Source organism: Sciurus vulgaris, assembly GCF_902686455.1.
Source record: "Sciurus vulgaris genome assembly, chromosome: 9".
NCBI lineage: Eukaryota > Metazoa > Chordata > Mammalia > Rodentia > Sciuridae > Sciurus > Sciurus vulgaris.
Window position 1 is genome coordinate 32057115 of NC_136469.1, and position 576716 is coordinate 32633830.

The 576716-nt window shown below is 37.8% G+C and overlaps 7 protein-coding genes across 13 annotated transcripts; 3 read left to right on the top strand and 4 right to left on the bottom strand.

Moving 5' to 3' along the window:
- Positions 1 to 61578: 61578 nt before the first annotated feature.
- On the bottom strand, positions 61579 to 321996 carry DCHS2 (dachsous cadherin-related 2). 2 transcript variants are annotated; one of them, XM_079152921.1, is made up of 20 exons: positions 319647 to 321996; positions 206204 to 206395; positions 190341 to 190572; positions 160321 to 160557; positions 158304 to 159311; positions 155095 to 155282; positions 153503 to 153602; positions 148346 to 148503; positions 146457 to 147300; positions 134349 to 134588; positions 127351 to 127485; positions 126904 to 127113; positions 119783 to 120640; positions 99207 to 99320; positions 91528 to 91739; positions 87530 to 87681; positions 74826 to 74956; positions 72577 to 72863; positions 71465 to 71597; positions 61579 to 68251 (listed from the first exon to the last, which is right to left on the bottom strand). In XM_079152921.1, exons 1-20 carry the CDS (start codon positions 321669 to 321671, stop codon positions 65637 to 65639), a joined length of 10071 nt encoding a protein of 3356 aa, XP_079009047.1. In that variant the 5' UTR covers positions 321672 to 321996; the 3' UTR covers positions 61579 to 65636. The 2 variants fall into 2 exon arrangements, with proteins under 2 accessions (XP_079009047.1, XP_079009048.1); XM_079152922.1 differs by lacking the exon at positions 99207 to 99320.
- A 57818-nt stretch (positions 321997 to 379814) lies between these two features.
- PLRG1 (pleiotropic regulator 1) lies at positions 379815 to 392572 on the bottom strand. 2 transcript variants are annotated; one of them, XM_079153533.1, is made up of 16 exons: positions 392424 to 392544; positions 390947 to 391053; positions 390585 to 390656; positions 389789 to 389931; positions 389066 to 389119; positions 388323 to 388416; positions 388057 to 388144; positions 386502 to 386603; positions 385448 to 385540; positions 384056 to 384205; positions 383865 to 383966; positions 383238 to 383340; positions 382425 to 382533; positions 381211 to 381350; positions 380606 to 380799; positions 379815 to 380069 (listed from the first exon to the last, which is right to left on the bottom strand). In XM_079153533.1, exons 4-16 carry the CDS (start codon positions 389916 to 389918, stop codon positions 380010 to 380012), a joined length of 1419 nt encoding a protein of 472 aa, XP_079009659.1. In that variant the 5' UTR covers positions 389919 to 389931; positions 390585 to 390656; positions 390947 to 391053; positions 392424 to 392544; the 3' UTR covers positions 379815 to 380009. The 2 variants fall into 2 exon arrangements, with proteins under 2 accessions (XP_079009659.1, XP_079009658.1); XM_079153532.1 differs by lacking the exon at positions 390585 to 390656 and having other exon boundaries at positions 392424 to 392572.
- A 9667-nt stretch (positions 392573 to 402239) lies between these two features.
- On the top strand, positions 402240 to 411060 carry FGB (fibrinogen beta chain). Its single transcript, XM_079154854.1, has 9 exons — positions 402240 to 402275; positions 403118 to 403267; positions 405998 to 406189; positions 406643 to 406826; positions 407919 to 408146; positions 408710 to 408823; positions 409182 to 409307; positions 409525 to 409810; positions 410412 to 411060. The coding sequence occupies exons 1-9, from the start codon at positions 402246 to 402248 to the stop codon at positions 410641 to 410643; spliced, it is 1542 nt and encodes a 513-aa protein (XP_079010980.1). The 5' UTR covers positions 402240 to 402245; the 3' UTR covers positions 410644 to 411060.
- Positions 411061 to 422153: 11093 nt separating this feature from the next.
- FGA (fibrinogen alpha chain) lies at positions 422154 to 429835 on the bottom strand. Its single transcript, XM_079154853.1, has 6 exons — positions 429691 to 429835; positions 427421 to 427546; positions 426883 to 427066; positions 425591 to 425736; positions 423745 to 425038; positions 422154 to 423074 (listed from the first exon to the last, which is right to left on the bottom strand). The coding sequence occupies exons 1-6, from the start codon at positions 429826 to 429828 to the stop codon at positions 422365 to 422367; spliced, it is 2598 nt and encodes an 865-aa protein (XP_079010979.1). The 5' UTR covers positions 429829 to 429835; the 3' UTR covers positions 422154 to 422364.
- A 15531-nt stretch (positions 429836 to 445366) lies between these two features.
- On the bottom strand, positions 445367 to 453604 carry FGG (fibrinogen gamma chain). 2 transcript variants are annotated; one of them, XM_079153704.1, is made up of 10 exons: positions 453455 to 453604; positions 453311 to 453355; positions 452928 to 453111; positions 452723 to 452816; positions 450956 to 451086; positions 450349 to 450482; positions 449342 to 449526; positions 447666 to 447943; positions 446127 to 446296; positions 445367 to 445589 (listed from the first exon to the last, which is right to left on the bottom strand). In XM_079153704.1, the coding sequence occupies exons 1-10, from the start codon at positions 453530 to 453532 to the stop codon at positions 445575 to 445577; spliced, it is 1314 nt and encodes a 437-aa protein (XP_079009830.1). In that variant the 5' UTR covers positions 453533 to 453604; the 3' UTR covers positions 445367 to 445574. The 2 variants fall into 2 exon arrangements, with proteins under 2 accessions (XP_079009830.1, XP_079009829.1); XM_079153703.1 differs by lacking the exon at positions 445367 to 445589 and having other exon boundaries at positions 445803 to 446296.
- Positions 453605 to 461394: 7790 nt separating this feature from the next.
- LOC306670091 (uncharacterized protein) lies at positions 461395 to 486619 on the top strand. Of its 4 annotated transcripts, none has more exons than XM_079154540.1 (5): positions 461395 to 461555; positions 467887 to 468603; positions 475615 to 475713; positions 476905 to 476973; positions 482404 to 486619. In XM_079154540.1, the coding sequence occupies exon 2, from the start codon at positions 468001 to 468003 to the stop codon at positions 468520 to 468522; it is 522 nt and encodes a 173-aa protein (XP_079010666.1). In that variant the 5' UTR covers positions 461395 to 461555; positions 467887 to 468000; the 3' UTR covers positions 468523 to 468603; positions 475615 to 475713; positions 476905 to 476973; positions 482404 to 486619. The 4 variants fall into 4 exon arrangements, with proteins under 4 accessions (XP_079010666.1, XP_079010667.1, XP_079010669.1 ...); XM_079154541.1 differs by lacking the exon at positions 482404 to 486619 and adding an exon at positions 479940 to 480320 and having other exon boundaries at positions 476905 to 477077; XM_079154543.1 differs by lacking the exon at positions 475615 to 475713.
- Positions 486620 to 529563: 42944 nt separating this feature from the next.
- On the top strand, positions 529564 to 530104 carry LOC306669185 (ATP synthase F(0) complex subunit C2, mitochondrial-like). Its single transcript, XM_079153065.1, has one exon. The coding sequence runs from the start codon at positions 529666 to 529668 to the stop codon at positions 529981 to 529983; it is 318 nt and encodes a 105-aa protein (XP_079009191.1). The 5' UTR covers positions 529564 to 529665; the 3' UTR covers positions 529984 to 530104.
- The last annotated feature ends 46612 nt before the right edge of the window (positions 530105 to 576716 follow it).

A 576716-nucleotide genomic window follows, 5' to 3' on the forward strand; every position in this document is an offset into this window, starting at 1 on the left:
ATTTGGGACCACATGGGACTCTGTCCCTATCCTGGCCCTAGGGAACAGGCAAAGGAATGCACTCATGTGTTGCTTAACATTGGGGACATGTTCTGAGAAGCGCATCATTAGGTGGTTTCTTCATTGTGGGAACACCATAGGGTACACTTACACAAACCTAGATGGTCTAGGTCAATCCCTTGATGTGGGCTCTTGGAGCAATCAAGTGATGTAGTGAAATGAGTTGTATGAGGCTGCTGCTGAAGTAAGGTGGGCTTAGTGTTTAACCATAAATGTGTTTTTTATATAAGTAGAGGAGTGTAGTCTAAAATGGTGATAAAAAGTATGGTGTAATGTGTTAACCAGCTTTCCGTCACCATGACAAAATACCTGACATAAACAAATTAAAAGGAGGAAAGATTAATTTTGGCTCATGGTTACAGAGGTTCCAGTTTATGGTTGCTTGGCTCCATTGTTTTTGGTGCTGTGGTGAGGCAGAATATCATGGCGGGGAGCATGTGGTTGAGCAATGATACTCACCTCATGGTGGCCAGGAAGCAAAGATAAAGAGTAGAGATAAAGTAAGTAATGAGGGCCAAGGGAAAAGACACAGCCCTCGAGGCAACCCCCAAGATTCCACCTCCTCCAATGCAATAGCCCATTAAGTTATGAACTCAACGATGGATTAACCATTGATGATTTAAGAATCCCCCAAAAGCTGTACCTCTGAACACTGCTTCCCTAGGGATGAAGGCTTTAACACATGAGTCTTTGAGGAACACTACAAATCTAAACCACAACATAGAGTAAATACAGAAACCAGTCACATACTTGTTTATCATCATTGTCAAGTATTATGTACTACACATAATTCTATATGTTATACTTTTATACCATTGGCAGTGCAGATGGGTCACCACAAGCACATGAGTAGCACATAGTTGTGCTATGATGTTACTGTGGCTATGATGGCTAACATGTCTCTATAGATAGGGATTTTTCAGTTCCATCAAAATCCTACAGGACCACCATTATACAGGAGGTCCATTGTTGACCAAAACATCATCATGTGATGATGACTGTGTAGGATGACTTCTGTTAGCAATGGATCTAGGAGCAGAAGGATGCCAACCTGGCCTCTAGGAGCAGAAGGATGCCAACCTGGATTTGTGGATGAACCTCTTGTCTTCCTACTTCCATCAGGTACCCTGAATCCTACGCCCTCCTTTTATTCCCCAACAAAAAGAAAAGGAAATGATAAAAATATGATATATATTAAGTCAGATATTTTTCACCATGCATTGTGAGCAAACATACCCATTTTTTTTTTTAATCAGGTAGTGGATTGGACCTTATTGGACTGTAATGCGTTTATCATTTACTACTGGGTCTCTGAACCCAAGTGATCAGTCAGCAAAGAAACTATATGTAAGTCCTCTATTTATTTTATAGAGGTCATAATTTGTGGGTAGGGGTTGTAGGTCAATGGTAGAGTGCTTGCCTAGCACACATGAGGCATTAGGTTCAATCCTCAGCACCGCATACAAATTAAATTAAATAAAGGTATTGGGTTCATCTATAACTATAAAATTAAAAAAAAATCATAATTGGCTCAGTTAATCCTTTCACTTTGTTAACTTCCTATGAACAATTCACATGTTTTCCTTTCTGGAAGCTGTGTCCTGTAGTCAATGTCAGATCTGTTTCTGTGCTTTGTCTCTTCCCTACTCCTCCCCTATGGCCTCCAAAGGCAGAGGAGCTATGGGTGTGGGCTGAATGTGCAGGAGGGTGGTGCATTGATGTCAGTGGCAGGCCTGAGGAGGCGTGACCTTTTCTGCCTGGGAGAGCCTTGCTGGGTCTTTTCCCTGCAGGTGGGTATTTTGTCCAGTCTGGGTATGGATGTGCTTGACTGAGTTTCTCTGCACAGGAAGATATGAGCTCCAAATCTCTGGACTCCCGGGTTCCTGAGAGTTCTAGGCATCTCTGGAAGCTCTTTCAGATCTCACCACTCTTCTCAGAAGGTTGAGAGGATCTAATTAATGGTCAAGATGCCTTGGGGCTGGGCATAGAAGTGGTCTGAATGTGAAGGACAAATGAACAAGAACCTTGACATCCGGATATACAGATCATGGACTGAGGAAACAAAGGACCAGTCAAACTACCAAGCCTGTGGGTGAACAGAGGAAGAATGGGCAGGGTCTCGGAGCATCTCTGGAAGTCTTTTCTGTGTTAGTAAGCATTTCATCCCTGTGATCAAAATACCCTACAGTTACAATTTAGAGGAGGAAAAAGTTTATTTTGGCTTAAGTTTACAGAGGTTCAAGTCTTTTGTCAGACAAATCCATTGCTTTGGGTCCAAGGGAGACAGAACATCATCATGAAAGGGCATCGGGAAGAAAAACTGCTCAGATTATGACAGCCAGGAAGCAGAGACAGAAGAGCCAGGGACAGGATATAGTCCCTAAGGGTACACTACCAGTGACCTACTTCCTGAAGCCATGCCCCAACTGCCAATGGTGACCATCTCATAGTCCATTCACGTTATCACATCTATCTTTAAGATCTAGTCATTTCACTTCTGAACATTGCTGCATTGCCTAACACATGAGATTTTCAGGGGACATTCCTAGATCCAAACCATAACCACCCCCAATATAGGTGCCCCACCCGCAACAGATTTCCAAACTCTGGACTCAACATTGACAATCATGACCCTTCTGGGAGACTCTGTTGACCTCACTTATTCTAAGTCTCTTCATGTGTGAAGTGAGACATTTATAACTCATTTGTCCATTTCTTCTTGGGGTAATATAAAAACAAATGAGATACAGAAATGCTTTGCAAGCAGATGAACTAAATAAATAAATCCAGAGAATTGGCAAACTCTATTGCTCCTTCCAACCCACTTGTTTGCTGAGTTTGGGAGGAGAATTTGTGGGCAAGCCTCCTCTTCTACATCTCCCATCTGGGGACAATATATCAAATGACTTACAACATTTTAATCATGTAACACAAGTCTACTGTTATGTGTATTTTCTTTAAAGAGTGACAGATTAAAAAGAGATGAAGATGACAGTGTCCTCACTTAACAGTGAAACATTCCCCAAAGAAGTCAGAGAAAGCTCCAATCTCAGTTAGTATCATCGAATCATATTTATGAAGCAGGCAGCGTGTGCTGTGTTCTCAAGAAAGAGACTAAACAGACCCAGAAGCAAATATTCACAAAGCCTCCAATGCCAGAACAGACTGTATGGTAGAAAATGCACAGAACACAGGCACTTTTTAGAAGCCCCTGATGACTCTAAGGCCACAGACAAGAAACCCTGGTTCTTATTTATTATCTTTTCTTTACTATTTTTTCTGGGACTGAACCCAGACCTTGAGCATGCAAATCACATATTCCAACAGTTATCTCTATCCCCCTAACCCCTTGTTTGTTATTGTATCCCAAGTCCTAACTCAGAGCCAGACATCAAACAGATGCCACTGAGAATCTGTGGGATTAGACTGGTTGTTATAAACTCTTTTCACAGAGGCACAAGTTTCAATGATCAGAAATCGCTGGACCAGGGCCTCAGAGGAAGGGTTGCCATAGTTAAAGGATTTGCAAGGCAAGGTGAGTTTGCAAGTTATCCAAACTACTGTAGAGTGTCAAGCTACAAATGCATGGTGGACAGGGACAGTTCTAACAGCCAGCTGAGGGTTCAGGAGAACACCTCCATGTCGTCATGGGACCCAGGGTGCAAGATGAGGTATGACCAAGGGAAACCTAGACTGGAGCCATAAACAATGGCCACAAGTCACAAGAGAGGGTAGCTCACAGCCTCCTGGGCTAGAGTGATCCTGGGGCTGGGAGACAGGGTCATCACTTCATGAGGCTCCTTGACTACGCCTGGAACTGAAGCATGTCACTCAACGTCTCTGAGTGGTCTCAGGAAGCTTGCAAGCTTCCAAAGCATCCTTAGGCCCATTTTGAGAGGCTTATAATGACAAAGCAGATTTTTAGTTTCAATTGCTTCTACCTTATACCAGGCATATTGGATTGAAAAAAATTAAAATAAAAATCAGAAATTGCATAGGTAATTTTTATAAAAATGAATTGCAAAAATAGTCAGTTGTTGGTATTAAAACGTTGTCTATTTTTCTTCTACATAAAATAGTCTGAGAGAAAGTCATTGAATACCCACACTTACATATCTGCCATAAGATGTTTACTGCTGCTTTCATGGGGTTTATGCTTCACTATTTTGAGAAGCTAAAGAATAATTGGAAGAGAAGACCCAGAAGGAGGGACTCATAATTGGGTAGACAGAACTCCTTGATATTCAGAATGTTACAAAAACAAAAACACATTTCAAGGACAAATTTAAGTGATTCCCATATTAGTGGGAAAAGGACAGTTAGTTAAGAGATCTTTTTCCAAAATAAGTTCATATGATATTAGTGTTGGAAGGGAGTTTAAAGATTATTGCATTACCCATCTTTGTGAACTCAGGGATGCTTAACCACTGAGCTACATCCCCAGGAATTTTTGGTTTTTCTTTTTTTTTTGAGACAGGTTCTCAGTAGGTTGCTTATGGTATCACTAAATTGCTGAGGCTGGTTTTCAAACCTGTGACCCTCCTGCTCAACCAATCCCTAAATTTAAGTTGAGAATCTAGTTTAGAGCTTGAGTGACTTTGCCTCAGTTCATGAACTTAGAGGAAGGGAACAGGATCCAATTTCCTGGCTCTCACCCCCAAGCTCTCACCCCATCCTGGGAGAACCCTATTGGAAAGAAGGAAGTAGGGGAAAAAGCGGGGAGGGGCGGAAGGGGAGGGACCAAGGGAGAGATGAGTGGATTGCTCACTTCATTTGGAGGTGCACACATGAGAAGTAATTTTGCCCCATGGGGAAAGAGTAACAAAAAATACATTTTAAAATTTCTTACAAAATATAGCATCGCAAACCAAATTTCTTCTCTAGAATTTCTTGCTGTTTCTCTGACAACTTTACTTACTCCCATGGCATTCTTTGCTTCTTTTTTAAGGAAAAGAAAGGTTTGTGACAATGATTTGAGGTGGAAAAAGTTATAAAATGAAAAATAAAAAGAAAACACGAACAAAATCATTTAAAAATCGTGTTTCTTTCTAAGTTTTATTTCTATAGGACAATGAGTTGGGAATATTTGAAATGCTTTTAAGTGCTAATAAGATTTGAATTGTGGGGAGAAGTTGTTGATCATAATAATATTTCTTCCTTGAGGAATTTGTAACCCCCGTAAAAATCTTTCCTTTCATCTCTAATTGAATGTGTTTCTGGTAGAAACTGACTAAATCTAAGGCATTGTCCTGCCTCCGTGGAGGAAGGAGCTCAATGTGACAAGCTTCCTCTGTAAAGGCTGTTGCTGATGGTGTGCTCTTGTTTAGCCAGATGTGGGAAAATTCTATTGACAGGCCCTTGAATAAATAATTGACAATTACCACTTAGGGTCTTTGGATAGTTAGCCACTTGACTTTGATTAAATGTCAAACTTCCTCAGATCCCACAGAAATCCCTGCTTCTAAAGTGATTTGAGTCCTTTGAAAGGAAGAAATCAGGCATGTAAGGTGCCACTGTTCGTGATGATTTTGAGCTGTGTTTACCCTGAGCGTAATGTCAGTGCCTTTCTAAAGAGGATAAGAGCTAATGCTGATGGAGCCCGTATGATGTGCAAGTCACTATTTCAACTATCTTAACTGGATGAACAACCCCATGAGGTTGTCAGTTTTAACGTCACATTCTTTTTAGTGAGGGAATTAAGATATGACAGGTTAGGAAGCTGGCCCAGGTTACACAGCTTATAAGAAGTCAAGTGTCCATAGATGTACTTTTTGTTATACTGCTGTTTATCAGCAAAAATTCCCAAGCATTGTTATCATCATCCTAATGCATTATTATTAACTAGTATTCATAGTGGAAAATGATTATGAAGAATATGAAGAAAATGTGAATCCTTATTAACTTATTAACTCATTATCTATAGTTTGTCCCCTCAAAATGAATAGTGATAGCAGTGACACACTATCATCATCATCATCATCATTACTATTATTTGGACTTTTAAAATAAGTTTTCATTTCTAGAGAAAACAACTTGTCAACATGTTTGATCGAGTATAATTTACAAAGCAGTTTCTTCCATCATACTAACTATGTGACTTGTTCCTAAGAGTCACAGCTGGCTAGTGGTTACCACAAATAACTTCTACAGAGTTTGGTTGGACAGCAATATTCTAGAATGCTCAGCTTGTCTCTTGTAACCAAACAAACTAACCATTAGTCCTAGAATGCATTCATGAGGCAGAGCCTTTATATATTTGAGGGAAAATCAAACTCATAGATTTGTCTCCAAACTTGTGAAGTTGGAACTAATTAACATTTGCATTTTTGTCCTTGAACCAAGCCAACATAAAGTGAGAGAGCTGTAAATGGGAGAAGAAGGATTGGCTGATGATCTGAAGAATCTGGGAATTGTTTATGTGGGGAAGGGAGACCTTTTCCATGGAGTTAGAGGGAGTGTATATTTTAGGAAGAGGACGCCTGGCTTCCTGAAAAAGTTAAATAACTCAATTTTGATGTGTAGCAAAATGGAATGAGGTATCACTAGTCACTGGAATTTAAGAATGAGCAGAATACTTTGTAGGGAAACTTTTTTTTTGGTACTGGGAATTGAACCCAGGGGTGTTTAACTTCTGAGTCACATCCCCAGCCCTTTTTACTAATTATGTTATTTAATTTTTCATTTACTTATTTTTTTTTTTTGTTCTTTTTAGTTATACATGATTCCTCTGTTGTACCTCCATTCTAGGTAACCTAACGTTGAACCAGTTTTTTTCAGTTTTCCTCTCTCCGTCTTCTGGGTGACATCTGGGCTGCTTATCATTCGTTTTCCATTCCTTTCATCTCCAAACAACCAGTTTAATTCTTAGACAAGAGGTTTCAGGAGGTAGGAAGTTGGGGCTGCTGCAGGAGTGATGGAGAGGTGAGCCTGGGAGGAAAATAACTAGCGATGCTGAACGTTGGACAGCGAGTGTCCAATTTCTGTTCAAGCTTTTGCACATCTTTTGTTGCAACCTGGGTTTATGGAAGTAATTTTGAAAAGCAAAAGACATGGAGAGCTCAGCCATATTTTATCTAAGGGGCACTCACACAATTCATTCTGAGAGCAGAAATGCGAGTCATTCCTGTTGGCCTTCTCCCGAAGCCACACCTGTACTGTTAATCCTAATTAATACAGTTTAGTAGGTAATTGTGAGTCCACAATAACATCAGTGTTGTTCAGATTTTTAGGCAAAAAGTGTTCCTAAAGACATTTAGTGAAGGAAAGGAAACCATGGATTCTAGGAGCCCCAGGGTGCTATGTGGTATTAGTGGGCAGGTGGAACCACACTGTCTAAGACTGGCATTGCACAACTGGGAAGCAATTGCTGAGTCTGGGCTCTTCCTCTGCCCACCCCACACAGTCATCAGGGCATGATTACAACATTTGGATCATCATGGGTACATTGGGAACTCGCTGCTCGCCAGGCACTGATTGTGGGCGTGTGGACAGTCTCATCCTCAGGGGAAAGTAGGGCTTGCTTGACCACAGGAAATAGCATCTCCTTTCCTCCTACCCCGCTTTTAAGCCTGGGCTTACAAGAGGCAGTAGCCTTAAGCATCCCTTACAAAGGAAAGGGACATCAGTTCTAAAACAGGGCTTGCCTTTGCCGACTTCCACGATTATCATGTAATACTTGAAAAATAGTTTCCAATATATAAAGCACCGTTGTGTATGATGTGCTCCTACCTGTCACTTCCTTGTATTATTCTAGAGGGACAATGTCAGCCCTGGTTGTGCTAAGAGCAACATCTGTATATACACAGGATATAACAAGGAGCTGGACTATTTATGAATTGAGGCAGGGTAGTGTAGGGAGGAGGATCCGATTAGCAACCCTTAGCCCAAAGGAAAAACCCTCAGTTTTGTTAAATACCCAGGTAATACAAATGCTCTGCTCCCCCTCCCCCCCCCCCCGGAGGAACATGGCAGTTAAATAAAGGGATAAACATCCTATTGTTATTCACACCAAACAAAACTCCCAAATCTGTGTTGCTTTGGAGTCGTACTCCCTTTTCTTATTTTTACATAGGCAAGTAAAAATGTAGACATGACTGGGAAATCAACGACTTAGCGTCCAACGATGTAATTAAGGCCACAAACAAAATGAACTTAATTATGAAGTTGGAGTGTGACATGACAGTTCCCTGTGTACTTTCCTTGGGTCACTTGCCAATCAGAAAATGCCACATCACATTCATCACAGAAAACAAGGGGGTCTTTTGCTCAAAATGAAAATGTGTGTTTAAACAAAAGCCGACAGTTCTCAGGTTCTGTGGTTCACCCCTAGTAATGTAGAGTTCCATGTTTGCATTTGCTCTGCTGGCGTTCTTTGTAATCTAAAAGAAAAGAAAATCCTTGGCAGAAGAAGCTGATTGAAGCACGCTGCCGAAAACATTTTCACAGCACTCGGATGCTCAGAGTTCGCTGCCACAGTTTGCATTGGGAAAGCACTTTCTTTCGGAGGCTATGTCCTTTATGCCTAAGTTAGAAGTGTAAGTGTGAGGCAAGATTGGAGGAAGGAGGGACTTTATATAAGGAAAAGAGGGGCGGGAGGGGTGGCAGGAAGGAAAAAAAATAGCAGAATGAATCAAACACCATTACCCTAGGTAAATGTATGATTACACAAATGGTATGCCTCTACTTCATGTACAAACGGAGAAACAAGATGTAGCCCATTTGTTTACAATACAAATAAATTTAAAGAAAAGAAGAGTGTGACTTTAGATGCAGCCAGGTTATTTAAAATGAAATATTTTCTATATAATCAGTACGATATATTTTTAATTTTAAAATATTACCAACAATCCAGCTCTAAGAAAGCTTAATATTTTGCCAGGCTTGTTCCAGATTGTCAAAATAAAAGCAATTCCAATCACATTGGAAGACTTCATTTCCCTCTCTTTCTAAGGGTATGGATCACTGTGAATTGATCCATTGATCCCAGGTATGATTTATACTAATGCTACATATATCACACGTGTATCTATTCATAAAGAATTCTATATGTCATTGTTTTGCATGTTTTAAGCTTTATGTAAATCTAGTAGTATAGAATATGTCATTTTACAGTATATTATGTTAAAATCTTATTTATATTGGCACTAATATCTTTTACTCAGTTTATTATTTCATGAGTTTACCATAAATATTTATCAATACTCCTTTTGGTGGATTAGATTATTTCCGATTTTTGCTTTGAAAACAGTATTTCAAAAAGTATTCGCATACATGCCTTTATATGCATGGGAGAGATTTTTCTCTATAGTAAATGCCTGGAAATGGAATTAACTAGGTTGTCAGAGATCATCAACTTTGCCAAGATGTTGTCCAATTGCTCTCCACAATGGTAATAACAACTGAGTAGCAGTGCATAAATATTAAGAAATTATCACAGCATTGAAATGAAAGTTTCTGATCCTCCACAATTTTGTCAACTCTTGATAGTCTCAGATTTTTACATTTTTGCCAATCTGATGGGTTACGTAATAATATGTCATTGAGCGTGAGTATGTTTATTAATCATGTAATTTCCTTTTCTGTAACTTAATTTTGTCCATTTTCTATAAAGCTATCACTTTCTTTTAATTTGTTATGTTATAAATATTGTCTTTTTTCATGGTATGTATTGGAAATATCTTTTTCTAGGTTGTGAATCCTTTTATAAGTTTGTTTATGTAATAGCTTTGTTTCAACCACTGGTCTTAAGTAATTATAATTTATCAATCTTGTATTTCTATGTTTTGCATCTTGTTTAATAGTCTTTCATATCCTGTGCCATAAAACATTCTATATTTCCTTCTTAATGTTTAAAATTTTAATTTTCACTTTAATTTGAATATGTTAGGAAGAGATGCAATTTTATTTTAATATATATATATAACTTCTTAATGCAGCACTATCTATTAAATTCTCCACCCTCTTTCTTACTTACTAAGCCATCTCCATGCCGAATTTCCATACAGGTACTTGTTTCCGGTCGTCTCTATTTCTTCTTTTCATATCTATTAGGGTCCATCCGTCCTTTTTTCTTCAATGTTGTCTTCATTATTGCTGGGCCTTTGCTCTTTTGTATTTTTAAATAGTACAGCTCAATCCTACAAATACCCAATTGGCCTTTAGATGAACTGCAGGTTTATAGAGGAATGTATAGAGAATTATTATTTTTAAATTATTGACTATTCCTTTCTACTATATATCTTCATTTAATTGAGTCTACTTTTACCTTCTGGAATACTATTCTGAATATTCTCCAAGATGTCTTTGAATGTGAGATTTATTCTTTAAGGTACTGTATAGTCCTCTTATTATCGTGACTGAGCTATGAACTTACAAATTTTTCTTCTACTGTGCTATGTTTTGCATTTGATGCTATATGAGAATGTTAATGATATTTGACACTGATCTTGTATTCATTCTCTATTAGTTCTAATAATTCATATGTAGAATTGCTGTCCAGACAATGATACTGTCTGCAAACATATTTTTTATCTCTTCTTTTCCATGTTTTGTACTTCTTTTTTTTTTTTTTTCTGGTCCTATTGTATTATACAATTACTGGTACTCTTTTAAATAGTAATGAAAGAGATCCTTCTATTACTCCTGACATTAATGGGAATGCTGGTTCTAGAATCAGATCTTATGATTTTCCAAAACCCCATGTCTTTAAGTAATATTGGGATGTTATTATGGGTAATCACTAAATATGGGTCTGTTGACTTAGTTCTCGTTCATAAGAGCAAGTATTTATCCTTTGAGTTCTTATGGTCCCAAGTGGTAAGGAGCCTAGCTTTTCTACTCTTTTTCTCTCTGGTGGGGAAGAAACCCAACAGCTCTACCTCGCTCCTTGTTTTAAGCATTTAACCTAATTATGGCCTCCATTTATTTAGCGCTTTTCTCCAAAAATGCAGAATGCCATGTCTAGTAATGTCTACTTCCTGGAGTAAAACAAGTCTAAACTTCAGCCATGAAGTCTGCATTAAGTTTTTCTGTTCTTATCTTGGGAGATTTTTTTACTAAGTATGTACCTAAAAGTGGAATTAACCATATTTATAGGGAAGATGTCTTCAACATGGGCTGAAGTTATAATTCAGTGGTAGAGCACTGGATACGTGAGACCCTAGGTTTCGATCTTTAGCACCAAAACAAACAAACAAACAAAACCACCTTACTAAATACTGCCATGGAGATACTTGTCTTTTTTTCTTTTAACTCAACGATGTCATTTTTAGTTTTCTTTTTGTTTAAAGCATTTTGTCTCTTGTTGATATTTGCAGTGGATGCTGCAGTGATATATAAACCTTTAGAGGCATTTGGGTGATGAGTATCATCAGGTTCTTTTTTTTAAATAAAATTTTTAAGTAAGAAAAGGTGGGAATCAGAAAAATCTACTTATTACTTGTCTATATAACAATCCCTTGATTATGAGTTCATTAAGACGACAAATTCTGAAAGAAGGGAAAATATCAGTCCAAGTGCCCTAGTGCTTATCTGCCATTTGTTGAACATGAGCTACTGAGGAATTTTCAAAATGGAGCCATTTTCAATTATCATTAAAAAAAGTTTTAAATCTTCTTAAGGGACTTTCAAGTGTGAGGCAGTGTAATGAAGGGGTTAAAGAAGAGCTTCTAGTCACTCAAGGAGTTGGATTCCAGATTCCAACAATTACTAGTTCTTTAAACCATGGTTTCCTTATTGGTAAAATGGGAGCATATTAGTATCTACCCCGAAGGGTTATTTTGAAGGTTAAACAAAATATACTACATATAAACTTGTAGTACAATATTTGGCACATAATGAACACTCAGTAAAATTATATATTTAAGTTCACAAAGGTTAATATATTTCCCTTTTATGTGACATATAATCTGACAATAATCTGAACCCTTTTGTTTTCAGTATTTTCAATTTGTCCATTTCATAAAATTAACCACATATGCTTTCCATAATTAACATATAGTTTAAGGATTTCCTACAATTTCTAGAGAAGATGTAGAAAACATACTTTTAAATAAATTGAACTGGAAAAAGTAAAACTTCATAAAGTAATCAAAGTTCACTTGACTTTGTCTCATTTTTGAGACAACATTTAACAACATTCTAGCAGTAGGCAAATTACTTCCATTATATTAGCTGAAGAGACAAATGACAGATTTGAAATGACAGAAAAAGAAATAACGTCATTGAAATAAAAAATCAAAACCAAGTTTAAAGACCACATGAAGTTTCAATTACTTCCATTATAAGGCTTTAAGCTTCTGCTTAGTATACAAGCAAACTCTGCTCTGTAAAAAAGCACTTAAAACAGGTGAATTCATTAGTCAATAAGGTATATTTACAAGGTATGTTTAGTTTTATAAGTGAACATGCAAAGTGAAAAATAGTATCTAATTCATGGCTGCAAAGGTGATAGGCCTCTGTTATTTACAGGAACTGGCCTTTCTTCACATGGTTATTACCAATCATGTGACCCAACCACAGAATCCATCTCCTACACATTATAGTTGATTCAGAGGTATTCTGCCATGCAAAATGTTTTCTAGTAGGATTTCTCACCCTTTTCTATTATTGCTTCTGGATTTTGAGTTGTCTTACAGAATGTTTTCCCATTTCCAGTATAAAATTATACATTATATATCTTTTGGTATTTGCTTGTTTTTCATTTATATGATTTATCCTGGTGACTGGTATACAGAATGGATCAGTTTAATATTTTTTCCTATGGCTGTCCAGTTATTCCAACTCCATTCACTAAAAAATTCTTCCCTTCATTAATTTCATGTGCTGCCTTTATCATGTGTTATATTTCCATAGGCACTCAGTAGTTTGAAGATAATGTATATCATTTCTTTTCAAATGCCTTTAAGATTTTTCTCATTTGTTTTATAGCACTTCTACTATGATGTGCTTGTTATCTTTTTAAATTTATTATGACTGAGGTTTGTAGCATTTTTAGAATTGTGATTTGATGTCAGACTGGGAGATTCTTAGTCACTGTGTTTTCAAATATTGCTTCTGGTCCATTATCTCCATTCTTCTTTTTGAATTCTAATTATACATATGGTTGATCTTTTTACCTTGTTCCACTAATCTTTCATTCTCTTTTCAGTAGTTCCAAACATTTCTCCATGTTTTAGTCTATGCATTTTCTTTTGATATATTTTCTAATTTACTAATCCTCTCTTTATCTGTGTCTAGTCTGGTAGCCCCTACTGTGGGTGACACTTCAGGAGAAACACTGACAGGGATGCTGGAGAGAAGGAAAAAGCTTCTGTTGGCATAGAGGATAAAGGAGGCAGAGGAGTGTGAGAAGCCTGGGACAGCTAGGTGGGAATGAAAACAAACAGAAGCACTGAATTTGTTTAGGTTCTCCGTAACAAGCACAAGTTATAAACTGGAGAAACACTTTCAAATTTTATGTGAAAAAAGCATTTATATTGAGAATATGTAAAGCTATCAAATTCAACAAAAAGACAATAAAAATCCAGTTAAAAATGAACAGTGTCTGAGCAGACTTTTCATCAAAGAGAATACATGGATGTCAAATAAGCCTGTAAAGAAAGATGCTGTTAGTCATTTGTAAAATGCAAATTAAAACCACAGAATTCCACTACATATCTATTGGAATGGATTACAATAGAAACAAAAACAAAAAGCAATCTGACAAAGCCAAGTGCTGGCAAGATAGCAAAGTAACTGGACTTCTTGTATAGTGCTGATGTGAATGCAAAATTGTGTTTCTGTTTTGGGAAACAGTTTTATATTTTCTATAAAGTTAAAACTGCATTTACCACATGACCAAACAATCCCAATGGGTATCCATACAATGCAGTACTCCTTTAAAACCAACAAACTATAGTGTTGATTCATGGAACAACAGAAATGCATCTTATTAAGTACAAGAAGTCAATATTTTATAGAAAGAAAACTATAGGGGTGGAAAATGTACCAGTGATGGCCCACATTGGCATAGGGGTAAGACTTGACTATTTAAGGACAGAATTAGGGAAATGAAGGAATAAGGAAACTTACTCTGTATCCTATTATGATGGTGGATTTATGATTCTATGCATTGGTCAAAACCCACAGAACTGTATATCACTGTGAGTGGATTTTATTATATATAAATAAAGAAAATCAACCCAAACATTGAGGAATACAAGTTGGAATATAGATTGTGATCACTTATCTAATTATACTATGAATATATGACATAATGAAAGGAACAAGGAATGAAGAAACTAACCTAAGTGACTTTAGATACTATATCTCTTGGATACTGTGAAGCTAAAAGATATAAAGAATTTTATGCAAATACTGTACTTTAATTGAAGCATTGGTTTCTCTTCAGCATACAACTTAGCAATCCTGAAATTTCTTTACATATATACAGTATATTAGGGTTGATCACGAGAGACAGATTTCTTACTGTGGGAAAAAGATGTTACAAAAAGCAAAGGGGAGATTCTAGAATAATCTCTATGGTGCTGTATTGGATTTGGAGTTATTTGTGTTTGTATGCACTCATGTTTTACAACAAATAGATGATAGTCATGAGTGTGTGTGTGTGTGTGTGTGTATATCCCCTATATTTTAGGATCTGGAAACAGTTATTGCCCCCAAAGCAATGAGCACACCCAGAACTCAAAGATCTTGATTTTTAAATAACTTCCCCAGTAAAATGAACAAAAGTTCCATGGAGAACTGGTTGACCCAAGGTTGGGGCAATAAAATACAAAATAAGGCTGGAACATTTTGTGGTGTCAGAAAGTAACAAAATCTCAAAAGGCACATGAGCCAATAAGAAAAACTCCCAATGGCCAAAGATTTTAGCAAACACACAAAGATAATACATGCAATCCAAAGAATAAAATGAATGTCCATGCACTTATACTAATATAACTAAATGATAGAATATATTAATAAATGATAAATAGATGACAATATTTGCAGAATTATTTAGAAATGCACATGGGTTAAATGAAATAGAAAATCACATTTAGAACACCATAGAAATACTTACTTCTGGCAACCCACCAATGAGTGATGGAATTAGTTGGCAAAAGTTTAAGGAGAAAGAAAATATTTGCATAGATGAAACATTTGTTGATCATAGAAAGAAAAGTAGTGATTGTACTTGGAGAAATCTAGTGATCACTCTTGTAATTAAGTATCAAGCTTCACATCAGCAGCAATAATACATCAATATTACATATTCCCAAAGAAGGGCACATCGTCACCTCTGTGTCATTCTTCATCCACACTCATAACTCTAATTCAAACATGAAAAAACTTCAAACTCAAGTTGAAAGCCATTCTCTAAAATACCCCCTATACTTTAAAAATGCCAAGATCACACAAGACAAGGAAAGCATGAACGATCACAAATCAGACATGACCCAAGAGCTATGACAACCAAATGCAATGTTGGATTGGATTTGGGATCGGAATAAATATATTTTATTAAAAGATAAACAAACAAACAAACTTGTGAAGTCTGAATGGATTCAGTAGTTGAGTTAGAAGAATTTTATACCTATTGTTAATTTCTCATTTTGGTAATGGCACCCCAGTTATATGAAGCGTTGACAGAGGAAACTGAGGGAGATTTATACCATCGTGTCCCATCTTTGTAACTCTTACATGACTCTTAAACTGTTTCCAAAAAAAAACTTTTTTAAAAGCCAGAGAAACAATTTCATAAGAAAAGTGACATTGTTTTAAATTTTTAAGAATCTATTTAGCGAATGGCTTATGGGCGTCAGGCGGGTTGGATTTTGCGTTCAGTCTGCTGCGATGGCTCCTGTCCTCAGTCTCCACTGCACACTGTAAGCACATGAGTGCATGATACTGTTACAAAAGTATGGTTGACTTTGCAGCTTCCTGGAGAGGGTTTGTGGATCCCCAGGCCCTGGAGCACATTTTAGAACCTCTGAATTAGCATTATCCCCCTGCTTCCTCCCTAGCACTTCTGGGTGATCTGTGAGTTTCGAGAATTCCTGGGTGTCTATTTCCTTTGGGGGAGCTGTCTTCCTGCAGAAAGCTGATATTCTGGTGGGTATTTAATTCAGAGGAATGTTATCAAGCCCATTTCTGGCTATATCTAAATGTGAATCACTGTGTTACTACTAAATCGTGCTTTTGGATTTGCAAGAGTCTTGCCTGTCTCTCAGTTCAGAACTTGACTTGGGATCATTGGTGTTATTTTCCTTCTAAATCTGTGATATGTGCTTCTCTGATTCATAGTAGAAAGACAAAGGAGGTTAAAGTGACAATAAGTAGTGGGTAATGGGAAAAAACAGTCCAGAGTTCTTGGGGTCCCCAGAGAAATCCTTGGCTCCTTTCTCTGAGTTCATCACAGCCCAAAGAATAGCCTTTTCTTTGAGCAATAGCTATAACAATAAATGCATTTAGGTTCAAAAGCTTTAATAATAAAGTAATGGCTATCAGATGTGTCCAGTTATCAATTTGTTCTTTCCCAGATAATATGTGTGCAGATGGTCGTTCACATTCATCTTCTCAAACTAAATTCTGGGGAAAGACTGCTAAGCCATTTCAATATGGCCTGCTATGGGGAATAGAGCCCTGGTAACTCGGACCTTTAGCCCCTTCCAAACTCAGAAGACAGCTGCTGCCCACTAGTCACTTAGTGGTCACGACATGTCCCCAAATCCTGCTTTGTGACTGAATTTTTGAACTACCTCTAGAACTAAGCCTGTGCAATCTGTTTTTATTTTACTATAATTCCTTTTTAATTTGGACTCTACTAATCCAGAACTTTACATAATTTAAACACCACTCCTATGATTCCTATTTAATAGAAAATTGAAAATCATTTTCTTATTGAAAATGTCTTGGGTTGTTTAGAAAAAAAATATTTTATTTTCAGAGCCATTTGAAATTTTTTGTTTTTCAAAATGAAGGCTGAAATAAGGATTTTTTTAGTTTGCTTTTCATTTCCAGGATCAGCAATTTCTCTTAATATATACGTCTTTGGGATTTCTACTGTAAGCCTATTGAAAACTGTCATTCCTTCACTGTGTCTCATTTGTAAATACTCAACACTACTTTGTATGATCTTTTAAAAGAGAAAAAAAGAGATTTAAAAATATTATGCAAATTAAATTCTCTGTAATCAAGTCTAATTTGTGTGTGTGTGTGTGTAGTGCTGGGGATTGAACTGAGGGCCTTGTACACATGAGGTAAAGCACTTTATCATCTGAGCTATATCCCTAACCCCAAGTCTAATGGTTTTAAGATAACCTTTTCTACAGAAGAAAAACATGCATAAATGCTGCTTAAAAACTGTTACAAACAGCTAAATATAAAAAAGTGACATTGTGGGGCATAGTGATGCATGCCTGTAATCTCAGTCACTCAGGAGGCTGAGGCAAGAGGATCTCAAATTAGAGGCTAGCCTCATCAACTTAACCAGAATCTACTTCAAAATTAGAAAAAAAGCTGGGGATGAAGCGTAGTGGTAGAATGCCTCTGGGTTCAATCACCAGTTCTGCCAAAACAAACAAAAAACATACCCTAAATAAATAATTTTGCTAATATATATAACCCCAGGGACACTTAGGAAATATATATGTACAACCCTGGTTTGGGTGACACAAATTTCTGCATTTTCTTTGTTGAGGCACAGGATTTTTCATGTAGTCATCTATTTTGAGGGACTTATTGTTCGTTGCTTGTTTGTTCTTGTGCTGAGGATTGAACCTGGGCCTTGTGCATGCTGAGCATGTGCCCTACACAGAGCTACATTCCAAGCCTCTTGAGGTATTTAGAACACTTTTTAATTTTGTGATATTTGCAGAAGTTAACATTTTAATGTGGGCTATCGGCTTAACTTGAAGAGTTTGGTGTAAAAATTAAGATTTTTATCTCCAAAATTAAGTTACTTCCATATACTTCTTCACACATCTAACTTTGTGGGGTTAAAAAAGATTTTTCAAAACAATCAGTATCAGGTTACAAAATCACTTGGAACATGTACAGTCATCCTTTTGCTCTGTTAAGCTAATTCTGAAAATCACGGAATAGACATACACACCATAGTTTAAGTGACTACATATGCTGACTTGTATTTTATGAGGATTCTTTCAATTTGAGTTTTTTTGGCACTACTTCTTTTCCGATCCCGAAACACAACATTGTTCAATTATCAAAGAAAAATCACATCTTTTGGGGGCTCTAAAAGACTCTGTGGAGGCAAATAGCTTTTCTAAAGGAGACTTCTGACCTCAGACTGAAGATTGAATGACTTTCGCAAACTCTAGGCAATTGAAGTTGACCATTTTAAACTAGAGACAATGAGCATGCAAATTCAAGATGAATGCTTTGCTTCAATTTCATGGACCATGTGAATTAAAAGCAGGCCACTGCCATTCTGCTTTAATTTAAATGAATAAAATGTTTTCATTGTCTCAAAAACCAGTTTACTTTCAATAACATTCACGATATATTTTTCTTAGTTTGTGGGACTGTTTGGAAAAACATCACTAGGACAGAGTTATTGGCTATGGAAAAGAGAATTCACTTAGCTGTTTCCTGGGGTATTTAGGGTGGTAGAAAACAGATTTCTCAGGATAAATTGTTACTGGTCATTAAAAATAGATAGTGCTTCCCCTAGGCAGATAATATTTATCTGGCATAAAGATAAATATCATACTGGATACAAAGTATTCCAGGATGAAATCTGAAAAGTGGTTAATGGCAGGGAAACAGGATAAGATCTGTTTTCACACCAGACTTGTTATTCAAAGTAGCTTTAGAACTAAATATTTCCAAGGGGAGTTTTCATCAACTTAGATTGGACCGAGTCGTGACCATAGACCAAAGAACTTCTGAGAGCCAGCAGGCCTCTCCTGTCAATCAATACAATGGGACTATCGATTTTTTTAAAAATGAGAATTAGGCGGCCAGAGAGGGTATACACTCTCTCATGCTCCCTCTCATCCCATCAAAGGCTGATGAAACAGATATATCCAATTGTATTGCAAATTAGTGGTGAGGAAGTCTGAAGGAAGGAAGGAGACTTCTAAGTAGACAGGCAACATCACGCCTGCACCTGGACGTGCCTTCCTCACTTGGTAAGGCCGGACAGTCTTCACACCTTATCAGACCACTGTGGGCCAAGTTGAAACTACAAGTGTGAAAGGAGTGATCTTGACCACAAGTCCAGAGATGACAATCAGGGAACAGGACTGTAAATATGAAACCACAGGGTCTCCACCCCCACCCCCCAGGGTTTTGAACAAGCAAACTAGGAGACTGAAAAAAGACAGAAGATCTCAAAAGTACATTGAAAGAAGTTTTGGATGCTTGGAATAAGGAAAGAAGTCCTTCTGGGAATGGTTTTCTTTCCTCGGAAGCCATGAAGGCAGAGTGTGGACTCCTGAATGTTCCAGAGGGTCAGAGCTGTGACTGATGCTATAAGAAGTTCACAGGAAAAAGTGAAATAAACAAACAAATGAATAAACAGAAGAAGTCCACAGGGGTAAGAGCAACCAAAGCAGCAACAATAAAATCTAAAATAAACATTTAGACTTCTGTTTCTTGACTTTTCCTCCCTGTGGGGGGCTCCTTACTAAACCATGGGCCAAAGCAGCCTCCACTATCATTTTTAACCATGATTCATCAGTATTTTCTCTTTGTCAAAGGTTAAGTGAACCCCTTAGGGATCATAAGTCACCTTCAACTTGAATAAGTTATTTGGTGAGGTTTAAAAATAGAGAGTATGGTAAACTTGGTCTGAGAACATTGAAGGACTGCTTTCGACTCCTTCAGTTAGTTCATGTCCTCCTAGTTCCTGTAATGATAAGTGTGAAAAGTTCCAAGAGTTATAGGAGAGAAAACAGAAATACAGAATCGGAGGTGCAGAGGAAGCAGGGGAGATTGGCAAAGAAGTAAAAACCAAGAGAGCACAGAACTCAGCAGACACAGATTGAAAACCTCTACTTGTGCTAAGTGACCTGGTAGGTTGGTGCTATAGTTTGAGTCTGAAATGTTGTTCCCGCCTCCAAATCCACATGTTGAAGGCTTGGTCACCAGCCCATGGTAACTTTGGGAGGTGGTGGAACCTTTAAGAGTTGGAACCTAATAGGAGGAACTTAGATTACTGGAGGTATGCCTTTGAAGTGGGTGTTTGACCTCAGCCCTTTCTTCTCCCTCTCTTTGCTTCCTGGCTGCATGGGGTGAGTAGCTTCCTTTGCCATATCCTTCTGCCACAGGTCTATACCAATGAGATCCACCAGCCATGGACTGGAATCTCTGAAGTTGTGAACCATAATAAAACTTTCATCTTCATGAGTTGATTTTCTTAGGTATTTTGTCACAGTAATAGAAAGCTGACTAACAGTTTGACATACCTAAAATCCCATACCTAAGCAAACTTACCCATAAACTGGGCGTATTTGAACTGAGTCCTTTTTTCTTAGAGTTATGAAGAGTAATTACACAGTAGATGATGTCAAAGTCTTTGGAAAATAAGAACACAAATACTGTAATTGTTCCTGAAAAGTTGGTCTCTAAGGAAGTTAGTAAGACCTGGAAAATAGTTTTTTAACTGTATCTTTCAATGAACTTACCACTGGAAACAAAAGGAACTTGCTTATCTCTCACAGCATGATTGAGAGGACCATTTTTTGGCCCTTCCAAACACACAGATACCTTCCTTTCATCAGCAAAAGCTCTCTCACACCAATCCTGACCTTCTGATTGCTTTGTTCCAGATGTTCCTGTCTATGTGATTATGCGGGCAATTTCTGACTATCCCTGTCACATTTTATGTAAGCTAAAGGGAGAATTTAGCTTAAAAGTAAAGTTGATATTTCATGAACTTTTAAAAGCACGAAATGACTGAGGTAATGGAATCCTTTGGTTTCAACTCAGCACATTACCCTTGAGAGCTGTAGGAAGAGTCCAAGGAAGGAAGAAAGGATACACTACAAGAGAAATCATAAAGACCTGGGCAGATGAATCAGCCGCCATTAATCACAGAAAGAAAGAATAAATGTAGGAAAAGATCAAGAAAAACCGTAAAGAGAAGCAGAGAAAAAACACCAGGGGAGCTAGCAATTAAAATCAGAAAGAACAAAAGCAAATCAGAACCGAGCAAGCAGTTGAAAGGAGGACAATGGAAAGAGTAAAATGGTCTTGTCAAAAAGACAAGGATGGAGGAAGAGATTCGTCCAACCAAAAAGAAGGGTTAAAAATAAAGATATTTTAAGAACAAAAGGGACCCAAGGGGATACTGAAAACTGAATGCTAGATCAAGAAATATGTAACCCCACATAGAAAAAGAAAGACAAAAAATGGGAAAGAGTGAACCAAGCCAGAAACCCATGAAAAAGCCATTATAAAATGCTGCTTTATTGAACCATTAATAAAACAACCCAAGGTTCTGATAGTAATCAATATTATTTATCATCCCATGATATGCTAGTCTTTCTCTGCTGGGACCTTCAGCATGTCTATCTTTACCTTTTCCCCACTTTTTAAAGAGTCCTACTTAGGTAAGAACTTACTTTATTTTATCTTAAATAATGGGACAAGAAAGCTTGTTTTGAATCTTTACTGAGAATCAAAATGTTTAGTTCCAAAACTTCCTCTAAGTTGAAAATATCATTAGAGGCATTAGATCAATTGGTGGTCAATACCCAGTATGTTCCCAAACAGATTTGTAACTGTAAATTGGAATAAAGGCCATTTATAGGGTTGTTGGAGGATAAAATGAGATCATACATTTAGAACTACATGCCTGACATGTAGTAAATGCACAAAAAGATTATCTGTTATTATTAGCCAAATAAATTCAGTTTAACTCACCAAAATCAAATGGTACACTTAAAGTAACTGAAGTGGTGAAACCCAGGATATGTGGTCAAAACTGTAAAAATTCCTCGACTCTGCCATCAGCTCTATGCCAGAAGAGTAGAGGAGAGTGAAATATGAAAAATGTAGTCCTCAGTAGAAAAAATAAAAATGCAGTGGGAGGAGTTCTGAGGACTTAAATTATTACAACCTCATTCCTATTCCGAGAGAGAAGCAGATACAAGGTTATAATTATCAAATGCATTGGACTGCTCTGAAACTCTTAAAGATAAATAACCCATGAGGAAAATCATAGTTCGTTCTGAAAGGAAGCCTGTTTTTTTCAGTCTTTAAGGCAGTACTTAAATGTATGAGAATGAATAAAGTTGATACAGCCTTAAATTTCCAAAAGGTTCTTGACAAATTTACCACACAAGTTTTCACCCAAATTTGGCCCATGTGGTAGTAAAAGCCTATTTTATCTTATAAAATGCTCTAGAGAGAGCAAAACAGGAGGGGATGGATAACTTGAACTCTTTTCTAAAGGGGAGAACTGGTAAAAATAAGAGTTCTGTGGAAGGGACCCCATGGGTTAATAAATAATTCGAAGGAGATATACCATAGCAGAATATTCATACTTGGCCATGGTACTAGGTCATTTGGGGTTGTTAAGATGGTAACCGACTTCTGAGAGATCTTATCTAACTGTGAGAAAGTGTAAGGTTGGATGCAGGTAGCCAAAAAGGAGTCAGACTCAAAGTGACTGAATGAAGCATTATTGGGGGTGGCTCTTGGCAAGATTCACCAGTCCTCCAGGGTGAAGGCCAGGGTAGAGGGCTGGGAAATCCACACATAGCTCCAGCTGGCCAGCGTCTTTATAGTCTGGAATTGGCTGGGGGTCCCGCTGAGTGACAAGTGGGTGCAAGGTGACATCAGTGTACATCTGCTGGTGTCTGATTGGTTGTTCTTTGGTACATGGGCTGCCTGATGCCCCGCCCCCATCTAGCTGCTCAGATCTCCCTAACATTCTGGTCTTTTTGATGACATAGGGCACCAGAGTCCATCTGGCTACTTCCTGCTTATTAGGGGGCATCGTTGGGAGAAGGCTTGAATGTGGGTTTTGTAGGGAGGCAGCTGTAAGTGTGCAAGAGCATTTGGTGGTATGTTACTCTGGCGACCTCACTCATGTGGTTCCAGATGAAACTGAGAAGACAGGGAGCAATTATTAGTAGGAATCCTATCACTAATATGGGAGTAAGGATAGGGGTAAGCCAGGTGACAAGAGGGAGTTTAGCAATCCTGGCCAAAGGTCATTTGATTGTTGTTGCTTCAGTCTTTCACTCAAGATGTCTGAGAGTTTTGACATTGTTTTCAACCAGCCCAGTCTCATTTATGTAGTAGCAGCATTTTTCTTTAGGAACAGATGTGTTTTCCCCTTGGGTCCACAGTCAGGAAGTCCAGTGCTCAGTGGTTCTGCAAAGAAACGTGGGCAATAGATGTTATTCATCTTCAGGAGGGATGCAAGGAGGCAGAGGATGCCTTCTGGAGTTGCTGTCCTAGCTTTTCGGTGCAGTGACTGCATAACCAAGTCCTCCTGCCTCCCAACCCAGAGGCTGTGAGTGAGGAGGCTAGGGAGAGTCCAACCGACCACTGGTAGGACAATAGCCCCTTGCATAGTCATCTGGGGGTGGATGCTTCTATGAGAGAGAAACAAAAAGACATGAGTACTGAAATGATATTAATATAGAATAAATGTTGCAGGCATCTGGAATATGTCAGGTTGAATATCGTGAAGATGACAGAGTCAATCTCTCACCAAGAGGTGGAAGAACTGAGAAGTTGTTCCTATAACAAGGCCTACCAAAGGCTGGAGAGGACAAGGCCTTTATTGGGAACTTTAACATTGTCAGTTATCAGAAATGTAAACACAAACATTTAATTTTTAATGTCATTGATGTCCCCAGAAAATAGAGTTAAGTCATTTAATGTCATCTGAGTTCTATAAAATATCCTTTTGTTGGTATAACCTGTGTTTAATAGAGAGCTCTATATTTGTGTTACTTAGGGCTAGATAACCATCCTAGCAAATGTAGATTAAGCCTACCTGTGTAGCTTAGGAAGATCTGTAGGCCTTAAACTAACTAAAAATTTCTGACTCTGGCAGTTTTTCTTGACAGTTATCAGACACATATGCCTAAGAATCTCTCTTTTGTAGCTTCCAATCTTATTCTAGGGGGCTAACATAAGTGTACATCTTGTTACATTTAACTATGTTTCTTATAAATGCCCAAAAGTGGCTATGTTTTTAGGTTTTACTGTTTTGCTAGGTGTCTAAGACCAAGCTGGTTAAATTGACCTGTTTCTGTCTGTTAAGAGTCAGGTGAAGTTCCTACAGAGGTCATTTGTGGGGATCTTGAGAACAGCTTCTTAGCTCCTTTAGTGCCATTTGCTAGGTAGGGTCTCTTTGATGAGGTGGCTTCCCTTGGAAGCATCAGGGATTTCTCCCTTTCTCAATGACCCTCCTCTGCAGCAGGTGCACTGATTAGCTTTTCATCCTCTAGTGGTCTCATCAATCTCTCTGATAAGGAGGTCTGTGGCCAAGAGCTGCCAAAGCTCCTTAGAGAAGTTCTCTTGTTCCCTGGATTCAGGCTGACTCTAAGGGCAAGAGCCAAATATGTGTTTTTCTTTGCCCCTTTGTTTTATCTCAGACTAAGTTGATCTTAAACATCCAGCAAGCCAGTCTCACCAGTCTTAAAGTAAGAGTACTGGGCTTTAAACTTTAATATTTACGTCTTTACTGCTATTTTACCCCCTTTTATTTAATTGCCTGTCCTATAGATGATGGCTTACTATGTCAAATTAATTTAGGTTGTTCGTTTTTGAAGTAGTACCTCTGCAAAAACATTAACAGGCAACAGTTATAGAATTTACAAGGAAAATTCAAAATGGAATCAACAACAGTAAAACATTCAGTTTGTGTAAGAGTTATCTTGAATTTTGGCTGAGCTTCATTATATCCCATGTTTGTAGATCACAGTAATTTTATAACAAAAAAAAATTATTTTTTACAGTGCTGGGAATCGAACCCAGGGTTTTGTGCTTGCAAGGCAAGCACTCTACCAACTGAACTATATTTTCAACCAAACCAATCTTTTGACTATAACTTTAAATGAGCTGAAGTCTGGCTTATTTTGGAGCCATTCTAACACGTAGCAGGATGGGAGGCAGAGCCTTATCTCAAGTAAAGTGGGGCTCTTCACAAATCTTAGGTAAAGCGTTCTAATTCTGAAGTTGATTTTTGCCTCTTTTGTCATGACCAGCCACTACCAAACTCTCAGGTTCAGGGAAGGTTAAAGGAGGATTGGGGAAATAAGATTTATAGACACAGATTTTGAAGATTAAGCTGGGATCAGATGGAGCTCTGTTCTCTGATGGAGATGCAGATCTGAAGAGTTGTGCCAGAAATCTTTATTTATATATGTCTTATTATCAGGAACATGCCCAGGCACCAGGCATGTCACAACCATGAGATCATCAGAGACCCCAATCTCAGTTACTGCTGCCCCATCCTCCACTATTGCACTTCACATTCTTTCTTATATGTCATTTTACAAAGATTGCATATTTTGCTTTCAGAGTCTACATAAACATTAGTTAACATAATATAACATTATATCTAAAATATAAGTTAAAGAAAGACTGATAGAGCTTTTAACTTTCCGTTTGTGTGGAAAAGCAGCAAAATGCTTCCATGTTTTATACAATTAACCTTTAAATAGATCAGGCTCTCATCTTTCTTTAAAAATACACTAAATTTTACCTCAGTGTAAAAAGACACCATATACCTATTGATATTAGGTCCTGTTATAGAACATTAAATGATACAACTAAGTCCCAAATAAAAATTTTTATTCTTATAAGTTTAGAATTACCATTACAGACAAGTTTAGTTTGGAGAACAGCAGCTTGATAAATTTTCTGCTTTAAAAGACTTGTGTATCTGGAAGATATGAACATATTTAATATATAATCCTGTAAATCAATCAGAAGTCTCCAAGAAACACTCTACAGTAATCCCATACAATGTCAAATCCAATTATTTATTTTACTGTAAAAAACCAAGATATCAGATAAGTATATTGAACGTATCTCTCATCTCTTTCTATTGAAGAAAAGTGCAGAAACAATTGATTAATATCAATTAACATTTTATTTATTTGACCACCTGGAGACTGTGAGGTAAGTCATGATATCATGTACATGATTTTTGGACACACAATAGACAGACAACATGATAACACAAAAGCAAAGGACCTTGTAGCTTTTATAGGAGAATCTAAATTGCAATGTAACAGATGTTCCAAAACTTGCATAAAAATATGACTGATCAAAAAACAATTAATGCTATGAGCTCAAAAATTATAGAATTAAGGGAAAAAAAAAAAAAAAACAAGAGGCCTGGAAAAATGACATGGCCATTAATTATTTTAGTGAAGTACCATACAATTTATGTTTGCTGGAGTTCAGGTAAAAAGACTCTTTGCACCTGTGGCAAGTGTTACGTCCATTAGGCAGACCTGTTGGCATGATCTTGTGCTGCCTGCTGGATGTTGGGCCTCATTCATCTGTGGTGAGAGTGGAAGAAAGAAAGACATAAATGTCATGCCAGGTAAGATCATCAAGCCTGAGAAAGATATCTAAATTCCTCAATAATAGTGAGGAGTCAGCAGAGAAAGACCTAGGTGCTTTTCAATCTGGAAGGACCCTGAAGTGAGAAGAGGATGTGGACTCACATAATGCTCTCTACACCAGCCACTTCCTGAAGAGGACAAGGAGTTCTGGGTTGGGCAGTGGGAGGACCTGATGAGATTGGGTGTGAGTGCTAACAGAGAGAAGAGAGGTGGGAGGAGGAGGGACCTTCTGGGGAAGGGAGAAGGAGGAGAAGAGGAGGACGTTTGACCTGAGTAAGGAGGGGGAGGTGTAGCTGAAAATGTGGAAAGGAAGCGGGTGAACAATGGCAGAGGGGTTTGGGATCTTCTCTGGGGAGAAAACTTAGGCAGTAAAAAGGTAGAAACAAAGGAGGGGACAAGAGCCATCCAAAGATTCCTGAATAAAAGGTAAATCAGAACCATTTCTCTGTCCGGTGCAATAACTGCCAAATCAGTGAGGATTCTGGTGTTTCCATGGCCTTCCAGTATTACCCAGGGGCAAACAGGAGCAGAAAGAGGCATCCCAGATTCTGATTGTGTTCACCCAAGGAACAGAAAGTGGGCAAGCCGGAGGCCGAGAGGTCTCTGCAGCCTTCAGGGGCCCAGAATGGAAGGAGGGGCCTGCCAGAGACTGGAAGGCTTCACAGTTTACCCGGGCCAAGAGGAATCAGCAGGGTTCTGTGGCCACACAACTTAGGGATAGAGCCCCGTAGTGGAGGGGGCAACCCGGAGGCCAAGGAAAACATAAGGAGGAAACTTACTCCATCTCTGTCCGCCCGGATGAGAAGAAACCAAGAGGTGCAGGAATTTCCTGGTTCGTTTGAGGGAGAGGGTGAACCTCAACCCCATTGGGGAGGCCTGAAGACACTCTCGGTTTCAGCACCAAATGTAAGGTCGGATGCGCACAGCCACAAAGGAGTCAGACCCAAAGCGGCTGAACAAGGCTTTTTGGATTGGCTCTCCAGCAAGATTCACCAGTCCTCCAGGGTGAAGGCCAGGATAGAGGGCCAGGAATCCACACACGGCTCCAGCTAGCTGGGTCTTTATAGACTGGAATTGGCTGGGGTTCCGCTGAGTGTCAAGTGGGTGCAAGGTGCATTAGGGTTCATCCGCAGGCCTCCGATTGGTTGTTCTGTGGCATGCAGGCTGCCTGATGCCCCACCCTCTTACTGCTGCTGAGATCTTCCTAACAGGAAGAGCAGAAAAATGGTTGCTGATGGACAGGTCCAAGGCATTTTATATTAATGGTAAAAGAACCCAAGTCAGAGCAGTTGGGCATCTACCTTCTGGTAATGGAGAAGTTTCTCCTCTTTGGTCAATAGCCTTCAAGTAACAACTATAAAACTGGGGAAAACAAAACAAATACTTGAAGGCACATGAGAACAAAGAAAACCAACAGAAACTGTAAGGAAGACAAGTGATGGGGGTAAGCTTCTCATTGTTTCTCAACTTTTTACCTGAAAATAGACCCCTGTTCATTTCAGATGGGTGGTTAAAACTTAGCTATAAAATTCACAGTCTTGCTGGCTTGGAGAATCAGTCAGATTTTTAAGAGGACGGTAGCAGCCAGAAAGTGAACAGGAGATCTAAGAGAAGCCATACAACAGAAGCTTTGCATTCTGCAGGAAATTCTGTGCAAATTGGTGTCTAATCAATGGACTGCACATGCCACTGGGCAGGCTCCAAACAGCACAGCCAACAATAAAAGAATAAACAGGTTTGGTCCCCCAGGCAGTGTCCCAAACACCCCATTTAAAAAGTACAGTTTATCAGTTTTAATAAAAAAAAAAAAAAAAAAAGAGGTAACTACGTGCTGGGTAAGAAACCCACTTAAAATATAAAGGCACAAATAATTTGGAAATAAAAAGATGGGGAAATGTGATAACATGCTAACCTAATTATAAAAATAATGGACTGGCTCTATTAAATGTCAAAAAAGTGACTTCAGAACAAGAAGTGTTATCAAGGGTAAAGATCTTAATGTTTATTGAGGTCCATTCATCAAAATGGAAAGTTAAGTGTATGCACATAGTAGCAAAATTCTTAAATGCACAAAGTAAAAACTAATAGAACTAAACGGAGAAAATAAATAAGTCTCCAAATTATACAGAAACTTTAACAAGTCTCCCTTATTATTTGGTAGAACAAATAAGAAACAAGCAAATAACAAACAAATTTGTAACATGCAAAAGGACACTTTAAGAATACAACCAACTTTACCTTACTGACATTTGTGGAATACTCCATCCAACACTAATGGAATACACATTTTTTCATCTCTGCATGAAGCATTCACCAAATTAGACCATTTCTTGGGATTAAAAACACAGGAAAATGGTTGATAACTTGAAAAATGGAAATCATCAGATCCAAGATGGCGGACTAGAGGGTGACTGCATCTCCCATTGCTCCAAAACTCAGGATTCAAGAAGGGGACGCATTGAGAGACTCGGACCAACATAGAGCCGTGGGGGTGAGTCTCTCCCGCTGGGTGAAGCTTGAACCGGGTGGCAGGCCTGGACAGTGGGCAGCTTCTTGGAGCAGGGCAGGGCAGCGAGAGTCTCCTCCCGAGGAGCCCGGCTCCTTCAGGTGGCAGGTGGGGTCCACAGCCAGCTTCTTGGAACAGGCCCACCCAGTGAGAGCTTTTCCACACAGAGCCAACCCCAAGCCCCGGACCCAGCGGTGGGCAGCTTTCTTCGGAAGCACTGCATTATCAAGTTCCTCCAAGACTTCAGGCTACTGAAGGCTGGGAGGTGATACACTGGAAATCTACAGGGACACTATAAGCCAATAGAGGAAATCTGCAATATCTTAGAGTCCCACTGACATCTAACCAATATGAGGAAACAAGGGAAGAAAATGTTCCAAACAAACCTAGATACTATATCAATAAAACCCAATGACAGCACAGCAGAAGAAATGTCAGAAAGGGAGTTCAGAATGTACATAATTAAAATAATCAGGGAAGCAAACAAGGAGATGAAAGAACGAATGCAGTCATTGAAGGAGGAGATGAAAGAGCACATGCAAGCATTAAATGATCGCACCAATCAACAGTTAAAAGAACAAATACAGGAAGCAAAAGATCATTTCAATAAAGAGTTAGAGATACTGAAAAACAAACAAACAAACAGAAATCCTTGAAATGAAGGAAACAATAAACCAGTTAAAAACTCCATAGAAAGCATAACATAGGATAGAACACCTGGAAGACAGAACCTCAGACATTGAAGACAAAATATTTAATCTTGAAAACAAAGTTGACCAAACAGAGAAGAAGGTAGAAATCATGAACAGAATCTACAAGAATTATGGGATATCATGAAAAGGCCAAATTTAAGAATTATTGGGATTGAGGAAGGCTTAGAGAAACAAACCAAAGGATATGAACAATCTATTCAATGAAATAATATCAGAAAATTTCCCAAATCTGAAGAATGAAATGGAAAACCAAGTACAAGAGGCTTATAGGACTCCAAATATACAAAATTACAATAGACCCACAGCAAGGCACATTATTATGAAAATACCTAACATACAACATAAAGATAGAATTTTAAAGGCTGTGAGAAAAAAGAATCAAATTACATTCAGGGGAAAACCAATAAGAATATCAGCAGATTTTCAATCCAGACCCTAAGAGCTAGAAGGGCCTGGAACAACATTTACCAAGCCCTGAAAGAAAATGGATGCCAACCAAGAATCTTATACCCAGCAAAACTTACTTTCAGATTTGACAATGAAATAAAATCCTTCCATGATAAACAAAAGCTAAAGGAATTTACAAAAAGAAAGCTGGCATTACAGAACATTCTCAGCAAAATATTCCCTGAGGAAGAGATGAAAAACAATGATGCAAATCAGCAACGGGAGGAACTAGCCTAAAGGAATAGCCAATAAAGGTGAAACCAAATCATGAGCCAAATGACTGGGAATACAAATCATATCACAATAATAACCCTGAATGTTAATGGCCTGAACTCATCAATCAAAAGACATAGACTGGAGGATTGGATTAAAAAGAAAAATCCAACAATATGGTGCCTGCAAGAGACTCATTTCATAGAAAAAGATGCCCACAGACTAAAGGTGAAAGGATGGGAAAAAACATACCATGCACACGGACACAGCAAAAAAGCTGGAGTGTCCATCCTCATTTCAGATAATGTGGACTTCAAGCCAAAACTAGTCAGAAGGGATAAAGAAGGACATTACATACTGCTGAAGGGAAGCATAAATCAGCAAGACATAACAATCATAAATATCTATGCCCTGAACATGGGCTCATCCATGTATGTCAAACAAATCCTTCTCAATTCCAGAAATCAAATAGACCACAACACAATAATACTAGGTGATTTTAACATGCCTCTCTCACCACTGGACAGATCTTACAAACAAAAATTGAATAAAGAAACCATGGATCTCAATAACACAATCAACAATTTAGACATAACAGATATATACAGAATATACCATCCAACAAAGAACAAATACACTTTCTTCTCAACAGTACATGGATCCTTCTCTAAAATAGAACATGTCTTATGCCACAAAGCTACTGCTAGCAAATACAAGAAGATAGAGACACTACCTTGTATTCTATCAGATCATAATGGATTGAAATTAGAAATAAATGCCAGAATAAAAAACAGAAACTTCTCCAATCCCTGGAGATTAAATAATATGCTATTATATGATGAAGGGATAACAGAAGAAATCAGGAGGGAATTAAAAAATTCTTAGAAGTACACAAGAACAAAGACACATCATATCAAAATCTCTGGGACACTATGAAGCAGTACTTAGAGGAAGATTATTTCATGGGGTGCATTCAACAAAAGAAGTGGAAATCAACGAATAAATGACTTAACACTACAGCTCAAAGCCCTAGAAAAAGAAGAGCAGACCAATACCAAAAGTAGTAGAAGACAGGAAATAGTTAAAATCAGAGCTGAAATCAACGAAATTGAAACAAAAGAAACAATTGAAAAAAATTAACAAAATAGTTGGTTCTTTGAAAAAATAAACAAAATTGATAACCCTTAGCCACACTAACAAAGAGAAGAGAGAGGAAACTCAAAATTACTAAAATTCGGAAAGAATAAGGAAATATCACGACAGACACAAGTGAAATACAAAACATAATTAGAAGCTATTTTGAAAATCTATACTCCAACAAAACAGAAAATCTCAAAGACATCAACAAGTTTCTAGAGACATGAATTACCTAAACTGAACGAGGAGGACATATACAACTTAAATAAATCAATATCAAGCAATGAAATAGAAGAGGTCATCAAAAGCCTACCACAAAAAAAAGTCCAGGACCAGATGGGTTCTCAGCCAAGTTCTACAAAACCTTTAAAGAAGAGCTCATTCCAATACTCCTCAAAGTATTCCATGAACTAGAAGAGGAGGGAACCCTCCCAAACTCATTCTATACAGCCAATATCACCCTGATACCTAAACCAGACAGAGACACATCGAGGAGAGAAAATTTCAGACCATATCCTTAATGAACATCGAAGCAAAAATTCTCAACAAAATTTTAGCAAATCACATACAAAAGTATATTAAAAAGATAGTGCAGCCCGCAATCAAGTGGGTTTTACCCCAGGGATACAAGTTTCGTTCAACATCTGGAAATCAATAAATGTCATTCACCATATCAATAGACTAAAGTTAAGAATCACATGATTATTTCGATAGATGCAGAAAAAGCATTCTATAAAAATACAGCATCCCTTCATGCTCAAAACACTAGAAAAAATAGGGATAGTGGGAACATTTCTTACCATTGTAAAGGCCATCAATGGTAAGCCCATGGCCAATACCATTCTAAATGGTGAAAAACTGGAAGCATTCCTCCTAAAAACTGGAACAAGGCAGGGATGCCCTCTTTCACCACTTCTATTCAACATGGTCCTTGAAACTCTAGCCAGAGCAATTAGACAAACCAAAGAAATTAAAGGGATACGAATTGGAAAAGAAGAACTCAAACTATCCCTGTTCATTGATGACATGATTGTATAGTTAGAGGAACCCGGAAATTCCACCAGAAAACTTTTAGAACTCATTAGTAAAGTAGCAGGTTACAAGATCAATGCTCATAAATCCAATGCATTTTTATACATAAGTGATGAATCTTCAGAAAGAGAAGTTAGGAAAACTACCCCATTCACAATAGCATTGAAAAAAAATAAAATACTTGGGAATCAATCTCACAAAAGAGGTGAAAGACCTCTACAATGAGAACTACAGAACAATAAAGAAAGAAATTAAAGAAAACCTTAGAAGATGGAAAAATCTCCCATGTTCTTGGATAGGCAGAATTAATATTGTCAAAATGGCCATACTACCTAAAGTGCTATACAGATTAAATGCAATTCCAATTAAACTCCCAATGATATACCTTACAGAAATAGAGCAAGCAATTATGAAATTCATCTGGAAGAATAAGAAACCCAGAATAGCTAAAGCAATCCTTAGCAGAAAGAGTGAAGCAGGGGGTATCGCAATACCAGATCTTCAACTCTACTACAAAGCAATAGTAACAAAAACAGCATGGTATTGGTACCAAAATAGACAGGTAGATCAATGGTACAGAATAGAGGACATGGACACAAACCCAAATAAATACAATTTTCTCCGATTAGACAAAGGTGCCAAAAATATGCAATGGAGAAAAGATATCCTCTTCAACAAATGGTCCTGGGAAAACTGGAATCCATATGTAACAGAATGAAATTAAACCCTATCTCTCACCCTGCACAAAACTAAACTCAAAATGGATTAAGGACCTTGGAGTCAGAGGCCCTTCATCTTATAGAAGAAAAAGTAGGCCCAAATCTTCAACATGTCAGCTTAGGATCAGAATTCCTTAACAGGATTCCCATAGCACAAGAAATAAAAGCAAGAATCAACAACTGGGATAGATTCAAACTAAAAAGCTTTCTCTCAGCAAAGGAAACTATCAGTAATGTGAAGCGAGAGCCTACAGAGTGGGAGAAAATCTTTGCCACTCATACTTCAGATAGAGCGCTAATATCCCGAATCTATAAAGAACTCAAAAAACTCTACACCAAGAATACAAATAATCCAATCAACAAATGGGCTAAGGAAATGGACACTTCACAGAAGATCTACAAGCAATCAACAGATATATGAAAAAAATGTTCACCATCTTTAGTAATAAGAGAAATGCAAATCAAAACCACCCTAAGATTCCATCTCACCCCAATTAGAATGGCGATTATCAAGAACACAAGCAACAATAGGTGTTGGCAAGGATGTGGGGAAAAAGGTACACTCATACATTGCTGGTGGGGTTGCAAGTTAGTGCAGCCACTCTGGAAAGCAGTATGGAGATTCCTCAGAAAGCTTGGAATGGAATCACCATTTGACCCAGCTATCCCACTCCTTGGCCTATACCCAAAGGACTTAAAATCAGCATACTACAGAGATACAGCCACATCAATGTTCATAACTGCTCAATTCACAATAGCCAGATTGTGGAAACAACCTAGATGTCCTTCAACTGATGAGTGGATAAAGAATCTGGTATATATCTATACACAATGGAATATTACTCAACTATAAAGAATAATAAAATTATGGCATTTACAGGTAAATGGATGAAATTGGAGAATATCATGCTAAGTGAGATAAGCCAATATCAAAAAACCAAAGGACGAATAATCTCACTGATAAGCGGATGATGACACATAATGGGGGGGTGGGAGGGTTTAGTGTTAGGGTTAGGGTTAGGTTTAGGGTTAGGGTTAGGGAGGGGGGCAAGAATGAAGGAAAGAAGGACTGTATAGAGGGAAAAGAGGGGTGGGAGGGGTGGGGAGAAGGGAAAAATAACAGAATGAATCAAATAACATTACCCTATATAAATTTATGTTTACACAAATGGTATGCCTTTGCTCCATGTATAAACAGGGAAACAACGTGTATCCCATTTTTTCACAATAAAAAAAAGAAAAATGGAAATCATCAAACTATAGCTGCCACAATGAATTTAAACCAGAAGTCAGTAACAGAAAGATATCTGACAATGCCCCCAAATGTTTGTAAATTAAAAAACACATTTGATATAACCTTGGGTCAAAGAAACAATCAAAAAGGAAGCCATAAAATAATTTGAACAGAATGAAAATGAAAACACACCATATAACATTTATGAGCTAAACCGTGGCCAAGAGAGAAGTATATAACACTGAATGCGTCTATTAGCAATAAATAAATAAATAATAAATAAATGGTTAAAGTGAACTTGAACCATGAAACTATAAAAACTAACCTAGACTAAATAAACAACGGTAAAGATAAGAGCAAAAGCAAGGAAATACTAAAACCAGAAGATAAATTTAAAAAGTCGTAAAACAAAAATCTATTAAATCTAGCCCAGTGGATTTTAATCAAGGCTAAATCTGTACACTTCAGAAGTCATTTGGCAATGTCTGGAGACATTTTTGATGAACATAAATGGAGGGAAAGTAGTTGCTACTGGCCTCTAGTATTTAAGACAACGGATACTGTTAATATCCTAAAATGCACAGAATAGTTCTCCAAATTATTTGACCAAAATGTCAACAGTGCTGACTCTGAGAAATTCTGCTCTATTCATACTTTTTAAGGATTAAAAAGAAGGAGGAAAAAGAAAATTACCAATAGTATAAATAAGAGAGAAGACCTCTCTAGAGATACCACAGCTATAAATCTTATTAGCTTATTTTAAGCCAAATAAGTTTGACAACTTTGATGAAATTGCTTGAAAGAGACAAACTAATAAAGCTCACTTAAGAAGAAACAAACATGCATCATAGCCCTATATTATTAAGGAATTAAATTCATAGTTTAAAAACTTTATATAAAGAAAGTTTTATAAAAACATTTTATAAAGAAAATTTGAAACCCACATTTGATAAATTTGTGAACACTATCAAACATTTAAGGAACAAATAGAGATAGCTCTATATAGTCTTTGAAAAATAAAAGGTGGAGGAAACATTTTTCAAGTTCATTACTGTGATGCTAAAACATCACAGTGATTCAAAGAAAATTATATTCTTTATAAATATAGACTCAAAATTTCTTAAGAAAATTAAACACATGTAATCTATATACAAAAAATGATAATCATATCATGATCTGGGGCTTATCCTAGGAATGTAGTGGTGGTTTAACATTTGTAAACAATCAGTTTAATTCATCTCACAAAATAATAAAATAGAAAAAACATGATTATCTCAATTGACAGAAAAAAAATTCAATACCTTCTCAATAATTAAAAAATCCTTTCATCAAACCAGGTGGAGAAGATAACTTTCTCAACCCAATAAATGAGCACCCATAACAAATTTTAAATCATCATACTTAATAGTGAAAGATTGGATACTTTCATTTTAATCTCAATAACAAGACCAGAATGTTCACTATTATCACGTTGGGGCAAATTTGTATTGGAGGTCCAAGTTACTGCGATAAGGCAAGAAAAAGAAATAAAATTCATGTAAATTTGAAAAAATAAAATATTTTAATAACTGATGACATTGTTGATGATGTTAAACATCTTAAGGAATTACCCCCAAAGTGAGTTCAGCAATAGTATATGAAAAAATTTTATACAATTACAAAGGACTCATTCACCAAACCTAAAAATTGAGAGAGAATGAAATCTTTGAACCCCAAGCGATATAAATTTAAGGGAATTAAAAGCAGTAAGTACAAGTAGATTTTATTGTGGGGAGGGGGTACTGGAGATTGAACCCAGGAACACTTTACCACTAAGATACATTCTCAGTCATTTCTATTTTTTTTTTTTTTTCAGACATGGTCTAACTACATTGCTGAGGGTCTCCCTGAGGTGCTAATGCTGTCCTTGAACTTGTGATCCTCCTGCTTTAGTCTCCTGAGTCACTGGGATTCCAGACATGTGTCACTGTACACAGTGAGAAATTTTAAAAATTATCAATGTCATTGACATGATTTGGCAGCTATTTTTAAACCATACCTAAAAATAATAATAGAAAAAAATGCAAGGGAAATGAGATATATTGGTTTTGGAATCCAGTTTCATGATGATGTTTCTATTGCTGTGAGTTCCATTTCGTAATGTTCATGATTTTGCTCTTTGGACACATTATTCATATCTGGTGTGTGTATCCAGGCTCAGTGGATCAACAGGTGGATCCTCAGTGGATCTTCCTGGATGTATCCTGGAAACACTCCTGGTATTTCTGCTGCTAGAACCAAGGTTCCTGGACCCTCACACAACCTAGTCTACCAAATAGCAGGCAATCATGAGGGAACAGGCACAATAGAAAATAAGGTATAAAGGCCATCCAAACAGCTTCTGTTGTGCTAAGGGACTGTAATGGTTAATTTGAATTGTCAACTTGATTGGATTAAGAGATGCAGATGATTAAGAGGCTTCTGGGTGTGTCAGTGAGGGTGTGTCTAGGAATGATTGGAATGTGGGATAGTGAACTGAAGTGGAGACCCTCCCTAAGTGTGGGCAGCACTGCCCAATAGGATGGTGACTTGGATAGAATAAAAGTTGGAAGAACAAGGAAGCAGATGCAGATGCAAGCTACTCAACTATTCTCGAATAGGTTCTTGATTGCTGCTTAGATTGTCTGATGATATAGGACTCTTGCTTCTTCACTCTTCCAAAGCAGACTCTGCCAGTGATTCTCCAGGGAGTTTCCAGAAGCCTTGGTCTTGGACTAGGGTAGCACTGTTGATCCTTCTTGCTCTGGAGCTTCTGTGTCCTGGACTGTGAAGCTGCTGGTTCTTCCAGCTCTCCAATCGCAGATGGCTATTGTGGACTATGTAGCTTCTAGTCGTGTAAGCCCCTTTTATAAATCCCCTTTTATAATCCTACTTCCTGTTGATTCTGTTCCTCTAGAGAACCCTGACTAATACAGGGACTAATCTCAGATTCATCTTTGTTTTGAAATTTAGTAAAGAGCCTGTGTACACTTTTTCCAAACATCTTGGAAGCAGAGTGATGGCCCTGAATCTTATGCCTTATTTCTGTATTCCATCCTCATGATAAAAAAAAGAAAAATCAAAGTTGTTTCTTGCCTAACTTCCATAGTCAAACTGAACAAATCCTACTGGGTCTCTAAAGCATTCATTAAGCTTTGCTTGAAATGACTTCATTCCTACATAATTGTGTAGGGTTTTTTTTTTTTTCCCCATCCTCATTGTAAAAAAAAAAAAAAAAAAAAAAAAACAGCCCCCCAAAAGAGGAAATACACAATTTATATTTTTGCAAAATATATTCACCTCCATTGTCAGCAGCACAAGTTCTGTGCCTCCAGGGTGAGGTCTCTGTTGCTTCTTGCCCAGCTTTCTTGGGCAAACTGAACAAAGCCTGCTGGGTCTCCCTCTTTGGTCTCTAAAGCATTCTTTATGCTTTGCTTGAAATGACTTTATTTCTATACTCTTGTATAGTTTTTGTTCAACTGTGGTAAGATATACATAACATAGTTTATCATTTTAGCCATTTTAAGTGTGCAACTCAATAGATTTATACATTCACATTGTTCAATCATCTCAACAATGTTTTGCTTCATTTTGTTTTTTAAAGAATAACTTAGGGCAGAGAGCATTCTGAAATCCAGTCACTGCAGAATCATTTGCCATTCATTTCCCCTCCAGTTTTATCAAGCTTCTATGAGAGGCAAATAACCCACCAAGCAGCAATCAGTTAAGAAACATAACCTTTTTTTATTAAAAAAAAAAAAAGACTAAATAGAAATCTGTTTTGTACATATAACCATATTTTCTTTAAATATCCATCCATTGTTGGACACTTAGGTTGATTCCATAGCATGGTTGTGGAACTGAGTAATGTTGCAGTGAACATGGGAGGGAAGATGTCTCTTTGACATACTGGTTTCATATCCTTTGGATATATGCCAGTATTGGACTTGCTAGATCATATGATAGTTCTATTCTTAATATTTTGAGAACTGTCCATATTATTTTTCATAATGACTGTACTAATTTACATTCCCATCAAAGGGGTGCAAGTGTTTTCTACCTTTTATCCATATCTTCTCCAATATTTTAGTCCTCTTTCCATACTATGACAAAATACCCGACAATATCAACTTAGGGAGGAAAGATTCATTTTGTCTCACAGTTTCAGAGGTTTCAGTCCATGGTCACCTGGCTCCATTGCTTCTCTGGCTATTGTGAAGAGAGCTTTGTGGTATGGAATGTGTGTTGGAGTAAAGCGGTGTATGGAGGTGGGGGATTTGGGGGCAAAACAAATCCTTCAAGAGCATTCCTCCTTCCCGCTCACCCCAAACCTCTTAAAGTTTCCACCACCTCCCAATAACACCACCAGTTGTGTATAACACATGAGCATTTGGGAGGCATTCCAGACCAAAATTGTGATGTGCAACTTTTATTATATTTCATCTTTTTCATAATAGTCATTCTAAGAAGTGTGAGATGCTATCTTAGCATGATATTAATTTTCATTTTTCTGATATTATGAATCTGGAAGGTAGTATAAGCCAGGTAAAGAAAAACAATGTACCATGTGACCTCACATGTGGAATCTAAAAAAAAAAAAAAAAATTAAGTTCTGGAAGCAGAAAGTAGAATGGTGGTTACCAGAGACTGGGTGGAAGGGTAGTTGTAGTTGGATGGATTGGGGAGATGTTGGTCAAAGGATGCAAATTTTCTTCAGGAGTAATATGTCCAAGAGATTAATTGCACAATCTGGTGACTTTATTTAATAGAAACACATGTTCTTGAAAACTTCTAATAGATTTTAACTACTGTCACCACAAGAAAATAAGTCTGTGAGGTAATGTGTATGTTAATCAGCTTGATCTAGCTATTCCATGGTGTGTACATATTTCAAAACATATACTTGAGATATATATATATACATAAATTTTTTCAATCTAAATAAATTAATAAACAAATACAAATATCTTCCCCCTGTAAAACTAAAGTATACTGTGGTATTTTAAAAATTTCCTTGGTTACCATTACTTGGAAATGTTGGTGTGAGGGACAGGATGGTCATAGAAAATGATTCCTCAAAGGACCACCCAGACACCAGCAGGGCTGTGTGCCCAAGAAGGACAGCAAGAGTACAAGATTGGAGAGAAGAAGTATAAATAGGGTTCACACACAGTCAACCAGATTTTGCACACTTGGGTTTTATGGAAGCTACTAACCCTTGCTCCTCCTGAGATTTTCCCAATGTTTAAGAAACTCCTTAATTTGAAATTTTGGAAGTTTGATTGCACAGTAACAGATGGGTTAAAGGATGTCCTACTTGTCAATGCTGATATTACCCTTGTTATATGTTTAAGGAATTTACAGACTTTCCAAAGGGCCATGGGCATATGCACAGTTGATAAAGAAGGTTCGGTAATCCTTCAGAATATGCCAACTCATGTGTTTTTGCTCCCTCTCTTTCAGAGATCAGCACAAATGAAATCATCTGGTTTGACGCACTTGGTTCCATAATGGGACTGGGAACTATTCTAAGAATCTCCTTCCTTGAATGCAAATCTCCTGCTGTTGATTTGTGGTTTATTTTCCTACACAGGGTGGCAGGGACCCCCAGCTGGCTTCCACATGGGATTTGGGACCACATGGGACTCTGTCCCTATCCTGGCCCTAGGGAACAGGCAAAGGAATGCACTCATGTGTTGCTTAACATTGGGGACATGTTCTGAGAAGCGCATCATTAGGTGGTTTCTTCATTGTGGGAACACCATAGGGTACACTTACACAAACCTAGATGGTCTAGGTCAATCCCTTGATGTGGGCTCTTGGAGCAATCAAGTGATGTAGTGAAATGAGTTGTATGAGGCTGCTGCTGAAGTAAGGTGGGCTTAGTGTTTAACCATAAATGTGTTTTTTTATATAAGTAGAGGAGTGTAGTCTAAAATGGTGATAAAAAGTATGGTGTAATGTGTTAACCAGCTTTCCGTCACCATGACAAAATACCTGACATAAACAAATTAAAAGGAGGAAAGATTAATTTTGGCTCATGGTTACAGAGGTTCCAGTTTATGGTTGCTTGGCTCCATTGTTTTTGGTGCTGTGGTGAGGCAGAATATCATGGCGGGGAGCATGTGGTTGAGCAATGATACTCACCTCATGGTGGCCAGGAAGCAAAGATAAAGAGTAGAGATAAAGTAAGTAATGAGGGCCAAGGGAAAAGACACAGCCCTCGAGGCAACCCCCAAGATTCCACCTCCTCCAATGCAATAGCCCATTAAGTTATGAACTCAACGATGGATTAACCATTGATGATTTAAGAATCCCCCAAAAGCTGTACCTCTGAACACTGCTTCCCTAGGGATGAAGGCTTTAACACATGAGTCTTTGAGGAACACTACAAATCTAAACCACAACATAGAGTAAATACAGAAACCAGTCACATACTTGTTTATCATCATTGTCAAGTATTATGTACTACACATAATTCTATATGTTATACTTTTATACCATTGGCAGTGCAGATGGGTCACCACAAGCACATGAGTAGCACATAGTTGTGCTATGATGTTACTGTGGCTATGATGGCTAACATGTCTCTAGAGATAGGGATTTTTCAGTTCCATCAAAATCCTACAGGACCACCATTATACAGGAGGTCCATTGTTGACCAAAACATCATCATGTGATGATGACTGTGTAGGATGACTTCTGTTAGCAATGGATCTAGGAGCAGAAGGATGCCAACCTGGCCTCTAGGAGCAGAAGGATGCCAACCTGGATTTGTGGATGAACCTCTTGTCTTCCTACTTCCATCAGGTACCCTGAATCCTACGCCCTCCTTTTATTCCCCAACAAAAAGAAAAGGAAATGATAAAAATATGATATATATTAAGTCAGATATTTTTCACCATGCATTGTGAGCAAACATACCCATTTTTTTTTTTTAATCAGGTAGTGGATTGGACCTTATTGGACTGTAATGCGTTTATCATTTACTACTGGGTCTCTGAACCCAAGTGATCAGTCAGCAAAGAAACTATATGTAAGTCCTCTATTTATTTTATAGAGGTCATAATTTGTGGGTAGGGGTTGTAGGTCAATGGTAGAGTGCTTGCCTAGCACACATGAGGCATTAGGTTCAATCCTCAGCACCGCATACAAATTAAATTAAATAAAGGTATTGGGTTCATCTATAACTATAAAATTAAAAAAAAATCATAATTGGCTCAGTTAATCCTTTCACTTTGTTAACTTCCTATGAACAATTCACATGTTTTCCTTTCTGGAAGCTGTGTCCTGTAGTCAATGTCAGATCTGTTTCTGTGCTTTGTCTCTTCCCTACTCCTCCCCTATGGCCTCCAAAGGCAGAGGAGCTATGGGTGTGGGCTGAATGTGCAGGAGGGTGGTGCATTGATGTCAGTGGCAGGCCTGAGGAGGCGTGACCTTTTCTGCCTGGGAGAGCCTTGCTGGGTCTTTTCCCTGCAGGTGGGTATTTTGTCCAGTCTGGGTATGGATGTGCTTGACTGAGTTTCTCTGCACAGGAAGATATGAGCTCCAAATCTCTGGACTCCCGGGTTCCTGAGAGTTCTAGGCATCTCTGGAAGCTCTTTCAGATCTCACCACTCTTCTCAGAAGGTTGAGAGGATCTAATTAATGGTCAAGATGCCTTGGGGCTGGGCATAGAAGTGGTCTGAATGTGAAGGACAAATGAACAAGAACCTTGACATCCGGATATACAGATCATGGACTGAGGAAACAAAGGACCAGTCAAACTACCAAGCCTGTGGGTGAACAGAGGAAGAATGGGCAGGGTCTCGGAGCATCTCTGGAAGTCTTTTCTGTGTTAGTAAGCATTTCATCCCTGTGATCAAAATACCCTACAGTTACAATTTAGAGGAGGAAAAAGTTTATTTTGGCTTAAGTTTACAGAGGTTCAAGTCTTTTGTCAGACAAATCCATTGCTTTGGGTCCAAGGGAGACAGAACATCATCATGAAAGGGCATCGGGAAGAAAAACTGCTCAGATTATGACAGCCAGGAAGCAGAGACAGAAGAGCCAGGGACAGGATATAGTCCCTAAGGGTACACTACCAGTGACCTACTTCCTGAAGCCATGCCCCAACTGCCAATGGTGACCATCTCATAGTCCATTCACGTTATCACATCTATCTTTAAGATCTAGTCATTTCACTTCTGAACATTGCTGCATTGCCTAACACATGAGATTTTCAGGGGACATTCCTAGATCCAAACCATAACCACCCCCAATATAGGTGCCCCACCCGCAACAGATTTCCAAACTCTGGACTCAACATTGACAATCATGACCCTTCTGGGAGACTCTGTTGACCTCACTTATTCTAAGTCTCTTCATGTGTGAAGTGAGACATTTATAACTCATTTGTCCATTTCTTCTTGGGGTAATATAAAAACAAATGAGATACAGAAATGCTTTGCAAGCAGATGAACTAAATAAATAAATCCAGAGAATTGGCAAACTCTATTGCTCCTTCCAACCCACTTGTTTGCTGAGTTTGGGAGGAGAATTTGTGGGCAAGCCTCCTCTTCTACATCTCCCATCTGGGGACAATATATCAAATGACTTACAACATTTTAATCATGTAACACAAGTCTACTGTTATGTGTATTTTCTTTAAAGAGTGACAGATTAAAAAGAGATGAAGATGACAGTGTCCTCACTTAACAGTGAAACATTCCCCAAAGAAGTCAGAGAAAGCTCCAATCTCAGTTAGTATCATCGAATCATATTTATGAAGCAGGCAGCGTGTGCTGTGTTCTCAAGAAAGAGACTAAACAGACCCAGAAGCAAATATTCACAAAGCCTCCAATGCCAGAACAGACTGTATGGTAGAAAATGCACAGAACACAGGCACTTTTTAGAAGCCCCTGATGACTCTAAGGCCACAGACAAGAAACCCTGGTTCTTATTTATTATCTTTTCTTTACTATTTTTTCTGGGACTGAACCCAGACCTTGAGCATGCAAATCACATATTCCAACAGTTATCTCTATCCCCCTAACCCCTTGTTTGTTATTGTATCCCAAGTCCTAACTCAGAGCCAGACATCAAACAGATGCCACTGAGAATCTGTGGGATTAGACTGGTTGTTATAAACTCTTTTCACAGAGGCACAAGTTTCAATGATCAGAAATCGCTGGACCAGGGCCTCAGAGGAAGGGTTGCCATAGTTAAAGGATTTGCAAGGCAAGGTGAGTTTGCAAGTTATCCAAACTACTGTAGAGTGTCAAGCTACAAATGCATGGTGGACAGGGACAGTTCTAACAGCCAGCTGAGGGTTCAGGAGAACACCTCCATGTCGTCATGGGACCCAGGGTGCAAGATGAGGTATGACCAAGGGAAACCTAGACTGGAGCCATAAACAATGGCCACAAGTCACAAGAGAGGGTAGCTCACAGCCTCCTGGGCTAGAGTGATCCTGGGGCTGGGAGACAGGGTCATCACTTCATGAGGCTCCTTGACTACGCCTGGAACTGAAGCATGTCACTCAACGTCTCTGAGTGGTCTCAGGAAGCTTGCAAGCTTCCAAAGCATCCTTAGGCCCATTTTGAGAGGCTTATAATGACAAAGCAGATTTTTAGTTTCAATTGCTTCTACCTTATACCAGGCATATTGGATTGAAAAAAAATTAAAATAAAAATCAGAAATTGCATAGGTAATTTTTATAAAAATGAATTGCAAAAATAGTCAGTTGTTGGTATTAAAACGTTGTCTATTTTTCTTCTACATAAAATAGTCTGAGAGAAAGTCATTGAATACCCACACTTACATATCTGCCATAAGATGTTTACTGCTGCTTTCATGGGGTTTATGCTTCACTATTTTGAGAAGCTAAAGAATAATTGGAAGAGAAGACCCAGAAGGAGGGACTCATAATTGGGTAGACAGAACTCCTTGATATTCAGAATGTTACAAAAACAAAAACACATTTCAAGGACAAATTTAAGTGATTCCCATATTAGTGGGAAAAGGACAGTTAGTTAAGAGATCTTTTTCCAAAATAAGTTCATATGATATTAGTGTTGGAAGGGAGTTTAAAGATTATTGCATTACCCATCTTTGTGAACTCAGGGATGCTTAACCACTGAGCTACATCCCCAGGAATTTTTGGTTTTTTTTTTTTTTTTGAGACAGGTTCTCAGTAGGTTGCTTATGGTATCACTAAATTGCTGAGGCTGGTTTCAAACCTGTGACCCTCCTGCTCAACCAATCCCTAAATTTAAGTTGAGAATCTAGTTTAGAGCTTGAGTGACTTTGCCTCAGTTCATGAACTTAGAGGAAGGGAACAGGATCCAATTTCCTGGCTCTCACCCCAAGCTCTCACCCCATCCTGGGAGAACCCTATTGGAAAGAAGGAAGTAGGGGAAAAAGCGGGGAGGGGCGGAAGGGGAGGGACCAAGGGAGAGATGAGTGGATTGCTCACTTCATTTGGAGGTGCACACATGAGAAGTAATTTTGCCCCATGGGGAAAGAGTAACAAAAAATACATTTTAAAATTTCTTACAAAATATAGCATCGCAAACCAAATTTCTTCTCTAGAATTTCTTGCTGTTTCTCTGACAACTTTACTTACTCCCATGGCATTCTTTGCTTCTTTTTTAAGGAAAAGAAAGGTTTGTGACAATGATTTTGAGGTGGAAAAAGTTATAAAATGAAAAATAAAAAGAAAACACGAACAAAATCATTTAAAAATCGTGTTTCTTTCTAAGTTTTATTTTCTATAGGACAATGAGTTGGGAATATTTGAAATGCTTTTAAGTGCTAATAAGATTTGAATTGTGGGGAGAAGTTGTTGATCATAATAATATTTCTTCCTTGAGGAATTTGTAACCCCCGTAAAAATCTTTCCTTTCATCTCTAATTGAATGTTTGTGTTTCTGGTAGAAACTGACTAAATCTAAGGCATTGTCCTGCCTCCGTGGAGGAAGGAGCTCAATGTGACAAGCTTCCTCTGTAAAGGCTGTTGCTGATGGTGTGCTCTTGTTTAGCCAGATGTGGGAAAATTCTATTGACAGGCCCTTGAATAAATAATTGACAATTACCACTTAGGGTCTTTGGATAGTTAGCCACTTGACTTTGATTAAATGTCAAACTTCCTCAGATCCCACAGAAATCCCTGCTTCTAAAGTGATTTGAGTCCTTTGAAAGGAAGAAATCAGGCATGTAAGGTGCCACTGTTCGTGATGATTTTGAGCTGTGTTTACCCTGAGCTTAATGTCAGTGCCTTTCTAAAGAGGATAAGAGCTAATGCTGATGGAGCCCGTATGATGTGCAAGTCACTATTTCAACTATCTTAACTGGATGAACAACCCCATGAGGTTGTCAGTTTTAACGTCACATTCTTTTTAGTGAGGGAATTAAGATATGACAGGTTAGGAAGCTGGCCCAGGTTACACAGCTTATAAGAAGTCAAGTGTCCATAGATGTACTTTTTGTTATACTGCTGTTTATCAGCAAAAATTCCCAAGCATTGTTATCATCATCCTAATGCATTATTATTAACTAGTATTCATAGTGGAAAATGATTATGAAGAATATGAAGAAAATGTGAATCCTTATTAACTTATTAACTCATTATCTATAGTTGTCCCCTCAAAATGAATAGTGATAGCAGTGACAACTATCATCATCATCATCATCATTACTATTATTTGGACTTTTAAAATAAGTTTTCATTTCTAGAGAAAACAACTTGTCAACATGTTTGATCGAGTATAATTTACAAAGCAGTTCTTCCATCATACTAACTATGTGACTTGTTCCTAAGAGTCACAGCTGGCTAGTGGTTACCACAAATAACTTCTACAGAGTTTGGTTGGACAGCAATATTCTAGAATGCTCAGCTTGTCTCTTGTAACCAAACAAACTAACCATTAGTCCTAGAATGCATTCATGAGGCAGAGCTTTATATATTTGAGGGAAAATCAAACTCATAGATTTGTCTCCAAACTTGTGAAGTTGGAACTAATTAACATTTGCATTTTTGTCCTTGAACCAAGCCAACATAAAGTGAGAGAGCTGTAAATGGGAGAAGAAGGATTGGCTGATGATCTGAAGAATCTGGGAATTGTTTATGTGGGGAAGGGAGACCTTTTCCATGGAGTTAGAGGGAGTGTATATTTTAGGAAGAGGACGCCTGGCTTCCTGAAAAAGTTAAATAACTCAATTTTGATGTGTAGCAAAATGGAATGAGGTATCACTAGTCACTGGAATTTAAGAATGAGCAGAATACTTTGTAGGGAAACTTTTTTTTTGGTACTGGGAATTGAACCCAGGGGTGTTTAACTTCTGAGTCACATCCCCAGCCCTTTTTACTAATTATGTTATTTAATTTTTCATTTACTTATTTTTTTTTTTTTGTTCTTTTTAGTTATACATGATTCCTCTGTTGTACCTCCATTCTAGGTAACCTAACGTTGAACCAGTTTTTTTCAGTTTTCCTCTCTCCGTCTTCTGGGTGACATCTGGGCTGCTTATCATTCGTTTTCCATTCCTTTCATCTCCAAACAACCAGTTTAATTCTTAGACAAGAGGTTTTCAGGAGGTAGGAAGTTGGGGCTGCTGCAGGAGTGATGGAGAGGTGAGCCTGGGAGGAAAATGAACTAGCGATGCTGAACGTTGACAGCGAGTGTCCACATTTCTGGTTCAAGCTTTTGCACATCTTTTGTTGCAACCTGGGTTTATGGAAGTAATTTTGAAAAGCAAAAGACATGGAGAGCTCAGCCATATTTTATCTAAGGGGCACTCACACAATTCATTCTGAGAGCAGAAATGCGAGTCATTTCCTGTTGGCCTTCTCCCGAAGCCACACCTGTACTGTTAATCCTAATTAAATACAGTTTAGTAGGTAATTGTGAGTCCACCAATAACATCAGTGTTGTTCAGATTTTTAGGCAAAAAAGTGTTCCTAAAGACATTTTAGTGAAGGAAAGGAAACCATGGATTCTAGGAGCCCCAGGGTGCTATGTGGTATTAGTGGGCAGGTGGAACCACACTGTCTAAGACTGGCATGCACAACTGGGAAGCAATGCTGAGTCTGGGCTCTTCCTTTGCCCACCCCACACAGTCATCAGGGCATGATTACACATTTGGAATCATCATGGGTACATTGGGAACTCGCTGCTCGCCAGGCACTGATTGTGGGCGTGTGACAGTCTCATCCTCAGGGGAAAGTAGGGCTTGCTTGACCACAGGAAATAGCATCTCCTTTCCTCCTACCCGCTTTTAAGCCTGAGGCTTACAAGAGGCAGTAGCCTTAAGCATCCCTTTACAAAGGAAAGGGACATCAGTTCTAAAACAGGGCTTGCCTTTGCCGACTTCCACGATTATCATGTAATACTTGAAAAATAGTTTCCAATATATAAAGCACCGTTGTGTATGATGTGCTCCTACCTGTCAACTTCCTTGTATTATTCTAGAGGGACAATGTCAGCCCTGGTTGTGCTAAGATGCAACATCTGTATATACACAGATATAACAAGGAGCTGGACTATTTATGAATTGAGGCAGGGTAGTGTAGGGAGGAGGATCCGATTAGCAACCCTTAGCCCAAAGGAAAAACCCTCAGTTTTTGTTAAATACCCAGGTAATACAAATGCTCTGCTCCCCCCCCCCCCCCCCCCGGAGGAACATGGCAGTTAAATAAAGGGATAAACATCCTATTGTTATTCACACCAAACAAAACTCCCAAATCTGTGTTGCTTTGGAGTCGTACTCCTTTTCTTTATTTTTACATAGGCAAGTAAAAATGTAGACATGACTGGGAAATCAACGACTTAGAGTCCAACGATGTAATTAAGGCCACAAACAAAATGACACTTAATTATGAAGTTGGAGTGTGACATGACAGTTCCCTGTGTACTTTCCTTGGGTCACTTGCCAATCAGAAAATGCCACATCACATTCATCACAGAAACAAGGGGCTCTTTTGCTCAAAATGAAAATGTGTGTTTAAACAAAAGCCGACAGTTCTCAGGTTCTGTGGTTCACCCCTAGTAATGTAGAGTTCCATGTTTGCATTTGCTCTGCTGGCGTTCTTTGTAATCTAAAAGAAAAGAAAATCCTTGGCAGAAGAAGCTGATTGAAGCACGCTGCCGAAAACATTTTCCACAGCACTCGGATGCTCAGAGTTCGCTGCCACAGTTTGCATTGGGAAAGCACTTTCTTTCGGAGGCTATGTCCTTTATGCCTAAGTTAGAAGTGTAAGTGTGAGGCAAGATTGGAGGAAGGAGGGACTTTATATAAGGAAAAGAGGGGCGGGAGGGGTGGCAGGAAGGAAAAAAATAGCAGAATGAATCAAACACCATTACCCTAGGTAAATGTATGATTACACAAATGGTATGCCTCTACTTCATGTACAAAAGGAGAAACAAGATGTAGCCCATTTGTTTACAATACAAATAAATTTAAAGAAAAGAAGAGTGTGACTTTAGATGCAGCCAGGTTATTTAAAATGAAATATTTTCTATATAATCAGTACGATATATTTTTAATTTTAAAATATTACCAACAATCCAGCTCTAAGAAAGCTTAATATTTTGCCAGGCTTGTTCCAGATTGTCAAAATAAAAGCAATTCCAATCACATTGGAAGACTTCATTTCCCTCTCTTTCTAAGGGTATGGATCACTGTGAATTGATCCATTGATCCCAGGTATGATTTATACTAATGCTACATATATCACACGTGTATCTATTCATAAAGAATTCTATATGTCATTGTTTTGTATGTTTTAAGCTTTATGTAAATCTAGTAGTATAGAATATGTCATTTTACAGTATATTATGTTAAAATCTTATTTATATTGGCACTAATATCTTTTACTCAGTTTATTATTTCATGAGTTTACCATAAATATTTATCAATACTCCTTTTGGTGGATTAGATTATTTCCGATTTTTGCTTTGAAAACAGTATTTCAAAAAGTATTCGCATACATGCCCTTTATATGCATGGGAGAGATTTTTCTCTATAGTAAATGCCTGGAAATGGAATTAACTAGGTTGTCAGAGATCATCAACTTTGCCAAGATGTTGTCCAATTGCTCTCCACAATGGTAATAACAACTGAGTAGCAGTGCATAAATATTAAGAAATTATCACAGCATTGAATGAAAGTTTCTGATCCTCCACAATTTTGTCAACTCTTGATAGTCTCAGATTTTTACATTTTTGCCAATCTGATGGGTTACGTAATAATATGTCATTGAGCGTGAGTATGTTTATTAATCATGTAATTTCCTTTTCTGTAACTTAATTTTGTCCATTTTCTATAAAGCTATCACTTTCTTTTAATTTGTTATGTTATAAATATTGTCTTTTTTCATGGTATGTATTGGAAATATCTTTTTCTAGGTTGTGAATCCTTTTATAAGTTTGTTTATGTAATAGCTTTGTTTCAACACTGGTTCTTAAGTAATTATATTTATCAATCTTGTATTTCTATGTTTTGCATCTTGTTTAATAGTCTTTCATATCCTGTGCCATAAAAACATTCTATATTTCCTTCTTAATGTTTAAAATTTTAATTTTCACTTTAATTTGAATATGTTAGGAAGAGATGCAATTTTATTTTAATATATATATATAACTTCTTAATGCAGCACTATCTATTAAATTCTCCACCCTCTTCTTACTTACTAAGCCATCTCCATGCCGAATTTCCATACAGGTACTTGTTTCCGGTCGTCTCTATTTCTTCTTTTCATATCTATTAGGGTCCATCCGTCCTTTTTTCTTCAATGTTGTCTTCATTATTGCTGGGCCTTTGCTCTTTTGTATTTTTAAATAGTACAGCTCAATCCTACAAATACCCAATTGGCCTTTAGATGAACTGCAGGTTTATAGAGGAATGTATAGAGAATTATTATTTTTAAATTATTGACTATTCCTTTCTACTATATATCTTCATTTAATTGAGTCTACTTTTACCTTCTGGAATACTATTCTGAATATTCTCCAAGATGTCTTTGAATGTGAGATTTATTCTTTAAGGTACTGTATAGTCCTCTTATTATCGTGACTGAGCTATGAACTTACAAATTTTTCTTCTACTGTGCTATGTTTTGCATTTGATGCTATATGAGAATGTTAATGATATTTGACACTGATCTTGTATTCATTCTCTATTAGTTCTAATAATTCATATGTAGAATTGCTGTCCAGACAATGATACTGTCTGCAAACATATTTTTTATCTCTTCTTTTCCATGTTTTGTACTTCTTTTTTTTTTTTTTTCTGGTCCTATTGTATTATATACAATTACTGGTACTCTTTTAAATAGTAATGAAAGAGATCCTTCTATTACTCCTGACATTAATGGGAATGCTGGTTCTAGAATCAGATCTTATGATTTTCCAAAACCCCATGTCTTTAAGTAATATTGGGATGTTATTATGGGTAATCACTAAATTATGGGTCTGTTGACTTAGTTCTCGTTCATAAGAGCAAGTATTTATCCTTTGAGTTCTTATGGTCCCAAGTGGTAAGGAGCCTAGCTTTTCTACTCTTTTTCTCTCTGGTGGGGAAGAAACCCAACAGCTCTACCTCGCTCCTTGTTTTAAGCATTTAACCTAATTATGGCCTCCATTTATTTAGCGCTTTTCTCCAAAAATGCAGAATGCCATGTCTAGTAATGTCTACTTCCTGGAGTAAAACAAGTCTAAACTTCAGCCATGAAGTCTGCATTAAGTTTTTCTGTTCTTATCTTGGGAGATTTTTTTACTAGAGTATGTACCTAAAAGTGGAATTAACCATATTTATAGGGAAGATGTCTTCAACATGGGCTGAAGTTATAATTCAGTGGTAGAGCACTGGATACGTGAGACCCTAGGTTTCGATCTTTAGCACCAAAACAAACAAACAAACAAAACCACCTTACTAAATACTGCCATGGAGATACTTGTCTTTTTTTTCTTTTAACTCAACGATGTCATTTTTAGTTTTCTTTTTGTTTAAAGCATTTTGTCTCTTGTTGATATTTGCAGTGGATGCTGCAGTGATATATAAACCTTTAGAGGCATTTGGGTGATGAGTATCATCAGGTTCTTTTTTTTAAATAAAATTTTTAAGTAAGAAAAGGTGGGAATCAGAAAAATCTACTTATTACTTGTCTATATAACAATCCCTTGATTATGAGTTCATTAAGACGACAAATTCTGAAAGAAGGGAAAATATCAGTCCAAGTGCCCTAGTGCTTATCTGCCATTTGTTGAACATGAGCTACTGAGGAATTTTCAAAATGGAGCCATTTTCAATTATCATTAAAAAAAGTTTTAAATCTTCTTAAGGGACTTTCAAGTGTGAGGCAGTGTAATGAAGGGGTTAAAAGAAGAGCTTCTAGTCACTCAAAGGAGTTGGATTCCAGATTCCAACAATTACTAGTTCTTTAAACCATGGTTTCCTTATTGGTAAAATGGGAGCATATTAGTATCTACCCCGAAGGGTTATTTTGAAGGTTAAACAAAATATACTACATATAAAACTTGTAGTACAATATTTGGCACATAATGAACACTCAGTAAAATTATATATTTAAGTTCACAAAGGTTAATATATTTCCCTTTTATGTGACATATAATCTGACAATAATCTGAACCCTTTTGTTTTCAGTATTTTCAATTTGTCCATTTCATAAAATTAACCACATATGCTTTCCATAATTAACATATAGTTTAAGGATTTCCTACAATTTCTAGAGAAGATGTAGAAAACATACTTTTAAATAAATTGAACTGGAAAAAGTAAAACTTCATAAAGTAATCAAAGTTCACTTGACTTTGTCTCATTTTTGAGACAACATTTAACAACATTCTAGCAGTAGGCAAATTACTTCCATTATATTAGCTGAAGAGACAAATGACAGATTTGAAATGACAGAAAAAGAAATAACGTCATTGAAATAAAAAAATCAAAAGCCAAGTTTAAAGACCACATGAAGTTTCAATTACTTCCATTATAAGGCTTTAAGCTTCTGCTTAGTATACAAGCAAACTCTGCTCTGTAAAAAAGCACTTAAAACAGGTGAATTCATTAGTCAATAAGGTATATTTACAAGGTATGTTTAGTTTTATAAGTGAACATGCAAAGTGAAAAATAGTATCTAATTCATGGCTGCAAAGGTGATAGGCCTCTGTTATTTACAGGAACTGGCCTTTCTTCACATGGTTATTACCAATCATGTGACCCAACCACAGAATCCATCTCCCTACACATTATAGTTGATTCAGAGGTATTATGCCATGCAAAATGTTTTCTAGTAAGATTTCTCACCCTTTTCTATTATTGCTTCTGGATTTTGAGTTGTCTTGCAGAATGTTTTCCCATTTCCAGTATAAAATTATACATTATATATCTTTTGGTATTTGCTTGTTTTTCATTTATATGATTTATCCTGGTGACTGGTATACAGAATGGATCAGTTTAATATTTTTTCCTATGGCTGTCCAGTTATTCCAACTCCATTCACTAAAAAATTCTTCCCTTCATTAATTTCATGTGCTGCCTTTATCATGTGTTATATTTCCATAGGCACTCAGTAGTTTGAAGATAATGTATATCATTTCTTTTCAAATGCCTTTAAGATTTTTCTCATTTGTTTTATAGCACTTCTACTATGATGTGCTTGTTATCTTTTTTAATTTATTATGACTGAGGTTTGTAGCATTTTTAGAATTGTGATTTGATGTCAGACTGGGAGATTCTTAGTCACTGTGTTTTCAAATATTGCTTCTGGTCCATTATCTCCATTCTTCTTTTTGAATTCTAATTATACATATGGTTGATCTTTTTACCTTGTTCCACTAATCTTTCATTCTCTTTTCAGTAGTTCCAAACATTTCTCCATGTTTTAGTCTATGCATTTTCTTTTGATATATTTTCTAATTTACTAATCCTCTCTTTATCTGTGTCTAGTCTGATATATCCTATCTGATATAAACATAATTATTGAGTTCTTAATTTCAGATATTGTATTTTAAATAGGTTTATTGAGATGCAATTCACACACCATACAATTGGTCTATTTAAAGTGTGTAATTTGATGGTTTTTAGTGTTTCACAGAGTTATACAATCATCACCACAATCAATTTTAGGATTCTGAGTAATTTTTCCTCTATAGAGAACTAAATATTACTTTTGGTAGACAGTAAGCATAGGGACAGATTATCATATTTAAACATGTACTTAATTTTATTCAAAAATTGGCTACACATATTGTGAGACCTTATCTTCTCTGATTTATATGTATTCCCTTGTGGGAGTACCAATTTATAACCTGGTGTATTTATAACCTGGTCCTTCTAAGTGGGCTCTAGATCCTAACTTGTCCTCCACCCCAATTGCAGGTAGTTTTATTTAGCTTTTCTGAAGCTTGCAATTTACATTTTCTGCTTAGCCTCATGGGATTTAGGGCACAGTATATTTACCTTCTGTGTTTCTGTTCTCTCCATGATCTTGGTTTCTTAAGTATTCACTGCCTGATAGTTCTTTTGTGCCTCAAAACACACATATACAGAACTGGGATTTTGTTTGTTTTTTCTTGTTCTCCATTTTTTCTACTCATTGCTGTTATTATTCATCTTTTGTACTTATTCTTAGCAGGAGGACTGACACACAGCAGGCAGTAATCCTTACAGGAAGGCATGGATGCACTTGAATCTACTCTGGGTTTTCTATTGTGTTCTATTAGTCTCATGTAGTGATATTTCAACACCCCTCCCATTTTAACTATTGCAGCTTTATGATATTGTTTTATCTTATGTGGTTAGTGCATACAACATTGATCATATTGTTCATTGTTTCCTAGCTAGTCTTGCTTACTTTTTCTCAAATAAATGGTATAATCAAGTTATTTAACGCTAGAAAAAATGTAAATATGGTATTTATATTTCCATCATTTTAAATTTGTAAATTTACATAGGGACTACTGCCATTTTCTAGCATTGAGTCTTTCTTTTTTAAAAATATTTAGTTGCTGTAGATGCACACAATATCTTTTTTTACTTATTTATTTTTGTGTGGTGCTGAGGATTGAACCCAGTGCCTCACACTTGCAAGGTAAGTGCTCTATCACTGAGCTACAATCCCAGCCCCAGCACTGAGTCTTTTTATTTAAAAAAAAAAAAAAATCTATTTTTATTAGTTGGTGTCTTTTAGATGTTATAATTTTCTTCATAAAGTGCTTAAGCAATTTTTCTTGTTAAGTTTTTGCTTATTTTTTTCCTGTTATACATGGAACCTTCTCTTTCATTTATCCTGACACTTGTTCATAAATTGAAGAGTATTGATGTGATTTTTAGGTAATAATTTTACATCTTGCAACTTTATTTACCAAATTATTGTTAATGATTTCTCATCTATTTTTTTGATTTTTTCAGAAATATAGTTTTCAAATAATTTGTTCTTTCAAATTCTTATGTTTCTAATTGCTGTCTTATTTAATTGTGTGAGCTAATCTGTACAATAGAAAATTTTGGTGTAAATATTAGCTTGTTGTCTGGTTCCTGGCTTTTGCAGGAAAGGCTCTAGAGTCCTTCCATTGGAGAAGACCAGGTTTTGGAATTATTGTCATTTTAAAAGACTGTCCACTTAAGACTACTGATTTTGTAGCTGATTTTTTGCTATTTAAGAAAATGGTCCTATAGCTTTTTTTCCATAGCTCTAGTACTATAAGCTATATAGATCAATTTCTTAATAGTGAAACATCTTTTCATTTCTAAATAAATCCTCTATGTTGTGATGTATTATATTTTAATGTGCTATTGTTTTTGCTAATAACTTAAGAATTTTGCATACCTTTTTGTAAGTGGCAAGAGGCTGTATTTTTTTGTTTTATGCAATAATTTTCAGGTTTTGATATGAATTCTATATTCAGCATATTAAAAGAATTTGAATAATTCCTTATTTTTCCATGCTTTGGAGTAGTTTAAATTGTATTTGGATTATTTAATATTTAAAAGTTTGCTAAAATTTCAGTGTAGAGCAGTCTGTGGAGGGACTTCTTAACATCTTGAATTCTGCTTGTAAATTTAGACTCAGGTCAATTTTGGAAAATCAAATCATTCTGATTTTAATTTAAATCTTTTTAGAAGGAATGAATTTTAAGTAAGTTTTATTTATTCATAAACTCTGTCAGGCTTTTGTTTTTGTAACTCATTAACTTTTGTTTTTACCTTCAATGTATCCTTTTTTCTTTCTTCTAATTCAAAGTAATACCTTCTACTTCCAAATAATACCTATAAGATAATTGACAAATAAGAATTGTTTCCATATACTCTTTCTTCTTTGATTTTTGTAGTTGTAATTTATTTACTTGATCAAAGTATTTATTAAGTGTACACTTTTATCACTTTATATACATAGTATATATATATATAGTATATATAGTTCCACAACTGAATATCTTCAAGGTCCTTACAGTGAATATTTCCCAGTATTTTTCAACTGTCCTAAAATTATTCTTTAGTTGATTCTTTAGGAATATTCCTTGCATATTCATAGATTCATCTATTTTATGCATACACAGATTAATTTAACTAGATAAAATATTCTGGCTTATATTACCTTTGAGTATCTTGACTATACTATACCACAGTCTTTTATCTTAAAATACTGTTGTTGAAATGTAACCCAATCTGATATTCTTTTTTCCCTTGCTAGTAACTTGGTATTTTTATCTGGAAGCCCAAAAGATTTTTTTTTCCCCTTTAAAATGTAGTGTATCTTAAAAATACTTCTTGCTAGTCACTGTTTTGGGTTTATTTTTTACATGGAATATCCTTCTAATATGTGGATTCTAATTTTGTTTAGGCCTGGAAAATTTTAATGAATCATAGTTTTTGTATTTGTTCTGTTTCATTTCTTCTGTTCTTCAAGAATTCCATTTTGTACGTGTGTCGAATCATGTTTCCTAACCTGCTAAATCTGTGGTCTCTAGATTCCTTTGAACATGTTTTCAATTGTTTGATTTTTGTTTTCATTTTTTTCGACCTATTTCCTATTTATCTTACTCTGTTTTCATTAGTGTCTGTTAATTTTTTATTTCTCCTAGTTTAGCCTTCTACATATTTTCTTCTATTTTTAAATTTTTTTTGAGTTCTGTCTTCTTTTAGTATCCTTCTCTTGGGTATTTTTTCACTTCTGATGGATTATGCAACCTGTATAGTTTTTATGATTTTCCTAATTTCCTTTAGTTACTTTTAAAATATTAAGCTAAAACTTTTTTTTTTTTATCACAATTTTTTTTTTTTTTTATTGTAAACAAATGGGATACATGTTGTTTCTCTGTACATGGCGTAAAGGCATACCATTTGTGTAATCATAAATTTACATAGAGTAATGTTGTTTGATTCATTCTGTTATTTTTTCCCTTCCCCCCACCCCTCCCACCGCTCTTTATCCTCTATACAGTAGTTCCTTCCTCCATACTTGCCCCCTTCCCTAACCCTAACTCTAACCCTAACACTAACCCTTCCCTCCCCTCCATTATGTGTCATCCTCCACTTATTAGTGATATCATTCGTCCTTTGGCTTTTTGAGATTGGCTTATCTCACTTAGCATGATATTCTCCAATTTCATCCATTTGCCTGCAAATGCCATAATTTTATCATTCTTTATGGCTGAGTAATATTCCATTGTATATATATACCATAGTTTCTTTATCCACTCATCAATTGAAGGGCATCTAGGTTGGTTCCACAGTCTGGCTATTGTGAATTGAGCCGCTATGAACATTGATGTGGCTGTATCTCTGTAGTATGCAGATTTTAAGTCCTTTGGGTATAGGCCAAGGAGTGGGATAGCTGGGTCAAATGGAGGGTCCATTCCAAGTTTTCTAAGGAATCTCCACACTGCTTTCCAGAGTGGCTGCACTAATTTGCAGCCCCACCAGCAGTGTATGAGTGTACCTTTCTCCCCACATCCTCGCCAACACCTGTTGTTGCTCGTATTCTTGATAATCGCCATTCTAATTGGGGTGAGATGGAATCTTAGGGTGGTTTTGATTTGCATTTCTCTTATTACTAGAGATGTTGAACATTTTTCCATATGTTTGTTGATTGCTTGTAGATCTTCTTCTGTGAGGTGTCTATTCATTTCCTTAGCCCATTTGTTGACTGGATTATTTGAATTCTTGGAGTAGAGTTTTTTGAGTTCTTTATAGATTCTGGAGATTAGTGCTCTATCTGAAGTATGATTGGCAAAGATATTCTCCCACTCTGTAGGCTCTTTCTTCGCATTGCTGATAGTTTCCTTTGCTGAGAGAAAGCTTTTTAGTTTGAATCTATCCCAGTTATTGATTGTTGCTTTTATTTCTTGTGCTATGGAAGTCATGTTAGGAAGGAAGTAAGGAAGTCTCGTCCTAAGCCGACATGTTGAAGATCTGGACCTACTTTTTCTTCTATAAGATGCAGGGTCTCTGGTCTGATTCCGAGGTCCTTAATCCATGTTCTTGGATAGGAAGAATTAATATTGTCAAAATGGCCATACTACCTAAAGTGCTATACAAATTCAATGCAATTCCAATTAAAATCCCAATGACGTACCTTACAGAAATAGAGCAAGCAATTATGAAATTCATCTGGAACAATAAGAAACCCAGAATAGCTAAAGCAATCCTTAGCAGGAAGAGTGAAACAGGGGGTATTGCAATACCAGATCTTCAACTCTACTACAAAGCAATAGTAACAAAAACGGCATGGTATTGGTACCAAAATAGAAAGGTAGATCAATGGTACAGAATAGAGGACACGGACACAAACCCAAATAAATACAATTTTCTCATACTAGACAAAGGTGCCAAAAATATGCAATGGAGAAAAGATAGCCTCTTCAACAAATGGTGCTGGGAGAATTGGAAATCCATATGCAACAGAATGAAACTAAACCCCTATCTCTCACCATGCACGAAGCTAAAACTTTTATTGACCTTTGCATTCAATGTCCATCATTAAATTACTCAGGGCTTAGTCTTTTTGGTGATACCATATTTCACATTGCAGTTATTTTGTGTTGCCTGTGCTTAAATGAGATGGGTTTTCCTGTACTTCAGGAAGTTATAATATAAAGTGGGTGGCTGATCAGAAGAGCATTCCTAGATTCATGACTAGGGTCCCTTTTCTCTTTTTTCTGCAAAGTATTTATAAGTAGGACCTCTTTGTGTCTTCTGCCTTCTTTGGTGTCTTCTCCCCTTTGCATCTAGGACTTCTCTCTCTTTGCTATGTATATGAACTTGAAATCTTCTTTTAGTACATGTCACTTATTAGGAGTTCTCTCTTTCCACAGGATACTTAGGTTGGCTGTATCTTGGACACCCAGCATCATCTAATTTACTTCAGTCTTTCTACTCATCTGCAAAGTGGATGCTTTCCTGGTCTTGGCCCAGTCGTCAGTTATTCTCAGACCTTTCTGTTGGGTTTCTACTCCAAGGGTAGGTAGTAGACCTTCCCTTTGGTAGGTGAAGGAATACTTATTCCTGGTTTTCTGACTCAAAAAATTGGAATATTCCCCTCTACTCCCCACCTGGCACAGTTGGTGGGTTTGCCTGCCCACATCCTAGAGTTTGTAAGGATGACTTCTGCTTTAGGAAAAGATGTTGTCCATGAAGTTTTGTTTTCACTATTCCCAATGATCTCACCATTTTGTTAGAAGATTGGGGAAGATTTAAAAATCTATGTTGATGCTATTGTCTTGCTGGGACTATAGAGTCTATACCATTTTAATTGTGGGGGCACTATTTTATCATTTTTTACAACCTTGCCTCACTCCCTGTTTTTCTGATAATTACTTGTTCAGTCTTCCTACTCTTTTGACCTTTTGGTATAAGAAAGTTTCTAGATGTGAGTCCTGGGATCTTTCTTGTCTTCTATAACACTTACTCCCAGGTGGTCTCATTCAGTCATCCAGTTCCTGACTTTAAGTACTATCTATATTTTGATGACTCCAAAGTTTATCTACATCCCTAAGATATCCTAAAGCCAAGGCTCAGGTTTGATTTTCCCACTCAGTATCCAATCCACTCTCAAGAACGTGCAACTCTACCTGCAGTACATTTCCTGACTCCGACAGCATTCCCCTGTAACACCTGAGGCCATGCTATAACATTACGAGCCGAGATTCCTCCAAGAGTCATAACCAGGTTCCTATTACTGCGTTAATCTCCTCCCCAGCCCTGCCTTGATTTATTTTTTATGAAATAGCCAATTGTCCTTTAAAAATATGAATCAGATAATTTCATACTTCTCTGCATAAGCACCAGTGATTTTCCATTGTTATTTGGGGAAAAATATGAAGTCTTCACATTGATCTTCAATGCCCTCCACAATCTGCAGCCTCGTTGCCAATACGAGTTTATTTCCCACTCCTCTTCCTTTCACACTTAGTTGCAGACTCCCCGGCTTTGGAGTTTCCCTAATTCTCCAGGTGGCTCCTACCTCAAGGTCCCTGTGCCAGCTGACAAATGTACCTGCAGTGCTTTTCCCCAGATTATTGCACAATTCACACACTTCATTCAGTTCAAAGAGCATCATAACCAGACACCTCTTCTAAGTAATCCATCTAAACAGCCCATGTGTACTGCCCCACAACCTCGTCCATCTTATTTTTCCTTATAACTTACTATTAATTGAGAGTATTTTAAAATTATTTTCCTCAATAAAATGGAAGTTTTGTGAATTCCCTAGGTTTGACTGTTCTATTCATTTCCGTTTCTCCAGAGCCCAGATACATGGCTTGTTCACAATAGGAACTGAGTATATATTTACTTTGATCTGTGAAGTATTTTCCCATTATCATTTCTACAACTTGTTATAGGACTATTTATTGTCACAAATTCAAATCCAAGTCTACTTTTGTTTTTATGTTTAATAAAAGATTTTTCTCACCTTTATTCTGTTTTCCCTCCAGCTTAAATGGCTTAACTATTATTCATTAATCTAACTAGAATTTATTTTTATTTATGGTATAAGGATAAATAACTTCATGTGTACTAACCTTCCCAATTCCTCAGCATACATTTATTAAATAATCTGTTCTTGTTTAAAATATTACCTGTAACACACTAATACATGCACATTATAGACTATATCTCAGATATTTTTTATATGGTTTTTAACTTAAATTTTAATAAATTTTGATGTGAACATTCTAGAGATATCTACCAAATAGAATTTTTCACTCATAGGGATATAACTTAATTCTGATAACTATGAGGAGGCCATGATGTATTTATTTTTTAAAGATTTTTAAAAATGTGTTACAGTTGTAGGTGAACATAATACCTTTATTTTATTTTTTTAATGTGGTGCTGAGGATCGAACCCAGGGCCTGATGTGTGATAGGCGAGCTTGCTACCACTGAGCCACGACCCCAGTTCCGAAGTCATGATTTATTACAGGATCGAAAATTAAATTAAACCAGTGTGCTTGGTCACGTCATGTTGCTGTCCCCAAAAATATGCCTTGGAATGCCATTCATAGCTTGTTTCTATTAGTCTAAAACTCACAAGATAATGTGTATTGTGAGGAAGGGACAGAGGAGAAAAAAATATGTCTTAGAAGCAATTCTGGTCCTTGTCTTATTCTGAGGTATTATATAATATTCTAATAGGATATTTGCATTTACTTTCTCTCTGCCCTGCGATTGGCTAGCATCACAGAATTACATCAGAGTTCTCACCTAATAGGTTTAAAGCCTGCATAGCTTAGCACCCTCCACGCCCATTCACACATGCACTCATTCATTATAAAAGCCATCTGTACTTTATAATACAAGTGGAGACCAGGCCTTTGCCCTGAGGGTTGACTATCTAACAACGAAATCCATTTATTTAGTTTTCTAACCAAAATAATGCTTTCTCATTCAAGAGATGTACTTGTGCATCTGCTATTTATTTGGCATGCCTTCCCCCTCTCTATTACTCACTTCACAGTTTTGGTTTAGCAAATGCATTGGGTGAAATGAATAAAGTTATGTAGACTAAAACAGTAGGAAGTGCTAATTGTCATCAAATAGCCAAGTGCTGAGTTTATAAGAGAAAGGTATAGTTTGATACACCAGTCAGCGGGGCTGGAACTTTTTCAGATTGTCATAATTCTAATAGACACATATCTTTCATCTACATGCAATCAAACTAATAGAGTCACCAGAATTCAAATAAAATGAACTGTTTGAGAAAGAACTATGGATTATACCTTTTGTGTTAAAATATAATATTTGATAATAAAATCACAACCATCAAGCACCCATTTTTAAAAAGGAGTAGCCACTAGGAAAGAAGAATGGGTCCTCAAATTTCATATTCTGTTCCAACTGCCTCTGAACTTCCATTTTATTTGGTTATATGTCCAGGGACAACTACTTAAAACTGTGGCACTCACAACGACAAAGCTAGGTGGAGGGGGAATTAAGGTAAGATAATCATTGTTACTTTTTCATTTTGAAATTTACAACACCCCTCCCTGCCACTGACAGAAAGAACAAAAAAAAAAAAAAAAAAAAAAAAAGAAAGAAGAAAAGAAAACCCCAAAGACAAAATAATGCAAGTTTATTCGTGGTCAAACTATTTTAGGTCATTGTCACCTAGCTTTAGTTTCACAACTTGATAAATTTAAATTGTCGGAGAATGGAGGGAACAATTTGGGAGGATCAGGAGAGAAGTAAAGAGATTCCTTAAAAGGCTAAAACTTTAGTGGGTAAATGACTTAGTAAAGTCATTAAGTCATACATTAAGAATTACATTTTTGTAAGTTGTTATGCTTCTGTCTTCTTGCATTTCTCTATGTCTTAAACTCTTGCTTTTCAGATTTAATCCTCTATTTCCTTTTATATCCCTCATTCTTTGTCTTCCTCCTTCTCTTCCTTGCCTCCCTCCTTCTCTGCAATGGACAGAAAGTCACACTGGGACACCTGGTTTGGGTCCTAAGCAAAGCATCTGCAGCTCTACTTATCCTGAAATCCCTCTTGCACAGAGTGATCTCGTATTCCAACTCTTTCAGCTGTGACTGAACAGATGGCTCTGCACTTTTGAGCTCAAGAAAAACATGCTATGAAAAAAAAAAATCTCAACAAGCTTATCTATAAAATCATGCGGGATCCACTGGCCATATTCACTCCATGTATTTCATTGAAGTGGATCATCATTATCTTAGATCCTTAGTTATATCTTGCATGTGTAAAATGGCAAAAGAAAACAAAAATAACAAAGTGCACTCTTGGATGAAAATATTTTTTAAAGTTAAAAATTAATTTTCATCTCTATCACTTCTAGAAAGCATAGCAGACCTCTCTAAGGATAAAGGTTCTACAAACAAATCCTGTCTCAATTGGACATCTATTATAGATTAAATGTGTACACGTGGAAGCTGCCAGTAGTGTCTAACACATTTCAATATTTTTTAAAACAGTGAAATGACCAAATCCCTAAAGATACAGCTTTTTTCCCTTTATTTGCCCAGGAATCTGTTTTGGAAGCCAATTCAATGATTACTACTAGGACATGGAATTTTGATATCCATTTGGTACTGATTTACACCAGTATTTTTAAGGCTGCCAACAAGAAAGTCCAGAATTTCAGGCAGCCAAAATTCCACAAGAGACAACTGTCTTTTATTTTATAGCTTATGAATTTGGGGCTTAATATGATTTTCCACCAACAAGTTCTGTACCCCCTCCAGAGTGCTAAAGCCGGTGTAGAGATCAGCAAAGTAACGCAGAACATATGAGGCAAGTTAATATTAAACTTGAAGGAAAACTGTACAAATTACATTGTTTACTTAGGAAAAAGCACTCTAGTTGAAAGGGCTGACATATGATTTATTACAAACACTTAGCCAGCATGTTAACATTTTTACCCTCAACCCTACTTGTGGTGGTTTTTTGGTGGTGGTGTGGTGCTGGATACAGTATTAATACAGTTGTCAATTAAAAATCCACTAAATATTGGGAAGGAGCTCTAAATACTTCATGTCTTCTGTTTTTATGAAATGGCTAGAAAAAAAATTACAGAATCATATTCAGTAATAAATCACAGGCAAATAACTTAGGGAAGATTTAGATGGATAATTATCTTTAAACATAAGTAAATGAAGAACCTGTTTAATCAAAAACAACAAAATGTTCTTGGTTTCCAGAAATAATTCTCTTGCAAAATAAAACTTTTACACAGAATTAGAAAAAAAAATATAGAATTATAGAATTTCTTGCTTTGCTCAAAGCAATCTTTTGAAGAGTCAGAGATAATAAATATTGAAACACTGAAATAATTAGATATGTTTCTTCTTGTAAAAGTCATGAAATCCTCTTCCCCAGATGCCATGAAGAAAAGACATGAATCAGTCCTGTAATATTTAAATGTTCCACACCTAAATGATGTTCTTCAGCATTCCAGGCTTGTCCAGAACTTTCATGTTTCATATACTTTCTAATGTGGTTTTATACGCTTGTTCTCAATTTGAGTCAACAAAGAGATATAGTAGTGTAAATATCAGCATAGGAAGACATAGAATTATGTATTTACAAAACTAGGTTTTAAACATCATACCTACAATGTTTTCTTAGTCAAGAAAAATTAATTATCTCACATAATTTCACAGATGAGGCACATGAACAAAAACTCAAGGAACTGTTTCTGTAGCAAAAGCCCACCCTAACTACTAAGAAGACCATACCAGATGACATTGGGATTTCACTAGAAGTCCTAAACTGATATCCTAAACTTGGCCACAGTGCCTACCCTAGGAGGATGATTTCTGGACCATTATTATCAGGATGCACCCTGGATTCTCAGGTTCATCCGAGAGAAACATATAGCATTGCCTATGAGCATCATACAACACAACTCGTATTTCTGAAACAAGGACTGTATAAAACAGAATTACTTTTATCACGTTGCCAAATTTCTATATCTAATGGCAGTTAAAGCTAAACATGAGTATGAGCAAACAGAAGTAAGTCTTCTGACATCCATTCTTAACATATAGAGTAGAAACATTTATATAAAAAAATCTTCATTTAAAAATATATTGCTAAATTACTCTATGAAATTTATAATTAGCTAATAACATAATTTTATCTACACAGACTTTAAAAACAGACATTGAATGGATAAATTATTTCATACCCAAAGTTACTGTGTCTAGAAGAAAATAAAATTGAAGTTGTTATAAATTAATCTTTGAAGTTTCATGTCCCTACCCGTACCCTATTACAAGACAGAGCATTGAACAAAAACCATCATTCTACTTGTAGAGAAGGCCAAGATCATGTCAGTATTGCTAATATCCATCATGACCCTCTAACTAGATCATACATTTCTGGTTCATTTAATCAGGGATAATTATCTGTTTCATGCCTCTGGCACTATTGACACATACATATGAAAATTTCATTCTTAATTTCCTATTAGATTTCCAAAAACACCATTTTGAAATTCAAATTATGGCTAAACCGGGTAAGTGGAGAAATCTATCTATAAAAGTATCAGATCCACAGACTGCCACTATGTTTTAAAACTTAAGCTTATTTTTCCAGATTCCCCGTTTTTATTACTTTCTGTCCTAACCTCATTCCCCATTCAGCTGTTACTTATTTTAGATTAGCAGTATAATCAGCAGTAATCTGACCAGCGTGTGCTCTACTTTATTTCTATTTGTTTCCATAGGAACATCCTGGCAGTCAGCAAAGTTCATTATGTTCTTTGGAAATCTAATCACACAGAAAACCAGGTATGACAGAATACACACTAATTGATATATTCAAATGTGAGTCCTGAGAGCAAAATACAAAGTTTAAAAGAGGAAATAACTCCTCATTAAGGCTGGAAGAAATTTGAGAAACTCGAATGGGGGAGGTTTTAAAAACCCTGGCTAAATTAGATCACTCGCTTTTAGATAAGAATGAACCCAATCTCGAGGAGTTTGCTTGCGAATGCTTTGCCCAGCCATTTGTGACTGATGGTCAGCAGGTATTTGGCACTGCGATCGTTCTATATTTGAACTTCATCTTCTGCTTTCAGTTCAGGTGTTCCACCACTTCGGTGTGCTCCTAATAATTCCCCACCTGACAGCCGGGGTGCCCTGGCAGGAGTCTGCATGGCCAGTAGGGAGAGAGATGGAGAAAAGTTGGGAGCCATGGCTTCCGAGAGAGAATGGGGGTGGCAGAGAATGGGGGAGCGGGGGTATTTCTGAATTACAGGGCCTGGGGCTATAGCTGGCATTCTTGGTGGAACTGCTTTAATCCCAGGCTGGGCTACTGCTGTTATCAAAGGCGGTGGGAAAACAAAAGACTTCTCTTTTGGAATGCCAGGCAGACGTAAATGTTCATCCTTTAATTTTGCGATATCATTAAACACTGAGGCAAGAGGTTGGAACTTGGGTTCCCAACTGAGCAGATAATCCCAGGTAGAGCTGCCTCTTAGATCATGATTAAAGGTTATCTGAGTCGAAAAGGTTGCGCATCTTGCTTCCTGATCACTTGAAATAAAGGTAGACTCTTTCCTGACATCAGCTGGGACACCCTCTTTCACCCCTCTCTTCTGAAGCAGCTGGGGTGATACCTTATTTTGAACATAGAGTGGGCTGCAGCCTTCCCCACCATGTCCTTCCTTAAATGTCTGGCTGGCTTCTGCGGCTTCGACAGTGGCCATCACGTCGGTTTCCCCAGACAGGCAGGAGAGCTGGTCAGAGTCCCGGGGGATTCCCGAGTCAGGCACCCTGGACCCCCGATCACTCAGAGCTGAGTCCAAGTCCTTTCTATAAGGATGCTCATTTATCCTCTGGATTTCCTTATCTTCTGCAGTTTCTCCTTCCACAGAACAGTGGCCGCTCGAGTTCGAGTGCCTGTACAGGTTGATTGTGTCCTTCTCCATGATGCTTAGTAAGCTCAACCACTCAGGCACCACCCGCATGGGCACCTCATCGCCACACTCGCCGGTTTTCTGGAAGCCCTGGAGCATGCCAGTATCCCTGGTCAGTCTCAAGTTGCTATCTGCGGATGATGATGCTTTCTTCTCCTCACAGTTGCGTAGTGCCTCTTTCTGTTTATGTCTTAATATCAGTGCAATGAGAATGCCGATGAGTGACAGAAACACTAAAAAGGACACAGTGAGGCTGACTGAAAAGCTGTCTGCAGATATCGCTGCGAGTTTTCCTTCAGAGGACAAAGACACATTCACAAACACAGTGCAAGATGTGAACTTGGAGCCGGGTTTGGGGCTGTGGGCGATGATTTTCATTTCAAAGGTGTGTTCTCCCATGACTTGACTTAGGGGAGCACCTCGAATCCAATAAACATTTCCGTTGGTTTCATTTATGGAAAAGAAAGGAGATGGAGTTCCAAGAGAGTAAAGAATGACTCCGTCGGTTCCGGCATCTGCGTCTGAGGCTTCCACTCTGCCAATCAACTGCCTTCCTTGATTCTTTTCTACGTGGTTGAAAAAATATTCATCTTGAGTGAAAATCGGTTCAAATTCATCTATCCCTTCAACGTCCACCCAGACCATTAAGGAGGCTGTTGATCCACCTTTGTCTTTGGCCTGAACCGTGAGGCAGTACTTACTGACATTTTCATAGTCCAGGATTTGCTTAGCATGAATATCTCCTGTTAAAGGGTCAATGATGAAGAGGTCCTGAGCAGGAGGCATGCCAAGAGTGACAAAACAAGGTGATAAAATAGAATAGGTCAATTCTCCATAAGGACCTGCATCAAAATCCAAAGCATTTATAGAGCATATGGTAGAGAAAATAGGTAGATTCTCAGGAACAACACAATTCATGGTTGGGGACATAAACTGAGGCACATGATCATTGTCATCTAAGACACTGATACACACAATTGCAAAAGAAAAATGCTGCTTTTCTTCATCTGAAGCTTGGACAGTTAAAGTGAATATTATTGTTTCTTCATAATCCAGAGGTTTAATCAAATAAAGGACTCCAGATTTTTCTTCTAAGTGAAAATGCTCCTTCTCATTTCCAGAGATTATGTGGTATATGATTTCTGCGTGTGAACCCACGTCACAGTCACTTGCTGAGACAACAGTGATGTGGCTCCCTAGAGGGGTGCTTTCCTTGACATGGGCATGATATTTCAGATTGCTGAATTCAGGTGGGTTGTCATTGACATCAAGTACTCGTATGTCTACGACAGTTGTGGAACTCAATGGAGGGCGGCCACGGTCAGATGCTAGAATGACAAGCTCGTGGCTGGTTCCTGCTTCTCTGTCTAGACTGTGAAGCAACACAAGATAACCAACTTGTTTTGAAGGATATTCTGCATGAATGAAACCAGTTTCCACATGGAAGTGGTTCTGTGAGTTACCTCTGATGATGGAAAAGTCAACATGTGTGTTTTCATGGGTCCAATCATGGTCAATGGTCGACAAAGTGATGAGTGTGCTTCCGATCAGAGCATCTTCAGGCAAACTAAGATTATGGTACCCGACTGTAAACTCAGGGGCATGGTTGTTCATATCTTGTATTTTTATCTCCACTAATGTAAGAGCCCTTAGGTCAGGAATTCCACCATCGCTGGCTTCGACAAGAAATTGAATTGTTGGTATTTTATCCAGAAGTAATATAGGACTGGTAGTAAATATTGTGCCTGAAAAACAAGACAGACCATGTTAGAGTTTGAAATAAAATGTTCATGGCCAGTTTAGTCAGCAAATGCTTATTGAATCTCTAAATGTGTTTAGTTCTTTGTCAGATGTGTAAATAACAACCAAGTCCAGATAGAAATTTAAAATCATTATATTTATATTTTTATAATACTTAGGATTCAGAAATAATTTTTATAGCATTCGCTCTGTATGTGTGCTTCTTGAGATTGCTTTCACTACAATTTTTTTTTCCTGAATCTTATTTTTGAGCAGAAAGTTGTTCCATAACTATTCTTTAAAGAAAAATATGCTTTTATGAGGGCATTATAGTTATATATAATAGTTGGGTTCGTTTTGGCATATCATCTATCCATGAAATTTAATTTTCTCCATGTCAGTCCCCAGTGTCTCCCCCTTCCTCCTCCCTCTACTCTACTGGTTTTCCTTTTATTTATTTATTCATTTAATTTTATTTGTTCTAATTAGTTGTACATGATGCCAGAATGCATTTGTACATTTTGATAGATCCATGGAGTGTAATCTCTCATTTTTCTGATTATACATATTGCAGGATCACATCAGTCATGCAGTCATACATGTACCTGAGATAATAATGTCTGTTTCACTCTACTATCCTTCCTTCCCCCGTACCCCTTCCCCTCCTTTCACTCATTTATTTTTAATTGATGCTTTATAGATATACATAAAAGTAGAATTCACTGTGATATGTTTATACATGCACATAGTATAATTTTGTCAAATTAATTCTGCATTTCCTCCCCTTTTAGTCCCTCCTCCTTTCCCTTCGATCTCCTTTTCCACTGATCTTCCCTCTATCCTTATGATTGCTCACTGTCCCTCTTTTTCCCCTTACTTGGATTTAGCTTCTGAATGTGAGAGAAAACATTTGACTCTCGATTTTCTGAGTCTGACTTATGTCACTTACCGTGATGTTCTCCATTTCCATCCATTATCAGCAAATGCCATAATTTCATTCTTCTTTATGGCTGAGTAAAACTCCATTGTGTATATATGCCACATTTTAAAAAATATATTCTTGTTTTTAAAATTTATTCCCTATTCTATGAGTCATATACAAGTACACAGAGATATTCTAGCATGAGTATATTTATTCTGGAAATATTGGTTAACACTCTAGTCAAATGAAAGTGCAAAAATGATAATATGGAGTTATAACTATTCCTTAATTATAGATAAACTTTTCCTAAAGCTCATGGTTCATTCAGCAAGTGAATTTATCCCTTACTGATAGAACATACTTAATATTTTCTATTTTAGATACCTACATATAATTTTATGAATATGTAGGAACATGTTCTAAGATAAATGTGTTTTGAGTATGATCACTGAAGAAGAATACTGAATGCTGACATTTAAATGCCACATGTATCCAAAGGATTTTAAACCAGCATATTACAGGGATGCATATCAATGTTTATACCAGCTCAATTCGCAATAGCTAAGCTATGGAACCAACCTAGGTGCCCTTCAACAGATGAATGAAGAAAATGTGATATATATACACAATGGAATATTATTCAGCCTTAAAGAAGAATGAAATTATGGCATTTGCAGGAAAATGGATGGAACTGGAGATATTATGCTAAATGAAATAAGTCAATCCCCAAATACCAAAGGCCAAATGTTCTCTCTCATATTCAGATGCTGACATACAACTAAGAAGGTAGGGGAAGGGAAGAAAAGAAGTTCAATGGATTAGACAAAGGGGAATGAAGGGAAGGGAGGGGGGAAAGGAATAGGAAAGACAGTAGAATGAATTGGACAGAACTTTCCTGTGTTCATGTATGAATATGCAACCAGTGAACTCCACATCATGCACAAGCACAAGAATGGGATATTATACTCCATGTATGTAAAATATGTCAAAATACACTCCACTGTCATGTATATCTAAAAAGAACAAATAAAATTGTTTTAAAAATAAGATGTACTGGGGGGGATGTTCTGGGAGTGATATTGGCCAAATTATACTGTTATATTGCGTGCTTGTACAAATATGTAACAACAAACTCATCAATATATTCAATATAATGCACCAATAAAAATGCAGTGGGGGGGGGTGGAATAAAAGCACATTTCAATTAGAGTAACACCATGGACTAAATTGACTTGATTAGATTTAAAGTTTTAAAAACTTCTGATCAATAGCAAAGGTGAAATGAATGTTCAGAGGCATCACCTGGCACACTTCAATTTGCCAATGTCTAGGGCAGTAGTTGCCAGGTTCTGACATCACCTGAGCTCAGAGACACATACACAGAAAGAGAGAGAGAGAGAGAGAGAGAGAGAGAGAGAGAGAGAGAGAGAGAGAGAGAGAGAGAACATTCTGACATCTGGGGACCAAATTTTCCTTTCAGGTATCCTGAGGTTAATTTCTAAATCAGCTGTCCCTTGTAGGAATGATGCAATGGTGGGCAGCAATGGGAACACACAGTGTGAAGTGTCCCACTCTGTTTTTTTCTAAAGTGTGCCAGGACATTATTTTGCTGATAATATTTCATCTTTATCAAACTTAGCTCTTAATGTCCACTCACTATTAAACTTTCTCTGTACTCCACTTAACTGTCGAAATCTGGAATAACTGGCATGAAGGCATTAAAAATGCAAATGTCTTGTTCTTAGACAAAAGTACAAAGAGACTTAAAAAGACATCGATTAAAGCAGAACATCACAGTGGTTTTTGTTTAGCAGAAATGGATACTTGAATCATTTTTCTTCTTCAACATTCTTGTCCTTATTGAACAAATGATGCTGTTACTGAATATTTTTGTACTTGGTCTGAATAAAATATTCCAGACTCTAGAGACGTGAAGTCCTCAACACTGACTTAGTCCTTTCAACATCATTTTGATTCTTATTGAATCCTGGGATAAATGGCCTGAATTGTGCTTGGATAGACACATGAACTGGGGATTTACTCCATGGGAGGGTCTTCATTTCTGAGTGTTCACCAGTGTTTAACGAATGCCTTTTGCTTTTCAGTCATTTGAGAAGAGAAATAACACTAGCATTTTCTACTGCAGTGTTTGACCTGAAATTAAATAAGAAGGTGGTGCCTATAATTGCAGGGAGTAGAGATAGGGGACTATTTTAGGAGCATTTGGAAAGTATTACTTCATGTTTCCACCCTATAACTCAAACCATGAGCACTAAAGTCACTAGAAATAACTCACCATTCATGGGATCAATGGCGAATTCCTTAGAAGAGGAAAGGATTCTGTAAGAAATGGTCTCATTGCCTTCTGAGTCCGAGGCTGACACAGTCAACACTGAGTACCCCAGAGGTACCAATTCAGGAACTGTGACCTAAGCACAAGAGAGGACATCGTGTTTAAAGTCTAAAGGCATTTTCACGACCAGGGCTAGAACATGAGGTCACTTTATCCATTTTGCTTATGGAAACCATACAATTCAACCTGAGTCTCTTAGATGCATCAACTTATGGAGTTGACACATTAAAAAGATTAGGTCAGGGAAAAGTTCAGAGGTAGATCATGGGCCTAACATGTGTGAGACCCTGGGCTGAATCATCAGCACTACAAAAAAGTAAAAAAGAAAAGACAAACATTATGTTTTCAGTTCCTGGATACAGAAAAAAGTTTAAAATTTCAGTTTTTCCTATGACATTTTTCTTCTAAATTATTTCTGTGTGCTGAATATAGTTAATACCATCACTGATACATTATCACACCATATACATTGTATAATTTAAACAAACTCTACAGAGAAACATCACCTAGGTTAGTTTTCCTCCTGTCTTGACCCTTAAATCTTGCATTTGCTATATTCAAGAGTCCTTGAGTCCATTTCCAAATCCTTAGTTGAATACTATTATTGCTCTAATTTCTATAAACATATATTATGCCCTAAGTACTAAAATTTCCACCTCACAGATTTGTTTATGGTTTGTTTCTCTAAGATGCTAACTAGTATTCCAAAAATATGCCTAGGGAAGAAAAACATTTTCCAAATTAAGTGTAGATAATCCAAACTCCCTTGTCTTATCTGTGGCTTTGCAAATAATAGGCAAGTTCCATTTGTTCTTAACAACTGGGCTCCACCCCACCCCAACACACACACACACACACACACACACACACCCCTTAAAAAAATGATGACCTACATATTTTATAAATTGAAATGAATGAGACATTCAATTCCATAATTACTTATAGTTTCTACAATACTAATATAAAATCTGTAGCATTAAATAAGGTATCCAAAACAATGAATACTGTCTCAGTAGGCCAGCAATGGAAGGTTTACATCTCTTCAAGCTCTTTACCTGATAGAAATCTTGGGAAAACACAGGAGGGTTGTCATTCACATCTAGCACATGGACAGTGAGAGACCCCTCTGTGTGGTGTGCTGAATCAGAAATTTGAAAGAACAACTCGTATTCAGAAGCTTCCTCAAAATCCAGTGTTTTCACCAATACCACTATTCCAGTATTCTGATCAATGGCAAACTTGGCTCCAGGGTTACTCTCTTTTGTGAAACTGAAGATGAAAGCTGGATTCAAATCCGCATCATGAACTGATATCCGAGACACAATTACGCCAGGCAAAGAATCTGAAATAATCATGACCAATGTCAACCTCCATTAAAATTCATCCTTTGAAAACAATTTCTTTAAAAGTACAATCCAAGTGCCTTATTGTAAATCCAACATGATTTGCTCTTTCTTGGCATGATTTCTCATACAAAGCTCCTTATGAACTAAACAAAAACTCACAAGGATTTATGAGCCCAATAAAAATGAAAATTTACCATGGAGTAGGAAATGGAGGAAGTAGAGTCTATTCCATTTTTTACATTAGAGTTCTTTTCATTATATACTTACACCACCATTTCAGGGTCAAGAAACATTCTAAGCACGTATCTGTACTGTTTAGTTTCTGTATCAAAATCATATTCATAGTGGATGTGAGTGGGAAGGATATTACTCAAAATATTAATGCCAAGCATAAACTTTTGAAAAGAAAGCCAGATTTCAGTAAAAAAAACATTTGGGTACAGATGGAAGAATTAGCTACTTATTCCTTTGTATTTATTTTGATAAAATTATTTCTTTTGGAGTTTCACTGTTTCGTTCTCTTAAATCTATTATCAAGACAATAGAAAGACAAAGTATATATGGTGCTAGTGATGAAAACAAATCTCTAATATTAGTACTAAAAACAATTTAACGAAATAGATGACATGCTCAATTCTCACATACCACATATGTTCTCCAGCCTAAATCACCCATGAAAGGGACTTTGTTCTTAAGCTATAGGCACGGTGCAGGTGGAAAGAGTATGCCAAGATGCTCAGAATGATTCCACTGTAGATGAGACTCATAATTTTCAGTTTGAGGCTTGACCATTCTTGATGTGCACCAACCACACCTTACCCCATTTAGTACATTTTGATTTATGCAGTTTGTTCTTATATTTATACTAAGCACGTTGCTGTATTTGAACACTAATGCAAGTGCTTACCAACAGTACTTTCCATAAAATCAAAGGAAAATAAATATATGAGAGGTAAAACTGGAGAATGTTTTTATTATTTGTAGAACTTAATATTTTGGGGCATCCCTAGACAGAGATATCTGGAATATATCCCTCTGTGAGAGATGGTAGTTATAATTTGTTTGGAAAGTGAACATAGTAAAATGGTAAGGACATTTTAGAAATGAGTTTGGTATTGAGTGAAAACAAGCTACCTATGTAGCTCAGGGGTAGAACAATTGCTTAGCACATGTGAGGCCCTGGGTTCAATCCCCAGTAGAGAGAGAGAGAGAGAGAGAGAGAGAGAGAGAGAGAGAGAGAGAGCGCGCAGAGAGGTAACTGATAAGCCACCAGTGTTTTCAACTTCAACTATAAAAAGTTGGGTTGGGCTTCGCCAGTGAAGCAAATAATGTGTAACTTTGGGCTCATTAACTTCCCAGTCATTGTATAATCCACAGACCCAAACAATTAAGAATAATCCATCTATCACAAAAAACTTTATGTTTGTCAACCTCCACCATTAGTATAATGCAACTCTTGAAGTCTAGAGGACTTGAGAGGAAAATGATGACTTTGTTCAACCAAAATCCATTTTATTTCACTTATTGTCATTAGTATCCTGCAAAGATTGACAAAGCTAGGAGTCTAAGAACATTGCTTCTTCTCAGAGAAGGTTCACTGTTTCCACAGCTGACCAAACCTGCTTCTTCACAGAGCAGTTTAATTTTCAGGGAATGTCTGCACATACACAGAGATGGAATGGCATCCATCCATATATGGAATGGCAGTTGGCAGATGGGGACTCAGCCTCTTGCTGATCTGAATGCAAATCCCAGTTTTAACACTTAACTCCTTTGACATTTGATATTTAACTTATGACCATCCACTTTTTAATTCTATAAAAGTAAGATAAAAATTTCCAAGCTTGCATGGTTGTTGAGGGCTAGCATTCATAGTTAACATACTGTCTGTCTGAAAGAATGATAAGTGATATTATTGTAAGTTAATCAAAACCATCATTCCAAATTGCCACACTTACTTTCTGCAATCTCAACTGCTTCAGAGGGGACAAAAGCGGGAGCATTGTCATTTATATCAGTCACCTGAATCTTGATCAGAGTTGTATCAGAAAGCCTGGGCATCCCTTTATCTGTGGCTTGCACAATCAAGCTGGTTTGGAAAAGAATCAAGGAATGTTACTCACCATCCAGGAATTAGAAAAACAACATAAATATCAAATATCTAGTTGCAAATCTTAAAATGAGCTGGCTAGCTATTCTTATTTCTCCCCTGGCTTTCTCTCTAAATGGCATCATTTAAAATTTATTTCATAAGAATGGTAGCCTGAAATTTCTTTATTTTTGACATGTTTAGAGAACCAAATCCAGCAAGCTTCCAGGAATCATGAGACATTAATGTCAAAATGAATGGACCGCTTCTGGGAGACAGACTATAAAATTTAATCCTATCCTATTAAGAACAACCTAAAATTACAAACACCAATATCTGTACTTTGGATAAGCAAATTTCCTCTACTCTGCCACGTACAACCTAAATATTGCTACATTTCTATTTTACTGTACCAACAAAGAGCCACTAAAAGATAGCTTCACACTGCTATTTTTTCAGATTAAAATTTCGAATCAATTAAAATTACAGAATAAAGGACAATGCCATGATATCTTTAAATTTTTTTTTTCTTTTTTTTTTTTTAGTTGTGGGTGGACACAATACCTTTAGGACACAATACCTGTATTTTATTTTTATGTGGTGCTGGTGCTGAGGATTGAACCCGGGGCCTCACATGTGCTAGGCGAGCACTCTACCACTGAGCCACAACCCCAGTCAAGTGTCTTGATATTGTTCTCTCTCTCCCTCTCTCTCTCTCTCTCTCTCTCTCTCTCTCTCTCTCTCTCTCTCACACACACACACACACACATGTTATATATATATCATATATATACACATATATATACGAGTGGGGGCAATGACTGGGAATGTAGCTCAGTGGTTCAGTGGTAGGGCTTGCCTACCACATATGAGGCACTGCTTCTAATTGATTTACTTTTTCGAATGCCACTCGGATTAGTGCTTCTACCTATTTCATGCCTATCTTCAGAGCCTGATCTACATACAAGTAGTATGATCAGTCACCAATTATATTTTGCCAGGAATCAAAGGGTTTTCTGGGACATGGACTTGCAGTGTCTTCAAACCCAGTACAATGCAGGCAAACTGGGAAATAGAATTTTCAGTGCTAAATCCAAGAAATGTCCTGGGCACACCTGAGCTAATCAGTCCCTGCAGAGTCACCCCTCATCTTTCCACCTGCAATCTTTCTCACCTGGAGTGCTTATTGAATGTGCCAACCTCCCTACACAAGTCTCATTTGTTCCTATCCATCACCCACAGTGCAGCTCAATGCTCTATCTGGAATCCTACTTGTGAGTTGGGGACATAGCTCAATGGTGGAACACTCATTTAGCATGCATGAGGCTCTGAGCTCCATCCCCAGCACCGCCAAAACTAAATAAAATTAAAAAAATGAAATTCAATTTGTATGATTCCCCTCCTCCATATTTAAAACCTTTCCTGGCTCTTACTGTCAAGGTGTCCAAACACCAAGCAAGGACACATAACCTTCTATGACCTGACTTCTGTCTAGAATCCTTGTCCCTGTGCCTTTGGCCTTCCAAAGCTCACATCTCTTTTAAGACTTCGCTGATCTCTCATCTTCCCCTTTATCAATTCCCAAGCACCCTGTTCATTCTTCTACCATAGCAATCACTACTATTAGCTCCTAATGGTTCATTTTTGTATAAGTTCCTTGAGATCAGGTGACTGCTTTATTTTAAATAAATAAATAAATAAATGAATAAATATTGAGCACTGGATTCTCACGACCTGTCCAAGGTTACACATGCATTATATGACAGAGATAGAATTCAAGTTGCGGTCTTGGTCATGTGGAAAGCTTTGCTCTACTGTTTGATACTCCTTCAACATGCCTCTCTTGCTATGTATATACATAGCACCCTAATATAAGATCATCAGCTTGTTTTTCACTCCTTTCTAAACACGGTGAAGTCCAGAGGGAAGCAGCTGAGTCACAAAGTGAGTTGTCAATTAGAAGATGGTCTTTATTTCAGAGGTGGTATCCATCTTGGCCAGTTGTGGAGACTAAGTTTTAAGAAACTGAGTTTTGGAAGTAGACACATTTCTACTTTATTTTCCATTGTTAGACCCTTACAAGTGTCCTTTATCCAATAATAAGTGTGAAAATGAGGTGAAACAAGCATCAACTCATTCTTGATATGGACTCTGCTTAATAGCAAATGACTACTGTCAATCAATCTACCATTCACAAAGCACACAGGTTAGTGCCTTCTGCACTTTCACAGTTGGGGATATCAGTAGCATAACCACTTGAATTTCACAGTTCTAGGAACAATTCCAGGTGAAAAGTTTATTTTCTTTGTATGACCATCAGTCAAGTACATATGGAAATACGCTAAAAGTAATCAACTCAGTGTCGTCTTCCCTTGCTGCTTCCCTTCTCCAATGTCACCTAGTCTAATCCAAGATATCAAAATTAAGGTTCCATCAACTCTTCTACTATTGTCATAACTACCCTTATTTTCACAATATTATAACTTCAGCATTTCTATGCTCTTTCAGGTCTGGTTTTTTTTTTTTAAAGCAAGTTTCTGTAATATGGAGGAAAATACATAGTTCAGTTTCGAAATAAAAGGAAAGAAAAGGGTTTCTCAATGTCTTAAAGAACAAACGAAAAATTATGAAAGTAGATCTGCAGAGACTCTACATGCAGTGCCTGCGAGACCTCACGCTGTCCATGAAGGCTCCTTGGCAGTCACTGTGAAACTATTGGTTGTAGCCAGGCCAACTGGCTCCATGTTACAAAACTATTGCCCTGATTAGTATGATCAGCAGAGACTATAAATGAAACTGACCAGATTTTGAACAGACCCATTCTAAGTTCAGAACATATTTTTCCTATTCTCTCAACCATGGGAAACTTCTTTTACCATGTTAAACTTTAAATGAGGCCTTTGACCAGACTGGCTATTTGTGATTGCCTTAAAATACTAAAATTGTTGGTAGAAGATTTTTCAAAAACTCGTTCTCATCTATATTTTAAATGGCTACCAAGAATTTTACATTCCTTTTGAAATTCTAAGGAAAATAAAAGATATCAGCCAGCATCATAACCACCTAAAAAACCATGATTTCTGGTTAAAGATAATAGTCTAACTTCTCAAGTTTATATTCTCTTCTTCCCAAGATTCCACAAAAGTGATAGCAAAGAAATCTAAAATAATATGTTAAATCCATAAGGCTAAAAAGTGATGGGAGAAAATGTTAGTGGGTGGAATAGGTGAGAAGCATCAACAGTTCTAGAAGATATGAGCAGATTAAAGAGTGGTTACAAATGAGTGAGTTGGAGAAAGTCAAAGATTAAAATGCGTTCAGAATATACAACACCAAAAGTGACCCCTAAGGTAAATTACAGATTTGGGTGGTAGTGATAGAACAATGTAGTTCAGCAATCATAACTAATGTAATGCTATAGTGGGGGTGCTGATACAGGGATGCTGCATATGTGTGGGATAGGGTTACATGAAATATCTCTATATTTTCCTCTCAATTTTGCTATGAATGTGTAATTGTTCTAAGGATAAATTCTCTTTAAAAATAAATCTTATGATTACACAAATGGTATGCCTTTACGCCATGTACAAACAGAGAAACAACATGTATCCCATTTGTTTACAATAAAAAAAAAAGAAAAGAAAAAAATAAATAAATAAATAAATCCAGAGAAAGATAAGAATGAATGAAAAGCAGTTTTATGTCCAGATAAACAAGAAGAGACTCAAGACATGGCAAAGGGTAGGTTGAGGTATTGAGTTATAACTAGGAAGCTATGTTAAACCAAAATTCAGAAGAATCATATCCCTCTGCCTACTGCTTTTCATTTCCAGGAAAAAGAATGCCTGATGTTCCTCTTAGGGTAATTAATATTGAGGGACCTTTCCAGGAGAAATGGAAGACCCCACCAAAGATAAGTGAACTCATTCTACTGCAGTTGAAATGCCATCTCGTGAAGAGTCAATGTCCTTTCTAGTTCATCTGAAAGTGAATTGTGCTTATCAGGCTCATTTGGCTCATTTAGAGATTCTAGTGACTTTGTCATTGCATCACTCAGACTCAGCAATCATCAGTTAATTATAGTATGCTTTCAGCATGAAAAAGAGAGCTCAAAATAGAAAGAAAAAGGAATCCAGTGGAAAAAGATATTGAAAGGAATGAAAGAAAATATAAAAGCAATTCTAATGCGTGCTCTTGGAGAGATATCAGAAGATAATGCATAAATAAAACAAGAACAAGTTGAGTTGCAAAATGGTGCAGCCACTCTGGAAAGAAGTATAGAGAATCCTCAGAAAACTTGGAATGGACCCACCTTTGACCCAATTATCCCACTCCTCAGTTTATACCCAAATAACTTAAAGTCAGCAAACTAAGTAACACAGCCACATCAATGTTTATAGCAGCTCAGTTCACAATAGCTAGATTGTGGAACAAAACTAACTAGATGCCCTTCAACAGATGAATGGATCAAGAAACTGTGATATATATATTGTGTGATATATATATATATATATATATATATATATACACACACACACACATACAATGGAATACTATTCAGTCATAAAGAAGAATAATATTATGGCATTTGCAAATAAATGGATGGAATTGGAGAATATCATGCTAAGTGAAATAAGTCAAGCTCAAAAAACCAAAGGCCGAATGTTTTCCCTGATAAGAGGAGAATGATATATAATGGGCGTAGGGGTATAGGGAGGGAGAGAAGAATGGAGGAACTTTAGATCATATAGAAGGAAATGAGAAGGAGAGGGTATGAAAACTGGTGGAATGAGACAGACATTATTACCCTATGTATGTATATGATTACATGAATGGTGTGAATCTACATCGTGTACAACCATAGAAACAAAAAGATGTACCCCATTTGTGTACAATAAATCAAAATGCAGTCTGTAAAAAAATTAAAAGATAAATTAAAAAAAAAAAATCCTCATCCCCAGGTATGATGGTGACACATGCCTGTAATCCCAGCAGCTCGGGAGGCTGAGGCAGGGGTACTGCAAGTTCAAGGCCAGCCTCAGCAAGTTAGCAAGACCCTGTCTCAAAATAAAAATTTAAAACAGGAAAAAACACACACACACACAAAACAAGAACAGGTTACAAAAAAAAAAAAAAAAAAAATCAAGGATTGTGGAAGAGCTTTTGTAAGTAAAAAAATCTCATCTATATGAATAAACAGATATAGACATATAGATATAAATAAAAACTAGAATTAGAAAGATATACATCCCAATTAAAACTAGAAAACAAAAATTAAGAAGATTAAAATTAAGGAAATATTCCAGAAAAATAAAATTACACACACAAAAAAAAACAATAAAGAAAGAAACAAAAAGTAGGAAAAATGTATATCTAAAAAAGTATCCATTGAGGTGGTCTAACACCTGATTGAATAGGATAACAGAACAAAACAAACAAAACACAAACAAAAAAATGAAGGTAGGAAGTTATTAATGAAAGAATACATGAAAATAGAAAGAAACATGTCTCCTTATTTAAAGAACTGAACAAAATAGGAGAAATGCACCAAATCATATAATCATAACATTTCTAAATGTAATAGATAAAATAAAATCTAAAAACTTCCATAGAGAAGGAGAAAAATCATACCTAGTAAAAGAATTAGAAATGCATAAAGACTTCTCAACAGGAAGGTTGGGTTTTATAGATAAGAGCAATGCCTTCAAAACTCTAAAATATATTTTTCAGCCTCTGTGTTGTCTATTGCGTGTGTCACATGTGGGGTTACAGTAAAGGCATTTTCAGTCATGCAAAGACACAGAAAATTTACCTGACAACTTTTCCTACACAGCTCCTGGAAGAGAAAAGAACTAGAAGGGTATGCACAGGATCTGAAAACTAGGGCTCCAATGTAGGGAGGAATAAGCCAAGGTCACGGGATATCAGCCTTTCAGTGCTCAGCAAGTCAAACCATCCATGCTAGCCCAGGAGAGCATAAAGTGGCAGAAATGAGGCCTCAAAGAAAAAAAAAAGCAACTTGACAGAGTGTGTGGTATGAGAGGCATGTGGAAGAAAAAAGGTGGGTGGAATAACAGAACTGATGGAACATTTATAAGAAATTAATACATGGCCATAGCCAATTGAGCAAGCTAAACAGATGGAGGATCATTCACTCAAAGAAGCTTGGTGTTGGTGGGGGAGTGTGTGAAAGGAAATAAAATCATATACCTGGCTATAAAGAAAACATTTACATAGTCATAAAAAATTAAATATGTATTATGAAAGGAAGTTGCTACAGTTTGGATATTAAATGTCTCCCAAAGACCCATATGTTAGAAACCTGGTCCTTAGCCTGTGGCACTATTGGGAGGTGAGATGAGGCCTCGTGAGAGGAAGTCTGATAATAGGGGGTATGCCTTTACTAGGGATACTGGGACCCTGGCCCATCCCTCTCTATCACTTTCCAGCTGCCATAACATAAATGGCTTTATCCCAACATGTGCTCCTGCCAGGATGTGCTGCCTCACCACAGGCCTAAAGCAATGGGCTAACCAACCAGGGACTGAAACCTCTGAAACTGTGAGTCAAAATAAACCTTTCTTCCTTATAAGTTGATTGTCTCAGATATTTTACTGCATTGATTGAAAGCTGACTAATAGAAAAGTTGAGAGAGAATGTTTGGAATTATAAATTAGTGTTGGGTGGGGTATGGCAATATGGTTACTCACTTTCACCTAAGTCTACTGATACTCCTTTCTATTATTTTTCAAAAGTATGACTTTGATAACAATAAAAATATATTTGATTGATCAAAATGTTTAATCTTCACTTATCTATTGAATACTTCCTTTTTGCCTGCATATGCCCAAGTCAAGCCCATTCTGAAAGCATACACCACTGGCAAGCCTGAATCCCACTGGTTACCACATATGACATTCCTTCCTTTTAATATGACATTGCTGAAAAAGAAAAGTAGTCCATTCTAATTGTCTCTGCTTCCTATTTTAGTCACTCTTCTCTCCCCTATAATCTGCTTTCTATTCATCATTTTTGTGGGTCTCCATGCAAAGGTCTCTTCCAAATTGTGGGCATAAACATATAAACCTTCAAATTCTTATTTGGCCTTGATTGAAATGAAAAGAAATGCCAGATCACAATGGTGTTCATCAAAAAGTCTTCAGAGGAAATAATCCTGCCATATGTACTCAGAAAACTAAAAGTACGCTGCTAATCCTTTGGTCTTGGTCCATAAAAGATTCAAGGTTAGAGAACATTCTCTAGGGTTAGAGAACACAGTGTGAAAGTGTGCAGAAAGCAGTTCTGGGACACCAGTTAGATGAGGCCAAAATTTTATTTAACTTTAAATAAAATCCTTTCTTTGAAGTTCACAGACACTCTCAAGGATAATAGCTAATTGCAAAGAAATATTTGTTGATCATCCAAGACTATGGAGTCTGTAATCCATGTTTGTAATGGGAAGTTGTGTGTATTTACTTAGTCCATAGAATAGCTTTGTTCATGAAATCAGTCTCTTCACTTAAATGTTAATTTAACATCTAAATATTAATTATCTATAGCTATAATACTGGGCAAATTATCTCGCTAGAAACCAATTTGTTACAAACTTATCCTTTCAAAGTCACTACAGGGAGAGATACTTCTAGAAACTCTAACCCAACATAGTTTGAAGCCTTGTTCTTTTACCCAATCCAAATTTTCTCTTTGGTTAAACACCATCTTTGGCTGGCTCTTTCTAGTGCCTGAATCTTTCGTTTTGTTCCTATTTCTCTGTCTGTTTTTCAGAGGTGATAACTCACACCTCCCAGTCTCAGTTGACGTGTTCTCCCTAGGTAGTTCCATTGTATACCTTTCCTCTGGATAAACCTCAACTTAAAATCTTGGCTCAGGATTCCTTTTCAGAGTTCCAGATCTCGATTTTCAACTGTCTAAAGGGAATCTTCACTTTTGCTTTTGCACTGACTCTTAATCCTCATCTATTCCCCTATCTTTCCTAGGTAGAAATTTCAGGGCCGTTTTCTATTTCCTTCTTCATTCAATAAATTAAAATGATCACCAAGTTCCTATGGTTCCATAGCCAAATCAAAATTTATGTCTCTGCTATTGTTTGGATCTGGAATATCCCCCGAGACCCATATGTTATGGGCTTGTTCTACAGCCCAGGGCTGTCCTGGGAGGCAGTGGAACCTCTTGGAGCTGAGGCCTAGTGGGAGGTCTTTAGATAATGGGCGATGTGCCCTCAAGGGGAATTGTGGGATACAAGCTCCTCCCTCTTCTCCCATTTCATTTTCCATCCAAGAGATAGGCAGTTTTGCTCTACCCATGCTCATCCTACCTCCGTGAGGTGCTGCATCACCATAGGCCCAAAAGCAATGGGTCCACTAATCATAGACTGAAGTTCAAAACTCAGCCAAAATAACCTTTTTCTCTTTCTAAGTAGATTTATCTCTGGTATTTGTGATAGTGAAGGAAAGCCAACGAGTACAGTCCCTTCTATTCCCTCTGCATCGTTTAGGTAATAGATCTTTATTAGATGCTATCTAACTTGCCTGTCTGCCTGATGCTAGTTTTCTGTCCTGCAATGCAGCCATTACTAGATACCTTTACAACATAAAGACAGAACATTAATTCATGCTCATGTTTTTCATAGCCACAGAATGAAGTACAACTTCCATTATGTGTTATATAAAATCCTTCAAAATTTACCTGCAGCCTGCCAACCTCTACAGTTACCCTGCACTCGGTTACTTCTCAGGTATATTCTTTGGCTTGTTGTTTCCAAACATACAAAATACTTTAACACCTCCATGCCTTCCTCTTGACCTTTTTGACAAGAATGACTTCTGTTCATTTTTCTATAAGCAGTCTATAGGCAGGGGTCCTAATCCCAACGCTGACACTTATTAAGTTGAATATTTTGGAAAAGATCATTAGTATTTCAGGCCATTTCTCACCTTGTATATTTAATTGCTTTTGCTTGTGATTTCTCACAGTCACAATGAATATTAAATAGAGAGTCGACTATAAGTTGAGCATTGCTTCTGAAAAAGAATTGGTTTTTCATCTTGAATATTTATGCCATAGAAGTTGAATTTTTAAACAACTAAATTAACAGTTGATTAGATTTTTTGCTCATTTGTATTTAAAGTTCCTCAAAAGATTAAAAATTTTAGCCCTATAATGTTATAAGGCTTATGTAAACACCAATTGCCAAATTAAATAGTGATTGGTCTCTCCGTATCGGTGATAAGTAAAAGAAACCACTGACTGAAACTTCATTTTGACTTTTACACTTAAGCACGTGTTATTTCACAGTTGAGAGCAGGGGCTTATTTATGAACATTATTTCAATTTTTTATTTTTTATTTTTCTAGGAAGCTCCAGCATGACCATTTTCATAGACTGGAATCTCATTTTATCACTTACTAACTTTGTATTTGGCCAAGCAAATATCTTCATTCTGTAAATCACTTCAAGAATTCAATTAGATAATAAAGGTAAAGCAGGATCTCCATAAGTGGTTATTGTGATTATTAATATGCACTCTGTCATGGGGTTTTACTGGGACTCCAATGTGAAGCTCCCTGAGAACAGTACTGTTTTTCTTTGTATCCCTGGCATCTTGCTGGTAGACAGTTTTTATAAATTTATAGATATCAGTCAGAAAAAGCTTAATGCCTATTTTATAATTTGTCACTTTTCCACTGAGTTATTTCAAATGTTTCCTCATATGAAAAATATGTTTATTTATATTTAGTAAAAGCATATCTATCTCCTTTTATTCCCTTGTTGAATATTTTAAAACAAATTTTTGGGATTAGGAACATTTCCTCAATGAGCAAATACTTCAAAAGTAAAGGCAAGTTGAAAACTAAATGAAACATTTTCAAACTAGTCACTGAGGGTGCAGCAGGCCAGGGGAAAATTATCCTATGGTTTTCATTGCTTTAAATATCAAGGACAGGACTGAGAATTTAGTCTGTGATACAGTGCTTGCTAGTATGCACGAGACCCTGGGTTCAATCCCTGGCACCACATCTGCTCAAAAAGAGAAAACTGGAAGCCAGAGGGCAGGCAGGGTTTGGGAGTGGGTAAGGGGAGACCCTGGAGAGGCAAGAAACTTAAAATACTTCCTTGTTTTAGTAATGCTGGAGACAATGTGTGTGTGTCTGTGGAGTATGTGTGTGTGTGTTGGGTGGGGGTTCAACTTGTCTTAGTTTTTACTTCTCCCAACCTTGAGTTAACTTCTCTGTGGGGATTTGGAGAAATGCATTTTAAAATATTGGGACCAATTTAAATGTTGGGAACATAGAAACTATGACGCAAATAGGAAAAAGTTGAAAGAAGCTAGATTTAATTGTTAATTAGGCTCCATTGAATAAGAAGAACACTATAACAGAAAAGTCATTACAACTTGGAAATACTTAGCTCCTGCAACACAGTACTGTCAATCATCTCTGATTTGCAATCACTCAAGTAGCACCTAGAGTTACCTGCAGTCATCCCTGGAGAGGGAAAAAATACTTCATGCCCCAACTTGCTAAAGAAACAATGTGGTGGGAATAGGTTTTTACATATTTACGCATTAAGTGTCGTAAAAATTGATTACACTAAAATGTCACTGAAAAAATTCCTAATAATTAATACATGGCAAGGTCTTAAACTTTGAAAAATACTTTGGAAATAATATTTTGAAAATATATTAAACAAAAAAGAACTAAACGCTTGATCAAACTCTTAGAGTTGGAAGGTTTTTAGTTGTTAATTATTCCAATCCACCCAGGAACATATTCTATTTTAATCAATTCTCATTGCTTAACCACATGAATATATTCCACTTTCCTCATAAAACATGAAAGCAGTCTGGTATAGGAGAATATTGACCCAGCCATTTTTATACCTATTTTTCCCTATGTAGGAGGTCTGCTCTGTAGCTTATATGGTAATAGTGTGATTCAGAATCAAAAGTCCAAGTTTGATCCCTAAATAGTCTGTGACCCTGAGTAAGTGTATCTCTGTTGCCTGATCGGTAAATATGAAAATGCCCACTTGAACTTCCTTGAACTTCCTTGTGAGGTGGTAGAGAGGATTAAATGAAATAAAATGGTCTCTGCCCTCCTTTATCTGTGGTTTTGTTTTCCACAGTTTCAATTTTCCAAGGTCAACTATTGTCCTAAAATATTAAATGGAAATTCAAGTAGTAAATAATTCATTAGTTTTAAATGGTATGCTGTTCTGGCTAGTGTGATAAAAATTACATTGTCCTGCTATGCCCTGCTTGGGCATGAATCATTCCTTTGTCCAGTGTATCCACACTGTATGTACTACCCACCTGTTAGTCACTTAGTAGCCCTCTTGGTTATCAGATTGACTGCTGTGGTATTGCAATGAATGTCTTCAATAACCCTTATTTTACTTAATAATACCTCCAAAGTGTAAGAGCAGTGATGTCCAGGAGGCACCAGAGCATAAAACATGACAGGACAGACTAACTCTGGTACCATATGATAAGGCTGCAGGGAATGAATATAGGGAAAAATATAATGTACATAGGGGTTCAGTACTTCATGGAGATTCAGGCTTCCGCTGGCAGTCTTGTATCTCCCTTGGATAAAGGGGCACTATTGTAGTGTATATGCAAGTGCTTTTGGAAAAAAACATAAAGTGGTAAAACAAATACAAAGCCATACTAGAATGTACAATAAGAAAGGCCCCCAACACACCCACCCAATTTGCCAAAGACAAACAAGGTTAACAGTGTCTACCTGAAGTTTCCCAAGTACATGAGCATGCTTTTCCTCAGCCACACTATGTAAGTACTATGTACGTGTTCTAGAACTCTCCCTTCAGTAGCCAATACAGACACCCTCCTTTCTTTTTAAAAGTGAGTTTCATGGGGTTACATGGAAGGATCATGTCATTGTCCTTCATGTGATACCTACTTGTGTTGGTCTAGAGTCTTTTGCTTTTGCAGATTGAGATGCCATAAATATCTCTGCATCTAAGTCTAGACTTTTGTAGGAACGACTTTTTAAAATACACAGAAGATCGGTGACTCCGTTACTCTCTCCTCTGCAGAGAGGCTGGCATGCCAGACAAAAACAGTTTAACTTTGAACATACGCTTTTAATAAGATCATTTCTATTATTCCTATTAGAACATAGCACGGCCACAAGAACCCTGATGACAACATTGTACTTTTGTACACAAAATGAGAATAAAGAATGAAAAAGAGAAATGTCATTCCATCTTCACTGTTTTTAAACATAAGAACAGTAAACATTTGCAGAGGGCACCATGGTTCAGAAAGCACGTCACAAACATTGTTTTTTTAATGTCTCTTAACAGCGTCACAAATTCATAAGATCTTAGATCTGGTCTCATCTCTTTTTCCAAATAGCAAATGATTTCTAAGACTATTTTCTCATGTCTAACAGGGTGACCATAAACTGAATCAAAAGAAAACACATTTTATAACTAAGCTTACACAAACAGGAAGTTGAGCCCAAAGTAACAGTGCTGTCAGAAACCAAGCCGAAGAGTGGATCAAATGAACGCGAATCCTGGACAAACCTGTAGGAGCTGGTGACCTCGTAATCCAGAATCGCATTTGCTGTTAACACACCGCTCAGCGCATCAATCTGGAAGGTTTCCTCTTGGTTGCCCGAGAGAATGGAATACTCAATAAGGCCATTTGACCCGCTGTCCAGGTCAGTAGCAAAAACCTATGAGGAAGCAATTCTTCCATTAGATAGGATTTAATCTGCAATATGGGGTAAACTTGCATTTCAGAAAAATGCATTATGAAAGTTGTTAATGCATTTTAAAAACTATCATTACAAAGATACAAAAGAAAAAAAAATGCCTGAAGCTTACATTTAACTTTATAATAAAGTGCGTGATGAGGGAAATGAAATTTTCTGCATACTCATCCAAAGGATTTCCAAATAACTTTCACATGTTCTTGAGCTATAATTTTGTGCAATAGGCAAAATTGCTGGAAAAATATCTAACTTGCTTGAATACAAGATTTCCAGTACTCTATATGGATTCAGGCTGGCCCCAGAAAAGGAAGTAAGTGTTATAGGAAACTTTCATATGGCGAAAAATAATTTTCATTTGCTGTTTTATCCTCCTGTTTAAACTAGCACCTATAAAATAAGATGTGCAGATTTTTAATATTTTATTCAGGTTTTTTTTTTTCTCTCCTATTTGTTCATTTACCTATTTGTTCATTTACCTAAATGAACAAATCACATGGCCAGACAGCACGAGGGTGCTAGCTCAGGTCTCTCTGACTCTTTTCATTCAAGTTCTAACTTAAAAAAGAAAGAGCCTAGATTTAGTGCTAACAAATTTAGATTCGGATCACTTTATTTGATGAGTGAGAAAGGTTCCAGCTGAGGCTGGAACCAGAGTTTGGCCTCATCCTCCACAGAGATGGATTGCATAGTCCACATTAAATGTTAGTCACTAAGTCAATTATATTAATGGATTGAAGATCTTGTTTAAGAATAAGTTTCTGATTTATCAATTAAAATATATATATATATATATATCTTCTCTGTCCCTCAGCCTTAGCTCATGTCCCTTGTCATCCTTCCTGGGCTGTTGTTTTGATGTCCCAGTGAGATTTTGCTGCTAATCCTTACTCTTGATTCATCCTTTACACTGCCACCAGATCTCAGTGGCCCTAGGGGAGCACTCAGGACTCATCAGGAGGGCACACAAGCCAGTTATTTGGTACAGAAAGGCAGCAACACATAGTGTCTTTTGGAATCATGAGGAAGAGAAACTAGTCTCCCACTGGGGACAAACCCAGCCCATCTCAGACCAATACAAAGCCCTGGGGCTTTATACTTAGAAGTGGTGCAGAGTAGGCCTCCTGTCAGTGTTTTAGGATGCTGCTAACACGTGCCCATTATGGTTAACTTCACAAAGATAGGCATAAGCAAGATAATGCCCTGGTGAACAAGAAGCTGAGCAATTTGGGGGATCCATGGCACAGCTTCCTTGGGTCATTGCCATCAAGATGAATCAGCTCTGCTTTGTCTGTCTTGATGTCCCTTCACCAAGATTGAAATTCCAAGAGAAAGTCTGTCTGACCGAGACTGAGGCAGTGCACAGCATCTTTGGTGGGGGAGGGTGGAAGGTTAGTGGTTCTTTGACACAACTGCCAAGTCTGTACCCCAGTGAGGAAGAGCAGTTCCTCCAGGGAAGCTTATGGAACTGCAGACAAAAGGTCCTGGGCACAGTGTGGTGGCAAAAACCAGGAAGCAGCCTGGTGTAGCTTCCAGAGCTTTCTATCTTTCTATCTTTCTAGCAGGACAGAGAATGGCAGTGCTAGCTTCCTGGGAACTAAGTGATCCCAAAATGGGAAGAACAATGTGTGCCGTGTCTGCCCCTGACTCAGCTTTTTAGAAGTCTGCAATAACTTGAGGCACTGGTGACTCAGATTGTCTCCCACTGGGGGTACCTGGGCTTTGAAGGTGTCTTCACCAGCACTTATTCTACACAGAGCAGTCTGGCCCTACCTGGGTTAGCACAGGGGACAGAGAAGTGCAATGCCACAGGGTCCCCATGCAGAAATCCTCCTGTGAAAAAGGGTTTGCCATTGCCACCGAACAGCATCACTAGGCAGTGATGATAAAGTGAATGTCCTCACATTCTTAAACATCCCAGTGTTGGCTGAAACCAGAGTAAAGGCAGCACTTGGGGAAGAGGTTGGTGACTGGAGAAAATAGGCTTCTCTAATACAAAATAAATCTGCAATAGCCAAGAGGATCCTGGAGTGTGTGTGTGTGTGTGTGTGTGTGTGTGTGTGTGTGTGTGTGTGTGTATGTGTGGCATTGAGGGGCAGAAAGCTAAACCTCTGGCAGAACTGAGACTCAACAGGTCCCTACCAACAGAGGTGCTTGTGTGCATCAGGAACTGCATTTGAAGTAAAAAGAAGGCATCTTTCTATATATTCAGGCAACTGTACATAAAGAACTATTGCAGGTCTTGTCCAGAAAGTGCTAGCGTTCCATATAAATATCTAACCTAGAGAAGAAGCCCAGGATGTAATCAGCATGAGGTGCTGGTCACACCAGCAGTACTCCAGGGGCCAAAGGGAATGGCCATTTTATGGCTAACTTTGCCAGGAAGGTGGTTTTATGCTGATTTTCTTTGCAGATTCGCAGGAAGTTATAGATCTTCTGATGCCCAGTTTCATGACTGCAAAATGTAATTTAATGGTGAGGGAGAGAAAAAAATGGGTACTAGTCCTGAAGCAAGTAGAAAGACCATCAAGGATGGGTGGGGCTTAGAGGTAGAACCAGCCTGCCCAATGAACAGATTCTCCTGTCTAGGACTTGGGGCTCGTCACTGAGATGAGGCGAGTCTTGAAATCAATGGATCTGTCCACCTGTCCCATGTAAGACCTGATGCAAAGATCAGTCCTCTGTGAGGTATTGTTTTTTTTTTTTTTTTTTTTTTTTTTTTTTTAACCTCCAAGAAGAGCTTGTGAGTCACTCCTCTTTTCTCTCAGGATACTCATTGCGAGATCCTATTATAGTATCAATTGTATGACATTTGGTTTTATACTTACATTATCAGCTTCCCCCCTAAATTGTACACATCTGTAAGTCTAGTCATTTTTTTTTGTGCTCCTATAGTGTCCTTCTAGTCCCTGTGAGTGCTCAGAGTCCCTAGAGAAACCAGGTGGGCAGTAAAGGAGCATTGAATGAATAAAGAGGATGAAGAGTGAATGTAGAAATTTCAGATTTCAGTCAATCTAAGATTTCATTCAACCCTCAAAGGCTGTACCTGGAGACATTTAATTTTTTTTTCTTTCTTTCTTTTTTTTTTTTTTTTTTGGTACTGAGGATTGAATGTAGGGGTGCTTAACCATTGAACCACATCCCCAGCCCTTTTTGTATTTTGTTTAGAGACAGGGTCTCACTAAGTCGCTGAGACTGGCTCTGAACTTGCCATCCTCCTGTATGGGGAACCATCCTTATTTAGCAGAATCAGATTAGGTTGAGCCATGGGATGCAGATGTCTGGCTTCTAGGAACTGGCTACCATGGAGGAATGTCCTACATTGCCGGGGAGCATGTGGTGCTGTGTGCGAGTGGTTCTTTGCTTCTGCAATAGTCCCCCTAAGAAAATGGCTCCCCTAACTCCACCCTATTCTTGCTCATCACAAAAGAAGCTCCTTCTGGTCTTGCCTCCTTTACCTGTGTGATTATAAAATAAAGGACAGTTGGGTCACTCCATGTTGTGAGAGGTCAGAGCTGGTATGGCCAGACCCATCACGCCTCCTCTCATTTTAAAAGGAGTATTGTCTTGTATGTGTTTATTGATTAGATAAGTTTATGGGTAATTGATTTATAGCCAACATCATTCTCCGCAGTTAACCTTTTTATCATCCATGCTAGACAGGGCTGAGAGACCCCCACACTCCTGCCTCAGCCTCCCAAGCTGCTAGGATTGCAGGCATGCGTGGTGAGACATTTAAATTTTAACTAATGTGTTGGACAGAGAGGACCTTGATGTGCACTGGCTGATAGTGGTACACACTGCTGTTACCTGTGTGATGTGAGTGTTGTAGGGCTGGCCTTCAGACACCGATGCTTGGTAAACCCTTCGCTCAAAGCATGGAGAGTTGTCATTAACATCCTGTATGGAGACTGTGACTTTGCTGTAGGCTCTATGCCTGCCACTTTCAGCTAGAATGATGAGTTCTATTTCATTTCTGGCTTCAAAATCAAGGAATTTGGGTTCTTTCACAGTGAGATGTCCTGTTTTTATTCCCAAGGAGAAAGAAAAGAGAGAAAGCGATGTTATTTTTAAGAAGTCCCAAATCCCCGTTGACTCACAGGTTCATATTCCCACCTGTCCCTCTCAAGTCTCCCATTGGCAGGCCTCTCTTTCCCTCTGAGTGGTCTTTGTGGAAACAGCTGTGAACTTACAGGTATTTGCAGGGTTTAAAAGAAACCATAAAATATGTAAAATCTGGGAGCTTTCTCTTATTTATTCATGTATTTATGGGTACTGGGGATTAAATCCAGGGGTGTTTACCATCCGCCCACATCCCCACTTTTTTTTATACTGTATTGTGAGACAGCTCTCACTGAGTTGCTTAGGGTCTTGCTGAGTTGCTGAGGCTGGCTTTGAACTTGCAATCCTCCTGCCTCAGCCTCCCAAGTCACTGCGATTACAGGGTGCTCCACAGCACCCGACTTGGGAGTTCTCTCTTAAATCATCCTTCCATATTTAGCCCTTTGCCATGACTGCAAAGTCTACCTTCTAAAGTCTCTTACTCCACCTCTGCTGCTGCCCTCCTCCAAGCCATCAGCATTGCCCTGTTGTCCCCTTCATTAGCCGCTTCACTTGTCTCCCCACCAATCCAGTTTCCAGTCTGAATTTAGTAAAAATGGATGCTGTCATTGTCCCGCACAAACCCTTCATCGGCTTCTGACGGCTAACATGATGAAGTTCTGCATCTTTAACCTACCAGGGTTCACTGGCTCCGGCCTCACCCACCTGCAAAGTCTTACTCCTGTCTCTTTCTCCTTTGCCCTCTCTGCTCCAGTCACACCCTGCATCCGTCCTGCGTTCCTGGATGCTCATTTCAGAGTCTCTATGCATGTGTCTCCATCTATCTGGAACGGTCCCCACCTCCAGTCTTCCGCAGTGACTTTCCTGACCTTTGCCATCACAATGCCAGCTGCCCACAGATTTTCACAAAGCGTCTGCATTTCTAGGTGATCTCCTCAGTCCTCCTCTTGGTTTATCAGCTCCTCAAGGTGAGGACGGTTTCCTGTCTTTTACACTCCATCACATCCCCAATGCCTAGCTCTAGAAGGCATTCAACAGTACTTCAGCAAACTCATCAAAGAAACAGAACTACATAGAAACGGATGCTGTTTGGGGGAAGCAGACTTTGGGAGATGATGCCATGCTCAAGTTTCTCCCCCAAATTAAGAAATTCCTTTAATATAACTGCCTTCTCTAATTTTTATTGTTTTTTTCTTTCTGCTAGAGAACAAAATTCCAGAGCCCACTTATTATCATTTACTTGATGTTGACTGTCTAAAATTTCATCAAATAGAGACTTATTGAATAAGCACATGAAACCAAGAATAAATCCTAGCACTGGCTGCTTCATTGAGTTAAATTGCTGGTTCCAACACTTCCTTTTTGTGACTTGCAGGAGGTTTTGCAGGGCCTATGTGGCTAAAGCTCCTCTTCCATAAAATGGGAATATGCATAATGACCTTATAGCGTGGCTGTGAGGACCAAGTGATACAACACCTCTACATGGAATTTTAGAAGTTTGATTTTCTGGCAAAAGAACCTGTGCTTTTTCCGGACATGTGGCCTAGAAAACAGAGTTATTTCTCTCTCTGAACCAGTTTCCCCAGATAACTAACCTAGTCCAGAAAACACTTCAGGCCACATCAGGCAATTACTTGAATTCTGGTAGGAATCATACCCTGTTCTAATACTATGAGTGTGTGGGGGCTGGGGACATGGTGTGTGTGAATATTATAGTTAATACTTGGTTATTCCAATCAATTAAATATTTATGTTCTATATTAAGAACTCAATATACTATCAAACTTTAAATATCATAAACTATAACTTTTCAATATCAGATTTCAGTAGTCCTGGGACCAAATTATTGTCACCTACCACTGTCTGTTGTGACCAACACACCCCTAAGAGATAATTAAGGGTAGCTCCAAATTTTGCCAACTGCAGAATCGCTAAGATGTATCTTGTGAACTGGTGATGGAAGTAGCTGGTCTTGAGAAACATCTGTGGCACAAAGTCTGCTCCCTACACCCCAAATGGTAGGGAAGCCAAGTCTGAGGTGGGTCTGTGGCTCTCACCCGGATCGCTGTCTCTAGCAAACACAGCCTCATGCTATCATGCTATTGTGTTACTGTTTGTAAAGGAAAAATAAAATAGAAAGGCTACACTAAATTGCCAGTGTCATTTAGTAGAACGTGTGCCAATTATGGTGCAGATCAAAGTGGAGTTTTTAATACAAGGCTTGTGTTTAGGCTTTGATAATTGGAATTTTGCACTTGGAATGGATCTAGGGTCCTAATGCTTTCCTTGCTTGGTTTTTTATTTTTGGCATAATAACTGGCACATGCTGTGAAAGCTGTGCAAGTGGAAAAGACAATAGCCAGTCTACAAGATGACTCAAGGCTGGCACACCTACTAAATCCACATTTTGCCTTCAATGATACACATGAATTTTTCTCAGAGACATCAAAGATCTAGTCATCAGTGAGATCAAAGTACTACTGGGCTCTGTCTAATGACGTGGGCGGAAATCCACATTTTCTTTAGAGCATGAAGCCTTGCAAATATCACCTTTACATTCCTGCTAGTGCATTATGTGCCAGTTGTATATGAACTTGAGACAAAATTGCAGTAATATTTCCCTTCTAATACGTAGCTTTTGTCCAAGTTATAAAATGCACCTCAAAATGAGATTAAGATTCTTCAAATGCTACATGCTTGATAAAATAATCAGGTTACTTCAGTCATTTGTACACTGTGTATATGCAACTGTAGGAACCCAAAGTAGAATGTGACAAATATTTATGTTATCCAATAGCTTTTAAACTCTCTCCTGGCACGATTGTGTCTTTGAAACATTGAAAGTTTGATCATTTTTTTCATGTCAATCTACCAAATAATGGACTGAATACTACCATCTGTTATTTACGTACACGGTCTTAGTCAAACTCTAACATTCCTGCTGGTTTAGGCAGTCATAGATGTTTTTAATCCAAAGCAGCATGAAGTTTAAATACAAAAGTCAACCTTCGACTTCTAACTAAGGAACAGAGGTTCTTTGCGTTTTTATTCTTAAGAAAAGTGACCACAATGTCAGAGATCAATTGTATTAATTTGTCAAAAAGTTTTCTGTTTTAACTCATCCATGGTTTAAAATACATACATCCAGAAAAACCTGTGTTAGGTATCTTTAGGCACAAGTTTAATGATAATGTGTCAAAAATAGTATGAGACATGCATTTAATATCATAATTAAAATTTTAAAAGACTTTATGATAGCTGTTAGTAATCTATATATTTGAATGATGCTCATGATAAAAACAACTGAAATGCTTGATAAGATTTGGCTGCTAGACAGGTGTGTCGATGAACGCCGGTAATCCCAGCTGCTTGGGAGGCAGAAGCAGGAGGATCTCGAGTTCAAAACCAGCCTCAGCAAAAGCGAGGAACTAGGCAACTCAGTGAGACCTTCTCTCTAAATGAAATACAAAGTAGGGCTGGGTTGTGGCTCAGTGGTCTAGTGTCTCTGAGTTCAATCATCCCTGGTAGCAAAAAAAAAAAAATGAAATACAAAGTAGGGCTGGGGATGTGGCTCAGTGGTCTAGTGTCTCCGAGTTCAATCATCCCTGGTAGCAAAAAAAAAAAAAAAAAAAAAATCAAGATTTGGATGCATATATGCACATTACCTATGTGTATACATGTTTATGTGTGTATTAAAATGCATAATAGAGTTGATACAGATATAAGGACTCCCTAGAAGACAACATAGGAATGAAAACAGGAATCCTTGGAGGAAAGCAGAGTCTAAAAGTCTATGTTCATTCCAAGTCCTTCTTTCATGACTTTCTCCTTGAGATGCTTCTCTGACACTTGCAGAGTGTGGAAAACAGGTACAAAGGTTAAGGGGCTAATAGGAAAAAAACAACATATAGTGGAAAGCCAAAAGTTATATTCTAAATGAACAATCAATGTGAAAAAAAGTAAAAACTGATGCATAGAAACAATTTTCTTAACTTTGCATTTGCTGACAAGGCGAGAAAAATCTCTCTTCTGGAAATTCATTAGCTTAAGCCTGAATTTATGTAGTTATACTATCACAGCTAAATGTCTTTTAAAAAGTTCTTAAAAATTAAATTTGCTGGGCGCAGTGGTGCACACCTGTAATCCCAGAGGCTCGGGAGGCTGAGACAGGAGGATGGCGTGTTCAAAGCCAACTTCAGCAGAAGTGAGGTGCTAAGCAACTCAGTGAAACCCTGTCTCTAAATAATAAGTAAAAATATAAAATAGGGCTGGGGATGTGGCTCAGTGGTTGGGTGTCCCTGAGTTCAAACCCCAGTACTCCCCCCAAAAAAATGAAAAAAAAAGAATTAAATTTAAACTTGTTTCTGTGTGATGATGTCTCCAGGTAAATTTTAGAGGAAAGTAAAATTGTCTCTGAGGGGGACAAATTCAACACAGGCTTCAAAGAATCCTCAAAGGTAATGTTTCAAGGACAATGAGCTGGTCAGAGTTCATAAGCACAAACATCATACAGAAACCCAGCACCATGAATGACGACAAGTAAATCCAGTAGACAGCAGAATAAACCTTCGAAGACTTACAATGCTGGAATTATTGCATACAGATTTATATACATAAATTTGGTGGTGCTAGGGATGGAACCCAGAAACACTCACCTGCTAGGCAAATGTTCCAACACTGAGCTACATCCCCAGCCCCATGTGATGTGCTTCCATATATATAAAAGAACCTTGGAAACATGCACAAGAACAAGAGATTAAATTTTTTAAAGGCCAAAAATATCTGAAAAATAGTGGAAGAGCTGGGTACAGTGGTACACACCTGTAATCCCAGAGACTCAGGAGACTGAGGCAGGAGGATCACAGGTTCAAAGACAGCCTCGGCAATTTAATGAGACCTTCAGTAATTTAGCAAGACCCTGTCTCAAAATGAAAAATAAAAAGGGCTGGGGATGTTGCTCAGTGGTCAAGCACCCTTGGGTTCAATCCCAAATAAAATAAAATAAAATAAACTGAAGAGAACTCCTGGAAATGAAAATAAAAAACAAAAATACAATTCCCCAGACTGAAGAAAAAAAAGATACAAATAAATGGCATTTACATCAGTAACTGACTTCTTAGTGCAACAGAGGAAAACCAGAAGACAGGAGAGAAATTAACTGTGAGTCTAGAATTATAAGACCAGCAAAAATATATATTAAAAATAAGGATTAAATAAAGACTTTTTTTATACAACTAAATTCTGAAGTCACTAAAGGAAATGTTTTGGATTGAAAGAAAATGATAATAAAAGGAAGTCTGAAATGTAAGAAAGAAAAGTTTGCAAAGACATTAGCTAAGAAGAAGCTAACTCTATTATAAAATTCTAATTGTTCTTAATTTAAAAGATCTAAAACTGTGATCAACCAAAGTATGCAAATAGAAAAAGGAATATTTGGAGATAAAGAATTGTAAACCTCTTGTATTACATAGGATTTTATCTCACCTTGTATTTTCATTATATATATATATATTAAAGTTGCTAGATTAACCACTAAAAGAAGACAAATAGCTATATAACTTCCAATAAACACAGGGGAAAACAGTCATTTGCAGGTAATGATTGTGTCTGTCAAATGTACAGAAAATTGTCAGAATCAGTGAGTTTACAAACTTGCTTGATATAAAATCAAAAGACAAAAATTAATTTCAAGTATCATAACAACATGGTCAAAAATTAAAAAAAAATATTTTAGCAAGAAAAAGTATAAAATACTTAGGCTAAACCTGACAAAAGATATGCAAACAGGTCCATATCCTTCTTTGCTATTTCTCTTAAACAGGGAGTGGTTTAAGCACCATTAAGTCAGTAAAAATGTTGAGCAAGAGGGCATTTCTGAGCATTTCTGAGATGATGTTTACCTCAAGGTCAAAGAAAATAACACCGTTTAGAAATTCGAACACAGTAGAAAATTGTAACAACGACAATGAAAACAAACTCAGTGATCAATATCAAATTCAGGTTATTGATACCTCTGGAGTAGAGGAAGGGAGCCTGAGGCTCTTTAGCATATACATTAATATGCTAATTAACTTGATTTAGCCATTCTAATATGCATTCATACTTCTAAGCAGCAGAAAATGGGAAGAGGGAGGGAGGGAGGGAGGAGAGACACACAGTGGCTCCCTAAAGTTCTAGTAACGTCTTATTTCTGGGGACAGGTGGCAAACACATGGGTTTTTATATTTCTATCGTCCATTACACAGTTTTAGACATTTTAACGTATTATTTTGTAGATATTTCAAAAATGCTTAAATAAAATTCAGCATAAAAAATGAAAAAACAGATTTCTGTGGGTGACCTTCTTGTTCTGACCCTAGAGAGATTTTTATCTGCATTTTAATAAGATAATCTAGCAGTGGGGGGAAGGAGGTACCTGGGCCACATCAGGAGGGACATGACAGAAAGATTTGGATAGTGTGGGATAATATGCAATCTCTACTATTCTCCTCTTTTCCTAAACAGCTTAATCTCAGCTCTTTTCCCAGAGACCTACGACACCCAGCTGGTGAGAAACTTAAGGAGCAGTGATATTTGGAAGTGCCTTTGGCTAACAGGTCTCCTGAGTCCTTCATTCCTTCACTCTGCCACGGTCCGTCCGGGGAGGAAGGCTTCTAGCAGACTGCCTCTGAAAGGTTGCTGACCCAAGGTTGCAGAGACCAAAAAGCCACAGCACCAACCCTGGCCACCATAAAGGCTTTTCCCTAAGAAATTACGCCCGCTCATTTTTTCCCATGTGCATGTACTACAGATTAAATAAGGCAGTTGTATGGTAATACGGAAATTATTAAAACCATTCTTCTTGAGGTTTGACAATGAAGCAATAGATACACATCTACTACATAGCTGTTAGTCAAAAAAGTATGTTTCAAATAATCAATTGGTATTCATTTAAAACACAATAACGGTCTTATTAAAGCTAAATTTAATACATGCTGTATTTGGAAGTAATTTCTTTACCACCACATAGAAACTTTTCCAGCTGTCCTTTTTTGTTGCATTGTTGACATTCAGTGGCGAATTAGAAGACTGGCTGATGAAAATTCCCTAGGGCCAGGCATGTGCGCTTATTTTCAATTCAAATTCAGTATCATTGATCTCCACACTCTATCTCCAATTTCCCCAAACAGGTTGCTAAATTATAAGTAGAAACCAATTCATTTTCATCAATTCAAAGGACAGGATAGACACTAATTTGGAAATGTTGAGAATAGAATTCTTAGTGAGTAAACACAAATACATAATAGTTCTGGATTTCCCAAAGTTTCTCATTGGCTACTATAAAAATTTCCTGCTAACCTTTTAAATTACTTACCTTGAAAATTTTGTAGACTAATAACATTAAGTGGAACAGAAAATAAAGCTCTAATATGGTAGAGAAGGATTACCTGAGTTGGAGCCCAGGGAAAAAATTTCATCTTCATTTCCACTAAAAGTTGAGTATTTAATACCATCCTGAATTGAGTCAGAAGCAAAAGCTTTTACAGTCAGGATAGAAGTACCTGTAAAAATAAGGTTAAAAAGAGAGAGAGAGAGCATCTTTAGGAAAAGAATATTTCATGGAAAAAGAAAAGCAAACATTTGAGTATTATTTAACTATTATGTTTTCACTTGTTCATTACTTCAGCAATTACTCATGAAGTGTTTTCATTTGTCAGAATCCACACTAAGTACTGGGGATGCAGAGGCAAGCAGTATAGAAAAGATCTCTGTTCAGGTGGTGGTTAATAACTGGAGGAAACCTTAATCACTAAACAAAGACATAATCAAGGTAGATTTTACACTTACATTCCCTGGAAAGGGAACTAAAGTCATGTGGCAGGGGTACTTCTTTCCTGGAGTCAGATGCAGGGAGGATGAAGGGCCATGGAAAGAACTGGCAGAGAGGACAGGAGGAAGAGGAATCACCACCACAGAGGTGGTGGGCTGGGAAAGGATTGGTACAGCGCAGGGAGTCGGGGAAGAGGTAAAGAGAGAATGTGGCAGGGTAAGGAAGGAGGGGATTTTACCCTCAGGGCATTGGGATGTCAAAGAAGCAGTCTAAAGAATGGGGTGAAATGATAAAATTTATTAAAAAAAAAAAAAGACATTTTGCCTGCTGTTTGAAGAACAGAGGAAAGAAGAGAAAGTAGGGAGCAGAGACAGGATTAAGATGATACTGCAATAGTCCTAACGAAAGACAAAGACTGAGGACTGTGGGAGAGCAGATGTAAGGGGCCAACACATTAAAGACACATTTTGACACAGTGTCTTGAACATTGGATAGGAATGGGAAAGAAGGTTAAAAGAGTATAAATCTAAGAAATAATCCCTTAATTCATATCTAAATTAGTCACAGGTAGAAGCAATTCAACTGAAAAGTAACCAAGGACTTCACTGCATGACACTAACCATTAAAATTTTGTTAAAATAGGGAAGAAGCAGACAAGAGAAAACTTCAAGCAAGAAACAAAAATTGAATAAGGTGTAGGAATTGGGAAGACAGTAGAAAAGGAAGCCATGTCAAGTTATGGGGAACAAACTAGTGACCAGCACGAAAGAATTCCCAAGGACTGATAGTGGCAATGAGGTGATCGGTATGGTTAGAACTGGGAGCCGCGAATGGGCGCGGTGGTGCACACCTGTAATCCCAGCAGCTCTAGAGGCCGAGGCAGGAGGATCACACGTTCACAGCCAGCCTCAGCAACTTAGTGAGGCCCTAAGCAACTTAGAGACACCCTGCCTCTAAATAAAGTATAAAAATGGCTGGGGATGCAGCTCAGGAGTTAAGCCCCCCTGGGTTCAATCCCAGGTACCAAATAATAATAACAACAACAACAATAATAATAAAACAATTGGGATCCCAAAAGGCAGGAGTGGAGATTAAGTCTAGATAGAAAAGATAGAAAGAGAAGAAAACAGGAGAGACTATGGGAGACCTTGACAGTCAAGGAGATGCATGTGGATTGATGTCAAGGATTGTCAATTACTCTCTGTAAAGGGCCAGATAATAAATCTTTTAGGCTTTGTGGGTTGTGTAATCTCTGTTGCAAATACTCAATTCTTCCATTGTGGCACAAAAGCAGTTGCAGACAATGTGTAAAACAAATGAGTGTGACTGTTCCAATAAAACTTTATTTAAAAAATAAAGTAGACAGGCTTTATGTGACAGGAAGCAGTGAAGAGAAGATGGAAGATTGATATACTGAGAAAAGATGTTAAGTGCCTTTAAGACAAGCTGCATACAGCAGTTGCCTGGGCAAGGAAAGTTATCTACCACAGCTACACAGGTTCCTAAGCATCCATTTGGGTTCCAGGTTAGTAATTCAGTGTCTTTGTTTGTAATATCTTATGCCCTTACAGCTCATCTCTGCTTTGCTTTCTGTTCTGTTTATTTCTCTTCCTCCTCCTCAGACTGCTTGTCTTTTTTTTTTTTTTAAGTATTTTTTTTATTTAGTCAATTTCTCTAAGGTAAAATTTACATGCAATAATATACATGCATTTAAAATATGCAGTTCTGCGAGTTTTGACAACTATATACCCCTATTGTGATGGGCTGACATATCTGGCTCCATGAGAATGTTATAGGTCAGACTCTAAGGGAAATGACTAAACAGACTCCATTTTGCTCTGAGACTCCATATTAAGCTTCTCCCATGGGAACACCCTGCCTTTGTACCCATCCTCAGTTACTTAGTGTGACATGTTTAACAATACAAAATGACAATTCCTATGTAAAGAAAAATTGCTCTCTTTTGACTCCTATTGCTCCTAAACAATGTACCATATGAACAGTGATTGTGTGGATGTTTGTAACCATTCTTTAGTTTGTACCTAGGTAAGGGTCATTTTGACCCACTTCTCCCTCTGTTGATGATCTCATGATGTTAATGTGTAATTTCGAATCATAGCAACAGACACTTATGATTAATGTGATTTTTGGTATAAGAACCCCTACAACCCTGTGATTGGGGCTGTTCTCTCAATAGCCATTTTTTGGGGCATTGTGTGAAAGAGTCAGCTGGCCAGCTTAATAAAGACTCTCAAATTTGGACTTCTCAGTGGTGATTGGTCTGTTCTTAAGTTGCGCCCCATAACACTATTTAATCAGTATCAGTATAAAGACCCTGAATATTTTCAATACCCCCAAATTTTCCTTCTGCTTCCTGCAGTCACTTTTCCTTCACTTTTGGTTGCAGGGCATCCTGGATTTGTTTTCTCTAACTCTAGATTTGTTTTGCCTCTAAAATTTCATCTATTTGTGAGTCACACACTATCTGGCTTCTTTTGCTCAGTATAATTTTTTGACAATCATGTATCTTGGTTGGTGTTTCAGAAGTGCGTTCCATTTTTATTGCAGAGTGATGCTTTATTGCATGAGCATACAGAATTTGTTTTCTGTTCACCTATAGATGGACATTTGGGTCATTTCCTATTTGGGGCTACTATGACTAAAGCTTCTGAGGACATTCATGCCCAAGTGTTTGCAGAGATTGATGTCTTCATTCCTTGTGTAAATGTGTGTTTATTAGAATCTACCAAACTACTTTCCAAAGTGTTCATCCTTTTTTACATTTCTGCTGGAAGCACATGAGGATTCCAGTTGCTCCCATTTCAGTGGGATTGTCAGTCTTTGTAATTTTGATCATCCCAGTGGATATGCAGTATATCTTATTGTGGTTTTTAATTTTAATTTTCCTGATGTTTGGTGACACTGAGCATCTTTTCATGTGCTTTTTGGCTACCTGCACCCTTCTTTTTAGTTCATCTTTGTTCCCTGGCTTCCTGGTTTTTACCCATCACTTCTGAAAAACATTCTTATAGTTCTTGACAGGCCCTTTTCCTCTGGTTTTAAGCATGTAACTTGTGGCAACTACTTTGAACTCCTGATCTTGTGATGACCCTGCTTCTCCTCTTATTGCCCTTTGCCCCATACTGGCAAAGTTTGCATACTGTACTGACTGGGGAGAGATGGACAGGAGGGAACCCTAGGGATCTCTCTGGCTGCTGAGTGTACAACCATAGGCGTCTTCTCCAAGATGGCAGTGACAAGGCACAGAGGGAAAAGTGAAAGAAAACATTTGAAAAGGAAACGGGAACAGCCATGAAGTCCGAGATGAGTACATGGCAGGAATCATGAACTCAAGTGCCACTGAGGAAAAACAAGAAGCGTGTTCAAGTGAAGAGGTCAGGTAAGTGGAGGAGGCTGAGCACCCAGCATGCCCAAGGACTTCAGCTCACTGCTGTCAGCAGGGGAAGCGGGCCTCAGGGTGCTTAAGATTCTGGTCTTTTCAAGAGAAGCTTGAACTTCATATTTATTTTCATGTGAAATCTTTCAATACGTAAATGTTGGAAAACAACTAATTAAGAAAACAAACACTACCAGATGGGCTGAATAATATTATGGCATTTGCAAGTAAATGGATGGAACTGGAGAATATCATGCTAAGTGAAATAAGCCAATCCCAAGAAACCAAAGGCCGCATGTTTTCCCTGATAAGAGGAGAATGATATAAAATGGGGGTGGGGGTATGGGAGGGAGAGAAGAATGGGGGAACTTTAGATTATGTAGAAGGAAATGAGAGGGAGGAGTATGAAGAATGGTGGAATGTGACAGACATCATTACCTTATGTACATGTATGATTACATGAATGGTATGAATCTACATCGTGTACAACCACAGAAACGAAATGATGCACCCCATTTGTGTACAATGAGTCAAAATGCAGTCTGTAAAAATTTAAAAGATAAATAAAAACAACAACAACAACAACAACAAAAAACACTACTGTGGCCTGACTCCAGTTCTGAGTCTTCCCATCGTTGATAGGAGGACAAACCTCTCTCTGATACCAGCCCTTTTAGCTCTTAGATTGTGCTACTTATTTGTAAGCCATAGATTCGTATGGAATACGTTTGAAGACTGATATCATCTCCTTGCTTAAATTGGACAAAATTACAAGACAGCAGAGATTTTCTTTTTTTCTTTCTTTCTTTTCTTTCTTTCTTTCTTTTTTTTTTTTTTTTTTTTGGGTGCTGGGATCAAGCCCAGGTCCTTGCATGTGCTAGGCAAGCCCTCTACCACTGAGCTGCATCCCCAGCCCCAGAGGAGATTGTCTATATATGTGATTGATATATTCTTATAATTGTATATTAGTTTTTGGGTTTGTTTTGGGGGGTACTGGGGATTGAACTCAGGAGCACTTAATCACTGAACCACAACCCCAGACCTATTTTATATTTTGTTTAGAGACAGGGTCTCACTGAGTTGCTTAGCTGACTCTGAACTCGAGATCCTCCTGCCTCAGCCTCCTGAGCTGCTGATATCACAGGGGTACACCACCGTACCTAGTGCTATATTAGTTTTACATTTTTACACTTGTTAATGATAAGAAGAATATGGTAATTACCCTGATTTGATCTGTAAATATTGTATACATGCACTGAAATATCACACTGTACCCCACAAATATGTGCAATTATTAAGTTAATCAAAAATGTTTAAGAATTTAAAGAGATAGAAATAGTAACTACTCTGACTTTGATCATTCTATTCTGTATACACCTACCAGATGATCACACCATACCCTATAAATTTGTACAATTAAAACAATAATTTAAAGAAAAATTTCCTACACTTATAGTATCTGGTATCTTTTGTTCAATGTAAGTTTTAAAATAATAAAGTGTGTTCTTCTATGTGTCAAAAATTTACTTCTTGACTGGGCACAGTGGCGCATGCCTGTAATCCTAGTGGCTCGGGAGGCTGAGGCAGGAGGATCAAGAGTTCAAAGCCAGCCTCAGCAACAGCAAGGTGCTGAGCAACTCAGCGAGACCCTGTCTCTAAATAAAAAAATACAAAATAGTGCTGGGGATGTGGCTCAGTAAGTGGATTGACCCTGAATTCATTCCCTGGTACTCGCCTACCCCCCAAATTTATTTCTTCATAAGTAGCAGGTAAAAATTATGGGAAGAAGGAAGATAGAAAAGGAAACAGAGAAAAAGGACACTGTAGTCTTCTAGGCCGAGAAATTAGCATAATGCTGGTCTCCGTCTATGGGTCACTCTAAACTAAGGGAAATTATTTTTAAAAAACAACTCAATGCTATAACATCACATCTGATAGTGGGATCAGCAGAAGTTAAAAAAAAAAAAATAGCACCTATACTACTGAGCTCCTCATTCCTTACTGCACAGAAACCAGGAACCCAGCTTAAAACCCATTCTGCTGGAGGTTATAACAAAAAATTATATTGAAACCAAGTTAAATTGGTATTTTTTCCAGATATTTAAGAGAATTTCACTGAAAAGAACAGAAAAAAAGAAATGGCCCTAGATCAAACAGGGTTTTTTCCTAGGATCCTTTCAATGCAAACCCCTCAAAGGAAAAATGTTATGAAAACTATAAATGGTAAAGGAGACAAGAACATGACATTGCCCACAGAATTGAAACTTCAGGGAGAACTCAGTGAATGAAGGCAGAAAACAAAATTTGTTATGGAGAAAGACAGGAAAACCCAAACTCTATGTAGTACTCTCTTTAGAAACATTACACTTAGCATAAACTGTAACAATATTTAAAAATCATTTATCAGGATTTCTCAATGGTTATTCTATTCAAAGCCAATTATGAAGTCATTTAGGAACAAACTAATGAATTTTAATCAATCACGGTGGAATCAGTTACTACACATGTTGAGAGTTCTTTCAAATCGCATTATAGTCTGATGGTTGTTTTACTGCATTTCAAGAGACATGTTGTTAACAGAGAAATGTCTCGCATTTTTGGTAGGAATCAACCTTCACAGTAGTGCAGCATGCTTTATCTCCTGTACTCAATCATAGTTGCGTGCTTCCTGACACTATTTTTAAACACAGGAAAATTTTATGTCATCTGACCTGTCATATACTCTTAAGAATGGCAGTGAGAAGAGAAACAGCAATGCAGGCAAGATACACTGTCTTGCCTGCGGCCCTTTTGCATGGGTTAGGATGCTTATTACATGCCCAATTACAGAAGAAAACATGGAGATGGCTCACATTTAAAAGAACAAAGATTGGGACAGAATTGCAAAAAAATTACTCATGGCCTTTCTCTTTAAAGCAAACAATCCTATTTAATTGCAAATAAAATGTTCATCATATCAAATGAAATTCCAGTGCAAAAGAATTTTATTCAATGAAAATACTACAAACTAGACACTCAAGTCAGCAGAGCCCTGAAAATATGTTCTTTCTCTGACAAAGTTTAAATTTGAGACTATACTGAGAATAAATTTGAGAATATATATACATATATGTATATTATATGTATGTGTGTATACATATAATATATACATATTATATATACCAATAACCAGGGTTCTTTACCACTGAGCTATATCCCCAGTCCTTTTTAGTTTTTATTTTAAAATAGGGTCTTGCTAAGTTGCTGAAGCTGGCCTCAAACTTATGATCCTCCTGCCTCAGACTCCTGATTTGGGGGGATTACAGGTGTGTACCACCACACCCAACTGCAAAGCTGTTCTTCATAAATGAGGGAGAAAAAGACCTTCCCAAATAAGCAAAGGCTGAGAGAGGTCATCATCACTAAACTGCCTTACAAGATATGATAAAGGGAGTCCTGTAAGTTGAAACAAAAGGACCCTGGATGGCAAAAGGAAGCATAAAAAATACAAAGCTCTCTGGTAAAGTAAATACACGGACAAATATAGAATCCTATTAGAGTGTAGTGGTGGTACAAAAATCGCTGTAAATTCTGATTTAGAATTCTGTTTTTTCTATAAAAACAAAAAATTAACCAACAAACTATGTAAATAAATATAAAATGTGAGGAGGTGTAACATAAAGCATAATATACCAGGGGAGATGCAGAGAAGCAACGTTTTCATATGTAAATGAAGTTTGGCTTTGTTATAATTTTAAAAGAGTTTGTTATATTTTATGCAAAGTGGTATCCACAATAAAAATTCCTATAGAAGAAAAACCAGAGGAAATAAGAAGGGAATCAAAGCATGTCAAGTGTGTCAACAGACCAAAAAAAAAAAAAGCAATGAAACAGAAGAATGGAACAAAAGAAGAAAGAAAGGCTAAAATAACCAGAAGACATATATAAAAACAATTAACAAAATAGTAATAATATTTTCTACCAGGAATTACTTTAAATATAAATGGACTAAACTCCCAAACTGGAATACATAGAGTAGCTGAACAGATTTAAAAAAAGAAAATCCAGCTTTTCCCTTTCTGTCACACTCAATTCACAAAGGACACACCCACAGGCTGGAAGTGAAAGGATGGGAATAGCAAACTGTCTTGAAAATAAAGTAGGGATAGCCATAGTTATGTGAGGAAAAATAAAGTTTAAGCTGAAAACTGTCAAAAGAGACCAAGAAGAACATGTATAATATTAAAAGGTTCGATTCATCAGAGAGATAAAATAATTACAATCAGCAGACATTGAAGCAAACATTGGCAGAATAGAAGACAGAAATAGTGACAGAAAAATAGCAAATTTCATTACACAACCTTCAATGACTGACAGATCAACTAGATAAGATAAACCAGAGAAACTAGGGTTGAATAAAACTGCATACCAATTGGACCAAAGGAACACATAAAGGACACTTCACTCAACAAGAGCAGAATGAATACCCATTCTCTTCAAGTGCACACAGAACATTCTCCAGAACAACTCACACGTTAACTCAGAAAGCAAGTCCTAATAACTTTAGCAAGATTGAAATCATACCAAATATCTTTTCTGACCACAACAGAATGAAACTTGAAATCATTAGCAAAAGGAAAACTGGAAAATCCCCAAATATGTGAACAACCAATGCATCAACAAAGAAATAAAAACGGAAATTAGAAACAAAATATCTTGAGATGAAACAAAAGCACAACATCCCCAAAATTATGGGATGCAGCAAAAGCAATTCCAAGAGGAAAGTTACTGATGGCAAATGCCTACATTAAAAAAAGAAATCTCAAATCAACAACATGATGTTACACCACAAGGAACTACAAAAAGAAGAACAAACTCAACTTAAAGTTAGTACAAGGAATTAATAAAGATTCATGCAGAAACAAACTAGGTAGAGAAAATAAAAACAATAGAAAAAAATGAGACTAACAATTGTTATTTTGTTTTAAAGATTAACAAACTCTATCTAATTAAAAGAGAGAGAAAAAAGACTCAACAAAAACAGAAGTGGAAAAGGAGATATCACTGATGCCACAGAAATGAAAAGAGAGATCAAGAAACCTACATGATGCCGGGCACAGTGTTGCATGCCTGTAATCCCAGCGGCTCAGGAGGCTGAGGCAGAAGAATAGGGAGTACAAAGCCAGCCTCCACAAAAGCAAGGTGCTAAGCAACTCAGTGAGACCCTGTCTCTAAATAAAATACAAAATAGGGCTGGGGATGTGGCTCAGTGGCTGAGTGCCCCTGAGTTCAATCCCTGGTAGCCTCCCCCTGCCAATAAAGGTCATCTAAATTGGGAAGGAAAATAGAAAATTATCCCTATTTACAGATGGAATAATCTTTTATATAGAAAACCCTGAAGATTACACACACACACCATCACACACACACCATCTCACACACTCACACACACACACACACAAATACACACACACACACACACAGAATTAATTAGAATGAATGAACAAATTCAGCAAAACTGTAGGCTGCAAAATCAACCCACAAAATTAGTTATATTCTGTCTGGTAACAATGAAAAATCCGTATGGGAAATTAGACAATTCCAAACACTATAGCATCAAAGATAATAAAATACATGAGAATAAATTTAACCGAAGAGAGAGAGAAAAAAAAAAAAAAAGATTTCCACAGTGAAAACTATAAAACAGTGCTGAAAGAAATTAGATACAAATAAATGGAAAGACATCCCCCTTATTCATAGAGTAGGAGAGATTATTGTTAAAATGTTCATACTACCCAAAGCAATCAATAAATTTAATTCAATCCCTACAAAATTCCAATGGGATTGCATTTCGAAAATAGGAGAAACAATCCTAAAATCAATATGGAATCTCAAAGGACTTGGAATAGCCTAATAGAATAGCAACCACGACAATAACTTGGAGAAAAACAAGGCTAGAGGTCTCACACATCCTTGCTGTTAAATATAAAACTAGAATAATCAAAACAGTAGCAGACTGACATAGCAATAGACACAAAGACTAACGGCATAGAATAGAAAGCTTAGAAATAAACTCTTCTCATATATGATCAAATGATCTTTAGGGAAGGTGCCCAGGCTGCACAATGGGTACTGGGAAAATTGGATATTTAGATGTAAAATAATGAAACTGGACCCTTACATTTATACCACATAGGAAAATGAACTCAAAACTCAAAATAGGCTGGGCATGGTAGCCCACCCTTGTAATGTTGGGAGGCTGAGGCAGGAGGATCACAAGTTTAAAGACAGCCTCAGTGACTTAGGCCCTCAACAACTTAGTGAGATTGTGTCTCAAAATAAAACATAAAAAGGGCTGGGGATGTGGGTCAGTGGTTAAGCACCCCTGGGTTCGATCCTTGGTACAAAAACAAAATAACAAAAAACAAAAACGACTCAAAACATTAAACTCTTAGATGTAAGATGTGAAATTGTAAAATTCCTAGGAGAAAACATAGAGGAAAAGCTGCCTCATATGATATTTAGCAATGATTTATTGGCCGTGTCATGAAAACCATAGCTAACAAAAGCAAAAATAAACACATGAGCTATGTCATTTCTTTTTTTTTTTTTTTTTCTCAGCAAAGGAAACCATCAATAAAATGAAAAGGCAATCTACAGAATGGGAGAAAATATTTGCAAATCATGTATCTGAGGAAGATTTATCCAGAATATATAAACGACTCCTGCAAATGAACAAGGGGGAAAAAAAACTGATTAACAAATGAAAAAGGACTCAGATAAACATTTCTCCAAAGGAGATATAAGAATGGCCAAGCAATATGATAAAATGTTTGGTATCATTAATCATCAATATCACATGTGATATCAGCCCACATCTGTTAGAACTGCCACTACAAAAACAAAGAAAAACAACAACAAAAGAATAGGCAAGGGCTGGGGAGATAGCTCAGTTGGTAAAGTGCTTGCCTTACAAGCACAGGGCGCTGGGTTCGATCCCCAGCACCGCAAAAAAAAAAAAAAAAAAAAAGAAGAATAGGCAATAATAAGTATTGATAAAGATGTAGAATGTGGTGCAACCCTTACAGACCATGGTATGGAGGTTCCTCAAAAATTAAAAACAACTACCATATGATCCCGCTGTTCTACTTCTGGAGGTATATCCAAAAGAACCAGAGACAGGACCTCTGGGTATCTGTACATTCGTATTCATTGCAGTGGGACTCTCTATGGTCCACGGGCTGAAGCACCCTAAATGTCTGTCCACTGATCAAAGCAGTCAAAAAGGGGTCCAGACATACAGTGGAACATTATTCAGCCTTTTAAATAGAAGGAACTCCTGCTAGATGCTGCAAAAGGGAAGAACTTGAGGTCATTTTGTGAAATAAGTTTGTCACAGAAAAGCAAATACTGCGTGAATCCACTTACAGGAAGTATCTAAAATAGACTTCTAGAAACAGAAGGTAGAATGACATTTGCTATGGGCTGGTGGGGACGAAACCAAGGAGCATTTTTCATTCAGCATAGAGTGTCAGTTTTGCAAAACGTGAAACATTGAGAAATCTGTCGCACAAGTGATGTGAATATAATTGACATAGCTGTATATTTAGCCATGGTTAAGGTGGTAAATGATATTTTGTCAGAATAAAAGAAGAAATGGGGTTGGTTTTTCCTTCCCACCATCTCATCATCAAAAAAAAAAAAAAAGAAAAAAGAAAAAAGAAAGAAAGAAAAGAAAAGAAAAGAAAGAGAGAAGGAAATCATTCCTAGGATGAAACAAAGCCCAGAAGCACAGAAACTGCATAGTCGAAAGGAAAAATTTTCCAAAACTTACGCACATATGAAAACTATGCTTTAAAATGATAATTTTATGCATTTTTGAACACATCTTCTTTTGCGAATACCTAAAGAAATAAATTTATAATTATTAACAATAAATTAGTAATAATTAAGTTGCTTACTGACTTTTTGTAAGTTTTAGCAAAGAGAGGTGGGAAAGAAAACCAACACAGAGTTAAGGCATCCATAAGAAGCACATTTTATTTTAGTGGGCAAGATTTTAGGAATGCTATCTAGAAATGACTGCATTCAACTATTTTAAAATATACTCAACAGCTTGGTGAAGGCAGGTGCTAAAGTGATCCCTAAATGTTCCTATCACATCTTTAATTTTATAATAAACAGAAGACTATCTTTAAAACATGAGCTAGAGAATTTTTAGGGTTGAGGCAATGTTGGATCCGATCCCATGTCCTGCTTCCAGGCCTGGTGTGTCTGGCCCTCCCTCACTGCCCAGCCATTTCCTGTCTGGGTTTCCATTCCCATGCTGTCGGTCAAACTTGAGATTCTCTGCATTTTCAAGATCTATCTATTCTCCTTTCCAGATCCTGAAACTCAAGTCCCAGCCAGAATCTGAAGCCCACACAGATTCAAAAAGACAGCTCAAGATCATACAGTTTGGTTTTAAGATGCACATTTCCAACTATCTAATTATATTTCACTCAAGGAAACACCTTTTAAGATGTTTTCAGTTGCCAAGTAACTAAGCTACAATCTACTATTTTAATGATTCCATTTGATTGTCACAGCAGCCGTTTAGGAAGAGAGCATTGCTAGCCTCAACATAATCTGGAACCAGGCCTCAAACACCCACAACTGATAGGTGCTCGTAAAGAACAAGAATAAAAGAAAGGACATCTTAATATTTATGCTAAATATTTTATTCCTTTTTCTGATTTAAGTATTAGCAAAAGTTCCTGGTAAGCTTTAAAGTGCCATAAATCACAAATGTCTAAATCTCTTCCAGCTTTCAAAAACAGAACAAAATATCCCTCTGATGCTCAGGGCCCTTCAAATAGTGGTCTTGTCACATTCCTTTTCTCCCCTGCGTCGCCAAACCCTGTCAAACATGCACTGAACCGCTGTCTCCACTTCTTCACTCTGCACCTCACCACACTCTGGCTACTAAAATAAAACTCGAGCAAATTAGTTCTTGCCACAGCTCCCAATTCCCTCCTAAGTTGCTAAATTCTGTTGAGCTGTGAACAATTTCTGTGAGAAGCCACAGCTGAGTCCAGAATTCATGCTAGACAGTCTGGGCTTTTGTATTGTTCTTGGCCAGCATCCTGAACAACTTCAACAGAGCCACCCTCCTCCGGGCTCCCTCAGCCCTATTTTGTTAAGGGTGCCTTTCCCTATTGTCTTGTCCTCCAAACTAGTTGAGTGGACTTCTCTCAGACATGCCTTCCTTTCTTCCGTGTTCCTGTCTCCCACTGGCAAGCTGGCATCCTCAGACTATCTCAGGTAAGACTTCCCACACTCAACAGAGGTGATGGACTGTGAGCATCGCAGTTCCCTCCCCATGGGTACAAACCCACCACCCCACTCTCTGGCTCTGGGGACAGGCACCCAATTGTGCTAGTGGTCACTTTCCAGTCTCTACTTTACCTAACCTCTGCTCCAGATTAGATATGCTGATTGCTTCCTGCTTCGTGGAAGTGCCATTTCCTTTTCTTCTAACACTGTCTTCCCAGGAATTGTCACGGCCACCCCCGTCCCCATCTCCATCTCATTTGTAGATGCTTTATTTCTCCAAACTCCTGTCAAACACTAATGCTATTTTGAATTTCTTGCTTATCTTTCTAGACTCATGGAATCATATGGGAATGTCTAGCAATTAACTAACAGTCTACCTTTGAAGATTCTCACTGAATTGGGTGAGGTAGGGTAGGGTGGATGTCCAAGTATTTTTTTAAAGCACCCCACCCTGGTGCCTAAATAATAACCAGTCCCACTGAAAGCCCCGGGGGCATGTGTCCTAATCTTCCCTCACTGCTGAGGCTCTAAGGAGACCCTGGTTATTGATCATGAAGATCCCTGCAGTATCCTCCTAACTCATCTCCCTCCTCTAAGCCACCCTTCACACAGCCTCCAATGGAGCTTTCTAGAATGTCAAAGATGCTTTTGATAACTTGCAGGTCTTTGCTGTCTCTCTCTTCCAAGTTATCTCTGGGAAGCACATGGACCTCCTACAGAACACTATTCAGCTATTCCAGATAAGATGCTTCTAGAGAGAACCGCTTCTAGAATGGGAGAAAATCTTTGCCACCTGCACCTCAGACAGAGCATTAATCTCCAGGATTTATAAAGAACTCAAAAAACTTAACCCCAAATAATAATAATAATAATAATAATAATAATAATAACCCAATCAATAAATGGGCAAAGGAACTGAACAGGTACTTCACAGAGAAGAAATACACAGATATAAGAAAAACATGTTTAAAATCTCTAGCAAAAAAAAATTGAAATTAAAAATACACTGAGATTCCATTTCACTCTAGTCAGAATGGCAATTATCAAGAATACAAGTAACAATAAATGTTGGTGAGGACGTCGGGGGAAAGGTGCACTCATACATTGCTGGTGGGAATGCAAAGTGGTACAGCCACTCTGGAAAGCAGTATGGAGATTCCTCAGAAAACTTCTACTGCAAGCACCATTTGACCCAGTTAGCCCACTCCTTGGCCTATACCCAAACGACTTAAAATCGACATACTATAGTGATGCAGTCACATCAATGTTTATAGCAGCTCAACTCCCAATAGCTAAAATATGAAACCAACCTAGGTGCCCATCAACAGATGAATAGATTAAAAAAAAATATTGTACATATACACAATGGAATATTACTCCGTCATAAAAGGAATGAAATTATGACTTTTGCCAGTAAATGGATGAATCTGGAGACTATCAAGCTAAGTAAAATAAGCCAGTCCCTCAAAACCAAAGGCTGAATGTTCTCTCTGATATGTGGATGCTGACTCACAATAGGTTGGGGAGAGGGAGGGGTGGAAATTCATGGAATTGGACAGGGGTAAAGGAGAGAAGGAAGGGGGGATGAGAATGGGAAAGATAGTAGAATGAATTAGACATCACTTTCCTATGTTCCTGTATGAATACACAACCATGTAACTCCACGTCATTTACAACCACAAAAATGAGAAGTTATACTCCATATACTTCTGATATGTCAAAATACATTCTACTGTCCTAACTAGAAAGAACAACAACAAAAAAATTAAAATTAAAAAAAATGCTTCACCTGACAGTGAACTCACCACACTCTTGAGTCTCCAAGTTTTTATGCATGCCATTTCCCCTGCCTGGCACAAATTGTCTCCCCTCTCCCCACATTCTCATTTGGGCAGATGCCTTTTGTCTTAGAAGTAAATGATAATGGTAAAACGACATCATTGAATATTTGGTGAAGACCTTCCAGTTACAAACTTCCTTCTGGCTTCGTTACCCACCCTCAGAAGCTCCTCCTGGCCAATTCTAACTACACATTCATCCACATCTTAGACTTAATACTACTGAAGATAAGGATGGTAAAATGCTTTAGAGAATATGAAGTGCTCTTATAATAGATGAAAAAGATGTTCAAGATCCCTTAGCAAATTGAATATGAAGCATACAAAATCAAGTACCTAGCCAACATTTAATAGGATGGATGTCAAGGAGGACAGAGCAGCGAGGGCATCCCCAAGAATACAGATGAGTGTCCCTTAAGGGCTAAAAATGTATAAAGTGGAAAAATTATAATTACACATAGAACAACTTAAATATATAAAGAAAAAGGGTTTTTATAAAAAAATTATTGATCTAATATTTCTTATGAGCACCACTCTGATGGACAATAGTAAGAAATGACCATTTTAAAAATGCTATTTAATGTTGTCTCTTTCTTTTCCCTTTAAACACCATTTTTAGGTAACTTAGTTTCTCTGTAGCATGTGCTCAGTTTTTGAGCTTCCCTCCCTTCCTGTTGCTCCTCAGGAAGGTGACACTGGTGGGTGGGTGGGTGTCAGAGGTGTTCTTGCAGGTGGGATCTTTGTGTACTTCTACCAGCTCCTAGAGCTCATGATGACGCCGGTCTGTCATGTCAATGCCACCAGCTCAGAACTCCACCCTGCTGATGTGACCTCATGTCAGCGTCTTCTGATCCTACAGACCCTTTGGAATGCCATGGAAGCCTGTGTTCAGGCTGTCTATGCACAGATCTTGGGACAAGGTTGTCCTATCCCTTGTAGCAATGCTCTCCACGGCAGGCCCACTGGCCTGTACTCTGTGGATCTGTGTCCACATTCCAGGATGTCTTCCAGGCCTTTCCAATAGCCAAACAAGGATGGAGCACTTCCCTGTACCTGCTCCTTACCTCAATATATTGCCAACTTCACTTGGCTACCCCCTGACATGTGTTAGCAAAGAGCCATCCTGGGAGATGGTGTCCTCCCACAATCCCAGCATGCCCTTTGTTTTTCACTTTCCCTTCAGTCTATCTCACTGGTCCCTCCCGGGTCATAACTCCTAGAAGGGGATATCCAGGATGCATGGGCCCAGCCACTCGATTCCTATACTGTCTCTCTCTTGTCCTTCCTCCAGTCCCCAGCAACCAGAATGGATGGGTTGTTCCTTCTTCCCATGGAGCAGACTTCATTAAGAAGTTTATAGTAAGGACCACACATTTTGTTTGTGAAAGACAGACTCTTTGTATTCTTACTGTGATAATTCTAATGCTACCCATAATAAGTGGACATTTCTCGTAGAAGAGGCAAAAACTCTTACTTATCCACAGATAGGCAACAGAGAATATTAATATAGTTCAAAAATATTCACCTGGGCTGGGAATGTAGCTCCATGGTAGAGGACTTACCTAGCATGTATGGGGTCCTTGGGTATGATCCCCGGGACCACACACACAACATTAACCCTGTTACATATTTAGTGGTTCAGCACTCAGGGAAGGCATCACAAAGTCCTACTTGGCAGTGCTGGAGAAGCTCTGCTTGAGGAAAGGGTAACACAGGCTGATGACATTCAACACTTGAGTCACATCCTGCTCCTAATTGTTGAGGATTAGCAAACAAAATTTTGATTATAATTTGGCTTCCTGTATCTTTTTTTTTCCCCTAGAAAGAACAGGTCATTTCAACATGACTATTGTAATCCATATGGCAATCATCGTTCAGCAAACCAAATTTTTAAAGTGGCATTTATTATAATAATGAAAAGAGATTTTGAGCTTCTATGGCTGAGGCCTAACTATGGGACTGGGATGAATTTACAGAGATAAAAACTGCCTTGGGAGGTAGATCCCTTCTGTGAAAACTTGACCTGGTCTGTGGCTTTTCTACTTCTGTCTCCTTCAAAGCTACCTTGGAATCATAGAAGGAATGAAATTCCGCACTGTTGATGAAAGGCTTCGTAGGTAGTGTTGGTTCCAATGAATTTCATCCCAAGTATAAGATTGGTCCTCAGAATGAGAGATGATATTTGTTTCCACCTTTTCATTATTATAAAAAATTATATGTTGGGCCCTGTTTCAAAGTTGTCAATGACAGAGTCATTTAATTCCACCCCTATGGAGAAATCCATTACCTTGGAAAATGTAGGTCTCACCTGGTTTGAAGAGAAGAAACAGATGATAGGGCCTTTAAGACTGCAAGTATTTCATTTCATCCTATCATTGTTATGTAAACTGCCTGCCCTGGTGAGAACTTATGCCTAGTTAACGTAACAGAATCCAAGTAAGGATTTGGGACAGAAGGAAAATTATCAATCAACAACAAAAACGATGACTAGTCTCCTCCTACAACTTAATTTAATCCTTACAGTATCCCTGTAAGGAAATCATTATCATCTCCACTTTGTGGGACGAGAGAGAATTTTCCCATCACAAGTGGTAAAAGCATGACTCAATCAGCTACATTAACTCATGTCACGATGTCCACATGTCAACACTCATGTGCCCAGCCTTACTGAGAAGAAGAGCCAGAATTCACTAAATCAATTGCTCAAGTGCCAAAAGAGGGATTTCTCCCTTCTTTTGCATCAATAGGCAATATTGATATCCCTTTATATCAATATGCAATATATTTATTTTATACTATCAAGTTTATTTTACTTCTTAGAGTGTTCCCATGTATTATCATATTTTAATTTAATCTCAAATTTTCCAAAGTTCAAGTCTTTACTTTCAGTCAGGGTATTAATATAATTTATAATTTCAATTTTTCCCCTCTGGGTAATTCAAAGAAATGCATGAAGTTGTAAATAGCCCACACTGAGGATGAGGGTTGCTGAGTCATCCTCATAGGAAAAACCAAAGCAATGGAAGTAAAACACAAGAAACAAGCTGGCTTCTAGAAGTTTCCTTTAAATTGTTTAGTGGATTAAAACATTGTAGGTAATAAACTTTAACTTTTAAAAGATTCAGGATGATTATATTCTCTCAAATCTAACTTGAAAATGGGGAGAAAGGGCAGCAGTAAGAGTGGAGTGAGAATCACTTGGACAACTTCTTCTGACACACTGCTGAAGAGCCAGAACATGCCTTGTGGGAAACTGGCACTTTTTGATGACTCTTTTTATGAATAAGTGAATATTTCATGACTGACTCTGTGTTAGTTAGTTCTCTGTTGCTATGATAATACACCTGAGATAAACAACATAAAAAGAGGAATGGTTTACTTTGGTTTCAGAGGTTTTAGTTCATAGTCCTTTGTCCCCTTTGCTCAGGCCTGTGGCAAGCCAGAACATTATGGTGGGGAACATATGGCAGAGCACAGCTGCTCACCTCATATCTACAAGGAAGTAGAGAGGGAGGAGCTGGAGTACTAATTTCCCCTTCAGGGGCACTCCTCCATGACCTAACTTCCTGCCACTAGTTCCTACCTTCCAAAATAGTGTCACAGGCTAGCATCCAAGCCTTTAACATATGGCCTTTGGGGAACATTCAAGATTCAAATCCTAGCAGACTCTTACAAACATTTTTATCTACTAAAGAATTGCTTTAAAAATGGAAGCTATATCTTATTTTATTTTTTATCAATTTATTTATTTTTGATTGGTTTTTTTACTTATACATAAAGGTGAAATTCTCTGTGCTATTTTTATATATGCACATAATAGCGCATAATATGCTTTTTTTAAAATTTGTTTAAGCAACTGAAGTGTTTAGTTTAATGTTGTTAATAGATGAATCTTCAGTCAGTTAAAACCTGAAATCTATGTACTTTCTAACAAAAAGTTAAACAAATATAAATACATTGGAGTTGTTTGTTTGAACTTTAAACTATTTATTTTCTTAAGAGAACATGTAAATGTTAAAAGCAGTTTAGAGTGTTGAGAATTTATGAGAATTTATTATTTAGCAAGAATAATTCACTCAGGATGGCAAGCGGCACCAACTGATAGGAATTTTGAGTGACCCACAGAAAAGTTAAGTTCCGATAAGCAAATATTTTTCATTTAAAAATAAAAGTTAAAATGGAAGGTGCATTTGCAGAGAGGAAATCATTCTATCAGCTATTTCATAACTCATATAAAGACCATTATAACACTGATCAATGGATTTGCAATCTTTCAAAACCACTGGAAGTTGGGCACAGTGGCACATGCCTGTAATCCCAGAGGCTTGGGAGGCTGAGGCAGGAGGATCACAAGTTCAAAGACAGCCTCAGTGAGACCCTGTCTCTAAATAAAATATTTTAAAAAAGGGTTTAGGGATGTGGCTCAGTGGTTAAGCACTCCTGGGTTCAACCCCCAGTATCCAAAAAAACCACTGGAATTCAAAAAATTAAAAAAGTTTTTTAAATTAAAAAAGAAAAATCACTTTCTGTTGTCTATGATATGATCTGGCAATCTGTATCGAATTAATGTTCCAGGCAGTTGTGGCCTGCTTGAATCATATCAATTTTATGCACATTGTCATTTCTTTTTCAAGGGACTAAGAAGTCCTGCCAATCCTGGCTTAGGTTACTTGCATCTAATCAGATTCAACAGGCTCCAAAGCTATCATTTTTTTCTTCTCCCTGCCTCTTTCCTGTTGTATCTGCAGTTTTTAGTCTACCTCTCAGCTTAGATTTTAAGTCCTTTACTGGTTGTCTTTACTCTTCATAGATGGGTCTCAGCCCATTCCTTCAGATGTCTTCAAATAGACGTTAACAGAATATGCTTGTGTTATTTCTAGAAGTATTTCTAGCCTTTCTTATGCATAAGATTTAATAAATAAATTTATAGAGTCTTAAGTTCTATTAAAAAGATAGATGTCCAATTTAATTAAGTAAGCCCAAATGTCAGGAAACTAGGAAGGACAACTCTGATCAGATATTTAAAAAATGATAATAATAAAAAGAGTAGTAGGAAGCTTCCCATTCATTTCATCATTCTTTTTAAACTGAGTTTTAAATGGAAGGGCTCACCTTAGAAGTAACTTGGTCTTTTCTGTATTCTGCTTTAATATTGTTTTTATCTCAGATGACTCGTAAGCCTCACCATAGTTTGGATGTTGAATATTCTCCAAAGGCCCAGGCGTTAAAGGCTTGATTCCCAGGATGGCGCTATTGGGAGGTGATAGAAGCCTGGGAAGTAAGGTTTACCGGGAGGTCCTTAGGTGTGCCCTCAAAGGGGATTGCACAACCCTGGCCCACCCTCTCACTCTGCTTCCTGAATCATGAGATGAGTGGTGTGCTACCCATCCCACCATGATGTGCTATCCTCACTACCAGAGACCCTAAGTCATGGGGTCACTCCATCTTAGACTGGAGCCCCCAGATTGTAAGCTAAAATAAACCTCTTTACTTTATAAGTTAATCACTTTAGCTATTTCATTCTAGTTCTAGAAAGCTGACTAATACAAACATATTGATTATGACTCCTCAATACCAAGAACTGGCTGGACTCAGGTGTTTATGATTGAACCTGCGATAATTCTCTTACATAAGCTGATATACAAAAGCCAAAGCGACACTCACCTGCCTCACCATTTTCAGTCACGAGTCCTTTATAGAGGTGGTGGCTAAAGGAGATCTTTTCATCTTCTCCTTCCATGTGAATGACCAAGAGACCAGAGGTTGTCCTGCCTGGGATCCCTTGATCTGTAACTTTTAATGGCAGCCAGATAGGGAAATATTCTGACAATGGATCTTGCTGAAGTTTAATTTCCCCTGTATATTGATCAATAGAAAACACTGACTGATTATCTACAAAACTGAAAGTGACAGTTCCATTGGGTCCCAAATCTGGGTCATGAGCTCTCAGAATAGCGATCGTCTGGTTTGTAGATGACTGAGGGGTTAGAAAAGCATCAGATGGGTTCTGTTCCCAAACTGGATCATTGTCATTCACATCAGTGACAGATACCTTTATAATTACAGCAGTGCTTCTTGAACCTTGGATGCCACAGTCTCTGGCCACCACCTGAAATGTGTGCTGAGGCTGGGCTTCTCGATCCAGGGTGTGGGCGGTCCTCATTATGCCTGCCACAGGGTCAATGGTGAACAGCCCGGAAGACTCGCCCAAGAGGAAATACTCAATTTGCCCATTTGAGCCTTCATCCTGGTCCACAGCAGACAGCGCAAGAACTGTGGTTCCCACTTCAGCATCTTCTCTCACAGAGGACTGGTAATGAGGGATGGGGAAAGACGGGCTGTGGTCATTGTCATCCAGAACCCTAACTTGCAACTGTGTCACAGAGCTTTGAGGGGGATCCCCCAGGTCAGAGCACAGGACGATGAGGGTGAAATTGCTGACTTGCTCCCGGTCCAAAGCACGCGTGGTTGAGAGTTCTCCTGACGTTTCGTGAATAGCAAAGTACTCATTGGTATTTCCATCTATACAGAAAATGATCGAAAAGTTACTTGAATTGAAAAAGAAATGTCTACTTGCTTACATACCTATTAATCTATGCATTCATTTAAGAAATATTTCCTGTTTCTTCCTAGTACTGGGGATAGAACAGTAAGCATGATAAAATTCCTGACCTTAGGATACTCTTAAGAAGGGAATAATAATATAATATGATTCAATAGACATCTTAATTGAATTAATAACTAGTCTATTTGCTTTCACAGATTTTTAGCAGTCTGATTTTTTGTGTGTACATCTACAACTTTTTATATTCATAATTTTCCCTTTTGGAAACATTAGGATATATGTTTTATTTAACATAAAACAACAGGAGCCAAGCATGGTGTTGCACACCTGTAATCCCAGTATTTGGGAGGCTGAGGCAGGAGGGTCAAGAGTTCAAAGCCAGTCTTAGGGAAATGAGACGCTAAGCAACTCAGGCCCTGTCTCTAAATAAAACACAAAATAGGGCTGGAGATGTGGCTTAGTGATTGAGTACCCCTGAGTTCAATCCCCAATGCCCCAAAAAATAAAGTAAGAAAATAAAAAATAAAACAACATAAATATAAGAAACAGGATATCATGTCCATTTCTGGATATCAATAAAAATTAACGGATCCGTTATAGTAATTTTCCCAAATAAACTCACTACCACAGTTTATGCCTGTCACAATACGCAGTGAGCTTCTTCTTCTACATTCCTGTGGCATGCTGGGCATGTGTCCTGACACTTCCATTAGAGTTAGTTGGACCCTTGCCCAGTTATTCCATAACATTAGCAAGGAAGATCTTTTATTCATCTCAGCATGTTTTAAAAAAATCTGCCCTTTACTCTTTTCCATGGTACCAAGTATAATAAAAGTTAAAACTGCCCACAAATTCAAAATGTTTCAAAGTCATCCAGGTAAATTAGTGAAAATGTGGTTCAAAGACTTGCTAGTCATATTCTTGAGTGAGTGGCAGGATGAAAGGACCAAGTCCAATATTATGGGACCTTCCTGGAATACAACTACTAGAGGTATATGGGACAAAGTAGAATGGCTTTTGGAGGAAAACAACTGCAATAATGAGTGTTGGAACTGAGGAGAGGGTCCTGCAATTTTATTTATAGAAATAGTTGATCTATAACCAAAGTGGAGATGGTCAGACAAGTCTACATTTCTGTGGTTTTTGTGACTGACAAAGTGATTAATTCACTCAACAAACATTTAATGAGCACCTACTCTGTGCCAAGTGTAAGTACAATCTGATTTTTTGTCTGTACATTTATAACTTCCATACCCTTCCACCATGATGTGTCACTTACATGCTAAGTGTATGCTTAACATTGGGATTACGAGGAGAGAAAGACATTATCTGGCTCCCAAGAGTCTATGAGGAAAGGTAGGGCTGGTTTCCAGACATTAAATTATAGTGTGAAAAATCCTATGTCCTGGGAACTGGAAACCCAGGAGAAGGATGCACAGCCCTGTGTTAGGATGGCCAGGATATATTTATTAGGAAAATTAACATCAAAACTCACTCCTAGGACTAGGGACATAGCTCAGTCAGTAGACTGCTTGCCTAGCATACACAAGTTCCTGGGTTTAATTTCCAGCACCAAAAACATAAAATAAAAATATGAAATGAAATGGAATAAAATAAAATAAACCTCACTCCTAGTCTACCTAGTATATGTGAAGTTCAATCCCCAGTACTGCAACAAAACAAAACTTAACTCCTTGTCATGGTTTGGATGTGAGGTGACCCTGTAAAGCTCATGTGCGAGACAATGCAAGAAGGCTTAGAGGAGAAATGACTGGGTCATGAGAGCCTTAATCCAACCAGTGAATTAATCCCCTGAGGAGATTAACTGAGTGGTGACTGAAGGCAGGTTGGCTGTGGCTGGAGGAGCTGCGAGTTTGGCAGGGCGTGCCTTTGGGGTATGTATTTTCTTTCTGGTGAGTGGAGTCTCTCTGCTGCCTGACCATCATGTGAGCTGCTTCCCTCTACCACACTCTTCTGCCATGATGTTCAACGCAGGAATGAAGCTGTCGTGAACTGAGGCCTCTGAAATTGTGAGCCCCCAAATAAATTTTTCCTCCTCTGAAATTATTCTTGAAGGTCTTTTAGTCACAGAAGCCAAAAAGCTGAATAAAACACTCCTCAAGTACAAGTTTTGGAGTGTTCCATGAAGAGCAAATATCCTGTATGTAGTCCCAGGAATAGGAGAATTTAGCAGGTTGCAAATGTTTTGTAGTGAGTAGAAAACAGTGTTCCTTGGGTATTGGTATGAAGAGGGTAGGGAAAGGGTTGGCACGGTGAAGACATGAATTTGGGAGGTAGATAGAATTTCAATCATGAAAGGCTCTCAGAGTCTATGGGGAGCTCCTGAAGGATTTTGACAAGACAGTGTCATGAATCAAATTTATGTTTTAAGAGGAAGACTGGAAGAATAAGAAACCCAGAATAGCTAAAGCAATCCTTAGCAGGAAGAATGAAACAGGGGGTATCGCAATACCAGAACTTTAACTCTACTACAAAGCAATAGTAACAAAAACGGCATGGTGGCATGGTATTGGTACCAAAATAGACAGGTAGATCAATGGTACAGAATAGAGGAGATGGACACAAACCCAAATAAATACAATTTTCTCATACTAGACAAAGGAGCCAAAAATATGCAATGGAGAAAAGATAGCCTCTTCGCCAAAGTGCTGGGAAAACTGGAAATCCATATGCAACAGAATGAAACTAAACCCCTATCTCTCACCCTGCACAAAACTCAATTCGCAATGGATCAAAGACCTTGAAATTTGACCAGAGACCCTGCATCTTATAGAAGAAAAAGTAGGTCCAAATCTTCACCTTGTTGGCTTAGGATCAGACTTCCTTAACAGGACTCCCATAACACAAGAAATAAAAACAAGAATCAATAACTGGGATAGATTCAAACTAAATAGCTTTCTCTCAGCAAAGGAAACTATCAGCAATGCGAAGAGAGAGCCTACAGAGTGGGAGAATATCTTTGCCACTCATACTTCAGATATAGCACTAATTTCCAGAATATATAAAGAACTCAAAAAACTCTACACCACGAATACAAATAACCCAATCAACAAATGGGCTAAGGAAATGAACAGACACTTCACAGAAGAAGATGTACAAGCAATCAACAGATATATGAAAAAATGTTCAACATCTTTAGTAATAAGAGAAATGTAAATCAAAACTACACTAAGATTCCATCTCACCCCAGTTAGAATGGCGATTATCAAGAATACAAGCAACAATAGGTGTTGGAGAGGATGTGGGGAAAAAGGTACACTCATACATTGTTGGTGGGACTGCAAATTAGTGCAGCCACTCTGGAAAGCAGTGTGGAGATTCCTTAGAAAACTTGGAATGGAACCACCATTTGACCCAGTTATCCCACTCCTCGGCCTATGCCCAAAGGACTTCAAATCAGCATACTACAGAGATACAGCCACATCAATGTTCATAGTGGCTCAATTCACAATAGCCAGACTATGGAACCAACCTAGATGCCCTTCAATTGATGAATGGATAAAGAAAGTGTGGTATATATATACAATGGAATATTACTCAGCTATAAAGAATAATAAAATTATGGCATTTGCAGGCAAATGGATGAAATTGGAGAATATCATATTAAGTGAGATAAGCCAGTCTCAAAAATCCAAAAGAGGAATGATCTCACTGATAAGCAGATGATGACACTTCATTGGGGGTGAGAGGGGGGCAAGAATGGAGGAAGGAGGGACTGTATAGAGGGAAAAGAGAGGTGGGAGGGGTGGGGGGAAGGAAAAAAATAATGGAATGAATCAAACATCATTACTCTATGTAAATATATGAATATGCAAATGATATGCTGTTACTCCATGTACAAACTGAAACAACATGTATCCCATTTGTTTACAATAAAAACAAATTTTTAAAAAATTCAATACAAAACCCCCTCACCATTAAAATTATGCTGAGTTTAGTGTAAAAAAAAAAAAAAAAAAAAAAGAGGAAGACTGAAGCAACGAGGTCAAGGCTTGATTAGTGTATGGGGAAATTAAGAGGGGTTACAGTAATCTACAGGTAAGCAACAAGGAGGTTCTGAAAATAATACATGCAAAGAGGAAATGGGCACATTCCAAAGACATTAAGGAGGAAAAATAAGGAGTAAAGAAAAATTTATGATTTAGCTTAGGTAAATGCTATAGTTTGAATCTTGAATATTACAGACTTGCTTCCCCCATGCGGTGATATTGGGGGTAGTGGGACCTTTAAGAGGTGGAGTTTAGTGGGAGGAAGTTAGATCACTGGACCTATGCCTTTGATAGAGCCTATGGGTCCCATTCCATCCTCCTGCTCTCTTTTATTAACCCAATTTGTGATGTATGTGAGTTTGTTCTTCCATGACCTTCCACCATGATGTGCCACCAATGTGTCTAAAGCAATGCAGTCAGTCCATCACAGACTGGAACTTCCAAAACTGTGAACCAAAATAAGTTTCTTTCTTTGTATGTTAATTATCTCAGGTATTCGGTTATAGGGATGGAAAACTAACACCATAAATGTTTAGATCACTTGTTCTTAAAGTCTGAGTATGCCCATGGTTATATGAAGATTTCCAGGAGTACCTGGAAACAGGTAATTTTAAAGTATTTTCCAGAAGCTCAGTTTACATATCCTTATTGTTAAAATTCTTTTGCCTAAGAACTTACCTAGGATCATAGGATTTACCTTTTCTATAATTGCCTTTATCACTACCCTTCTCAGAAATTTAAAAAAAAAAAAAAAAGTTCACCTCTTACCCAGATATATGACTGCTTAATAAAGGGGTCATTCCCAATATTCATTTTCAATATTGAAACAATGATTTTAGTGCCTGGGGAAAACATTCTTTTGCAGTCAGAAAGGGTGTTTGCTCTCAACTAAATTATAGGACCTATTTAAGTTTTTAAGTGATATATAAATAAAAAGAAATACTATGAACTGTTATTTTTGGCAGATAGCTCAGGAGTTAAAAACTTTACTTGCATCAAACAATCGTCCCATTTTTAAAAAGTATGCAGAAAGTGCTAGGGGTGTAGCCTCAGTGGTAGAGCACACACCAAGCATCACTAAGCCCTGAGTGCAATCCACAGCACTAAAAGCTGGATGACATGCAGGGGTGGGGGTACAGGGGATTGAACCCAGGGGCACTTAAACACTGAGCCACATCCCCAGCCCCTTTTTTACATTTTATTTAGAGATAGGGTCTCACTAAATTTCATAGGGTCTTGCTAAGTTGCTGAGGCTGGCTTTGCACTCAAGATCCTCTTGCCTCAGCCTCCTGAGCTGCTAGGATTACAGACAAGCACCACCATACCCAGCAAAACGTTCAGTTCTTACATGTGAACAAAGAAAAACAGCAACAGTCTTGGTGCTACAGCTTGTCTTCTCTGGGGCCACAGAAGTACACTGTATAGTTCCAAGAACTTGGGAGGTTGAGGCAAGAGGATCACTTGAGCCCATAAATTTGAGGCCAAACTAAGAAACATAAGCGAGACCAAGTCTCAAAAAAAAAAAAAAAAAAAAAAAAAAAAATTGCATGAATTCATGAACTAACTAGAAAGAAAGCCCATCAATCTCATTAGGAGATGTGTTTCTATTCCAATATAATTTTAATTTTCATGCATAACAGTGTCAAAATTTGGAATACACTTTTGCTATTTTAATCTTAATCACAACAATAACTACAGCCAAAATAACTTTCAAATTTGGACTCTACATTTTCTTGAAAATTTCTTAAATCTTATATTTCAGCATAAATATTTTAGGTGTCAGAAAATATAACACAAAAAGATCAATCTTTTGAAGGAAAAAAATCTATTAAATTATGATACAATTTGGCCAGGGTATAAGAAAGAAATATTAATTTAAGAAGCAAAAAAAAAAAAAAAAAAAAAACCACAAAAGCACAAAAACCCAAAATAAGCAATCATGTGAAAGGGAAAAATAATAGGAGAAAAGTTATTTGTTCCATCTATCTATCTAGTACAGTTAGTACAAAAGCAAATTCAGTTTTTAAGGCCAGAACATTAAAGAATTTGGAGGTTAGTGGTTCAGGGTGACTGTGGGAGGGGTCGAAGGAAGGTCATGGTGTCATCAGATTTTGCAGAAGAATACGACAGATACCAAAACCAGAATCACCCTATGGTGTGCATTGACTCAAGTCAGTCTCATGGAGGGAATTTTCAGTAAAAATACTTACCGATTATGTGAAATCTGACTGCTCCATTTTGGCCAGCATCCATATCAGAGGCCCAAACAGTGGAGACAACCCTTGGTTCTTGGTTTTCCAGAACCTCAATGTCATGAACAGGGACAATAAGCTTTGGTGCGTGATCATTTTCATCTTCGACGATGCAGAGAATTGAGGTGGTGCTGGACAATGGAGGGACACCCTCATCTCGCACTAGTACTGACGTGGAACAGAAAGACAGGACAGGTTGTGGCCGTTAACTCACACTTAAATGCATTGTTCTAGCTAGACAGCATCAGACCAAACACTGGGTAGCACTGTGGGTCAATAATATTTAAAGACACCTTTCTAAAATGTAAAATTTCACTGTTGATCTTTTTCGAGTTTTGATGCTTTTTGTTTCTTTGTTAGTTTTTCATATATCATTGACGTTGTGTGGGGTGGGAGATTCCTTACCTTGAAGGGCAAAAGCATCCTGAACTTCTCTGTCAAGTGTGGCGGTTGTCACTACCTCTCCAGTGTCAGGATTGATCTCGAACAACCCAAAGGAAGCCCCTGGCATGATTTCAAACCGAAGCTTGGAATTGATTCCTTAAGGAAAATCAAAAGAAAAACCTAGCAATCATCTCTTTGAAATAAATTTGACCATATTCCCATTCATTTTTCTTTGAACATGTCAGGCTATAACTGAGGAAGGTGAGATTCTTAAACAGCTTTCAAATTAAGGTGAAAGAAAATCTCTTTGGCTGTTCTTGCGAAATAAAAACCCCATGAGCTGAAATGCTTGATTTTCAAAAGTCTTATGAGACTTCCCCATGGTGAATGCTTAGGATTTTTTCCCTCCCATAAAATTTTTCTTATGAGTGTACAATCTACAACATATTCCTAATTACTCCTTCTAACACCCCTGATCGTGATTTAATGGCATAATTGTAAGCTTGTGGGGCAAATGACAATTTCTGTGGATCGACCCTCTATTTAAAATCCTGTGCTCAGTTATAAGACTCTGTTTATTCTCAACCTCAGAAGGCGAGCCCACAGAATTGCCTATATATTTATTTTTGCTTTGTTTTGTTCTTTTTTTTTTTTTTTTTTTACTTAGCAGTCAGTTCCCTATCTGGAGTGAGAAATGTGATACCACATTATTATGCATTGTGAAAATAATTCTTCCCATATTTTTTGTGGTTTCAACTAGTGACTTGCTTCTTCCTTCTCACACCCTTTAATCCTTCAGAATAAACATGGCACCATTAGACTTGAGAACTAGGAAGACAAAAATGAATAGAGATGATTTAGTTAAATTTCTTCACCTTGCTAATTCAACTGGAAATCTGCATCTGAAGATGTTTATAGCCTCATGACACATACCTAATGAAGGGTGTGTGTGTGTTTGTGTGTGTGCGTGTGTGTGTGTGCACGTGCATGTGCGCACGTGTGCCTGTGTGCACACACCCACACATCTGCTCTTAGACCACAATACCTGCTTCATTATGTCCCCAGGATGCCTCTCCTCAATGACTTTCTTATCCTATCCAGTGCAGTTCCAACAGCTGTCATTTTAGTAACCTTACTATTTCCTCAGGTCCTAAAGTTTTTTGCAAAAGGTGCCCAGCAAAGGCTCAGTCCAGGACCATGCCCACCATCTCTCTGTCCACCTTGATTATCCAACAGATGGCACAAGGGAGAAAATGTCACAACAACATAGGTTGAGGCTGTCATCAAATTGCTGTCACCTGACAATTTTTCCTTGGTCACCCCTCTCCCATTTAGCTCTCCAACCCAACCACCTCCTGGCTCACTCTCACAGATTACTTTCTTTGTATTTCCCAGAAAGAAAAGAGACCTTGGCATAAAGCCACCCCTACCTTCTGCAATTACATTCAACTCTTCCTCCTGGCTTTCTGTCTCAATGACAAAAGTAATTCTTTTCTCTAAGATACTATGCCAGATGCTAAAAATATAATAGCTGGCAAAATGACAAATTCTCTACCCTCGTGGTGTTTACAGTATAGCACTGAATACAGATAAATAAGCCAACAATTAAAAGTCCATATGATATGACATGACGAGGTAAGCTGAACTGCCTTCTGTATAATCTGAGACCCCAAAGATAAATGGAATTGATCAAATACAAAGATGCTGTTAGGAAACCCACTATTCTATATAAGTATTTGTACCAATGAAAAAAAAAAATTAAAAAGGAATCAACCAGTAAGAGTGAAAAAGTATGTTTGAATGCATTCAAAATAAAATCTGAACCCCTTATTGGTGTCTATCAAGTCCCACCTGATGTGGGCCTTGCGTATTCCCTCAACCTGTTCCCTGTGTTCCTGGTCATGGCTTCCACTCTGTTCTCTGAGTACGCTAAGCTTTGTTTTGCTGGGACTTCTGGAGCTGTTCCCTCTGTTTGTTCCTCCTTCCGTTCTTTATAGGATATAGCAGTTATTAAACTTTTGTGCCTCAGAACTAACCCGTTCTTCTACACTCTGCCCCATGGAATTGGATCTAGGGATCTGAAACCACAAATCTCTTTTGTCAATGGATTCATTCCCTCTGAGGGTTGTCACCAGGCACACAGAAAGTCAGAGGAGAGAAAATAGGATGTCTTTCTTACTAATTGCTTATTGTCTATCAGCAATGCTACTCAGTTTCTTTTAGTACCCCAGAAACAAGCCCTGCGAGGCCCCTTCTCTTGCTCTTCCTAGGTTTTAATAACCCCAGCCTTCTCTCATTGTTTCCCAGTGGTAGCTCCTTCCCAGGGGTGATTTTTTTCTGGGTTGCCCTGGTATTCTTCTTCCGGTAGCTCAGCTGTACAGCACCTGTGTTGTAGCATCTCGTCTCCCTGACTGAGCCTGGTTGCTAAAGTACTTGGCAAAAGTAATTCTCAGGTAATAGGGACTCTGAGATTGGCTTGATTCAGTTTTTAGCCTTGAATGCAGTGCTGAGTTCCTTGCCGTGGTAAATGGGATATTAGTAATTCAGCACTTGGGGTAAGGTCAGGATTAAATTATCACCTGTATTGCATCATGTTGGGGTGATATTAAAGGTCTCAAAAATTTGTTAGACACCAAGTGGCACTGATTTCGACTAGATAATGGTAAAACAAATATGACTCAGGATGATATTTTGAATGTACTAGGAACTTAAAGAAAGAAAACTGCAAACTGAAGCTTTAAACTTGCAGCCAAAGTCAGTCTTAGTTAGAGAATTAGTAAGTTTCCATGGGAGCCCTAAAATGAATCTCCCTGAAAATCAGACCCCAATAGAGTGGCAGATACAACAGGTAACTGGTAAGGGGATGTCTATATCCATGAACACCCATAAACAGTCAGATTTCAACACACTGCAGGAAGTAAAATGCAACTCTGACTCAGTCAGAGATAGATTATAGTTCTGAGAATAGCAAAAGTTTTCTGACTTACATTGTCATAAACCTAGGAAATGTGTAGATTAGCAGAAGAACTACAGCATACGTAGGTGGTGACTTCAATCAGCATGTAATTGTGGCTTCCTATAGCAAATTTCCATGACCTCAGATTGGGGTATTTAACTTTGAAATGCCCAATGGCCTAGTTGGTCTCCAAATCCCTCTGTTAGGATTTGGTAAAATCAGAGTTGCTAGAATTGAAGTACCAAGTCTGTAATGTTGATTTAGTCCTGCTTCCTATAGATCTCCTTTGCACCCCTGGGCTGTATGGAATCTAAAACTTTGGGCCAATGCTGTTGGTAAAAGAACTGGAGAGCATATCAACCAGTAACTTCTAATAAAATGCAGATGAACAGTTGATGGATATTTGGCTTTTCTAGATGACACAGGGGGAATATCACCCCATAAAGAAATTGCCAGAAAAAAAAAAAAAAAACCAAAAAACAAAAAACTGAACTGCCAACTGAAGTTTCTACTACAATGAGAAACTGTTATTACAAAATGGCAAATATTAAAGTATTTTAACATCTGTCATGGTTTGGATCTAGAAATGTCCCTGGAAATGCTCATGTTTTGAAAGTATGGTCCCCAATATGGAGGTGCAGCTTTTTTGTCTTTTCTAATTTTCTTTCGTTTGTTTTATTTTGTTTTTTAGACACTGGAGTTTGAACCCAAGGTGCTCTACCACTCAGCTGCACCCCCCAGACCTTTTTAAATTTTTTTTTTTTTTTTTAAATTTTAAGACAGTGTCTTGTTAAGATGCTAAGGATGGCCTCAAACTTGTGATCCTCTTTCCTCAGTCTCCCAAGTTGCTGGAGACTGCCACCCAGAAGTAGGGCATTGATGAGAGACATAACCTCAACAGTGGATCAACCTGTTTGATGGATTAATAATTTGAATGACAGGTGAAGCATGATGCCCTTGGGGATTAGATCTTGTCCCTGGCTCCTCACCACTTCTCTCTCTACTTCCTGGCCACCATGAGAAGAGAGGCCGTCCTCTACCATGTTCTTCCACCATGATGTTATGCTTCATCTTGGAACCACAGCATTGGAGTTGACTGACCATGGATTGAACCTCTGAAACTATGAGTCTCAAGTAAAGCTTTCCGAATCCAAGTTGTTCCCGTCAGGTTATTTTGGTCACAGCAATGGAAAGCGACTCACACGACATCCATATCCTTTGGTATGTTCACAAATAAGTTTCCTTTTAAAGGTGGTACAGAATGATACAACCTTTTCCTGCGACATCAGCTAGGCAGAAGTATTTCTAAGGCTAAGGCAAAGAACCTTTACTTATTTTCATTAACTCTTAAGACACATTTCTGAAATTAGATGCATCTTCTGATTAATGGTCCTTGGATTCAATGATATATCATGTTTCTACCTGTCTCTAAGTCTAGGTTTGGAAACTGCAGTGGTATATTTAATGTAGTGCAAAATCTTCTAGGAAACCATATGAGGAATTTATTCAAGATGACCCCAGGTAGAGAATACATTTTTATGAAACAGTAACATCTTATTAACTAATTCTATATTTCTATATGGCAGTGTACTGTTAAACTAATTTGTATTCACCACTACTGAGTAAATGTATCAGCCCAGATGAGCCATCTTTCCTGGTGGGGCACCTCTTTCTCCAGGGAAAGGTCTTCACTCACTAACAATGGAGCTCTTGTTGGGAGCACCAAATGCTGCAGTAGTTTTAATACCTTAGTTAAAATCTGGTAGTTGTTTTTTCTTTTTAATACAAGAAGAAACTCCTGTTAGAATTAGTGTGAGTCATACACCATAAACATTCAGTGCTCAAATCCCTGTGGGTTTCGAATGCCAAACAACACTGTATGCTTACATTTTTAAAAACTGCATTGTAGAATGCTAGAAAACATATGTTAAGCTCTCTGGTTTTAGGTAATGCTATAGTAGTTTTTAAAATATGTACTATAAAGTAAACCATTCATAAATTCCAATGCAATGCCAGTTATGCTAAAACCTTGACTACATCATTTCTTATGCATAATCCTCTTTCATTGTTTTAACTCACTAAGCAGAAATTTAAAATATGTATCGAAAGAAAATATATTCAAAAGCTAATGCATACATACAAGTATTTACATGTATTTACATAACCACCTGCTTAGCCAATCTGGTTTCATTAAAAACACTGAGATTTCCAGTAAATCAGAACCATCTCCAAAACATGCAAAGGTACACAAGACTCATGAAGACATTAATGTATATTGCAAATATCCATTCATACAAAGTAACAAAAATAATAATTTTGCATCTGAGTTTGCAGTCAGCAATAATAATCTCTAGAATGAGCTTTCATTTAATTATAATGAACAGGTTGCAGAAAATTTAGTTTTAAAGAAAATAGCATTAACACTAGGCAATTTAACAGTAAAAATCAGAAGTGTATTTATAGTAGTCATCTTTAGTTAATAAAGCAAAAATTTTAGAGAAATTGTTTTCTATCTTCCAAACATTAAAGGAAAAAAATCCTTTCAGTAGAGCTCATTGCAAAAATATAAACCATGAGAAATAAAGGGAGAGAGCATTTTACATGATTGCTAAATCACATGGCGTCAGCAATAGGTTCAGTGTATGTCTGTACACTTTGAGGAGTGTCTTCTATGTTCCTGAATTCTGTATTGCTCTGTTTACAACACAGGATGCTTTAAGGGAACCTTCAACAAACTGGACTTAGGATGAAGTACAAGTACTTGTGTATACACTCCATTGTGTCTAACTCTAAAAATGATTATTGCTAGCAATGTCCTGAATAGATTCTGAAGCACAGACTGAGACAAACAACTAGCAGCATGCTCTAGTCCTGTATCTTTGAACATAGGAAGGAAAACTCTTTGATCACACTGCCCCGCTCTGGTCAAAAGAGAGAAAATGGTTAGTTCTTGAAACTGTGTTCCTAGCATGTAATACAAATTCACATAAAATGCATTTCATTGAAAGATATGCAAAATAACCAAATAATTTAGCTTAAAAGCTCAAGAAAATTGGAGTCTTTTGACTAACGAGTTGGCAGGGGGTAATATGATTATTGTTAATACTATTATTTCCATAGAATATCTTTTACAATTCTTACAAGAATAGAATAAAATATTATATTGATATATAATGTCACTTGCTATGTACAAATATAAATTTAAAAGACTGATTTATTGTTATTAATGAAAAAAATGAGAAATATGCTAAGAGGAAACACTGTACTGTACTTTTAATCATTGTTTTTTTAAATAAAAACCAAGTAATTATTAAAGTTACCTAACCTTAAATGCCAAGACTCAGTGCTATTGAAAAGCAAGTCTCAGAAATTTATAAATTCCTAGTCAGGGTAACTATTCACTCTGAGTCATTGTCTTTAATCTGTAGTTGATATTAATAATAATAGTAATAATAGTAGTGATGGCAGTTAACATTGGCCATTTATGATATCAGATACTGGTCTAAACACTTTACATGTAATATTTCTTTCACACTCATAAGAGAACTATAAATTAGGCAGTATTTTTATCCCTGTTTTACCATAAGCAGAACAGTGAGAATTAGTGACTTACTCTCCACTGCACAGCTTAAATGAGTGTTAATTGTAGGATGCACACCCAGGCAGTCAAATGCCTGCTCTTCAACTCTGCTAAATATTGAGGAAATCAAAAATCAACTTGTCTTCTTTACTCAAAGTATCTCTTACACTCTGAAATAAATGTCATTCTTTGTCTATTATTTTTTTACTATCAAGATCAAATCAATAAGTTGCATGTTAATTAGTTCTGTACCACTTTAATATGAATGATAATAAAGATTCCTATAAGCAAATCCTATAAAAAGCACACGTTATCTTTATGTGTGTGTTTATGTGTATTTGGATGAAGGAAGTAGTAGAGGTCTGAGATAACTAGCAACTGTTCATTTGCTTTGAGTTGTGACTACTTTAAACTATGTTGATGATAGTTTTTGAGTGCTTTCTTTTTTGTATTAACTACCTGGTTTCTGTATTCTTAAATTACCTGAATCTCTGTCCTTAGCTTCAACCTTCACGACAAACTCCCCTGGACTTCGGTTTTCTTTAACCGAAGCTTCATACAGGTGCTGCTTAAATCCTGGTGCATGGTCATTTACATCAAGAACAGTGATTGTCAAGGTCTGCGATGATGAACGTGCTGGCGTGCCATCATCCAGGGCCAGAAGGGTCAGAATGTGCTGAGTTTTTAGTTCATAATCCAAAGGATGAGCTGTAGTTAGTAAGCCTGGTTTGAAAGAGAAAAAAAAAAAAAAAAAAAGCAGTGTGTTATGAATATTTCTTAGGTTGGTTATGCTCATTCTACCTATGCCTAACTTATTTAACTTGATAAAAACTCAAGTTTTCATTGTTAAAGAATGAATTGTATTAAACCAACTTTAAATTCACATATTATCCAGAATTAAAAGTTCACATTTTTAGTTAGAAAAGTCAATTTATTTACAAGGATGAACGAAAATTCAAAAACCATCTATCCTCTACTACTATCTACTAGAAGGTCTACACTGAATGAAATTATGTCATTTGCTGGTAAATGGATGGAACTCGAGAACATCAGGCTAAGTGAAATGAGCCAGACTCAGAAAGTCAAGGATTGAATGCTTTCTCTCATAGGTGGAAGCTAGAGAGAAGAAAAGAATAAAAGACAGAACCTCAAAAAATAGAAGTGAGGGCTGAGTATATAGCTCAGTTGATAGAGTGCTTGCCTTGCATACACAAGGTCCTGGGTTCAAACCCCAGCCCCCCCCCCCCCCCGCCCCACACACACACAAATAGAGGGAGTAGAGGGAGCAGAGGAAGGGGATCCAGAGGGAGAGAGGGAGGGAGGAGGGAAGGGAAAGGAGAGGTACTGTGAAACGAAATCAACCAAATTATGCAATGTGCATGTACAAACATATCACAGTGAAACCCACTTCTAGGTATAATTATAATATACCAACTGAAAAATAAAGAGAAATGAGGTCAGTGGAGTAGAGGGAAGGGATCAAGGAGAGGGAGGGGAGGAGAAAAAGGAGAAGTACTAGGAAATGAAATTGATCAAATTATGTTTCCTGCGTGTGTGAAACATACTGCAATGAGTCTCACTGCTATGTATAATTATAATAAACTGATTAAAAACATAAAATTATTTGCTTGCCCAACATTTCCCTCACTCTAAAAGATATTCACAATATTAGCAATGGATATTTTCATGTCACATGACACTTTGTGTTTAAAAGTGTTTGTGTTATTAAAATTTGAGTATGACTATATTACTTAAGATGTGTGGGGTTTTTTTTTGTTTTTTTGGTTTTTTTTATTTTTATTTTTTGGTACTGGGGCTTGAACCCAGGGGCACTTAACCACTGAATCACATCCCTCTTTTTTTGGTATTTTATTTACAGACAGGGTCTCACTGAGTTGCTTAGGGCCTCACTAAGTTGCTGAGGCTGGCTTTGAACTCACAATCCTCCTGCCTCAGCCTCCTGAGCTGCTAGGATTACAAGACTGTGTCACCATGCCCAGCCAGATGTTTGATTTTTATTAAAGAATTCTGGTCTCTTTCCACTTACTTTGAGTTAGCCATCCTTTATTTTAACATTAAAGAGCAGGGTGCTATAATTCAGGCAATAAAATTCACAAACAAAACATGGTTTTATCATATTGCCAATGAAGCACATAACACATATGAGTACAGGGCTGCATAAAGTCAGTCATTGCAAGATTCCAACTGTCACATTTTTCTTTTAGGACTGTTGATTTCTTCTCTCATCCTTTAAGAACTTTCCTTCAAAGAATTCAAGAGGTTTATGGAATAAAATTCTATAAAAATAGTCTTCTAATAATTAGTCATCACTTCATATCTCACAGCCACTAAAGCCATTTCTTTATAAGAAACATGAGCCTTGTGAGAGGAAAAAGTGGCAGCTCATACGAATGCATTTGGCTATTACCATTTTAAGTCTTTGAAAAATATCTCAACTGAAACAGCCACTGCAATTGCTCAAAAACCATGATACTGAGACACAATTCTAATTTTATTCATTCTCTTTAACAATCTCAAGTAGACCTTCCTTGGCCATGTTGGAATACATTTTAAGTATCATTGAAATAGGTCCTTGGAGAGTTCCAACTCTAACAGGAATCAGCAGCCTGTGTCTGGACTATCTCCCTGTCAGTTGGGCATTTAGGTGGTGTTCACACATGCCTCAGAATGGAACCATATGCACAGGATTTAATAAATATTTTGATGAAAATTTCCAACAGGATAGAGCCAGACTACAATCATGACTTCCAAATCCTGCACATTCAGTTCCATTCCAAATAATGCTCTTATTAACTGTTGGGCCAAATGGTATACATCTGAGATTTTTTCCTGAGGCTTATATAGAGAATGAGATAGTAGTGTGTTAATTTTTCAATGTCCCCTGAAAATCAAGTAGAGGGAAGTTCAATTTCAAATTCAGAACACTATTCTCTGTACGTATATACTATTTCATCAAGTTTCATCAAAACTTAAAGTAGTTGTTTTTTGGCAACAAAGTGACAGAAAATAATTGAAGTGACAGTGAGAGACGTTTCCATAAAGTATTTGACAGTGATCTTCTAAAAATAAAAGGTTACAATTGATGTGAAAAGCAACAGTCTGAATGTCCACACAAATTCAACCATTAAAATATGTATATATTATTTCCATTTATTTACAAATATTTGTTTGCATAATATAAAGATAAGTTTCTGTGTCTAAGTCTCTAAATAATGCTGGTGATTTGTCATGTTACTGCCTTGATTTAGTTCCATCTCTTACTGCAAGATCCCATGATGGGGGCAAAGAAATTTGCTATTATATATTCAGCCTGTGAGATGTGAGCTAGCTGCAAACAGGCATATTAAAGTTGGTTCTCAAAATACAACCTCTGCACTTATCTTATATAAGCTAAGAAGTGTAACAAGTCAAAAATTTTAAAACAATATATATACATCCTTCATATATATACACATATATATATATATAAAGATATAGATATCTTTCTTGAAAACTATTTCCTTGTTTGCAATCTTTTCAATAGAAAACCATAGTGATTTCACTCAAAAACTCTTACAACAAATAATTTCATTAAGGTCACAGAATATAAAATCAACATACAAAAATCAATTGCATACTATACTCTAATAAGGAACTATTTGAAAAGGAAATTAGGAAAATGGTCCCCTTAACATAGCACCAAAAGGAGTAAAATACTTAGAATTAAACTTAAGGAGGTGAGCAACATCTTATACCAAAAATTACAAAACACTGATGAACAGAATTGAAGAAGGCACAACCAAATGGAAAGACATCCCATGTTCATGGAGTAGAAGATTCAATATGGTTAATAAGTCTTCGAATATCCAAAGGGCTCTACAGAATAAATGTAATCCCTATCAAATTTCCAGTAACACTTTTCATAGAAACAGAAAAAAACCTTAAAATTCGGGGCTGGGTCATGGCTCAGTGGTAGAGCATTTGCCTGGCATGTGTGAGGCACTGGGTTAAATTCTCAGCACCACATACAAGTAAATAAAGGTTCATCAACAACTAATAAAAATATTTTTTAAAAAATCTTAAAATTCATATAGAATCTCAAAGGGCCCACAATAGCTGAAGTAATCTTGAGAAAAATGAACACAACTGGAGGAATCACACTTCCTCATTTCAAAATATATCACAAAACTACAGTGATCAAAACAGTATAGCACTGGTCTAAAGACAGTCAAATACCAGTACGACAGAGTAGAGAGCCCAGAAATAAATCTACATATGTTTGGTCAACTGATCTTGGACAAAAGTACCAGGGATACACAATGGAGAAAGGATAGTCTCTTCAAGAAATGGAGGAAAAAATCTGAGAAAATTTGATATCTTCCATGCAGAAGAATGAAGTTAAACCTTATCTTACACCATATGTAAAAATAAACTCAAAATGGATTAAGTACTCAAATGTAAGACTAGAGACTATAAAACTCCTAGAAGAAAATATAGGAAAAACTTTTTGACATTGGTCTTGGCAATGATTTCATGAGTTGAACAATAAAAGCACAGATTACAGAAACAAAAATAACAAAGTGGGAATTCATCCAACTCAGAAACTTTTGCACAATAAACAAAAAGAAAACCTACAGAATGGAGAAAATATTTGCAAACCACATGTCTAGCACAGACTTAATATTCAAACTACATAAAGAACTCTTGCAACTAAACAAGAAACAATAATGCAACCAAACTTAAAATAAACAGAGAACTTGAATAGATATTTCTTCAGAGAAGCCATATAAGAGACCAACAGGTATATGAAAAAAAAAAAGCTTTCTGTCATTAGTCAAATGCAAATAAAAATCACAATGAAATATCACCTTATAATTGATGGGATGGTAATGGTCAAAAAACAAAAAGAATTGGCAAGGATGTGGAGAAATTGAAACCCTTGAATATTGCTGGTGGTAATGCAAAATGTTTCAGCTAGAAACATTTTCAGATTTCTCAAAAAAATTAAAAATGAAAACAAAATTATCATACAAGCCAGAAACCCCACTTCTGAATGCTAATCCAAAAGAACTGGAGTGAGGATCTCCAGTACCATAGTTACTAGTTATAGTACCAGTACCATAGTCCAGTTATAGTACCATAACTGCATGCACTGTGACACTGTTCACAATAACCAAATGTCCACCAGCAGAATGGTTTTAAAAAAAAGATACCTATGGTTTTCAAGATGGCGGCCTAGAGGGTGGCTGCATTTCATGTTGCTCCAGGACTCAGGATTCAAAAGAGGAGGTATTGAGACACTTGGGACCAACTCAAAGCAGCCGGGTGACTCTCACCCATTGGGAAGGCGTTCTGGATGGGACGGTGGTCCCGGAACGCAGGGAACTTTGTGAAGTAGAGCTGCCGGCGAGACAACCCTCCCCCCGCTGGAGCAGTGAACGTGGACAACTGGGAGCGCCGTAAAGGAGGCCGCTTGGCACAGCGCTGGGACTCGGAGCAACCACTGGGGCTCCGGCGGCTGCCCAGGGGAGGAGTGGCGAGGAGAGCCCAGGGGAGGTGTGGATTCAGAACACCGGGGCCTGCCCTGAGGAGGAGGAGGAGGAGGAGGAACATGGCCACTTGGATTCGGAGTGACTGCACCAGAGCTACAGGCGGTTGCCAGAGGAGAAGCTGTGCGGCGAGCTGTTTGGACTCTAAGCGACCGCTTCCGAACACCGGGGCCTGCCCTGAGGATGAGGAGGAGGAAGAGGAGCGCGGGTGACGACACCAGAGATACAGGCGGTTGCCAGAGAAGGGGCTGCGTGGCGAGCTGTTTGGACTCAGACCACTTCTGAACACCGGGGCCTGCCCGGAGGACTAGGAGGAGGAGGAGGAGGAGCGTGGCGGGTCATGTGGACTCGCAGTGACTGCATTAGCGCTCCAGGCGGCTGCTCAGAGGAGAAGGCGAGTGGTGAGTTGTTTGGACTTAAAGCGACAGCTCCTGAACACAGGGAGGCTGCCTGGAGGAAAAGCGCGGTGGGTCGCTTGGTCTTGAGTGGCCGCACCAGAGCTCTGGGCGGTTCCCAGAGGACCCGTGCAGCGGGTCACGTGGATTCAGAGCCACTCAGAGCGACCGCTCCTGAACACCCGGGGGGTTATCTGGAGAAGGAGGAGGAACGGGGAGGGTCACTTCGACTTGGAGTGAGTGATTGCCCAGGGCTACGGGTGGTTGGTGGGAGGAGGAGGCACGCAGTGAGTTTCTTGGACTCCTAGTGACCACACCAGAATACTGGGCGGCTGTCTGGAGGAAGAGGCCTGTGGCGGGTCTCTGGGACTCAGAGCGATTGTTCGGGGCCCCAGGTGGCTGCTCAGAGGAGGGGCCGCATAGCCAGGTGATTAGGTGCAGAGCAGGGTCCCAGGATCTAGGAGGCTTCTTGGTGGAAGAGCCACACAGAGACAGGCTTAGGGTGGAGCGAAGGTTCCAGGACTGCGGGCAGATTCTCTGAGGAGGGGCAGCCTAAGGAGATTCATCTGCGAAGGGTGAGGTTCCCAGGCCCAGGAGGCAGGGCCGGGCCCCTGGGAACTTTGCAGAGGAAGGCAGCCCAGCCCAGGCGGTAGCTGTAAATTGAGGGGAACCTCTAGGAGGGAACTGACCAGCGAGACCTCCCCACCGGGTGAGTCTTCCCTGCTGGGTGAGGTTTCCCCACAAGGACGGTAAAACCAGAGACTCAGGCCCAAACAGGCCTTGCCTCAGCCCGCAGACTAGGTCCCCTTTGGATGACCATTGGTCAACAAGTGGAGGCACCTCTGCCCACTAGCAGGGATTATACCCCACCTGAAGGCCACCACTCCTAGAGAGGCAGCTTCCTTGTGGAGCACCGCATTATCAACTTCCTCCAAGACTTCAGCCTACTGAAGGCTAAGGGGGGATATATATAGAAATCTTCAGGGACATTGTAAGTCAATAGAGGAAATCTGCAATATCTCAGCGGTCCACTGATACCTGAACAATATGAGAAAACAAGGAAAGAAAATGCTACAAACAAATCTAGAGGTTACATCAATAAAACCCAATGACAGCATGGCAGAAGAAATGACAGAAAAGGAGTTCAGAATGTACATAATTAAAATGATCAGAGAAGCAAACGATGAGATGAAAGAGCAAATGCAAGCATTGAATGATCGCACCAATCGACAGTTAAAAGAGCAAATACAGGAAGCAAAAGATCATTTCAATAAAGAGTTAGAGATATTGAAAAAAAACCAAACAGAAATCCTTGACATGAAGGAAACAAACCAAATTAAGAACTCCATAGAAAGCATATCGAATAGAATAGAACACCTGGAAGACAGAACCTCAGACATTGAAGACAAAATATTTAACCTTGAAAACAAAGTTGAACAAACAGAGAAGATGGTAAGAAATCATGAACAGAATCTACAAGAACTATGGGATATCATGAAAAGGCCAAATTTAAGAATTATCGGGATTGAGGAAAGTCTAGAGAAACAAGCCAAAGGAATGAACAATTTATTCAACGAAATAATATCAGAAAATTTCCCAAATCTGAAGAATGAAATGGAAAATCAAGTTCAAGAGGCTAATAGGACTCCAAATACACAAAATTACAACAGACCCACACCAAGGCACATTATAATGAAAATACCTAACATACAAAATAAAGACAGAATTTTAAAGGCTGTGAGAGAAAAGAACCAAATTACATTCAGGGGGAAACCAATACGCATATCAGCAGATTTTTCAATCCAGACCCTAAAAGCTAGAAGGTCCTGGAACAACATTTTTCAAGCCCTGAAAGAAAATGGATGCCAACCAAGAATCTTATACCCAGCAAAACTTACCTTCAAATTTGACGATGAAATAAAATCCTTCCATGATAAACAAAAGCTAAAAGAATTTACAAAAAGAAAGCCAGCATTATAGAACACTCTCAGCAAAATATTCCATGAGGAAGAGATGAAAAACAAAGAAGCAAATCAGCAAAGGGAGGAATTATCCTAAAGGAATTGTCAAATAAAGGAGGAAACAAGTTGTGTCAAACAAATAAATAAACAAAATTTAAAAAATGAACCAAATGACCGGGAAACCAAATCATTTCTCTATAATAACCCTGAATGTTAATGGCCTGAATTCATCAATCAAAAGACATAGACTGGCAGACTGGATTAAAAAGAAAGATCCAACAATATGTTGCCTGCAAGAGACTCACCTCATAGAAAAAGATACCTATAGACTAAAGTTGAAAGGATGGGGAAAAACATACCATGCACATGGACTCAGCAAAAAAGCTGGAGAATCCATCCTCATTTCAGATAATGTGGACTTCAAGCCAAAGTTAGTCAGAAGGGATAAAGAAGGACATTTCATACTTCTTAAGGGAAGCATAAATCAGCAAGATATAACAATCATAAACATCTATGCCCCAAACAGTGGCTCATCCATGTATGTCAAACAAATCCTTCTCAATTTCAGAAACCAAATAGACCATAACACAATAATACTAGGTGATTTTAACACGCCTCTCTCACCACTAGACAGATCTTCCAGACAAAAATTGAACAAACAAACCATGGATCTCAATAACACAATCAATAATTTAGACTTAACGGACATTTATAGAATATACCATCCAACCAAGAGCGAATACACTTTCTTCTCAGCAGCACATGGATCCTTCTCTAAAATAGACCATATATTATGCCACAAAGCTAATGTTAGCAAATACAAGAAGATAGAGACACTAGCATGTATTCTATCAGATCATAATGGATTGAAGTTAGAAATAAATGAAAGAGTAAAACACAGAAACTATTCCACCACCTGGAGATTAAACAATATTCTATTATATGATGAATGGATAACAGAAGATATTAGGAAGGAAATTAAAAAATTCTTAGAGGTAAATGAGAACAAAGAAACATCATATCAAAATCTCTGGGACACTATGAAAGCAGTACTTAGAGGGAAATTTATTTCATGGACTGCATTTAATAAAAGAAGTAAAACTCAACAAATAAACGACCTAACACTACAGCTCAAAGCCCTAGAAAAAGAAGAACAGAACAGCACCAAAAGTAGTAGAAGACAGGAAATAGTTAAACTCAGAGCTGAAATCAATGAAATTGAAACAAAAGAAACAATACAAAAAATTGACAAAATAAACAGTTGGTTCTTGGAAAAAATAAACAAAATTGATAAACCTTTAGCCACACTAACAAAGAGAAGACGAGAGAAAACCCAAATCACTAAAATTCGGAATGAACAAGGAAATATCACAACAGAAAGGATTGAAATACAAAACATAATTAGAAGCTATTTTGAAAATCTATACTCCAACAAAATAGAAAATTTCGAAGACATCAACAGGTTTCTAGAGACATATGAATTGCCTAAACTGAACGAAGAGGACATACAGAATTTAAATAGACCAATTTCAAGTACTGAAATAGAAGAAGTCATCAAAAACCTACCAACAAAGAAAAGTCTGGGACCAGATGGGTTCTCAGCCTAGTTCTACAAAACCTTTAAAGAAGAGCTCATTCCAATACTTCTCAAAGTATTCCATAAAATAGAAGAGGAGGGAACCCTCCCAAACTCATTCTATGAAGCCAATATCACACTGATACCTAAACCAGACAGAGACTCATCAAGGAAAGAAAATTTCAGACCAATATCCTTAATGAACATCGACGCAAAAATTCTCAACAAAATTTTAGCAAATCACATACAAAAACATATTAAAAAGATAGTGCACCATGATCAAGTGGGTTTCATCCCAGAAATGCAAGGTTGGTTCAACATCAGGAAATCAATAAACGTAATTCACCATATTAATAGACTTAAAGTCAAGAATCACATGATTATTTCAATAGATGCAGAAAAAGCATTTGATAAAATACAGCACCCCTTCATGCTCAAAACACTAGAAAAAATAGGGATAGTGGGAACATTCCTTAACATTGTAAAGGCCATTTATGCTAAGCCCATGGCTAATATCATTCTAAATGGTGAAAAACTGAAAGCATTCCCCCTAAAAACGGGAACAAGGCAGGGATGCCCTCTTTCACCACTTCTATTCAACATCGTTCTTGAGACTCTGGCCAGAGCAATTAGACAAACCAAAGAAATTAAAGGGATACGAATTGGAAAAGAAGAACTCAAACTATCCCTGTTCGCTGATGACATGATTATATATTTAGAGGAACCTGGAAATTCCACCAGAAAACTCTTAGAACTCATAAGAGAATTCAGTAAAGTAGCAGGTTACAAGATCAATGCCCATAAATCCAACGCATTTTTATACATAAGTGATGAATCTTCAGAAAGAGAAATTAGGAAAACTACCCCATTCAAAATAGCCTCGAAAAAAATAAAATACTTGGGAATCAATCTCACAAAAGAGGTGAAAGACCTCTACAATGAGAACTATACAACACTAAAGAAAGAAATTAAAGAACACCTTAGAAGATGGAAAGCTCTTCCATGTTCTTGGATAGGAAGAATTAATATTGTCAAAATGGCCATACTACCTAAAGTGCTATACAAATTCAATGCAATTCCAATTAAAATCCCAATGACGTACCTTACAGAAATAGAGCAAGCAATTATGAAATTCATCTGGAAGAATAAGAAACCCAGAATAGCTAAAGCAATCCTTAGCAGGAAGAGTGAAACAGGGGGTATTGCAATACCAGATCTTCAACTCTACTACAAAGCAATAGTAACAAAAACGGCATGGTATTGGTATCAAAATAGAAAGGTAGATCAATGGTACAGAATAGAGGACACAGACACAAACCCAAATAAATACAATTTTCTCATACTAGACAAAGGGGCCAAAAATATGCAATGGAGAAAAGATAGCCTCTTCAACAAATGGTGCTGGGAGAATTGGAAATCCATATGCAACAGAATGAAACTAAACCCATATCTCTCACCATGCACGAAACTAAACTCAAAATGGATTAAGGCCCTTGGAATCAGACCAGAGACCCTGCAGATTATAGAAGAAAAAGTAGGTCCAAATCTTCACCTTGTTGGTCTAGGATCAGACTTCCTTAACAGGACTCCCATAGCACAAGAAATAAAAGCTAGATTCAACCACTGGGATAGATTCAAACTAAAAAGCTTTCTCTCAGCAAGGGAAACTATCAGCAATGCGAAGAAAGAGCCTACAGAGTGGGAGAATATCTTTGCCAATCATACTTCAGATAGAGCACTAATCTCCAGAATCTATAAAGAACTCAAAAAACTCTACTCCAAGAATTCAAATAATCCAGTCGATAAATGGGCTAAGGAAATGAATAGACACTTCACAGAAGAAGATCTACAAGCAATCAACAAACATATGGAAAAATGCTCAACATCTCTAGTAATAAGAGAAATGCAAATCAAAACCACCCTAAGATTCCATCTCACCCCAATTAGAATGGCGATTATCAAGAATATGAGCAACAACAGGTGTTGGCGAGGATGTGGGGAGAAAGGTACACTCATACATTGCTGATGGGGTTGCAAATTAGTGCAGCCACTCTGGAAAGCAGTGTGGAGATTCCTTAGAAAACTTGGAATGGACCCTCCATTTGACCCAGCTATCCCACTCCTTGGCCTATGCCCAAAGGACTTAAAATCAGCATACTACAGAGATACAACCACATCAATGTTCATAGCTGCTCAATTCACAATAGCCAGACTGTGGAACCAACCTTGATTCCCTTCAATTGATGAGTGGATAAAGAAACTGTGGTATATATATACAATGGAATATTACTCAGCCATAAAGAATGATAAAATTATGGCATTTGCAGGCAAATGGATGAAATTGGAGAATATCATGCTAAGTGAGATAAGCCAATCTCAAAAAGCCAAAGGACGAATGATATCATTAATAAGTGGAGGATGACACATAATGGGGGGGAGGGAAGGGTTAGTGTTAGGGTTAGAGTTAGGGTTAGGGAAGGGGGCAAGTATGGAGGAAGAAAGTATTGTATAGAGGGTAAAGAGGGGTGGGAGGGGTGGGGGGAAGGGAAAAAATAACAGAATGAATCAAACAACATTACTCTATGTAAATTTATGATTACACAAATGGTATGCCTTTACGCCATGTACAGAGAAACAACATGTATCCCATTTGTAAAAATAAAAAAAAATAAATAAATAAATAAATAAATAAATAAAAAAGATACCTACAATGGAATACTATTTAGTTTTCAAAAAAGAAGGAAATTCTGTTAATATGTGACAACATGGATGATCTTCGAGGATATTATGCTAAGTAAAGTAAACCAATGACAGAAATACAAGTATTTGATCATTCCATGCATAGGAGGTATTTTGAAATAGTCAAATTCATAGAATCACAGAGAACAAAGGGGATTGTCTAACTGGATGGAGGGAAAAACAGGAAGAAATCATAGTTTCAGCTAAGTGAGAAGAATTTGCTCTAGAAACCTTCTGTATAACATGACGCCCATGGTCAAGAATAACATATTGTGCAAATAAAACTTTAAGAGAGTAGGTCTCACATTAAGTTTTCTTGCTACAGTAAAATAAAATAGAAAACATTTAAAGTGACACAAAGATCACTGTACCTGATGACTCATCTAGCACAAAGGTCATGTTGTCATTTCCTGAGAGGATGCTGTAGGTTATTTTTCCATTCCTTCCTTCATCTGGATCTTGAGCACTTACATGGTGCACGACGGAGCCCACCACGGCATCCTCTCGGACACAGGCAATGGGGAAAGTCGTGAAAGTGGGACTATGGTCATTTACATCCAAAATCACCACTTTTGCCACCAGTGATCTCAAGCGCCGGTCTGTCACGTTCACAGCCTGATCGGATGCGGTCACTGTCAGAATGACAGCTGGAGTATTCTCTCTGTCCAGCGAGGAGGCAGTGACTAATGAGCCAGATGAGGGGTGGACGAGAAATGGATTCGTGCCAGGATGGTGGGACTCAATGAAGTATTGTATCCTACTGTTCAGAAAGCTACCATCGCCATCTTTGGCATTGAATTCGTACACCAGAGTCCCTACTGGAACATTCTCTTCTACACTTATGACAATGAACTCATCCTGGAAAGATGGAGAATGGTCGTTCTGATCTTCCACATCGATACTTAGGAAGACAGTGCTATTCAGGGGAGGATTTTTGCTATGGTCTTCAGCAATCACCCTGAAAAGATAATGAGATGTCGTTTCATAATCAAGTTCCTTGGAAAGGTACAAGTCTCCCGTTGAGCTGTCGATTTCGAAGTGACCGTCCTTGTCATCCACAGCAATGCTAAAGTGCAGCTTTCCATTATGATGTTGTTGAAGGTGATCAGGTGACTTTATCAAGCTCATTATTTTGGCAGGCTTCAAGTTTTCTGCTATAACTAAATGTCTGATATTCTGAGATATGATAACTCTCCCTTTGTAGAGTGGTATCACCTGAAATAAGAATAAAAAGGAGCTGTTAGTTTGCAGTATCTTAAAGCAGTTAACAAAATATGAACGATATTAAATACCAGTACATGTTACAATATTAGTTTGAAAATTAATTCCTACTTGTATAATATATGCATGTTAATTGCTCAGAAAACATTGTATGATGTAATTCCAATATGCCTCAGAAGATTAAAAATTGCATAATAGTTAGGAGATAAGAAATGACATAATTTTCCACTCTTTGCAATGTGTGAAATGATAGTTTTGTGAGCCCTTATGGTTAAGCTGAAATGTAACCTTATGATTCTTCAAAGGGAATGTGGGGTAGCTAGTTCTCCAAATTACTCTAAATACTAGAAATCAATTTATCAATAATGGCATCTTTGGACATGTAAATGTCATGTATCTTTGCCTGAAACAAAAAAGAAATTGAGGTATAGCCATGTAGATTTTTCTCCTAACCTGCATTTCCTTAATCTATAAAGAATATAATCTGAAAACAGAACTGTTGGGAAATATATTCTTGATTACATACATATATTAATATCACTGATTATCATGTGCATCAATAAAGAAATCTACCAATGCAGTCACATGGTCTTAACTTCGGTTGGTATGATTTTCTCTTACTATGAAGACTTCACAGAACTTGTAAAGCCTTAAAATACAGATCTTAAGCAACTGTTCTAAGCTTTAAAGATTTCAAAACACTATGTAGTTTATCACAAGGCCATTGTTTACATACAGATTTCTCCTACCAATTTACCAGGTCCTAGCCATTAGGATATAATAAAAGAAAACACATAAACAAAGCAAAGTTAAATGCTCATGGAGTGATGAATATCTTGTCAAGAACTGTCCAAAACTAATTCTAAAAGTTATCGGGATTTAAATCATTTCCTAGTGCTAACGAAGAAATAAATATATATGTGCAAAGTGGTCTGAAAATGGTATTCATGTATCGAATGTATTTTCACTCTGCACACTTGGATACAAATCAAATGAAACCTTCAGAATGTTCTTTCACACTTTATGGTGGCAACATTACCTGAATATTAACAATTGCCTCTCTGTGAAGGGCAGGCACTCCCTGGTCACTGGCGATGACTGTCATCCTGTAGGAAGGTCGATAATCATGTGAAAGCATCGTCGTGGTTCTTATTTCACCATTGTTGGCATCGATCTTAAAGTGATCAGAATAATCTTCTACACACATGCAAATTAAGAAACAAATGTTAATTTACAATGCAGAAAACTAATTAATCCAATAAGTCTATGATCCTTTGCAATATGTATGTGCCTTAAGTTCCATGACACTTTGAACACCTTACACGATGTATCAAAATGTCATGTGCTACAATTTTTATCTGTTCAAATAAATTTAAAAAGAAGACCACTAACAAGAAACAACAAAATTTTTAAAAAATATTCATGCATATTAAACAAGTAGATAAAATGATATAATTAACTTCCTTGTGTTTACAACCTAGCTTCCATCATTATCAATTCATGAACAATCTTAATTCATCTATTCCTCATTTGTATACTTCCCACCCCCTATTTCCTTCTGAACAAGATCCAGAAATCATATCATTTCTTCTGTATGCACTTTAACATGCACCACTAAAAGTTAAGGAATGTTTTTAAATAATAGCACTACCCTGAAACACTTCAAAATATAATAATGGTCCTTTAAGATCATCAAATATCCAGGAAGTTTTCAGATGTCCAATTGTCCCATAAATACATATTTGTTTGTTTCTTCAAATTAGCATCAAAATTAAGTTTGCATATTCCATTTTTCTTCAAATTATGCATTCCTGCCATGCATCTCTTTATTTTGCACTTGTAATTCATCAGGTGAAGAAGCTGAATCACGTCTCCTGAAGTTTTCCATGGTCTAAATTTGGTTGTCGCATCACTAGTACATGGCTTAATAAGTTCCTCGGTCTGCTGTCAAATGGGGAGGAGGATCTAGAAAGCTGATTCAATTTGTGTTGGCCAGACAACAGCAGAAGTGCTGTGCTTTCCTTCAAAGGCATCTGCTTGGCTGCCCTTTGGTTTTGATGTTGACCCTGTTGATTCATAGCCTAGATCTATGGATTCACCAAGGATTGCAAAACATACAACATTAATATTCTGCTTTATTATCTGCTCTTCATTTATGAGCTGGAATATTTCAATAAAAGAAATCACCTTTCACCTATTTTTTGATAACCCAGAGGAACAGTTCATTACTAAACTTTTAACTACAATGGGTGGGTTCATTAATATCCTCCAATATTCCAACTATGATAAGTAAAGTTTTGTCTTCATTTTAAGAATTTTTAAGCATGAAATTAAACAGATGAGTTTCAACATATAGCCATTATTGTCATCATTGGTACTCATATTATTGAACACTGGGATCATCTAAAGATGATTCGTGGACATTTTGGACAGGATTCCAGTGGTCTTCATAGCCTCTTTATAACTGGTAGAGCAAAATCATGCAGGCTCTTCTTGTGGACTTCTTGAATCAGTCTAACATCCAGAATCAGTCATTTTCTCCTTTCAGTGGAAAATGATTAAGGGAGACCATATTCTGGTTATTGGGGAATGTTCATTATTTCTAGTTTGGTCATCATTTCTACTGTCCTTTTCAGTGGACAGAGAACAGATACACATAGGCACTAAAATAGATCATAAGTTCATATAGATGTTTATAACTCAGATTGATACCATAAGGTTTTGAGTTAAGTAGCAGATTGCATTCTTCAATTAAGTCTGAATACTTCAAACAATGATTTAAAACTCAGGAAAAGCCTGAGTGGATAAAGTCTTCCATTCTTTGATTCAACAGTTGCTGAGTTACTAATATTGAATGATATTTGTTAATTATTGAATACATAAAGGCAAATAAAAAAGAACTCCTGCCTTTAAGAAACTCAGATATTGAGCAGGCAATTACATAACATTTATTAGTTGTGATTTCTGTGATTTAATGCACTCACTTTAGTCTCACCAGAATACTGTGGAGTGTTCTCATGAATATGATTCAAATCTTCATTCCCAGTTCACTAATTCTTATCTTGTTACTTTATTCTACTATATTTTGTTGTTGCCTCTATTTTGTAATGAGATAAAGTAAAAACTAAAGCAACATATATGACTGCATTTTCATATTGCTACATCCTGAGTGTTATTTTGGAAGCCAGGTGGATCAATTCTTAATGTTTCCTCAAGATTTTAAATGAAATGGCCAAGTATAAAGAAATCAGCAGGCCTACGTATGCCTCCAGATCTCTCTTCTCTTCCTTCTCCACAGAAAGCCACTTGACTAACTAAAGTGAGGGCTTAGGTTTCTATTGCATACATTCATAAATATGTACAGCATGGATTTGCTTGTTTTAAAATAACGGTATTAGAGAAGGATTATAACCCAATGTAAGTATGTGTGTGTATGTGTTCCTCTCCACCCCTGTTGCTTTTCATAGGTATACCATGTTCTCTTTCCCTGCTCAAAATGAAACAGGAAAAAATATAATACAAAGATCTTCCTGGCCTAACTGAACTAATAACCAGGGGAAGATCTTTGAATGCATGCTTGCAAAAGCTACTTTCCTTCCTGGGACCAGATTAGAATAAACTGAGAGACTAGAAAGAGTAAATTAAGCAAAAGCAATGACTAATGGGAAGACAACAAAACAAAACAAATAAACAAAAAAAAATCGATAAAATAAAAAAAGAGAAAGAATAACTATTTAAATATAGGTCTGCTATTATGTATAAGTAAAATGTATCAATTTTGAAAAAAGGAAAATTAAATTAAAAAAGTTAGCTCTGCTGCAGCAGGCTCATTAACTCTGCAAAAGCACTGTTCCAAAACACTGTTCACATGTCCTGAAAAGTTGGAAAGATCTTCTGAATGTTTACAGGTAAAGAAATCAGGATGTGGGCCTAGGGACATGAAAGGAGAACTTGCCCCCTGATCAAGGAGGTGATCAGAGGAACATCTGGAAAGAGGTGACACAATGAACTCAGAACCACTGTTAGAGTAGAATTCTTTTTATCTTCTGTAACTTGCCCTTTTCACTTCAAGATTTTTCCAGGATCATGTATACACATCTCCAGTGCAGTCACTTTCACTGTATTTTATAAAACACCACATGATGCCAGCAATTGAAGCAATTCTTCAACAAATATTCTGCTACATGTCTTGTTCTACACATAGCTGAGTTTCTCTGAGGTACACAGCAGAAATGGAACCAAGAGGCTCACCGTGAGCACACCTCCAATTGCATCAGATATTACCCGCTTTTCTTCAAAGTACTCAGGCTGATGAAGCTGAGTATGTTTTTTCACATATTTTTGGTTATTCGGGCTCCTTTTTAAATTTTTAATATAGCTTTGTAGATCTGTTTATTTAATTTTTGCTTTTCTTGTTTAAAAATCATTCTTTGCCCTCAATGCTATATAATCAATTGATTGATTTTTTTTCCCCCTCACATTTTCTTCTGTAAGATTTCAAGAATTTTCCTACTTAAATCACCTCATCTTTGATATATTGAGTGGATAAAGAATCTTATTTTACTGATGGTATATCTTTTCCCCATTTATCATACAAGATGTCTCCATTTATGTGGGATGAATTCTCTATTCTTTCCCACCGGTCTGTTTGTTAATCAAAGAGTCAATACAATAGTGTCATAATTACAGATTTTTTTTTTTTTTTTGTACCAGGGATTGAACCCAGGAGCACTTAACCACTGAACCACGTCCCCAGCCTTTTTAATATTTTATTTAGAGACAGAGACTCGCTAAGTTGCTTAGGGCCTCCCTAAGTTGCAGAGGCTGGCTTTAAACTTGTGATCCTCCTGCCTCGGCCTCCCAAATAGCTAGGATTTAATTACAGAAGTTTTATAAATTCAGATCCAGTGGGGTAAATATTTTACTTGTTCTTTTGACATTGTCTTAGTTATTTCATGATTTTTGCTCTTCCACGTGACTTCCAGAATCAGTTCGTCAAATTCCACCAAAAACTCATTGAGGTTTCAATTGGAAATACACTCAATATAATTTTAAACATTTTTGTCCTTAGGATATAGAGTCTTCCTGATACGTATGAACGTGACACAGTTTTTAATTTCATTGGTCAGATATTTATTTCATTTGCCTTTTTCATTTACCTTCACTAATATTTTGTAATTTTCTACATAAAGGATTTACACATGTTATGTTGGAATGCCCTTTAATAGGCACAGATCCTGACTTAGGGAGTTTTGAAGCTTATATAAATTGTGGAGTTCTCCTAGAGAAAAATAGGACAATAAATATAAATTCCCTACTATCCCCCTCCCCTGGAGAAGTCCACATAGTAAAGGGCCCTGAATTGCAAGTTTTGTTTTAGCTTCCAGGAAAATCTGCCCTTACCCTACAGTTGTCTTTATGAATTCAAGACATGGAATGAGATCTTTGAAAAACTGCTTAGTTTTAAAAGCGTTAGTGAAATTTTATGTGGCTCCCAGAAAAATACACTACCCTATTAATTCCAATACTTTGCCTGTAATACAGCTTGGTTTTCCATGAAGACAGTCATATTATCTGCAAGCAATGGCAATATTGTCTCTTGTTTTACTATTTGTGTCAAACAAGAAAAAGCACCAAAGTCTTTTTAAAAATGGTCTAAGAGACAATGCAGACTAAAGTTAATCATCAGAAAAAATCTGAGGCCAGCACATTTTAAGATATAAAAGTAAGATGGTTGCAATGAAGTTCCCATGTATGCAATAAATATATGGTATGGTTTATGGGATAGTACAGGTAGGTATGATTTACTCTGATGTTAAGAGTAGGTCATCTTCATAGAGATTCACAGATGCTTGGCATTCGTAACACACTACCTACCATTTCTTATCTACTAGCTACTCATGCCTCTGGTAAAAGTTGATTTGTACTTCAGATTAGTGCAAATTACTCGTTTAAGGTGGATGGTTTCTATTTAGGACATATAAAACTTTTTGTTAAACCTATAAATTTTTTTTAATTAAGGTGATTCATGGTAATAGCAAATGAATTGTTTTCAATTTTGTATTACACTCAAAGGTAATTAGAGAATTGGTTGAATAATTAAAGTAGGATGTAGCTTCCCAGAAGGAGATAGATAGCCGATAAACAACAGAGAGAATTCGGAAAGGGGTGAAGCCTTAATAATAGTAATTTTTACCTGCAGAGATTGAATACAGAACTTCTGCATTGCTTCCTTCATCGAGGTCCTTTGCAAAAACAGTTGTGACCAACATATTTACTGGCTGACCTTCCAAAACCTGTCATGAAAACACATGGCTTATAAAAGACTCAGTGAAAAGAAGCATCAATAGACCTTTAAATGAAAGAACACATTACACTAAGCATTTTTAAAAACTTTTTAAAATCCATGTACCATTCAAATGCCTACCACAGAAAAGTTACACAGGTGGAAGTCCATCAAAAGGATCCACCTTACAAATTTAAATCTTTTACTCAGTTTGAAAAAATTATCAGGAGCATTTGAACTAATTCTGCAAATAAATAAATAAAAATAATGGAAATCAAATTAACTAAGTAGTTATCTATTTTGGATGTTTTAAAATAATTCTCATTCCTCACCTTCTCAGGTCATTGTTTAAAAGGTAGTTGTTAAAATAGGCTAAAGATAAATATGACCCTTTATTTCAGGAAACATACCTTACACAGGAAACATATCTTATTAATAGGAATTTCCCTGGAAAATTGTAATGCACATGTGGAGTTCAACTCTCCAATTAAGTCAGGGTATTTTAATGATAGAATTGCAAATCTCATGATAACCTGGTACTGTTTGACTTTGGGATAATTTTTCTTTAAATATGGTTTCAAAAGATTAAAGTTATTAAATTTTTCAAGAGCTTTTTTGAGTTGTTCAGTGTGTATATTTGAGCCCAATTTGCCCAATTTATTTTAGAGTAGTAGCTGTCAAACCTTTCATTCATACATTAAAAATAAGTATAACCGAGTGTAGTAGCACATGCCTGTAATCCCAGTGACTTGGGAAGCTAAGATAAAAGGATTGCAAGTGCAAGTCCAACCTCAGCAATTTTGCAAGACCCTAAGCAACTTAGTGAGACCCTGTCTCAAAAAAATAAAAAAAAAGAAAGGTTTGGGGATGTAGTTCAATGGCAAAGCACCCCCGTATTAAATCCATAGAACCAAAAAAAAAAAAAAATTACAAGTGCCTCTAAGATATATTCACTTAGGGACATGAACTATGTGCTAATTTATTGTGCACATTGTGAAAGATGCAAAAACATACAAATGATAAAGATAAGCTAGTATAAATGTAATTAGAAGTTTATGCATATACTCCAATGACCAACTTTTACAATCTATGGAAGTACATTTATTCACTTGAGAATTACAGATTGTTCTTCTGTTCTCAACTTCCCCTTTTAGTGATGTGCATCAATTGCTCATAAGGATTTCAAAGAGGAACAAGCAAACTACTATTTAAACAATCCATGTGTGAGCATTACTGATACTGAGGTAATTATATCTGTATGTAAAGGGCAGAAATACTTTTCTCCTTACAAAACAACCGGGTGTAATTCCAGAGTATAAATATCTATTTTATTTTTTTTTAAATGTCTTTAAAAACACACGCATACACACACTTATAATTTCTAGCTCTAGAAACCTATGCAATGCCCCACCAAAACTGATTTGATAAGTTCACATGTATTACCACAAGATGGTGCTCAAAACAAATGACTAACAAATCCATCGCAAGGTTACTTCACAAACCTTGATGTGAAATTCCTTTCCAGGGAGACACTGTGGGAAAAACGGGCTGTTGTCATTGATGTCAGTAACTGTGATATAAACTACCATGGTGGCATTTCGTGGTGGGGAGCCATGGTCTGTCACCAGGACAGTCATCTGATGGTGCACCTGATGCTCACGATCCAAAGCCAACCAGCCGATCAATTCTCCTGGGGAATACAGAGCAGAGCAAAAGACATGGACACTGTCAACTAGAACCCTAGCATCACCAACCTACCCACTATAATCCAGAGAAGGAAAATCAGAGAGAAAGCTTTGAGCAAAAGCCTGATGCCTGAGATCACATACTTAGTAGTGTGACTCGTGGTACTGTTGGAAGAATTTCCTGAAGTTACTCCTGAAAATGCTACTTTTAATTGGTCACTCTTTTAATGGGTCACATTTCAAGTTATCTTCCATCAACCATTTGAACTAAAAATATGATTCATAAAAACAAATGATTTGGAGGATTTAAAAGAACTGCTTATTCTAGGCTGCCATATGGAATAATGGGAAGCACGTGAGCTATGACATCATAAGTTCTGGCTTTGAGTCCCAGTTCCCCCACCTAACATGCTCTCTGAACCTACCTCCCGGGGCTGCTATCGAAACAAACGTAATTGCACATTAAAGTATTTCATAAGCTGTAAATTATTACATTCGCAGCAGTTGTTATTCCTTGAAAACGATGGGCAAATATTTTCCTGAAAATCGTATTCTTTAGGCAATGGTTTGTCATTCATGTATATGAGTATTCATTTTTGTCGCACAAAACATATGTGCAGCAATGTGTAGTGACTTCCCAGATAACTACTAGTGTTTTATAAGCCTTATTTTATATATTTTTGCCCATGAATGTGCTATATTTATTAAATGCCCTTATGTTTTAGCCAAGGAGATTCAGGCATAAAATCCTAAGTGCCTCTTCCTATTGCCAAGGGCCTTTGGAAGCCAAGAGTTCTCTCCACCTCCTGCTGTGGAGCTCAGCAAAGCACTAGTTTTCTAACATCTTCAAAGAAATCTATTTGTGAGAAAGTGAACTGGAAGCAGCTATCAACCAATGTTCTCATTGCTAAAATATTTTCCTCTCAATTCAAATAAAATACCATTGAATTAAAAAAAACTGAAACAGGAACAAAATTCATATTTGGATAAGTTGTTGGATTGGTGAGCTTAAATGCAGTGTTTACGGCAACTATTTATAAACTACATTTAAATAGTGTTTACTATAACTGTGATTTTAATAAAGATCATATTGCAACTATATTTTAAAGTTGCAATCTGTAATTCTTTGGAAACTCCAAATCCTGAATGACAAACAGATTTTTTATTTCTTGAACCAACTCTAATGAATAGGTAGCAGCTATTCGGAGGTCAGAGGTGAAAGGACTTTGAGCTGCAGCCTGGGGCTGGTCCTGGAGATGCCAAGTCAGGGTTCAGTGGGAACTGGTGTCCAGGTCAGGGCACCAGAATGAGGAGATAAGGTGGCCTGCCTGCTCTGAAGGACACCTCCAGCCCTGCCTTGCCGCACTGTCCCTGGCAAATAAGAACAGTTTACCAGGACATCATATTTCAATCCCCTTCATATACTTCATCTCTTTAGCAATTTCAGAGCATGATGTGAAGCATGTCAGGAATTACCTCCTCTGTTCATGGCGAGGACCCTGAACTCTGAGATGAAGCTCTTTGCCAAAGGTCATACAACAAAATCATGACTGAACACCTGGTCTTCCGAATCTGGGTACTGGATAATTATAGGAAAAAGAAGACCATGGGTAACCAGCTTTAGTTTGCATATTTTTAAAAAGTTAGCAAGTGAAATAGAAGATCTGGAAAAGGAGCAGCCATATGGAATTAAGTGGCAGGACTATCCCGTATACCTGTGCAGTCACTGCTCTCCAGAAGGGACACCAGTTTAGGAAGTGAGGGGGAGTTGAAATCTAGTCTGCACCCTTTCTGGAAACCTCGAGTACTGGTGAGAAGCTCCACCTGCAGGAGGAAGGAGCACCTTCTCCCAATTCACATGTGAGGCATTAAGAACAAAGGCTGGACATTCATCAGAACTGAATTCGAATCCTGTCCCACTAAAGGGTAGGGGCACCATTAACCAAGATATGACATAAATGGAACCTTCTGGGATTGTACAGCTGGGTGGCTTCCTCTAACCTCTGACCAGCTCTGACTTCCCTGCAGCTCTCTCTCATGCTCAGTTTTCCCAGCTCTACATTTGCAGAATAAACACATTCTGTTGCAGAGATTAAAGTCCTTGTAAATTCATACAACATAAATTTTTAAGTATAACTTTTTATATTTAATTTTTAAATTAAGACTTCAAAAAAAATAATTATGCCACTGTAATTATTCCCCCTTTCCCCCTGGTTCCCTTAACAATATGAGAATGGGGACATGTGTGCATCCCTGGAGTGATTTTTAAATCTCAACTAATGGATTACTTTCTAGCTTTATGTTGATGACATTTATACTTCACAATGTGTGCCACAGAAATTTTAAAAAAATCTGCAAATAAAAATGTGGTTGGCAAAAAATAAAAAATAAAAATACTTTCCAAGGATTTATTTAATTCAATTCTGACTGTGTACCTCTAAATCAGTGTAAGAACCTTACACAGTCACGCACCACTTAATGATGGGAATATGTTCTGCAAAATGTGTCCCTAGCTGATTATCACTGTGCAAGCATCAGAGAGATGTACTTACACAAATGTAGGAGGTAGAAGCTATGTGGTGTAGCCTATTGCTCCAAGGCTACAAACTTGTGCAAACATATGACCGTATTGAATATTGCAGGCAATTGTAACACAGTCTAAGGATCTGTGCATCTAAATATATCTAAATACAGAAAAAGTACAGTGCAGATCATAGGCAATGGGAATTTTTCAGCTCCATTATAATTTTAAGGGACAACTCCTGTGTATGCAGTTCACTGTTGACCAAAATGTCCCTGTGTGACACATGAATGGCATTGGCAATGTATGAGTGGAACCAAGAGAAGTATAACTTGTCACAGATGAAATTCTTTTCAGTTTTAACTTCATTTTAAAGTTACACAATACTATAATCAAATACTACATTTACCAAAAATTCATTTTATCTGAATGTACAAATGCTATACCTAAAAGATTTTTCTCAATCCTGATTTTAAAGGAATAGCTGGAAGCTACAAAATGCTACCTGTATTAGGATTTATCCTGAAGAATTTTCCATCAGACAAAAGGAAATAGGATAGTTGTCCGTTCTTTCCAGAGTCTGGGTCATAGGCTGTAATTTTGCCTATTACCCCCGGTGGAATAGGGTTCTCTTCAACTTTCAAAAACAACACGTCATGCAAGAAGGTCGGGGGATTGTCGTTCTCATCCAGGACGTGAACAATGACTGAAGCGCTCACATTTTGCAAGGATCTGTCCTCCAGGATCCAGGCGAACACTCGGAAATGATATGTCTGTGTGGCTTCATAGTCGAGCTGTCGCCGCAGATACAGCCAACCCGAGTCAGGGTGGATTCCAAAGGCAGCCGCATCTACACTGTGCTCCAGTGCATAGCGCATCGGCGAGATCGTGTGCTGGGGGGAGGCCTGGATTTGCAGGATCTGTGTTGCCAGCGAGAGAGATTCACTAACTTCCACTTGATAGACCAAATTTTCAAAAGTCAAGGCTGGACTTTGTTCTTGTTTTTCGATAGCTACAGTCAGCATCAGCAGGGATGCCCGAGGAGGAGCGCCACGGTCCTTGGCCACGAGGGTCAGGGTGTGTTTCTGCGGGACATCACCTCCCAGGCTCCCACTGAGGTACACCACCCCAAGCCCTGGGTCGATGGTGAAGAGGCCTGGGTTCTGACTGGCGATGGAGTATCGGATGAGCCCGTTCAGCCCGCTGTCTTTATCTTCTGCTCGTGCAATGTACAAGGCGGTGCCCGCAGGTGTGGTCTGCGAGATCCGGATCTCATCAGAGGCCGTGAGGAACTCAGGGCGGTTGTCATTGACGTCCAGTACGGTGACGTTGACCTCGGTGCTGCTGCAGACTGGGGAGCTGCCAAGCTGCGCCTGGACCGTCAGAACAGCCATGGGCTGCGTTTCATGATCTAGAGGCTTCTGGGTGCGAATGGTGCCCAGCCAAGGGTGAATGGAGAACTTTCCGTCCAGATTGCCAGAGGAAATTCTGTAAAAGATTGGTTCTGAGGAATCTGAAAAGGGAGAGAAGGCAATCATTAAATGCCACAAGAATGCACGTGCTGGAAATGCTGAAAGTGGAAATATTAACATAAGCCTCATCCATGCAGAGCGCTGTGGAATGGCTTTCTTCGTCCTCTACTCTCCAAGCCTGTTGAAAAAAGTGGACACGCAGATTAAATTTTTTTTTTTTTTTTTTTTTTTTTTTTTTTTTTTTTTTTTTTGTGGACAAAGGGAACATCCAAAAGAGCAAGCCACAGGATTTACTAGCTTTCTTCATCGTTTTTGCATTAGGGGAAAAAGGAAAGATATTCAGAAAACAATTTGCACCCCCTTTTTCTATATTTAAGGAAGTCAAGTTAAGTTTCTGTTGATGTTTCTGTAGGATATCTACCTGGGCACAGTCAATAACCCCCACAGAGCTTGAGAAGAGGGAGAGAAGAGAGGACAGGAGGGGACCAGAAGGAAGACAAACTCTTCGGAGAGGTAATTCCCATGTAGGACTCTTCATCCTGTACATATAAAAGGGAGTTATACAAGAATATTTACCCACATACTATTTGGACTACCAAAATTTTAAAATTATTCAAATAGATAGCAGAAAGGAAATGTTTAAATAAAACACATCGAAGTTGAAATACTATACGACTTATTTAATGAGACAGAATGATGTTCAGCTTTCCTGGAAAGCTGCATTTTTTTTTTATACTCCAGTGATAAAAAAGTATAACAGAATAGGATGGATTTTGGTAAAAAAAATTTTTAAGTGTGTGTTTTTTGGTAGGACATATTCACTTTCTGTACTGTTTTAAACTTTCTTTTTAAAAATACCTACTTCTTTTGTTATTGCTAAGAGAACTGTAGGAAGGATAGAAACGATGGTGAGAGAATGAAAAGCAAGTCACACCTTCTGCTGTCTCAGCTCATCTTGCCGGGAGAGAAGGGAAGTATGCTTCAAGATTGGACAGCCCAAGAAAACAGCGAATTTCCGATAATGGACTTTAATGCAGTATCAGTACTTACTCAAGGACTCTCTGGCCTTCACTGTTCCAACAGGACTGTCTTCAGGCACATCTTCATAAACTGAGAAAGTATACTTGGGTCTTTCAAATTCAGCAGGTGCCAGGGCTGTCCAGAGGACATGTACAGTGACATCAGCATTAACGACAGCTGTGAGTCCACCACCATCTCGGGCACAGACGGTCAAAAAAAGAGTAGTTGGTTCCAAATGACTAAGAGTTGATGTTAAGTAAATAATCCCTGGATAGGGGGAAGAAAGAATTAATAAACAGATGCTATGCAATAAATACAGAGAGTTACAAGACCTAATCTGTTAAGTCTGCTGTGCTGTTTATGTGTCAACTTGATTGGATTATGGGGTGCCCAGATAGTCGATCAAACACTGTTCTGAGTGTATCTCTGAGTGTATTTTTTTCCTTTGTTAATTTGTTCTCTTTAGACATGCATGACAGTAAAGCATATTTTGACTTATATACATATGGAGTATAACATTCTAATTAGGATCCTATTCTTACTGGTGTATATCATGTGGAGTTTCACTTGTCGTAAACATAGGAAAGTCATGTCTGATTCATTCTACTGTCTTTCCTATGCCCATCCCTCTCCCTTTCCTTCATTCCCTTTGTCTAATCCAATGAACTTCTCTTCTTCCCTCCCACCATCCCTGCTTACTGTGTGTTAACATACAAATATCAGAGAGAACATTCAGCTTTTCATTTGGGGGGACTGGCTTATTTTACTTAATAAAATGATAGTCTCTAGTTCCATCCATTTACCAGCCATAATTTCATTCTTCTTTATGGTTGAGTAATATTTCATTGTGTATATATACCATATTCTCTTTATCCATTCCTCTGTTGCAGGGCACCCAGGTTGGTTCCACATTTTTGTATGATACTAACACTTGACTCTGTAGAGTGAATACAGTAGACTGTTATCTCTAACACGGGTGAATCTCATACAATCAGTTGAAGACCTGAATTGAACATAAGAACTGATCCTGTTATACATAAGAACAAATTCCTCCTGTCTGCAAAATGTAATACTGGTTGTTTTTTCATGCCTTCACCCTCTGATGAAATGTTAGTTCTTCCTGGATCTCAAGCCTGTTGGTCTTCAGTATGCAATAAACCAATGACTCTCCTTTTCTGATTCACCCTGCAGATCTTGGGAAATGCCAGCCTCCATAATTGCATGATGCAATTCCTTAAAATAAATGTCTTCATAGATGTGAATATATACATATACATGTAAATGGCAGTTGACATGTGTATACACACATGTATGCACACATACTAAAACACACTCATTCTATTGGTTCTATTTCTATAGAGAACCTGAATTGACACATCTGTTTTATAACCAAAGAACTTGTGCATATTTGAAACTGGTGCATATTCTGTCAAGAGAACAGTATTTTCCCTGGGCTTAAACATTAGACATTGTGAAAGCATGTTAACTCACCAGAAGAATATAAATTCTGGTACCTGGTTGCCTGACTATCATATCACCAGCTCAAGATGATGGAATCAGAGTCTGCCCCACAGTCTGACATGTCCTAAGGTGGGGCTAATATGGGTAGAGGGTAATTGCAATCTCCCCAGATGCCAGGGCACTAAGCCCACAGGAGAAAACTGAAATGACTCTTCTAAGGCATTCCTGAACTTGACACCCCAGGAGGAAGTTCTGTTCCTCAACTGATTCCACTTTTTGCTGGTGAGAAGATATGATACAATAACTGTCTGTAAGAAAACTTCAGTAAGTGTTAAAAGCATGGGGAAAGAGTGGTATTTGAGGCTTATGAATGCAGCGTGTGAGAGAAGGAGGTGTTTATGGTTAAGCTGGGGAGAGACTCAGTAACTCTGAGATAACCAATTATTTAATTTTGCAATATTAAATGTGTAACTGGTTTGAAAGCATGAAAATAGATACAATGGAACCAATTTCAGAAATGAACCTGTTCATTTTAATGAGACAGAAAATACATACAAACTCATTGATAAGCAGAAAAAATATGGCTGCAACTTATGGACTCTGATGGTATAACTCGTCATCCTATCAGTTAAAAGAAGAAATACTGTAATCTTTGCCAGTGTATAAGGAACTGGTAAACACATCAGAAATATCCAGTTTTTAGGCATAAAAAATGGACACCCATTCAAATTCTTTCTTTTTAAAGTCAAATCCGTCCCTTTCACAGGGGATAGATTCCCTATTCATATTTCCGTCCAGAGTTGAATGAAACATGAATTATTCCTTTCTGGCATATTGTATCATGAGTAACCAAAGCCACTCATCTTGCCTGACTTCCTTCAAACGTACCACCCCCCTTACCTCCCCCTGCCCAGCTTTATTGAGGTATAATTGACACATGAAATTGTACCAGTTCAGGGTGTGCAAAGTGATGATTTGAGACATAATTGAGTTACCCTGTTCTTTCATAGTTTCTTATCTAACCTGATTTTTAAATCATTTCCCAAGAGATTTAATTTTCCTGAACATACTTCAAGTTGATTATCTTAATCTGGGCCCCAAAGTGAACACAGCTACAGATTAATCTCACCATTCCAAAGCAAGCCCAAATCCAAAGTATGAGGATACTACAAAATACTAGTAATAATACCAACTATTATTAGGCCATCTTTAGCAACCATATTAGAAAAGGGGTGCTAATTGATTTTGTGGCCCACCAAAGCCCTAAATACTTTTTAAACAAATTTCTAGGTCAAATCATTCCCATGTGTTATTGGTCTAGTTTTTAAAAAATAATAGAATATAAATTGTTTCATTATAAAAGACAGTGCTTTTTTAAGTAAATGGAATTTATTTTATTTATTTTTAAAATTGGGGTGAAGTCCAATTGAAAATTTACACGTTAAAAACCAGCAGTGAATAATTATAATCTTCCTTAGCTTTGACTGTATCATTAAATAAAATATGTATGGGGATTTAGAAATTAACATCAATGTCATCATCCATTTGCTTACTAAGTTGATGTGAAGATAAAATATTACTTTACACATTCTAAAAGCAGGAAGCAATAAATGAGTTTTCAGAAACACCATATAGTGTTCACAATGCTTGTTTCTAACTTCTAACTGCCCCTTCCTGTTATGACAGGTACTTAAGATTCCTATAGCAAAGAAGCATCTGACCCAGAAAACTAACCTTTAACAATCAGAAAGCTTAAAAGGTGGGTCTGGGGATATAGCTCAGTTGGTAGAGTGCTTGCCTGTCAAGCATAAGGTCCTGGGTTCAATACCCAGCAAACCCGCCCCGCCCCCCCCAAAAAAAAAGTCTGAAAGGTGAGTCTCAATTCCAACAACAAATGTTACTTCACCTTTATGGGAAGATTGCAATACTCAGCACAAATTACTTCCAGAAGTGACTTTTTGTTTTCTTTACTTTTATTGGTTATTTTTAGCTATAAATGACATTAGGATTCATTTTGACACAATTATAAAAGCATGGAACATAATTTGTTCCAATTCAGTCCCCAGTACTTCCCCTTTCCCTCCCAGCCTCCCTTCCCCTATTCCCTGCCCTATACTCTCCTGATCGTTTTTCTTTTTAACCTCAGGCCAGTGGATGTACGTGATGGTGAGACTCACTGTGGTATATTCATACACGTACATTGGAAAATTAGGTCAGGGTCATTTTACTGTTCTTTCCTTATTCCATTCCTCTTCCCTCACCTTCAATCCGCTTTGACTAGTCCACTGATAAAAACCTGTGCTTCATTAAAAAATAAAACTCACACCGAAAAAAAAAAAAAAAAAACCCAATCAATAAATGAGCAAAGGAACTGAACAGACACTTCACAGAAGAAATACAATTGATCAACAAATACACGAAAAAACGTTCAACATTTCTAGCAATTATAGAAATGCAAATCAAAACTACTCTAAGGTTTCATCTCACACCAGTCAGAATGGCAATTACCAAGAATATAAGCAACAGTAAATGTTGGCGAGGATGTGGGGAAAAAGGTACACTCATACATTGCTAGTGGGACTGTAGATTGGTGCAACCACTCTGGAAAGCAGTATGGAGATTCCTCAGAAAACTTGAAATGGAACCACCATTTGACCCAGCCAGCCCACTCTTTGGTTTATACCTAAAGGACTTAAAATCAGCATACTACAGTGATGCAGTCACATCAATGTTTATAGTAGCTCGATTCACAACAGCTAAACTATGGAACCAACTTAGGTTCCCGTCAACAGAAGAATGGATAAAGAAAATGTGATATATATACACAATAGACTATAGCTCAGCCTTAAATAAGAATGAAATAATGCATTTGCCAATAAATGGATGCAGCTGAACATCAGGCTAAGTGAAATAAGTCAATCCCAAAGAACCAAAGGCCAAATGTTTTCTCTGCTATGCGGATGCTAATTCACAATAAGGGGTGGGGGGTCTAGGGGAAAATAGAGTTACTTTGGATTAGGCAGAGGGGAATGAAAGGAGGGAAGGTGGTATGGGAGGCAGCAAGGACAGTAGAATGAATCAGACATTATTATCCTATGTGCATGTATGATTACATGACCTGTGTAACTCTACATCATGTATAATCATCAGAAGGGGAAGTTATCCTCCATTTATGTCTGATGTGTCAAAATGCATTCTACTGTCATGTATAATTAAATCAAATTAAAAAGAGAGAGAGAAAGAGAAAAATGCCCATCCCCAAACCCATCCTGGGCAAACAGGATTTGGGAAACAGGGCAAGGTGTACTATTTAACAGCTACCAGGAATTCTTCCATATTAAAGTTTGAGACTCGCTATTCTTGAGAAAGGAATAGTTTGGCATGTATTTCTGGTGGACCCTGGAGGGAAAATCTAAAAGGAAATGTATATCACCCAGCTCCTTTGTGTCCATATTTTTAATTGACTTGTTTTGGTTGTTTCAAAGAAATAAAGAAAGAGGATATGCAAACACACCCTCTAGGTTTGTCTAAAACAATAAAATAAAATAAAACTCAAATGATACAATACTGTCTGCAGAAAAAAATTAAAAAGTCCCTCTCTCCCCACTCATCCCCACACTCTTCATATATATTCTCACAGATTTAGCTCAATTCCAGTTATGGGGAAAATTTGAAAGATTTTATTTTACCCTTTTGAAGATGGTGACATTGAAAAAATGAACATCTCTCTCAATAGGCACAACTAGTCTTCCTATTTCCAGACTGATTCTTTTTGGGCTGCTTTTCTGACTGAAGATAGTCTTCCTGAAATCCAAATCCAGACATATCCATGCCTCCCCAAGTTTTCAGCATATGATTCAAATGCCTCATCTGAACATACCAAACCAGTCATAAGTTAGCTCTTTTCATTTGTTTTAGTTTGGCTATGAGGTGTCCCTTCAAAACTCCTATATTAGCACTGTAATATTCTGAGATGAAATAATTGGATTGTGAAAGCTGAACCCTGATCAGTCCACCAGAGTTTGAATGGACTGACTGGGTGGTAACTGCAGGCAGGTGGGGCATGGCTGGAGGAGGTAGGTCACCAGGGTGTGCCCTGAGAGGGTTGGTCTTCCTGTGGCCCCTTTCTCTCTCTCTCCCTGTTTCTCTGCTTCTGGATCCCACCGTGAGCTGAGCAGCTTTCCTCCCCTGGGCCCTTCCCCATGGTGTGCTGGCTCACCTCGGGCCCAGAGCAATGGGGGTGGCAGTCTATGGACTGAGACCTCTAAAACCATGAATACCAAATGAACTTTTCCTCCTCTAAGTTGCTCGTTAGGTATTTTGGTCAGAGTGATGCAAAAGCTGATGAAAACACCATTTCTGTAACCCCATGTCATGACTTTCTTTTTTTTTCTCAGCAAAGTACTTATCATTTCCAGAACAGATGGTGCTCTTTTCTATTTGAATTACTGTATCCTTTTCCCAGAACAATTCTTCATCGACTTGACTTGATGATTTCTAGTCATATTTTAAAGAACAGCTCAAGTCTTGCCTAATGCAGGTAGCTTTCACTTATCTCCACAGAGCCAGATACCACACTTCAATGATGCTATAGTGGTCTGAGAATATATACCTACTATAAACACCTTATACTTATCAGTTTTTATATGTTTTATCATTCACTTCCTTATTTGTTAATCACTCAATGATTTGTTAATAAAATCAAATCACAAAATTTATTTGAAAAATATTTAGACAACAATTTAATGTCCATAATAAAACAGATCAAAATGAAAAATACAAGAAAACCAAAAGTTAATGGTAGATAAGTATAGATAGTGTAGATGAAAAAGAAAAAAAATGTTAATAAATATAATAATGCTCAAACTCACTAATAATAATGAAAATGTGAAATTAAAACAATTGTCTCTTTATTTCCCCCTCAGTCCTAAATTATTTGTGATAATACCTAGGGAGTTATCATGCCTGAAATCCTGCTAAGCAAGAATGTTAGAGTACAGAACAACACATACAGTTTACTTGTAAACAGTGACACACTAAATGTGTAAATACAGAAATAAGCATACTGGAAAACATGGAAGGAGATGAACAATGATCAAGGAAGGTCACCTTTGTGGGTGGATATTATGCAATTATGGGACATCTCACTTTCTTTCCTCTTTGTTTTTGGTTTTACTTTTTTTTTGGTACCAAGAATTGAATCCAGGGGTGCTTAATCACTGAGCCATAACTCCAGACCATTTTTATTTTTAATTTTGATACAGCCTCTTGCTAAGTTGCTAAGATGCTGAGGCTGAACTCAAACTTGAGATCCTCCTATCTCAGCCTTCCAAGCTGCTGTGCACATAGCAAGACATGTCACTTTCTACTATAGTTTTGGGTTTTTTTCTTTTCTTTTTTTTTTTTTTTGAATCAGGGATTGAACCCAGAGGCACTTTACCACTGAGCCACATAACCAGCCATTTTTTATGTTCATTTAGAGACAGGGTGTCACTGAGTTGCTTAGGGCCTCACTAAATTGCCAAGGCTGGATTTGAACTCGCAATCCTCCTGCTTCAGCCTCCTGAGCCACTGGGATTACAGGCATGTGCCACGGTGCATGGCTATATCCCTATGCTTTAAAAATATTTAACAAAGAGCATATGTCAACATAGTATTTAGAAAATATATAGATTAAAATACTAAGGATATTTAGAAAAATAAAATATGTTACTGAAAGAGACACATGCAGTCATGCACCTCAAAATGTTGTTTTAGTCAATGATGGAGCACATGTTTGACAGTGGTCCTATAAGATTAAACTGAGCAGTGACATTGCATCTATCTGTGGAAGTACACTCTACACATGCTTTGTAGAATGCATCCCCATCATTAAGTGATGCATGACTGCAGATACCAACTTTCTTTAGAGCTATGAAAGAAAAACTTGAGTACCATAGTAAAGATTTAGATTGAACCTTAAAATGTGTGCCTTAAAAAATAATTACATGACACTTCTCTAAAAAATAGCATTATTATATAAAAATATTCAAGGATGAATATCAATAGAAATTTTAGGACTAGCACGTTGTTTAAGAGAGCTATTTTCCATTAAATGATTCCCTGAGGTTCAGATAAACATGCTCTGTAGAAATTGTCTTTATAAAACTGTTTGAACATAAAACAATGATGTGTCAAATACTCAAATTATTAGTCAAAAGTGACATGGTAATATATGTATGAAATAGAGTTAAAAGAAAAAAAAAACAAGAAATAAGGAACCTCAGTACTTTTTGTGGGGGGCCGGAGGGAGGTACTAGGGATTGAACCCAGGGACACTTAATCACTGAGTCACATCCCCAGCCTTTTTTATATTTTATTTTGAGGCAGGGCCTCACTAAGTTGCTTAGGGCCTCACTACGTTGCTGACACAGTCTTAGAACTGGCAATCTTCCTGCCTCAGCCTCCTGCTCCTAGGCTGTGCCACTGCGCCTGGCTAGGACTGCTAGTTCTAAGTGCGCCTTTTGATAAGGAAGTTGTTTAAAGTTACACGTAAACAGTGAAATTCTGCACAAATGTAGAACTTTGCATATGGCAGCCATTCAGAGAAATGAGTTCATAGGAGAAGGGCAAGGAATCCTACTTCCTAAAGAGAAATACCTTAAAGGTAAAACAAGCCCTTTAAAACAAGCAAAACCATAAACGTGCCTGAACTTACAAGGTAAAGTCCTCTAGTAGCAGTTTTCCTCTAGGATTTGGAAAAGAGAAAAAAAAAAGTTCCTTATAATTTTCTCCATTTCTCATTTTACAAAAGTCTAAGAAATAGATACATCACTCTGGGAGTATATACATACATGTGTGTGTGTTGTGAGTGTGTGTGTGTGAATGTTTATACATGTAAATATATTATGTACATATCCACATGTTCATAATGCATACACGTATGTGTACATACATTTGTACATTGTGTATAAAAGGTACACATGTCACGTTAATATATGTACATATTATGCTCATCTACCCAAAATTCCTATGTAATGATGGGATAGTCAATGTTTGTTGTACAAAACACTTGTTCACCAATTGCCATGCTCTAAGTAATTGTCCTCAAATGTCAAGAACCCCACTGATTTCTGTATATGTCGCAGCCTAATCACTCCAACAGTTCATTACAAATCAGGATGATGATAACTCCACTAGCAATATCAGACAGTTTTAATTCCTTTCTGAAAGTGATTGATTCTTATGTCAACTATTTCCAGAATTCTAGTTTTTTCAGTTCATTTTTTTATTAAAGATTATTCAACTAAGAATCATCACCCCCAAAGAAATGAACACAATTGGCTAATGCACTTGTCTTTGAACTTGCAGGGATCCGCTGCACTGTTATAGAATAGGTCATGGCTCACAAAGACCTCTCAGAACTGGTAGGTCAGTTCCCAATGTGTATACTTATACATTCAATTTCCTCTTTTGTTTCTTTAAATATATTAAGTGCATTTTTTTATGGTCATGGTCCAGTCAGGAAAATGGAAACCACAATAGCAGTTTCAGAGGATATTTAATTAATTAATGGGAATAGGAAAGGTAAAAAGGGGATGGTGAATGATAACTCCAGAAGGCAGTGACCTTCTCCGGGTCATCAGAATCAAAACAGAAAAGGCAGCATTACTATCTTTATCAGAAGGAAGAGGATGAGGAGCCACGGTGTGGCTTAAAGCTCCCAGGTAGTACCTGATCACAGTTCCCAACGTTCTGAGGCATCTCCTTGCAGCTGATACTTAGGTGTCTCATGGGGTGACTTACAGCCATGTCCAAAGGGCAGGGCCAAGAGAGGCTCAGAACACTGTGCTGTGGCTGCTGTAATCTGAGGAGGTGTGGAAAGGGTGATATTCACTGTTCAAGAAGGCACTCAATGGCTGACCGTGGCGTTTCTGAAGGGAATGGTGTAGTTGTTGCCAAAAGACAGAATATTGACCACAGAGAAAAGCATGTAAAAAGCTCCTTCTATCCTCTGACTTCCAATTTCCCCATTGACAGAACCTATCTAGAAGCAGCTGCGATGGTGTCCTGGGGTACCAGCACCCATGTGGCAGGGCCTGCTGAAGGTGTCTAGACCACAGCTCTGCAGGGCCCGCTGCCAACACTGAGATTCAATCATGCCCAGCGTGGAGCTCAGTGCCCTGAGCTTTCCTCATGCAGTGTCTCTGGATCAACCTCTGTTGCTCTTTTGCTCTTTCTATTTTCCACTACTCACTTAACCAAGTGCCCACATTAAATTTTACCTCTTACCATAAATGTTTCTGTTTTCCTGTCTAGATCCCAACTGCCATAGATCTCACCGATCCCGACTGGCCTGGTTTGTGCTACTAGTTAAGTAAAATAATCACAATAGCCTGAAAAGATTCAACATTTGATTAGTGACCTTGTTTTCCAAGCAAATAAATGAGCAGATACTGAGCAGCAAAAACTACAGTTACAGATTATGCCACTGCTATAGTTGGATATGTACCCAGAAGCTCATGTGCTAGAAACTTGATATCTAAATTCACATGTTAATGGTATTTGGAGGGAGGACCTTTGGGGGTAGGACTTCAAGAAAGATAAGGTCACGAGGGTAGAGGCCCTAGTCCCATATGGCATTAATGGCTTTCTAAGAAAAGGGAGAAAGACCCAGGTTAGCATACTTGCTCTATACCTTCCCACGTGACAACTCCACCAATGTATGACACAGCACAAGGCCCTCACCAGAGGTCAAGCAGCTGCTAGCATCACATGTTGGACTTCTCAACCTTCAGAACCATAAGCCAAACAAATTTCTATTCTTAATAAATAAGACAGTCTCGAGTAATTTGTTATAGCAACAGAAAACAGACTAAGACAACATCTTATATAAAGTTGGCCCTTATTATTCCGTTTCTATCCCTCAGGCATTTCCTTTATAAGATCACAAATGGCAGGTATCTGCCTGTTTTCTTATTTTCTCTTTGTCCCCCTCTACATTTTAAGGCCCATGAAAGCAAGGACTGGGTGTTTATGAATCACCATTAACCAACCAAGACCTATCACAATCCCAGGCTCAGAGAAGGTACTCCATGAATTAAAAAGTAAATAAACAAACCAATCTGGAAAAAAATCACTGATTGAGTTTAGTCAGAAGAACTTCAAGAGAAGAAAGAAGATGTCTTAGTTGAGGCTGCTCTAACAAACCAACATAGCCTGGGTGGCTCGAACAATAGAAATTTCTCTCTCACAGTTCTAGACACCAGGAAGCCCAAAATCAAGGTACCCAAAGATACCACGTCTGGTGAGAGCTCTCTAGGTCTGCAGATGGTCATGCTCTTATTATATCACCATGTGGCAGAGAAAGAGGGCTCTGATCTCTTTCTCTTATGAGGATAAAAATCCCATCATGGGGGTTCCAACTTCCAGGTGTCATCTAAACAGAATTCACTTTCAAATTCCATCATCTCCTAACTCCATCTCACTGGGGGCACGGGTTTTAACAGATGCATTTTGGAGGGGCACAAACAACAGTCCGTAGAGTAACCTGGTGGTGGGACTCTAAGTCACATGTTACAATTGCCCTACACGGTAGCCATTAGGAGTCCGTGGTGCTAATGCAAGGATCGATACTAAACAGAACAGAGAGCCTCTAAGAAATGCTAGTCCAGGTGGCAGGTGACAGGCCTGATGACTCTGATGCTAATGAAGGACTTCTCGCTCTTGATTTTTTAAAAATTATTATTTTTTTTTATTTTTATAGACAGCATTTTGATTCATTGTACACAAATGGGGTACATCATTTCGTTTCTATGGTTGTGCACGATGTAGATTCATACCATTCGTGTAATCATACATGTACACAGGGTAATGATGTCTGTCTCATTCCACCATTTTTCATACCCCTCTCCCTCTCATTTCCTTCTATGTAATCTAAAGTTCCTCTATTCTTCTCTCACCCCCCCCCCATCCCCATTATATGTCATCCTCCACTTATCAGGGAAAACATTGGTTTTTTTTGTTTTTGGGGGGATTGGCTTATTTCACTTAGCATGATATTCTCCAATACCATCCACTTATCTGCAAATGCCATAATTTTATTCTTATTTATGACTGAATAATATTCCATTGTGTATATATACCACAGTTTCTTTATCCATTCATCTGTTGAAGGGCATCTAGGTTGATTCCATAATCTAGCTATTGTGAATTGAGTGGCTATAAATATTGATGTGGCTGCATCACTGTAGTATGCTAATGTTAAGTCCTTTGGGTGTAAACTGAGGAGTGGGACAACTGAGTCAAAAGGTGGATTCATTCCAAGTTTTCTGAGGAATCTCCACACTGCTTTCCAGAGTGGCTGCACCAATTTGCAACTCCACCAGCAATGTAAGTGTGCATTTTTCCCCACTCCACACCAACATCTATCATTTTTTGTGTTCTTGATAATAGCCATTCTAATTGGAATAAGATGAAACCTTAGAATTGTTTTAATTTGCATTTCTCTAATTACTAGAGATGTTGAACACTTTTTCATATATTTATTAATCACCTGTATGTCTTCTTCTGTAAAGTGTTTGTTCAGTCCTTGACCTATCTAGCTCTTGATTTATTACACTTAGGATCAGAAAACTACAGAGGAAAAACGCCCCACAGCAACTATGCTCATTTTATGTGGAAAACACATCCACTAATTTAATGAACATATGTAACTATTTTTAATACATTACACTTGAATTCTACCTTATTTCCAGCTTAATAAAGGAAATCCCCAAACAGGTGCTTATGTATCCCTTCCTTCTTAAACCAGAATCCAAGGCACCCCGAAAAGCCATCGACTTAAGATCACGCAAACCTGTCCCTGGCGAACAGGAGGCTCTTAGGTTGAAAGAACTACAGAAAAATAATCCATAACTTCTGATACCCAGGAAAAAATCCTCTTTATATTTAACATGGATCATTTGCATTATAAACTTTTCCTGCAGGTATTTATCATAAAAAACTGCATGGTTGTGTCACAAAACTGGACATTAAAAGCACCCTAGTTTCTTTATGAAAAAGCTGACTTAAGATTTGTGTGGATCCAAATCTTGTGAACCCACTTAGTGTGGTATATGAAAGGTATTTCTGTGACAGTGAGATGATCAATTTATTCAATGTGATGCATTTGGAGTTTGTAATCATTATCTCAGGTTTAAAATATTGGTCTCCCTCCTTCATTCAACAATCCACAAACAAATGAGTAAAGTTTGTGATGTTTGTTATCCTTGCCTGTAAATGCTATGAATGTTAGATTTCTGATTCTATATGGTAATTTTATGTTCTCAGTGCTAGGTTTCCTTGTGAATTGTTTTGATTAAATCTTAGCAGAACCAGACTTTGTACATAAACCTGGCATCTTAGACATTTTCCATGTGAGCAGCTGATTCTTGAAAGCAAGGCAAGAAAGAAAGCAATTCTTTAGAGTTTATAGAATAATAAAGACCTTGGAGACAGAGCCTTAGAATCAGATATAGTGGGTTCAAATCCTGGTTCTATCAATTTCTGATTTGACCTTGAGCAATTTTATAAATCCTCTGAGCCTCTTGTTTATCATCTGTAAACAGACTGTGGAATCAGACGAATAACATTTCTTGTGCAGAAATGCCATGAGGATCAAATTAAATATTATATGTAAACAGATCACTTAGCATAAGTGCCTGAATCGGTACCAAGGACTAGAAAGTGGGTAGTTCCATGTTCCAAGGAAGAATTGATAATCATGAGTGATTAAAAAATTTTTTCTGGGTAAAGGGAAAGTGGGGCAATTGGAGCAGCATCAGTGTGATATGAAATTCTGCAAAATAGAGTGCACAAGAAATTCACTGGAAGTGCTGATCAAGGCACCAAAGAGCCTTCTAGAAGGGGCTGCAAAAATGGTCTTTATTCCATCCAACAGGTCCAGCTCCTCTAATAAAATGGTAAAACTACTAACTCAAAGCTTTATCTAAACCAGTCTTGGATGGATGTGTACTTCCCATTTGTAGATGGCCCTAGTAATTATATGTTTTTATGGGGTTTATGGTGTGTCCCCTAAGTAAATATTTCAATATCATTTGAATAACACTTCCTCATTATATAAACCTAGACACTGATACAGGTTGCCATCTTGTCTGTGGGCCAATATTGTGGCCCAAGTGCACGTCCAGTGGACACAGGTGTAATACCAGAAATTTTACTTTTTGTTCTCTCTCATGTGGTCATTTGAAATGCTTTGATAATTGTGCTTCTCTTCTGTGGATCATTTACTTATTTATAAAGTGGGGACAAAAAATGGCTCCCAACATCTCTAGTAATTAGAGAAATGCAAATTAAAACAACTCTAAGATTTCATCTTATTCCAATTAGATGTTGGCGTGGATGTAGGGAAAAAGGCACACTTTTACATCCCTGGTGGAGTTGCAAATTGGTGCAGCCACTCTGGAAAGCAGTGTGGAGATTCCTCAGATAACTTGGAATGGATCCACCTTTTTAGCCAGTTGTCCCATCCTTTGGTTTATACCCAAAGGACTTAAAATCAGCAGACTGCAGTGATGCAGCCACATCAATGGTTATAGCCACTCAACTCACAATAGCTAGATTGTGGAACCAACCTAGATGCTCTTCAACAGATGAATGGATAATGAAACTGTGGTATATATACACAATGGAATATTATTCAACCATAAATAATAATAATATTATGGCATTTAAAAATAAATGGATGAAATTGGAGAATATCATGCTAAGTGAAATAAGCCAATCCCCAAAAACCAAAAAACCAATGTTTTCCCTGATAAGTGGAGGATGACATATAATGGGGATGGGGGGGGGGGTGAGAGAAGAATAGAGGAACTTTAGATTACATAGAAGGAAATGAGAGGGAGGGGGTATGAAAAATGGTGGAATGAGACAGACATCATTACTCTGTGTACATGTATGATTACACAAATGGTTTGAATCTACATCATTTACAACCATAGAAATGAAATGATGTACCCCATTTGTGTACAATGAATCAAAATACAATCTGTAAAAAATAAATTTTTAAAAAATGACTCCCACATCAGAGGTCTGGCTCAATGATTCCATATAATATGGATAGAGTGTGGAGAAAATTTTCTGGCTCAGTAACTATTGTCAAATGACAAATTTAGTTTAGAGACCTTAACTGACTTTTATTTTAATGAATTGGGCTACACTTCATTCTATAAAACAGAATGAGTGTTCCAGTGAGCTGAGGAGAGGAGGGTGGCTGTAAAAAGAGCGACGAGAGCAGAAACTGAGAGTAAGAAGGTAGGTCATTTCGAAGTTACTCTAGTGTAAAGGCTAAAATAGAGGGGACTTCCATGTCATGCTGGCTAACACTGGCCAGTCTGAAGATTCATCTTCTTCTCCGACTTCCTGGAAGGTCAGATAAACAACTTAGTTTCAGCCTGGGGAAGTGGAACATCAGCATGAGCGACTCCATCTTGGTTCAGTTTGTTGACCCTCTGGAATCAGTTCTAACCAATGGCCTCCTGTAACTTCTTTTAACACTATTCTTTATTATTTATAGACTATGTCTCTATAGCTTTGTATTGCCAAAAGCACATTAATTCTGCCTTCTCTTTACTTCGTAGGAATATTTATGGCAATGGAAATAAACCATTTTTTAAAAAAATAAGGTTAAATGTGCTGAATCAACCCATGTTTCTATTATTGTTATTCTTTTATGTCTATTTAGGGTTCAATGGCTAAGGGAAATTACAGGCTTTACGGAGAAACTCATGTATTTTGTTTTCTTTTTTGTGGACTTGTAACCAAATGTTGATTCACATGATATATATTTCAGTGTGCTGCTATAATTACTTTCCAGAAAGTAAACAAAAAGATAATTGATGAATGCTATTTAAATAATAAATCAGAAGTCTAACTTTACTTTGGAGTTATATTAGAACAAAAATTAAAATATGCATAGTTAATTCCAGTATATTCATATGAGATGATGATAAATAAAAATGTTTTCCACTTCCTTTCATTTCTTTTTTTTTGTTTTTTTTTTTTTGTCTTTTTTGTTACTGGGGATTGAACCCAGAGGGGCTTACCCACTGAGCCACATCCCCAGTTCTCTTTTTTATATTTTATTTAGAGACAGGGTCTTGCTGAGTTGCTTAGGGTCTCACTAAGTTGCTGAGGCAGGCTTTGAACTCACAATCCTCCTGCCTCAGCCTCCTAGCCCCTGGAATTACAGGCGTGCTCCCCAGGGCTCAGCTTCCTTTCATAGTCTTGGTTCTATCTCAAAGTCTGGACTCTGAGTGTTTGAAATTTCCCATTTTTTTGTGGTCAGTGATCCTGCCTGCTCCATCTAAAGATGCTGCAAGACACAGGTCACCACACTTCTCTGAGTGTCTTCTTCATCAGAAACACAGGACAGAAATGGGATCTGCTTCATGGAGTTCATGTGTGCATGGAACTCAGATGAGATGCTACACTCAAAGAAAGAGAGAGGATGTTCAGTAAGTGTCACGTGGCCAATAACTTTATTATTCAATAACATATTATGCTGAATTTCTTCTAATTATCTTAACATAAAAGATCTGATCACATTCTACAATTTATTTCATGTTTAGCATCTAGCATTGAACATTTAAGAAACCATTTGAACACATTTCTCCAAAAAGAAGTAACATACATAATCCAAAAACAATTAGTGAAAATTCCTAGTTTTTTTTTCTTGTTGTTTTTTTTTTTTTTTTCACCTTGAGAGTGAAATTGTGCATTCAGCATTTTACCTCCTGATTTGAGTCATATACACACGGTGATCCCCAAGCACCCAAAATAGAATTAATACCTTCGCTTATAGTGATGTTGATTTTGCATGCTAAATATCTCTTCTGAATCAGTTATTTTCATTTTAAAGTTACTCTAAATGCCCAATTTAAAAGCTGCCCAAACAAATTTTGTAATCTACAAGTAAAGAAAATCTAGAACTTCAATTATAAAAAGTTATGATCTTTTTATAATCTTGATTTCCAATATCTACTATTTTTAAACTACCAATATCATCACAAAATATATAATTACATATATTTCATATATTGGAAAATACATTTACTGATGCTAACTTCAGGTAGAAAATGTCAGAAAATTCTTGAAAGATGATTTTTAACCTTTTTTTTTTATCACCAAAAGTGACAAATGAATGTCCATGAAAAATATGAGCTTTACAAAAGTACAAGGTTTAGGAAATTAACTGTATAAGGAAGAATACACAAAAGGCAGAAGGGATGGCCAGAGGCTCAGGAAGAGTGACACCCTTGGGCAAACCTTCACAAAACTGTAGATCAGGTTCGTTGACATGAAACCTAGACCTAAAAATATGGCCTTCCAATGGAGGCAAGTTAATTTAGACACAGGCATTTATGATGGGTTTGCCTTCCATTCAGCACCATCTGTTATGGTTTGCATGTGAAGTGTCCCCCAAAAGCTCACATGTGAGACAACGAAGGAAGGGTCAGAGGAGAAATGATTGGGTTGTGAGTTTCTTAACCCAAGCAGTGAATAATCCTTAAAGGGGATTAATTGCAGTGGTAGGACGTGGCTGGAGGAGGTGGGAATTGGGGCGTGGCTTTGGGGTATATGTTTTGTATCTGGAGAGTGGAGTGTCTCTCTCTCTCTCTCTCTCTCTCCTTCCTGATGATGCGAGCTGCTTCCCTCTGCCATGCTCTTCTGCCATGATGTTCAGCCTCCCTTGACCCCTGAGGAATGGAGTCAGCCTTCTATGGATGAGGACCCCTGAAATCATGAGCTTCAAATAAACCTTTCCTCCTCTATAGTTGTGCTGGTCAGATCATTTAGTCACAGCAGCAAAAAAGCTGACTAAAATACCATCCAAGTGAAGCAAAGGGATCTGGGTAAAGATGGACAGCAAAGTAGAAAGGGAATGGAAGACAAAGCTTTTATTGACTCAAAGCAGGTATGTCTCAAAAGATAGTCATCTTGTGAGAAATGCTGCTAAGCAATTACAGTACAGCTTCTTAAGTGGGGTGGGCACAGGGAGGGGTGTGTGTGAAATGTGGAGGGCTGAAAACTGGAAATCATACCGTTGGTGAGCTTTAGAAAAATAATGCAACTGTGATGAAAGAACCACGTTTAGAGTGGTATTCATAAACATACTGAGAGTGGAAAACTATCAATGACTGAGTTTAAAAAGTTGAAAAACAGGGCTGGGGTTGTGGCTCAGTAGTAGAGCACTTGCCTCGCACGTGTGAGGTACTGAGTTTGATTCTCAGTACCACATAAAAATAAAATGAAGTTCCATCGACAACTAAGAAAATATTTTTAAAAAGGTTGAAAAATATTACCTTCATAAGTAGTTTCTCCCAAATGAATGCCTTCTTCTTTAATAATGGTTTTAGCTATTGAAATATTTAACCTTAAATGAAGGCATCAATTGCTTCCAGACATTTGCTATTTCAATGAATTATACATATTAGACAATTTAATCACAGTCGTAACCAGGAACTTCTGACTTACCAGAATGCAGAGTAAGCTAACTTCACATGCACATGCACACAGACACACACAGGTGCACACACACAGGTCAGTTTTTTTTTTTTTTTTTTTTTTTTTTTTTTTTTTGCGGCTGTGACCAAAAGACCTGACAAGAACAATAGAGGAGGAAAAGTTTATTTGTGGGGCTCACAGTTTCAGCGATCTCAGTCCACTCATGGCAGACTGCACTCCTTGGGGCCTGAGGTGAGGCAGAACATCGTGGCCGAAGAACACGGCAGAGGAAGGCAGCTGGAGACGTGGCACCAGGAAGCTGAGAGCTCCCTCAACAAGGACCAAAATCTATGCCCCAAAGACACTCCTTCAACCACCTCCCTCCTCCAGCCAACCCTTCCTGTCTACAGTTATGACTCAGTTAATCCTATCAGGGGATTAATCCACTGATTGGGTTAAAGTTCTCATAACCCAATCATTTCATCTCTGATCCTTTCTTGCATTGTCTCACACAAGAGTTTTCAGGGGACACCTAATATCTAAACCATAACAGACTCCATGTTTGCCCAGAAATAAAAGGTTTTTTATTGTTATCTGTTGCATTAGCTTTTTGTTTTCCCTTATGGACTTTTAAGGATTTCTAATCCTATCTAGCCCACCTCTGGCCCCAAGTCACCCCAATAGAAAAGACTAAATATGGACCTTTCTCCAAACCAACAAAACCAAAATCATAAAAAGCAACAGCTCCCTTTAGCCTCACTCCCTGGTAAGCTCCGCCTTCTGGGAGGTGGAAGCCACTCTCTCCAAGTGAGTCAGGGGTTGAGATGAACACTTCCTGACTTGTCTTCTTTGTAAATGTTCTTCTTTTGTGGCAAAGGAACAACTTCTTCTGAGCCTCTTTGATGAACCCAAATGATATGAGTGAAATCAACTATCCCATGCACAAAATAAGATAAACACAGAAACTCACAACTTATAGACACCACTGAGAGAACACTAAAAGGAATATTTGTTTCTAGTACAAGGCACTCTCTCTTTCTGAAAGCAAGGGCTATATGAAATATAAAAACTCTCTGATATGCTTCAATACATTGACAGAAGGAAGATAAACTGTTGAGTGATGTCAGGAACCCAGAGATTAGACAACATACTGAATTGAACTTTGGCTTTCAGGGCATTTGCCAAACATAAGTGACCTTGAACTTTCTAAAAAAATGATTTTATTAGTGGCTTATAGTTATAAGTAATATTGAGGTTCATTTCGACATACTCATACATACATAGAGTATAGTTGGCTCCACTTCAGTCCTCACTCTACCCTATCCCTCCCTTCACCCTTTTCCTATTCCCCCTCCTCGACTCTACTGGACTTCCTTCCATTTATTTACAGTTCTATGAATTGTTAAATAGTGCTTTATAGATATGCATAGAGGTGAAATTCACCATGGCACATTCATATATGAACATAACATAATTCGGTCAATTTCCTATTTCATTCTGCAGTTCTTCCTTTTTCCCATTTATTCTCCCTTCCCCTCAATCCCCTTCCTCTGCTCTACTGACCTCCCTTCTATTTCCATGGGATTTCCACCCCCACCCCTTATTTTGGTTTAGCTTATTTTTTAAATGAGTTTTTAGGGGCAGAAGAAAAGACCAAAGTAATTTGTGCAGAGAGACAAGCCAGGAATGGAGAACATCTCAAGAATTTGTCCAATAAAATCAAGTCAACAAACATTTCAGTTGAATGATGAGCTAGAAATGAACCTTTTCATCCCCAGTAGACTGAGATGAAAATTGCCTGACTTGAAATGTTGCTAAACAGTCCTGGTTAAAAATTCCTTTTGAGAATTCCTAAACATAAACCAGCTCTTTTGCAGCCTGAATTCACAAGTTAGGATGATGTGAAAATTTTCAAGCCCTGAGTTTGGTTTAAAATGATAATGACTTGGTGCTGGAGGTATGCCACAGCAACAGAGCATGTGCCTAGGATGTACCAGGTATTGGGTTCTATCCCCAGCACACACATTCATATGCATGCACACGCATGTACATGTGCACACTCACATACACACACACACACACACACACACGCGCACTTATAATGTCTGGACTCATGTATCTGTAGGGCATTTGGACAAAAGAAATCCTTTCCAGAGGAACTCACCTTCATCCCAAGGGTTCAAAGGATTCTCTCAGATTAAAATCCAAGCCCATAGTCAGTCAATTGATCGATCACAAATAATATGAGGAAATATGTTAACAGGAGACTGAAAACCAGTGGCAGATTTAAAATGTGAAACTTCAAGAAATATAAATAGACACAATACTCCAGTTAAAAGACAAATATTTGAAAATAAATCCAGTCCACTGTTGTGTATAAGAAATTCACCTAAAAGGCTGTGTGCAGACAGGGTACAGGTGACACTGCCAGGTGGTCACCACCCTCAGTTTCCTTAGCACTCGGATCTGTCGGAGCCATGAGTTCTCCTCACCCTCTGATTCTGTCCTTTGGTTGTATCATAGTTTTCTTTTTTTCATTTTCTGATAATGCCTCAGATTTCTCCAGGGGTCTCTCTTCCCTTTTCCTCAGGCTTCTAAGCATCTCTCTAGGTAGGTCTCAAAGGGTGTCCCTGATAAACTGGATCAAAATCACCATGGTGACTTATGAAAACAGAGTTTCCTTGAAAACTGTTCTTCCTTCATGTTTTCATGATTTCAATAGTTACCTTATTCTAGACTCTTCCTTTGTCTGCTTACCTGAATTACTGCTCGTGCCTTTTCCTAGGGGGCACTTCCCCTGAGACAGCTGTCAATTTGATGCCAGCTGGACCATCAATCATCTTAGATAAAATATAAAAGTCATATGTGATGTATCCCCTTTCATTAATCTAATTATTCACCACTCTCTTATTATTTTCCTCTAAAATAATTACTTATTTTTGCTCTGTTTTTATTGCTTTCTCCTTAAGTACAAACCTCGTTACTTTAAACCTGGATTGTTATAACAATTAGTTTTCCTGCTTGAATTTTCTCTTCTGTAATCTGCCTAGCACACTGCCTCCAGTGTGGTTCTCCTTAAACACCACTTCATCATATCCTAAGAACCTCAAAACCCTCATATTGAACCTTGACTTCTGTAACAAGTTGGGTTCAAACTTTCTGTCAAGCTCTTCAATTCTTTCAAAATCCTCCCACCCTCGTGGTGGCTTCCTGTTCATTGCCCACGTTCTCCTCTTCAGACACAATCCTCAAGCGATGCAATCATAGGATACACTATTTTATTGTATTTAAATTTATTTTGTGCATTCCTAGCTGTACTTCTCCTGCCCCTAAGTGAAAACTCAGGAATCTTCCATAATTTCAACAGTGACTATCAACCAATTACAACTTTGTTATTTCAGGTTTCAATTTAATAATTAAAACAGAAAGGACTACAGGATAATCAAAACTCTAAGCTTACTTTAAAGTTTGAGTGAGCCTGAAGGTCAAAAGTGGTTGACTTCTTCTCTCTTCCTTTAGCTCTTCTCCTGCCTCAACTTGCTGAATTCCTAAACCAAATTCCTGAACCACAAAGGACTGAAGCAAGGGGGAGGGGGAAAGAGGCCAGGGGTTGAGGGCGGGGAGGCAGGAAAGTTTGAACTTGATAAACGCTATCATAATGACCAAGCATCATCACTTTTCAGTCTACGCAGTGTTTAAAACTCACTTTTTCTTTGTTTTAGTCAGTTTTTTCATTGTTGAAAAAAAGACTGGACAAGAACAATTTTAGAAGAAAAGTTTATTTGGGGGCTCATGTTTTCGAAGGGTTCTGTTATGGTTTGGATATTAGTTAGGAGAAATGATTGGGTCATGAAAGTCTTAATCTAATCTGTGAATTAATCCCCTGATGGGGTTAACTGAGTGGTAACAAAAGGCGAGTAGGTCGTGGCTGGAGGACTTGGGTCATTGGGGGCCTGCCTTTGGGGTATATATTTGGTGAGCTGAGTTTAGTTTCGCTCAGCTGCCTGACCATCATGTGAGCCACTTCCTTCTACCACATTCTTCCACCATGATGTTCTGCCTCACCTCCAGTCCTAAGGAATGGAGTCTGCTGTCTGTGGATTGCAATCCCTGAAACTGTGAGCCCCCAAATACACTTTTCCTCCTCTATAGTTGTTCTGGTTGGGTCTTTTAGTCACAGAAGTGAAAACGCTGACTGAAACAGGTTCAGTCCATAGATAGCCGGCTATTCCTCAGGCCTGAGGTGAGGTAAAACATCATGGTGGAAGTGTGCGACATGGGGACATGGCACTAGGAGCCCCAAAGGCATGCCCCCAATGACCCACCTCCTCCAGCCACATCCTACCTGCCTACAGTCATCCTTGGTTAATCCTTTTCAGGGGATTAATTGATTGGGTTGAGGTTCTCATAACCCGATCATTCCATCTCTAAACCTTCTTCTATTGTATCACATATGAGCTTTTGGTGGACACCTAATAACGAAACCATAACACTCTTATAGATATTACATTATTTTTTAATAACTGTTACAAATACCTGAGATAATCGGCTTAAAAAGTTATTGTGGCTCATGGGTTTGGGTGTTCAGTCCATGATCAACTGACCCTGTTGTTGTTGGGCTGTAGTAAAATAGCTCATCATAACAGGAGCACATGGTGGAAGAGGCTGCTCACCTTGTAGCAGCTGGGAAACAAAGAGTGGAAGAAGAGGGACTTGGGTCCCAATATCCCCTTCAACGACATGCCCCCAGTGATCTAACTTACTTCCACTAAGCCCCACCCCCCTAAAGTCCCACAAATTTCTAATAATGCCACAAGCTGAGAACCAATCCTTCAATACTTGGATTTTTGAGGGACATTCAAGATCCAAATTATAGCAGATATGTTCAAGAATTTTTGTCTCTAACCATTAATCTGAAGTGGCCTTGGTGGAGGTGAATACGTCTCTATTTAGACTGGTCATTACCGCTTCCTTTTCTCCTAAAATGGCAGTATAATCTTTGGCCCTTTGTAGACAAAACCTGAAAAAGACTCCTTATCTCTCTCTCAAAAATGCTCCATATCCAGGAGAAATTATTAAACTATTTTTGCTCCACAAACTCCTGAAGTGCAGTTTGTTTCTACTTCAGAAACTCCTCCATTATTCTGATACCAACCTCTCTTCTTTAGATTTTTCAGGTGACAGTCAGACATGGGCCTGCTGAGTCTATGGTCAGCCCCATACCACAGGGGATGCACACTATGTCCTCTGAGTAGTCATAAGGTGCTGATCCCCACCTTAGGGGACCCATAAATCAACAGGAGCTCTCTCCAGACTTTCAACCCTTCTTTCCAAAATTATCAACCCTTCCTACCTTTGACAAGGTGGACCTCCTTTGGAAACTCTTCATAAAGTCTAGTCTCTTTTTAGAATTTACTCTGTACTTTGGTGACTCAGCCCAAAATTATATTTCAGTTTTTTGTTCCAAATGCTGAATGATTTTTCATCTCCATGTCTTTATTTATGTTGTTCATTTCTCTGGAATCATCATCTATTCTTCTCCAATTTGCTCACCCAAATCTGAGCTCTCCTACCAAGTATCAAAGCATACCTCCCATCTGGTCCATGACACCTTGCCTGGCTTTCTTCTGGAGCCTACATTCTCTTTATTAATTACTGTTATCAATATATGAAGTTTTGCCCTTAGTGTTTCCTTTTCATGGAATACAAACGTAGCCACCTTAATGAGACAGAGTGCTCAGGAAGGGGTTCCATGGTAAAACATGTGCTTAGCATACGGGAGGCCTTGGGTTCAATTCCCAGAACTAAAAATCGAAACAAACAAAAACCTGAGAGAGAAAAGGGGGCGGGGAGGGAGACAGACAGACAGACAGTGTGACTTATGGCCCACAGACTTGATCGTATGTGAAATATGAAGATATATCTCAAAAACGTGCTGACCCTAAAGGGAGCTTATGGGCCTAAGAAAAGTAGGACAAAGAGAGGTAAGTATTTGGCATGCACATTCAGGTCCAATAAATTTCTGTGAACGAATACTTATCACCTAGAAGAGGGAAGTATTAGGATAAAGCTTGTGTTTCTATATACTGAATATTTCAAACATTCACTTTTTAAAAACATTTGAATAGAAAGAAGAACTAGAAAACTCTTGCTTAAATTCAGCATTTCTTTTCTGTCAGATTTATTGAGGTGTAATTGACAAATAAAAATTGTATATTTGAATACATCTTAAATAGATTGAGCTCTCTATTAAAGTGGAGGGGCCAGAAAACATGTATCATTCATATGTATTTTTTAAATATATATATATGTACATATATATATAATAAAATCACAAATAAAGTGAAGAGATGCCTTTGCCTATATATTTATCAACTCAAAATTTATGACACTGTGTTTAAATACTTTGTACAACACTATTTTTTTGCAAATTATCATTAACCACTAATGCAGGGACCAACTTTAAAATACAGACATTGATTAATTTACAGAGCACTGGTTATCTTATGATTTAATGACTGTTTGGATTTACATACCAATTATAATGTGCACTATTTATGTCTATATTCTTCATCTTGTCACTTTTTATTTGAGCAGAGAAAATTGCTGGGATGAAATATTTTTTAAATTGATCGTCTAGTAAAAAAACTTAAAGACAAAGATCCTCTCAATTAATATCTATCACATATATTACATATAGTATATATTAATCTACTATTATGCTTATCTATTACTTAAGCAAAACTGATTTCCTGAAAAAAGATGGAATACTCTAAACCCAGATGGAAATACATAGTTAGAAAATATTCTGTAGGTCATTACTAAAATTGTAAGCTATGGCATAGTTGTAACAAGTTAAAATAAACACCGAATCATGATCTTTACCAGATACAAAACCCATAGATGTGGTTTCTCAAAAACTGTGGGATATCAATATCAACTTCTTATTAATTCTTGATAGTTATGAAGTCTTTCCTATACTCAGTTTGTGAGAATACAGAAATATATTCACAAAATAGGTGACATTTTAGTATTTATTTTGCACACAAATCTCAGTGGCTAAGTTGCAGTGGTTGCAAGAACTAGAATGGCTTCAACATTCCAGTCCATATTAACAACTTAAAAAGCTTCATAAGAAAAATGTATATGTTTTGAGAGATTCCAATAAATTCTATTTATTGCATCACCCAAGGTAATCATAAAAATCAATAATGAATTTATCATTTCGAATAGGCTTACCCAGGAAGTTACAGGAGGGATCATTTTTCTGTCTTACTGAGTTGAATCAACCTATATTTATCTTTGTTTTGCCTTCAGTTTAAAAATAATTGTAACAATAGAAAAAGTCCTGAAATGGAAATCCAGGAGATAAATTTGGGTATAAGGTTTACTATGGTGCCCTTGAATAAGTCATTAAGACTCTCAGGGTGTTCAGTGTCTTCATTTGCAGATGGACATAAAAATATCTGCCTTGTTTATCTCATGAAGTTGATTAAGGCTCAAATAAGGAATTTGAAAAGTATCATTGCCTGAGATGGGTACAGGGATGGATCACAGGTCTAGGACAAAGTTCAAGGTCAATTCTGCCATAGCCAATAGTTCATCTTTAGTTAAATCCCTTTTGAGTCAATTTCTTCTTCCACTAAATGAGGCAGCTGTTTGTAAAGTTTTCCATTCTGTGAGTCTGTGATCTTGTACTTAAAAAACTCATAATAAAATTCTATAACACAGTTTTGCTTCCTATGAAAGTAACACGTATTCATTAGGTGCTCATGATTAATTTCAGACTCTGTCTTGTAAATAAAGAAAGTCATCAATGATTTGACACCTGCAGGCTTATATCCCTTATGAAACAAGGTGTGGTGTTAATCGAATAACTATGTAGGCGAATGTAAAATGTCAAATGTAGGAAAGTGGCAGTCATAAAGAATTGTAAGAATCATTACATGGTATGAGATCTGACCATGAAACTAACTTAGGAAAGAATCTGCCCTTGAAATAAAGAAAAACAGAGTCTGTGCTCCATTATTTCAAGTCCATGTCAAAAATCCTCACAATCCATAGATGACAACCAAACGAGAAGTATAGCTGCCCTTCTCTGGCAGTTTGTTACCCTTTTAATTACTTGTTCTTCTGTAGTGCTAAGCGTGGATCTGGTGTACACCACAACTAAACATAGAACAGCCCATAGGTTAGGCCTCATAAGCTTCTTGCTGTGAGCTCTGTGTAAGCAGAAATTTTCATCTCTGTTCTTCACTGACGGATTCCAAACACCCAGTACACAGCAAGCATTGAAAAAAATATGCATCACACAGCTGGACTGACTTCTTTTCAATTTCTACCCCTGAATAGGTAAGTTATACTCTTCATAGAATTATTATCAACTTATCTTTATATCATTAACTTGAAACCATAAAAAAGAAGCAAACCACAAGAATTTAGCCAAAGGTTGCCCTAATGAAAGGTAGTTTTGTGTGACAGAAAACAACCAACCTAAATGCTTGAAGCCTATTTGTGGTCGCCTTAAAATAATCTGAATTAGAAGTCATGTTTCTCCTTAATGTAAAACTTCTAAATAGGAGAAACTCAAAGGCTGAGGAATTATTCTCTTTATGATACTAAACAGAGTACTTCAGAAAATAGAAGAAAAAAATCTACATAGAGTTTATAAAATGGGATTAAAAATACATGAAAAAAAAAAAAAAGAGCTATTAATAACTATGCCTCTTGTGTTTCTTCCTTTAAAAACTCCAAACAGTGTGGTCTGCTTTGTGCCCACATCAAAGCTAGCCAACGTACTGCGAATAAGAAACGAAGGCTCCATTCAATATCTCCCTCCTGATGTCTAAACGCATTTTGCAAAAATGTTCTTTGAATCAACAACAAACTTAGAAAACCAGAAACAGAACAGGAAGATAAACCCACAAGTGAAAATAACCATGACATGGACACGCCCCCTTCCAGTTTTCTCCAAAACATTTTTCTTCCCAGATGAACACAGTAAGTCAAAGAGCCCTATTTTTAATGCATGAGGCTTGGTTGTGGCACAAACAGATCAATGAGCAATCTCTTGTCTTCAGGAAAACATGAGCCCGTGATCCAAATTATGTAAGCTTTTAAAATAGCACGTCTGGCACAAAAATCCTCAGAAAGAAAGGATGCGTGAAACCGTGAGCAAAGGTTTCCAAGACAGGAAAGTCTCTATGAGAGATTTTTAAAGTAACGGAAGAGGAAGGGGTAATGCATATATGGGCTCATCATTTCTCAGTATTCTGAGAAATGCTCAGAATACTGAGCATTTATTGCATTTATTCTGTTATTGCTCCTCTACCTAGCTATGCAAGAGCTCAAATTAAAAAGGAAGGGAAATAATTGAAAGGTACCAAGGCTAGCTTGAAAACTTCCCACTGAAAAGAAAGAAAATAATAAATCCAGAGACAAAGGGAAGTAAGGAGAAAAGAGAAAAAAAAAAAAAAAACACTGTTTAGACAGGTAAGCTACATAGAGCTTGGTAGTGTCTGCCAGCCACAGGATCAGTTGTGATACTGTTACTCACAAGGAGGATTTCAAATTAGGTTTTGTTCTGTGTTATTGATAAAATTCCCATGCAATTTCTTAGGAGTCCTTAATAAAGATTTATATCACTTTTTAATTATTACTAAGTGTTATTTATTCCATGCATAGAGACAGTTTGTTAGGGCTAGTTTTATATTGGCAGCCCTGGTAGAGATGGGCCTGTATGAAAACCAGGTTTTAGGATTACTAGCAGCAACAACAAAAAGAAATGGATCCAGAAGAAGAAAATCATATTCCAATACTGCTCCTTGTTCTATTTTCTGAGAATATCATTACATAAGAAGATGGAGCACAGCCATTATAGGAAACAGCAGAGAGTTTCCTTGTAAAGTGAACAATAGCAATCTCATCTCTGGGTATATTTTCAAAGGAAAATGAAATCAGTAAGACAAAGATATATCTGCCCTAAATGCTCACTGCAGTTTTATTCACAATAACCAAGATATGGAATAAACCAGTATGTCTATCAATAGATGAACAGATAAAGTAATGTGATATAGATATAAATGGAATACCATTAGTCTTTAAAGAGGACATTTTATCTGGAGATCTATTGTAGAATACGATGAGTATAATGAAAAATAACCTTCTACACTTGAAAATTGCCTAGAGAGTAGATCTTAAATGTTCTCACTACAGAAGATCTTAAGTGGGTGAGGTGATGGTTAATTAGCTTGTATTAATCAGTTTGCGATGTGGACATGTAACCGAGCATACCTGAGACACCATAAATATGTACATTGTGTTCTCAGCTTCAACAGAGGGACTTCTGGAGCTCAACTGTTCAACTTGGAGACTGATGGTTCCCTAGACAACTCTTTCCCAAAGCTAGGCATCGCGCTGCTTCATTTTCCTCTAAAGGTTAAAGTTAGTCATTAGCAGGTCTCATGAATCCCTCCTGAGTTGTGATTAAATGTGACCAAATTCTGATCACTGTTGGCCTGAGTAATGCCTCCCACCTAGATTCATGGGCATCGAAATTGCCAACAACAGTAACTCAAGGTTACTTCCATTACAAATTTGGTCTTTAAAAAAAAAAAAAAAATTACTATGATGCTTTCCCTAGATAATGACGCACATAAAAAGTGTTCTCCCTGATTAACAATGGCATTTGTCTTGTAGCCGGTGCCAGTAAGGGAAGGATAGGGCCAGTACCACGACAGAGATCGCTTCTAAAAACAGAATACAGTTCAGCTCATTCTTCCAGGGGAAACTAGATGATGAGCGTGTTGATGTCTTTTCAAAACAGTCTGCTGAACGCTCTTAGATTCTGGACCGTGATTACTGGCTGTCCTATATATTTTTGGTAATGCAAGTGCCCTACAGGGCCTGATGATCTGACAGGCATTTAAGGTCCACAGTTAAGATGAATTTGAAAAAGCCGAGATAAGCAGACTAATTTCCTACAAAAGTATTTTCTTCTGATCTTTGAAATGGCACAGAGTCCACGTCAGTGGATTATTTCAAGCAAGGAAAAGTTTGCCTTATAAAGACTGCCAGTGTAAACAATTGATCCTCCAGCCCGTCACACGAGCCAGATGAAGCACACTCTGCTGGCAGCAGCAGTGACTCACCTACCTAGAGAGCTGAGAGAGGACAAACTGACATAGTAGATCACATTTCCTGAGTAACTTGTTATCTGTTTCTAATGTATGTGGTTGACATAAAGGTTTTGTGAAGATCCAATAAGAAAATACAGTCTACTGCAGTCGTGGGCAGGATCATTCCCGTTACAATAGAAGCACATTCTACATATTTCTCAGATGGCGTAAAGGAATGTAGAAGAAAAAAATTCTTTTTTTTTTTTTTTTTTTTGTCGCTTCAGTTTTAGACTAAAATATCTCTAAGAATATCAAAAGTATTATAATGTAATATCATCTACTTGGAATTTTGATTTTTATAAACAAATATGTTAAAAATCATTTTGTTAACAGCAAAGTAATAGGAAAGGGAAGGTGACATCTGAAATATTTATTATTTCTAGAAGACTCAGTCTGCTCACTGGGCTTCCTTGGTAGATATGTAATTACCATTTTAGAGAAATGAAAGGAGTTTAGGTTAAAAAAAAGGAGCCTAAGACTGAAAGGGAACCAGACCTAGCATCTACTTAGTCTCCTTGCACTGATATCATCAATTAGGACACTGAAATGATGCTAAGTCCCCCTTAGATGGCATGTTCATACGAATAAGGGAGATGGACATTTGCAAAATAATTATATACCACTGACCAACAGCTTCTGTGTAATTTATTGCCTTTGGTCATCACAACAACTTTGCAACATAAGTACTATTAGCACTAATAGGAAACTAAGCCCAATAAAGATCATGAAATCAGTGGGAAGCAAAGGTGGGAGCTAATGACAAAGTACTGGTCCGTTTCACTGTACCTCAGTGCCTTCTGGAAAGTTGAATCCTACAACATCTCTGCTATTAAAAAAAATTTCATTTTTCCAATTTTCTGATTGGTAAGCAGTTAAGCTGAAACTTAACCAACCAGAGGAAAAAACTGTCCCACGATCACATACCTGTGGTGGAGTCAATGGTAAAGAGGGATGACAGGTCCCCTGGAGTGAGTTCATAAGCCACTGTGCCATATATCCCAGAATCCCTGTCCATGGCGTGGACATTGATGATCTCAGTGCCCGGCTGGGTCTGGCCACTGATGCTTGTCACATAGGTCAACGGGTCAAACACAGGATGATTGTCATTCACATCCTCTAGTTCCACACGGACAAAAGCTTGGGCACTGAGTCCACCCTGTAGGATGAATGAGCAGTGATGAATGAGCGAACGCTGGCATAAAGAATAATCAACAATGATCCTGCAGTAGACCTCTGAAACAAGAAAATATCAATGCACATATACAGACATACACATCTATGCTCTCACATGCATACACATAGACTAGAATATCTAAGAATACCAAAAGTATTGTAATATAATATTATCTACTTGAAATATAATATTATCTACACACATACATATGGATATTTCATTTTACTTTTAATCCTGACATGAGTTCCTATGTGATGGCATGTATTCATACTTCAGTGCCGATTCCTAAAGAGGAATGAGGTTACCATTAAAGGAGCTCATAAGCAAAAATCTCAGAGTAGAGGCCAAAGAGATTTAGTGAAAGATTTTCTGATGTCTGAAATGAAATTAAAATCACTTTTATCTCTAAAATAATCTTGAAGTGAATTTAGTAAGTGCCAAGGAAAAGGGGGAAGGAGTATCAGAGGCAGATATTCCAGTGGAAATGTCACTCCAAGGTATGAATGATTCGAGCATAGACATATATGAAGAGCTAGACTTCAGTTATCTGGAAGATTAATAAGCAGAGGAAAGGTACAAAGGTACAAAGGCCACGTGGCAGGAGGGCAGTGTGCTCTCTGTGACCTGTTCGGGAACAGAAAGGGAGGCAGTGGGGCTGATGTCAAGCAGGGGCAGGTCATTTCAAAAATATAGACATATATGTGTGTGTGTGTGTGTGTATGTATGTATGTGTGTGTATGTGTGTGTGTGTGTGTGTGTGTGTGTGTGTATATATATATATATATATATATATATATATATAATATTTTTTCCCAGTCCTGGAGATTCAACTCAGGGCCTCATGCACTTTAGGTAAGTGCTTTACCACTGAGCTTCACACTTACAGGGTCTTGCTAAATTGACCAGGCTGGCCTTGAACTTGCAACCCTCTGCCTCCATCTCCAAAGCAGCTAGGATTACAGGTGTGTGCTACCACACCCAGCTTGCCTTGGCTCTTAACTCTTGTCCCCAGATGCAGTGCTCAGAACAGACTGGAGGACAGCAAGGGTGGAAGAAAGGTCCCAGTGAGGATGCTCATGGAACACCAAGCCAGGAGTGGACCGTGGCTCGAACAAGGAGAGGAGCGGTGAAGGAACTTATTCCCTCTCCTTGGAGCCCAACCGCTTTGGAATTCTGAATTTTTCAGGCTTAAGAAGGGTGACACAGAGCACAAAGCAGTGAGAAGTGGATCTCAGACAGTTGATTTTGTGTTCCTCTGAGTAAAACCAAAGAGAAGGGGAGCAAACAAAATAGAAGAACATTGCCCCCTGCAATTTTTCCTTTTTTAAAGTATAACATCTGTTTCTACTTTCAGGCCCCATTTTCCATTGCTATCTGGTACATTTTGACACTTTCCAGTTTTGACAAAAATCCTTGGTAAGTCACAGCAGCCTGGATTTCCTCACTTATTTATCCTCCCCTCTTCCCCCCCCCGCCCCCTTTTGTTCTTTTTGTTCCATTTTCCTGCTGTGGCAGGGAGGCACTGAGCAAAGAGGAACAAGAATGACAGTGAAGAAGGTTTGGCACGAGACAAAAAGAGGGCTGCCGCCGCTGTGCGGATAGAGAGGCGCATGCGTGGAGGGCGAGGCAAGGCAAGAAAGACGGTATTGTTCTGGGCAAGGTTGACAATGAATTTGGAAATGGCTCTTATAATTCTGAGGTCCATGTATACCAGGCTTTGGGGACTAAAAAGGAATTGAGAAATAAATATTTAGAAACAGTGATTTTTCCATGTTCCGGGTTCAGTCAAGTGCCAGAGCCCTCCCTGCCAGTTACCAATTTGAACAGGAGAGGGGAGGACTAGTTATGCTTGCAATAGAATGATGCTCACCCATCCTTCTGGTCTGCGTGTGGACAACGCAGATGGGCCTCCACCTTCAGCAAAGTTAAATAACCTGCAGGTGTCTGGGTAGGTGCAGGAAGAGGGGGCTACAGACTGACTATAAGCAAGCAGGAAATCCATAACATCAACACACCCTCTATCTACATTTCCTCCAAACAGCCACCTTCTCAGTTGAGTATTCCCTTCCTCTTTGGTTTCTTCTTGGGCTGAAGAGGGGCTGAGAAAGCAGATAAGCAAAGTACCAAAGAGTGGCAAAAATATGAAGAAATGAACATTTCTCTACCCTAAGATCCTCAAGAACAAAGATCTTAATTCCAAGAGCATCCTCAATTGGGCAATGCTGTAAAAAAAAATTAGCAAATGTCAGACAAAGTGATTGAACTTGTCACAGAAGTTTGCAAAGAAAATAGAGATCTCAGTCTCCCTTTTTTTACAAATTCATTTTTTTTACCTGCTGAATTCATCAAAGGGGGTACTTTCCTTTTTAAATAACCATTTAGGTATGTTTTTTGGTGTAGCTTACATATTTTTTAAAAATTGTTATGATCTCCCTTTTTAAGGTTTTTGTGGGTTTCCTCCTATCACAGATAAGAAATTGAAGCACAGAGCTTTGTGACTTGCTCCAGGTAAAGGAGACTATAAATGGCACATCTGCAACTAGAACAAAGATTCGTCTATCCTCAAAGCCCTTGGTGACTTCTTTTTTAAATTGAGGTTCTTTAATTCTGCTGTGGCATAAATTCTACCTTTCCTGTAAGACTTGTTTAAAGACTATACTAAGGATTGGGCTTTGCAAGGACTTGATCTTAGACAATAAAAGGAAAGCAGAGTCCCTGCTTTTGAGGAACTCACAGTCTATAAGACAGACTGGGTGTCACTAGGTCTGTGGTAGAGCAGAACAATCTAGAGCCAAGAGACTGGGTTCAGTGTCTGGTCTGGCTGTGCCAGCAGCCAGGCCTTGAGAAAGTCAGACAGTCCAAGGCCAAGTCACCTCTTTCCTGAAGCTGGACCATCTGCAGGCCTGCCATTGAAATGAGTGGCATGATACAAACAAAAGCATTTGTAATGGCTAATAATCATCAAATATAAGATGTTACAAGCTAAATAATTGGGGTCAGAGAGATTTGTCTTGGAATTAAGACTTTCCATTCTGGAAAGGTAACAGTGCATAGTAGGGTCTGGGATGACAAGAGCAACAAAATAGGCAAATAGCCACACTTAGAAGGATTTGAAGAACATGATTAGCTTCGGGTAATCTCAAATAAGTTTTGTCACCAGATGAGTTTTTAAAACTTCTCCTTTTAAGGACTGGCAAGCAATTCAGATACAGAGGCACAACCTGCCTGAGTTGTGAGCACCGGATCAGAGACCACTTCAACCCTGAAGGCAGCCTTCAAATACTGAGAAAGATAGGCTGCATTCTAACTGCTGCAGAGAAGCGGAACTTGGTTGTGGTTGCAGGGAGCCTGTCATGACGCCGGGTTGAGGCATGGTGCTCTAGTGCAGAGCTGTGCCAGGGAGGGCCAACCTGTCACCACCCCCAACCCCGTGAAGGCCTGGGCTGGTGCAGATGCCCGCTCCCCACAGCAAGGCAGGTGAAACCCCAAGCATCCAGGATCCCACTGACCTCAACCTCCTGCTTCCACCCACGCCATCAGCAGAAAAACAGGAAGTGGCGCAGACCTGAGTGGGATTAAACTAACCAATAGCATTAGCACTTTTCTGGACCCTGATTAGTATAAATGTGGACAAAAGCATTGACTCAAGTGCAATATAAACCCCTAGACCAGCATGCGCAGGCAGCATCTCCTATCGGGATCCCCCCTTGCTCCTGCAAGAGTTCTGTTTCTATTTTTCACGCTCCACTAAATCCTGCTCCTATCACTCTTTCCTTGTTTTGTCCCATGAATTTACTTCTTCAGATTTGCCAAACAAGAACCTGGAAAGACATTTCCAGGAGTGAGCTATTAGGGTCTGTCGCAACACTGGAGGGCATGACCCACCACTTGGAGGTCAACATACCACGGGATAGTAGTGAAGAAGAATCAGGCTTTGTCGGCTGAGACTTTCGGAGTTGACCAGCTGATATTAACAGGTAGCCCCTGCTGTGATCAGCTGCTCACATTGGAAGAGGCTTTCTCAGCTGCAGAGACCTTTAGCTTACACAGACTACACCCACCAGCAGAAGCCAAGAATGGAGTTGTCTCAAACTTGATTTCACCTTCAGTAAAAAAATGTGGTGTGCATGCCCTCAATGCATATGTTTCTATTTGTTAATAAATCATGTGTCTATTTGCTGTGCTGATATATTATTTATGTTAAAAAATATCACAAAAATAAAATATAAAAGAATAAGAGTCAAATACTAACTTTTTGTCCCTAAACTCCCACATGCCACTATTGCTGGCATTCGTGAAGTGATGTGATCGAATCTATGTTTTAGAAAGAGACACCTGGGTAGTAAGGAAATGTATTTTTAAAAAATTATTAAATAAAGAGACTCCTTAGTCAAAAAGGTAGAGAAATGCCAAATTCACCAAGTCAGATGGGTTCTTTTTCTGGGAACTTCTCTCAGAGCCTTCTGTATGCACATTTCTCGAGGGAATGAACACTGCAGTGTTTTGGAGAAACCCAGTCCTGGTGTATGAGAACCAGCCACCAAAGGTAGAAGGGCCATGAGGTGAAAGAAACCGGCAGATGGATCCAAGGTAGCACACGGTGCAATTTACTGAGGACTTATGGAAAGAAGCCCTTCTTCAGCAAGGGCAGATCCTCACACCCCGAGACAAGAGGAAGGGACTTATATGCTAAGCCAGACAAAAGAGGGCTGCTGCCAACTGGAATGTCCTTGGCCTTCCTCAAAAACTATTTACATGTCCAAAGTCAGTTGAAATGCAGTCTGTGTGTCAGTGGCCAGTACACAAGATGCTTGGCCAACTGTGAACAACTTCGTTTGTCTTACAGGCATTGGGATGATGCTACAAACAAGATAGCTGTGGTCACGTCAAGCTATATCCCTACACCCACTCCTCTTTCTGGAACACTGATCCCTGTTTGAAAGGTGCATGTTGGGAAATCAGTATCCCACTGAACACTGCGAGGAAAGCTGATCTAAACTCATGTCCTCTATCCCCTTACAGAGCCACTTCCCTAGGCCATGTTACAAAACTTCTGTCCAGCAGATGGAAACTTCAGATAAATAGCATCATGAGAGACTGAGCCAGAACTACCCAGCTGATCCACTTCCAGACTCCTGGCCTTTAGAAACTACATGAGATAATCAATGGTTGTTGTTTTAAGCTTAAATTCAGGAATAACTTGTTATGCATAAATCGGTAACTAATAATGTCTCATGCGTGAATATTTATTATCATTTTTTTACCTTTTCTCTTTCTACCAAGTCAGAGATAACTTTGATTTAATCATTTGATTTTTTAAATTACAAGAAGAAACTCCTAAGCAACCTACCCGAATCCCAATGCCCTCAAATTATGCTGTGATAGGCAGGAGTACTTGGGGAAAACTCCAGGCTTGAAAGCAAACAATGTCTCTGAAGCCAGGAGGTTGCCTGGGGGCAGTCAGCAGATATGGAAAATTTTCTGCTGTTATTTCTACTTTGGCAATTGTCTACTCTCTATTCTCTTTGTTCTTGCCTTCTGGGACTCCTGAAGAGCAGAATATTAATATCTATTCTTCACATCTCTTAGTTTGTGTGAGCTGTGGTTTGCATCCTAGTGAGCTTTCTATGTCAATCCGTTCTAGTCTTAAGTTTTATGAACAAAGGTGAAGAAAAATGAGGGTTCAACTTAGTAAAGAGAAAGCAGTAATTTGGGGTGTCAACAAAGCCAAGCAGAGCAGCACTCAAAGAATATTTTTAAATTCCCTGAAAGGTTGAATAAATTAAAAATTAATGAATCGATAATGCCAGGATATAGCACACCTGAAAACCTGTTGATAAAAGCAGCTTTATTGGAAAGATAGGGAAGGAAGAATCCATCAAAAAAAGTTCATAAGTGAGGAAACAAGGACAACTACTTTAAGTAGATTTACCATGGAAGAGAAAAAAAGGAATAAAATGATTTTCTAAGAAAGTATATGAAATTAGAGTTTGGTTTTTTTAAAGATTATTAAAGAGATTATTATAAGGCTCTGCAATGCTTATGGGAGTCATTCAAGAGAGTTTAAGAAATTAATAAGGCAGGTAATAGAGAAAAATGATTATAGAAGTGATAACAGTAAGAAGGCTGACCCTGAGTGCTAGGGAGGTTTGCTTCTGATGCAAACAGGGACATCTCTAATATGATAATAGAGAGGGAAGCAGAGAAGGAACTGGTAAACGAGTAGGTGAGTAGAGTTGCTAGCAGGAAGGTCCACCTTCCTCTCTCAAGCAGACGTGCTCCTCTTCTCCAGGCACATTTGCCTGCTGAGATGCACTTGCAGAAAAGGCCAAGAGTTGATTTAGACAGGGCTATGATTTTACCAGGAGAGCTCTATGGAAGGGCATTTGCAACTGAATAACTTCAATGATGGGTAATAAACCAGTGATCTTCATATGGAAGAATTATTGCTAGGACTAGTGGTGCCCCAGCAAATGATACAGGAAGATAAAAATGCTTATTAGAAAGTAGCATGGTTGAAATCAAAATTTCAGACGTTTCACCATCAGTAATTAGGTGATGATCTTTGCAAATGAGAAAGTCAAGGAATTGTGATATTCTGAGTGTAGGATAGTTATAGATATTAAAAGCTCCAAGATTGATGAGGGAACAGTGGTTACTATGGTTTAGCTGTTGAATGGCCTCAAAGGTCCATGCATTAAATGTTTGGTCCCTAGGGTGGCACTCTTGGGAGATGCTCTGGACCTTTAGGTAGTAGGGCCTTGTGGGAAATCCTTAAGTCACTGAAGATGTGCTCTTGAAGGGGACTGTGAGATCCTGGCCTTTCCCTCTTTGACTCAGGAGGTAAGAAATTTGCTCCACCACTCACTTCTGCCATGATGTGCTGTCTGGAAGGAGGCCCATATCAATGAAGCTACTCCATCTTGAACTGGTACCTTTAGAACTATAAGCAAAACAAACCATTTATCTTTATAGTGTAATTATCTCAGGTATTTTGTTATAGTGATGGAAAGCTGACAAATACAGTGGTGAAAGGAAGACTGTGAGCAAGGTAGAAAAATCCCAACGTGATAAAGGATTTAAAACATGACAGCAACAAAAAGGGATTTCTGTGATATAGTCTGACAACAGGAACCTCAAAAACAAAGTGTTTTTTCAAGAAAGGAGTAGAAATGACTTCGGCATCAGGAGGGTCCCATCTTACTACCTCCTGGCTTTTAATGTGTGGAATTCTGGTCTTCCCTTTCAGAAGCCAGAAAAGAACTGGTATCCTCAAACTATATTCAATCAGGGCAAGGAGATAAAGGAACAGAAAGAGACCCGACTGAGTGTATAAGAGATTTCACTAAGTGATCGACCATGAACTTTGGTGAAAATATAATAGAAGAGTTTGGAAGAACAGAAATGGTGAGTAGAAGTCAGTTTCAAATTAAGGCATGAACTGAGCAGGGTGCAAATGAGAGTATGGATAGTAATGGGTGGTAGAGATGGTTAAACTCTTGGAGACAAGAATGAAGTAAAGTGGCATTTAAGACATTTCAGAATTAATCTTCGAAGTATATGAAAGAATGGTGGGCAATCCATTTCAGATATAGTGCAGAAAAATTTAAATAGAAAACATGAGGGAATTGAGCATTCCTGAAATGGGAAAGGGACAGTAATCAACGAAACAGAGAGAAATAAGCACCTGCACACTGTTTAGAAAGTGAGATTACATAAGCTATTAGAATTAAAATGAATGTGCCCTTCACTCAGAAAGTTTGCTTTTTGGGGTTCAATCTGTACTGCTCACACACTAAATAGCATCACTTTAATAGCCAACTTTGTCTTTAATGTAAACACCAGTGAGTAGCTGAGTCAATTTACCTTTTACATTGTTAATCTGACAAATTCCTCTGTTAAACCTAGAGGGGTGAGATAAAGTTGAAATAGCTTTATCTCAGACACGTTTCAGCTCCAGAATTCAGCAAAAAATGTGGGGGTAATGTGAATAAATATATGCACCAAAAATGAGAGCCCCACTTGGCGAAAATACGTGGGAAAAAGAAATAAAAATTCGATATAAGGATGGAATTAATTATATTATAGAATTTTATTGGGAAAAACCACATGATTGCCAATTATTTGATGCCATTATTTCATTTTACAGCCTCTTCACCATGGCTACTGTGGGTGAGATAAATAGCAGCAGCAGGCACAGAAAAAAAAAGTAGAATATTTCAGAAGTAGTATCAATTGAGTACAAGAAGTGATGGAGTTAAAAAATATATTGACAGTCATCACAAGGATAAATAGAGCAGCAGCCAAGAAGCCAAGAACATCTGGGTTATTTTATAAGAAATATTCTTCTATTGACAGATAAAAATCTCTTAGGAACCACCAGTAAATGAGTTTCCAGCAATTTTCCTATCAAGGGCTTATAGGACATTTATAAGAAAGAGAAAGGAAGAGAGAAAAAGCCATAGATTGTCAAGGTGATTATGTAAAATTAAAGAACTTCTGTCAAGGGTTAGTTTATTGTTTTAAATAAATTCATTATGGCCTGAATTCCAACATTTCGAACCTAACATATCTTGTCTGAGTTAATCTTTTCTTCTGGTGCAATCTAGATTGTTTTCAGCCTGCTGAGTCATTACCAACATTGTTATCTTCATCTTTTCTGACTTTTTTGATGATGAATTTCTGCTTCGCAGCTAGTAGATATTGCACAGAATAATTGTGACAGAGGCAGAGGTCACCCTGTCGAAACTCACAATTTATCACAGAAGAATTTCAAAAGATTGCACAATAATGCTGCATACTGGATAACTTAAAATATGTACATATGTATCTATACCTATTTACGTATATATGTATATACACACATTATTTGTGTGAACGTACACACACACTCAACATAAAAGCACATATGTGGCTTTCTTTCGGAACTTCCCAAGGGAAACAAAGAATGTTAGAGGCAGTTTTAGATGAACAGGATGAAGGTGAGTAAGTTGTTTAAAGTCTATGATAGGCAGAAGGGGTGGATTCTTCTAGAATTTGTCTTAAAGATGCCTCCCTTCCTCAGGTCAAGCCCTGTTCCCATGAGGACATACTTTGGAGGGCTCCCAGGTACAGTTTCTTCCTTGGGTCTCCATGTGACCTTACATTTACAGGATGGGTAGCGGAGCAAGAAGGAGGCAGCCACCAGGATGGAGAAGGTGTTCAGGGAAGGAGGAGATCTTAAAGGTCTGACAACCTACTTCCAAACAATCCATGCTAAAGATAAGTGGATCATAGAAATTCTGTGCTCCCCACCATTGTCAAGGTTAAATATGTCATTTTATATAAGCTCAATGAATTGATCCTTCTCAGAGGTGAATTTTTCTTTAAATTTTTTTATAGTTGTTGATGGACGGCATACTTTTATTTTATTTGTTTTCATTTTTTATGTGGTGCCAAGGTTCGAACCCACTGCCTCACAGGTGGCTAGGCAAGTGCTCGGTCACTGAGCTACAGCCCCAAGAGGTGAATTTTTTGATAACCAAAATACATGTTTGTGTAATGAGCTCTACATCTATAATGTCAGAAAGACACCTGGCCCGAAGTTGAAATTCCTAATCTACTTCAAGGCACTGTGCTTTCCAGGTGGTGGTTTCTAAAGGTGACAGAGTTTTCTTTTCCCAGTAGAAACAAGTTCTACCTCTACATGGAACCCAGGATCCTTCATTTGGCCACCAAGACCTGGGAGCAAGTGAAAGCATTCCATAAAGTCAGAGTGGACTCAGAGCAAAGCCTAGAAGAAACAGCTAATTCCTTCTCCATGAGAGAACAAGGGATACTTATACCTTTAACCGTATTGGGTAAAGCAAGCAGTTCACATGAGGGTCTGGGTTTCCACCCAGACTGGGTTGCTAAATGTCCATCATTTTCATGGGCAATACCAACATCTACGAAGGTGCTGGAAACAATAAAGAAAGATGTGAACAAACATGTGCTGCATTTACCTGGTTCTCCTCTGAGGAAGGAGAAGGTAAATGAGTGTAGACTGGGATTAAAGTTTACTCCAAAGACTAAAGTCAGGACCTAAATTATCAGATACTGCTGTTTGGGGGTGTCTGTGATGAGAAAGAAAACCTGGAGAATGACATCTTTAGTGACCTGTGCTTCTGTGGTAACAGGACTGCAGGTTTGCAGGACAGTTGAGGGACCTAGGTCCGAGAAGAGAAAACAAGTGAGGCAAAAAAAAAAAAAAAAAAAAAAATGGGGCCCAAAGCTAATAGAGAGCAAGAAGGAGTTTGGAGAGGTCATCACACAGGTGGCCAAAGTGGCCATCATAGAAGATGGGACCATCACCACCATTATATGAGTGTCCTTTCCTTAGGCCAGTTGGAAAGCTGGACATGGTTCTGAAGAAGCCAGTGGCAGTCTTCTGAAGGATGAAGATGGCACTGGAGCCACACTGGCTCAAACATGCGCTGCTTTATGTTTACGGGGCATGTTTGAAGCAGGTGAATCTCAGGGACTTTTAATGCCTTGATCTCCACAAGATTGAAGAAAGGAAGACTTGAATGAGGATATGGGAAAAAAGATTCACTCATACATTGCTGGTAGGACTGCAAATTGGTGCAACCATTATGGAAAGCAATATGGAGATCACTCAAAAAACTTGGAATGGACCCACCATTTGACCCAGCCAACCCACTCTTTGGATCATAACTAAAGGACTTAAAATCAGCATACTACAGTGATGCAACCACATCAATGTCTGTAGCAGCTCAACTCAAAATAGCTAAACTATGGAACCAAACTAAGTGCCCTTTAACAGAAGAATGGATAAAGAAAATGTGATATATACATAATGGAATATTACTCAGTCATAAATAAGAATGAAATAATGGCATTTGCCAATAAATGGATGGAGTTGGAGACTATCATGCAATGTGAAAAAAGCCAATCCCCAAAAGCCAAAGGCTGAATGTTTTCTCTGATATGTGGATGCTAATTCACAGTAAGTGGGGGAGGCTAGGGAAGAAGAGAGTAACTTTGGGTTAGGCAGAGGGGATGGAAGGGAGGGAAGGAGGTGTGGGGGTAAAGTAGGATGAATGGAACATTATTACCCTATAGTTTATATGACTACATGACCAGTATGATTCTACATATACAATGAGAAGAATGAGAAATTATACTCCATTTATGTTTGATGTGTCCAAGTGCATTCTACTGTCATGTATAACTAATTAGAACAAATTTTTAAATTTTTTTAAAAAATTGAATACTACTCAGCAATAAAACGAAACAAACTATCAAAGACAAAAAAAAAAAAAGAACTTCTAGAGGAGACAGACTCCACACTTGGAAGAGAATAAAGATGAAGTTAAAAAAAAAGCAGAAAATGAAGATAAATACAAAGAGGAGGAGGACGCCAGAGAGGAAAGTCCGGAGGAGAATGAAGCGACTGTTAGTGGTCCCTAAAGAAGAGTTCATGGACTGTCCACCCAGGACTGAGCAGTGCTGGTGAAGCGTGTCAGGGACAACATGAAGCCTCACCCTAAGGAGAAGAAAGTGTTAACGTAGCCTGTGCCAAAACTAAAGCTTCCTGTGAGGATTGAAGACGCTACACCTGGACTAAGTTGAGTTGTCTCCGTATGGCTGATAGTCAAAATAAGTTGGTATTGAACTAAGGTAGCTGCAAAGATTTTCTTTCGTATAGCCCCAATGTGCCAGGAGCTCCAATGAGCCCTTAGTCTTCTTCTTCCTGGGGACACCCCACAGCAGGGCATTAAAAACATCTCCTACATTTTGTATTCTGAGGCTTTAACATCTGGGGTCTTGATGACCCTGGAGGATAGCCCTCCCCAGGCTTAGCCCAGTCCTAGGGATCATAAACAACTCACTGTTTAAAAGCAAACCAACATCCAGAGCCCATACCCCAATCAAGCTTTTATATACCTGCTCTGATCCCAGGATCAAGTACAAGACAACTAGTTAAGCCTCTATGTCCTAGAGTGTACTGAAACCACTCAAACCAGTCAATACTAATACTGCTCTTCCTGCCTTGCTCATCCCGGAAAGCACAGGAAATGCTGCGTTCACAGTGTGCGCTCTCTCTCCCTAGGCCTCCTGGCCACCTGGTTATTTCACCATATGCATATCTTCTCCCTCCCTGCACAGCTCCACCACCCTGTGGCATGGTGGCACAAGGGTGGCATGCCTTCCTCTTGCACTCTGTGAATCTTCATTGATGTTTGGAGACTAGGGGTCCCACTGAGGGTGAGGATGTACGGTGTCTACCCCAGTTCAAACACCAGAGACCGGGCTCTGAAGGCACAGATCTAATTTTACTTAGGATAGTACAAGACATATATAGGCACATCATCCAATCAGGATAACACTCTTGTTAAAGCATAACAGAGTCAGCCTGTAGGTGAACTATACATCAAGATAATGTAAACAAACCAAGTAGGCCTAAGTAATTCTGCCAAGCAACAAGTCTGAGACAAAGGACTGACACAGTATGAGGCAAGGCAGCGCGGGCAAGCTCACATCACAGCAAGCTGTGATGCTTGATGAGCAAGGCCTTCCCTCAGCTCATGACTCAGCCTTAACAGCTACAAAGACGTTCATTCTATGGCGAGTCTTTATCATTACCTCAGTTTCTCTGTCCAGACTGTTTGGTTTACTTAGAACTTTGTGTCTTGAGGAAAGTTCCCTACAAATATTAACTATTTTTTTCCAATGGTAGTTAGTCCTGATCTGTAGTCCTTACCATATTTAAATAATAATGAAAACCTATATTAAAACAGGGAGGCTGAGGGTAGTTCTCTGAGAAGCAAGTTCTTCACTGAACTAAAGCTAGGATTACCCGAAGAGGAGAGTGAGAATTTGAAACCACCCATAGGGAGGCTGTTTCAAGTCTAATAGAAATATTTTGTCCTTCTTTTTAGAAGTGCTTTCTTTTTACAAAACAAGAATTTTTTTAATAAATGAATATTCTGACTCATCAAATATCATCAACCTAAAAATTATCTCACCTTTGATTTCTAAAAATTAGCAAAAGCTGTCCATGGTCAGCGTTTTAATCGGGTTTTTCACCACTGAGATGGAAAGACCTAACCAGAACAATTGTAGGAAAGGAAAAGTTTATTTGAGGGCTCACAGTTTCAGAGGTCTCAGCCCACAGAAGTCGGGCTCCATTCCTTGGGGCTCCAGGAGAGGCAGAATATTATACCAGAAGAGTATGGTGGAGGGAAGTGGCTCATATGGTGATCAGGAAGCAGAAAGGAAGGTCTCCACTCGCCAGATACAAATATAGACCCAAATATATACCCAAAGCCACGCCCCCAGAACCACTTGCTCTAGCCACACCCCACCTGCCTCCACTTACCTCTCAGTTAATCCCATGGGGGATTAATTCACTGCTTAGTTAGAGGCTATAACCTCTAACACCACATGGAAACCCTAACAGTTTGCAAACACTTTCTTAATTATCTTTAAAAATAATGTGCCTCTTGGTTGGGGGAAAATATGCATCCCATGTGTTCAGTCTGGGACACTTTAGTTGTGGATGGGGTGGTTAAAGTGACACTTGGATGATACAGCAGGGACTCCATTCTTCAGGGGGTCAGTCTGTAGAGCATGGAAACGGAAGTAAGCAAGGGAGTTCAAATTGATTGCATTGATTTTTTTCCTTCTCCGTTTCAGTGCTCCTAATTAGTGTACTGTGGAAAAAGAAAAAACCCTTCCTGCAACAAATGATGCAATTTGTATAAAGATAACCATTTCTACACATCATTATAAGATCTTCTGAATCCAGCTAATTAGAAATAGGTGTTGGACTGGGGCGGTATTGGCTTTAAGCTGGTTATTCATTTCTAGATGGCCTTTTTATAATTGTACCCAGATCTATTAAGAATACATTTTTAAAGTCTTGTATTAATATTTGTGTGCATATATTGGACTTTAAATAATCACAAAGGCTTGCATTAGTCTAAACTCCTCCGTTGATTATTGGTTTTGTTTTCTACATGTGTAGTACATAGAATCAGGGATTCTGAAAGCCAGATAGGAGGTATTAACAAAAATCTAAGCAAATAGAACATGAATATCTTATTGAATATAAATTAGTTTATGTTAGTTTCCATACAGCTACTTGTAATAAATACAATTAGATTCATTTCCCCAATGACTCATGTCTTAAGTAGGTAATTCTCCTATTAATTTCAAAAGATAAAGTTCAGCCCAAAGAGGCATTAACAGTGTATATCTACACAGAAGAGTAATAAGCAGATTTTTAAAAAGAAACAAGTTATACTCCATGTATGTATAGAATGTCAAAATACACTCTACCATCTTGCATATCTAAAAAGAACAAATTAAAAAAAAATACATGGAATTCCACCTAGCAGGCACACTCAGATTACCCTCAAATTGTTCTTCCTATGCATACTCACATGATGAATGGGATGAGCACCATTTCTTTTAAATATATTAAAAGGAAGATATTTGGGAAAAATGAAAAGATTTTATTGGAAAGATTTTATTAAAAGTTGTTAAGTTTTCTGAGTTGAAGTACATGAAAAAAAGTATTATGATGAAAAAAAAAGAAAAAGTAAAACATTTGAAATAGGTAAGTGAAAAAAATCCCAGTGTCAGTATGCACACTAGTCTACCTTTGCTATAGTGTAATGGAAATTGAACAAGATGTCTCTAAAATGTATTTGGAAATGTAAATGATCAGAAACAGACAAGGATAAGGCTAAGAGAATACATGATATCACAATCTATTATAAAATTTAAATCATTAGGAGTATCTGTTGCTAGCACTAAGTCAGACAAATAAGTTAAACAGAGAGTGTCAGAGCGGACACACACATACACAATCGCATGATTCTCGACAACAGTGACACTCCAGTGCAATGAAGAAAAATCGTTTCAATAGAGGGTTCTGGGTTAATTGAATACCATGCTGGAGAAATAATGAAGAAATCTCCCAACCTTAGATTGAAAAAATAGGTGTGAAATGTGAAACAAAGAAAGGTTAAGGAAGAAAATGTTAGAGAACACCCATGTCTCTAAGGTAAGCAATTGCTTACTAAAATGACACAAAAAAGCACTAGCTATAAAGGGAAACAAATTGATAAAATGAGTTCTCTTACAATTAAAACATCTGCCCTCAAATAATACCATTAAGGATGAGAAATGACAAGTCACAGAATGAGAGGAAACTATATGTGATAAGTATATCTAATGCAAGACTGGCATGCCAAAAATAAAAATTTGTGGACTTACTTAGATATGGATTCAGATAAACCAATTATTAAAATATATGCTTAGATAAGCCAGAAAATTTAACATGGAATTCATATCAGGCATTATCAAAGAATTACTGCTAAAGGGTTGTAGTTACAGTTATAAAAAGTCACTTAGAGATATTATTTAATTATTAATGAATAAAATGATACAATGCTCAGTATTTGCTTTAAAAAAACTCAGGCAAAGGAAAAACGTGGTGGGTATATGAAACACAGTGAGCCAATTGTTGATAATTGTTTCTCTATGTGGTCCTCCACGATGTTTTCTACACACTTGTGGTTCACAATTGAGAATGTTTGAAATTTCACACACAAAGACTTACCCCATCCTTCGCTTTCACCAGGAGATCAAAGGTGGCTGGATCCCTTTCCCTGTCAATATCTTGAGACACACAGATTTGCCCATCATGGGGGTCGATCTGGAATGCTGGCGGTGCTTCGTCACTTTGGAATCCATCATAAAGAGAATACTGAACAAAGCCATAGATTCCTGCATCTGCATCGGAGGCTTTTACCTATGAGACAGGAGGCAGAGAAATGCCAGCATTACTTTCAGTTGGTTGTGAATTATTATAATGATTTGGACAATTACATAACCACCTCAGCTATTCAGAAAGCATGGGCTTTAACTTTTTTCCTCCCTTAGTAAATTTATTTTCAATCTCCTATGCCCACTGCCACAGTTTCAGGTGATCTCTCAATATCAAGCCTAGGTTCTTTTGTCCTCTTATTCCTTTCATCATAGCTAAGTGATGTCATCTAATTGCAAAGGTTTAAAAATATTCACATGGCTATCAGGACCAGACAATGTATTTGTTGGTTCCCTGTCCCTCCTAGGCCTTCAAGTGATGGGCTCAACCTGAGAATAGCAAGAAGACAAAAAAAATCAATGAAGTAGTGGTGTGCTTGCTAGAAAGCTAATACCAGTGACAAAGTTCACTCTGGAGGGTGAGATCTGGGTCTCCCAGGCCAGGTTTCCTTCTGGGAGTGATGCTCCAGTCAGGCCCCTGCACCATCCTACCGACGGGCTACAGCATGACTTGCCCAGTGGGCACGTGGGAATGAAAGCCAGCACGCTGCTCACCAACAGGTACACTGACACGAAGCTGTCACCGCCTGGAGGAAAGGCACTTCTTTCTTATCCTATAAGTGCCCTTTATGTTAGCATCAGTCCTGTGCCAGCAGAAAGGATGAAACAGGTGGAATTATGAAAGCACTTAATTGATTTATGCTAACTGTGGGAATATACATATAGTAGTCCCTCCTTGTCCAAGGGGGATATGTTCCAAGACCCCTAGTGGATGCCTGAAACTGCAGATAGTATTGAACCCTACATTTACTCGTTTTTTTCCTATACATATAGACCTGTGATGAAGTTTAATATAGAACATAGGAACAATAAGAGATTAGCAACAATAACCAATAATAAAATGTAACAGGGCTTTTGGTGTAGCTCAGTGGTAGAGTGCTTGTCTAGCATGGAAAATTGCCTGGGTTCAATTCCTACCACCAGAAAAAAAAAAAAAAAAAGAATAAATAGAATAATGAAAATAGACTGCAATAAAACTTATGCTACATGAATGTGACCACTCACTCTTGCTCTGTCTCTCAACAGCCATGGGGCAGGCAGCATATATAATGTGAATACATCAAAGGAATGATTCACATCCCAGGCAGGATGCAGAAAGACAGCAAAAGATTTCATCACACAACTAGAATAGCAATCAAAAATTTAAATTTCTTTCTGAAATATCCCTTTAATATTTTCAGACCACAGTTGACTGCAGATAACTGAAATCACAGAAATAGAAACTGCAGTAAGTGGGGGTTTGGGGGCTACCATATAAAGAGAAATACAACAGACTATAGAATTCAGAAACATTCTTGAGCCTATAGGCTCAATATGACTCCTTGACTTATAACCCAATTAATAGTAACACCAAACATCTTACAATAAAAGAAGCACTTCGAGGGTAGACAGAGAAAGAGAAAGAGAGAAAGGGAGAAAGAGAGAGAGAGAGACAGAGAGAGACAGAGAGAGGAAGGAAGGAAGGAAGGAAGGAAGGGGAAATGAAAAATTATATTCTATAGAACAGATACTCTTCTATATTTATTAACAAAGTACTATTATCCATTTTACAGATCAGAAAAGTCAACCAGAGAGCTATGTAACTTGTCAAGGATCACATAGCTAATACACGTCAAAACCGGGATTCATATCTAGGCAGTGCTTAGAGAACACACCACATATATAGGTTAGTATATACACAAACACACACCCTTTCTCCAAATCTGAAGTCTTGTCATTTCATCTTTTACCTACTGGAAAAAAAATGCTCCCCCTGCCAAATCTTCTGACCTTCCTTCAAAGCAGAATGCACTAGGAAATGTGCAACACCATTCCAAACAACTGTCCACCTCACAGCATGTGACTTTCTGAGTATAATATCATTAATATGAAGAAAGGCAACTAGTAATGATGCTTGAACCCTCAAGGCTTAGCTGAACCTTCTTTTCTGTGTGGTCAAATTCCAACTGGTTTCCAGAAAGCAGAAAAATAGATGAAGAGATGATTCTTGGAAATAAAAGAAAATTAAGCAGATGCACTCCAAAAGTCCAACAGCCAATTAGTAGTTGTTCCAGAAAAAGAGAACAGAGAAAATGAAATCATGGATCAGCTAGCTATCTCTTTGGCTCATGACAACATGTATTGGCAAGGCCCCCCAAATCACTTTGATGTGGGGGAAGATACACTAGGCACTCTGGCCTGTTATTTTCTGAGTCTCAAAGTTAAGTCAATTCACATTTCACCAGAGAAAACTAGTCACATGACACCAACTTAACTGCAAGGGTGACTAGGAAATACATAGAAACATAAGGATATTATTAGATGAATGGAAATAGTCTCTGACACAGCACCTAGAATGTAGAATATTCACATAGTCTAGAATAGATGAATACAAGCATATAAGATTATGTAGGTCTTCAAGCAGCTGCTACTATGTGGTGAAATTAAGCAAATGCAAAGTTAGAATAGTCTCCCCAATGCCAACAACTGCACAATTAGTCTTGGGGACAACTGTGGCAGACCTTCACATTGTTGAAAGGTTTTGGGGAGGGAGGCTAACTCAAAGATCATCTATATCACCTGCATTTTTAGTACTCCTATCATACTCATTTAACTTTAGATTTTAAAGGATCTGTTAAAGGATCTACAATATACACCCAGAAGCTGCGCTTTGATTACAATGCTTCCCAGATGAAACTCCATCCTCAAAATACATCCAACAGTGAAGGTCTCAATAAACCTGTCCCCTCGTCTCATTCTATCTCGAGCAGATAACTGGCATATGACTTTGAGGGTATTTGTGCCGCATAACTCAGTGGTTCAGTCCCAGGCGAGCTTTTCTCCCAAGAGGACATTTGGCAAAGACCAAAATACTTTTTGGTTATCACAATGGGAGACAGGGTTCTACTAGCATCTAGTGGGTTGAAGCCAGAGATGCTACTAAACATCCTACAATGCACAGAACAGACTCCCTACAATGAAGAATCATCTGGCCTACAATGTCAATAGTGCTTAGGTTGAAACACCCTAGGCCTGACTGAGAACCCCAATAATTGCAGTATTATTTGTTTAATTGTCTATTTTTTTCAACATAGCCTTTTAAAGTCATCTTCACTCTAATCCACCTTACACTCTCTGGCAAAATTGTTTATGCTGTGCAGCCTGTTGACATATTTGTGAGCTATTCTTGTCAGATTGGCTAGACCAGAAAATCCACAAATTGTTCCACTACAAAAAACTTAACCTCCAAATACATTTGGTCTATTCTATTCTGTCAGCTATTAATAAGTAAATAGGCTCGAGTTCCTAAAAACAAATGCATCTTCTAAAACTATATCATAGTCTCAATAACTTTCACCTGATTGGAAGAAAAATTCAACTAATTAAACTATAAAATTCATTCTCAGTCTTTAATAGCATATGCAGACAAGTGCTTATGTAAAACTGTTTCCACTTTCGAGAACTTCTTTTCTCATCTGGACTATTGGCAGAGCAAAATATAAGGAGTCAAACGTGGGATAAAAGAACTGATCTCAATTTTTGTTGGCAGTTCATATTCTGAGTTTCAGAATCATAAAATAAAAAATGTATTCCTTCCTGTTTTTACCCAGCTACCTAGATATGTGAACCTTCTATTCTCTAACAACATAGCTCACCTACTAAAACTAGGTCTTCAATGCTTAGAATTAATTTGGAATCTTTATGATGCATACGTTGTCCAATATCCACTGACTGACGTGTAAAATGTGACAATCTGAATAAGAGAAAATAAAAATGGTTTTGTCAAGTATTAAGTGGAAATCTTGTTTTGTAAAGATGCTCAGAGGGCCCTTTCTGCAGAGAGAGCTATTTAAACCAAATCCAGAAGAACCTGGTCAAACTCTGTGAGCACAACCTCATGGTGCAAACCGAGGGCCTAAGTCCCCAGGAGGATTTTGTTCCTGAATCTACGCACAGAGCCAATCACAGCACTTCCAGTGCCATCCCTGAGCTCCTCAGCTTCATCTCAAATTTCCTCTTTTAGATGAAAATGAAGCTGTAGGTTTTACTTTAATTTTATTCTGATTAAGAACTGTTTTCCTCAAATGTGATCGCTCACAAACTTCATGGAGACGTTACAAAAATGCAAAATATCACTACGTATCAAGATTGGTCTGATTCCATCTTTAGCTTTCTTAAATTTAAATAATTTTCCATCACTTTCCTCATGTTAACACCTGGATAAGGAAGAATCCAGATGTTAACATGGCCATGAGAACAACTGCCCTCGATATCATGTTCCCATGCTTTTTGAAGGAAAAGAGTCTTAAAAGCAGAAATAAGGAAGTTTGTTTTTACATAAGCCAAATCATTTGTTTATATATGCTATCAAAAGGTTGAGAATGAATTTTAGAATCTAGTTCATTGTATTTTTCTTCCAATCAAGCCAATGTTATTGGGACTACCATCTGGTTTTAGAAGATACGTTGTTGACTTTGGGAACTGGAGATTACTCAATTATTAGCAGCTGTCAGAAAGGACCTGTGTGCATGTCCTTAGCACAACAGCCCTCTCTGTCTGAGCATTGCTGGTCAGCCTGTGGAGGGTCTCAGCCATTCACATCAGCCAGACCCAAACCTAAAGGCATAGGGTGACATTTTGGCAGCTGTACTCTTTACTGAGTCATAAACTATCAGATTACTTAAATCAGGGAAGTTTTTAGAAAAGTCTCAGTTGCCCCCCGCTCTGAAAAATAAGCAAACAAAAAGTCCTAGAAAAAAAAAAAAAATGACAGCACTTTAGATGAATTTTAAAATTTAATATAATAGTCCTCTTTAATTTTTATTATAACTTACAAAATTTCTGCCACAGGCACATAGTAATTTGTTTGAAGAAACAAAGTTATTGACATGACATCCATCCGTAGGACTTCAAATAGAAATCACCAAATAACTTCTTGTATTTGAAACACTTGGCTGGCCACCAATCCTACAGATAACACGAGGCTATCGTATTCCAAGGGAAGTTGCATTCAACCATGAGGACCACAGTGAATCCAATACGCCACCCTCTGAACGCAGTTTTGCCAAGTTCACCAACTAAGTCCATCTTACCAAGTTTAGTAGTGAATGTTGGTCCTTGGGTGAATTGCTCAGAAGCTTTTCAGACACCCCTAAGCATCTCCCTCTCCAGCACTACAGTCTGACTGTCCTCCCCATATCTCACTGACCTTCCCTCCATTTCCTTATGGCTGGGTGGTCTCACCCTACCTCTGAACACTGGTATGACCCAAAGCACAGTCTTTTCCATCCACAGTGACTGCTTATAGACAATGGAATGATGACCCCTTGGAAGACAGATCCACATCTAATTCCAGGGACTGAGAATATTACCTTATATGATCAAACCCTTATATGCAAAAATGGGATGACTTTAAAGATTTTTGAGAGGAGATGCTTATCCTGGATTACCCATGTGGGCCCTAAATGCAATGACAAGTGTCCTCATAAGAGAATGACAGAGGGAGATACAACAGCCAGAAGAGGAGGAAGTGATGTAATTCCAGAAGAAAAGACTAAAGTGATCAAGAGACAAAGCTGGGTTCTACCCTAGGGAGCAGTGACTGGCCAGGTTTAGAACTTCTAGTCTCCAGAACTGTGGGAAACAATATTTTCTGTTGTTGTAAGGCACCCAATTCATGGCAATTTGTTGTGGTGGCCCTAGGAAACTAATACACTCCCTGAGTGATGTGTCCCAGCCTGATGACACTAAAGCAACCTCTATTGATGACTCTCAATTCTATATCTCATTCCTTGTTCCAGGTTCATGCATCGTCGTACTGACAGATATCATCTCCTCTGTTATCTCAAATGCAATGTGATCAAAAGGAACTCCTGATTTCCAGCAGCACACCACCTGAAAATCTGCTACCCTTCCAGTCTTTTCAGTGAATGGCAATGGCATCCTACTGAAGTAGCCAAAGAGATACTGTTAAATGACAGAAGTCACACTACTCTTCCGCTCAGAATCTCCTAGTGGCTACCATCATACCCAATAAAATCCCACCCTCAAATAAAATCCTGATCCCTGGACACCTCTCTGACCTCATCAGCTGCTACTCTGACTCCCTCCCTCCCTCCCGGGACATGCTGCTGTCTTTCATGGTACTGGACACACCAGCTTGTTAGAATCTTTGCACTTGCTGATCTGTCTGCCAGGAAGGCTTTCCCTTCAGACATTAGTACAACTTGTCCTCTCATTTCTTTCAAGTCTTGGTACAGAGACCACCTCGTCACATAAGCCATCTTGATCACCCTAGACATGAATGTCTCCTTTTCACCTCTGCCAAATGGTTTCTTTCTTTTTTCTGCTTTGCTTCTCTTCATGTTACCTGAGGTTCAACTCTGGGTATCTCAGCCAAGCAGGTCCACCCACTTTCCCCCGAAACTAAATGTAAAAAGTTAGTAGTGAAAAGCAGGATGGGAACTTTGATCAGTGTAGCTCTACCAGGAAGATAAAAGCAGTATTTCCAGTCCTCTCTTCAGGGGCATGTACTTGAGCTCCTAGGTTATACAGGCAAGAGGAGCAAACAGGCACTCAAGAAATCTCTGTCAAACTGATCTGATCATTAGCTCAAGACTGCTCAGGTGGGGATAGCTACTCTTGCCTAGAGAGTAATTTTGACTCATCACAAGATGTTTATTGATCAAAACTGCTATTCCTGAAATCCAACGTCACTCAGAGCAAAATAAATGCAAAATGGAGGCAGAGAGGCCAATTTTTTTGAACATTGGTAGGCCCAAGCTGAGACAGTGTTTTAGCAAAAGCAACCTCTAAGTCCATATAACACTCAGAGCACTTATCTCTACTTTATACTGCATTATATATTTTTATTTTATTGATAACTGCATGTCTTCACTGGAATTTAAGCTCCAGGGCAAGTGTTACACTTATCTCACTCCCCACTGCATTTCCAGCCCCACAACACTGGTGCCTGGTTCACAGTGAGAGGTGCTGTAAATGCTTATTGCATGAAAGAATGAATTCAGTAATTGCACGAAGAGTAATTTTCATGACTATTCAGTCTATTTGACCTACAGAGAAAACACAAAAGAACAAAATGTTTCATAACACTTATGGAACACTCACTGAAGAATAATTTTTATTCCTAAAACAGTTTATTAACCAAGATTTATCACCATCGAACAAAATACATAATGGTTTTTCAACACAAGAATGCTACAACTAAAATCAGCTGGGCAAAAGAAGAAGGAAATAAATATTAAGATACATGGACCTATGAAGAGGTGGGAAACAACTGTGTTTTACTTTTATTTTTTAAAATGCATTCTCAGAGAAGTTGTTCCAACTATTATGTAGACAGTTTGAACACATGTCCTCAAGATAGAGCCCAAAATTGTGATAACATGTTTTTACTGCCTTAAAGAATGAGATTTAGAAACCACTAATCCTATTACTTAATTTTTGTCCTATCTCCCTACCCCCCAAAAAGGAACCTGAACCAATGGAATGAAAAGAAAACTTGTCACTGCAGTGTGACAAACTGAACAATTAAAACAGTGTGATCAACAAAAAGAATTAGCAGGCAGATCCGCAGAACACGAACATACCTCTGAAAATAATCCTGGTTAAAACTCAAGTTTTGTCTACTAGAAAGAAAACCACTGAAATATGTGAATTGATTAACATAAATGCTATAAAAACTGGCAAAGTACATGGGGTGGGTTTAGGGGACCAAGTTTGCTGTTAACCTCATCCTGAAATAAAGTCTATACAGATATGTCAAAATGTAAATAATGAAATAATTTCAAGCACAAATATATATTTGACCTAGTCTTATACTAGAAAGAAAATTTAAGGCAAAAAGGAATTTAAAAACTAAATGCCAAAAATCACAAAGGAAAAAGTCAATACAAACATTTAATACTCTTATGAAAAAATAGCATATACAAAAATATCTAAAGGCAAATTAGGTATGATATCTGTAACAAATACATACAAAGAGTTAATTAAGGTCTTTCAAAAATAAAAGTGATTACAATTTCCCAATACCAAAAAAGTAGACAAAGGACATAAACTGAAAATTCACAGAAAAATAAATATATTTAAGATATTCTGCTTTAATAGTAATCAAATTAATGAAAAACAAGACATATGCTTGCAAATTGGCAACCATAATATATTAAATGGTGAGAAAAATGTATCAAACACACACTCATTTTTATAGCCTATATGGAAAAAGCTTTGCTTTTAATCATATACATCTGTTAAACATTCTCCCAAATCTAAAATTATTCATCTCAGTATATATCTAGGAATGTTTACAGTAAAACATTTGTATAAAAGACACAACATAGTATTATTTATTCTAGGATACAAATATTCAACAATAAAACAGTTTTTAAATAAATTATAATTCATTTGTGAGACATAATTCAAGGTAGCCATGAAAACTGTCCACAGTATTGTTTTCAGACTTTCATTTTTTAAAATTATTTTTTGATTCATTGTTCACAAATGGGGTACAACTCTCATTTCTCTAGTTGTACATGAAGTAGAGTCACACTGTTTGTGTAATCATACATGTACATAGGGTAATGATGTTTGTCTCATTCCATTATCTTTCCTTCCACCCCCCAGGTCCCTCCCCACCCCTCATTTCCCTCTATACAATCCATCCTTCCTCCATTCTTCCCTTATGCCCTCCCTCCCCCCGCCAAAAAGAGCAAACTGAAAAAACTGTATTTAAAATATCTCATTTAGACCTCGGAAGGAAGCTGGCACTGAGCCCCCCAGTATGCCCCCACACCAAGGATGGAGGTCAGTCACTGAGCCCACCCGCCTGCCCCCCTACCTGAGGGACACTGCGCCTGTCTCCATGCTAACTCAGCGCACCCTCACTGGGGCTCCCCAGCTTCTGTGGAGGCTGGTGCAGGTATTTTGAATTATTCCTGAGGGCGTGGCCATCATCATTGGAAGGGCAACTCCCTTCCTGAGACACCTGCAGGAGACTGGAGGCCCTTTGACAGGTACCTCTGTTTACTCACATCCTACACCCTTCCCCATCCTCTTGTTCCCAACTAGAAACACTCTAAATAGTAATCGAACTGATCCTGTTCATTACAATAATGTTAAAGTTTTTATAGGGGCTGTCTGGTTCAGGGCTGCATTTTCTCTGTATTGGGTGCTACTCGTATTGATCTCCCCTCCAAAGGAGAGGTAGTGGAAAACTGCAGGGTCATAATAAGCCTGCAAGGGGGGAACTTCAGTATCTCTGATCTTCACTGATAGAGGGGAATATATAGAAACAATATGAAAAAACAGGGGAAGAAACTGTCCCTAACAAACCAAGATGCTATTGTGATAGAATCCAATGACAGCATGGCAGTAGAAATGACAGAAAAAGAGTTTAGAATTTGCACAATTAAAATGATCCATGAAGCAAAAGATGAGATAAGAGAGCAAATGCAGGCAATGCATGACCATTCCAGTAAACAGTTAAAAGAGCAAATGCAGGAAACAAAAGAACAAGTCAATAAAGAGAGATTCTGAAAAAAAAAAAAAAAATCAAAGCAAGAATCAATAAATGGGATGGACTCAAACTAAAAAGCTTTTTCTCAGCAAAGGATACAATAAAAAATGTGAGGAAAGCACCTACAGAGTGGGAGAAAATCTTCCACATGCACTTCAGATAGAGCACTTATCTCCAAAATTTATGAAGAACTTACAAAACTTTACACCAAAAATACAAAGAACCCAATCAATAAAAGGGTCAAGGAACTAAACAGACACTTTACGGAAGAAGACATACAGGCAATTAATAAATATATGAAAAAGAGTTCAACATCTCTAGTAATTAGAGAAATGCAAATTAAAACAACTCTAAAATTTTATCTTACTCCAATTAGAATGGCTATTATCAAGAACACAAACAATAATAGATGTTGGTGTGGATGTGGGGAAAAAGGCACACTTTTACATTGCTGGTGGAGTTGCAAATTGGTGCAGACACTCTGGAAAGCAGTGGGGAGAATCCTCAGAAAACTTGGAATGGACCCACTTTCTGATCCAGTTATTCCACTCCTCGGTTTATACCCAAAGGACTTAAAATCAGCATACTACAGTAACACAGCCATATCAATGTTTATAGAAGCTCAGTTCACAATAGCTAGATTGTGGATCCAACCTAGATGCCCTTCAACAGATGAATGGATAATGAAACTGTGGTATATATATATATATACAAAATAGAATATTATTCAGCCATAAAGAAGGATAATATTATGGCATTTGCAGATAAGTGGATGGTATTGGAGAATATCATGCTAAGTGAAATAAGCCAATCCCAAAAAAACCAACCCCTGCTAAGTGGAGAATGATATATACTGGGGGTGAGAGGGGTGGGGAGTGAGAGAAGAATGGGGGAACTTTAGATTATGTAGAAGGAAATGAGAGGGAGTGGGTATGAAAAATGATGGAATGAGACAAGACATCATTACCCTATGTACATGTATGATTACACAAATGGTATGAATCTACATCGTATACAACCATAGCAATGAAATGATGTACCCCATTGTGTACAATGAATCAAAATGCAGTCTGTAAAAAAATTTTTAAAAAAATTTTAAATAAAATGAAATATCTCATTTATGCCAAAAGAATCTAATGTATACAAGAGAAAATCAAAGAAAAGCCAAATTTTAAGTAATCTAATGGGGGATAAAGAGTTTTTTTTAAAAAAGTTTTTATTTTATTAATTTTTTCCAAACTTAAAAAAGAGATAATTTTATTAAAATATATTATGAAAAAGAAGCCAAGCATCGAAAACACTGAACCTAAGTATAAACTGGTATTGGTAAGCAGCTGCCATCTCTCTATAGAGCCACTTACAGTGTGGGTGTGTAGGAGTCACAGGGTCTACAGCATTACCCTCTTTTTTGTTTGTTTCCTTATTTGTGGATCAAACCAGGACCTCAATCATGCTAGTTGAGTGCACCTCCAGCATCATTATTCATTCCTAAACCAGGAGAGGAACAGTGGTAATAGGCCCCTGAAGCCTAAAATATTTACCATCTGGCCCTTAATAGGAAAAGTTTGCCACTCCTGGCCATTTTACCATGAAAGAGTCATAGACGATTGTAAATGGATAGCAGTGTTACAATAAAATTTTTATTTATAGAGAGCAAAATCTGAATTTTATTTATGGAGAGCAAAATCTGAATTTCATTTAACTTTCCCTTGTCATGAAATATTGTAAAATAATTATTTATGGAGACTGAAATCTGAATTGCATTTAATTTCCACTTGTCATGAAATATTGCTCCCCCCACCCCAATATTCAAAAATGTAAAAAGCATTTTTAGCTCACAAGTGGTACACAAACAGGTAGCCAGCTGGTTCCAGCCCAGGTGCCACTGTTTGCCAAATCCTGATCTAAAGCAGGGGAGTAAACTCTTACAAAATCAAAGCCTGCATAGGAAGCTGGATTTGATCAGTGCACACTCTATGCATGTGCTAGAATATCAGACTGAACCCCATGTGTAGAATTTATACATGTTAATCAAAAATAATATAATTTTGGTGACTCACTCCACTGATAGGGATTCATTCAAGATATCTGAACTGCCCTTATAGCCAAGGTCTCCATTCATTGATGCCTCTGCATTGTACTCTTATAATAAAAATAAAAGTTAAATTATTTTTTTAAATGACCCCAATCATTCAATTTTAAGTCCTAGCTAAAGTGCTCACACTGAGTTAAATTTTTATATTATGACTTTCTATTTTGTAAAATTTCATTTTACTACTGTGTGTCATGGAATAACTAAAACTGAAAACATGATCTAAAACATGACCCAATTACTTTGGTAAAAAGTCTTCTAATATCTAATTTAATCCCCTCCCCACATACACACATACAAATCAAACAAAATGGAAAATGAAAAGCTCTTCAAGGCACTGGGGCTAAAATGGATCAAAGGAAGTTGAAGTCAGTCAGAGGAACAAGTCCCTCCCCCTGCCCCCCACAGCCACATGGAGTCTCTTCCAGAGTTCTCCACCAATAATGCTGGGTTTTTTTTGTTTGTTTGTTCTGTTTTTTTGCGGTGCTGGGGATTGAACCCAGGCCTTGTGCTTGCAAGGCAAGCGCTCTACCAACTGAGCTATCTCCCCAGCCCAATAATGCTGTTTTAATGAGGTCAAATCTTCCTCCATTGATAAAGGCATTCATCTTTAGAAGAAGAATTAATTGATATTTGTGGCACTGAAAATTAGGTGGCCAGTGACTAATCTATCAACTGGTACTTTAGAAAATCATACTTACCTTTGATTTATTCATTTATTTCAGACCTAGGTTGTTGATATTCTTAATGGTCTTACAGCAAAAGAAAAGATAGAAATATCACATTATAATATAGCAATTTTAAGTAACTGGTTGGCTCAGTACTCATGTTCAAAAAGCAGCTTGCTTTAATATCACTGCTAATAAAACACACACATGCACACACACAGAGGCATATGCATGTACACCAAGTAGCCCGAATTATACCTATGTACCTATGTCATGTTTCACCTCACATCTAAAAAGTAGTGACAACTTCCACTTTCATGAGTTCTAACTATGTAGTTTAACATTAACAGTGCTTATTATGTTTTGGATCTGGAAAGCCCACAAAGGCTTACCTGTTGAGGGCTTGGTCCCTAATGCAACACTTTTCAGAGGTGGGACATTGGGATGTGATTGAACCATGATCTCTCTGACCTAAACAGTGGATTAATAAGTTGATGGCATTATCTGAAAGTGGTGGAAACAGCAGGAGGTGGGACAAGTTGAAGAAGGGTCTTTGTATGAATTCCTCTGGGAATTACATCTTCTCTCTCTGTGTTATGCTTTGGAGGTGAGGTGTCCCCCAAAAGCTCATTGTGAGACAATACAAGAAGGTTTAGAGGAGAAATGATTGTGTTATGAGAACCTTAACCCAACCAGTTAATTAATCCCCCAATGGGATTAGCTGAGTAGTAGCTGTAGCAGGTAGCATGTGGCTGGAGGAGGTGGGTCACTGAGGGAGTGCCTTTGGCGTATATATTTTGCATTTGGCGAGTAGGATCTCTTTTCTGCTTGCCAATCATCATGAAAGCCACTTCCTTCCACCACACTCTTCTGCTATGATATTCGGTCTCACCTTGAGCCCCAGAAATGGAGCCAGCTGTCTATGGACTGAGACCCCTGAAACCGGGAACCCCCAAATAAATTCCACCTCCCCTACACACACAATTGTTCTGGTCAGGTCCTTTGGTCACAGCAATAAAAAAGTTGACTAAAATCCCACCCTCTTCTTTCTCTTTCCTGGTCACCAAGAGGTATGCTGCTCTGCTCCTGCATGCGCCTCCAAACTCCACTCCTCAACACAGGCCCGTAGCAAAGGAACCAGCCAACCATGGAGTGAAACCTCAAATTTGAGTCAAAATAAATCTTTCATCCTCTAAGTTGTGTTTCCAGATATTTTGTCACACAGATGCAAAGCTGACCAACACAGTGTTTGTAACACAGAGCAAATTTCTCTGGTTCATCTGATCATTTATCATATACTACTGTCTTCTGTTATTTTTACGAATGATATCGTAGTGCAACTTCTTGAATTATTTAAGACAACCATGGTTTTCAAATACTTTATGCTTCTTTACCAAACAATAGTACAATGAAGGGGAAAATACATGTTTCAAAAACAAATCAATCCATAATTGGATGCTTTCATAGCATTCTCACAGATATCAGGAAATGAAAAGAATCATATGATTAGAAACATTCTGTTTATCCAAAAATGACTTTGGATTGCAAACACTGTTTTTCACATACAAGCACAATGTCTAATACTGTAAATCCTTAAATGACAAGCAAATTCATGAGAGGATTTTAACTAAATATTTCATTCAAGGTTTTTATTTCCCTGAAGTTCAGATATAAATTTGTTGGCCAGTATGGACCTTCTAGGAGATCTGGCAAAAGAAACAGGCTTATAAAAGCTGATACCTCATTTTTATTCTTTCTTCTTACCTCTACGATTTCACCAAGGGATTAATTTTCATATATGGCTCCAACACATAGACATTGGTGCTTCCAAACTGCTGTGTAAATGTCTTCTTTTCTCTTTCTTCGCTTTCCGCTTTAGTGAGCTCATCCAGTCTAATGATTTTAAATATCTTCCATATGAGGGAAGCCTGGACAATGTACCTCCAGCATGGATCATTTCTGTGGGCTCCAGGTTTACATGTGGAAGGGCCCCATGATGTGTCCACTTGGCATGTTTCATGGACATTTCACATTTAACATGGCCAAAGTAGAACTTTTGGGTTCTCCTCACTCACTGCACAAAAATCAATCCCCTCTCACTCATTTCCAGTATGATGGCGCCTCCATTTACCCTATGGCTCAAGTAAAAGACCTGGAATTTCCCTTCTACTCTTTCTCCTAGCCTTGAGAAAAATTTCCCAGCAGAACCAGTTGTGGAGTAGTTATGTCTCTCTGCCCAGCATGAGTTCCAGAATGATGCTGAGAGATCAAGTGAGACAAATACAAGCAATTGAACACATATTAAAAAGATTGGACTTCAATAACCAGAGTTTAGAGTATTTTAATTTTATTTTTCAGATTGGGAAAGATGAAAAATGTTGATCAAGTCCAGTGTTATTAAACTTTCTCATTTTCCAGTAAAAAATTAGACATAATAAAAGGGTCTATCAAAACGGAGTTAGCCAATTTTATAGCTATACAATGGAATAGTATATGTTTGTTAGAAAGACCAAAGCAAATCTAACTGTGGACACAGAAAAATAACAAAGGTGTGAAGAACAAAAGTTGTAAAATAGGTACAGCAAAATCAAACTTTTGAACTTAAAACATGGCATGTGTGGTACATTGATCTTTCCTTCTGAGTCTAGAGTCTCACAAGATTAAGCAAAGAACCTGTATGATGATCTTAAGTGCCAAGGACTCTAGTACAGAGTGTTGTGCTTCCCCCACCTGCCCCACCCCATAGAGAAATGGCTGAACATTCCTTGGGTTCTCCATGCTGTCCAAGGTGGATCAGGACCTTATTCCAAAACTCTTCCTCGGCACTAGAATCACTTCTCCTATGCTCTAGAATCCAGATGAGAGAATTACTGATGTCAAACAAGGTACTGAAGCATAAGAGAAAAAGTTTAAAAGACTTAAGCAAAGGAAGGCTTCTCCAAAGTCAGTGGCCATATGTAAATAGGAAGAAAAGTCCAGCACAAAGGACAGACCAAAAGGACAGCTGGACCAGACACATTGCTCAACCCGTCTCGATGCCATATATTGCATTGTAACAACCCAAAGGGAATGGTGATTGGTATTTTGGGCTCTGCATGTTTCCCAGCAGAGGAAGAGACTGAATCCTGCTCTCCTTGCCATCACAGGAGGTTCAGTCAGCTATTTCACTGCTGTGAATAAATGATCTGACCAGCACAATCATAGAAGAGAAAAGGTTTATTTGAGGGCCCACAGTTTCAGTGGTCTTAGTCCATAGAAGGCCATCTCCATTCCTCAGGGCTCTAGGTGAGGCTGAACATCACGGCAAAGAATATGGCAGAGGGAAGCAGCTCACACCATGGTGATCAGGAAGCAGAGAGAGAGAGTCTCTACTCTCCAGATACAAAATATATACCCCAAAGCCACACCGCAATTCCAAACTCCTCTGGCCACACCCTACCACTTCAATTAATCTCATCTGGGATTAATTCACTGATTGGGCTAAGACTCTCACAACCCAATCATTTGTCCTCTGAACCCTCCTGCATTGTCTCACGTGTGGGCTTTTGGGGGATCCCTCACATCCAAGCCTTAACAACAGGTGCTCTTCCACCTGTTGGGTGGGAGAGAAGGTGATGGGCCACAAGGTACCACCCCATCTACTGAAAGGTGAAATTCATTTCCTTCTGACCAATATCCTAACTCAAGATAGAAGAACACTATGTAGAGTTATATAAATTCTGCTATTTCCAGAAAAATGAAATAAAAATCTGAATAATATAACCTAAACCACTAACAGGTGTTCTCTCTGGAGTAAAACCATGGAGAATGTTCACTTTTTAAATGGTATGTTTTAGTAAACAATTTTTTGCAAAATATATAAATATATAAATAATGTTATATGATTATAAGGGGCACCCTGTCCCCATTCTAACCACAAAGGACATCCTGAAACACCTGTAAAGTCTAGAGAGAGGAGTTCATTGTTATATTCTTTTTTTTTTCCCAAAAGATTCATGCTTAAGCATATCTTTCTCTTGGGGAATGAGCATCATAAATTAGAATCATTTAAGTTTATCTTTTGGTTGTACCTCTTCTGTATATGTTTTCTTTCTTTCTTTTTTTTTTTTTCTTACTTATTCTTTCCCATGCTTTCTTGGTTATTTCTATCTTCTGTGTGTAGGGCTTCTTTAATATACTCTGTAGTACTGGTTTAATAGTCATGAGTTCCTTTGACTTATGCTTATCTTGGAAGGTTTTTACTTTCCATTCAATTATAAAGGACAGTTTTGCTGCATACAGGAATCTAGGTTTCAATGGATTTCTTTCAGGGCTTGAACTACATCATTTCGTGCTCTCCTTGTGTTCAGTGTTTCTTCTCTTCTGCCATTCTGATGGATTTGACTTTATAAGTGACTTGGTGTACTTGTTTTCTTACAACGACAAAAAATAGCTATCCTAAATGTATGCACAGAGGTCTTCCCCATTTGAATGATGCATCCCAGATATAAACATGGACAGAAGCATCTAACTCAAGAGAACATTGTAGGTCTGAAAAATCTTAATGAGAAAGACAGATAGAAGGAAGGTCAAGTGAGTAAATCCACAATAGAAATTAAGGGCCCTGAGTTCCAATACAGACTACAATTTACTTCAGTTTTCACGCCTGCAAAAGCATCAGAATCACAGTCAGCAAACATTAAACTTTGGAAACTTGAACTCTAGTGGCTTTGCTTTCCTGGAGGAAAAGAAGTAGAAGTGGGGGTGTATATATCTATGGACCATGGATTGGAGTGCTTTGCCTCCCCTTCCCCAATACAACCACTTTTATAGAACTATACATAATAGTCCATATATGGGTTAATTCCTCAGTCTCAGAAGCACCCATACTTAAGAATTTAAGTATCAACCTAAGTAAGATTTATTATGCAGTTAAAAACACATTTGACAAAAACTAAAATTATATCCATCCATTGAATTGATTATCTGTCAAATCTGCAGTCACAGATAAAGGGAAGAACAGAAGGATGAAAGAGGGCCTACTCATATTTCTCCACTGCTGCTCCCTGATTCTCTACTGTTCCATAACTATTACCAATGAGGGGATCAGGGTCCAAGAAGGCCTCAGCACCATCAATATGTGACTCCAGATGGGAATACTATAATACAACAATACTAAAATCAGCACTGTTCCATTCATGCAGAATTGAAATGCCAAGGTCAGTGCATGTTACAGGGTGGAAAAACTGGTTCTCCTCAGGAAATAGACTGGCTTTGAACCCTAGCTCTCCCTTTTAGCAGCTATGTTATATTGGGCAGTAACTTAACATCAATTAATGTGCTTCAATTTTGTAAAAACAATTCACACATCTTTAGGCATGCTTGCAGTTGTAACAGAAAACCCAACCAAAGCATTTTAAACAATGAGGGCATTCGTTATCTCACTTGTCAAGAAATCTGGGGGAGATGGCAGCTTTTGGATTGGTTGAGTAAAGTAGCTTGGAAGACCCACCAAGGTTCTAGATCCTTTCTGTTTCACTGCTTTCTCTCCCCGATTATGTTTGGTACATTGGCTTGTTGTCTTAGGGTCGGTCCTCACATTGAACTAACTTCCTGTATTATGGCACCCCACACCACTTGCCAATGGTAATATCCAAAGGTAGAAAGGAGAACATAATTACTTTGCATCCATATTTAGGAGAAAGAAAACTCTTTCCAGAAATTCCTACCAGCATTTACTTCAAGTCTCAGAATCACATGGCCTGCCCGGACTCATCAATTATTTGGCAAGGCAAAGTAGACCAGTATGGAACAAGTTATAATTGGTTGACTTGTTCCAAGTGGAAGGACTGAAAAGAACCAATGAGAATATGCCCACCTGGAGGAAGTTTAAGAAAAGGGGAGTCTACCACAAGAAGGAAGAAGGTAAGACTGTTGGGATGACAACCATTTGCCACTCTACTTCTTGGGGCCATTTTGAGTTTTAAATGAGATAATGTGTATAAAGCTCCCAGTGCAATGCTTAGCAGTTAGAACAACAACAACAACAACAACAATAAAAAAAAAGCAATTTTATACCATGAAGGACATTATTAATATAACAGCATTAACTATGAATACCACATACTTTTTCTACACTGTGTTCATAATCTACTCATTTAAATACAAAAGTCTCAACTCTTGCTTCCTCACATCACATCTCACCTTGAGAGTCTGATAAACAGTGGAGGCCAACTGAGGGTTCTGGGCTTAATGAATGTCATCTAAGAGACCCAGGTTAAAATCCTTAAACAGTATTCCCCCACAGATCTTTCCATTTATCCACCGTCCCCTGGGCTGCCTGACCACTGCTATTGTGTCTGCCATGGCCCATAATCTCAGCAAGGACAGACCATCTTACCTCATTCATGGCTAGTTCCCACTGCCCAGCAGGGTGTCTAGTCCAACACAGGCACTCAATAAATAAATTCCAGGAATAAATCCTTCATATTGACCAAGCACTATTTGTAAATTGAGATGTTCACCAAATTTATATATCTATTTTTTGGTGCTGGGGATGAAATCCAGGATTTCAGGCAAGCTAAGCAAGTACTATACCACTGAGCTATACCCCTAGGCCTCATTAAATTTAAATGATGAGTTAAAGCATTTCCAAAGCACAAGCAAATTTTCTTTCCAATGCAGAGTGGCTATAAAACTATTATATAAAGAAACTCAGGGGTGGGTTTTCTTGGAAAGGGCTCAAAAATCCTTAATAGAAAAAAAGCAGACAAGAAGGCAAGTGAGAGAATGAATTAGAAGACAAAGAGGAATTATGGCAATAAGAGTTGCTGAATAAGAACGGGAAAGAGCACAGAAGCAGAAATACTCTGGCTTATTGACTAGACTTTTCTTTATGTTGTGAACAGTGTGCTAACATCCTCCATGTGGCTTACAAAATCGAGGAGTTATTCGAGGAAAGAATTCTTATTACCATTTTATAGGTTAGAAAATTGGGTGAGGTAAACATTTGTCATTTTTGTAGTTCTACAGAGCATCTTGATTTAGTGCGAAGAAATTGAGCATAAATAGGCTGAGGCCTTTCTGGGATTTTCTTTTAAGATTCAGTCTGATTTAAGCATACTTAAGTTCTTTCTCAAATATAAATTCTATGTCTGTCTTGTTCAATACTTTCTCCTCTGCACATAAAAGAGTACCTGGAACTCAATAAATATGGATGGAAGGGAGGTTAAAGAGGGAGGGAGGAAAAGGGAGAGAGAGAGGAATAGAATAATTCCTGCCGGGGCCCTGTGGGGTCTGACCAAGTTGAAGAGACTCTGTCAGCCAATGTTTCCCATGTCCATTTGGTCATTCTGTCTAATTAGGGGTGAGGTTCAGTCAGTCCCCTTGGCCACCAATGTAAAAGCATATCCTCTATTCCAATTTTACAGTAATCATGATAACATTTTAATTCCAATTTCTTAACTTTTGAGATCTCTGAACTGCCTCTGAACTCAGGAAGGGAAAAAGAGTTTATTGAGCCCCCAATGCCAATACTCTGCACTCAAAGGTTTGATGGTATCCGGAACCCTGATTCATAACCTATTTCCTCTTATTTCCTTTGTAATATCTATGTTCCTGTCAAAATGCACAATCTACTGTTTCACACAATCCCCGTGCCAGGCTTTGCCTTAAGGTATCCTCTCTGCATGGAATTTCCTTCCCCTTCACTTCAATGTCATCAAATCTGACTCATAATTCATGTAGTTGAAATAAGGGGCAATTGCTGCCTCTCCAACAAGCCTTCCCTGATGTCCTCGGCTGACGTAATCTTCCCTTCCTCTCAATTCCCATAGCCTCTTCCCTGTATTATTCTAATACTGAGCATTCCACATATGATTTATTTGTATGTCTGAAACCTTTCTGCCATTGTTTCTTCAAACAGGATCTAAAGGAACTGGTGGGAATTAAATAGCCTAATAGAAGAAGGCAGCATCATTGGGGTGATTAACAGACTAAGCCAAACATGAGAGCCGGAACTGTGTAGGTATGTCCATGGGGAGTGGAAGAGACAGGCGATGGTATCGGCAAACGGTGGAAAAGGACATTACCCTCTGAAGTAGAATGAAGAGTGAAATAATATGTATGTCATTCTAATGACATCAGAAAGTCTGTAAAAGTTAGAATAGGGAAGGGACAAATACAGTGACATGAGTGAATATTTATTAGGTAAAAAGATTTGCACATATTTTTCAAATCCCAATTGTTAAAGTCTGCTTTTTTGCTGCTGTGACTAACAGACTCCACCAGAACAATTATAGAGGAGGAAAAGTTTATTTAAGGGCTCAAGGTTTCAGAGATCTTAGTCCATAGACAGCAGGCTCCATTCCTCAGGATTGGAGGTGAGGCAGAACATCACTGTGGAAGCGTGTGGCAGAGGGAAGCAACCTACATGTGATCAGAAAGCAGAGAGAGACTCCACTTTCCAGATACAAAATACATATACCCCAAAGCCACACCCCAATTCCCACCTCCAGTCACACCCTACCATTTCAATTACCATTCAGTTCATCGCTATCAGGGGATTAATTCACTGATTGGGTTAAGACTCTTACAACCCAATCATTTCTCCTCTGAACCTTCTTGCATGGTCTCACATGTGAGTTTTTGAGGGACACCTCATATACAAACCATAAGACCAATGACCACATATACCATTTGGGCTAGTGGTTAATGATTGGTTAGTTTCTTTATTTCTCTTTTCAATTTCTTTCACAAATTAAGCCAACAGTTTGAAATATGGGTTGTCTAGGTCTGGGATATCTATTCTACAGTCAAAAAGAGAGTTCATTTGTGTTTTCTGAAATTGACCCAAATTAGGATACAGGTTTAATTTCAATAAAATATTGCATCATTAAAATAAAAACAGTACACTCATACTTTTGTTTCTTACCAAATATTACTTGCTTTTTCACAAAACTATGACACACTTTAACTACATGGTAGTGTCCCCTGTGTCCTAGGCCTCTTTTTGGGCCACTCTTTCCCCTACTCTTTGAGCCTGACTGCGCCTAAGAGTGTGAATTTTGCCCATTCTGCAGGTAACTCTTTTCAAAAGTAGACAAAGAATTTGCTTTTCACATGTGATTTCACGGTAAAAATGCCATTTCCTGAGACGCAGACTTCACATTTGCCAATCATTTCTGAAGTGCTGCTTTGACAATATCAGCTTCTCAAAATGAGGAGATGGTGAGGTGGTTCAGAATGAGTTTTCTTTTTTCTCTCATTCCTCCACCACCACCCCAAATGAATATTGAATACCTGACACATCATCTCAGAATATTCACTCATCTCTGGACTGAGCAAAGCAAAACTGTAGGAGAAAAAAATGGTAACCAGAGGAAAGACTGAAGACAGAAACGATATTTATGAGTGGACCAAGGTAAGACAAAAAAGAGTTAAGGGTATATGTGGAAGTAGTTATGCTTGGTTTTTGGTTTTTGCTTTGAGGAGGAGATATTCCATCCAATTCAGGTTTATCTCCTATCTTAATAAAAAATAGAAGGGAGTCTGAAATTTATATCCCCATGAGGCCTCATACTATGACTAGTGGGTATTTATTGATTTGATTCTAAGTCCATTCAAATAAAGAACTATGTAAATGCTCTCTGTGCCCTATAAGAATATGACTACTAGACATAAGTTTGAGTCCTGCATCCACCATTTACAAATAGTGTCAAATGGGAATAAGGTCACTTCCCAGGGTCATCATGAAGATAAAATGCAAAAATGTACGAAGACTGCCCGATGCCTGACATGTAATGAGCACTCGGTGAACCTCAATTACTATTGTTATTCACAGTTGTCATTTTCCTTCCCACCCCCTGCCTTTGTCCATCCAGCTCCAACCCTTTTACTGTCCACACCATGTGGTTCTCAGTTCTCACCCACCACACCTCCACACATCATTATGGGAGTCAGCAATAAGGCATGTCTCAAATGATGTGCTTAAGTCTAGAGTAATTTCTGAAGTTTCTGATGATTTTTGGAAATTAAATGTTAGTGGGCTCCTATTTTTATAATGCTGTCCCCATGATAATGATACTCATACTCATTGTCATTCCAGTGAGCTTTCAAATAGTATGCTCCCCCTAAACTGACAGCCCACCCTATCACAAAAGTCACATTAATTTACTACATAGAAAAGTGTAATTCCCCATTCCTACCCAAAAATAAGGTCTGAAGCCAAATATGCATACCCCAAAACTCTTTAAGTTACTCTATTAAATAAAGAACATTCAAAATAGGTCTACAAACCTCAGTCTCAGACCAAAACACTGGCAGAGGCTTAAAAAGGACAGTATCTCCCTTTTGATAAACTTTTCTTGCTGCTGTGATCAAAAGTCCTGACATGAACAATTTTAGAGGAGGAAGGGTAGATTTGGCTCATAGTTTCAGAGGTCACAGTTCATAGATGGCCGACTCCCTTGCTTTGGGCCCAAAGTGGGGCAGAACATCATGGTAGAAGCATGTGGCAGAGAAGGAAAGCTGCTCCAGACAGGACCACCAGGAAACAGAGAGAGCTCTGCTTACCAGGGACAAAATATAAAACCCCAGTGACCTCAAATGCCCCCAGCTACACCCTACCTGCCTGCAATTACCACCTAGTCAATCCATTCAAGTAGATGAATGCACTGATTATGTTAAGGCTCTCGTAACCCAATCATTTCACTGCTAAATTTTCTTATATTGTCTCACACATGAGCGTCTGGAGGACACCTTGTATCTAAACCTTAACAATCCCTTCAATATCATCAACTCCTTAGACAGGACTCCACCCCACACTCATACCTCCCTGTCAAAGAGGAATAGGAAACAGACTTATCAGCATGTGTTGGGTGTTTTCTTTTTCTTTTTCTTTTCCTGTGTCTATCCAAAAAACATCGTCTTAAGAGGAGATCTGGAGTATCATGAACTATTTCATGATATCTGTCTTCTGGAAGGACTGGAAACAGAAACTAAGCTGGGAATGCTAGACCGTCATGCCTGAAAGCAATTTCCATTTTCCATTCTGCATTGATTTTAAAATGTAGTATTAGTCCCAGAAATGTTAAGAACAACTCAACTTTTACCTACCCAACCTTTCCCCCTTTGCTTTTAATCGCTGCTTCAAATCAGATGGCATGCAAGATTTTCATCTTAAAATCTGCCAAAAAATATGAAAAACTTGTGCACACAAATCTGTTCATAGTTAGGGACACTTTATGGAAATATACCTTTTAAATGCTCTACATTTAGGCGGGGGGAAGAGAACACAGCATTTGAGATCATGCCTTGTTGCTGACCCCAGCAATGATGTGTTGAGGTGTGGTGGTTCAAAACTACTGAACCACAGGCGTGATAATGGAAGGGCTGGAGTTTGGGCGGGTTAAGGCAGGAAGAGGGGAAGGCCAATGAGAACTGTGAGTGCTCAGGTTTCGCTAAGTGCTTATTCATAAGTAAGATCGTCTTTTGTTTGGAGTGCTTTCTTTAATATTCAAAGGAGGGGAAAAGAATCATATTTGAGGGGGGAAAGAGTCTAGTTGTAAGATACAATTTCAAGGCCAGCAGAGGGAGTTGGTGGCAAAGGGATCCATCCACCGAAGCTGAGTCCATGACCAACGTTCGATTACCTAAGTGCAGTGCAGCTGTGCCCAGAGTGTTCCGCTCAGGTTTCCATAGCTCCAGGCTGTCTCAGAACAGTGGAAGAAGCTTAAGGGTCCCTCTGGGAGCCCAGGACTAGAGAGGGAATTCCAAGCAAGAGCACATAAATCCGGAGGGCGTTTCACCCTCTATAAGCAGCTCATGGAGAGATCACCAGGATTTTTTCACTTTATAAAATATGAGTAAGATTTCCCTGAAAGTGACTAACTAGGCTTTCCAAACCAGCCCTTTCGTTGGGCGACTTAAGGACTCTGAAGAATTTCTTTCAAAGGCTCTTCTCACGCAAGAAAACAGAAATTAACACTCTACTCCTTGGTGCCCCCACACCCACCTCACATTCCTGTATTCTAAGTATGGCGACACTTCTGAGAACAACACAAATGGACTCCAGAAACCAAGAATAATGGAGTTACTCACTTCAGGTCTCCTTAAGAGGATAAGGGTCTGCGCATTTCTTCAAACAAACATAACTCCTTTCCACCTTGCTTAGACATCTCTCCCTTTCCGACAAAGTTTCAGACTCAGGGCAGCTACAAAATCCCTCCCTCTCTCCTAGCTGGGGGGCTCTCACACTCACCCCCTCCTTCACACGCACAGCTACCACATGTCTCTCCGCCCGCCCTCTCTGGGGTCCCAACTTGTGATCTCCCCCAACTGCACACAGCTTTAAAAAATAAGAATTTCATTCTCTTGGCCCAAGCATTGCTGCTTCATCTTATTACAGTAAAATTTGTATTAGAGTTATGCATTTATCATAAGGTACAATTAGACAGATTTGACCAATATAGGTATCTGTGTGTAGATATATAGAAATACATGTGTGTGCATGCAATCAACGCACGAATCAAAACACAGAACATTTCAACCACCCCAGAAATGGTCCGCATTCTTGTTCCTAGTCACAACCCTGATACACCATAAGCAACCCCAGTTCTATTTTCTGTCATCATAGATTAATTTTGCTCATTCTTACATTCACAAGCAATCTCCAGTTGATTTTTGTCTATGATGTGGGATTGTGGTCAAGTTTTTTTCTGCAAAAAGGTCTCCAAGTCATTCCCAATGATTTATCAAAAATACTTTCCTCTTACCATTGAAAGATCCCATTGATAACCTTTGTACAAAATCAATTCAGAGGATCTCTGTCTTATCTAGCTTTTTAAATAATGACACTTTATTCTTTTGATTACCAGTACTTTATAATAAGTCTTCAATCAAATAGAGCAAGTCCCCAAACTTTTAACCTGCTTGGCTATTCTAAATCCACCATATTATCATACAGATTTTAGAATCAGTGTGCAACTTTTATAAAATAAGCCTGTTGGGAATGTTGAACAGGGATTGTGATAAAGCTCTAGAACAACTTTGAAAGAAGATGTCTTCTAAATGTATTAAGTACACCAATGAAAAAAGCATTATATATCTCTTCATTTATTTAGATTTTCTTTGTTGTCTCTCAGCAAAGCTCTGCAGTTTTCAGAGTCCAGGTCCTACATGCATTTTATTAAATTTATTCTTAAGTATCTTATGTTTGATATTATCTAAATATTGAACATTTTAAATTTATTTACAACTTTTTATTGCTAATATATAGGAAAAATTGCTTGGTGTATCTTTCTAAACTAACTCTTTAGTAAATTATTATAAAGTACTTAACTTAGGGTTTCTAACATCAATAATCATGTTGTCTGTGATTAAAGGCTATTTTATTACATCCTTTCCAATATTTTGCACTTTATTTCATTTCCTTGCCTTACTGTTCTGATAGACACCTTCATATTATAATATGGAATAGAAGTGTTGAGAAAAAATCACTTACACCATTTTCCTGACCTTAGAAGGAAAGAATTCATTATGAAGTTAAGTCTGAATTTTCTGCAGATGCCCTTACTAGATCCTTTTTCCAGTTCATTGATAGCTGTTTTGATTTGGCTTTCAGCCCTGAATAAGAGTTGATTTTTTTAAAATGACTTTTCTGCACTTATTTAGATAAGTATATATTTTCCTTTTTTGTATTATGTTTCTGATTTATATTATTTTCTAATTTTGAACTACTTCATATTCCTGGAATAAACCCAACTTGATTTTATTATCCTTTCATAGATTATTGAATTTGACTTCCTAATATTTTGTTGAGAACTTTTGTTCATGAGACATACTGATCAGATCACCATTTTGTTTACATACAATATCTTGATCAAGTTTTGGATAATCCTGACATCATAACATACATTGGAAAACATTCTCCTGCTTTGTATTTTGAGTTTGTGTGAGATTGTACTGCAGTTTGGATAAGTGTACTCCATGTGTTAAAGGCTTGGCCCCCAGCCTGTAGAGTTATTGGAAGGTAGTGGAACCTTTAAGAGGTGGGGCCTAATGGGAGGAAGTTAGGTCACTGGGATCATGTCCCTGAAGGAGATATTAGGACCTGTCCCCTCCCCTTCCTTTTTTTTAATTTTTTTTTAACTTCCTGGTTGCCATGAGGTGAACAGTTTCCTCCATCATATAGTCCCACCATGATGTGCTGCCTCACCAAAGGCCCCAAAGCAACAGGGTCAACTGATCATGAATTGAAACCTTCACTATTCTGAGCCAAAATAAACCTTTCCTCCTTATAAGTTGATTATCTCAGGTATTATCAGTAATGCAAACCTATCTAACACAGATTGGCATTAATTCTTTCTTTCTTGAATGTCTGATAGAATACACAAGTAAAACCATGTGAGACTGGTATTTTGATGAAGAAAGATGGGTAATTAAACTTTATTCTCAAGTAGATAAAGAGCTATTGGATTTTTCTTCTTGTGCCAGTTCTATAAAGTTGGTTATTTCTCCACTTCATGTAAATTGTTAAATTTATTGACAAGAAATTTTGCATAATATCTTTTCAATGTATGTAGAATTGGCAACTATATTGTATCCTCACTTTCAAACCTGCTATTGATAATTCATTTTCTTTTTCCTTTTTCTAGAACATTTTTCTTATGAGTTTATTGACTTAATCTTTTCTAAAAACTTTCCTATGGTAGTTTTTCTAATTTTATGTTGTTCTTTGTGGAATTTTATCTTTGTAATTCCTTCCTACAATGTACTACCTTGCATCTTTCTTCTTTTCTAATATAAATACATAAAACAATGCATTTCTCTCTAATAACAGCTTTAACTGCATCCCACAAATTTTAGCATATATTTACTATCACTAAATTCAAAATACTTCCAAATTCACTTTTCAATTCTTTCTTGACAGATTATTTAAAAGAGTATTGCTTTATTTCTCAACATTTGGGTTCTTTTTGCTAGAAATCCTGTTGTTGCTGATGTTTAATTTAACTCCATTGTGGTCAAAGAATGTAGTCTATGATCTCAATCATTTAAACACGTGCAGTCTGTTTTATGGCCTAGCATGTGATCTATGATGTTGAACATTTCATGTGTTCTTGAAAACAATGTTCTGCAAGCATTGGAGAGAGGGTTCTATAAATGCCAGCCATGTCAGGTGAAGGACAGAGTTATTTGAATCTCTATCTGGAATTTTGTTGCTTTATCTACTTGATCCACCAATTACTCATTCTGTTCTTCAGATTGGACTTTTATTTCATATATTGTCCTTTTAATGTATGGGGTTTGCATTTAGAAAACCTTTAAGTCTTTGAATGCATTTGCAATAGCCATTTCTTTTAAAGTCCCTCTCTGCTAAATCTAACATTTGTGTCATCTTAGGATCTATTTCTCAGTGTTTGATGAGAGCTCACATTTTCCTGCTTATTTACATATCTCATAATTTTTATTTTTATTTTTTGGTACTGGGGATTGAATGCATGGGCACTTTAGCAGTGAGCTACCTGTCTAGCCCTTTTTATTTTTTTATCTTGAGACAAGGTCTTGCTAAGTTGCTGAGACTGGCCTCGAACTTGTGATCCTCCTGCTTTAGACTCACAAGTTGCTGGGATTACAAGCAAGCACTACCACCATGTCCAGCTCATAAATGTCTTAGTATATGCTGATAATATGTGGTACATTATAAATAGCTTGAATTATGTTGCCTTTTTTAAAGAGTTAGTTGCTGTTTTATCCTTAGGATAAAGCTTTTATCTGAAGGCTTGGTCTTTATTCCTAGGGCAGGGACTTTCTATAATACAAAAAAAATGACCAAATTGTTCAGTAAATTCTCCCCACCTCTGTGGTGGAATGCCAGTATCTCCCAGTACTGAATGAACAATGGTTTCTCCATGTCAGTTCTGAGCCCACAGTCAGCATTCTCTGCTGCATTTCAGTCTTGGCCAGAATACGGACAGCCCAGGTCTGGGCCATGAACCCATAATAAACACCTACATGGAGCAAATTCCTTTTCTCCAGCACTCTACCCATAAAGTTTAGCAGCCTGAACCCCAGTCGCTATCTCAGTTTAGCAATACCATCACAATTCTTGGGTTCTGCCTCATTTTGACACAATAAGTACCCTGAATCAAGGGCTCATGGTCTGTGCTTCTCTTCCCTCAAGAATCCCAGTGCTGCTCTGTCTAATGTCCAGGACCTGAAAGCAGTTGTCTCGTATACTCTGTCTGGTTTTGTGTTGTTCATAGTGGGAGGACAAGTCCAGTATCTGTTACTTTCTTATAGCCAGAAGGGCAAATGAGAGCCCTTCATTTTTTTCTTGTGAGATCCAACACCGCGCTGGAATCTTAATGACTAAATTCCTTCATTTCATTATTTCTTGCGCTAAGAAAAGTCTTTGGAATCCTGACAAATCTATTACATAGTTTTCTCTCAGAGGAGTTATATGTTATATTTGCTGATGGAAAGTAAATCTCTTCAGATCTGTAGCACAGATCTCTCCTCCCTTTCTTCTTTTGCTATTGTGTTGGACGACATTGCCCATTTCCCAACTGCATCTGACTGCATTCACCAAAGTTCCTTCTAACAAATCTCGGAGCTGAGATATGAGGGACTATCTTGGAAAGGAAGTAGTTAGCATCCGGTTCCAATCTTCCTCTCCTCTGAGGCCTCATCTCTAACAAAAGACAAAAGTTGCCAGGTGCACCCAATCCTTTCTCTTGTGAATGCAGCTGGATACCAAAACCCCCAAGAAATGTCAAGTCCCCCACGCTCCCAAAGACTTGGATTGTCCTGAGGCTGTCCCACACATACTGGGGTCTGTAATGAGTCAGAGAATAAGTGGTCACATCTCCTTATGGCAAGATAATATGTACACAAAAACACTCAAATCTGAGGCCTGAGTGGTCTTGGGATTGATGGCTTTCTAGACCTTTCTCTTTCACGGGGGTTTTGTTAATTGTTACACATCTGACCACAGGAGGCTGAACCATCCAGGCACAAAATGTCTGCTATCTGGGCTTCATCCGCTTGCTATGGAAAAGGCTGCTCTGTTTTCATTTCTTACATCAACCTCTACCTGCTTCATCAATATAAAAACTCAGAGGCTTTAGGCATGAGGTGGAAGCAGAGGTTATGGGGTAACTCTGAATTATATCTTAGACTTTGTCCAAGTAGATATTCCAAACCGAATATACCTATAAAATTTTTCTCTTTCTGGTTGACAAGAAGTTAGGGTTTCTTTTTTAATTGCCAGGAAGGCTCTGCCTTTCCAGGTACTTGTTTTGAAGTGGTCACACCTTTCACCATAAAACAAGGGTTCTGGTCTCTTTTCTCAGCGCTGGGAGCCTCTGACAATCCCCAGCCATGTCAGTGAGTGCTGCACGCAGCCTGGAGACCCTCCCTACCCCGAGTCTTTGGTTCTGTGCTTCCTACGGCTCTCTCCAGGGTCTGGCAGGGCATGTCTGTATTAGTGCTTGCTAAGTCTGCTTAATTTCAACCTGCAGTTTCAGCCCCGCACCCATTCTCTATGGATGGGGCAGGGCGAAAGCCTATGTCTACAATCCCCATTACTACAACCTGTGTTTTCTTCTTTTTCATGGCCCCCTCTCTCCCCATGTCCTTCCAAAAGTGAGAGTTCTAGAAACTGGGCCCTCCCTGCTGTTCTCATCATCCACTCCAAAGACCATTCATCCCTCATGTCCCATGTCACCGGCAGCCCCTCTGGGATTCTGTTCAACATCTCTCAGCTCTGTATGGATGGGATAACAGAATTAGCCTTAGAAAAAACGCTTAAAATGAGAAAGTTAATCCCAATACAACTTTAAGCCCTCAAATACTCAGAGGTTTAGTGATCAAAATGTGAATTTCAAACACTTCTCTCCCGTGTGAAATACATGCAGCCAGATCATTTTCAAATCAAGGTAATAACATCTTATTTGTAGCTTGGTGATTATTCCACTTTAAAAATTATGATGGTGCTTGAGCTATGTTTAATGAATAAATTTAATAAGACTAGAAATGAAACTCTTTCCAAGAAAGTTGACAGTTCTTGAGGAAAAACTTTCGTAGGAGACCCATCTATAATTCATATGTGTTGAGTAGGGAAAAGAAACTATATTGACCCTTCCCACTATGGGCCACCACTATTTTGTAAGAAACTTATTTCTTTAAACTAACCTAAAGTTGAAAGATTTAGGAGTTATGAGGGAAATTCAGTTCCCAGAGATCAGAGAGAGTGAGAGGAATAGAAATAGCACAAAATTGCTAATTATGCATTATGAAGAGCTCTTTTCTAAATGCATATCGACTTATCAAATGGGAAATAGAAATCACAGCACACCACTAAAGAAACATCAGTCTGAGTATAAAGAAAAATCAAATTTATCATAGCCTATGGAGAGAAACTGACCAATGCTTTACCCCCATCAACTTCATCATCTCCAACCGAGCCCTAGACCCAAGCATGTCCCCTCTTCTGTCTAGCCACCTCGCTCAGTTCCCTGCCATTAAGAAGGCTGGAATCCCAGAAAGGAGGAAGAGAAAGAAAGGTCCCCACCAAGTGGAAGAAGGTAACATTGGACCGACACTAAATTTCTATGGATCCCTCGCTGAGAAAATGTTCATCCATAATTTATGCAAAATTGAAATCTCATGCACCCTTGAAGTGCAGTGAATTACTCAGTCAAGTTAATATTTGGGCAGATGAACACTTTTAAAACAATCAAACTCAGCTTTGTGGGACCGAAATATGAAAAGTTTTTTTTTTTTTTTTTTTTTTTTGCGGTGCCTGGGATTGAACCCAGGGCCTCATGCTTGCAAGGCAAGCACTCTACCAACTGAGCTATATTCCCAGCCCACTTCCTTAAATTTTTCTTTCATTCTTTTTCTTTAAATTTATTTGTTCTTTTTTGCTAGACATGACAGTAGAGGGTATTTTGAAATTATAAATACAATCATTCTTTCTTCAAAAGACAAAGACGCCTAATGTCTATCATATAGCAAATGTTCAATAAGTATTGCCTATTGTTATTGCCTTGTTGAATGACAGAGAAGTCTCTGGAATTCTGAAAATAAAACTCAACTCCCGACTGAGGGAAAAATGGACTTGTTCAATGCAGTGACTTAATGCAACTATGCACGTTGCAGATGTTCCATATATGTTTGGTGAAATGCACAGAGGTCAGGGGGACAGAAGGAAAGGAAAAGAGGGAGGAAGGAAGAAAGTGAGGTAGTACAGATGTCATTTCTATACTCAGTGGGAGTTTAGAAGAGAGTAGGTTTATTTTTAATTGCAAGTCAGGTTCGAAAAGGACTTCGGTACCTAATCACTGTAGCCAACTTGGTCCTAAAATATGTCTCGTCTGTGCAAGTTGACCCAAGACATGTTTTATTCCTACCCAGAAATTAACAATCTAGCCATTCCTTAAACCCAGATTCATTTGTACTTACTCCGTAAATTTCTCCTCATCCTCCAAAGCAGAAGCAATCTTTCCTGTTCTCAAATACAAGAGTTACCATATGGATATACGTCACTTGTATTACCTGTATCCAGTTTTATCTATTGTTAGTTATAGTTTCATACATTTATTTTTGATCACCTCAAATAAACCCAAAGCACCTTTGTGGCAGAAACAGCATTCCAGTTTAGGTCACCAGACAATGTAAGTTCTAAGTAATATCCCCTTTCCCCTGGCACCTCCCCTGATCCTCCAGAGCCACATGCTTTCCTTTCTCCCACCAGCCTGGTGTCCCCCACAGAAGGAGGACCTGTGTAGATAGATTATGTCATCTGGTTCACTTGCTATCTGACCTCCATGGGCAAGGGCAGTGGGGAACTTAGTTCCTTTCCCGAAGAAATCCAAGGGTTGGCCAAGGCCCCCAACCAAAAGCCACATCCCCTGTGAGGTGGCCCTCCCTGTCCTTCAGATAACTATTCCCTCTACTTGGGAGTTTGGCTCTGTTCCTAGCACCAAAGGACTTTAGTAATTCATGATGTTTCCCTACTCTGCCCCTGGCCTTGCCTTTGTAAACAAAACTTTTGTTAAACTTCTCTCCAATTATCCAAATTTGAGTGCACTGTCTGTTTCCCACTGAGGCCCAAATGAACATATCTGTTTTATTTTCTTCCTTGTATTTCATATATGAAATTATCTAATGAATTTGCTTTTATTTACTGAGTTTTTATATTCAGGACTCTTCCCTGCCTCCCGCCAAATAACCACGAGCTCCATATGACAGGCATTGTGTCTTATTCACGCCATCGCTCCAGCTTCCAGAACAGAGCCAGAGAGAGGGGGAAGCAATGACCTTTCTTGAATAAATAAATAAACTTTGAGCATGTGTGTGTGTGTGTGTGTGTGTGTGTGTGTGTTTTAATGCAAGGTGATATCTCCATATGTTTAGAAGATTCTACATCAGTCACTTAGTCTACTTTTTCAAGATTTAGAACAAAATACTAACTCAGAGTTTGATTGTGGTATTATTTTAAACCACATCAAAACACAAAATGCCTAACACTGTACATGACCCTTGTGAAACTGAGCCTCTAACATCAGGGAAAGCAAAATAGAAAATTCCCAGAGAGTGTAATATAAAGTGAAGACCAGGAGACATCTCCAAACTACCTTGTTTTTCTTTTTCTTTTTTTTTTTTTTTTTTTTCTTTTTTGGCCAAGGGAAATATGATACTTGCCAAAAAGTTAGACCATAATACAAGAAGCATTCCTGACACTTGTTTCCATACTCAAAACAAAAATGTACCACCAACTGTTGACCTGCAATCCAACCACAACTCCCCCTTCTCCTGCCTAAGATCATGCTTTTAAAGTATTAAGATATTAATACTCACAAAGATGAGGGGGAGGGACAGGCCTTTTTTTATATGAATGCTTAAAAATTAATTGAAGTATTAAGGATAGAGAAGAGAAGCAAAAGACAGACCAGCAGAGAAACCTTGCTTCTCTCTTTTCTTAAGGAGATACTGGAGGTTACTGGGTAAACCAACAGTGGATGGAGAAAAGGGAATGGTTTAGAATGATCTGAATTGGCCTTGGCAGTTAAGCCACGGGGGAATGTAGCGATTCGACAGGGGAAAGCCTTTCCTTGCCCAACAGCTGCTAACAGGGTGAAGTTGGGGCTACGGTTCCCAGATGAGCTCACGTGGGTGTGGCAAAAGGCTCACCCCTTTAACATGCTGTCCTCTTAAGCAGCTGTTCAACTGCCTAACACATGGCTGTTTTCTTTGGCTAAATACATTATCAGGGAGTTATCCTAGTGAGGGCCACCAGGGATCTGATGGAAATGATATTATTTGCAAATAAATACACAGGAAGGCAAGCACAAAGATAAACAGGGTCTTTAGGAATTTGATAGTATATTCTTTCAATCAATTAGGAAGATTAATTTCTTCTCTCTCAAATATTAATGACCTATACAAATTTGACCTATACATGCATTGTTTTATGTTTACATAGATAGATTTCACTGCACATACTTTTGATTGGAGTTCACGATTCACTTGCAACAGAACTTTCTAACTTCCTCCCCAGAAGAGTTCCCAGTCCCCAGAGATCCACTGCCTCCGGTAGTTCCACCCCACTATCACTTAGAGGTACTCCTACCAGTAGATCAGCTCTTGAATGGCCTGGTATTTGATAGATTTCTTCCTTGCTCTGAGAAGGAATAAGAGGCAGGTTCAGGTTTGTATGACCCCTTCCTGCTGCTGGCACAAGCCAGAAAGTCAGTACTTTTAATTTTATTTATTTTTATGTGGTGCTGAGGATCAAATCCAGTGCCTCACCCATGCTAGGTAAGTGCTCTACCACTGAGCCACAACTCCAGCCCTGAAAGTCAGTACATTTAACAAAAGATTCTTAAGTATGTCTGACCCTGGGTTGGAGAACTGGAACTGTGGTCTCTCCAGGTTGAGTCAGTCAGGACGAGGAGGAGGGTCAGCGAAGGCCATGACCATGACATGGGACTCAGGCAATGGTGCAGCCAGGGGTCAGTGCTTGCCCAACTGGGGTGGCAGGTGCATTCAAAGCTTTGCCCAAAACAACAAGCCAGATGGAGTTGTGTAAGAAAACGCGAAAACATAAATTCACTTCAGTCATTTATTTTACTTCTTTCATTTTTCTGTTTTAAATATATTTGTCATACGTAGTATCTATATTTTTCATTCATATTTTTGTCTTTGTATTATTTTTATTTATAAAATTACCTAAACCTACGTACATAATTCTTGTGCATGGTTTATAAGGAAATAAACATACACAGGAAATAATCAAAAGTTTTATTAGTAGACGCGTTCGGTCTGAGAGATTTGACGGCTGATGCTCCAGAACTGAGACCCGCACTGAAAAGGAGGAGGAGGAGCTACTCACTGGAATGGGTGGGGTCAGCCTTGAGGTGAGATTCAGAGAGAGGGACAGCAGAAAGAAGGGTCCATGACAGAACCAGTGGAGGATGATGACCACCAGGCACCCTGCAGCACAGCTGCATCTGCCTGGTTTTTTATTTCCCACCAGAGGGACACGGCTGACCTCACAGTCCCGCCCTCCCAGGGTCAGGACAGCAGAGGCGCAGGGAGCTGTGTTTCCCCACGTCTGCTCTTCCTCCGTGCTCTGATGCGATCCCCCGCGGATGAAGGCTGCCTCTTTCTCTCGGAGTCCGGTTACTGTGGTTTCCCCTCTGCCGTCGGATCCTCCAGATGTCTCCTGACACCTGGCCCGAGCAGGACTTCTGACATCTCAAGAGGAGCAGCCTCTTCAAGTCCCGCGGGACCACGGCGTCGCTCCACCGGCTCTCCTAAGCAGCCAGCTCAGGACCCCAGAAAAGGGAACTGGGGGGAACGCCAACGTTTTAAATGCTTCCAAGTCAGGCCCAATCCCCGTGGCTAACAACGAGATTCCTCTCCTGTGGCTTTCCTGGGTCTGGGAGCTGGAGGCGCGCAGGAGGGCAGCGGCCGGCCCCTCTGCACCTTTCTTCCACAGTCTTGGCCAAGGTTCACGTTTCCAGTTAGCTTCACTCATCTTATTTCCCAGATGTTTTTACACTCCAAGGCCAAAACTAACACCAAATTGCTCCTTCCTTGTCAACGCCAACTCCATCTGTCCCGGTCACTCCGGCCCTTGCAAAACACGCACCCAGCTGCATGGGGTGCAGACTCGGAGCGAAGCTGCTTTATGGTAGGTTTTAACTAAAACCGATACCACCCCGGTGGAGGCACCCTGTGGTAGGTGCCACTCAAATGGGGCACAGGCTATAACCACTGCAAGACCCCCTGTCACCACCCTAGACCAGTCCCCAGTGAGTGACTCCTCAATGACAGGAGGACTCAGCCATTCTTTCCTGTTTATACTGTGGACTCCCAGCACTGTGAGCACTTTTTTGACAGTTTAATGTTCAGGATTAGTAGCCCTTACCAAACTCCCTTGACCAAATCCAAGAATTATTTACATCCAAGCAAAGTACTGAGTTCTTAACAGTTACTTGAATTAACTCCCTGAGAGCAAGTACGTTCCCTGTAAGCTGCTTTCAGAGGAGGGCCCTTGTGATATTTTTGGACCTCAAACAAGAAAACCCCACAAACATTAATGGACTGGTTAACATGAACTGTATTAGAAATCAGATCATTGCATGCACTATTTGGAAATGACTTAGTTTGTAAAAAGTCAAACCCAAACTATTCATTGTTTATCTGAAATTCAAATTTAGCTGGAAATCCTGTATATTTATTTACTAAATCTAACAACCCTACTATATCTTGGGTGAAAGAAGAAAGAGAAGGAGGAGGGGAGGGAAGAGGAGAAAATGTTAAAAAAAGAAAAAAAGTGTCCAAGTGTCATGGACTTTTGAGAATCAGTACAGGGAACTCTGGGAAAGAAAACGAACCAAAAAACCAACCTCCGAATAACAGAAACTGCCTTAATTATTAACTAAACTTACAAATTTCTTTCTCCACAACACCACTAGAATAGAATTATGTGCTGTTTTCTCAGTATTCAGAAAGCAAATAAGTTAATAGAATTTTCTCAATTTCTTAGCTTTTCTTTTGCAATAGTTTCCCTGACTACTTCCACTTTGCTTACCTAGCAACAAACACCAGAGGGTGGCAGGAAAAGTGGACAATTGCTGAAAGATATCAGAAGGAAAAGGGGCCTAACCATTCTGAGTTTGTTAGGATGGCCCTCTTCATGGATGGGTGTTTTTATTTTTGTTACATTAATATTATATAGTCAAATTTTCTGGTAGTATAATAGAATAGTTTTAAATGCATCTGTATTTCATGATGTTCTTCCAGGGACATAGAAGAACAAATGGGGAAACCACCAAAGTACATCAAATGTGTTCCTTTCATTTTGCATATGTAGAAATGGAGGCTCAGAAAATCCCAACCATATGCCCCAAGTTGGGCACATGCCCCTGGCATATCAGTGACTAAAGCCAGGTGTCAGTGCCCAGATCAGTCAATGTCTAATTAAGAGCAGCACAGTACTTTGCAAAAGGTAGAAACCTCCTGCCATGGCTTCCCACACTGACAGTGCCTTTAATCCATTCTTTTATGTTTAATTAATTTTTTATTTGTTCCAATTGGTTACACATGACAGTAGAATGTATTTTGACACATTGTACACAAATGGAGCATAACTTCTCATTCCTCTGGCTGTACATGGTGCTGAGTCACACCAGGAGTGTAATCATATATGTATGTAGGGTAATAATGTCTGTCTCATTCTACCATCTTACTCATCCCCACCATCCCAACCCTCCCCTCAATCCCCTCTGCACAGTCCAAAGTTCCTTCATTTTTCCCTATCCCCCCTCCCCCTGCCCCGCCATGGATCAGCATCCGCTTATGAAAGAAAATATTTAGCCTTTGGTTTGGGGGATTGGCTTATTTCTCTAGTTCCATCCATTTACCAGCAAATGTCATAATTTTATTCTTCTTTAAGGCTGAGTAATATTCCATTATGAATATGTACCACATTTTCTTTATCCATTCATCTGTTGAAGGGTACCTGGGTTGGCTCCATAGTTTAGCTATTATGAATTGAGCTTCTATAAACATTGATGTGGTTGTTTTACTGTAGTATGTTCATTTTAAGTCCTTTGGGTATAAACCAAGGAGTGGGATAGCTGGCTCAAATGGTAGTTCCATTCCAAGATTTCTGAAGAATCTCCTTACTGCTTTCCATAATGGGTGCACCAATTTGCAGTCCCACTAGCAATGTGTCAGTGTACCTTTTCCCCCACATCCTCACCAATAATTATTGTTGCTTGTATTCTTGATAATTGCCATTCTGACTGGAGTGAGATGAAATCTTAGAGTGATTTTGATTTGCATTTCTCTAATTGCTAGAGATGTTGAACATTTTTTCATATATTTGTTGACCAATCATATTTCCTCTTCTGTGAAGTGTCTGCTCAGTTTAGCCCAATTATTGACTGGGTTATTTGTTTTTTTGGTATTAAGTTTTCTGAGTTCTTTTTATATCCTAGAGAGTAATGCTCTATCTGAGGTAAAAACACCAAAGACCAAATGTCTGTACTGTGCTGCTCCTAATTATACATTGACTGATCTGGGCACTGATCTGATATGCAGATCACAATTCACAATGGGGGAGTCTAGGGAAGAAGAGAGGTACTCTGGACTAGGCAGAGGGGAGTGAAGGGAGGGGAGGGAGATGAGGGGAGGAAAGCTAGTAGAACAAATCAGACATTATTACCCGTGTGCATATATGACAACATGACCAACTGTTTCCACATCATGTACAAACAGAAGAACAAGAAGTCAGACTCCATTTATGTATGATGTGTCAAAATGCGTTCTACTATTGTGTATAACTAATTAGAACAAATTTTAAAAATTAAAAAAAGTAAAGTCAAAAACATTAAGGCAGATTTATTCAAGAATACTATTGAGAACATTAATGGGGGGTGTGCTGGGGATGTGGTTCAGTGGTTAAGTGCCCCTGGGTTCAATCCCTGGTACCAAAAAAAAAAGATTGAAAGTAAACACCAGTCATTTCCCCTTTCAGATCTCTACCCTTCTAAGCTAAGCATTTAGTAATATCTCCTATCCTGATATGCAGTTCCTTTATAAAAATTGATGTAATGTTCTAGTTGCAAAATAAGGGTGAAATAAAAGGAAAGTGATTTATAAGAACATGTATTTCAATACATAATTGTTTAGGTATGATTATAATAGAAAAAATAATGAGGTAGATATTTGCACAAAATTTTCATGAACAGGTTTGATATTAAAAGAAAGGCACATTCAATGTGCTTTTGTACATATTTTATGATTTGAAATGAAGACTAAATAAAGACAAACACACAGAGAATCAGCATGAATGCTGCACGTGAGTGAATGCTTCATATTTGACATTTAAAAACAAGGGCTAAATAAGCATATGTGCAAGTGTACACATACATCACCACTGTGCACACAGAAGCTACAAATGCAGATTAATACAGACCTCCTGAGGTGGAAACTCTATTTACCAGGCAGTGCTGCCAGTGGTAATGCATTTTGCAAAGTGACAAAGTTGCCAATAAAACTAAGTATAATCTTCCCTGGACTTACTTGCTAATTTTATTCCTAGGTAATTCAAATTACATTAAGTCAGTCCAAAAAATTATTTTGTGTTTCTATCGAACCCAGGGTAAAATTCAAACTTAAGAGCATTGTAAGTAGGACTTTTACTTCCTTGGGAGTCAAACTTCAAAATTTCTAAAGAATTTAAAACATATTTGACTTCAAAATTTATAAAGAATTTAAACATATTCGACTGGGTGGGAAATTGAGAAGCATCATTTAAAAAGTGCTGGATCAAATGGTGGGGATGCTGGGCAGTACACTGCAGGCATGCAGAGGACAGGAGCTCCTGATCCATCTGGAGATGTTGAGGAAAATGTTCAGAAGAGGAAGCAGGTTGGTGCTAGAACTAAGTCTCAGAAGGAGAATAAAAACAAAGCAAGCAACAGAGAGAAGAGAGGGTGAGTGGGCAAGGGTTGGGAATGAGTGGAGGGGGAGAGGGCAGGTGAGCCTGGGTACGTCCGGAGAGGAGAGGCGATTCAGGATCCAAGTACCTCCTGAAAGTCTCTTAAACTGGAAGTGGCAATATTCTCTTTGGGTGGAAGGATGATTTGGAAGAAGGCAATCAGATGGGTTAGGGGGTTGTTCAATTGACACAGGTGAGAAACAGTGAAGGCTTCAAATAATGGCCATGCAGCTGAGAGAGCAGGGCAGATTTGCTATGTATTTAGAGATTTAGAGGTAGATTCAATGGGCTGCAGAGACCAGATGGAAAGAAGAGGTGGGGGGGGGGGGGGGGGGAGCCCAGCTGTTGGTTTACTTCCAGAGAGTAATCTTCTAATTATTTGCTTTGAGAATAGAGTGAGTCCTTGGAGACCAATGGAAGAGGGAAGTTGGGAATCTTAATAATTTCAGTATATGTACTGTATTAGCTGAGGTTCTCCAGAGAAACAGAACCAATAGGATACAGAGAAACAGACAGATGAGAGGGAAATCATTACGGGAATTGGTAATTATGGAGACTGAGAGGTCCCACGATATACCATCTGGAAGGAGGAGAATCAGGGAAGCCATTGCATAGCTCAGTACAAGTCCAAAGGACTGAAGACCAGAGAAAATGGTGGTATAACCTTTAGTCCAAGGTCATAGGCTTGAGAATCTGGGGTCAGGGGTGACAGGGGGTTGCTGGTACAGTGTGCGAAATTCAGGAAACTTGGAGTTCTGAGGTCCAAGGGCAGGAGAAGACATGTGTTCTAGCTCTAGAAGGGAGAGTGAATTTGTCTTTCTTGTGCCTTTTTGTTCTATGCAGACCCTCAACTGATGGGATAGCATCTGCCCAAATTGAGGATTTGGAGGGAGGATTTTCTTCATGGAGTGCGTTGATACAAATGCCAATTTCTTCCAGAAACACTCTCACAGACATCTTCAAAAGTCATGCATTAACTGCTATCTGGATGTTCCTTAGCCCAGTCAAGTTGACAACTAAAAATAACCATCATGCCCTGTAAGACATTAAGGCATGATGGTTTATTTTAGGTGTCAACTAGTGTTTCAGTAGCTATAGAATGAAGATACTCCTTTGACATTAGTGGGTGTCAGGTACTTACAAATCTAACTTTTATCAATACCTACCAGTAACATGGTAATTACTACTATGTGTAATGTATATGCTACCATTACTGGAAAAAGTAACCCAAAAATCATATCCACTTACAATTGGTTTAATATACACTATTCAGCAATTTATGCCTAGCATAAAGTGAAAACTCAGAAATATTAATAATATAAAACAACCCACTGAGCATCAAAATACTTTATAAAGGAATTACATCTTTTCCCTTTACAAATTCCCCCTCTCTACGAGACCTTTCTTATCCGTGTTTAAATATGCTTAAGTCTGCTTTTTTCCTAACATTTTTATTCAGTGAATCATAGTTACTGAGGTTCATTTTGACATCATCACCATATGGAATATAATTTACTATAGTTCCATCCCCAGTACTTCCTGCCCTTCTCTCCTCTCTACCGCATTTCCCCCTCCATTCTATTGGTCTTTCTCCTATTTATTTATTGTTTTTTAATTAGTGCATTGTAGATATATATATAAACTGAAAACACAACCTTGCACCCATTTTTCTCTTCTAGTCACAGCCTTTTCTCTCTCCACCCCATCGTAGCTGAGCAATTTGAAGAGATTCCACACTGTCTTCTATTATTTCTTCACTTCTCATTCATCTTTAATCTGCTTCAATCTGGTTTATAATCCCTCATTTCTTGATAAAGTTACCAATAGCTTCCACAGTCTGAATCCAACAAACATCTTCAACGCTCATTTGATTGATTCTCTTGGTGTCACCCAACGAAGCTCACCATTCTTTACTAAAGATACTTCTTCCCTCCAGATTTCACTGAACCACACTCAGGATTTTCCTCCTCCTTCTCTGGATGGCCTCCCTTGCCTCCTAGGCTGACATATGGTTCAGTCTTTAAATGCTGGGGTCCCCCCACCCCCCGCCCGCAGGGATTTGGACTTTGACCTCTCCTTTTCTCACACTAGAGCTTAAGCGCTATTGTTTTTCCCATAACCTCAATCATCACCCACATCATGACAACTTTTCAGTTTCAGCAAATGCTCAGAACACTCATTTGAGCTCCAGTTCAACTCTTCTGCGTCTCCACTTGAGGGATCACAGATCCCTCCAACTCAGTATGTCCATCCCTGGACTCAAGATGTACAAGGTAGAAGCCTAAGAGTCACCCCGATTCATCCTTTTCTTTACCCAATCACCCACTCCACCAGCGAGTTGTGGAGGATTCAAAATGCATCCTGAAACATCTGCCATTCTCTCCACCACGACATCAGTCTGAGCCCTGAAAAACTACACCCATCTCCAAAAGGTCTCCTGTTCTCCAATTTTGGTTTTCTACAGTCCATTCGCTGAATGTAAGAGTGATCTAGAAAAAAAACCAGACCCATTCAATAAAGTTCTTCAGCAGTTTTCTATTGTTTCAGTATAAACATCAAAGTCTAATAGGTCCCTTGTGACCTGAGCCCTGTCATCTCACTGATTCCCTCATGACACGCCTCCCTCTGGTCTACCTTCACCACACTAGCCCGTTAAGGCCTCAGAGGCTTCACATATTTTTGGGCACAGTGGGTGGCACTTCGGGATGGTGGCTGGGGTCTATAGCAATGCCACCCACTGTGCCTGGAATGTCCTGCATACTCATTTCCCTTGCCCTGGCCACTCCCACACATTCACCCAAGTCTAGCCAAAGGGACACCTAACAATGCCTTGTCTGTCCAGACCTGAAGCCTCTATTACACACACTCATAGCACCTGATCCTACTTCTCCATAGTCCTGAAAGGACGATTTTAACAACTTTACTAACGTATCATTCACATACCATAAGGTTCACCCATTTAAAGTATACAATCCAGGGGGATTTAGTAGATATGTTCAACCATCACCACAATTTTAGAATCTTTACGTCATCTTACGGCCTTTGCCATCGCCACCCTGTCCCCCTATCTCCACCAGTCCTAAGCTGATATGAGACTACTTTTGTCACTATGGATTTCCCTATTCTGGACTCTTCATATGAAAGGAATCTTATAATATGTGGTCTTTTATGACATCTTATGCTTCTTTCTCTGAGCATAACATTTCCAAAGTTCACCAATGCTTCAGCATGTAAGTCCTTCATTTCTTTTTTATGGCCCCCAAGGCATTTTTAATAGTTGAATAATTGGTCGTCTCTCCTGCTAACATGCAGTTTTCACAAACCCAGGGACCACATCTCATTCTTGCCTATATCACACAGAGAGGTGTTCAAAAGTGATTTGTTGAACTGCTAACAAATCAAAAACAGTGAACCTGGCTCAAAGCCCTTGCAATATGTTACACCAGCACTGAAGGCTAAGAATCCAACTGAGCTGCTTCTGATCACAGAAATTATAAAATTCATTCTACAATCTGTATTTTATACATTTTAGCTATCATTAGCAAATAGTTAAAATCTAATGCATCCATAAATGATATTATACAATTCTGTATACTTTTCTTAAATGTTAAATGCACACAAATCACCCAGGGAGCTTGGTAAAATGCAGATTCCTGTTCAGTAAATCTTGAGTGGGGTCTGACAGTCCACATTTATAGCAAGCTCTCCAGGTGATGTCAAAGTTGTTGGTGCAGGGACCACGCTTGCAGCAACCAGGTGTTAAAAAAATCACACTTTATTTTTTTAAGCCTGCTGTTCAATATACATGTGTTCAAATAATTTTGGGTAAATTGTCACACTTAAGATGCACATAATAGGAGCTTAGCAAATACTTGTTGAATACTTGTTACTTGGTCAATGTGCAAACAACTTCCAAATATGAGAAGTCTCTACTGCTGCCTCTTTTGTCTGGCTTGTGAATACAAGCAACAGAAAATTGGGCTCGAACACCAAGCAAATGCAAGATGCTTTGAGAATCAAACAATTCAAGAAGAAAAAGGAGCAAATCAAATCCTAAACAACTATAATCCAGGGATATAATTAGAAGTAAGTCATTAAACTGAATGTAAACAGCATTAAAAAAGAACCCAGAAAAAGCTTCTTAACATTCCAAGCAAATGTGCATACAACCTAAAAAAAGAATATGAAAAGCTTCAGTGGTTTTTATACAATGATTATAAGGAGCAAAATAAAATGAGAAAATATAGGATATGGAAAAAAATGGAAATTTACAGTGGATAGGAGGAAAACATGCAAGAACCAGAAAATGAAGATGAAAGTAAGCTACAGACCTAAACAACTACAATGAATTCTCGTCTGAGAACATGAATCATGCTAACATTAAATTGAATTACTAAATCAAACTAGAATCTCTTGGATTTCAGAGTAAACAGTACAAAGTCACACTGCAAAAAAATATATGAGCAATGACACAAGAGATTTTGAGAACGGCAACTTGTCAGAAACCTTAGAGAGTCTCAGTAAATTAGTTAGGTAATGCACCTAAGTAAGCCTTTACTTCAAATCAGAGGTGCCCCAGAAAATAGGAAGTTAATCTTCACTCAAGCCCTCCCATTTCAGATATGGATAATGTTACCTGCAAATGCTGTCTACTCTTGCAAGGAAATGTTATCTGTAGGACTCTGGCTGCAGAGCCTCCCCTTCCCCCCATGATAATGACATCTGTAACAGGTACAAAGTCCAAAGATAACCATGGAACTCAATAATTCACTTCTGGCAGCTCTATTTCTTTTTTAATTAACATCTTTTCCAAGCAAGAGGGAAGTCTGCGCTCAGAAAGCAGATTCCTGATAAGCACACCTTGACAGCAGCAGATAAACAGGATCACTGAGTTGAGGGATCACGGCCAAATAACAGGTGACAGCAATTATTCACTGCGGCTGCGACTGCAAAGGAGGACTTGGTGGGGTCCCTCCTTTCAGTAAAGAGATTTATCATCAAAGTCATTCCAAAGTCACAGCTGAATGAAGGGTCAAACTACTTTTCAAGGCTCTAGCACCATCTGAGGAACCAGTAGATTGTGATACACCTGTATTGTAAGAATGCTTGGAAAGAGCATCCCAATAATCCCCAGATCCTTAAGTGGAGAACTCTTCTCTATGATTAAAATTTCTAGCTAAGTTAAATTTCTAAGCTAAATGCATTTCTTTCAGATAGAATGATTTAATCTGCTGAGATCACTTGCATTTTCAAGTGTTGCTGAAAAACATGTAGAAGGAGTACAAAATTATTACTCAATGTAGAAGTCAAATGCCACTTAGCCAGTCCCCTTCATCATTCAAAACGGGGGTCCTAAAGCTGAGGAGGCAGTGAGAATCTTTGGAGAATTTAGCATTTTAACACTTATCACGGACTGAATTTCTATTTCACTAGATCTCTACATTATATAACAAAAAGCGCATTTCTGATTCATCAGGCTCCATTTAACTAAAGCAAAACACATAGCTGTGAGGTCACTCACAAAGCCACAGTGCTTAAATGAACCATAGCTGATTTTTAAACAGAGCTTTTTTGAAAGTAATACTGCCATCAGCTTCTCAATCTGCATACCACAGATCCCTCATCCTAGCTAAGTATGTCTAACTGCTTCCTTTCTAGGCCCACCCAGACTCAGAGAGCTATTCTGGCCCTGAGCAAAACTGAAGTATTCAGTATTACACTCCATTTTACTGCTTGTGTTAGTCAGTTTTCCTTCACTGTGACAAAATACATTAGATAACCAACTTAAAGGAAAGAAAGGTTTATTTTGGCATATGGTTTCAGAGGTATCAGTCCATGGTCACTTGGCCCTGTGGCTTTGGGGCTGTTGATGATACAATACATGATAGTGGGAGCACATTGACAGAAGAGGCCCATTTGCCTCATGGAAGCTGGGAAGCAAGAGACAGAGGAGAGGCTCAGGGTCCCAGTATCTGCTTCAAGGACACACCCCTAAAGACTTAACTTCCTTCCATTAGGCTCCACCTCCTGAATGTTCTACCATCCCCCAATAGCACCACAAACTGGATACCAAACCTTAAACACATGGGCCTTTCATGGAGATTCCAGATCCAAACCCTAGCACTGGTAAAATATTCTGTAGCTGCTCCTTTGCTGCTCCCTTAGATTTGAACACCATGGGGCCAGTTTTGGATGGACCCCTGGACCTTTCTCTGATTGCCCTGCCCTTCCCTTGGTTTAGTTTCCTGCCTTGGTTCGTCTCTTGGTCTCTGCCTTTTTGCTTCGGATTAATGTGTTGCCTGCCTAGACCAGAATTAGATGGCAGACTTTTCCTGGGACCTCAGCCCTGTCCCCCAACTTCCTATCCTTATCTCCACTTCCATGTCACTTTGGGGCAATCCAAGTCCTTGTATGACAATCAAGCAAGAGAAAGTTCTATTTTATCTTATTTCATCTAAATATGTACTGACCTCTGTCACTTGGACTTAACTAATTTTTAATGGCAGATAACGAGAGGTAGTAGTGAACATCTGACAGAGAAAGTTGCCCTTAGTTGATGACGTCAATAACAGATGCATTCTTTAGATCAGAGAAAATTCCATTTATCAGTGATGATTCTAGCTAATGTGAAGGAATAAACTGCAAGTCACCTATGGCTCCTCACGAGCCTTGTATGTAAAGAACCAAAAAGAGATAACATACCATGGGAAATCAGAGAAGGTAGGTTAGTCCAAGCTACCATGGTTCAAGAATGTCTCACTGAGAAGGTGATGGCTGAGTTAAGTCTTAGAAATCTTAGAAGATGGGAAAAATTTAGTCACATAGAAATAAATGGAAAGGGAATTCTAAAAAGAGAGAACTAGAAAAACAAAGGCACTAAGGTGATCCAGTGTACTAGAAAGAGCAAGGACTTGAAGACCTCCAAGACTAGGCTTGCAACTTGGCTCTCTTACTATCAGAGAGACCTGTGGAGAGACCCATAACATCATTTTTCTCCTCATTTGTAAAAAGGAGAGAAGAAAACCTTTCCACCTAGGATTTCTGTGATAAAACGTATAGTAGGAGACAATCAATCACAGTCAACATACAGAATATATCCATAGTTTGGCTGGAGAGGTGTATATGAAGCTGGCAAATGGGAAATTAGGTTGGAGAAGCAGTTTGGGGCTTTCTCATGTGATGCTTCAAACTCAAATTCGGGAGGCTACAGCCATTAAATCAAATGGAGCCTGAGAGTAATAGAACTAGGAATGTGCTTCAGATTAACGTAAGTCAGTAATAATAGGAAAGGCAAGCTGGAAAAGGGACCAACTGGAGATATGAAATCCAGTTAGGTACAAAGTAAGTCATGCAAAAAATAACAAGAGTAAAATAAAAAGAGAGGGCCAATTTTAAACATTAAAAAATGTGTAACTGCTAAATAGTTGGATATTAGGAGCAAAGGAAATAAGAGAAATGTGGGTTAAGTGATCATACTACTTAAAGACTTAGAGATGCCAAAAGAGGGAGTAAGTTCTAAAAGAAAAAAAAAAGAAATCAATGAAATTTTTGTTAATTTGATTATGGTTCAAAACACACAGGAACATCTTTAAAACCACGCACAGTCTGACAATGGCACATGAAATGAGTCACTTATTTCCTACCTAAAGGACTATTAACTGATGGCCTTAATCTGGCCTATGCATACAACTCTCCTATTTGCTAGCATGGAACGTGAGTATCTAGTCCACCATTTTTGGCAGGCAGAACTGGAACTGTGGGACGGACACATGATAACAAATAAGAGAACCATAATGACTCCCGATCACTTTCTGGCCCTTCATCTTCTCCCCTTCCCTCTGTGGGGAAGTCTTCAGAGTGTGTGTTTTGATGGGAAGCCAAATACTACTGCTCACTACAAGCGGCCAGTTACTTCCTCTCTTCACTCTTGGCAGAGAGAGCATGGACAGGTGTCCTAGGCTTGGCCAAACAGATGTTTCTACAAGGAGCCAGTGAAACAAAGACAAGGGGTAGCTTAGAACTCAGCCTTATCAGCAGCAGATTTCCCAGGTCAGTTCTGCAAAATGACCAAGCTCCCTGGGTTTCTGTCTCTACTCCTATTCTAGTTTTCGAGGTTTTGGATAGATTTCTAAAACTACGCAATATCCTACCAAGAAATTTTTTTAAGTCATGTAAAACATAACGAGTGAAAAAATAAAAAGGGAAAGCCAACTTTAAACACTAAAAAATATGTAATTGCTTTGATTATATAAGAGGGGGTAAGTTTAAAAAGAAAAAGTCCCATAGAGTTATGGATTCCATAGGGATTGGATTCCATTGCCATAGAACTTCAAAACTACTTTTCTGTAAGCAATTTCTTTTGTATCTATTAAGAAGCATTATATAGTAGTGAGTAGCCAGAAGTCTGAAATGGGACTTCCCTGAATTTGTCCCCCAGCTTACTCCTTACTAGCTATGTGATCTTGAGTAAGTCATTGACACCCAATGCCTCAAATTCCACATCTGCAAAACAGAGATCCTAGCAATAACCCATTTTATGGTGGTATCATGGAAATGCACTAATTAATGTAAAGTGCTTGCCACAGGACTTGAAACATAGTAAGTACAAATGTCAGGGGTGATGCCAATGGTAGTGAAGATGTCCTTTAAATAAATTGTGATCACTGTCTTTGATAGCACTTAGAAATCTATCTGAAGAGGCAAGAGGCATATACATTAAATATTCCATATGTTTAAAAAATGGCACGGCACGCATGCATATGATACAAATATGATTCTAAAACCTGTTATCATGTAAATTTACAAAATGTTCTTTGTGAAACCAGTCACATTCGTGCCACTGAAATACTAGGACATCCCCTAAGGTCATGAAGAGGTTTCAGAATTCACCCAGGAACTCATGACAAACTAAGATTAAAAGAGAAAACTAGCAAAGGACATTTGTTTCAAGCCTGAGGGGTGTCAGGAATCCAAAAGCTCTTTCCAGGAATTTGAATCTGCTTCAGAATCCCCTTGGGGTTCTGGTCAGACAAATGGAGATCCCAGGCAGAATAAAATTAGGAATCTCCCTGAAGCAACATGGAGATGAATCCCCAGGACTCTTTGTGAAAGAGACAGTACTGTAGAATTCCTGGACTTATTCTCCCAGAAAAGTCTGAGTGGCATACATTTTAAAACCTGAACATGAGCTGTGTGGCATATCATCTATCAATATTCTTAAAGAATGTATCTGTCTCTCACATCATCTAATGAATTATAGAGATTCAATTTCAGGATCATCTAGTACATCTACTTTTGGGGATTCAATTTCATTTTTTCTCTCTAAATTTCCAATTATCCCAGCACATTTATTGAAAAAGACCATCTTGCCCTGTGGCTCTGCAGTGACATTTCAGAAATAAATCAAGCATTCACATGTATAAGTCTCTTTGAGCTCTCTTCTGTTCTGTTGATTGATTGGTCTATCCCTATGCCAGCAATGCATTATCTTCATTATTATGCTTTTATTATTATTCTTCATACCTGGCTCAACTCCCTTCACATTGTTCTTCTAAGTGCCTAGTTATTCTCAACTCTATACATGTTTATATGCACTCTAGAAACATCTCATCAGATTCTAGCAAAACAAAACAAAAAACCTGCTGGAATTTTTATTGAGATTGCATTGAATCTATAGGTCAACATAAAGCAGCATTAACATTTTTACAATACTGAAAAAAAAAGTGAACAGATCTACAATGGGGTGCAGGAAGATATTTAACTCTAAACTAAATCCTGAGTTTTGGCCATTGCTAGGGTCTTGGTATCCTATTTATTACAATAAGACTCTGCAGGATTTAGAATATACAAATGTATTAATTTTGAGTATTCAGAAAAGACAGAGAATGTTCAAGTTGCAAATCAAGTGTGGGAGAATCACCTTTGCTGAATACATTTTAAAGCAGTGATGCTTATTCAACACACAGTTAAATCATTCAGTACTGATTTGTACTTTCCATATATACATATATGAATCTTTTCTTAGCTAAATTCCTAGTTAGCTACTCTTATGTTTTTTTATTGCTTATTAGTGGGATATAGAAATGCTTCCGAGTTTCTGTGTCAATTCTGTATAGGGCAAAGAAATAATCCAGTAAGTATTTGACATATATTCTTGGATTTTTCCATGTAGGCAATGACATTCATCAGCTAAATCGCATCCAGGACTTAAAATGGTATTTCAGGGCTCCTGTCTCATGAAGACAGTGGAATATAATATTCTAGCCTAAAAATCCACAGGAAGCCTGGTTCAGTTTTTAGTCACCTGGTTCTATCTAAACACCAGGACCCGCTGGGGCTCAGGTCTCTTCCCCTGTGGGAGCTGAACTTCTGGCCATCGCTTCCTGCTTCCAGACCATTCTGGGACCGATGTGCAATAAGCACATCATTTAAAAAATTTTTCTGTCCCATTTCTGTTCCATGGAGAGGCAAGTATTCACTTTAAGCTTGGACATATATTTTTGTTTCATATTTTAATACTTAGCTGCCATTATTATGTATTGATAAGAAAGGTAATTCAAGATGTAAACTACCTTGTCAGAGGTGAATGCAACAATTATCTTTATTATGTCTCCACTAAGGATAAGGCACGATGTCCAAAATATGAGTGTGAAGTTCTAAGAAATCATTAGTCAAATCATAAAAATATACTACTTTAGCTATTTGATCTAAACAGCAATCTTAATAGTCTATCTTTTCACATATCCTACTGGAGGTTACAATATAGATGATATCTATATTCCCAGCATCAACATATCAATAAGCTAAAGACTATTAGTTTATATGTAATAATAATATATCGATTTAAAATTTAAAACATTAGAGACTTTTAATAGAATACTGTTTAACTTAGGGCAAGTTGGGTAAATTCCTCACCTTGTTATTTATTCCTCATTAGACGAATGATGTGATAATAACAATGAGTTCGAAGATTTTGTAAAAGAATTTTTACACAAATATTAAAGGTGAGCTGCAAAAGTGTGTCATATTGATAATGCCATTGTCTTTCTTATAAAAAATCTAAAATAGGGTCAGCAAGGGCAGGAAGTGAAGTCTATATCAGAATTATAAGTGGACTGGTCAGCACAGAGTTGATCTGCAAAGACTAGGAAAGGACATTTCTTTCTTTCTTTCTCTTCCTCCCTCTTTCTCCCCCCCCCCCCCCCGGTCTTTCCCTCCCTCCTATCTCTCTTGTTCTTATTCTCTCTCACTCTAACTTTCTTGATCTTGCTCTTACTCTCTTTCACTTTATTCACTCCTAGCAGTCAAGGAAATCTTAGTCAAAATGCTAACTGAACACAAGGTAAAGAAACTTCACATGACAACTTCACAGTCTTCACAAAATTACATATGTACATACTTAAATACATAAATGTTTGGAAAGGTCCCTAAACAACTGGATGCTGTAGCCCTCAGTAATCAACAATAACTAATCCTTTTGGACAGAAGATAATCTGATTTCCATAGACACCATATTATAATATTTAAGTGCTCAGTTTTCAATGAAATATTACAAGGAATATACAGACACAAGAAAGCATGGAAAGGAAAAATAAATAAACCAACAGAAACAGTCCTGAAGTAAACTGGACATTATGTTTAGTAGACGCTTTATTATGCTTAGAAAGCTAAATGAAATGATGAAAAAAATTAAAAGAAACTAGGAAAATTGTATATTAACAAAATGAGAATATCACCAAAGAGATGGAAATTATTTTTTAAAAACCTAGGTAGGAATTTAGGAGATGGGAAGTACAACTCACATTAAGCAGATCTGAGAAGGCAGAAGAAAAGTACCAGCAAACTTGCAAATGAAACAGTTGAAATTATCTAAGGAGCAGAAAGACAAATTGGCAAAATAACATTTTTGTCTGCCTACAGGTGCAATAATCTTCATAAAGCATGTATAAACAATGACAAATATGAAAACCCAACAAAAACATATTAACTGTTGATATATTTATAATCAACCTCTATGAATACCATTTGTATTTTATAAGTTTATTTCAAGGGGGAAAACTTCAGAATCTACATAATTGATTTGTGCTGGACTCAGACTTTATTGATGTTCCTCTAGAGGGGAAAAATGATTTTTGAGTAGCAAATTCTTTTGAACTTGGCTGACTTTGTTCTTCCTAGACTGAATCACATCACCTTGTTCAACTCCTCTATAAAATGATATTTTTAATAACTATGAGAAAAATTTTTTTGTGAATGTACTCCTCATGCTCCTACTTAGAAACACACTATTCCAAAAGCCCTTATTTGGGATTAGAAATTATACAGGTCACAGATGTTATTCAGTTGTAGAAGTAACAAAGGTCATAGAGGGTACACAGGTCATAGAGGAAATGCAGGTCAAAGACGCTATATAGAACATAGAGGCTACTCAGGCCATACAGGCTACATAGGTCATAAGGGATTTCAATTTAAGAGGTTAGATGAGTCATAGAGGGTAAGAAGGTCATAGAGGCTACCCAGGTAATAGAGGCAACACAGTTCACAGAGACTATGCAGGTCATAGAAGCTATGCAGTTCACAAAAGTTACTCAGGTCATAGAAGCTATGAGGTAATAGAATATACACAGGCCATACTGGTTATGTATGTCATGAAAACAACTACGCTCATGGAGGCGATGCAGGTTAGAGAGGCTATGCATGTCAGAGAGGTTACTCAGGTCACAGAGGATGCACAGGTAGCAGAGGATATGGAGGTCATAAAGGTACTCAGATCATATAGATTACTCAGGTCAATAGGCTACGCAGTTCATAGAAGTTATTTAGGTCATAGAAGGAACCCAGGTGACAGAGGCTACACAGGACATAGAGGCCATGCAGGTCACAGAGGTTATGCGGGTCATAGAGGCTACTCAGGTTATAGAGGTTACCCAGACTATAGAAACTACATGGGCCAAAGAGGCTACCTAGGTCACAGAAGCAAAGCATGTCACAGAGGCAATGCAGGTGACAGAGGATATGCTAGTCATATGGGCTGTGCAGTCATAGAGGATGCACAGGACATATAGACTATGAAGGTCATAGATTCTATATAGGCCATAGAGCTTATGCAGGACATAAAGGGTTCTTAGTTCATAGGGGTTAGATAGGTAATAGAGGCTACTTATGTCATAGAGACTACTCAGGTCGTAGAGGCTGTGTAAGTCATAGGAGATACACAGATTGCAGAGGATGTGCATATTATAGAGCTTCAAAGGTCATGAAAGCAACTCAGGTCACACCGGCTACTAGGACTAGAGAAGTTATTCAGGTCACAGAGGGTACATAGGCCATAAAGACTAGGAAGATCATAGAAGCTTCTCAGGACATGGAGGTTACACAGGTCATAGATGTTAGACTAGTCATACAGGCTACCCAGTTCATGGAGACTACTGAGATCATAGAGGAGACACAGGCAATAGAGGCTATTTGGGACATAGGTACTAGGCAGGTCACCAGGTTACTCATGTTATAGAGGCTACTCAGAATATAGAGGTTATGCATGTCATAGAGGTTATTAAGGTCATTTAGGCTACTTGCACTGCAAAGCTTTCACAAGACATAGAGGATACTGAGGACACAGAAGCTACACAGGTCACAGAGACTATATAGATCACAGAGGTTACACAGGTTAGTGGAGCTAAGGTCATTTAGATTGCTCAGGCCATAAAGGGTACACAAATCACAGACGCAAGGCAGGTCAAGAATACACTTAGTCATAGAGGCTATATAGGTCATATGGCTACTAAGGTCATAGAGGTTATACAGGTCATTTAGGCGACTCAGGCCATAAAGTTGATACAGGCCATAGAGACTGTGTGGGCCACAGAGGTTATGAAAATCATACAGGTCACATATCCTGTCATACAAGTTATGTAGGTCTTAGAGGCTACACAAGTCTCAGAAGTTACCTTGGTTATAAAGGCTACTCAGATCATGAAGGCTACTAAAACCATAGATGCTATGCAAGTCATAGAAGCTACTCAGGACACAGAGGCTACTTGAACAGAGAGGCTATGCAGGTCATACTGGCTGCTGAGATCACAGAAGCTACACAGGTCATTTAAAACTACTCAGGCTATAAAGGTCATAGAGGCTGCACAGGCTTAGAGGTTACAGGTCATAGAGGCTATGCAGATCATAGAGGTTACACTACTCACAGAGGCTTCTCAGATCATAGAGGTTACACTACTCACAGAGGCTGCTCAGATCATAGAGGTTACACTACTCACAGAGACTGCTCAGATCATAGACGTTACGCTACTCATAGAGGCTACTCAGGTCATAGATGCTATATAGGTCATAGTGGCTACTCTGTCCATAGAGGCTATGTAGATCACAGAGGCTAACCAACTCATGGAATATACATAGGTCATAGATGTTATGCAGGTCATAGAGGACACTCTGTCATTCACATATAGAGGCTACACAGATAGGCTATGCAAGCCATATAGGCTATGCAGGTCATAGAGTTTACACTGGTCATAGAAGCTACTCAGTTCCAAGAAGCTAATCAGTTCATAGAAGTTATGCAGGCAATAGAGGCTACTTAGGCAATAAAGCCTACATAGGTCATAGAGACTACAAAGGTCATAGAGGCTACACAAGCCATGGAGACTATATAGGTCATAGAGCTACTAAGGTTATTTAGGCTACTAAGACCATAGAGACTATGCAGGTCATTTAGGGTACTCAACTAATAAATGCCATGAAGGTGATAGAAATTCTGTTGGTTATAGAGGATACTCAATCACAGACACTACTCAGGTTATAGAAGTTGCTCAGAAGATAGCAGTTACTCAGGCCAAAGAGACTACTGAGGCCAAGAAACTCCAGAAGTCACACAAGCTGCACAGGTTGTAGAGGATAATCGGGCACTAAAGGTAATGCAGGTCAAAGAGACTACTCAGGCCATTGAGGCTATGAACATCATAGCAGATCCTGAGGTCATCGAGGATACTGAGATAATTTGATACCTCAAGTCATAAAGGCTATGTAAGCCATTGAAAGTACTTAGGCTTTAGAAGCTATGAAGCTCATAGAGGCTCTGCTGGTTATAGAGGCCACATAGGTCATAAGGCCTACTAAGATCATTTAGTTTACTTAGATCATAAAGGCTACTTGGATATAGAGACTACACAGGTCATACAGGCTACTCGGGCCACAGGCTATGAGGTCATAAAGGTGGTAAGGCCATAAAAGTCTCTGTAGATCACTTTGGATAACCATGTAATAGAGGCTACTGAGGCCATAGAGTCTACACAGGTCATAAAGTTTACAGTGGTCATACAGGCTATGCGGTATATTGAGGATATATAGGACACAGATGCTACTCAGTCTACAGAAGCTACATGGTCATAGGGACTACTACAATCTTTTATATTACGCAGGCCAAAAAGCCTACACAGGTCTATATATGCAGGCAATACAGGTTATTCAGACCATAGCTACTAAGTTGGTCATAAGGGCTACTCAGGTACAGAGAATGAGTAGACACTACTCAGGCCATATAGTCTACAAAGTCATAGTGGCTACTAAGTTCATGTAAGCTAATAGACCAAAGAGATTATGCAGGTATTAGAGGCTATGCAGGTAACAGAGGTTATGCTGGTCATAGTCTATTCAGCTTATACAGGCTGCTCAGGCTCTACCAGCTACACAGGTCATTGGGGTTACTACAGTCATTTACATTACTTTAGGCCACAGAGTCTACACAACTCATAGAGGCTAACCTGGACACAGAGGCTACACAGGTCAAAGAGGCCACACAGATAATAGAGGCTACTTATTCATAGAGGCTGTGCAAATCATAGTAGCTTCTGAGGTCATAGGGTCCACACAGGTCATTTAGGCTACTCAGGTCTTAAAGGGGAAGCAGGTCAGAGGTTGCACAGGTCATAGATGGAATGCAAATCACAGAGGCTCAACAGGCCATAGAGAATGTGAAGGTCATAGGAGCTGAGGTCATAGAGGTTATGTTGGTCATAGAGACTACTCACTACACAGGTTACTAAGGTCATAGAGGGCATGCAGGTAACAGAGGCTACTCAGGTCATTGAAGCTACATAGGTCATTGAGGTTGCACAGTCAGAAAGGCTACTTATTTCATAGAGACTACTCAGGTCATAGAAGGTACACAGAACAGAAACTATACAGGTCATAAAGGGCTACTAAGATCATAAAGAGGTACTAAGTTCATTTAGGCTACACAGGCCATAAAGGGTACACAGGTCATAGTGGCTAGGAAGGTCATATAGTCTAGTCAGGTTATAGTGGCTACTGAGGTGTTATGGTTTGGGTGTGAGGTGTTCCCCCAAAAGCTCACATGTGAGACACTGTTAGAAGATTCAGAGGAGAAATATTGGGTTATGAGAGTCTTAACCCAATCAGTGAATTAATCCCCTCATAGAGATTAACTGAGTGGTAACCGAGGTGGTAGGGTGTGGCTAGAGGAGGAGGGAATTGGGGTGTGGCTTTGGGGTACATATTTTGTATCTGAAAAATGGAGTCTCTCTCTCCCTCTCTGCTTTCTGATCATCATGTGAGCTGCTTCCTTCTGCCACACACTCCACCATGATGTTCAGCTTCAACGCTACCCCAAGGAATGGAGCAGGCCTTCCATGGACTAAGACCTCTGAAACCATGAACCCACAAATGAACTTTTCCTCCTCTGCAGTTGTTCTGGTTGGGTATTTAAGTCATAGGGGTGAACTACTGACTGAAACATAAGGTCATTGGGGCTGCACAGGATAGAGGATATATGCAGGTCACAGGGTACACTAAGGTCATTTAGGCTACTCAAGCTATAAAGGCCATACAGATCATAGAATCTAGACAGGCTGTGGAGGCTGCTGAGTAATCGAGGCTATGCAGGTCATAGTACATGCTGAGGTCATAGAGGCTGCACAGGTCATTTAGGCTACTAAGACCATACAGGCTACTCAGGCCAAAGAGCATATGCAGGTTATAGAGGATACAAGGCAATACAGGCTATTCTGTCATAGATAACAGGCAACTCAGGGGACTACTAAGTCCATAGAGGCTACAAAGACCTTACAGACTACACAGGTCACAGGGATCCTCAGGCCATACAGGCTATGTAGGTCATAGAGCTTACTTTGGCCATAGATGTTACTGAGGTCAGACACTACATAGGCCATGACAACACAGGTCATAAAGCCTACTCAGTTCATAGAAGCTATTCAGGTTATAGAGGTTACCTAGGTAACTCCTCTTATAGATGGTATGCAGGTCATGACTAAGGTCATTTAAGATAATAAGGCCACTGAGGTTACTCAGGTCTTTGAGGCTGCTCAGGTCATGAAGGCTACACAGATCATAAAGGTTATATAAGTCATAGAGGTACTCAGGTCATAGAGGCTACTTAGGTTACTGGGTGTACACAGGCAAGAGAGGCTGCTTAGGTTATAGAGGCTACACGGTTCATAGAGGCTGTATAATTCATAGAGGCTCCTTAATCATAGAGGCTATACAGGTCATAGATAGTATGCAGGTTATAGAGGCAATGCATTCACAGAGACTACTCAGATCTTAGAGTCTATGCATGCCATTTAGGCTTAGCAAGTCTAAGAGGTTACTAATGCCATGAGTCTAATTAGGGCTTAAAGGTTACACAGGCCATAGCATCTATGCAGGTATATAAACTACACAGGTAATAGAGGCTGCATGCAGTGTGCATAGGCATTGGGCAGATCAAGCAGGCTACTTGGGTCATAGAGGATAAGCAGGTCTTTGAGTTCATGAAGATTATAGAAGTTATCCAGTTTATACTGTTTATGTACAGTTTATACAGCAAAGATTTGAATTTTATCTCAAAATAACCCTCTCTCTGTTCCTCTGCAAGAGAGAATAGAATCATAAGACATGTGCTCCTAAAATCATCTTGTCAGGAAATTCAATCAGATGGTCATCTTCTCCTTGCCAGACCTGATTAATAGCAAAGATAAAATTGGCACCAGGTGTGATGGGAATGCAGCAGAAGTCAAGGCTGAGAATGGCCCTCTAGTCATAAAGAGCTAGAAAGGCCATATGTGAGTCTCATTAAACAAATGCCAATCAGTACCCAAAGACAGCAGTGGACAGCCAACTAACGTCTGGCTTTCCATTCTGTTCAGTGGATCTTCTTATCTAACCATGGGCCAATAGCTCAGTATTTCCATGATTTTAATTTTACAATAGCTTCAATATATGGTTGCTCAGGCATACTCTTTTTTCTTTTTCAAGATTTTCTTGGTTATTCTTGACTTTATTATTATTATTATTATTATTATTATTACAGAAGAACAATGGGATCATTTTGTCAGGTTTAATTTCTCATGGTTATGATGATTTGTATAACATCTATAAACTTACACTGAATCATCTAATTCAAGGTCATAGCCCATCTCTCCATTGATTCAGGTCATTTTTTATATTCCTCAACACAATGTAATAGCTCTCTCAGTTCCTGGTAGAATTATCCCTAAGAAGTCCATATTTTTGTGGTTATAGTAAATGTAATCATTTTAAATGTCTCCCTTTACTTAAGTATGTGGTAATACATGAATAAAAAGTCATTACGAAACATTACAGATGTATAACAACAAACTCTGTCACTCCCCCCGCCAACCTCACTCCTCCCCACAAATAGAAGCTCTATGAAGCGCTGGGCCCACAGCCATCAAGACAATTTTCCATGCACTTTGGATTTTGCTGAGTTTTTGGCTTTGTTACATTTTGCATAAACAGAATTGTACTGCATATTTTCCCTATGACTTTTCATACATCAGTTTTGTCTGAGAATTCCCATGTCAGTGGATATAGCTGTATTTGTAGCTGTATATCATACCATTATAAGCATTTGACAGTGTGTTTAATAAATTTTCCTATTCATGAACAGTTGAGGCTCTTTAGGTTTTTCACTCTAAGAGCAATACTTTGTCAGACGTATTTAAACATGTGTCCATGTGCATATACACCAGCATTTTGGTATATCTCTAAAGATAGGATTTCTGGGTCAACAGTTATTAGCATTCTAAAAAGTTGAAAACTACTATAAAAAGGATTTATCACCTTGTACCAACATTATGAAAGGATCCATTTCCCACACACTTTATATTTTACATTTTCACTCCAAATTTTTGGCAAATTGCCAAAAGGTTTTTAAATAATTGTTTTTAATAGTTCCAAAGAATCTGAGAGATATATTTGCACTGGTCACATTGATATCTTCCTTTATAAGCAATCTTTTGTTAGTCCCTGTTTGATAAACCAGGAATACTCCCTTGGAATCATTGAAACCCCATGAATCTGCTGTTGGAGTTCTACTTCTATTATGAAGAGGAATCTCTTTTCTGTTATATATGCATCCAGTGCTCTGATTTTCTTTCTAACGTTGTGGCAACCTTTGTTGAATGGAAGCTTTGAATTTTTAGGTGGTTAAGTTTAAGATTTGCAAAATATACGCTTTATTAACAAGTTCAATCATAAGATCTAGAGGTGGTCTAGTAATTACAAAGTAATTATGACCACAAACAGTACTTCAAGACACATGCAACAACTATAGTGTGCTATGGAAATATTTATGATTTCTGTGGGTGATAAAGTCCAGGTCCTAATAACACTACTGAGGTTTACTCTGATGGAGTTAATTGAAACATAAAGTTCTAATTGTTTTCCCATCCAAGCTTGCAAACTCCTTTTCTCAAGTCATCTCTTTGTTCGATCCTTTCCTAACTAACATTCAGCAAAGTTAACTATTCTTCCTTTGTGGTCCCACAGCTGTCTACATGTGTACTTACAGAAGTCTTGGGGCCAAGTGTTTTAATTTCCTTATCTCATTTCCCCCAAAGACAGCCAGGTCCTGGAGGAAAGGACAAGGGTGAGGTGAAGCTGAGGCAGCCAATACTCTGTCTTAGAACCCTGGTGTCCAAGGGGCCAGTGTGAGTTTTAAGTAGGTTGTTGAAATGCAAACTCAGTATAAGATAGAGGGTTTAGCAAACAACTGAAATTGTACTTGAGAATAAAAATACCTAAGATACTTAATTTACAAAAGAAAAGGCTTATTTTGGTTCACAGTTTTAGAGGGTTCAGTCCATGGATTGCTGGCTCCATTGCTTCCCTTATGGTTAGGCAGAACAGCAGGGCAGGAAGGTTTGGTGGAGAAACCTACTCACCATGTGGAGCCCAGGAAGCAGAGAGAGAAAGACGGGGTGAGGACAGGCCCCAATATCCCTTTCAAGGGTACACCCTCAATTACCTCACTTTCTTCCACTAAGACCCACCTCCTAAATTTCCCACCACCTCCAAATAGCACCACAGGCTGGCGACTAAGCCAGCCTTTGAGGCTCACCTGTGCAAACCATAAGCAAATATGCAATTGAAATTTATTTTCAATATTTGTCTATTTTCTTACCATAATGGTGGCTCACATTGTATTTTGGTGCTGAGCTTCCATATCAATTACTAGGTCAATTTTTCTCAACCTTTATAAAATTATTATTTTTATTATCTTTCTTTTTTGTGGGGGGAGGGAGGACACCAGGGATTGAACCCAGAGGCAGTCAACCACTGAGCCACATCCCCCCAGCCCTATTTTGTATTTTATTTAGAGACGGGGTCTCACTGAATTTGCTTAGCACCTTGCTATTACTGAGACTGGCTTTGAACTCGAGATCCTCCTGCCTCAGCCTCCCCAGTCATTGGGATTACAGGCATACCTCACTGCACCTGCTTCTTATTGTCTTGCTAAGGAGCATTTTTTGGTATTTTTTTCCCAAGTCTTCCATGAAATTTTAATATCACAGATTACTATACATCCATTTATGTACCATGTTCCTTTGGAAGACCAGAAATAATTACCATATATTTTCTTTACTACCCCCAAGTCAATTTTTGCCCCTAACAAGAGTTCATAGACTAGATGAAATTCTATGAATGACTGGGCATATCTGTATTCTATTTTAATGAAACACAAAAATCATAAGTCATTCTTTTAGTTACACAAAAACAATTAGGTCTTATCTTTCTTATCCCTAATGGCTAAGAAGTTGTAAGACCAAAAGAAAAAAGAAAAGAAAATTAAAGATGTAGAGGCCAGTTAAAAAAATCACAAGTGAATCCTGTTCTTGCCACATAATTCAGACTTTCTCAGTTTCACCAAATAATGTCTTTCACATGTTTATTACTCCATATGCCTAATGAAAGAATTTGGGATGCTGGGTTTAATAATGTGCAAATGGCAAACACATATATCTCATCAGTACATTGAGAGTTACTGTGAAATCTCTTTGAACTTGGTCAACATTTTAAGAAAAATAACTCAAACCTTTTCTGGTCTGGGCAGAAATACAGAGATATACCAGCAATGACAGTCCTTTGATATTAGGGTGCTTTTAGAAGAAAGGATGCTAAGTCTTTGTTGGAACCATGTACTAAAATAGAAGGGAAAACCTCATTGAACTGAAAAGCTAAATAAAAATTGGTTTGATAGTATTTTAAAACTATAGCCAAAATTTCTTCAGTGCGATAATATGGTGTGTTCAGAAGATTTCTACATCAACTGTAGCAACCTGTTGAGTCTCTGAGAGCCAAAAAGATAAGACTCTGGATCAGCAATTTTGGAAGCAAAGGAATTATAGTTCATGAATTAATTAAACACAGTAGATAATCTTCTGTCTTTTCCCCTAGCCTGCTTAAATCATATACATTAAAAGTTCATTTTTAAAACCATGTAATATACAAAATATCTGTCTTAAAAGCAAAGTAAACTGTGTCGCTGGCTCTTTGCGGTTCCAAAATCCATGGATATTTGTCACCGCTTGCAGCCACAACTTGCACGGGTCTTATGGGTGGTGGAGAGGAAACTGAGGCACTTCTATCTTTCTCTTTAGTGCCCTGCTTTCTTGCTTGTTTGTTTATAGAGGATAGAGGAAATGAGGTTTACTTGCTTTGAGAGGAGAGAGACTTTGCTTATCAGAGAGACAGAGACTTTGCTTAAGAGAGAACTTGAGAGAAGGACAGGCTTTGCTTAGAGCTTAGATGAAGAGACTTGCTGTGCCTTAAAGTCCTGCATCCTGTGAACTAAGGGTACGTCTACCTAAGGTGCCCTAGTGATGCGTCTCAGTTCTCCGTTCTGCGATCTGCCTTCCGCCGCTGCCTGCTAGCTGCTGTGCCGTTTTTCCCTACTAGCTGCCGTTGCCCGTTTCCTAGCTGCTTTCTGTTTGAGTCTTCTTCTGCTGCTTTTCTGCTAATGGCTGCTGTCTCTCTGTCTTGATCTGCCAACGCTTAAATCACCTCCAGGAGGCGGAGAGCAGGGCCACGCCTCTCACGCAAAGATTAGGCGAGCCGCTCCGAGCAGGCAATTAGTGCTCGAGAACACATGCGCATACATTGTGTGTGTGTGGACAAGAAAAATCACCTGAGTGTGCTTATGTCAATTAACTTCCTCACTGCCGATGTGATCAGGCACCATCCCGGCACCGCCAACATGGCACAGCCCCCAACAAACTGAAAAGTGTTAAATATCCCTTTATTTTTACAATTATTGACAGAGAGTATGGTGTGGGTAAAAAAATTTTCAGAAAATCTCTCCTGTTTTTATTTTTAAAGTTTCTGTTGTAGCAAAACATCCTTGCTCCAAATTAAGAAAAAATATAATACAACATTTATTGATTAGCACAACACCATCTATTGAAAACTTTTACATTCATTTATACTGAAAGATCTCTGCCATCCTTTATTAGACTAATAAGGCTTTTTTTCTATTTTAAAATCTTAGTGTTTATTTACAAGATATATTCATAAAATAGCTGTTTGTTTATTAATAAAATGTGTGTGTGTATGTGTGTGTGTGTGTGTGTGTGTGTGTGTGTGTGTGTGTGACTGAGGAGCTCTTGTGTTATAAGGTTGGCAAGAGGAGAGGACATAAATCAGACCCACAATAGTGTGTCATTCTAATGAGATATGTAATCAGGAAAGCCTGAGTCTTGTCTTGCATTATATCCTTCACACCTTATAACCTATAACCACTGGGTAAATAAATGGGTAAATTATATTTATTGCCAATCAAACAGTCTACTTTATATCAAATACACCATGCTCCTTCTCTACTCTAAATGATGTCACATCCTCATCATCTGGGTGATCTCTTGGACTTGTTACTACTGGGGACAAAGTGAAGGAGGCAGGTATATAAAGTTCTACTTGACCCAATCAGACCACCATTTGTCCTTCCTACTATATGAGACAACCTAAATCACCAGTCCCAAGAAGGAAGGAAGCTACATTATCTGACCCTATTTCCCTTATGTGGTGTGTAAAATAGATTCATTTTATTGGCCAAGGTCCCCAAGAGAAAGTAGAGCCCCTACCCATATACTCTTACCCACGTGGCTCTGCCTCCCGCTAACTGACTCAAATGTACCTTTCCTGAATCCTCCAGATAGTACCGCTGTATATGGACAATTCAAATCTGTTATTTGGAAAACCCACTATATTATCACCTATTCTCTGAATATCCTTTTCACCTTCTGGATATAACTGAAAACTGGAAGCTCCCTCCCCCACAACACACACACACACACACACTACACATTGCACTAGGACACAGCTCACCTTGACACGTTAATCAGTCACAGTTTTTATTTTCCCCCCACTTCTCTTGTGCCAATGGACTGGGAGTGAGGTATAGATCCTTTTTGCTGCTCCCGCACTGTTTTTTAATTCCTCTTCAAAACTCACAGACCCTCTTTGAGGCACATGTCATCAGATCCAAAAGCTACCTTCCTTGTTACAATTATACACTACATTGATAAATATTCCCCATCCCAGTCTTAGAACAATTCACTATGCTTCCCTTTCTTTTCTCTTAGTCATTAGTCCCTTCATCTGCATAGATGAGTCATCCAAAATCCTAGTGTGTTATTCAGCTTTCCATCGCTGTGACAAAATACCTCAGAAAGTCAACTTGAGGAAAGGTTCATTTTTGGCCCATGGTTTTAAGGTTTCAGTCTATGGTCAGCAGGCTCCCCTGCTCTGTGCCTGAGGTGAAGCAGAAACATCAGGGAAAAATGATGTGGAAGAGGCAAGTTGCCTCTTATGGCAACTAGGAAGCAGAGAGAGAAGGCAAGGTAGGGTCTGGGAACAAGATGTAATGTTCCAGGGCATGGCATGCCCCAGGGACTGACTTCCTTCAAACAGGCCCCATCTTCAATAGTTTCCACCACCTCCCAATAATCCATTCAATTATGAATCCATTAATGAGTTAACTCATAGTTGAGATCAAAGACCTCATGATCCAACCATTTCCCAAAAGTCTCACCTGCTTCACTGGGGGACATAAGCCTTTGAGAGACATTCCAGATCCAAGCACCAGGATGGACACCTGGTGCCTGTGATGGGCTGACAAATCTGACTCCATGAGAATGTTACAGGCCAGACTCTAAGGGAAATGACTAAACAGACTCCATTTTGCTCTGAGACTCCATGTTATGTAGGAGATAAGCTTCTCCCATGGGAACACCCTGCCTTTGTACCCATCATCAGTTACTTAGTGTGACATGTTTAATAATATACAATGGCAACTCCTATGTAGTAACCAATGTACCATGTAAACAGTAATTGTGTGGATGTTAGCAACCATTCTTTAGTTTGTACCTAGGTAAGGGTCAGTTTGACCCACTTCCCCCTCTGTCAATGATCTCATGATGTCAGTTTGTAATTTTAAATCATAGCAAAAGACACTTATGATTGATGTGATTTTTTGGTATAAAAACCCCTTCAACCCCGTGGGGCTGTTCTCCCAATAGCCATTTTTTGGGGGGCATTGTGTGAGACAGTCAGCTGGCCAGCTTAATAAAGACTCTCAAATTTGGACTTCTCAGTGGTGATCGGTCTGTTCTTAATTTGCGCCCCATAACAGTGCCAAGGTCCATCCCTTCCTCATGTTTAAAGACCCCGTCTCCTAGCCTTCCTCAGTCATGCATGCTTCTGCTCAAAATCTGCCATCACGGCTGCCCATCACTGCCTAGGAACATCTCAAGTTCAACTATCCCTCTCACTAAATCATCTCCCTTCTCTCCAGTCCAATTACTCCAGTATCCACTCCAACAACCACTATCTCCTCCTGAAACCCACTTCCCTCTTTACATTATTTGGATTCTGTAATCCACTGTTAAAATCACCTCCATGCTGAATCCATTAATTCCATTGCTCTAAAATTAGTTAAACCCAACTCCACTTATTACAGATGCTTCCATAGATCTATATGGCTAAAGAAAAACATTTTCATGGGATTATCTCCCTTAAAATTTATACTACAACCTTAAGTGACTATCAGAGCTGCCCAGCAGTCCAATGTTTCTCTCCTGTGTAGATGTTCCCATTTTCACAGACCCCTTGCAGAACCTCTCTCTTTAAATGGTCTCATTATCTCCACTACCTGCATTATGCTGATGGCCTTTACTCTTGTTTCCCTATTTTCCTGAGAATATAAAAAGTAATCAGAAGAGAGCCTCTGCAATCTCTCACCTACAAACTACCAACCCCTCTACATGCACAAAGGTACACTCCACCTTTCCTCTGACAACCAATAGATTGTTCCTCCACTACTAAAAGTCTGGGTACTCCAGGATTCTGTTTTTACAATTACTTTGCGTCTTGGGCATCATCTCTTGCCCCCTTTCTTGGTATCATTCCTTCACACAGAAACATGATATTAGTTTTAGAAGGAAGTAGGAAAGGGAAAGAGAAAGGAAAGGAAAGATCCCCAGTGAGACCAACCTCCCATCCAGCTGCCCCACATTTTCCCTGTTCTTCTGTTCAGCAAAATTCCTTGAGGTGGGTATAGGTGACAGTTTCTTCTCTTTAAATTCCCATTTAAACTATCTGTCAAAATCACTACTTGTACTTGTGACAACTGACACTGAATCTTTGACCAGTTCTTATTTGACAATTGATCAAATTGATCAATTACTTATTGAAACATTTCATTCACTTTGCTTCCAGAATACAATACTCACCTGGGTTCCCCCCATAGTTAGTTTTCTGTTACTGTAACAACAGTAACAGAATAAATCAACTTAATGAGAGAAAAAAGTTTATGCTGGCTCATAGTTTTGGAGGTTCAGTCCATGACTGATTTGTCCTATTGTTTTGGGTCTGTTGAAAAGCAAAACATCAAAATGAGGAGAGTATAGTAGAGCAAACTATTCACCTCATGGCTGGGATACAAAAGAAAAAGGTGAGGAAGAAGAAGAGCCTAGAATTCCATAATCCTCTTCAAGGACACAACCCAAAGAACTAAAATCTCCCACTAAGGTCCACCTTTTGTAGTTTATACCACATCCTAATAGTACCAAACTGAGGACTCATCTTTAACACACGAACCTTGAGGGACATTTAAGATCAAAACTATAGCACCTTGCTTTCTCCTCCTATCTTCAGAGACTGTCCCCATGGACCTGGCAATGCAGTTCACACCAATGGTTTCAAGCATATCTGCTGGCTAGTAAACCTCAAATTGATATCGCCAATTACAACTTCTTCATTGGATTTCAGACTTGTATAGCCAAGTGCTTAACTATCATATCACTTGACTATACTGCAGATATCTTAAAAAAAGAATGTCCCCAAGTCAATTCCAGACTCCTTCCTCTTAATTTGCTCTCCCCAGGTCCCATAATTTACTACCTACACCTTGACTCCCCCTTTTACTCACACCAAAATCCTTAGAAATTTTCTTGCACTTCCCATTTCTAATTCATCATTGAATATTGTCTTCCCTACAATCTGAATATATTCTGGATCTGAATTCTTCCCCCCACTTCCAACTCCACTCCTAATACCCTGAGCTGGGCCACCACCATCTCTCACTTGCATGGAATCATACTCTATCACCACTACAACCACCATCACCATGCATCCCTCCCACTCAAAGCCAGGGGATCCTTTTAAAAGGTAAATCAGGGTTGGGAGGCAGCTCACTGGTAAAGCATGGTGGTCAGCAGGCATGAAGTCCTAGGTTCCATCATGGGCACCATAATTTAATTAATTAATTAATTAATACAAAATCAGATCATGTCATTTCACTGGTCTCAAAAGCACTCAATCCCCTTTACACTTATAACGTGCAGCCAAGACCTATGAGACAGGCCTTCATCAGGTGGCCCTTGAACATCTCTCCAAACTCATGTCTTCCACACATACCATTCAATTGTCATTCAGCTCTAGTCACACTGGTCTCCATGTTCTACAAATTCAGAACCTTGAGGGTTCTACCTCAAGGTGTTTGAACTTCCTGTCTCTTCTGCCTAGACAACTAGCCTAGATGTAGATGGCTCATCACTATAGCTCTCAGATCAAATATTACCTCTTCAGAGAAGCCTTTCCTGACCACCTGATCTGACAAAGTAACAGCTGTCACTTCTTTGTCTTCTCATCCTGATTTAATTGTATTCATAGCATTTGTTACTACATATCATTAATCATTTGCTGCTTCTTTATTATCTCACTCCTCCATTAGAATGGCTCCCTGAAGGCAGGGACTTTGTTATTTCCCAGGCTTAAAATAGAACCTGGAAACTAGTAATTCCTCTGTTTTAGTCAGTTTCTGTATCACTGTGACCAAAATATCTGACAAGAACAAGGTAGAGGAGAAAAGGTTTATTTTAGTTCATGGTTCAGTCCACAGTTGGCCAACTCCATGACTCTGAGCTCAAGCTGAGTTAGGACATCATGGCAGAAGGGTAGAGCAGAGGAAGGCAGCTCAAGACATGGCAGTCAGAAGTAGAAAGAGCTTCTCTCAACCAGGGACAAAGTAGAAACCTCAAAGTCACAACCCTAGCAACCTGCTTCCTCCAACCACAACCCACCTGCCTATAGCTACCACCCAGTTAATCTGTGTATCAGTGGTTTAATCCACTGATTAGTTTGCAACTCTCATTATCTGGTCATTTTACTTCTGAACATTCTTACATCACCATACAATGAGTTTTTTGGGGGTATCTCATTTCTAAACCATAATAGCCTCAATGAATAGATATTTACTAAATGAATGAATGCATTAATTGCTTTTTCCTACAAGCTCTGGGGAAACAAATTCCATAGGAATAGAAACTTTATTTCTCCAGGGATTTTGGGGTAGGAAACAACTTCCCATAGCATTGTTAAGTCACCAAAGCTTTTTAAATGTCTAATTCATTCTTTGTGCTTCTCTCAACAACCACTAGCAGAGCATCAAAGAGCCTTTTGTTTTTAGCAGAGGTCACCTGCCCACAAGGTTGAGCTTGCTCTTGTCCCTGAATAGAACAAAAACTGATTATAGAATCCTCATTATAAGAATGTATTCATCTATCCCTGAAAAATGACTACAAAATCTCTCAGGGAACAATCAGGAGAAGAGAATGAAAGAGTTTCATTACTGAATCTGTAGAAGATGAGAATATTCTTTGGAGAGAATTTTTCAAAATTTCATCTCCATTTTCCTGTCAAAAAGAATACTTCACCTTCTCCTTTTTCAATAGTGAGTTAACTCTCTCATGTTAGACATGCAATATTGGCTTTACTAAATCAATACAATTTCTCAGGAAATAGCAAAGATTTAAAAGTCTAATCCACAAGCGCTTACAGTAAAAATGTGAAGGTTAAAGAGGTTATCTTTAAGGCTTTTATCATGGCTGTGAAATGGAACTGTTTTATCAGAATGCATACATCCCTGGGAGGCAAATATATTGAACATATTTAGATTGATGCCAAAAGCTAAACACACTACAGTTATCACAGGTCTGCTGTCAAAAGAAAGTGTTCCTTAAATACAGTGAAGAAAATAAGCCCCAGAATCTGTTTCTGGAATTTTCACTGACAGATTATGTTCTTGAAGGAATTAACTTTAAATAAACAATGAAGACAGCTTTCATATCTATAATGCACTACTTAATCCTCAGAACAATTTAAGGCACTGCTATCTACATTTTGTAGATGAGGAAACTGAGTCAGAGAGATTAAGCAACATGTCTGAGATCACACGCTGGGTAAGGGATAGATTCGGCCCCTGAGCCCAGGCAGTCTGTCTCCAACCTCCATACATAATAATGTGTCGTACTACTGTTGCATAATAGAACCCCCAAATCCTGCCTCACAAAGACATTTTGAAATGATCAGATTTCAAAAGTGAAACAAGTTACTGGCCAGTGAAAGGGAGTAAATAAATTGGTTTTATTTCTTCTTTGATGTATCCATGCATACATAATTCACTATCAGCTACTCCAACTAGAGAATTAACTTTTTCATCTGTCAACAAAATTTTGCTTGTGATGGTGGGAAGGCAAACCTACATTTGTGATAAAAATTAAATGTACACTCACATACATACATCTGTATGAGTTGCAGCTCTCCCAAGACACACACACACACACACACACACACACACACACACACACACACGAAGTACAAGTAAAACTAGAGAAATCTAAAGAAGTAGATGATAGCAATGTCAAAATCATAGTTTTGCAAAATACTACCACGGGGAAAAACTGAGTAAAGGGCACCTGGGACTTCTCTATATTAATTCTTCCAAGAATGCCTTCGTGTACAATTACTTTAATGAACATTCCCATTACAAATTGTTAAAGATGCATATCTTTCAGGGGTTTTGCTGTTATAAAAAAAATCATTCTCAAATAGATTTGGATTCTCCACGGTGAATCTGAAACAAAATGGAGCTTGAGGAAAAATCACTTAACGATATTCGATATTCAACTGTAGCTCTGATGCGGAGCTGCCTTTACTGAACAGAACTATGATATGATGGTCAGTGATACAAAAGTCATCCTACCTTCTTAGATAATTTGAATAGAAACGAAATAAATGAATAAGAAAATCATAAGCCAGGAAAAATATCTTAATCTTATCATAATCTGAATACAGATAAACCTCTTGATCATAGCCTTAGACAATAGAAAACCACCCTTCAACAACAGAACTACACTCCATTCCACATTTCTTTGGCTTTTGCCCAGAAGACAAGATTATCCAGAAAACTACTTATACTTGTCGACCTCATTTCTTCACCTCCTATTTACTCTTCACAATACCTCCATCCTGTCTCAACCCTCAAGACTCATCATTAAATTCAAATAAAATTCCAGCTGCTCCAATTATTGACTTGTCCTCATCCTCTGACGGGGTTTTCCCTCCTGCTTCCTCAGTGCCTCTCCCCTTGGTGCTTGTGAGTTCCTCCATATGACAGATAGTCTTTTCTCCTTTCTTTGCAAGCACTCCTCCTCTTCCTGGCTATCAAACATTGGTGCTCTTATCTCCGAGGCAATCCGATTCAAGCCCATGACTTTGTTTAATGTCCATAAACTCACAACTTGCTTATGGGTTCGTATCTCAAGACCAGAACTCTTCTCTGATCTTCACACTCATGTACTTCACCGGAATATGTCAAAAGCCTCAAAGGTATTCAATATGCAGTCTAAATTTATGATCTTACTCCATTTACACAATAACCAAAGAATCCATTTCCATCAACATTCAATCCCTCCCCAGATCCTCCTAGGGAGTTTTCAAATCTGGCAACTCCTCCCCAGGGCTCCTGACCCCTCCACACACCATTAATTCTCACCTTGGTTATTGCAAATCTGTGACTTATTTCCTGACTTCACTCTTTCCCCCAACTTTCAAGTAAGGTTCTTGTTCAAGACACTTCAGTGGCTTTTGATGACAAAGACAAGAACCCTTAACATGGACTCTGCTCTCTGTTGCAGCTACACAGGGGTTCTTTCTGACTTCCACAGAAGATGTTCCTGTCCTCTCTGACTAAGCCTGTCTTTCCAAGTCTTTTGCCTAACAAATTTCTACTCACCCTTTGGATTTCAGTTCCATAAATGTTACACCCTCAACCAAGACTCACTGGTGGTCTCTGTCCACTACTATAAACACACACTGCACATACCATTCTCTGTAGCACTCACTAAAACTTAAATCTAACTCCCATCGGTGTATGGTTGGGTGGTTAATGTGTGCCTTCTCAGTGGACTGTAAACTCCAAGAGGGAAGAGTCACATTTCTATGTATTCATTCCTAAACTCACGTTTGACATACTCTCGTTGACATGCTAATGCTCATGAAGTAACATCAAAAGTGAAAATTAGGAATAAAGAATGATGCCTCTGAACAAATTCTAGTCATTCTTTGTAGATAACTTCTCCTCTTTTGAGTGGACAGCATTTGGATTGCTACTGGGTCTTAATAAAGATTGTACACTTAACCATGGACCAACTTACCGTGTCCTTTATGAACTGGGTGCTATCTGACCCTCCAAGTCATAATGTTGGGCAAGCACACAGCACTCCATTATGAGTGGACATGTTGCATATAGTTTCAAAATAACCTCGAAGGCACAAGTAAGTTACATGAGGAATTGGTTCAAACAGCACTGCCCTGACTCCTGCTAAACTCTCTCCTCTCCTTGCCCACACCTATGACCTCATGAAGAGAAAATGTGGGTGAACCACAGATGGTTCTTCATGATATGCAGGCACGATCTGAACTTGGACATCTGTAGCACTACAGCCCACTTCTGGGACATCTATGAATGGCAGTAATGAAAGGAAATCTTCCCAGAGGGCAGAACTTCATACACTGCATCTAGTTGTTCATTCTGTTTGGAAGGAGAAATGAATGAAGGTTCAAGTCTGTGCTGATTCATGGAATATAACCAATTAATTGACTGGATGGTCTCTTAGAACTAAGAGATTTCTTCTAAGAGCTTAGAAGAAAATTGGTGAATGAGGTACGTGGCTAAAACTCTCTAAATAGGGGGAAACACTTGAAGATAACTGTATCCCATTCAAACACTCATCAAAGGGTGGTCTCAGCAGAAGAGTTGACTATCAAGAAGTTTAAATGACCTTCTGTGAATACCAGCCAACTCCTTTCCCTGAACACCCTGTCACTGTCCAAAAGGCTCATGAATAAGATGACCATGGTATTAACACAGTCATCTACTACTTGTGACACTTTACAACATAAACACAAAATCCATGATGCCAATTGTCATCATAGGTTTTATGAACATGTTAACACATGCAACTTTTCACATAGTGTAACTTGATACTAGAGCTCAGCACAATTCCTACACAGACTAGAAAGAATGCAAGTATTTGTGTACATCTTTAATAGAAGGAAGTTCTAAACATCTAACAAATATGAGCTTGTCAAGAACTTAAAGGCATCTACTTAAGAAGTTTAAACCATTAAATGTTGAGTTTCATTTCATATATATTAAAAGTGAAAAACTGAAATCTATCCAAATAACCTTTTCTGAAACTAAGCAGGTTCTACCTGAATGTTCCAAGGGGGGGAAAATGTTATGTTCCAAGATTTTAAAAAAAGCAGTATTTGCCTAGACAGCCAGAGGTCCTTTCATTTTCTGACCACAAAGGCATCATCCTCAGGATAATAGCTTTACAAACATCTGAAAAGACAAGGGTAAGCAGTTCCACTTCAAGAAGTATGGAAGACAGGATATTCAAAAATTCCCTCTGGCAATAGTTCAAACGGAAACTGGATTGACTACATCAAGTATCATGACTTGCTGAGATCACTATAAGCTGTGGCTGAAGGCCAGCCTGGTCCAAGAGGGGCAATAGGAAAAAGAAGCAGGAGACTACTTCTTGGATACGGCAAAACTTTGAGCTGTCTCTGTGCATTCAGGCAAAGGTGGGGAGACAAACCTGAGAAGGCTACCCAAAGCCGGAACTCCTGAAGGAACTGTTGTTCACCCTTAACAGGAAGCTTAGGAGCTGTGTAGTAATGTAATTCTTCTGGGGCCCCAAATGGAAAGACATAGGAGCCCTGTTGTATCCTAGTTGTGAAGCCTCTAAAGAAAGAATGGCAAGGAGTCAAAGAGCAAGAAATCACAAAGATTTGCTCATCATTTCTAGCAAGACAAGGATTACAGACTGTTTGAGTGTATCCAAAAACTATTCCCTTCAGCACCAAGCCAGGAACCTGCACAAAGAGCTGAATATCTTCAGGTTGCCAGATGAGGCTTCCAAACAAGGGAAAGAAGAACTTAAACGTGTAAAATTGTCCTCCTGCTCTGAGCTCTAAGGATTAATTTTACAGCAACAAACCAGACAGTGAGGAGGACCAACAAATCTGTTATAGCAAACAGAATTTTTATGGCTCCTTTTATATTTAATTCCTTATTTCAACTGGAATTAATTCTGACACACTTAATCAAGACTTCTACTTGATTTTATTCCAAGTACTTAACTGATTTTTTTCACCCAAGAAAGGAAGATCCAAAAAATCACAGAGGAAAAAAAAAAAAAAAAAAAAAAAAACCTGCTAGGTAAAAGTTTAAGATCTCTATTCACTAAACAATAATTAATGAAAAAGTAAAGGAAAACCTTAAGAGGAAGAACAAATATGAAAAGTTCACCCATGTTACATAAAAGGACTCTTTCTGATCAATACGAACAATATCAATAGCCTATAAGAAAAACATGCTGAAGAAAACAGAAGCTCACAGAAAATTAGAGACTAGCAAAAGAAAAATATTCAACCTACCTAGTAAAAAGTTTAAATAATCTAATATTTTATATGTGAAATTGGAAATAATTTTTTCAAGTACATGCAATCATGAAGTGGATTCAGGGAGGCAGACTATCTCATTACTGCTAATGAAAGAGTAAATTTCATTAAACTTCTTCAAAGCAAATAGAGAAGTGTCAAAAATCTTAAAACCAAAATATCCTTTCACCCAGACATGTCATTGGAGGGATTTATCTTAAAGAAATCATTAAAAATATGATAAATGATACAAGCACAAATATGTTCATTGTACCTTAAAAGTGAAAAAGATAAAAACCCAAGTATGCATAAATAAGAGGATTCAGCACATGAGAGCACACATAGGTAACAAGAAGTCCACAACCATTTTAAAATCACATTTTCAAGGAAAATTAAACAATTTGAGCAAGCAGCCATGCAATAAAACATTAACTGAAAAATAGGCAGAATAAAAAATTGTTTGTGACATCATTAAAGACACTGTAATTCCTGTCTCTTTCTCTTCCCACTCCCCCCAAACACACTCAGAATGAATTTCGTCCTGTGTAGCTCTCTCAGGCTCTTAGGGTACCTGGAGTCCAACTTTGACAGCTCTGACCTACTAACCCCTGTAGTACTTCTGGGCTGCCTGGATGTTTCCAAATCCTCCTGTTACAGCAAAGCAGTCCAGTGGTCATCCGAGTATCCACTGAGCACCCCCCCAGCCTGCTGAGCACCCCCCAAGTACCCCGTGTCACTCTGAGCACTAGGCTGCTCCCCTGAGGTCATCAGCACAAATGCAAGCTTTGAGGTGACCTGTGGTAATTCAGGAGAGGGTGCCCTGTCTGTCTCTTAGCAGACTCAGTGTGACCTCAAAGCCATGCTCCTTGAGCTCCAGCAGTTTGTTAATAGGTCTGTATGGGACCCAGACTGGAGCTCAGTAGCTTTAGGGCGAACAGATACCTATAAATGGCAGTCTCCCTGGAAAGTCCACCATCCTGAAGTAGGTTGGGTTCTTGGTGAGGTAAGTTTGGTAGGGTTGGGTCTCTTCTATTGGTGTGAGCTCTTCCTTGAGCCTTGATAAGCCAGTGCCACCAGCTCACAGATGAGCTGCATCTGGGGAGGAGACTGGAGTTTTTACTCACATTGTGTCTATTTGCAGATGCTATTAACAACCCCTGTCATGTCTGCACACTTTTTAAAAATCATAAAGGAGACACCACAAAATTTGAACTGTGCATTTATTTCAGGGTGAGGGCTTAGAGTAAATTTTATTTTCCTTTTTAAAGTTTTCTGTATTTCACCTTTGTCTAAAATGAGTATATCCTGTATTTAGAACTTGAGTCATTAATATATCATTTAAAAAAAAAAAAGTGCTAGAGCTGCTTTCTAGATTCTAGATATAAAAGAAAATAAATAGTAAAATGTAATAATGGCTGTAAAGCTTCAAATAAAATAAGATGAACCTCTAGGTTTACTGGGGAAATACAATTCCAAGCTGGTTATTCTGAGATCTTCCATGACACTAGTGTAGTGTGTTTGTACCAATTCCCAATTGCCAGCAGCAATGAAAATTGGGTTAGTGAATATTTAGAATGTGAATTGTAAAGTCTGGTGTTTAGTAAAAATAATTGATAATACTGCATTATTTTGGTAAACAGAGTGGGCTGCTGGGATCTCCTTTCAGGACAGAGCCTGCAGTGAGGACGACCGACAGCCTCCAGCTACCGTACCTTCAGGATCTGCCTCAACACCATCTTCCCCAGCTGCTTCCAACCCAAACTGAGCACTGGTGGGGACAAAGGCTGGACCATTCCTGCTCAGTCTTCATCTCACCAACTGGGCAGTCCTGGCTGTAGCAGACTTCACCAGAGCTGCATTCAGTCTGAGCAGCTTCCTATCTACCCTCCTTCCTTCTCTCTTTCCGATCACAAGTGTCCCATGGCACCATGGCCTCAGTCCTTCCCACTTACCATTGTTGCCTTGCCTTGTGTCCTTCACAGGCTGACTCCCCACAAATCTGCACATCTAATTCCATCAGGGAACCTGTGCCTCTGAGCACCTGAACTGATAATAATCAACAATGACATTTTGTATTGGCTTTCATATGGTTATATAAGAAGGAAATGCTACTACTGTTGCTAGATCCATGATTAAATTTCTTATATGCTGTGCAATTACTTATTTTTAAAAGCATTCATGTGACAAATACTATAGCTCTTAGCTTTCATACATGAAAACTAGTCAATTATTTAGTCAACTGACTAAAATAAAATGCTAACTAGAAACTATTAACCAGTTACACAATCTGATAATTTTATGTGTCCTCATGGTTCAAACGGAATGCACACTCACACACGCACACACACTCAACTTTCTAGACTACTGATGTACACAGCCTAACATGTTTGGGCCTTTTCATAGGCAATTGTTTTAATCAGAGAAATAAGCCCAAATTCCCCCTATTAACCACACATCAGCTAATAGTCTACATATGAACCGGGTGCTTATTACAACTGTAATTTGCACTGTGTTAATTATCAAAGAACATTTGTTTCTGAAGTGTCCTAGACAAAGCAATGAAGTGAAATTGCAAAGCAGGCAAAGCTGCCTATTGACACTTTCTTCTTCATTTTCAGTCTCTCCAAGTTCTTCCCAGGTGTCTCGCCATCTCACCATGACTTTGGCAATGTAACCCAGCCTGTCCCCCAAGTCATTCACATCAATGTTCCCCTCAGGCCTCCCTTACCCAAACAACACTTTCGGGATTTAAGTTTTTCCTCCCAACCCATCTCCAAATGAAGGTGCTTCACTCTTATCTACATATCTTTCTTTTTGATAAATGTGGGAATAACTGGCATCCTTTAAGATGTTAATAAGCAATACCTGCTCATATCACAGTTGCTTTTCAGGAAGAAAATATTTTGTGCTGCAGAAAAAATTATCCTGCACAGCTCACCCTGTGACCTGACCTGGATCTGAAGGGATCAAAGACAGAGCCTTATTGATTTGATAAGTAAAACACAGCTGGACTCAGTTTTTATGCTAAACCAATCTTTCTAACTTTTCCTTGTCAAAAATGTGTGAACTGTAGGCTTTGTCTTCAAAGATGTTAATGTGAAGCAGCTGCTCGAGAATTGCGCAAAGACAAAAATTTTAAATAGCAACAACGTACAGATAAACATTCAGTTTGTCTGTAAATATGTTGGAAGCCCAATGTAATAAACACTTATTCACAAGTCTTAAAAATTCCAGCCACTGTTGAACTTCTCAGGTCTAAGTTCACTTTCCGTTGTTGGGGCTGTTTTCATAACATCTGATTTCCTCTTTAGAATTTATAATTAATTTACCAACCCTTTAAGCTTAGTAACAATCCTCCTTGAGAAAGTTCCAAGAGAACTCATGAGAACAACTGGATCTGGGCCATTTTATATAAACAAAGAATCATCTGACTTCAGGAATTGTCAGGGGAAATATCATAGGAAGGAAGAGACAGGAATGGAAAAATGAGATACTTTTGGCATTTGCTTGGATTCTGTTTTCTAACATATATTTTGCAGTATAGGTTCCCATGATTTCTGTGAGTGATCATTTTTCATTAAATGTGTTTCACACACATTATTTAATTGTGTTATCAAAACAACCCTGTGCTGTAGGTTTGTTTGTATCCATTTTGCAGAAAAAGAAATAGCTGATGGTGGAATTTTAGTCATTTAGATGAGACTCACATTTATCACATAGCAGACTGGGACTAGATCTCAAATGAGAACTGTACTACACGGCTTTTTCACACTATGTCACGCACAGTTTTATGTCAATTAACACAATATTCTGAAAAGGCATTAGTGGCTGCTCAAGAAAAAGTTTCTTAAACACAAAAGATTTCCTGCTATAGCATTTAAAAGGTTAAAGGTAACATAAATGAGGAAAAATACTCATAAATTTCTCTCTAAAACCTCATGAAAAGTCCATTCTGGTTGAAACATAAGGTATAATATGAAGCTATATGGCATAATATTTTCTTCTTGATGAAAATGCTATCAAACTGAAAGTAATGAAAATAAAAATATTAGATAAACCTATACAGTCAATGTCATTAATTAACATCACATTTGGAATCTAGAATGAGTCAAAAAACAATGTTCTAGGCTGGAAGTGTAGCTCAGAGGTGTAGTATGTGCTTAGCATGCAGGAGACCCTGGGGTTCAGTTCCCATCGCCAAAGCAAAACAAATGATGCTCCAAATTTTAAAAGGGTGAAATGGATTCTGTAACTTGAGTCTTCATATTCAAGACATACTACCATAAAGCTCTGATTATCAGGAACCTACAAAGAGCCAAGTGTCCTGGAAAACTGATGGTTTGCATCTTTGGGCAACTGCTTCCATAAGTCTTAAAGATTTGAATACATTTTAATCCTTCCTTTAAATATGGATCTTAATTCTCTGCATTATAATTTGTCTTCATTGTCTAAGTTTTTCTTCTTCTTTGGTCCTTTATTGTGAAGTTGTAAGGAACACATATTCCCGACTATCATGTCTCCACAAGGAAGAAATGGGGGTCTCGCTGTGTTGCCCAGGTTGGTCTCGAACTCCGATAAACTCCTATACTCAAAGCCATCCTCAGGCCTCGGTCTTCTGGTGTTAGCTGGGACTGGAGGTGCACACCACTATGCAGAGTTGGATGCTCTTTTAATTTGCTGTCTGTAAAGCACTGTGGGATTGAATGCCAGACTACCATGTTAAATTCATTCTTGAACGAATGTTTCTTGAGCACTTTCTGTGTATCATTAACAGCAAGGAGGTGTTGATGGTGCTAGTTCCCTAATATGTGGTCCTTGCCCTCGAGGAATCCAAGGTCTAATAGAGAACAAGGGATCACAGACAGGGGTGAACTCAGTGACAGAACTAAGAAATTCCAGGCTCCAACACAGACACCACCAGCTGTAGCCAGAGCACAGAAAACAGAGAAATTAATGCATCCAGTAAGACTGGGAACCGTTCCTGGAAGTGGGATTTTGTAGAATATACACAATTTTATTAAGCAAAGAAGGGGAAGTAAGGGCATTATAAGCATGAAAGAAAAGAGCTGGACTACACGGAGTTAGAAAAAGTAGACAACTTAAAATTATGGGTCAAGAAGACATTCTGTAAATGAATTGAGTCAGAGCTAGAGGTAAAGGGTCTGAGCCTAAGTAAATGGACTTGAGTCTAATTTCCATTTGCAGAAGCTTGTTTTCTTACTTTCTGAAACTGCCGTATATCAGATCTATGAGTAGGTAAACTCATTGTCACATGGGACTATTTGAACTGCATTTTTTTCCCCACTAATTAACCTCAGCTTACTTGTAAGTACTCATTTGTAGCCTAACTGGAAGTTGTGCATACTTCAGTATAACTAGGACCCACCAGACTATGAGTTCCAGGTGGGTATGGACTTGGGTTTTCTTCACTGTTGATTTCCCAGCACCAAAAATATTTAAATGTTTGTTGACTGAACAAATGCACAAGTTGCATTTCTGTGGTGCTTTATAATGTTCAAATCATGTTCATGTCTATCACTTTCTTTTATCCTACTAACACAGCACAAACAAAAGCAGCACCTTTTTAATAAAATCAGGAAGTACTTCCCCTTCTGCATGTCTCTCTCTCCTATCACTGTGGCCTTAGTAAGAACATTTAGGAATGGCATGCACATACATCCCTGCCTTCAGACCTTCCAATGGTTTATCCCAACCATCATGCTGATTTTTCTCCATATGAAAGAATTTACACTCAATTAACAACAGTATTAATGATTTTGGCAAGAAGGTACTGGGGATTAAACCCAGGGCCTCGCAATGGTCCGAAAGTGCCTACCATGGAGCTACATCCCCAGATCAATGATTTTGTTTTATAGAGTATCTTATTTATGCCTTCTATTATGTCTGTCTTATTACAAAGCAATCTGAATTGGAAGGTGATACCGACTTACAGTAATTATTCTAGGGTCCAAAAAGTCACCAAGAGGTCATGTTAAAGCACAGATTGCTTCTCTTTCTCCATTTCTTTTGGGAACCCAAAATTTGCATTCTAGCAAGTTCTCAGATGATACTAATGCTAATGATACAGGGACCATCCTTTGAGAACTACTAACATGGAAAATCATTTTATTGATACTGGTTGCAAAAATATTGTAACAATACCAGCATCATTTTATTATTATAATTAAATCAGGGGCTGGGGTTGTGGCTCAGTGGTAGAGTGCTTGCTTAGCATGTATGACACACTGAATTCAATTCCCGGCACCTCATAAAAATAAACAAATAAAATAAAGATATTGTGTCCATCTACAATGAAAAAAAAACATTTAAAAAACTAAAAATAATTAAATCAGTATGCCTTGTGCCTTTCTGTTTAACTTTTAAGGGGGTATTCCCTCCACATCAATCTTCACATACAGAAATAAATGTTCATGCAGATAAATTATTTTATGAAAACTACATTTCATCCTCTTGCTAATTGAAATTAGTTAAAAGAAGAAAAACTACACAACACAAAAGGGTGGCTAATCGCAAAGAATTAGAATAACACTATTTTAAAATTAAATATTTTCATTTAGAACAAGTTTCTTTTGCTCAAACAGAAACAGTAATTTGCTAAAATTCTAAATAAAATTTGCTGCTTAAATAGCAAAATCAGTCCCATGTTTCCAGAGAAATGGAGTTTTCATTATAGAATCAAGTTACTTGGTTCATAAACTTCGTATGTAGAAATTCTGTGCCTCCTAAAAACAAGCTAGAAAACAGCTGTCATGGTATTCTCCAAGCCTCAATCTCACCAACAAGAACTGTTATTTATAATACAAATGCTTCACAGTGTTTGCCATTAGAAGCTTTGCCTTGTTTATTTTGAAGTTCAAAATGTGATGACTGCCTGGTGAGGTCAGGGCTTATGAAGTTCCAAAAGTCGATGAGTTCAATTTTGATATGAAATACCATCTTTTGCACACATCATGTTTAATCTGTAAGTCTGTAATGAAATAGCTGTTAAATGGTCCTCCACATTATAAGCCAAAGATCTACATATACCATATGACTATGTGTGGATATATGCTAGAGTCTAAAGAAAATAAACTTAATTTTCAGTTTTCAACAGTTGACAAATTATAATGTTCACTCATTCTAAAGTTCATTGGACCGTTTATAGTGTCATTTAAAATATTATCCACTAAGGATGCAGTTTCTCAGATGTACACACAAATACTCCACAGATACATTCAAAGAAAATCCAAGCCTTACAAAACAATAAACGTATTACAATACGTCATTACCGAATCTACCCCTCACCAAAAAAACAAAAATAAAAAAAAACACAAAAAACTGTTAAATGGATATTTAACAGCAAAAAATTCAATGATAAACTGCTTCCAAATTGCCCCTAATATATCATATGAGATATTTGTAAAAATATCTCTTCAGTTATATAATGGGAACCAGAATTTTGAAAAATTATAAAGAATTCCTATTCTGCAGGTGGAAATAAGCCAGATAAGAAACTAGTTGCTCCCAGTAATGACACAATATTTCATAATTAAATGTTCTCGTCACACAACAAAAATGTTAGGTATTTGTGGTGTTGGCCATGTTTACTAGTTTGATTTAATTATTTAACATCGTATTCATAAATCATAACATCACTTTGTACTCCATAAATGTATATAATTATAAACTGTTAAGCAGAAAATTATCAATTTATTATTTGTAAGGAGAAGACAAAGGGGAGATTTTCACAATTAAATTTGTCAGAGAAACTGTTAATCCTCTGAAATTTCTGCTTATCACAAAATGAGGAAATGAGTTACAGCTGACAGTAAATTTAAAACATAGGAAACATTCCCTGGGGTGGAGGATAAAGTCCATTTGGGAAACCCTGTCTAAAAACTGTGAAAGGGAAGATTAGAGCTGAAGCAGATGACCAAGTGACAAAACTCTCGCCTTCGAAGGTCTTGGACATAAAATGTCCTAAGGGGAATTTCATGTTTCAAAAAAGGAAAAATGAGACTTTAAAGAACCACAAAATGTTCCCCAAATTCAAACTTGGTATCTCTCCTCTCAGGAAAGGGAGAACAAAGTCAAAGAGGGCCAGCCAACCACTGTCCCCACAAACACTGTGTCAGTCACTGATGTCTGATCTCAGATCCTTCCGGCCCTCCTTCCTGCTCTGCTCAGTGCTTCCCAGGGATGCCCTCCGGTCTCCTCTCTTGTGCACCCTTGCTAATTGGCTTCAGGTTGCATTTGCATAATGAGATGTGGCAGGAGACTGAGAGCCAAAGAAGGGTAAACCCCAAGAGTTCCAGCCCCTTTCCATAACCCCCACCCCGCCACCCGCACATGCCGCACATGCGCACACACACTCACATCCCTGTCATTTCCAACTTACAAAATCAACCCAGACCTAAAAATAGAATATGTAAGGCCTAAATGGACTTTGTTAACCCAATAGCTATTAAGTTTGTATTTAAGGCCTTCCGATCTTAAAATCTGCCAGGCCACCAATTATACCTGTTGAACTGGTGGTTAACCAAGACTAATTTGCAAAGCAACCTGTATTACAATAGAATCCGACAATACGTGGTGTACGTGGACCATGGGTACATTTCTACTGTTACATATGTATTAAACCTCATCTATAAATCCGAGCTTCGGTTTCCTTGTCTTAAGCTAGTATTAATAATACTGATTTAATTTGCAAACATCTCTGGTGGTTTAATTACAGATGCTTGCAGGGGAGACGAAACAAACCAAAACAGGAAGATATATTGCTCTGTAAACAATCCATATTATTTTGATGAGCCCCAATTCCTCCTTCTATAACATACTTCATGTTGATTGATTTAATTAATGCTCTGTAAGAACTTTTCATGTGTGTGAGGTGGAATTTCTTCCCAAGGGCTATTTATCTCCTGAGAGAGTTGTCAACTGCCTTCAAAGCTCCAACACAGGCATCCTGACTTCACCATTGACCATCTATTTGACCTTGAGCACATTATTTTACTGTAAGTAGCCTCCGTTTCCATGTCTATGTAATGGCCTAATCACAGGACCCACCTCATGAGGTTGTTGTGAAGAATAAATCAGACACTTCACATAAAATGAATGGCATTTTCTGGCATGTAGTAAGATCTCAGTAAACATGAGCTATCATTTTATTGTCCACTACAACCTCATGTCAGTAACTGGAAAAGAAAACAATGAGGAAAGGCTGGTGGCCTTGTTTAAAATAATAGCAATAACAATAATAAACTCTGAGCCTGAGATAGCCAGAGAACACGTACAGACCCTATTCCAAGCCTCGGCTTTCAAAAAAGAGGTTTAATTGAATTACCAGTGTTACCTAAATGGACTTGCAGACCAAGAGCTAAAATTAGATAAAAGGGGGAAGGAGAAGTGATTTAGTGAGCAGAGGCATCGTGTGTGCAGGACGAGCCTCTGAAAATATCAGCTCCTCTGAAAACTACTTCCACCAGCCACACACAATTAGGGGTCGAGAAGGAGCTTTTCCCCGTCCCATCACTAAAATTCAAACTGGAATTTTAGGCCCATCACCTAAAAGTGTATAGTTTTTCATTATAAACATACTTCCTGGGCTTAGGATATAGTTCCGTTGGTAGAGTGCTTGTCTTGAAAGCACAAAGCCCTGGGTTCAATCCCCAATGCCGCAAAAAAGAAAAAAAAAAAAAACAAAAAAAAAACTTCCTCCTTCGCCACTATGAAATATTTTTTGTTCTCCCTCGGTGTCAGTTTGACATGTATTCAATATGCATGCCTAGGACCTCGTTAAAGTGGATGGATATAGTTTCTGTTTTTTCAAATTTCTTTTTAGTTATTGAATCTTATTTTATTTTTAAACCCAGTGCCTCACACATGTAAGGCAAGCACTCTACCACTGATCCACAACCCCAGCCCTAGTTTCAGTAAAGCACATATTTCAGAAACTATGAAAACAAATAATTTGACTTCCTATCTCAGGATATTTCAGTACTTAGTATTTCTCAGTGGGAATATCTCTATTTATCTATGTTTAAGAACTGTAATTTCTCTGTGTTACCAGGTCTATTGTCAAGAAAAAGTGAGAGAGGAAATACTTAAAATGGAAAAGACTGGAATATGGCATAACGATACACCATCAAAGAACAGAAGGTATACAGGTGTTAAGGGCTGGAGGTGTAGCTCAGTGGCAAAGCACTTGCCTAGCATGCACAGGGACATGAGTATGCTCCTCAGGAGCGCGCGCACACACACACACACACGCACACAGAGAGCGAGAGAGCTAATTAAATAAAAATATAAAATATTTTACACACTAGAATCTAGTACCCTAAAATTATTCAAGGTTTAAATGTACATATAATAAGAAGAACTAAAGATCTTGCCTTTTGCCCTTTATGCTCTTAAGATTGTTACCATCTGGTTGCATCAAATGGATCCGTAAGTAGCTATTTTATCATTCAGAGAAACACAAGCAACAACCTGCAAATTTTTAGTGGGTTGTCCAAGAGATAGGTGAGGAGAGGACATTTGCCAGAGGAAGACTTTCCCATCCTTACTCACTTTCCCCAGCTTCCCAGAAAGTTCTCCCTGAGGTCAGGAGCTGATATTCAACGCTCTGCACTTGATGTTAAACTAATCAAAAGCACAAGAGGTAGGTCGTGCTTTTTAAATTCAGAGAAGGAAAAGGACAGGAGCCACCTGGCAGGCTCACCCTCATCTCACTGCAACCCACCCCCAACAAAATAAAATGCCTCTATGCACTTCTCTTAAGTGCAACCAGCATGTTTTATTACCCAGATACTCCTAACACAGAGTATCTCCTGTTGCTATTTTTCTTTTTTCTTGAGTTACAAATGATATGTCTAACTTTTTTCCCCAGACTTTTGGCTTCATAAATATTATCAGATTCCTTCAACATCTTTTCCTACTTCACTATATGGAAAATTGGACATCTCATCTCAGTGGTCTCCACCTAACACTTTACAATGAAGCAAAGGACTACAAATAATCAAACTTCATGTTTGCACATTGCTTTCCAGCATGCAAAAGTTTTCATGTATATTATCTTTTGCTCCTCATTGAAAACCCATAAGGTAGGCAAGAAAGATGCTATCATTATTCATGTTCTCAGACTGTCTGGAGAAAGGCTGTTAATATCCACCCTAAGCACATGAATGGGAACTAAACGGTTGGTTAAATTTGTCACTCAAAGTCTTACAACTATTAGGCGATAGAATTTAAATTCCTTCCAGAATGTCCAACTCTAGATTTTGTATTTATAAATAGACAACTGTTCAAATCTGATATGTGATTTCAGAAGATATAGAAACTCCAATACATAAAACGAAAAAGCATTAGACATTTGTTAGCTGGACGGAAAAAAGTAACCTAAGAGATTCAATATTTATTATGTCCATAACTAAACACAAATAAATGCATAAACCTAATATCTAGTAAAAATCATGAGACAGAGATATCCTAAAGGAAGTAATATGTGTCATTTTTTACAACAAACAGAGTTGTGAAACATGTATATACTTTATGTTTAAAGTTAGAAATTTAGAGTCAGAAATTCTGGAAGGAGTTTAAATTCTATCACTTAAGAGTTGTAAGACCTTGCTGGGCATGGTGGTGCACACTATAATCCCAGGGGCTTGTAGACTGAGGCAGGAGGATCATGAGTTCAAAGCCAGCCTCAGCAAGTTAGCAAAGCCCTGAGCTAACTTAGTGAAGCACTGAGCAATTCAGCAAGACCCTGTCTCAAAATTAAAAATAAAAAAGGCTGGGAATGTGACTCAGTGGTTAAGCAACCTGGGTTCAATCCCCGGTACCACTCAGCCCCCCCCCCCCAAAAAAGATTTGTAATACCTTGAATGAAAAATTTAACCCACCGTTTTGTCACCTCTGTCCCCCTCTACATTCATGTACTTCAGGTTGATAATAACAATCATTTTTCAGACACTCAGTTTTCTGTGTGAGAACATGAATAATGACAACGTCTTTTTTGCCTACCTTACTGGTTTGCAATGAGGAACAAAATATAACATACATGAAAGTTTTTGTATACTGGAAAGCAATGTGCACACAGGAAGTTTGAGTATTTGTAGTCCTTTTTATCTTATTGGCAATATGACATGAGATGACAAAAAGTCAAATAATTCAAAGATGTATGGGCAAAAGAGTCTTCCCCTACCAAATCCTCAATCCCCTCCTCAGCTTCTGCTGAATCCTTCCAACCTTCACCTTTATGTTGGACTTTTTCCTTCTCTTATACTGGGGAAATTAGAACCCCCCTCATAGCACTTTTTGGGGGACATAAATTGCATCACTTGGGAAAGAACACTTTACTTCCATGATACGAATTCATACCAAGTCTGACATACTGTTTTTCTTTTTTTTATTAGTTCTTATTAATATATATGACAGTAGAAGGTACTTTGACATATAATACATATACGGAGTATAACTTCTTAGTCTTCTGGTTGTACATGATGTAGAATTACATTGGTCGTGTAGTCATATATGCACATAGGAAAGTCATGTCCCATTCATTTTACTATCTCTCCTATTCCCATTCCCCCTCCCGTCCTTTCATCCCTCTAATCCAAAGTACTTCTATTCTTCCCTACCCCAGCATCCACATATCAGAGAACATTTGACCTTTGGTTTTTGGGGGGATTGGCTTCTTTCACTTAGCATAATTTCATTCTTCTTTATGACTGAAAAGTATTCTGTTGTGTATATACACCACATTTTCTTTATCCATTCATCTGTTGAAGGACATCTAGGTTGGTTCCACAATCTAGCTATTGTGAACTGAGCTGCTATAAACATTGATATGGCTGTGTCAGTATAGTATGCTGATTTTAAGTCCTTTGGGTATAAACCCAAGAGTGGGATCCATTTCAAGTTTTCTGAGGAATCTCCATACTGCTTTCCACAGTGGTTGCACCAACTTGCAGTCCCACCAGCAATGTATGAGTGTTCCTTTTCCCCACATCCTTATCCACATTTATTGTTACTCATATTCTTGATAATTGCCATTCTGACTGGAGTGAGATGAAATCTCAGTGTAGTTTTTTATTTGAATTTCTCTTACTACTAAAGATGTTGAACATTTTTTCATATATTTATTGATCAGTTGTATTTCTTCTTCTGTGAAGTGCCCGTTCAGATCCTTTGCCCATTTATTGATTGGGTTATTTGGGTATTTGGTGTTAAGTTTTTTGAGTTCTTTATCTAGCCTGGAGATGAGTGCTCTGTCTGAGGAGCTCGTGGCAAAGACATACTTTTAATAGTACTAAATGGGACAATGTAACACAAAATGCACACTGACCCTCCCGGCCTCCTCACACTGAGGCTTCCCCCAGAGGTTTCCAAGTGTAGGAGAAGGAGCCTAACTCAGAAGCCAAAATCTTTTATGAACTAATCTCATAAGTGACATACCATTCCTTCTGCCATTTTCTATTAGAAGCAAGTTACCAAGTCCAACTCACACACGGGTGGGGATTTGAGGAGGGACTTAGAGTCAGGCTGCCTCATCATCTTAGACCTCAAAATATTTTTAAAAACAATTCTACAAATGCAATAGTCACACATAATCAAAGGCAACCAGGAACATGATGAACACATGTATGTAAATCACAGTGAATCCCATTAATTTGGACAACTAATGTATGTTAGAAACTATTTTTTAAAAAAATGGTTACCAGGAATACAAAGATAAAAGATGAAAAATTAAATGAAGACAATAAGATACTAAAGATCCACAAAGCTCCAGATATTGTAGTTGAATTTTCAGAGGTCTTAAAAGGTGTATATTTATTGTGTTCATTGAGGGAAAAAAGAGATAATGAATTTTAACAAATAACTCTAAACAACAACCACAAAAACCTTAATTAAATCAAGTGCCAGATTTTTATTTCCAGGCATGACAACATATCAGGACTGGACCCACCATTTTGTCATCAACAACTAAAAAATTGAACAACATAAAGGAAACAACTTCTGAGACATCAAAGAACAGGCAGTTCAAAAGTGTGATTGCTAAACTGAGAGAAGCGACAAAGCGATCCTTACAATTATCCAACCTAGCCGCTGAGAGACAATACGAGACTCCTGGATCAGAGATAAAAAGACTCATGGGCTGGGGAGATAGCTCAGTCGGTAGAGTGCTTGCCTTGCAAGCACAAAGCCCTGGGTTCGATCCCCAGCACCGCAAAAAAAAAAAAAAAAAAAAAAAAAAAAAGACTCATGATTCATAGCAAAAGCAGTAGCCATAATTTCAGCATATTCATGTCAATGCCCCAAACCCAGTTCCTAAGGATAGGGAGGAGAGTCAGTTAATGCCGCCATATACAATAGGAAACACTGAGCTTGAAGAACTCGCCCTTTACAGCAAGTACTAAGCAAGCCACCTCTTTATCCTGAATGGAGACATTACTTTATCTCCCAAGGTTGCTTTCTGAAAACACAGCCTTGACAAATGATCCAGGTAAAGAGTGTCCAGAACCTTGCATTCTTGGCATTCCCAGCGAGACATGCAGGACCTATGGGAAATTGACCTAGTCTAATACTAAGTGCATTTCATCAAAGTGAATCATGTTAGCTAAATCAGAACGACAGCTCTAAACCTGGACTATACTTTTCCAACGTAGGAAACCAGACTGTTTATACTCAAAATGTTTATTAATCAAGGAAGAGAATCAATGCTTGAGCTAGGATTTAAGTAATAGATCCAAGACTTTTTATTTTTAGCTCAAGAAATATAGGTAGGGTATACTCTACTTCTTGTAGAAAAGGAAATTTAAGATTTCAACAGATTTTGCTATAATTCCTTTTTTATTACTGTTTTCTTTACTGGCATATAAGTAATACTTCATCAACACAGTTCCCAGAGAGCTTAAGTTGCTTTCCCATATTCACAGGTGTTAAATGTTATATGCAAAAACTACGTCAGCCTCTGATTCAGAAAGAAGTTTTCTGAGTATTTGCATCTAGGAAGGTTACAGAAGACTACAGATTTTTTTAAAAAAATTTTTTAGGAAAAATCACAGCAAGAGATAGTTGCAATTACATACAGAGATCATTCTCTCTGATCTGGAATGAGTTTGTTAAAAACAGAAAATCTAAAACTTGTGCATGAATATAAAATCAATTCATATGTTTGTGGGGTATATTGGTATATAATAAAAGGTTATTTATAAGCTTGATATACCACATATATGATAGTTACTGAGTTTTTGAATACTCTAGATAAAACTCATACTATTGATATATATTTAGAGTCTTGTGCAAGTAAGTGAATTTCATGCCTGACATAAAATTCTACCATGTCTTATTTCTTTTTAACAAAATTTTATCAAAACTAGTTTTTTTTTTTTTTTTTTTTTTTGGTACCAAGGATTGAACCCAGGGGTGCTTAACCACTGAGCCACATTTCCAGTCCCTTTTTTGTATTTTATTTAGAAATGGGGTCTTCCTGAGTTGCTTAGGGTCTCACTAAGTTGCTGAGGCTGGCTTTGAACTCACCATCCTCCTGCCTCAGCCTCCTGAGCTACTGGGATTACAGGCATGTGCCACAATGCCTGGCAAAGCTAAGTTTTGAATGTCTAATCAATACTCTATAGCCACTATAGGCATTTAAACATGGAGTCTCTTAAAATCGCTAAAATAATGAAAAAATTCAAGAGAAGTATAAGCAAATTCTTTAAAGGAATTTATAAAATCATCAAAAGTTTAAATAGTTTTTGGAATTTTATCATAAGCAAAGAGGTATAAAAATTGCCAAGCATAACACTTAATATATTTATGTTTCTGAAAAAAGTGGAATGAAAAATATATATTTGAAGGTTGAATTATTATTCAAATGCATGATGAAAATGATAATAAAAGGCAATTGTGAAGAAATCATATGTAAAAAGCAAGTCATCTTTTTGTGAAAGATGTGTATCTTTATAAATCAGACTGATTTGAAGCAAGTTATATCCTTATGTGCTTCATAAATGTTTGATGATATTCAATATCATAATCCCTGCACTCTGATGAAATCATTCCGTCGTGATTTCAAGATTATCAAATAAGCATGAAAAAATTTCGAAGATACATTCGTGTTTAGTCATTGCAATATGTAATATTTGGCAGGAACATGTTTAAATTAGCCTGACAAGGTAGTTTGTTTCAATGCCTGATCATCATTACCCTAAAATCAAAGCCTCATCTGCCTGCTAACCTATGTAGTGTCTGTGATGTTCCCTGATCTGTTGTTTCATATACAAAGAATTATTAAATGGAGGCAGTACTCCAGCCGGACATTCTTATGCAATGACTAGAGATTTTTATTGCACATACATGTACTAATATAACATTTTAAATGTTTTAGGATGTTCCTTCAGTTCATCTAGATACAAATCATAAAACAATCAAGACTAAAATGTGTAGTAGTATTATTAAATGCATGAGGTGTTATCATACATTATTACACAGAGGAAACTTTAATCATTTTATTTTAAAACTTTTCCAAGAGTTTCTTGAAGTACTTTTGTCATCTAAAGCTCCCTAATGCAGAATTTTCTCCCTCAGAATTATTCTTTTGCTGGGCCAATTCTCTATGCTAACCTTCCAGTTTATTCACAGGACACTTTTTCCTCATGAATGTTTTCATTAAAATCCTCATCTGCCGCACGGTATAGGATTTCATTTCCTCTAAAGTCATACACTAATAGAATATCATTTTAATTTATGTTCTAATGGCATCCAGTTAAATTAGACAAGTTTAGTTCACTCCATAATGTTTCTTTATTGCTATTGATAAAATAGCTTCTCTTAAAGAAAAATCCTATATTTATTAACTTATTCATTAAAATTATTCACTTATTCTGCCTCTACTTGGCCTTATTATTCAGACCTACTAAGCTTAAAAGGAATACTACTATATTTATTCATTAAAATATCAAATATTTATTTTCTACTGTGTTCCACACATAGTAAGAGATTGCTCCTAAGATTAAGTATGGATCATGCTATTGAAAAGTGACTCAGAGGCTAGAGGAAATAGTAGAAACAATCATAACATAGGGTGTTAAGTGAAATAATTTAAGCATGTAAAATTTATCTTTCTGTTTATTCCGAACAAGTTCCTAGATGTCACATCCATTGGAGAATTGAGTTGTTAGCAAGGTTCAGAAAAAAGATTTTAGAATGCTTTAAGCTTCTTCTGCTCTATGGAAATCCAAAAGGAATTTCTCTACTGTATCCTCACAAATTGGATATTCTATGACATGGTGAATAATAACTCAGAAACAGCTTTTAAATGCATACTCATGAGGATTCAAATCATTATCGTGCTTAGAACTCTCCAATGCCCTCTAATTCATCAGAATAAATAAAAGTCACTTACCAAGGTCTGTGACACTCTCTGTGACCCGGCCCCCTGCTCTGTCCTCCTCTTCTTCCCCTTGATCATGAAGCTCCAATAGCTTCCTTGGTCCCTTGACCACAAGCTCATTACTTTCTCAGTGACTTTGTACTTAACCATGCTCTACGCCTCCAATGCTACTCCCCCAGGTAGCATGTATATGACGGCCTCCTCATTCAGTTTACTGTAATATCACCCTCTCAGAAAAGTACCCCTGCTTCTCCACAAGGAAACCCCACCATACCCCAGCCACTCCTGGGCCATCATGCTGTTTTTATAGTACTTATTATCACCTGCGATTTTATTATTATGATTATTACTATTACTATTATTATTATTATTTTCTGTCTGTCTCCTCCCACAGAAAACAACCCATAAAAATTGTTCAGTACCATATCTTGTATCACCACTGTCTACAAGACCAGGGACTTAAATGGTGGCCACTAAATATCAGGTGAACGAATGAATGAATGAAAATGAATATGTGATTATGAGAGAGAATGAAAAAAGGAAGACGGGAAGGATAGAGGAAAAAAGAGAGAAAGAAAGGAGCCTTTTAATATTCAACAAAAGTCAAAATGGTCTGGTTAATGTTAAGAAAGATTTGTCAGCTAAATCTGATATGACTTCAGATAAGATTTTAGACACCAGTGGCTCATACACAATTTTTAACCAATGTTTACTTAGAACAGAGTTTTAATACTGCTGTACATATAGTCACTTTCAAGTAGGGCTCACTAGAAAATTTCTACTGGAAAAGTCCTGAAAATCTTACTGTCACCTGTATTTAGGTTAGCTGTATTATAAATTTAGGTTTTCAAAGCATCTACCCCAACCATCCCAAATTTAATACAGGGGTAATAAATATTCTGAAAGAGATATTATCACCACACTTTTCCATTGTAATACTTGGTCAAAGTTAGCTAATGTTCATTTTACTACAGATGGAGCTTCATGGAAACTTTCGACAACTATACTTAGAAATGAAGAGAAGTAGTCTGAAACAGGATCGACCAGACCACTGGATTTCTGCAGCTGTGTCCCAGGTGCAATCTAACATCGACTTACTTTCTAGGGCCTGGGGGTGGAGCTCAGTGCAAGAGCTCTTGCTTACTATGCATGAGGCCCTAGGTCTGATCCCCAGCACCCTCCCCAAACCCCCAAATAACTTACTTTCTTCCAGTCACTTTACAGTGGTTCTTAAAAAGAAGCACAAATGTTTTCTATTTATTGGCTCAGAATTTAACATCATTTATTTACTTACTTATATGCTGGCTAGATTTTATAACCATTGCCATGTGGCTTAGGGACGCATTGACTCACTTAAAAATTACACATTAAAAATGTTTCAAGTCCAGAGTGTCTCCAGCAACCCAGTTTTCTATCAGAATGATTCCACAATCGACACAATTACTCACACAAGGATTACTCCTTAGTATTCGCATCTGTTAAAGCTCATGTGTGTTATTTATTCTAGCTCAGGTCTGAAATAAATTATGGGATTTTTTTTTGGGGGGGGAAATGTGTTTCTGATAATGCTCTTTTCTTATCACAGCATGAGAGTAACTGGTGTGAAAGGCTTCCCACTGTTGATCAAACTAGGCTTCCCTTTATTTTCAAGGTCAGTGTAAAAAGAATTGTTTCTAATTGAGTTAGAAATGCTTTATCTTAGTATCTTAGTGGCTGTCCTCAGTCACAGATCATTTCTAATCTCAGTTAATAAATCCAGGGTCAAATTTAATATCCATTGACCCTCCTGAGACCATATGCATGATCTTTTGAGGACAACCATCTCAGGAACAAACCCCCACGCCATTCCAGAACTGAAGCTGCATCATGGACGCGTGCTCCGAACTGTCTTAGTGTCTCAGCATTTGTTCTGTCTTTTGTATTCTCTAAACTTTCAGGGAATGCGTTAGAGTCTGAAATTGAACTTTTCCCTGGAAGAGTAATTCTTTTCTTTGTTTAATTAGAGTAATCTTATTAATGCAAATCTATGCCAAATCTTCACAAAAGGTGGAGGAGAAATAAATGCAAGCAGAAACAATAGAAATGCTCAGGGTTCAGATTTTGAGGATGGTAGGAGTGTAGGCAGGCGATTTGAAGGCTGCCAGTGCTTTCAGACTGCCAAATGTAATCAGGTTCTTATTTTATCAGTGATATCATTAAGGATTGTACTACAAATATTTTATGCCTTATGTCCTGTTAGTCTCTAGCAAAAACAACTTGCTATTTAAAGTACAGCTTTGGGCAAAGAAGGTGGTTTGAATTGCAAGGAGTTATTAATTAACATGACAGCGAAGCTTCAGGACATGAAACCACAGAGCAGCTCTCTGGCCAGTTGTCAACAGTGTCACACATATGTAAATAATCCACAGTTTAAAAAGGCTCCTTTCTCTTCTTTACTTTATCCCCTTGACAATGATTGTAATTCTCTGTACTGAGATCCCTTCCATGTCTCACATTTGTGATTACAGGACAGTATGAAAGCAATCGTGGTTCCAGTTGCTTTTTTCTAAATCTCATAATTTAAAAAAAGCATCCTCGGAATGAACTCTCAATGTTCTAAAAGGCAACCGAGACAACTGTCAGCTTATCCATCACTGTGATCTTAGCCACACAGGTAACATTAAAATTCAATTGGCATAACTGTTGATCATCCACACATTCTAATGTTGTAGGAACATTTTTAAGCAATTTTTTAAAAAACTTCCTTTCAGCATATTAGAAGGTCTCCATTTTTCCCCTACAATTTTGGCATGCACAGTATTTACAGGAAATTTTTTATTAAGACTGACTGCAGGAGAAAATCTTTGTCTCCCTCGCTAAAAGGCCTAAAGTTAAATTCATTTCATAATATTTATTTTTAATGAGCAGCTAACATTGAGAGAAGCATGGAAACTTTGTAAGAACTGCCTTGGATTATTAAAACTGATATTAAATATAGTGCTGCCTCACTTAACAACGGGGCGGGTTCTGAGAACTGCACTGTCTAGTGTTTCTATCATTGTGGAAACTTCATAAAGTATACTTACCCAAACCCGGATGGTGTTGGCCAAACAACCAATGTGGTGTCTTGATTCGGTTAAGAGTTACAGTAAGCACAAAATGCATAAGTTATACTGTAATAAATACATATTTATTTACTGTATTCTCCATATATATACATATATATGCAAATTTTTAAAAAGCATCCTCGGAATGAACTCTCAATGTTCTAAAAGGCAACATGCATATATATATATTTACTATATACTCCATCACTGGAGAACACTCTGAAATAATCATAAAAAAGCATAAATAAACTGGTAACACAGTCACTGATTGTCATATTAAGTGTGTGTATTGTACATAAGTGTATGTGCTATAGTTTTATATGATTGGCAGTGCATAGGCTTTTTAACACCACAAACAGGGAATAACATGTTGCACTATGATGTTACAATAGCTACTAACCAAACTAAGCAATAGGAAATTTTCAGCCCCATGATCATCCTAAGGGAGCAAGGTTGTATTTCTGGTCTGTATTGATTGAAATGTTGTCCTGCGGTACACTACTGCATGTCGGTTTTAGAGAGGATCCAACCTTGCTCACAACAGACACACACACACATTCCCCACATACATGATGAAATTTCTCACCAGTAAATTTTTCATTCTAATGCTAACATTTCAGTTAGAAATGAAACTTGAAAATCATTAGACAGAAATGTGGATTTTTAAATACCGGCTAATTGGTTTTGATAATTGAGTAACATGAATTCATGTGACGTAAAGGGAAGTGGCCTGGCACCTGAGTGGGAAGGGAGTGTGGAGGTCCCAGCTCAAAAGCCACTTGACGCTCAACCCAGTACAAACCTGAAGGGTACTTCCAGCCCAGAGCTCCCTAGAAGACTGAGGGCACTGTTGGGCCTGTATGGTGTTTCTCCTATGATCCAGGATAAGATAGAGCATCTCCCTGAGCTTTTAAAATGAGGAAAGTGATCTTTGTGGGCTCTCTGTCCCTTCAGTTACAGCTCCAAAACCTCTTGAGCCCTTGAGTTACTTTCAGGCCTTCCTTCCGTGTACCTGGCTCCACTGGCTACTACAACTCTAAAACCCACTGCCCACCACCACAGCTCTGGGCTGGGTACACCTATTAGGTTCCCAGGGTGAGGAGTGCTTCCCCCAGGACACAGTAACTGAGCTGAGGCTGCTGTCGGGTCACTGCAGTCTTCAAGTGGTCAGAAGAAAAGAAAGAATCTCCATCTGCCAGGACAGTGGGGTCATCATGAGGAGGTGCTATCTCCCAGTGCAGACCGGGAGAACTGATCTGACACCCAGAGATGCACTGAGACATTTTTTTGGTACTTCCTTGCCAATTTGGATGGTAAATGGTCAGAGAAGGGCTAGAGTGAGCAGGCACTCAGAGCCCTTATGATGAAGACTGAGTCACACCACCTTGACCAGGAGAGGGGCTAGCCAAGCCTGAGGCGACTTCAGGTGCATACTAGAGGGGAAAGATACTGAGTATTGGTTGCATCTCCAGAACCATCTGCAGCAGCAGGACTATGGTTTCTCCCACTGACCTCCTTCTTGTAAGTTTCCCCTGAAAAGAAACCAACCGGAATAATAGGAAAGAAATTACCAGATGTGATAACCTTAAAGGAAGCAAGTGGACCCAAGTAGCACAGGGCATGTTGTATTTGTCTCGTTGGGTGACCATAACAAAGTAGCACTATCTGGTTGGCCTGAAACAACAGGAATTTATTCTCTCATAGCTCTTAAGGTCAGAAATCTGAAATCAAGTATCAGCAGGGCCATGCTCCTTCTGAAGGCTCTGGGGAACAGTCCTTCTTTACCTCTCTCTTCCAGGTTCTGGGAACTGCTGGCATTTCTTGGCTTGGGGCAGAAACACTCATCTCTGGCCCCATCTTCATATGGTCCTTCCTCTGTCTCAAACCTCTCTTTCCTTTCTCTTGTTATGTCAGTCATTGAAATGAAGACTCACCCTAAATCCACTATGACCTTATCTCCAGAGCCTTAATTGTGTCCACTGAGTCCCGATTTCCAAATAAGGTCACAGTCAGAGGTGGCCATGGTGGACGATAGAGGGGTGTCACCTGGAGTGTCCTTGAAGCCCCAGCCACTCGCTCATTCTCCACTTGGCTTCTGAGTGACTACCTAGGAATTTCCCCTAGTCAAAGGGAGCAGCCTCACCCCAGTCTATGCCCCTTCCTCGTGGGCAGCCCCAGGACACTCAATCCAATACAGACCAGAAGGGCACTTCCAGCCCAGAGCTCCCTAGGGGTACAGGCTGCGGTCACTGCTGGGCCTACATGGTGTCACCTTCCCCTCTGCCCAAGCCTGCTTCTCTTACTCACTTCAGGGAGTCGATGCCAGGAACACTGGCCAGTCAGCTTCCTCCATCCATCCACCAGCTGGAACTTTGGACAGCAACTTACCCTCTCATCCACGAAATGGGGACAGCAGTACCACCTTCAACATGGGATGTTGTGAGAGTGAAACAATGAATCCTGCTCTCTTAGAACAGAGCGTGGCAGATGGTAACATTCCATAAACACCGACTACAGGTTATTACTGCAAGCATGTTTTCTTCTGAAGGAAAAATGTTCATTAAGGAATAAATGTTTATATTAATACTGTACTTTTTTCAGCTTTCTCTAAGTTATAAATCAGTCAAACAATGATGCTGAAAGCTATGTTATCATTTTATTTTTGATACCCCAATTATAATAAAATTAACTTACTACTACTTTTTAAAACTACTATTACCATATTGTAATTGCCACATTAGCTATTTTTTCAGCAAGGGAATTAGATAAATGGCCTCTGTATTCCTAATAAACATAAAAAAAAAAAAGGCTACTTAACTAATTCTGTACACTTGTATATTTACTGGAGATTTAGCATATCAAACTCAATCAAATCAGAAAGGAGAAAAAAATGCAATTTAATGGAAGGCTTGATATTTCAGAGTAGCTCCGGATCTTAAAATTTATCTGTCAATGAAAGTATCAAAAGAATTCTCTAGAGTTCTTCCCATCAAGGCTATAAATTTATCCTCGGAGAGCAATGTAAAGTTAAGAGTAGATTCATTTAGTCGATAAGCTTAAAGTGCTGAAACCTTAAAGGAATAAATTAGCCACACACTTTGCATTTAATGCAGCCATATCTTAAATTAGTTTTCTTGAGGATTAGGATGTATCATTCATGACCAGATCCAATCCAGTTATTTGTTAGAACAAGAAGAGTAAATCAATGTAAATAAGGAAAATTAATCCAGCAGAAGGGGGCTCACATTCTGTTTAGTGCCTCTTGAGTAGTAAATGTTTCCCACATTGCTGCATGCGGAAACCATCCAGTTCAGTAAAAACCAGTTGAGTTTCTGTGTCTCCCTGTGTAAGAAATAGCTGCAACTTTTTAAATGCTTACATGTGCTAGTGCCTTGAACATGTGATCTTTGATTCTCAAAATAACCCTTGAAAGGATGGATTATTATCCCATTTTCTAGATGAGTAAATTGAGGTTCAGTGCACATCACTTACAAAAGGCAAGCCAAAGCTAATGACCAGGGAAAAACCGATCAAAAAATCACGAGCTATTGCATCACCTCAGTAAGAATGACTGTTCTCACGAGTGCTAGCCAGGATGTGGAGAAAAGGAATTTCATGCACACTGTTGATGGGAATGCAAATTAGGATGACCATTATGGAAAACAATATGGAGGTTCCTCAAGAAGTTTAAAACAAAATATGATCCAGCACATTTTGATACCCAAAGGAAATGAAACTGGTATGTTGAAAAGATAGTATGTTCATCACAACAATAGACAAGAAATGGAAACAACCTAAGTGTATGACAACTGATAAATGGACAAAGAAAATGGGGTACATACACACAATGAAATAGGACTCAGGCACAAAAAGACTGAAATCCTGTCACTCGTGACAACCTGGATTGAACTGGTGGTCACTGTATTGTATCAAATAAGCCAGGAACAGAAAGATATATACTGCATGTGCTCACTCATATGTGGAATCTTAAAAAGTTGATCTCATAGAATTTGAGAATAGAGGGGAGGGAAGGATGGGTACCAAGGTAGAGTTATATAGAAGCCAGACACTCTGGTGTGCTACTGCACAGTAGGGTGAAAATAGACTGATTACAGATAACGATAATGTTCTGCACACTTCAAAAAGATTAAAGAAAGCATTTTTCAATATTTTCACCATGAAGAAATGATAAATGTTCAAAGAGATAGACACATTTAACCTGATTTAAACATACAACTTATGCATGTATAGCAATACCACATGGTACCCCATGAATATGTAAAATCTTTATTTTTACATATCAGTTGAAAAAAATTTAAGATTTTAAAATCTGCAGTGCCAAATAGATTCAAGTCTATCTGCACTCTCCACTTGCTGTCTCCCACTGAGCGCATAACTATTAATAAGTCAATTCATATTCTACTTAAAAGGATTTGGAGAAGTGTTTCATGAAATTGGCATTTCTCCAGAAATAAGCAGAAACACATCCACTATCATTATTCTTTTTTTAAGTTTTAAATCGGTTTGTTTATTTTTCAAGTTTGTGAATAGACAGAATCAACTACAAAGTTAAAATATTGCTAACTTCTCAAACCAGCTACCCCATTTGAGGGGAGCAATGAGGAGAGATACACATGACTTTTAGCAGGTTAAGGGGCCATGCAACGGATTGTTAACTTGAGACATTTGAGAAATAAGAACACTCTAGTAATATTTCTGCTAATATTCAACATTCATAAACTTCATGTTCTTGACAGCTAAAAAGAGATGCTGACAAAGATCATGTTTTTCAAGTGAAATGAAAAGATCTATCTGGTACTAAATTACAACATAAAAAAGGATATTAACCGTCTCACTGTTTTATAATGTTTATGAAATTTCAATGACAGCACTGCCTTTCAGAAAGTTATAAGAGCGTGAAAGATTTTAGACAGACCTCACTGTCACCCTGTAGGATCTGCCCAGTTGCTGAAGCAGTCGACACTCATTTATGAGGATACCATGTAGATCATTTCATTTTATCTTTGAACACATTCCATTGTTATTGTGTGCCAGGCAATTTTGCAAGCACTTAGCAGTAAGCAAGATAAATAAGGTCTCATCACCATCTCCTGAAGCTTATTGTGAGCAAGATGAGCAAGGGAGCAGATGTACAACTATTACCTGGGTGAGGAGTGCTAGATACAAGAGATTTATTGTATAATGTGTGTAATGTATGGGAGACTTAACTAGCAGTGGTCAAGGTGGGTGTGCTCAGATCGTCAAGGAAGGCTTTCCTAAGGGAATGATGTTGTAAAGGAACCAGTTAAGAGTTAGCTGGAGGAGAGGGACCAAGGCAGAGAGGACAAGAATAGCATGTAGAAGAATAGAAGAACCAGAATCTATTAGTAAGCTTGACTGCCACAAAAAAAATACCATAGATTGGGTGACTGAAATGCAGATATTTATTTCTCAGAATCCTGGAGGCCAGGGCTGGGGAGATATAGCTCAGGTGGTAGAGTGCTTGCCTTGCAAGCACAAGGCTCTGGGTTCGATCCCCAGTACCGCCAAAAAAAAAAAAAGAATCCTGGAGGCCAGAGGTTGAGATCAAGGGGCCAGCCTGGTTAAGTTCTGGTGAGGGCCTCCTTGTAGTGTCCTTACATGGTGGAGAGGGAGAGGGTCTTCTTACTTATAAGGACACAAATCCCATTATGTAGTCCCAACCCTCAGGGCTTTGTCTAAACCTAAGTACTTCCCCAAAGCCCCACATCCAAATACCATCCTGTTGGGGTGTAACATTGAATGTTGGGAGCATGATATCATTCCATGACACAGACCAAAGGCCTGAGGTGAGGAAGAGCATGGCACCCTCATGAGATGGGGGCAGGGCAGGAGAGGTCCCCCAAGCAGGGGAAGGGAAGCGCATAGAATGGTCAGGAAAGGATTTTGAACTTTATCTTAGAAGTACAAAGCCATGTAAAGTTTTAAGCATGAGTAATATTATCAGAACTGTGTTACAGATGACTTTAAAGGAAAGAAATTATCAAAAGAAATGGTAGGAGAACAATGATGCACTTAGTAAAAGACAATAGAGATATTTGGGCTCCAGAAACTTCACTCACAAATGAGAAAGAAGGAAAGAAAAGAAAAGAAAGAAAGAGAGAGGGAGAGAAAGAGAGAAGAAAGAAAGGAAGAGAAGGAAGGAAGGAAGGAAGGAGGGAAAGATAAAAAGAGAAGGAAGGAAAGAAGAAAAAAGCAGGATTAGGGGTGCAAAATGAAGTTCTACTCAGATGAAAGGTTTTTGTTTTTGTTTTTGGAATATTAAATTTTAGTCTTAATGATTTGTTAATAATCTTAGGTGTTTCTTTGCATTTGGACAGAGCTTGCTGAGTATCAGTTTTCCCCAAATGGGCCGCAGTGACTCAGCTAAATCAAAACATGGAGAGAAATATTATCTGCTAATTCACGGAACTGATTTCTATTTTACTTTGTCATGAAGGATTATCAGTTTTCAGTCAAAATTCAAAAATTACAAATACATAAAATTACTTGTTTTCCCTGGGTAAAGCTGAAATATATGATTTTAAACTGTTAACATTTACTACTATTAGCTCTAGTTAGTCCAAGAAACAATCAGTAAATCTTTGCTGCTGCATGTAATAGCTGCAATTCAATAATAATATATTATAAATAGAGTAAAATTCTGTAGGTCTAATATTCAATGAGCTCTTACTGTTAATTCTTAATCATTTGAATCTTATTGAATTAAAAAATGAAATTTAAGGAAAAATCAGGAGTTCTGCTTCTGGTTTGGCCATGCCTACCAAACCTAACCTCCTGCATGTAACAACTATAAACTGAATAATATAGGAAAAAATTGTCTCAAGTCTCTAAGGACTGAATCATAGCAGTCAGATTTTCACAAGGGGTCAACAATTGGAAGAATGGATTGGGTTAGAATGGGTTTCCAGTATTTTAAAGTTTCTTCCTCCCTTTCTTTCCTCCTCCTCCTCCTCCTCCACTTCCTCCTCCTCCTCCTCCTCCTCCTCCTCCTCCTCCTCCTCCTCTTCTTCTTCTTCTTCTTCTTCTTCTTTTCTCCCTTTCTCTCTCTCTTTTTCTCTGTTAATTTGAAATAGGTCTCAATCAAGGCACCATGCAGTATAGCTAAAGCTACAGCAGAAACACATTGTCTTTCTGAAGGACCTTTACACAGTAGGTAAGAGGGAAATTCCAGAGAGGGACACCAAAGACGTTTGAATAAGACCCAAATTCTGTAAATGAAGTGCCCCAATTTTTTACTAATCCCTTCATGTGCATGGAGATCGCAAACATGAAGTTAGGAAAAAACAGACCTGAAATGAGATTTGCATAGGTGCTTGAGAGTCAGAGTTTGCAGTTTGAGTTCTAACCAAGTTGACTACCCACTTAAACAAAAATATCAAAAACTATTTAGAAGAGGCTGGGGTTGTGGCTCAGTGGCAGAGCACTTGCCTAGCACATATGAGGCCCTGAGTTTGATCCTCAGTACCACATAAAAGTAAATAAATAAAGTTATTTTGTCCATCTACAACAACAACAAAAAATTTTTAAAAACTATTCAAAAGAATATAACAGAATCTAGAGTCTCCACAACATACAAAAGGTATCCAGAATACAAAGCAAACTTATTTAATATATTCACAAATAGGAAATGTGATATACTCACAAGAACAAAAAAGGAGGTCAATCCCAGGATGACTCAAATGTTGGAAATGACAGATAAACCTTTAAAGCAGATATTATAGCTACTGAGGTACAGGAAAACACTCCTGTAATGAATGAAAAGATAAGGAATATAAGCAGAGAAACAGAAAATGCAAAATAGAACTAGAAATTCAGTAAGTAAAAAGAAAAAAGCCACTGGAATAAAAAGTTTGTCAAATGGATTTAACAGCAGATCAGTGACAAGGAAGATGATGGTGAAATAAATGCTAATCATCTGATCTGAAGAATAGATAGGAAAATTATCAAGAAGAAGTGAACAGTCCCAGGCCTCAGATCGAGACTTTGTGTATTTGGAATCTCAGAAACAGAAAATGAAGAATGAGACAGAAAAATAATTTAAATATAAAGAAAAAACACCTTCTCAAAAGATCCTTATTTGTATGTGGAATAGGCTTAAATTTCTCGTTTAAAGAAAAAAGAAAAGCTATCTTCACAAATTATAAACAAAAGTAGTAACTACATTTCATATGTCAAAGTACATTTAGAGAAGAAATCATACAGTAACTTTAAGATATTATGACTTTAGATTAGAGTTGCACTCCTCTTTGTGCAGGGCAAGAGTGAATATTACCATATTCCAAAAATAATTCTTTCCTATAAAAGGTGCTAAGATTCAAAAATCAAGGTCCATCTACTACATTTGTTTTGTAGTGTTCAAAGTATACTGCAATAATCTTAAAATCTTACATTTAATGCAAACAAGTAAAAGAACTGTCAAACACCAATTTATAAATTGCCCTTTCTGTCACCTCTTTTCTTTATGGTAGAAGTGATGGAAGTGGACTAGACATAAGTATGACAATGAAATTCTACACAAAAAAGTGCCTTAAAAATTCTTGCAAAATGAGTCCAGGAAATAGGTCTGCCAACACTGAAAGGTTGTGTTCTTGTTGATGCATAATGTAACAGGGCAGCCTTTGTATTATTTTTAACAGTTCGTACTTAAAATAATCTGTACTTCAAAGGAGAGTAAACAGTGCATAAGCTTAGATTACTCTTTTCCTCACAACTTGGTTCTTGTATAATAGATATTCTTAGGAGCTAGACAAGTCAATCTCTATGTAAACACTAACTTCCTCTGGGTTTCCAAATGCAGAATTTTGCAGAATATACAACATGAGAAGCTTCTAACTAGACAACTATTCAAAATTAAATAGTATCTAAGTCCATTTACAGTAAGGCTAAAAATAATATTTAATCTCTTCAAAACATAGCCATAGCAATGGCTAATTCTACATGGTTACTTTAAATGGAAACAAAAATCTTTTTAGAATAATATGAGAAAAGATCTTCTAAACGTAGAGGACAGTTCCTTGTAGTAACTGGATTATTGGATTAAGTATCATCAGTAATCAAACTGTTCAGAAATTGCCTCTAGTTCTGTTTTGTTCTTTCCTCTTTGCTGTCCTTGAGAAAAGAGCTATACTACCAGTCTTTCTTGCTTTTGGTCACAACACATTCTCCAAAAGCATCAAGTGAATGGTATTTTCCTGCCTGAGGATTCTGTATGAAATAAACCAATAATGTCATCAATGCAAATATTGAACACTTAAAGCTACTACAATCATTTAAAATAGAAAAAAGGTTTTAGTATCTGTAAAGTGAGCACAAATACATAATTTACTTGATTGCATAAGGCATGTCAAATATCAAGCATATACACAACACACAAAAATACAACTGAAAATTTTTATATTATTTTATTTTAATAATGTTTTTAAACTTTCCCATATTAATATGTTGAAAGGGAATGGCTTGTGTTATTCAACTTTCTTTAAGAGGTATTCAAATAAGTTTTAATTGATGTCCTTTTTTTCTGCTAGTAAATTCCCTACAATAAAAGAAATTAATCAATGACTTTATTAGCTCCATTCTCAATAAATGTTGTTAGAGGGCACTGCTAATGGCACTGTTCTTCGTTACTGAAAGGAAACTCAAAGTACCTCTGTCTCCCCTTCATCCCACTTCTACTCCATGGGAAGGAGCAGTTCTCAGAATAACCAATAATCATTGATGACATGAGTCGGTCACAATCCTAGAAGTCAATATTTTCCTCCTTTATTTTGTTCACTTTTACCTCAGGAGTCAAAAGAGCTACACATTAAGTCTGGCATTGCCTCTGTCCTGGGAAATACCCTTGACCTTGGAAGACCAGAGAAGCACCCAGGGTAACAGATGCCGTGGACGGCTAAGTGTCCCAGAGATGATCTGTGGCAGAGCGCCAGGGAAGAAGCTACTCAGGTGGTGCTAGTCCTTACTTTTAACCACGAGCGCCAAGGCATGGTCAAGTCTCATATGGTTTCTGTCTAAGAGTTCTAGGTAAGACCCTAACTAAATTTGGAACTAAATTCCTGGCTAGGGATTAAGACAATGCATCTTCCTAAAAGTGTCATCTAGGTTCAGAGTTTTACCTCTAGCCACTTAACATGACTAGGCATTGGAATTTTTTACAAGGGACTGATATTTCTTTCTTTCACTGTCTCTTAGCTCCTCACTTTGAATCAAGCTCAAGTGAAGATGAGAATAATGATACACTTTCTTGGGCATTTACCATTTGTCAGTCACATCTCTATTCACTGAATGTATATCAACTGATCCCCACAGTAACCCTAGGAGGTAACCTATTGCCATTACTATTTTCTGGATGAGAAAAATTGGGCTTACAAAGTTTGGAAACTTATTTAAGGGCCAGTTACGAAGTGACAGCTGAAATTTAAATCCATGTTTGTCTGACTCGAAAGTGTAAGCTTTGCTCAAAAGATGGCTCCTCTATCCAAAGTAAGAACACCTGGAAATAATTATTATTATTTCCTACCAAGCCTCTTCCATCCTCTCTACCAAAGAGCTTTCACACACTTCATCAGTGAGCTATCTGAGAGCTTCATGTTTATGGGAAAGTGGTAAAACCTAAAATGAAGTTAACAGTCTGGGCTTTTAAAAGGAAATCCAAAATAGAATTGTTAAGAAAGATATGGCATCCTACTGCATAGAAAGGCATGTGTAATAAGCTCAAAAGCCATCCAGTAAAAAAGTAAAAGTGGCAAGGTTATCTATATTATAACTCACTCTAAGTTATGTTGTGTATTTAGTGGACATCCTATCTTACTTGAGTCAAATATTTCTTCTTATATGAAAGATAAAAGTTAATGGTTCCCATCAATGATGAGATGTAACATTAAGAAATGGGCAATAATAACTCTAATAAGTCATTTCTTATACTTCAGCAGCGGCATTTTCTTCCCTCCAGACACCAGTAGATGAGAAGAAGACCCTTGCTGCTCAAGAGATGAAGCAAGGTACTAAGTCCATTGGCGAGACACCACACACTCCACAAGACAGAAGCACAGGTTTCCAGGATTCTTCTTTGAGTGGGAATGGTCTTCACATATGCCCCGGCCTGACTAAAGACGGATCAGCAGACAGTTGATGTCAGTCATTACAGGGCACTGAAGAAGGAAATTGAGCAAAAGGAAATAAGACTTGATTTGCAAATGCACCAAACAATGGGAGCAGCATCTTACATGGTAAAGAGAAGGAACAAGCGTAGAGACAGAGGTCAAAGATGGAGGATCAAGGAATCATTAAGAAGCAATGTCAGGGAAGATGGGGAAGGTAAAATGTGGAGGGTGGGTGGATGGGTTTGATTTGGACAAGGAAGAATCGCTTAGTCCTTAGAGACTGAAAGGTACAGAGGCAAAGGTCTGACAATTCCAAGTAGACACAAGTTTGTTTTCCCTTTCTGGGTTCTGTGGAATAGGAGGCATGATTACCTTCAAGGAATAAAGGTAGCAACATGTAACTCTGAAAGAGAATGAAGTCATGAGAGAGATGCTTCGGTGAAGGCTATGGAATTTCTAGTAGAAATGAGGGCTTGGCTAATGCCACACACTGAGTGGAACCAATCTGAGTGGAATCACTCGCAATTACTCCAGCAGTCCTGCACAGTCCCAGGTGGGCATGAAAATATAGAGCACACACTGCATACAGCTAGACTGATCCAACAGCAGTGATATATATTCAGTAATGGAAGATGGAGGGTTAATTTGGTAAATGGAGAAGTCTGGGCTAGACAGAGGAGGAACTGAAGCAAGAAAGGACTTAGATACAAGGAGGTAAAGAGAAGAGTAAGGGACATTTAAAGTAAATAAAATTCATAAAGTAAATAAAATCAAAGACTGAAAAACTTGGAAAGACTAGGAAACTGTGATCAAAGATTAGGATATGAGTTGAGATTTCAGTGATGTATCAGTTAGAAGATTCCAGATTATCCAAGCATCCCTGTTCCTGGGGGATATGGTTCTGGGAGCAGGATCAAAAATAAAGACATCAAAACTGGGTCAACCGAGGGAGTGGGAGACTAGATTGCCTGCAGGAAAAGAGCTATGGTGGAGACAAAAGAGCCTAAAAGATTGTCAATGTCCTTGATGCCTATGAGGGATTGTCTAGGTCTATAGAAAACAGGAAGGAGGGGAGGAGAAGCTAGCAGAGCCAGATAATGCACTCCCTGATCCCAGAGAGCGTGGGGGACATGCTAAGTATCTCAGAAGGAGCACTGAAAGCTCAGAAAGTGAGCTAAAATGCCAACTACGTCCCTGGGTGGTGATTTGGGGACTTGGGAGAACAAGCCAACAGCAGTCACATCATAGAGACCTGCCCCCCAACATCACATGCATGCAAGACCTTCCCCCAGCTAGCATCCTCAGTCATCAGCCCTTCTCTCATTAGCCTTACCTTCACATTCATGGCTTTAATGATCCCCCACCTTAGTCTCCCTCCCGTATTGTAGTTCTGAATCTCTAAATGGCCTTCGAGATATCTTTTCCAGAACTACTGGCCACTAATTCATATCCAAGCTATTCACAACTCAACTGACTGAGCATCTTTCTCCAAAACTCTCACCTTCAGGTTTTCCTATTCCTCCCACTCACCAAACTGAAAATACACATTCTCTTTGGCTTCCTCCACCAAGTCTCCCCTTACACCTCATTTAAGCTCTGCTAATTCTCCCTTTATAGTGCCTCGAAGGCCAGCCTTCATCACACTTCACCATCCCCCTAGTTCACAGTTGAACATGTGCTATGACAAGTCTCAGGACCCTCTTCCTGGTTTCCCTGCTTTCTTCTCTTTACTCTTTAATTCAACACAAATTTTCCTAAAACTTAATATGCATATGTCAATCTGTACTCAAAAACCTTCCATATGCTGGGCATGGTGGAGCACTACTATAATCCCAGTAGCTTGGGAGGCTGAGGCAGGAGGATCATAAGTTGAAAACCAGTCTCAACAACTTAGCGAGGCCCTGAGCAACTTAGTGAGACCCTGTCTCAAAATTTAAAAAATAAAACAGGCTGGGGATGTGGCCCAGTGATTGAGCACCCCTGGGTTCAATCCCTGGTACCAAAACCAATCAAACCTTTCCATATCTCCCTGTTATGATAGGGAGGTGTTTTGAGGTGTCCCCCAAAAGCTCACATGCAAGACAAATGCAAGAAGGTTCAGAGGAGAAATAATTGGGTTGTAAAATTCTGAACCCAATCAGTGAATTAATCCCTGATGGGATCAATAGAAGAGTTAGGGTGTGGCTGGAGGAGGTGGGAATTGGGGCATGGCTATGGGGTACATATTTGTATCTGGAGAATGGAGTCTCTCTCTCTCTCTCTCTCTCTCTCTCTCTGCTTCCTGATGATGCAAGCTGCTTCCCTCTGCCACACTCTTCCACCATGATGTTCTGCCTCATCTTGAGCCCCAAGTAATAGAGCCAGCCTTCTATGGACTAAGACCTCTGAAACTGTGAGCCCTCAAATAAATTTTTCCTCCTTTAAAATTATTCTGGTCAGATCTTGCAGTCACAGCAGCGAAAAAGCTGACTAAAACACTCCCAGATACTTCCATAATAAAATAAGAAAACACAGCAAGTCCTTCATGGGCTATCCCCTCCCATGATTCATTATAAGAACAAGACATACCAGGATTATTCCAATCCATAGAGTCCTGTGGATTGAATAGATTTTGACTTAATTCATATCTGTGATGTGATAATGTTCAGTTGATTCACTTTAACCACCAAGTATATATTCCTTTTACTTGAAGGTTTCAATTCAGTAAGAATTAAATAACCTGGCATTTATAAAAATGTTCTAGCATGATTTCCCTAATGGGCTATGAAAGTATAAATTATTTCCTCTGTTGCTCAATTTTAATTTATAATTTACAAGGTGAGGGACCTGTTAGTGGAAGCCTAGTGTTTAGTTGTTAATAAAATTAATTTATTGTCAGATTTCAATCTTACTGATCACAAATTCCCAAAGCCCATACCAAATGATTTTCTTGTAAAGCCAATTATGCCTAAAAATGCATTACACATTTTTACACACACACACACACACACACACACACACACACACGCACACACACAAAACACAGAGAGATCTGCAGTGATAGTAGAATGCATTCATGACATGTTGAAAACAAAAACATATCAGAAGACCCCTCCCTAATCTACTGGATAAAGAAAACTTTCCCACCTCCAAAGTTCCTTAACTCTAACTATACCTACCTCTTTCTACCATTAGATATGGATTATATCTGATCTTTTCAGCAACATGCTGCTAAACTGAATTATGACATATTTGGAGGAGGGATTATGACCAGAAGAACAGAGATTATATATGATGGAGTCATAATTGAACTCTATGTAAAGTGCTCACTAATTTTATGTCAAGGAGTAGTAACCGATAAACCGATTAAAAAGCATGAAGACATCCTCCAGAGCAGAATCCTGCCTTGCACACCTGAAGGAGGCACAGGTGCTAATACTAAGTTTAACTCGGGTGTGTAGTGACCTAAGGTGAACCCCTGGGAATGAACGACCACCATGCCAACACCTTCATGCAACTCAGATCACATTATCTAGTCCCCTGAGATCTGTGCAGAGCTTTCATAGTTGTAGTTGTTTTACCAAATAATCACTACCAAGAGCTCCTCTGAACCTTCCTTAAGATAGGTGACATAGTTTATGAGGAGATGTTACAAACTTCTAGAGTCAGCAGATACTAGCTTGCATTGCCAGAAGTATATACATTTAACTAAAAACCTAAAATACAATTTAAACTTGTTTCTGCTCATTTATTCATTTTTCAATGCAAGGGAATGTCTATTTGAAAGGCCATTCTTTATTAGTCCTTGTTTTTGTTGTATCAGACAAAACACATTCTTTTTTTAAAGTTTTAGCAATAGTTTCCTCATTTCCAGAATTCTGGCTCACTGCAACTTAATAGTATATAAAGCATGTATTGAGCTCTTACCATGAGTCAAGCATTGTTCTAAACATACATGTATTAATCCGTTATCCACAGAACAACTCTATCAAGCTGACACTTTCTATCCATATTTTGTAGAGGAGGAAATGGAGGCAGAGTCAAAGATGACATGACTAGTAAACAGTGGAGCCAAGACTAAACACAGGCACCCTGACCCATAGGCCATATTTGTCATTACTGCATACTGCCTAAACCATAACCTTCAAAGCTGTGAACACTCTTTCATGTAATGTCATTCATCTTTAATCCCAGAATGAAGAGCTAGACAAAGCAACTGTCAAGTTACATATTGACAGTAGCCAGTAATATATCCCATGGATTCTAGGTTATACGGTACTATTATTACATATCCTAATACTATCTGATTATGTTCCCCAAACTGGAAAAGCAAGCAAAGCCAGCTGATTGGTTTGGGGTAGCAGTTGGGTGCTTTGTGGGGGCAGAGAAAGGAAGGACATCAAATGACACCTGAGTATGCATATACAAATATGTAACAATCAATTCCACTCTGTGATGCACCAATTCTAAAAATGAGAAAAAAAATTGAATCAAGTTCTATCTGATGATAAAAACACCTTTGTTTAAGTGGGAAAGTAATGACATCGAAGTCCATCTAGGGTTCCTAAAAGAGATCCTTGAAGGGAGAGGCATCTATAGCACATACTGGGAACTAAGGTCTTAAGACAGATAACTAGCAAAGATGAAAATCATTAGGTGATCTAGACAAATTCCAGAGATGAGAGCAAATGACTGCCATGGAAATTTACATTTCCAGGGCATGGATAGGTTCGATTCACTTAAAGGAGACAAAATAAGATAAACATATAGGTCATACAATTGTATAAAGGTCAAAGTTGGTGCACATTCTATAAATATGTATGTAGGGTAAACAATAAAAGTATGTTAGTGTTAAGGTGAGGGAGACAAAAACTGCAATGCAGGCAAGACCATAAAATCCCAAAGAATCAATGATAAATATATTGAGGAAATAAATAAATCAAATGTACATGCAATAAAATGCAAAACATTAGTTCACACATTGGAGAGTGGAAGTCTTGCTTGAAGTTAGCCATTTTAGCAGTAATCTGAAGAAAGGAGAATCTTTCAGACAAGACATAAGAACTGGGGGAGCCCCTGATTGTCTGCAGAGGAGAAACACTCTCTGTCTAAACCATGAAAGCATCAAGAGAGTGAAAGGAACCCCTGAGAGGTGAGTTGTAAAGAAGGGACTTTCCACATGGGAGCAAGTAGGGAGAAAGGAATTAAGAAACCAAGGCTCATGCCTAACAAAATTGTGTTAGTCAGCTTTCCTTTACTATATCAAATACCTGAGATAAGCAACTTACAAAGAAAAAAGTTTTATGTGAGATCAGTTTCAGTTCTTGACCAACTGGTTCTGTTGCTTTGGGTCAATGGCAGTACACCATGGCAGCAGTTCAGAGCAAAGGAAAACCCAATGGCAGGCAAGTGGGGAAGGAAGAGACCTAAATCCCACCATCCCTTTTGAGGCCACAGTTCCAAGGACCTAAAGACCTCCCACTAGGCCACACCTCTTAAAAGTTTCACCACCTTCTAATATTGCCAAGCTGAGGACCAATTCTTCCAAGGACATTTATCCAAATCATAGCAAGAGTTATAGAAACTCTTTCGATTCTTTTACTCTGGGTAAAGCACGTTTCAAATAACAACCTTTAGATAAGTAAGGTTATACCATACTGTAAAAGTAGTTTTCATGACTGCATCCATCTTCTTAGTCCTTTGGGTAAGTGGGTAACAATAACCTCCATCCCTTTCTCTAGCATGATTGAACACTGAGTTGCTAGGTTGTTAAAACGTGGCTTGAAGGTTAATTAATGCTCAGTGCCGAAGCAGATGAATCCACAAATATCAGTGACAAATACTATCAAAATGCATTTATCTCTCAAGAAGGATCTGATGTGATATAGATTGCCTGGTTATCCTTCATTTAATTCCTATGTTCCTTTATATTTAAAATCTTGGGGAAGTTCCAATCCAGACATGAGAATATAAAAGATTTCAACCTGTACTTGGGGAGGAGAGGAGTAGCCTGTGCTGTGTTGGTAAGAGGAGCAGCAGTAAAAGTGAAAAAACCCCAAGGATTATAGACAAAATATCCACCAAGATATACATATGCATCTGAACACTCTATCAATCTAGGCCTTGTCTAAGTGCTCTGCAAAAGGTTATAAAATGAGGGGCTGGAATAGTGGCTCAGTGGTTCCTTAGCGTGTGTGAGGCACTGGGTTCGATTCTCAGCACCACATAAAAATAAATAAAATAAAGGTGCATCAACATGTAAAAAGTTTATAAAATGAAAATTTATGTAAGTTTACTGGCAAGATAACCAATAAATGCTCTCTTTTGTGTATGGCCATTAAGATAGATAGATAGATAGATAGATGATAGATAGATGATAGATAGATACTAGATAGATAGATAGCTAGATAGATAGATAGATAGATAGATAGATAGATAGATAGATAGATAGATAGATAGATAGATATAACCACTAAGACACCTCAAAGGATAAAGGGTTTTGTGTGGTTTTGTTTTGTTAATTAGATGGCTTACAGGGAATCTAGGAGATAATTTTTCCCCTGTTGCTCCTCAGTTTGTTTTTGTTTGATTTTGACAAAAGAAACTTGAGTAGACATGAGGTCTAAAGAGGGAAATTGGCATAGAACAAGGGAAAATATACACAGTTACAAAGAATTTATATCATGTCATTAAATAGAGCATTAGAAGAAAGGAGAGACCATGAGGGACAAGTGAGGAGGTTAGTTTTGCAAAATTTGTAAAAAGAAAGAGGGAACAAGGAGGTAGATAAAATACTCCTTTGTAGCTCACCTGAAAGTCAGGGACAGAGTCTGCTAGGGGGCTTATGGAACACAGGAAGTTCACACAGCTGCTGGGGAGAGGCCCCCAGAGCCCAGTGAGTAAAAGGATTTCTGCATTTCTTGAGGGTCTAGATTCCTGGAATTTCCAGAAATTCTAATCAGCACTATGTGATGCCATCTGCTGCAGATCTTGGCAACCTGGAAAGGTTTTGTGAAATTGTTGAAATGCAGTCCTACACTGGAGTCAAGTTCATCTCACTGTAAGGGTTCCACCACATACTGAGTTACTATAACAGGATAAACTGACACCTTAGACCTCACAATTTTAGAAACAAAGCTAAAGACAGGTTCTAATCAAAAGTCACAGTTAATTCATCCTCCTGACTTTTCCTTAAATGGAGCCATGTTGTACCATTTTCATGCCCAGATCTCTAGGGGCTTCCACATGGAAAAAATCTTGGACATCACCTCATTCAATCCTTCACCTGATATGATTTCATTTTTAGAAATCCAGGGCAGAAGTTGTCCTTGGACCGGGCATCCTTAGGCTCTTCTCCATGTGTTGACCTCTTTTACAGGACACTTGAGACCACATGGCTGAGCTCTGGCTAATTCCATCTTGGTGGAAATAATATAAGTCATTCCCAGATCTAGCTCCATCTTAAATGGAGGATAACCAGCCCATCTACATCACATCAGATCCTTCTTGAGAGGTAAATACATTTAATATAATATTATATTATTATATAATATTACTGATATCTGTGGATTCATCTGCTTCAGCAGTAAGCATTAATTAACCTTCAAGTCACCTATTAATAACCTCGCAACTCTGTCCAATCACACTACACAAAGGGATGGTGATTTTTGTTACCCACATGCCCAAAGAATTAAAAAGATAGAAGCAGTCATGAAACTAATTTTTACAATATGACAGCATCTCACTTACCTAAACATTATTATTTGAGACATAATTTATAAAGCTAAACCCTCACCCTGTCTTACTGAGAACCAGAAAGTAAAAGTTGCAGTCCAGGTCTGAAAACAATCCAGGCTGAGAGGTAACTAAAACTTCAGCAGGGACCCCCCTCAGGCTCTATATATTTACTCAAGTTGTCTTGGAGTAAATAAGTCAAGTTTAAATATTTGGTAATGTCACTTTAAAAAAGAAATAGGAAATGGGAAGCAACAGGGAGGGGCGGCTAGAATGGGACAAAATAGTACATTCTGACAATGAAGGTCAGATCAGAACTCTAAAGGACAACACACCCAAATCAAAAAGCAATGTATAGAGTCCCATTTTATAAAGGATGATTGATGCCTCAGCATCCTGAAATCTTCCTGGAGGTTCTCAACCCACAAAGGATGCTAAAAAGATAACTGGAATTCTTCAACCAACTTTGTAAGCTTCTAAAAAAGGTAAGAAAATGTGGAAGGAGTCTCTGGAGATGTTACTCAAAACAGTTTCAGTGTTTAAAGACATACACTTGATCATTTGAAAAAACTCATTCATGATTAGTACCTTACGCCTTGATATGCCATTAAAAGGTGCTCAAAAATGTGAGACACTGCCTATTGCATGCTACCTGACTCAGAACTGGGTGGTTCCTCCCAAACTGATGTGGGTGCACACACCAACGTGAAGAAAACTGGATTTCCATCAAGATCCAAATGTCTGGCAGGACCTTGGAGATCATACAGCCAAGACCCTGGGAGAAAGGGTCAGTGATCAAAAGGCATATATTCATTTCACTGTAAAGAGTGATCTACAGCCCATGGTCCCTGTTTTCGGGGCCAGGATATAATCATGCATAGCACAGTTCCCTAGGCAGACTCACACCCTCTACATCCCTTCCAGGACCCGGAAGTTAACCATAATGTGCACTCACCTGCAGAAAGCAGTGTCCAACTGGGGCATGCTCTGCAAGGGTGACATTATACACCTGCCTCCGGAAGATGGGCTCGTTGTCATTCACGTCATCCACGGTGATGCTCACCAGACAGGTGGCAGAAAGTGGGGGCTCTCCAAGGTCCTGGGCCACCACTCTCAGCTCTATGGTCTCCTGGGCCTCTCGATCTAGAGTTCGTATAGTGCTGATGACTCCGCTTTCTGGATTGATGGTGAATGATGGCTCGCATTCTGCACTGGGCGACAGGGCCTCTGGGTTGCAGAGAGTCAAGACTTGAAACAGCGCGTAGCGCAGCCGGGCGTGATCAGTGCCAGCCTCATCCGCATCGGAAGCGCTGACCCACACTACTGCAGTGCCGGGGGCCGCGGCCTCGGACACAGAGGCCTGGTAATGCTCCTGGGTGAAGCGAGGCGGCTGGTCGTTGAGGTCGGCGACCCAGAGCAGCAGAGTCTCCACGGTGCTCAACGGAGGAGACCCCGAATCAGTGGCCACTAGTCTCAATTCATACAGATCACGGCTTTCCCTGTCCAAGGGCCCCTCGACGCAAAGGAAAAATACTCCTGGAGGACCACCTGGCCGCAACGCGAAGGCTCCCTCCCCGCCCTCTAAGGACAGCGAGATGCTCCCTCCCCCAAGGCCTACTCCAAGCTCCCCCGTGACCTCCTCTTCCTTTTCTGGGTCGCCGTCTGCATCGGACACCGAGACGCGAGCCACATAATCGCCAGGTCCAGCACCTTCAGAGACGCGGGCCGCGCCTCCCTCAGTAAGGAACAACAGGTGAATAGCAGGTGGGTTGTCATTCACGTCCAGTACCGCGACGGATACGCGCACTGTGGCGATCTCTGGCTCTACGCCTCCATCGCGGGCCTCGACCACCAGCTGGTGCCAGGCCTGCGCCTCGCGGTCTAGAGGTCTCTGTACCCGCACCACGCCGCTCAGCTCCTCCACAGTGAAGTAGGCCGCATCACCCACTGGTCCGCCACCTCCTCCACCAGTCCCGGGCACTTGCCGGGCGCGGACACTGTAGCGCACCTGGCCATTAGGTCCCAGGTCTCGGTCTGTGGCTCGCACACGACACACCTCCGCGCCGGGCTGGGCGTCCTCACGTACTACAGCGCGGTACTCGCCCTGCTCAAAAATTGGCGGGTTGTCGTTCTCATCCAGCACGCGCAGTTCCACGAGCAGGCGACCAGTGCGCCGCGGGATGCCACCGTCCCATGCTTCAATCAGCAGCTCGTGTGCAGCCAGCTCCTCACGGTCCAAGCGCCGCAGCAGCACCAAGTCTAGGGGTTCCAGGGGCAGAGACGGTGGTGACCCCGGAGTCCCATAGCGCAACTGGAAGAATGGTCCTCCGGGGTTCTTAGGCAAGTCGGACGACTGCACCAAGGTGTAGCCCTGTGTGCTGAACAGCCCAGCGTCTGGATCGTGGGCACCTGGCAGGCGGAAGGCTGTACCTGGTGGGCTGAGCTCGGAGACGTCTAGTTGCAACGAGTCCCGGGGAAAGCGGGGCGAGTGGTCATTCACGTCATTAACGCGGATCTCCACCTGCACCACAGCGCCTAGCAGCGTGGCAGCCACGAAGCTGTAGTGGTCCCGCAGCTCGCGGTCCAGGCGCCGTGCTGTGCGGATAATGCCTGTGTCCGGGTGCACGTGGAAGTCGTCCAGCAGCGGAGAGTCATCGGAGTCCTCCGACAGAAAGAAGCCGCCCCCCTCCTGCTGCTGCGAGGCTGGCAGCCCGGCGCGAATGTCACCGACCAATGTGTCCGGCGGAAGCCCCTCGTCCACGGAAAGGCTGAGGTTAAATACCTGGGCGGATGAGCCCGAGGACGCCCAAAGCCACGCGTGCACCAAGAGGCCGAACAAGGAGCGCTGCGCCCTGGCGTGGCTGCCACCGCCCGGCATCCCTCGGAGTGACCCTCTCCTCCCGCGAAGCTGTAGGCGCTCCCAGACGGGAACTCCCCGCTGCTGACGCCCTTCGCCCATCCTCCTCCCAGAAAGGCTCATTTCTCCGAGACCTCCTTGAGAAGGCTCCGGATAACTGCCAGCTTGCGGCGGGAACGCTGAAAAATCCAGGAGCTTCTTTCACTGTCTGAGCCAAAGAAGAAAACACTTTGGCAAACAAACCAATAGACCCAGGAGTTCCCGGGGTTACATCAGCAACTGGTGCAAACGTCCTCTGTCTGCAGCACACGCAGACGGGAAAGCTGTAGCTGGTTCTGCCGCTGCAGCCACCTCTTCAACCCCTGGATTTCTCTAAACGAGTCTCATCTCTTTTTCTGTCTCCTTTTATTCATTTTACATCTGTTCCTTGTTCTTCTCGGTTGGTTGTTTCCCCCTGGTGAAGTCAGGTGCATTATTTCCTTTGCCAAAAAGGAGGAATTTATTTAAAGCGCGCACGCACCGAGAGGATGGGGATCGGGCTGGGAAGGGGGTGGAGTAAGGGCGGGGAGGCCGGGAGTGAGGGCGCTGGGCGCGAGGGAAGGAGGGAAGGAGGGAGGGGCGGGTCGACTGCGGCCCTGTTGACTGCTCCGGGGGCGGTTGCTCCCCGCGGCGTCTCCGGACGCGAGGACCACGAAGCTACCGCTCGGATCCCGCCTCTGCCGCCTCGCTCCCCTCCCAGCGCGTGACGCGGCGCACAGGGGGGCGAACTCCATCCCGGGAACCGAGGCTTTGCAGTAAGATAGAAGAGGAGCAAAAGGGAAGGAAATCAGGAGACCACAGTGGGACCGGAGGGTGATGGACACGCAGGCGGGGTGTCTGCCGAGGTTTTGCGTGCCAAGTGCTATGGGTGTGGGGAGGTGAGGCGAGCAGCTTCTCCACGCCTCCCTCTTCTGTCCTCTTCACTGCCCCTCCATCAGGCCTGACGCTTGGCCCCGGCCGAGTGAGGGTGGGGGTTATAATCACTTTGGGGCGCCAAACTTGTGTTCTGCATTTGTCATGACTGACTCGTCCCCCGCCGAAGGACAGATGTAGTCAAAGACCGATGCACAGCTGGATCCAGGATGACTGCAAAGGGAGTGAAAGAGGAACTTGAAAAACCTTCGAGAAAACCCAAGAAATATGTGTCACACATGGTGTGAACCATGCTTTATTATGCCGCGCTACTACTCAGCGACTTGTGAGCGTCTTGTCACTCCCCTCTGCCACCGGGAATGACAATAGATTCAGCTTGTGAACCTTGTTTATGTATTCAGCGCCATCATAACACTCGCAGGATGTTTTATGATGCTGATTAATGGGCGGAAAGACCGGTGGCTGAGGCCTCACTATCTCCTCCACCCCACCGCCCCTCAGCAAGGAAGTTTGCAGGCAGGGCCACTTACTGATACCACTTTCAAAACCAGCTTCTGGCTGAGCCTGAAGATAACGCCTGTCAGTCTCCATCATCTTAGGCTGCCTTTCAGTTATCCATAATAATCGGTTGCAATTGATTAATGCCCTCTAATAAAGTATGCTCTAAGGAGAGTCTCTGCCCTGTTAAGAATGACCAGCCATATTTAGCAAATGGTTTCTACAATTTTGCATCTTGGCCAGAAGGAAGAATTGTTTCCCTAGATACTGTTCTGTCCTTTAGGGAGACCAAAAGCCTTGTATAGTGGTTTCTTATAGCATCAGTGAATTGCCTTTTTATATTCAGTGGCATATATATAATTGTTAATCCACAGCCATGCCATGTTCTTTACCTCTGACAAAATAATAGTAAAACAATTTACATTGTAGCGGTTATGTTGCATGTAAATGAAGACATTATTAAAATAAGTTCAGCTTCCTTTTACCAATGAAATCTCCTGACCCATTAGTTTTGATAGGAGTCTTTGGGGTCTTCTTTCTCCTCTTCTCTGCCTTCTCACTGTGAGTGAGGAATCTCCCTGCCTCCATTCTGGTCCCTTTCAAATAATTCTCCACCAAGCATCTGAATTGAAACTTTTAAAGGTACCTCAAGTCATCTTACTTCCTGTTCAGAATCTTCAATATAATTCCATTGTACTTGGCTTGTAATTCAGTTTCCTTCCTAAATTATAAGGCCCTACTCACCTTGCTGTCCTTGGCCCATTCCACCTCTCTAGAGTCAGCAATACTGCCTTCTGTCTGATCTTGGTATCTTTGAATTGTTAGAGCTTTCTCTGCCTAGTTATTTTTTCTCTTTTGCAAAGAGCTAGCTTTTTTATTTTTTATTTTTCATTTGGGTCTCAATTCAGAGGCCAACTTTGGAGGGGTCTTTCCTGATCACCGTACTTCAAGTAGCCCCTCCCCCATAAACCATATAGCCTCCCATTGTATTTTATTCAGAGTGCCTAAAAGTACCTAAAATTAGCTTGTGTTATTCATCTGTTTATTAGAGTATTACACTCTGATTCCTCTTTATGGACTCCAAACACTGCTTTATCCTAGCACCTGGAACAACACTTAGCACATAATAGGTCTCTGTTCATTAAATATGTATTCAATGACCGATTAGATGGTTGGTTGAACCAATGAGTATGTGGATAGATGTCCTGTTAAAGTAGCAATTTGAAGCCCTAACTAATAATTAATTGTGAATGCTATCTTTGTGATCTTTTCATTTTAATCATCCTATAGGGCTTCTTGAACTTATCTTTGAGCTACTTCAACTTATTTTGTAAAGTGTACTGTTATCAAATATTTACTTGTCTAAACATACAAGAAAAGCATCTCTATCTTTCCCTGACACATTCTTTGTAAACAGTGGTTTAGTTTAGAAACACATGGAAAGTCAGGTGCTTCAAACATCTGTTTTTCCGTTGGTCCTTTAGCTTTGTAATACAAGTGTGTGCAGTTGGATGTTTCCTGCTCATTTCACAATCCCTTCATTGAATGTTCTAAGTCGCATCCTAGAATTGATAACTCCATTTTGTACAGCAAAAGAAATAAATGCATTTCTCAAATATGTGAAAAATAACTTAGGATAATAAGGCACCAACAGCCGGCAAGACATAGGTCGAGGTCTGACCCTTTTGAAGAAAGCACCACCATGTAACTGGCAACCCTCATTGTGCTCTATAATTTGGGGCCTGTAACTTAAATCTTATTAAGCTTCTATTTCCTCCCTTAAATTGGGAACAATTTATCTAATTTACAAGTATGTTATGAGCCCTAAATGAAACTGTGTATGTGGATTGGCAAATAGAAAGCATCCAATAAATATTGTTTCTCTTGCTTTCTTTTGTTGGTGTGGAAAAAATGTTCTAGGGGTAAAATGTTTGGGAATTCTCAGTAATATTAAATTCTCACTTGTTAGCCCCCAGAATATCTGAAGAGGGAAGATGTAAAATTCCCACAATCATGAACAGAAACTCATGGACAGAAAGGCTCAGGGCAGATCTTCCCTTGGTGTTAAATGATTTCAGTGATACAGGAAGTTCCTCTTCAAAATAATTTTCTCTTGGAATGTAGATAGTCCTCAGATTTGTTAGAGTCAACTAAAATAGAAAATAGTTACTAAGCACTCAGGGCAGTGTTAAAAGCATCTCATCTCCTCTATAATCATTATCCCCCATCTTGCAGATGAGGAAACTGAGGTTTAGGGATGCAGCAAGATGACCAAAGTCACAAAGATAGTAAGTGATAGAATAGAACTTGAACCTAGATAGTTTTGCTTCAGTGTCCATGGTTTTCATTGATCATTCATTGCTCTTTCCACTGGTCATTCGTTCTCTCTGTGATTTCTTTTTCTTTTCTTTTCTTTTCTTTCTTTCTTTCTTTCTTTCTTTCTTTTTTTCTTTCTGTCTTTCTGTCTTTCTTTCTTTTTTTTTTTGGACCAGGGATTGTGCTCAGGGGCATTTGACCACTGAGCCACACCCCTAGTCCTATTTTGTATTTTATTTAGAGACAGGGTCTTACTGAGTTGCTTAGCTCCTCGCTTTTGCTGAGGCTGGCTTTGAACTCACAATCCTCCTGCCTCAGCCTCCTGAGCTGCCAGGATTACAGGCGTGCACCACTGTGCCTGGCTCTGTGATTTTCTTTAAGCAGGTTTTCTTCAAACTTCTAAAGTGATATAGTAAGTGGGGGAAAATTTGGGAGAGTTGCAGAAGAGGATCTTGGATAGATAGGACATTTGTGGGACTAGTGAGGAGGCAAGGGGAAGAGCTACAGGAAGTGACTATTTAGAAATGCAATAAAAATAAATCAACTATTTAGAAATTATATCCAAAAGCAAGTGAGGAGAATCCTGTGAACCACAAAGGATTTCTTCCCATCTTCTCACTGAGGGGGAGGCCCACTGAGGACTAGGAAGGGTGCTGTACAGCTGGAAGCCCCCTTACCATTGAGGCTCATGTGTCATCTCTCTGGAAAGATTCGAGCCAAAAATTATTGAGAATTTGCAATGGTTACATTTTATATGTCAGATTGTCTAGGCAATGGTAACCAGTTGTTCAGTCGAACAATAGCCTAGCTATTACAGTGAAGATATATTTTAGATGGAAGTATCATCTGCAGCCAGTGTACTTAATGTCAAGGAGTTTATCCTCCATAATGTGGGTGGGTTTTATTTAATCAGTTGAAGTTCTTAAAAGCCAAAGTGGAGGTTTCTTGCAAAAGAAAATATTCTGCCTTTAGACTGTAACATACAAATCCTGCCTGAGTGTCCAGTGTGACCAACTTCTTATTAACTTTCTGTCACTATAACAAAATGCCTGAGAAAGGGTTTATTTGGCTTACAGTTTTGGAAGTTTCAATTTATGACTGATTGACCCCTTTGCTTTGGGCAAGATAACACATCTTGGAGGGAGCACATGACAGAGGAAAACTGCTGACCTTACGGCTGGGAAGCAAAAGGGAGGAAAAAGAAGTGACTATGGTCACACAATCTCCTTCAGAGACTTGTCCCCAAACCCCTGAAGATCTCCCACCAGGTCCTATCTCTTAAGGGTTTCACTCCCCAAGTAGTGCCACCCTGGGGATCGAGTCTTCAATGGCCTTTGGGAGACTTTTCAGATTATAATATCACCCTACAGATTTTATTTTGCCAGTGCCCACAATTGTGTAAGTAAATTACTTAAGTAAATAAATAATATATATGTTAAAATAATTTTTGTCTCTCTGGTGAATCTAACACAGAGATAGTTAAGAAGTGAAAGCCAGGCATGGTGGCACATGCCTGTAATCCCAGCGGCTTGGGAGACTGAGACAGGAGTTTGGCAAGTACAGAGCCAGCCTCAGCAAAAGCAGGGTGCTAAGCAACTCAGTGAGACCCTGTCTCTAAAAATATACAAAACTGGACTGGGGATATCAGTGGTCAAGTGCCCCTGAGCTCAATCTCTGGAACCCCCCCCAAAAAAAGTAGTGGAAATGATTTAGTATTTAATATTATATCTTGCACTTGATATTCACATATACGTTGTGTTCTTAATTTCTTAAAACCGGAATCTTAGTTTTTTGTGGTTATTTGTGGGTTTGTTTGTTTTTGCATTGCTGGAAATCAAACCCAGGTCTTCGTGCATGCTACACAAGCACCCTACCACTGAGCCACATCTGGAGCCACATCATAGACATCTTCAGGGGCAATCAAGTTCACCTTCCCACCTTTGACTCCCAGTCATCCAAACGAGATGATGATCTTCTCTTTCTTTTTTCCTGTTGAGAATCAGTTTCATTCTAATTTTCCCACTCAACAGAATGTAATTGAACTTTATGCAGCATTAGTATATTTCAGATACAGATTTTTTCTCTGGAAAGTTGGAGAAAAACTGATCAATCTTTGGGGTTTGAGGAGGTTATTTTGTTTTGTTTTGTGACCCAGAGTCACTTTAACAACGGAGCCACATCCCCAGTCCTTTTTATATTTTATTTAGAGACAAGGTCTCACTAAGTTGCTTAGGACCTTGATAAATTGCTGAGGCCGACTTTGAACTTGCCGATCCTTCTGCCTCTGTCTCCAGAGTCACTGGGGTTACAGGTGTGGGCCCCGTCCCCTGCTTCAATGATCTTCTTATACCAGCATTTCATCATATGGAAATTTAGATGAACATAATGTAAATCATAAGTACATTTAGACAAAACTATGTTGAATCGTATTTTCAAAGCTAGTAGCAGCTGGAATACAGAAATTATAAAGAGATGTCTCCAAACTTTCAATGGTTCAGCTTAAATTTGTTTAGGGTGATGCAAAAGTGATACAAATTCAGGGAAAACTCTACTTGGAATTTTGATCTTTTCTTGGATCTTTTCTTTTCATCCTAGTGATGTGCCATCAGGATGTGATCATGAGAGTCAACAACTTATATCCACAGTGGGTTGTGTTGCCAGTGTTTTTTGGATACAGGCATTCAATAAATTACATGGTATATAATCAATAAATACTTCATCCCAAAGTTGACTTTGTATTAAATGCTTCTGTCCAACTGTAGGGTAACATAAGTGTTCTGAATATATTTGTGCTAGTCTAGGCTGAACTGTGATATTTGCATTCTGACCTATGATATTTGCAATTGATGATGTGTTTATCAGGTTATAACCCCATCACATCTCAAGTAGCATCTCTACAGAAATTGAGTCTGATTTTGAAGATTAGAGTATAAGTAGTCGTGGAGAGAATTCCTAGCTACAGTAATACCTGCCTGATTTTCTCCAGGTTCCCTTCTCCTCCCCAATAATTCTTCAGGCAGGCCAACTTCTTCCCACTCCCTCCATCAGACTCAGGATGGTCTATGAGGGCCAATCAAACCTGCTCAACCATGTAACCACTGAGATTTGGCTTCCCTAACTCTGCCTTTGGCACGTTCCCCATCATGCTTTCCCTGAACACTTTTCTTTAGATGAAATAATCCCAGCTCCTTATTTCCCGAACCCTTTAATCATTTTATTTCTGTTCTCTGAACTCTTTCCAATGTTCCTATATATTGTATGAGATGTGGAAACCAAAACCACACGCCATTTTCTGACAGGGTCTGTGCCAAACCTCGGGAGGCTGAGTTCTTCAATCAGAAATCAAAGCCAAGTCCAACAGGTTCTTAACAAGTGAATGTCAGAACAGGTGACGCCCTCATTCTGATAAAGGAATACCTTCTGCTTGCTTTTGCACCAAAGGAATTTTTAGACTATTCATGGTTAGGACAGCACGAAGGATACAGTTAGCAAAAGAAAAAGGAACAAATAAACAAACAAACCCCAAGGTAAATAGCATTTAATCCTGTTTGTAATTTTTTTAGGTATTATTGTCCTCTGTGTGAAGCCAAGGAAGCTTATCCATTTCCTGGGACAAAGCAAAGTTCACTGAAATATATGTATATTATATACATTATAATAATTCCAGGCAAGAGAAAGCAAAGGAAATACCCAGGACCCTGCCAATCCCACAAATATTCAGTGAGAAAAACACCTGGATTCTTCCCAAGCCACAGCTGTTCAGTTGGAAAATGCCTGGATCCCATTGAATCAAGGCAGTCAGGGAAAAGAGCCACATCCGGCCCAGTGTGTCTGCTCAGTACAACACGAACACATGAATCCTATTTGATCAAGGCACAGTTATTTTGGAAATAAATGGATCCTGCTGGATTCAAGCACAGTTCATGATTAACACACACAGATGGAGATGTAGTGGGTGCAGATACTATCTATGAGAAACTCCTTCAATACACAGACATTTGGTAGGAAAACTTCTGTCATGGATTTTTGGTATATCAATATCTTGGTTATTTTTCTCATGGAACATATGTGGACCTGGCAGTGCTGCTCCTCACATTTGCCTGGATCACACAAGATCTGATTGTCTCCACTCTGATTCCCGAAGTCCAACAGCATGTATGTGGAAAGAAAACTGAGAAACTAAGTCAATCTTATTTTCCTTTAGTAAGAAGAACAACACAGTAGCATAATCCCTATAGGAATGCTCCAAGTCTTTCTGAACCCACTCCATGTTCTCCATTGTCACAATTTGCATTTTCCAAAGTTTCATATTCTTTTCTTTTTGTATAAATTCCTTCTGGATCTAATAGAATATTTTCATGATATTTTCCAAATAATTTTTCAGTGATCCACGATTTTAAAATACCACTATTGACCCTGACACTAACCTGAAAATTAGGTAGATTTTGCCACGAATTAATCAATCATTGAATTTAAGATTTACCCATTTGGGGGCATAAGGAGTGAACCAATGCCTAATGCCTTTAAAGATGTTTTTAGATGACAGTCAAGGTAATTCTGAGGAGAGAACCTATGCTTAGAGAAATCACCAACTTTGACTCAGAGAGTCCTGGATTACTGAGGGCTTGAGTTCCAGAGAGACTCTTCCATCCAAGGACTTTATCCCAGAAGACTAGACTGCGGTCCCCAGGGAGGTGACAAAAGAAACTGCTCCACGCATGCAGGTACTCCTCCACTCTTCTCTGTTGGCTGCCGATTCTTTATTTCCCATAACTATTTTGTATTCTGGTGCAAAAGAGAGAGAAAAAGAGGAATGAAATTCTAGAAGCTTTTTGGCCCAGTAAGACACATTCAATTAATACACCCCAGTCGTGCAGGAAAGCAAGGCCTAAATCCCACGGTCAGTGATCTCTGAGCACTGAGTGTTTTAACCATCAGACTGAGCTCCCGCTCCAGGGCATCCACAGCAAGTAACTTGACTGCATCTGCAGGAGCTTGTCTTCAAACAGTTTCCTGAATCTGCAAATGTATGTATTTTTTTTTTTTCTTTGCCTTTGTGGTCTTTTATCCCTGACCCTTTATTTATAAATGCCGCTTCTACATTTTTGCTATGTGCTTTATCATCAAGATCTTCTTTGAAGATTTCTAGCCTTTCTTCTAATGCATTCTTATCCCCAGTTTGCCCTGCTTCACCTGTGGGCTTTATTCACTGTTCTTCCTTCTTTTAAGCCCTCATCTCTAATCCAGGCATAACAGGAAAGCTTAAAATAACAGCCATTTTAAAAACTCGAGTTCAGAAGAGGTTCTTAAAAGACTCAAATGATAGAGACCTTCAGGGGGCACAGATGAATGTTAAATGCTGGAGAGTAACCACCAGCAATCAGAGATGCAATCATTCATTTTTGAGCTAGTATATCATGCAGCCCAGGAGGAAAAAGGCAGAGCTGTATGTGGCTGCAAAGAGTGGCCACAGCTGTCTTTTCTTCAGCTTTGCAGATGCCTAGAGTTAATGACTTTGTACCACTCAACCCGTGTAATGCAAGAATATCACCAGCAGGTCAGGTACAGTGGTGCACGGCTGTAATCCCAGTAGCTCAGGAGACTGAGGCAGGAGGATGGTGAGTTCAAAGCCAGCCTCAGCAATTTAGCAAGAACCTAAACAACTTAGTGAGACCTTATCTCAAAACATAAAATAAAAAGGGCTAGGGATGTGGCTCAGTGATTAAGTGACCCTGAATTCAATCCCTGATACCAAAAATAAAATAAAAAATATCACCAGCAGAGAAGCTATGTTCACCGAGCAAGGGAATTTCTTCTGATGGATTATTCAGATCTCGCTCTCCTTTACTTCTAGACACTCCTCATAGTCCCCAGTGGTAGGCAGAATTGTCCCCTCCCTCCCATGCAGACATCCTAGTCCACATCCTAATCCTTGGAACCTGTGAAGGTAATAACCTTATCCAAAAGGGAAGTTGCAGATGTAATTAAGTTAAGGAACTTGAGATGGGAGATTGTCTGCATGGCCCTAGTGTAATCACACAGGTCCTTAGAAGGTCAAGAGCAGGGCAGGAGAGTCAGAGTCAGAGGAGATGGGACAGTGGAAGTAGAAGTCAGAGTGAAGGAGCCATGAGCCAAGAAATCAGGAAGCCTCCAGGAGCTGGCAAAGGCAAGGAAATGGATTCTTCCCAGAGCTTCCAAAGGAACACAGTCCTGCCAATACCTTGATTTTAGCCCAGTGAGAGCCACGTTGGACTTACCTACAGAACAGGAGATACTAAACTGTGTTGTTTTAAGTCACTAAGTGTGTGATAATTTGTTACAGCAGCCGTAGGAAACCAGTGCACTCCTCGGTGGTGCCAGGACAGTTATTCCTCTACCTGCGTCCTTCAGAGCGACTTCCATGCCCACGCTGCCACCATTCTCTCTTAAACACAGGATCTCACGGAACAGAGGTGGAACTTATCCAAGCATTGATTTTGTTTCCAGCCGACTGCATCCCAAAGGGATCAGTTCCAGCTGGAAATTTGGACAGATTCACTTCAGAGAATGTGTTTCTTACAATGTCAAGATGAAATTCTTCTTTGATTTAAATGCATCATCCGAATTTTATTTGTTGGGTACAAATGTTTCTAGAAGAATGTCTGCAACAAAATAGCACTCCAACTTAAAAGGCAAAAGAGAGAATGTGTAAATAAGTTCTGATCATGATTATTAAAATTGTTCAGATGTAAATTTGGGCGTAAGTGAGAGATAGCCACAGATTGATCCAAAGGAGAGAATGAGGTCTTTGGAAAACAGAGTTAAAGACACAAAGGTTACTTTTAAAGCAAAGTATTTGGCCCAACAGCCGGAAAATGGGGTTCTGGTTATATTGTGGAGTGAAATAAATCCTGACTGTGGAAACAAATCTAAGTGTTATATAATGGGCCGTGAAATCTGCTCAATGGAGGTCACTGGCCCAAGAGGTAAGGAATCTGCTGATGTACACACGAAGAATCTGTTTCTTTTCATCTGCTCATACTCAAATGGAAATGCAGTGGTTTCCAAGCTTTTTTGAGCTGCTGTAAGAAATACATATTACATCATAAGTCTCTCACACATATGCACACACACATACACACACAACACACACACACAACAGCTCAATGATAACATACTTATCCTTGCAATGTGTGACATATTCTGAAATTTCTTAATTTTGTTAATCTCTCTTTATATATATTTCTCTCTCTCTCGCTCTCTCACTCTCTTGCTCTCTCGCTCTCTCTCTCGCTTTGTTTGTGCTGAGAATCCAACCAAGGGCTTTGCATATGCTAGGCAAGCACTCAACTTCTAAGCTATACCCGTAGCCCTTTCGTTGTTTTTTGTTGTTGCTGCTGCTGTTGTTGTTGTTGTTGTTGTTGTTTTAATGATGGACAAGACCCACAAAGTAGCCAAGACCTAGAATTTAAAAGTTTCAGTAGTACCATTTTTCAGTAAAACTATTTTCTTCCCATTTTAGTATTAACAGTTTCTTCATTATTACCTAGTAACTTCAAAAAAAAAAAAAAAAGATAGCTTGTAACTGAATATCTTTAAGGTCTTTTCCAATTCTTTGATTTTATAGTTTTTCCTCAAGAGGAACATTATTTTCTCCAAAGTCTCTTTTTTAGTAGAATGAAACAATGACTAACAACTTGGAACCTCCCTCCAGCAGGTTCGTTTAATGAAAAATGGTTCCTCTAAGATAATTCTGAGTCCTTTTCTCTCCTCAATTATTAATTAGAGACCCCAAACTTGTCTTTCTAAACAAATATTGAAAGTGTTTCCGTACCCTTTTTGCCACATTAGCGATGATGTTGGTGAGTTTTGATTTCAGGAATTGGGAAGACCAAAATGACTCCTAAGGGAGAAAGCATTTTGAACCACTTCCGGCATTTTGATTTATGCTCCTTTCCAATGTCACCTTGAAAATCACCTCCCTCTCCCCGTTGCTAAAATTGCTCAAGGCAGACGAAGCTAGTGTCCTAAGACTTGCAGGAAAACTGCTATCCAACACACCTCACAGAATCTTGCCTGTAAAATAGGAGTGACACTAAACTCTCGAGGCTGAGGAATAGCTAATAAACTGTGCTAACCCTACAGAGATGCAAAACAATAGCAATCACTCATCAGTTTGCTGAGAGGTGACAGATTCCAATTTCCTATTTTTCCAGAGACACTCTCCTCATTACCAAGCAAAAGCGAACCCGTTAACTTGCCCAAGATCTATAGCTTGCTGTAGTGATCTCATCGGGCTGTGTCCCTGATGGGGACTCGAGCAGGTGGTGCGGAGAGCAACGGGCTGACATATGGAGACATATTGCCTAAATAGGCTGATCCACCAGGCTGGCTAATTTCCCTTCCATTTTGAGAAGAGCAATTATTGTTAAATTGCCATCTATCGAAATGACTTTGCTCTTGCCACTAAAATATAACACATCCATAAACTATAATGTAAATGAGTGTCTCCTGACACTTCGATTTTAAAAAATTAAAGATTTAAAAAAAGAGAGAGAGAGAAGCAGAGCCCACCCTGCTGCATTTAGAATTAAGACAGCATCATAATTCAAGGGTTTAAGATATCACACTGGTATGTGTAACTCACACTGTTCTGGCAGCCTTTAACTATACAGCTAAACTATTTTGTAGCTTTGCTTTTAAATTCCATCAAATTCTGTGGTAAAGCTTTGCTTTGTGTGAATGGACATGGTCTCTTTTGGAAAGCAGGAATAAAAAAAGGGATGCTGGAAAGTAGATGTTGGAGACAAGACAGAAGCTGGGGAATACTAAGGAATCCTTTACTTCTGCCAAGTATTTACTTGAAGTCAGCAGTGCCACAGGAAAATGCCAATCTTGAGGCCAAGACAAATTTACCTGCCCAAATTATCCAGAACCAGAATTTAGGCTGCTTCAATCAAATCATAGATGAAACACATCCAGAATTCCAAAAAAGTATTTTAAAATTTATATAGAGATTTAGCATCCTAAAGGGAAACAGGGTGTTGATTTATGAAGCCAAGAGGAATTATGAGCAGCTGGAACATTAAGAATACATCGACGGAGGGAGTTTTCATTGCCAATTTGGACTGAAGTTCTAGAACCTTCCAGAATCATGATTTGGACTCATAAGATCTTAGATACTCAAATCTATTTAATTTTAAGAAGTTTTATACTTAAGCCTTGGATTATTAGATTGACACAGTAAAGATTCAACAGTTAAAGATAGATACAAAAGGCATTTACATTTCATCAGATTTTATAGTGTTTTCTTTAGTGATAACTTATTTTTTAATTTATGAATGATTTTTTTTGAAATAAAAAGACATAATTTAAAAGGAAAGTTTGAAAATCTCATTATTTAATCTAGAAACCATGTCTCATCAAATTCCAAAGCTGTTCCCAAGATAAAGTACCTAAATGTACATAAACTTGGTCTTACAATAGAGACATAAAACAATAAGAATAATATTTCAGAGTAGAAGAGGAAATAATCGCCTTCTATGTTATTGGATAATCACCACAATAATTGTTTCATGGTGAATTTTCTTAACTTCTTTTTCTTTGTGTTTGAATAAAAACTGTTTTCCTTACATCCTGCAGAGGGCTTCTAAAGATCCACTCCTGATTCCAAAGATCCATCGTGGTTTCTCCCAATCATTTTAAACCAACAGCACGAAAAGATAGTTTAATCCGTTTCATTCTGTTTTGTGATTTTCGAGGATTCACCTATCATTACTCTTTTTTGTGTAGACAAGCTTGTCTCCTGGTCTTCTGGGGGATCCAATCATCTACCCCTGACACTTGCAGGACATGTCAGGTATTTAGGCTTCCACAAGAGGCAGAGAGAGCTGTCTTTCCCCCTTGAAATTTCAAAAAGAAACCTTCCAGATCTACTCAGTATGCGTATGAGGGATTCACGGAAGAATCTGGTAGGACAAGATCACTTTCCTGGAGGAAGTCACTGTCTAGTTGGAAAAGGAGATAACTACAAAAATAAAATAAAATAAAATTTATGGTGTAAGATAAATACTGCTACAAAGATTAAAAAAAAAAAAAAAAAAAAACAACAATGGGCCCCAGAGGACTCCCTCATCTTCATTCAGTTCTGTTCTGGCTAACAGAGGCCGTTGCCCTGGCTACCTCTTAGCAGCATTAGCATCCTTGGCCCTGGTCCTTCTGAGGTCCCCTCCTTTCCATATGATTTCTGATTAGTCCAAGCCCCTTTTGGCTTCTACTTAGCTGTTCTTGAGATGCTCACTGATCCCTCAGGGAACCCTGTCTGTCCATATCACCCCACTGCTGTTCATTTTCTTCTACATCATTTACCACTCTCTGAAATTAACATCCCTGTTGAGATACTGGTTTATCATCTGCCTTCCCTGTAAAATGTCAGAGCCTTGTAAGCTGCATTCACTTCTCTACCCCAGCGCCCCCCAAATTGTTGAACAAATTTATGAATCAATGGAGACTGACACCATTTCTAAGTCTATACTTTCCAACCTCAGTTGGAACAGTTATTCAAGAAACCTTTTAGTTGACGAACACATTAGACAACAAATCCCTTTTCTTGCATTATAGGAAGCTCCCCCACATGGCTCCATTCCCTTCAGCAAATAATCTGGTCCCCCACACCCAGTGGTGATGCCCCCATAAAGGGTTTAAGTGGGTTTCCAGCAGCCCTAGAGCACTGTCTAATCTGTAACTTCCTCAGTCACTCATCAAAATGCTTCTCTTGTGGCGCACAAAACTACTTCTCTTGATTTTCTTAACCCAGACCTGCTGAATCAAAATCTCCATAGACAGCATCTGAGCTTATGCACTTTTTAGAGCCAGAGGTAATCTTGATATACAAGCAGGATTGAAAACCTCTTAGATTTCTTCTTTCCTCATTTACTAGTTCAGGGATGACTTTAAACTTAGGGAAGACAGAAAGGTGACTGAATGGGTCAGGGTAGTGCAGGAGGGGAACAGATGGCTTGTCTTAACCTACTTTGCATGGCAAACACATCTCCTGTATTTATATTACATGTTTCCACATCTCTATACTTAGGAAAGTTTACTTGATACACAACTTGCAATAAAGCAATTATCATTGGAGTCCATGATTTCCACAAGATTCAGAAAATACTAGTTGCTGTATAGAAGAATATTGTTAATGCCATGGTGATTTATATGGGGGGAAGCTGTCTCCAAGACTGGTGCCCTTTGCACTTGCCTACTATTGCTACTTCAGCCTTCTGTCTAGACTCTCGGAAAACCAGATCTGACTTCTAGACTGTACACTTTGCTTTCTCCCCCAAATGCCAAGTCCTCATTCTTAATTGATGACTAGTTTCTTCAAATCATATTTTTCAGGAACTAGATACCTCAACCCCAAATACCACTTTCTCCCCTAAACTTGCTTCCTTTCTCTGATGTAATTCACTAAGTTAGAATAGTGACTATTTACCTTAGTCACTCCCTGCTCCTCTCTTTTTCTCTCTCTCCTCAAATTCAAGACTCCACATCATCACCAAGTCCCATAGGCAATACTTTCCAAACATGATTCGCCTCTCTCCATCTCTCTACCATTTCTTTAATGGTCTTCTTTAAACCATTCAACCTGCTTCTTGACAAACCATCCTGTCTCTGATATCACGTCTTTCCCCACACTGTCAACTAACAAAATATTTGCCACAGTACAATCTGGCATTCCCGCTACCACCTCCGTTTCTTTAAAAACCCTTCAGTGTCTCCCCTGCCCCCACCCGAGCACCAGAAGCAAATCTCCTTAGTCCAGTACCTGTGCCCTTCTGTATCTCACCAGCTTGCTTCCCAACCTCAAGCCCCCTTTTCCTCCCACGCTCATCTTGAAAAAGTTCAAGAAAAGGCTAAAATCCTAGCCTTCAAATGCATTCAAGGCCTAGGCACAAGCTTACCCATCCAGAAATGAAAACTGATGCTACCAAAAAACCTAAATACAGAAATAAATAAAATAAGCGAGTTCAACTGTATTTGCTGGTTGGTTTTAATTCATAGGCAGTATTTCCACAGCATGTGTCCTTCCTGTCTTGCTCCTGCAACAGTTCTGTCTACTTCCACTTCAAGTCATTACAGCAGCAAAGCTCAGAAACACTGCCATCTGGTGATGACAAGAGACAGTGGAGAGAAAAGTGATCCTCTTACGTATCCTCCCCCTGCCCCCCCATAGGAGAGTTAATCTCTTCCCAGGCCTTAGTTTTTTGTTTGGTTTTGTTTATTGATTTTTTATTGTTGTTATCGTTGGTTCTGGGGATTGAGTTTAGGGGTGGTCTACCACTGAGCTACATCCCCACACCTTTTCATTCTTTAATTTGAGAATCTCGCTAAGTTGCTGAGACTGGCCTCAAACTTGTGATCCTTCTCCCAGGCCTTAGTTTTAAGAAACTGAGTTATGAAACTCCCTCTAGTGTCTCTACTTATAGTGACTCTCTTTTGTAGAGAACTATTGATCTCCTTCAACCAGATTATTGAAAGATATTGAAGGACACCTTTATTCAAGCCATTATCAGGTTCAGGTCTCTTACTAGCTCAGAGAACTCGTTTAAGTCTTTTATTTTAAAGAGCTCATATGTGCTCCCAACCATAAATATGTTCAATGAGGGCAGCAAGGGGTTGAAGCTATTTGCCAATATCAATCCAAAACAGGGCATGTAAGAAATCCTCAGGGATGACCAGGAAAGGATGATAAATAAATACATTAACAGCAGGTATGGTGACTAGTTTAAAACTAGAGGAAAATGTTTCTAATATTTCTGAAAGCAGCCACCATATCTTAAAATGTCAAGTTCATCTTGAAATGCTGATGTACAGGTGCCCCTCAAATTACAATAGGGTTACCTCCCCCACAAATCCATTATACATTGGAAATACCGTAAATCTAAAACACATTGATGGAGAGAGCAGGAGAGGTACTGAGGAATGAAACTGGTCAAATTATATTATTCTGTTGTGTTCATGTACAAATGCGTAAGAACCAATCCCATTATTATATATAATTATAATACACCCATAAAAATAAAATAGAAAAAGAAAATGCATTAAGACACCTAACCTACTGAACATCGTAGCTTAGCCTAGGCTTCCATAAACATGCTCAGAATGTTTACATTAGCTGACAGGCAAAATCATTTAACACAAAGCCTATTTCATAATAAAGTTGAATAGCTCATGTAATGTAATGAATATCCTCATACCAAAAAAAAAAAAAAAAAACCCACTGGCAACACAGTCCACTACAGAGTTTTGTTGGTTTCCCTTCCTGATCATGTGACCCACTGGTGCCCACACCTTCCACCTTTGCCTAGCATTTTGAGGGGGCATCACCTTACATATCACCAGCCAGGGCAAAAATCAAAATTCAAAATTCGAAGCATGGTTTTTACTGACTATGTATTATTTTGACACCACTGTAAAGACGAAAATGTTTAGGTTGAACCATCATAAATTGGGGACCCTTTGTTTTCTCGAATCTTGAGTGCCCAAGAACCAGGAACGCTTGAGAACATGTTACAATCATGTACCACTTAGCAACAGGGACATATTCTGAGAAAGTCATCATGAGGTGATTTTTGTCATTGTGTGGACATAATAGAGTGTATTTACACAAACTTGATAGCTACCAAATCCCTAGACCATATAAGTGCAAGGGAGTGCCATTGCATATGCAGCCCAGCATTGACCAAAATACTGCAATGTGGCAGTGACTATATTTGAAAAGTGGGGTCTGGGGTTGTGGCTCAGTGGTAGAGTGCTCTCCTAGCATGCGTGAGGCATTGGGTTTGATCCTTAGCACCCCATGAAAATAAATAAAATGATATTAAGGTGTTGTGTCCATCTAAAACTAAAAATAAAAAAATTAAAGTGGGTTAAAATAAAAGGAAATATAGAGTATTAAATTCACTAACTCTTTTTGATAATGTATCGGGAGGAAAACAACAACTCTGTCTAAATCTTTCTTTGTTTCTTTGACTGTATTTCTTAGCCATTATCTCATCGCACGTACTAACATATTAAAAACAAATGCCTGTTCCCAGGATTGTGTCCAAATGCCTTAGAACCGGATTTCTCATCAGCATCCTAGTAGGCCCTGGAGACTTCTGCACACAGGTATAGACAAAGCTGCTTTGAAAAGTCATCTGTCATTCTAAAGCTCATTTGTATCATGTGACATCATAGAATATGTGCTTTGTAAATAATTTGTTTTTTACAGAGTCAATAACTAATTACCAGTTCATGTCCTATAAATAAATCAATATCAAAAAGTAAATCTAAGTGGATGCATCATAGAAACGATTGGTCAGCTGACTGGACAGTGGAATTCAGGATTACCTTTTGGGTTAGTGACTCTCCTTACATTTCTTTTCTTTACATGTCAAGACAAAGGGATTTGCTTAGGTCACAAGGAGGACTATGACCAGATGAGTGAAAAATGCCATGAGAAAACTAGGTCTTTGCTTCTCACCTTCCCCACGTCCCACACATAGCAATTCCACTGAGCTAAGTTGCCTGTGCTACTTTTGACTTGCTTGTAAATCGAAATTCAATTGCAGCTGAACCCAGGGCCGCTGGAATGATCTACTCTTAATGAAACATCCCCAATAAGGGGGCAAACTTTGAGATCTTCATGAGGACTGAGCTCTGACAAAACACAAATAGTTGTTGCCTGGTGGAGCCGAAAACCAGATAAGCAAACAAACAGGAGGAAACAAGGAAGAGACTACACAGCAAAGAGATGAGGACGGCTTAGCTCCATCAGTCGGTGATGCTCCATCCAGACAGCAGGTCTGGGGGCCAGGAGTATCCGCAAGAAAACCTCTTAAAGCCCTAGACCCTGAGTGTCAGTCCCAAGATGTTCAGTTTGAATCCTGAAAGTTTCTTGTGCAATGCTGATCTTCCACATTCAATCACTTGCAGCACAGAAAAAATTCCCAGCACAGCTTCCATAACTCCTGGATAAAGTGGCAAGCCCTCAGTCACCCTAGGTGGTCGACCCAGCAAGCAATATAAAATAACTAGCCACTTTTTTTTTAATACACAAGAGTCTTTCTAATATTAATCTCAGCATGAATAGTTAACTTACTATAACATGGATACTGTTAACATGGATACTGAAAAATTTTTCTACACAGCCTTTCCTTTTCTTACTTTTTCTTTTTAGTTATACATGATATCAGAATATATCTTGATGTGTCATACAGAATTATACACGGAGTATAACTTCCCATTTTTGTGGTTGTACCTGATGTATAGTTACACTGGTCATGTATTCATTTATGAACATAGGAAAGTGATGTCTGATTCATTCTACTGTCTTTCCCATTCTCTTTCCCCTTCTCTTCTCCCCATTATCCCTGTCCAATCCAATGAATCTCCACCCCTCCCTCTCCCCAACCTATTGTGAGTCAGCATCCACATATCAGAACATTCAGCCTTTGGTTTTGGGGGATTGGTTTATTTCACTTAGCATGATAGTCTCTGGTTTCATCTATTTACCAGCAAATGCCATATTTTCATTTTTTTTATGGCTGAATAATATTCCATTGTGTATATGTACCATGTTTTCTTTATCCATTTATCTGTTCAAGGGCACCTAAGTTGGTTCCATAGCTTAATGATTGTGAGTTGAGCTGTTATAAACATGTGCGTGACCCCTTCACTGTAGTATGCTGATTTTAAGTCCTTTGGGTATACACCAAGGAGTGGGATAACTGGGTCAAATGGTGGTTCCATTCCAAGTTTTCTGAGGAATCTCGATACTGCTTTCCGGAATGGTTGCGCCAATTTGCAGTCCCACCAGCAATGGGTGAGTGTACCTTTTTCCCCACATCCTCACCATCATTTATTGTTGCATGTATTCTTGATAATTGCCATTCTAACTGGAGTGAGGTGAAATCTCAGTCTACATGGCCTTTCGATTTAAAGAGAACTGAGGCTCCCAGGACCCAGAACACATCAAATCAAATGATAAACCAATTTGCCATTCTTTTCCTCCTCTAATGTTCATGCTTCTCTTCTGTGCTGATAACCCGCCAGCTCTCATCTTGATCAAAGGCAAACAGATACTTCTCACCCAATATGTGGTCAATCAGACCAAAGGGTTTTGTTTCCTGCCTAGTGATTGAAAATTATTCCATGGAAGAACATCATTATAGGGGTATATAGGAGACATCATTGGGAGTCTGCAAAATGGACGTGACAATTCCAGATCTATGACTTTAACAGTGTATAACAGTGAGTACACAGTAGGGCTGTTTTTTTTTTTTTTTTTTTTTTTTTTTTTTAACATCACTTCAACTGGAGTTGACCTGCACAAAATTCAGTGCTTTTTACTTATTAAATGCTGTAGTTCATGCACAACATTGCAGTCCCACACAAAGCTCATGCCAAGGGATGTTTAGTGGGCGTACCCAGCCTGGGCCCCCTTGCCCACCTCAACCTGCAGGAAAGGCACTTTATTTCTTATACTTTGGAATCTTTTTGCACATTCCTTCTCACTCACACAAAAGTTCCCACAGGCAGACACTCTGCAAAGACCATATGGGTAGGAAGACATTCTGTCTTATTTTTTACATCTTTTATTAAACTCTGATATATAAATTAATGATTTATCTTACTAAGTATTGTCAGAAGATGGAGTAAATTTTCCAGATAATTATAGTTGGCCCTGTTTCTAATGAAAACAATACCCTGTGTGATTGTGAATAGATTTTTGATATACATTTTAATGGATTACTCACATTCTGCCTTTTAAAGTAAAATGTGCTGAACTTGCCTTCCAGGAACCTGTGATGTCATTGAGAACATTACCGAGTCCTCATTTCCCCGAGGCCCTCAGGGCCTGTTTAGGTATATGAAGCTGTTCCTTGCTAAACAAAACATGCCAGACAGAATTTTCTAAGCTGTCCTTTTAAAAAAAATTTAACATACTTTATTGTTTCTTGGAGCCACTGTGCCGCTCTCCCTGTGTTGATTCCTAGCAGCCCCACCTCTTAATATATTCTAGATCAAGCCTCACTTGGCTGTGCTAGGTGATATTTTTTTTATACAAACTAGTACATGCCAAGACATTTAAGAATCTCTGCATTTATGACTGATTATTCTGAATAGTTCATGATTTTACCCCTAAATATGTACAGAAATCTACCTTCATGGTTAAAGAACAAAACTTGGAGATGTAAATTCTGGGGGCTTAAAGTCTAACCTACTTGTGGCCCCAGGTGACCTCTCAATAGGCAGGACTAGAAAGTCATACTTAACAAAAGTAAAATGCGTACTCTTTGAAAGTCATATCTGCAGATGAGAAGGATCTAAGACATTACATTTATGGTCTTATATCTGTGATCACAGATGAGATGAGTGGCGACTCCTGGGGAGCAGCAGGCAATATAAACATGTGGATGAGTTTAGATTGAGACACAAGGAATATACGGAACTAATAGTGCATGCCCCTCAGGCAACTCGTCTGGAAGTCAAAGATGACCTCTAAACCATTATAATGGCATTTGGGGGACAATCACCATCAGTTCCCCACCCCTATATTACAGTAATGAGACTTTGGAAAATGGGTTGTGTGGCTTTCCCTTTGAATGTTCTGGTACAGTTTCGTCATGGGCATTATCTTTCTTTGAAAGTGTGCAAAAGTTCATAGTTAATGCCATGTGGTGAAAATGTTTGATGATTTTTTTTAAGTTCTTCTGAAGTTTGGGGGATGTTGAGGATGCCCTAGCAGGAAGGAGTGCAGGGTGGTTCTGATCAAGGGCCCTCAGTCAGATTGCTGAGGTTCACATCCTTCCACTCCAGCTCCCAGCTGCACAATACTGGCCACCTTCCTGCCCGCTCCCCACTCCCGCCACTTGTCTTCCTCATCAGCAAAGTCAGGTGGGAAGAACGCCCACTTCACAGAATCCATCTGAGCACTACTTGCCACAGGAAAAGACAAGTCTTAGAATGGCCCCTGGCAAATGCAAAAAGTTCTACATCGTGGTAGCGTGTAGCGTCGTATTTCACCTGCTTACTGATGTGTTTCCTTTATTTCCAGTCATTTCTAGTAGTTTCTAGTTGACTCTGGGCTCTCCACTTAATGGATTGACAGTATTCTTTATTTCCAAAGCAATGACAGAATAATGACACCAAACTTTTCATAAATCTGTAACAGAAATAACAAAACAGAAAGCAAGGCATTCATTTGCAGGAGCCTGGCTCTGTTAAGAGAGGCAAGGATTTGTGTTTTGTTTCCAAAGGGCCTTTGAGTGGAGCGCTGGAGACCTTGGGTTTCTGCCGTAAATCAGGATAAGAATGCTTGAGTGTAAACAGTTTCCCTCTATGCAGAGGAGAGCTGGCCAACCTCCCTAAGCTGGAAGAAGAAAGTTGGAAAAGATGGGGGAGAACAAAGGCATTTAGACACCAATACAATGGCTCCTCTCTGTCCCACACTGTCTTATGTCCCTCATGGCCAGCATCTTAATCCCAGAAAGAAGCATTATTGAAATCTCAAACATGTCTGAGTATCTAAAAACATAGGAAGATTGTGCCCAATTTCTTTGGCGGGGCTAGAAGACAGCTTTAAGACCAGGGCAAAGGACAGGCAGCTGATTATCAAAGAAAAGGAAATGGGTGGATAGCACTCCCCATCACAGGTTGCTAACAGCCTCCGGGGGAGGGGAAGGATCACCCTTTCCAATACAAGCAATCACCCCCTGGACAGCTCTCTTCCTGCCCTTTTGGTCACTTTTGGTCACGTAGGCAGGATGGGATGAGGGGCGTGAGAAGAAAGGAAACCTGAAATCTATAAAAGAGGCAGGACACGCCCACCCTCCAGGACCAGCCCTGGACCCCCTCCTTTCCAGAGGAGTCTCTCTCTCTCTCTCTCTCTCTCTGTTGTGTCCTTTAAATGAAAATTTTTGCCCTTGCCTCGTGTTTCTCGGGTGTGTAATCTTCAACATCAGGAGAATATGAGGACCCGATCCTAATTTTTAAGACAGGTATCAGCTTTGTACAGAACCTGAGAAAACGTGAGAAACACAGAGGAAAAAAAGCGACTTTTCAGAGCTCAGAAACGGAAAAGGAAGTTGCAGGTGAGCTAGAGGTGTGTACACAGGACGGGACAAGTAAGTTTAAATCCTGACCTGACTGTATTTCAAACCACAAGTGATTTAGGTTTTTTGTTTGTTTGTTTGGTTGGTTTTTTCCTTAATTGCAGAGAGTTTTCGGGTTTTCCCCACTATTAGGCTGAAATAGGGGCTTGAAAATGGAGTTGATTTGCAAAAAGGAAATTACCAAACTGAGTCTTGTGAATGTTTTTAAAATCTTTCCCCTTCTATTATGATGCATTAATTGATTTCCAGGAAGGTCCCTTTTCCTTCATTCTGCTCTAAATTTTTGGCTGCCAGCTCCAGTCATTGAAGGAAAAAGATCATGGCTGCAACTTCTGGTCTCTCTACCAGTTCCACACATCTGGCTTCTCTCTGCGATGATCTGCACTCTACATACTGTAGCCATGTGGAAAGAGGAGCGTTTTAAGTCTCCTCTAGTGCTACGGATCAACGCTGGCTTGGACTCTAATTTAAAATCAATTCCCCCTGGGCAGAAATATGGGTGCAAGGTCACTTCCAGAGCATGTCGGTCAACATCCTCCTGTTGACTTGCTATCGAGTCACATCATGTGCTGTGTCTATGGGGGCATAAAATCACAGAGCTCTCACAACTGGCCATTTCTTAATAATCCACACTTCTACATACAAAGTCAAAGTTTCAGAAATTCTTTGGTTTTTCTACTACTATTCTACCTCTCAAACTGACAAACCCTTTCTCAAAAGACTTCTGGAGAGTTACACGTGAAAAGAATATTTTGTCAATAAAACGTTTTCAACTGTATGGAAGAGGATATGTCAACCTGGAACTGCTTTGGTGGCATAAGATAACTTGGTAAATGTGGACTGAACAATTGAAGCCTGGAATTAACATGAAAATCTGTAGCCTGAGATGTTTCTTTGATCAGTGACATACAAATTCAGCTGAGTTATCCATTATAGAAATCACAGGAGCTCCCCTAAATCGATAAGATGAACAACATTGTCGGGGATGTATGTTCATTTTGGACAGGCTCATATTGACCCTGCCAAACCCCACAGCCACTGAGAGTCAAGGCTGGAGTTGAATTTGTGCTGCTGGTGGCCTGGGCTGGACATTTCACTGACTAATCCTAATGTCCAATACCCCGGTTCTCTCAATTGGCAGTCCAGGTGGACTCAGAAGGCACGATTGGATTGGGATGTAGCTCAGCAGTAGAACACTTGTCTAGCACAGACAAGGTCCAGCATTTGATCCCTGGCACTAACAAAAAAGAAATTTAAGAAGAAAAAAAAAATCATTAGAATGCGCAATCTCCACCATCCTTTTCTGTTCCATCTTCTCCTCCAAGGCAAAAAATTATTTCATGTTGGATGGGAAATCAAACAGATAAGGAAGGCAGTGTATAAAAAGAGAAGACAAAGAAATTCTGGAAAAAATTCTGACCTATCTTTTGAAATCCTTTTTCATTCCCAAGCACAGATGCCAGTATTCCCTCATGCTGGTCAAATAAAGGGAACCAAAGATAGGGACCCAAAACAATCCCCTCTAAGACAATCAGAGTACCTCATATTGAGTTACTTTGTGGAATTCTGTTGTTTTTGACCTGCTGTTCTGACTGCTGCTCTGAGAGTTTAGATTTAAATCTGCAGAAAACATCAGTTACACGATGGTGCAAAAGTACTTTTCCTCTCATGTTCCTCTCCTCTGTAACCCTTAGTTGCACTCATAACGTAGCAGTTTTCAAAATTATTTTTCCAATTGGAGAGAACGACAGGGGGAAAATCTTAAGTGGAAGTGTGGTGACAAAAATCTAAAGACAGAGTTCAAATTCAGAGAAGCATTTCAAGAATCCCCATACAGCTGGGGAGTCATGATTTGGATGGAAGAACCCGTTAAAGAGAGGATTTCTCCATCCAAATCAATTTTGCTGGCACTGTCCAGAGCAGGGCTGTGGAGTTGCATGAAACTTTCCACAGTGAGGGGAATGTTCCAAATCAAATCAGACCTGCCCAATATGGTAGCCACTAGCCATAGGTCGCTGCTGAGCACTTGAAAAGTGACTTGGGGGACTGAGGAAATTTTAATTAAATTAAATTCAGATAGTCAGCTGTGATTTCTGATGTAATAATAAATACTTATTTTAGTCCCCACCCCCTCCCCTGTTTCCTGGCATAGGACTCCTAAAGCCTTTGGAATAGCTCAAGTAATACATGTCATTTTGTACGCTAATGACATGACTGGTGGCTAGGGGCTCCTGGATAACCTCTAGATGGAAGCTGGTTGCCAGGGAATCCAAATATGTGATTAGGGACTTGGAACTTTCATCTCTACCTCAGAGAGGGCACAGGGACTGAAGGTCGAGTTGATCCCAATGGACAATGACAATCAATTATGCCTACATAGTGAAGCCTCCCAAAACTCAAAAGCATGAGCCTCCAGGTTGACAAACTAGTTGAAGTGTGGGAGAGACAGTGACCACTCAGAGAGGTCATGGAAGCTCTTCAACCCTTCTCCCCATATTTTTTTAGTGTATCAGTTCACCTGGCTCTTCCTCATTTCATACTTTGCCATAAACTGGCAATCTGGTAAGTAAACTGTTTTCTGAATTTTGTGGGCTGCTCTAGCAAATGATCAAACCTGAGAGGGAGTCTAGAGGACCTTCCCTCCGCAACCTCTTTGTAGCCAAGTCAGACAGAAGTGGTGGGTAACCTGGGACCTACTTCTCTGATTGGTATCTGAAGTGGGAGGTAGTCTTGTGGGACTGAGCCCTGTGAGATCTCATACCACCTCCAGGTAGATAATGGCAGAATTCAGTTAAATTGAAGGACACCATTGGTGTCTGCCAAGAATTACTTGGTATGGGGGAAAAAATGTGCACACCCTTTTTGGTGACCAGAAGTGTTATGTAACATGAGTATAGAAGAGAAAAAAAAAACCCGATTTTTGTGTGGTTGTTTTCCCTCAAACCATAGGAGGCGAGTGGCTACCATTTTGCATAGCATTTTGATCCAGAGAATTTCTAGGTCTTGCTTATACAAATGGTTTGTTTATTTGTCTTGTTTATTAAGGGCACAATTCCAAGAGGGAAAGAAGGCCCAGCACCAGCACAGACCTAAGACAGGGTACCATATTTGACCTTGCTGTGCCCCTGTTCAGAGCCACCAAGGATCCCAGAGGGGAACACAGGAGAATGGAAAGGACTAAGATACCCTTTATGATTCTCTTCCAGGCCCATGAGAATTCTGCTCTATTCATGGTGTAATTGTAGTTTCTCTCTTCCTCCAGACATTTTTCTCATTTGGAGAAATGTTGGTTGCTAGGAGACTGAATTGCCTTTTCAAACGCAGTACTTTAGAGAGAAACAATTCACATGATTTTCTTCCTCAGTAAAGTGAAAATTTGTAAAATGTTTGCAATGCAGAGTAAAGAAGTCAAGCTTTGACATTGCTTCGCTTATTTGTTTTAGCAATCACAGAACCTTCCATTTGCTTTTCCCACTGCTTTGCCCTGCAAGAAAGAAAACAAAACTGACGGCTCTTTCTGTTGTCTTTCTTAATAAAGAATAACATTCCCCAGCTTGTTCCCAGGGATGGCGAGGTGATATCTACCCTGCTTCCCCCACAAGTGTGCTGTGAGTGAGAATCAAAAATAACATTATTAATGGAACCAGAAATTATCAAGCACCATCTACCATAGAAATATACCAGTGCTGTACCCAGCAGCTTGCTGCTTTATCCAACTACTTCTTACCATGATTTATAAAATCATGCAGTCTGAACACATCATTTAATAAATGAACAAACCACAACTTGGAGAAAGAATAAGTTCTCTCAGGTTTCAGACTTCCAAACAAACATTCCATTATTCCACCATGATTTCTCAGGGAATGGGCACAAAAGTTATTTAAATGTCAGACAGACTTTCCCAGTCACTGTCAACAACATCTGACAACCCAGAAAGGGGAGTTGAATGAATGAAATGAGATTAGGTAATTCATTAACATAGTGTCTGGCACATAGTAGGTGCTCACTAAAGAGAAACATGATGATGAGGAGGAGGATGATAACCTAGCTAATAAGGATCTGTGCTTCCAAACTTCTTAGTCTCTGCTTTAAAAATTTAGTTGTAGTCATTTTTTAATTGACCAACTACATAATTCCATATTGTTTATGAAATGGAGCAATGTGTGATGGTCTGAAAGCATTTCCTTTCCTTGTACATCTGAGTACAAGAGGCACCAAAAGGAGAGTAGGAACATTTATTTTACAAGGAATAATTTTATAATGTCAAAAGGGTGTGGTTGAAAGACCCTATTTGATAATCATGATACTACCAGTTATTGCTGCTGAGTTCTGTTTCCTCAAATACTGAAGTTTAAACATTAGAGAAGCATGCCCAGGCTAGCATATAGGGCAGGTTTTAAAGGTAGCAACACAGACTTCTCCCAGGAGGGAGAAGGGGCCATGGCTAATATCCTGGTATCCCAAGAAGTGAGAGCACCCTGCCCCTTTGTTCTCCTGCTATCTCCCCACTTATCTCTCTCCTTCCTGCCTACATGACAGGCCCAGGAGATGCTGGTGGGATGGCCAAAAAGTGGGAAGCAGATGGGCAGGGAGAAGGGCCAAATGGAGTGATCCAGGCAGGTAGCAGCCTGGGGGCCATTAATTAATTAACAACTCCCTGTCTGTGATATTTTGGGAGTAGTAGTATAGGCAGGTAACCTTGGTGATCAAAGGGCTCTGAAGACAGACACTCCAATCTCCCAGGGATGATTTTTCAACTTCCCAGAGCCAAACTGGCCTCCACTTTCTCAATTCGACCTGATCATCCATCTATCCCAACTGCTTGTCTTTGATTCTGGCTTCAATGACATGATAATTGTCCAGAGCGTCTCCGGCTTTGACGAAACCCACACTCCCTTGAAAGTGTCAGCACAAGACAGCACCCTGAGGGAACTTTTCCTTAGAGGAGCTGGTGCAAACAAATGCTTAGACGTGGACATGCTCCTGAGGGTGACACCTAGCTTTCCAACAGCATCCCACAAATGCAGGCAGCCAGGTAGGTATACTATAATATAAAGCTGCTCCCCTGCCCTTTACGCTGTGGTCATTTCCCCGCCTCCCAACTTACTACCCAGCTTGTCAGTCTGTGAACATCCTAGCTAGCTATTGGTTCATCAGTCAGCCTGACAGTCTCCTTCTCAGTAATTGGTCCAGATTGTTAGCCCACGAACCTCCCCGCCAACTATTGGTCCATTGTTATTAGGCTGCGAAATTCCACTGCTTAAGAATGGCTCCCCTGCCATTTTCTCTCTCTCTCCTCCTCACTTTCAAGCTCTCTCCTCCTGGCTTTCACTCTCTCTCTCTCTTGTGCATTCGCTCTCTCTCTCTCTCTCTCTCTCTGTACTCTCATTTTCTCTCTCTCTCCCTGCAGGGAGACACTCTGCTGGTTTGCTTAATAAAATCTCTTGCATGTGTTTTTCACGTCTGAAGTGGTTTCTGGGTGCTTTCAGTAGTACACATAGCGTCAAAGGAACACACTTCCGATTTGAATGCAATTTAGTGCTCTTCTCTCTCTCTCTTTTTTTTTTTTTTTTTTTTTTTTTTTTAATGGGTGCTGGGAATCGAACCCATGGCCTTGTGCTTGCAAGGCAACCACTTTACCAGCTGAACTATCTCCCCATCCCCTGCTCTTCTCTCTTAATGAAGGGTATTGCAACACCACTATCCAGGCCTATCCCTGATGCCAAGGATCTCACTGAGGCTGCGCATTAAAACTACTAGGTGGCTGGGTTGATCAGTGCACTCTGTATGCAGTTGAAAGATCGCACTGAACCCCACTGACAGGTACAATTAATAAAATATTTTAAAGCGATTAAAATAAAATAAAAATAGATATGCCTGAGTCCCTTCCCAGGCTTCCTATTTCTAGGTGAGGCAGGGCAAGACAGTTTGTAAGACTTTTCAGGTTAATCTAATCTTTAACATTCAGCCAGAGTAAAGGACTTCTAGGGTTTTCTAACCATTTCCATATCGGGGTCTCCGATTTGAAGCAAGCACTGCTAGGGCGACGCCCCACGCTGGCCCTCGCTTCGAGAACTACGAGATTCCAACGCAGGAAGCGGAGGAGAGAGGATCACAATTTTGAGGCCAGCCTAGGCAACTTAGTGAGACCTTATCTCAAAATAAAATAAAAAAGGTTGGGGGTGTAGTTTAGAGGTAGAATGCTTGCCAGGCACGCACAAGGCGCTGGATTCCACTCTCAGCACACATGTAACCAAAAAGTTCGCTCCTTGTCCCCAATGCTAATTAATGCCAATTTAATGATGAAGACATGGTTTTGAGAAAAAGGAAAAAGTTGTTTTGTTGCTTTGCTAGCAAAGGAGAAACACAGGGGACTCCTGTTCCAGAGACTGTGATTCTGCCCATTAGGAAGATTTTTTTTTTTTTTTTTTTGTGCTGGGGATCAACCCAGGGCCTCTTGCTTGCAAGACAAGCACTCTACCGACTGAGCTATATCCCCAGCTAAGGAGCTCTTCAAAGGTTAAATACCAGGTGTGCCCTGACATGGGGTCCCAGGGCACCCTGCTGGTGTGCTAACATTCACTTGTTAATTTGGGAGATAGTCACTTCCTAGATCCTGTGGCAGATATCTCCTTCCTATGGAGCATGGATAGCTCAGAGTAATCTTGTTCCCTGCCCCCAGGTTAGGGAAGGGGAGAAGAGGAAAAGGAAAACATGTTCCTTTTAAATGTAAGCCTCAGATTGGTTCCACAATCTAGCTGTTGTGAACAGAGTTGATATAAACATTGATGTGGCTGGGTCACTGTAGTATGCTGATTTTAAGTCCTTCGAGTATAGGTCACAGAGTGGGATAGCTGGGTCAAATGGTGGTTCCTTTCCAAGTTTTCTAAGGAATCTCCCATAGTGCTTTCCAGAGTGGCTGCACTAATTTGCAAACCTATTGAATGGATAAAGAAACTGTGGTACATATACACAATGGAATATTACTCAGTCATAAAGAAGAATAAAATTATGTCATTTGCAGGTAAATGGATGGAGTTGGAGAATATCATGCTAAATGAAATAAGCCAATCCCCAAAAAACCAAAGGCAAATGTTTTCTCATTTGGAGGAAATGTTTTCTCATTTGTTTTCTCAAATGGAGAAAGGATGGATTGTGTAAAGGGAAATGAGGGGTGGGCAGGGTGCGGGAGGGGGAAGGAAAGATAATGGACTGAGACAAACATCCTTACCCTATGTGCATGTATGATTACACAAATGGTGTGACTCTACTTTGGGTACAACCAGAGAAATGAAAAGTTGTATCCCTTTTGTGTATGATGAATCAAAAAAATTAAAAAAAAAATAAGCCTCAGAACTATATTCAAAGGGTGAAGTGGACTACTGTTATACACACACACACACACGCGCGCGCGCGCGCACACACACACACACACACACACACACACACAAATTTGTGAGATCCAAAGTTCCTGGGCACCATCTAATGAGAGATTGCTCACATAAGATCCTGCCTCTTCCCTCTCTCCCTCCCTCCTTCCCTCTGTCTCTCAGTTTTTCTCCCTGTCTTGTCTCCCTTTCTCCCTCACCGCATCTCTTTCCATTTCTCTGTCTCTGTCCTTAGCCTCAGTTCAGCTTTGTGAAGTCCTCCCCCTTCTTACCATCTTTGATCCCTTTCTTTTTCTTCCCTTTCCTACTTTCTTACCACTTGTCTTAAAAAATCTTTTTTATTTTTCCATTTCTTATTACATTTTGGTTCCATTTGTGAACCAAATTAAATGCTTAGGGACAGGGGAGACAATGGTCCAGACTTATGGAAACATTGAAAGGAAACAGGTTCAAAGAGAATCCATGCCACCAACTTTCAAAGCACTTGAAAGTAGCCACAAGTCCCATTCAGAATCTCTCATCCTCCTCTAATTAGCCTTGCTGTTCCCGAAGCACCAGGGTTCAAAGGAACTCACTGTTTTGTTTTTAATGTAGCTTAGTGCTCTTCTCTTTTAATTAAGAGTATTACAACACCACTGTGCTAGTTTTCATTGCCATTAGTATTCAATTCGCCAGTTCAGTGGCTAGATGCCTGCAGTAGAGTTGCAGATTGAGAAATTTAAGACCTGAAGGAAAAATTGTTTTGAGGACATCGAGATTGAGAGTCTAACCATTAAGAATGATAAGTTCTGTGCCATTGGTTTCCACTGGGTATGTCAAGCTCTCTGGACTCTCCTGAGGATCTCCCATTTAGGCCATTTTTAATGAGATGCTCTTAAGTTTGTTTAACCTGGTTGAAGATAAAATAAATAGGAAAAGGCATTGATCTCTGTTCCCATCCAAAGGCATCCTCATGCTTCTTACATTCTCACTTTTCTTACATTGTCACTCAGCAGTCACTAGTGCCCATCTCCGCCTTCACTTTCCTCCACCCCTCACACTGAAATTCACCAAGTCGCCTCATGTTTACTCTAAGAGGAGGATTCTGGGATCGATTGGCACTGATTTTTGTCATTCCTGACTATTTCTCCCTCTAGTTATCTCATTTAACCATAGAAGGAGTGACTAAAAACTGGCCAAAATAAGAACCCAATTCCTTGAGATTGTTGTAAATATGTACAGAAAGGAACTCGGGGCAACAGGATTTTTTTTTTTTTTTTTTTTTTAATAGAAGAATAGGAAGAATGACTTTAGTGGTAGTCAGCCTGGTCCAGACTTTGGGCTTCTGCCAAGTGACTTAGGAACCTAGAGACAAGGAAGGCAATATTTTTCAGAAAATGTTTCCTAGGTCCCAAATAACCAATTTATTGCAAGTACAGCATATAAAATCGGATAATACAGTAGCTATTTGATGAACCATTGCTGTTCTGTGAGTTGTGAATTGAGGACACCCAAGGTGATAGGAATCCAAACGTGTTGCATGAATAAATAAGATAATACTGCCCTGGAAAATTTTCTTAGCCTGTAGTGTTCTTAAGCCATCCTGGATAAGATTATATGGAGGATCAACACTGATGGAGTATGGTAAGGAAAAACGTCAAAGGAAAAGGACCACAGAAGGAAAATAGATGGAATTTGACATCTTTCACCCATGGTGTGTTCACTTCCAGCCTCTGCTACTCTGTCCCAGAGTCCTTTGCTGCCACCATCAACAGCATACTCCAAACTAATATCAACCTGACTCCCTCCAGGAAACAAAAGATAAAGGACTAAGGGCCAAACATTTAAGAAATGAATATCCTTCAAATGAATAAGTTAAAAATGGATGAAAAAAATAAAACTAAACAGAAACGAAGTCAAAAGTGAAAATAACATTAAAACAGCTCAAAGAATAACTCAAAGAAAAAAATCTTAATAAAGATTATACTTTAATAAAGTGCTCAAAAAGAATATTTAGTGTGATGAAATCAATAATCTTTATTAAATATTTAATATTTTGAAAGGAAAAAATGTGCTTTGTAATTTCCAATACTTGTTAATGGGTATTGTTCCAGCAGAAATTATTGTTATAAAAATTGGTTTCTGAATGCTTAAAGCATTCATTTGTTCACCAGCATTAAGGAAACATTATTAGTATGTCTGCTAGATCCTGCAAATATTCTTCCTATAACTAGATTAACATAGTACTAATTAAAATAATTGTATGCTTATATACACACATATATACAAGTCCACATATCTGTGTAGGCAGACACTAAATGATTGTACTGTAAGCAATGCATGAATTTTAAACCCCCATAGACCCATGCACTTAACAATTTCACTTTGCTTTACAAGATAGCAAAAAGCCTGAGACTAGGTCTTTCTTCAAATATGAATCTTTTATGCAGACATTATTCCCCATTTATCCGGAGTTGCATTGTTAACATTATTTAATTTTAATATCCTGCTCAATTTTGAATCATATTTCCAGAATGTGAGTTTGGTTTGTCCTATTTCATGCTGATTTGTCCACACAACTGGAAAAAAAAAAATTCTAGTTTAATTCACATTCTGAATTTTTAAAAAATAATTCCTCTCTTTGGAAACAACTAATATCTGAAAGTATGATCCAGTAAGTCTTCTCCCTTTCATAGCAACAAGGAAAATCAAGATTATAGTATGAATGAATGTGCTTTGGAAGCCTCAGCCTTCCCTGGGATTAAGGTTTTTGCCATATTGTTGCATGTTAGAAAAAAAAATACAAATATATTTATTTTTATACTGCTTTTTTCGCTTTTACAATTTTTAAATATTTATCCGTGTATCTCTCTACCTATCTATCCATTGATTTCTGTCAGGTAGAATTCAATGCCAATAAAGGAACTAACCCAGGCAGAATAACATCAAAATGTGTTTTAATGGTCATTAATTAAATAAAGTCCCAAGAGTGAAGATGTCTAAGAAGATCCTATTCTTGAAACAATGTAGAAAAAAATGGTTTTATGAAACTAAAATTGAAGTGTCTCTTTCTTGGATTTAGTGCAAATTCTTTCTGAGAAATTGATAAATTTCACTATGGAGTGGTTGCTAGGATACCCCTCAAAATCTATTAAAGTAAGCGCTTTTCTTTAAAGGTTTGGGCAGGGTTTCCATTATTTCAAAATAGCTTCAAAAATCATGATATGTGTTCTATTAGGTTTCATCCAAGTGAACAAAAACAGGTAAATGAAGGACCCTTAAGGAAAAAAAACAATTATTATTGAAATCCTAAAAACTAGTTAGGCTCTCTGATAATGACATATTTTTAAAGTGGGCTTTTCAAAGAGGTTCAGATTCTCATTCCAAAAAGAAAAAAAAAAAAAAAAAAAAAAAAAAAATAGGAATCAAAGGCCAGTGGACAATGCAAAGTTCCTGAGGGACGAGGCCTGTTGAAGGAAGCAAGGGAAGAAGTTCAGACCACAGCAGGTCTATCCCTTGCCACTCGTCATCCAAAAAGTCTTCTTCGTCTGAAATTGAAAGGAGCACAGCTGCTTCAAGTGCTTCACTGTTTGAATTTCTGCCAGTTAATTTGTATAAATTTTGCAAGTGCTTCTGCAGGAATGTTCATATCCATTTTTGTTAAGAGAAAGACTGAAGGAAAGAAGAAAAAGATGGACAAGTTCTAGAAAAGGAATAAGGAACATGATCTGAGAACACATAGGGAATGTTTTGTGATGTTCATGTCTCTGGAAATTCATTCAACATAACTGTTCCATTTGTCTCTTTTATAAACTGGTAACAATTCTGAAACCAAAACTAACCCTGTGTCATAGGAATGAAAGTTTCGATGTCAATATTACCCAAAGTGAGCTACAGATTAAATATGATCCATTCATGCAGTGGTGTTTTTCGTTGTTTGTTGTTTTGCTTTTTGTTTGTTTATTGTAGTGACAGAAAAATCCATCCTAGGATTCATACGGAATCTCAGAAGATCCAAAATAACTAAAACAATCTTGAAAATGAAGAACAACTTTCAAAGTCTCACACTTTGTAAAATATCAAAACCATGATACACAAAACAATATGGTACTGGTATAAAGACAGACATAGACCCATGGAACAGAATGAAAAACCCAGAAATAACCCTCCACACGTGACCAAACAAGATTGTTAAGTCTTGTAAATGGGGAAATGACAATCTTTTTAACAATGGTGTTGGAAAAACTGGGTATCTTCATGCAAAAAAATGAAGTCGGATCCTTAACTTATACTATCTATAAATATTAATTCAAAATGGATTAAAAACTTAAACTGAAGAGTTAAACCTATGAAACTCTTGGAAGAAAGCATAGGAGAAAAACTTCATAACATTGGATTTGGCAATGCATGTGACACCAAAAGAACAGGCAACAAAAGTAAAAATAAATTGGACTTTATCAAAATTAATCACTATGTATCAGAGGACACAATCAATGGAGTGAAAAAGAGAAACAAGGAAATAAAATAAAATATTTGCAAATCATATAAGTGAAGAGGGTTTATTATCCGGTAAATATAAAGAATTACTGCAACTGAACAACAAACCCAATTAAGAAAGGGGCAAAGGACTTAAACAGAGATTTCTCCAAAGAAGATATACAAATACACAAAAGTATACAAGAAGATGCTCAACATCACTAATCATTAGGGAAATGAATATTAAAATCACAAGGAGATACCACCTTACCTTCATTAGAATGGTGGATTAATCAGGGTTCTCTAAAGGAACAGAATCAATATGAAGTATATTATAAAAAGGGGATTTATCAGATCAGCTTACACAACTAAAAACTGGACAGTCCACAATGACCTCTGCAGGCTGGAGAGCTGAGGAACCAGTAGTGCGCACTCCAAGATACTGAAGCCTCAGAACAAGAGAGATCAACAATGATACCCCAGTCAGAGACTGAAGGCTTCTGGAAACTCCCTGGAGAGTCACTGGAAGAGTCCACTTTGGAAGAGTGAAGAAGCAAGAATCTGATATCCTCAAATCAGCAATCAAGAACCTGTTCAAGAATCCAGTTTGCATCTGCTGCTGCTTCCTTGTTCTTCCATCCAAGGCTCCAACCTATCAGATGGTGCTGCCCACGTTTAGGGAGAGTCTCCACTATCAATTCATTATCCCACAGGCCAATCATTGCTAGACACACCCTTATTGACACACCCAGAATCCTCTTAATCTTAGGTATCTCTTAATCTGATCAAGTAGACAGTTCAAATTAACCATTATAAATGACTACTACTAAAAAAAGAAAAAGGGAAAGGGGATGATGAGCAAGTGGAGAAATTAGAACTATGTGCACTATTGGTGGGAATGCAAAATGGTACAGCCACTATGGAAAGCAGGATGGTTTCCATAAAAATTAAAATTACTCAAAATTAAAATTAAAAATTACTCAGATTAAAAATTAAAATTACTGTACGGTGCTGAAAATCAGTTTCTGGGTATAGAATATATACAAAAAAATGAAAATAAGATCTCAAGAAGACTTTCATGTGCATAGCAGCACTGTCAACCAAAACATATGAAGCACCCAAGGACCCATTCATCTGTTAATGAATGCATAAAGACAATATGGCATATTATGCAATAGAATATTATTCAGTCTTAACAAGACAAGAAGCTCTGATGTATTACAACCTGGATGAATCTTGAGCACCTATGCTAAGTGAAATAAACCAGTCACAAAACGATAAATACCATATGATTCCATTTATATTAGGCACCTAGAGTAGTCAAATTAACTGAGACAGAAAGAAGAAGGGTGTTTGCCAAGGACTGAGAGAACAGGGCATTGTGTAATGGGTATAGAGTTTCAGTTTTATAGGATGAAGAGTTCTCCAGATTGATTGTACAACAATGTGAATATGCTTAACACTACTGAGACATACAGTTAAAAATGATCAAAATGGTAAAATTGTATGTGTATTTTTCAACAATTAAAAAAACTTAAATGACATTCTTTGCAAAGAGTAGGATATTAGGGATAGGAGATCTCAAATGTTAACAATAAAGCACAGCCTTAAGTATTCTACAGAGAAAAAAATCTTAGCATGTCATGTTTGATATGTGTGCTAAACCAACGCTAGTGTGATGTAAAGGTTCCAAAAACCATAAATGGTATCACATGCCAGCAGCTGAAACTGATTTCAGTCTAAGAACAAGCAAGTCTTTCCCAAAATTTCTTACTTTGCAAACACAAATCATACATATTAGATATAACTATTCTCAAAAAGTAAAACCAACCAGCAGATTTAACATTTATTACTTGAAAAAGATCAGCTTGGGGATGAGGGAAAAGATGAGAAACAGGACCAGAAGGCAAAGAAGGGCGTTCAGAGGTGGATTTATCTGCCAGGCCCTGGGAAGATCAAGGACATTACCAATAAAGAAAAGGGTACAGGAGGACACAAATCTGACCTTTAAGAAAAGGAAGTCTCATTAGACTGTTAAAAACATTTAAGTTGCTTTTCTTTTCACTTTTCTCTGTGAAAAAATTTCTGAAATTTCTGCTTATGATAATGTAACATTGGGCTTGGAATTTAAAAAAAGAAAACCTGGCATCAGTCTTTGATTTGGATATTTTCACCTGTACAGAGTTTTCTATCCTTAATAAAGTAGTATACATGTGTTATTTCAAAAGATATCCAATGCCACATTTTAATTAATCAGCAGGATAAAACCAGAAGATTGTTCTGGTTGCTTGAATTTGATTCCTTATTTAAGGTAAAGTAATTTAGCCAAGAGAATTTATGTCTCCTGTTATGGGGTGCAACTTAAGAACAGACCAATCACCACTGAGAAGTTCAAATTTGAGTCTTTATTAGCCGGCTGACAGTCTTACACAATGTCCCAAAAATGGTTATTGGGAAAACAGCTCTGACCATAAGGTTGCAGGGGTTTTTATACCATAAGTCAGTAAATCAATCATAAGTGTCTGTTGCTATGATTCAAAATTACAAACTAACATCATGAGATCTGAAATCATTAGCAGAGGGGGAAGTGGGTCAAAATGACCCTACCTAGGTACAAACTAAAGAATGGTTACTAACATCCAAACAATCATTGTTGATATCACCATTAACATGGCCCATTGTCTAGGAGAAATAGGAATCAAAAAAAGAACAATTTTTTGTTATACAAGAATTGCCATTTTGTCATTTTGTATTGCCAACCATGTCATGCTAAGCAACTGTTGACGGTTAGAGAGTGGGGCGTTCCCATGGGAGAAGCCTTTCCTATGTAACATGGAGTCTCAGAGCAAGACTGAGCTGTTTAGTCATTGCCCATGTAGCCTGGCATGTAACTTTTCCATGAAGTCAAATATGTCAAACTGCACACTGCCTCCACCATCTGGGACTTTGATGGAGGGAAGTGAAGTGTGGGTGCTGCACAAATGGGCAGAAGCTGGTGCAGCGAGTGCTATGCAGGGACAAACCAGACACAGACAGGGCCACTGTAGAAGACATTCCACCCTGTATACTAGGAGATTCCCAGACTCTGCATTCTGCTTTGTGGTTTTCCCTAGGACTAAAAAAATTGGGGTAATAAGTAGCACATGCACTGTCCAGCAAGACTTCGTAGTCACATTTACCCTGAGGACTATGTTTACGTATCAATGTCTTCCATCCTATGACTGAGGCACAGGGACAGGGATAGGGAATGGTGGCCAGTGGCATTTATATTTTTCTTAATTTACCAAGAATCTTGTGTTAGTCAGTTTTCTGTTACTGTAACAAATACTTGAGATAAACAAACTTCTAAGAGGAAAGGTTTATTCAGGTTCACAGTTTGGGAGGTTTGAGTCTACCACCATTTGGCTCTGTTGCTTTAGACCTGTAGTGACATAGTATCTCGTGGTGAGTACATGGTAAGAAAGTCCATTACGTGGCAGCCAGAAAGTGAAGAGAAAGGAAGAGAGAAGGCAAAGTCCCAGTATTCCCTTCAAGGGCACACCCCCAATGACCTAACTTCCTTCCACTAAGCCCCACCTCTTGCAGGTTCTACCCTCTCTCAACAGCATCACAAGCTTCTAACAAACTCTTCAGTGCATAGGCCTCTGGGGGACATTTAAGATTCCAACTACAGTACTTAAAAGTAGTATACTCTTCTATATAACAGTGGAGATTTAAAATCAGCTATTTGCTAATCTATAAAGTTAAACTAGAGTAAGTGGTTTGTTGCCCTCTTGAATCCAAGTTGCACTTAAAAGGTGCTTATGAGAAAGCCCTTAAAGGAATATCTTACATTTTTCATCTCTGGTCCAAGTTAAAATGATAGGATAGCACTGAAGGATAAGCTTTCCTTTATACAGGTTTATTGACAATGTCATTTTATTATCAAAAATTGGTTTAAGTATTCATAATCAACAATTTTAAAGTAACCCAAAGGGTGAAAAGGCAACAGACTTACACAGGTAAGTTTTAGTGAATTCTACAACTAAATAACAATATATACATTCAAGTTTAAGTTTAAAATCCAATATAAAGTCAAAATTATGGTCAAGTCTTAAAAAATTTTTCCATTGTTAAGTCTTCTAACCTATATATCTCACTCTTCAATCACTATACCTGATAAAATAAATTTTACCAACTAGAATGGAATGATACTTAAAAAGTTCCATCTACAGTTGCATAATTTAATAAATTAAAGATCAATTAACAAACTAACAAAATCAATAATATTATAAAGCAATAAAATTTAAAATTAAATTTATGGTACATTTGAAAGTCAGATATAACTTGCTTTTCCTCACACCATAGTTACACCATAGTTACATACATATATGTGTATGAATATATACATATACTATATGTAAGATATACATATATTATCACATATATAATATATACATACATATTATATATGTAATACTTACATATGTATTATTGCAAATAGTATACATTACATGTAGTATCTATTACATATAGTATATATGTACATATTACATATAATATATATATTACAGGGAGTTGCAAAGGTTTCCCAACTGAAATAGCTAAAAGAAATAAAATTAGAGAAAAACCTGCATCTATATAAGAAAGAGGGAAGAATGACATATCAAATAAATGTTGAATAAATGAATAAATGAATCATGGGAATACCTAACATCTTAACAAAATAAGATGGTAGATAATCTGCCATAGCTAGGACCCAGAAATAAAGAAAACAGAGTTGATTTCAGGTATCTGGGGCACATTCCTTTAGCTATTTCTATCAGTATTTCCAGGCCTGTTGATAAAGTTGAATGTCAAATTTGTCAAATAAGAAATGTAATGGGTGGCATTCTGACCTCAGTAAAAGTCAACTCTGGTACAGTCTATCTTCTGTTTAAGGGTTCTGCATTCCCAGATCCAACAAACCACAGATTAAAAATATTTGGGAAAAACATTGCATCTGTACTGAACGTTGACAAGTTCTTGTTCTTATTCTTTACAATATAAGACTACTTATGTAGCATTTACATTGTATTAGTTATTATAAATAATCTACAGCTGATTCAAAGTATGTGGGAGAATCCGTGTATGTTACATATATGCAAATACTATGCCATTTTATAGAAAGGAATTAAGCGTTCGTGATTTTAATACTTGTGGGGGTCCCAAAACCAATCGCCCACAGATAACTAGTCACAGACTCACTTAGGAAATGTAGTTTTGATTTCATCACCAACACTCCCTATCGTGTTAGTACTTGAATTTCTTTACTCCATCCTACTTCCCTGCAGCTATTTGGTCTCCCCACCACCATCTGAGGGACATTCCTCACATTTTGCTTTTGTTGTACTCCCTCTTGACCACTTTCCAATGTAAGACTAATCCATCCTTTACAACCTGTGAGAATGAATTCAAAATTCATACATATAATTCCTTTGGAGAACAATACATTTCATTTCCTTCTAATGCAACCAAAGCTATTGGAGGCAGTGTGATTGCAAATAGCTTCAAAGAAGGTAGCTGGAGGGTGTATTCAAATAGCTGGTTTTCATTCACTCTATTAATTGTTGATGATGCTATACTTACTTTTTGGCAAGATCTATCGTACTCACAAATTTTCTTCTTAAGAGTTTTCTGTTAAAATAAGCATTCTGAATACAGGATAATATTTCTTAGGAAGTTGATGGGTATTTTTCTTTCATATTTTTTAAAAGTCCAAAGAAACTACTCTGATAATGATTTGCTTGACCAAATGTATTGTTTTTTTGTTTTTGTTTTTTTTTTTTTCTCACATTGGCAATCATTTTACCAGTGTTGGAAGACATCCTGGTGGAAGATAACATCCTGAATATTAATCCTGTGTCTTCCTGTCCTCCACTTTCTGACCCTTCCACTCATCAGCCAGAGGCTATCATATTTCCTGAAGGAGAAATTCATATTGGTAGAAAGGAATACAAAGAGAAAGAAACTACCTACGATATTATTATTATTATTTTTGGGGTGCTGGAGATCGAACCCAGGGCCTTGTGCTTACAAGGCAAGCACTCTACCAACTGAGCTATCTCCCCAGCCCCATGATATTATTTTTGATGTCCAAACTAGAGTTGTAGGATTCAAAAGAGAAGGTCAAAGGGGAATAGTGGAGAAAGTTTATAACCTTTTCAAGAGGAAAGACTAAACCAAGAGTCTGCTCCACCCCTGGGAAACTCAAGAACCAGAACCAACACCTACAGACCAACCCTCTTTGCTGTGCCTGTGAGCTCATCATCCTGCTGCTGGCCAAGAAGCCACAATCTTCTCATGATTCCCTAGCAAGGTCTTCCTCTCACCATTGCCTCCACTTTGACCACTGTCATTCAACAAAAGAAAAACTTCCCATCTCCCCTCGCCCTCTTCCCTGCCCTGAGCCTTCGAGAAACTCTCATGTGAATGGCCCCAGACGGGTACCAACTTTAGGGGACACTCACAGCTAAGACCCCTATTAAGATTCAATAAGCCTATAAATCATAGAAAAGCCAAAATAATAGTAGCTTAAAGAAGTTAGGAGGTTTTCTTCTCTAGAATAATAGAATTCTAGGGATGGGTAGTCTAGGACCAGAATGGATGAATGGTAGTTAGAATGCTCTCAGGCTTCCTCGTGTTTATGCTGCATTTTCCTCTCTCTGGCTTCTGTCCTCCGTTTCAATGTGATGACTGGTGTTCCCATTATCACGTTTGCTTTCTTGACAGAAGAAAGAGTGATGTCTCCCACCTCCCAGCTGAATCAACAACTTTCAAGTAACCTTCCAGAAAGTTCCACACGATATTTTTGATTAAGTCTCGCTTGGTAGGACAGTCTCTCATGACCTGCAAAAAGTCTGAGATGTGCAATATGAAGACACATCATCACCACCACTCCCCTAAAATAAATACGGGTTCTGAGAAAAGAATTGTTATTGGATATCGACCCACAAAAAAGGAAAGAAAGAAAGAAAAATCTAGGGTTTGGAAAAGGGGTTGGTGTAGCAGAGACATCTACATGGTGGGTTGGATAGTGGAGAAAATTCAGCCTTGATTCATGATAAATGTACAAATAAGAATCCAAGTAATTAAGTTTCCATTAAGATGTCTAAATTATATAGCAATTAAGAAAGCAAAATATTTCAAGTGTATTATATGTGCTATAATTGTATATAACACATGTGTGCATGTGTGTATACATATATATGTTTTATATATATATATATATATATAGGCACATGCACACACACACATATATATATATATGTTTTAGGCTTACCTTACAAATGAATGCTATATTTTATATGTATATGTTATATATACATGTATGTTATATATTATATAAAATTTATTTGTATATATTGTTATATATTACATATTATATAATGCATATACTGTTCACGTATATGTTATATAATTCATTTGTGTATATTACGTTACATATGTATGTATTATATTATATAACATTTATTTGTAAGGTAAGCCTACAAATAGCATCGAAGCCCCCTCCAAGTCTCTGGTCATCTACTCCACTGGCTCACAACATGGCACTCACCTGAAACTGGATAGAATTATCCAGAAATATTGATTTGACCTTAAAACAAAAAGACCTGTGTTACCAAAGACCTTGGGAGAGACCATTGTCCTAAAGGCTAGAACTAATTCACCAGCCCTAGCTAGAAGGGACAGGGACAGATCCTGCAACATTTTTTAGGCAATTATAAAAGACTTAGGCAGCAACATCCCCGGAACAATGGAAATGAATGTATTCAGAGAAGTAACAGGCAATAGTTACAGGGTTTACTATTTGCAGGGCCCTGTTAGAACCACTTCATTTTTTAAAAAGCACAACTCCATGGGATTAGAACCAGAGAAGAAACCGGAGAAACAGAAATGTGAAGGAACTTGCGTTCATCAGAGTGGGGTTAATACGAGTCAGGGCTGAGCCAAACCAGGAGGAGTGAATGGGCTGCGCCGGGAACCTTCCCTTCTGCTCTGCAGGTGCAGAGCTCTGATCAGAAGAAAAGAGAACGTGATTTCACAGAATCATCAGGGCTGTGCTGCTGATGGGCAACCTGAAAAAAAAAAAAAAAAAAGTCTGAAAATGTTAAGAAATTCATAAGCATTTGGTTTCAAGAATGGTGTCAGGCACCAATGACACATTGATTTTCTCAGTGGGGGAGGGAGGTCATTTCTATTCCAGTTTCAGAAAGTTCCAGTCGCTACATTTTTTTACCAGCAATGATAGCTATGAAAACCAGCTGTCAGTCTTTGTCTTTGATAAAGGCAGTCAATGATGAAGCCACTAGGGGAGCATGCTATTATCAGGGGCTCTCTCTACTCTCAAGGCAGTGTCAAATTAGAGGGGAAATTTGTACTACGAGCAATGAGATGATCTCGCTCCTGACCTTCCCACACTCTTCACTTATTTGCATTTCTGAATTCAAGACAGAAATTAAACAAAGATATAATGCATACTGTATTTACCGATACCATCTCTAGACTGCAGAGTTGAATTCTTCATAAATTTAGACGCTAGAAAAAATGACACTGGAGATGAAAATTTCCAACGATTTTGTATCATGTGAGAGCCTCAGATCATAAGCCATACCACGAATGGAGAGCAGAGGATGTAGTTTGTTCTAAAGAATAAAATTATCCAAAGCTGAGAAGTTAAATGCTGTGAGATTATAACTCACACCTCCTAAATTCAGCTTCATCTCTTCAAAGTATCTGCCAAATTGATGAATTGGCTGCTGTTAATTACATTTTAAAAATTCATAAAAGTATAAATTAATCTCATTAGAATTACTTCCAACACCCAATATTTAATAATTCATTTAATAATTTACCTGCATTATAAAAGTTTTCAAAAATTTCCAAAATAGATCACCATAAAGTGATTCTTCCAATTTCCCAATGATTCTTCAATTGTACTCTTTTACTTTAATTATCTAATAAAATATGTTAACTTCCTGTTATGCGTCAGACACTGTTCCAGGTGCTGGAAAAACATCAATGAATAAGGTACCTGCTATCTTGCAGTTTACATTTAATTGGAGGAAACATACAACTAAAATGAATAGATTATATTAAAATGCTGATATGTGAGAAAAATAAAGCAGAGAGAAAGAATAGCTCGGGAGTGTTACATGGTTTGGATTGTAGGATCACAACTTTATATCAGGCAGAAAATCCACCAATTTCCCCCATCTAAAGCAGAGGAATTTGGTAAATTTCAATTTTTACTTAATTAAACCATAATTTATAACTCTTAAGTACCAATAGTTCTATTCATTACATTAAAATAATTAGGTAACCAAATGGCAATATATCTTTTTAAAACTGACATATTATGAATGTTAGAGCCTTTATAAAAGAATCTTACATACTCTACTTGATCAGACTTTATGGGATGGTCCAAAGTCTTTTTTCTTTCTCCAGCTTTATTGAAGTCTATTTGACAAATAAAATGCATATATTTAAATTATACCATGTGATATTTACATTGTGAAATGATCGAGCTAGTTAATATATCCATCATATAAACATAGTTATAAATTGTGTGTGTGTGTAGAGTATTTAAGATCTACTGTCTTAGCAAATTGCAAGTATATGGTACATTGTTACTAGTTATTGTCACTATGCTGTGCATTTTAGTTCTTATAAATGCAAGTTTCTACCTTTTGACCAACATCTCTTCATCTCCCCACTTAAGGCCTTTTTCAAGGACCTGGATATGTATGTGTGCATGGGTAGCCCCTAAACTGAGAGATCACTTTATTCGTAGTGAACAACAAATTGCACCCAGCAGAAGTCCAAATGTATCCAAGAAAGTTTTGCTCACTACTTGAGCAAAATGAAATGAATGAAAGAACAAAATTGAGAGAGATGGAGAGAGTTTGGCATTCTATTAGATGGTAGGCATGCTACAATTTTGGAAGAAATATTGAAGATTTAATGGTTTCGGTGAGGAAATAGAAACTTAAACAGGATTGGTCACTCTTGCAGCCCTCTTTCCAACAGTAGCAACCATAATGGAGTAGGCTGGCAAAAATTGTTTGCTGGTGGATATACTAGAAAGCCTGCTTCACCACGAGAAATTCTGAGATGCGTAATGATAAGACTCATCTACTCAGCAAAGCAGTGATATACAGAGTGTGATCCCTACATAAGACATGGAAATGCATTAGTAGTTTCCAAGATGGCCAGATATTCCTTTGCTAAAACAGCTTCCAAGTCATTGGCTAGGGAAGTGTGGTAGAGAATTCTGGAGCTCAGACTTCACTTCTGTGCTCCACGATTTTCGTGCATTCATTTTTACCACTAATTTGTCTTTCATCATCTTTAAACTCAGAAGGGAACTTTAAAAAGAAGAAGAATTTCTCTTTGGGAAGAAAAATTGTTCATTTTGCACATACTATGGAGTTCTCAAAATGTATTTTATACCACATTGCATGCAAATATTTAAAGGCTGCAAGCATGATTCGTACTGATAAATGAATAACATTATCCAAATTTGAATCTTATTTTTTGCAATAGTTTTGGGAGATTTCAGCTAATTTCATGATGCTGTTATTGGTATCTGGTAGTAACTAGCAGAGCAGGGGACCACGACATAATTCTCCAAGCCTTTTCTATTTGTCCCCTCCTAGACAGCTTACAACCCCCGGGTACCTAACTAACAGAAGCCCATTTTAATGGTATGTGATAAGGACACAGGAAAATATTACCATTCATAGCAGAACTTGCTCTAAACATAAAACAAAAGCAATGGCATTCTAAGAAACCGAAAAGACAAGGAATTTTCCCTTATTCATGTTACTTTCTACTTTAACCAACCACCTATGCTCAGAATGACAACACAGAAGGAAAGAAAGGACTGGGCACCCCGTGGCTCCTCTCAGTTCGGTTCTTCCTTGTTCATAGGTAAGCCCACCCTTAAAAAATCAGTGGTGCTAGTGGGATGTAGGTGTTGGAAGAAATGAAATCAAAAAACATTGAGTTGGTTTTATGCAGCATTACCACTCTTCCGGTAAGCACAAAAATACACAGGCACATGTGCAATATGAAATACAAACGATGATTTTGGTAATTTTGCATATGAGTTCAATGCTCATTTGCATTTAAATGTGCATCGCACAATGTAAAGACCAATGTTAGAATTCATGCGTATAATTTAAACTTTTTTATTTTTTATTTTCACTTAGAATGTTATTAAGTAGCAAACAAACAGAAAAAACACCATCAAAGGAAGGAAAGAAAAACGCTTCATATTTTAGTACTATTTTTAATGGCCCTTTCTTCCTGATTTGTAAACAGCAGGTCCTGCATTTCATTTTACACTTGGCCCTGCAAATTATGTAGCTGATTCTGGTTTTAAGTATTATGAGTTAATACATAAATTCACTTGGAAGAATGCCAGGTATATAGCAAGTGTTTTATGAGGGTTTGTTTTCACTATTATTATCATTTCTAAAAGGCATAGACATTCTAATTTCTTTGGAAAGGCAAAATTCATCCATATGCTGTTTATAAAGACATTAACTGCAATAAAATGTTAAAAGATGGTTTAAATATGAATATTTCCTCGTCATTTGTATTTCATGAATGCTAATTTGAAATACTATAATGTCTTTCTTATGTAAGTTCAAGTTCTTGTCCATTTTCTAGAAATTGTATATTTAATTTACCAATTTGCCTCTTAGCTTCTAATTCTTGTCAGGCAACTCTCCCTCCCTATGTCTTCATAATGCAGCATTGTAAGAATGGCTCAAATGTCTTACAACTGGAAATCAGATCTGCTTGAACAAATTAAGAGTCCTAAAATAACTTATGGGCTTGCCTCCAAACACACTAGTAACCCTCAAGCAAGGCTTTATTATGTTGTTGTTGTTGTTGTTTTCTAAATGTAGAAAAGTTTCTTCACCCAAATGTCCTTTAACTGTTCGGTGAAAAGTGTATATCCATACAGGGGAATAGTATTCAGCAATGAAAAGGAATGTGGTACTGATACAGGCCACAACCTGTGTGAACCTTAAGGACATTTCTTTTAAGGTCAAAAGACCACATCCATGAGAGTCTGTGTAGATGAAATGTACAAAATAGGCACATCTGTGGAGGCCAAAAGTAATTAGTAGTTGCCAATGGTTGGGAGAATTGGGGGAAAATGGAAGGGACTGCTAAAGAATATGGGACTTCTTTTGAGGATGATAAAAATTCACTACAAACTGGGTGTGGTGGCACAGGCCGCTATATCACAGTGGCTCAGGAGGCTGAGGCAGGAGGCTCATGAGTTCAAAGCCAGACTCAGCAACTTAGCAAGGCCCTAAGCAGTTTAGAGAGACCCTGTCCCTAAATAAAATATAAAAAGGGCTGAGGATGTGGCTCAGTGGTTAAGCATTTCTGGGTTCAATCCCTGGTACCAATTCCCTACAACTGATTATGATGAGCCTCTTGAAAATGGGTCCCTCCGCTGCTCATAAAACATTGCTGATCTGTGTCTGTTTCTTTTTCTTTTTGTATTCTCTTTCATTTTCTTTCAGTTGATATTTGCAACAATGAATGAAAAATTATATTTCTTCAAAAACAATGAGGCAATGCACGAGAGAAAGTGAGCAAGAGAGAGAGATCCCTAAAAGTACTAAGAAAACAAAGTAAATGTGCATACGTATGGCATGATGCCATTTATAGAAATCATGCATAAATACATCATCAGGAATAAATCCTAAATGTATATGTGCATGAACACCCACACACACCCACACACACAATTGAATAGAAAAACAGGCATGACAAACTGTGGTGCCTACTTGTTCCTAATTGTTTACAAAACAACTTTGGCAACTTACCTCAATAGCTTATGAGTGTAGCATTAATATAACTTGACAAAACATTTTTGGAATTATGATATATTTCATACTTAGGGGAGAAAAAAAAACACAATAAAGAAAACTAGGAAAAGTTTGGCAAAATTGGGTTTGGCTGGGATAAGAAGACAGCCATGTTTTACAGTTGAAAATATTAAGATCCCCCATGGTAGGATATCTTTGGGTACATACAAGCCCCTACGGGTTGAGCCAATTGCTCTGTGCCATGGTGCTTCACAAACTTAACACACGTTTTCTACTTAGTTGTCATCTTGGCTAGTCTCAGAAACCGCAGCACATTCCTCATCTCTGATTTTAGTCTCACACCCGTTACCTGGGAATTTCTTTCCCTTTCCTCCTCTTTTAATGCAAGTCTCGTTTAGAATGTCAGAAATTTTATGAAGCTCCTTGGAGTCTCCTTCAAAAATGACCAGCCCTTCTGCACTCCTCTGCCATTCCAGGTGGGTCCCTGGTGTGACACTTGTTTTATGACATCTCACATTCCTGTAATCCTTCATATTAGTTCTGTGTTTGCCACTCCACAAGAAGCACTCAAAATATTGAAGTCAACCAAAAGCGCCATACAAGGAAGTCAGTCAAGAGTCATTTCAAACTAAAATTCTACACAGTAAAATAAAGCCACCTGGATTTTTCCCCCACCTCAAGTTGTCTCCACCTTTCTGTGCTCTCTCTTGGTATGTTGTTGGGAGAGTCAATAAAAGACAGACATTTCCTAGCAATTTTCCCCACCAGCTTCCAGATAGATTCTGCTAATCAGAAGCACCATTAGGAAATCAGAAGGCAAGGAGATGGGAGAAGCCATTCTCTCTGTGCAGACCTTTCTCTTTCCTTCTTAGACGCATCCTTGAAGGCTCTGACTTCCAAGTTCAGTTGCCAGACTAAGCAAATAAAAAGGAGGGCACCCAATGAAATTTGAATTTAAGGTAAGTAAGGAATACTTTTTACTACAAGTGTGCCTCTTACAAATAATTGGAACATACTTATACAAATGTGATTTGTTGTTTATCTGCAATTCAAATTTAACTGGGAAACTTGCATTTTATCTGGAAACCCTAACTACAAGGTCCAAGTATTTTGCTTTATTTATCTTCATCTGTCCCACCTTCCAGCTGGGTGCTGTCTTTGGGGATTCTGCTACATAGAGTGAATTGCTTTGGGGGCTCTCCTTATTGTCAATGTAGGATTCAGCTTTCTTCAGTAAGTTAAGTTGGTTATATTGTGTCTTTTTATTTCCATATGCCTCTCATTTCCAAAAATGTGTTCCTGTTTTCTTCTTTATTTTTGTCCTTGTTGTTTTACACTTAGTATAAACAAACAACTTTATAGTCATTTCAGAATTATAATGTGAGCATATTTTTAGGAGGAGGCAAAAGTAGATGCAATCAACCACCTTTAAGGAAGTCTCTATATATTTTTCAATATATTCCTAAATTTTTTCTTTGACTAATTGTCCACATTAGCATGTTCAAATGTACTTTTTTTTTCTTCTTAATGGCACTTGGTATTCCCTGTGCCACAGTATTCATGCATCATAATTTACTACTGAACTAATTTTTCTTGAATGAATGATAAGTTGTTAATGGGTTTTGACAGTCATGAATAAAGACTGTTTCTTTTCTCCCTAAATGTGCCTGGATGTAAAGAAGTGATGAAATAGTGAGGGAATGACTTGTGGGTATGATTAGCCGGTTGATAGTTTCTTGATGTTGGCATCAAAAGTATTACTCAGCCTTAAAGAAGAATGAAATTTTTTTAAAAAAAGAGTGAAATTATGGCATTTGCTGGTAAATAGATGAAGCTGGAGAATATCATGCTAAGCGAAATAAGCCAATCTCGAAGAACTAAAAGACAAATGTTTTCTCTGATATAAGGATGCTAATTCACAATGGGTTGGGGGCTAGGGAAGAGTAGAGTTACTTTAGATTAGGTAGAGGGGACTGAAGTGGGGAGGGGATATGGGTATAGGACAGCAAGTAGGATGAATCAGACATTATTACCCTGTGTACATATATAACTATACAACGGGTAGAATTCTACATCATGTATAATCAGAAGAATGAGAAATTATATTCCATTATATGTGATGTATCAAAGTGCGCTCTACTGTCATATATAACTAACTAAAACAAATATAATAAAATAGTTTATATAGTTAAAAAAAGTACATAGAAGAAAATAATTTGCCAGGCTCAGTGGTGTACACCTGTAATCTCAGTGACTTGGCTGGCTGAAGTAGGAGGACAAAAGTTTGAGGCTAGCCCTGGAAACTCAGGTAGACCCCCTCCCCCTCAAAAAAAGTAAAAGTTATTAGTTTTTGAAGTAGGAAGTAAAAGAATTAACCTTCTCTGTCCTATAACCCTGTTATGTCCTTCTAGACTTAAAGTAATTTGTATCTTTAAGAAATCATCATATTGTATATTCTATTCTGCAGAATAGCCCAAGATTCTTTGGCTATCTTTCTGTCCATATGGATGTTATTATATTCTCTCAACAGACACATATTATTGTATTGAAAATATATGTATTAACTAATCCTCAACTCATAAACAAGTTCTTTGTATACCAAAGGATGTATATTTTTAAAAAGTGCTCTATAACGTAGCAAGATGTCCCATCTCCTCTCATAAAGTGACCAATGTCTAATTTCCTATATACCCTTCAATGTCATAGTATTTATGTGAACAGATTTTATACTTAAACGAGGGGAAATTAATTTTGCACTTAGACAGGTACATAACTTTTTCATTTTGATAAAATACTGTTGTGGTTTTTGTTCTTTCAGAGCACATACTAAATTTCCCATATATACCTAAGCAGGACGTTGGGCTATCTATTCTGTTTTCTGAATCTTAATTTTCATTCCTACATTACTGTACTGAACAATCCTGACCTATTCATATGCTTTTATGACCTATTCATATACCTGTAGAACACATACCTCCAACTCTCATGGAATTTGCTTTTCAAAAATATTCTAAACACATTGATACCTTTTTTTGGGTCACATAATCTTTAGCATTAACTTGTAAAATTCTTTAAAACAAAACTCACTGGAAAAACCTAATTTAAATTTATTAAATTTATATTTTTGATTTTTATAGAAACAGCACACTTAAAATACAGAGTTTCCCTTCCAAGTTCATGGTATGTCATTTCATTTGTTAAGACTTTTTAAGTATGTTAGAGTTTTATAATTTTTTGTCCTATATAGACACTTTGCTTTTCCTCCTACTTTTTCTGGATATTTTATAGATTTTGTTCATAGCATGGAGGTGATTTTTTTTTTCAGACAATATGAAACTGTTCATTGCTGTTATCAAGGAAATGTACTAATCTCCATGTACTGTATTTATCTTGTATGGAATCACCTTGCAGTCCCCTTTCAGTTTTAACTGCTTTTCTCTTGCTTTATGCACCTTATCTACAAATCATAATAATTTGACTTTCCTTATTTCTCATTCTTTTTCGGATCCTGTTAATTCCAGAGCAAAGCTATCCTGAATTTTAAAATATGACTGCAGACAACTTTTTATTATTCCTCACTCTAATTATTCCCTAAGCCTCCACATTCCATTGAGTGATTTAGTATTCTTTTCAAATAATCGCTCTTTAGTAAGTGACATTTCCCCCTCTTTCTTCTCTTAAGACTTTAGCTCGATATTTTCCTTGAATTTGACCAAATGGTTTTTCTCTATGTAGTGATATGGGTATAATGATTTTGTTTACCTGAATCATAACACTAAATGTTTCACATTTAAGCACTCTTGCATTGCTAAAAAGACTACTACTAAACCTATTTTTCTGTAATTCTTTACAGTCAGTAACCCTAATGTTTCCATGTTTCTTTTTTTTAAATATATTTTAGATGTTAATAGACCTTTATTTTATTCATTTATTTATATGTGGTGCTGAGATTCAAACCCAGTGCTTCACACATGCTAGCAAGTGCTCTAACACTCAGCCACAACCCCAGCCCGTTTCCGTGTTTATTGATTTCTTTCTATATAGGCCTCTGGATTTCACTAACACACTGATATTCCAGGTTTTTTGTTTTGTTTTTGTACTAGGGATTGAACCCAGGAGCATTTGACCACTGAGTCGCATCCCCAGCACTTTCTTGTACTTTTTATTTTGAGACAGGGTTTCACCAAGTTGCTTAGGGTCTTGCTAAGTTGCTGAGGCTGGCTTTGAACTCAATCCTCCTGCCTCAGCCTCCCCAGCTGCTGGGATTATAGGAGTGTGCCACCATGCTTAGACTATATTCCAGTTTTTGGCCCTGGTATGTGATATGTCAGTTTTCCATCACTACGAAAAAATATCTGAGATAATCAGTTTATAAAGTGAAAAGCTTTATTTTAGCTCACAGTTTTGGAAGTTCCAGTCCATGATAGGTTGTCTCCAATGCTTTGGACCTATGGTGGCACATCATCGTGGGAATGCATGGAGAAGCAAAATAACCACTTACGTCACCAACTAGGGAGCAAAAAGAGAGAGATGAAGGGGTGGGGCTCTACAATCCTCTTCAAGGGCATGACCTAACATCCTTATACTAAGCCCCACCTCTTAAAAGTTCTAACACCTCCCAATAGTGAAGCCTTTAACACATGGGCCTTAGAGGGACATTCCAGGTTCAAATGACAGCAGTGGTCATGGTGTGGGTCCCAACAGACTACAGAGAATGGCCACCACACTTAAGTTAAGAGGCAAGCTCTGCACTAAGTGATAAGTGTTCTCATGCTTGTTTAACTTCATCCATATTTTTTATAGAAATCTGTTATTAAATGGTGTATTAAATTTTTTTAATCTAATTTAATGTAAGCCCATTTGAGAAAGTGTTTCTATAAAGTGAGTCTAGATGACAAGGGACAGCTTTTGGATCTCTAAGGCATTTGTGACCCTGGACTTCCCCGGCATTTCCCAGTCTATATTCCCCAGACTCTGGTGTCAGGCCCACTCTATTAAAAGGTGAGACTCCTCTTCACCTCTGAGAGTCAGGAGTAACTGAGCTAACAGACACACACTTTTAATTCCAGTCCATCTACTGTAGTGACAATACAAAGCCAGGGTCATCTCACTCGCCAGGTTCAGGGCTCACTCCACTTCTCTGTCTGCTTTGGTTCCCCATCCTTCAAAGTACAGCCAAGACCACTCTCTTTCACAAAGATTGAATTTCTAGAACATGCTATCCTCCGTCTCCTGGAGCATGTTTAGACTATAACATCCATCTAACACCAAATTCTATGTTGGAATAGAAAGAAATCCTTATGTTCTTACTTAATCCTAAAGTAAACATTTCATGTTTTATTCCCTGATTAGAATGCAGGTATGGGAGCATGGACTCCATATTATAATTTTATGGGAGTAGAGACCATGCCTTACATACTTAACACCTACCAGGTGAGTATGAACTCAGAAAATCGTTGAATATATAAATATATTCTTAAATGATTTTTCTCTCCTGCAAAACCTTCCAAATCTCTAATCCTTAAATACGTTATTAATATATAAGAATCCAAGTAACATATGACTCTAACATGCATTTTCTTAGCATCAAAGTAAATTTAGAGGATGATTGATTGATTTAAAGTCCTATAGCTCACACATATGGGAAACCATATTGATTGAGGTCATTGCTGGAACCAATGTTACTTTTGGACAACTAGGAATGGTCTCGGTCCAGAGGATAGAGAGATTTGCCTTACTTTTCTCCCTAGTGCCCACTGAATCAGTGGGGAGTGGTCCCAGTAGAAAATAATAAACTATCATAAGAGCATAATGTTGTTTCTGCAAGAGAAATGGAGTAGTATTAAAAACCAAAAATGACCACTTGGGTTCTTACCCTCACTGCCCCTGTTCTCACACCTTAAGCGTAAGGCTGATTCTCCCACTGTCAAAAGGACATATTAGTACCAATTACTTCTCAAGAGTCTTGGGGGATCATAAGCAAGAGCACATAAGACAGCCACATGTAAGTTGTAAAGGGTTAATGAAAACATGCAAGGAATCATGAACATCAGTTATTTCTTCCCAAGTGTAAGGTTAAGTCCAGTCTCCATCTTCCACAGACTATACAAACTGTTCAGTGTTTCATAAATGTGGCAATCACATACATCCCAGACCACCAATGTCGCCACAGCACCATTTCCTTCACTGTCACAGCTCTTGGAATAGTTGTCGCCATCTCTGTTCTGTCTCAACTTGGTCAAAAGGAGCAGTTTTTCCTTCTGATAGACATTCAAGTTATTTCTAATATTTTTCTGTTACAAATGATATACACACAAACTTTCCCAATGTACAAGCATATTTATAGCATAAATTCTTAGAACTTGGATTTCTGGGTTGAAAGGCATATGTGTTTGTAATGTATAAAGTATTGCTAACACTTACAAAGACCCTCTCACTTTATTCTCTGACTAGCAAAATAAGATTTTTTCCTCTACCACCAGTACAGGTTAACACTCTTTTTAACTTAAATAATATTCATAAAAATGTGGTCCTTGCTGGAAGCAGTGTTACTTTTATACCACGGGAAATGCTGTCTAGAAGACAGCGTGAAGATTGGCTTTTCTTTTCCCCCATAGTGCCCTTTGAATCAGTGGGGAGTGGTCCTATAGGAAATAAATTTATTTTAAATATAACAACATAATTTCTTATATTATCCTATTATAACCATTCACATAATCCTCATTTGTATTTGGATTTATTTCTGGACTCTATTCCATTCTGCTGATTATCATATATTAAAACTACTAGTTCTCAAAATTATTTTTAGAGTTTTCCTAGCTTTTGCTGCTATAAATGTTTCTATGAATTTTAGATATGAATTTAAAATCAGATAGTGTATCATGTTGTTTTATTATGAGTTAATAACCTAGAAAACTTGCAAGATTGTTTCTAAGATTACAGTGTGCCTGTCAAGTTTTTTGTTTTTTAATCCTTAAGAATTATAAAAAATATTTATTTATATAGGACTTGTAACATTATTTTTATTTTAAAATATTTTACCTGTTTAATATTTTGAGGTATTTTATTTTTCATTAAATCTTGCTGTTTTTTTCTGAATAAGCCATCTAAATTTGTTTTCAATCTTTTTAGATTTTAAAATATAATACATCATCTGACAGTTATAATTATTTCATTTCCTGATTTCTAATTATCTAATTTCTTGAGTCTGAAGTTCTTTTAAAAAACAGCTAAAGGTAGTGACATCCTTGCCTTGTTTCTGATGTTAACAGGGATACTTAACGGTATTTCCAATTAAGTATCAATTGTAAGTTAGTCTTAATGTTTGAAAAATACCCATGTTGCTGTTATTTTAATAAACAGTTTTGAGTCAGCCTTCTGTTGTATGACAATATACTCAAGAATATAACATAAAAAAGGAGAAAAGATTTATTTTGGCTCATGGTTTCAGAGGTTTCAGTCCACGGCAGCGTGGCTTCCTTGCTTCAGGTAATTGGCAACACAGAACAACATGGTGGAGAGGGTATGGTGAAGTAGAGCTGCTCACTTCATGAGAACCAAGAAAGAGGAAGAGAGGGAAGGAGGGAGATAGAGAGAGGGACCAAAGACAAAAAACACACTTCTCAAAGGCATTGCTCCAGTGACCTACTTCCTCCAACTAGGCCTCATCTCAAGTTTCCAACACCTCCCAATAGAAGCACCAACTGGGGACCAAGTCTTCAACACATGAGACTCATTCCAGATCCAAACTCTAACATTTTCTTAACCAAGAGTGAAATTTAAATTCTATCAAAATACTTCCTTTAGTATCCATCAAGATGTTCATGTTTTTCTCTTTATGTATATCAATGGAGTATCTTTTCCAATAGTGACCATACTTGCATTCTTCATATGAAGTCCACTTGGGCATGTGCTTCTTTTATTGAACTTTACTAATGATTTTAGCACTGATAATCATAAGCAAGATTAAACCATAATTTTACTTGTGCTTAATTGGGTTTTGGTTACACTAACATTTTAAGGCATGTACAAATTTTTGTTATCTAGGTCCTAGAAAACTTGAAGTGCACTGAATTAGAATTTGATTCGAAAGATCTTTGGGCTTAGTGGTGTATGTAGATGGTGGTAGTGGTAAAAATACAACTTTATTTCTCCTATGGCAATTATCTATTTAGGCTTTATCTTTTAGAATTAATCATTGACTATTTTAAGTCTAATCACTATACTGGGCTCTTCAAAATAATGGTATAGAATTGGACACACTTGTCTCTTTTCATTAAATATTCAACTTCTCCTGTTTCTATTAGGATATTTATGCTTCTATTTAGTTTTATATACATAAAGTTTCACCTAAAATTTTAACTTTATTAATTCTATTTTCCTTATTTCATTGATTTATTTTCTATCAGCCTTTTTTCTAATGCATTGAAAAAATTGATTTTATTATTTTTGTAATGGGAGAAAATGGAAGTGAAGAATTAAGAGATAAGTTAAATTTTGTAGCAGATTGTCTATAAAGTGAAGAGAAATGAACATAAAGAACAATAATTATTTTTTCTTGAAGTCTGATGCTTTTTTTGCTGATAAAGATCATTCGACACAGGAAATTAAATGGTGCAAGAGAATGGTTGATCATGGGAGCATACATGGCAGCAGTAGGCTGATATCTCATCTTAATAGGAGTCAGAAGGATTTTAACATGGAAATGTGTTATTTGGTCATCACTTATGGCCTCCTTGAGGTATGTGGTTACAGATGAAGAATGAATTTAGTCAGCACAGCTGTTTTACTCTGGTAATATTATGCAGCTTGGATATAGATATAACAAAGGCAGTGCAGGATATTTAGGTTAAACCTCTGGTTGAAGTTGTATCAAGTAGGTTGAGAGGGGCAACTATATAAAATTTTGCCTAAAATTTCAAGAGTTTCATATGGTAGGCAAACTTCTTACACTTTTTGCAATACAGAAAGGACAGCATAAACTCTGTAGATTTCAATGCTCATTAAAATTGCTACTGGTTGCTAACTTAAACAAAGAAGCAGAAACCTTGCGAGGCAGATTAGTTTGGGTTATCTTCCTTTTTTGTACTAGTAATATTTTCTTGTCCTTTTAGGGGCTGGATGCTGTTCACCTCTGACCTTTCTTCTGTTAGAAGGCATATTAGACTCTCTCAGGGATACTAGTTTATTTTTTTTCCTTTATTTAAGTTTACAAAATACATGCTTATAGAAAATTAAAACATTATAGAAATATATAAAGCAGACCATGAAAATCTTCCAATTCTACTCCTTCACAAAGCCACTGTTAACAATTCGGTGCTATTTTTCCATTATTTATTGTCCATTATTTTACAAAAATGCATATACAACTTCCTTTTACATGAGCAAAATTTGGGCATCTTGCCCTAATAAGTCTAAATGTTCCTCACTCTCTTCATGAATACAAAGAAATAAGTTGGAGGACCCTATCTATTAAACTAGCTCCTTAATGATGGGGCATTTGGGTTAGTTTTAATTATTAAAGAAGAAAGGTGCAATGAACTTGCTTGTGTACATTCGTCAGGTTATTCCTATTAGGCAGTTTCCTAGAAATGAAGTTAGTAGGCCAAAGGATTCAAATATTTTCAATAAACACAGAAAAACTACACTTCTTAAGATTGTAACAATTATACTCCCATCTACAACATGCAAGATGGGATATGTAAAGCTTGGAAATATTTGTTTAAACTTATGGTGCAATTTTTTAACTTGGGAAAATTTTAAAAATTAGCTGTTCTTGTAACTATCTTCTGACTATAAGTATGTGAAGCATGACAAATCTTGACTGATGGGGAATCAGGACCCCAAGGGCAGGACTTATAAAATTCATTATTTATCAGGAGATATAGGTACCAGAAACTTTAAACACCTTCCTATACAATCTCCACAAGATTGTACCCCTTGTTACAGCTTTAATTATGTCCAATGGAATCTCCAGAGTTATTTTTCCGGAGTTTCTGTAACAATACTGGTATCCTACTGCTTGTGGAATAAAATCCAAACTCAGACCATGAACTCTTCCTAACACAAGCCAGCTTTCATTTCCATTACTGGATTGTGACAGACAACTCCATCTTAGAATACAGCACACATGTTCCTACATCTGGCTTCATCCACTTAATGCCTCAGCTTAGAATACCTGTTCCCTTTGCCCTCCTTGACTTCAAGGTCAGTTCAAATGGTCCTTCCTCAAAGAAGTCTTCCACAATCCTCTCTGCGAAAGATGAAGAGCCTTTTCCTCTGTGTTCTTCCAGCATTATACCTGCATCTGTATTACACATGGCAATTCTGTAAGCTATTTAAATTAGAAGTTTTGGAGGACAGATAAATCTTACATTTTCCTGAATAGTATCTACTGCTGAATTCTGAAGAACTCAAAAATTGCTTTTGAAATGAACATATGTAAATTAAGACTCAAACCTTTTAATCCCAAATTATTAGTTTTTAAAAGACTGTTAAAAAACCTGCCCCCCTCAAAACACATCCAGTTACAACATTTTAGACATTTTTTTTAAAGGGGGCTTTCTAATAAAACTGCCAAATATTTTGTCTTTAGACTAGTTATGTCTAATAAACCTTCATATGCTTGATATGTGCATCTTTCTAGGATCACAAAATGTTTATTTTACAAATAAAAAAACACGGGGGGAGGGGGCATAGGGGACAGTTTATTGTAAAATACGAAGCAGCAATGATTCCAGTAAGTGAGTTTCTACTTTATATTCCCAGCCAGAACACAAAATGACCAACATCCTTACCAATGCCAAGCTTAAACAAAACAAAAACAAAACAAAACAAAAAAAAACAACAACAAAAAAAAAACACCATGAAGACAAAGCCACATTAAAATCTCTTTCGCTTGATAATTTCTGGTTTCCAGCTGACTGGATGAGTTTCTTCTGTCTAGAGGTAGAAAAGTAAATGAAAGTGCTATTAGTTTAATTCATGTTTAATAGAATTATTTTTTAAAAATAATGTATTTATTCTAAATCATATTATTTTCACTACATATTTAGCAGGTCATTAATGATTTTAGGAAGAGCCAACAAACTTTTGGAATTATCCAAGTCTAACAATAGATGAATGAGTTCATTAAAGATAAATTTATAATTTCTCATTCAAAACAGAATTTCCATTTAGGTAAAATTGCATGAAGCTTCTGATTCTAGTATAAATTTTCATAGCAATCTAGTATTTTCAGTTATTAGTGTACTACTTTCCCAGTAACTATAAAAATGAAAGGTGGTATAAAATTAAAGTGATATATTCACTGACATCAGTGAAAATGATACAAAAACCTAGGAGCACACACTGTTCGAGATGACAAATACCTTAACACCATGAAGATTATTTTTTCTTCTGATACTTAAATGAGAAGACCCTTGCCAAATTGGTATGTGCTATCTTACTTTAAAATGTATGTAAAACAATGAACTTACTGCCGTATCATCCTCTCTGTACACTTTAATGGTTTTATCAGCTTCAGCTGTTAATAATCGACTTTCAGACTGATCAAAAGCACAAGCAAATATTCCTGATTCACTGTCCAAAGACCCAGGCTGCACAGCTGCATGAACTCTCTGAAAATTGTAGCCAGTTCTCCAATCCCAAAGGTGCATAGTGCCATTGTCAGCTTAAAGAAAAAGACCTAGTTAGTTACACTTGGTATCCCCTACCAACAATTAGCCTGAACTCCTCTTAATATTTCTTTGTCTACTTTCATTTGTTCTTAATTCAAAATTTTATTATAGATCTTAAAAAGCATCAGAAAATTTGACATCCAATTCCAAACACCCAAACAAATATTAGGCAATTCTCATCATAAATCTCTAACTTAGATTTCCACAGGGGATCTTAAAGACAGCTTAACTATGAAATATGCTACATGTGTTCTGAATAGGCACAAACACATGAATATCCAAATACACCCTCTTCAGGCAAGTTCTGCTACAATACTTATCTGTGATGACTTAGCAATGTTTATTCATTGACTAAAAAATAAAACAATGAGCTAAACACATTTATTATAAAAGTCTTAGGTTACCTCCAGATACAAGCACTCCATCAGAATTTACTGTTAATGTGTTAATAATAGCATTATGACCAGAAAGATTTTGAATGAAACTTCCATCAGGGAATTTCCACTGCTTTATGTTATCTGGAGAACCAGATGCAAATGTGTAACTGAAATAAAAGCAAAAAGAATTAATGGTAATGTAAATCCAGTTAAACAAAATGGTGAGTTTTAAAAAGCTTAGTTCATTTCTCAGGCACATTCAATGATTTGTGTAGTTTTAGCACTCTTTTTTTTTTTTTTTCTGGAGATTGAACTAAGAGTGCTCTACCACTGAGCTATATCCTCAGCCTTTTTAAATTTCGAGACAGTGTCTTGGCTAGGTTGCTAAAGCTGGACTCAGTTCTCCCACTTCTTCAGTCTCCCAAGTAGTTAGGACTATAGGCATGTGCCATCACACACCCAGTTCAATTTTAGAAAAATATTACTGTCATATCAACGTGCAAAAATATCAAGGTGTTTGTTTCAAGTTAAATGAATCCTTCGAATTTTAAAATGTATTTAAACTCCAGATTAATGTTTTATTCTTTCATTTTTCCTAAAGCTCTACACTGAGCGAAAAATGTACAAATACCTAATTTCACAAAAAAGGCAAAAGAATGTGTGATGATTTTGAAGAAAGGGAGAGAAAGAAAAAAGTGAGGAACAGGAAGAAAAGGCATGAAGCAGGGAAAGGGAAGAAAGGATAGGGAGAAAGGAAGAAGAAAAGGGGAGAGAAAATATAAACACCAACAGAAAAATGACAGGAGTGATCTAATATGATGAACGACAGACTGTGAGATTATGTTCCATTTTTGTGGATATCCTGACTATAATCATTGTTCTTACTTTCTTAAACTTAAGAATTAAATTATTCTGTGTGTGTCTCAAGTCCAATTGTCATTTATGTGCAAAACATGCCTAGCCTGTTACTTTGTTTTGACATGCAGCTTTTGACCATGATGTACTCACATTGTCTTACTTGATAGTGTTTGTGACTACACAACAGGCATTCCTCATTTTATTTAGGGCATGAAGCAAAATAATTAACATAAGGAAAACTGAAGAAAGGCATGTCCAGAAGTGAAACAGGTCTGAAAATGACAATGGCTATGTGACTGCCAAAAGCAGTGCTTAAGTTGGTATTCCAGTACTGTAGTAAGGCATAAAGACAGAAGAGAAGCTAATTAGGAAAATATACTTACTGTCGAGGATGTAAAACCACAGCCCTGACTGACTTTTTATGATTTGTTAATGTCACTCTTGTCTTTCCTGCCACCAGATCCCATAATCGTATTGTAGTGTCATGGCTTCCTGTAAAGGAAATACACACAAACCCCAAAACATAGACCAAGAAAAAGAAGCAAAAGTGAAATATGAAAACATATGAAGCATTATTCCACAAACACATACATATTAAATGAAAGTTCTATCACCTCTTGGCTAATTTCTGAAAGTCAAGGTTGATTTTAAATGTTAATTCTTTTAAAATGCAATACAATTCTTGATTCATTATTAACTGAACAGCTACTGCAAATACAAATAATAAATAAAATAAATACTTGATTTTATCTCCCAGGAGAGGGGAAGAGAAAAACGTCAAGTGATTTTCTTTACTTAACAAAATGTTAGTTGAAGGAATTATTTTCTAGTCTTAATGATCCATTGTTAACAAATACAAGGTACACATCAGTTCTAAAAGTTATTGATCTCAGAGTATTTTTGTCTTCTAACTTTAATTTCCTAGACTAATAATTTTGGCACTATAAAATAATACTAGAAAGTTTTTAAGTTGGATGTTACAAAATTCTATGTATGAAATATCCTATAATATGTAAAAAGTATGAACTAAAAAAGAACTAGATTAATCTTAAATAAGAAATTTCAAATTCCTATGATTAAAATATATAACCTTGTCAGAAATACTACAAACACAAAAAGAATCAAATGAATATAAAAAGTACATGTACCCTATTCTGATATGAACAGACTATAAATATGAAAAGTATCTATCATACCAGTAATAATTTGTGGTTCTGCAGCTTGACACCTCACTGTAGCAACTGCATTTGTATGTCCAGATAATGTGTGTACACTGGCTTTAGTTCTCACATCCCAAATCTATGAAAATATAATAGATATACTGTCAAAAAAAGCAGGTATTCGTATCTCAGGCAGATGTCTGGATCAATTCAAGGTTACGAAATTACTAGATAACTGTGCCTCAATATAATAAAGAAAATACTTACACAAAGGATAATGATCTATAAGCTAGGTGGGGAATATAAATAGAAGACAGTTGTTAAGGGAAAATAAGAAGCTGAAAGATACGGGCACTGAAAGACTCATGGGCATAATGGGATTATTGGACAAAAAAGCTAATGGGCAACCCTTGTGACAAACTGGAACATATGAATGTCATTTCATATGTTCAGGGCATTTCAAGGCAGGCATTGCAAGGCCACAGAACCAAAGCCTAAGGTGAAAAAAAACCATACAAGACAGGAAAATGAGGGACTAGGATATTGACATATCAAGCAACTATCTTTAAATCTCTATCAAACAATATAAGACTCTGATATCAAACATGTATACGACAAGATGCAATACATTTACAGACAAACACACAGCTTTATCTCATTTACCCGGGCAGTTGAATCTCGACTACAGGTTACCAGCACGTCTATTGTTGGGTGCAAATCCAAACCATACACTGCACTTAGATGTCCATGATAATGCCTTATAACCTAAAGATAAGGGGGTAAAATTAAATTTTCTAAAATCAGAAAAAGAAACAGTAGCTCATAGTGTTTTTAATACTTAACTCCAAGAGTACCTTATTATATTCAAGATCCCAGCATTTTACTTGTTTGTCTTCTCCACAAGAAAACAGGTATGGGCTCCTTGTGCTTACTATCACACCCCGCACTGTACTAATATGCCCGGTCAATGAGAGTTTTAATTTGCCACTGGCCAAGTCCCAGATCTGCAATTGAAGAATATTTTTTCTTTTTGTTGGTTACCCCAAAGCAAATTTTTATAATCCTCATGTTAATTAAGTCTCCAAATATATATATATATATATATATATATATATATATACGCACACTCACACACATAAGTTAAAACTTTTAAAAATGATCCTCTTCCAAATAAAAGAAAATTTTAAAAAAGCATGCTCAAACTGTCAAACTAGGGAAATATTTACAATAGGTGTAAAGGCCAATATTCTAAACAATATATAACAATATATCAATGAAAATAAAAATATGAATAGCATGGTATTAAGTTGGCAAAGGGCAACTGAAAAAAAAAACTTGAAAGTAGAAAATAAAAGCAAATACAGAACATTTGTATAGAAATTCTGTACAAACAGCTTAAAAAAGATTATATACCTTTTTTTTTAAAACTTATGTTACTATTAGATAAAGGGATACAAAATTGATGGACTGAAAAATGAATTCTCTGAAATATGCTGCAAATATCAATTCACTCATTTGAAAAGTAATTTGTACTTTGGGTATACTCAAAAATAGTTTTAGAAATCTACCATAATAAAATCGAATACAGAAAAAACCTGTATACATAAAGACTAACTATAGCATCACTTTTAATAATAAAAATCATCAAACTAAAAACTTTTAACATCCAACAATAGGAAAACAGAATGTAGAATATCAAAATTGCATATTATATAACCATTTAAAAAGATACTGAACTTTCCACAAAAATATAACCTTGATGCAATGTTAAATGAAAAAAATACAAAATTATACATGGAGACAGATTTTCTTAAAAGATACACATTTATACATTAATACCTTGAAAAAAGTTTAGAAGTAAATGTACTGATACATAAGCACAGAAAAAAATGCTTTTTAAAATGAAATTCATCTAAATAGCTAATATTTGTAGGATTATGTGTGGTTCTTTCATAGTTCTCTAAATTTTCCACATTTTCTATAAATGAGCATGCTTTAATTTTGTAACCTGAGGAAAAATCTTAAAGTATCAAGGAATTAGTGGTGGGTTATTATGATTAGAAAAAACCCCTATTTCTTAAATGTCTCTTTTCAAATAGAGCTTTATTTCAAACTATTATTGTTAAGACTGCATGCTGAAGTCTAAGAAATCAAGGACCTGCAATCACAATTCTTGCCATAAGAAATAATTTAAAATAGATTAAACTTTTGCAACAAAGTCCTGTTTATTTTTTCTTCTTTATTACCTTTATAGTTCTATCAGCAGATCCAGTAACAAACCACTGATTTCCAGGTTCCACAGCAATGCATCGAACCCAACCAAGATGCCCACTGATAACCTGTATAAGAAAAAATAAAATGGGCAGAATCATCTACACATTAGTTGAAATGTATTCAATTTTAACCATAACCTGGATTTGAACTGCATCATCTTTAGAAATTTATAAGATTATTTGACAATTATAGTTTAGAGTGAGCAACATTATCTTTAGTGGATGAATGGGTACATAAGTTGTGGTGCATCTATACAATGGAATACTACTCATCAAAAAAAAAAGGGAATGCTTTACTAACACAATAACTTGGATCAATCTCAAAGGCAACGAGTGAAGAAAGGCAGTCTCAAAGAGCACATAATGTATAATTCCATTCTGACACTGTAGAAAAGACACAGTACAGTGACAGAAAACATATCAGTAGTTGCTAGGGATAGAAGAGGGTATGACTAAAAGAACAGCACAGCGATGTGTTTTGAACCGATGCAAATTGTGGCAGTGGTTGCCGAAACCTATATATTCATTAGGTCTATATAGCAAAAGAAAAAGTCTCTTATAATGTGATCATCTGAAAAACAAGATGATGTTGGCTATACATTTCCTACTATACATATATGTATATATAGTTTTTCTTATTATTTCTGGTGCATTTTGAGTTATTTTAATTTACTGTAGTTTAAATAACTGCTAGGCATAAAAAAAATCTCTAATAAGGTGTTTTTTTCCTTAGTCATCATGTTGAATACTTCAAAAATACTTTCCTAAACTTATTTTGCCTGTCCTACACATTTAGTAGCCTTTTGTCAATATTTTATACAGAATTTAACAAAAAAATACTAGTATACCTTTTACCTGAGGAAATCTCAAGATATCTTTAGCAGTGCAAAAGCCTCTTCTCATCCCACCTCAGATCACTTTACTATTTTCATATTCACTCCTTTTCCTCCTTATTTTATTCTTCAGCCCTCGTCAAATGGAAAGCAATGATATTGTACACAGTGGAATAAAATGTAGATCTGCTCACCCTGTACAGTTTCCATGGTGGGTGCCACTGGGGTTTTGGCATTGTAGGTGCTTTTTTGGCCATCAGTGCAGAGTTTTTAGTATTTCCAGTCTCCATAACCATCTGAATATGGAATAGATTAATTATTAATAAAGACATATTTAATGTTGTTATTAAAAAATGGATTAAAAGGGGATTTATGAAAATTTCCTTTAAATGAAGAAAAAAAAAAAAAAAAACTCTAAAATATTCTTCCCAACTGAAAAATCAGTCTAAGACTCCTACTCAGAACTTTATTTTCTATATGTTGATTTTAAAAAGCAAGTTAACAAACCTCAAGAGGTACAGTATTAGTTAAGAGCAGAAAAACTATGGATTCAAAACCCAGCTATGCCAATTACTAGCTGATGGACCTTAGATTAAAAAGTCTTTTTACCTGTATGTGCCCAGGCAGAAAAATGGAAAGAAAATGCTTTTATCGTAGGGTTTCTATTTATCTTTAAATACAACCATTTAAATACTATTTTGAAAGGTAAACTAGCTGATACAGGTTGAGCACCCTTAATCCATAAATCCAAGATACTACAAAAAAATCTAAGGTGAATTTGGATTTCAAAATTTTAGATTAGGGATGCTCAACAGGTAAAGGCTAAACAAATATTCCCAGTCCAAAGTTTGAAATCTGAAACATTCTGGTTCCAAACACCTCGAATAAAGGAGACTTAACTTGTACTACCAATTGTCAGTACACATTAATTAAAAAAAAAATTAAGACCATGAAATCCTGCCCTCAAGAAGTTTAAATTACATCCTTCTGAAAGAAACAGAGAGCTTGAACAGAAAGACTGCTCTAAATGAAGATGAAGAAAAACAAGTGGTGTGAGCATCACAAATTCGTTCACTTCATATGAAATCAAATCCACAATAAACTGAGGGGTTCAATCCCTACATTGCTAATAATAATAATAAAAATAATAGTAATAATAATAAAAAAATAAAGAAGTAAAGCACTTACTTCAAGAGACACTAAGAAGCTTCATATTTTTTGGTTATTTCGTTTATAACTATTTTCACCAATACTTGAGCAGTTGTTGTTTACTTACAAATAAACATATTTCTACACACTAATTTATAAAATGCTAGTTGTAGAGCCCATGAATATTACCACACTATCATCACTCAGTGCAAGTACACATCAATTTAAAGTTCATTTGAAAGACTTTCATAATTAACACATACTAACACAAATTTCAGGATAATACTTCTTGTATTTTTAACAGTGCATAGTAAATACCAACATCACATTATCTTCATCAAAATACATATTATGTACAATGTGCAAGTAGATAAGGATATAACACGATTTCAAAATCAAAGACATATGTTAAGTTACTAAAAACCAAAGTTTTAAGGCAAAGAAATGTTAATGACTATCTCAAGCTGTTATTTACATGAATGAATTCCAAGGAACTGTTAATACCTCTATTATTTAAAGTAAGACTTTTGGAATAAGGGAAACAAGGTAACATTCCAAAAGCTAGAAACTTGTAGTGTTATGTGACACAGAGAATCTTACTGAATTCATCACTGTAGGTTGTGAACGGTCAGAAGCCCCAGGATGTCGATATTCACTTCCACCAGGTGCAGTACGATTTGCCTCAACCCTGAAGCAAAAGAAATATTACAAAAGTAATTAATGCCTTCAATCACATGTTCAGTTTTAATTTTTGTAAACAGTAATAAAAGAAAATATAATACAGTTATAAACAATTTTAAAATTGAAAAAATATAAATGGTGAAATATATTTTCAATCTTTATAAATATAAGCTAACATTTGATACCTGGCCTGAGAGGAGGGTAATGCCACTGCCAAGGACTGTGCAGCTGATTCACTCGGCATTCTTTGGACCTTAGTATCCGCTGTCAAAGCAACTCCTATTAAAGATAAAATTAGTTCTTCTTAGTAGCATTTTTGTTCTCATTTAAAAATATTTAAAATAAAATATTTTAAATAAAAACACACCAGTTGGTGATCTCCAGGCAGTGATATTACAACAATTTTGATTAAGCCTTGCTTGTCCCTGTTTCTAACTTTTTTTAATAATAAGTACTGCTCAATAATACCTAAGTCAAATTTGATCTGATTTAAGCAGCTTGGAATTAAAATAGCCCGTTAGTAAACCTAAAGGATTAAAATTAAGACATTACTTTCAAAAGGAAAAATTAAGCAGCTACTCAAATACTAATAAAATGTTTCCAAGAATGAAAGTTATTATAAGACACACCAATTCCCCTGTACTTTCCTTTCTATACATGCTAAGCATTGTCCTTTACCCTGTCCATATTATCTATGTGCCAACCTAGCTACACACTCACACACTGCACTTTTTAATCACACCTACTTCGGTACCAACACTTTTATCATTTTTAATATTTACATAGTTGTTATGTCTTTTTAAACCACTCAGACAATAAACTTAGGCCTAGAGCAATCTTACTGTCTTTGAATTTCTAGCACAGCACCTAAAAAATATGTCGCAATAAGACATTTTCAATACGTAAAAGTTGTAACAGTTTTACTTACCAGGTCCTGGTGGATATGGATGGGTACCTGTAACCAAATACTCAACCTCTTGTCCTTAAAAAAAAAAAAAGGAAACCAACAAAGGAAATAAGTGTACTGATAGTGAATCTATCTTATATTCAAGTAGATTTTTAAATTACACCAATAATATTAAATTATTAACTGGATTTTTCCTCTCCCAAGTAAACTCAAGCCTCAGCAATAAGGAAAGTTTATCAGTTTTGTTTTGGCCTCAATAAGCCATGTATATGTTTATTTTCTTGTCCATTAACTGGTAAGAGGTCAAGAAAGCTCATGCATTTGCTATAAAGCAGTGGTGTATGTTTTTAATTTATGTGGAATCTTAGATCCTCTTTGTTCATCACAACTTCAATACTCAATTTCATCTTTCTGAATTATAGCTAAGATAAATGATCTTCCTACAGGTTAGAAATATTCTTCAATTTTCTCCATTAGTCTCCATTGTGACCTTCTGCACATCCAACAAAATGTCTGACATCATTATATGCTTTTAGATCCTATTAGGAAAAAAGTCATCAATCAATAAACTAAGCTACTGCTCCCATGAGCAAGTTAAAACTTCCACCTTAATACTGGTTTAGCCATAAAATACTGTGTGATCACAATAAATGCTTCCAGAAGAGGCACTAATAAGACATTTTGTTTTTCTATTTAAAAAATTCACACATATATCCTGGCATTTCTGATTTATACTATACTCACCTTGATTGGCAGGATATTGTTTATGACCATATGAATCCGTTGCATTCTGAGGGCCTTTCTCTTTAAGATTTTCTTTTGAAGTAGGCATATGCAACACAGGACCGTACTCATTACGGAGCTTGATTGCCATTTTTCGTTTGTGACTATTTAAAAATTATAAACATAAAATGTATCCTTAAATACTTTAAATATATTAACCAATGTGAGTACTTACAAGCAGCTAGTAAATAGGTACTTAAATAGCTTAGGTTTGTGTAATCATGTAGAAGTTTCTAATTAGATTTTAAAGTTAAATAGTAAAAGAGTCAAAAAATTCCAAGTGCATTTCCACAACATATTTATCTTTTGTATCACATCAACATTCATTAAACCTGAGTAATATTTTTGTTACTTAATAAAGACAAAACCTTTCATGAGTTCCCAAGGATCCAACTGATTTAAAGACATATAGAAACTAATATACCCTTTAAAAACCTCAAGGTCAATATACTTTCTAATGTCTAAATCTAAAAATATCATTTAAACTCTCTATACCAAACTTTACTAGATGTGTCTAAAAAGGTTAGAACTAATCAAAGTACTTAATTAGTTCGATATTTTAAAAAGAAATGCACTTATATTACTTTTATAGTCCACCTTATAAGTTAAATATAAATGTTTGTTTGAGGAATTAAGTAGATTTTAACAGAAGGGTAAAGGGCAAAGAAGGAACACTGCACATAATGCAATCCCAGACTGGAGCTGGAGATGTAGAACCAAAAATATGCCACCACTCAAAAATCTTCATCATACTAACGAGAAAAGATGGGAGTAGAGGTACTGGCCAGGTACAATTTCAGCTCAGCAAGGCTCTGAGAGCAGCGGGAAGCTGAAAGCACATACAAAGTGATTGATTATAAAATAAAATACCTAAAAAGGGGCTCTCCTAATTACTGGATATTTGTAAAATGCAATTAATTAATTTTGAGATTTTATTGTAAAAGATAAGGCAAAAAAAAGTTAAATCAGCTGAAACTTTTCAAGAACACCACTTCTTATTGGGTAGATAACCTATGCATGTTAGTATTTTAAGACCGTTAAGGGTCTCCCTCTCCTTGCTTTCTTCCCTCAACTTTAGAATTTTAAATATTTTAGAAATTGGAAAAGAACTATACCTACCTCTCTTCATCTAAAGGCACAGGTTTTCCATTATCAGCTACAAACATGTCATGGGTTCTCTTCAATGACCTGAACACAAGTGTGTGTACAGAATGTTTCTGTACTTCCTATAAAGAAAAGAGTGTAATTGCACATTTAGCTACAAATTACCTATACCATAACTCAAATTAAGTAAAATTAGTTACATACTTTACAGATTTCAATATGTAAAAAGTTTTATTCCACTCATCATGGCTATTTGTAGCAAGCTGTAGGAGTCAAGTTCAGAGAAGAGGAGAAAGCTCCTTTGACCAGAGCCCTAGTATAGCAACTGAGCAATGACTGGGATTAGTAATTTATCCAATAAATATTTACTGAGTTTGTACTTATATATCTAGCAGGTATTGTGCTAGGGGCTAATAAGAGAATAGTGAAAAGGTAGTCATGGTTCCTGTGTTCAAGAGAAAACAGAAAAATTAAACATAAGCAAAATGATTCTGCATTTTGAAAAGTACTGTGAAGACAAGTAAGGGACTGAATCAGAGAACAAAGGAAGAACTCAAAATAATTGAGATATCGCCTAGGTAATATTTAAGTAGAGAAGAAGTCCCTGCTGAAAGCCCAAAGTGATTATAAAAAAGATATAAGAACAATCAAGGCAGAGAGAAATGCCACATGCAAGGTGCTCAGCAATTGAAATAAAGAAACCCAGTAGGGTTGTGTACGTGGGGGGTGGGGGTGGCGGGGGTTGTGGTATAAGATGAAGCTGCAAAGGTAAGCAAAGTTCAGATTAGCTCAGGTCTTTCAGAGCATTACAACAGCCTATATTTTCTATATTTTTGTTTTATTAACATAGAGCCAAAGGATTTTCAGCAAAACAACATGGATCAACTTACACTTGGAACAAATTATAGGAGAACAAAAATAGCAGGAGGAGGCTGAGTTGGAAGCTAGAGCACTAATCCAGGCAAAAGATGATGCTTGTCTGAATGAAGGTGAATGCAGTAGATAATCAATAAATATTTGAGATAAGACAAACAAGGTCTGTTTGTCTGAATGGGAGTTCAAGCTAGGGAAAGTCGTAAAGTAAAAATTCAAGAATGGTAGGCTTTCCTGCAGTACAGCTGAAATGAGAGACGAACTGAACGCAAAAATAGGATCTTTAGTCTTTAGCACACAATCACTTGACACTCGCAGTACCAGTGGTCGAACACCAGACGCCCCACCTGAGGGCAGTGCCGGCTCCCAAGGGTCAATAAGAACTGGATGAATTTTCTCAGGCTTCCCGCTCAGACGGAAGCATCGACTCAGCTTCTCAATCCGCTACCCTCCCTCCCCTGAACACCTTAAAAGGAGACCACTCGGCCTCGGTCAAAATTATCTACCCTAGCAGCCTCCTCGCGCCCCATATTTCCAGCACATTCCATCCCCTACGAACGCTGCCAAGGAAAAAAAGCCCAGAGACTAACAACTCCTGAGTGCCCAAGTGTCACTTTACCTCGACCATGATGCTTCTGTATATCTCACCCCTCCGGCAGCCAAGAAACACTTATAGCCAACGCAGAAACCGCCGCCACAACTCTGCAGCCTCTTCCGGAATCGGGAAGACCTGTCGCCGGATGTGACGTAAGTCCGCGCATGCGCGCTAATAGCGCGCCGGCCTTCTGGGGTCGAGGGGCGGGCCTTCCTCTTCTGACCCGCCTCTGGGGAGGAGTCTCGAGGCCGTGGGCGGAGACTCCGGGAAGCGCCTGGGTGGCAGGTTTTACTTGTCTTTCTTAAGAATATTTTTGTTTTTGTTTTTTTCATACCCCCCAAAATAACAGTGTTTTCGGCCTTAGTCTCCTTTAATTTTTTGACTTGGAGACTTGCTTGGTTGTACATTCCTTGGAAGCTTAATGCTTTTCATTAAAAGATCCTAAGAAATTAATTGTAGGGAGGATCTAAACAGGCAACCCTTGTGGGTTCAAAGGTCTTGCTCCCTTTGGGGTCTCCTTGACCCTGGTTCTGCTACTTGAGTGGAAGACTGTTTTGGACTTGGTGTCTAAAAGCAGTTCTACTTATGCAGTCCTAAAGCACTTCTTGAATAAATGTTGCAGAACAATTTTTTCAGTTTGAGAGATTTTGACATGCAGATGTGGAAAATAATTTCATTAACAGCACATGTCAAAACCTCAAATTTATTTTCTGCTACATTGATTTCTTTTAATATCTCCAGGCTACAATTCTTGGTCATTTCCTGTTTGTCTCCTGATTAATATGGTATCAACAATTTCAGGATGCTGTTTTTCAAAGCTGATGGGAGAAAAACAATTGGATACTAAAGCTATTTTTTATTTAGAGGCATCCTGATGCCAAGTATTGGTATTTTTGTTTTGTTTGCAACCTAGGTAAGATCTGCAGTTTATGAGCAATTATATGCAATTTTTTTCTGTGTAAAAAGAAAAAAAACTGATGCAGTTGGGTATTTGCAAACTTACATAGACAAACCTTTTAACAAACATTTCACTGGTCCTACTTATTTCTTAACTTCCTTATGTTTGAGATCCTGTTCCTGGAACATACTGCTTGTACTTTGAAGAGGGGGAAAAATCTAGCAAAAATACAGCAATGTCAATCAATAATCTCATTTAAAAATTCATTAATTTTTAATCCAGTAAAACCTGAAACTTTTACTTGAAAATACACTCATCTCTGAATTTAAGTGTGTTTGACTTAAGGACTTATTTTCTGTAAAAGTGACCAGTGATTGTAGACCTTACAGGAAAAAGCCATGATTATAAAATGCATATTTGGAGAATTAAATAGCTTTAACTTACCTATAGATAGTAGTAACTGTAGAAACGAACATGATTTTAAATGGCAATAAAACTAAAAAAATCAAAATTATCTGGGGTAATAGTCTAACTGTCTAGTTGGGGCTGTTGTTAGATTTTTATCATCCTGGAAACATTTAATATTTATAAACCCATATTCAGAAAAATATTTTAATTATTGAAGTAAATTGCACTAGACTTTGATCTTTTTGAAACATTCTTGAATTTATTAATTATTTCATCTATGTGGAAGTTTATTTTGGAGCTCTGGTGACCCTATTATCTAGTTCTGGGATCCATGAATTACGTGTACCATAGGCAAATTTTGTATTTCTATGGCAAACTGGTTTGTGTTTGTTTGTCCTCCCCGCCCAAGGGATCTATAAGTTTGATTGGATTTGCTAGGGAATCCAAGGCTCCCAAAACATACCTGGACTGGCAGACATCTTGACTTTCCTTATTTGAACAGCAGATGTCACTACTGCTCTTCATTTGGCTCAGAAGATTTTTTTTTTCCTTAAACATGGAAAATAATTTATTAATGTAAGTGCTAATATCTTACCTATTTGTGTGAAACCATTGGTACTAATTTTAAGAAAAGCTTTCTTAGCCAACCTGTTTTTTTACTAACATAAAAATTAATTTTTCTTCAAATAATTTCTCTCCTGCCCTTGAGCAATGGTAGGTTATGTGAGTATAGATTTGATTCCATTATCAACTCTTATCACATCTTTATAGAAAATGTTTTCGGATTCTTATAGAAATTATGAATTTTATAATTTTTTCTTTCTATTTCTAATCCAAATAGCCTAACTCCAGAGTTTCTGCTCTAAGCCATTATACTTATATATGGGTAACTTAAAAAAACAAAACAAAAACTTTGCCCTGGGGAAAACCTTCGTAAGCAAGACCCAAATTCAGGAGTCCTAAGAGTACTTATAATTTTGTCCCATAATTAATTTTGAAATGCCTTATGGTATATGTTTATATGTACATAGGAAAGCTAGCATAAAGTCAAAAGATATATGAAAAATTGGGAACAAATTTGCAATGTACATGTTAGTCAAAAGACTAATTTTATATTTATAAATAGAACTATTTTAAATCAAGAGAGAAAATGAACAACATAATAGACAAGGCACACTGACAAGCAATTCATCATAAGAGAAATATTGGGGACAATAAATATAAACAAGAAAGATCCTCAGTATGCCCCATAATTAAAGAATTGCTAGTCATAACAACAACATGATATCCTGTATCACCTAACATGTTAGTTCAAATTTTAAAGTTGACAAGGCTGTCAAGGATGAGGAGAACAACTTAAATACTCATTGGAGTACAAATGGAGGCAAATTTTTTGATAGGCAATTTAGTAGTAAACTAATAAAAAAATTACATACTTTTTGTCCCAATAGATTCCCTCCAAAAATATACTCTGTGTGTGTGTGTGTGTGTGAGAGTGTGTGTGTTCATAGAATTGGGCGGTTGTACATTGATAGGTGTTCATTTTGCTTGGGAAAGTATAGCATATCAATAAAAGAGATCAAACAGCTTGTGTGTAACAGGAACAAACTGTCCATTATAGTAGGCAGGGATATAGACTTTGGAGCCAGAATGTCATTCTTTAATACTTCTCGGCAACTTATCCTGGACAACTTTCTTTTGTGTGCCTCAAATTCCCATCTGCAAAATGGGAACACTACTGCTGCCCTCCTGTACCTGATGCTGCTGCTGTAGGAATTAAGAGTAAAGTACTGACAACAGTGTCTGGCACATAATTAATTGCTCTGTAAGTCTTAGTTTTATTACATTATCCTATTTGTTATACCATTATCCTATTTGTTATAAAAAGAGCTGCACAAATGGAACCTGTAAGTGAGATGTCAGCACTTCCACACAGGTAGCTTTTATTTTCATTCTGATCTAAGCTTAAAGTAGGCCCAACTTTTCCCAAAAGAAAGCCTGGTCCACATGGTATTGGCACCAAAATAGACAGGTACATAAATGGTACAGAGTAGAGGACACAGACACAAACCCAAAGAAATAGTTTCCTCATACTAGACAAAGGTGCCAAAAACATGCAATGGAGAAAAGATAGCCTTTTCAACAAATGGTGCTGGGAAAACTGGAAATCCATATGCAACAGAATGAAACTAAACCCCTATCTCTCACCCTGCATAAAACTCAACTCAAAATGGATCAAGGACCTTGGAATCAGACCAGAAACCCTGCATCTTATAGAAGAAAAAGTAGGTCCAAATCTTCAACATGTTGGCTTAGGATTAAACTTCCTTAACAGGACTCCCATAGCATAAGAAATAAAAGCAAGAATCAATAACTGGGATAGATTCAAACTAAAAAACTTTCTGTCAGCAAAGGAAACTATCAGCAATGTGAAGAGAGAACCTACAGAGTGGGAGAAAATATTTGCCACTCATACTTCAAATAGAGCACTCATTTCCAGAATATATAAAGAACTCAAGAAACTCTACACCAAGAATACAAATAACCCAATCAACAAAAGGGCTAAGAAAATGAACAGACACTTCACAGAAGAAGATGTACAAGCAATCAACAGATATATGAAAACATGTTCAGCATCTCTAGTAATAAAAGAAATGCAAATCAAAACTACCCTAAGATTCCATCTCACCCCAATTAGAATGGCGATTATCAAGAATACAAGCAACAATAGGTGTTGGCAAGGATGTGGGGAAAAAGGTACACTCATACATTGCTGGTGGGGTTGCAAATTAGTACAGCCACTCTGGAAAGCAGTGTGGAGATTCCTTAGAAAACTTGGAATGGAACCACCATTTGACCCAGCTATCCCACTCCTCAGCCTATACCCAAAGGACTTAAAATCAGCATACTACAGAGATGCAGCTACATCAATGTTCATAGCTGCTCAATTCACTATAGCCAGATTCTGGAACCAATATAGATACTCTTCAGTTGATGAATGGATAAAGAAACAGTGGTATATATATACAATGAAATATTACTCAGCCATAAAGAATAATAAAATTATGGCATTTGCAGGCAAATGGATGAAATTGGAGAATATCATGCTAAGTGAGATAAACCAATCTCAAAAAACCAAAGGATGAATGATCTCGCTGATAAGCGGATGATGATACATAATGGGAGGTGGGAGGGAGGCAAGAATGGAGGAAGGAGGGACTGTATAGAGGGAAAAGAGGGGTGGGAGGGGTAGGGGGAAGGAAAAAAATAACAGAATGAATCAAACATCATTACCCTATGTAAATGTATGATTACACAAATGTTATATGCCTCTACTTCATGTACAGAGAAACAAGTTTTACCCCATTTGTTTACAATAAAAAAAAGAAAATTTAAAAAATGAAAAAAAAGCCTACTACTATCTCTGGGAACCGTCTATTGACCAGAGAACTGAGCAATTTATAAAGAGGGTGAGGCTAAGGGTAATGATAGATGCAAATGTTGTAGAATTACAGAGATCTGAGTCACGAACTCTTCTTTAAGCATGAGACTGTAAAACTTGTAGAGAGAAACTCTTGAGAAGGTTCTCAACAATACAAGAAAACAAAGATGGGACTCTTTACCCAGCTTATTTCCCGGGCAGAGATATTCTCCAGAGTGTACCTATTCCCAGAGCGCTGAAAAACATGGCATGATGTGTGTGTGTGCGCACGTGTGTACATATGGATTTGGGGAGTGATGTCAGGAGAGTATGCAAATAATTTGGAGAGTTTGGAGAAAAAAAATCATACAAATGCCCCCAAAAAGAAAGCCAGTCCATAAAAAATTTGTAAAATACATTGAAATATTGAAGGAATCACAGGGAGGGGCATAGCTCAGTGGTAGGCAAGTGTGAGGCACTGGGTTCAATCCTTAGCACCACATAAAAATAAATAAATAAAATAAAGGTATTGTGTTCATCTACAACTAATAAATAAAGAAATAAATAAATGACATCTACAACTAATAAATAAATAAATAAATAAATGACAGAATCACAGGGAATTGAAGGAGGATTTTAAGTGCTGTACCCTACAGTATTCAGCCTCTTTCATTCAGCCTCTTTCCCCAGCTTGACTTACTCAGTCACCCTTGTACCTTCTCCCTTACTGATGCAGAGAGGGTGGAGACTTTTCTATGTCCTTTCTCCTCTTCCCTAACACAGTTTCCATGTTATTAGAAACTAACCTTTCTGTCTTTCTTAGATTCATATCTAGCTTCAATTTTTTGTGTGTGTGAGGGGTGGGGAACTCGGGATTGAACCCAGGGGTGCTTTAACACTGAGCCACACCCCCAGACCTTTTTATTGTTTATTTTGAGACAGGGTCTCCCTAAGTTGCTTAGGGCCTCACTTAGTTGCTCAGACCCTAAGTTGTGATCCTCCTGCCTTAGCCTCCTGAGTTGTAGATATAGTATTTTTCTAAATATGTGTTTATTTCCTTTCTTTTTTGTATAACCACTTGTCCACTTTTATCTTTAGGGCTCAATGTTTTCTCATTAAGCTGTAACTTTTTATAAGATCTATATTAAAACTTTGATCAATCCTGGGCATATTTTATAGAATATATTGCTAATATAATTCAAAGATAGTTATCAAACGATGAAAAGTCTTTGATATGAATGTTACTGAAGTGCTCAAAAATAAAATCAAAGTTTCCACAGAGTTTTATTATCGGTACCATATACTTAATATGTAAAAGTAATAGTGATGTATTGCATTATTTGAAAATACAGCTTTTTTTCTCTGATGTGCTCTTTCTGCTTAAAAATAAGGCAACCAATTTAGTCCAATTCCTAAATACCTAATTTAATTTTCCCTTTGGATTTGTATGGATCCCAGAAACTATCTCAGCCTAACTCATAGAAGGTAAGTTGATGGTAGGTGCTATTGGAAGACCATCAAGGGCTCTTAGATCTGACAGAAGAATTGCATGGTTAAGTTTGCAGGTGTTGGTTAAGTATACTACTGCAGCTAACAGGCTTTCTCTCTAGAAATCTGTATGACTTCAAACACTTCACCCAGTTTTCTGCAACTTCCTTTGCAAATACCAAATCAGGGCAGAGAATCTGATAGAGCTCACTTGCATAAAAAGTGTTGACCTCTAGTTTGGTCACCTGTATTCAGAGGTCAGGGTGTCATATTACTGGCAGGGTCATTGGAACCCCACTGTTGAGTGTTAGGGAGAAGGGAGGTGGTCACTACACCCTTTGTGGTTTTTTGGCTCAAGGTGACAAAACCAGAAGAGCAATTTGCCTTTTTTCTAGCTCTTGTGATCTGCACTGGGATAACGAAGAACACATCCCATCATCCCTTCCATGTTGTGGATCAGGCTGACATCTTCTAAGTCAATAGAGGGAGATTCTCCCTTCCACTTTTCTTCCCTGTCATGTGCTTTCCCATAGAGGATGGCTAACTGCAGGTGTCGCTGCCACACTGGTCTTAGGCTTGCACCAAAAGAATAAAAGTTCAGTAGATTAGGCAATGGGGAATGGAGGGAAGAGAAGGGGGACAGGAAAAGGAAACAGTGGAATGAATCTGACATAATTTTCCTATGTCCATATATGAAAAGATCACAGTGAATCCCACATCCACAAGAATGGGATCCTAACTAGAATAAGATATCTTCCATACTTGTGTAATTATATCAAAAAGGATTCTACTATCATGTATAACTATAAAGGACCAATTAAGAAAATAACTCTAGTCCAACTGACCTCCGACTCTTAATTGTTAATTTCCCTTTGAATAGTGATTCTCAAACTGTAGCTCAGGGTAACAAGGATAATATGATTAAAGACTAAGAATGACTTAGTTTAAAATCTCCAAACCTATACCTATTTAGATAAAGAAGATCAATATTGCACTTTATTCATTTGTTCATTTATATATTCATAAAGTTGCTCAAAGGATATATATGAAATATCTCCTATGTGCCAAGCACATGAATAAAACATCAATGATTCAAACTGAGTTTCTAATCCAAAAGTGTCCCTTTTCCTTTCAAGTTCTTTTCCCCAAAGGATGTTAGATTCTTAAGTCACTGTTGCCAAAGTCCTACTTTCTGGTCTCAGGCTCAGCACAAGTTACTGTAAGTAGTGTCCATTTTCTCTGTCCCACTAGACATAAAGTTTCACAAGTCCAGAGCTCTTGTCTATCTTGTTCACCAAAGTGTCCCAGCTCCTAGTACACTACCTGACACAAAGCAGATGCACTGTAAATAGTTCCTAAGCACAAATCACTTTGTTCTATGTAAATTAAGCCTGACATGAATCATAAAAGTAGCAGCAGCAAGTGTATTGAGGGTGAGCGCCTGCAGGTCCTTGCCTTTCGTGCCAGAGAGATGCCGGCAGGACAGGTTATCTCTGTTTTCTCTGTCACTGATTTACTGACCTTGACTTAGGTAACAACATCAGCTAATAGGATGAACACTGCAACATTGACCTCAAAACATAATTGAACAAACAGTACTCCCTTTACCCTCCACCAATGGCATCAACTTTCTAAAAAATGTAAAGGTGGAATTGAGTGGAATCTCTGCAAATACCTTTCTTCTCTTTGAAAACATCCTCATCTACTTGGTAATATTAGGCAATTTAGAGTGTTAGCACATTTAACTTTATGTGAATGTAACATGTGTATGATTTCACAGAAAAATTCTCACAAGAACTATAATTAAAGAAGCTCATCACCAATGTAACTGCCTATGTCTCTCACACAGACAGGGATATTCACCCCCACACCCATAGATTAGGGTGAAAATATATGTGAAAGTAAGGGCTTAGAGGGAGTGTGTCTGTCTGAGACACTGTAGTCCTAAGAGGATGGGTTACCCCAAGCAACAACAACAAATAAAAAAAAGTACAGGTAAGTTTTGTATAATGTTTACATTCTCTTGGGCAATATTGGTATAATAGGCATAAGACATGGAGGTTGGGTTAGACAGAAGTGGGTCAAGTCCTGATACCACCACTTTCTGTCTGCTCTTAGTTTACTGTAACCACTCTGTACCTCAGTTTCATCATCTGTAGAACTCAGTAGTTTCAATAATTAAATGAGATAAATGAATATTGTAGTTGGCATCTGAGGCATGAATCAATGAAGACCAGTTCACTCACTCATTCTGTCTTTATTTATGGAATGTCTACTATGTCTTGCTCAACAGCATATTCCCAGACCCTCCCAGACCACCTGTCACTTAGGAAGTTCTCAGGTACTGCTCATAAAAGGAAGGTTAAGTCTCTCTGCTCTTACTCCATGCCTTTAGTTTTCTTGCATTTTCCCACCTGCTGGTAGTAAGAAGGCTGGCTTGGAGCAGAGAGAAGTGGTAAGGAGCTTTCACTGTAACTTTGAACAAGAGTCTACTATATGCTAGAAGATACTAACAAAAAGTACTAACTTCTGGAACTTAATATTTATCAACTTTTGCTAGTTAGTAAAATGTCAGTGACTGGAAATGTAATAATACATCACCTCAAAAGTTGTTTGAATTCTCTTAACAAATAGTTCTTTTAAAGTCAGCAAGAACCTGTACATTAGTAAAACAAAGTCTGTCCAGATTTTTAAAATAGATTTTTCTCAGTTATTTTTATTTATTTATTTGCAGTACTGGGGATTGAACCCAGAGCCTTGTACTTGCAAGGCAAACACTCGACCAACTGAGCTATATCCCCAGTCCTCAGTTATGTTTTGAAGGAAAATATTCTGGTGCCTTATTTTAATTAATTGACACAGTTGATTTTTCTGTCAGATTGTGTATCCTTAAAACTAAAGGACGTAATTGTAGGGCTGGGGTTGTGGCTCAGTGGTAGAGTGCTTCCCTAGCATGTGTGAGGAACTAGGTTCCATTCTCAGCACCACATAAAAATAAATGAATAAAATAGAGGTCTATCAACATCTAAAAATTTTTAAAAAGAATATAATTGTAAAGTAAAATATTTACTCACTACTAATAAAAGGGTCACAAATTTGGAAAAATGCAATCTAGTGTATTTCTTTAAACTCAATACTTTGTTTCTATAAATCTGAGTTAAAAGAATTTGGGAATGTAATCTGTACTACCAAAATAAAAAAGAAATTCAGTGTCTCACACTATTATCAAGATTGTGTTTCAAAGCATCGTTTAAAATTCCCCAAATCCAAACTCAGACAACTTATTATCTTTCTATTAAAAACATTTTTCAAATTTAATGAGAATATTTTGCTTTCCATACAAACAAAAGAAAATAAAACAGGAACTACTTTTAAACAGTGCACCTGATGTGATCTCCTTTTGATTCTTGTAGGAGTTCTTAGTCTTGATTGCAATAAACAAATGAACAGATAAGAAAGATGGATCTGGTGACTTATGAGAAATGATGAAGAAAAATTAAGTGTGGGAACAAACTGAAAAAGAAGTACAAATCCATTACTGTTAAGAAGGCTTCTCAATGTTACAGTGACATTGTTTTTATAAACAATATGATTCCAAACAAAACATGGAAGGCATTATGGATTATATGGAATGTTAATTATGTATCCAATTACTATAATGGTAATTTTGATTTAAGAATCTATAAACTACTAGTTATTTTGGTAATGATTAGAGTTTGTTGTAAGTTTTAATTTACATTAATAAAAGACAAAGTATAAAAACTAATCAGGGTAGAGTGAAACAGACATTATTACCTCATTATTACTGCATGATAGATGTGATCCTATAATATGTACAATCAGAAAAATGAGAAATTATACTCCATTTATGTATGATTTATCAAAATGCATAAATGCATTCTATACTCTCATGAATAACTAATTAGAAAAAATTAAAAATTTCTTAAAAATAAAAAAATTCGGGACATTTTCTTTCTGATATTTGTCTATCAAAGACATGAATTGTTATTTTTAAGTTATGATTAATGTCTAAAAAAAGGATAAACACATGATGGCATACCATTAGTCTTGGTTTTAATGGCCTCTTTTAAAATCAAATTACATGATTGCCTCAAAACCTAAGTATGTATGGTGTACCTTTAGTGAATTCCCAATTTTAGTGACTGCTTTCTGAGTGGGTCAAACTTTGTGATTCATTTAATTTAATTTTTTTCCTGCACATTTTTTTTGTGAACTTATGTAGCATCCATATTAAAATTTATGAGAAATGTGATACACGTCTCTTCCAGGAATGTCCTAAATTCCCATCATTTTGCCTGTTTAAATGAGTTGAAGAGTTAGTGTTTCTAAATTAAACCAACAGCGAAGAAGAGCTGAATGACAGTAAATAAGTCTTGCTGGGAAGACGTTGCTTAAGTGATAAAATGGTTCAGCCAACAAGGGAACCAAAAAATTAAATATTAACTAAGGGCAGGTAACCATTTCTGAACTCATGCCTAACAGGACCCAGGTATATATAGGTTGAAGATCTCCCAGGTCTACAGACAGAAGAAGATTTCTTGGAACTTCCAAAAATTTGAAACCATGAAACATCTATTATTGCTACTCTTGTGTGTTTTCTCAGTTAAATCCCAATTTGACTACGATGATGAGGTGATTTTTTTTTACGTTATTCTACTATGTCTAATATTATTAATATGAAATTTAATATAATCATACTCATATGAATAGTTACTTAAATGAAATTAATGTTGCATATAGTTTGAAATTGAATTGTTAATCTCTAGGATATATTTTACTTGAAAGCTACATCATGATGTTTCATATGTGAAAGCAAAATAATTTGATTTTTTTTTTTTTGGTTTATTACTTTTATTTTCCAAGGATGAAGATGTCTTGGCTAACATAAGATGTCTTTTTTCACTTGTTGTTATGCTGAATGCTATGATTTTCATTTAATTCTAGCAATACATTATTACAATTATAAGTGTAGAATCTAAAAATTTTAAAGGTTAAAAGAGCAAAAGAACAAAGTTTTAAAAGAAAAATCTGTGGTAGATAGGTGGCTTTTTGGTGAGGAGGGCAGTATATAGCTCCTGAGGTTACTGACTAATTATGAATATGATTTGTAATCTAAGTTTAAAAGCAGAATGGATCAAGTGTAGTAATAGAAAATAAAATTTTTTAAGATGAGAAAATTTAAATCAGAGGCAGTCTATTATTAATTAATAACTATTAATAATAATAATAACTCAGTCTAACTTTTTCTTTTGTAGAACAATTTTTTTCCTCTAGTGTTATCTTTGCCAACTTACTGCTATTGGTTGATGTTATCAAAAATGTAGAAATGAAAAAAAATGTAGAAATGCATTTAGAAAAAGGAATATTTAAAATTTTTAATTTTAATATCAAATGTAGCATGATCAAATTTCTTGTGCATAATAAAGTATCATCACACTAGAAATAAGAATATATAATAATACTTAGTGATTTATTTGGATCTTTTATCGAATTTGGAGAGAACTTAAATGTCCTAATTGTCACAATGTACAAATTAAAAGGTAACTGGTTAATCACATTTGGTAAGAAAAATGTAAAGAAGTTGTAAGATCAAATTTTGTAAAGCACTTTGCAAGGTACTTTCACATTCTTACTCAGTAACTAATCTTCATAGAAATAGTTTAATAGTTTACAATCCAAATCAGATTTTATAATTCTAATTATTTTGATAAGTGGCCTTCATAGATCTATATCTGTTAAATATTGTTTACATTTTTTTCATGCTTTTCTCTAGTAAAGTGGCTTCTCTATTAGCACTCTCAAACAAAAAGAAAAGTCTTCTCTATAATTTTATTTATAATAAACAGGTGAATTAAATTTGTGTTGGAGCAGACAAGCTTTCCTTGGGACCTTGCCTTTGATATTTCCTCCAAATCTTCTTGCATTAAGGATATATGTGATTGAGCAGGGAAATCTGGAACCAATCATCCTAAGTCTTAATCCTAGCCCAAAATGTTAAATAATATAATTATTTGAAGATAAATGACAATAAAATTCTAAGTACAGCATTTGGTGACTTTTAGACTCAAACAATTGCAAAAGAGTTCAGCTCCTTCTCCAGATTTTGTCATTTGTTAATTAGTAATTAAGTCCCCATCAATATATTACTAACAAAGAATATATGATACTATTTTTAATCCAAGTCAAAGTCTTTATACTGCACTGAATATTTTCCACTTCAAGATCATTTAATGCAATTTTTTTTTGTTACTACATAATTTTTATTGCAACATATCAACCTTGGGAATTGTTTTAAATATGAAAAAATCTTGGTGTTTCATAAAGAAATCATATAGGAAATTTCAAAATTATGTTTTTAAAAATTTTTTTAAGTTGTAGATGGACAGACTCTCTTTGTTTATTGATTTTTTTTTTTTTTTAATGTGGTGCTAAGGATCATACCCAGTGCCCCATATGCTTGAGGCAAGCACTCTACCACTGAGCTACAGCTCCAGGCCTCAAAATTATGTTTTAACAAATTTTGTTAATAGGAAATAAAAGTGAAAGTGGAATTAGCAGTGAAGGAGCCACTTAAATTATAATATCTCTTATATATGATTCCAACAAAAATAATAATGAGCACTTACAATGGGCCTAGTATGCTCTCAGCATGTCACATATGTCTTTAATCCTTACAAAAACCTTATGAGACAGAGATAAACTATGGCTATCCTTATTTTACAGATGAGGAAACTGAAACACAGATAAAGTAACTTGCCCAAGGTCTCAGTAAATGTAGCATCACAATTGGAACCCAGGCAGTCTGACCCCAGAATACCTTATTTCTCTTGCAATCTGTTAGGGTCAAAGATTGTCTTATTACAAATCCAATTTAAATATTTTCACTTTAAATAAATCTTTATTGTCTATTACATATGCTTATTTAGGAATTAGACTGATGACCAAATTTGTAATATTTGAAAGTGAGGAAATGAATAATAATTGCAGGAATACTTATAATCCAAGTGGTTTAAGAGTATTCATTCTTCTTGACTGTATAGATTCCTGACATTTTTGTGTGTTCCAATGATTGGGTTTCAAGAACCTGAGGTTAAGTCTATTCATAATCTCATGCAGTTTTATCTTAGAGGCTCTCTTTAAAAACTCTCTTGGGTATGATAATTTTATATGCTGTTGTTTTTTCATTCTTTACTGAAGATCCCTAAGTAACCTCCTGATTTGCTGCCACAAACTAGCCATCGGATGGACCTTAAGCAAGTCTTCAGGCTTGTGACAATCTCAATTATAAAATGAGTGTGTTGGAAGAGTTTCATCTCAAATCTTCTATAACATTCTGTCCTGTTGCTGTCTGCCTTCCTGTAGACTGTAATGGATGTTCGTGGTCATCGACCTGTTGACCGGAGGAGGGAAGAAGCTCCCAGCCTGAGACCAGCCCCACCTCCCATCAGTGGAGGTGGCTATAGGGCTCGTCCAGCCAAAGTAGTTGCCAGTCAGAAAAAAGTGGAAAGAAGAGCCCCGGATGCTGGAGGCTGTCTTCATGCTGACCCAGACCTGGTAGGTGCACTGACATTTCTTGCAGTAGTAGGTCTCTCACGCAGAGAAAATCTAGGTTTTCATTGACCCACATTACCATCTTGCTATTTTGTTTATTTTGGAAATAAGATTCAAAACATAAACCTAGTTTGGTCTTTGGTGTAGTCTTACTTTATTGTGTACTTTGGTCTGGGCCTAGGATAACAAGTTAGAATATGTGGGTGTTGTCTTTACTTTAAATTTTGCCTACTATTTTTATAGCTTCATTACATTTTTTTCCTGTGGTAAGGATTATTTTTAATTTTCATGAGATATATAATGATGCTAATTCTGACGTTTCTGGTCTTCCATAAGGCAAGTCAAATCATACAGTGTTACATTGACTAATGAGATAATTGAAATGTTATATGTACTGTTTTAACAAATATCCATAATCCAAATCCTTCCTCTAATGCCTGCTCTCTTTGTTTGTAGGGGGTGTTATGCCCTACAGGATGTCAGTTGCAAGATACTCTGCTAAACCAGGAAAGACCCATCAAAAACAGCATTGCAGAGTTAAACAACAATGTGGAGTCTGTTTCCCAGACCTCCTCTACCACATATCAGTACACAACTCTGCTAAAAGACATGTGGAAAAAGAGGCAGGCACAAGCAAAAGGTGGATATCCCTGTGTTTTCCTTTTTATTCTCAGTTATAAAATCAGTTAGCTATGAGAATGCATGATTATGAGAGTAACATTTCTAGATTGGTCTAAATAGCATCAATACTGCTTTCAGTATGCACCTTATTACCTGAAGATCCTGGCTTAGACATCTGCACCTGTGATTTGCCAGATAAGCATGATGAAAGTTTTATTCCCAGCGTGACATCAACAAGAATGATCTATGAAAAATTTCACTGCAGTTCCTCATTGTTTGTCTCTAAGAAATTTGGTTGGTGACTCAGAAGATAAGATTTACAAAGTGAAAATTTAGCACATATAGATTGAACATTTGAGGTTTTGAATGTGAAAGAGAAATCCATGATATATTTCATTGTCACATGCATAGGGACACCTCAACTGTGAATCTTGAGATCTGCATACTCAGGGCTATTGGCTTAGAGTCTAGGGATCAACTAGAGTATGAACCTGGCTTCTTAGTGAGTAGCATACCTAAGTTCAAATGAGTTGAAGGAATCATAGCATCTCTCTTTTAACTTTTGATTATCTGTAGTACTTATGTGAGGTGCATACAGAAATCAAATGCATTCACTCCATACAATGTTGAACTTCTGAAATGGAAGACCCAAATACTGCTTTTTTCTCTTTTCCTCATGAAAGAAATAAGCAACATATTCATGTCCATTTTGGATATAATCTGTAGGTTATATCTATGGTAAATTACTTGCATGGTGGTGATAATGCTGAAGTTCTCTGGCTCTACGTTAATTCGTATATGCCATGACAAAACAATTTCCCCTAAGTACAACTATATATTATGATTACTTGACCGTAGCTCAGTGTCTCTTAATTATTCTCAGAAAACTAAAATCATAATTTTATAGTTGAATGCACTTTTTTAAAAATTTCTTTGTTGGTTATAGGTGGACACAATACCTTTATTTTTTATTTATGTGGTGCTGAGGATCGAACCCAGGGCCTCATGGATGCTAGGCAAGCGCTCTATCACTGAGCCACAACCCCAAACCCTAAACTTATTTTTTAATGAGGCAAATGCTAACCATTCCTACACAATTTCATTTTTCTAGATAATGAAAATGTCATTAATGAGTACTCCTCAGCACTGGAAAACCAGCAATTATATATAGATGAGACCGTGAATGATAACATCCCAACTAAACTTCGTGTGCTCCGCTCAATCCTGGAAAACCTGAGAAGCAAAATACAAAAATTAGAGTCTGATGTCTCAGCACAGATGGAATACTGCCAAGCCCCGTGCACCGTCAGCTGCAATATCCCGGTGGTGTCTGGCAAAGGTAAGTAGTTAGTAAACATACTTTTATTAGGTTCCAGAAGAACTCACATTCTCTAAAAATAAGAGAACTAAAAAAAAATAAATACAATGCATTTTCCTCAGTGGAGCCTAATGTCACTGTAGCACGTAATGAAGATGTCATTAGCATGTTGTAGTATGCTTCGGCCTGGTGATTTTGCCAGTTTCTTATAAGCAGAATGGAATATGATGATGGCGGTAGTTTCAGGGGTATCTGATGTACAGTGTATGTATGTGCTTGTGGGAACAGATGACAAGGCCATGGAAAGAAATAGGAGTTTCCCCATTCTACTTGTTCAGTCCATTTGTGGATATTCCTGGGCACAAGTGGTGGGCGGGGACTTTTTCATTTACTTGGCAGATAGAATTCTTCAAAACTAAGTTTGGTTTTTAGTCAGAGAAAGACCCAATGTTTTATAATATTAAAACAATTCTCAAATGTGTATAATAAAACAGTCTCCCATAACCTATATAATCATTTATGTTAAAGAACTGACCAAGTGATGATATAGATCCCAAACATAAGATGTTATCTTATGTTTACAGAATGCGAAGAGATCATCAGGAAAGGAGGTGAAACATCTGAAATGTATCTCATTAAACCCGAGAAGTCCAGCAAACCATATAGAGTGTACTGTGACATGACAACAGAAAATGGAGGTAAGTATTGGATAGTGGTTGACAGATCACCTTGTAACTGTTTCAAATACCAGACAGGAAATAGGACCTTGCCCTAACATAGCTGGCAAAGAGCAATTTGATTTGAAATTCAATCTGATATTTTAAAAGTTTCAAAATATCTATAACTTAGGAGTTGGGGTAAGATCAAACATTTTTCATTTCCAATGAGTTTAAGAGTTTCCTCTCATATTTATTTTCTGATTCTATCCATTTTGGAGAACCACATTTAAGTGGGCATAAGGTAAATTGAATGGATAATGGATTCAGACATTCCTTTCAGAGTGATATCACTTGCTATTGATTAATTTATGCAATTTTTTGTTTCTATCAACCATAGGGTGGACAGTAATTCAGAACCGTCAAGATGGTAGCGTTGATTTCGGCAGAAAATGGGATCCCTATAAAAAAGGATTTGGAAATATTGCAACAAATGCTGATGGAAAAAAATACTGTGGCCTACCAGGTAAAAACTAGGGCTAGAAAATAAAATCATTCTATTTCACATGGGATTTTTTTTTCCATTGTAAGAGCATTGATTGGAGTCTGTTTTTAGCTTTTAGGCGGTTAAAAGGAGTTTAATTAGAAAGATGTGAAAGCTAAAGATAGGAAATAAAAGCAGGGTTTTTGTATGTTTCCAAAGGTTTGATTGTGAGTGAGGTTTTATTCTGCTTTTCCTTGAGGCGAGTATTGGCTTGGAAATGACAAGATCAACGAACTTACCGAGATGGGAGCCACAGAACTTTTGATTGAAATGGAGGACTGGAAAGGAGATAAGGTGAAGGCACATTATGGACTCTTCACGGTACAGAATGAGGCCAACAAATACAGAATCTCAGTGGGTAACTACAAAGGAACAGCCGGCAATGCTCTCATGGATGGAGCTTCTCAACTGGTAGGAGAGAACAGAACCATGACCATCCACAACGGCATGTTCTTCAGCACTTATGACAGAGACAATGATGGCTGGTATGTGCTCATTCTTCACTCCTAATTTAAAAGTCCCTACTGATATTATTACTCAGCATCATTTATAACAGCTAATGTTATTAGCAACTACCATTACTTGGGCACTTATTCTCTCTCTGTCACCCACTGTATTTTTCACTCTAAAGCATTTCAGTTATAAAGTATATTATTCTCACTTTACAAATGAAATTTAGGGAAATTAAATAATTAACCCAAAGTCACACTGAGAGATAGAACTGGAATTAGAGCACACTCATGTTCTAAGCTATGAACATTCAGATGAATACCTACATATCTATGCTCTAATGTTTATTTGAAGATCTTCATTTGGGTTTCCAGAGTCCTTAAATACTAATGCAGCTGAAAGTTATCATTTCAGTATGAAGTATCCAATGTAGTCACTACATGAGTTGGGCACATAGGCCCAGCTGTCTCCCTTTCTTGCTATGGGACAAGGAAGCCTTTGGTGTACTTGTGGGAATTTACATATAGAACCCAAGGGAAGTACCTCAGTACAGCACTTTCCTGATGGTACTCTGCAAAGAATTATCTTGACAACTGTAGTTCTGTTTCTAATAATCTGAAACACATTTCCTTTCAGGACAACTGATGATCCAAGAAAACAGTGTTCTAAAGAAGATGGTGGTGGATGGTGGTATAACAGATGTCATGCAGCCAATCCAAATGGCAGATACTACTGGGGTGGACAGTACAGCTGGGACATGGCCAAACATGGCACAGATGATGGTGTAGTATGGATGAATTGGAAGGGGTCATGGTATTCAATGAGGAAGATATCTATGAAGATCAGGCCTTTCTTCCCACAGCAATAGTCTCCTAGATGTAGATTTTTATTCTTCTGTATGTGACAACATTTTTTACATTATGTTATTGGAATTTTATTTCATACATTATATCCCTCTGAAACTCTCAAAATGATTGTGTGTCTTTTTGAAAAAGGTATAGGATAAATGATATTCAAAGTAGCATGAAATTTTCTTTCATATTCTTCACTTACCTTGCTTACCACAAAGTAACTAAAAGGATAATGGTAGATGGAGTCAGTGGGTTCTAAATGATTGTGAAAAGTTTCAAATTAGGAAAAGGGATCATCTATCCTTATAGAAAAATGGCGAGGCAAACTAAAAACTTCTTTAAAATTTCCACTTTTAAAACCCTATTTATTTATGTAACATCTGTCACAGAAAACTTTCAGAATTATTCATTAAACCAGTGTCTGTTGCAATAAATCAATGTTTCCTTATTTTGATATCCGCACTGCCAATGAGATAGACTTTGAACTTGTAGGAGAGAGAATCATCCAGCGCTTCAAGTATCTGATGAACTGGCGTTGAAAACTGAAGTCAAAATCTTACTCTGTACCATGGAAAAACCGGACTGTACATTAGGATGAGAGCTTCCAGGGGAGAATCAGGAGCAAGTCTTCACCAAGCATGTTTTTTAAAAGGGAAACAGTGAAATAAGAGTATGCATAGTGTGCAGGGGAATGAGGTCTACTGTTACTCTCAACTAGGTTTTTCTTTTTCACGTAGTCAGAATAGAACTAAAGTAGAAGTGTTCTTTATACTTCTCCTCATGAAGTGGGTGTATTGTTTCAACACTTTCTCACTGCACCCCAGCTACCCTTGTTCACCCTAGGTTCCTCAGTCCTTTCTCATCATTGTCATTTATTCTGATGGACCTTAATGCCCCAAAGCTCATTGTTTTAATCAGTTTTTTTCACTATTGTGACTTAAAGATCTGACTAGAACTGTTTTAGAGGAGGAAAAGTTTCTTTTGGGTCTCATGGTTTCAGTGGTCTTGTCCATAGATGGCCAATTCCATTCTTTGGGGTTCCAGGTGAGGCAGAACATCAGGTGGAAGGGTGTAGCAGAGGAAAGCAGATGTGAGCATGGCACCAGGAAGCACAGAGGGAGAGACTCCACTCGCCAGAGACAAAATATGTACCCCAAAGGCACACCCTCAATAACAAGCTCCTTCAGCTGCACCCTACCCATCTACAGTTACCACCCTATCGGGGGATTAACACACTGACTAGGTTAAGGCTCTCATAACCCAATCATTTCACCTCTAAATCCTCCTGCATTGTTTCACATGTGAGTTTTTTGGGGACACCTCACATCTAAACCATAACACTCATCCTGTTTGTTTTTCTAAGAAAAGGTCACTATTTTTTTTTTTTTTCTGAATGCTGTTATTCTCTTAATTCCTTATCAATTCTGACTTCAACTTTGACCTGGTTACCCTACCAAGAGTTTTGTCACCTGTAGCTTGTGCTCCATCTATCACTCTGTCATCTGATATATCATCCTAAAAATAGAAACTGACCAAGTTATTTTCCTGCTTAATGTCAGTTCCTTGCTATCTATGTCAAAATTCTCTAAATTCAAATTCTTTAGTTAGAGCTGAAAATGGCTTACTACTTGGTCCCAGTACCCTCTCCTGCCCACCTACATTTTTGTCATAGTGGATTTCTCACCATACCAGGACAGATCAGGTCCTTTGAAATGTTTCCATTGGCTTTATTCAGGTATAATAGACATACAAACAAACAAAAACAGTTCAATGCCTAGCACCCCCTGAAACAAAAACAAACCCCCAAACTTGCACATCTTTAACATATCATATTCAATAAGCTTTAAAATGTGTAGTGCCATTATGCTGGTATCCAATCTATCACCTCCAAAACTTTTCTGGCGTTCCTTTGTTTTGTTTTGTTAAGTTGTGGTAAGAACATTTGATATGAGATCAACTCTCTTATCAAAATTTGTAGTGCACAATAGTGTAACTATTATATGTAGGCACTACATTGTACAGAAGATCTCTAGAACTTATCCATAACTCTAACTTTATACTCCTTAAAAAGTTCCCTTTTCTCCTTCCCCTTAACCCTGGCCACCACCATGCTGTTTTCTGCTTCCATTACTTTGATTATTAAATACCACTTGTATCCTTGTGCACTGTTGGTGCAGCTACTGGGGAAAACAATATGCAATCTCTTCAGAAATATTTCAAAATAGGCTTACCATAGATCCAACAAATCCCACCCATGGTTATATATCCAAAAGAACTGAAATCAGGATCTTGAAAAGATATCTATACTTCTGCATTCTTTATAGCATTATCCACAATGGTCAGACCTTATTATATGATGTTCTCATGGTCAACAGCTTATTCCCCTCAACATCATCTGGAAAATTACTATTCATTTCAAGTTTCCCTTTAATTATCAGCACCCAGAGAAAACTCTCTGAAACTCCTGGGAAATTTAAAAAGACTAACCTGAGTAATTGATCTGTTTTTTTGATACACCTTTTTTTCTGCACTAATAATGAGCTCTTATTAGGATTTGATTTTCATAAATTCATAAACCCAATGCTTATCAGAGTTTCGAATATTCCTGTTTTTATATAGAACTCATTGTCCAGTAAGGGTATCCAAAGAAACTCAATAGGCAAAATACTTGAAAGTAGAACTTTGGAGTCAAAACTGAGAGTAGCAAGTCCACTGGTTGAAGGGGGCTGGGAAGGTCAATCCTCAGACCTTTGCTTAATCCCTTATGCACTCACAGAAGACCCAGTGTATCCCTAGAGCTTAAAGAAAAGGCATAGATTCAAAACCACTAAAGCAGACAATCCAATGGTCAATTCTTAGCCTACATACAAATAACAGAAACAGATCACTCCTGGGATATATATAATGTCTAAGTCTATTTAGAAAGAAGCAAGGTCTCTTAAAGCTTCATTTGGTAAGAAACGATTTTGCCCATTTGGGCATTACAATTCTGAATATAATAAAATAATAGTTTCCTATAGTCAGAATTAAAAACGGAGCAGGGGTTGTGGTTCATTGGTAGAACACTCGCCTAGCATGTGTGAGGCACTGTGTTTGATTCTCAGCATCTCATAAAAATAAATAAATTAAATAAAGGCATTATGTCCATCCACAACTAAAAAAGTTAAAAACAGCATTGAAAAAGTCTATTAAACTATGACTTTATGAACATAAAATAATAATTAGTAGAAAGTTAATTGGTTAATGCTATACTGTGGCATGAGAAAAATAATACTTTGTACTATACAATTAGGGCTGAAATTATGCAACAAACTATAAATAATATATATATTTGGGACATAAACTTTTACTTACTTTGCATTTAGGAAGCAATGGAAACAACTAATCAATGTAACTAAGGGACTGGAGTTTAAGATGATCACAGTTTCCCCACTTGGGACAAAATTTTGGGTGATGTGACATATCAACAACTGCAGTAGCTCAGTCAATATTTCTGTTTAATCATTACACACTTAATATCCTGGATCCTGACCATCAAAATCTGCAGACTCTTTTAAAATCCAGATTTCCTGGTACTAACCTAGGTTTATTACATCAAAGTCTGCATGTGGAGTGAGTCAATTTGTTTTTTCAATAAATGTCCCCAAGAGTTTCTGATCACTGGCTGGATTTTGGAATTACTGATGCAGTTTGTTTTTGTGTTTATCTGGACTCCTTTTATCTCTATTACCTAAAATTTTTCTTTCATTCTAATGGCAACCATGATGTATATTTAGAGCAAATTTTCCTTGAAATTTCCATAATCTTGTAGGAGACCACGACCTAAGTTAAAGATCTGACTTGAGTTTAATATGTCCCAAAGGCTAAACCCACCATCTCTACCACATTGCATCACAGTCTTAGGAGATTCTCTTGGTTGGACTTTAAATTGTTTTGAAGTGTACCCATCCTTTGTGCTGAAATTTGATTATCGCATTAGCCACTGAACACTTCCTTTACCTCCTTCTCCCAACCAAGATGTGATCAAAAGATAACATTTTTTGTTTGGAATTTTTGACTCAATTATGTTTATTTCTCCTTCTAACATTTTACTTTGAAAAGTTTCAGACCTAGAAGAAAATTGTAAGTTTAATGAGTACCTCTCTGTCCTTCACCCAGAGTCACCAATTGTTTGCTGCATTTGCTTTATCTCTCAAAAAGAGATACTTGAAGGCAGTTTTGCAACAGGTTATGTGGGTGTGCAACCTTGAGGTCATAGACCTATTAGGGATTGAGTCAAAGGTGAGTTTAGCAAATATTTCACTCTGTTGCAATCACCACATACCCACCTTCAGAAATGAGATGATGAATGGGGAAACCACTGCTAAATAACTTAGCTTTTCTCAGCTCAAACTTGACAGGTTCTCTAAGATTTCTCTCCTCTGTGCTTTTGATTGCACTTTTACCATGTGGAAACAGAAGACATAATGTCCAGCTTTTGTTCAAGAATTAATTTTTGTCCTCCCCCCAGATTCAAATCCCTCATGATACCACTGCCCTCTGTGATGTTTAAGGTCCTTGCTGAACTTATCCTCAATTAATTGGAATTTTCTCCATGAATGACATTTAAATCAATGACATTGGGTCTCTATTAAAAACAAACATCAAATGAATCAAAGGATGCAAAAATAAATAAATGTATAAATAATAAAATAGTATATATCCCCAAAATGGTTTATATGCTAAGCTCACTACCTACAAGGAATTTGTGTTATGTTCATGGTTACCAAAATCTAAATGTTGCTAATCTCAAACGTTCTTAGTAAATAGTAGAAGTTGCATTATTTTTCTTGAGTACAAAAAAGACTTGATTTATAATTTTGAATTCTGCATGTACCTATATTAATGATGTATCATTTCCTTTCAGATTTTTGTAGACCTGATTTGAGATTAGAACAGCTCTTCTATTCAGATTCTTCTGTTGCTCCTCTAGCATCAGCTAACTGGGAAATATATTTTGTTTCCTTGGGGAACCTATGATGGATCAGTATAATCAGATCAGTAACAGCACTGGGAAAATAATTTAAAGCAAATGCCATATACAATAGTCTGATATTAATCTATGAGTTACGGTATCATTGTCCCAGAATGAATAATAAATGGTGGAACTTAGGCGGTTAGAACTTGTAAAAACAATGTGGTGAGCTTCACTCCCAGGTGTGCCCCTTATCATCACAGTATTTAACCTCCCTAAATTATTTTCTCACCTGAACAATCAATTAATAAAATGTTCTCAACTTTGTCAAAAGAACTCTAGTAATTCTTAATTATTAATTAAAAGTATTCTTATACTATTTGGGGGAAATTTATTTCCTCACATTCATTATACTAAAGAGTTTCCAGAAATATATATGTAAACATAATAAAGGAATTAAAATGTAATTGGTTTCTTGAATAAAAATCAAATATGACATATTAATTAACTTATCTATATAACTAGATATGGAAGGGATTTTTGTATTGAGTAAAAGTTTGAAGTAGAAGACCTTAAAAGTTCTTAGATTCCTTTATTTATAAAAATTTATTGGGTCATTATTATGTGACAGACTTGTGTTAAATAATAGATATAAAATACAGTTACTGCACCTGAGAAAAGAGTAATTTACCAAGAGATTTCCCTCATGTACCATAGCATACTGAAGAAGAACATCAAGGATAGCCTCTGGCTAAAAAATGATCATCGATTCACCTATGCAAAACTTGAAATATGGCTGGATGTTTTTTATATTCCTGACTCAGGATCAGAAACCCTAATTCAGTTTCTTTCTCCATGGAAGAAATATGTAAAATCATATACTTTCCTGACAAAATGTTTCAGTTCATATCCATTTTGTTAGTTAGTTTGTTCATTCATTCATTCATTCATTCATTCATTCATTCATTCATTCATTCAAGGGCTATTTTAAAATAGAAAACCTAAATAGAATTTGATTATGGGACAGAGACCATCATGAATGAGAGAGAAGAAATTAAGGGAAAAGGAAACAATATTTAAAAAGTAAATGTAAAATTGGGTCTGCATCTATAACTTGTAAGAAAGTTTTTTAAATAAAATGAAAAAGGAATTGGAAATAAAGGAACATGCAAGAGTTAAGGAAAGGGGAAACACCAGTAAGATGAAAAGTAAGTGTTAAATAAAATCCTGCTTTGAAATTTACCTATTATTTTTAAGAAAATCCTATGAACAAAGTGATGCAGAATGTTTGAAAATAAAATAACATGTCAAAATGTGTAGGCAAATGCAAGGAAAAAAAGTGATGACAATATTAATATTTGAAAAGTTAGAATTCAATTCAAGAAGAAGGGACAGGAAAAAGAGGTACATTATGTAATTGTAAGAAGTATAATCCATGGAGGAGTTCTAGGAAGCATAACCTTTCATGACTAGACCATGAAGGAACCAACTATCCAAAATTCCTAGAACACAGAGATCACACACAAACACAAAAACAGTGAGATCTCATCATATGCACAGAGACACACATTTTAAAACACATATAAATACACTTCACAGAAGAAGATGTACAAGCAATCAACAGATATATGAAAAAATGTTCAACATCTCTAGTAATAAGAGAAATGCAAATCAAAACCACCCTAAGATTTCATCTCACACCAATTAGAATGGCAATTATCAAGAACACAAGCAACAATAGGTGTTGGCGAGGATATGGGGAAAAGGGTACACTCACACATTGCTGGTGGGGCTGCAAATTAGTGCAGCCACTCTGGAAAGCAGTATGGAGATTCCTTGGAAAGCTTGGAATGGAACCACCATTTGACCCAGCTATCCCACTCCTTGGCCTATACCCAAAGGACTTAAAATCAGCATACTACAGAGATACAGCCTCATCAATGTTCATAGCTACTCAATTCACCATAGCCAGATTGTGGAACCAACCTAGATGCCCTTCAGTTAATGAATGGATAAAGAAACTGTGGCATATATATACAATGGAATATTACTCCGCCATGAAGAATGATAAAATTATGGCATTTGCAGGCAAATGGATGAAATTGGAGGATATCATGCTAAGTGAGATAAGCCAATCTCAAAAAACTAAAGGACGAATGATCTCGCTGATAAGCAGATGAGGACATATAATGGGGGGGTAGGAGGGGTTAGCGTTAGGGTTAGGGTTATGTTTAGGGTTAGGGATAAGGAGGGTGGTAAGGATGGAGGAAGGAAGGACTGTATAGAGGGAAAAGAGGGGTGGGAGGGGTGGGGGGAAGGGAGAAAATAACAGAATGACTCAAACAACATTGCCCTATGTAAATTTATGATTTTTAATAAAAAATGGAAAAAATATAGTATATAATATAGAACATAATTTACAGCAATAAGAATGTAATTATATTATAATATAATAATATAAGTTAATAATATATAAACTGTAAAACAAATGCCGACATAATGTATTTTAAATTATTGTTTGTTCCTAGCATTTAAGTTAATTACATTGTTGGAGAAAGTGAAAAAAAAAAAAACACATATAAATATATAGATATGTGGATGCATCTGTAATTCAGACTATAAATCAATTGTATAGAATAGAAAAAAATAATTTAAATGGGACATTTAAATAATATCATCAACAAGCTTGGTAAATATTACATGTTATAGCCTATGAATATACATTCTTTTCTTACCCATTAAGGATTAACAAAAATTAATCTGCACTTGTCCGCAAATAAATTTTAAATATTCTAAAATAGAATTAAGTAGTTCCTTAAACTGATATAATTTATAAATTGCTTGGAAATTGATTATTTAAGACAACTTATTTAAGACAACCCCTTTAAAGTAACTAATTGTACATTAAGAAAGAGTTTTTCAGGTAACCCTTAGAAGCAAAAAAAAAAAAAGTAAAAATTAAAGATATAATTTTTCTAGACTAAAAAAAAGGGGGGGGAAGGGAGAGAATTTCATCCAAAAACTGTATTTTAAACGTTAACAAGGAATAACACTGTGAATGTAGCTCAGGTAGAGCTCTTGCCTACCAAGGCCCCAGGTCCAATCCCCAGCACAACACACACACACACACACACACACACACACACACACATACACACACATGCAAGATGGATTGAATAGGAGGCTAAACAAAGGACTCTATGTAGAAATTGAAAGAAAATTTGTACAATAAATCAGCACATAAATTCTATGGACAGAGAATGATTTATTTAAGAAGTGATCCCACTATACCTGGATATCCTGCAAAAGAAAAAAAAGATGGCTTTCTTCATAATATAATAAGACAAATTCTAGAATAATTAGGTATGTAGATATTAAAGAAAACATGAAAATATTTAAAGAAATATTTAAAATCTAGGATGGGTGAGATAGACTTATGTAGACAGAGTACATTCCATAAGCAAGCCCTGTCCTTAAAGGAACGCACAATCTAGTATCACAGTAACATAAGCATATTAGAGTGAGGGATAGACTGTTATTTTTTTCCAAGACACCATAGAACAGGGGACATGCAAGTTCATTCTGTGGTGGGCATTAGAGAAAGGCTCTCAGAAGCAGAGAGCAGAGCTGCGAGAAGGCACAGGATCATTAAAAGACCTTATTCCAGTACCAGTGAAAAATGCAATGTAATTGAAGTGCAGAGTGAATGACTATAGAGGTGGAAAATGGACCAATTTGTAACAAGAGTTCATATGCAAAGCTAAGAAATTTTAACCTAACCTCACTGACTTTCCTGCTTAAGACTACTGATGTAGATGAAGCTTTAGGTGGTAGTCACACAAAATGAAGAGCAAAAGTACTCACTGTAGAGAGAGAAAACAGGGTTTGGTCAAGAGTAGTAACTGGACTTCAATGTCAATCTTCCCTCTCTTCCTTATTAACAGAATCCTACTTTTAATTAGGACTGTCTTATGCCCAAGCTAAAAGCAGACGAATCTCAGCTTTTCCTATCCGATCTACCTAATCATCTATGACTGTAAGGTATCAGTGGAGGGGCTCTATGGAACAATTGAGAAAGCTCGTAAATGAGAGAAGAGATTCCCTTTCCATTCCACCTTACTTCCAGGTTACCACAGAACACAAGGTTTAGACCATGAGGTGACCCGCAAGCCTCTGTTAGGATTTTGACTTCTTGAAGACTATGGGGATACATTCCTGCAGACTTTTCTCTGTGAACAAGAAACAGACTTCTTCCTTGTCCAAGCCACAGGTGCCAAACCTAATCCTGACTAATAGATGAGCACTAATGTTATTGTAATGACAAAACCTTGCATTTAAGGAGCCATCTGGAAGAAATCGCCAGCTGAAAAAAAAAAAAAAAAATGCAAGACAGGAAGGAGTGGTCTACCAGAAACCCAGAGAAAAGACAGATCCAAGATGGGGTGACAGCAGTACCTTGAAAGGAGGCCATAAAGGGAAATGCAGGACTTTACCAAGTCACATAGTCACTGTTGACTGAAGGAGAGCAATTCCAGGAGACTGGTAAGCACATGGAAGCAAGTCGAGGGTATTTCCCAAGGAATGAAAGGAAGAGAAGATGAATTAGTGACTAATTTCAGGGGAAGGGAGAGAAAGCTATAGGATAAAGAGAAGGTCAAACGGGAAAAAGAGATGTGTCGTGTCTTTTCTCAAACTCTGTCTGCAATCGCCAGGAGTCTGCTAAAATTGACTATTGTTCATTGAATAGAAAGTATTCTTAATTCTCTGATGATAAATTCAAAATCTTCAAATAAATAGCCTTTCCATTCATAATTGCATTCATTCTCTGTCCCTACAGACTGCCTCGTTCTGAAAATCAAAATATTTTCTAGTCTCAACTCAAAGTCAGTGAAGGTGTATACGGGATGTAAGTGGGCGAGGGCAGAGTTTTGATATCTGAAAGAAATGGAGTGTCTCTTAATTCTGAAGAGGTTCTTATCCAACTATCCAAAGATTTAGGGGCGTATCATTTATTTGTATCAAGGGTTTCAAATACACTAAGGAAGTGCAAAAATACTGGGGCTTCATATGTAATTCATTTGCAAATGCTCTTGTCCATTTCCTCTCAACTTCCCAGGCCCCTTCCCAGGAGGAAGGATAAAATTACATTGGGATAGAATCTAGGCAAGTAAGAGTGATGTACTGAATTGTTTGGGATATTTTAATACCTATCTGAGGGTCAATGGCAAATAGCTCTTACTAGAAAAGAACACAAATTAAAAGGGGCAGGAGCCAAGACCACCAAGATTAAAGATGCAATTTGGATCAGATAAAATACTGACCAATGTATGAGTTGTTTTCCTCAGATATTTAGAAGCTAGTCCAAAATAAGGAGATGGTTGTGGAGAGAGAGAGAGAGAGAGAGAGAGAGAGAGAGAGAGAAAGGAAAGTGGGGAGGGCAGAATTCTACCAGTGAACTAGATGAAGGGGATTGAGGGGGAGTGAGGAGGGGTGGAATAAGGGAAGAACAGGGGAATGAATGAATCTGATCTAACTTTTCTAGGTACATAAATGAATATCTCACTGTGAATCTCACCATCATGTATATCCACAAGACACTAATATACATATTTATGTAAATAAATAGAAAGATCTGTACAGTAGAGGGAAGGGAATGAGAGACAGAGGAGGAGAGGGACAGGGGAAATACTGGGGACTGAATTAGAGCAAATCATATTCCATGCTTTTATAATTAGGTCAAAATGAATCCTAATGTTATGTATAACTAAAAAGAACCAATAAAAAAGAAAAAAAAATATTGACCAATGTAGATATGTTAAATTTGGGAAAATGGTATAGATCATATTTAGTGAGGTACTTTCAAAGTAATGATTTAGTATTTGGTAGAAAAATGAAATCAAATCAATACTGGGGGATCATTTATGAATTTGTAAATTTCCTTTTTGAAATATTTGTAAATATTTTAAATGTTTTCCATGTGTTCTTGAAAGAAATTGGTTAGAGTCTGAAAAAACATTTTGAGTGTGCATTCTGGTTTTAATGGTAGACTTAAAGAATACATTTCCATTTCTATTAGGAAAGAATGCTTTTCTGGACTTTCTTGCTAACAGAAGAGACAAACATACTTTGAAAACTGTGAATTCCTCTATAAAGGTAAAGCACTACTCAATTCAGTTAGTTTTTTTTTTTTTTTTGGTACCAGGGATTGAACTCAGGGGCACTCGACTACTGAGCCACATCCCCAGCCCTATTTTGTATTTTATTTAGAGACAGTGTCTCACTGAGTTTCTTAGCGCCTCACTTTTGCTGAGGCTGGCTTTGAACTCGCAATCCTCCTGTCGCAGCCTCTGGGACTGATTCAGTGAGTTTTAACTGAAAATGTTGGTTCAAAACATTTAAACCAACTGGATGAAAATAACTAGTTTGCAATGGGCCTAAGCCTGGGTGGTGTGGAACAGAAGTTTTCAGACCCTTTGGGATTGCAGAAAGGAGGTTCCCCTGTGACTCCCTCCTCCTGATGTAATGAATGTCCCTTAGTATATATTTTAAAAAATTTTAAAGCCCACAGAGCTATTTAGAGGTTAAAAAAAGTTTGTATAATTTTATTTTTCAAAGCACTAATATGTCTCAGTTACATTTAGCTACAGTACAAAGAACAATGAAATAGCACCTGGGAATTTTTAATAGGTTGTAAAGAATCTTGACTCCTTTATCTTCCTTATTTTCTCTCCATTATGCTAAACAAACTAAGAAAACAGAGTGTCCCCACTCCCACAGCTTTGGCCTACTGGGTCACCAGGGGCTTGATTTTCATGCGAACCACCCTGAGGGAATAATCTGCTCCTCTAAAGGGGACCCAGACCACTCCATTCTCAATCTCATAAGGGCTGTTGTTCCTTGGGTCATAGGAGCCCCCGGCGTAGTAGATGCCATTGAGGTTGGCTGCCTGGCAGTTGTTGTACCACCAGCCCCCTCCGTAGACTTCTGCGCAGTTCTCTTCCCACTGGTCTGCATCCCTGTCAAAGGTACTGAACTGCATGCCATTGTGAGAAGTGTACTCTGAGCCTTCCTCTACAGAGCCCTCAACCAGAGCATCACCAGCAGTGCCCGTATAGGAGGAGACCTGCAGGGCATAGCCTTCTTCCTCAGAACCCACCCGGAAGTGATACTCTGCATAAGCCCCTTTCCCATCCCAGTCCTCTAATTCCACCCTGAGGATAGAGCCCCTCTGTGTGAGTAAGTGGAGGTAGTCATTGCCTAGCCAGAATTCTCCTTCCCCCTTGTCATTCAGGCTGCCGAAACCTCTCTTGTAGTCTTGCCAGGTCCGGTTAAAATTCAGTGATCCATCCATTCTTTGCTGGATCAAAAGCCATCCTCCCAAACTGGTCTCTTGATCGCAATAAACAGAAAAAATCTTACTGGATCCCGGTAGCTTGATTTTGAAAATGCCACTTTGGGCACCTGAAGGATGTGTTTGGAGGACATCATCACAGTCTAAAAAAAAAATTAAGCTGGTTGGAAGAAGTTACTCTCATTTAACTTTACAAAGACAGGCATGGACCAGATGAAAGAAGGCAAATACTGCTTTCTTTCTTCCCTTCCTTCCTTCTGCCCGTGGGGAAGGATGTACCTGAGTGGGATATAATTGTATGCAAGTGAGGGACATCTATATTTTTAAAATATAAATTTTTCTCAAGTGAATTTGGAATTTTACTTGCACAAACTGACTAGTGGCAAGTAACCATCAAAGGTAGCTAAGCATCAATGAATACCAGTACAACTTGTTCTTCACCCAATCTAAATATCAACTGAGACACGCACTAAAGGTACAATTAGTCATTTGACCGACAATTCCTATAGCACACATTTTGAATGATAAAACAATTTGGTTATACAAACTCAAAACCGAGTTTCAGAAGGATTCATTCATTCATTTAACATGTATTTATTGAGTGATGACTGCACTCTTAGGCATTTGGGAATACAGAGATGAACACAGTAGACAAAGCCCCTTCCCCCATGGAACTCACAGTCTAGCAGGAAAAACAGATGAAAAAAGTGTATTTTAAAGACGGTTAAGAAAGAAGTGCAAGTTACTTCACAGAAATAATTAACTTAGTCTAGGGGGTCAGGGAAGGTTCCCCCAAAGGAGAAGTGTGGATACCTCTGGAAGCGCGATATTTGGCACGACCTCTCTTGATGGTATGTGCTTCTCGGAGTTCTTCATGGCCGGCTTCACCTCCAGCCTCATCTGCCATTTTATAGTTCTTGGTTTCCATGGTAGAGCCTCCTCTACTGTAAGTTGTGCTACTACTGGTTACAAGTTTTCTGTGACTTGAAGTTTTCCCTCTGGAGAAATCAGATGCACCTGTGTGAGAAGAGCTTGGTTCCCCTGTGTCTGTGAAGATGTCTGATTCTGAGCCCAGCTGGGTCTTACCACCAAACTCTTTGAAGGAAGGTGAGAGTAAACTTGGGAATGTTTTTCCAATGGAGGAAGTGTCAAAGAAAGAAGCTTCGGCAGGGTGCCTCTTGGCGAATTCATCCAGGCTGCCTTTGGCACTAAAACTATGCAGTGAATCTAAGTCAATGGCGTCACCGCAGTCAGCAGCATCTTCAGAGTTCACCACTTCTTTGGTCACTTCTCTGCGACCATCAGCCCCTATCACAGTCTTAGTGATAGTTTTTGAGCATGAATGACGTGAGGTGGCTGTACCAGCAGAGGTGACTTTCTCGTTCCCAATCAGGAGCTCTTTATCTCCTTTAGAAGTGACCAGTTTACCTGTGCTGTATTCTTTCTTTGTCCCTGGATTTATGTTTCCTGTCACCTCTTCAAATTCACCCCAGTCTGGATTGAAAGGCTTGGTGTTCCCATAACCTGCACTATCTGGCCTAGAACTTCCAGGCCCAGAGCTTCCTGGATTCCTAATGCCAGTACTTCCAGGTCCAGAGCCACCAGGACTCCAATTTCCACTATGACCGGGTCCAGAGCTCCCAGGATTCCAGTGTCCAGTACTATCAGATCCAGCAGTCCCAGGGTTCCAATTTCCACCACTTACAGGCCTAGAACTCCCAGGATTCCATGGTCCAGTACCAGCAGGCCCAGGGTTCCTGGGGCTTTCTGTCGCTGACCCTGTTCCATAAGATGCAGAGTCTCCTCGGGTACTCCCCTCTCTCCCATGTCCCACTAACTCCATCCTCATCTGTTGCATTTCTGTTAATGCCTTCCACTCTGGAGGGGCCTTTTGAAGCTGGCTCTTGAAATGTCCAGGAACCAAGTCTGGGACTGGACTCATTTTTATCAGTGGTAAGTTTTGCCTATCTGCCGAGGGAAGTAAGTTTTGTGATATGATCTGTTCAAGCTGCTTCTGCTGATCTTCATAGTCCCTCAGATCTACCTCATGTGATACAGTCCTACTGCATGATCCTTGGCAAGATCGAATCTTAATATCGATATCCACCTAGAGAAAGAAAAAGGGAATAGGTAGATCTAAATAATAGACCGTGGCTCTTGAGTTCCTGGCAGTTAATTTACTGTTTGGAAACTGGTTTAATTTTTAGGACTTGCAGACCTATGAACCCTTATTTTTTGTTTTCCGTCTATGGAGCAGCTTTAATGGAAGCCATGTTGGGTATGGTAAGGCTAGCCAGGCAATGGGAACTTTTTGGATCCATCTTAAATTTAGAGTGGGTAGAGAGTAAGGTGCAATTCCCTTTGAAAGGAAACACCAATTACAAGACCCTTGGTGAACTGGAGGCTAAGACCTCAAGCTTGTGATATCATGGGTTTTGGAATCAGGCAGATAGGACTGAAAATTTGCTTTTGAAATTTTCTATGTGTTCTTGAAAGTTTACTTTTCTTTGTCTGTAGTGTGGGGGAGATAGTTCCTACTTTTAAGGAGATGGTGGATACAGTACTCTTCTCTGCACATGGTGGACACTCAGTATATGATACTGTCTTTCTTTTCCTTACTCTCCACCCACAAGGACATGGGTCTGAGTCATAGGCTTACCTCCAGGCGTTTCATTTCTATCAGCTGGGCCCTGACATTGTTCTGCAGAACCTGGATGTGCTGTACTTTCTCTATGACTTTGCGCCTCAGGATCTCAATTCTGCTTCTCAAATCTTCGGACACTTGGTTATATGTATTATCGTTGTCTGAAATAGAAAACATGGGTTGAAATAGCTGAGTGATTTGCTTGTAATAGCCAGCAAGAAAATAAATATAGGAAATTAGCTCATAAATACTCCCACATTTTGTTTTGGTCTAGTTTGTTTTCTGGATATTTAATCTGTGAATTTCAAGCTTATTAGGTATTTGATATTTAGACAATGTTGTATTCTGCACTTATCTATGAATGTCGGTTCCAATGTCTTAGTAGTAATGAGCATTCCAAATAAATACAGAAGAAATTCCAAAGAAATTTATTTAAGAAGTGATAAAGAAATAATAAATTTATAAATAAATGACAAATAAATTTAATACATTTATTTAAAAATAATAAGAAATAATAGAATTTAACAAATAATAAAGGAATTTATTCAAAGATGTAATTAGGAGATAAAATAGTTTAATCACATTCCAATTATTTTTATCATATTCTTATTCAAGAGATTTAAATCCATTATTGGATTTACTTACTGAGGAGTTTTTCTTCCCACCTCTAGATTTTACATGGTTCCTAAACTCCTTTTGGGGTCAACAGGACCACTCACTTGCCAGTTAGTTGTACCATCAACATGAATAGCTTAGGTGGCAATAAGGTAAGGCAAAGCTTTGGAAACTGGGACCTCACAAGACTTGCTCCCCATACCTGGAGTATAGTTTCCTAGCCCTAGTAAGAGTCATATAAGAAAGAGCATGGTGCTATGTTGAAAAATTTAAAAATCTGCATAATGAGCTCAATGGGACCTGGGGTTCACCTCCAGCTTTGTGTCTTTGAGCAAGTCCATTGACCTCTTAGCTTCCAACTCCATAAGATAGAAACAAAAATATCTGCTCAAAGCATCTGGTCCATCTAATTTTCAGTACATATTCTTGAAAAGAACATGCTTACATTCTTGTCTTCCATCCAAAATTCTGACTTACTTTGTGACCTTTAACAGTCTAATATATCCTCTTTTGCTTTGTGAAAATGATAAAACTAGCCCCTTCTTAAAATTCAGGGATATCAAGGAGGCATGTATTTCTGTGCTAAGTACTTTGAAATAAAATCGCAGTAGCTATAAGCAGACATCATATTTATTTAGGATTTGTTTTTTTGCTTTTTCTATAAAGTCAAAATGGTAATATGTAATACTTACTATTGGCTCTGGCAAAGTCCCCTCTCAAAAGTTCCATTATATTCCTGGTCAATGAATTAGAATCCTTATTGTTCTTTTGATAATCAAATAGGGAATTTTTGAGCTTATTGATTCTGTTTGTAAAATCTTGATTGACTTCATCAATCAACCCTTTCATCCTGCAGCCAGAAGGGCATCTGTGGTTCTGAAAGTGAAGAGGGAAAAATTATATTAAGGGCCTACCTCTTAGATCCAGAACAATTTTGCAGCTCCATTCTTTCCCCACCCCCATCAAATCTTGAGACCACGGTAAGTACTCAGGTTCCTAGGCCTTGCCTAAGCATACAACTAACAACCAATCTGTTCAACCAGGTAATTAACCCTAGTGGGTGGTAATTAAACTGTGCTCTCAAGATTAGGCTCCTTTCCATTTGTTGTTTTTAATTAGACAGGTAAGGAACTAGATTGTTATTAGATCATTTCCTACTGGAAAAGTTTTCTGGGCTCCTTTCTAGCATCATCAGGAAGGACCCTCCTGAACCCCATGCCCACAGCTTACCCAGTCTTCATCAGAGCAGAAGGGCCAGTCTGCCTCTTTGCAGGCAGACTGCTGTCTTTCCACAATTCTTGGGCCACGCACACCTGCTCCTTCCGCTAAAAATTCACCTTCACCTGTATCGGTAGTCTTTAAAGATTCATTCACACGTGCACAAAAAAAGCAAGGGCAACAATGTTAGCCAGGGGAGAAAGAGACACTGTCATCCCTACAAGTCCCAAGATTGACTGACACTCTTAGAGACCTGAAGTCACAATTTCAGGGCTTCCATAAAACTTTAGGTTTCTTACCTTCAAATGAAATTCCTCATACCCAGTTTATGAAACTGTTTGTGAGAATTAAAGAAGATAAGGGGTACAAATTTCTTAACTCTGTTTGACAATAAATAAATGTCCCATAAGTGTTGGAAGTTTTAAAGGGCCTGTGATAATAGGAAATTATTTGAATCAATGCAATCAGTTAAATTTTGCCTTTTCATAATGACTGTGGATGGAAAGATAATGGAAAAATTCAGAGAGTTCTTTCTCCTAAAATTCCTATTTCAGTAGGCAGAAACCTATACTATCTCGGCTTACTGTCCTCTCCCCTTCAAGTATCTAGTATGACCTTCAGAGATGGGTCCATAATTCTGACATGACATTACCAAGACACAAATGTGGCCAATTAAGACGTAGGAATGCTTTTTGGTTTGCTCATTCATGGAGTAATCTCCTTTTATTTGAAACAACAACAATAAAAAAAGTAGGCAGAAAGCAAAAATAATAGTTGGTGACTGATAACTTCTTTTGAATTTCTTATAATTAGTAATACAGTTAGAAATTTCCTATTCTGAACCAAGAGGTCAAATAAGCTGTAAAAATTCTTCTAATAAGACTTTATATCTTAATATATGAAATTGGCTTTAGATTTTCACTCTTTTTATTCTATACCACCAACTTACAAGAATTTCTCTGTGACTATGTTCCTATGGGATAGGTTAAGTTAACATTTACAGTCCCAATTTCATTTTTAAGCATATAATAAAACTAATTCAAAGAACAAAGAACAATTCATTGAAAGAAGCAAGTAAAATCCTTTTGCCTAAAAAATAAAAGAATAAATTCAAACATTTCAGAATAAAGTGAAACAACAATAAAAACAGGCAAAATTTGAACATTTATGCCAATAAGAGAGAGGAGAAATAATGGAAACCGTTGCATTATCTAAAATATCACTTTAATAAAATATTTTAGTTTTATTTCCTATGAAAATGTTAAAACTTATTACTTTTCTATAAGGGAGAAAATTAAGTTAAAATCCCCTCTTCAAGACTGGGGTTGTGGCTCAGTGGTAGAGCACTTGCCTGGCATGTGTGAGGCCCTGGGTTCAATCCTCAGCCCCACGTATGAATAAACAAGTAAAAGTCCATTGACAACTAAAGAAAGTTTAAAAAAAAAAAAAAGCCTTCTTCATCTTTTTTTCCTGCTTTATTGCTTATGCCCACATTAAAATTTATGTGTGTTGGGTCAAGAAATAAATTGAAATAATTTACATCCCGTATAATGAACTAGGAGATAACCAAGTTTTCAGGACACATTTGACATGTTTTTATAAAATTAGAGTGTTTCAGAAACTATGTCGAATAAAATTTTTCTTCTTTCATATAGGTCTCTGGAGCTAAATTTTAGAAATTATTGCCACATTTAAATATTTAGAAGTTATCTTAAAAGAACATGGTATTTCTAAAGAAACATATTGACTTATCAACTAATTTCTTATGGTTTTGCTCTGTGTTTCCAAAGATACTGCATTGTGCTTTTTAATTTTTTCTTCTCTTGAATCACAAAAACAATCTTTTAGAAAAGCTGTACTAAAACTAAACATTATGCTTATTATGGACAAATAGTAAGAAATTAAGAATTAGAGGGAAAAACTTATAGAATTCTTTGTTCTGTTATCTAGCATGATGGTATCTCAAGACTTTAAAGGGATAAAAATGTGAAGGACTCTTGCCCTTAAAAAATCTGAAAAAATCAAACAAACAAACAAAACCAACAATGTTTTAAGACGGAATGACAGATGTCAAGATCTCCCTTGTGAATTAGTACACCTGGGTTCCTCTAAGATCTTCCTCTTGTAGTCATATTATTCCTGTATTCCTGCCAAGCCCTTTTAGGAAGTTGCCTCCAGAGCTTATAGCTACGAGGGTGTCAGAATGTAGAATTGGTGGAATTAGATCTCCAAGCTCTTTGTAGAATAAACACCAGAGAAAGAGAGAATAAATGGCACCCTACCCATGCTGTGCCGACCACACTCAGGACCAGGCAGATGATCCTCATGGAAAACATCTTCTCTGAGGCAGGGGTTGGATCATGAGAAGCACTCCAGCTGAATGAAAGGAGGATTGCCTCCACTCCTAGTTGCCACCCCATTTAAATCTGCAGGCAGCTTGGTTAATCATTACCTTTGTCCTGTTTAGACAGTCCTCAAGCTCACTCTAGATCCTTTGCTCCTGCCATAATGTTGGTGTCCCAGAAATTCTTACTCAATTCTCCTCAACTTGTTTGCTTCCGATAAGCAGTTACAAACAGTAGCATCTGATTTTCCAGCCAGCAGTTGGGGGATGATCCCACATTCCTGGAACAGAATGGCTTTGAAAGTGCAAAGGGCGACCCAGAAGAACACATTCACACTTCCATATGGGAGGCAGGATGGGGGTGGCCAAGGCGGGCTATCTGTGAAGTAGAGATTTAGCAAATGGTACTTTACTTCATGGAAGAACCAGAGTCGGTAGACTGACTTTCAAAAAATAAATAACTTTGGTGACAGGCTGACCCTGGAGACCTTCTATAAGCTTATATTAAATAGATCGTTCTACCTCTATTCAAAATGATTGAGACCGCAGCCCTTTGAACCAAACATCCTGAGTTCACAGTCCCAGCTACACCATTTCCAAGCTCTCTCTGCTCTTTGACAAATTGCATTACCTCTGTCTGCCTCTGTTTCCTCATTTTAAAAACAGGGATAATGATAACCGGCCACATATGTCTTTATGGAGAACATATGAGCTAATCCTTGTATACCCCTTACAGTGGTGACTGCTGCATAGTAAGTACTCAGTAAAAGGCAGAGCCTAAAGTGTCATGAAAATCACTGTCATTTGGACCCAAGACCTAGGAATTAGACCAAACACTTTGCAACTGCTAGAAGAAAACACAAGGTCAACACTCCATCATATTCCTTAACGAGATCCCTAAAACTCAAAAAATAAAACAGAATTAATAAGTAGGATGCCATAAAATGTAAAAGCTTGTGTACAGAAAAAAAAAAAAAAGATTCAGAGGGGCTGGGGTTGTGGCTCAATGGTAGAGCGCTCACCTAGCATGCGTGAATCCCTGGGTTTGATCCTCAGCACCACATAAAAATAAAATGAAGGTATTGTGTCCACCTACAAGTAAAAAAAAGTATATATGTATACGTCTAGTTTTTTCTTTTTTAAAGAAATGATTAAGAGCATGAAGAGAGAGCCTATAGAATGGGAGAAAATCTCTGCCAGCTGCTTCTCTAACAGGGAATTAATATCAGGAATATATAAAGAACTCAGAAAACTTAACACCGAAACAATAACCCAATCAATAAATTGGCAAAAGGACTAAACAGATGTTTCTTTTTTAAATTTTTTATTTTTTATTTTTATTTTTACAGGCTGCATTTTGATTCATTGTACACAAATGTGGTATAACTTTTCGTTACTACGGTTGAGTACGATGTAGATTCATACCATTCGTGTAATCATACATGTATATAGGGTAATGATGTCTGTCTCATTCCATCATCTTTCATACCTCCCTCATTTCCCTCTAAGTAATCTAAAGTTCCTCCATTCTTCTCTCACCCTCCCACCCTTCCACCCCCATTATGTATCATCATCCACTTATCAGGAAAAACCTTTGGTTTTTTGGGGATTGGCTTATTTCATTTAGCATGATATTCTCCAATTCCATCCATTTATCTGTAAATGCCATAACAGTATTCTTCTTTATGGCTCAATAATATTTCATTGTGTATATATACTACAGTTTCTTTATCCATTCATCTGTTGAAGGGCGCTTAGGCCAGTTCCATAGCTTAGCTACTGTGAATTGAGCAGGTATAAACATTGATGTGGCTGCATCACTGTAGTATGCTGATTTTAAGTCCTTTGGGTATAAACTGAGGAGTGGGATAACTGGGTCAAAGGGTGGGTCCATCCCAAGTTTCCTAAGGAATCTCCACACTGCTTTCCAGAGTGGCTGTACCAATTTGCACCTCCGCCAGCAATGTAACAGTGTGCCTTTTCCCCACATCCACGTCCACATCTATTATTGCTTGTGTTCTTGATAATAGCCATTCTAATTGGAGTAAGATGAAATCTTAGAGTTGTTTTGATTTGCATTCCTCTAATTACTAGAGATGTTGAACACTTTTGCATATATTAATTAATCGCCTGTATGTCTTCTGTGAAAGTGTCTGTCCAGTTCCTTGGTCTATTTATTGATTGGGTTCTTCATATTTTTGGTGTAAAGTTTTGTAAGTTTTTTATAAATTTTGGAGATTAGTGCTCTATCTGAAGTACATGTGGAAAAGATTTTCTCCCACTCTGTAGGCTCTCTCTTCACATTATTGATTGTATCCTTTGCTGAGAAAAAGCTTTTAAGTTTGAATCCATCCCAAGTAGACCCGAATCTTCATCATGTTGGCTTGGGATCAGACTTCCTTAACACGACTCCCAAAGCACAAGAAACAGATGTTTCTTCTAGGAAGAAACACAAATGGTCAACAAATATATGAAAAAAATATTCAACATCTCTAGCAATCAGGGAAATGCAAATCAAAACTATACTGACTTAATCTCATTCCAGTTAGAGCAGAAATTAAGAATATAAGTAATAATAAATGTTTGTCAGGATGTGGGGAAAAGGAACACTTATAAGTTATTGGCAAATGGGAAATTAGTAAAACCACTCCAGAAAGCAGTTTGGAGATTCCTCAAAAAACTAGGAATGGAACCACCATATAACCCAGCTATCCCATGCCTTTGTATTTATCCAAAGATCTAAAATCAGTGTACTATAGCAACATGGACTCTCCAATATTTATAAGAGTACAAGTCACAATAGCGAAATTATGGAATCAGTTCAGGTGCCTGTCAATAGATGAATAGGTTAAGAAAATGTGGTCTATATACACAATGGAGTTTTACTCAGCCATAAAGAAGAATGAAATTATGATATTTGCTGGCAAATGGATGGAAATAGAGAACATCATGCTAAGTGAAATAAGCCAGTCTAAGAAAATGAAGGGTTGAATATTTCCTCCTATAGGCGGAAGCTGGAGCAAAACCAGAGAAAGAAGGTGGGGGAGGGAATACCATGAGAACAGAAGAGAGATCAGTGAAGTAGGAGAAGGGGATTGAGGGGGAAGGGGAGGGACAAGAAAGGGGAGGAAGTGAGAATGAATTTAACAAAATCATGTTATGTGCATATATAAATATACCATGGGGAATTTCACCTTTGTGTATCTGTAGAGAGCACCAATAAATAAATAAATAAGTGAGGGAAAGGAAGCTCAGTAGAGCAGAGGAAGGAGGATTGGCAATGGGAGGAAAGGAAGGAACGGAAGGGGAGACCTGGACTGAAATGGAGTAAATCAAATGTCATGTATAATTTTGTCAAAATGAACCCAACTACTATGTGTAGTTATAATGCTTTAATCTACTAAAAAAAAGGCAAAAAATAATATTTCTTTCTTCTTTCTGTGCTTTGGGCATTCTGATTTTCTTTCCTTACTCTTCATCTCCATATCGATTTTTTTTTTTTTTTTTGGCTCAGTGGAACTACTATATGATCCAAAAATCCTATTTTAAGAATATGACTAAAGAAAATGGAATCAGTATGTAGAAGAGATATGTGCACCCTCTTGTTCACTGCAGTGTTATTCTTGACAATCCAGATATGGAAGCAACCTAAATGTTCCTTGATGGATGAGTAGATAGAGAAAAATAAAACACGTGTAGAAATGTATAATGGAATATTATTCAGCCTGTAAAAATAAGAAAATCCTGCCATTTTGACAACACGGCCAAAAATGGCAGACAAAATGCTAAGTGAAATAAGCCAGATGTAGAAAAACCAAACACTGCATGATCTCACTTATATGTGGAATCTGAAATAGACAAATTTGCTGAAGAAGAGAGTTGAATGGTGGTTTCCAGAGGATGATAGCTGGAGGAGTGGAGAGATGTTGGTCAAAGCATACAAATGGTCAGTTATGTAGGATGAAAAACTTTTGGAGATATAATGAACAGCACAATGCTTATGGTTTACAATACCGTAACACTTGAAGTTTGCTAAGACTTCTCACTTAAATAATAAAAGGTAATAATAAATAATAATAATAATAATAAAAATAATAAAAAATATTATTTATTTAAATAATAAAATATGAGCTGATCCATATGTTAGTTACCTTGACGGTGATGATCACTTCACAGCATGCATGCATATCAACACATCAAGCTATACACCTTGATATATATAATTTTAATTGGTCAACTACACCACATTGAAGTTTAAAAAAATCTGAGATTAGTCAGAATTAGCATGTTAGAAAAAAAGCAGGATGGTCAATGAAATTTGAACTACACCTAAATAATGAATACATTTTAGTGTCAGTATGTCTTGTACTATCTTTGGGATACACCTATACTAAAAAAATTTTATTATCATTTTTCTGATATTCAAACTTAACAGGGCATCCTATAATTTATCTGGTAGTCAATTCTACCTTGCCCCAAATTCTGTTTCCTATGTAAAGCCATTCTTGGTTGTGGAAGTAGCTAATGTTTATTGTGTGTTTATTAAGTGCCGAACACTTTGCTTGTCATTTTACAGGGTATTTGGCTTAATCTCTGTCCTTCTCTAATTCCTTAGACCATGTGTCACTGGTGGCATTTCTCACCTTAGGAATAGTCTCTGTTTCCTCCTCTAGGCCCTTCATTTAAGAATTGAAGTATTCTATTTGTCTTTGCATTCTCTCGGAAGAGGAGCGGGTCCTCGCTGAACAAGAAAGCATGAGCGAGTTCCACTGTGGTGAATCTGCCCTGCAGGCCGGTGAGTCTGGCTAGAAAGGAGTCACAGCCCTGGTACGAGCCGGCGTCCTCCCTCCCTGTCTGTCTGTGCCATGGAAGGCTCCTTGCCTGATGAAGCTCACTCAGGCAGCTCTCTGGGATTGCTAGAGGCAGTTATAGAGCTCACAGGGAACTTGAAGCCCCATTGAGGTTCAGATGGCAATGAGTCCATGAAAAGCTGTGTTCCTCTCACCCGCAAGGACCACCCTTGGCAAAACACCAGGCAAGAAGAGGGAGGGGAGGGCTGACCTTCTGAGACATTTTCTTATGAATGCAGTAAGTGTGCCTTTTGGGAAATGAATGTGACATAGCAAGGAAGTTCCCAGAGTAACTTGGTGAGCTTTGGGTGAGTTCATCGCATTTACTTATTGAAAGTAAATTAAGAGAAAATCGTTTGATAGAATGCCACCATTCTGGTCCTGCCTGGGCATTTCCAAGGATGCCCCCTGGGGTTTCATCCTTGCTGCTCCATGTTTCCTTCGAGTTTCTGCCCAGCACATCTTACTCCATGATTTGGTCCAAGCCTCTGCTCAGAAGGCTTCTCTGACCACCTTACCTAAAGAGCAGCCACCTTCTCCTGTTATTCTAGTAGTCCTACTTTGCTTTTCTTCGTGGTACTTCATAACAACTGGACAATATGGCGGCACAGGATGGAGAAAGGACAGAGGGGCTTGCATAGGGTGAGATCTGGATTCTAGTTAAGGGATGTGGGTGAACCATTAAATTCTCTAAGCTAGCATATTTATTTGTGAAGTGGGATGCCACATTAAAGACTTGTGAGAATTATAAAAGAATGGTATATAAAAAATGTTGGACATACGTGATACAATCCCTAGAAATGTTACCTTATGTTGCTCCTAGAATGCCCTAATACCTCTAATACCTGGTAATGAAAAGCTATCTTGCTGTCTCTCTTGTGCTACCATTCCCTAAGGAAGTACTTTTGTGGCTACTCTTTGGGCCTGGCACTGTACTGGACCCTATGAAGGAGCTGTACTGTAAACCATGGGAAGAGGTGTTTTGTTTTGTTTTAGACAGAAAGTCATGACAGTTAACAGGCACCAATAATACTAGAAGTATCATTTTTTAAAAAGCATGTGATAATAAAGGTATCTTTCCAGGTGCAAAGAATGGAAAAGAAATTTTCAGTGGTTTAAATTACAACCTGCTATGTTTTGCCTGCTGCCCAGAATGATTATTTTCCTTACCTCTATAGAGAAGGACATTTGACTTACTTATTCTTTTGAAATTGATATAATATTCTACCAGTTATTAATATTTATATACAAGAATTCCTATGACATCGGGCAGAACTGAAATGTTCTTACTTGTGTAGCATATGATGTACACAGAAAGGATAGAAATTCTACAGCTATGTTCAGTTGTTTTTTTCCTGCTACTTAAAACACACAACTTTATTGATAAAACACACGCCATAAAAATTAACAAATGTAAACCAATACAAAAGTGTTACTTATCATGATGTAGCCTTACAGTCAAAGTACAGAGTAAAAATAATGTAGGTAGCAAGATCAAATCGCTAAGTGCTTTCTTTGTACAAGTTCTAATATTCTCTATTTGCCATCACAACTTACACAGGAAGAATAAAATGTTTAACCAGTTGTCTAAATAGTTACATCTTAGAGATATGAAGTAAAACAAAACAAACAAAAGCTTTCTTCTGAATGGAGCGTTTTTCCTTTCCAGGGTTATATTCCTTCAAAGTAGAAGAACATTCCACTCTTTACCAATATTTTTTAAATGTGTTGAGTTCTGAGAGCAGTTCACTCATTTATGTATTAGTTTAAATTTAACAACCATTTATTGTGTGTTTGCTTTTTGTCCCGTTCTTCATGCTTGAGACAGACAAATAATGTAGTCTTTTATCTTTAAGAAGTTTATAATTGGGGAGCAAGTCAAATAAGTAAGCTGCTAAGAATTAGATTCCCCATATGAAATTGCCTTCTTTGTAGGTCAAATCGATGAAATATTTGAAAAACAATGAGTATAGCTTAATCTAACATAAAATAGTGAAAAATTATGTGGGATCTATTCTGAAGAAGTGTTGTAGGAATATAGCTGAGAACACACAGGAAGAGTCAGGTATCGAATCTATACTTCTTTGGTTACATATTATATAAAATACATTCCTTTAAATGTCTAATTTAATTATGCCTCAAAAGGCAAGGTACATCTGAAAAATAACTTGTTTCTTCCATCAAAAATCTCTATGAAATATTTTGTTGAGAATGTTCTGTAGTATAGGCTTTCTAGTTGAATTCTTTTAGCTTTTGTTTATCATGGAAGGTTTTTATGTCATTTCATCTTCAAATTTGAAACTTAATTTTGCTGGATATAAAATTCTTGGTTGGCATCTATTTTCTTTCAGAGCTTGAAATATATTATTCCAGGACCTCCTAGCTTTGAGGGTCTGGGTTGAGAAATCAGTTGAGATTCAAATAGGTTTCCCCCTATATGTAATTTGATTTTTTTCTCTTTCTTCTTTATTCTCTGTGTTAGTCATTCTCATTATAATGTGTCTAAGTGTGGGTCTGCTGTAATTTTGTACATTTGAGGTTCTATAAGCCTCTTGTATTTTCCATTTTATTCTTTAGGTTAGGAACATTTTCTGATATTATATCATTGAAAAGATGTGCATTTCTTTGGTTTGTAATATTATTCAGTCTTTAAGAAGAATGAAATGATGGAGCTAGAGAATATTATGCTAATCAAAAAAAGCCAAACCCCCAAAACCAAAAGCCTAATGTGTTCTCTGATATGTGGATGCTAATTCACAATGGTGGGGTGAGTAGGGAAGAACAGAGTTACTTTAGATTAGGTAGAAGTGAGTGAAGGGAGCAGAGGGGGTATGGGGATAGGAAGTAGAACTGAATAAATCAGACATTATTATCCTCTGTGTGTGTGTGTGTGTGTGTGTGTGTGTGTGTGTATAAAACTCTATGACTGGTGGGATTCTACATCATGTATAGCCAGAAAAATGAGAGGTTATAGTCCATTATATATGATGTATCAAAGTTCATTCTACTGTCATGTACAACTAATTAAAACAAATTTAAAAATTAAAAAACAAAATCTCTGTGAAGCCAGGCATGGTGGCACATGCCTGTAATCCCAACACCATGGGAGGCTGAGACAGGAGGATCATGAGTTCAAAGCCAGCCTCAGCAAAAGTGAGGCCCTTATCAACTCAGCAAGACCTGTCTCTAAATAAAATATAATAAAGGCCTGGTGATGGGTTTCAGTAGTTAAGTGCCCCTGGGTTCAATCAATTCCTGGTACCAAAAAACTAAAATAAAATAAAATAAACCCTCTATGAATCTGTACACTTATTATCATTCTAAAAACAGGAAGTTAAGGGTACTTCAACAGGAGATACTCAGTTTAAACAATATTGAGCACGTAATTGAAGAGAGAAAGTGATTTTGAAATTTTGAAATGTCTAAATTAAAAAAAATTTAGGAAATTTTAGCATTTGTAAATACTGCTGCAGGGCCTCTGTCTCAGTTTTTTCAAATAACTGATCTGTAAAAAGATATCCTGGAAATTATTGACAAGGTAACTTAACTTTTTGTGTTGTATTTGCTCATTCCAAGCATATTGCAAAAGTTTGCCTTTACCTAGTCATTTACTGTTAAAGGCAAATGAGTTGGTATGATGATCTAGGTAGAAGAGACAAGTAGGACATTTATTTTCAGAACTTGTTAATATTTTGACCCCAGATGTTTTCCCTGGAAGTTATAGCTGTGGAGAGAAAATGGGATTTCCTTAAATACATAGAAATGAGCCACACTTTAAAAAGTGAGAGGAAAAAATAGGACTTTTTTTTTTTTTTTTTATAATCTTGCTTGATTTCATTACATTGCACTTCCCTTTAATCTCCTTATTCAGGAAATAAATCTACCTTATTCCAACATGCCAAAAAATCATTCATTTAAATGGACATTAATGAATGATTTTTTGGCATGTTTGGAATTAAGGTCTAATTTTAATGGTTTTTACTTAAGTGTTTTCAGTAAAGTTCTCACTAAATAGTTGTGTGTGTGAGTGTGTGTGTGTGTGTGTGTGTGTGTGTGTGTGAGAGAGAGAGAGAGAGAGAGAAAGAGAGAGAGAAAGAGAGAGTTGAAAGTGGAGTCCTTGAGTTTTTCCCACTGTTTCTTTTCATTTTAATTGCATTATCAATTAAATAGTTCATTTTTCAAAATAAAATTTTCTTACCTGTATTGCATTATACCTACCTAGATTTATTAAATTTTTGGCATTTGAACACATATTAAGATATAAATGCTATTTTTGACAAGCACAACCAATTATACAGATAATCAATTGATGTCTTAATATCAACAATGTTTTCATTCTAACATTATCCACTGCAAATCTGCTCTGTTCAGGACTCTGCTCTGCTGGTTCCCCTGGGTTTCTTCTATTAAAGATTAGCAGATTAGCAAACAAGAGCTTTCAATCGGTATTGATTTAACACTAATGTATTGAAATCATACAATACATCAATGTTAAATGAAAATGGCATGAGAAGCACTTGGTGTTTCTGCAAACATGTAATTACATGTGAAAATGGAACAATTCAATTACCAGGGTCCATTTCATTCTCTGTGGATTTGATTCTTTGTATTGGGTTATAGTTTTTACAGGTCATTCAACAGTAAAATGGAGCTAACAAAAACAACATTGAGAAAAATTGTAAAGAAACACATCAAGGGATGCTTTACAAAATTCCTAACTAGTAGAGTAGAATCAACTCCTCTAAACCATCAAAGGCATGAAAACCAAGGAAAGATTAAAACATTGCAGAACAAAGGTGACTAAGGAAATATGACAACCTAAATACATTATGGTATTCTGGATGAAAACCTGGAACAGGCAAGGGACATTGGTATAAAGATGAATGAAATCTGAATGAAGCGTGAAGTTAGACAATAGCAATGTATCAGAATTGATTTCTTAGTTTAGACAAATGAACCCTTGATAATATAAAACATTAACATTAAAGGAAACTGGGTGATGATGGTATGGGGAACGCTTTATGGTACTTTTATGATTTTTCTATAAATAAAAAGATTATTAAAAAATAAAAGCAAAAATATTACAATTTTAAAATTATATTTTCCAAGTTAACCAACATCAGATTCAAATTTTGTGTGGCAATATCAATCTTGACAGCAAAAAAAAAAAAAATCAACTCAATTGTCTTTTCTCTTGTTTCTGGAGCATTTTCATATGTTGTCTCATTTTGAGCCTTATCATAGCTTTGCCATATGAAGAGAACATATTATAAAGGATGCATTTCCAGCCCAAGGTCTCTTCAGTGTTGGCTCTTCGTTTTTTAGTCACACTTTAACTATTTGTCCCTGAGGAGTTGAAAGAAACCATTTTCCTCACAGAGTGGAATCTGCCCTGCTCCATTTATTTAGGGAGAGTCAACATTCAGATTTAGGGTCAACATTTGGGAGCTTTGGGTCACTTCATGCTTTTCAAGTTGCCAAAAAAAGAAATCTGGGTGAGGATCTGGGAAATGGGAGTGAGGGCCAAAAACTCTGAATTTGGGATTTGGGAAACACATTTTTGACCCAGTTATAGACCTGATTAAATGCCATGATCTCAATTTTATCTTCATTTTCCGCATTCAAGTATTTTCCAGTGAAATTGAGGTCAGCAGGATCTTGAATTTGTGCCATCCAGCCCTGCCAGGAAGCTTTCAAAACTGCCACAGAGCAGAGCTCGGCCGGTTCTCAGTGCTCATAATGGGCCAACGGCTACAGCAACATTTGGGCCAAAGCTCAGGCTTACAAGGCCAACAACTACCTATCTGTCTTCGGTTTATTTTTTGCCTTCCAAAAGGAAAATTATTAATATAATTTCAGTATGTAGATCATTTTTGGAGAATAATTATGGTTTCTTGTACATTTGATGGAGTACATTAATTATATGATAATCCTTTGTCCCAAAATGAGTTGCAAGACCTCTCCTTCCCAAGAGTCAACATCAAGACTCTGTTCTCTAACTATAGTTCAATGCATCTAGATAGTTGTTAAAATAGTTAAAAATTCACAAGCTTAGGACACAAATAGCATTCACTTGGACACAAAGGGAAATTATAAAACACTCAAATTGTAAATAGATCTTAAAAACACTGATGAATTTCAAAAGTAATAAGTGGGACTAGGGGTGTGATTCAGTGGTAAAGCACTTGCCTACTGCGGGCAAGGCCCTGGGTTTAACACCCAGCACCACACACACACACACACACACACACACACACACACACACAAAGCAATACATACAACACATTGCTGTTAACAGCAATTCTCAAAGTATTTGTGGTAAAGGAACAGTTTCATTAAAGTTCTATTCCATTACAGTCCTATTATTTTATGAAAACAAAAACAGCATTATTATTATAAAATTATAATTTATTATAAATCATATAATTTATTATAGATTATTATAAAAATTACTAGAAAAATGAAATTTAGTAAAGCAAGAATAGGTAAAACACAGGTTGCAATTTTTGTCATTAGATTCCAAAGACAATAAAACAATCAGAACAAACATAACAGAACAAAATTTCTACATGCTAATTTTTTTTTATTTTAATTTTTTTATTTTTTTACATGCTAATTCTTGATTTTTGTACTTAATACAGTAACAGAATTTGGGGCTCAGCATTCTGAGTAACACTGATTTATATATAGCACAATGACATTTATATAATTTAAGAATACACACAGAATATATCCATGATTAATAAAAATGCCAACAAATTAAAAAATGCATAACAAATCTGTTAGAATGGTTGTTTAAGGGGAGAAGGGGCAGGAAAGAAAATTTGAATAGATTAGGATCAATCAATCAATCAACAGACTGATTTAGCACAGAACAATGAGAATGGTATACTAAGAGTAAGATGAACTTCTGCCTCTGAGTACGCATGCATGTGCCCGTCCCGCCATACTCCGAAGAGGTAAAGGAACTATAGTCTTTCCCTCACTTTTGTTCTCTTTCCACAATTTATTGTTTTTCATCTACTCATTTACTCTCTTTAACTTTTCTCCTTGGCTCTTTTTTGAGCTAAATCAAACTTATAAGAAACCACCAGGTAGACACATTTTCCCAAGGTGGACTTGGTCATATTCTCTCTTACCATTGGAATAAGCCAAAGATATCTACCATACATTCCTCATCCGGTTTATACCTATTTTAGTAGGAGTGAAAGAATGTAGGATCTGGGAAAGATCTCAAAGACGCCATGTACACTTATATTTCTTCATTCCCCACTCATTTTCCACCCCCACACACATCCGACACATAATCTTTAAAGTATAACTATGGAACATAACAAAAATTGGAAAAAGTAATAGCACTTCAGAGGTATCTTCAAAAATCTTGATACTTGGTTAATTTCTCCTGTCTCTTGATATAAAATCTCGGCCCTCTTAGCTGTCTGACTTAATGTCTGTCCACCAGAACTTTTCTTTCAGAAATTTTCCCCTGCAGGTTTTAGAAAGTGTTAGACCTTGTACATCCTGTTTGCGTTTGGTCTCTCTAATTTTCAGTGACTTGAGTTTTTGTATGCTTGAGAAAGTCACGGGGAGAGATGAGCAATAGTTATCTAGGATTTGAGTTGTGAAGAAAAATAATCTGTCTCTAGAAATTCCCAAACTCTTCTTTTCACTTAAAAGTAGATGTTTAAAATTTCATTTATCAAAAACAAAAACAAAAACAAAAAAACCCCCAAAAACAACAACAAAAAGTTCATTTATCAAGATAAGCTCTTCAATTTCCACTTCATTTGTGAAGACATAATCCAGTTGAGTTTGAAAGTATTTCTCAAGCTTTCTTCCTTAAACTATAGCCCTTTAATGTTCACCATTAGATATTGACAACTAAATAAATAAAAATTTGAAGTTGATCTACTTTTCTCTACCTCACTGGGTTTTAAAATTAATTACAAAATTAAAATTTATACTCATTATAATAATCCAAACAATACAGAAATGTCTAAAGAAAAAGTTAGTAGCCCCTTTCTATCCATCAGTGCTGGATTATCCAACATGCAGATCAAATATGTATTTAGGACACCCACAAACACAGAGGCTCCCAATTGTTTTTGAAAGAATGTTATAATTTAAAAAAATTTATTAGTTGTTTATCAGTCTTTATTTATTTATGTGATGCTGAGAATCAAACCCAGTGTCTCACACATGTTGGGCAAGCACTCTACCACTGAGCCACAATCCCAGCCCAAGAATGTTATAATTAGTAGATGAGAGGAAACCTTGGACAGGTGATCATAAAAAATTAGAAAGATTTGAACTTTACTTAGTATTTCATTACACTTTATATAATAGATTGGTGGGGAGAATAAATATGCACACATAATATGTACATGTCAAGATTATATTTTATTCAGAATGTATACTTCTTACATAATTGTTATTGTAGAATTATTTTGTCATCTTTCAAGTTCACTTATTATTTTGTAAATGTTTCCATGTTGATACAAATATTATTCTTATTGTGTAGTCATTGTATTCTATTCCATTGTACTAATAAAATGCCTTGTTTATTCATATTTTCAACAAAAAATATTTTCTAAATTTCCTATTGTTAGTAACTTTATGACTATTATTATAATTCTGCATATAACCATTTACTTATTTTCAGTCTTCTTTTCTCCTTTTTCTGTTTCCTTTTCTTTCTTTCTTTTTTTTTTTTTTTTTTTTTTGGTGGGGTGGGGTGGCTCTGGGATTGAACTCAAAGCCTTGTGCATATTAGGCACCTCCTCTCCACTGAGTTACATCCCCAGTTTTCCTTTTTAAAAAAATACGTTCTCAATGGAATATTATTCAGCCTTAGAGAAGAATGAAATTATGGCATTTACCAGTAAATGGATAGAACTGGAGAATATTATGCTAAGCATAATAATCCAATCCCCCCCAAAACAAAGGCCAAATGTTTTCTCTGATATTTGGATGCTTATTCACAATAAGGGTGGGGGTAACAGAAATACTTTGGATTAGACAGAAGGGAATGAAGGGAAGGGAGAGGGTATGGGGGTAGGAATGATAATAGAATGAATGGGACATTATTACCCTATGTGCATATGTGATTCAATGAACTGTATACCTCTGCATCATGTACAACCAGACAAATGAGAAGTTATACTCCATTTATGTATAATATGTCAAAATGCATTCTACTGTCATGTATAACTAATCAGAAAAAATAAAATTTAAAAATATGTTCTTAGGCTAAATCACAGGAGTGATACTATTGCATTAAAACTTAGAAATACATAACTATTTCTATTATGACCAAATTCATTCTTCAAACGATTTTGTAGATATACAAAGAATAGACTCTTTGCATTCTGATTTTAGAAGTAGTTTGCAGCATGACCAGGTGGAATAGGTAAGAAGGAACAGGAAGCAGGCTATTGCAACTATTCTGGCATGAGATGAGTATCTTGAATAGAGGCAGTAGCTACAGAGAAGGAAATGATTCTAATAAATATTTAGGTGGTGAACTTGATGGACTAGTTCAGTAAGTGGATATGAAGGAGGAGGGAATGAGGAAGACTGGAGGATGTCCCTGTCTTTTTGGAGCATGAGAACTGGATGTAAAAGAACAGGCTTGGGAAAGAGGAGGATGCTGAGAACATTGTGTGCCACATCCACAAATCTAGCACAGCGACTAGTGCATTAAAGGCACTCAATAAAAGGGAGTTGAATGAATGCTTTGTGCATATGTTTAGTGAGTACTGCAAACAATGAATCTGATTTCTTTTTTGATTTTTTTTTAGTTATACATGACAGTTGAATGTATTTTGGCATATCATACATACATGGAGTATAACTTATTCTTGTGGTTGTACGTGATGTGGGGTTATACTGGTCATGTATTCCTATATGAACATAGTAAAGTTATGTCTGATTCATTCTACTGTCTTTTCCATTTCCATCCCCTCTCCCTTCCCTCCTACTACCTCCCCCTACCCCCTTCAATGTTCCTGTTTCCCAAAGGGTCACAAGAATTTGTTTGTATACTTAGAAGCTGATTTTTTTTTTTTTTTACTTCCTTTATAGATTATTTTAAAATCAGGACTTGTGAGAACCAGAAAATGAGGGAATTAGGAAAGAAACTCTGGAAAGGAAGACAGTCCAAAGACAAAGCTCAGGACTTCAGATCAACTAGATACTTCCTTCATAAAATCAATCTAGTGCTTTACGCAGTTAACCTCATGTCAAGATACACAGACCTATGAACTTCCTTAGAAAGTCAGCAACTTCTGAACTCAAGCTGCTAAAATCTCATTATTTCTGATTTGGAATGAGGAAATGGTTCCACTCCTTTCCCCTCCTGGTTCACCAGTGAGAGACTGAGCAGATCATTCCTAGAAGTGCTCTACTCTGAAATGTAGGCCTCTCTGAGTGAACACGCGTGGTGGCCAGTGTTTGGAGTTAAACGCCGATGTTGGAAGAATCCCTCAGCAGATTTCTGTCTTCAACTGTTCTTTGTGTCCCATGCACCTTAATTACCTGATGTCTTCTTATATCAAATTTTTTCACTTTGGATTACAGCACTTTAGATGTCCTGTATTCCCTGGAGGGAAAAGGCATGGCTTCTGTTTCCTTCATAGTTTTCCCCAGTCAGGTACTATGTTTAGCATCAAGGATGAGCTCAGTAAAAACTGATGATTGTCCAATTGTATTAACTAAGTTGATGAAAAGTAATGATTTTTAACAGTCAATAAAAGATACCATGTATCTAGTCTTAGGAAACAAAACGTTTATTGAAATGCATGTAGATAAATTACCACCAGCACAAAACCGTTAATGGAGTTTTCAACATGAGTTCCTTTTACTCTTAATATGAAGTGGGGCTTTGAAAGTCCATTGTCCCATAGGAAAAAATATTATATTTCTCTGTTCAGATAAAGTCCTTTAAAAAAGCAAATCACTTTTGAATGTTCTTTTAAACGTCTCCAGCCTATGAATATATAACAAAACAAAAAATATATTAAAAAGATACAATGCTCTGTTTAAAAAGGAAAATTAAATATGACTTATTTCAGGGTAATATACATGAAAACATACTTAGGCATTTGAAACTCTAAAATTTTCTCCTATTTTATTATTATATACAAAAATATTTATGGAATAATAAAAAACAAAACAATTACCAAAACAAAGGACAATCATAACAAGGCAAAAAAAGTCACTGTTTTATTTTAACAAATTTAGGAAATAAGTCCAAATATTATCTCCTCAATAAATAATTTTAAAATAACTCTGATTTTAGTAATTTGGGAATACAGTCTGATGTGAATCTTAATTTTCATTTAAGACCAAATATCCTTTTATGAATAATCGAAATTAATAAATACAGTAAAGGAAGATAGGAAGAGACTTTCAGAAAATTTCTGAAACTTTGTGTGAATCCATAGAAATTAACAGTTAGCTGTCTACAATCTCAGAGCAAGATGACTTAATCATCTTCTATTTCAACATGGTGTTCTGGCCTGACCTGTTTGGCACCCCCCAGGTGGTGTTGCTGTCCTTCTCCAATGGAGAGTCTATTGAACGGGATTATCTTCATCGTGGTTTTCTTCATGGAATACCAGCGGGGTTTCCAAGTGGCCCAAATAATGCCATTATCATAGCCATTAGGAGTAGATGCTTTTGAGTAAGTGCCACCTAAAAAGAGTAGTGAACACACAAATCATTATTCTTACATTTGCTTCCCTCGGAAAGTCTATTAAGAAATGTCTATTATGAAGTGCATTGCCAATTTCATCAAGTTTTCAAGTGTTTTCTATGAACTAAAGTGTCCTTAAAGATTCCTAAAATCTCAATTTATAAGTAAATTTATTATTAGACAACCCTGTCTATCTGAAGTGTGCTTCAAGGTCACAGCCATTCTTTAAATTTATTCTGTGCTAATAGGGCTAGAACAAAGTTCCCTACTTGGTCTCTTTCCCTAAGCTTCATCATCCTGGACTCAGCTACTGTGGAGAGATTTTCCTCAGGCAGGTTAGAATGCAGGAGCCCAGGATTCCAGATCAGGTGGTTTGCGGTTATCTGACAACATAATCATACTGGTTCATTGAAAGGAGGCGTTAGAAAATGGTTCTGGAATGCTATTTTAATCTCTGTTATAAAGTAGGAACTAGATTGATTTGCCAGAATTCATTGTCATTTTGTAAGGGGTTTGTTGAGTCTAATACTGGAGTGGACTAAAGACCTATGGCCATCCTGGGTCATATGGATCAAGCACCTTCCTTGAGAGTTTATTCTAATCATATTTTTTGTTAGTGCAAAGATACATTTGATTTCTGCAAGTTAAAAAAAAAAATTGGGTGAAACCAATAAGCTACTTTAAGCAATTTCATGTTGGCTTTGGAACAGTGGCCACTGGAGGTAAAGCTGGTTGTAAGTAGATGAGATGAGTAGCCATAGTCTTTGCTTGCCAATGGATCCTTTAGCATCAGTAGGGCCTCCACAAAACTGTTGGGTAGTAAGTCATATCACTGGTCCAAATCATTCCACCCTTATGGAAATCATACTCTCTCCTATCCTAAAATAAGTGTCTACAATCCTTAGGCAAGACTTTTCTCATGCTTTATAACCCCTGCCCTTAATGGTACTTTTCTTTTCTTCATTCCATTTCTTTAGACAGCTACCCACTGTTCACTGGTTGTATCTGATACATGTAGTTCATGGGAAGCTGAGCCAGGCTAATGTGCTAATAAGCACAAATATGGTAATGTCAGTCCATCCAGATCATATATATGGTATGTCTAAAGGAGATACTATAATCCGAAGTTCCAAGTCTGATGGTGATAGTCTCAGGTATACTAACAAACCACTGGATGTTTTGCAGCAGGTGGTTATCCTATTTTAGACACAACCTTGGTATTTTCCAATTCTGGTTTTACATAAAGACCTATATGATAAAAGACCTGCTATCCTTACTATTATCCCTCTGTACTTTGTATCTACGTATTGCATTTTACAAAACGTCTATACTCTACACTAACTTGGAACCTAAGAAAGAAAGCCATACCTTGGTAATAAACTCCATTGAGGTGGCCAGCATGACACTTGTTCATCCACCAACCAGATCCATCCTGTTCAGCACAGTTGCCTTCAAACTTATCATTGTCATTGTCCCAGGTACTGAACTGCATGCCATTGTGGGATGTGAAGAACTTGTCACTAGGATCATCACCAAAATCAAAGCCATCGAGGGCATTACCAGCATCTCCACCCATGAAGTAGGCATAGGTCAGGCGGTATTTGTCGATTTCAGGTCCCACCTTGAACATGGCATAGTCTGCAGTACTGTGAAGAAGGAAATAGAGATATCACATCCTGAGCCTCCTCAGGAATTTCAGAAGGTCCTGCTTCCCTCAGGCAGCTGCTTGGAATTTGTCACTTTGCTTCATAAGGCTGAAATAGGCACATTGAGGAAAGTCTTCAACAAATGTGGCATGAGATAATGGATGTGTGAACCAGTTCAGAGTTCATCAACTCCACCTAGGAAGGGTCTAGAAGACTTCAAGGCATCCCAGTGGGAGTGCTTTTTTACTTACAGGTTCCTAATAATATAAAAATGTATGGATGAATCTGACTAATTTCATATTTTCCCTTTTTATTTGAGTTTTTAGCCTTGCACACAATGTTATCATAGATCATCCTAATGATCTAATGATGACTGATCATGAATTAATGCATCCACCACGAAGGAGATACGGCTCCCTTAGCTATTCATGCCACCTGAAGGGTGAGGTCTAAAAAGGGTCTTGGTTCCCAAGGCAGTGTGGCAGTGGCAAAAAGGAGGCCTATCTAGGACATCTTAGGAACTAAGCAGTCCCTGTGTTGTCTACAAAAAATGAGCTATAGGAGTTAGAGAGAGATTCTTCCCTGAGGAAAAGTGTCAAAGAAGTCAAAATTGTATGGAGTAGAGAGAATAAAGGGCCTTGGTGAATGGACAGAGATTTCCAGAAAATATTTACCTTCTTCCTTAATCTACAGTACTAGGAAAATGGGAGATGCTCTTATAGGAGAAAGTCTACTGACTATCATACTTTCAGGGTTAAAAAACAACAACAAAATTTTGTGTTCAGAGACAGAGTATGTTTCATTATTCCATAAACACAGTAAGAGGGTTGGATATTTTTCTTCACTTGAATTAGATCTACAACATTGAAAACCCTCAGGTATCTCTGAATCTAGAGAGGGCTGAAAAAGGAGTGAACTGACTTAATTTTATGATATCCAAGGATTTGACAGAATGAGTGGTCATTAAATAATGGGAAATCTAAAGAGACTGAATTCACTTTCATTCAGGATAGTCATGAAGTCAAACTTCCTGAATTCACACCCCACCTCTACCCTTTACCAGCAATGTTAGTTTATAAAATGAGATTGATGATAATACCTGCTTCTTGAAATAGTTATTTGGATTAGATTAAATTCAATTTCATGCTCATTTTCTGGTACCTATTAAAATCTCAGCAAATAGCTACTGTTCTGAATGTTTCCAGGGCAAATAAATTGTACTAAAACATTCAGATTCATTCCAGAGAGGACTACCCAAGAACCAAACTGCTCCTCACATTTGCGAGGCTGTTTTTGGTCAGCAATCTATTGAGAATTGAAAAGGGCACACTCCATACGACTTCTACAAAAAACAAAAACAAATAAACAAAAACCCTTAAAGTCCTTTCTGCATGGTACCTGGTTCTGCCATTCCAGTCTTCCAGTTGCACTCTTAATACATATGGGATTGGAGATTGTGTGCTTATCAAGTGAATCTTCTCATTTCCCAGCCAAAACTCAGTGGTGCCAGTAGGAGACAGATGGCCAAACCCTTCTTTATACTGAATCCAGTTTTTCTTGAAATCCACACTGCCATCAAGTCTCTAGTTACAGAATGTCATGGGTACGGGGAGAGGACAGATATCAGTGCATGTAAAGAAAATCTCATCAACATCCTGTTAAAAATATGGAGGTTATGATTCTATCAACTACCAATGAAGTGACATACTTCCCTTTCCTTATTTATCAAATAGGACTTTTTAGGGTCACTTATGAGGATTACATGATAGAATATTAACAAAACACTTTAAAGAGTGTTCAGCGCATGGTGAATTCTGCAATAGTGGTAGATTTTTAAAAAGACCCCTGGAGGACTTTGGAACTCAAACTTGATATTACTGATTCTTGGCACTGATGGTGGAATGGAGCCTTCAGAGCGCCGCCTGCAGGAGTACTTTTAACAGCGGCAGGAAGTAAACCAGGCAAGGGAGCCAGCATCCCCAGTGACTGCCAAATGGCAGAGCCCACAAGATACCTCGGAGTAGCCCAACTGTATCCTCTCAGGGGCTTCATCTTCTTGTGATGGGCAGTCCTAGGTCTTAATATAGCTATTGAAAGAGGTCTCTTCTATTTGTTTGTATATCATAAGGACTTTGCTTATTTGTGATGTGCCATGACAAATCTGCAGCAGCAATACCAGCAACATTGAGTCAAAGCCAAGACACTGAAACCTGACTGCCTGGATTCAAATCCTTACTCTGTTACTTTTAACTTATGTGGTTTGGGACAAGTTACTCTATCTATTATCCTCAGTTCCCTCCTGAGGGTTAAGTGGTTTTAATGTCCATAAGGTGCTTGCACAAGTATTTGTCATACGGCAGCGACAATGTGGACATTTGTTAAACACAGATGAGAGGGGAAATCACCTTCTGCAGCACAGTCCATCCATTTCCAGTTCCATCAATTTCACAGTAGACCAAGAACTGCTGCTTAGCTTGCAGAGGCTTGATGAAGTAAAGGCCACTCTGTTTGGCTCCCTTATTGGCAATGTCTTGACAATCTGAAAAAGGAAAAAAGGAAATGTTTATTGTGGCTTGAAATCCAGGTAAGACTGTGCCAGCCTCAACAATGAGATTTGAACCTGATGTCAACTCTGCACTTCCCAAGAGGTCTATTCTTCCTATACCATCATTCCTTTCAAACTGTTGTTTGCTATTCAAGAATGCTCTAGACTATCAGAATCCTCAGGTTTAAGAGCTAGACTCTAGCTGGGCAAGGAGCAGTACATCTAATCCTAGAGACTCAGGAGACTGAGGCAGGCCAGCCTCAGCAACTTAGCAAGACCCTAAATAAATAAAGAAATAAATAGAAGGGCCAGAAGGGTTGGGGACGTGACTCAGTGGTGAAGCACCCCTGGGTTCAATTCCAAGTACTTAAAAAAAAAAAAAAGCTAACACATTATTCCTATACATTCCCTTTTACTTTGTCTATTTGCTTTGATGAACGCAATCTCAATATAAACCTCTCATTTACCTTTCCCGGTTGTATCATAGATTTGTACTGTGTCTCTGCAAGGCTCCTGGCACTTGGCTTCAAGCTGGGATACTTTCTGTTTCAGGTTAAGGATCTTCTGATTATTTGAATTATATATTTCCTGCAAAAATCTACAAATTAAAGGAGATAATAAAAGATAAGTATTCCTTTTGTTGGAGTAATTTTGTATTTTCTCTTAGAAATACTATCTTATTTTCTTAAGAATTCCCTTCTTGGGAAATTTGCAAAATTTTGTTACTAAATTGAAACAAATTAAAGTGCTAAGGTTTGTGGTCAAGCAAACCAACTCCACCCTCCACCCCAAATCAATTAAAACAGGAATACAATTTTAGCCAGAATCTTTTTACATATAGTCTCAACTCTGAACACAAATAACAAAGTCCATGTCAATATACAAAGGTCATCACTAAGTGGGCATTCTGATTTTCAGCTTATGACTAAGGGAGAGCAGACCACAGCCATTATGAGAGATGGGCCTGGTTAAGGGAGACACCTCCTCGCCCCTTGGAAGAGGAACAGCTCTGCTCAGTAATTCCCTTGTGCTGAAGCTTCCATCTATAACTTACTTGCAGAAGGTATCGTGGGTATTATCGTACATAAAACACACAATTAGACACTTTCCTATCTTTCTTAGTGTTTCTAGTTACACAAGTTTGGAAAAAGCTTGGGGGAAGTAAAAACCCTGCTTTTGTAGTTTCTCACAGGGTTGCTTGTAAATAACTCAGAAATGATAAAAAAAAAAAAACAAAAACAAAAAACGATCTACAGTGCATAAAACTTTGTTTCTAACTTTGAAGAACAGAAAGGGAGACAAACTATTGGACCACTCTTTTTCTCTACTCTTAGACAATTTCTGCACAATGGTCTCCTTAATGTCGATGATGGGCAGTCATAATGTAAATTATATTGGTGACAATATTCATAGCCACAGACTTCTGATACCAAAAAGAGGAGAAATCTCTCCTGGGTCATTTCTTCCTAACCACCATAGAGCTTGGTTTCTCACAGTTTTGAGATCAATTTTTTTAAAAAATGGGGAAGAAACTACAAGTTTATCTGAGACTCCATGGTTATAGAAAGTCTATATGACTCTTGGTAGCCAGTAACAGACATTTTATTTCCAAATCAAAGGAGGAAAATACATAACTGCAGATTCACTGTGCCATGATCAACATGTAGCTTCAATGTTTGTGTATGTCTCTTAGGATATTTTTTCCTGACTCACCCTCAATATAATTTACCTTAGTAGCCATGATCCTTCTTATGATTCTGCTTGCTAATTTCTTACCACTGATTTGTTGACATTTTTATAAAGAGAATTTTACTTTCAACACCAAAATGCCCATGTGTATAATTTTACATTGTCAGGTGGGGGACATTTAGATAAATATGGTATGAATAATATTTAAAGATATTTAGAACACTCTTCTCCAATGTGGATTACTAGAAAGTAACGAAGGGGCTGGGATGTAGCTCTGTGGTTGGTTGCTTGCCTAACATGCATGAAGCCCTGAGTTTGATTCCCAATGCCAAAAATAAACAGATAAATAAATAAGTGCAATTATAATCCAGTACATTTCATATTGCACAAAGAACTCCTACCTCTTTGGGTTAAAGACAAACATAATGTCAATTGGATAATTTAAATAAAAAAATTAAAACCTTATAATAGACTTTCATTAAAACATATTATAGTAATCAAAACTAAATCTGTCTTGGAGAGCAAATGAAAACCCAAATGCTTACCGAATAGTCGAGTCATGTGTTAGAATCAATGCTTCGTATTTCATAATCTCTTCCACCATTTTCTTGGAATTCTGGGTGGCGCTCTCTATCATACCTGTAAGGAGGGGACCAAAACCAGAAAATAAGCAAACAGAAAAACTAAAACAGCAGTAAAAGAACTTTTTGAATGACTTTCTCAGTCAGTCCCTAGTATTTAATTTCTCACTTGGCTTTTTTGGCTCTTCTGGATTATAGCTGACTTGGATTGCTTTGATGAGTTCTTTGGCTTCTGTTGTTTTGTTTTCAACTTCATTTAAGGTGTCTTCCAAAGTCAGCAGGTCCTTGTCTATCTTGTTTTGATAAGTAGACAGGAAATCTGCAATGCCGCAGGTAGTTGGACAATAACTACCCTGCAAACAGAACCGGCAAGTGACTAAACTTGTGACTAAACATCTGAACAAGAGCAACGCTTACAACCTATCCATCAAAATAAGTAACACTTCAACGATGTTTTTAAAACAGTTGAAGGATCCAACGGTATTTGTGGAAGAATGACTTCTATGTTCCTCCCCACTCCAATAGAAAGCAAGAAACATAAAAGCGACTTACAAATCTTTCATCTAAGATGCAGCAGTTGTCTCTGGTAGCCACATACTAAAGGAGAAAAACCAGAAATTTCACTAGTTACCATATGGTTTTTTATGTTTCAGTTTTTTTGTTTAAAAGAAAATGTTTTATGAACAGCACACTTACTGCCAGGCACGTTGAAGAGAACAATAAAAGATTGGAGAAGCATAGAATTAAATTCCGGGGTTGCAAGGACAAACCCATGATGTCTGGGGTGCCGGGTGCTTCAAGCCCTGGACTGTCGGCGCTGTGAACTCTTGGGCTCCACCCGTGCCTTTATGTAAGGTCTAGGGCTGGCCAGGAGCCTAGTGGCTGGAGCTAATCACGGGGCCTTCTTACCGGAAGGGTGGGGACCTCTTTCCCATCTCCTTTTCCTCATCCTGGCTCCAACCTGTGCTCAGTCAGGTTCCCAGATTTTGCACACCAATTTAAGCTCCTCCTTCTTTGCCCCAGTTCAAACTTTTCCCTGTGATCCCAAAATCTCCAAAAGCCAGTTAAGCTTTAGCCACTGCTTTGAGGAGGGCGGGGAAGCAGCGTGATGCAACCTCTTCCCGTACATGGCAGAGAGAGCAAACACAGATCCTACCTCCACCAGAGCAAACCCAGCCTGTCCTTAAGATGGGGCCTCTGCCATAACCTAAATTACCGACAGACCTTTCTTAGCCCAGGGATGAAATAACATCATTATTTTAACCTGTGGCTAAGGCAGAACCTTTGCCTCCCCCACGTCCCAATCCTGTAGTCCTAGGAATGAATGACAGTGGAAATGCATCCTTGTTCCTCTGGGTTGGCCATTACCCCTAGGTGCTCTATTCTCAGTGAGCTTTTGCGCTCAACTTGTATCTTTGAATGGTGCAACTGGCTGGCCTGATACCCACCTGCCACAGAGGGAAAATGAGCCAGGAGCCCACTCATTTTTCCTGAGGTTCCATATAGTTACCTCAGAGGGAAACCTGGAAACAGAGACAGGGGCTCAGAAAATCTCTCTCCCTATCTGACTAGAAGCATAGCTGAAGAAAAAGGGGCCAAACTCAATATTAGAAAAAGGCCATCATCTTTGCCCTGTGGCTAGAGCTTCTTTGTGTTTAGGGGAAACAACATCCATCATCATTATTATATCATTACTGATAATTTAAAATTGTGCATTATCGCTATTATTGATGTCCCTATTTTTGGTTATCCTTCATTTCCTCCTCTGACACTGATTAAAATCTTTTTTTTTTTTTTTTTTTTTTTGGTACCAGGGATTAAACCCAGAGGTGCTTAACCACTGAGCCATATTCCCAGTCCTTTTGATATTTTATTTTGAGACAGGGTCTCACTAAGTTGCTAGGCTGGCCTGGAACTCACCATCTCCTGAATCACTGGAGTCACAGGCAAGCTCCACCATGCCTGGTTAAATCATGAGGAACCACAGAAGTCAGAGAAACCCAATTACCATGAAAGAATTACCAACCCTTTAATGTTTGAATCTAAGTCTTTACAAAGGCAGGCTTACGTTTTGATTTGAAAACAGATAAATGTTCACATTTTGTAACTATTTAACAATGATCATGACAAAGTGTATCTATCAGAACCAGATTTATCTCTTCTCTCTTCCTTAATACTCCCCTCTCTACTATTCAGTCAATGTCAATCTCATCAGCATGTCAACCATCCAATTAAGTTTGCTAACTAACTTCCTTTCCTTCAGTCCAGTCATTTCCTACTCCAAACCATTTGTTCACTTTCCTATAATGTAGCTCCAATTATGACATTCACCTACTCAAAAACCTTCAATGACTCCCTACTTCCCATCATAGTGAATGTAAATATCATGAATGTCTTTTCCTACCCTTGCTGCTTTCTTCTCTTGATTCTATTTCCTATACCCTATAGTCTAACCAAATTGAATCACATAACATCTCCTTCTTGTGCACTGTATGGTCCGATCTTTGATGGAGGTTTTCCTTTTTCAATGTAGCTCTTTCTGGTTGGCCTTTGGACAGACCCCTAGCTCTCTGGTTGCCACAATCTGACACATCCTTAAAGTTCTGTTTCATGACTCCCCCTGACACCTCTTTCATAGCACTGGTAGTGACTTTGTGTCATATATATATATATATATATTTATATATATATAAAACTAGATTTAAATATATTTCTATGACCATAGCAACTCACATAACAATATTTAATATTTATTTGATGACTTCATTTGAGTTGGACTGAAAGTTAGCCTTTAAAGTTTAAATTTCTAATACCTCTCAGAAGTTCTAAACCACAAAAATAAGCGACAAGGGTAATGATTAAATAAGGGATTGAATATCCATATAAAAGAATATGAAACTACCTTTTAAATGAATGAGGAAGCTCTAATTTACTCACATGGAGCAATGTCCAATATACATCATTAAATTAAAGGAAAAAAAAAATCCGAACATTTGTGTTTTTTTAAAGACAGCATAATGTACGAACATATATGTGAGCATGGACATTGGGTATTTTCAAGAGTGCACATTAACTTTTGCCAGTTTTTATCTCTATTTAAAAGTATGGGGTAGGGTAATGATGCACAGGGTTGGGAGAAAGTCTTAGTTTCTCTGTATACTTAGTATCTTTAGAATTTTGAGCATATGTACATATTATCTGCTCTAAATTTGAAATGAAAATCTGCAATGATTGATCACTCACAATAATTTGTTCTATGTGCTGGTGATTACAAGATGATGATGATGATGATGATGATGATGATGATGATGATGATGCTGGTGATTGAACCCAGGGCCTACTATGTGCATGCTAGGCACATCCTCTACCACTGAGCTATACTCCACAAAACTCCTCCGATTATTTTTTTGATTTGAACATTAAAGATGACTTAGTTTTTTGCCTTTGATTTTAAGGAGAATACAATCCAATTGAGGAGTACAGACATTAATTGTTAAGGGTGCTGGAGTCCACATGCCTGACTTTGAATCCCATTCAATACCTTACTAGCTGTGTCACTCAGTACAAGTTGCTCACCCTCTCTGGGATTTATAGTCCTTGTCGGTAGAATAAAAATAGTACTTTTATTTACTTCATAGAACTCTTCCCAGAATTCGTTGGGATAGTACATGAAAACATTGTCTGATTCACAAAAAGCATTAAGTGAATGTTTGTAAGATTTATCAATTACTGAATGGTTTTAGTATAACAGTTGTATAAATAGGAATTTCATTTCAATTACATTGCAAGAGTGATCATTATTGGTATATTTGTTTTTCCAACTATAGAAAGTTCTCTTTAATAAATTATCTGTGGCTATAATCTACAATGCCACCTAGAAAAGGAAAAACTTGATTGTCTATTTTAGATGAAAACTACTTCTACACTAATTCCACCAGTCACAGATCAAATGATGATAGAATTAGATTGCATGTCTTATAAGAAGTCATACTTTTATCAGTAACAGTGTTTAAACAAAATTTGTTCAGAGAATGCTGTCATTATAGATCTTCTTACTGAAGAGAACATAAAGTATTGATGTATTGAATTTAAGGTAATGATTCATTCGGCCACAAGTTGGGTTTTGAACTTCTTGATTTCACACAGTTTTTTTTTTTTTAGATGCATCAATGTATATTAACTACGAGAGGTTGATAGGTAGAGGAAATGAAAATTCTATCTAATATCATTTTAGATTTTAATTCTTGCCTTTTTACTGACTTGCTTTGGAATTTAAAGTGTGTTATCAGAATTTTAGGAAACATTTATTTTTTAAACACAACTCAAGTTCTAAATCATAATTATACTAGACAAGATGATTTTTGAGAAAAAGTGACCAGGAGTGATTTAGTGACCTACTTTAGTTCTGCATTGTCTAGTATCACTTAGGTTTATTAAATTTTAACTAGCTATTCTGCTCCATGTTTGGACCAACTTTTCTTTGATAAATGATTAAAGAATTCCGGGAAAGAAGAATATTTCCTAAATCAAATTTACTCCACTTGTAGGTTTGATTTCTGAGAAAATAGAATATGTATTATTTAAGCCAACAAAATAATTTGATTTGTTTCAGTGAGTTTATTTATCAAAGTAATAATTTTTGAAATTCCCTATTATCCGACTGTGTTCTGATTAAAAATTACATCTCCTACTAATGGTCTTCCTGTAAATTGATCATTCCCTCTGTGAGTCCATTACCTGTTTTGCTTACCTTTGCCAAATTTGAATTTCTTTATACATTTATTTAATTTATTTATTTTTATGCGGTGCTGGGGATCAAACCCAGTGCCTCACACGTGCTAGGCAAGCACTCTACCACCGAGCTACAGTCCCAGCCCCTGAATTTGGATTTGATTATGTAGAGTTAGTTCATCTCTGACGATGACTCCCTTGCCTGGTGACAAATGGCAGTACTGATAGAAAGAGCCACTGATTTGGAACACCTTCTTCATGCTAGATGTATCATGTCGTAGTTTAGTGCTTTTTTTGTTTTGTGTACCCATTCATTTACTCCTTACAATGAGCTTTGGAGGTAAATATGATCTTACAAAGGAGAAAAGAAGTCCTACAGAGGCTCTGTGACATAGGCAAGCTCACTGTGCCAGAACACAAATTTAATCCCATGGGGCCCAAGACCATGTGACCCAACACCTAAGCCTTCAGCTATGGCTCTGCATATAATCAATGAAGCACTTAATTTAAATTGTTACACAGATACAAGGTATTGTGGGAATCAAAATATTCACTGATGGGATAAGCAACATTTAAAGATTTGAAAAAGTAATACGTGTATGTGTGTGTGATTGCATGAACATGCATTTACATTATTCTGTTTGCCTCTTTCTCTGGGTTAGGGACAAAGTTGACCACGATCTTTTATAAGTCTTTCACAAATTTAGATTTTTCTTATTTTATGATTATTATGTGTTTTCGGTTCAGTTTTAAAAGAAATGATTTTTCAATGCCAACCTCATGGTTCAAATCAAGTAGGACTCCATAAACTGCCTTCACTCAGTAGACCAAGGGAAGACACTTATATTGGGTAGTCCAAGCACCTCAAATCAATTCTGACAACAAAACATCTATTTTGCTAATAAGTAAACCACACATATATCTAAGCTAAATTTATAACTTTACTCCTCAGAATTGATTTTTCTTCAACTAGACAGAAAGCAAATGATCTTTGGGCATTTTGAAAACCAATTCATCCTAATGGTAAAAATATCTCATGGAGGGCAACGAAGTTGTCCGTGAGAATATTTGCTATGGGTATAAAAATAGCCCATGGAAAGTGAAATTGAAAATGTTTGGTTGGGAGTCTATGAACAATGTGCTTTTAGTTTCACTATGCAAGTCAAAGAAAAAACCACATGGGACCCATGGAGGATGCACTCCTTCACTGGGGCCAAGGCAGCAGCTGAGGATCAGTTACAAAAACAACAACAACAACAAAAAATGGAAGGGCCAATTATATTCACAAGAATGTGCTCTAGAAAGAAAGGAATCATGGAAGCCTCTGAGGAAAGATATAGGCCTATAGCGAAAATGGACAGCCCTCTATTTGTGGAAAAATCGCATCATTTTGTCATGAACTATCTTTGGAGAGGGGGAAAAAAAAAGAAAGTAGATATTCCCAAAGAAGAGCAGGTAGGAAGAATGGAAAATGTTGCCACATCCACAAAACAATTCATCTTATCTTGCTTAATGGTCACATTTGCTTTACCCTGCAACCTTGAATGAAGACCAGCAAAACATTTATAAGATTTGTATCTATGTTTTAAATACTCACTTCTTAGGGAAGTTTATTACTTTAGTATGGTTTGTACTACAGATCTTTCAAAATTATATACATACAGAATGGGCTATGTACAAAGTCTAATTTTTTATTGGCATCTTGAAGGACCTTGCTTCATCCATGAAAGGTGACATATTTTAGCCTTCTTCAAACTTTAATGTTGTGTATGCTTTACCCTGAGTGGTGGGGCCCTGTGACCTCCACTCTGTAAACAGAGATATGATTTGCAAAAACAGGTCAAAAGCCCAAATATTTACTCAGTGTTTTGCAAGAAAGACTAGCGTGTAAACCACACTTGGTTGATAACCACTGTGATTTTACTTTACAAAAGAATGGCCTGGCTGCAGTCAGACTAAGGACAAGCTCATCACTGAAGAAACACAGTCAAAATTTGGAACACTGTGTTTCATCTTTTACAAACAGCAAGAGGAAATTCTGTTTACTAAGATCCAGGAAACCCATTGCTTAATCATGCATCCCCAGGGGTCAAAATTAATACTGGCATATCAGCACTTCCTGTGGATCTCACCTCCTAGTTTTATTAGGTTACGTTCTCTGTTAGGATGTCATTTAACACTATTTCATCTCATTAAGGGTATTGGAAGGCTTTTTTATTACACTTCTCCTTATAACCCCTTGATATGTTAAGCTACCTCCAGCTCTGACCAGAAACTACACAGAAAAATAATGAAAACTTAATCAAATATGAATCCCCAAATTCAGTGTCAGGTAACTGTACATTATCTATAATGTTCCTCTGCTGGATGCTCAGATAAAAGTACTCATTTATTCAATAACTATATGGACTAGTTGCCAGCCCTTGTTCAATACAATGAGCAAAGACCCAAGTTTACATTTTAGTGGAAAGAAAGAGGCAATAATCCAAATGTTATACAGTGTTAATTGGTGAAAAGAGAGTTATGAACAAAAAAGGGGTTAAGGAGGAGAGACTGGAGCAGGTGCTATTTAGGTAGGGTGATCAGGAAGCACTGATAGGTGACATTAGCTGGGTCTGTTGCATGTGCTGCTCACCACTGCCACCTGTGTGGCACTTTGTATCAGGAGGTGGGCAATCCAAAACACGCGCGCACACACACACACACACACACACACACACACACACACACACACACTTGGGGTTATCAGAGATTTGACAATTCTAGGTAGAGAGGGAAGTAAATATAAAAAGAGAGGGATCTTGTGAAAATTAGCCAGAAAATACTATGAAGTTCATGTATATGTCATTGTCACAGAGTTTGAGTAACGTTATTCTTCTCCCCATCAAAATTTCCAAGGAAGGCTGGGGTTGTGGCTAAGTGGTAGAGCACTTGCCTGGCATGTGTGAGGCCCTGGGTTTGATCGTCAGCACCACATATCAACAAATAAAGGTTCATCAACAACTAAAAAAAATATTTAAAAAAAATCTCCAAGGGGACTAGGGTGTATGTTGGTGGTAAAGCACTTGCTCAGCATGTGCAGGGCCCTGGGTTCAATTCCCAGCACAACCAAAACACACCTCCAAGGACTCCCTATGTCCCATGCAATTAAATATAAACTTCTTAGTCTTGTTTTTGTATTTAAGCTTCTCAGAGAAAAGCTTAAATATTTATCTCTTTAATATTTATTAAGTATTTATCTCTGTCTTCTAAACTGGATTGTGGTATCACGAGCACATGAAATTTTAAATTAATATAATCATGTAATTATACATTAAGTAAAATAAATTTTATGTAAATCCCATGAAAGAAAGGAGGACTTGGGGAGGTAGAGCTAGGGATTGGACCCAGGGCAACCAACTGTGTCCCCAGTCCAGGAGGGATTTTTTAATATGCTGTTATCTGAAACACTTAAAACAGTGCACTCAGTAAATACTTGCTCAAGGAGTGGAATATATTTTACTAAGTTATAACTAACTGCTAAATATTATTGAAACATTAAGATAAATGTTAAAATACAGTTGAGAGAAAGAGAACATGAACATTAAGCTGTTTATAAGAGCCATCACACTTATCAGTCATGTTTATAAATTTCTAGACAAATTATGCCAGTCTGGAAAATATTCATTTCAGTAAAATCTGCACAGAGGTAGCAAGGCAATCAGATATAACAGCATGAGGTAGTTACAAAACTGGTGGCAGGTATCCACTTAATTAGCATCAGGAGGGGTCAGAGGCATTAACTATGACTTTTCAACCAAAGGGGATGTCACATGTATTTAATTTTTGGAAAACGAAAGCAAAACTATGTAACATTTAAAAAGCAACCCAAGTTTGAATGATGTCCATAAAATAAGCCAGTTAAACCCCACAAAACCACTACACTAAGAAAAATTTCCAAGAGCTACTGGTCGTTGTTTTTCCTGATTTTCTCTAAGGTAGTATAAAGAGAGAAGACCACACAGAGACCTCTGAACTACTCTTGCCTGCCTGGAGAGAATGGAACTTAACCAAACATTTAACAAAGGTAAATGAAAATTCTAGAAGATGGGGGTCACAAGGGAGCTTATAGTACTGTATTTTGGACTCTGTTAAACATTTGCCCTAATGTGCTGGAACACATAGGACTACGGCTAGAGTGAATCATAAAGAAAGCCAGGTGACTTCACCTGTCCTTTTCTAGGTGTCTGTCTTGTGCCTATGCTTTAGCCTGGTCCACTCAGCGGGCCCAGGTTGGCATATGGGTCATGATGAAGCACTGCTGAAGTTATTGGTTCACCAGTCTCACTCCACAGCCCACCTGGAGTTTGCAAGTGGGCCAGACTGTGGTTGGACCAGTGCCTGCCCCAGCACCCCTCCCTACTAAAGTTTGTTAAAGGGCCTCCTTTATCAGTTCAGGAATCCCTTCCTACTTCCCACCTGTCCACCATGGGACCTGATAAACTTATACAAGGTAAGGTCTGAATGACTGATCTGGCCTAAAATGTTTCTTCCACCAAGTCTGAAATGTAAACTTGTAGACATAGCCAGAAATCAAACATAGCATCCGAAGATAGACTCAGGAAACAGCTTTGGCAGAGAATTATGGGATCAAATACAAAGTAGCTGACTAATTTGAGTGGTTGTATAAAGCAATGTAATGATGTAAGAATAATAATTTATTTTTATATTAAGTACTCAGTTTCTCTGACATCACTATTTCTTAAAATATTCCTTAGATTACTCTTTTATTTTTGTTACAAAGTATGAATCAGGATGGGGACATAGCTCAGTGGTAGAATGCTTGCCTGCATGTGCAAGGTCCTAGGTTCAATCCCTAGCACAAAGAGAGAAAGAGAAAGAGGGGAGGGAATCAGAGGGGCTGCTAGGTGATCCCTGAAACCTGTACTAGTATTAACAGACATCTTCAGATAATCTCTGAGCACAGTGAAGCGAGAGAACTGCTGCCTTACATAGCTTTGGGGAATAAGCACACCTGCTTTACAAAAGGAGGTCTGATTTCTCTTGGGCAATTTCTTATCTTATGTAGTTCCTCTGTGTTATATTAATACTAAAGTTATGCTGAAACCATTTTTTGAGGCTAAAAGAATTTCTTATCAGTTCCATCTCTTTCAGTTAAAAATTAGATTTGGGAAAATTCAATATATTGATATAAATCACTTTTTTTATGAGCATTGCTTCAATGCCGCCAGAAGCATTGACTACCCAGCTCCAATGCCTCTACACACCGTAGAAACATTGCACCTACGAGGGGCTCAAAAATCGCTGGAAGAGATTCAAGCACTGGATAGAAACAGATTAGAAAAAACTTGAGTAAAACTGAAGTGGGAGGAGAGCAGTGGGGATAAAAGGGCCTAATATGATTTTGGAGAACGGGAAAATGGAAGACCACTAACATAACTAGGAAAATGAGAGGAGGAATTGGTCTGGGGAGTAAGAAAATGAAGAGTCCAACTAAGTGTGGGTGGTAATGAGACTTCTAAAAGGGTACATAGTATTGGGATGCTGATGATGGATCTTTGGGAATGGAAACTGGTAATGGGTCAATGGAGGCAGATAGTTTCTAAGGAGAAAATATAGTGTGAAAATAAAAGCCCCTGATGACAGAAGTTAGACCTGAATTTAAGAGTTAACAGAGGGGGAGCTCAGTAGTAGAGTATATGTTAGTATCTGCTCCCCCCAGGCCCTAGGAGCTCATCCCCATTATGCCCGTGCACACAAGAAAGAACTAATAAAATGGGTAGTAAAAGAAACAGTGGCTGTCACTTCTTCATCTCCCGTGTCTACATATACAAAGACTTTCAGATATCCAAGAGGAAATCCCTTGGACATGATTTCATCTGTGCTTTGGAATGCTCCCAAATTATAGAATAATAAAAAATATTTCATTTATATATGTATAAAACCTTTACTGTTGTATAATACATCTGATAATACAGAATGAGTGGTAGTAAAATGAGTAGTAGTTATTTCAGATGCTGTGGAGCCAAAAGTAGGTATGTTGTGCAGTAAATAGATTTTGTTAATTTTCACATTCTGTGAAATGAATCTTGTAGTTGTACTGAACTTCCTGAGATGCTTGGAGGAATCTGTTGGATTGCATAATGAATGGACTTCATGTAGCATAGTTCAATCTAGATGTCTGTGGTTACGGAAGGCTTATTAAAGCTAGTGACCAGAATATCCTCTCCAATATTTAATGTCATTGCGCCATCTGCTGGTGGAGTTATTTTACTATTAGACAACAATAGGCCCTCGTAAGCAACCCTAGTAAGCAACTCTCGTATTAACTCACTGCTGCATAGATTCTTGTAGATCAAATAGCCTCCTACACATTCTCTTTGCGTGCATGAATTCTTGTCTGCATGTTAGATCTCTCTGCTTTTGTCTGATGATGGGATGATGAGACAGGTATTATTTTCAGTATCAATCATCAATTTTCAAAACAGTTGGTCAAATCAGAACCTCAAAGCTCAGAATTTGGGTGTGCATATGCTTCCAGAGACTTGGGCATAAATCTGGACCTGGTAGAGTCATGGATTGCCTGTCCATTTGGAGGGACTTCCAATCTGGTCATTGGGAGGCATATAAATGACTCCAAAATGCCTCTTTATATTGGGATCTAGGTTGTTGCTTTCTTCCCAGATTCACTCAAAAGCCTGTGAACAGCAAAGTCAATTTTTATACATCCAGTCGCTTGAAATATAGCCCAAATAAGCAGATTTTAAACCAATTACAACTTCCTACTATGCACACCTTGAGAAACTTCACCCAGCATCTGCTTGGTATAGATAAGATCAACTTTGTAGCTATAAAGATCCCATTTTCAGCTGCTGCCCTTTGGAGCTCACTGGTACAGAGGTGCCTGCAGGACTGCTGAGGAACATCACTAAATATGGAAGTCCCCTCTCTGATCCCCCTTTCTCTCCCCACTCCAGGAGTTTCTTGCCCTCTTCCCTTTCTGAGTGGTGGCCTCCGCTGTCCTAGGTCTGGATGGTTCCACACTGGGATGTGTCCTGTCAAAGTATTGCCCAAATTGAGCTCATTGCATGCTACTCCTGCTTTTTAACCATGTCTTTTATTTACTGACCTCAAACACTCAGAAAAACTCTCTATGTTGGATGCAAAAGGGCTCACCTCAGCAAGGACATAGAAGTGACCATCTTAAACCAAGATAACTCAAGTTGTTCACATGGTCATGACCATAGTCATGCTCTGTGCCTTTCTTTCAGTTACTATTGTTCTCCATCAGAAACTGGCACTGTTTCCAAATAAGAACAAATAGGACTTGGTGTCACTGGTACCCCTGGTTGTCCCTTCTCCAAGCGTGCTGGGGCCTGGCTGCAAAAGGAATGAGACCTTAGGATGTGCTACACTGTTGTGGGGTGCAACTGAAGAACAGACTGATCACCACTGAGAAGTCCAAATTTGAGAGTCTTTATTAGCTGGCCGGCTGACTGTCTCATACAACACCCAAAACAGCTATTGGGATGACAGCCCCGAGTGTGGGGTTGCAGGGGTTCTTATACTATAAGTAAAGCATGTCAGTACATTAATCATAAGTGGCTGTTACTATGATTCAAAACTACAAACTAACATCATGAGATCTAAAATCATAAGCAGAAGGGGAAGTGGGTCAAAAGAACTTAGTTGGGTACAAGTAAAAGAATGGTTACCAACTCTAGACAATCGTTCTCTGACAGTGTACATTGTTCAAGAAAAATAGGAACCAAAAAGAGAACCATTTTACATTATATAAGAATTGCCATTTTGTGTTGCCAAACATGCTATGCTAAGCAACTGTTGATGGGTAAGAAGCAAGTGTTCCCACAGGAGAAGCATTTCCTACATGACATGGAGTCTCAGGGTAAAAGGGCGTCTGTTTGGTCATTGCCCATATAGCCTGGCCGGTAACAACACCATGTAGCTGTTGCGCCTATCTGTGCTTTCCTAGGGGAAGAGCTGTACAGCTGTAGGCAAAATGACAGGACTTTAATCTGGACCTGAATTTGGTCAAAGACCCTTTGCATTCATGGCATTGTGTTATGGGTTGGAAATAAATTGTGCCAAATCTCAAGTATTGGAAAAATGATATTCAATGCAGGAATCTTCAGAGGTGACATGATTAGATTTTGAGACCTGTAAACTAATAAGCGGATTAATGCATTTAATGGATTAATAATTTGAATGGATTATTAGATGGTAACTATAGGCAGGTGGGTCATCACTGGGAGGTGTGTCCTTTGGGAGATATGTCCTTGAGGATTATATTTTGCCCCTGGTTGCCATGAGCTAATCAACTTTCCTCCACCATCCCTTCTGCCATGATGTTCTACCTTACTGTGGCCCTAGAGAAATGGAGTTGGCCTAGCACGGTCTACAACTCTGAAACTGTGGGACCAAAATAAACTCTTCAAGCTCTTATTAATTGTTCTTGTCAGGTATTTTTGATACAATGACAGAAAACAAATAGACTACACAAGTGGAATACATGAAAGGTGGAACTACTCGAAGAGACATTTAGGCCTGAGAAAGAACATTGAGAGACTGAACCTGAAGTTCAGGAGCTTCACATTTGAAAGACACGAAAGCTTCACACATTTTCTAGCCACATCCTTCTTCCCCTGTATGGTAAAATGTAGGAAAACAGTTTTCCCCTCTAATAGTTAAGGATCAGACTTACCGTTATAATTTTGCCAGCACTACTGTTTTAGTCGGTTCTTTTTGCTGCTGTGACCAAAAGACCCTAAAAGAACAACATAGAAGAGGAAAAATTTATTTGGGACTCATAGTTTCAGAGATCTCAGTCCACAGATGGCTGACTCCTTTGCTCTGGGTCCTGATGAGGCAGAACATCAAGGTGGAAAGGTGTAGAGGAGGAAAGTAGCTCAGCACATGGAAACAAGGAATCAGAGAGAGAGGGAGAGGAAGAGGGAGAGGGAGAGAGGGGTTAAGGGAGGGAGGGAGAGAGAGAGAGAGAGAGAGAGAGAGAGAGAGAGAGAGAGAGAGAGAGAGAGAGAGAGAGAGAGAGAGAGAGCTTTGCTCAAAGGCACACCCTCCTCTAGTCACACCCTACCTGCCTACAGTTACCACCCAGTTAATTCATTCAAGTCAATTAATGCACTAATTAGGTTAAAGTTCTCATAACCCAATACTTGAAACTTTTTTGCAATGTCTCATACATGAACTTTTGAGGGACACCTCGTCTGAACCATAACAACCACTAACCAGCTCTATGGTCCTGATCTATTTAGCTTATCTATGCCTAAGTTCCCTTGTCTGTAAAATGGAGACAATAATGGTACCCATCCTCTGGGTTTGTTGAGACAATTAAATAAATTCAATTAATTTTATTTAACTGAAGCAGTTTAGCATGATAGCTAAGCACATGGACCCTGGAGTCATACTGCCTGGGTTTCACTTCCAGCTTTATGATTTGCTGCTGCCTGTCTAAACTGGGGAAAGATAACTGCTTCTGTAAGTTCAGTTTCCTCAACTGTAAAAAGGAGATACCAATACCAATATAATAAGGCTGTTTTATTTAAAGTGTTAATAGGCTGGTTGGTGCACTCTTGTAATTCCAGCCGCTGGGGAGCCTGAGGCAGGAGGATCATGAGTTCAAAGTCAGCCTCAGTAATTTAGCGATGCCCTAAGCAACTTAGTGAGGCCTTGTCTCTAAATAAAATATATTTAAAAAGAACTGGGAATGTGACTTATTGGTTAAGCAGCCCTGGGTTCAATTCCTGGTACCAATAATTAATTAATTAATTAATTTTAAAAGTGTTAATTAAGGTATTTAGAACATCACAGAGTAGATTATTTAATTATAAAATTAAATCTCTTAGGTTCTCATAAGTAATAAGAACTCAATAAATGATAACTGCTATTAGTCACATAACTGCCCATAAACTTTATTAGTCATCCTACAAAGAAGCAAATATTGATTTTTTTTTTATTATAAAATTTTACTGTTTCCAACTTAAATTTTGCCTCTTAAAATTCAATCCAGGAAGTGTTAGGGCCAAGGGACCAGAAAGTACTAGAAAGAAAGACAAACGTGTTTATAGAAACAAAACTCAGACCGGTGTTTTTTTAAAAGACTAGCCTCCCTTTCTTTTCCAACTAAGAATTAACCAGGACAAGCTTGTGGGCCAAACTTCTGCATCCCTCTCAGTTCCTGGAAAGAATCTTTGCAATGGTCCTCTCCCATGGGATTTATAACCATAAAAAACCAGACACTTGGGGGTTCTAGTTGGAGAAACAGAACCGGCTTTGACAGACTAATTGGTCTCCTTGGGACAGAACTTGAGGGAATCCCATATCTCTGTTTTACTGGATTTTTTTCTACTTAAATGCAGGATTTGAAAGAGGATCTTTGAATTGTTGGTGCAAACTCCAAAAACAAAGGCGAGGTGCTGAGCCAGCAACCCTCTGACCAGGTCTGATTGTGGTAGTCGTCAAAAGCACTTAGCATGTGGGGTGCTTGCAGGACCCACAGGACCTCCGGGCAGGGAGCGCGCGGAGTTCAGACTCCAGGCCGGCGAGGCGGGCCCGGCCAGCAGGGGGCGTGCGGGCGCCGCGCTCTCTGGGCTCGGTCCTGCGGTGGGCGGAGAGCAAGCGCTTTCTACTCCGCTCCTCCGCCTGCAGCGGTGATCCGTGATCCCTTCGCTGAGCCTGCGATGAGCGATTCTCCAGTTCGAACTCAGACTCTGGCGGGTGACCGCGTCGGCGCAGGTTCCCGGAGACTGGGCTGGGGGCTGAGGGTGGCCAGCCGGGGGTCCAGGGCTGCGCGATGCCTCTGGCTTCTGCGACACCTGGCTACATCGCTACACCGGGAAGCCCAGGGGGCCACCTGGACCCCGCACTCATCTCTACCGGAGTTCCCGGAACCTTTCCACCTCCTTCTTCCGGGAAGAAAAAAGCGACAAGTCGGGTGCAAGGAGTTCATTGCATCCTTGCAGGGACACATAAAATCCCAGCGACGACTTGACTAACTTTGTCAAGTCACAGCCCCACAGCTGGGCTCTTCACCACGCGCCTTGCTCTGCATGAACCTTTAACTCTCTTCTCTGAAGGTAAGTTGTCTGGTGCCCGCTCCTTGCTTAACTTCTCCATCCATCGAAAAGTGGCTGCCTTCCTGCCCATCCCTACTCTGACACTCAGTCCCTCTGTCCTGTCTCGAACTGCTAACAGTTCATTTCTGAGTCTCGTTTTAGTGCTCGTTGGCTGCTTTTCTTCCCACTCCGCGCTACCCCTTTGGAAACCATCACTTCCTATTCTGCAAAATCATCTAGCAGACCCTTGCTGGAGGGGACTCCTGAAATAGCGAGGCTTCTTTGGTAGTCGTTGGAGGTGGATTTGAGGAGAGAAGGGACTATCAATACTATGGCTTCTGTGCCCCGATTGTTTAGGGCTTCCTTGTCCCTTTAGCTCCTTAAATATTTGCTGGATTTATGAAACGTGAAGGTAGAAGTATATTCTCATTCTCCCCCTTTATTGAGCAAATCGATATAGAAATCGAAGAAAGAAGTTGGGCAATCACACCCCCATTATTCCAGTCCGACTACACGTTAGTAGTAACATAGGGTCATGGGTGTTTATTTATTTGTATGAAAGTCATCTTGTGAAATAGAGCGAAGGGAGAACTTTTGAGGAGCAGTAAACAGTTGTGTTGAAGTCCGTTTTGGTACCTGTGCTCCCTGCATGCAGTGATTGCCTATATCACTTAATTTGAAGGGCCCTTGACTTTGTTGTGAAATCCAAACCATTGTTTGTCTTTGTTCTCTGAGATTCTTCTATTGAAGCTTATTACTTTTTGTTTAAAGTCAATATTCTTTGAGAGTCTCCCTAATAAATCTCAGTTACGACAGGAAGGGTGACATTAGAAAACGTTATTGAAGAAAAGTTCTGGTCTGGAATTGAAGAAACGTGGCTAACTTCAAAAAACCTTGTGTTTTGGTTTTGGACATAGTTCTGCTAATTAGTTATGTGACTTCAGTTATTTAATCCCCCCCCCCCACCACCACCACCACCACTCCAGTACTGGGGAATGAATCCTTAAGTGCTTTACCAGTGTGCTACATTCCATCCACATCCCTTTGCATTTTTTTTTTTTTTTTTTTTTTTATTTTGTGACAGGGTCTTGCTAAATTGCTGAGGCTGCTCTTGAACTTGTGATCCTCCTGTGCAGCCTTCCCAGTCACTAGGATTACAGATGTGCACCTTGGCATCCAGTTTGGATATACAATTATTTACTTGCTCAGATCCTCAGCTTGCTTATTTCAGGGAACCTGAGACCAATAACCTCTATCCATTGTCACAGTGACTGCCAAATCTAGTCAATTCTTGATTCTCATCTTCCTTGACTTACTAGTGATGTTTAAGCAAATTGGCTACTCTCCCTGAAGTGCTTTCTTCTTAAAGTCTTATGAGGTTTTGTTTCTCCCTCTTTGCCTGCTCCTTCTCCATCTACCTGACTGGTTCCTCCTCTTCTCTAAATGCTGATGTTTGGAGCTTAAGAGGCCTCTTTTCAGACTCGCTACTCCCTACATGCGCTCTTCTATGACATTTAAAATCAATACCTAGATAAACTCCCACATTTATGCCTCCAACGTTGACTTGTTCTCTAAACTCCATGCTCAGGCATCCAGATGGCTTTTTGATATCTTCCGTGATAGTCGTCTCAAAAGTAGTGTGTCTAAAAGCTGGACTCCTGGATCTTCACCCCCAAATCTGCTTTTCCCCAAGTCTTGTCCATCCCCGTAAATGGCAACCCTTTCTGTTATGGTTTGAATGTATCTCCAAAATTCATGTGTTGGAAACTTAATCCCTAGTATAAGTGTTGACTGGGAGCACCTTTAAAAGGTGATCAGGTCATGAGGGATCTCCCCTCGTGGGTGGAATAATGTCCTTATCATGGGAATGGGTGTGTTATTGTGAGAGTTGGATTGTTATAAAGGTGACTCTGGCCTCCTGCTCTCTCTTGCCCTTCTACCTTCTACCAGAAGATAATGCAGCAACAAGGCCTTTGCCATATACCAGCATCTTGATCTTTGATTTCCTAGCCTCCAGAACTGTAGGAAAGAAACCTCTGTTCTTTATAAATTATCCAGATTGTGGTATTCTGCTACAGCAGCACAGAAGAGTCCAAGGCTTTCTTTCATTCTTGAGCCAAACCCCTCAGTCAACTTGATTTCGACCATCTGCCTAATCTAAACCACCTTTCTCTAATTGAACTATAGCAGTAGCCTCCTACCTGGTCTCCCTGGTTTTCCCCTTGCCCACTTGTAGTTTGTTCTCCACACAGCTACAGGAGTAATTATAGAAGTTAATCATGTCCTGCAATAGATAAAAACTATTCATTGGTTTAGCTCATTCAGAGACCTACAGGATTGTGATTTAGTCTCAGCCTTTTATTTTTCTGTCATCCCTTTCTGCTGTCTGTCATCTGTCATTTTACCGATACTGCAGGTGTTGGCGTCCCAAAGTCACACCATGAGGCCAGTTTTTATACTGGAAAGAACCCTGAATTTACAGGTAGACAAATCTGGTTTCCAGTTCTGGTTACATATTTGCTAGTACTCTAAACTTCTCAGGTCCATTTTTCAAGTCTGTGGGGTGGGTGTATAATACCTAGATAGTTTATTGTGAGCATAAAGTGAAACTAAAAACATACATAAAGCAATTAACTAAAAGGAGGCTAGAAAATTGACCAGTTTTGATAATTTATGTGTGAATGTGCTTCCTAAGCTATAAAACCACATACATACATACATACAGAACTAAGATTACTGAGGACAGTTGTATGCAGTGTAGTTGTGTTAAGCATTTCAGGGTGAATAGTGCTCATAGCATACGGAAAATGAGAAAATGAATAATTGGTGTTCTTTATACCTCTTATCTACAGACTTCAGTGAAATAGACACTTTCCATTATTTGTGCATAATTTCCTTTATCTTGTGATCCTACTATGCCTCAGGAGGCAGTGCATATTCTTATTATCTCATTCTCTCAAAGAACCTGTGCATAGAAACTCAGGCAAGTAATGTAACCCAAGTATGTTAGTCAGCTTTCCGTCATTGTGATCAAAATACAATTTAGTTTTTTTTTTTTTTCCAGTGCTGGGAATTGAACCCAGGGCCTTGTGCTTGCAAGGCAAGCACTCTACCAACTGAGCTATATCCCCAGCCCTCAAAATACAATTTAGAGGAAGAAATTTTATTTTGGCTTAGGGTTTCAGAGATTTAATCCATGGTGGGCAGAGTCCATTGCTCTGGGCCCAAGGTGAAGCAGCAAATCATTGCAGAAGGTCATAGCTGAGGGAGGCTACTCCCTTCATGGTGGCAGGGAAGAAGGGAGGGCAAGGGGCCGTGGGGAAGAGGAACCCTTCCAGGGCATACCCCAGTGACCTGCCTGCTCCAGCCATGCCCCATCTACCTACAGTTACCACCCAGTCAGTCCATTCAAGATAGGATGGACTGATTAGGTTATATCTATTCATTCCACCTCTGAATAGTCCTGCATTAATAGAGTGTGGGTACACCTCATATCCCAACCACAACACCAAGTATTAAGTGGTAAGAAGCTACAGTTACCATTTTATCAGCATGGTCCTGCTAGATGAGTACTAACCGGTTTATTTTAGTTCAACACACAGTGATAGGCTCCAGTTGTTCAAACGGGAATATGACATGTTCCCTTTATTTTCAGAAAGCTCACAGTTTATTGCTTGGTATAGCCAAGTTTTATAAGGTGTATATAATGCAGAATGTTTGAGGACAGGAAAAGGTCAGCTACCATATATGTCTAAATTGTTTTATCTGCTGCAGTTTGAAGCCAGCAAGTAGCCAGACAGCATTTTGATACATTTTTCCCAGGAAACTCCAAAGTGTAGGCCATATTCTTGAGACACTGTTGGTTTGAGAAGCATCTAGGGTGCAGAGGGTTGGAGGTGGGGATCCATGAGTTCTAGACTCAGTTCTGTATTCTTATGGATTGACGTTTAAGTCACAGACTATAGGACTTCTAAATAAATAGGAGCAGTATCAGCATTTCCCTGAGGATTCCCGAGTACTCTAGCGTCGGTTGTGCTATAGTTTTTCTCTGATTTCCAATCTCTTCCCCAAGAGTACGTACTGCAAACTCTAAATGACTGGAAGAACTCAAGCAGAACAAGATCCGCCAGGCCCCGGAAGTCCCGCCTCCGGAAGTCCCGCCTCCGGAAGTCCCCCTGAGTAAGGCGTGATCTTGAGAGGAAGAGTAGAGTGTGCCCCAATGATGAGCTGCAGATCCGTATATGTAAGGGCTCAATCTGGCTGCACTTACCTGCACCTAGGGAGCAGAATAGTTTACCTGACACTGGGACCCCACACTTGGAATTCAAAGGGAAGATTATAAGTGAAGAAGTTGTCCGTGGCCGGTAAATGCCCCCATTTTCCTGTAAAGTGGTCTTGTAAGCCCTTTCAATGCGGGCCCCAGGTTTTATTCATCTGCCTGGCGTCGTTTCTCTTACACACAGTATTATGTTTATTTATCAGTGGCCCATAGATTTATTACCCTGACATATCAGTTAGTCTCATACATATTTGTTAGGTTTTCTGGACTATTTCTTGAGCATGCTGCTTTGTCTTGAGAATACAAACTGGAATATGACCTATTTCCAGAACCTAGGATATCTTCTGTCTTTATTTTAATCACTGTATTTATGCCAAATTCAACTTGTGTTTACCTTTCAAAATCTTAGGGGTCTCAACAAAGAATAAAACTTTCTTTAGTAATATAAACCACAGAGAAATACAGCAAGATGATTATTTGTGCCACCTTCTCATCTCTTTACTTTTTTAAAAATTTGATTAACACTTTGTACAGCACACTGGTTCTTTTAATTCGTCAATGATCCTCAGCCCTATAGTTGGAGTGAGGCAGAGTCCAATAGACCTCCATCCCTTGGGCTCTGTCCCCCAGAGAGGGTAACTTACTTCATTCAGAGAACATTGGAGCCCTGGGAGAGGGCTAGATGTCTGCTGCTTCTGTGTCTTTGAACCCTAACCCCCTGGCTTGAGCTACTTTCAAATTCCTGCACACTGAAGGGAAGACTGACAGCTAGTGCTAATTTGTTTTGGATTTTCCACTGTGTCTTTGACCGGTTCAAATGCCTTTCTTGAAGAAAGCAGATTTCATGAGCTACTTCATTTGCTTCTGGAGTATTCAGCCACTAGCAGGTATGATTTAAGAATCTGAACATGGAAACATTTAAAAATACATGACATTTGGGTTGGAGTTGTGGCTCAGTGATAGAGTGCTTGCCTCGCATGTGTGAGGTACTGGTTCGATTCTCGGCACCACATAAAAAATAAATGAAGGCATCGTGTCCATCTATAACTAATAAAAATATTTAAAAATACATGATATTCATTGGAAGCATGTTTACATCTCTGTCTTGGACTTCATATTGTCCCTGAGCAACCTATGGTGTCTTTTGAATTATCCATCATCCACAAAGCAGGCTTTGTGTGATTTTTGTGGCATCCATTTGTTCTTGTCTTTCTTTTCTCCCTTTCCACAATATTCCCACGCACACTGACACAACAACTCGTTGTGCCCTGTTTGAATTTTGCACTTGAATCCCTTTTATTAAACATCTTGACATGAAATCTCAAAGTGAGATTTTTCTTCCTTCTCTGAAGTCTGTGATGAAAAGATTCTGTTCTGTGTGCAGTCTGTAGAATTGCTTAATTGGAGATTGGCGGACAAAGTTTCATTTGATGGGAGTGCTTCTCCTTTCACAGTAGTGGCTGTTGATCTTTCTGAGCACCAGTATCCTGGAGAAATAACATAATTAATGATGGGACCATTTATCTTTCAAGAATTTTTCTTCTTGTATTTTAATGATTTTCTACTTTGTGTATCACATCATGTCTGAGTTTACTCTTTTATGATTGCAGAGCCATCCATCTGTCCTATAAGATATTATAGTTGCATTATACAGAAAACATGTAAATGTATATCTCAATAATTAAGAAACACATCTAAAGCTGCATTTATCTTATGTGTTTACGTAAGACTGCTGTGCAGAGGTTTCTACATAGTGGAATGTGTTTCTACAGTTGGAAAAATCTTTACATAAGATACTTACAGTAGGTTTTAGGAATTTCATTTAAAAAATACAGGTGTCTGTGGCAATTAATAAGAAATCAGAAACTTAGTCCAGGGGAATGCCATGATAGCTTATGGAAAGTGAACAAGATGAGAAAAGAAACCTTTTAGATAAAGAGCTGTTTTGATATATACTTTTCTATTCTTTCAACTGTTAATTCTATCAACTGGCTAAGGATCCATCTGGCACCGGGAAGGGACAAACAGGTCAAGACAGATTTGCTACCTCCAGACAATAACAGTATTTTATGATGGCATTTTTTCTTTAGATATTTAGGCCTGCTGTTCCCTCCTTTTAGAACTGACTTTTCATGAAGTTTTTAATAAGGAAGTAACTTTAAGAAAACCAATTAATTTGAATGATGGAAGGAAAAAGTCAGGGCTTGATAAGAATAAATTTTCCCTTTCAGGATACTATTGACCTCAGAAGTGAATATATCTCTTGAATTGGAAATAATTTTTATAAGACATTTGACATTTAAAGGAAATCATCTCTGGAAATAAGCGGGAATAGGGAAATCTACCATTGTCATAGATAGTTTTCTTCTTTCTTGTGTGTTTTTTATAATATAGTCCATTTTGTACTGCTGTACCTCAGACTGGGTATTTATAGCTTCCAAAATCTTACTTTGGTTGGGGGGACACATTCAAACCATGTCGTCTTGTAATAATTTACTTTTCCTTTAGTTAGCATGACTAAGTAGGTAGATTATTGCCCCCATATGGCATTGTTTAAATGTAAAATACAATGACAAAAAGCCTCATTAATGGAGCATTGACAGAGGCATACTCCCCAAATGCACAAGTATATATCTACAACATCTGTATTTGAGTAATGTAAAGGAAATAAGACTTTTCTCATTAATTTTTTCAATTCTGGTTAAATCACTGTTAAATTTTACAAAGTAAACTGTACTTTGTGCTTCTTTTAGTTCCTCAGCTCCTATGGAAAGAAGCTTGGTTACTTGTGTTTTGATTATCTGTCAGAGAGAACTATGTGCTTGCTAACTGCTGCAAAAGTGAAATGGCCTGTAAGTTAACTACTGAAGTCACTTTAATAGCCATGCAACTGTACCTTAAAGGGTAACTATACAAGACAATATTTATGTAAGTGACTGACTGTGAAATTAAAAAAAAAATAGGTGGTATTATTGTTAGAAAAAATGTGAGGATATTTCTTATTTACCATGCTTAAGTCTGAATTATTTTAAGGAAGTATAATATAACTAACTATAAAGGGCTTTGTTCACAAAAATTGATATTGTAGCCTTATTTATGACACATTTAACAAAAGAAAGACCTAAATGTTTCCAAATAAGGAAGTGGTTAAGTAATGGGCAAGATCCAGGCAATAACATCTTATGTAGTCATTAAAATTATGTTTATGAAAAATCTTAATATAGAAAATTACTCATGCTGCTGTATATAGTATATGATAAATGTCAATTGGTTTCAGTGGATTGAATTTTATTTTACTATGTCAGGCCTAGGAATTGGCCAGAGGCACGGAATATCATAGCAAAAATTCCATTTAGACAGATATATTAGACAGAAATTAAATTTAATAGATTGTTAGCTTTTTAGGGAATATGTAAAAGCTTTTTTATGTAGTTATATCATCAACTTTGTGATATTTATTCTATATAAGAAGCTGCTTTACTGAGTAGAATTAATTAAAAAAAAAACTGTTCCCTTAGTAGTATAACTAGTTTGTGCTTTAAACAACATTTCAATCATAAATGGGATACTTTTGAATAACTTCATCAAAACTCTTGATAACTCTTATTCCAATCTACCCTGTTAATTTTGTGCATTTGTTCCTACAATCTATCAACTAAATGTGAAATCATTGATTTCTCCTGAGAATTAGAGTAATGAATGTATAATGTTCATAACTCTTAGATTTTAAGAAATAAAACTTTGGAATTAAAACCGCTAATAGATCACAAAAGAGAAGTTGTTGCTTTGTTTAGTCATTTTAAAGCTTTACTTCATCACGTGATAAGGAAAGGTCAGATTATTTTTACACAATGTCATATCTTTCCATTGATTACATTTTCAAATTCTTATGGAATTAGTTCATATCAAACAACATAAATATTGCAACTACTTAATGTTTAATGTAGCCTTGCAAATAATTAAAATGTTGATTAATCCAAACTATTGCCTTTGAGCTAGCCAAATAAATTTTGTAGTAAATAATACTTTATTTTTTATTTTAGAACTTGGTCATGTTCCTGATTTTGTACAGATGATCATGGTTCTTTGTATAAAGGATATTCACCAAAAAGGTAATAAAAAATATTTGTCATCTAGATCATCATAATTTCTGATATTCAGTGGCGTCTCAGATTTTAAGAATGTGAGCACAGACACACATTTAATAAAACTGATGGTTTTTCAAGATGGCGGCCTAGAGGGCGGCTGCATTTCGTGTTGCTCCAGGACTCAGGATTCAAGAGAGGAGATATTGGGACGCTTGGGACCAACTCAAAGCAGCCGGGTGATTCTCACCCCCCTGGGGGGGCATCCTGGATGGGACGGGGGTCCCGGAACGCAGGAAACTTTGTGAAGTAGAACTGCCCGCGAGACGCCCCTCCCCCCGCTGGAGCAGTGAACTCGGATAGCTGGGAGCGCCGTAGAGGAGGCCGCTCGGCACAGCGCTGGGACTCGGAGCAGCCACTGGGGCTCCAGCAGCTGCCCGGGGGAGGAGTGGCGGGGAGAACTGTGTGGACTCAGGACACCGGGGCCTGCCCTGAGGAGGAGGAGAGGAGCGTGGCCACTTGGATTCGGAGAGACTGCACCAGAGCTGCAGGCGGTTGCCAGAGGAGAAGCTGCGTGGCGAGCTGTTTGGAATCAGAACGACGCTTCTGGGCACCGGGGCCTGCCCTGAGGACGAGGAGGAAGAGGAGCGGCCGCTTGGATTCGGGTGACTACACTGGAGCTGCGGGCAGTTGCCAGAGAAGGGGCTGCGTGGCAAGCTGTTTGGACTCTGACCACTTCTGAACCCCGGGGCCTGCCCGGAGGAGTAGGAGAAGGAGAAGGAGCGCGGCGGGTCCTTTGGACTCGCAGTGACTGCATTAGCGCTCCAGGCGGCTGCTCAGAGGAGAAGGCGAGTGGTGAGTTGTTTGGTCTTAAAGTGACAGCTCCTGAACACAGGGGGGCTGCCTGGAGGAGAAGCGTGGTGGGACGCTTGGTCTTGAGTGGCCGCACCAGAGCTCCAGGCGGTGCCCAGAGGACCCGTGCAGCGGGTCACGTGGATTCAGAGCCACTCAGAGGGACTGCTCCTGAACACCCGGGGGGTTATCTGGAGAAGGAGGAGGAACGGGGAGGGTCACTTCGACTCGGAGTGATTGATTGCCCCGGGCTACGGGTGGTTGGTGGAAGGAGGAGGCACGAAGTGAGTTTCTTGGACTCCTAGTGACCGCACCGGCATACTGGGCGGCTGTCTGGAGGAAGAGGCCTGTGGCGGGTCTCTGGGACTCAGAGCGATTGTTCGGGGCCACAGGTGGCTGCTCAGAGGAGGGGCCACGCAGCCAGGCGATTAGGTGCAGAACAGGGTCCCAGGATCTAGGAGGCTTCTGGGTGGAAGAGCCACACAGAGACAGGCTTAGGGCGGAGCGAAGGTTCCAGGCCTATGGGCAAATTCTCTGAGGAGGGGCAGCCTAAGGAGATTCATCTGCGAAGGGTGAGGCTCCCAGGCCCAGGAGGTAGGGCCGGGCCCCTGGAAACTTTGCAGAGGAAGGCAGCCCAGCCCAGGCAGTAGCTGTAAATTGAGGGGAACCTCTAGGAGGAAACTAATCAGCGAGACCTCCCCACTGGGTGAGTCTTCCCTGCCTGGTGAGGTTTCCCCACAAGGACGGTAAAACCAGAGACTCAGGCCCAAACAGGCCTTGCCTCAGCCCACAGCCTAGGTCCCCTTTGGATGACCATTGGTCAACAAGTGGAGGCACCTCTGCCCACTAGCAGGGAATATACCCCACCTGAAGGCCACCACTCCTAGAGAGGCAGCTTCCTTGTGGAGCACCGCATTATCAACTTCCTCCAAGACTTCAGCCTACTGAAGGCTAAGAGGGGATATATATAGAAATCTTCAGAGACATTGTAAATCAACAGAGGAAATCTGCAATATCTCAGCGGTCCACTGATATCTGAACAATATGAGAAAACAAGGAAAGAAAATGCTGCAAACAAATCTAGATGTTACATCAATAAAACCCAATGACAGCATGGCAGAAGAAATGACAGAAAAGGAGTTCAGAATGTACATAATTAAAATGATCAGAGAAGCAAACGATGAGATGAAAGAGCAAATGCAAGCATTGAATGATCGCACCAATCGACAGTTAAAAGAGCAAATACAGGAAGCAAAAGATCATTTCAATAAAGAGTTAGAGATATTGAAAAAAAAACCAAACAGAAATCCTTGACATGAAGGAAACAATAAACCAAATTAAGAACTCCATAGAAAGCATATCCAATAGGATAGAACACCTGGAAGACAGAACCTCAGACATTGAAGACAAAATATTTAACCTTGAAAACAAAGTTGAACAAACAGAGAAGATGGTAAGAAATCATGAACAGAATCTACAAGAACTATGGGATATCATGAAAAGGCCAAATTTAAGAATTATTGAGATTGAGGAAGGTCTAGAGAAACAAGCCAAAGGAATGAACAACCTATTCAATGAAATAATATCAGAAAATTTCCCAAATCTGAAGAATGAAATGGAAAATCAAGTTCAAGAGGCTTACAGAACTCCAAATACACAAAATTACAACAGACCCACACCAAGGCACATTATAATGAAAATACCTAACATACAAAATAAAGACAGAATTTTAAAGGCTGTGAGAGAAAAGAACCAAATTACATTCAGGGGGAAACCAATACGCATATCAGCAGATTTTTCAATCCAGACCCTAAAAGCTAGAAGGGCCTGGAACAACATTTTTCAAGCCCTGAAAGAAAATGGATGCCAACCAAGAATCTTATACCCAGCAAAACTTACCTTCAAATTTGACGATGAAATAAAATCCTTCCATGATAAACAAAAGCTAAAAGAATTTACAAAAAGAAAGCCAGCATTACAGAACATTCTCAACAAAATATTCCATGAGGAAGAGATGAAAAACAAAGAAGCAAATCAACAAAGGGAGGAATTATCTTAAAGGAATTGTCAAATAAAGGAGGAAACAAGTTGTGTCAAACAAATAAATAAACAAAATTTAAAAAAAAATAAAACTGATGTAGTCAATAATAAATAACTCAATGAATATTTATTAGCCACCTTTTCATAGCTCTGTGGAAAGAAGCCATTTACCACTTTATAGAAAAATGCTTAAAAGCCATTGTTAACCCACCCGCATTTTGGGGTGATTTGCAGTCAGATTTATAAGGGTACTGGTTGCTCTCAATCACCTGGCTGGTTATCTTCTGTAGCTCGGGGAAGATATTTTTAAGATAGCACCCTGGAGGCAATGTGAAACAAATGACTATGAGACCAGTAAAAATCTGCTGACCTACTAGACCAGAATCGCTGACCTTACTAGAACACAATCCCAGAGTCTGGCCTCATTATCACAGTGCATTAGTTTATTTGGGTTAACAAAGAATGTCTTTTGCTGTTGAGTACTGAGGAAACTTCCAGTGACTTTACTGAATATGTCTTTTTGAAGCATTAAAGTGTATCTCAATTTAAGAAACATTAATCCCTTAGAATGAATTAAGTTCAACAGGAGACAAAAAATAGGGAGGGGGATTCGGAGGATTGGGAGTGTAGCTTGGTGGTAGAGCATGTGCTTAGCATGCATGGGGGCCCTGGGTTCAGTCTCCATCACCATAAAAAAATAAAAATGGAAGATAAACATGAGGAGCTTTGAATAAGTAATAGTCTGAATATAGTTAGTATATCCTACTTAGTTTCATTAGTGAGGATTTCAGAATACATCCAAGAATTGGGAGGGATTGCTTTCAATATCATTATTATCCACTAGGAGGAGACAGATCCCCTTTTGAAAAAAAGCAATTGGGTGTGTGTTGGAGATGGAGGAAAAGTAAGATTATTACAGTATACTACAGAAAAAGAAAGCAAGGATCCCAGCAGTTTGGAAGTCTGAGGCAGGAGAGTTGTGGGTTCAAGGCCAGCCTCAGCAACAGCAAGGCACTAAGCAACTCAATGAGACCCTGTCTCTAAATAAAATACAAAATAGGGTTGGGGATGTGGCTCAGTGGTTGAGTGGTCCTGAGTTCAATCCCTGCTACCTGCCCCCTCCAAAAAAAAAAAAAAAAAAAAAAGCAAGGTATTGTCAGATGTACAAAATATTTTTTATAAATCAGAAAAATTCGTGGTAGATTTCTTATTTGTATATTGTCTTTCATTCAGAATCAGAATGTCATTTTATTAATATTTATACCTCTTGCTATGTAGGTGCCAACTACAGAGCTAGACGACATGGAGGACAGAGTTCAAGACACCAGTATGTCTACACTGAAGGGGTGGAAGAAGAAACAGGTTTAGAGCAGGGAGTTGCATTCATAGAAGTACTGTTGAGGTCCTATTGGGAGGGGTAGGACTGGCTGTAAAGCAGAGGAGGGTCTATCTTTAGGAAACCTCTGGAAGGGGGAAGGATGGTGGCAAAGGATGAGAAATAAAATGGTGGAGGAGAGTCATTGAAGACACTGGGGAGAAATCTGGATGTTCCATGTCATAGGAAACAGGAACGAGGGATTCTTAGAAAGTGTAGATGGTGTTGGGAGAGGCCAGGAATGAGTACAGATGTACCTGAATAGGTGGACAGTTAACACAGAGAAAATGATTTTGTTCTTGATTAGGAGGATGACTGAGGGTATTGAATCTAATTTCATGCACTGAGTAATCATTCTTTGACCACCTAATAAGAGTGACCCAGCAGAGCATTTAAACATTTTGTGGATTTATTCGATTGCCCCATCATAACTTCAAATCCATATAGAGTCCGACACAGCAGATGACAGCAAGAAAGAATGGGAAGAACAGGGTTTTCATCTCACCTCTGTTCCTAAAAAGCTACATGACCCTGGATGAGTCACAGCCTCTCTTTCCTTAATTTCTTCATCTCTAACTAGGTGGTTGGATTATGTAAGGATTCTTAAATTGGTATCCTAGGACAAGCTTCAGGGAATCTTAGGTGCCTCTGAAATTATAAGCAAAAAATGTTTTTCACTTGAGGGAGAAGATCCATAGCTTTTACCAGATTCCCCAAATGGACAATGCATCCTCAAAAGCTAAGATCTATTGAATTAGGTGATCATTAAAGTCCTATTTTAGAATTCTGGAATTTTGAACCTCTAGCATTAGCCATCCTATTTCACATGGTCCGTCACAGCTGATTACAGTCAGTCCTCCCTAGGGAATGAGAATTTAGAAGATCCAGGGGATTTTTAAAAATTTTAATTTTAAAAATTAAAATGAGCCATTTCTTTAATAGCCCACAGATGTTTTATTAGGACCCAACTTTTATCTTTATTCAGTATTTACTATCCATTCATCTGATGATCATAAATATAAGAAGTAATTACAGCCGCTTAAATATAAGTTGTAGATGCCATTGCCTTTAATGTGTTTATCTCCAAAAGGGACAGTGGGGGATAATAGAAAGAGGATGTGGTGCATTTAATATAAACTGGTGATCAAATTCCCACCAGAATGATTGCTATGGTGATTCTCTTTTGGCAGATGTGTGCATTGGCAGCAGTGCTGGGGATACCACTCCTCTGGATTGTGCCATTATTCTTCACAAGATGGCCAGGAAGGCTGGTGTGGATTTGGAAATGACAGCTGTCAAAGGAGATGACACCGTGCAGGAAGTTATATATGCTCCAAAGCCAGAAACCATCTCATCAGTTGATATGTAATCATAATTTAATTTGGTATAATTATTGGGTAACTCTTAGGACTAAGCTCTAGAAATCCCTTTTTTGATCTCTTGCTACTTTATAAAACCTGGTATGTCAGCTGCCTAGATTGGTTAACCATTTGTGTTAGTTAGCTTTCTGCCACTATAATGAAATACCCAAGATAATTAACCTACAATGGAAAAAGGGTTAGTTTGTCTTATAGTTTTGGAAGATTCCGTCCATGATCAATCAGCTCCATGGCTTTGGGACTGTGATGAGATAACACATCATGGTGGGAGCATGTGGTGCAACAGACTGTTTTTTGAGGGGAGGAGGTGTACTCGACCACTGAGCCACATCCCCAGCTCTGTTTTGTATTTTATTTAGAGATAGAGCCTCACTGACTTGCTTAGCACCTCACTTTTGCTGAGGCTGACTTTGAACTCAAGATCCTCCTGCTTCCACCTCCTGAGCTGCTGGGATTACAGGCATGCACCACCTCGAGCAGCATAACCAATTCTTACATCATGACCCAGGGAGTAAAGAAGTGACCAGGACTCCATGGTCTCCTTCAAGGAATTGACCCTTAGGCCACACCACCTAAGGGTTCTAGTAGAGTATCCCAATAGTGTCACCCTGGGGTCTGATCCTTTAATAAATGAGCTTTGGGAGACAGGCAACATCTGAACTGTAGCAGCATTTATATTTATAAACCACTTATAAAGATGTATTTTTTCATTGAGGGAATGTTTAAAATAACTTTAGACACTTCTGGTTCACATAGAAGGTTAAACTGAAATGTGCTTCTTATGTAGCATGGAATTATTTAGCATGATCCAATCCAATCTTTCCAATCTTACCATTATTTTGGATCCACGTGACAGATTTTGCTGCAGGTGATACATCCTGTGTGTTACAACAGGAAGGAAAATGACGTTTATAATACTTTATTAACATCTAATGATGCTAAGACACCATCTGAGCTTGGCTCCCTGTGAAATGCAAGAGGTGTGGAAAATCCCACCTGTGAAATGCAAACACAGTTTTTGCAGGTTATTAAATACTGGAAATATTGGTAATAGCTATCAAGAACACAATACAATCGATTAACTGACTTATTGGAGTATAAACAGATTTCCCAATTAGCTTTATTTCTCTAGAGAAATTGGTTTCCCTCACATAAGCCTGGCAAAAATACTATCTGTGCAGAAAGTTTAGATATGATTTGTGAAGCTGCTCTGGAAATAACCTTTTTCAGAACTGCCCTCTTGCTGTGTAGCTAGTGTATTGTGAGTTTACATTTATCCCTTTAGACAAGGTTCTTAAATCTGCGCTACCTACAAGGTTACAGTGATGAGTGGATTTGCCACCATGAGGAATTCATTGATTTATTTTAAATATGGTGTTGCATTACCATGTGACAGTCTTCTACTTTCATGACCACGATGTGGTGACAAGGCTGTGATGTAGCGCAATAGAATACCTGTTTAAAGCCTTAGGTTTGATCCCTTGCATCACAAAACGCAAACAAAAACCAAAGTGGTGACAAAGACACTAAGTCTTATCCAAAGGAATTATATACTGTAGATTCACTTTTGCCTTCTGGAAAGGAAATACCCCACTAGGATTTTAATTGGAAGAAAATATGGAAACAAATATGGAAACAAAAAGCATGTTAAAAATCTCTGAAGAAATAAAGATAGGATAAAAACCTGAACAGGACAAGAAGCTTTCAAGGAAGGCCTAGGTTTGAATACAAATCAAATAAACTCCTATTACCTAAACATATAATTATTGAATTAGCTCAATGGATAGATTTAACAGCAGTTCCAATATAAATAATAGAAGATTTGTGAATTGGAAAGTGGATCTAAGAAAACTGTTCAGAATTCAGCCAGAGGCAAAGAGATGAAAAAGGAAAAAAAAGTTAGAGATATATGTGATAAATTGTGAATGTAACTTACAAAATTAGAGTTCTAAAAGAGTGAAAAGGATATAGAGAAGAAGTGATAGTTAAGGAGAATAGCTAAGAAATTTTCAGGCTGGATGAATTATATACATTCTAAGAGGAAGCAAAAGCAATCCCAAGCCCATTAAACAAAACAAAATACCATATATATCACACAAGAACTGTATAAAACCACCATAAATGTGTTAAAGAGGAAAGAAAAATACTATTCAAAGATTAGACTGATAGAAAACTCTTCTTAGTAAAATTGGATGCCAGAAGATTGCCAAATTATATCCATGTAAGATGATTGCCATTCTAGAATTGTATGTCTTGACACACCGGCATTATAGAATGAGAATAATGCTGAAAGAATATTTAATAAACAGTTCTAGGGAAACTGCTGATATAAAAAAAGCAACAGAGTGTTTTTGCCCATATCTCTTTGTGCCCGGAATTACTTGAAGGGTTTTTGAATCATTTAACAAAGTGTTACATTTTCAATTTTGATTGTTTTAATCAAAAGCATTAAAGTACTTTGAGTTAAAAACAATGAACAATGGTGCCCTTTTTCCTAAAGAGCAAAACCCATAAGTAGGGCTCTGGACCCTGGTGCCAACATTGTTCTGAAGGGGCATTTCAATAACAATTCTATGGTGCTGGGCCCCTTCGTGCATGCTTTAAGTTTATGGGAAGAACATATTTATCATCTTAAGCTTATCATCTTTGTTTTACTTACTAACACACAGTTAATTTTCTTTGGCTGTTACCAAATGAATTTTTCCACAGTAAATTGTTTCATATTTGAGGCATAATGAGTCTAGTGTATCAAAAAGCACACATGAGTTTCAAATTGGATTTTATAAAACAATGATGTTCCATTAAAAAAATGACAGAATATCTTTGGTTTTGTTCAGAGGTAGCCATTCAAATGTAGTTTATAAAGTGATGTAAAGTGGTTAATGTAACAATTTCAACACTTTTAGCTCCCATACCTTGGGCTTCATATCAACAACTTGGAACTGGTTAGAATCAGAAGGCAATTAGAAAAGTCTTTACAAGTGCTGTGACCAAAAGACCTGACAAGAACAATTACAGGAGAAAAAGTTTATTCAGGCTCATGGTTTCAGAAGTCTCAGTCCATAGATGGTCAAAAAGTTCTGGACCCAGGTTAAGGTAGAACATCATGGTGGAAGCTCTGATGTTCTGGAGGAAAGCAGATGTGGTGGAGGAGAGCAGCTGAGGACATGGCACCAGGAAACAAAGAGAGAACTGTGCTACCCAGGGACAAAATATAAACCCCAAAGGTCCACAGCAACCTACTTCCTCTAGTCACACCCTGGCTGTCTACATTTACCACCCAGTTAATCCATATCAGTGAATTAATCCACTGATTAGGTCACATATCACATAATCTAATCATTTCACCTCTGAAAATTCTTCAGTTGTCACATACTTTAGCTTTGGGGAACACTACATATCCAAACCATGATACTAGAATATTGATGGATAATGTGAAAGGGCATGTTCAAGGAGCCTAGGGATTTATAACTAGGTGCTCTAACCTGTATGAAGGGAATAAGGAAGATCCTAAAGGGGAAGTGACATTTAAGTTAAGATCTTCAGGGTGAATTAATTTGTATTAGAAAAAAAGAACAATTTCAAGTAGAGAAAACTGCATATTCCAGGCCCTGGAATCATGAACTAGAAGGATGCAGGAACTGAGAAGAATGGTGAAATGGAAAGAAAGAGCTGGAAGAATAGTGAGGTGACCTGAAGAGAGATGCAGGAGTGAGTGGGCAGAAGATCCTAAAGGCCATGATTGGGGTTTTGTACTTCATCCTGAACACAAATCAGAAGCCATTAAGGAAAGTAAAACCAGGGAAACGATAGGATCAGATCTAAGTTCTTAAGGATCATTTTGGCCGTGAAGTGATTGAAGGCAAGTGACAAAGATAAGGAGACCATTGTGAAAGGTAATTGAGAGCTCATGGCTTGTACAAGAGAAAGAATTGAGAATATAGCATTAATTAAAGAAAATTGTAGGTGGTAGAACTGGAAAGACTTGATAGTAGAGATATAAGAAAAGTAAGCCTGACACTAGGACATAGCATATTGATGTTCATTTTGGCATAATTACACAAGCATGGAATATCATTTGTTCCAATTCACTCCCAGCACTTCCCCTTTCCCCACTTCTCTCCTCCTGTTCCCTTTACTCTGTACTGGTCTTTCTTCTATTGATTTGTAGTTCTCTTTTAAATTAGTGCATAATTGATGTACATAAGGGTGAAATTCACTGTGGTATGTTCGTATATGCACATAAGACATTTTGGTCAGGTTCATTCCACCCTCCCTCCCTTTTCCCACCTCTCCTCCCATTCCCTCCATCCTCTTCTTCTACTCCACTGATCTCACTTCTGTTTTCATGGGACTCCCTCCCACTTTCCCCCCTTATTTTGGTCTAGCTTCTGCATATGAGGGAAAAATTTGACCCTTGACTTTCTGGGTCTGATTTATTTCACTTAGCATTATATTATTTTCTCCAGTTCCATCTATTTACCAACAAATGCCATAATTTCATTCTTCTTTATAACTCAGTAAAACTCCTTTGTTTATGTATACCACATTTTCTTTATCCATTTGTCTTGATAGGTTATCTGAGCTGGTTCCATAGTTTGACTGTTGTGAATTGTGCTGCTCTAAATATTGATGTGGCTGTACCCCTACAGTATACTGATTTTAGATCTGTTGAATAATATGCCAAAGAGTGGAAGAGCTAAGTCATTTGATGGTTCCATTCATCATTTTTTGAGGAGCCTCCATACTGCTTTACGGAGTGATTGGACTCATTTGCAATCCCACCAATAATGTATGAATGTACCTTTTCCCCCACATCCTCACCAACATTTATTATTATTTGTATTCTTGATGATTGACATTCTGACTGTTGTGAGATGAAATGTCAATGTAGTTTTGGTTTGCATTTCCCTGCTTGCTTAGCAATGTTGAAAATTTTTTTCATATATTTGTTGGCTATGTGTTTTTCTTCTTTTGCCTATTGTGTAGTTAGTTCTTTTGCCCATTTATTAATTGGGTTATTTGTTTTTGTTGGTTTTTTTTTTTTTTTTTGGTACTAAGTTTTTTGAGTTTCTTATATATTCTGAATACTAATCCCCTATCTCAGAAGCAGGTGTCTGTCATAGTGTCAATGTCCCCTCCAAACCTCAAGCTGGAATTTAACTGCCATTGTGACTGCATTAAGAGGTGTAGTTTAGGAGCCCGCACGAGTAGATTAATGTCATTATCAGAGTGGGCTCATGATAAAAGAATACATTTATTCCCACCCTCTCTGACTTATGCGCATCACCAAATTTCTTTGTAGAAGGCTTGTGCCATAATCACTCCTGCTAGAAGCAGATTTTTGTTTGTATAACCATATCTTTATTAGCACTAGGAGGCTTCTTCATTTTCCTAAGATTTAAAAGAATGTTTTTCTTGGTAAGAAATTACCTGGTTTTAAATTTATGGGTTTTAAGTAATTTTCATGGTTTATTGTATTTTCAAACAAACATATTTTGAGTTTTCTGTTTAAAAGTAATACAGGTTTATTTTTAAGAATATTATTTAAGTCACCTTTTCTGGCTGCTATAACCAAAAGATGTTGCAAGAACAATTTTAGGAGAGAAAGAGTTTATTTGGTTCTCCTGGTTTTAGAGGTCTTGGTCTATAAACAGCCACCTCCATTCCTCAGGGCCTAAGGTGAGGCAGATATCATGGCGGAAGTGTGTGGCAGAGGAAAGCAGCTGAGGACATGGCACCAGAAAACAGAGACAGCTCTCCTCAAGGACAAAATATAAATGCCAATGGCATGCCCCCATCTATCCACACCCCACCTACCTATAGTTAATCTCTGTCAGGGGATCAATGCACCAGTTAGATTAAGACTCTCAGAACCCAATTCATTTCATCTCTAAACTTTCTTGCATTTTCTCACACGTGACCTTTTGGGGAACACCTGTTATCTAAACCATAAAAAATATGGTTACTCAAAAAGAAGGAAATAAATGCAATACTAGTACTATTATACATAACTACAGTCGGCATTTTTTAATATATTCCATTCATCTATTTATGGATATAAGTGCATTCATTAATATTCAAATACTGAATAGTCAATTATTATATTTGCATGATAAAAAGTTGTTGGGGGCTGTGCCATGTTGGCGGCACCGGGATGGCGCCTGATCACATCGGCAGTGAGGAGGTTAATTGACATAAGCACACTCAGGTGATTTTCTCTCCATGCACACAATGTATGCGCATGTGTTCTCCAGCACTGATTGCTTGCTCGGAGCATCTCGCCTAATCTTTGCGTAAGAGGCGTGGCCCTGCTCTCCGCCTCCTGGAGGTGATATAAGCGTAGGTGGAGTGAGACACAGATACAGCAGCCATTAGCGGAAAAGCAGTAGAAGAAGACACGCATGGCAGCAGCCAGAGGGAAAAACAGGCTACAGCAGCCATTAGCAGAAAAGCAGTAGAAGAAGACTCAAACACGAAAGCAGCTAGGAAACGCGCGATGGCAGCTAGCAGGCAGCAGTGGAAGGCAGATCGCAGAACGGAGAACTGAGACGCATCACTAGGGCACCTTAGGTAGACGTACCCTTAGTTCACAGGATGCAGGACTTTAAGGCACAGCAAGTCTCTTCCTCTAAGCTCTAAGCAAAGCCTGTCCTTCTCTCAAGGTCTCTCTTAAGCAAAGTCTCTCTCTCTCTCCTCTCAAATCTAGTAAACCTCATTTCCTCTATCCTCTGTAAATAAGCAAGAAAGCAGTGCACTAAAGAGAAAGATAGAAGTTCCTCAGTTTCCACTCCACCACCCATAAGACCTGTGCAAGTTGTGGCTGCAAGCGGTGACAAATATCCACGGATTTTGGAACCACAAAGAGCCAGCGACAAAAAGTCACAGGTAATTTATTGAATATGGAACTAAAAGTGGGATACAGAATGGTTGTAGAGTCAAAAACCAACTTTCTTAACCCTGGACAAATGGACCCTGAGAACAGCCCTCTCTCTTCTGGGCCACAGCAATGGTGCCATTGTCCGGCTGTGGGCTCCACCTCACCTGAATGCTCTTTTTACTCCTTTGGGTATTTCTCCAACTGGACCACACACCCTCTGAGGCCAGAGCAGATAACATTCTCCAATTTTATCACCACCAGGCCCATGGCAAGTGCTTGTCCAGAGTTGGGAGCTGGGTATTCATAACCCCTATCCTTTGGGGGACCCCTCCAGTGACTCTGAATCTAAACATGTTCTCCCAGGAGTCAGGACAGCGGAGCCCTTCGAGGATCTCCTAGTGGGCCTGGCCTCTCCAGCTGTCTTTGCAACCTTTTTGCCTCTTCCAGAGCCCTGAACTTGTTGGGAAGTAGAGGCATTTCAGGCTTCTTCTCTGCATAGCCTTATCCCAAGGTCTTAGGGACGGTCACACCCCCAGTTTCCTTCAGTTCACCTGGAACACAGGGACTGCTAATTGTGTCCCCTTAAGGTACTGAAGCCAAAGTCACCTCCTGGTCTGAATTCACATATGAAAGTAATCTCTGGGCAGAAAATGGACTCTGATTTGAGTATGGTGTCCCTTAGTGTGATTAGTCCATGGTCTTTCTGTGATTGTGTGCTTGTTTTTTCTTTTGTGGTGCTGGGAGTAGAACCCAGAGCCTTGTGAATGCTAGGCAAGTGCTCTACCACGGGGCTCTACCCTCAGCCCCATAGTCTTCTGGATCGCAACAATCCAATTTGGGATGGCAGTAAACAGCTTCCATGTCTTCAGGTGGTGGCTCCATTTTTGATGTTGCCTGCTGACAACTTTCAAATCCCACTGTTCTACCTTGACTTTTTCCCCTACATTTGGACAAGCTGATAAGAAATTCCTCTTGTTCCCTTCTTTGGCTCTAATGAGAAGTATAACACATGCAAATCTTGATCCATGTGTGAGAGCCACTGTCCCACCCCACCCCTTAATTGCAGTAATATCTAAGCCAGTCTCTTTTCTCTAGTTTCTCAAGCCATTTTGGGGCCTGCTTGGGAGGCCCCACATTATGTGAGTAATTAATCTTGCCTTATTTTCTTGGAAAGCATGTAGCATCATCATCAGTCTTTACCTCTAAGTCAAATTCACATGGTTCAAGGTAGGGGAGAATATATGATATCTCCTTGTGGTAACTGCAAATATGAATAGTAGAGATGAATAGTTTAACATATATCTCAGAGAAGACAGAAATGATACTGTGCATATTCTCTAAAATCTGATTGTTATTAATGCATTTTTTACACGTTACATGTCATTAATGCCTTTTGCAACACTATATTTAACTGCAGTTTATTATACTAGTATATGGTACAAGTGATCTAACCAATTTATTAATGTCTGTGTTCATGTGTGTGTACATGTATGTTGGCTTCAATATTTTATTATTTTAAATAAACTTTAGTGGACAACCTTCTGTGTATACATTTGTGTCAATTCCTGATAATTTCTTTGACATAAATTCTCCTGGTTTTTAAGTATTAATTCATGATTGGCTCATTCATAAGAGTAAACATTTATGGAGTACCTGCCATGCACAATTATTGGGGATCTAAATACAAAAGACATCAAACTTGCTTACAGAGAAGTTCTAATATAATAAGAGATCCAGAAGAATATGTGCAAGTTAACAACTGTGATCTTTCTTTATGCAGACAGCTGTAACCAATAAATGTAACCTTTTCATTTGCAAAACACAAAAAAGAATGTTAAAAGGTATGAGGTTTATTTACCACAGGGTGGCACTAATATATTTCTCTTTATTTGTGACATGTTAATGAGCAGTTCTTTTTCTGCTGGTTTATTGTGTTTTTCGGTGAGTCAAAACTGGAAACATAGGTTTAGTTTGACATTTTAAAAATTAGATTACATTTTTTTAAAACTACAGGATAGGACTTTTATTTAAGAATTAAAATGTTACATAGGCTTTCATCACCACAGAGTCTTAACAAGTGATTTGCTTTTTTGACCCAAATCATGTAACTGAATATACGGTGTATTTATGTGTGGAAATTTATGGACTTATATTTATGGACCACTTTACGCATTTGGGGTTATTTTTTGACTTTGTGTCCAGCTGAAGTTTCAGCATTATATTTCCTTAAATTAGGGATCCTCAATAGTCCATTCCCTGTACCATTAATATTTGTGGCAGGGAACTTTTATAAAGAGCACCTTACCCTTTACTTCTCCTTCTCCCTTCTGCAAACATTTTGATATGCCCTGGCGTCCTTCCACTCCTTCTTCCATAGGCATTGTTATAAGAAGCTCCCCTTGATAAGGGTGTATCTCTCCAGTGTGTCTGACTGGAATAAAATTTAAATGCCCTCCTTTATCTGTTCCAAAAATCATGTTAAGTAATTACTATACAGAGTTGTTCCACTGTCCAGATCCTGAATGCCTCCCAAAGGCTTTGTTTTGAAGGCTTGGTCCCTGGGGTGTTTATGAGTTGATAGAACCATCTTGGAGGTAGAGGCTAGTGGGAGGCATTTAAGTCTTTAGAGGAAAGGTGTGACTTTTGAAGGGGGCTGTGGAACCCCAACTACTTCCTCATTTTCTTTTTTGCTTCTTAACCATGAGATAAGCAGTTTTATTTTGCCACATGCTTCTGCCATGTGCTTCCTTGCCACAGGCTCAAAATAGGTTCAACCAATCATGGACCGAAAGCTCCCACACTGTGAGCCAAAATAAAACTTTTCTTTTTATAAATTAATTATCTCATCATTTTGTTACAGTGATGGAAAGTTGATTAACACAAGTTGTGTAATTTTGTAAGCTAATATCTAAACAAACTAACTTAAATTTGTTTAAATTTTTTAAAAATGAAAGCAGAGATCTTATACATAGGCACACAATTTCTTGAAATAGAATTGGATTATAAAGTATTCCTTTATTTCATTTGGAAGAAAAAAATCTGAAGTAGTTTTTAATATGGTTGTTTTATTAGTCGAGGATTAATTTTAAGCATCTTAGATCTAAGTTTGCTAACCACTATTTTTTACTTTAATATTTCCTATATTGTAAGAAGAGGAGGAAATATGTCAAGAAAAAGTTCATTTTGCTCTAACTTAATGAAGTACACTAATGAATAGTATGTTGGAGAGATGGTTTGGGATTATTGCATGTAGAACTGTTTTTACATGATTGTCTTTTTTTTTGGTACTGGGGATTAGAACTCAGGGGCACTCAATCACTGAGACACATCCCTAGTCCTTTTTTGTATTTTATTTTGAAACAGGGACTCACTGAGTTGTTTAGGGTCTCTCTAAATTGTTGAGATTAGCCTTGAACTCATGATAATCCTGCCTCATTTGCTGGGATTACATGATTATCTTTTTGAACAACAACATTCTGTATTTCACCACATAATCATTGCCACTGTATTAACATATATTCATGAGTATTCTGTGTATCCTACTCTTGTGCCAAAGATCAGTAATAAATGATTTTAAAGTAATTTTTAAGCAATGAGTACATTTTTTTAAGAAAAGCTCAATATATTGGTTATACCCCACATTTTTTGCAAAAAGATTTCACATAAAATTTGATGATTATGTGGTAAAATATGATTGTTGAAATATAATAATAGTGAACTATACATATGAATAGTAAATAGTTTGGTAAGTGTGAATTTGTTGAATACTCCAATGAAATCACCACCAATAAAAATAATGGATATGCCTGTCACCCCAAGAATTGTTCTGGTGCCACTTTGTTGTCCTTTCTTTCAACTCCTCTTTCTCTTCCCTTCCCCAATGCATCTGTATTTTCTTTATGAAGTCCTTCATTAACTATATAACTTTGCAAATATTTTCTCATATTTCATGTCTTATTTATGTTCTCAACTGTCTTTCAAAATGTTTTAAATTTTGGTGAGGTCCATTTTATCAAATTTTATTCTTTTAAGGGTCTTGCTTTTGTTATTGTACCTAAAACATTATTACCTAATTCAAAAATCATAAAGAGTTTCTCCTATATTTTCTTCTGGGAGTTTAATAGTTTTAGGGCTTATAGTTAAACTTAGAAACCATTTTGTTTGTTACAAATATAAATGGATTATCTTCGTTGATTTTCTATCACTATAAACAAAATACCAAGGATTGGTTAATTTATAAAGAAAGGAGTTTATTTCACTGATGGTTCTGGAGGCTGGGAAGCCAAAAACATTGTGCTGGCATCTGCTTGGTTCTGATGAGGGCCTCATGATGCATTATAACATGGTGGAAGAGCAGAAGGGGAAGTGGGCATGAGAGAAAGCTTAGAAAGCTGAAATTCACAACAACTCTCTCTGGTGGGAACAAACCCAGACCCCTGGGAACAGCAGGAATCTACTAATGAGGGTGGAACCCTCATTACCTTAACACAACTTATCAGGCCCCACTTCCTAACACTGACACATTGGGAATTAAGGTTCCAGCACATGAACTTCTGTGGCACATATTCAAGCCCTAATATTCTAGCCTTGGTCACCAAAATTCATGCCCTCCAAATTCACAGTTCTGAGTTCCCCTCCCTGCTCCTGGTATGGAAACCCAGTTGTAGGCTCACTTGATTTGTTTTATATCTCCAAGGGATCATTGATTTTTGTTGCCTAATGTCCATTGTCTCGAAAACTGTTGTTTCATACATTTTATCTGTTAACTTGCTTGTTTTAAGCAGGAGTGTAAATTTGGCTATGTTACTCCATCTTTTACAGAATGAAATTTCTACTTTTAAGTTTCTGTAAGAGGTTTTTGTTAGTTTCTCCATATGATTTTTTTTCTTTCCCTTCTTCCTTCCTTCCTTCCTTCCTTCCTTCCTTCCTTCCTTCCTTCCTTCCTTCCTTCCTTCCTTCCTTCCTTCCTTCCTTCCTTTCTTTTGCTTTTACTTGGCCATTATAGTCATACATTAACAGTTGGGTTCATTTTGATATGATCATACATAAATGGAATTTAATATATACCATTTCAGGTCCCAGTGCCCCCTGTTCCCTTCCCTTCTCCCTATCTCTATGCCTTTTCTTCTACACTATTGATTTACCTTCCACTCATTTAAATACACACACACACATAAATATGTATATATTTATGTATATATTTATGTGTGTGTATGTATTCATATATATATGTATATATATGTATATGTATACACACACACATTTTTTTTTTTTTTTGTTTTGTTTTGGTACTGGAGATTGAACCTAGGGGCTTCACTGAGTTGCTTAGGGCCTCACTGAGTGCTGAGATTGGCTTCAAACTTGTGATTCTCCTGCCTCAGCCTTCTGAGCTGCTGGGATTATAGGTGTGGGCCACCACATCTGGCTTCATTGAAATATTTTTAATTGGTGCTTTATGAAATAAATATATATAAAAAAGGTGGAATTTATTGTGCTATGTTTATATATAGAGAGAGTGTAATTTTGTTAAATTCATTCTGCATTTCCTCTCCTTTCCCATCCCTCCTTCTTCCTCCTCAACCTCCTTCTACTCTGCTGATCTTTCTTCTTTCTTCATGATATTCAAAGTCCCTTACCCTATTCCCCCTTACTTTGCTTTAGCTTCTGTATTGGTCAGGATTCTCTAGATGAACAGAACCAACGGGAAGTGTGATTATAAAAAGGGCATTTATCAGATTGGCTTACACGACCAGAAGCTGGATAGTCCACAAAGGCCATCAGCAGGCTAGAGAGCTGGAAGATCCAGTAGCTGGGCAATCCAAGAGGCAGAAACACCAGAACAAGAAGGATCAACAGTGCTACCCATGTCTGAGACCAAGGCTTCTGGAAACTACCTGGAGAATCACTGGCAGAGTCGCCTTTGTAAGAGTGAAGAAGCGAGAGTCTGACATCCTCAGGGGATCAAAGCAGCAATCAAGAACCTGTTCAAGAAGAGTGGAGCTTGCATCTGCATCTGCTTCCTTGTTCTTCCAACTTTTATTCAATCCAATTGGGTTGTGCTGCTTATGCTTAGGAAGGGGCTCCACTTCGGTTCACTATCCCAGATTCCAATCATTCCTAGGCACACCCTCATTGACATACCCAGAAGCCTCTTAATCATAGGTATCTCTTAATCCAATCAAGTAGACAATTCAAATTAGCCATCACAAGAGGGAATATTCAACACTTGATTTTCTGACTCTGTCTTATTTAGTTTAGCATGAGTTCTCTAGTTCTATCACCTTACTGGCAAATTCCATAATTTCATTCTTATTTATGGCTGAGTATAATACCATTGTGTGTGTATCGAGATATATATATATATATATCTCACATTTTTTAAATCCATTCATCTATTGATGAGCACTTGGCCTAGTTCCATGTCTTGGCTATTTTGGGTTGTACTGCTATAAACACTGATGTGACTGTATCATTATAGTATGCTGATTTTAGTTCTTTGGGACAAATACCAAGAATTGGGATAGCTGGATCATATGGTGGTTCTATTCCTAGTTTTTCGAGGAGTCTCTACTATTTTCCTCCATATGATTTTTCTACTTAAATCCATGTAGAAATCTTGAATTTTACTTTACTAAGTAGGAAATAAGTTACTCTATTTTAAACACATACTTATGTATTCTGTTCCTGCATTGATTCTTCCATGTGGGTCATACGATTATTTTTTCTAAAGGATAGCATTCTAATTGGATTTGTTTGAAGTATAGTATAATCATTTTGTAGGGGTGATTTCTTTATCATAATGTTTTCCATTTAAGAAAAAGTGACTTGTCTTTCCATTTTTAAAGGTCTTGTTTTTTTGTCTTCCAATATATTTTTAAAATATTGAAATAAAATTTATTAGTTTTTTTAAAAAATCTTTGACCTTGTCACTATGACTTTTAAAGAAGGTATATTATGTTCTACCAAAATGAATTGTTCTCTTTGCCCAGAATCAAAGAGGAGTCTTTAATATTCAGAATGTTTCTGTTTAGTTTAAACATTGTTAAATGACCGTTTCAGGACCAAAGTGGTGTCATTGGCTACATCTCCAAAATACTTTGGATTTCTATTTTTCTTCAATTTTTGAGCTATCATATTTCTCAGTGAACAAAAGTACAGCTTTATGAGTTAAGGTTCCTTGAAATTTGAGACCCAAGTTTCAGTAGCTTGGGTTTGTAAAAGTTTCCCTAGTACTGCAATTCTAAGAGGAGGGTGGGGACTCCTCAAACTGAGCAACCAACACAGTAAGCCGTGGAATCACTCCCAGGGACGCCAGCGTCCAGGCAAGTCTGACTGGGCAAGAACCTGAGGACGCATTATCCTCACTACCTTACAGCTTCTCATTCTCATTCCTCTGACCTCTTATCATTAGTTACTGTACTATCCAATCAGGATTCTCCTCACTCTCAAATGAACAGGAGCTACAGTACATTTCCAAACCTTCTGAGAATCAGTAACTGTATTTCTGCATTAATTATTCATCCATATCTTTCAATATGACCATTTATCTTTGTCTCCCAAGCATCATCTCTGTTGAGTGCTTATCGCATTGTTATGTTATCATATGATTTTTTTTTTTTGTACTAGGGATTGAACCCAAGAGTACTTTGTCACAAAGCTACAACTCTTTCTAAATTTATTTTAAGCCAGAGTCTCACTAAGTTGCTGAAGCTGGTTTCAAATTTGCCATCCTCTTGCCTCACTCTCCGGAGTTGCTGGGATAATACATGTGTACCGCTGCATCTGGTGTCATCATGTGATTTTAAAAGATATAATATTAAATATGTAAGTAGTATATGAAAATTAGAGTTCTAGAAGTTTGTTAGTGATCATATTTTTTGGTTTGATGTATTCTGTTTTCCTTGGGTTTTCCTCCAGGCTGTTCTAACCCAGTGTTCCTCATTTTTTACCAGCACCACATGGGATTTCCCATACTGGATTCCTGATGGACAGTTCATTATCTTTGACCAAGGTGTAGGGAAATTGGTTCCCTTTAGCAGAGCCACTGAACAGCTATTATATAAAATTTTTGATCCTCAGTATATCCTCTTACCTAATATAACTTGTGACTTTAAGTCTCTCTAACTTAGATTCCAGGTCAGCGACTAACAGTTTTATTTTTAACTGCTACATTTACACATGCGCACACACAAAAACTTTAGTTCTTAACATATATAATTGCAATTTTTTCCAACTCTAATACTATCTTTTCTAAGCAAAATTTGCAAGTTGTGATGTTATAATGACACATAATTGGTTGTTGAAGTAAAATAAGTGCTAAAGAGATTTCCTTACATTTTAAATTCATGTTTAACACTTTTGAGGAAAAAAGAAAAATGACATCTTAATTATGTATTCAGCTAGTAATTATCTCCAAGAATAGTTTGCTAACTGGAAGTAATGCCGCCTCCTATAAACTTCCATGTCATTTAACCTGTATCTCTAATCTGGCACTAAATGATTTCGACTTTGTGTTATTCATTCTTTTTTAAAAAATAGTGTTTTGGTTGTTGATGGACCTTTGGGTTATTCATTTATTTATATGAAGTGCTGAGAATCAAACCCAGTGCCTCACACGTGCTAGGCAAGTGTTCTACTACTGAGCTATAACCCCAGCCCCTAATTTATTCTTATATTATTGTTACTTCATATTTCTGCAGCAGAATTGTAGGATTCTATTTTTCTTTTTTCCCCCATTGGTTCTGAGGATTGAATTTGATTTGTGAATTGAAAATCATATTTGTTTCTCTGAAGCATGTCGTTATTTTCTTTATGATATACTACCAGTTGGTTCTAATGAACTATAACATTAATGTATTCATTCACTCCATAAATGTTTATCTAGTATTTACATTTGCAAGGTGCTGTGCTAAGAATGATTAAAAAAACATAAAAATTAACTGTATAGCATTTCTGTCTTCAAGAACCCCAGGCTCTTGCACACATGTTACATTTTGGTTTCTCTGCCTTTTTGTGACATATCCAGGGGACTCTCACAAGGGCACTGAAGCCATGCTGAGAACCCCCACCCACCAGCACTGTGAGCCAAAGAAACTTCTTTACTTTATACATTAACCAGTATCAGGTATTCTGTTACAGCAATACCAAACAGACTAAGATATTTGTTCTCCATTATATTTCTTTATTATTATATTTCTTTCTTTATTTTTTTTTAATATGGAGATTTTACTCAAAAGAAAATCTTAATTTTTGCCCCAGTTATTCAAATAATATTAGCAAATTCTACCTGATTTAGGTGTTTTCCAATGGTTCAGTAATTTTGTTTCAAAGGAAAGCTATTCTCTATTCCTACTGTTGCTATAGGAGCCAACAAAAAATATTTTTAAATTAAAAGTAATTCTCATTCAGTTAAGTAGTAAGATGATAGTCATTTGCTATTTCTGTTGTTTTTTTTTTCTAAGCCTCTGTGTGACAGTTTTAAAATAAGTAGTTTAGAGAATGTATAGGATACAGCACAAAATCTGACAATTGTTTTATTTTAAATAATACCTAGAAAAAACAAGATTTATCTATATCTTCTCTAAGGACAATTCCAAGGAACAGTGTCTTAGGCATCTTTCTAAAATCATTATTGGTACCATTATGCAATGCAGATGGCTTTTTAAAATTTATAAATTTTAAAATTTATGATGCTTAAAAATGTGGCGCTAATAATGTAAAATAGCTTCAATTAGTATATTTATTCTTTTTTCCACTTCAGCCTTTAAAAAATAATAATAAACTCCCAGTGAACTTGTACCCTGTAAATGACCTGATATGACACATTTGAACTTACAATGAACTTTCACATGAACTTTCAGTTATGTGGTGAGAAATATAACAGATGGAAAATAGGCAGATTTTTCAAATATTTCTAGATGCAGTACTTTGACATGTTCAACAGACAACAAGGCTAGCTATCTCTTCCCAATGTTTACTTTGTGTCTTTATTGTACTGTTGGCCATTTCATTACATTCTATGCTTGAACTGAGAGATTGGTGATATTTTTGTTCAACCAGAAACTTGCTTTAAAACCAGTTCTTATACAGGCACTTAAAGGCTAAACTAATTGAGCCATAAAATAGAACAAATTCTAAGAGAACTTTATTGAACCTATTGAAATAATATTGTTTAAAACTATTTAAATACTAGAGTTTTTTAAAGATTCTTTTCAGGTTTTAGAACAGGAATTGGCTAATGCTTTCTGTAGTCAGCTAGAAATCTAGTCAAAAGGCATGTGGTTTCTTCAAGGTCAACTGGGAAAGGAGGAGGAAAGCTAACTGTGCAGTAGATATCATACAACTATGCTGCGGTGGAAGACAGGCTCCATAGAATTATTTCATCTTTACGGCTCTCTTCTAATGTGGTTCTCACGCTCATTTTACAGAAGTGGAGAGGGAGACAGATTGAGCAATTTTCCCAAGAAGATACAGCTGGACTGAGATTCAGATTCAGGTCTTCCAGTTTCATGAATCCTTAATTTCAACAAATTCATGCTCCCAGAAACAAAAACAGACAAAATATTTGTTTTGGTCAAATTGCTGCTAAAGATCAAAATGTGATAAAGCTGTAATACTTTTATAATCTGGAGAATGTAAGGAGTTTATTTCTAGCCTGGGAGTATAGCTCAATAGTACAGCATGTGCTTAGCACACATAAAGCTCTGGGTTTGATGTTTAGCATCTCTAACCCCCAAAAATGTTATTTCTTTGTATTAATTGTACAATGTCCTCAAATTACTTAGACTGGAAAAATTTCAGAAAGTTCTCAGTGACAGGAAGATGTAACTAAGATTTCTACTTCTCTTGAATATTTCAAGTTGTTTGCAAAAAACTACACATCTGTTGCATTTACCAAATAATGCAGCCAAGCATACTGCTTATATACTGATATGAATCTCCTTCCTTAGAATCAATTCTTAACACCCACTTTATTCTCAGACCGTAATTTATTCACCCTGAGTAGTCGTTTAGATGTTATTTGGTTGAGGCAGAGATTATACTTAATGGACATAGACATGTGTGAAATGGCACACAACTGCATTTTTAAGATCAGACTATGAGCTGCATTAAGCTGTAATTAGTCCAGGTTTTCTGACATTTGACGTAGTAATAACAATATCATTGGTGAGGCAGATGGAGATCTTTCCATTACACCAGGGTGTGCTCAGAATCTTAAAAGACCTGTTGTGATCTTGTCAGTGATGTCATTTAAATGGAGGTAAATTAAGCTTTGTTACTTATTTTAAGGGACTTTCTCTATTCTTTATTATTTAAGTTCACATTTATTTATTTATTTATTTGGTGCCAGTGATCAAGCTCAAGGTTTTCCATATATTAAGCAAGTGCTCAGTGACTGAGGTATACCCACAGCCCTTGCCCCTAAGTTTTTGTTTTGTTATGTTTTGTTTGTGATGCTGGGTAGCAAACCCCAGGTCTTGGGGATACCAGGCAAGTGCTATACCACTGAACCACATCCTCAGCCTTCCTTAAGTTAGTTTTTTAAAAGTTTTTTTTTTTTTTTTTTTTTTTTTTTTAATTTAAAGCAATGGAAAGATTTTGAATTAAAATTAGTCATGCTGTTTCTCTCTCATGTTCAAGTGTTGAAGGTAGTGTAGCTTCAGGGATCAGAGTTCTTTCCCTTTTTCCTTTTATAAGGTCTACACTGTGGTGTAATTTTGTTACCTGTTTAGAGTTCAGGGCCAGGGTAGGGATAGGACATAAACTTCACTTCATACAGTAGACAGGGGAATTTATTAGGGGGTAAAGCATTAATTTCCTGAAGAAAGTAGGCAGAAACCCTGGTGGGAGGGGATAAGCCTGCAAACCATCTTTGATTGCTTGACATTGATTAAGATTAATAGGCATATATAAATTCCAAGACTTATAATTACTTACATTTACAAGAGGGCAATTCCATAAATGTGGGGTAATCGTTTTCTATCTTAAACTTCAGGTGTATTTTCTGGCCACCACAACTTAAAAACATCATACTGAAGAATTTTAGGGTAGATTTTGAAATATATTTAGACAGTACTAAAACTAATGAGCTTTTTTATACTTAATACGGAAATGGCAAAAAAACATTAAATTCAGGCCTTGGTGTTTTTTTAATGCTGTTGTACAAGATTTTTTTTTGGTCATATTGCTTTAATGAAGACTTATGAAGGTTACAAAGAGACAGTTTCTAATAATAAAGTGTTAGTTTAAAAAGTTCAACTGTTAAAATAGATTTAGCATCAATTTCTAAAAATTAATTTCCCACTAATAATCAGCAAGTATATCACTTAGGACTTCTTGGTTTCCAGTAACACAAACCTAAACCAGCATAAACAACAAGGATAATAGTTGCATGCAAACATGAACACATATATTTGATCTTATTTTTGCATCTTTAAAAATTTTAACATTAGGTGCATCCTCATTACTAAATCTCTTTAACACTTTTTAAAAAGCACTTCATACAAGGGCATTCATTACCTGCATATATCCTAGTCTATTTAATCATTCTACTCTCTGAGCAAGTAAACAAAAAGGTGTGATTGGCAATGTGAACAACATTGAAATTTAAAGATGCAAAATTTTTCTCTAATTTCATAAAAGGCCAAATGTTGGTGGCATTATTTATTTATTTATTGAAAATTTTTGTCTATAAAATTCACTATTTAGGGGCTGGGGCTGTAGCTCAGTGGTAGAATGCTTGTCTCACATATGTGAAGCACTGGGTTCCATCCTCAGCACCACATAAAAATAAATAAATAAATAAATAAATAAATATATTTTGTCCATCTACAACTAAAACAAATTTTTAAAAGTAAAAAAAAAAAAAATCAGTATTTACTCAAAAATAGTTTTTAAAGAACTCATTTCTTAAAATAAACTTCAAGTAAGTCCCAATTTACTTTTGAGTTGCTGATCTTTTGTTTGTTTGGTTCTGGCTTTTGTCAATTTGCAATTGAACAATTCTCAACAAAGTTTCTGCCTATAATTTTAACCATTATTTAAAAGAATAACACTAAAATTACACCTTTTTAAAACTTTTTATTGTAACCTGATATTTGTATATCTTTAGGATATAGTGTAATATTTGGATATATGTATATAATCAGGGAAATAATCAAGTCAGGATAATTAGCATTTCCAACTCCTCAAACATAAACCATTTCTGGTGCTTGGAAATGTTGGAGTCTTCTAGTTGTTTTGAAATGTATCATAGTTGGTTGTAAGCTATAGTTATCCTTCTGTGCACACCAGAACTTTTGGAGTCTTGAGCTACTCTGTGTGATTGACCTATTCTCTACCATATGTCTGTTGAAAAATAAAACCACACCTGGGATTAAAACAATTTTTACTTTTATTTGTTCTTTAATTTTCTGTAATGAGATTTTATGTTTCTATTACAATCTCCCTTTAATTTAATGTTGTTATTATTATTATTATTATTATTATTATTATTATTATTACCAGTGCTTGAACCCAGGGACTTGTATGTGCACTGAACTATATCCCACCCCTTTTTAAAAAATTTTATTTGAGACAAGGTCTCACTAAATTGCCCTGGTTGGTATGAAACTCACAAACCTCCCTCAGCCTCTGGAATAGCTGAAATTACAGGTTTGTACCACCACACCTGGCCCTCCAATTTATTTTTTAAAGCCTCTATTTTACCCTTATAAAATCATTATTATTTTGTTACTTAATTTAAGAAAAATAACTTTATGCCTTAAGAATATTTTTTTTTTTTTTTTTTTTTTTTTTTTTTTTTAAGATTCTAATCTATAGTCCCCTGATCCATTCTAGGGCATCCTGTTCTCATGGAATCTCTTTGTGTATATTTGTAACTTTGTGTCCTCAGGTAAATTGTTTCCATTATGGTTCCAGAGCAAGAGCTGTCTGAGTGAAAGGAGGGCACAGAACAATTAGACAGCTAAGAGCAGCTAAAGTACTTTTAAAAGGTTTGCATATAAAAGGAAAAGATAGAACAGACCTTTTGGTTGGTTACATGGCATATTTAACTGTTTGGTGTCTGGAGAGCACTTCATTTGTCCTGGAAAATTCTTCTTTTTTTTTTTTCATAAAAATATCTCACTAAAGAAATTTCATAATATTCTGTGACTAAAGTGAATTACTGAATAACTTCTGTAAAATTTCTGATACTCAAACCAAGTCATTTATATCCCATCCTCGGTAGTAAGGCTCCCTACCATGTCGTGTTTTACACATGATTGAGTGAATCAAGGAAATTTGGGTTTAAAAATTCAAGCCTCATTAATAAAAATAAGTGTTCATGACAGATACAAAAATTAATTAATGCTATTTTTTTCTGTATAGGAAAACTCATCAAAACTTTCATTCTTTCTCAAAAATGACAATGATGATAAAAGCATTTAAAAAGACAAAAATATGTAAACATGAAGATAGTCTGTGATCTCATCACTTAGTATAGAATCAAGGTGCCTTAAAGTTAAAGGTAACCATAAATTGAACTTTTAATATGATCTACATTACATATTTTTACTTTCATTTATTCTGCCAACTATCGTTAATGTAGTCCTTTACAACATGGTGATCACTTCCAGGCCTGGGTTTATAGCTATGAGCTGGATACAGAGGTACCTATCTCCTTGGAGTTTAGTGAGTAGTTAGACATCTTATTAATAACTGCACAAGTAAACTGTTGCAAAATATTTTGAAGAAAAGTAAAAGGATTTTATGAAAAAGAAAATGATAGGGGACCATAAATTTAGCAGTTGGAGACTTTATGGAGGTGATTTTTTTAAACAGAAGACTGAAAGATGGGTATGAGTCAACTTCCAAGGCACTTAAGTAAAATAAAAGCAATTAAAATATAGTCACATGTCCTAATATCTGATGTACTTCCTTCAGTAAATATTGTTGGATGAATGAAACAATATGCAATTCCAAAATGTGAGAAAACAGGCTTGGGGTTTAACTCGTCAATGGAATGAGTGCATGACCACTTGGCATGTGTAAGGTTCCTTGTACCAAAGAGAAAGAGATGGTGGTGGGCAATGCAAACATTAAAAGAGCATATTACAAGATCTCTCAAATTAAATAAAAAACATGATTGTGCAAATAAACATAAATGTCATTAATGGCTCGATTGAAAAATAAACTCTCTTGGAATGGATTAAAATCAAAGACCAACTAAGTACTGTGATGCACACTGAAACAACAATGCAGGAATATCAGAAATACGACAAAAAGAAGAAAAAGGTAAGAAGAGTAGGAGGACGAGAAGGAAAAAATATAGGGGGAATTGGAGGTTGTGCTGATAACAAAGCAGTATTCAAGTGGCATAAAATCCATCATTCACAGTATAGATCATGTGTTCCTACACTTTGATTGCTAAATACCACAGTATTAAGACACTTGAGTCAGAAATATTAGATACCCAAAGAAAAATGGAGAGAAATAAAATTGCTGTGAAAGACTTTACAGGTTTTATTTCTATGATAGAATGTTAGAATAATATAATAGTGTTAAATTAGTAGCTGAAGATGGACTCTCATACTCTTCAAGTAAGCATGTGCTTTGTTTTCAAGTATTCTTAAAACTACCTTAATTCACTTCAGAAAGTAGAGATTTTATAGACCACTTTCTTTCACCATATGCAGTATAATAGATTAATAATAGAACTAAGCAACAATAAAAACAACCCCCTAAAATAATTTCTACCCCCTTAGAAATATAAACAGTTGCAAGTGTCATTATTGGATCAAAAGGGAAATGTGCAAGTTTAGATCAATTACTAAATAAGAACATCAAGACTATAACACATCAAAATGTGGTTTGAGGCTGAAACTGGATTCAGGAGTTACTTAACGTTCCTTTAGGAACCTAGATGTGTTGTGCTGCTTTAACTGATTGAGATCCAAAGTGGTGTAACCTAAGGGAATGTTAAAACTGATATACCATAAATTCATGAAGATATATTTTTAAAAAATTTTATTTGTTCTTTTTAGTTATACTTGACAGAAGAATATATTTTGACATATTATATATACATGGAATATAACTCCCATTCTTGTGGTTATACATGATGTGGTTACCCTGGTTGTGTATTCACATATGAACCTAGGAAAGTTATGTCCGAGTCCATGAAGATATTTTATTACATATACTTTGCTATATAACTGATCTTTTGTTAGAAAGAACTGGCTTGGAAGATTATAGTGAGTTGTGAATTTTGGATTCCTTCTATTTTACAGGTGTGTATTTTTTAGAAATACAGTTCTATGACAAGTTTTTTATTCAGTTTGAATTTTCTTTTTCAGGTGGCAAAACACATCCCAGTTTTCTTGCCCCATCTGCAATATTTGAGTTATTTGGACATGTATGTTTATTTCAAAAGGTTCTTAGTTGTGAATACTTAAATTTTCAACTTTACTGCTACCGAGAAGTAGTTATACATGTTAATAATTTGGTGGAAGTTACTGGGAATTGAGTCCACAGCCTTGTTCATGTGAAATATATTTCTCCATCACTGAGTTACACTCTCAGCCCTAAGTGTTATTCTTTAACAGTAAAAACAGAAGCAATATTTCTGTATTTTTGCTGAAAACTATCCAGTTCATCACTAGAAAAGGGATCATAAATTCAGAATGATTTTCAAGTACATTTAAAAAAAATTCAACAAAGCATGTCTAAATTCATTGTGACCATCCATTAAAAGTCAATTTAATCAATCTAATTAAATCAAAGGAATTTTAGATATTTTTGAAAATACGAACAGTGAAAATAAAGTATGACCAATGTCTTGTTAAATTATGATAATTAATTGACCCTAACTAGGTAGTTTTTTTTTTTCTGTCTGCATTTATTTATTCTTAGAAGCATTATTACAGGTATGTCTTGTTTTGTTTATGAGCTTTTCTATTCACATTTTAATCCTTTGAATAATTTTTAGATTTGTTTAGCCCCAGTAATTTTATTCACAAAGATTTGGCCATTTTATTTATTTTGGATTATTTGTAGATATTTTGGTCAGTAGTGATTCTTTCACTTAGTAAGTTTTAATTGAACGTTGGAAAATAACAATGACAATAATAGCAGCAACAGTAATTGAGGGATTAATATGTGGCAGGCATTTTGAAGCGCTTTACTTGTGTTAAGTCATTTAGTGGTTTATTGTCTCAATTTCCCCAGTAGCTGAAATCAGATGTGTGTGCTACTGCACCCAGCTGTACTTCCTAATCTTTATTAAGACTCCTCTACATAGAAATTTTTTTCTTCTATGTAAAAGTATAAGCTCAACTAGGTATTTGTTAATTACTGTATTTTGAAACACTTTTTGGAGACAGAATTCTTGGTTTCATTATTTTTGCAGTCTGTTATTCATTTAATTTTATAAAACTTTGAAAGTCACAAGAACTTTCTGTGTTTTATATTGTAGAGACTATCATGTGGTAAGGTCAAGTTATATAACTTAGGAGTTATTTGGGATTATATGGAAAATTTTAGATGCTTGATGAAACCCAGAAACAGGAACCAGGTGTCAAAGTGCAGATATTTCACTACACATAGAAATATGTGCTCTTTTAGTTACCAGGTGGTATAATTGCAGTATTTTAATTCACTGAATTGCAACTAGTGCACGTGGAACTTAAAATGAAAGCTTATTGTGAAAGCAACTTACAGTCTGTTTTTAAGAAGGTGTTGTTTCTTCGAAGATGTTTGAAAACCACACCTCTGCCTGTTTTTCATAGTGTGACCCTGAACTCCAATTTAGTCACATAATTAAATTGTCAAATGGATTCATTAAGTTGACTTTTGAGAGAGACCGACAGTAAGCATGATGGGAAAGGTAAAAATTGACTATAATTATTGGTCTTATTAAAATAATTATGTCTCATATTTGTACTTGAAGAAGTGTTTCACATCTGATACCACATTTTTTTCATCATAATAACTCTAAGAAGTGGTTAGGAAGCTGATATCATCTGTACTTTACTGAAAAGAAAAATTAAATTATGTAGAAATGAACTGACTTAATTAAGGACAACCAGGTATTTTGTATAAGTGAATACACCTTAGACTTTCTCTCCTAATGGCCTACCACACTACCACATGATTCAAAGGTGATGAATTCTTCATATTTTCAAATAGGACATTTTAATTTGCATGCTTACAGTTGTTTCAAATTAGAGGAATTGATTCAATTTGTTCTAAATTATCCATTGACTATATAGTATCTGTATTAGAGGCTTTCTTGAGGAGAAATTGAACCCTTTCAATTATATATATAAAATTGAAAATCACAGCCATATGAAACAAACCAATGGGTATTAATTAAAGAGAAGAAAAATGGGGGAAAATGAATTTGGCAAATACAATTTCAGCAATTTTCTCAAGGTTTCATAAGTATGTATCATTTTGTATTCAAGATAAAATTAATTATTATTAATTTATGTGGGACTAAAAGGGTTATCATGTATTTCTAACGTTGTTCACATGTTTGTATATGGCACAATTACAAAATTTATAATAAAAACCTTTTTGTAGTAATCATGAAACCAGAGATATTTATAAGACCCAGAATTTATTGTTCTTTCAAAATGTGCAAATACAGATCTGACCCTTATTCCGAGGTGTGTACTTGTTAATTTCTATTCTTTGTTAATAGGGTCCTTGAGAATTCAACTTTGGCTTTCAGTCCATCTTAAATAGAGGGCAGCAATGGAATTTTTTTCCTAGAGAAATTATGCTAGTTCCTGTATTATAGTTACCATAATGGATAACTATACACATTTTGTATTTACAGCCCTAAAAATCCCTATTTTCTTATCACCATTATCAATTATTGTTATGGACCAGGCTATAAGGGCAGTGACCAAACAGACTCCATTGTACCCTGAGACTCCTTGCCATTTAAGAAATGCTTCTTCCATGGGAAAACTCCATCTCTGCTATCCTGATCCTGCTTAGCACACCTTGCTTAGAAATGCAAATGTTTCTGTTCTTATACAATGTAAAATTGTATTTTTTTTTTCTTTTTAGTTCTCATTTTTCTTGGACAATGTACCCTGTCAGAGAATGATTGTCTAGACATTAGTAACCATTCTTTAACTTGTACTCAACTAGGGTCATTTTGACCCACTTCCCCTTCTGCTTATGATTTTAGATCTCGTGATGTTTGTTTGTAGTTTTGAATCATAGCAACAGTCATTTATGATTAATGTACTGGCATGCTTTACTTATGGTATAAAAGGTATACTCTAACTCTTGGAGGGGGTCAAAGGGTGTAACTTACAGCCTGCCCCTCCTCCATCCAGCCAGCTGATGAATAAAGATGCCTCCATCTCCTGCTTTAAGATCGAATGGGTCATTTATTGCAATCTTGCCATAACATAATATTCATTAGTTAGTCCTTCTGACTTGGCAATTTTTGATGAGCTACAGGGGTCATGCACTGTTCAAAATCCTCTGCCTTTGAGCAGTTTAGTACCTCTAAACATTTGTCAAGAATACAGCATTCCTCATAATGTTTATTTGAAGTTTATCAAAGTTTTTTTAAAATCCTCCATTAATAAGGCAACATATATTTGTATATTCTGTGTATGCCAAATAGTGGATTTGGGGGACAAAGTCTCTTCCTTCCTTGTGCCTTCTAGAAAAGTCTCATGATATCCCGAGCCTTGCAGCTTCCAAGCACACAGGCCCCTTCCTACAGTGCTCTTGCTTTAAACACACAACTGAAATGGACCTGCATGATCCAATCACTAAAGGACCAGGCTTCTCAAAACTTCCAATTTAGCTAATCTTATGGACTGTTCTTTTTCCACTGGGACATAACATTTGATATACTTAGAGTCCCCACATTTACATGGGGAGAAATTGAGACTCACAGAGGTGAAATGGAAAAATGGGAGAGGAGAGGGACCCTCCTTTGGCATTCGGGAAGAGAAGTAGAAATTTTTGGAAATATCAGTATGAGGGAAATTTTCTGTTCTATTCCTCCGTCTTCCCATCTCCTCTACCAATGATTAAAAATGGAGGCACACAGGGAGTATGTCATGGAAGAGCAGAGGCATGGTCTCTGTAAACCTATGAAGCTTAAGCTCCAGGACCTCTGTCACATGGGCCTCATCCCATTATGCTCATGGTTTTGTAAACATACCAACTATTTTTAAGAATTAGATATTTTATCTGCAGTTTCTTAAGACCACTCTCACTTTCCACTGTTACTACCCTTTTGTTGAACTTCTCCATGCTCCTGCCTATATGTGTATGTTCCCAGTGTAGCCTCTGTTCCCACAGAGTTAACCGTATCCCCAAGCAACCCAATTTACTCAATCTCATGACACTTTTAAGGTGGGTCCAGAGATTTAGTTGCTACGCAAATGTTCCTTAGCTCCCAGAACTAGAAAAATAGACAGCAGAGGAGAAATGAAGTTTCAAAGGTATGGAGCCAGAGTCAAAAGTCAAGAAAATTCTCCCAATCAGAAGATACGTAAAATTCATTAAGTGTTAAAGTTATTAGGGCATGTAAACAGAGGTTTCAATTCTTATTGTAAACTAGTCAAAATTAGAAGTCCTCCCCTGTTAGGACTATACTGGAAAATGAAGCACATATAATTATGACAGTCCAAAGTGAAATTATTTTTCCTATATTTCCATATGAAATCAATTGATATTCTTTTATGAAGAAATACATTATAACAAACAAATTTTCAGACCACATCATAAGTGAATAATTCATTAACACACAGAGAGAAATCTCAAATACAAAAAGAGAGAAAATACAAATACAAACACATTTCTGGGTACCAAACACTATATAAGCGAAAATTCTTGGTCTAAAAGAGCACTCTTAATTTAAGCATAAAAGGATTTATTGATAATTGATAGGTGACAATTGATAGGTGACAATTGATAGGGGAGCACCATAGAATCTGTTTTGGACATTATTCAGTCAAAACAAAAGAAACAAAAAGCAGTGGCTGTAGAGAGTCACTACTGCCTTTGACAGTGGGGACACCGCTTGCTAGAGAGTGCACTTCATTTGTCTCAGAAGAACCACATGACAACACCGCATGCTCCCAGAAGATGCAAACTCCCTCTCCTTGCTTATTTTTCATCCAAGTCCTGGGAAGATGTGTCTGCTTGCCAGGAATTTAGGCCACATGCCTGCACCCTAGCTGCAGGAAGCTGGGAAATATTTTTAGTTTCCAGTCCCTGTAGTACAGTAAGACAAGCAAGAGAGGAATTAGAATGAGTGCACAGTAAGTCCGCCTGCAGAATCTGTCACCTCATTCTGCTTCCTTACAGATTCATTCAGGAACTTTGGGCAAGATACTTAACCTCCTTAACTAATCCATTTTCCTAATACCTAACATGAGGATTTTGGACCCTATGAATTCTAAGAGTACTTACAATAAAACAATTCTGTGTCTGTACTAGTTAACAATTCTGGCTTCTTGTGGTGGAATCCTTACATGAACTTGTGAGAGGAAGTAGGTGGAATTGATTGGTTCATAGACTAACTGTGGGAATAGCAGAGGTGAAGCTGGCTTGAAGGGGTGGCTGACTCATGTGGCCTCTTGCTGTCTCCCACTTTGCTTTCTCTATATATTAACTCAGTTCTCCCTCAAACCAGGGAAGCAGCCCATTATAGTACCAAGGCTCATGTCCAGATAGCTCTCATCATAGGAGAGAAGAGCTCCTCCTTCCCAGAATCCATTTCAAAGGCCCACAAGGACTCTTATCAGCCAGGCTTGGTTACTCCTATGGCAGAGGAGTAATCTCTAACCAGAGAAAGAGTGTCACACACGCAGGCCACCAGAGAATAGTTTTGAGGCTATGACCAAAGCAAATCTAAAAATCTAGCATGCCAGTTTGTGATGTGGGATTTATTCATGTGTTTCCAGACTTTTATTGTGCTCTATTTAGTGGGAGACAAAAACACTGTGACAACCTGCATGTAGGGAGCTTAAAATTCAATTCTAGAGACACAAGCAATTACAGAAGTATTGAGTCTCAGCTGAAATCAAACTATGGAATGGTCTTGGGGAAAGATCTGAATCCCACAGCAGAAGAATATGGAACTTGAAGAAATGGATTGTCTTAACAGTGTTTACCAGGTATTTCCCCCCAAATCATATTCCCAAGACAAATCACATTTGGTTTGAAAGATCATTGGTAATACATAAAGCAGATTTATTTCCTTGAACATTTTGCTGATATGTGTGAGCCCACACTTTTTTGTTGTTTTGCATATTGACTAGGTTGATATTTAGACAGCCTTTCAATACATTATTGTATTGAAATATATTTTGCCTATGGAAATAAATATGAGAAATGGTCCTTTGTTCTCATGCTTTATGAACACAGCTTGTACAACAGGAAAACAAATACCTATTTTCTCACTGGAATCAAAACCATGTAGCATTTTGCATATTAAATCATATTTTCTAGGTGATTGGATTGTTGAAAATGTGTGAGAAGTTTCAGCCCATCAATGTTTCAGCCTTTGGTTCATTATACAAATGTGCTTTTTGGTTTTATAATCTGAAGCACATGCATTTTAAGTAGAGAAAACTAATTGCAATAAATCCTGGCAATAATCTGAGTGTTTCAATAATGTCACATTGTTATTTCTGAATTTTCTTGTAACACCATTACATAAGGGTTTTATTTTTAGATTTTTAAAAGACTTCCTGTCCTCTGCTTCTCTGATAATTACTAATGATCACATGATTTAATTAGATATTATTCTTAAATATCATGTCAAGACTCTTGAGCACATTCTGTATCCTTTTCCACTTGAATATCCCTATAGATGTAATTAGCATTTTGTACATATTCTCTCTAATTATTCCTTCTAAGAATTTCTGTTGCATTAGACATTAACCAATACTTATACTTCATGGATAACAGGGATCATTCTTTGCTTTTAACAGTAGGATGTATCCCTTCTGATAAGTGGAATGTAAGTACTCACTTTGGTCTTACCTTTTTTTTTTTTTTTTTTTTAAACAGTTTCTTGAATTTTCTTTGTTAATGGTGGGTCAGAAATTTACGGTCAGTTTTATATAAACAAATCAGTGAAACAGAGCACAAGTCCATAAATTGATTCACAAACACATTGGAATTTAAGGTATGAAAATCTGTGCTATGGTCTGGATATGGTTTGAGTATATTCCCCAAAGTCATGTGCTGAGAGCTGGTCCCCAATGTGGTGATGTTAAGAGGTAGTGAAACCTTTAAGAGGCAGAGCCTAGTGAGGTCATTACTTGCTCATCCCTGTCTTTCTTTGACTTCCTACCTCACCATTCAATCTTTCACTTCCTCATGTTCCCAACATTGGGATGCCATCCACCATTAGGCCTTCAACAGTTGAGCAGAGGCAGCATCATGCTCTTGAACCTCCAGAACTGTAGGCTACAGAAACCTCTTGTTTTTATATAGTACTCAGTCTCAGGTATTAAATTATAGTAACAGTAAACAGACTAATATAACTAGCATTTCAAATCAATGAGAAAAAGAAAATTTGTTAAATAATTCATGTCATGCGATTGGCTTCTCATTTGGGAAAAAATAATAATGTTTGTTCTTCTTAATGAAATAAATCACAGGTAGATCAAATATTTGTTCTTTAAAAAGAAAGCCACAAAATAACTTGTAGAAAATATAATAGAATACATTTAAATTTAAGTGTGGAAATGGCCTTGTTAAGAATGCACCAAGGGGCTGGAGTTGTGGCTCAGTGGTAGAGTGCTTGCCTAGTATGTGTGAGTCACTGGGTTCGATCCTCATGACCACATAATAAAATAAATAAATAAAATGAAGGTATTGTGTCCATGTATAACTAAAAAAGAAAAAAATCTTAAAAAAAAAGAATGCACCAACACTAAAACATATAAAAGATACAATTGGTAGTTTTTACTACATAAAAATGTAAACTTCTATCTAGCATAAAACACCATAAATAAAACTGAAAAAGAAAAAGAAAAAAATGTCTGTAGTATGTATGTCAAATGACTAAGATCTTTAATATAAAAAGACCATTTAGAAATCCAGAAGAATGAGATGAATAGAAACTCCACAAAAGAGAAAGAAAAGACTCTTCTTGGGATGAGGGTGTGGCTAAAGCACTTATCTAATATATGGGCAGACCTAGTTAGAGCTCAAGGAAAGGAAGGGAAAGGGAAAGGGGAAGGAGAAAAAGAAAGGAAAGAAGAGGAGAGGAGAGGAGAGGAGAGGAGAGGAGAGGAAGGAAGGAAGGGAGGGAGGGAGGGAGGGAGGGAGGAAGGAAGGAAGGAAGGAAGGAAGGAAGGAAGGAAGGAAGGAAGGAAGGAAGGAAGGAAGGAAGGGAGGGGAAGAAGAAAATTCTCAACTTCACCATAAATGAATAAAATATAAAAATATTCTTAAAAAAGCTTTTCCTTACCAGATTAGAAAATAAATATTAAAAATTGACAATTAGTTATTTAGCAATAATTCAAGGAAATGAATAGTGTCAAAATTATTATAAAAATAGTCACCACAGTGTGGTTAACTTAGTACCATGAAATAATTTAAATGTTCGCACATAAACTTGAGTGAAAAGAAACTAGAGTTATGTAATGCCCTGTATGGTATGAACTTGTACATTCGTAAGCGCTGCCTGGAAGACTCATCACCAGACCTACATTAACCTAAGTTAAAGTTTAAAACACCTTTAATGATTTGCCCTACTTTAAAACTTCAAATCTAAAATTCCATCCTAAGAATTCTAATTAATGGTTATAAACTCTTCCATATAGTACAAAAAATATCTTTAAAGCAAAACATTTCAACATGAAATACTTTATAGTTCTCATCAAAATTGCTGTTTAACCAAATAGACATAAGTTTGAACATCATTTTACTATTTGAAATAAACTGAAGTATATATCCTTATCATTTCACTAAAATATAATTAGTGTTTGACAAAAAAAGACACATGGAGTGGTCTTACCTTTTAATAGGACCAAAGTTATTTTAAGTATCATTCAATCCAACATTCAAGTTCTTTCCCCATGGTTTTTAAAGCTAACTGGAAATCTTTCATATTCCAGGGACTTGATTCACAACCTTTCATAAATGCCAGTGATTTATGGAAAATTGTTGGCTTGGTGTAAATAAAATTCAAACCCTGACATTATAATATAATTGAGAAATCTATTTGGAAAAACCAGTTATTGGAAGTGAAATATGTCATTATGGCACCCAATAACACAAAGGCACTGATAGTGGGGACAGAGGATGTTGTAGCAACACAGAGGGGACATCCAGCCTGGCCTCAGGATTCCATTCCCACCTAAACTAAGAATAGAAGAATTATAAGTAGTGATATTTAGTCTCATGAAAACATGAAAACAAACAGGGTTGGAGGAGGTTGTGGGATATGTCAAGATGTCCAGTAGGCAGCTGCTGTGACCATAAGGATATGAAGATTAAAAGCTAGAGATGTGTGGGCTGGGGAGATAGCTCAGTTGGTAGAGTGCCTGCCTTGCAAGCACAAGGCTCTGGGTTCGATCCCTAGCACCATCAAAAAAAAAAAAAAAAAAAAAAAAAAAAAAGCTAGAGCTGTTTAAAGATAAAAGAGTAACGATGTTGATATATTCAACATGTAGACATTAATTCTAGTTAGAGGAAATAGTATGCACGAATGCCCAGAGGTAAGAAAGGGATTAATAGCTTTGGAAAGAGGTTCTCTTTAGTTGCCACAGGGGAGATGGTGTTAATTTGAGGGAGACGTATTAGGCAACTGATTGTAGAAGAGGTCAACTAGGGAAAAGATTAGTGAGACTAAGAAAAAGGGGCAGATTTAAGAGACATTTAAGAGGTAAAAGTCACAGGGCTTTCTGAGTACTTGGATTTGAGAAACAAGGGAGAGAGGAACATCAAGGATCTTTCTGGACATCTTGGACACTGGGTGGATGTAGAGCCACTCAGGGACAAAGACAAGATGAGAGAAGGAGCAGGGGTGAGGGGACTTGAGTGACATTTTAAGATGTCCAGTGGACAGTTGCTGAGGAGATGAAAATGTAAAAGAACTAGAGATGTTTAAATGTAAAGAAATAAAAATGTTGACACCTTCAATGTATAGATATTAATTTCATACCAGCTTCCAAAGGATTTGCGAAAGAAAAGGATCCTACAAAGTAAGTTTAGAAGGATCTGCCAGAAAGGAGAAGAAAAACTAGGACAGAATGCTTTTAAAAATGCAAGGAAAGAATTTCAGAGGATTGAATGGTCGTGGTGTCAAATGCTACAAAGAAGTCAAATAAGATAAAAACAGAAAACTTCCCATTGAATTTTGCAATAAGGATGTTGCTGGTGACCTCGGGGAAAAAATGCTTCCAGTCAAGTGATCCTGGCTGAATCCAGATGCAGTGGGTTGAGGAACGAATAGGAAATAAGGAATTGGAGATAGTGAATGTAGACAGTTCTTTTAAGAAAAATGTTGGTAATAGGAAGGATAATGATAAGGGAGTAGCTGGAGAAAGATGGGCGGTTGAGGGAGGGTTGCTTGTGTTATTTACTAAGGGAGAGACTTGAGTGTATCTAAACTCTGACAATGTGAAATAACCAGAAGAGAGTAAGAGCACACAGAAGTGCTTTCAATTGCAAATGGCAGAAAACCAGCTACTCAAGATTCTCATTTTTCTCACAGCAAAAGAAATTAAGCTAGATATTTGGGGACATTGCTTCTGCTGGTTAATTATGTCAGTGCAAGGGTTGACATCTCTGCATTCATCTTGGCCTTTCCTTCTTAGGCTGTGATCAAGGCAGGAAAAGGGATAGAATGTTGTCATCTAACCTTAGTCCTTTAATGGGGAAATCAGGAAAGTGTGTTTAGGGAATTCCGGGAGACTTGTTTTTCTTTTGTGATATTTGGAATTGAATTCAGGCGTGCTCTACCACTGAGCTGTACCCCTAGCCCTTTTTATTTTCAATTTATTCTTTTCTTTTCTTTTTTGAGACAGGCTCTTGCTAAGTTGCTGGGCTCTGGCCTCAAACTTGCAATCCTCCTGCCTTAGCCTCCTGAGTCTCTGGAGTTACAGGTGTGCACCACCATGTGCTCAGCTCCTGCAGGAGACTTCTGCCAGTTCTGCCATAGCCAACCCTGACTGCAAGGGAGGCTGGGAAAGCATTTTCATCCTCCTGGTAGAAGAAGGCAAAGGAGACAAGTCCTGGGAATGCAATTAGATCAACCACAAGTACAGACAGATAATTTCTAAGTTTGTTGGATGCAGATAAAGGACTTCTCATTTGATATTTTGTTTCTCTGACTTTAGAAAGGAGATCGTATGTGAAGTGAGGAATAGAACAATTGAAAGTGGTGAAAAAGAAGAATTTGAGAATTTGAAAAATTGGGGACTGATGAAATAGTGATTTCTGGGCAACACCTAGGTTCAATGAGAAATTAGGTTCAATGAGAAATGCGTAGGACACATGCATACAGGTTTATGTGAATACTCAAGGAATAACCATGGGGCAGCAAGAATCTTATTCTTCATATTATACATTTTATGAATATAAAATGATTTCCTATTTAATGCTTTTGACTTCAAGTCTGCTTAAATGAAATTTATATTATTCTTTAATTTTTTTTTTTTTTTTTTTTGCTGTCTTAAACGTGACTCATTTTCTAGGAATGTCTCTTGGAGATTTATATACTGAAGTTGTGGAAAATCGATACATATTTATTTATGTGAATGTTCCTATAGCTTTTTATTTTGAAAATTTTCAAATTTATAGAAAAACTAAAAAAGAAATACAAAGAACACCCCTATGCTATTCAATGCCATTCACTAATTAACAATTTCCCATATTTTATTTGTCTTTTTCTGTCTCCTTTGTCTCTCTGTCTCTGTGTTGTCTGTCTGTCTTACACACACATACACACACACACACACACACACACATACACACACACACACACACACACACACACACACACACACACACACACACAGGCACATACTCCACAAAGACTTTTTGCCCTAAACCATCTAAAACTTTAAGGTGGGGACAGTAAGATACCTCTGCCCTAAATATTTCAGCATGCATCTCCTACAAATGGGAGCATTATCCCATGTAATCACAGCACCATAAATGTACCTTAGAGAATTGACATCATCTCTAATCTTCAGCATGTTTTAAGTTTTTTCACTTGTCCCTCAAACCTCTTTCCATCCAAAGAGTCTGAAAGAGAACGTCTGAAAATAAATTTCTTTTTTGAAATTAATTTAATAGATTATACAATGCCCTTAGCAATAGGTTTAATGTTGAAATTTGCCCTCTGTCAGGACTTTTCCAGTTTTTTTAGAATTTTGTTTTAGACGTTCATGACAGTGTATAGTATCTTATAGATCTAAAACTTTTATTTGCATTGAACTTTATCTTTAGCCACATACTCATCCTTCCCAATTTGAGGATCAACCTTTTTATCCTGGGAAAGGTCTTTGACCATGAATGAGTATTGTGTGGTAGATATACAGTTATGTACATTATCTATTCAACAAACCAATTAAAATCTATATTTGAATTTTTAAAATAAGCTCTTACTTTCATTGTTTAAATCATAAATGTGATCCCTATTTTATGGTAATATCAGAACCGTTAATAACACATAACCCAGCAACTGAGTTGAAGGTATTTCACAAAGAAATTAAATTTAGATAAATTGAAAATGCTAGTGATTAATGTCCCCTGGATGGAGGATACTGTAGGAAACACTGGGTTTCCTAAGTACAAACATAACCCCTTATCAAGGGGCTGGAATTCTAAAACAACATTGAAAGGGACATGTAAATAAAAGACCAGATAAGGAAATGCAGCATGCACAATGAGGTTATTTGCCAAACGCAGGACTAGGATTAAGACTATTCAAACAGGAGCAAGTTTCTTGAAGATTTATACTGCCTCCTTTAATTTTCATAGTGATTTAATTTGCTAATAAGAGGGTAATTGTGATTTTAATAATTTTATGAGCATTTTCACACTCATACCAAAGTACACAGTTGTCGGATGCTGTGCTATTTGTTCTTGCTAAAGCACTGGTGTCTGGAGTGTTGTAGTGGACTGACCCACTCTTGGGCCCATGCAGCTCCCCAGGTTTAAAGCTGAAACTTCTCTGGTTACCTTATTCTTGGCAGCATCAGCTGCCGGGACCCAAGATCACAAATTCCCCAAAGATAGCCCAGTCATATCACTGAGCGCCAGTGTTCCCAGTGGAATGATTGGTTTCTGTGTTTGAATTATTTCTAATTAGAGACATAAAACTACACTGGGTCTGGGGTTGTGGCTCAGTGGTAGAGTGCTCATCTCACATGTGTGAGGCACTGGGTTTGGTCTCAGCACCACATAAAAATAAAGAAAGAAAGAAATTGTGTCCATCTACAAAACTAAATATATATATGTATATATTTAGTGGTAATAAAATATACATATATTTTAGTGGTTTCTATGCTGATTGGTGACTGAGGCCTGCGCTTGAGGAGCCAAACCTGCCTGAAGAAAATTCTGACGGCTTTGATGGGGACTTACTTCACTCATGATCAATGACCCCAGGGCCTGATAGTTCTGACTGTGGCTCTCAGGCCCTTTTTCCCTCTGTCCCCAGTCCACTCATTCTCAGCTAGTGGTTTTACTTCCTATTTCATTGAGAAAATGAAAGAAACAGAAGAGAATGTTCTCGCTGATGATTTCATAAGCCTCCTCTGACCTAGTGGCGATTCATCGGCTCCATCTTCCACGTGTAGAATCTGACCTCTTCTCACTAGCTGCATACCATTCATCCAGACTCAATTTTGTGATTGTCTCCTGACAACACTCACGCCTTCTACCACTGCCAACTTCATGCCCAACACACACACACACACACACACACACACACACACGTTTAAACAACAGCCAGAGTGATCTGCTAAAATATACATTAATGTCCTTCTCCTTGAACTTTCCAGTAGCTTCCCAAATCAAAGTAAAGGCCAAGAGTCAATCAAAGTAAAGGCCAAGAGTCTTTCAAAGGCCCGTTAACCTCCATGATTCGTCCCCTGCCCACTGCCACAACTGAAGGATCATGACATACCCCTGGTTCCACTCCAACCATTTTCTGCTCTTCCCCTCATCTATAAAGCATGCTTACACCTTGAGAACTTTGTCCTTGCTGCTCCCTCTGTCTGGGTAGAACATTCTTTTTGTGAGAGGCATTGCCTCCTGATATGATTATAATGTAAATACTAATATGCCAAAATATCAAATCATTGTTTAGGTTTACAAAAACAATTTACAATGAATGCAATTTCATTTGCCTGGAAGACATAATTCTGTACATATGTATGTGTGTGTGTATGTATATTTATTTTGTCTCTTTTGATCACTGCTGTATCTTCAATGCCTAGTAACTGTGGGTGCCAATATAAAACCTGTTGAATAAATAATTTCTTCTATTCATTACAGATTTTTTAAAATATCTTTAGGAGATGAAAATTAGAATGTCTTTTCTAGAGAAATAAATTGTTCAGAAACTTACTGTTTTAAATCATTGTTGTAAGTGCAAACATAAATTTAGAATCTATATTTTACTGAACTCTATATTCAAGTGTAGCATTTCCATATACAATATTTATTTCTTTATAACAACTGTTTTTTTTTTAATGATTAAAGGTCTTATGTAGGACCTTGTTTGGGGTCTCATTATAAAAAGTGTTAGAACTCTGAGTAATTTAATGCCAGTATCCTGATAAGGTAATCAAATGTCAAGTTCAGACTATTCTCTAAAAACTTAACATTGAAGGAAAAAATATAGATGCAGTCATTCTGTTGCTATTTTAGAATTTTAGGCTGCTCACAGAATGATGTCTTCTAGGTAAATGAAATTACATTCATTGTAAATTTTTTTCGTAAACCTAAAAGTCATTTGTTATTGACATACTAGTATTTATACTATAATCATAGCAGGAGGCATCGACAATCACTTTTGATATTCTATTTATTTCGTGTTTGTTGTGATCCTACCCATTCATGCTAGAGGGAAAGCAGATAACTAGATTGTTCCTCTGTGGCCCTTTCAATCCTAATATTCTGTGATTAAATGGTGTCAACGATCAATGTGCTTTGGGAAAACAAGATTGTTCACATTTAGAATAAGCAATGTGTTGTGCTTTGTTAGTTCTTATGACATCACTTTGCTAAAGTATAGAAAATTGGTAACATATAGAAAACATTAAGCCCTCACATCCTCGCACCCCGCCGCCAGAGTGGTGGTGAGCGCGCTGTCCCAGAGCTGACAGTCTGCCGCCGCCGCCTGGCCTGCCGCAGCCCGGCGCCCCTGAGTCGCCCTGCGGCCAGCCCAGCCCACTCGCGTCGGCTCCCAGAGTCCGCACCCTCCGCGCATTCCTGCTGGTCCCCGGCCATGCTGTCCTTCCAGTACCCCGACGTGTACCGCGACGAGACTGCTGTACAGGATTAGAGGCTACTTGTGCAAATCAGCGGCCTGACCTCTTTGGTTGTGTTATTGCCCAAGTTGGAGTAATGGACATGCTGAAGTTCCATAAATATACCATCGGTCACGCCTGGACCACTGATTATGGGTGCTCAGACAGCAAACAACACTTTGATTGGTTCATCAAATACTCCCCACTGCACAACGTGAGGCTGCCTGAGGCAGATTGCATCCAGTACCAGTCCATGCTTCTCCTTACCGCTGACCATGATGACCGGGTGGTCCCACTTCACTCCCTGAAGTTCATTGCCACCCTTCAGTACGTGGTGGGCCGCAGCCGGAAGCAGAGCAACCCCCTGCTCATCCATGTGGACACCAAGGCTGGCCATGGGGCAGGGAAACCCACAGCCAAAGTGATAGAAGAAGTCTCAGATATGTTTGCGTTCATAGCTCGATGCCTGAACATTGACTGGATTCAGTAAATGGGATTTCCTGCTCCTCCGACAGCCACAGAAAACCTCAAGGGCTTTGGCACTGTTCCAACTGAGAAACCACTGGGCACAACGCTCCCCACATGAGCACTGTTCCTGGACTCACAGACTACAGTCGAACAGAACTACCGTGGGAATTTTATCTTTTTTAGGCTTCTCCTTTTTAGCAAGCCCTTGGCATTTCTTTTCCCACCCTATCCAGGCACATATTTTAAAAAGAATTTTAAAAGGCATGTTTGGATAAATAGCTCAATGTCAGCAAACGTGTGAATACTAGATTGCTGAATTAAGGGTCTTGGCCGGGCAGCCTCATACGTAACAACTCAGTGAATTTTGCTTCCATAACCATAATCTATATATCCTTAAATAAATGTGAGAACTCTTCTCATGAAAGACTTCATTGCAATACTAATAAATGCTATTTAAGAAAAAAAAAAAAAAAAAGAAAGAAAGAAAAAGAAAAAGAAAGAAAACATTAAGCCCTTTATCTTGGGTTTCCAGGAGAGCCCTCCCTGGGCTAACTTCAGGGCTTATCACTTCTTTCCCTAGCTATGCTAAACTCGGGTCTAATTCATCCTCCTCTCTTGCCTGGATTGCTGCAAAGCCTGTTAGCTTCTAGAATCATTACTTTGACAATACCTGGTAACTTGTTTTCATATAGTTTTGGGTGATCTTGTGGTGGTTTCCCACCACATTAGAGCAAAATGCAAACTCTTTCTGTGGCCAGAGTCACCTGCGAGACCTTCCCATCTCACTGGACTCCCCTCAGAGACCTTCCCATCTCACCTGATTCACCTCCTACCACTCATTCCTCGCTTACTGACTTTCTTCTGCTCCTTGAACTTGTCAAGGCTAGGCTTCTTGTTCCTTCTTCCTGGACAGTTTTGGTATCAGCTCATGATTTGGCATCAGCTCAGATGGGAAAGAGAGACCTGCTTCCAATGTCACAACTAAAGTGACCCCTCTCCACTCACTCTGTAGCCTATTAGCCCACTTCTTTTAATCATAAAATCGCTGTCTGTGATTTGTTATTTAAGTGTTCATGTGCTTATTGTCTGTCTCTCCCTTCTAAAATATAAGCTCTCTGAGGGCCTAAATTTTGGTCTCCATTGTTACCAACTCTCCAGCACTAATAGTCCCGGACTCATAGTAGGTAGGTACTCAATACATTTATATTTAGGAGTTAGATGAATGAACCAGATGCCAATGACAGCAAAATTACTAGCTGGGAATGGATCATGCAGAAGGACTAAAGCTCACTTTAAAGGGAACTAAACAGGCCTACGAATAGTGTTCCTCATTTGTCATGATTTGTACACATAATTCTAAGTCCTTACTCTTTAATATGTTGGTTAACTCTTATCATAAAATAATTCTGTTCAATTCAACTGATTTACAAATTTTCCTTAAGGTAATGACCAAAAGTTTAGGAAAGAATCCGAGGAAGCCAGAGATACATATTGAAAGAAAACAACTATTATTTATGGGTTAAAAATAAACTGAGAGCCAGGTGCAGTGGTGCATGCCTGTAATTCCAGCGACTCTGAAGGCTGAGGCAGGAGGGTCACAAGTTCAACACCAGCCTCAGCAACTTACTGAGGCTCTAAACAACTTAGTGAGAACTTGTCTCAAAATTTAAAAATTTAAAAACAAGAAAGGGTTGGGGATATGACTCAGTGGTTAAGTGCCCCTATGTTCAGACACTGATACCAAAATAAATAAATAAATAAATAAATAAATAAATAAATAAATAAAAATAGACTGAGAGAATAAGCTTTAAAAATAAATTTTCTCTCCTCCCTTTAAAGTACAATGTAGCAAAACATTTAAACAAACTTTACAGTACATTTCTAGAATGAGCAATAGAAAAAAGGCTGTGTCATCTTAATTCAGTTTTATAGGGAGAATTGAATTGGTAGTATGTACATATAGAAATCAGTCTTAGAAATAAATGTGCCTCAATAATCAATGCCAAACATATATAGACAGTACTAGATCGTGTATATATTTGGTTGTTGATAATACTTTTTTTTTCCATTTTTTTTATTAAAAATCATAAATTTACATAGGGCAAGGTTGTTTGATTCATTCTGTTATTTTTTTCCCTTCCCCCCACCCCTCCCACCCCTCTTTTCCCTCTATACAGTCCTTCCTTCCTCCATTCTTACCACCCTCCTTATCCCTAACCCTAAACCTAACCCTAACCCTAACGCTAATCCCTCCTACCCCCCATTATATGTCCTCATCCGCTTATCAGCGAGATGATAATACTTTGAATATTAATTTGACACTTTTCTTCTACCTGTTTGTTAAAAATCATATAATTTCATGTAATCTAGATAATGGGAATATGCAATAGAGATTTACTGTTGGGAGTTTAAGTAGAGTTCAATGGCTGTAAATGATTTCACTAATAGGAAAGAATAAGACAAACCCTATGTTGACCTTTGTTTCACATTAAAATGACCGGAGTTTGACACCAAAATGACAGCTGGTTAAAATAGCTTGAGATTTCAAAGTGCTTGAGTACATATAAATATTAGGACTGATCTCATAAGTGTGTTGGAAGACAGTTTAAGAAAGGTCCTTGGTTTAACAGTTTGCTACATTCTCCCCTTTGGGTTGAAGGGAAATATCGCACACACAAAAATGTTTTTATCTTCTGGATTTTTGTAGGAAATAGAATGACTAAAAAACACGTAGTTGAACTTAACAGACCCGAGACTGGACTGTGAATGTAAATTGCTACTTGGTGCACAGCCCTAAGATTCAGATTCCTGGACTTTGGTGACCTGACAGATACTTCTGCAAATTAAGTTCAGGTGTTGAGATATCAGTAGTCATAGCATATAGAAAATGCATCACTAACGTGGGTTTTTGACACTTTCTTTTCTACAACAGAACATGTGAGGGCAAGAGGGGCTTCCTGCACTCTGGGCTCACAGTACTCCGAAAGGCAGAGTTACCATCAAGCCTGGATTATTGGACATGATCTCAGCTTTATTTTTGTAAGTTACTTTTCACCATCAACATTATAAACTAGTTCTTTTAGAGGCTTTTGTGCACTTTTCAGTGGACAAGGGAAACTTGGGATAGCCGAGTAGCAAGGATAGGAAGCTAGAGTGATAAACAAAAGTCAGAATGATATAGTTTGTTATTAGACGGAATAGAGTAAGGTTATCAGCAGGACAGAGTTCAAGCAGAAGCTTTCCCATGAGGCTTGTAACATTTCTAAAAAGCACTCACATCAATTAGAGAAGACTTAATTCAGAAGAGGAGAAGTCGGCTAGGGTCATGCAGTCAAGGAGCGGGGTGCAGATCCCAGGGTGGGGGCTGCACAGCAGAGAAGAGATGATGCCCTTTTTGCGCAGGCAGGTGTGCAGAAGAGGAGGGGGCAGCATATGTGGAACATGCTGAAATGAGTGGTTTTATCCATTTACTTTCTAATTTTTTAAAAGGTAGTGTGTGTGGGGGGGTGGTACAGGATTCAAACACAATAAGAGAAAATTGAATGACAATAAAGTCAGCTTATCCCCCAAATCCCAGTCTCCAGCTCCCCTCCAGAGCGTCAGCAACACTCTCTCATAAATCGTCCCAGAGATGCTTTGGCATGAACAGGTCTTTATATACAACACTTCCTTTTTTTACACAAACAGTAGCATTCTTTACAATGCCTCATTTTTACCCACATGATAAAAATGCAAAGCCTGCAAGATATTCTACGTTTTGCCTTCTTAACTGAGTAGGTACGGCCTTCATTCTCCCAGTTGCCTCGGTTCCTTCTCAGTGACACATGGCATGAGAATGGACCAATTCCCTACTGATGGACATTTACAGTTTTTGGTCTGGGATAGAGAACCAGGTGGTGGTAGGACAGGGGCAGAATGCATACTCTTTTATTGTTGTTTTTTATTTTCATTTTGGGATGGGTCTTACTGTGTTGCCTAGGTGGGCCTCAAACTCCTGGCTTCAAGTGATCCTCCTGCCTCAGTCTCCTGAACAGCTCGGGTGATAGGCATGCACTAGTATGCATATATATACTTATATATACTTTTATTGACCTTGATAATGTATATATAGTTTACAAAAGCACGAGGAAAGAATTCTTTTAAAGAGTCAACATATGGACATATGTCTCTTCAGCTTAGCATCACCTGTACATTTCTTTGCATGTAGGTTAAGATTCAGTCCTTGCTTACATGATCCTGTGTTCAGGCTGGCTTGTGTCTGCCCAGAACATTTTGGGACTAAGCTTTTGTCCCCCAACTCCAGCCCCAGTTCCAATTCCTCTTTTTCACCTTAGCAGTGACAAAGTATACGCACTTTTGTTTATTTTCTTCCTGCCGTAAAAATGCTTACTTTCTTTTTGTATGACTTTCTTCATTAGTGACTTCTGCAGAGAGAACTCCAATTAGATTTCCTTATAAGTCTCTGTCATAGAAAAATGAAATGATATATTTACTTGTCTGTATTTTAGTTAATATCTACCCCATATAGCACTGTTTATTAGTTTAGGATAGTGGAGAAGCATTTCTTTAGATTTAAAACATCTACTGTGTGATTGTGACCTTAATATATAAATGGGATATTTGAACATACCAAACCCTAATTGTTTTCTTGTAACTGTCTTCTTGCTATATGTGAGTGTGGGTTTGTGTGTGTGTGGTCCTGGGTATTGAATCCAGGGGTCTCATGCATGCTAGGTAAGTGCTCTACCACTGAGCCACACCCCAATCCCTGCTTGCCATATTCTTATAAAGCATTCTTTTTTATCCAGAGTTTGTAATTTGAGTTATTAGATCATATAGGTCTTTTGTCATTCTTTTTTTTTAATTAAATTATAAATCCACTAGAGGGTGTGAATGGGCAGAGAGGAAGAAAACTTAGTTCATGTTTTACTCTATAGCTCAAGTAAGAAGATTCTGCTTAGAAAGACTAAACACTTCTGATTACATTTTGAGTTTGGGGACAAGAGGAAATTCTCATCAAGAATAACAATCAAAAGAGTACATTCTGTACTTTAAAGGTTTCTGTTGACTCTCAAAGTAGTTAATTTTACAAGTGGGATATTTTACTGGGAAGAATGTATCAAATCAATATTATTTGATTCAGTAAACATGATAAAAATTGCCTTCTTAGCTCTTCAGCTATCTTAGTTGTAATACTAATTTGCTCCATTCCATAAGAATTTTTCACTCGAAGTATTCCTTCTTTTGCCTGCTTTTTAACTGTAGAAAATATTCTAACTTGTGTTTTCTGAAAAGCTTAGAATGCCCCATACTAAAAACGTAATCCTCCTTTGTAATGCACCACCCTGGAGTTATAATTTATCAAACTCTTTTATGGTAAGAAGAAAATTGTTTTATGTATTTGTTTTTCTTTAGCACCTGGTCTAAACACAATGGTTGGAGGACATCCAAAATTGTTTTTTGTGATAAGCTCGAGTCATTCTTTTATATATTGTTTCTCTCAGCATTGTGTGCTGGATAAGGGAGAACGCAGAGAAGTTCTAGAAAGCTTATCCTCCTTGGACCTCTCATGCATTGACTCCCCTTAGCGTCACTGGGAGCTTTACCAGTATTTCTTAACAGTAAGCTTGCCTTATCAGAGGATCACCTGAGCTGATCCTGGGTGAATTAGACGGGTGAATTGAGGGTAAAGTTCTTATGTGATAAGCGACTGTTCCAGCAAAGAGTATAACAGGGAGGAGCAGACCAGTTTTTCCAACCAATAATTTACAATGGAGAAAACTCATCGACAAAGGGGACTTCTTTTGGTGTCATATTACAAATTAGAGGAAGTTGGTCACCTTGTTCAGGTGAGTACTTCTACCAGGATCCCTCGTTTGGACTGTTTCACTGAGTAGATCTTCCCATTTGTAGAAAGTGAAACAAACTCTTGTACTTCAATGGAATTTTCTAGTTGCTGTGTGTTCTATTCTTTTGGGGTGAGATAACATAACTTTATGTTTAGATTTCTGGATTCCAGTATGTATTGGTGTCAGTTTAATCAGGAACGCATGGACTCTCTTTCTGTTTAAGTCAGATAAAACAGAAGGGCCTCGAAGAGCTTTCTGTGCTGGTTATTCTTTTATCTCCTGAGCCTTGTACAAAGGTTTCACCCCCACCTCTACTGCCCTTGATAAGGTCTTCCATGACCTTCATTTTGCTTAATACAGTGGTCCATTATTGTTATCATCTTATTTGGATCCTGAGCATAACTTCACTCTTTCCCTCCTTTAAATACTTTCTTAACATGGCAAAAGCATGGTTGTCTCCTACCTCATTGTCTGATCCTCCCCCCTCTCCTCTGCTAGGTCTTCCTCTCTCTTCCTGATTTCTAAACATTGCAGTGTCTCAAGACATGGCCCTTGTATCTCTCTTCTTTTACAGTTACATTTACTCCCTTGATGATCTTATTCTATCTTTTGCCTTTAAAGACATCAAAGGCTCTTTAATTTATTTTTCCAGCTTCCAAGACTTCCTTGAACCCCACACTCACATAAATTCTATCTACAGAACAACTCCATTTGAATGCCCAGTGAGCATCTCAAACTTATCATGACCCCACTTAACCCTGGCCAGCTGGCTCCCCCTCTTCTCAGTAAATAAATAAAATAAAAATAAAAACTTGCATGTAATCCCTCATGGCTCTCTTTGTTTCCTGCCCTGTATCAAATCCATACGTGACAGCTGTGCTAGTACCTTCAAAATATGTCAAAGGTCTGGCCACATGTTATCACCTGTGCTGCTGCCATCTGGTTCTAGCTGCCATCATCCCTGACCTGAAATACCACGAGTCAGGTAAAACTAACTGGTGTCCCTGTTTCTACTTCCCCACTATCCTCTGTTCTCAAAAGAGGCCACCTGTGGTGGAGCACGCCTGAAATCCAAGCTATTGAGGAGGCTGAGGCAGGATTGCAAGTTCCAGGCCAGTATGGTAAAGTTAGATCCTGTCTCAAAAATAAAAAATTAAAAGGGATGGGGTGTAGCTCAATTTAAGGACCCTTGCAGGGGTTAATCCCCAATAGTTGGGAGGAAAACAGAGAGAGAGAGAACTTTTGTTTAAGCAGGTAAGCCAGGTGATGTTACTTCTTTGTTCCAAATCCTCAACCTCACCTAGCGTAAAAGTCAACGTCCTTAAAATGGTCTAGCAGGTTTTCCCCCGACACTGACCTCCTGTCTAGGGCCGGTGCAGGCACTCGGGATGCCTCAGCCCTCCATGCTACTGCCTCAAAGGGCTTTCACGTGCTCTTCCCTCTGACTCACATGCTCACTGTGCTTTGTCACTGCAGGTCGTATCTTAAAGGTCACATCCTTAAAAGAACAACCTGACTACCTTATTCAATATTGCCTCATAGCTTCTAATGCTTCCTAACCCTTACCCTGCTTGAATTTTTGTGAGAGCATTTGATCCCTGAGTGACTTACTATTGCACTTTTTAATTTTCTTTATTATCTGACCCCCCCCATACACGCGCACACACACACACACACACACACACACTCAGATAAGCCCCCCGAGGGCAGGAAACTCTTGATATTCATTGTTGTACCCTTAACACTGGAAGAGGTCCTGCCACATAGTTAGTCATTAGTGGATATTTATAAAATTAATGCATGGTTTTTAAGATATTTGCATCTCTGGACATCCTGAGGTGTAGAAAGGAGCATTCCATATTTGTCTAGGCGTCAAAATTGTAGTCTCACATGAATTTTTATATGTTTGGTTGACTATTTAGCAAATGTTAACTGAGCATCTACTCAGAGCCAGGCACTTTGCTTGACGCTAAGAATCAAGAGGTGTTCAGAACATGTCCCTGTGCTTTCAGATGCTCATAGGACTGACTCCTTTCATTTTAAAATTTTGTTTTTCAATATTTCACATAAAAATAATTTAATTATCTGGGTGTGGTGACACACACCTGTAATTCTAGTGACTCAGGAGGCTGAGGCAAGAGAATCCTGAGTTCAAATCCAGCCTCAGCAACTTATTGAGGTCCTAAGCAACTTAGTGAGACCCTGTCTCTAAATAAAATATAAAAAAAGGGCTGAGGATGTTGCTCAGTGGTTAAGTGTCTCTGGGATCAATCTCAGTACATATATATATATATATATATATGCCTGCTCCAAGTTCCTCTCCACCCACTCCTTGGACAGGAGCACCCCTCAGCAGCTGAGCTGACCACTGTGTGCAGTGGTGCTGAACCGACCAGAGACACCAATGTATGAGAGCTTCAGCAGCTTGGCAGGCCCATGTCCCCTGACCTCACTTATCCCTGGCTGTAGCTTCCAAACCAGCACCATTTCAAGGGACATTGACACAGCAGCCAAGTTCACTGGGGCTGGGGCTGCCACAGTTGGGGTGGCTGGCTCTGGGGCTGGGATTGGGACTGTATTTGGAAGCCTTATCATTGGTTATGCCAGGAACCCCTCTCTGAAGCAACAGTTCTCCTCCGATGCCTTTCTGGGCTTTGCCCTCTCAGAGGCCATGGGGCTCTTTTGCCTGATGGTGACCTCTCTCATCCTCTTCACCGTGTGAAGGAGCGGTCTCTGCCTGGAATTTTTTCTCCCATATCTCGTCTGCCCTGTATGCCCCTTTTCCTATACCTCCCAAGGCAGTCTGGGGAAAGTGGTTGGATCAGGGCTTGACAGAGGGAAGACAAATAAATACTGTATTAATAAGAAAAGAAAAAGATACCTAAAAGTAGCATGGATATAAGCAGTTGTGTTGTATCTTGATAGAATATTATACAGTAATGAAAATGAACAAACTACAGGTACATTAAAAAAAATATGCATGGATCTCCCAAACACAATGTTGAACAAAATAAGTCAGACAAAAATACATGCTATAATTCCATTTATAAAAAGTTCAAAAAGAAAGGAAAACCAAATTAGTGTTTGGACCCATTACCATGAAAAAATAAATAAAAAATAATTAGTATTTGGGGATGCATGCTTAGGTGGCAAAACTGTAATGAAAAGCAAGGAAATTATTTTCATAAGTGAGGACATTGGTTATCTTTGGGGGCAATAGGGCTTTAGAGAAAGTAGGAGGTACAGGTGACAATCTCTTGATATTGATATGGTTGCATTCTATTGTTTAGTGATAAATCATGAAGTTGGACATGTTTATTCTTTGAAGTTTGATCTACAAGTATTATATTTTATTATAAAAGGTTTTTAAAAGTCTAAGGATTCCAAGATTTTGGGTGTTATAAACTTAATCGCATGCACCACGAAACTGAATAACACACTTTGTCTCTAGTTTGAACTCTTGGTTAACTCAGTCCACAAATACTCCATACCTTCTCTGTGTCTGTGTTCCTGTTTATAACTTTGATTCATTTTTCTTGTGTATGTGTGTCTGTCCACATTGGATATGACCCTTATATTGGTGGTTAAGGTTAAACTTAAATATTAGTTCACATTGAAGGCCATTTATGGCTATCAGTGTCTAGACAGCATGCCTTAGTACTCCTGGCTTCTTTGTAGGTTTAATGTCAAAGTTGTGGGTGTGACTGGATGGAGGAGTACATGGGTGAAAAGCCACAGGTGTTATCAAGCGACCTCGAATTCTAACAGCCTGCTAGCACTTGGTTTCATGTATATAAGACACTTTCTGAGGGAGAAATCTCAGTGCTCACTGCTAGCATCAAAGGGAAATGCAAACACAGAACAGGTTAGTGTATATGGTCAAAAATAAAATGAGTAGAGGTGGATCAGGGATCAGGGGTAGGACAAACGAGAGTGCAGAGGTCTGTGAAAATCCTACCTTTCTATTTTCTGGACCCCAAATTTGTAAAAGTAATGGTTATTGTTCTTTCTTTTGAATTACATTTCTAGAATTTCTATTCTAAAACCATTTTTCTTTTTTTATCCTTAAAAAAAAAAAAACAAAGGTCAAGGTTAAAACTTAAATCTGCTACTGAACAAGTAGCCTCCTAAAAGTTTAAAATGGCTTTAAGCTATTGATTATATTTTTTTGTTTTGGTGGGGGGTGGGTACCAGGGATTGAACCCAGAAGTGCTTAACCACTGAGCTACATCCCCAGCCCTTTACTTTTTTTTTTTGAGACAGGGTCTTGCTAAGTTACTTACGGTTTTGCTAAGTTGCTGAGGCTGGCTTTGAACTTGCAATCCTCCTGTCTCTACCTCTCAAGATGCTGGGATTACAAGTGTGCGACACCGCACTAGGCTTGGAGAGGTTACTTGACAAGCTTCCTTAACTTATTGTTTGTTCTGCTTAAAAGAGAAAAATTGTTAATTGTCACCGTTGGGGAATGGGTTGCTCTAATTACCCAATTGGTCCTATTAGTGAAGATCAACCCGACCCATGAATTGGATCTCTCTTGACTCTGGACCTTATATATGACTATTCGGATGGGTCAACTACGTGTATTATATCTGGGTTTTTTAATTTCGGGCTCCAAGATTGTACTGGATATTGCCTTCATTGTCATTTTTAGAAGTATTGCACTTTGCCAGTAGTCTTCAGTATGGGAATCAAGATAATATTCATAGTGACAGCATACTCATAGAAATATAAATGTCTCTCTCTGATAATTTTGATTTAATTAATTTTGTTTTTAGAGCAATTTCAGGTTCACAATAAAATGGAACGGAAGTTAACACAGATTTCTGGTATGTCCCCAACCCCGCAACACACATACCCTGTCCCATCAATGTTCCTCTCTGGAGTGGTTTCCTTGCCCTAAGAATTTTCTGTGTTCTGCCTGTTCATCCCTCCTGCTCCCCAATCCCCGACAACAGCCAATGTTTTACAATCTTATAGCTTGCCTTTTTCCATAATGTTATACCCCTGGAATCAGACAGCATATAGCCTTTTTGGATTGGTTTCTTTCATTTATAATGTACATTTAAGGTTTCTCCATATCTTTTCATGGCCTGATATCCCATTTCTTTTTAATGCTGAATAATATTCCAATATCTGGATGTATTACAATTCTTCGGCCAATTTTTAAATCAGATTTTATGATCTTATTAACTTTTAAGATTTTTTTGCCTATTATTATACAGTAGTCCTTTCTCTGATGTGTCTTTTGTAAATATATCCTTCCAGTCTGTGACATTTTTTCATTTTTTTTTTTAAAGGATACTTTTAATTAAACAGAATAAACCAAAGTAAGTTGTTTCTAACACTTCACTTAGCCAATACAAAACTTCGGAAGCATAACAATGCTAAAAAAAAACCAAAGAACTTTTTTTTCAAAAATGTGATTGTCAGAGTAATGAAAGTGATTCTGCATTTCTTAGCAAAATTAGGGACATTTAAAAACTAATATTTATTGTTAATAAATTATATGAATAAAGGGATCGTGCCTGTTGTGTTCACTAATATGTCTCTGGCAGAGAGCCTGGCACATGGTAGGTGTTCAAAACCACATTTGAATGAGTGAATGTCCACAACAAGTTAGTAACATTCCAGATGTTATCTTATTTAATCTTCATTTTATTAAAAGCTAGATTTTGGTGAGCCCTTCTTATAGCAGGAACTTGGTCTCACAATGGATAAAGAAATTGCCCAAGGTTATACAACTAGGAAATAACAGAAATGGGACTCCAAATCCAACACTGGTTCTGTTAAGACACTCAGTCTTGCAAGGCAGCTAGTTGCCTACTGCCTACTCAGTAGCCATTTCCTTCTTCATCCTCCATGAGAGAGCCCTCAAGTGACTCAGGTACATCCTCAGTGGTCTAGGCCCCATTGAGCATGTCTGTGAGATTGGAGAGGAGTATTCTGGTTGTGGGAATTGGGGCAAGGTTTTAGAAAAAAAAAATTTTTGCCTCTTTAACAAAGAAATATAGGGAGAAACAAACTTTCTCTGACTCTACAGTGTTGATGTGTAGAGAATGTGATGCTTGGAGCTACTGAAGTACTTTTCTGCCAGGAGAAGAGCAAAATGACTATCTTAGGTGTCCAGCACACTGTTGGACTCTCAGGGTTGCTTAGGAAGTGGGTAGTTATCAGTCAAGTTCTTGGTTTTGCCCAGTCAGTTATTTGATATCTTGGGCTGCTTAACAACCAACTAACTGGAATGTCACCTGCTTTATAATACAAACCCTGCCAAAACTACTTTAACAGTTTTTGAAATTGCTATTCAAAATGGACCTATAAAATGAAATATATATGGTTTTGATTGTTATTTTATGGAAATGAGATGTCTTTTATACATAAATTCACAATTTCCTGAGTGCCATTTATTGGTCAGCATGGTAAATACTTGAATAGAGATACATAAGCATAGTAATGGGTTCTGAAAGGAAAGGTCAGGGATGTTCTACCCCAGAGCTGACCAGAAGTGGAACTTGAACAGAACCCTAAAAAACCCATAGGAAATCTTCAAAGATATAAAGACTTTTAAAAAAGGCATTTCCTGCAAAGGAAGTGACACACATGGAGATGTGAGAGAATATCACACACTTGAGAAAGTACAAGTATTTGGTTGTATAGAGTTCAGGTTGGGAGGATTGGAAAGGAGTCCAAGAGAGGAAAACTGAGGCCTGGTTACAAAGGGCTCTGGCCAAGATATTATAGGGTAAGACCTATTCAGAAAGCAGAAAGGGATCTGAAGGATACTAATAGGTGTTGACAATGAAGGTATTTGAATTTTAGGAACATCATTTTGACCCCTGAGGGAATATTTTGGACTCAACCAGTAAACCTGATGAGAAGCATAGAAGAAATGAATATAGACGTTTAGATTTAGAAGATATTTAGGAAATGGTTTAAATAGAACTTGGTGGCTAGCTAGATTTGAGAGATGAGAGAGTTGTGGAGAACAAAGTTTCCAAAGAAATGGCAGAGCTAGTGTTTTAGTTAGCAATTTCCCAGACCAATTATAGAGGAGGATAAGTTTATTTGAGGGCTCACGGTTTCAGAGTCCATAGAAGGTTGGCTTCATACCTTGGGACTTCAGGCAAGGCAGAATATCATGGTGGAAGAGCTCCCATGATCTCAGAAATCAGAGAGAGATCTCCACTTGCCAGATACAAATATATACCCCAAAGACATGCCCCCAATTCCCACTTCTCCAGCCGCACCTGTTAATCCCTATCAGGGGATTAATTCACTGATTGGGTTAAGACTCTCATAACCCAATCATTTCTCCTGTGAACCTTCTGGTGTTGTCTCACATGTGAACTTTTGGGAAACACCTCACATTCAAACCATAACAGCTAGTAAAGGGTGTGGAAGTGGCTTCCAGACTAAGTATTGAGGCCCCAGGTAAGGATATGGACTATGAATATGATTCCAGTGTACATGGTTGAGCAATATACTTAGGGTGGTTTTAAAAAAAAAAAAAGGAAAGATGATTCGCATTTGGGTGTTACAGAATGAAAAGACAAAAAGAGTAGTAAGAAGTTGAAAGTATTGTTTAAAGAGACATGTCCGTTTTTAAAATATTTCTTCATGATTTTATTAGTGAATTATAGTTGTACATAATAGTGGGATTTGTTGTTACATATTTGTTCATGAACACAATATAACAATATAATTTGACCATTATCATTCCCCAGTACTTTCCCTTTCCCTACTCACTTCCCTTTCTCTGGTCCCTTTCCTCTAGTCTACTGATCTCCCTTCAATTTTCATGAGATCCCCCCTCCAAACTTCCTTTTCCTTTTTTCTCTCTAGTTTCTACTCATGAGAGAAAACATAGATCCATACGTATTTCCATAATGGTTGTACTAATTTACAGTCCCACTACCAGTGTAAAACTGTTACTTTTCTCCAAATCCTCTCTAGGATTTTTAATTCTTGATGACGGTCATTCAGACTGGAGTGAGATGAAATCTCAGTGAATTTTCCTAATTGCTAATGATATTGAACATTTTCCATGTATTTGTTAGCCATTTGTATTTCCTCTTTTTGTAGAAGCCTGTTTAATTCATTTGTAAATCTATTTATTGGGTTATTTTTTATTTCAGTGTTAGGTTTTTTGAGTTCTTTATATATTCTGGATATTAATCCTTTGTCAGAAGAGTAGCTAGCAAAGATTTTCTCTCGTTTTGTAGGATTTCATATTCCTAATCATTTTTCTTTGCTGAGCAGAAGCTTTTTAATTTGATATCATCCCATTTACTAACTCTTGGCATTATTTCCTAAACTTTAGAGATCCTATTGAGAAAGTCATTGCCTATGCCCATTTTTGGAGTGTTGGCCTTGTTTTCTTCTAGGATTTGCATAGTTTCTTGTCCAATTCCTAGATCCTTTGATCCATTTTGAGTTGTGGTTTGTGCAGAGGTAGGGTTTAGTTTCATTCTTCTACATATGGATACCCAATTTCCTTAGCACCATTTGTTAAAAGTCTGTCTTTTCTCCAATATATGGTTTTGGCACGTTTGTCAAGGATTTTTTGACTGTATCTGTGTGTTTGTCTGTGTGTGTCTTTTGTTTTGTGTCATTTGTCCATCTGTTTTTATGTTAGTACATGCAGTGTTTGTTACCATAGCTCGGTAGCATAACTTAAAGTCAGATAGTGTGATGCTTCCAGTGTTGCTTTTTTGACTTAGAATTGCTTTGGTTATTCTGGGTCTTTTAGTCTTCCAAAAGAATTTTAGGACATTTTTATCTAGTCCTGTGAAGAATGTTCTTGGTACTTTAATGGGGATTGCATTGAATCTGTATATTGCTGTAAGTAGTGTGGTCATTTTAAAACTATTGATTCTGCCTGCCCATGACCATAGGAGGTCTTTCCAGCTTTTGAGGTCTTCTTCAGTTTCTTTCTTCACGTTTCTATAGTTTTCATTATAGAGGTTTTTAACCTTCTTAGATTTATTCCTAGTTTTTTGTTTGTTTTTTGAGGTTATATTTTTAAATTCATTTTTATTGTAAACAAATGGGATACATCTTTTTTCTCTGTTTGTACATGAAGTAGAGGCATACCATTTGTGTAATCATATATTTACCTAGGGTAATAGTTTTTGATTCATTCTGTTATTTTTTTTCTCCCCCCACCCCTCCCACCCCTCCCACCCCTCTTATCCCTCTATAGAGTCCTTCCTTCCTCCATTCCTGCCTCCTTCCCACCCCCTATATGTGTCATCATCCTCGTACCAGTGAGATCATTCATCCTTTGGTTTTTTGAAATTGGCTTATCTCACTTAGCATGATATTCTCCAACTGCATCCATTTGCCTGCAAATGCCATAATTTTATTATTCTGTATGGCTGAGTAACATTTCATTATATATATATATATATACATATATATATATATATGTATATATATATACCAGTTTCTTTATCCATTCATCAATTGAGGGGCATCTTGGTTGGTTCCACAATCTGGCTATTGTGAATTGAGCAGCTGTGAACATTGTTTTGGCTGTATCTCTGTAGTATGCTGATTTTAAGTCCTTTGGGTATAGGCCGAGGAGTGGGATAGCTGAGTCAAATGGTGGTTATTGTTAATAGAATTGTTTTCACAACTTTTTTTTCTCAGCAGATTCATTGTTGGCATATAAGAAAGGTATTGATTTTTGTATGTTGATTTTGTAACCTACTACTTTGCCAAATTTGTTTATTAGCTCTAGCAATCTCTTGGTGGAGTATTTTGAACCTTCTAGATATAGGATAAAATCATCTGCAAACAGAGATAACTTGACTTCTTCCTTTCCTATTTTTATTCATTTTATATCATTCTCTTGCCTAATTCCTCTGGCTAGAATTTCTAGCACTACAGTAAATAGGACTGGTAAGGGTGGGCATCCTTGTCTTGAAATTAGCACCCTGTCTCTCACCTTGCAAAAAAGTCAATTCAAAGAGGGTCAAAAACCTCAAAATTAGACCCAAAACACTTGCAACTTCTAGAAGAAAACATGGAGTTAACACTCCAGTACATTGGCACAGGCACTGACTTCTTTATTTTTAAAACTCAAGAAATAAAATTAAGGATCAATAAGTGAAATGGCATAAAATTTAAAAGCTTCTGCACAGCAAAGGAAACGATTAAGAGCATGAAAAGAGAGCCTACAGAATAGGAGAGACTCTTTGCAGCTATTCTTTGGAGAGGGGATTGATATCCAGAATATATGAAGAACTTAAAATTCTTAACCTCCCCCCCCCCGCCAAAAACAAAACAAAACAAAACAAAAACCCACCAGACTAATCAATAAATGGGCAAAAGAGCTAAAATAGATTATGCTCAAAAGAAGAAATAAAAATGGACATGTCATTCAATGCAAAATAAAGGACTCAGAAGAGTCAAAGCAACTCTAAGCCAATAAAGCAACGCTGGAGGCATTACCAAACCTGACTTTAAATTATACTACAGTTATAAAAAAAATTGCATGATAAAGGCATAAAAACAGACCGATGGTATAGAATAGAAAACTGAGACAAATGTATAGTCACACATGTATAGTCATTTGATCCTTGAAAAGGTGCTAAAAACATGCAATGGAGAAAAGATGGCATTTTAAACAAATGATGCTGGGAAAACTGGTTGTTCCACATGGAGAAGAATGAAACTAGACATTTATTTCTCACCCTGCACAAAAGTCAACTCAAAATGGATCAAAAACCTTGTCATTAAACCAGAAACTATGTAACTGCTAGACGAAAGCATAGGGTCAAAACTCCAACATAGAGGCACAGGCAATGACTTCCTCATAGGATTCCTGAAGTTTAGGAAATAATGTCAAGAGTTAGTAAATGGGATGGCATAAAATTTAAAAGCTTCTGCACAGCAGAGGAAATGATTAGGAATGTGATCAGAGAATCTAAAAAATGGGAGAAAATCTTTGCTAGCTAATATTCTGACAGAGGATTAATATCAGAATATATAAAGAACTTGAAAACTTTACACCAAAAAACCAACTAATTCTATTAATAAATAGACAAATAATTAAACAGACTTTCTCAAAAAAGGAAATACAAATGACCAACATATATATGAAAAAATGTTCAACATCATTAGCAATTAGGGAAATGCAAATCAAAACTGCACTGAGATTTCACCTCATTCCAGTCTGAATGACAGCAAAAATACAAACAATAATCGATGCTGGGCATGGTGGCATGTGCCTGCAATCCCACCAGCTCAGGAGGCTGACACAGGAGGATTGTGAGTTCAAAGCCAGTCTCAGCAACTTAGTGAGGTCCTGAGCAACTCAGCAAGACCTTGGCTTTAAATAAAATATCAAAAAGGGCTGGGGGGGTGTGGTCCAATGCTAACTGCCCCGGGTTCAATCTCTGGTACCAAAAACAAAACAAAAAAAAAATAATAAATGCTGGAAAGTATATGGAAGAAAAAGTAATACTTTTACATTGTTGGTGGGACTGTAAATGACTTCAACCGTGATGAAAATCAGTATGGTGGTTCTTCAAAAGACCAGGCATACAACCACTATATGACCCAACCATACCTCTCCTCGGTATTTATCCTAAAGATTTAAAGTCATCACACTATAGCAATACACGCATTTCCATGTTTATAGCAGCACAATTCACAATAACCAAACAAACTATGGAACCAGTCTAAATGTCCATCACTGAATGAATGGATAAAGAAAATGTGGTATATATTCACAATGGAGTTTTATTCAGCCATAAAGAAAAATGAAATGATGTCGTTTGCAGGAAAATGGATAGAACTTGAGAACATCACATTAAGCAAAATAAACCAAACTCAGAAGTTCAAGGGCCTTATATTTTCTCTCATTTGTGGAAGCTAGAAAGGAAAAAGGAAATGGAAGTTTGGTGGGGTCAGGAGAGGAATCTCATGAAAATCAAAGAAGATCAGTAGAGGACAAGGACCAGGGGGTGGGAAACAGCAAGGGAGGGGAAGTGCCGGTGAGTGATACTGACCAAATTATATCATTATGTTTGTGTGCGTGTATGAATTTGTAACAACAAATTCCATCATTATGTATAACATACCAATTAAAAAAATATGGAAAGAAACTTAAATAAAAAGCTTCAGATCTAGCTGGTCCTTTAATAGCATCAACTCCTTTGTTTTCCAGAGTCATTTCATTTAGTGCTTCAACATTAACAAAGTGCCTTTGAAGTATGTGTTACTATGTAAACTGCCACAGGCCATTTGAAAACAAATGGCTCTATTAATTATTAACTGTAAGTATCCAGTTACATAAAGGAATTAATTTGCATGTTTCAAAGTGTTTATAAATCCTGCTCTCTACAGAAGTGGCAAAGAAGAAACTAAAATGTAATCTTGAATAATGTGTGGTTTGGGATTTTCTCAGGTGTTACTAAACTTTACAGTAAACCAGCTGAACTGTGCTTCAAAGGAACGAGTTTGTTTCTCTTTATTCGTTTTGTTACTTGCCAGACACTAACCAGCATAAACATTAGAGCAGGAATATGTTCCAAACAAGAAGCCCATTTTGCTTTGCTCATTTTAAGTTTTATTTATTTTCTTGGAATTAAAGCCCAAAGAGTCTTTGAATAAAGTACAAACCCTAAGAAGCACTGGCATGCTACTTCCTCAGCTCTGGCTGAAAGACCAGCTTCTTTTTCTTACAGATCTACTGTTCATGAAAAGTGGAATTTGGTGAAAATTAAGTATGAGGAAAATATGACCTTTCATAAAAGAACATTTATGGTGATTATCATCCGTGCCATGGACTGACAATCAGACTGACTTACATCTCACAGTCACATTTAAGAACTCTGGTACTTATAAAACAGGTTCTTTCAAAATGTGATTCAGATATTACTTCAAAATGCATCCACTGAATGAAGCACATTGGCAAATGTTGATACTAAACTTGAATATGATCAAAGATAGTTTAATCCAATTTAAGAGCTGGATTTGTCAGATGCAGTGTCTCAATCAGGTCATTTGGAAAACCAAATGAAAACCAAATGACCTCTTTTCCATTTGAAATTTTCTACTAGGCCACTGTTCCTAGCGCCCATTTGGTTTCTAGAATTACTTGGCTTGTAGACCCGCATTAGGGCAGAGAAGAAATAAGAGGATTGTTAGCAAGTTAGAGTATCTTTTATTTCTAGTATACATCTCTCTCAGGAAAAAGTATTTTGTGAAGTCAAGGAGTAAAGTAGAAGAAACAGCAGTGAAATGTGACTCAACCAGCTTATCTGATACTTTTTCAATATCTAATTTGCAAGGCTTTGAGCCCCTGCTACACTATGGGGTGGTGGGAGGGGCAGAAACAAGTCTGAGTTGAGGTCTTTCTCCTCAAGTTGCTGATAATGTGCCTGAGTTTTAAGTTTATTGTCCTCTAACTCTTTTGTGTAGTTTTACCACTAATCCATATAACCCTAACCATCTACTGACTAGTTTCATGTAATTATGAACTTTATATATTTGGAATAAAATGTTTTGTTTTTTAACTCATTTCTTATACTGGAGGGAAGAAAAAAAAGCAGGAGGCATACATTTCCTGATGTAAAATTACGTTATAAAGGATAAAAACAGGATGGTGCTGGCACAAAACCTGACACATAAACCAGTGTAACAGAGTTGGAAATAAATCCAAACACTTACAGTTAAATAATTTTTGACAAAGGCACCAAGAGGACCCATAGGGAAGGATAGTCTCTTCAATAATAGTGCTGGGAAAACCTAGTTTCCACATGGGAAAGAATGAAATTGGATCCCTATCACACCAGATATGAAAATCAACTCTCAACGAATAAAAGACCCAAATGCATGACTGAAACTATGAAACTTCTAGAAGACAGAACGGATGTGGAATGGGGGAGGGAGGAGATGTAAGTCAGAGGATATAAAGTAGCAGATATACAGTATAAACAAGTCTAGAGATCTAATACAGCATGGGAAATGTATAGGTAATAAAAGTTTGCTTGCTTGGGATTCCTCCTAAATGAGTAGATGTTAGCAGCTCTTGCTCCCAAAACAAACAAAAAAGGGCAACTATTTTAGATGATTAATATGTCATTTTGCTTCACGATAGTAACCATTTTACCATCATATATATATATCCCATAAACATCACATTATATATCTTAAATATACAAAATAAAATTTATTTTAAAAATTGCCTTCTGAGATTTGCAGTATTGAGGCATGTAGCACTAGTTTATTCATTTTTCATCACTATAAACTACTCCATTTTATGGATATGCTATAATTTACAGACTTATTTTTGTTTTGGATGAACACATAAATTTTTACAGTTCTTTATTTGTTTGCTTAACTCTTTAAGCATGGCTGCCTTCATCATTCCTGTATATATTCTGTTCTTCATACGCAAAAGTTTACCTAGAATTATCAGCCTAGAAGTAGAATTGTTGGGTCATTGGACATGTGCATCTTTTACTTGGAGAAAATGCCAACTATTTTTCAAGAGTTCTAGTGGATAATCGCACCTGCTGTCTCTGAGTGCTTGAGAATCTCTCCAACACCTAGTATTATATAACTTTTTAGTTATGGTTGGTATGATTGGTACATGTGGGTTTTTTTTTTTTTTTTTTTTTTTATTTCCCACATGTTTGTTGCCAGTCAGGCTCATTTATGCCTTCTGCCCACTTTTTTCTACCTGATTATCTGGGATTTTTTTCTTAGTATTTTTAAAAGTTGTTTGGAATTCCAGGTATTCTGGAAACAATTTCTTTCTTAAGTATATGTGTCAAAATAATTTCCTTTCAGTATATGATTTTACTGGGTTTGTTGATTAACAAAATTATTAATTTTAATGTAGTTCAATATATCAAACTTTTAAAAATGATTTGCTTTAGATGTCTTTTAAAAGAAATCATTACCTACTTTGATGTCATTTATTTTCCTTTATTTTCTTCTAAAAGTTTTAAAACTTTAAAACTTAAATGCCTCTCTCATTTAAGTCCTTAATCCAACCTGAAATTCTGCAATATATTTCCAGTAAAATTTTATGATTTTTTCCAAAATTGCTTACATATTGAGATAATTGTATGTTTTATTTCTTTATAGTTTGTTAAGGTAGGTATGAGAGTAATAGACTGGAGAACATTTAGTCAACTGGCATTCCTGAAATAAATTCAACTTGAGTATAATGTACATTTTTGCAATTTATTTTGTGAATATTTAAAAAAATTATCTGTTCATAAGGGAAACTGATCTACAATTTTCCTTGGTTTGGAGTGCAAAGTTATATAACCCAACAAAAATATGTTAATGCTTTTATCCTTAAATATATTTTGTCAATATTAATATATATGCATTACCTAAATTTTATTAATGTACTTGTACAGTCATCAAACTATACACTTAGTATTTGTGCATTTTATTATATGTAAATTATACCCCAATAAGGTACTTTATTTTTTTTTTAATTGAACAACATAGTGAGTAACCAATGAGAGTGGACTATTCAACTCCCACCATCAATTTTAGTAAGAGAATTAGCTACGTAAAACAAAACAAAGATGTATAACCCAAAGAAAAATCCATCATTTCTTTCATTTTGAAAAATAAACAACTTCATTTAAAAATTTTATTTGGTGAAGGTCTTTGGGTGGTAGTCTGTTTTTGTCTTTCAAAAAATAAGTTTATGAGAAACTAGGTTTCCTTCCAGGATCAGGAACAGGGTAAGGATGCCGCCTCTCACCAGTCCTTTAAACATCACACTAGAGGTACTAGCTAATACAACAAAATGAGAGAGGGAAATACAAAGTACAGAGATTTGGATAAAACTGTCTGCATTTGCAGATGATGTAATTGTCTAATGTAGAAAATCCAAGAGAATGAACCACAGCAACAACAACAACAACAACAACAACAAAAACTCCTGAAACTAACGAATGATGATAGCAAAGTCGCCCCATTGAAGATTAATACAAAATAGTCAATTGCTTTCCTGTATACCAGCAAAGAACAAGTGGAACTTGAAATTAAAAACACAATTCCATTTACATCAGCACTGTACAAATGAAAGATTTAGGTGTAACTCTAACAAAATATGCACAGGATTTATATGAAAAAACTAAAAATCTTCAATAAAAGAAATAAAAAAAAAACTAAAGAAAAAATCTTTCATATTGTTGGAAAAAGAAATTCAATACTATCATGACATCAATTCTCAATTTGATCTGTAAATATAATGTAATTTCAATTAAAATTCAAGCATGTTGTTTTGTGAACATTGACAAACTGATTCCAAAGTATATATGCAGGGACAAAAATCCCAGAATAACCAACATGATATTGTAAGAGAAGAATAAAGTCAGAAGGCTGCAAAATCTGCCATGAAGCTACAGTAATCAAGGCAGCATAGCATTAGCAAAAGAATACATCAATGGAGCAGAACCCAGAACCCAGAAATAAAGTCATGCAAATATAGTCAACTAATCTTTGACAAAAGACAAAAGGCAATACAATGGACAAAAAGATAGTCTTTTCAACAAATAGTGCTGTAATGCAAAAAAAAAAAAGTAAATCTAAATGCAATCTTATGCCTTTTATAAAAATTAACTCAAAATAGATCACAAATCTAAGCATCAAATGCAAATGTATACAATTCCTAGAAGATAGCTAGAAAGATAGTAGGAAACCTAGATAATCTTGGGTGATTTTTTTTTTTGTAGATATGACACCAAAAGCAAAATCCATGAAAGAAATAACTGATAAACTGGATTTTATGACAACTAAAAACTTTTACTCTGAGAAAAACAATATCAAGAGAATAAGAAGACAAACCAAAGAATGTGGGCAAAGGTATACCTGATAAAGGACTGTTACTCAAAATATACAAGGAACCCTTAAACCCAAAAAAGAAGATTAACAACCCAATTTAAAAATGGACCAAACAACTAAGAGACAAGCCATCAAAGAAGATACATAGATGGAAAATAGAAAATGTTCCACATGGTGTGTTATCAGAAAAATGCAAAATAAAACAAGTACCACTCTATATCTATGAGAATGGTCCAGATCCAGAACACTGGTGATACCAAGTGCTCTTGAGGATGTGAAGAACAAGAACTTGCGGTCACTGCTGATAGAAATGAAAAATGGTACAGTCACTTTGAAAGACAGTTTGGCAGTTCCTTCCCAAACTAAATATCCTCTTAACATAGGATCTAGCAACTATGCTTCTTGATATTTACCCAAGGAGTTGAAAACTTTGTGTCCACACAAAAATCTGCACATGAAATGTGTATGATGGCTTTATTCATAATTGCCAGAAATGGAAACAACCAAGATAGTTCAGTGGGTAAATGGATAAATAAACTGTAGGACATAAAAGTGGCAGAATAATCCTCAGCACTGAAAAGAAATGCACTATCAAGCCATGAAAAAACAGGGAGAAAACTTAAATGCAAATTACTAATCAAAGACAATCTGAAAAGGCTATGTACGGTACAATTCCAATTATATGACATTCTGCAAAAAGCAAAACTTGAAGACAGTGAAAGATCAGCCATAGCCAGGGTTTCAAGAGGGAAAGAAAGCTGACTACATGGAACACAGAAGGTATTCAGGACAGTGAAACTGCTCTTAGGATACTGCACTGGCAGATGTATGTCATGTTTTTCCAAGTCTAGAGTGAAGCCTAATGTAGACTATGAATTCTGGTGACAGTGATGCATCAACATAAGTTCATCAATATTAAGAAATGTATCACTCTGATGCTAGATGTTGATACGTGGGGAGGTTGCACATGTAGGCTGGGAGAGGCAAATGGAACCCTGATACAAAATTTCTGTACCTTTTTCTGTGAACCCAAAACTGCCCCCCAAAATTGTCTGTTTTTTCTCTGTTTTTGAGAGAATAAACCTAAGAGTTATGACGCCTTGATTATTCCTTTTGTTGCTGAAATATCAACGGTCAGTTTAATGATCTTTTGGTGGTAGTTTTGTCATGTTGTGTCTAGGCATCCATTTCTTCTTATTTACCTCGTTTGGGACTCATTGCATTTCTTCTATCAGAGAATTTGTTCTTTCATTCATTCTGGAAAATTATAAGCCATGTCTCTCTGAATAATTTTTTTTCCCTTTCGTCTCCACTAACTCCATTCGGAGGAATGTGAGACATGCGCTTCTTAAAAATAAGCTTCCTGTTGTTACTTCATCTTTGCCAAAAGCCATGAAAAATACATCCCATATTGGAGTTTTGGGATTTTCACTTATGATCCACCTGATCCCTGATATTCTTCAAAGATCCTCTGCTGTGAAAGGCCAATCACTTTGAAGTTAAGAGAATATAAGAACAAAATATAATGTTTTACATTAATGAGTTCTTTGATGGGATTAGTGGTGGTAACTTGGTTCTCAGCAATATGGATGCTAAGTTTTGGGTATCTGTGATGATTTCATTGAGACTTTAATTATATATTTATTTACTTTGTGGTATTAGGTATTGAACCCAGGGCTTTCTGCATTCTGGGCAAATGCTTTACTACTGAGCTACATCCTGGTCCTTTTTATTTTATTTTGAGACAGTTTCTCACTAAGTCACCTACGCTGGCCTCAAACCTGCAATCCTTCTTCCTCACATCCCCAAGTAACTAGGATTACAGGCATGTGCCACCATGCCTAGCAGCTAATATCGTTGAAATTTGAGCTGATTCTGTCTCTTTGGTCTTGGAAAATTGTAAAAAAGTTCTATGTTCCATGATGAAAAAATATTGGATAATGCCACTGATTAATGCCACCTGCAGTCTTTTTTCATACAATGACTAGAAATTTGGGCCATAACAAATTATAAGGAGTTTCTATGACTATCTATGTATGGCATGGGTGTAAAGCTAATTTTTAAAAGGAACTTATAACTTAACTTTATCATTTGACTTTTAAAAGTCTTCTCTTTACCTGATAATGTAAAGAAACACTAATGTGTTCCTCATAGGTCACTCTGAAATCAAACAACAGGGAACGAATGATAAACTTATTCACAACTGCTAAGTGTCTCCGACTGCATATATTTGAAAGATAATTTCTCAGAGAAAATATTTGAATGTCTCTTGAGTATTTTTGCTTTTTGCTCAATCATATTGATTGTGCAGATTAAAGGGTTTCACTTCGACATTTCCATATATATATAATACTTTTTCTTTCCATACGTGCATATACCAGCCACTCTACTATCCTCTTCTGCCCTCCCTTCTCTCCCCCTCCCCCATCTTTTCCCCTTTCCCTAATAGTTGATCATCATCATCTTCTTCTTCTTCCTTTTTTTTTTTTGGTTTAGACATGTGAAAGAAAACATGTAATATTTACCTTTTTATGTCTGGCTAATTTTGCTTAACATGATAAAGTTCATAATTTGCTTAACATGATCATTTCCATCCATTTTTCTTCAAACAACATGATTACATTCCATGTGGCTGGATAAAATGCCAGTTTTTTAATTAATTCATCTGTCAATGGGCACTAAAGCTGATTCCATATCTTGGAGACTGTGAATATTGCTGCAAGAACGAGGGTTTGCAGGCATCTCTTTGGTGTGCTAACTTCATTTCCTTTGGTTCTATAGCCGTGAATGGTATAGCTAGATCATACAATATAGCTAGTTTTGGTAATTTGAGGACCCTCCGTACTGTTTTCCACAGTAACTATACTAATTTACATTCCAACAGTGCACAAGGATTCCTTTTTCTCTGTATATCCTCTCCAGCCAGCTTTTGTTATTATTTTTATAACAGCCTTATGACTGGGGTGAGATAAAAACCCAGTGATGTTTTGATATGCATTTCTCTGACAGCTAAAGATGTGAATTTTTCATATATTTATCAGTTACTTGTACTACTTCTTTTGAGAAATGTCCATTCAGATCATTTGCCTATTTATTGATTGAATTACTTATCCTTCTGGTGACTCTTTTAGTTCTTTATGTTTTCTGGATATTAGCCCTCCATCAGAAGAATAGCTGGCAAAGAGTTTCTCACATTCTGTATATTGTCTCTTTACTCTGATGGTTGTTTCCTTTAATGTTCAGAAGCTTTTTAATTTGATATAATCCTGTTTATCAATTTCTGCCTTTATTTCCTGAGCTATTGGGACCAAATAGGAAAGAGCATATCTTGAATAATGAGACCTTGTGGATAGGGTGGCTGGTAGTAGATTTCAGGATGGCTGCTTCCATTTTTGCCAGGTCACCTTGTAAAATGAGTGAAACCTATTACGTCAAGAATGTCAGTTTTCCCAGAACTTGCAATGGCAAGAAACATGGACAAGTTGTGAACCCTCTGTATATTAAAACAATAGCAGTACAGTTTATTCAACTGCTTTTGCCTAATAACCACAAGCAAGAAAAACTAAGCAGTAGCTTTTAAAGAAGGTTAGATAGGCTGGAAGGAGAGTACTGACGAAACCACTTGTGAAAGTGGAATAGCTTGGAGATAAAAATACTACTGGCATAGAAACAGAATGGGAAAAGGAATGATTCAGTCAACACAACCGGTATTTATTGCCTGCTTTCTCTGTGCACAGTGGTTTCAATTCTCATAGCACTTGTATTGGTCATGAAAATCGGAGTTAACTGCACTTCACATTCCAGCTACTCAGGAAACTGAGGCAGGAGAATGGCAAGATCAAGTCAGTATGGGCAATTTAGCTAGACCCTGTCTTGAAATAAAACATAAAAAGGGCTGGGGATGTAGCTCAGTTTCCACTCTCCCAGTGCCCCTGGGTTCAATCCCTAATACTGAAGGAAAAAAAAAAAAAAAAATCTACGGGCTGTAGATATAGCTTAGTGGTACAGCACTTGCCTAGCATACCTGAGACCTTGGGTTCAATCCCAAGTACTGGGAAAAAAGAAAGTTAATTGCAAGGGCTAGTCTAAGAAAATAACAAATAAAAGTTATCCAATTTACTGAAACACACTATTATAGCTACTGGTTGTCATAGGTATTTGGACACACAAATGAAAGACATGTCTTTACCCTCATCTAATTCTATAAACCAGTACAGTTGAATAAATCACTTTCAAAAAATGCTATTATAGATGGCCCGTCACATGTGAGTTGGCTGCACATGCAAGTTGAGTGGGTGTGTGAGTCAGGTTCACCACACCCTGATAAAAAGATGAAGCTGCCATTGCTTATGTCACAGAAAGCTCCATTATGAGCACCTGGCCCTTGAGAGAAGGTGTGCCTCATGCCTGTTCGAATTCTCAGAAGACAGGGTGAGGAAGTTGGAAATGCTTTTCTGGGGAGACTGGACTGATGAGGCAGACGTCAGTCACTGATCCACAAGAAACAAAGAGCCTTTGATTTCAGGCCAGCCTTGGGGCCACACTTGGTAGTGCTTCTTTGGCTTAGTTCTCCCTGATTACCACATAAAGTTCACGGTCACCTCTCCTCACCATCAGCAAGCATGCAAGCAGAGACGAGAACCTGAGGAGTGCTTTCCCAGAAGCAGAAGAAAGTGGGAAACAAATCATGTTTTTTTCCACACAAGTGGAATGACAAAGCAATATTGCCCATGTAGTTTTATTAACCTTCAAAAACATCACTTCTAAATGGGGAGTGAAGAACTGATCAATTAGTATTCCAGTTAAATTAATTACAAGTTCAGACTTCTTTTTCATAACTTCTTTCATCACTATTTCCTAGCTTAAAAAATCCAAACAACCTTTTGCAAATTGATTGGATATCCACATTAGCGGAGAACACCGTGAAACCTTTCACAAAGATTTCACCTTCAAAAACAAAAGAAAACAAAAATAACACCTCACCTTAACACACTGTCTCACACTGGAGACATTTTTTTCATCAGATTCACCCAGAATAGATGATGACTTAAACGGATGTTAATTTTCTCTACCTGTTATTTTCTGCAGAAAAAGGAGTTTCCGTCTTCTTTTTTCCAGTGTGTCTGGTACACATACAGATGACATGACAAATATGCATACCACTTTGGCAGGAAGCACCAGCCTGGTTTATCAGAGTTCTAGGCATGGGTGGAGCCCGGGTGTGGCATCCATGAGCAGTCTGGGTGTTGAGTCCATGAAAGATACTGACTAAATGGAGAATCATGGAGAAAAATGATGAGCCTACAATTTTACTTGATCAAAGCAAATATAAAGGTCATCGTGAAATGAAGGATATCTTTAAATGAAGAATAGGCCTACACAAGTGGAGGTGTAAGATTATAGGCTAGATTAGGGAGACGGATTTTCAGCGAAATGATCTTATCCTTGCTGGGGGAGCACGCCACTCTAGTAAAGGTAAGAAGGGTACACAAAAGGAAATTGTCATTATGGAAAATAGTCGCACTCAGGATATTTTAATCAGAAAGAAGGGAGAGCTCCGGAAGGCTCTCAGCCTTATAGGGAATCAACGTCAAGAAACTAAAATAAATCCACAGGTCTCCTCTTTCCTACATTCGGATTAGTTCCCAACATTTAATTTTTTATGCTGGTGAAATGCTACCAAGAATTCCCTTAGTGTGAGGTTTTAGTTTGGGGCTGCCATCACTTGCTTTGGGACATCTTCATCCTTGTGTCATCATCGCTTTCCTGATTGATGTGGATAAATATGCCTTCCCTCTGGGGTCTCTGGAGCCTCGTGAGTGTCCACATTCCCACTTTCTTTTCCTGTTATTTCATTGTCGGTGGATTTGAATTTTATGTCGTGTTACCACTTACGACCTCCCTGCTGCACTGTCATCTTTCTTGGGAAGTTCTCTTTTTCAGGGATCCATTTTTGTGAAATGTCACGTGGGCTTTTCTTTCCTTTTTTTTTTTTTTTTTTTCCTTTCTTTTTTCTTTTTGGTCTCAGAGATTGAACCCAGGGGCACTTAACCACTGAGCCGCATCCTCAGCCCTTTTTTGTATTTCATTTAGAGACAGGGTCTTGCTGAGTGGCTATGTGCCTCCCTAAGTTGCTGAGGCTGGCTTTGAACTTGCAATCTTCCTGCCCCCGCCTCCCCAGTCCCTGGGATTACAGGTATGTGCCACTGTTGTTGGTTTTTCATTAAGAGACAAGGAGGTGGCCCCACTGCTGTCTTTGCGGTATGTGTGAACTGATTAACCATTATGCAACTTATACCTGGTAAATACGTCATGGTAACTGAAATTGGAACTGTGTTCTCAGCTGATTGCTATTCAGATAAATCATAGTAACTGAAATTCACGCACATCATAATTGTGCAAAGGGAAGACTGCCTGTTTATGTGAAGAACTGCCATGTGCTTCTTGGCCTAATGTAAGTTTTTGTATGCTTGTGAAATTTACTTTGAGGCTATTTTACAATTGAGGCATTTTGTTTTCACTTGTTTGGGATGATTTTATTATTAATTCAAAGTAAAGAAGAATTACTGGTTTTGCATACTCTTTTATCTTGGTGAGCTGGTGTGTGTTGCATGATTCCCCACATTAAAGTAAATATTATTCAATCTCAATGATTATCTAGAAAGGTTTGGTCCACCATAAAGATAAGACTAGGATTCAGAATCTAGGCAAAAGTTAATTTTTCCCACAAAGTTGTCACAAAAAGAAAATATCTGAAATTTTCTGCTTCCCATTTGGTAATGGATGCTGTCAATTTTTTCTTCCTAGCAATTATGTAGGGTCACTCAGGATCATATAGTTATCTAGCTAATATTTTACCTCCTCTCAAATTATTATTCATTTTACACAAAAATTGGAATTTTTTTTCTTAACAAACTATATATTTTATACCTCATGAACATTAAATGTTCTTGGCTGTCTAAAAAAGCGTGTGTTCTACCTACTATCCTGAGTGATAGATTTCATACAAAAGGATTATCTAATTTTGACCATGACTCCTCTGTTACTCTGACATTATAATACCCAATTTTTATGACTACCTTATAATTTTTTGTGTGTATCTCTTTTGTTTTCTTCCACTGGTAGATCTACCAAAGAGTTCACTGACATGCTGCTTAGAAGATCTGAACTTTACCAGAGAAAGAACGAAGGCAACGCTGCAAACATAGTATGTTTTTCCTTCTTAAAAACATTTTTTACATCTCTAAGATTTATTTCAGTCATTTAATAGTTTTCATTTGTTTGTTTGATTATTAGTTTAGTTATATGAAGTACTCCAATACTTCCTAACAAGAAATGCATACCTCAAATAAGCCATGGCTATAGATACAATCATTGATTGTGACAAACAGGAATATTTTAAACACACTTGGGGTCAGCAAATCCTTTCTCATGGTATTTAATTAATTTATTTTGTGAACTGGCCTTCTGCCAAGAATCCCCTTTTAATCTTCTTTAGTGTAAATGGTCATGGTCATATGTCTAAGTATGGTCCTAATAGTTCCTTATTATGACCATGTTTCTAGTTTTTCTTAATCATAAACATGTACTTTATTTGCGTACTATTTATTTATTTTTTTGCTACTAGAAATTGAACCCAGCAGCACTTAACCACTGATTCACATCTCCAGCTCTTTTGATGCTTTATTTTGAGACAGGGCCTGCCTAAGTTGCTTAGGGCCTGGCTAAGTTCCTGCAGCTGGCTTCAAACCTGCCGTCTGTCTGCCTTAGTCTCCTGAGATTACAGGGTCCAGCCTGCTTGCTTATGCACTCTTAAAGAACATCTCACTTCTCAATATCCCTCCCCTCCTCTTCCTTTCCAGAAATTGCCAGATCCTTTCCTTTACTCCTTAAAATGTTCTTTGTTCCCTTGTTCTTTCTCCCCTTCTACCTCACAGACTGTCACTCATTTCTTCACTGAAATTCTAAGAATAATCAGACTCTTAACAAATGCTTTTAAGTGGCCTGTAAAAGCCACCATCCTTTAGTAAAAATAGTGTATACAATCAGAAAGGACCTAAATACTTTCTGGTGGGTTTGTAAACTAAAAAGAAAGTACAAATTTTTACTTGAAGGTGCCTATTGCTGGGCTTTTACAAACAATGACTCCATTACACTTGATCTATTTCTGGCTGACTATCTGGGTTATGGCCACAGGCAGTATCTGTTCTTCAGTCACCTGTACCTGCTATCAAGTTACCTAAGCTGAGCGGACCAGAAGAAATGGATTTTGCCAATACTTTATTACTTATGATTAAAGAAAATTTGCATTTTCAAAAATAAATAATACTTATTTCCGTTATTTTTTACTGAAAAACAGAACAATAACAAAAATAATAAAATAAAACAACTAGGGAGGCTGAAGCAGGAGGATGGCTTGTGCTTAAGAGTTCAAGACCATCCTGGGCAACATAACAAGACCCTGTCCCCAAAGCGAGCAAACAAAAAACAAAACAAAAAATCTAGCCCCTACCAGTCCCTAGAGTGTCAGTCAAGGTTGAGGATATAGCAGTATGATAGTCAGTCAAGCTCCCTGACTTCATGAACTTACAGTGTTTTCAAGTTAATATCCTAAAGTTTTTCATTTGATTTTCTGTCAGTCTCTATCCTTTCTTTGTATTACATGGTGTATGGCTAGTTTCAAAAATTAAAGGAATGAAAATGAATGTTCTTAGAGTCTATAATACCTCTTGAGATAATTGGAGTAGGGTTGCCAGATGAAACACGGAACTGCCTCTTAAATTGAAATTTCAGGGCTGGGGTTGTGGCTCAGTGTAGAGCACTTGCCTAGTAGGTGTGAGGAACTGAGTTCAATCATCAGCACCACACAGAAATAAATAAAATAAAGTATCATGTCCATCTACAACTAGAAATAAATAAATAAATTTAAATTTCAGGTAAATAAAGAATAACTTTTAAAAATTTGTTCTAATTAGTTATACATGACAGGAGAAGGCACTCTGACACATCATATTTAAATGGAGTATGATATCTCATTGTTCTGGTTGTATATGATATAGAATCACACCAGTTGTGTGATTACATAGAGTAATAATGTCTGATTCATTCTACTACCTTTCCTACACCCAAACCCCCTTCCCCCCTTCACTTCCCCTCTACCTAATTCAAAGTATCTATTCTTCCTTAACCCCCACCTGCTCTTAGGCTTATTGTGAATTACCATCTGCAGGTCAGAGAAAACATTTGTTCTTTGTTTTTTTGGGGGGGATTGGCTTATTTTGCTTAGCATAATTGTCTCCAGCTCCATCCATTTATATACAAATGCCATAATTTCATTCTTCTTTAAGGCTGAGTAATATTCTATTATGTATATATACCACATTTTCTATTTATTTATTTAGATTCATTGTATACAAATGGGGTACAATTTTTCATTTCTCTGGTTGTACATGATGTAGAGTCACACCATTCATATAATCATACATGTACATAGGGTAATGATGTTTGTCTCATTTCATTATCTTTCCTTTCCCCACCCCCTCCCCATCCCTCATTTCCCTCTACACAATGCAACCTTCCTCCATTCTTCCCTTACCCCCTCCCTGCCCCATTATGTATCAGCATCCACTTATCAGAGAAAACATTTGGCCTTTGGTTTTTTGGGATTGCCTTATTTCACTTAGAATGATATTCTCCAACTCCATCCATTTACTTCCAAATGCCATAATTTGGCTGCGTAACATTTCATTATGTATATATACCACAATTTCTTTATCCAATCATCTATTGAAGGACATCTGGGTTGGTTCCACAATCTAGATATTGTGAATTGAGCTGCTATGAACACTGATGTGGCTGTGTCACTGTAGTAGGATGATTTTAAGTACTTTGGGTATAAACTGAGGAGTAGAATAGCTGGGTCAAATGGTGGGTCCATTCCAAGTTTTCTCATGAATCTCCATACTGCTTTCCAGAGTGGCTGCACCAATTTGCAATCCCACCAGTAATGTATGAGTGTGCCTTTTCCCCCACATTCTAGTCAATATTTATTGTTGCTTGTATTCTTGATAATTGCCTTCTGACTGGAGTGAGATGAAAACTTAGAGTAGTTTTGATTTGCATTTCTCTAATTGCAGAGATGTTGAACATTTTTTCATATATTTATTGATCGATTGTATGTCTTCTGTGAAGTATCTGTTCATCCTTAGCCCATTTATTTATTTGGATATTTGTTGTTTTGGTGTTAAGTTTTTTGAGTTCTTTATAAATCCTGGAGATTAATGCTCTATCTGAAATGCATGTGATAAAGATCTCCCATTCTGTAGGCTGTCTCTTCATATTATTGATTGTTTCCTTTGCTATGAAGAAACTTTTTAGTTTGAATCCATCCCATTTATTGATTGATTTGGAAAAGTAAGAGATCCAGAATAGCCAAAAGAATCTTAGCAAGAGGAGTGAAGCAGGAGGCATCACAATATCAGAACTTAAACTATACTACAGAGCCATAGTGACCAAAATGGCATGGTATTGGCATCAAAACAAAAGTGTAGACCAACGAAATAGAAGACACAGAGACAAACCCACATAAATACAGGTATCTCATACTAGTGAAAAGGTGCCAAAAACATTCACTGGAGAAAAGAGAGCCCATTCAACAAATGGTACTGGGAAAATTGGAAATCCATATTTAACAAAATGAAATTAAATGCCTCTCACCTTACATGAAGCTCAAAGTGGATCAAAAACTTAGGCACTAGAACAGAGACCCTGAATCTAACAGAAGAAAAAGTAGGCCCGAATCTTCACCAGGTCAGCCTAGGATCTGATTTCCTTAACACAACCCCTAAAGTGCAAGAAGTAAAATCTAGAATCAATAAATGGGATGGATTCAAACTAAAAAACTTCTTCTTAGCAAATGAATAATTTTTAAATATATCATATGAAATATTTAGATTTATCCTAAATTCGACACACCTAAATTTGGCAACCCTATGTGGAGACCCTCTGGACATTGACAAGGCAGGAAGAATGGTAATCACCTGCAAGAGGTTCCCCTTGATGGCACCAAATGGTCCACTCTTCCCCCAAATCCCACCATTCTCATCCTTCCTCCTGGCCCCCCTACACATAGTATGCTCACAATTAGATTAAGATAGTTAAAAATGTCATCCCATCAATCTTCAGCATCTGTGCATGTCTTTCTACCACAGATTCCATAGTGTAGCCCTCTCTTTACTCCTCATACATTAGGAAACATTTCAACCTCTCAAGGCAGAGAAGACCACTTGCAATATATCTCACATAAAGAACAATCTAAAGAGGCATGGGATAGTATGAAAACTATTAAGGGACTGAATCACCATTTTTATATTTTGGCTTTATAAATAGTTGTGGGTATTGGTTTTGAATTAGGAGACCAACAATTTTTATTCCAATTCTAGGATTTTTGCCTCTTGCCCACGTTGAAACACAGTCACTAAAACTTTCAATGACACACCACATATTTTTTCTTTTGTTTTATTATTTCTTTATCATTAACTTCCCTTTCTGATAGGTGGCTTTAGAAATTCATTCATTTCAACAGTTTCACTGAAGACCAGAGAATTCAAATAATTAGATGATTTATTTATTGTCTAGTCAAAAGAATGTTCAAAGCTGAAGGTGATATAATGAGTGCTCCTGCTTCTACATAAAGTCTTTTCTGAAGGCTTTGCTCTTGGAATATGGTCCTACTTAAACACATTTCATGTTTTCTTTTAGTTCATTTGTGTTTTCTGTTTGAATAAAAGCAACAGTGGTTCTATACATAACCCTTGGGACTCTTCCACCCCAAAATAAAACCACTGAAGCCTCATATTCACACTAGGCTAGGTCTTATGAAACACTTTGGCTACTTTAGACATTTGGAAATATCAGACAATGCCCCAAATAGCTCTTTGGGTTAAGAAGTGTGGTAAACACGAATTAGAAGACAGGGCACTGTATTTAGGTTTGTGCAAGAGTTTCGGGAAGACGGGCATGGACCAAAGCCTCACAGGTTGCCACCTGTGTTTTAAGTGGAAGAAGCATTGGAAGTCAGCTGGGATTTCAGTTGAAGATTCACTGCGAGCCTTAATTGAGGGCCATAATCCAAGAGACTGGAGTTGAAAAGGGTGAAGTCCAGTGGTTCAGCCTTCCCTGAGCCTGTCCTCAGGGAAGTCTGGGAACATTATCAGTTAACAAGGCATAGTGAGACATTCTTAGGGAAAATAAGGCAACCAGATAAGCAAAAACCAAGGTCTAGCTCTGAGGTAGTACCAAGAATCAGTCCTCGTGAGTTATTTTCATTAAAGGCAATGTTTACTTTAGACCTTTCCTCTGAGTGGCCAGGTAAGTCTTCCACATCTTCCATGGACAGCTCAGTTGCTATGTCAATATTTCCAGGACTGTGTTTGCTAAGACAGATCAGTAACTGCATTTTCAAACTCCTAAGTCCTAACTCTTGTGTTGGATAAAGATGTTAAGTTTTGAGACCTCAGCAGGGACTCTCTCGGAGGTCAAGTGCTCTGACTTCCTTTTAGTCTCCTTAGTGGTACTTTTACTCTGGCCCGACCCCACCCCCAACCTATACAAAGGGCCAGGCCTATGAAACCAGGCTTCGTATCAGGGTTTAGATGTACATTGCTTTTAAAAATTCTCTGAATCAGCAACAATTACTCTGTGCAATTGTTTTTGGCTCTAAATTACAATGTGTGCTCAGGAATTGCTTTTACTGGAAATAGATCTGTGGAGGTAGTTTGGGGTTGATATAAACATTCTCAATCACTGGGGAAAATATCTAGGAACATTTCTTTTACTGTGTCCTCATCAAAGCTTTAAAAACTGCTGAAATCTAATCTTAGGTTCCTAAGTGTTCCTAGGCAAAGCCATACACAAGTGCAATTTAATTTTGCTGTATTGTTAAGCTATCTAATGTCAACTTAGTGATTCTCAGCCTGGGCATTTGGAAATTAGAGAAAGGTGCTTTTTTTTTTTTTTTTTTTTTTTTTTTTTTTTTTTTTTGGCTATCACAATGACAGGGGAGCAATACTGGTACTGAATGGACAAGAGCCAGTGATGCTGAACTTCCTGCAATGCACAGGACAAGATCCTTGCACAACCAAAATTCTGTGAATTCTCCTAGAACTAGTATGGTTGACAATGCATGTGGCCATCTGTTTTTGACTCCCAGTTGTAATTTCATTAATTACTGTACGGAACTTCTTTTTGCTTTTCTCAAATCCACCGTTACTATAGATCATTTCATGTCCTTGCTTCCTCTGACTCTTCACGTGAGTCAAAAAACAAATTCCGTCTCCTCCTCACTATTCTTTATTTGGGCCTACACCATGCTCTTTCCTGCCCTCTAAAAGAAATCTTTCATCTCCTTTCTAAATATAACAACAACTCCATCCAAGGTTTTAGTTCGATTCCATCCCATCCCATCCCATCCCTTGTTGTTATAGTTCAAATCTTCAGTGTCCCCCAAGTCTTATGTGTGAAAGACCAGGTTGCCAGCCTGTGGTACTACTGAGAAGGGGTGGGATCTTTAGGAGGGAGGGCCAGTCGGAGGAAGTTACATCTCTAGGGGGTGCCCTTGAATGGAATACTGGGACTCCAGCCACTTTCTCTGTCCTTGCTTTGCAAACTAATCTTCCATGTGCTTCTGCCATGGTGGTCAGCTTCACCACAGGCCCAAAGCATGAGACAAAATAAACCTTTACTCATTTTAAGCTGTTATCGTATGTATTTTGTCTCAGTAACAGAAAACTGACTGGCACACCATACTGTGGCATTCCATCCCCAAGGCTCTCACACCTTTACTGCTTTCCAGTCCCTCCTTACCTTTAGAAAGTGTTAAGTATTTCTGCCCCAAATACAAAATGAAAGCAAAAACAAACACTCTTCAATCTGCCACTTACCCTGTCGAATTAATGTTCCCTATAATTTCTTCAGTGTAGGATTCAGGATTTGTACACTGTTTTATGTAGTTACTGCCTTTCTTTTTTCATCATCCACTCATCTCCAAATTCCTTCTAATCTAGTGTCCACCCCCTGATTCTTCTCTCCTAAAGTTTGCTTCAGTGACCAGTCACCAGAAGTATTCAGTCTTTGTCACTCTTCAGTTTCCTTGGATTTCTCTTCAAAATTAGATACTTGCTAAACACCTCATTAAAGAGCATTCCTCCTCCCATTGCTTTACTTTACCTCTTGATGTGCCAAGAAGACACGCTGTATAAGCTCCATTTAGCTACCTCCATTTTAGTGTTTCACTATTTGAATATATGTAGGATTCTAACTGTTCCATCGATGAAGTTCCTTTACCTCATCCTCTTCCCATGTATTGGATATAGGAGTTGGCTGACCTTCACTGACCAACTGTAGCCTTTATTTCAACTTAAGCGAATGATTGTGAAATCTACAAATCTAGTTATCCATAACCGCTGTCTTGAACTTCAAGTCAGACTGCCAACTACATGACAAATAGTTCCATCTGGATGGCCTGCTACCATTTCTTCAATTCAACAGAATGAAATTCAATACATGTTGGTATATTTTTCTTCTTTTTTGCTTTTGCCATACAGGGAATTGAACCTAGGACCCTGTGTATGCTAGGCAAGTGCTTGCTCTATCACTGAGCCCTGCCCCCAGCCCTGGATATTTTTAAATAGCACTTTAAGTTTGGTGGACACTTTTATACATGACTCTCTCCACTATCTGCCTGAGGACTCCTTAAAAACATGGGTGGTTTCTTATTTATTCTTTTGACTCTGGCATCTAGCACAGTGCTTTAAAATGTTACTTGGAGGACAAATAGAGTGAGTGAAGACTTGAAATTCCTTTTGTAAGTAGATTGTGCCTTTCATAACTGTGGCCCAGTGCCTGGCACGGTGCTTGGCTGAACCATAGGCATCAATCAGAAAGTGAATCTGTCTTCTTTTCTTCCAATCCCAGCATCTTGTTTTGGTTCCTGTCAATGTCAATGGTACTGCCATTTTCACAGTAACCCAAGTTGCAAACCTGGATCTTCTCTGATTCTTCCCTAGACACAAAAACAATGAATCTTCAGGTCTATTAAGTCTACCTCACAGATTTTAAATATTTCTCTTTCATTTCATTTTCACTATCACCATGCTAATATGTGTGTTCTTTCAGATTACTCAGTTTTCCCACTAATGATTCACCAGACGTTCAAAGAAGATGTTTAAAGAAAAAAAAAAAAAAATAGACCTCTCTATGAGAAATAAGTTTGGGATGTATATACTGCATCGGATTAAGGTCAGTTCTTTTACTGAATATCCTCTGCAAACCTTTAGTTAAAATATATTGTAAGGTGTCATTTATAAAGGCAATATATAAGGTCGTCCAAATTTATTTCACAATGGAATGCTACATCAGTTAACAGCTCCTGAAGGAGAGTTCCATAGAACCCAAATTTGGGAGAATTTAGAGCTAGACTATATAATAGCATGTGAGTTACTTGCCCTAACTTCAGCAACTATGTTTTTTCCAAATCTGTCATTAACAAGAATGCTTAGTTTTCCTTAAATTCAGCTGTTAGATTTGTATTCCTTTGCCAGCTCCCAGCAAAAGGAAATCCTTAATCATTCTCAACAACTTACCTTCCAAATGTCTAGTTCTTTTTAGCATGGTGCAATAGGTAAGGATGCATTAGCAGACAACTTACAAATCTCAGTGAATTAAGTCTATTTCTTGCTCATGTTATGTTTCCATCAATGTCAGCAAAGACTCTGCTCATATTAAATGATTCAGGGACTCAAGTTAATAGAGTCTTCCCAGAGAGAAGAGAAAGTTCTAGAGTATCTTCCACTGACAGTTAAATATGCTTATGAAACACTTTGGCTACCATGTGCTATGGTTTGGATAAATGTTCCACCAAAGCACTCTCTCTCTCTCTCTCTCTCTCTCTCTCTCTCTCTCTCTCTTTCATTTACTGGCTTCCATGAAATGAACAGCTTCTTTTGCCACATACACTGTCATGATGTACTGTACTAACACAGTTCCCAAAGCAGTAGGCCATTTAACCCTGGACTGAAACCTCTGAAACCATGAGCCAGAATAAACCTTTTTTTCCTTATATATAAGTTGATTATCTTTCCTTATATATAAGTTGATTTCCTTATATATAAGTTGATTATCTTATATAACTTATATATAAGTTATATAAGTTGATTATCTCAGTTATTTTGTCATAGTGAGAAACTGGACTAACATGTCACTTCTGCTCAAAACAAAGTTTAGAACTACTTATATGACTCTATCCCATCACAGGAGAGTCAGGAAATACATCATATGCTCAAAGAGGCACAGAACTGTTAATATTTGTCAGACAGTACTAATAACTGTCAAACCAGCATCCATAGACTTTATGATTGTCTCCCATCCTCCTTTACTCATTTATTCTTTTACCAGACACCCTGCACTTCAGTCAACCTAGGTAATTCTACCATTCTTTAGTAACCAGTAAATAGATATTTTTTACTTAATATATATTAGGCACTGTGATAAGACTGGGAAAAAAGTAATTAACCAAACCCAGGAGAGGAGATAGATAATGAATAGTCAACTTTATTATAGCGATAAGGACCACCTTGATACAGGGAGAACAGAGGATAAGCACCAAACCTGGCTGTATGTGTGTGAGAAGGGAAATCATGGAGTAGGTGGAAGAAGAGGTGGGAGATACTAAATTTAATCTTGAAAAACAAATAGGTGTCAGTTTGCTGAGGCAGAGGTAAGAAGGAGGTTCAGAGAGAGGAGGGAATGAAAGAGCATCTCAAACTCAGGGGACACATAAATAATTTTAAATGGGAAAACAGGAACAGATGAGACTGAGGATGGGTGCTTTGGTCAGAACATGGAAGGCCTCTTTGCCAAACTAGAGCCTGGACTGTACTACTTTCAAAATATAATTTTCCTAACTCCATGTCTCTGATTTTTTTTTAACTTCCCCTTCTTCTCATCTGTCTTTTCACAATGAAATACTCATGTCTACCTGAATGTTTTTTTTTTTGGTTTTTTTTTTTTTTTTTTTTTTTTTTTTTTGGTCCTAGGAATTGAACTCAGGGGCACTCCACCACTGAGCCACATTCCCAGCCCTGTTTTGAATTTTATTTAGAGACAGGGTCTCACTGAGTTGCTTAGCGCCTCACTGTTGCTGAGGCTGGCTTTGAACTCTGAAATCCTCCTGCCTCAGCCTCCCAAGCTGCTGGGATTACAGGTGCCTGCCTGGTGGCTGAACGTATTTTTACACCTACATAAAATATAATTTAACTGGTAGATTTTTAGGAACTAAGACATCTTATTGTAATCCTTGCAATGCCCACAAAAATAAAAGGTTCTAACTTTTCCTCAAAACTTTTCTTTTCCATTAATATTCATTCTAGTACCATACAAAGAAAATGGACCATAAATTATCTAATTTAATAACTGAAAGTACTTTTAAATGCCTCTGAACAAATTTTCTCCAAAAGTGGATACACTTAATGATTTCTTTGACCAAGGATATTTTCTTCTTGAAAGAAGATATCCTCTTTATTATTAAATACTTACTTATAAATACCTCCTGATGAAAGCCCAGATTGGGGGTCCCAATAGACCAGGTTTGGCCACGTGACCCAAAACGCCAGTTGATGAAGGCAGGAAAGGAGCTTCATTCTCAGTGTGACTGTACTGGGAGTAGCAGAGTGGCCTAGTGTTCTGACATCTGTCTTCCAGGAGCTGATGAGGGTTTTGAAGTTTTGTGGGAAGGGGATGATGGCACAGGTTGCAGGTTTGATTAGCTGGGGGGCTTACACAGCTGACAATCTTGCTCTTGCTCAAGATGGTCAGGCAGTATTTGGTTGGTGATAAAAGTTGGTATTACCTGAGGATTTGTTTTGAGTGTCACAAGATGTACATCTATCATACCTTTTGTTTTTGGAATCCAAAGTGACTTCAGAAGAGAATGACTCAGGAGAACTCAGAAGGAAAGAAAAAAAAAATCAGAGAGGCAAGATGGAGTCAGAGACAAAATGGAGGTAGTTTGGTCAGTGGTCCTCCTTCATTTGTATCATCTTGGAATCTATGTGCAGGCCTAGAAGCGCCATTTCTGGTTTTATTCATCAGAAATGCATGTGGCTATCACCTGGTTTACCTTCCAGTCAGCAATGCCGCTACCATACACTTCCTTCTCAACATCCCTCCTCAGAGAGCTACAATTTTTCTGAGAACAAAGAACGTGATTTGACATTCTTCCTAATAGTTTCATCCTAAAAACAATAGTAGGCATAATGTTCCCTATAACTATCATGGAACAACACACAAAACCATCTTTTGGAATGATTTAATGCTTAGGTTGATCCCCAAAGAACTGGGATTTCCTGTGTACAAGACGATATAATCATGATGAAAATTATAATACATATACATTTTAAGATTCTTATTTTCTGAACAGGTAAAATTGGAGAAAAAACATATTCTTCCCTTGAGGCATCTGGTAAACTCAAAAAGAAGGAATAAAGACATTTTTAATTGTTTTGAGTGAACATATGGTGTCAATCATTACCAAAAATGGCCAATAAGAGTTGAATTTTACAAGGGTGTTCTGAGATTTAGTCTCATCGCCTCTTGTTTCTACTGATAGATTCTATGGAGATATATTTTTTTCTTGTATTTCCATTTAATACTCTCAAAAGCCTATCCAAAATTGATTGGCATGTTTTTTCCCCCTGAAAAATACATCAATAATAATTTAGTCAAAACTAACAGGAAATTCTCCTGGAAGTCTTAATCACTACTGAATACTAAAATCAAGTTTAGCACTTTAAAGAAAGTAATAAAAGGTTCCACCCACCTCCACTGTGCTTAGATATGCTAGGTCAAATCCAAAATAGAGGATTTTTGTACTTCTGTGAACTTTTGTGAATTTAAAGTATGTGTTATGGTCCCCCAAAAGCTCACGTGTGAGACAATGCAAGAAAGTTCAGAGGTACACAAAACTCAACTCAAAGTGCATCAAGGACCTAGGAATTAGACCAGGGACACTAGATATAATAGAAGAAAAAGTAGGCCCAAATCTTCATCATGTCAGCTTAGGACCTGACTTCCTCAACAAGACTCCTAAAGCACAAGAAATAAAATCAAGAATCAATAAATGTAATGGATACAAACTAAAAAGCTTCTTCTCAGCAAAGGAAACCATCATTAATGTGAAGAGAGAACATACAGAATGGGAGAAAATCTTTACCACATGCACCTCAAGCACTAATCTCCAGAATATATAAAGAACTCAAAAAACAACATAAAAAAAAAAAAAAAAACAAATAGCCCAATCAAAAAATGGGCTAAGGAACTGAGCAGACACTTCACAGAAGAAGAAATACAATCAATTAATATATGAAAAAAATGTTAAACATCTCTAGCGATTAGAGAAATGCAAATCAAAACTATTCTAAGATTTCATCTCACTCTAGTCAGAATGGCAATTATCAAGAATACAAGCAACAATAAATGTTAGCTAGGATGTCGGGAAAAAGGTACACTCATACATTGCTGGCGGGGTTGCAAATTGGTGCAACCACTCTGGAAAGCAGTATGAAGATTCCTTAGAAAACTTAGAATGGAACCACCATTTGACCCAGCTATCCCACTCCTCAGTGCATACCCAAAAAGATTAAAAATCAGCTTACTACAGTGACACAGCCACATCAGTGATTATAGCAGCTCAATTCACAATAGCTAAACTATGGAACCAACATAGGTGTCCTTCAAAAGATGGATAAAGAAACTTTGGTGTGTACACACAATGGAATATTACTCAGCCTTACAGGAGAATAACATTATGGCATTTGCAGGTAAATGGATGGAGTTGGAGAATATCATGCTAAGTGAAATAAGCCAATCCCAAAAAAACCAAAGGCTAAATGTTTTCTCTGATATGTGGATGATGATCCATATGGGGGTGGGGGCAAAGGAAAAATGGAGGAACTTTAGATTGAGCAGAGGGGAGTAAGGGGAAGGGAGGGGAAATGGGGATGGGAAAGATGGTGGAATAAGAGAGACATCATTATCCTAGGTACATGTATGCTTTCATGAATGGTATAACTCTACATCACATACAACCAGAGAAATGAAAAGTTGTGCTCCATTTGTGGACAATAGTTGAAATGCATTCTGCTGTCATGTATAACTAATTAGAACAAATAAAAATAAAAAATGTAAAAAAGGAAAGCATTGAAGTGACATGATTAGATTATGGGGAGCTATTACCTAATGAGTGCATTAAACCTCTGATTAACTAACTGGATGGTAACTGTAGGCAGGTAGGGTATGACTGGAGGAGGTGGGTCATTGAGGGGTGTGCCTTTGGGGTACATATTTTGCCCATGGTGGGGAAGGCTCTCTCTCTCTCTCTCTCTCTCTCTCTCTCTCTCTCTCTCTCTCTCTCTCCCCTTTCTGGTGTGATGTCTTGAACTGCTTTCTACTACCACATCTTCTGCCATGAAGTTCTGTCTCACCTCAATCCCTGAGAAATGGAGCCAGCTGTCTGTGGAATGAGACCTCTGAAACCGTGAGCCCCAAAATAAACTTTTCCTCCTATAATAATTCTCTTCAGATCTTTCTGGTCACAGCCACAAAAAAGCTGGCTAATACAGTATGTCTACATTTTGAAACAAAAATTTAAAAGAATTTTTAATTCAATATATATTTTAATTCTATATATAATATAGAATGCAATATAAATATTTATTTTAAAAATTATTCTTCATGCAACTTAAAATTGATTTTTTTTCATAGTTCTGGGGATTGAACTCAGAACCTTGCATATTCTAGGTACAGTCTGTACTACTTAATTCCATTCCCAGCTCAAAGATGAATTTTTTTAAAAAATGGCTTTGACATACTAAAGTACCCATTCAATTTTCAAAACGAAGAAGAAAAAGTACAAAGGTATTTTCTTATTACTTAGACATACATGTAATAGGTGAATGTATGTGTATGTATGAAGGTATGTGTGTATACATGACATGTAACATACCAGCTATATAAAAGTAGTTAATTTTAAAAGGTTATGATACGTCCTGGATTCTGTTGCCTTATTTCAGAAAGTGCTGTTCCTACACTACTCCAGGACATAGTTAGGTACTGTGGGTTCTTACCTCCTAGTCCTCCATCTTGTTTACCCCCAGCCCTCAGGTAATGTTCACGTTTCCCACCTACGGGTGCAGTTTATGCGTGACTCACTTAACTTCCAACACAGATAAACTAACAGGTTTCCCACCACCCCTCACATATTCCACACTCTCTTTACTTTCTTTCCCTTGCTTCTCATTTAACCCAATTTGGACTTTAGTTTTATTTATTTAGTTGGTGCAAGTGCATGCTAAGCTTATGCTGTGCCAATAAACTGTACCCATCCAACTTTGACTAAGTAAGCTTACAGGCCCTTTCTTTTCCTAGACTTATTTTTATACTTCTCATGGTTATTTTTTTCTGATCCATTCCCTCCTTTTTGGTCTTTCTTTTTTTTGTCTCCTATTTTCTGTCCTTATTTTTCTCATAGTTGTACTTTTCCTAATGCTGATGGTCTTTGCAGACAGTGAGCCCTCAAGTTGAGTAGGGTGAGTATAAGGTGGGTGGGTTGAACAAGCAACACTTCCTTAAAGGGGGTATGCACATGGCTCCAGTTTGGGTTCTGAGAAAATCATTTGGTCAGTGATGTTGCTTTTCAGATAATTAATCTTGGAGAAATAAAGGCCTAACCTTCTCTGATAAATCCTTATCATCCACTCTTCCTTCCCAGCCAGGAGCCTTTAAGGCAGTGTGTAAGAGTTTGAGCTTGCATCAGAGTCACCTGGAGGGCTCATTGAAACTAACACCAGAGATCTGCTCCTGGAGTCTGATTCTGCACTCCTACAGTGGAGATTGAGTTTGCAGTTCCAACTTGCTCCCAGCAACACAGATCTGCCCACCCACAGAACACTATTTGAGTAGCCCCACTTTACAGTTTTTTTTCCATTTTTCTAATCTCTGGTTTAAGTAATTCTAGTTGCAGTTTAATGCAATGATCTAGATCCTTTCAGTGGACATAACTTAGCAGACATCTCCCTTCAATAACTTTCACTCATCTCATTCATCATTCTCTTTTTTAAAAAAAATATATTTTTAGTTGCAGATGGACACAATATCTTTGTTTTATTTATTTATCTTTATGTGCTGAGAATCGAACCCAGCTACACCAAGCTCCACTACCAAGCTACAACCCCAGCCCCATTAAACGTTTTTTTTTATGGCTAAATAACATCAGTGTTTTATTCTCCACCCACCTCCGTGCTGGGGATCAAACCCAACACTTCCTGCATGCCAGGCCAGAGTTCCACCACTAGGTACATCCCCAGCCCTTTTTTAGCTTTCTACAAAACCTATTTTATAAACCTTTCATCACTCTTAACAGCTTTCTTCCTTTCCTTCTACCAGTGTGTACATCTTCCTCCAATGGCTGTGTAGATGGAACTTAACAGACAACACATATTTTTTAATAGAAAGAGACTTATTTCAGACTTTGTTGTGCAGATTAACTTTTGTTTCCTATATATTCATTCTTTTGTGTGTGTGTGTGGTGCTAGGGATTGAACCCAGGGCCTTGTGCATGTGAGGCAAACACTCTACCAACTGAACTGTATCCCCAGCCCTGTTTCCTATATATTTATTAAATAAAAGATACATATTTATTTAGCACCTACATGTAATGTATTATGCAAAGAGAACTGGAGATATAAAAAGTTAACGTACAAATCCATAACTCAAGTTGCTTTGAAGCTTTGTAGAAAGATAGACAATGATGTGAAAACACAATCATAAGAGAAATTGATCTGTTAGAGCTAGAGTGGATCAATTAAACACCAAGCATTAAAAAGCAATATAAAATCCAAACAGATGTTCAGGGGGAAATAATTGCCAGTCATGCTTAACTAAAAAAGAGTGACACTGACAATAATTGTTCGTTTGTATGTTAGCACCTATAGAAACATACTTGCTATCTGTTCCCTGCCATTACTTCATGACATATGTCCCCTTTTGCATCATCTGTTCTGTCCTATCTCCTCTACTACAATTTAAGCTCCTCAAGTCAATGGCTCACACCTTGTTTACCAGCGCTGGATATAGCATGTACGATTACACTCCTGATGTGACTCAGCACCATGTACAGCCAGAGGAATGAGAAGTCATGCTCCATTTGTGTACAGTGTGTCAAAATGCATTTTACTGTCAAGTATGAACAATTCGAACAAATTTTTTAAAAAGAAACAGAGAGACTCCACTCCCCAGATACAAAATATATACCCCAAAGCCATGTCCACAGTGCCCCACCTACTCCATCCACACCCACTTGCCTTCAGTTACCACTCAATTAATCCTATAAGGTGATTAATTCACTGATTGGGTTAAGACTTTTGTAACCCAATCATTTCTCTCTGAACCTTCTTGCATTGTCTCACACATGAGCTTTTGGGGGACATTTCACATCTAAACCGTAACATTAATCCACTGGTTCTTCCTCACAACATACTTAGGATTCTGGGTGGGAAGTGCAGTACACAACAATAAAATAATTTGCCTACAGGTAAAGTGGTTGAGCTGGGATTCAAACCTAGACACTGCAGCTCCCATGTCAATGGTCTCAAATCCTGTACTATATCACCTTTCCTCACCTGTCACCATAGCCCTCCCTGCAACCAGGTGACCTTCTTCCCCTTGCATTATTTCTTTTGTAAAGTATGACCATTAATGCTTATAAGATATACATAGTATGAGTCCTATGTGTGGGTTTGGAGCTTTGCTATGATCTAGCACTGATCTGTATACAGTGCTGCAAATTTTATTACTGAAAATATCACAGCTTAGTTTGAAGCTAGTTGAACAGAATATTGGAATTGTGTTATTCAAGCCTCCAGTAAAATATTTTTATAGTTTGTAAATATTAATTTTGGAGTCTTAATTTTTCCTGGTCTGAAGTTTGGTTGTCTTTTTTTGTAAATAAATTATTATCCCTAACCATAGTTCCTCTCTCTGCACCTAAATAACTCTCTCTTGCATTATTATTATATTTTTTTGCACATTGAACACTGATGCTTCCAGGGTTTAAATGGGATGGGTGGTACATGTAGGTTTGGGACTTAGCCCTGATCTGGAATGGATATACTTAGAGCAATTCAACTTCACATAATATACATCATCCAGCATTTTATCTTTCTTTCTGCTCCTAAAGATCTTTATATTTTTCCTGTCATACCTTTTCCTGGAAGGCTGGCATATGTCCAGCACTGTGAAACAGAGATATTTGTGCAATAAATGAAGAAATGAATGAGGGACTGGGGTTGTGGCTCAGTGACAGAGGCTTGCCTAGCGTGTGTGAAGCACTAAATTCAATCCTCAGCACCATATAAAAATAAATAAATAAATAAAATAGAGGTGTTGGTCCATCTACAACTAAAATATTTTTAAAAAAGAAGTGAAAGTAAATCTGAGGCGTCTATATCACCTGATGTTCATGAGCAGACTTGTCTTTTATAATATAATCACAGTCATTCTAATTATAAAAGTATGATCGATAATAGTGCTCATGCAATTTTCACTCTCCTCTTTGAGCCTACACTCCAACTGGTTATACATGTAAAAGAAAACACTGGGTCAAGTTTTTATGAAGAATCATCAATTTATATAGGAAATAGTAACCTAGAGCAGTTCTCTTATTTAAAGTTAATCTCTGCTTAAAATAACATATTTAGGAATTGCTCTTAAACATGGCCTTTATTCATTTGAATGATAATAAGCATGTTTAGTACTATGTGGAATAGCCAAGATTGAACAGAGGGGGGAAAAATCAAAGATTCATTGTAGATAGAAAGTTTTAGAGAAAAAAATCCTTCCTGATACCAGTGTTATTATTAATGCAACATATGCTGTGTGTAGAGGTAAGAGCATATGAACAGATTATGTGGGTGTATGTATTTACAAACAGCTCTTTCCCCCACGGTCTTCTGAAAAGAACTAGAAGCAATAGCACCCAGTAGTATTGAACACACAATGTATATAGATTTTCATTTCTAAATATAATTCTACACTAAAAGGAATAAGGACTGCATGAAGAAATGGTTGATGGTACGATTGGGGCTGAGAAAGAAAAAGATGAGCCTGGAACATATTTAGAGGACTCAGCAAGAGTCCTCTAAAAACAATAGTGGAAAATCAAAACAACACCTGGGCCAGCCTGAAGGAGCTTCCCTGCGACAAATTTGGAACAATTTGATCATAAAATAAATATAATATTACTGGATTGACATCCACTGGATAAAATAAGAACACAGTGAAATCCACAACAATGTTAAGAAGCAGGGGAGAATGGAATGTTCTTCCTTGTGACAAAAATCAAATTCACTACTATAGAAAGAATGCTGAGAACAGCAAAATTGCCATACAGCAACTATCATAGTAAAACTGTATTAGGCAAGAATCATCCATCGATGCTAAAACCAATGGTAGAAAATTGGAGGAGGACCAGCATATTTACATGGTCCAAGTATTGCCCACAAGATGCATGCTCATTGCAAAATGAAAATAGTAATTTTGCAATAGACATAGCTGGTAGATCAATTAATTAATCAGTCAACGTCATCATCGGTAGGGTCAATGCCTTGTTGCCCAAGTTCACCAACAACACATCTCTAACTGAACAAGCCAAGTTTATGAAATATTTCAGTGAGGAGGAATGCACATCATGAGAAACAATGGGTGTCTAAGTAAGAGAGGGTTAAAATGACTTGTAGAATGTGGGCAGGTGTTAGGTTATTTGGGGAGGATTTAGAAACTGGTTCTAGATTTTGTGGTCAGGAAGGAGGGATAAGTCTATAATTGGATATCTTATTCAATTTTATGTAGAAGCAAAGAAGATGAGAATGAAGATAAAGCTGTAATTGGTAAAAAATCACAGGCAGACATACTAGCCAGGATAGATGATGTTTGGGTATTTGCATGGTGAAGGAAGTGGAGCTGTCCTTTCATAAGTTCGTAGAGTGATCTTGACAGGTGTTGATGTTCTGGGAAGTAGCGTATACATTGAACAGAAGAAACTCAAACCCCAACTTGAGTACCAGCAGTCTCTTCGCATTACCAAGGTATGGCTGATGGTCCCCTAAGATTCCAGACATCAGTGACAAATCAACACCATGTGGTACTAATATGAGGTGTTGAAATGGAAAAGCATAATTTCCATTTCCTGCCCCCAAAATGCATAATGTGAATCTAATCATGAGGAAATATCATACAAACAATTGATAGATATTCCACAAAGTAGAAGAGATGTGTTTCTATATATGTTAACGTCATGAAGAAAGAGAACAAGGAATTGTCCTAGATTTTAAAAGATCAACAAGGCATAACAATTGATTGAAATGAATGGTTTAGAATTTTCTTTTGCCATAAAGCATGTTACTTAAACAATTGGTGAATATTCTCACTAGGTCTATAGAGTAGATAATAGTGTCACTGTTAGTTTCCTGGTTTTGATAATTATGCTGTGATTGTAACATAATGCTTTTACTTTTAGGAAACAAATATTGAAGAATTTAGGAGTAACGAAGAATCATATCTGCAACTTACTCTCAAGTAGTTCAGAGAAGGTATCTATTTGAATGTATCTCTTTGAATGTATGTGTATACATGTGTGCATTTGAGGATGTGTGTGTGTCTATGTGTGTGTTTATATACAAAAACACAAAGAGAAGAAAGATGCAGAAAATTTGGGTGAAGAATACATGGAAATTTTTAAGCAATTTTCACTAATGTCCTGGAAATCTGTAATAATCTCAAAACTAGATAAAAAAAAATGCCTTCTCTTCCCATTAACCAAGTGCTTTTTTTTTTTTTTTTTTTCATCCAACCTTGGTGAATTTATCCTTGTTGTCTTAGTCACTGTTATTGAGTAAGGTATGTATACATGTCATTTATACATCTATTTTAACTTTTTATGGTTATCTAAGGTCAATTTGTGGGGTTTCCTCAGGAGGAAAATACTTCCTTTACCATCCCTTTATTTGGCAAATTTTGTTGTAATTCTTTTATTACCTCCGTATGTATGAATTGCCAGGAATATATTCATTAAACTCTGTTTTGAAAAATTCCCTTAGTAATGCAGGCACCGTATCACTGAGAAATTATCTGCAGATTAACATCTAAGCATTAAATTTTCTACTGTCTTATTTCTATGTGTTGTTGATATCGATCTATTATCAGCATGTTCTGTAAAATGTGATCTTCAGGATATGCACTATAATTCAGAACTTTGGGCTCAGAATGAGGAAGAAACAAGGAATGAAGTCTTGGATGACTTAGTGAAATAATTGTCTTTATTTTAATGAGTGTTATTTTAGAGGATTTGAAGAACATAAAGCAAAGGAGAAAACTTGGTATCTTGACACTTAAGAAAATAGTTTATATATGAATTGATTTTGAAGATATACTTAGCTTATTGTGATAGTCCAGAACTATCTACAGCCAGGCATGATGGAATTGGGTTGAAATATGCCTGAGTTATCCTAGGAAGTAAGTAAAATCAGTAATTTTAATTCATTCCAGTATCACTTCTTTGCCTTAAAATCTATTATGTTGAAACCTTGTTATATTTGAATATTCCTAATGATAATTGGTAACTGGTGGTGACTATTTTTTAAGTAAATGCATAGTTACAATATCTTATTTAGTAGGAGTATCTCTTAGGTTCTAATACATGCATTTTGGGGGGTGGGGGATGTCTTACAATTTAGGTCTTCGCCATCACTCGATCTCACTATATTGAAACAGTGACCTGAGGTTTGATAAAATTGTAAGGGGGAACCAGTCCCAGAAAGTGATTCTCAAGGTGTGAGGACCACCTGCAAAATCAACTGAGGAGCTTTTATTATAATGGAGATTCTTGGTTTTACCCCAGACCTGCTCAGTTGAAAGCTCTTGATGAGGGGCCCAGAGATCTGCTTTTTAATATGCTCTGTAAAGTGATTCCTATGCATCAAATGTATGAAAAATGTTCTTGGTAGAACTTGCCTGAGATGAAGCAACTTTTTAATTGTATATATTTTCTAATCCTTCATCTTTTCATATTTCCGCATCATATTCTTCACATCTCAAACACGCAACTACTGAATTAATTTTATTAAATTAAAATCTTAAATACCAGAATATACAGTATCCTCAGTTGAGCTTCCCTGTAGTTTTGTGTAAAATTCATAAAAGAGTTATATTCTTCAGATTTGCTTCTTGTCTAAGCTGATAACCTCTCAGCATCGTTGATGAAATTAAAATACTTGTAGTTAGAGGGTAAATCATGAGCAGAAGGAAGGTACTTTATTAGTTCCTTCGTGTTTATTTAGTTTAGCCATCTAAATAAGAGGCACTTTTATAAGTGTGACCTGAGAAGTAATACATATTTAGACTTAAGCATTCAGTAATTTTCAGCTTGTTTGATGCGTCAGGGCAAAGCACTTAAGAAAAATGGTAATGGATTTCCAGATTAAGATGTTCCCAATTTAAAGTTATTAGTAGATAGAAAAAAGAACTTCAGCATCCGGAAACATTATTTTTAATACAAATGCAAAGTTGAATCTCAGGTAAAAGAATATAGAAAATATACATCATAAGTAAACACCTTATAAGGTTTAGTAGGCTGAATGCCAGCACTAATAATGTGGTTACTGAGCAGTGGAAGGGAGTAGGTGATTTTTACATATATAGACCTGTGAACACTAAATATAAAACATATGAGTCAAGAACAGTGTAATATATATCCTATAGGTTGTTAACCAAGACATTATTTTCTCTATAAGCATATACTTAAAGCCTTTGAACAAGTATGATTTGTTTAGTATATTCTCTTTCAGAGTATCTCTCTCAAATGCCAAACTTCATGTTGGGCTATTCTTGGTATCACTTGTTTTAATAGTATCTTATTCTTCCTATTAAATTTACATTCTATTATCCACTTTAAGTAATATGCATAAATTTATAGCTTAATTTCAGGTTCAAAGAGGTAATCAATGAAGTATTCAGATAACTTTGACACATTCATAGGATCTACATACTGGGTTTGGAGATAACAGAAAATAATATGTTCTCAGTAGGACACGATTTTTAAAAGTGAACGGTACAGTAATTAAGACTTGGAAGTTGAATTAAGTCTGAGGTTTGGATATACAATTATTTTTGCATTTTAGTATAGGGGACATTTGACCACTTTTAGTTAGCTATCAATATTTTTCTATTTTATAGTAAATAGTATGAAATGATATTACAAATGATAGTAAATAGTATGAAATAAAATCATGACTGAGAAATTTAAGGAATTACTTTGATGAGCATGATTTCCCTACTATCTATTACTAATTTGATTCCCTAACCAGCTCTTCACCATATTCATAATTCAGTACTAAAGACTAATATCACTAAGGGAGGACCTACCTTTACTTAAACTATAAAGCAGGGGAGGGGAAAGATTAAGGTTCTGAGAACATACATGTAAACTTTACTACAGATAAATGCTCCAAAAAGAATGGAATTAAAAACTCATTTTTCATTAAAATTTGCAACATAAGCTAATGACCTATCGTTACTCTATCAATATATTACATACTGATAACTTCCATGAATTTCCCTGTTGACTCTAACCTAGATGCTCCTCTGCAGACTGTAGTTGTCATTACCGACTGGTAGCTTTGGAAGCTTACTTCTTCAGAATCTACAGTGTAAATTTAAAAAGAGGATGGAAAACAAGATAAACTTTTCTTTTTCTTCTTTTACTTATCTACTTTTTGTCCTCAGTGTTGAACCCAGGACTTTGCCCATGCTAAACACACTCCACCACCGAGCCTCACCCCCAGCCCCAATTGTCTCTTTGACTTCCACTTCCAAACACTTCTACTCTTCTTACCTCCTTTCTCTGTTCCTGTCTCAGAAGAACAAAAGCACTTCCTCTTCAACAGCTGTAACTCTCCCACCTGTAGTTGTGACCACATAGCTTTCTACCTCCTCTAGGACTGATTTCTATTAGCTATGCTGTTTCCCCTTACCTTGTAACAAGTATCTTTCTTCTCCCTCAATTTCCCTCCTTTTTATATACAAATGTCCTTACAGGTGTTCCCCACTTGAACAAAACCCAAATGAAAACTGAATTTCTTCCATTTGAATCTCTCTCCTTTCTTTTCTGTAAAACTTTCTAGAAAAATCCTCTATTTGTTCTTTGCTTTTCCCTTCCATTTACCTCTTACTCAACCCTCAGCTGTCAGGCGCGCATGAATCTCCTTCAGCACATCAGTCCCTCCCTTCCCGCCTCATTCAATGATCTCTCGACCCGTTAACCACATTCGACACCTAACAACCCTGCCCCTCAAGTGAAAGCATCCTCTGCCTGGGTATCTACTGCTCATTTCTCAAGCACCTTGGCCAGCTCCTTGGTACAAGGAGCTGTCCCAGCTGCCTTCCCCCCTCATCGTGTGTACATCCCTGGGCGGTTTTATATACTCCAAACATTGTACTACCACCCAGGCACTTCTGACTGCCAAGTATCATCTCTTGGCAAGACATCTCTCTCCCGAGATCTTGTTTCACCCAATTACCATCCTACTTAACATTCCTACTTGGAAAGTTATAAGAGTCCTGGGACTCAACATGCCCAACATTGACCTCTTCCTGCTGCCTCATCTTGGTGAGGGGTGATCATATGTGTCCAGTTGCTCTAGCAAGAAACTTTAGAGCCACCTCTGGTCTCGCTTTATTCCTCTTACCACCCCTTTCCCCAGTGTCACATGCAATTGATCACCAAATCTGGTCTAAAACAGTCAGTAAAACTTTCTCTTTCTCTATGTCCCTCCATCTTAGTTTTCAACTCTTCCTGGGACTGCTAAGTGGCCTTCTGTCTGGTCTCAGCCCAAGGGTTGTCTTGAGTCAGATCATTCACCTGCTTGGAAGTTTCTCAGGGTCATCTATTGCCTATAGAATAAAGCCTGAGCTCCTCATCTGGCCTTGGAGCCCCTTGCACAACCTGGCACACACAGATTGTACAGCTGGGGCTCTGCCTTCTGCTCTCAAAGAAGCATGTACCTTACATTCTGGTCGAACTGGACTGTTTTAACCTTGATTTTGTTCATGCTGTCTCCTTTTCCTGGCGTCTCAGCATCCAAACACTGTCATCCATATATCTAGCAAACTGTAATTCCTCGTGTTTCTTCTTGTGTACTACTCTTTCCTCAACTTCCCTGCCCCCATTTGAATAAATCATTCACCTTTAGCACATGCTTTTTTTTTTTTTTTTTTTAAATCACAGCATACAGAATTATGGGAGCATGTTTCATTCTCTTTCTTTCTCATCCATCAGGCTGTATGCTCTATTAGGGAGAAAATTGCATCCCAATCCCGGTTGTATCTCTGTGTTACTGCACAGAATTTGAGATTAAATGCTCAATAATATTTGTGGAGGCAGTTTAGAGATTATAATTCTCCTATTCCCACTTACATCATTTCCTACTGCCCTGTGGATCTTTGCCACCTTTTGCAAATTTACATGAAAGTTATAGGTTGTGATTAGATTGCTAAATCAATTCTGGAAAAAAATATTACATAGCCATCATTTCTTCAGTTCTTACTAGGAACTGCTCTTAAATGATATATGCATGTCAGTCCATTTAATCCTTATAATAGCTGTATGAGATAGGCATCCTCTCTATCGTCAATTTCTTTTTAAATTGGATATAAACATATGTGTTGGGTAACTAACCAGCATCACAATGCTAGGAAGTAGAAGAGCCAGAACTTGAAACCTGGTCATTTGGCTATCTTCATCCAGTACTGTTTCCATTAATAGCATGCCATCCCTGCCTATAACTTTGTCTTTATTCAGGAGCAACAAACGTATTTCTTCAAGAATAAGAAAATATTATAACTCAGCATACTTTCTGTTTAGCTATATAAGTTTGATAATGCTTTGCTACAAACCTTTTTATATGTAATCTGTAACTTAAAACAGTTCAACGGGGAGTGGTGGCTCATATCTGTAATCCCAGCTACTTGGGAGGCTGAGGCAGGAGGACCACTTAGCTCATCAGTTCAAGACCAGCCTGGGCAACATAATGAGGTGTGCAGAATAAACCACTTACAGCTCTTACTAGATTGAGTTCCCAAAAGTTCAGGAGCTGAAGAGACTCATGGGGACTCATGAAGAGAGTCATGGGGTGGGGGTGGAGGGGATTAAATGATAGATGCTATCATTCCTGCAGAGAGTGAACCAGGATATGAAGAGTTTAGCCAATTTTCTTAGAATGAGGAAGTGACTGTGACAATATTCTGGGTGGCATAGGACTGGAAGTAGGAAATCTAGTGAAAAGGTGGAGGATGCCTGAGTTGAGCTAAATCTTTGGGCCTGGTTCCAGACCTCCCTCTAATGATTTCCCTATTGGTAGACAGACGAAGGCCTACTGGCAGTTTGAGACACTCAGCATAGTTAGTTGGGTTCTTTACTCTTCTGTGGGAGGCAGGTTATCACTGGATGACACTGCTATCCTATGA

What these genes read in the sequence shown, in the direction of transcription:
- LOC306670091 (XM_079154540.1), top strand. Translation starts at nt 468,001, where the DNA reads ATGTGGGGTGCTTGCAGGACCCACAGGACCTCCGGGCAGGGAGCGCGC.
- LOC306669185 (XM_079153065.1), top strand. Translation starts at nt 529,666, where the DNA reads ATGTATGAGAGCTTCAGCAGCTTGGCAGGCCCATGTCCCCTGACCTCA.
- FGB (XM_079154854.1), top strand. Translation starts at nt 402,246, where the DNA reads ATGTTAATTATGTATCCAATTACTATAATG. An exon ending in TTCATGCTGACCCAGACCTG is followed by an intron (nt 406,190 to 406,642) that starts GTAGGTGCACTG and finishes CTTTGTTTGTAG; the next exon opens with GGGGTGTTATGCCCTACAGG. An exon ending in GAGGCAGGCACAAGCAAAAG is followed by an intron (nt 406,827 to 407,918) that starts GTGGATATCCCT and finishes TCATTTTTCTAG; the next exon opens with ATAATGAAAATGTCATTAAT.
- DCHS2 (XM_079152921.1), bottom strand. Translation starts at nt 321,671, where the DNA reads ATGAGCCTTTCTGGGAGGAGGATGGGCGAAGGGCGTCAGCAGCGGGGA. An exon ending in GAAGGCCAGAGAGTCCTTGA is followed by an intron (nt 159,312 to 160,320) that starts GTAAGTACTGAT and finishes CTCCCTTTTCAG; the next exon opens with ATTCCTCAGAACCAATCTTT. An exon ending in TCTGTATTCAATCTCTGCAG is followed by an intron (nt 148,504 to 153,502) that starts GTAAAAATTACT and finishes GCATGTGTGTAG; the next exon opens with AAGATTATTCTGATCACTTT.
- FGA (XM_079154853.1), bottom strand. Translation starts at nt 429,828, where the DNA reads ATGGGGTGGCAACTAGGAGTGGAGGCAATCCTCCTTTCATTCAGCTGG. An exon ending in TCTGCTCTGATGAAGACTGG is followed by an intron (nt 427,067 to 427,420) that starts GTAAGCTGTGGG and finishes CTTCACTTTCAG; the next exon opens with AACCACAGATGCCCTTCTGG. An exon ending in GGACTTTGCCAGAGCCAATA is followed by an intron (nt 425,737 to 426,882) that starts GTAAGTATTACA and finishes TTTCTATTTCAG; the next exon opens with ACAACGATAATACATATAAC.
- FGG (XM_079153703.1), bottom strand. Translation starts at nt 453,532, where the DNA reads ATGGGTTTGTCCTTGCAACCCCGGAATTTAATTCTATGCTTCTCCAAT. An exon ending in AGAAGAGCCAAAAAAGCCAA is followed by an intron (nt 452,817 to 452,927) that starts GTGAGAAATTAA and finishes CCCTCCTTACAG; the next exon opens with GTATGATAGAGAGCGCCACC. An exon ending in CTATGATACAACCGGGAAAG is followed by an intron (nt 450,483 to 450,955) that starts GTAAATGAGAGG and finishes TTCCTTTTTCAG; the next exon opens with ATTGTCAAGACATTGCCAAT.
- PLRG1 (XM_079153532.1), bottom strand. An exon ending in GTGCCTTTAGATGAAGAGAG is followed by an intron (nt 389,932 to 390,946) that starts GTAGGTATAGTT and finishes ATTTTTAAATAG; the next exon opens with TCACAAACGAAAAATGGCAA. An exon ending in TTACCCTCCTCTCAGGCCAG is followed by an intron (nt 388,145 to 388,322) that starts GTATCAAATGTT and finishes CTTTTGCTTCAG; the next exon opens with GGTTGAGGCAAATCGTACTG.